Source organism: Lathamus discolor, chromosome 3 (assembly GCF_037157495.1).
Source record: "Lathamus discolor isolate bLatDis1 chromosome 3, bLatDis1.hap1, whole genome shotgun sequence".
Lineage (NCBI taxonomy): Eukaryota > Metazoa > Chordata > Aves > Psittaciformes > Psittacidae > Lathamus > Lathamus discolor.
The window spans coordinates 108726523-109214109 of record NC_088886.1 but is presented as its reverse complement, the minus strand read 5'-3'; the positions used below and the strand labels follow the sequence as shown (position 1 = coordinate 109214109).

Genomic DNA, 487587 nt, shown 5'->3' with positions numbered 1-487587 from the left:
TCCACAGAAAATAAAAGAATTTCATTAAGTCCTCTCTTTGCCAACAGTATTCAAGAATTTGAAAGGCACTGCAAGTTTAGCTAAATTGAGCTAAATTTTAGAGGAACCCCAGCCACTGCTGGAAAAATGAAATTTCTCATGCTCTTTGCATTGTGGGAAAAGTTCTGAGCACCTGGACAGCACAAAGGAGCCTAAACCTGTATTGACAGGTTTTGCCTTTGATGAGCATGCACAGCAATACTGACCACCAGTGTTAGACCTGATAATACTCCACAGAGCTGGAGCTAAAGCTGGTGTACCTGTGACTCTCTAGGAAAAGAAACATTTTTTTCCCCTCAGAAAATTGAGAGCAGCTGAGAGAAAATGTTTCTCTAAAACACATATGACCTTGTTGAAGTATTTAGTGAGAAATGAACTGACAGATCTTGCAATAAAAATGATGTAGTGAAATAATAACAGTATATTAAACAGGATTAAAATATAACATTTTACTAGTTATTTCAAAGAATAGATTTTTTTTTCTTCCATCATTCTTATCTAAATATTCAGACTCTAGCTAAACTCCAAACAGCTTTTTTTTTTTTTGTTGTTGTTATGTACCAAGTGCAAATATGTCAAGATAAAAGAGTTAAGAGAAAGAAATACCAGGTCTTTGTTTTTTTTTTTTCTTTGCGTGGTAGGCTACATTGTGTTTCTCATGCCTAAAACCAAGCACCATCTCTCAAAATATTTGGTTGGAAACCACAGCCTGAAAACGAGGCATTTGACATAACTGCCACATTTACATTGGCATAACATGTGAACAGCTTCTAAAAGACAAACATTAAGAGGAATTAAGGGTGAGAACCTGTGCAAGAGGAAAACAATCACAGTAGCAGAAGTCCATTTACTGCCAGAGCAGAGCCAACAGTCATGGTCATCCAGGTCTTGTGACGAAACTTCAACTATAGTAACAGGAAAAGAATGATGATACCAATAAATTCCTTACTAATTGTAAACATTTATCTGTTGACTCTTCATATCTTTCGAGAAGTATCCATATTGTTCTCACAACCATCTTGATCTTATCCTGAAAAAAAATAATTGTGTAATACAACAGGACATGCTTCTTATGTGAATACGTATCTTTTTTTTTTCTTTCCTGTATCACATTGGAGAAAAATACTTCACTCTGTATTGCTAATGTCTTTTAGGTATTGGTGACTATGAACAGTGCATTTCTCAGGTCCCTATTCAAGTTGTAATACAACACACTCACTACTTAGAGATACGAATAGAAATTATAAGCAGGAGTCAAAATTTATGTGGTGTATTTTACAAGTAATGCTTACTTTAAGATCTGACTCCCTTTGCCCCTCACGGACACGTTTATGCATATCAGCCTCGTAAAATATTCAGTTTTCATCCTCTTCACCATGATCCATTTGTCTTTTCAACAGGTTTATGTTCAACGCTACTAAAGTGGAATGGTGATTATACCATTTAACCTACCAGCTAGCTGGGCTTGAAATGCATCCATCCCTTTCTTATTAATTACTCTTTAATGCCTATTTCTATCACACAGACTCATGTATCATCCTGGTTTATTTCGGAGGAATATAGCCATAGGATGACAATTACTGATGAGCATAAAAACTGGAGCTAAAGACCATACAAAGAAGAAAACAGAACTGATGTGGGAAGAGATGAAAAGATGAAAAACTAACTAGAGAAGAAAATTGGAATGAGGCAATTTACAAACGAAAATGAACAAACCACAGCCAGGTAACTCTGAACAAGATTAATTGCTACACATTTCCTTCCCCTTCACAACTTTTAGCTTATTTAGTCTTCTATTCCACTTTTCTATGCAACAGTGCTATACTTTTATAAACTCTGATTCCACTCTTACATGAGTCTGACAGCAGGGTTTTGAGCGAGATCCTCTGTTTGCATAAACTGGTATATCACTACTGACTTTGGTAATGTTACTCAAATTTAAGCCAGCCAAGGATATGCTCCATTGACTTTCATGGATTTATTTTTAATTTATTACTCTGTGTTCAGAAGCAAGAGCTCTGGATATAAATCTTGAACATAAATAGACAATTTCCAAATCTAAACAGTAGAGCCACAAGTACCATACAGAAAAACAAGCTAGGCATGTATAGAACTGTCTGAGAAGTTAACCAAATGTTGCTGTGCATTTATTAGTAGTTTACTGTTTATTAAACAATAAATCAAGATCCAAAAAACCTAATTAATTTAAATGAAGTATTGCTTAGTGGAATGGGAGCCTGTCAAAATAATTGTTGGGAGGACAATTAATTGGTACAAATGTGAGTGCAAATTTTGTTTTTAAACTTTAAAGCGTGTCATTTGTAGTATATAATGTATGTGCACAATACAAATTTCATACATTTTCCTCAGTGACAATAAAAAGCGCAGTTTATTATAAACTGAAGTAAAAATAAAAAAAAAAAAAAATAAAATCACAGTTTTGTCATTGGTATGTGAAGGTTGTTCCAAGGGCCCATCCAGAGCTCCTCTTCATCCGACTGTGTGTGTTCACTGTGTGACTCCAAGGGCTCTTTGACATCCTCATTATCAACAACCGATTCTTGCTCTTCTGTGCTTTTCATTTTGGAGCCCCCTGGCTTTGTTACTATATTTTCAGCCCCTATAGTAGAGGAAGCAAATGAGACACTGCAAGGTCTTGTGTTCATTTTATCACTAGAAGATGGTCCCTTTGACAACGTGTTCAGTGGGACATTCTCCTCATGTGTCACTGCAAGCTTGTCCAGTTTCTTGAACTGTTTCCCCAGCCTCACTGGAGATGTGACTTTTAAATTGTTACCAAGGCAAACACGCCGGGTTCTGACAACAGAGCCATTCTGTGCAATGTAGATGTTACCGTTGATGTTGTTTTGAATATTCGGGTTATTAAGACGATTCCTCTGGCTGGAATCAGGAGCGCTGTCTTCCCCAGTGGAGCTGGTCTCATACTCTGGGTCGACGATCAACTTAATCTTTTTCTTTCTGGCCCACTGTTTAACAACAAACAGAAATGTTATTAAACCTTAGCACTATTTCTTACATTTTCCTGCCCTTTTTCCATCTGTTTTTTATCTTGTCTTTCATCTAGAGACTCATATGAATTTTTATTAACTTGCTCTTTTGTACCATTCCTTTAGCTTGTACACAGATCTTTCTTAATTGTTTTGATTACCACTGTGTGCCTCTATCATATATAGCTAATGCTTGAACACACAAACAATGCTTTGTACTAAAAAGTTGTAAGATTGATAAATCCATGTTAGTTTATGAACAGCATAATGCAAGACAGAGTGTATAAAAACTGATGTTTTTGTTCAGATTTGGAAAGTAGTTACAAATTTGGGGGTTTTTGTTTTGGGTTTTTTGTTTGTTTTGGGTTTTTTTGTTGTTGTTGTTTTGTTTTCTACAGATGCATTCAGCTGTGCTCCGGTTAAGTAGAAATGCACTTTCATTGGAGAATCCTGAGAATGGAGATATTACTTTCTGAAAGAAAGCTTCTGTGTATCATGACAGTAATACAAGACACAAAGCAGTGTCTCAGTTTGTCTTACAAAGAAAAACAACTAGATTAATAACCTCTTCTAACAGAAACTAGAAGGCACTGATGATGAAGCCATTGTGTAAATGACACTTGTCAGAAACTTCTGTACTGATGGGTCAATGCCAGGATGGCCTTAGAAGTTTTCTTCCAGAGCATTACTACATTGTGAATTCAGTGCAGAAATGGCATTGAGCAGGTCTGGTTTATATGCACAACACATCAAGCAGAGAAATATCTTGGGACCTACACAAGGGAAATTCTCAGGCACGATGTTTGTAAAATTGGCTGGTTAACAAAAGAAAAACTTGATAGAAGACTTTGTGCCAGTTCCAATCTAGTGGAACCTTTGCAGTTAAATGGGAGATGGTGGAGAAAAGAGACTTTAGATTTTGAGTAATTTTTATATTTTTTAAAAGACAATGTAAACTATTTCCATGTTGCTGGGACTCTGTACTAATAATGATTATGCAAAACACACTACTTATTTTAATTTATAATTGATCTTTTTAAAATAAATGCCTCCGTTCAGTAGACTGAAACAAGCTACTATGATTCCTGAATTAATAATGAAAACACTGTTATGTCACTAAGGCAGCAGATACCATCACAGTTAACTCCACTGCAATGCATACACATGCACACAATAAAAGCCAGTTTTTAGAGAAAGAAAATCATGCAAGGTACAAACAGTGGTGATTACTCTTAAGATTCTGAGAAGTTATACTTCATACAAATTACTTAGATGCCTACTCTTTTGCTCCTGATAAAAACATACAATTTTCTTCACACAGATATATTGAGGTGGATGAAAAGACTGAGTAGCTTAAATGGGATTTATGTTAAAACACTCCGTGCAGCAACAACTCCATGCTATGTGGGAATGAAAAAGGTAGATAAGCGATCATAAATCTAGTTCACATTTCAACTGGAATTAAAGACAGTAGTTTTAAAATTACTATCATGGTTTGCAGCTGAACACCAGTTGTCCTGCCAAGGTAACTCCACAGCAGGCTCAAGTACCTTAAAAATTCAAACATTTTTCTCTCCCCTATCTAACAGAGACTTCATGGCAGAGCTTTGGTGCATATGCCAGAATTTGTAATAGCTTTAAAGTACTCACAAGACTAATCCAATACTGGCTCAAAGCTTTAATTTTATTTAGGCTTCTTATGGCTTATTTGGATAAATCTAGTGGTTGTGAAACAACTCAGTGGCTGTGGATAAATAAAGCACAGATAGCTTGTTGGTATACAAAGCTTACAAACTGTGTGCTGACAGCACTGATAAGAGCTCTGTGAGGAGATATATCATTCAAAGTTTGCTTATTACATAAAAATGAAAAGGCCATTTGTGCTCTCAATAACGCAGGTCCTTCTTATGCAATCATGCTTATTCTGAGCTGGATTGTGCTAATGGAAGCACTATAAAATTCTCTATTGAATAACATCAGATATTGCAGGATATTGAATTTTAAAAGGCAAATACCAAAATACAGAACGTAGATGATGGCTACCTTCAGCAACACTTTGCTGTTATGCATGTCAAACTTTTAAACAGATGTTACAAAAAATAATAAAATCACTGTACTGTTAGGTGGGAAGGACAGATGCCAGCAATGTAATCCATTTTCTTTTCTGACCAAGCTCACTTTGCTCACCTACCTCTGAATTCCTGTCTTGTACACCACTGGTACCTGAAACCTGAATCCCATGACACAGAAACAGTTTAATCCCAGCTCTGCTAGTAACACTCTGCAGTTTTAGAAGCATTGCTTTGCTGCAATTTCAGTTGTCTTCCCTGCAAACAGGGCTAATGTTTACAGCAGAGAACTCATTTAAAGATTAGCAAATGTTTCACATAAAGTGAAACCATGTATGACTTCTAAGTCTTTTCATCCCCATTCCTGTTCTTCACTGAATTCCAGGTTTTGCCCTTTTTCCTTCCTGCAGCATTCCATTTTGTGATAGACACAGCCTGCATGAACACAGGCTCCTTAATAGGGTTGTGCCATCAGGTTCACCAAGCTATCCATTACAGCTAAAGCAAAATGCAACGCTACTTCAGAACGTGCATAATTCAAAAAGGATTAAATCTAAGAAACAATGCAATGCCTCTTTAACCACATCACTGAAGCTAGCAGAGAAAAAGAAGTAATCCTTTATGCCACTGCTTAATGAAAATTAATTTTTCTATATCTACCAGTAAGTATACCTGTGTAGTGTCTCAGAGGAATTATATTAATTTGGTTTTAGACTGTTTATCCTTAAGACAGGATTCAAATGCTGAAGCAATAAGCTTTAACATTTTCTTTTTGGCTATCTTTAGTCAAGTGTGTATTTCTTAGGAAAGACCACACAGAAGGCACAGCAAACAAGATCATTCTTCACTGCAAAATGTTCACCTACTGTTGCTCCTTTTCAAAAGGATGTAGAATCACCAGCAGTCTCTGACTCTGTAATGGCAGTATCCAGGGTCTCATCTGACTGGGACTGACTGTTTTCCTGGGATATCTTTTTTTTTATTTTCTTTCTTTTTGTGTTGGTGTCAGAACTTTGATTCTCAGACTCAGGGGAAGTAGTGGTTTTACCAGAAGTGGCACTATTTGTGCTTTTTGTTGCTTTAGTTCCTTTGGAAGTAACACTGATTTCACTTTCTAGACAAGAAGATTCATTCTTACTGATAGCTTCCTCCCTGTCACTAGCATCTGTATCAGCCTCTTCTGTGCTTTCACCCACACTATCCTTACCATTAACAGATGATTTTCCTTTCTTGTCTTCTTCAGTAGCATACATTTTTGCATTGGTGGATGTTTCAGAAACTGCCTTATTTGAGTTACCTGCTATCTCATCAGGGATTGCACTAACTTGCTCAATATCCACTTGTTCATCTTCTTCTGACACTTCTTCTATTGTTTCTTCTATTTCAAGGCTGGCAGAAGAGGTTTTGCTCTTATAGCTGGATCCTGAAGCTTTCCTGTAGCTCATCTCCCTTTCACTACCTGGTACATTAGAGCTAATACTTGATTTACGGCTGGATTGCCTCGCTCTGCCACAAGAGCTACTTTCCCTACTTTTTATACTGGACCTTTCTGTGCTTCTTCTACTGCTGGACCTGCTACTCCCTGATTTGCTGTATGAACTTCGTGTAGATGAGCTCTTTGACAGGCTACCATCTTCATCACTGTCAGAGTCTTCCTCATCATCATCCTCTTCAGAGGAGTCCTCCTCTGATTCACTGCTAGAGCTGGATTCAGAGTCATCATCAGAATCCCCAAAATCATGCCCAGTTTCTTCATCCGAATCCACAGTACTTTCAGTGGCTTCATCTTGGTCCAGAGTAATTTTCAAGTAGTCTTTATCTTCTGACTCTGAGCCAGAGCTGCTACTTTTCACCGATGATTCATCTGAAGTGTATTTTCTTCTCTTCTTTTTCTTCTTCTCATAATCACTATCCTCATGTTCACTCTCTGCTGTGATATTTATTGAAACTCCTGATTTTGCTTCATCTCTTTCATATTCTTCCTCTCCTTTTCCTCTTGCATGCACTAAATCTTTGCTAATAGGCTCTTGAAATTTTCTGGAGACACTAATGCGTTTTAACACATGATTAAGTTTTCTCATTGAAGGCCTGTCATCTGTGGATTTCTGAAAGTAACTCCCCCTGATAATCATACTTTTCTCACCATCCACTCGGCGAGCTGACATCAACTTGGCATAACTGGAGTCTTTCCTACCACCCTTCACTTTGTGCAGAATCATTGGGAATATCTTTGCTTTCTTCCATGGAGAATGAGCTGACTCAGTTTTTCCTACTGTTTTGTGAGCACTGACTGCTACGCGACTTAAATGCATCACTGCTTTTAGTTTCCTTTTTCCTTGGCTGGTCCTATATATTCTTCCATGTCTGAGATCCATCCCACCACCTAAAGGTCTACCTTCTATTTGAGCCCCTGCTCTCTGGCTTATACCTCTGCTTGAAGGACCTCTGCCTTGACTCATCCCCTGCAAATTATGAAAATGGAACTTGATTACAATTTGAAAGATAGTTATTGTGAAAACTTGTACCCTAAAATAAACCAGTAGGAACAAATGCAAAGTTTTCCCCAGCATAAAAACTAACTTACCTGTTTTAGAATAGCTTTTAACCAAAGTTATGGGGAAAGTCATACTTCTAGAATAGGCTGCAATTACATAACTACCTTATTCTACAACAGGAAAAAGTACTGGCTCAGAAATGTTATCTCTTCTCATTTAATTAAAACCCATGGATTTAGAGTCTAGTATTTCTGAAAATCAGATTTAAAAAAAGGGAACATTAGTGTCAAGTTTTTCCTGGTTGCCACTGACATTTTAAAATTTCTTTACATTCAATTGTGAAGTTTATGATAAATGAGTTCAGATGACTGCTTTTCTCAGTGGAAAATCACCAGTTATAGGTTGAATACTAGTAATACACCATTTGGTTAACAATATAAAATGATATTACCTAAGGCTATGTGGATTTTTCTTTGTAATCGAAATCTACATTGAGGGAAAAACAGACGTGGCTATTAAAAGAAACTTTGCAAATCCTTTTTATTTCTAGAAAAAGGGAAAGAGGTGCTGACACAAACTTTACCAGTCATTAGAAGGGCAGGCAATGACTAGCACTGGAAGAGCTGCTTACTAGGTATATACAGAATGCAATTTTCTAATCAATTACAAAATACATTTGACAAAAGTTTAATGGTCCATTTTGTTGCAGAGGCAGAATCAACACACCAGAGATACTTACCTCTTCTGCTGTCGATCCATGTGGACTATAGTAGTAGCCACCGTCATTCTCCACCATGACTTCCCCATACTCATCGTACATGCCCGAAGGAGACAGCAGTCGGCGGCGGCTCCCATACTGAGGCAGTTCATACCTGGCAAAACCACCATTTTCGTTTCATAATGTGCAACAATGTGTTCACATGTGTCTCCACACACAGCAACAAATGCACATGTTCACATCCCCAAAGGACAAGAATTTATTTGCTCTCTTTTCTCTCTACCTTTGAAAAGATGATTATTCTTTTTTCCTTAGTGGTAACAGAATCCAAACCCTCTTCTTATTGCAGTTGCCCACAAGCCCATGAAAACTACAAGGTGACCTGAGGGTGTCTCTGGGATCAGTCAAGAATCCCCCAAATACTGTGTTCTTTACAGATCACTAGACCCGATTTTTGGAGGATCCATTTTATAATTAGGGAATGAAAGAGCAGGTTCCCTGGGATCAGTTCTGGAGAATCCCTGCAAGCTTGTAAGAACAGCAATAATCCTTAAAGTGCTTTCAGTCAGATGGGCATTATCAGAACAAGGCAGGATGAAATTTTTCTAGATAAACGTAAAAGGCCAGAGAGTGCCTGGGAACTGTGAGCAGAGAGTAATAGTTACTGTACTCAGGTGGGTGAGCCACAAAAGGGGAGGAGATGATGGAAATTTAGTTCCAAGGCAGCAGAAATATGTAAACAAAAAAGTGAATATGAAACCAGCATGATAGCTGGGTATACACTCTCCAAGCATAATAGATTCCTAAAGAAGCAGGGATTTATTTATACAACACCCCTTTAACTTTTAAAAACAGTTTTGTTGTCAGTGCATAACTTCATAGACAGAAAGATTAAAGTAATCCTGAGGTGAAGGGAAATCTCCAGATTACATGCTGTAAAAAGAAGTATCACCAACCTGGAAAACAGCATTTTCAGAAACATAGAAGAAAAATTAAAATATACCCATGCTCATAGCTGTAGTAATCTTGCCCATAGTATTCCTGTCCTGGATCAATTCCAGACTCCATACTTAACTCCTGTCAAAACAGAAACACCGAGTGAATGCAAACAGTTACACACAGCAATGACTGATGAAAAAGGAGCATAGAAAAGTTTATTAAAGTGCAAACAAGCAAAATAAAAAAACTTTAATAACCCGAGGAACACTTAAAACTGTCAAAGGCCATAATGAGAAGCCTACAGGAGCTTTAAATGACCCGTTCTGTTGTGTATTCCCTGGGAGTAACTGTCTGAAATCAGCTAAATGCAGATGCTGTTATGGTTCTGGGACACTGTCTCACTTATCCTGTACAAAACCCTCATTCAGTAACTGCAATGGACTCTGTAAATACACTGTCACTTCTTCCACCTCTCTCAAAGGAAAAAAACTGCATTGAAAGATTAGGGCTATTTTACCTACATTGCTTGCCAGGACTCTTTTAAAATGTTTTCTCAAATATCAAAAATCATGAGCAGCACTGGACTAAGCTAAGTACTTTTTTGTATCCTACAAGAGTGGCATGCATGTTGCCTCTATCTCACAGCTTCCTATAGGTTTTCCTTCTGTCCAATGAAAAGTTGTGTCAGAGCATCTCATTGTAATTACTTATAATGACTGCAGAAATTATCACTATTCTGTACCACAAAAATACCATCAATAGCAATGCGTCACAAAAGCAACATTTGCTCTATTGTTTATTCTGGAAACAATACTGGGTCTAAAAGATCCGAAATACTTGGTTTATAATTCAGACCTGCCTTTGCACTTCAGAGCAGTGTCCTAAGGCTTCCATTATCCTGACAGGCCAACTGCTTAGTTCATCTCTAGGTACAATAATCAATTATCAGTTGACTGACATCTTAAAAAATAGATTGCAGTTGGACAGTGAGGAAATTACTCTGTCTGTGAATCTGGACACAAAACTAGGAAAGCTTTTAGTCTGTGTGATCTAAGTCTATGGGAGCAGCTGAAAGATGCTCAAAGGGAAAATACAAAGATACAGTAAATTTGAGGTATTTATATAAATGTGATAACAATGTTGGGACTTCCCTTTTTATCTAAGAGTCAGGGAAAAATATTGCTTAAGACAAGTTCTTATTAGGAAATTATGTAAAAGCCATTTAAAAAGTTACAGAATAATTAAGAAATAAAAAATAGAGGTACCTCTGGTCTGAGAAGAGAAGGTCTCAGCAACTGCTGTTGCTACAGAAAAAAAAATCAGGTTAATTAGGCAGCAGTAATTAGGATGCAGGTAATTTGTGTTTAAGACTGGAAAGAAATACTAAAAACACAGGTGTTTATTGTACAGTAGTCACCTGGGTACTTCCATACGAAGTGAGAAGTAGAACACTGCTAAGCACCTGACGTAATAAAATAACTACAGTCCGCTATTACTTTTGCCTAACGAAAAGATCAAATTCCCAGTTTATGTGGTGATTATCTAATTATTCAACTTAACCTCTATCAGGGCCCAAGACAACTATCATGTGGTGTATGCTGGAGACAGCAGGGAGACAATGGCAGACAAAAATTATCCACAAGAGGCTGAAAGCAAATCTATGTGAATCTGCAGTAATGTCAGTGATTCAGCCATTAAAAACCTGAAGTGATCTGATTTCTTACCCAAGCTTCTACTGCAATGCCACCACTTTAAATCTCTTATCTGTTCTCAGATACTTCTGTGGCTTTTAACTGAGTACTCTGCAACTCTGCAAATACACTTTAATTCTCAATACCATTAAGACAGTGAAGGATTATCTCACTTGTTTTCTCTACAGCTTATGTGCGATTTCTTTCTGTATGCAGCATACAATGAGAAAAGCATGTTCACATGAAGGAAAACACCCCATCAGGCTCATGGAGGATGATAAAGCTGTTATCAGGTGTGTCACAGCTAAACACAGGTCATGTTTGGTAGCCATGGTCTTAGTTACTCTCCAGCTCCAGCTTTCTGCAAATTGCAGACCAATGCACAGCACTTGCTGTTTTGTAACTCAGAATCAGGTTTACTTAGGAAAATCAATCAGGAAAACCAGCTTCTGGTATTGTCCCCACTAAAACTTGATGGCACTATATTAAGTTTCTCAGCCAAAAGTAAGCCCTGAGAGATAGTGACGTTCTGCACCCAAACTGAGATACGCAAATCAACTCTGCAAAAGGAGGAAAAATCACAGCAGAACAACAGAAGTCTTGCAATTTGCATGACACTACTGAATAAGGAGCTCCAGATACACTTCTTAATGTTAGTAAAATTGACCTAGCTCTCAGCACTAAATGTCAGCCTTTATGTCTGAAATGTATTTTGGAGAACTTTCCGATTATTAAGTGTTTGCTCAGATTTCTGAAAGAAACTCTCTGTGCTATTTATTGCTAGAGAAAAAGATGTTGCGAGAACAACAGACTACACTGAATTGCTGAGAAGGTCTATGTAGTCCATTACCCGGCCTGTAACAGTGGGCAGTGGCGTGTCATAAGAAAACAGAGGGAATTCCTCGGCAGACTGCTTTTGGCAGTTTGTCAAGCAGCAATAGCCATGTCCTAGCCTGGAAGTTACATTTGTGCCACAAAAGTGAACCACTTCATATTTCTGTCTCTAAAACACCCAGCACCCAGTAGCAATGAGTTTCACAACATAGGTTGTATGGGAAAAGTATGCTGATGTAATTATTATTTGAAATGTAATTGGGGAACAGCCTTACCTCTTGCTGTGCATATCCTCGCCTAGAAGTCAAAAAAAAAAAAAAAAGAAAAAAAAATTAGTATAGTTCTGTGCGACTACATAAAGATGCATACTGCCGTTCTTTCTGGAGAGTGGTGAAAAGATAATGTAATTACAAAGAGTACTAGCAAGAAAAGAAATATATATCTACAAATGCAAAAAATGTTTTTATTTAGATTTGCTCTGGACATGAGTCACTGCATGAAAAAGGCTAGCGAATCTTTAGGATCTTTTCTTGCTTTAGATTACAAATTAATGAGAGGAAATCCCCAATCCCCAAAAGCGGGAGAGCCAGTGCACCCTGTGGAACTCAGCAGACGGAAAGGGGTGAATGCTCTGTTTGGCTTTCCTTGTGTTCCTGTGACAGACATCCTGCCCAGTCAACCTCTCTGTTGTCTCAGAGACCTACAGAGACCATCTACAAAGAGACTCTGTTATTTCACACTTCTGCTTAAGCAGTAAAACAGTTTCTCTTCTACTTCTGGACTTTCTGTATTCACTCAGGACTCACCAGAAATTGGCCTGGAGCTTCTATTACTAATTTCTTGTAGAATGTAATGTAGAAATGTTACACATTTCCTAACATTTGCTCAGCAGGGGGGAGTTAAATTATTTTTCCTATGTTTATTTTGCCAAAGGCCTTATGCTTTTGATCTTACTGGAAATTTTCTGTTGTTTTAATTCCTTTTCTTGGACCCATTCATATGCACTTGTGTCCATTAAATTCTCTATTTTCACGTTTTGTGACAGAAGATTAAAATTACTTAGACAAAACCAAGGAACAAAAATTTAGGTCTTAGCATTATTATTAAGGATAAGCTTAGCTTTTCTTTGTTTTGTTTTTTTTTTTTTTTTTTTGTTTTTTTTTCTAAAGAAAGAAAGGGTAAATGCTCAAAATTATGTTGAGCTTAACCTAGTACACATACAGCAGTCAACAGAAAGTCTTTAATTACACTGGAGTAAATAATAACAGAGTAGAAGTCCTTTTACTTTAATATCACCATCTATGAAGTTTACTATTAATATTCAGCACATGGAATTGATTAGGAGCATTAAATTAATGCTGTTGCCCATATAATATAAACTAATCAACAACTGAAATGAAGATTTATCACTGAAAAATCATCTGTAACTTTTCAAAGCTCACTTAAGGAACACTGTTTAGTTTCCACATTGCCTACACAATCTTCAGATAAAGAATGTCTTGTGTTGCACAGAAGATAAGTAAGCCTATTATTCTTAATTGCTCTCAAGTAGTCACCATATTGCAGATTAAAAGCATAAGTAATTCTAATTAAATTTGGAATTCAACTTTCTTAAAAATAGCACCATGCTGTGTTTTGAGAGATGGTTATACTTATAGTTTGTATGGCCATGATTAGAGGGAAAAAAAACAAATCAAAAGACAAAAAAAACCCATTCACTCAATACAGCACAAGGATCTATTCTGACAAAATGGCAAAGGTTAAACCAACATAATTTGTTTCCAGGAAGTAATTAAAACACTCTACCAAGGGAAGACTTGCTTCTGGATAAACTTTATCAGCCAGACTTCACTGCAGTCAGTCAGAGAAATCTTCAATGCAAAATGGGAAGCAAGGACATAGTGCCTATGATAATGTAGGATAATATGACAGCTAGTATACATTGGTGGTACTTAATATGAAAAATAAAACAAGAATGAAATTAGATGTACAAAATCTGCCAACAACCTTTCACGGGTCTTTATTGCTAACATAGGTTAAAGGGACTGTGATTTGCTTAAAGCAACAATTTTCTAAATTACTGACATCCCAGCAGGCATTTGCTATTTCATACTTTCTGTCTGTTTTCATATTAAAAGCAAAAAGCATTGTAACCCCAAATACTACAGATAGTACTCAGAGGACACAACTGCTTACAAATTTGCCCTGACTCTTAAGATGGAGGCTTCCTGCAGTGCATAGCTGAAACTGAGAAGAAAGATTCTGGAAGCGAGATGAATAATGATATGCTATTGCTTGATTTCAGCTTTGCAAACAGGTTTGCAAAGAAGCACTCTCCACTGAGGGAATCTCTGCTCCTGCTCAGAACTAAGCCCAGTCAAACCCATGATGAAAGGATGAGAGATATATCCATTGTCACATCTAACCCCAATTAACCAAATCAGACAACCTGAAGACAGGTCAATACACTTATATATGCTCAACTTCTCACCAACTGCTATATTGGATATAATGCTTTGTAGTGCTGCAGAACTGCACTAGCATCCAGACATCTCAATGGGACAGAACTTCCCTGTGTTAGGTTAAAAATACATGCTCTTGGTACAGTTTCATTCTCGGTCTAACAGAATAATTTTTTAGCAAAGGCTCTTCAAAAATCAGCAGGAGAACAAAGGTTGCATTAATTCCAGAAAAAATTAAACTAGGTTTTGTAAATTTTCTGACTTACTGAAGGTTTTCAGATAGAGGAAGTAGGTGTTCCTCATTAGTAGAGAGCTGATCACCATGACCCCCCCCAGACTCTTCTAAGACTGATGGAACTAAATATTTAAAAAGGAGCTTGTGTGTGACGTCAATTCTTTTGGCTTAAGGAATGCCAGAAATAGTTGCAGCTGAATAACTTCATTGGTGTTCATGCTGTGAATCACTAAACGCTTGCAGGTTTGCTGCATGACACTACACACTGCAAAATCAGGTCATAATTGTCTTACATTTCAGTAGTGATCCAATGAACTGCACAAAAGCATCTGGTATGGGTCTACAAGATCCCCTGCAGGGCTGATCCATTATGAACATGCGTAGCACAGTAATATCTCATGCTCATCTCTCCACACATCCACTGTCCCATTGTCTGCGTGGCAGGACCAGAGCAGACACATAGAAGGAAGTAAACATGTAAGCCATCTTCCGATTCTGGCTCTTATAAGTTTCTCTACCTAATAACTGCTGAACTTTGATATTATGCTGCACTTGTGCCACTCCTGGAGAATTTAGCATCATTAGCAGGTATTCCACATATGTGCATCTCACAAATTATACAGATTCTGCTACAAAAAAAAAATGTTATGATCAATCATCATTTCCCTCATACATATACATGTCTTGGAACTACAGTATAGCCCAACAAGAGTTTTAAGTGAAGAAAAATTCTAATGTCAGTGAAACTTGTGTGAATGAGTTCATGGAGTTTGGCTCTGGGACAAAGAGAGAGAAACTACCTTCAGCAGTTTCCAGCTGAAGCATCCACACATGTCCTAACTGCAGATTTAAACAAACAAACAAACAAACAAAAAGATAAAAGAGAAAAAGCCAAGCACAATGGAAATGCTGAGTATCTCTAGACATTCGGATAAATAATCAATTGCCTTTTTGCTCAGATTTACGACATTTGATACCAAATCAGATTTTTAATTTTTCTTCAGTATGTAATATCCACCTTTCCTAATATGCTTTTAAAAAATTGTCATACTAAACACAAATGTTTTCAATTTTGGCAAAATACTAAAACTAACATTCCTTTAAATGACAAAACTGCTTTTGCTTACCACTTTCGTTTTTTTTCAAAAGGGCTAATTTACTATATTTGAAATATTTAATGTAAAGATCTGATTTAGATGACTGTGAGCAAAAAGTAAAGTACAAGTACTCAAAACTCTTACAAGTACTTCAAAACTCTTCATTTGGTGACACTAATCAGAGTGACTTTATTACAATTTAAGCAAGATGTTTCCTCTGTGAAGCTCATGGCAAACTAGCATGAAAGTTAAAGAGACACCAAAAACATGCACATGCAAAATAAAAACCAAACAAATGCTTTGTACATTAAAGAAATTTACAAAATAAAAACTTTTAACATGCAGTTACAATATAAAAAATGCAATGGAAGGCAAAACATAGATAACAGGAGGGAAGACAGCCAGGTTTACTGACAAATCAAGACAAAACCTTTCTTCTGACTTGAGATGCAAACGTGAGGTGAAAGAAAGCATGCCAGCATAACAGAGTGCTGCGTCATCTCCCACAAATATGAAGATGCATTACTGCAATAACTCCATCTCACTATTGCTGAGCCTGCTTACTACAGATGCTTGCTTTCTTTGACATCCAATATTTAACAGTAAGATTCCTCCCAGGTGGTACATTTTATGGGCAAAGCAAGAGATTCCGATTACATCTGTAGAAAAATCACTCTGCTTACTGATATTGCCTACAGTGAAGGCTGCTTAACACTAAACAGTATCAAGCCCTCTGCTGTCTATGACCAATCCTGGGGTAAAAATGGACAGTTTTTCCCAAGCATTTTTGGTAAACAGGCTAAGAACCAGCATCATAGAACCACAAGATGTAGCTCTGAGAAAACAACTTGTAAAACTATTATACAAATTTCAGAGTGAACAGGAAAGACAATGTCTTGCAGTTTGGGATTAGGACTGATTAGGTAGTGATATACAGGAGAGAAAGGGAAAAAGTCTGAATGTCTAGATAGTCTGAGGCAGATACCATGTGCTGCGTTAGTCATCTCACTCAAAATGTTACATGCAGAAAACATCCAACTGCAAATATTACAGTGCTGTTGACTGGGATGGAAAGCGTTTCTCAAGCTCCTCCACAACACAGCTCAAGTTGCCATTCTGCTGGTTGTGGTCAGCCACAGCTTCTGGAGTTGGCAGCTCTGGTGTTGCAACCGGTTTGAGCTTAGAAACATGCTTGGGCAGAACATGGTTTTTGTCTATTTGGCTATACATATTGGCCACAGACTTTTCAATTGCTGCTAAATTCTGAATGTTTTTAAGAATACCTTTCAGCTCCCTACGGGGAGGAGGCTCTGGCACTGTGGCTGGTGGTGGTACAGCTGGCTGTTTGGCAGGGGATTTTGTATGCTTGGCAGGGAAGAGGTTCTGGGTGCTAAGAGGAGATGAAGAAGAAGACAAAAGAGAAACTGTGGGTGGAGGTGGAGTATGCGGTGGCAACAGAGGAGGGGATGGAGGTGGTGGTGCCAGTGGAGGTGGCAGCGGTGGAGGTGGGGGTGGGGGAATTTTAGGTGGATCTGGAATGCTTTCTACAACTTCTTTGGTCTGAGGAGCTAGAAAACTTTGGCAAACTGATTTCTTTATCCTAAAAGATGGAGGAGTTGGTTTGCGAGTTGGTGGAGGAGAAAGTTCTTCAGGATAGTCATGGTGAGTGATGATTACAGAGGGGACCTTGGAGGTCTCTGGTTCAACTACTTCAGCACAAGGTGTTGGAGAGGACAGAGGAGAACAGCGAAGGGAAGAAGAAGCAACCACAGTTTTAGGAGACTGCTCTAGCATATTCTCTCCTTCTTGGAAACAGATGCTCTGTGTCGGTGATCGGATGGATTTCACATCAGGAGATTTCACTTGCTTCATTTCCTGCAAAGCCTGCTGCTCAAACTGTCTGGCCTTCTCTTTTACAGTTAACTTGGGGCCACTTATTTTTTGAAATAGTGGACTGCTAATATCAACACTGCTATGCAGATTTTCAGTTCCTTCCTTCTCTGCTTTGAGCCTCTCCTGTTGCCACTGAATGGGGTCCATAATAACTGGTCTACTCAGAGAACCAGGTGCATGTCTCTTAGTAATGTGAGTTGGTACTGTCCACGCACGGTGACTGCCTCCGAAAGAGGTATCTCTCAAGACTAGTCTTGAAGGAGAAAGAGTATCTAGAGTATCTTTTCTTCTCCGTAGAAACCCAGCAGCAGCAGGACTTTGAGTGACACCTTCCATATATAATGGGTTTTGAGTAGTTAATGGGTTCTCATCAGATAAGAAAGTGATGTTACTTGAAGATTTAGGCAGATTATTGTTCAATGATCCATTGATATTAGATTGCTTGTGAGCCTCAATAGCACGGGAAGCAAAGTTGCTTATAACTCTTTGACGGTCTCCTTCTTCTAAGACTGACTTTTTTCCCCTGCTTTGTTGGAAATGGTAGAGAAGAAAAAGACTTGAAAGAAAAGAAGATAATCACATGTGAGGAAACATGCATGGACATAGATACTTATGAGAGAGAAAAAAAAGAACTTATGATATGAATCCGAGACATTAAATTACTTCTAGCAAACTACTACTATCCAACGGAAAGATCACATTTACTAGACTACCGGGCAAGACATTTACTATAACACCTTATTTAAGGGAGGACTTGAAGAAAAATTAAAAAAAGGTTTCACCTACTCAGCATGTTCAAAAGGAAGTTAACCTCTTCTTAAAATAATCCCCAAAGTGTCACTCAATACTGTACCTTATCTCCATGTTACATAGTTATGTGACACAATTTCTCTGTGAGAGATTGATGGTATGTATACTGTTATGTACATATAATTATGTTTCCATCATTCAGATAGCAGTGTGACTGTGCCATACTGCACACAGCCAACAGAATATTCACTGGGATTTTTATGATGAACATATTTATTATAATTGCGCATCAAAACTCTGCTATTCTATCAAGCACATGTATGATTAGGTAGTGTTTAAGTGTGCCTGCATTGCCTTTTGAGGACTGGCCATAGGTCACACACAAAATTAGAACTGTGATTCAAACTGATGGTGTGAAACCGTGGCCCCAGGAGGTGTACCTGGGCATACCTGAAGTGCAGAGCTATGGGGTCTCTGTGAGGTGGGCAATGGGAGCTGAAGCCAATCAGTTGATAGGCATGTGAGACTCAGACCATCCTCCTGATGCTGATTTGAAAAGAATTACCACACTGGGCATGATTTTCTTGCATTCATGATATGCATATAGAGGTAGAAGTATGAATCTGTGTATGAATTTAATCTCTGCATCATGTTAAACCAAATGTGAAACTCCTGCAGTTGGATTACATTGAACTTCTACACTAAAAGTAGGTGTCACCATTTTCTGGAATTCATCTGGCACCTCTGAGTGCCTCATTAACCTACCTTCCTAAAATATTTTTAATGCCACAAGCTTCTAGGCTGATTTTAAGATAAACAGTATTTTAAAATCAATACCCCCAAACTGTCTGCTACAAAAGCATGCCTTTGGAGCCCTACTTTAAATAATGTTCACCTGAAGCTGAAAAAATAACTGTATTTCCCCTCAGCCTGTGACAAATTTAGGATATTGACCAATGTCAGATACAGCTAAAAACAAATCCCTTATCCTTTCAAAGAGAAGTTTGTGCTTGTCAGCAATGAGCTTGAGTAAAAATGCATTTCCATTGCTGCCATGTACGAGTGTTTTGTAACTAAACAAACATGCTCTTTAGCATGTAGATACAAAAAAAACCCCAAACCCAAACCAAGAATACAGTCTTAAGAACAACACCTACTCTAAAATCCCTCTGAAAAATTAAATGTATCTATAAGACAGGCTATGGTGAGCACATGATGGCATAAAGGAATGCTATGGCAGAAATGGTGTACAAAGATTGAATTCCACTTTTGTACAATTCACTTATAGCTTCACTACCTCTGCCCATTGCTGTTATTCCACGTTTTGAATGACATACTTAAAACCTTCCTATTTTCTCCAGTTAAGCAATTGTTGCTAAAGTATAGCATGTGTAGCACTGACTTCTTCACACACACACAAATCAAAATACCACATAAAACTATTTTTAGCAACTTAGAGCTGTCCAGTATTTTCACAAAACCTTCTGAGTTAAAAATTCTAAGCCTTGTCTCTACCAAAATTTGAGCCATAATCTTTAGATAAAAAAGGGTTAGGCTTTATTACAAAGGAAGAGGGGAAAAATTACATTTTCCAAGATTACATGAATGTTGGAAGGTGAAATTTTAGATCCCTTGGTCAGATTGTTCCATCTTTTATAATGTTGGGTTTTTTTTCATATCTCAGAAAATACTACCAAATCTAAATTAATGGCAATTTAATCTCTAGTGCTTAAATATTCCCTAACAAAACTGGAAGAGAAATTTTAAAACTAGATACTGGATAGAGGTTGATTAAGAGATAGTAAATCTCTTTTAAGTTATTTAACATGTAGAAGTCCCCTGAAGGCCTGTATTTTGTAATGATACACATTTGCTGCTAACCTTCTGTTTCTTGTTTTAACCTTCTGACCAGGAGACTACCCACACAGAGAAACTACAGCTCCCTAATGGTCACAGGGACCTGAGAGGACCAATGAGAAGAATCACTGCACAAAGTACAGTGATCACTCTCCTATTTGTGAATGACACCCAGCAAAGCCACAAAGGGTTATCTCAGTGAATAAACTCTCCCCAGCCACTCAATTTCTCAAAACAACCCAGTATGCCTAAGTCTTGGCTTTGGGCAGAAAATAGCAGTATGAAAAATAATCTGCTCACACCTGACAAATTAATCCTTTACTCTAAAGCAGCATACCTTGAGGTTGGTCAAGCATGCTCAATCTATTTAGAGGTGAGAGAAATAAATGATTCTGAACTTGAAGGAAACCCTCCAGTAGAAGGCTCATGCAAGACATAACCTTTGTGCTACTGGAACAGATTATTTCAAAAGCTTCTTGGTTCCTCCTTGCTTCACATGATGCCTTTCAAGGATGAGGTTATCCTGCAATCTTATTCTGGATATATACAGGTATTTGAACCAATGAGAAGCATCAGCTCACCAGTTTGAAGCACAATTGTGTAAACCGAAAGAAGTGTACCTGCGTTGCAAGGAATTGGAAATAGCAGACAAGAAAGATTTTGCTTGCATCCAATTGTGAGATCTTCAGTCTATGAACTGAAAGCAAACCTCTGAGAATGCATTCAGTGTTTCTTTTCTTTTTGTATTTTTTTTTTTTTCAGGTAGTAGAACTATTTGGCTTTAGAAATAACACCATTCAAGTTCAGCAATCATACTTCATCTCTACTTCCAAGAAAAGAATAAAGAAGCATAGATGTATTGAGACTTCACAGTAAATGTCTTTCCTGTACTTGATCAATGGACAAATAAAATATGTGTTTCGGATTGCAAGGTTTAATGGGAACTACTGAAAGAAAAATTAACTAGTGTTTTCTACCAGCTACAGATATTAAGACAATGAAATGAGCTTACTTACTGATGCCTACGTATCCAAAGACAGAGAAAAATGAAAATTATGAGACAAGGCAGATTTAAAACTAAAGAGCTTAGTTCCATTTCATTTGCTATAAACACGAAATTAAGAAAACAAGACACAAGGCAGTACTCTAAATGGAAGATGATTGTTTTAGGACAAGTAAAGACAGGAAATACTGTATTAAAATTAATGGAAAAAAAAAAAGAAAAAGGTATTTCCCAAATAATAATTTCCTAAGTTACAGTACTGCCTTCAAAACAAATATTTTACAGGAAAAAAAGAAGATAATTTGTAATTCTTTTTATTGAAGCATACCATTTTCTTTAAAATCCAAAGTATATTAATTTGTCTTGTAGAGGATTTTTACAAGCTTATGTTTAATCAGTTCCTTAGCACGATGAATATATCTTAGCTATATGCAAAGATGTCTGAGAGAAAATATTCCAAATATGGCACCTTTATTGGTGCAATGAAAACTATTTTCAGTCAAAATTAACATAAATCTAACCCTGAAAGTCAATAATGCAAATCTGTAAGTTTGCACCTATATATTGCCATACTAAAACATAAAAACCCCTAACTTTGCAGATAAAAACCCAGTACAATGAGGCTTGTTTTGGGTTTAGCATAAGGTATTCATCACTACAAAATGTAGATTCATCCACTGGGATATCCAGTTCCCACAGATAGTCAGCTTTATTATCACTGCCAGCAAAAGTGGTAGAAGTGAATCGTTAATTTTAGTAGAAATTTATTTAAATGCAAGAAACAGGAATTTTATCCAGCAGGGCACCTCAATGTATGTGGAAGTGCTCAGATGTGATCTCATGCAGTTCACAAGCAGAAGTGCTCGCATTCAGTAGTCACTATAAGCTACTGTCAAACACACTTTTTTCCTCACTTCCTGCCCAAGCAGTTAATACTCCAAAAAGGCAAAAGGCATGGGAAGAAGTTCAGCAGCAAGCAGAAGCTATTCTTGCTTCAAGCATAGATCCTCTATTTATGCAGACAAGCTCAAGCTCTGGAACTATTTCAAATGCAGAGACTGCGCTCAGATGGATAAGAGTTAAAGCAACAGTGGTACACTCTGTAATGCATTCTTAACATTTTACAAACTCAATCACAGCATTGGAAAATTTCAAATTTCTGAGCAAAACAAATAATGACTGAAAATAGAACAGAATTTGGGCAATCTTCAACACCAGCAGCTCACTCTCTACCTGCCTCCAAACATGTTATTAAAGCTATGCTTTTTAGCATTACTTGGTTTTAAAATATAAACATATATGAGCAAGTAGGCAAGCTTATCAACACCCCACAGTACGATCCAAATATTAACTGGCTATTCTCCACTGTAATATCTTCATGCTGAGAGTTAAATTGTTATTGTAGTCCATAAACTTCAGATTTACAGAACCATGAAAAGAAAGGCATCTTTGCAATATTATTTTATGAGCATCTAAATAGGTAAAAGATATATTCACTGAACTGCCATTGGTTTCTCTATTTTGATAGTTTCTTTAACTTTAATGCCAATATTCAAACAGTTTCAAATTTATAGCAAAAAACATTCACTTTACTCATCAGAATCATAGAATGGTTAGGGTTGGAAAGGACCTTAAGATCATCTAGTTCCAACCCCCCTGCCATGGGCAAGGAATGTTTCTTACTATAGCAAATGGGGACTTTGGGGCAGCAATTTCATTGGATATGTTTTGTCAACAGCTTTGAAATATGTGGTGTGCTGGTCTGGATTTGCAAAGGCACTAGAAGATCCCAGTCCTAGCTCACCCTGGTAGCAATAGCCTGCTCTAGGACACTGCTTTTGAAAAAAACCCATCTGGTTATACCATGCTTTTTTCCAACTTAAAACCTGTTAGAGTGCCCCATGCACTACAAGAAATCCCCATTAGCAGGTTAAACTGGTTTATCTCTCCTTACAGACTTATCCAATTTATTTCCTGGATGTCTGAGACCCCCCTTTCATGAAGAAAAGCCCTGGAAAGTGAATTATGGTTTCGGTCACTAACAATTTTATTGATTTATCACAAGGAATACTTACATGGTGCTGTCGCCAAGCTCTTCATAGAGGTTATTAGCAGTGGTGCCTGCTGGTTTGCCTGCTGGTAAAGCCATCTGGATTCTCGCAGTCTTGGCACATTCAGCTTGCCGTCTTTGGTAAGCCACGTAGGGAAGGAGAAATACTCATTAGAAAGCCTAATAAGCAGAGGCATAAAGTTTTCTATGTTGTTTTGTTTTTTGTTTGCTGGTTTTAGCTTTTTTCCCCTGCAGTTTTCAAAACATCCCTGTGTTTTGTCTTCTTTAAAGAAAAGTAATAATGTGATAATCCTGTTTCTGGATTTTTTTCAGCTCTATTATTTGTTATCTCTTGGTGGCATCCCAGAGCGCCCCCTGGACAGAACTTCGTGACCAAGCAGTATATCACTGAAACAGCAGAAAATAATATTTCCCAGGAGACAATGTATGTGCTAGCTTTGACACTTTTCTCATTAGGAGGCTTTTCCGTTTTGGCTACTGAAGACTAACAATGAGGAGAGTAAGCTCTTTGGTCAAGTGTTTCATTCAAGCCAAGAAAATGTCATTTTAAGCACACAAAAAGTCTCTGGCAAAGTTAAAGTTATCACTTAGAACTTCTTTCTCATTATAGTTGGCTGGGAAATTTCTGTCTCAACAGTTTTCCTGAAAATAGCCCTTTTTTTTTTTTTTTTTTAATAGGTAAATTCACTATGAAACAAATTTATTTTTCTATCTAGAAAACAAAGCCTGTGTTCCCTCGTGTGTAACTCAGGGAGCGCCACTGAGATGACATGACTAATCTACCTTGTTTTGGTTTTGAGGGTGTTTGGTACCTGATCATTCCCTGGGAAGTCTCTCTATGCATGCCAGCCTGACGTGCACTTGCTTGCTTGAGAAATACCACAGACATGGAAGTATATTTTTTTAACTCTGCATAACTCTAACACTTACTGAATGTCAAGTACCCCTTCTTCTTAAAAATAAAGACTGGTAGGCTGATAGAATTCCTATACATGCTGTTAGAAACAAAACTGAAAATAAGTACTTACTCTTTGAATCTGTTTTGTTATGCAAAGAAAGATAAAGAGATAAAAAGGAAGGTTAAATGAATTCTGCTTGCAACAATTGTCTTAAACAGTGAGCCTAATAGGAGCATTAAACTAGATGCTACTTAATTGTTCCCCACATAAAATTACAGAATTAATGACGTTTAAAGAATCACGATTTCCAGAGCTGAACAGTGTTTAGCTGCTATTTGTGATACTCTTGAAACAATTTTGCAGTCAGCATAAACATGAATTACAGCAGAGAAAACTGCTTTGGGCTTAGAGAAAACAACTCCCTAACACCCCCCCACACACACACAAAAGGCATGAAGGCATGAACATACCTTATGATATTTCTTTAACTGTTAGACTACTAAGGATGCGTTTTTACACATAATTTTAATATATTTCAAGAATGCTATAGGAACATCTTCAGTAATGAAGGAGTATTACTTTTGGTTACTATTTAGAATGTAATGGTCTTTTGTGATTAGTAAATAATACATTATTTATAGTTACCTGTGGGGCTGTACTGGATAGTGTATTTCAAAGACACTATTTAATACAAAAGAATAATGATAGTTTCTGGCTTATTTACAGGTCAAATGTAGGCACTGAACCACACTTCGACAGTGATAATTTTATAAATTAGTTTTCTTTTCAGTAATTATTATTTTTACAAAATCTAGTTAGCTGATCACTGATCTGAAAGCACTGAAAAATGGACTACTGAACATTAAAAGTTTTATCAGTGAGAAAATCTTAACATCATATGTCCTGTATGACAGTTACATCTATCTTGCAATAATCTCTACACTCAGTGTCAGAGTGGAGTACCTTCTTTGCCAGAATATTATCAGGAAAAATACCAAATTTCCTTTTGAGAAGGAGAAAAAAAAAAGGTGTAATATGAAAACAAACACACGGCTCAGGACAACTTTTGGTGTTGATATTAACTCTACTATTCTTCTTGTTATCTGAATTGCCTGTTTCTTTAAGAAATCTAATAGCAGTATTTTTCCTGGACATCTGTTAGGTTATCAAAAGATTAGCAATCGTTTTTAAGTTTTAAGGAATATGCCTAACTTCATTTCATTAAAAAAATCACGTTTTTGTCGTCTGGAAGTATGGCTTGGAATTGGATTTATAGAAGACCAATGCGAATAAACTATACTTCTATGAAAAATGTGTCACTGAAGAGGGTCAAGGAAATAGTAACAAGAACCACCATCTAAGTGTAGGCTGAACTGGTTCAGTAGCATTTCACTGGAAGCATATTTTATATACGGTTTTGGGAGAAGTAAAGCAGCTCTGAGATGCTATCCCAACAATACAATTTGTCAAGCTCTTGCAAAATCATTTAAATGGACTTTTTCCTTTGACCCAAACTGTTTGGAGACACTGGATGTAAATATAAACCACAGAACGCACAGTGGCTATCAAGATATGGCTATCCTTGGCTGTTTTTCTGATGTCACTAAGGAAAGTGCTTTCAGGCAGACTGCTGTTTTTTCATGTAGGGTACACTTTTTAAATAATGACTAACATAGTGCTTTGCTAACTCCTAACTGCAGTGCAGAAAGGAAAAATGCACAGTTTAAATCTCACCTGGCATATTATGCCACGTTACATCTATTGCAGCATTCAGATTATAACTGCTTTACTGTAAAACATGTATATCAGCCCCTCCATGCCCTCTCCCTCTCTGACTGGTGCAACACTGCAGCAGGAGTCTGTAGAAGCAGTGACACTTCACTGGCCTCAACAGAATGAAGGGAGCAGGTACTAAAGCAGTTTTTGCAGAAACGAAACAAATAAAAAAGAAATGCAAACACAAAAATCCGTCATGGCTCTGGGAACTCCTTAAATGGTCCTGTGGAACAGAGATTTTCCATTATGGGGTTGTTACGTTCCAGCTAGATCAAAAATTTTAAAATCAAGGTAAGAAGCTATGGAGGTACAGACCAATATGCACAGAAGTTAAATAAAGCCAGTTAATGGGGAAAATGCACGGAATTATTTATATTTTGATTTTGCAATCATTGGCAATTCTTTGAGGGCTCAGAGCACATACATGGAATTAGAAATCTTTAATGAGAAAAATTAAAGAATAATTATACATTTGAGAGGAACTTGTTAGTGATCCTTTAATTAGTCTATTGGCCCAATTACTTAAACCTCCTGAGTCTATAAGAGGTGAGTGAGTGGAAACATCAAAAAGGTTCTCTCTGAGGTATGCTGCTTTAGACAGTGCTAAAATCACACAAAGTCATTTTTTCATGAAACATTGGCAATTAAGAAGCAGACAGCTAGAGAAAAAATATAACTGTGTTTTAGGATATAATAAAAAAAGTTGAGTGCTGTTATTCTGCCCAAGCTATTGTACATTTCGATTTTTGATACACTTACTGAAACAGCACCTTTTTCCTCCTTTTTTCCTTTTTTTTTTTTTTCTTTTTGGAGTGGAAGCCAGCTCTGAATCAACACTTGTGTTTCAAACACCTGGATTTTGATCTTGTGTTTGGCACATATTCTAAAACAGTTACTGCACCACAACTATAGAAAGTATAGCAAGATGTACTTCCTGTGCATTTTCTCTTTCCATGCACACCCCACACCAAGCAGTGACCAACTCTTGTGATAAGAAGGAAAATAAAAATTTCATCATTGTAGAATAATTTCTTTGCAATGAAGGACAATATTCAAAGCAATTCCTTTAAGAAACAGCATTCCTACTACAGTATCACTACCACAAAAAAGGAGGAGGAATACTTACTGTCTGTAGCTGACCATAACTATTAAAATTGCTGGCATACAGCAAAGGATGATTATGACAGCCAGAGCAAGTAACGCGCCTTCCGTGAAGCCTACAGCTTGTGCCTGCTTCTTGACATTCGCTACTACATCTGGGGTGCGGATCTCCAGGATGCGTCCCCCCTGCCCCAGGTACGGCTGAAACTCTTTATTGATATCCAGCAGTTTGCCATCCAGGAACCTTCAATGTCACAAAAGAAAACTATTACACCCAAGTTCATTAACTGTGTTTGAATTACTGCATATTTGGGTTAATAGCTGTGGTCTGATAAAGCACATACCTCTTCTTTATGTGCTGAAGAATATTAGAAATTTCCTGTAATCCCTATGCCAGTGATAACTCCAATGTACTTAATACCAGATCACAGTTCAATCACTGAAAAGGAGAAGTGAGCTGAAGTTTATCCTAATTTCTAGGGGCAAAATGTTCTCCATGCAGTTGACAGAAGCATGGCAAATGGCTTGCTTTGTGTTTTTTCCTTCAGTGGTCTACCACAGACAATTAACTAATCCTCCTGCACACATCCCAAAAGACTACTCTGGCCTAAAGAGCAACTGGATGCTACTCTAGAAGTGGGTAATTTTTAGAGGACTTTCCTTAGCCTCTTAGAGAAATTCTTTAGCTGGAAGGATAGCCTACAGTTTGTTCCCTTTTGACTTCCCTTTCAATATTAAGAAGAAAAGGGATGTGAAAAAACTATGCTTTTATCAATCCCTACCCCCTTCCCCCAGCTGCATCAATTCTGAGGCTCATTCTTGCATCTGCTCTGTGTTGTTAGTCTCCAGGTCTCTGCTGTTTTCTTAGATTGTAGTGCTGGTACTAAGTATTGAATTATTTGAGTAAGACTTTAGCTTATAGCATGAATGTTTGATGGCAAGAGGAAAACAAAGAGGGACAATGATCAGATGAACTCATGTCCAGTGGGAGTGAACATTACAGTAGCTGAAGGATGTGCCCTCTCAGTGTCTGGCATAGTGCTGAGGGAATTTATTTACCAGCCTCCTTTCTTAAACGCTTCCTTTGTGACTTTCAAGTTGGAGGTCACAAAAGATGACAAATGGAGATTACAGTAAACTTGCCTCCCCTTTTTTTGGAGAAGATGCAGGCCATTTCTTCTGTAGTTTCACACATCTTCTAAAAGGAAAACCACTGAATGCTTATAATAAACTATAATTAAACTCTGTGGGCTCTCCAAACACTGCTAGATACTAGAACAATCTTGACTAACATTACTAATTACAGGAGCAATAGCCTATCTGTACAGCTATAGAGAAAAAAGTTGTCTTCAATTTGTCCTACAAGACACTGTTAAGTTTGGTCCTAGGCAAAAGTAGGATATTAGCTAACAGAAACACACGGCTGCTGCCACTGCTTGCAACCTACAATTATGTTTATCTTCTGTCTGTACATCACCTATGAGAGGAATTTGGAACAACATAGTTACCAAGCAAAGGACTAGAACAGTCTCTGAAAAAACAAATGCAGTGGAAGAAGTTCAGTATCTGATCTGTTAATTGGCAATTTAAAGATGGGTAGCCAAACATAAATCCTAACCAAATGACCTAATTTCTCATACAATAGAAAGTTTCCTACTGGATGACTTTTTAATAGCAAACAATATGTTTTTATTGTGGTTTAACCCCTGCCAGCAACTGAGCATCACACAGCTACTCACTCACTCCTCCCTCCACAGTGGGATGACGGAAAGAACTGGAAGAGTGAAAGTGGGAAGAGTTGTGCGCTGAGATAAACACTGTTTAATAGGGAAAGCAAATGAAGAACTTTGTTCACTCCTTCCCATCAGCAGGCAGATGTTCAGCTATCTCCAGGAAAGCAGGGCTCTGTCACACTTAATGGTTACTTCGGAAGACAAATGCCATCACTCTGAATCTTCCCCCTTCCTTCTTCTCCCAGCCTTACATGCTCAGCATGATGCCATAATGCATGGAATATCCCTTTGGTCTGTTAGGGTCAGCTGTCCTGGCTGTGTCACCTCCCACCTTCTTGTGCACCCCTAGCCTATGCCCTGGTGGTGTGGGGTGGGAGGCAGAAAAGGCCTTGACCTGGCATAAGCACTACTCAGCAGTAACTAAAACATTCCTGTGTTATCAACACTGTTGTCAGCACATAGCCCCAACTAGCTACTATGAAGAAAATTAACTCTACCCTAGTCAAAACCAGCACAGAGTGTTTAAGAAATTTACTTTAGGAGTTTGAAACAACATTTTGGCAAAGGCTTTCTTTAAAAAAAAAAAAAATAAAAAAAAAATTGGCCAATGCTTCAACTTCCAAGGGAAAATAAAAATTCTTGGATCACTTTGAAGTGAGGATCACAAGCTGCCAAGTAGTAGGCTCCAGCTATAAAGATCAAAGTAGGATGCATCCATTGGGATGGTGGAGTATCCTGCTGGCTCTTAAATATAGCAGCACCCCACGCCCTTACATGTACAGTGGTTCTCCTGGAAAAAGTCAAGCGAAAAACACTGAGATAAAGAAGACCAAAAACCCACAACACACACACACAAAAGAAGAGAAAAAGCTGAAAAATGTTCTGGAAGGATTTCTGCATATAAACTCTGAATGTCTAAAGAAAATCTGAAATAGCTTCCATTTCCTTAGTCTGATCCCACAGCAGAAATTACACTCCTAAAAGACCATTTCTTAGAGGGTGTTAATTTCTTAAAATTGATTTCCTTTCAAGTTACTGATAAACCCTCATTGCATTGTTTGTCCCTGGCTTTTCGTTTGGGGTTTTTGGTTTTTTCCTTTTTTTTCTTTTTTTCCCCTCTCTGGGGAGAATGCACTCTGATCTGTGTAATGTATTAGCTGAATTTCATAACATGCAGAACAATTCACCCCAAATGATGAAATAGTGCTGGTATCATGATACTAATTTCAAAGACCAGTGGCTGCTCACTCACAGACCCACACTCCCACAAAAAGCAACCCAAGACGACATGAAGAATAATTTCCCTTGTATTAGTATTCTCTGCTGTTATTCACAACTCATTGCCTGATTTCTTCTGCAAAACATTTGAGCAAAAATCCTTTTTCACAGCTTAAAGATCTGCAATGATGGTTCACAGGACATAAATCGAGTATAAAAGGAGCTCTACTTTTGTTGTACACTAGATGTCACTGGTGCATGCATGTTACACATCCTTTGAGCTGGCAAAAGAATAGTGTTCAAGTAGGATAGCGTTAAATCTCTGGATGATTTTAACAATCTCTCAGTTAACATTCTGTTAGCATTTTCTTGACAAACCCTATTTTAACAGGTTCATAACTCAACCATGCACATTTACTCCCTGATGAAACTGTGCAAAAGACAAAGACATGGTAAGCGTTTTCTTTTTAATGGTGGACATTTTCCACTTAATATATACAGGAGAAATTTTCTGGATTCAACTGTTTTTTATGCTCCAATACATCAAACCCTCTTTCATATAAAAGATAAAAAAGGAGGCTGTTCATTTCAGTTCTGTAAAATTATCTAAGCGGCCTCAAAGTCTTTCAGGAGTTTAAGGTTGAGGAGGAAATAAAGCACAGTTACTGTTCAGACTCTCCTTTTGGTGTAACCAGGCAGATTCCTGATTAATAAAAACGTCAGGTAATCAGTCATAAAAGCCCTAAGGAAAAGTATGAATCTCTCCTTGTGTATCAGTCTTATAAATTACAGGATAGGGAAAAATCAGCATGTCTTGAGAGACACATAGGTTTTCCCCAGCTGGCAGTGATGAACACAGTGTGGCCATTATGTCCATGACTTCTAAATCATGTCTCTGTTTTCTAGCCAAACATTTTGCTTGAATCCAAATATGTGGGATTGGGCAAGTCATCTGGGACTTCTGGATGTGAGGCAGCCCATTCAAGATACTCGTAGTGAGTACAGTACAGTCTATGCATGAACTGTTGCCGTGCACATCAGTATTAATACAGCACATCCAGAGCACACTGCATTTCTTTATATGTCTTAATTTCATAAATGACTGTTGGACGTGATCTGACATACTGGAACAACACTTCCCAAAGTGATTACACAACCTCAAACATAAGCTTTGGTTTAACAATTAACCACTTGTAGAAATGCAGCTCTGTAGCTGGTCGCGAGTGTGACTTTGCTGTTGGGCATTAGCGCTCTTGGCTGTCCTTTCCTCCCAACTCCAGTGTAAATCCAAACACCTTTGGGACCCCAGCAGTACTCTGACTTGTGCCTGGCTGACAGTAACAACCAGGATGAGTCAGCAGTGATAGTGGCACCTGTCTATATCCCAGCCGCACCCTCCCCCTGCAAAGGTGAACAGGTTGTTCTGCTCGCTGTGTCCTCAACTCACCTCAACATTCATTAAGACTTTTGCAGACAATTATTTCCAAACAGTGACAGGTTTAACCCAGTTGAAATCAGGGCCTCCACTATGTCTCATAAGCAGAAACACAGGACAGTGTTTCCCAAAAGCCCATTGAAGAAAAGCACAGGTATCTTCCAATATGTGATCACTCAGTAAGTTGTGTTAAAATCACAACTGGCAGAATTCACGTGCTAAATCTGTGCCATTGGTACAGTTCACGCCTCTGTATACATAATGAAATTTTTCTACACTTAGAAAATACTTTGGATAAATTTATCTTCCTTATTGCTAATTAAACTTTTAAAACAGGGGTTTACATACTTTCTGACGTCCCTACCTTTCTCCTATCTCTTTTCTGCTAGGATCTGAAGTAAATTCCTGTCTGGCAGGAGGATGTTTGTGACCCTTAGTAATCTCTTCACAGTGAGGGGACAACAATTGCAACTGTGTCCTGTGACTGTAGCAGGAAGAATATTGAGCTATCCCGCTAAAAATCAAAACTGCAGGAAAGATGGCCACAGAATAAATTTCTTTTTAGATTTGGGTAAGCACCTCAGCTGAGCCAAATCTCGAGGTTCACCCACTTGCTAGTGAAAACTTGTTAACTTCAGATATTAAGCTACAAAACTTTCACTTCATTTTTCTCTTTATTTCAGCAAGCTGACACTTGCTCACCTTTATCCTAAAGCCAGGAAAGCATTCCCATGGATTTGGGCAATTTAAATCATAGAATGGCCTGGGCTGGAATGGACCTTAAAGCTCATCTAGTTCCAACCACCCTGCCACGGGCAGGGACACCTTCCACTAGACCGGGTTGCTCAAAGCCCCATCAAACCTGGCCTTTAACACTGCCAGGGATGGGGCATCCAAAATGTCTCTCAGCAAATATTTAAAAGCTTTTGAAGAGAGGAAAAGAAAAAGAAAACAAATCAACCAAGTGAACCTAAACAAAAAACCACAAACAGAACAAACACCAACCCAAACCTGCTGAGTATGCAGGACACAGAGCATTTTAATGAAGTTGCTTCTAAGCTGGTACCCCATACATTTGCAGACCAGGCAAATTAATAACCTGCCCTTCACATTTCATAAATAGTTTTTTAACTTAACTCTATTCTGTGTATTTCACTGGACACACGAACACCCCTTAAAAAGACATTCTTATATTTTCAAAGAGCACCAAAATGAAGAGGGACACATTTTATGACAATGAAGACAGTCTGCATCAGGAAAAGATTCTTTTTATGGATTTGAAAGAGAACAAAAACTGCTTCTATGCACAGATACCAGCTTACTGTCATGAATTTTACATTCCTATTTCAGAAAGTGATGCTGGAAGACTGGAGAGGGTTCAGAGAAAACTGTAAGTGACTAAATAACAAAAAAATAAAAAGCCTATTTTTTTTCAGTAAAAATAATTACCCTGCAATAACAACGCAAAGCTTGTAATTGACCAGATTGTCTTAAGCAGTTGCTTTGCCGAAAGATATGCTCAAAGCAGAATTAAATTTGGGAGTGCCCATGGTGTTTATTATACTAGGTCAGACTGATCACAGTGATCCTTTCCAACCTATAAACTCTGAATATATGTAGAGATTTAGTATGCCGTAATTCATCTGTACTAAATTAAGAGCTCGGGAGAACAAGCCCTTTTTCAATCACAGTTCACTGAGATGGCTCATAGCCATTTGCTTTTTAGGATGCTTTATAGCATCATGGAACAGTCTGGTCTAGTTTTCACCAAGATAAAAAGCAAACACAAAGGTGAAACACAAACAGAATTCCAAAAGATAGATTCTGCTTTAGCAGAAAAGCCTCATTTGCATTTTCAGTGTTTAAAAGCATATGCAGAATGCTGAAACACAAAAACACCGTTTCTTACAAAATGATTCTACAGCCATGTTTGTACATTGGCAGCTGAATGGGTTGAGGTACTAATTTTGTCTTAGAACCTACTTGCCACTAGTGAAGACTCAGAAAAAGATGTAAAGAGATTACCTTAATTTAATTTCCTTACCCATGTAATGTCTGTTTTCTCCTCTTAGGCAGGCAGAGCATGCCAGAATGATATCCCACCAGAGTTGAACTAAGGTACAAAAGTCCAGGCAGAGTGGCACCCTACCAAACTGCTCTATTGAAGTGACCAGAGCTGGCCCACTTACTGACAACATGCTCTAATTACAATCAGTCAATAAAAAGCCATCTCATGCTTTACGTGACACTGGAATTTAACTGCTAATTTGGAAGTCAATTGAAAAGGCAAAACAACATCAAATTATGTAATAAGTGGCCTGTCTACTGCTGTTTACCATTTCCTCTAGCATCTGGGGGGAGAAGCCCATGCAGATCTGTCTGCTCACCCCACGGGGCACCTGTGAGCCCTACTGATTTGTTGCATGTAGATGTAAACCTGGGCCATGCCCTGATATCTATACTTTAGCCAAGGACTCACCACCTCTATTCCTTTCCCTTCCCTTCTTTATTCAGTTTCCTCAAAAAAAGAAAAGAGAAACAGACATGTTCCGAATGGAAACTGCAGAAAGCCTAAAGGTCAATGGTTGGAGCACCAAGCTCTTGTTTGCTGATCACAGAAACGTTTTAGCACTTAGAAAGTAAATTCCTTCAGAGGAATTCAAACTGGAAGCTGTTCCCCAAGGTGGACCAAATATACTGCAAGCTCTTATGGTGACAACATCTAAATCACACATACTGGGGCCATTCAGCTCAAGGGAATGGACTGAACCTAGTAAAATTGCAAACTCCCAAGCACCACATAAGGCAGATGTAGGAGCATGCACCAGCTGCATCAATAGATTTTTTCCATTCCTGTTGTGCTGAACCACTTGCTGAGATAGACGAACAGGCTTTGGAACAGTCCACAGAAATACAGGAAGAGCAACAAATAATATACTTACTTAAAAAGTTCGTTCCTCATTATAGCTCTATTTGTTTGAGGGTCAATTGCATAGACCATGAGGTCAGACTTGGTATAATCCTCTTCAGAGTACCCATCCCCAAACCTCCGTGCACCAATGGATTCCACCACAACTGTTGCACCAGGAATCTGATCTTGGACATAGCGTTCCAAAATCCTAAAGATGAGATAGAGCCAGAAAGCTGCAGTGATATATTTGCTCTAATTAAGACTGACAGTAGCCTAAAACAAGATACTAACAAATAAAATCCACAGGCTTAGAAGGATGGTAACCTTCAATGCACTTTAAAAAAAATCTCTGCTTCAATATAGCCTCTTAAATGCTGAACTCTTGGGAAAAGCTTAGCAGTGCTAGGAGAGGCCATCAGAAATAGTGTTCTTTAGTCTCGCTTTTTGTATTTATGACATCAGTTGAGTTTTAAATGGCTCATGGGAAACACCATTTATATTTCACCAAAAAAAAAACAACCCTGAAATCCTTTTATTAAGCTATATGTTTTCAGAACTCTTCAATTCCAGCCTTACACAGGGTGCATACAATACATTTTTGCCCACAGAAACAACTACTACAACCATGGTTTTGGTGGGCTATTTCATCTGGCCCTCCAATACAGCACAGCATATCAGATGCCAGAATATCTGGTACTCCAAAAAGCATGAACAAGTTTTACAGCCACAAGAAAGTTCAAATATCAAGCTGACATGTTTACCATAGGAAAAAAATAAACTGCAGACGTTCTGCAAGCAGCAGAAAGACAGCTGTGCCTGAGATAACAAGGGCATAACAACAATACACCAAAAAAAAAGTTCTTTTTCTGAAGAGAAGGAATCATTACAAAATGCTATAGCAAAGAATGGCATGCTCCGCAGACATGTGTATGAATCACAATGTGTCACTACACGAGGTAAATGCAATTCCGGGGGATTAAAATGTATTAGAGAAGATGACATATACTGATCATTTTATTAATTCTTGTCATGTGATCTATTTTAAATATGCTTTAACTTTATTACTGAATTTTTAGGTTTGGGTTTTTTTTTTTTTTTTTTTTTGACAACTGAATGCCTGCAGACATCTTAGTTTGTTCTTTGGGAAGCCTGTGCTTTAATTCAAAATCTTCTGTTCTTCTACAGTTTTCCATGCAGAACTGTTTATGGGAAAAGTCTTAAAATGTGATGCCATTCCTAAAATATTCAAAAAGGCAAAAGCAGAATGTCTGTTCGCAGAATGTTCCTCCAAACAAACAACAAATACGCATGCCTATATGAGTTTGAAATGTCTTCATTATAGTGTGCCTGCAGATGCGCCAGACTGATGGGGAAAGGACTTCACTGAACACCTGAGAAGTTTCTACATTGACAGCAAGCACATCTGTACCTCAGATACGGAGGGTTTACAGAAAAGCATAAGCATAACTCACTAGTGCTCTAACAAGCTGCTTTAGAAAGGACAGGACCTTAATAAAGTTTTTTTTTTTAAAAATACTCCCTTCCTCCTTGTCTGGTCCTCTCCTCTAGTGGGGCCCATAAAATTTGCTGAGTTCTGGTAGCAGACTGTTCCTCCATATCTTCTGCACTGTGCATCCAATGAAAAAAGGAGGTTTAGAAGTAGCACAGCTGTCCTGGGTTCAGCAGTGGCAGTAATTTTTAATCCTTCTTAATAGCTGGTGCAGCGCTGTGTTTTTGACTTTCAGCCTGGGAACAGCGCTGATAACACTGATGCTTTTAGTTACTGCTCAAATATTTAGTCTGACCAAGGACTTTATGAGACTCATGCTCTGCCAGAGAGGAGGGGAAGCCAGAAGGAAGCAGAGACAGGACACCTGACCCAAACTAACCAAAGAGGTATTCCATACCACAGCACATCATGCCCAGGATGTAAACTGAGAGTTACCGGGAAGGGCTAGTTCACTACTGGGTCGGGCTGGGTATCGGTTGGCAGGTGGTGAGCGGTTGTATTCTCTTCCCTCATTATTTCCCTTATCATTATTATCATTGGCGGTAGCAGCAGTGATTTGTGTTATACCTTAGTTACTGGACTGTTCTTATCTCAACCCGTGGGAGTTACATTCTTTCGATTCTCCTCCCCATCCCTCCGGGAGTGGGGGGAGTGAAGAAGGGTGGGGAGTGAGAGAGAGACTGTGTGGCTGATTTACAGCTGATCTTAAACTATGAAAACAGCTCAGCTGGATGACCCTCAAATTCTGTATGCAACAGGGAGAACTGCTATTACCATCAAGGCTGAAACTGAGGCTGGCAGCCAAGATGGTGGGGACCCCAATTCTCACAAGAATAAATGGAGCCAGAAGGAAAATGGAAAGCTGTTCAGACACTGTATCAGAAGAGCTTTAACCATGGCTGCTGGGAAATGACAGAATACATCTCAGAGAACACAGGTCTTTACACACAGCTAATGGTGTGATGAGGTTTCCAAACTGGGACTGAGAAGAGTTCTGTTAAAAACAACAGAAAGCTTTAGAAACAAAGGCATAAAAGCAAATATCATCAATACTGGACACAAGCGCAAAGAAGTACAGAGAAATAAACAAGAGAAGCTGGTAGTCTAAACATTCCGTCACAGCAATGAGTTACGGAACTATGTAAGATTCTCTGGGCTAATATATGTGATCAGAAGATCAAATAAAAAAGCAATAGTTGAGTTAGGAGGCAAAAGCAAGGGAGTGAGAGGAAGCATGCCGCCTAATGCATTACGTACTATCAAGGATGCACTAGCATGCAGAGGAAGACAGATCTCATAAAAAAAGGCATCAATGACTTTAAGAAGTCACGTGTCTTAAAATCTTTTGCAGTTGCTGAGGTTACATTTCGCTGTTGTTTTTTTTCCCTGACACAAGATTTCCAAAGTACAGTAATGCTGTCAAAGCAGTATCACCACCTCATAATTTTTCAAGACCACTGATTCACATTTATTCATCCAGTTTCCCTATTCTTTGTGTGAAAGTTTAGTGTGCCCTTAAAATAGAAGCTTTTCTATTAGATTTTGAAAAATCCAAGTCTGTCAGATCCAGTTCTTAGCCTAGCAGTGAATAATACTTTTAATGCAGCACCATTTTTGTAGGGAAAATGAAAATACAGATTAGTCTGACACATTGCTAGTTAACTGGTGTTCTCTAAAAAAGCACTTGTGCTGTTTGCAGTTATGGTAAACTCTACTCACCTCTACATCTGGCACACACCTAACTGGCAGCCTAAGGTGATAACCTTTCACAGACAACTCAGTAACAATAATTCTCCCAGTTAAAACTTGATAGAACAAATCTGGGAAATGCAGATTACTATAAAAAAATCTCCAAACATTCTGTGAATGTAAGCTATTAAAAGAAACCATAATGACCTTTAGAATGCGCAAGGATTCAGACAGAACAAATACGTTTTACCAGATTTACTTCCCTATTAGTATACAACCATCCTCTGTTGCTGCAGGGATTTCCTCGCACAGAACTATAATCTCACCTGAGCCAGAAACACCCTGTAAGGGTGGAAGGTTACAATGTAGAGTCACTTTTAGCAGAATTTGTAACAACATTCCCTTTTCTCAGAAATTCCTGGCCTGGCTTCTGCTAGAATTCATTGCCTTTGACAGTGTCTCTACTAAGGAGAAAAATGACTGCTACAGCTGAACACAGGACAGAAAGCATCTTTGTCTAAAACATGATTAAAATTGAAGAACAAATAGCATACTGCTTTCTGATTATGAGAAATAGGTAAGCCACAGTCACTGGCTTTAACTGACATTGCAAGAAATGCTACAAGTACAGTGAAATGACAGTAATATTTCATCTGAAACACAAAAATTGCATGCTTAGGTTGAAATATGTAATAAAAATGTACTGAAGACTGAAAAGTAGCAATTAAAGAATACACTTAAAAATAGGGCAGTTCCACATAGAGTTACTGTAGAAGTCATTCAGCTGAAATTGCGATGCTGAGAACTGTAGTTATTTTAAAACTTACTGAAAATGGCCACCTGCTTGTAGTACCCACAAGAACTAATTTTGAAAATACATACTTTAAGTAACAACAGAACCTGCAGTTCTACTTAACATCTTTGTTGGTGACATGGACAACGGGATTGAGCACACCCTCAGCCAGTTTTCCGACGACATCAAGCTGTGTGGTGTGGTCAACACACTGGAGGGAAAAGATGCCATCCAGAGGGACCTTGACAGGTTGGAGAGGTGGGCTCATGCAAACCGAAAGAAGATCAACAAGGCCAAGTGCAGAGTCAGGGCAATGTCAAGCACAAACACAGGCTGAGCAGAGACTGGATTGAAAGCAGCCCTGAGGAGGAGGACTTGGGGGTGCTGATTGATAAGAAGCTCAAAATGAGCCAGCAGCATGCATCTGCAGCCCAGAAAGCCTACTGTATCCTGGGCTGCATCACTAGCAGCATGGCCAGCAGGTTGAGGGACATGATTCTCCCCCTCTGCTCCACTTTTGTGAGATCCAACCTGGAGTACTGTGTTCAGCCCTGGGGCCCCAACACAAGAAGGACATGGACCTGCTGCTAGTGCAAGTTCAGAGGGGGGTCATAAAGATGATCAGAGGACTGGGGCACCTCTCCTATGAAGCCAGGTTTGAGAGAGCTGGGCTTGTTGAGCCTGGAAAAAGGAAGGCTTAGAGGAGACCTCAAAGCAGCCTTCCAATACCCAAAGGGGTCCTACAAGAAATATGGAGAGGGAGTTTTTACAAGGGCATGTAATGATAAGACAAGCGAGGATGGTTTTAAATAGAAAGAGGGTGGAGTTAGATTAGATATTGGGAAGAAATTCATTACTGTGAGGGTGTGAGGCACTGGAACAGGTTGCCCAGAGAGGCTGTGGCTGCACTATCCCTGGAAGTGTTTAAGGCCAGGTTGGATGGTCCTTGAGCAACATGGTAAGGTGTCCCTCCCCATGTCAGGGCATTTGAACTACAGGATCTTTAAGGTCCTTTTTGACCCAAACAATGCTATGATTCTATGATCTGAGCAACAGTTAGCTTAATTTGTCTGTCACTTGTTAATGAGGGTAATTACTGTCCTCCCAGCAGTGATGTAGTAAGAGGTAGAACCAGCAACTTAACAGGTGACAAGACTTTCTTCCTGCTCTAACTCAATTTTAGCTCTCCAGACATAACGTAATGAACAGAAATGCCTCCAGGTACATTACCATCATGTTCTGAAATCCCACAAGTGACACCAGTTATAGTAAATTAAGACCAAGAGGATTTTCACTGTCATTGTGGACATGTGGCCATAAATATCCTGAAGACTCAGAGATTATTTTTTTCATCATTAAATGAGAAAGAAATGTAAAGGCAAAACCACAGAGATAGAATCACAGAATCATAGAATAGTTAGGGTTGGAAAGGACCTTAAAACCATCTACTTCCAACCCCCCTGCCATGGGCAGGGGTGCCTCACACTAGATGATGTCATCCAAGACTCTGTCCAGCCTGGCCTTGAACACTGCCAGGGATGCAGCATTCACAGCTTCCTTGAGCAACCCATTCCAGTGCCTCACCACCCTCACAGTAAAGAACCTTGCCCTTGTATCCAATCTAAACTTCCCCTGTTTAAGTTGGAACCCATTACCCCTTGTTTTATCACTACAGTCCCTAATGAAGAGTCCCTCCCCAGCATCCTTGTAGGCCCCCTTCAGATACTGGAAGGCTGCTATGAGGCCTCCACACGGCATCTCTTCTCCAGGCTGAACAGCCCCAACTTTCTCAGCCTGCCTTCATACGGGAGGTGCTCCAGTCCCCTGATCAGCCTTGTGGCCTCTTCTGGACTTGTTCCAACAGTTCCATGTCCTTCATATGTTGGGGACACCAGAACTGCACACAATACTCCAAGTGAGGTCTCACGAGAGCAGAGGAGAGGGGCAGGATTACCTCTTTAAATCTTTTGGTCATACTCCTTTTGATGCAGGTATGTTGGTTTTTTGAGCTGTCCCTTGCCTTGTGGCATTCTGGTTCCAAGAACATTTCCGCAAACAGCAGACCAAAATCCAAAATCTGGGATAAGGCACAACGTTCCTGTGCCACACTTAGCACTATGCCCATGAGCTGCTAGGCACACCTGAGACATCATGCCACACGGCATGGCTGAGGTTGCTACACCCCATTACAGGTAGAGGAGACCCTGCTGAGCACAGGACTAAACTAAGGGCCACACCCTGGCATCATAGCATCATGCTGCTTTTTCCCCACTGCTGCACAAATCCAGCATGCCAGATGTATGCCTCAGCATAGGAGAGATCCTGCTACTAGGAAATGCAAAGGACTACTTAGAAGCCCCTTTGGAAACTAACGTGAAAGGTCCATACAAATCAGTTACTTCATCTCAAAATATTAAATATGGAATCAGCCACACTGGGAGAATCCAGCAATGACAACTCAACTAGACTAATAGTCATCGTGTAAGATTTGGTAAGTCAGCAGCAAGGTTTAATGACCCTCCGTTGCCCTTGGCAGAGAAGATGCATGACATAGCATAGCAGTGTTCCAGCAGTTTTATACCCTTGAGCTGAATTGTCAAGTTGTGTGCATATCCTTTGAATAAGCACAATCAAAAGAAACAATTCAATCTGTAGAACATTTTAGATCCTCACCAGCACCTGAATTTAATGACTGGACAATTACTTAGCAGAAAATTCTATGGAGAAAAATTACTTAAACTCCCTAGCAATTCAATTGCCTGCTATGTTTCTGAAGCACATAAAAATATTTTAAGAAATAAAAAAACCCCACCTTTAAAAAATCAATTATTTTTTTTCCAGGACTCTAAAATAACTGGTACCATAGACTTGGACCTACAAGTATTGAAGACTAGATATCATGCATAACTTTTGGTTCCTTCAATGAAAATTCTAAGTCCACAAGATAGCTTAGTAATAATGATAAATTCATATTTTAGGTATTTGAAAATGCAAGCAAATTTGGCAAAAAATGCACGGATGAGAGCATTCAGTTCTGCCAGTAAACATCAATACAGACTTTTCAAGTGTTTCATTTAATCCAAGTATACTCTCAGTTTTGCTTAAATTCTGGCTGTGCTGAGTTTTTGCAAGATTAATAATTGACAAGTAAACTGCTGGATTTTCTACTGCAATTTCAGTAACAGACAAGTAACAATTCCAGCCCATCCCATGCAGGTAGCAATAGACTTGGGGGGAAGGGGTGAGTGATACACTTGGCCCCAGATGCCTTATTACAACATCCATACAGCACAGGGTAGGTTATACTACTTCTGTGGCCTCTGGAGAAGTACTGAGTTGCTTTGGAGCTGCCAACACAAGTCAAGAAACCCTTATTAGTCATCTAAGTCAGCCTGCTCTGTGCTGCAGTGTAGAATAAAAAAGCAAGCACTGGGGTTTATTTCTAGCCTAAGACTATTCTTTCTTTATAAAACAGTCTTTCGACAAAGATTATTTCTACGTTTACATCACACAAAAGGCATGTGTCTAGCAGGAAGGAGCACTACTGAGCCAATTTACTCTGGATATAATAACATCTAAATTGTTTAGAAAACAAGGCAGAGACAATGTCTTTATACCTACTTATCTTAATCCTATAAAAGCATATTTGACTGTACACCATAAAGAAAATTTTGTTTCTTACATGTTGCTAAGGTTTTTCTTCTTTTTGTACTCATCGTGTATAATCCTGTCCTCCGAAAATCCTACATGCACTCCAACTTTTTATTTCAGTATCATTTCTCCCAGTCACAGAAGGAACATTACTCTACACTCACCCGAAGAGTAATACAGAGACATCTTGACTTTGACCCAGAAGACGTTTCTTCAGATCTCAGCACAAAAGGGTTTTTACTGCAACAGTAAGCAATTTCAGAATAAAGCAGAAGTTTACAGCTTTATCTGAGAAGCCATGCACTGCGTTATAGCGCTTCAGAGAAAACACATTAACAGAACAGGGCTCGGTATTATTGAGAGGAAGGGGTAGAAGACTGCTGAACCAGTGCTTCCCAGCTGGCAGTGGAAGTAGCAAATGGAAAAGCTGGAGTTGAATAAGCTTTGGTCTCTATTACCTAACCTAATAAAGGTAGCCTACTGTTATTAATCATCCTGATTATAGCAAAGGGAGGCCAAGATCAGCTAAGAAACAGAATGGGCTCTGTTAAACACTGTACAAAGTGAGAACTAGAGCATGCATTGCATCCTCCAAGCAAAGCCAAGTGTAGGGTGGATATGAAATATAATGCAGCCAGTTGGTGGCAAATGTCCCTCTAATCTACTTATTTTATCTAATTAAATATAACCTAATTTATTTATTTGCTAACTTTGCAATTTAATTTAGAATGAAACAATACAGTGCAATGAAGTGGAAGGGAAAAAGACAGAGGGGAGGTGGTCCAAAAGGCCAGGAGAAAAATGAGCCCATAAAACAGCATCAGAGAGTGCCGAGACAAGGAACAAGGCAGCTATAGCAATAGGCGAAACTAAAGAACATTTAATAATGAGGAAGAAAGTAAGTGCTAGCCTTGAAGAGTGCTTAATGGCAAGTTCACTGCCACCACCCCAAAATGCAACAGTCACCTGTAATTAGGTTTAATTCAGTAACCACATGCAAAAAATCATAAAGCGAGCAACAGAATGGTACTCCTATAGCAAAACTAAGGAGTCTGAATGATTTATACACTGCAACTTCAGCCAGCAGGAAAGAGATGCTTATTTTCTAGCAATCTATAGACTGAGAGGAAAAAATCCACTAAGTTTTTTAGGTATGCTAGGGTTGAATATTTTAATACACTCAGGAGTGCTTTCAGAGGTACTGTGTTTCCAAACAAGCTCCTCTAAGGTGTCCCACTCAAGAGATAGCTGTGTCTGGCTTTACTAAAGGCACCAAGAATGCTGGAATCCCAGCGATGACTCATAACATTTGATTTCATTATACACAGCCACATCTTGGCAAGTATATGACATTTCACAGGCATTCACTCATGATCCCGATTACTGAACATACCAACATTCTTCCAAAAAAGCAGGAATAGAGATATAAAATACAATGATACACACAAGTGCCATGTAAAGCACTCACATCAGCTGTCCTTTTTAAATGCCACCGGCTGGCTTCTGCAACTGAGATTAGAAAACACCATTTGCTATATTGTCAACAGCAAAATGCTACTGAAGGGAAATGATCCATCTTTTGAAACAATTCCCTAAAGAGAGGACTGTGCAATCCAGCTCCTATACGTAAAATATATTTTCTCATATGCTATGATTATACATAAAATTATACATGATGTACAATGTTCTTGTGATGTATATTATGATATATAATTTATAGCAATATATATTGCTACAGTATATATTATGACATTCCTTTTAAGTGGACCACAATTTCTATGCAGCAGAGCAGACACTCCTTTGAGAAATGATGGCAGTCAACTTTATCTATGCAAACTATTAAGTTAGCAGGCTGAACTTCTGTATTCCAAAAACACTCACTCTATATATCTCCAAGGATCAGTGCTTTGGATTTTCTACTAATGAACTTCCTGGTCACTTCTACATTTCATTAGAGGTTTTGAGTGTGGATTTTCTTGCATTATGGAACTGCCGCTTTCTTTTATCAGCATTACGGTATAAAGGATGGCAGTCTCTAACAGGCTAAAGTACACACGGGGAAAAGTTCCCTGGAATTATCACATGTGCTATTTCCAGTAGTTTTGTCTTGAAGAGTAGGGACTAACCTCTATTAAGATGCACGTGATACACACGAACATCCAGAAGACAGATAAAGTTGCTACACAGAAGCATCTTCACTAGGATTCCACTTCCAGAGGCAGGTCTGGCCAAGAAGCTGCATGCACCTAAATTCCTCAGCCCAGGAGAGTGCAAAATGCTTGAGCGACACAGAGAAAAGGCAAGCTTCAAAGCCCACAGTATGCAACTAATACAAGCATTTTGGGATCTCTGCCTCTGCACTATAACAGACACCATGACTTGTCTGTTTTTCAGTCAACATACAACAATCACCAGCAAGACCACACTGAAAATACAGGAGACTACAGAAACTTCTTGATGTGGGAAGTTGAGAATTCAGTGTTTAAATATTTAGACTTATTACATAATTTCTTATTAAATAATAAACCAACTCTCTATTATTTTATCCATGCATGTTTATTAGCCATATGAGGTCATTCCATCAGACCCTCTTTTCCAAAGAAATACTCCTACACTGCCACTGGGAAATTTTCTTCATGTGGATGGAAAAGAAACTCTGTTCTTTCCAGGCTCACTTTTCACTACAGGGAGGAAAGAATAATGTGGTAAACCTCACACAATTTTTGAAAGTGAGGAGACAATCCTCACACAGTGTTTAACAGCTCCAGAGGAGTCTAAGTGCAGCTAAATGTGCTTTCTCTTGATTAGCTTAGAAAGCACACACAATGCAAAAAGCATCAACATTGAAAATGATGTCCAAATAGTTTTGGCTAGCTGTAGTTCAGGTAGAAAGAATTCCCCAAGCAGTATTATCTCATTTTTTAGGGTTTGTAGGCTTGTAGGGCAAGCCCAGCCCTTTCAAGAGGAATGTCTACAGAGTATTTCATCAAAGCACTCAGTCTGAGCCACTCCATTATTCCATTTCAGAGAAAATTATTTTCCATTTATAGAAGCATGTACAGAGGAATTTTGTTCGCAAGACATTTCCATTACTCATGGGATGAGAGAAACAGAGGTCTCTCCTGCTAATGTGGCATACCAAATTTTAGCTAGAAGCTTAAGTTGCAATCACATGAAACCCAAAGAACTAAACACTCAGAGTATGAGGTTAGCTATTTTACTCCAGTTGCAATGCTGTTCCTTGCCCAACAAGTAAGCAATCACAAACATTGCCATATTGAAAAAACACCGTGTTGTCTGCCTTCACCAAATTTTCTGAGGAACACACACTGAAATTTCCACTAAGCCTCACTCCATTTTCTCTGTCATTTTCTGCAGCAGACATAAATGGATCTGTCTGAACAGACATAACTATAGTGGGTGAGAAAAATGGCAAATCTGACATTGATGTACAGGCTGGAGGATATGAAAAACTTGTTGATGAAATTAAAGCAGTTGGAGGAAAACCAAGATCCTTAGTGAATGACTGCAGAAGATCACAACACTATTAGAACATTAGCTAAAGACATAGCCATTGTATCCCTCAAAAAGCCAAATTCCTAAGCCAAATAGGTAGTGATGCTTTAAATCTTTTCTTCTATGGTACACTTCCTTTATTTGGACCATTAAACAGCACACATCTCAGGGCTATGCTGAGTAAGCCTTTCCAGGGTGGTAGAACAGAATTATATATTTCTCAATACCTTGTATCCACCCTCTAGTGAAAATAACAGGCAGGTAGGGAGAATCTATTATAACTGCTCCTCCAAAGTTGTTTAAATCACTATTTATTTTATTGTGAAAAATCACTATAATTTAAAAAATGACCCAGTTACCCACTTCCCTATTATTCCCCATCACCAAGTATTGCAATTAGTGGTTAAATGTTGCATTTTCAGGGAATACTTACTATCACTCAAGTGCCAAAACGAGAGGAGAAAGAGCTGAATAACCTCTGCAGTGACCAATTCAGTCTTTTTATCTGTTAATGAATTACACAAAGTCTTCTAATTTTATTAATTAGTGCATTATTTGAAATGGCTCAGAAACCTCTTTGGACAAAAGTACTTTAGCCTGAAGAGGTGTCCAAATTATCTGATTTTCCTTTGCCTATGGCTGTATCTTCCGTATAGCCATGAAAAAACACAAATTCCTATTGATTTGTTTTTATGTCCTACATGAATTATTAAAGACTTCATAAAAACAGGGAAAGAGCAATCTTTCAAACTTTAGGAAAAAAAAAAACAAAAACCACACACAAGAAATTTGAAGATGCAGATGAAATAAATGTATTTCTATTTGAAACAGACAAGTACACAGACGCAAACTTATTTCTGAAACTTTAGCTCTCTTCAAATATTTTCAGTAAAGAATGCAACAACTTTAAAACAAGCTAATGCAATCTCTTCCAGCAAAGGCTGTCCTTAAGAACTTACCCTTAGAAGTGAAATTCTTATGCTACACTCCATTGCTAGCCTCACACTGTTCGAGAAGATAAAGACTTCCCAAGCTTATTTTGAGAACTCAAAACCTGGCAATATTTTTTTTTAATATTTTTGCAATCATTCAAATGCTTCATTCACTGTGGAATATAGAATCATAGAATTGTTTAGGTTGGAAAAGACCTTTAAGTTCATCAAATCCAACCATTGTATTTACACATCTGTGAGAGACTTCCATGCATAAGGGCCAGAACAGCATGAAACAAGTTTTACAAGACTCCAGCCTGGCAGAAGAGGTTTTTTGGAGCATGGAGACTGATGAATGTGGCTCTGGGCCATTTTCCAAGACTGTGGCAGGATATGCCTGCTACTCCTCTTGGACCCAAAGAAGAGGAGCGAGGGTATGGTTATGGCACAATTCATTGTTGAGGCACTGAACACTGCTGAGACCTGCTAGGAGCTGGAAACAAGCTGCTCCATGGTTTGTAAAAGCAGATCTTTGCAGGCATTGTGAAAGGGCAATATGCTACCTGCTCTTCATGTTCTTTCCATGTCACCTGTTGCAGCATTCATGCCCTCAGTCCCATGAATAATGTCATGTGGTTCACACTCTTAATTGAAGCCAGGCTTGTTTCATTCTGCTTTTAAACCACCTTCTATAAGGGACATCAGTATTTTGCTGGTAGTTCCTTGGCACCAGGACAGTCCAAAACTGGGAGGATCTCAAACACAGCGTAAGTCAAATTTAGCATGAGATTGTCCTTTGTCACTTAGAAACAAACAGCACTGAATACGTGTTCATCTTTACCACTCAAGAAAGCAGAAGCCCAGAGAGGCTACAAACTACTCTGCGAATTAAAAATTGCACAGTGAAGGACACTAAGGTGAACTTGGAGGCTTAGTAAAGCAGAAACAAACATTTCCTATTACTGTCCCTAAAGATATATTGTTCTTTTGTCTCCCCAGGCAACACAAACACCCGACACTTTTGGAAAACTAGATCTTAAGTGTTAAGCAAGCAAACTCCTTTATTATTCTTAGCTCTATGAAATGGAGTCCCTGTGAATACAGACTACTGTGTGAAAAACTTAATTATTGTTTCTGACATTAGAATCTATCAGAGCTAACTTACACCTGGCTAAAAATAGAGGAGGAGAAGGGAAACATTCTAAATCTTCAGAAGCAAATCCACTGATATTTTTTCCTAGCCCAGTGAAGACATGAGCCACTTACAGGCAACACATTCTTTTTCAGTGAGTGATTATATTACCACTCCCAGGGTATTTCAAATTACATGGAGAGCTAAAGGTATGATAACAGGCAGGATGGAACAGACCTGTTGAAATCTGAAAAATGCCATTTATCAGTGTGTAATAAAGTGACAGAAGAATACAAAGAAATGTTTCTAAACTATTTGCTATAGTATTTTCTTCCCCATATTGTCTAAATCATGATCATATGCCTAATGACACAAAGTACAGGAAATTGTCCTTGTCTTACAAAAAGAAGTTGGAATTGACAACCTGACTCCTGGCAGCTGATGATGCTGTGGTGTATGAATGTTATTAAAACATATTTTACTAAAAGGATTTTAGCCGGTTTCCAATATGATACAATATATCCCTTTTATTGCAAGGTATTAGGGTTCTAATTACCCATCCTCCATCACAACATTTTATGCACGCTAGGCCCTTATACTGACACCCTGTAACCGCTGTTTTTCAATTAAAATTTTATCATAATAACATAGAATGGTTTGGGTTGGAAAGAATCTTAAAGAAGCTAGTGGTATTAAGTGTACCACTATAATTTTTCCAAATTCTGCTTTCCCTTACAGCTACATCACCTGAATAAAATCATAGTGAAGCAATGCAGCTCATTGAGACATGCCACCTCAGCCTTTTGGAGATGTGCTTTGTTTTATATCCTGGATTCTGACAGATGCAGTTTCTGCGCTCAGTGTTTGGAGGTTCCATTATGGTCTGTATTAGGTGCAGCTCTAAACCAACTTTCAGCCTGCAAAGTGGGCAAATGTGCAAGCAAAGAAGTGCTGTAGATCTGCCATCTCTGGGGGAGGGACAAAAGGCAGATTTAGAGGTGGGGGGAGCGGTGCTGCCACTCAGCCAGTTGTGCTCCTTATCAAAACACCCGCTTGCTCATTTTCAAGTTTTTGGCAATAAAGAAGATCATGGCATAAAAGGGAGCACTCTTTGCTGAATCTAAACATAAACCCAGTGAATTGTCTGAAATTTGTAGAGTAAATAAATTTATTACCCTATAAGTTGGTCTTTGTTTTGTTCCACAAGGGTAGGAGGAACATTAGAGACGATGACTTGCATATCCAACTGATTGACCACAGAGACCTGGAAACAAAAGAGTGAAATTCAATTGGCATTCCCATGCATAGCATCCTCCCCATACAAAAAGAATGGAATAATTACTTTCCTGCCATCATAGCCATGCCCTGATATACAGATTTCTCATTTTAATTAGGAGCAAGTGAGCTGGGAAATCTTGCTTTTCTTGGCAGCCAAAACCAATAAACAGCAGGCAAAGATTTAACTAGAACTGTAATTGCAGGACTGCATCAGAATTATAGGGACAGACTATGAAACCTGGTCTTCACAGTCTAGACTTCACTTACAGTATTATGGATCTGTAGATTTTACATTACCATGTAGATTTTACATTTTAACTTTTTCCTCTAAAAGGGCCAGAAAAAAAGTCTCAAATGCATTCAATACTTCTGTTTTGTTACCAAAAAAATAAAATTAAAAATTCCAGAATTCCACCTAAGAACAGACTGACCTCAGAACAAATTTCTCACATTAGCATTTTCTACTACAAAAGCAATGTAACCCTTCTGTTTCTCAATGGCAGGTTGAACAGGGTGCACAAGGGACTACACACATGCATCATATTCAGCAGAGATGGTAAACCCTCCTTTACTTCTCCTGATCTAGTCTCCGTAAGATATTTTTCATCCCAAGGATGCCTTCCAGTAAAACAACTGCATACTTTTTCCTCCCTTTCAAATATTTTTTCATTTTGTAATAGCTCCGTCTTGACTAGCACAGCCAACCTCCCCTTAGGTTATGAAAGGAACTGTTACTTCTCATCCTGCTGGAGAAAATAAAACATTTCTTAAAACTTGGCTAATGTCCATATAGACATGACAGCAAACATTATACTCCAAAACTTACACTCCCTATAGAGGATTCTGGAGGTCAATTTGGAAAAGTAGGACAATGTTAAACCTCATAAATTTAAAAATCAGAGTTATCCAATTTAAATCTAAAAAAAAAAAAAAAAACCCTGATTTTCAAAAGAGAAGCCTGAACCCTGTAAGTACTTCAGCAGACAAACCATAATGTATTTTCACATCAAACACTGATTCACCAGCTTTGAAGCTTAATTCAACTTTAAATATTTAAATGTGCTTGAAATGTCATCAGATGCACTGAGTAGCATGTACACACTTCTGTGTAAGAAAAAGAGAATTATAATGAACTCAAATTTTAGACAAAGATCATTGAAAAGAACTCTAAAACAATGATCTATTTAATAGAATTAACTACATTAGCCAGTCATTGTGCACCTCTGCATGGAGTACTGCATAAATGCAACACCTAAAAAAACCTGTAATAGTTCTTTGTGATATTCAAGGAATCACAATTATAACTACTTGTTCATATACAAAAATATGAATAAGCACACATTCATGACAAGTTATAGCAAAACAAGTGTGTTGAAGAAAAATCAAGATAAAGGTAAGGTTTCCATAGTAACATTAACTGGCTTGCTATCTATGCTTGTAAAGGCTTTCATTTTTCAGTTATTACAAACAGCATTATGCTGAGGAACTAAGTCCAACTTAACTACATTGTAACAAAAGCTGTGGGAAGAGAGCGCTCCCTTCTACTGCAGGAGAGATGGAAACATGCTGGGAGCAGAGATGGAAGGGGTGGGAAACCAAAGGCTCTCCCTGAGGCACCAGGGTCACTGCTCTCTGCAAGCTTTTGGGGGCATATTTACCAGGGATCATTCAAATCACTGATCCTTAGAATGCTTTTGCTGCTTCTGAAATAGCAAATACAGCCAGGTACTGTGATGCTAAATAGCAGGCACTAGCCTTGATTATAAGGTTGGAAGTCAGCATGTTCAGATGTCTCATGTCCATAAATATCTGAAGAATACATTGGTGAGAGCTAGGTAAGTTCCAGGTTAAATTAAATAAGTTGCACAACAAACTGGCAGTTTGCAGCAGAGGCAAGGAAAGCATGTTAATTGTTGATAACTGCTAGCCTGCAAGTGATATCCCTTTGATCCCATTCTTCATTCATTAGGCACTTTCCAATTTTTAAACCAAGCAAGGCAGAGCCTACATTCTTGATCATTATACAGCACCAATGGATTCCTGGGAGTAGCTTATGCTGAAAGCTGAATGAGGAAAGGGCCTTGGAACCCCTCTCAAACTCCAACATTTGGTTAAAGATACCATAGTGAATATTTACTATCCACATTTACTACCTGTAAGTGCTTACTTGCGTCAAACTTGGTTTAAAATGTAATTTCTTATTTCTTTTGTCTCACAGAGGCAAAAAAAGGAATTTTCATCACTTGGAATCAAACAGTAGATCTACAGATGTCTAATATGACATCCTGCCAGTCCCAAGCCAGCAGAAACAGACTGCAACACGGAACGCATGGACCACCCCTGCTGTGTGAAGACATTTTACCAGTGAATTTGGCAGTTTATGCTGCTCACAGACCTGTGCCAGGGTTGTGAGGAAGCTTCCTGGCCCCAGTCCTGGGGGATACCTTGGTCTGCTCAGGTTCTTCCCAGTACTGTCCCTGCTGGTGTCATCGTCTTCTCCCTAGATCTCCATCCAGTACAATCCTACCTTCTTCCCCCATATCTTATTCTTTTGCACGTGAGTAATTAAATCAATTTCCTTTATCTATGTGTGCTTCCTGAGCTTGTATTGAATAACACCTCCTAGTCTGAACAACTGATACCAGTGACAGCAGGACACATTCTATGCAGATCATGAAACCAGGAACAGCTTAGTCTAGCTAGAAAGGATCTTCACTTTTGGATCATGCTCAGTGCAAACCCAGACTTTCATGGTGGGATAGTGTCAGTCTGTAATTGTATCTACAGCTACTCTAAGCTGCCATGCTTTGCTCAAAACCTCTGAATATACTGTTCATCACTCAGACAACTTTGAGATACCTCTATAAATTAATGAGACATACTTCACTTTCTAATTTTAATGTCGATACCTTCTGGCTATATTTTAATATACTATTACTGCATAAATTGCAGAAGAATGCCCTATCATTTTGAGAGGTCAAGAATGAGGACGTCTTACATTATGTTTACTTGCTGAATTCCTGCATAACTCAATATACCAAGTATTATGGCTATCATCTGTATCATTTGACAGTGTTCCCATGAACTAGATAATGCACTTCATCCCTATGACATTATGCTAATATTAATACAATCCATCAAGTTATATAGCCTTTAAAGAAATTTAGCTTTGATAGTTTCTTTGGACTAAGTCAATGTCCTTTAGTCAGCACAAAACCATGAGCTCAAGGCCTAAAGCTAGTGCCAGTTTTTAAATGTTGCTTCCTTGAAAACTTAAAGTACAGTCTTAGCCCAAAATTATTCCTTGTGTCTCCCTTCTAGACATAAGCAATTAAGACATAGCCAACCAAGATATGGCCACTTTGGCTCTCCCCAGTAAGTCAACTGACTTCTAGCTTTCAGAGACTGTTTGCTCAGATATTTGCCTGCACTACATGATACACCAGATGTAACTCCAATCCAGAATCTGTGTTAACCCATGTTAACACAAAGCACAGTTTAGCAAGCTTTCACCTTGGCTTATTAACTGGGGTTTAATGCCATGCTAACCCTGCTTCACAGCTTTGATACAGGAGCTGGCTGCATCTTGCTGGCTTAGAGACCAGGTGGAGACGATCTGTAAATGCTTTTGTCTGACCATGCAGATGTGACCTGCTTTATACTCATAATGCGTAAACCCAGTACTCTTTTTGCTGCCATCTGAGTCCAGAATACCCAGAGCATAACGTAGGTCCATACTTAATGCAGACAATTAGAACCTAAATTGAACTATTAACAATGACTCATTGAATAAATAAAATACTGAATATCATGTCTGGTGTAGTTACTGAAATCAGTATCTCTGCCATGAAACATGAACATATGTTTCAGATTGTCAAGACAGCTTTTGGTTTAAAAAAAATAATGCTGTATTTCAGTGACTTAAAAAGATAAAATAAACACAGTTAGGGCCTTCCTATAGTTCTGCCTGGAGTTAAACTTTATGTACTGTTTGAATTTCCTCAGGAATTATTCCATAAAGATAATGCCTGCCTCATACTTACAAGTACTTCTGCTTTGCTGCTCAGTCCTTTCCCATAATCATCAGTTGCAATGACCTGAAACTTGAAATAAGACCTTCTCATATTTTTGAACAGCATAGCAGTTTTTATTAGCCCGGTGTAAGCTTCAATCACGAAACCTTCTTTACCATCCTTGATTGGAGGAATGATGAGTCTGTATTGCATGGCACTGTAATTCCCAGTATCTTTATCATCTGCCTAATAGGAAATAGAAAACAAGCAGAGGCAAAAAAAAGTAAATATGCATGCAAAGAATCATTAACCTTGTCTTTTAAAAAAGTCATATTGGTCCTGCAAATTTCTTCTACTCTGACATTTTAAATGTTAGATCCCAGAGAGCCAATATTGCTATTACTTCAAATGGTTCATTTAACTTTGATGCACAGTTTTGCTTTTCCAGCAATTTCTTTCTCCTGTGTTGGCACTAAACTGCTACAAAACAAAGAATAGAACAAAAAAAAAATTATAATTGGACTTTTCAAGTCTGCAACAAACTGAACAGGTAAGAACAGTTTAATTCTGAGAAACCTTCACTGGCAAAGTCTTGTCACAGTTAAATATCATAGAAAAAAAACCCAGCAATGCAAACCCAGTTCACAAACTTATACAATAAGAATGTCCTCCCTCATCTTAGACATATTCTGCACCCTAACTGAGTGTGCAAAACAAATAAAAAAGGATTGAGTAGCATTCCATTAATGCTGCGCATTGGACCCGATGTACAGACTCAGTGTAGGACAGAAAGCTGCCCTGGCATTCTGCCATTGCTGAACTGCTGCAGAATTAGGACACAGTATTGGCATCAATAAAGCAGCCCCAGGATCCATGTTATTTCACCTACCTTGTGCCTGACAACCCTGTGTAGCCCTGTTCTGGCCTTTCCAGACCTACCCCGTTGCACAAATCATGCTCCTGTTCAAAAGGTAGTACTCTTATTCAGATAGGAATGCTTTGGAGGACCCTTATAATGCTTTCATGTGCTTCATCGAGGAAAGGGTCAGCAAGACGGCAACTAATTACCGACTGTACATTTGCTCACACATTAGACTTGAGCACTTCCTCATCATCTGGGACACTTCAGCTTTTACTAGCAGGCTTTTATGAAAATATTGGCATAACTTCTTCAGCCTCTGGCTTAAGCTAATGTTGGACAGAAAAGCATCCTTACCTTTAAAAAGGTTCAGGTCTTTGTGTAAAATCCATATTTCACCATGATTTAGAAAGAAAAATAATAATCACAGTCTAGTCAGGGTTTATGGTAGCATGAAGAGCTGTTTATTATGACACACCACTGCCATATAAAAAAAATATTATCTGTGCAAGGTCATTAAGCCTTCAATAGATGGCCATTAATCATTAAATGTTTCCTCACCATCAGTAAACAAGATCTATAAGGTGAAAATTTTCACTAACTCTTACTTGTCTTTATCTTCAAGAATAGCAGTGAGGAGATGTAACAAGCAAAGCTATGCAGCCCAGTGATTGCATTGTGCACCACCAAGCGACACCTGTACCATATGAATAATCCAGCTACTCAAAGCTGTATGTGCTTTTCATGCTACTCTGATTGGATTAAGATGGAATAGATTTAACTATACACTGCTTAAGCAAAAATATCTGGGCTGGTTTAGCTAGAGGTGGCAACTATGTTTCATACAGCATACCATTGTGCTGCAAAGCTGCCCAAAAGATGAGCACCAACAATGACACTGGTGCCACTCATCACAGAGACAGACTGTTTAAAATGGTCCTTGCATCCTTTGTAAATGTTTTGATATTTTGTTTTCCTTTACATTGACAAAACTTTAACTGGCTTGGCTGTGAGAAGCATAAATATAAAATGTGTTAAAGTGCTTTTGTTCTCTAGATCTATAGCTTTTTTAAGGATTTTAAACTCAAGATTACTACCCCTTGGGTGAATCTCAAACCCCTTTATTAGCATTTTTTTAAAAGATGGGGAAGGATATGAGATTTCTGAAATTTACCCCGTTTTGTCAGTCAAATTTACCCTGTTCTGTCTGTCAGTAGGTAAATGTAATCAGTGAGCTTTTTCAGAGCACTCCCGCTATCCAACTGGTATGGGTAAATACAACCCCAAAACATCATGGAGACAGCAGATGAGAGCTTGACAGGTGGATTTTCAGGACTATGCTCAATTTTGGCTTTCCTTTTGACAAGTAAATTGCTGAAGGAACAAAAAAAATGTGAAAGCATACTATATGGCACGAGTAAGCGAGGAAATGGCTATACCTGAAAATCAGGTTGATATGCAAGTGCTAACAGTCATCACTATTTGAGAGTTAAATGTCAGTGTTCAGTATCACGCTCAAGTCAGCCCTTTCAAGAGGTACATAAATGACTGGAATGAACATCAGGTTACCTTCATTCCTTAGCAACCACACTGACTTCACTGACTTTATCATATATTAACTTCCATCCCAGTTTCATCTGACTTATTCTCGGATTAATATAATGTGATGATCACATCCAGCTGCCCAAGGCCCACCCAGTTGCTCTCTCACACCCTCCTCTACTGGATAAAAAAGTTTGTGGGTTGAGATAAGGACATGGAGTTCATTTACCAATCACAGTTACTGACAAAACACACTCAACTTGAACAAAACTAAATTAATTTACTGCCGTATAAAAGTATTTGGTTGGTGAGAAACAAATACAAAAAATCAAAACACCACTCAGCTGTGCCTGGCCACGGGACCATTGAAAGAGACTGTGCCCAGCGTGGAACAGACTCCTCCCAGAGACCCCTCAGCCCCTGCCTGGACGCAAGCACCTTGTGCACATATAAAATCAAGTATTTCATTTTAAGTACCCACTCTTAACCAAATACAAAGGAAATCTTAAAATTACAATGAAAGATTCCATATAATTAGTATTACTAGATTGTTACTACTAACATTACTAAGGAAACATTAAAAAATAGAATAAGAGAAATAAAACATCCTTGAAAATATGCAAACTGTAGGTTAAAGAAGCATTCAAAGTGGCTTCTCTTGGTGCTTTTTGGATCAATTTTGTCAACATGTTGTAAGAGAGCTTCAGATCCTCCATGTATTCAAAGATGAGAGCCTGCCTGTAGTAGGACAGGACACGACTTTGTAAAGAATAATATTTGACGCAATTAATCTAGAAGACCACCTATGTGCTACCTGAGAGAAATGAACCTCTTTGGAAATTATTTCCTGGTAATGCAGAGCAGCTAATTTAAAAATAAAAATAAAAATTACTTTCTTGCCACATACCTAACAAATCACGGTGTGCATGCATTTAAGCACGTACTAGTGCAACAACACAACATCAGCAGGGTAAAACTAACCTGTCTCAGGATGGACTAATCCCAGCTCACGTTCCCTATTACTGGGTGAACAATCCAATGCTTGGTGAATTCTGCTTCATAATGATAGGAAAAGCTGGCATCGAAGGATCAAAAAGCGACATCGCTATGAAGGCTTGGCCGCCACAAGGCAGTTATCCCTGTGGTAACTTTTCTGACACCTCCTGCTTAAAACCCACATGCCCTTGGTCATTGTGCTTGTAGTAAGCGTGGGCAAAGCCCTTCCCAAATCTTTGCTCGCAAAGCCAACACATCAATCAATCAAACACGTACTAAGCAAGTACAGCTTCTACAACATAGCTTAGGTTACAGCCACGAACAATACAGAAAAGACCAGTCTGACAAAGCCCTCTGGCTTATCCACACTCAACTTCATGTGTCGGTAATGAAGCTGGGGGAAAAAAAAAATAAAAAAAAAAATAGTAGTTTCTATAACCCCATGCTGCATGTGTTTTGGCATGAGGCACATAGTGTCAGGTAGGAGAGAAATACATGATTTGTATCCTTAGGGGTCTTCACTCTAGCGAGAGAGCACTTACAGTGACAGCCTAGCTAACTGCCAAAGGCTGTCTGGATGTGCTCTGTGAGATGCGCATTACACCCTTCCAATAAAAAGTCAATTTCTTTGCTAAAATGGATTTATTAGGTTGCTTCGTTGGGGCCACAAGTATATCTTTTTTTTTTTTTTAATATTAGCTAATTCCATCTCAATATAAAGATACAGCTTTTAATAGTAGTTCATTTCAATAACAACAGAAATCATAGAATAGTGAGGTTAGAAGAGACCTTAAGATCATCTAATTCCAACCCCCCTGCAATGGGCAAGGATACCTCACACTAAACCATGTCACCCAAGGCTCTGTCCAACCTGACCTTCAACACTGCCAGGGATGGAGCATTCACAGCTTCCTTGAGCAACCCATTCCAGTGCCTCACCACCCTCACAGGAAAGAATTTCCTCCTTATATCCAATATAAACCTCCCCTGTTTAAGTTTTAACCCATTACCCCTTGTCCTGTCACTACAGTCCCTAATGAAGAGTCCCTCCCCAGCATCCTTATAGGCCCCCTTCAGATACTGGAAGGCTCCATGCAGCCTTCTCTTCTCCAGGCTGAACAGCCCCAACTTTCTCAGCCTGCCTTCATATGGGAGGTGCTCCAGTCCCCTGATCATCCTCGTGGCCCTCCTCTGCACTTGTTCCAACAGTTCCATGTCCTTTTTATGTTGAGGACACCAGAACTGCACACAATACTCCAAGTGAGGTCTCACGAGAGCAGAGTAGAGGGGCAGGATTGCCTCTTTCTAGCTGCTGGTCACGCTCCTTTTGATGCAGCCCAGGATACGGTTGGCTTTCTGGGCTGCGAGTGCACACTGAAGCCGGCTCCTGTTCATTTTCTCATCAACCAACACCCCCAAGTCCTTCTCTGCAGGGCTGCTCTGAATCTCTTCTCTGCCCAGTCTGTAGCTGTGCCTGGGGTTGCCCTGACCCAGGTGTAGGACCTTGCACTTGGCATGGTTGAACTTCATGAGGTTGGCATCAGCCCACCTCACAAGCGTGTCAAGGTCCCTCTGGATGGCATCCCTTCCCTCCAGCGTATCAACCAAACCACACAGCTTGATGTCATCGGCGAACTTGCTGAGGGCGTACTCAGTCCCACTGTCTGTGTCACTGACAAGATTGGTCCCAACACTGATCCCTGAGGGACACCACTCGTTACCTGTCTCCAGCCGGACATTGAGCCATTGACCACAACTCTTTGTGGGCAGCCATCCAGCCAGTTCTTTATCCACCGAGTGGTCCACTTATCAAATTGATGTCTCTCCAATTTAGAGAAGGATGCCATGTGGGACAGTGTCGAATGTTTTGCACAAGTCCAGGTAGATGACATCAACAGCTTTACCCTCGTCCATCAGTTCCATAGCCCCATCATAGAAGGCCACCAAACTGGTCAGGCAGGATTTTCCCTTAGTGAAGCCATGCTGGCTGTCACCAAGCACCTTGTTGTTTTTCATGTGCCTTAGTATGCCTTCCAGGAGAATGTGCTCCAAGATTTTGCCAGGCACAGAGGTGAGACTGACTGATCTGTAATTCCTTGGGTCATCCATTTTCCCCTTCTTGAAAATGGGGGTTATATTTCCCTTTTTCCAGTCATCAGGAACTTCACCTGACTGCCATGATTTTTCAAATATGAAGGAAAGTGGCTTAGCAACTTCATTTGCAGCTCCTTCAGGACCCACGGATGGATTTCATCAGGTCCCATGGACTTGTGCACATTCAGGTTCTTAAGATGGTCTTGAATCAGATCCTCTCCTACAGTGGGCCTAAGGTCTTCATTCTCACAGTCCCTGAGAATGCCTTCTAAGACTTGGGTGGTGTGGTCAGAGCATTTACCAGTGAAGACCGAGGCAATGAAGTCATTAAGAACCTCAGCCTTCTCCAAATCCAGGGTAGCCAGTTCTCCTGATAGGTTCCGGAGAGGGAAATCAGAGAGAAATCAGTTTCACCTTTGCCCTGGTTTTGGCTGGGATAGAGTTAACCTCCTTCCTAGTAGCTGGTGCAGTGTTGTGTTTCAGCTTCAGTTTGAGAATAATGCTGATAACAATACTGATGTTTTTAGTTGTTGGTCAGTAGCACTTACCCTGATCAAGAACTTTTCAATTTCTCATGCTTGGCCAGTGAGGACAGGTACAAGAAGCTGGGAGGAAGCAGACACAAGACACCTGAACCAAACTAGCCGAAGGGGTATTCCATACCACAGCACATCATGCCCAGTGGAGAGTTTACCTGTAAAGGATCGATCGCTGCTTGGGTCAGGCTGGGTATCAGCCAGTGGGTGGTGAGCAACTGTATTGTTCATCACTTATTTATTCCTTCTCTGTCTCTCCTTATTTCCTACTATTATTATTATTTCTACTACTATTATTATATTCTACTTTTAATTTAAATTATTAAACAGTTCTTAACTCATGGGTTTTTACACTTTTTTTCCAATTCTAGTCCCTATCCCACTGTGGCGGGGACTGAGTGAGCAGCTGCATGGTACTTAGTTGCTGACTGGGATTAAACCGCAACAACCTTTAGCATTTCACGCTTGTTTATGTTTGCAACTAAGGATAAACAAATTTTGGATACAAATTAGGGTATCAATATTGCAGGCACAAACGTTAAAATCAGTCTTTCTGAACAAACATCACAGCACTAGTGTAGTTGATGAAACTCCAGTGAAGGGGGGAATTTGAAATTCTAAGCATGCAGTCTCTAAAATTCTGCAGTTCAGATGCCCAAAGCTGGTAGACAGGCTATGAGTTGATTTTCAAAGTTCTGAGAACTCAGAGGCACTCCAGAGAAATCAGTGGCCTTAGTATCATTTCAGTTCAGGCTATTTCCATCCCAGAAATCATATACACACAGATGAGCAAAGCCAGGTGCAAAACAGCCTGAGGAACTTGGAAAAAACATCAGATTCCAATTTCAAATATTTTAATTTTGCTCTTTCCATTCCACACCCCCCCCCCCCCCCCCCCGCCCCCTTTCACCACTATCTCTACTTTCATCAAACCTAACGAGACTTCATGTAACATTCAGCTTTTCAGGAACACCAGAGAGAGCTTGTGAGCTGCTGACATTAATGTACCGACTTCTTTAATACAGAGTAAGGATGTTTGCTACTCTTGTAATTTGTCCAGAAGGTAAATATTTTTGACACTTCATTACGAAGAGATATACAACATCTCAAGAGCTGCATTATGACTGTCAAAGAAGAGTTACACTTAATATTAGAGCAGTATATCTTCCTTTTGTTATGTGCAAGAAATACAGATGTCCCCTAAATTCTGCTATGATTGAGTACTGATAAATATGTATGATTTTAGGAGTTACCAGACTAAACTCAACCCTCCTGTAACTGAGCGTAAGCCTGCCCACATAAATAGTGTTTCATGGCATCACCATATGCTGCCTCCAACCCACAAAGGAAAAGGCACAACTGCTACGGTGCTCTCCAACCCCACCAGAAAAGCATGTCACACCAGCCAGGTATCAGCTGAAACATGCTGCCCTTAGCCCTAACATTGAGGGCATTTACCACAGTCATTAACAGTTATTTTTTATAATTTTATTGGCAGCTATCTGTCTTGGAGACAAAAAGACCAATAAGCCAAGTATTCCTGAAGGCTACATCTCCTACACAAGGACCTTCAGCACAACTTGCAGCAAATCATTAGAAATGTTTAAATTCCTGGCACTGCAGGGGCAGCAGAGACACAGAGACAAGACGGAGTGAGTGCTGGGCTCTAATTCAGCCCAATACTGTAGTGGCGATGGGATGAGTTGTACAGCTCCTTTGCTGCCAACGAAAAGTGCTTTTAACACATCACTTGCCTTAAAACAGAGAGGAAGCAGAAGGGTACTTTCTTTTTAGTTTGATTTTCACCTTTATGAGGACTGTCAGGGAAAAAAGCATTAGCTAAAGTCTGGAAATATATAGGACTCACTAGGGCTGAGTCAAGCTAGAAGTAGTAGAGATCCCTTTAGTGCTGCCTCTGTAAGCAGTGACAGTTTGTTCAAGTATCTATGTTTTTTCTGGTGTAACTGGTGTAACTAGTACAAGACTCAGGTTTCATGCGAGCACTCAACACAGCAGCTACCCTAAAGGCTGTCCAAATATTTCACAGTTGGGAATCTGGTGGAAAGAGGCCTGTAAAGGAGGTTAATTTTGAGGAACAGATGCCAGAAGATGCAAAGCTACGAATTTCTAAGAAAGTCAGTGGCAAAAAAACCCCCTGATGACAGTGAGTTCAAAAGTGCTAGAGACAGGTAACTGTGTGTAAGAGCACAGCAGTGAAGAAGTACAGAGAAGAAAAACCGAAGAGGAAAATAGCTACAACAAACTTGCTGGTTTAAGCGTCCAGCCTCCGAAACAGTACAATGGCAGATGTGACTTTAGAACTGAAAATATTCAACAATCTGTAAATTCCAACAAGCAAGAACGGTCTTGTGCTAAAACCTAGTTTATGTGTCAGCAACTGATTGGAAACAGTTGAACCTGCCATGTGCTACAAAGGAAAAAAAAAAAAAACCTACCAGCTCTATCTGATTCATTTTAGCAGCCCTGTTAGCATCCTCAGGCTCATGATTAAGGGTGATCCTGCTAGTGAGACTGGAAACTGTCTAAAATTAACAATTTCATTTAAGCAGGTAGTTTGAATTTAGCTCATGCTGATAATGATAAAAACTGTAATCGCCTTATGACTATGCAATAGTTTCAGGAGTTACGGTTGATGAAGATTCAAATGCTCATCCCAAGCAAGCCACTGGCAATTTTGGTGACAATATCGGAGTATTATTGCCACATGGCATTGCTCATACATGTCTCTCTGGGTGAGAGGATAAGTGCCCTACTGTAACACTGTGCTTGTGCAGCCACATAATTATACCTCACACTGCCATATTCCCTGCAGAAATGTGCGGACTTGAGAAATGCAAAATAGTCACCTTTCATGAGGGCTGAATGGAGCCAAAGATTAATTAATTTCTGTTTTAAATGTATAATTTGTTAGGCACACTTACAAAGGTACTACAACAAAGAGGAAAAAATGGACTCTACTAAGCATATTGCTGATCTCTGCCCAGCCCAATCAAGTAAACTCCAGCTCCACAGAAACTTGTAAGAAATACAGGTAGTAAGAAAAAAGTGAATGAGAGTGCACTTTATCCTCTGATGGTGTTGAAAAACCGAAGGTGTAGAAACATGGGTCAGTTTTGATAGGCTGTCTTAGGTGAAAAAATGTTGAGTAAGAGATGTTCCCAAACTTGTATTTTGAAAAAAACCCCAATTAGAAACATTTTTACACATTTTTTTGCTATGCCAATAGCTGTTAGTGCTTGATACAGTAGATTTGCCCCTTTACTCTCATGAGACATCACTTGGAGTACTGTGTGCAGTTCTGGTGTCCCCAGCATATGGAGGACATGGAGCTGTTGGAGCAAGTCTAGAGGAGGGCCACAAGGATGATCAGGGGACTGGAGCACCTCCCGTATGAAGGCAGGCTGAGAAAGTTGGGGCTGTTCAGCCTGGAGAAGAGAAGGCTGCGTGGAGACCTCATAGCAGCCTTCCAGTATCTGAAGGGCGCCTATAAGAATGCTGGAAAGGGACTCTTCATCAGGGACTGTAGTGATAGGACAAGGGGTAATGGGTTAAAACTTACACCGGGGAAGTTTAGGTTAGATATAAAGAAGAAGTTCTTTACTGTAAGGGTGGTGAGGCACTGGAACAGGTTACCCAAGGAAGTTGACAATGCTCCATCCCTGGCGGTGTTCAAGGCCAGGTCGGACAGATGGATGACATGGTCTAGTGTGAGGTGCCCCTGCCCATGGCAGGGAGTTTGGAACCACATGATTTCAAGGTCTTTCCAACCCTAACCATTCTATGATTTTATGTGTGTATGTTGGGAGGGAGTGCAGACCACGCAGCTGATCCTTCATGGGATCGGAATGATCAAGCACTGTGAACACTCTGGGCGTACTCTTTCATTCCAGTCCGACAGAAGGTATTTTACTCTGGAAGGCATGTGCAGGACTAACAGTCTTAAAAATGTTAGAAATAGCACAGTAAAGTGAAATAATATAATATCACATTTGAAAAAAAAAAAAATCACAAAAGTTAGTAGTTTTTCTAAATACTGACAAAGGAAAACAATAGTACTGGGGGTTATAGTAAAAGCTTAGCAAGCCAATGCATTACCTAGAGATATATCTTTTTAAAGAAATTACCTGTGTTCTTGGAATTACTGTGATTTTATTCTTAGCAGGGCAAGTAGCTTCCTGTTGTAGGCCAGATGTTACAGCAGATGTGTGTGTTTCAGGGTGTGCTGTTGTCACTGCAGATAGGCTTCAAAGTAGATTGTTACTTCTACAAAGTATATTTTCTCCATACAGATTTCTCTGTGATTCCAAACCCATATTTTAACTAATAAAAGATTGTGTCTGGCAAAGCAGTTCATTTTTACACAGAAGCTGCTGTCTTGACTACATGCAAAAGCAAAATTAAAGGAGGGAACAATTTGTCTTTCACAGCGAAAAGCTGTCTCAAGGTACCTAGGGTTGAATTTCACTTTTATAGAAACTTGCCACTCTGAAGATTTATTTGTCATCCCAAAGGAAAAGGAAATACCAAAAAATATAGAGGTTATAGGCATGAACAGAAAATAATCAGAGATTTAGCATGGATAGATTTGTCTAGGCAAAACAGTAACCCTAGTATTGACATATAGAAACCCTGGAATTTTAACCATTTTTATTAATTGCTTTAGATCAGTATAAAACCACTAAAATAGTTTGCTTTCAAGGATTACGATTAAGTAAAGCATAACTCCTATTCCCTTGTGCATCATTAGGGTAAAAATTTGTAGTAATAAAATGGCTTTATTTTGCTGTTCCGCATATTAAGATACTAAAACAGTAACAAAGGATGAAGCTACATTATGAAGCCTATCAGAAAGGGCCACAAAATACAGAAAAGGTCTGAAATGAAAATCTGATCAACCATATTGCAAGAATCAAGTTTCTTGCAGGATGTAACTGCATTATAGACTCCACTGGCTCCTATTATTATCACCAAACCTCTCTGCTGGCTTCATATTAGGGCTACTTCTACCAAATACAGGTCAGCCACTTCTACATAATTTGATTCACTGGTGTTTATTTTGGGAAGCTTCCTTTTCTGCAAACATTTTCAGTAAAAAAAACCCTTTATACACTGAGACATAATTCAGAAAACCCTCTCATTTTCTGTACTAGAATTAGGACCTCTGATATTTCTTCATTTAAATGCACTTCAGTAAACAGGAAAGATTAATACTGTAAAAGAAAATACTTAAAAAGAAAGGGCTAATAACACACCATTATAGTGAAAAGTCAATTTCCACCAGTAATTTCCCTAAAGATTGTGTTGATTTTGAGTTTGTTTTTATACAGCAGATTAAAAATATTGTGTATGTGGCTGAAGGAAATCTAGTTCTAATTCTGAGGGGAAAACTAGGTGTTATATGAAACCACCAGTGGCAAAGCAAAAATACTAATTCTAATATAATGAAATGCAAAGCAAATCTCAAACCACAAAATTCATAAATTAGTAGTTTTGAGTATTACATCTGGTTTTAATTAACATATTTGTAAACAAAAAGCAAAAAAGGTCTTTAATCATGGAAATCAGCTCTTTCATGCACTGAAAATTCTGGGGAAAAAGGAGAATTGAAGAAAAGAGGAGGGAACATAAAAGGTTATTATAAAACGAATCCCCATCAGGATTGTTCAAAACCTAAAACCTTTTTCTGAGCACCACAAGAACTGTAGTTAAAGTGATTATTCAGACTACTGTTCCAGCTGCCCCACCACTTCAGGCCCAGGACAATTGTTGTAGAGTGAAATGGAAACCCAGATAACCAGCAACCAAGACATACTACAGCTGTCCTAACACCATAGATTCTGACCACTGTTCAGTCTTCCATCAAATCATCAGCCTGGACTCAAAAGCTCTCATCTGTGTTTTGTGTATCTTTGATAGGTTTGGGGAAAATAAGTAGTCTTGAAAAGATGGCTGTGTGAAACTGCCTGTAGATTTGAGATGCAATAATCAGCCTCAGCTCTCATTTCAAGAGAGATGGCATTTAACATAGCTCCGTATTTCCTGCTGAGCTATTAGTAATATGAACATGGTCTTTAAAACGCAATAACTAACGCCTCAGTTAAAAGTGCCATTTGAATAAATATAATCCTTTTATTTTTTCACTTCGAGACATTAGTACTTACCACCTGTACTAGCCAGCCACTAGCCTTACCATATTCATATAGAATAATTCATACGGCATATCATTAACCAAATTAATTCTAATTAAAAGTGACTTTTTAATTATGATTTGTGGAATTCTTCTAAGCTAAAGTTTCCTCTTTATCTATTCATATTAATAATTCTAAAAATCTAGAGAAAGTCAACACATTACCTTATTCTAAAAGGATTTTATATTCAAATGAATAAATATAAGTGAATGGTTGATGCCACCAGCAAAACTGTGGCACCTTGTAGAGCTGGGAAAAGCAAGCTAGAGTATTTGCCTTATATATATATATTGCCAAATATATATATATGTAACTGTTCTGACGATGAGAGAAGTGTTGATCCAATATTTTATTGGCCTATTTGTCTCTAAATTCAATTTGTATGCAAGATTTTGTACTCATATAACCAGGTTTTTTCTCTCCCAGCATTTTTTCTGTGTTTGGCCCATGGCAGTTAGATTATTTCTTACTCCCAGTGCTTCTTGCTGGGCTGTATGGCATTAGTGCTGATACTGGGGTGCTTTACAAAATTTTTTCAAGAGGGGAAGAACTGTGCTTTGATGGGAGGAGTGAAATTTTGTTCACGATAATTTAAGCAACTAAGTTTTTAAGTAAATTACTAATTTAAATTACTCATTTAAGTTAAACAAAAATGTTCAGCAGTATATTTGTCAGGAATTTATCTAAAAATTATTTACATAAACTACTGTATTAAAAATGCCTACAGCAAATAATGAAGTAATGTTAAAGAGGAACTAATTGTGGCGGATTTGTTTCTTTTTTGTTTGGTTGGTTTGGGGTTTTGTTTGGTTTTTAATTTTAAAGCTGTAGGTTTTGCATAGGGCCATAAAGCTTGATGTATTATTTTTACATAAATTACAGTCATTAAAAATGACCCATTCTTATGTGCCAACAACACTGTACAAAGACAGAGGTAGTTGAGAATAACTTACTAAATGCTAAAATGAGACAGAACTGGATATCTCCCTACAGCTGAGTGCTGGGAGTGTCAGCAGGACATTGAAGCTGCAAAGCCTGAGCAGAAAGTTCCCTCTACACACACCCGTGCTTATCCCTGGGAAAACACAGGTACTTGGCTGGGAAAAGAGCTGTGAGCAGCCTTAATACATCTTTTAGTCTGGACAATTGCTGGAAGAGGCCACTGCAGATCTTGGTGGGGTGGGAATCACCTTGAAGTGAGGATCTGGGCCTAAACACAGCTGTTAATTCTATCCTGCAATATAAGAACCTCTTAGTATTAACACCAATGCTGTTCTGACATTTCAGATTATTTTTCTTTTTAAACTATTGCAAAACTAGATTTTTTTTTAAAAACTTAAAATGTTCTTTACTTCTTGCTTGATATAACCCATATACTCTCTAAAATAAAGACACAATGAATTTCTACCCAGATTATAAAATAATTTTTGAACCCTCTTAGTAGCTACACTGGTAACCACCTACAATTAAGTACTTCCTAAATACCTTCTCTGAGTTCATCTTTTCTATCTACTATTTGATAAAAAGGAAAAATTATATTAGCTTAAACTGCAGCTAAAAGATAACTGTTGGCAAGTGCCTGCCACTGTGATTACTATGCTTAACTAATTTAATTACAGTAATGGCAAATAAAAGCAGGCATACCCTGTAAATCACATCTAACTGCAGGGGCCATATTAATATCTAAATACCAGCAATTCTGATTACTGCAATTAGCCCAGCCTTCCATTGGTCTTTTCCCATGGCTATTCCACCCACAGTGACCAGGCAAAGCAAATTGGTTTGTACAGGCCTGCTCCAGCCTTTCTTCAGACAACAGGAACTGGGTTAAAGCTCAGGAAACTGAAACTGAAGATATCTGAACATAAGATCCGTGTGGTGTTCAAACCCTCTGAAAAAGCCACAAACAGCTTTGATCTTGAGCTTTAAGGAGAAAGGAAAAGTTTCAAGATGAGCCTTGCTTTCCTGTTATGATACTTTCCTCAAAAATAAATGCATGGATAAATGGTAACAGAAACCAAATCACCTTCTGATACTTGAGCTTAACATGAAATTCTTGACACTGATCTTCAGGTGTAAAAGGCTGAAGTAGATATAGGCATCCAGACCCCTCCTTTGCTTTCAACATAAATAAACAAGCAATGACAGCTTCTTGCAATAAATCTGACCCTTATTTTCAACCAAAAATATCTCCTTCTGCCATACAGAAAAAGGCATTTCTTGCTAAAGGAGCCGGTGCTGGTGTTTCTGAAATTAAGGCTTCCAGAAGCAGCATCCTCTGTCAGGCTGCCAGAAGGCCCTTTTTGGGGAATTTTTATTGTATTCATTGACACAAATTAAACACACGTTTGTGCTTAAAACATAAAAATACAATTAATGAATGAGATTTATTTTTTCTGAAAGTCTGATACGTAATGGTTACTGAGTAAATTATGCAATAAAAGTTGTGTTATAGAAAACTTTTTGCTGCTATATGATGGCAATCAAATAAAATTCTGAATGGCTGTCTGCTCTTAATGCTTCCAACACTTGGGCAGGTAGGTCACCTCAAAAAGGAACTTTGCGGTATTTTATCACTTTCGCATGAGAAAGTAGATGTAGGTGCTCACAATGCAAATTATCTTAATTCATGACTTAAATATCCCTTTCCATGATCTGTACCATCTTTATGGTATATAATAGTTACAGAATTCATGAAAGACATGTGCAATAAATCACCATTCATTTCAGTAGCATTTTTATTTTATAAAAGTAGAAGATGGATCCTATCTCACCTTCGACCAAGTGTTGTTTTTTCCCTTCTTATTCTCTCTTCACTGAATTGGGTTGTCCTCGTTAGTCTTCTAATATGCCCTACTGCTTTACAGACTAAAGTTTATTCTCTTCCCTGTAGAATTCCTCAAATATCTCACCTCACAGAACCAAACCTTAATAACAACCTCTATATACTGACAGCACAGTAAATGTCCTGGTACAAAACAATGTTATGATTTATATTGGCCCTGTCCACAGATGCAGGAACTGACATAAGTCATTAGGAGCATGGATATACACATGGAGGGATATAAAAGCCTCAGACAGCACTGAGTAGGAGCTGGTATTAAACATGCATGCACATGCAGAGACTGACAAAAAAAATGGGCTTGGAATTTTGAAACAACTGACTTGGGGAGGGACTCTTTGTCAGGGACTGTAGTGACAGGACAAGGGGTAATGGGTTAAAACTTAAACAGGGGAAGTTTAGATTGGATATAAGGAGGAAATTCTTTCCTGTGAGGGTGGTGAGACACTGGAATGGGTTGCCCAGGGAGGTTGTGAATGCTCCATCCCTGGCGGTGCTCAAGGCCAGGTTGGATGAAGCCTTGGGTGGGATGGTTTAGTGTGAGGTGTCCCTGCCTATGGCAGGGGGGTTGGAACTAGATGATCTTGAGGTCCTTTCCAACCCTAACTATTCTATGATTCTATGATTCTTTGACTATCCAAATCATCCACTGCCAATAGAAGACTGTGACTTTCAGGTTTTCAAGCATAATCTGCCACTTACAAACTAGAATCAACAGGAAAAACACAGATGCTAACAGTTAATTAACAAGGTTGATGGTGTATCCCTAGAATGACTAGTTTTTGTCTAACACAAGGAAAACACTGGCTCAATTCAGAGTCCATTCTTTTTTTGGTAACAGCAAACTTGCACTTTGAAATAAACACTGTCTTATTCCCTCAGGATAATGGAATGTGCATTAGAAAACAATTTAAAAGTTAGCATCACTTCTACACATTTAGCACCTATTTATTGCTGGTATCTCCTTGAAGTACAAGGGGAAAAAATGACAAGTTTCAGGCCTAGTGTGCAGAAAGTGTTGCATACTTTGCTACAATAGTGACTATATGGCACTGTTATGACAAGTAATGTGATACTAATGATAATTAGAAAATGTTGGTTCACTCTGGGTCCCAAGAACAATGATTTCAACCATCTATATTATGCAGTTTAATATTTTTCAGTCGTAAAAAATATTCTAACTTATAAGCTAACTAACACCAACTGCTGAAAACGCTTGGTGCTAGGAGAATAAATTAAAGCCTGATTTTTTACAACAAGTACTTAACTGTTTTTCTAATTTCACTTTAACTAAGCACACACTTATGTTTGGTGCCATCCACTAATAAAAACTTTTATCTTATACTTTGCTCCTTTTTGCTTGTCAGCAAAGTCAGTGAGAATTCTGTCCCAAGTTTTAACAGAAACAGATTAGAGACATAAACCTGTGATTTCTTTTGTGTCCTCCTGTGACAATGCTTTTCTGTCCTCTGGTCACCTTTTCTGAGTAAAATGTTTCTGAAGGGTAAAATCAGATTCCCCTCCTCACCCCAAATATCCCTTGCCTGTATGTCTGCTCTTTTTCACACAATCTGGGGACAAAAATTTGCCTATGGTAAACACTATATAAAAGAAAGAAAAAAAAAACCCCAAAACAAAACAAAACCAAACAAACAAATACTCTGGACTAGTTCACAAAGTAAAGAAATTTCACCTACAGAAGCTTCTGTCCAATAGTCAATATTTAACAGTTTCTCACTCTACTGCCATTTCTGGGCTTACTTTGGGAAGGACTGCTATGAAACAAAACAGCGATGGACAACTTTAATAAGCTCTGACATTTTCTATTTCATTACTGGTGCTCTAAACACATCATGGGGTCAAAGTAAAACTCTTGGCAGGTCATATTTTTTGTGCCTTTTCACCGTAAGCTTGTATCATCAATATCAAAGATATTCCACTAACTTTGAAGCTGAAAAAAGGTGCGCAGAGCTGAAATTCCTCTGCTGACCTGAAAGAGAAACTGTTTCTTTCTTTTTTAAAGCATAAACATGCTGCTGCAAAGTAATCACTAAAAATTAAGGTAAAAATTAGTGCTGAGCATAAAAGAATCCTCCAAATATTAACATATTTAAAATGATAGGTACAAATCTTCAAATGAAAGATGAGCATCAATAGAAATCAACAGAAATAAACCTGCCTTTTAAGCTCAAAATTAACCTTGCTGGAATACTAGGCCAATGCATGTCACTCAGGCACACAGAGACAAAAAGCATCACACTCAAATTCATACTCAGTGATTTCATAAGAAGAATTACCCATTCAGTGCTCACTATAGTTTTTTATGCAAATAAATCAAATGATAATTACTGCCAGTATCTGAGAAGCTCAAGCATTTTTAAAAGAAACTTATTTTGTAACTTCCTGCAAAAAAATCAAACCAGTAGGTAAATATTTTCCCACTGCAAGTGAATGTTATTTAAAAAAAAATCAGTCTTACCTTAACTTTAAGCACAGAAGAAAACATTTTAGCATCTTCAGATACCCCTCCAATGTACATTTTTTTTGTAAAGACAGGTGCATGGTCATTTTCATCCTTCACTTCAATAAATACCTTGGCTGTATTACCTAAAAGAGAGAATGGAAAGTATACATAGAAAATTTTTCAATAAACCTTTAACACCTACCATAGTTCATACATTTACAGCCCAAACAGATCACGTAAAATAGGTGTACAGATAATACTGTAAAAGTAAATTTACTAGAAAGAATAGCACATTTGCTATGAAGGGTATGAACTAGAAGGAAATAAAGAGATTTCATGCTTTCTTTCTTTCTTTTTCTTTTCTTTTTTTTTAAGTCTGCATTCATTGTTTCTGCATTTGCCAATCTTGAATTTAACTTGGACCTTAAATTTGTACCTTTAGAGAAAATGATTCCCACTATCTGTACACTTGCACTTTGCTATTATGGATATCTGAATTTGCTTGTAATCAAAAAGCTGCCATGGCTTTCTTTAGAAACCCAGATGTTTGGGAAAAATATAAGAAAAGACCCATAACTAATTTTTCAAGTAATTGGAAAAGCACAACTGAGGATCTCATATTTTAGTTACACAGATTTTGGTCACATGAAATTTTCACAAGTGTTAGAGATAATGAACAGGTAATATATACTAACAGTTATACTGCAAATGTCAGCTTGCTTTTTCCATTTCCTGTGCAGCTTACTTTATGTATTTTAATTAACTCCCACATAAATACTTAACAGGTGATTGTGCCACAGTATCTGTAAACTCACAAACAATCATAGTGTAGCACTTGGCTAGCAGCCTTGACACCTAATGAATTTACTGTATTAATTGAATGCATGCCTAAGCCTGTCTTCATCACAAACCTGGAATGGCCCATGGGAACTCAAGAAGTATCACTTCATCCCTTGGGAACTCAAGAAGTATCACTTCATCCCTAGGGGTTCAACACATCTTCAACCAAAATACTGCTGTTAATTTGTGTTTTATTAAACAGTTACTGATCCACTCCACTGAGTCACAGACAACAACTTCTGCAAGAAAAAAAACTTCCAGCAAAAACTATTTTGCTTGTGCAAAAATGATACAACTGCACATTAATCTACACTAACATCTGTTTGTCTCTTTCAGAATTGTATAATCCAGAAAGACTGCTGGAAATTATGATATCCAGTTCATTAAAACCACATTTTCAAGTGATAAATTGCCTCAATTCAGAGTTGGTTTTCCCAGCTTTTTTCAGTGCCAGGGTAATTTGAACACTGTACAGGTGCCATGCTGATCTGAGTTAGCTTCAAAACACAGCCTCATTAAGAAAGTGCTTAGTAGCTGTATCTTTAGGGGACAAAAAAAAGCAAACAACCCAGACTATTGCTTAGATTGCCAGAGTCACCCCAGGTGACTCTGATCTATCTGGTCAGGTGATCTATCTGATGGTCCAGCTGGTGAGAAACAAATGAGGAGTTACTGAAATCTGAGAAAAGCATTTAATATGCCATCCAATACATTAATAGGAAGAATAAAAAAATAAAAAAAAAAAAAGGAAAAAATTACATTTCCTCAGAGGAATAATCAATTATTAGCCTTTCACATTGATCTGTAGAGATTTGTTAATCAACGTGTAGGTGCTGTTACTTCATGGGAAAATGACTTCATGACATTCATTCTTTTTACAGACGTGGAAAAAAGCCATAATCCAGCACCTGAATACACGTAATGTGGACATAATGGCCTGTTTGAAAACATCTCCAGTTTGTTTATGTTGTTTTCAAAAGAATGCCTGTTTATTTATCACAGTGAAGAAAACTTTCAGTAAAAGAGATACCCACAGGTTCCATGAATAGTCAAACCTCTCTTGTTAAAATGTATCCTTAATGTTTCTGGCTGCAATACTGAGTTACAGTTAGAAAATGCAGCTACACCATTTAGGGGGAAGAAGGCAATTGAAGCAGGATTACAGGCAATGTGTATAAGTGACCTTGCCCTCCTGAGCTAATAAACAGTTATATCAATGGCTGGGACCACTTTACTGCTGTAGGGAAGATCATAATTGTATCACATTCAGTACTGGTAGGACTAAACATTTGCAGGCCTGCATTAGCTCTCTCTAATGCAAATTAAACATCTTTTTTATAGTGCTTACTATCTTCATAATTTCAAGCCTGTTTTGGTGAGGTGGCTTAGCCTTGTGCAAAGTTTGCTTTGCAATTTGCTCAAAAACATTTGTTTAATTTGCTGGTAGTACTCTGAGCTGCCAAAATGCTGATTTGTTTAGTGATGGCTGAATGCTTTGAAAATGAGAAATGAAAGTTATTACATTGAGCGCAAAACAAGTTTAATATCCTGCACATATAGAAACTAACACCAGCATCGTTAACATTAAATTAAACATATACCTTCATTTTATCTTACTGCCTGATTTTTAGACACAGCTTATATTTCATTCGTTCTGGCAGGCGGAAGGGAACACAGCATCTGTGAACTCCTCCCTACCACACGCTTTTTATCTGATTCTAGCCTACAGCTGGCCATGGTAAACAACCCTTAGCCACTTACAGAGGTTGCCTTATATCAGATAAGCCTAGAAGAAGCAGACATTAAAATCTCTCATCAGAAACCGTGCCATTTTGTGTGAAGGTTGCGCCAGAGCCTTCGCCATGAGGATTTCATCAGTCACCTCACTTGATTTGGTCAGATATCCCCTGCACATGGAGATACTCTGGTGCTCAGATACACATAGTATGATGCTCCTACATCTACCACCCCTGCACCTCCAACACCCTGCATGATTGAAAAGGCCACCCAACCTGAGCATGTTCTTACAAAGCCTGGTTTAGATTCTGGCATTAGACTAATTTTTTTCTTCATATTCCAAATTTGTTAATGCTTGTTCTAATTGTTGTTTGTGTGTGGCTCTAGCCCTCTTTTCTGGTACCTGAAGGGAGGCAACAGGACCCACTATATAATGTTCACTGATACTCTCACAGGCAGTACAGTGAATATCAAACAATACCAATATTTACATTCACCTTCCAGAAGGGAAATTTTGTATCCCCATGTATGTAAAACCATGCTGCTTTGGTATTCTAGATCTGGAATCCAGCTCCAGTTACATTCTTTTCCACGGATTCCAGGAGTTGAAACCAGAATTTATTCCTCTGTGGTACCTCTTGTGAGATGTAATCAATCCAAGTAGAATTCTTATTACTGTGACTGAGTTACCTAAATAGCTGGCCAGGTGAAAGAAGAAAAAACATCTTTCCCTAGACAAAGCAACACAGGACTGACAAGGTGGCCAGAAAGAGTGGAGAAGAAATTTGAGTGCTACAATTATCTGCCTTCAGCTGTAAAGAAAGTACTTTGCTGCATACTAAGTATGCAGATGATACTTGATAAGCAAATAGTTTCTTTAATTTTACTACACATTTTTATTGCTAAGACACATTTATCGTCTGGATTTTTCACACCAATTAGTTCAACAGTCACAAAGGTCAAGTCAGCCACCCAGACAATACACTGCAAAGGAATTTTCTTCACCACAGTCTCCTGCAAGGTGCCCTGTGTCCCATTTGCCTCTTCTAGTCCCACCCTGAGATGAGCTGCAGTGCAAAGATTATACAGAACTTCAGCTGCTTGTAAGTCATCTTCAGCTTAGAAGAACCAAGTGTACTGAATACACTGCTCCAGCTAAATAATCACTCCCAAAACTAGAACATGAAGTATTTGGATCTTTCAGCTTTTGTGATTTGCTTTAGGAGAGTGAAAACATCCTTGAAGGTTCTCTAAAGGAAGCCTAAGGACCCTCTGAAGCACCTAAAACTAGTAGATCATTACTAATATGGAAAACAAAATGAACACTCCAGGGAGCTGGTCAGAACTAGTGTATGCTATCACTTCCAGAAGTTTTTTCCAGACATGCTTGTTGAAAACTCTTTTCCAGTATTACTGCTTACCTAAGTAGAGCTAATAATATGCCTGTGTCATGTGAGCCTGTAGTTTCTTGACAGATTTCAGAAATGAAGTTGAACTAAAGCAATGCTTTTGGAATACTGAGACAGTGTCAGCTACGCTTTCATTATTACTGGGTTTTTTTACACTATGCTTTCATCAGTGACGCTGCACTTGTCTTCCATAATATGCCAAGCCAGCCATTGATAGAGCTGCTTTTCATGCATCAGTAATTTTAACATAAAACTCACATAGATTAAGCAGCAGCTGTTCTGTAGTAGGTAACAGCAAATTCTTCTCTTCTAAAAGTTCATTTTAATCAAAGTGGGAATAAGAATTGTAATTCATTTGGGTTCAATAGCACTTTGCTTTACTACTGTCTTTAAAAGTCTGTTGAGCAGATTTTGTGCTTTGGCAGGTAAACTAAACTGAACTGCAGCTGCACTCAATCTCACCTTACTAGATTTGGCAGAACCAAATAAGAAACAGCACCGAGTATTTTTCAGTGGCATTTTCATCTAAATCAGCATTTGCCCATAAAGCCTGAACAAGATCATCATATGCTTTATCTGACCAAGAACAGTGCAAAAAGAAGCTTTGACTAGATGTAAACAGCAACGTGTTTGGAGTAGTACCAATGCAAGGTCTCATTTAAATCAATAAACCCCATTTTTTTACCAAATAACCAGGAGCAACCATGGGAGATTTAAGTGTGGTGAAACTGGAAGCAGCACTTGGTCACGAGGTACACAGCTGCGGCAATGGCAGGCTCTGTGATAGGCTAAGGTGCAGAGCAGGGCTTCCCAGGAAACCTGAGGAAGAGCAGGGAGCCCCATCTGGAGCCAGCAGCTCTTGTGAGCAGGGGCAATGTGGGAGATTTAAGTGGCCCTAGGGAGCTGCTTGACCAGAGATATCAAAAAAATACAAGGAAGGGCTCTTCAGGTACATAAAGAGCAGGCAGAAACAGATGGAAAACACTGGCCTGCTGTTAATCATGAAAGATGAATTAGTCACCAGCAATGTTCAAAAGGCAGAGATTCTCGACACTTTCTTCACCAGCACTCTTGAGCCTCACATCTTGGGATCAAAGAATTCAGGTTGATGCAAACACAAACCCACCACCACTGAAGGAAGAGTTGGTATGTGAACTGTTGCAGGAGTTCGACCCCTGCAAATTAATGGGCCCTGACAATATCCACCCAAGGTTGTTGAGAGCTGGCTGACATCACTGTGAGGCTGCTTTCAATCTTTTGAGAAGTCATGGAGGTTGGGGGATGTCCCAAAAGGCTGAAAGGTTTATGTCACTCCCATCTACAAGAAGGGCTTAAAGGATTATAGAAATTATGGCCCATATATAGAAATTAAAAAATGGGACTATAGAAATTATAGGCCCATTGGTCTTACTTGAGTTGCCGAGAAAGTAATGGAATGAATCCTCCTGAGGGGGGTCTCACAAGTCAAATGAAGCACGTGACTGGGAAAAGTCAGCACAGACTCACCAAGTCACCATCAGCAAATCATGCTTGATAAACATGATCACCTCCTACGACAAAGTAACCTGCTTGGCTGATGTGGAGCGAGTGGTGGATATTGTCTACCTAGATTTATTCAAGGCTTTTGAAGCGGTTTCCCACAGCATCCTCCTAGGGAAACTGATGCATTACAGTCTTGACAAGTGTGTTTGTGTGGTTGATGGGGAGCTTGCTGACAGGCCACACACAGGTGGTGTTGAACAGTGATGTTCAAACTGGGGACCCGTCACAGGTGCGGTCCCCCAGGGATGAATATTGAGCCCAAGGCTATTTAATATCTTTGTAAGTGATCCGGATGATGGAATCAAGTGTACCCTGGCAAAGTTTGCTGATGATACCAAACTGACTGGGGAAATGGACACCTTGGAAAGGAGAGCCATCCTGCAGGAAGACCTGCATAGGCTGGAAGAGTGAGCTAACAAGACTCATGAAGTTCAACAAGCACAAGTGTAAGGTCTTGCACCTGGGAAAACATAATCCAAGAGAGCAGCATAGGCTGGGATCTACCTGGCTGGCAGCAGTTCTGTGGAAGTGGACTGGATGTTCCTGGTGGACAGCGAGCAGTAAGCTGGTGTGGCAAAGAAAGCCAGCAGGATGGTGGGCTGCATCAACAAGGGCATCACCAACAGAGATAAAGATGATATTATTCCACTCTGCTCAGCGCTTGTCAGGCCACACCCAGAACAATGTGCTCAGTTTTGGACCCCACTATACAAAAAAGACATGGACAGGGTGGACAGGGTCCAGAGAAAGGCCACAAAGATGATAAAAGGAGTGTAAAACCTTTTGCATAGGGAAAAGCTGAGAACTATGTTCAGCCTCAAGAAAAGAAGGCTCAGGGGAGACCTTATCACCATGTTTCAATATTTAAAGGTGGCTACAAAGAAGCCAAAGACTTCTTTTTATGAGGAGTCAAGTAGAAAAGATGAGGGGTACTGGGACCAAGTTACTCCTGGAGATATTCTGATTGGACACAAAAGGAAAACTTTTCACAATTAGAACAACCGGCCATTGGAATAATCTCCCAAGGAAGTGACGGACTCTCCAGCATTGGACACTTTTTGAGGTTCTATGATTCTATGATTTAAAGCTAGCTCACATTTTAAGCAGTGTCTCTTAAATACATTGCTTTGTTGCCCACAGAAATATGAATTTTGTCCCAGTGGCTTTCAGGGAAACTACCCCAGAGCTGTGTCATAGAGAAGGCAGATTTGCAGCTCTTCAGGCTCGGCAGCATATTTTGTCCATCTATCACATCTGGATTCAGGGACTGGCATGGCAGCCTATTTATAAAACCATCAGCACATCAATTTGAAAGTAAAAACGTAACACTATTTGAAAAGTCAATAAAACAGGGATAGGGAATTCATTTTAATATTTAACTGGGTAAAACTACAGTTCACAATAAGCATGGAGCAGTTGAAGAATTTTGGTTAAAAAAATTAGTGCTATCCCTTTTTGCTTTATGATTCTAAAATTTATTTTTTTTTTTTTATTATAAAACAAAAAAACATTACTTGGAGACAGAACTATTCTTTTACTCTCCAACACCCACAGCAAAAGCCTGTTTTACCACTGGGATTATAGCAGCAATTTGACAACAGAAATGACCCTCCTTGGGGCAGTGCCTCAGCATATGTTTGGGGAATCAGTATATAACACTTCTTGCTTGGGGCTGTGCCAAAGGCAAAAAAATTAGTTCTAACAATGAATAAAACACGTAAACAATCAATTGAAAGGCACATTTTTGCTTAAAAATCTTTCAATCCCCCAATAAATACCACCTCTACCAAGATCGTATATTCACACTTGGCAGTGAATGTAATATTTAGCACAACTGATTGAAATGAAGAAAATGTCGAAGTGTATTTCCCCCTCAGCTGGTCTACTACTCTTGAGATACCTTACTTCTTGCTTGTTGAATTCTTCTTCTAACTTGATTTTTAATAAGAAATTGTGCTACTCTGAATACACCCATAAGAATTTGGAGGGACACCTGTTTTAGTTCTCACCTATAACAGGCTGGATGCAAACACAAAGATGGCACCTGCCATTTCTAAAAAAGAAATCTGCTTATCAAGCCAGTATAAGCACAACAGTAAAAATATCAGATTCATTGTTTGCAGTGCTTTTAATTTCTTTTTGATTCTTCTTAAAAGACAGTAGAACCATCCATGTGGAACTGTCAGCATGCCTGCATCTCTAGAAATGTGAATGATGTGCCCGCTGCTCTTCCTTTCCCTACTCTTTAGTTAGACCAAATCAAATCAGCAATAGTAAGAAAGCGAAAAAAGAAAGAGGATGTGAGAGGGATAACAAGTGGGATTACAAGCCATGACAAAAGTTTCCTAATGAAGATGCAGGTGACAAGATCATGGATGTAGGGGATTGTTTCACTGCATTTACAACTACATGATACAAGGAACACTCCTTTTTACCCCTGCCACAAGAACATGACTTACTTGGGCGGCAGCAGCATCTCACAGTCAATCTTAGACAAAATCAAAACAAGACAAAATCTACACAAAAGCAACCTCAGACAAAAATACTCCCTCTGGCCTCCCTCTCAACAGCTCATTGAACAAAAAAGCTGTTAACACAGGTAACTTCTAATGAGTAAAACCCTTTCATATGGCACTGCACCAACTGGCAACACCTTTGCCTGTAAGGTTTAATTGTTAAACAAGCTGTTTACATCCATGTCCCTTTGCAGACAGACACTGGAACAGCCTGGGGGTTACTGTGCTGAGCGGCCATGAAAGATGGGTGAACTTATGCATAGATGGTAATGGTAAGATAACAGAGCACATGGCAACTGCTCTTGGCAGCAGTTCAGTGAACAAGAGTGCAGAGACAGGATGAAAGGGTCATATGTACGGAGCTGGGGGATGAAAAGATATCCTCTTCTCAGCTGCTGGAAACTATGAACAGTGCAAAACAGGAAAATAAACTGTTCACTTCTGTACACAGAGAAATTTAGAGGGCCCTTTTTCCTGCGGTGTTCAAAAGCAAACATATTCTGGGTCTTTTGTAAATATACCGCTTTTTCCATGTCAAAGTAGGAAGTCTTGGTGTCTCCTACTACAGTGCAGATTTCATCTGTCTGGCACAGAGACAAGATGCCCACTAATGTTTTAATTCTTAAAACTAAGATCATGGGTTGTGTTGTTTTTTGGTAAAACCCTCTCTTTGCCCCTACCTATAACGTATAGTTTTTTGACCCCTATACTGCTCCACTGTTCTTTCTTATCGCACTTAGGCAGCACTTTCTCTTTGCTGCTCCCCTGGTTTCCTTAAACTCCTCTGTTTCCTCCTGTCCCTTCCTTCCTCGCCACAACAAGATTATTGCTCTGACCATGTTTTCCTTGGTATCAAAATGCAGGACAGTGAGATGTAGATGAAAACTTTGCAAACAGCTGACAGTGCTAAATGAGGTAAAAGATGATGATTCTCCTTTTCTTTTTCAAGAGGCACTTTTGGTTTAGTAAATGATTAATTGTACCGATAAATTTCCTTCACCTCACTAATTCATATCTCTTTCTGGAAGGAAGGAGCTGCTCACTCTGTGACAGATTACAGAGCAGCACCTTCCAGTTGTAGAAGAAACCCTGCCACACAGTTTTGTGATATTCACCTTATGTATCAGTTTTTCTTTTCCTTTTTAGTCTTATCCATCGAGGAAGAACTGAAAGCTTCTATTTAGAAGCTAATAATCACAATCCTAATTTGACCTATAGCAAACATCAGGCTAAACACCATAGTGATAGACAACCTAAGAAGCAAAGAGAAGCCAGAAAAAAATCCAGGGCTGCTAAATTTAACTGAATTGGAGAAGTCCATTAATACTGAATGTCTTTCAGGGCTCAGCATCACTAGTTGCTGATTCTTATCGCTAGAATTCCAACCATTTAAATTCACTATAATCAGAAAACCTAACTCTTTTTCCATTCAAACTAAGCAAAAATGCACTGCAATTTCATATTACAAAGATTCAGCAAAAGTAATTCATTTAAGGAGTCCAATTCCACTGAAAGAATGTGATTTTGCATGACTTAGCATCATATTTTATAAACCCAGTTTAAGTCACCAGTTTTATGTTCTCACACTGTAAATGACATCTCAATTTACTTTCCTCATTTATTTATTAAATTAGTTCTACACTATCAGTTGGTGCTATTACTAAATCATAGCATCATAGAATGGTTAGGGTTGGAAAGGGCAGGGACACCTCACCCTAGGCCATGTTGGCCAAGGCCCTGATGAACCTGGTCTTGAACACTGCTAGGTTGGAGCATTTACCACTTCTATGCACATGTTCGTGTCTCACTACCCTCACAGTAAAGAACCTTTTCCTTATATCTAACCTGAACTTCCCTGATTTTAACTGTAAACCCACTACCTCTTGTCCTATCACTACAGTCCCTGATGAAAAGTCCCTCTCCAGTATCCTTGCAGGCCCCCTTAAATTGTTGGAAGGCTGCTATGAGGTCTATGCTATGTTGGAAGCCTTCTCTTCTCCAGGCTGAACAGCCCCAACTTTCTTCGCCTGTCTTTGTATGGAAGGTGCTCCAGTCCCCTGATCATCCTCGTGGCCCTCCTCTGGACTTGCTCCAACAGCTCCATGCTTTTCTTATGTTGAGGACACCAGAACTGCACACAATACTCCAGGTGAGGTCTCATGGGAGCAGAGTAGAGGGGCAGGATCACCTCCTTCGACCTGCTGGTCAAGCTGCTTTTGATGCAGCCCAGGATACAGTTGGCTTTCTGGGCTGTGAGCATACACTGCCGACTCATGTTCAGTTTCTTGTTGACCAGCACCCCCGAGTCCTTCTCCGCAGGGCTGCTCTGAATCTCTTCTCTGCCCAACCTGTAGCTGCTCCTGGGATTGCCCTGACCCAGGTGTAGGACCTTGCACTTCTCATTGTTGAACTTCATGAGGCTGACATTGACCCAGCTCTCAAGGTCTCTCTGGATGGCATCCTCTCCCTCCAGTGTATCAATCAAACCACACAGCTTAGTGTCATTGGCGAGCTTGCTGAGGCTGCACTGACAAGCTTAGTTACAGTTAATGCAGTATCATCCAGTCTTCTACTGCACAGATGAAAATTCAAACTCCTACTTGTACATAATTATCTTCTATAATATCATAAAGTTAAAAACAATTTGGTATCTAGCTTCCAAGTTCTGCAAAACTCATCACTGTTTTGTGTCTCGCAGTTTGTCAGTGCTGTGTTACCTAGCTCCAGAAGGCTTCATCATTGCAGATCCAGAGTAGGTCATCAATTCACTGCCAACAAATTCCAGAACGGTTCACCAATTCAGTGGTATCTAATACCAGAACTGGCAGTTATTAATTGCCATTGAGTGTCAGAGCAGTGTATTAATTCAATGTCACATAATTTTAGAGAAGTGCATTCAAAGTCACATATCTCTAAAGTAGTTCATCATTTCAACGTCACCAAAGTCCACAGCAGGGCACTAATTCTGTCTCATCTCCTTTCACTATAGCTCATCAATTCAATGCCCTGAAACCCAGAAGTAGCATTTAACCGGATTAAGACTCATCAAGAAAGAAAAAGGCGCTGAGAAAACGGAAAGACATACATCATATAGATGTAGGAATCTCCACTACAAAGACATAAGTGATTTAGTTAGACAGATACTTGTAAAATATTTTAAAAATATACATCTACCAAATTATTTAGCTATCCATCCAGCACAGTGCACATTCAAAACCTAATACATGCTGTATACTCATGGATATACATAGAATTATAGAATAGTTAGGGTTGGAAAGGACCTTAAGATCATCTCGTTCCAACTCCACTGCCATGGGCAGGGAATTCTCACCCTAGACCATGTCACCCAAGGATCTGTCCAGCCTGGCCTTGAACATAGCCTGTCTTCATACAGGAGGTGCTCCAGCCCCCTTATCATCCTTGTGGCCCCTGTCTGGACTTGCTCCAACAGCTCCATGATCTTCTTATGTTGAGGAGACCAGAACTGCACACAGAACTCCAAGTGTGGTCTCACGAGAGCAGAGTAGAGGGGCAGGATCACCTCCTTCAACCTGCCTGTCACATTTCTTTTGATGCAGCCCAGGATACGGTTGGCTTTCTGGGCTGCGATCCAAACACATACAGCAAGTGCATGTCTTCCTTTAACCTGCACCAAATTCAAACTCCAGTCGTTACCAAGTATCCCTGAATGCAATAATTCAGCCATCACCTTTTTAAAACTGCTGCCCAGTTGGGAGAACTGCTCTAATGCAGACTATGAGTCAGAAGGTGTGCCCAAAGACCACTGCTGGAGCCTGCTGACTCCCTTGTCTGTTCACCTGTGTCAGAGTAAGATTTGAAAAAAGCTGTATGCTGCACAGAACCTTATTTCCTCACTGCATCTGGCCTAGCTGTATTTTACAGAATATAACCTTAACTGGACCTGTCCCAGACACAGAGAAATGCATTCAACTGGCACTAGCTCTCTTTTTCTCCCCCTCCAGGTACATCGTTGATGGGAGCTATAACAGCAACAAACTTACATTGCTGTTAATACAATTAAACTTCTGACCACTGAATAATACATATGTGATACACCACAGACACGGTCAATTCTTTCATAAGAAAGAAGAAATATCCATGATACTACATGTCCAATTTCCAAAAATTTTCTGCTGGCCATGTGGGTAGTATCGGAAAGCATGATGAATATATTTTAACTTCCACCCCATGTACAACTTCTCAGGCTATCTTCTATCACCCAATTTTATGGCATGTTCCCAAATACTTAGACCTATTAAGTCTAATATTTTTAAGAACTTTAAAAATCTGTAAGTTTACATGAAGTACCAATTTCCATATTGCAAGCATGTTCTACAATAGTACCTCTACACAGAAGAAACAGACTTGCACCCTGGTTAAATCACTATCCTGAAAAATCTTCATTTTGATCTCTAATCTACACACAATACTCTTAAGCATAAGCATACACAAACTGGCATGGAAATAAGCTAGAGATGGGTTTCCTAATATTCATAGCTACTATTGTATCTATCAGAACAATGATTAGAAGATTAATTACAGAAAAAAGCAGAATCAGCCCCATTATTTAAATATGGCCCTCCCTTTTTAACCCTCAGACTATTAACTCTGTGGATTACAACCTGCAGTGTTGAAAAGGCTCTGTCTGTCATGGAACAACCCTGTCACCTTTGACAGTAATAGGGTGGCACTTTGGCTCTCTGCCTGCCAATATGCCAAAGAGCCCAAAGTGAGCAGCAAAAGCAAAAAAGCTGATACAGCCCACTTTTCCTAGCAGCAAAGGAGAAAAAAGAATCACACTGTGCTCTAAGTCCTAATTTGTGCAGTGCTCTCTGTGCCTGGACAAAAGCACAATGAATTATGTTGTGCTGAGGGCAGGTGGAAAGGTGACAGTCTAACATTAGTGACAGATAAAAAGACCAACGGAAATATTTTGCCCCTGGTTTGCCATACAGACCTCCTTGGCACAATCCCTATTTTTAAAGACAGTAATGCTTTAAAAGATGAACTTGAACTAAAATTGCTCATTATACTAGTGGAAGCTTCCAAAAATTTAAAGGAGCTTTTATTACGTACACATTTTGATAAGTGCCCAAATCTCACTAATGTTTAGGAACAGACTGGTAGTGGCATACTGTTTATGGTATCTCCCCCTGGATTGACAAATAACTGCATATTGGTTATCTGCATAAAACTGAAGTCTGAATTAAATTTGAATTCCATTTGTATTTCATGGTTCCAAAATACCCATGCAATGTCCTTTATTGAATGAATTACACACAGGCATCGATAAAGAGCAGGTGCCGAAAGCCTGGCCTCCTGGGGATTCCTCAGCTCACACAAGGGCAAATGCTATGAGATGGCACAGCAGGGTCCCTTGGATAGACATTTAGAAATAAAAGAGGCTAAACCTATTAGTCCATGGGGTGTTTTTGTTCAGGATGAGCCTGCTTTTTTCCAGTGCTAAAGATTTGCTTTATGATTAACACTGGTGGAAATGCAGAGGAGAAAAAAAGCGTCAGCCACCTGCAACAGATCTGGCTCACAGCTCATCTTAGTATAACTGTAACTGCAGAAACATGACTTGAAATGAGCTTACATCCAACTTGAAATGAAAGGAGGTAATATTTTCATAGCCTTTAAACAAATGTTCAGCTCCTCATTGTCCTTTTCTCAGTGCAACAGTCCACTGCCCTGGAGTTATTTTCATGAGCAGGGAAAACCTGAGACCAAAAGTAAATAATAATAATAAAATAATAATAAAAAAAGAGACAACAAACACAGTCTGTGTAAAGGTGTGTACCAAATACTTTTTGATGCACTTGGTTTTTTAAACTAGGGCCCAACTGTGGCTTAATAGGAAGTTGTATAGGATAGAACAGGGCACTCAGCTAAATGTTTGAAATCCAGACCTTCCAGACCTCTTTTGCCTTACAGGTAGGGTGACAAAAATAATCAAAAGTCCTTTCAAATTACTTTTATTAGAAAAGGAAAACCATCCAAGGCAAACCACCCCCCCCAAAACACCGAAACAAACCAAAAAAACACCTCACCATGAGAGAGAGCCAAAGCAAACCAGTTTGTAAATAAACTCCTTCCTGCCCAGAGATCCTGCAAAAAAACTTTTATCTTTGTCACAAGCAGGTCCTTGCCTCCAGTTTGCTCTCAGTCAGGGTTGCAATAAATCCACGCAGACCCTCAGGGGTGCTGAAGGAGTCCTTTTCTTCCTGTTACCCTTGCTGTGTATGTGTTCCCCATTCCTCTTGCTAGTGTCCCAACATTTGCGGTAATGATAGCAGCCCAGGAGGGAGGAAGTCTGTATTTGGGCTGTATAATGTGTTTACAAAAAAGTAACTGTGACATTCCACCATAAAAAGCCCTTATTACACTGAAAAGGCTCAATTCATGCCATCAACACTCTGTTTCTATATAAACATGATTTTAATCTGTACCAGTGAGACTTATAACCATGTAACATGGACAAGATTTGTAAGGATTTAGCTCAAGACTGATCAGCATGATGTATGGAAAACGAGCATAGATATCCAGAAATGCACTCTCTGCTGCTCATATACTATCATCACTGTTGTACTTCTGATAATAAAGCGAGGTCTCTAGCTAGTGTGCAGTTATCAATATCCTTAAAAAGTAACACTACATATGTATATTAAAAAGAGATTTAAAAATAAGAACTCTTAAGCTTACTTTTGGAAGGGACACGAAGATTGGATCGTACCACTTGTAAGGAGTCTGCTTGAACTCGAAGCTCATAACTTTTCACACTTTCATAATCCAGAGACTTTTTAACTGAGATCACGCCTGTTCTGTTATTAATAGCAAACACATCTGAAATCCAGCAAAAACAGAAGTAACTTTCTAAGATGCATAAACACTTTTTTTTTTTTTTTTAATGCCCGAGTGCTTCTAATTTGGTGATGACACTATTCTCTGAATAACGACTGTCTTCAGAAAGTCATTTCCATTCCTCCCTCAGGCTTCTAAAAGACTGTTTAACTCTTCTTTGAAGCTGTCTTCAAAGAAGCACAGCAGCTGAATCTAACCTGGTACTGTAATAACTAACTTGAGGAGATGCTGGCAGGAGCAGACAAGACAAACAGTCCACCTTCACAAAAAGGAGTATGGAACGGGGAATTCTTCCACATCCCTCCAAATAATTCAGTATAATTTCATAAAGCTTTCAAGGTGGATCATGAAGAGTACTTGAGAAGGATGCAAATGCAGGAATGATGTTTTGTTTAAATAGCAAGCTCTAATCTAACAGGTGTGTCTCCAGCATGGCAAAGTCTATAATGCCTTAAAATAGATTTCTTAGCAAGCACTACAACTCCATCAAAGCCATTTATATTCTTAATTCACTATGCCATGGATTCACGCCATGTGGCAACGATGTGAATTTTCGCATCAGTGAGAGTTTTATTGTCTTCTAATTTTTATTGTAATTCTGCTAAGAAATATGATTTTTATCTGATCTCTAAAGGCTTGATAATGGCAGTCCCTCCTGCTTGTACAGATGAGGTGGAATTTCACCTCAGCAGCTTTATTTCTAATCACTGTTTCCTGAAGACTTCTGATGCACTCACTAGGCTCATCATAACCACTAAGACTGAAATATTAGCACTTACCCTCTTCATTTCCTGAAACAATTGAGTATACAATTGTCTGGTTCAAGGCAGCCGCTGTGACAACGGTGACCACAGTTCCTTTTGGTGCACTTTCACTCACTGGTGGGGGTCTGCAGAATAGAACAAAATTATTTGTGTTATCTTCCAGTTGCCTGAACAGCAGATTACTGAAACTTATTCCTCAGGTTAGCAGTTTCATCCATCTGTTAGGCTGCCAAAGTGAGAGGTTCTGTTATTACAAAAAGACATATTAAAAAGGCAAACATTTAGCCTTCACCTCTGCAAACTCAAAAAACCAGCAAGAGCTCTAACTGACAAGAGGTGACAATATAAAGACACAACAGTTCTTTGACACAAGAAATGGAAAAGCAGGGAATATTTTGTTGAAAACAACAGAAACATAAGAACCACCATAGACTGATAAATTGCAAGTAAAATGCAGAATAGCTCTTTTATAATACTCCTACTACTAAAAAGCCTCAGTAATCTATCAGAAATGCATGCAAGAAAATTCGTTCAAGGATAAACCTTTATCATTTAAACAGTAAGCACTTTAAAGCCACTTCCACAGGAATTTCTACTCTTCAGAAAGATCCAAAAATTCTACTGCCAATCAATTTCAGTACCAAAAGCCAGGATGCTTTCCAGGAAATCAGCTGCAACCCCAGTAGATATGCGCATCTTTTAAGCATTCACTAAATTGTTTCCAATTCACTGAGCACCAATTTGTGTAATGAAAAAGAAAAAAATCACACTATTAACACATTGGTATCTCACGTCTTTTGTACCCTACAAACACTGAAAACTGGGTATCACATATTCAGCACAGTTTCATCATGTATAAATAAATGAATTTCCTCCTGAAACACAGCAAAGAATTACTTCACTCTTTTTCTTTTATTGTTCAAGTGCTACCTCCTTGGAAAACATGATGAGTAACATTTTGAGATGTTGCTTCCTCAAGGAAACTGTAACTACTCCAGAATGAACAAAGAGTCTGTGCTGATTTACTTAAAAAACCCCAAACAAACAAACAACAAGAAGTGAGACTCTTGAGCTAATCTCAAGTAAAATGTTCAGATTTTCATCACAACAACTAAAGGCTGAATTGATGCTTTATTCATGCTAGTGAACAAATAAATTCAAAAGGAAAGTTCTACACTCATTTGTAAATGCAGATGCATCTTTATTGAAACTAACATCATATAGATACTTTCCATTTTAAAAAATTACACTAATTAGGTATATAATGAAATAAGACAGCTGAGGATATGTTCAGATAGGCCCTTAACAAGGAGTAAACTTTAAGGAGTATTTCAGTTTTGCACTGGTCTTCAAAATTCTGGACAGAATCTACATCTGTTTTCATTTCAGAGAATATTTTATGACTTTCTTTTTTTGTCTTCCAGGTATTTTTCAAATACTCCACCTCATACCCCATTTTCCTCATTCTAAGGGCAGAAAGCTGGAACCCTGGGTTACAATCCTAATTGTTGAACCCAAACCTTTACCATCACACACCAAGAGACCAACAGTCTGCCCTTGACCATTCTTCCATCTTCTTTGGGATGAATATTTGTTTGAACATCCTATAAAAAGTTCTAGAGAATAACACTTATCTACATATATGGACACAGATGAATATGGATATATGGAATTAAGTTTAAAAAAAAATCAGCATTATTCATTATTTTTTTTTATTTTTTTTTGTGAGAAAATGTTAAAAAAAAAAAAAAAGAAAGAAAAGAAAAAGACACCTGAGTAGTTTGTATGATGGTGCCTGTTACACAACCTCTTGCCCTGGAGGTGATGTACTTTCCCTCATGCTTTGTGGCTCTCTGTAGCAACTGCGACAGAACACTGGTCAGAAGCTTACCTATACTTTTGTCTCTTCCCTTGAGTTGCTATTCAGACCACCTTCACCCCAATCTTAGATTCTCTGACGATATGTAATATTATATATTATGGGTCTTTTTTCTTCCGAGGACATATAATTTGAACAAAAAACCTCATAACTGTGTATACACGAACCCCACATTTCAACTAAAGCACACTTTCAGTATATTCCTTTAATGGAAATGGCTTTGAAACTTCCCCTCTCACATACCTGAATTCAATGAATTGATAAATCCGTATCAATTAGCAAGCAGCTTTTGTGTTTGCTATGAAAGGCTATAGAGAGAGTGGACAGAAAATTGCCACAGTAATTGCATTGATTTCATTTCCCTGATTTAACTAAGGTGATCAAGTTCAATGAGAGCAGTGCATCAGCTGAATTAAAACATACAGCTGGTCTCTTAAGAACATTTTGCTGAATTGTAGAGAAGAGAACTGTCAAAAGACAAGGGTATTCAGCTGACAATAATACTATTCTTTATCCTGTACTATAAGCTGTAGCAAGCTTTCTTTGAGGCAAGTTCATTATTTTCCAATTTTTGAAGGACTAAGATGTACAACAGTGGTGTCTTTTGTTTGTTTGCTTGTTTTTGTGGGGTTTTTTTGGTTTTTTTTTTTTTATGTTATTGGTAGACCTACTACACGAAGCTGTTTTAGGGGACAGGCAAGGGCGTTTTTATACAATAATTTTGCATTACTGGATGATAAAGATTGGGTTTTTGTGAGAAAATGTTAAACTAGCAAAGCAGTGCAATCCAGTCCAAACCACCCACAGAAGACTTAGAAAACTGACAACATAGTAAAAGGGAAAGGTACTGCTGTGACTTCAAGACATGATTAAGATTCAGAGTGTCTCAAGGTATTTTTGTCTGATAATGTTTGCAATACCTTACCGAGCCTCTGACTGCAACTGCCAATATAGTCATTACCCTGCCAGTCACAGGCTCTGACCCCACCTAACAGTACATTTCTGTCACCGTCACCTGCATGGGATTGGCACACCACTGCCTTACAGTCCAGTCCTGATTAGTCTCAAATATTTTAAATGAAACTGTTACTTTCTGCTCTTCTGAACAAAACACCTTCTCAAATATGTGATTTCTAATATTCCTCCCCAATACTTACATGCATGGCTATCCACATGCAAACAGTCACTGAGTGCAAGAAAGTCCTGTGCATTAACATGATAATCCACTCACATCCCGTAAATCTTTGGGTGAAATGGGATATAAACAGCAACTAACACACACTACCACATTGCCACATTACACACCCCACATGGCCACCTCAGCTGCAACTCAGTCTACCCATAATTTTAATCTTTCTTCCTGAACACTTTCTTTTGCACGACCATTTTACTGACTATCACAGCATATATTTTTGGACCAATATTTAGTTCATTCACATACTATTTTCCTGTAACCATCCCAGCAATGTGCAATTTCAGTTGGTCAATCTTCACTTTAATGTCTTCACAGAAATAGTAAATGGTATCTTGTCAGCATGCAAGATAGGATGGATTTCAGGAGAGGCCCCCATCGCTGTAGTGCAACAAAACCCCTGTAGGATCCCTGGACTCACTGAAACTGCCCAAACCCTTCCTGACAACCTGTGGTGAGAAAAGAGGGCATGAAAGCAGCAAAGCTTAAAAAAGGGCTTTGTGCCATGCTGAGATAAGGTTGGTATCTGATGGCCTCAGATTTGGGAAGAACGAAAGAATTTAAAATTAACAAAACAGATGTTCAATAGCAAGTCTTCTGCCCCACTCTTCTGGTTTGGTTACCCCTGCACAAATTTAAGATTTGTTTGTATTTCTTTGAGCCCTCTACTGCATTGTTTACTCTGCTTCAGTATAAAACCATGCTAGAAAATGTGCTTGCCCCTTAGGAAAAAAAAAAAAGCAACCCTGAACTAGAAGAACAAAGGGACTAAAATAATTATTTATACACAAAAAACCACTGAAAAGAGATACAAAATGAAAAATTATAATAATTTTTAATTTGTTATGTCTCAATTATGTGTATCTTGATCAGAGGAGGAAAAGTAGACATAACATGTGTCATACACACTGCAGAGCATAACTAGTAACCTCTAAAGTTAAACTTTAACTTTTCCTTTTCTGCTTCTTTTTTTCCTTTCCTAAGCACATCAGACTCTCGTCAGTTTTTCAATTTGCCTGATATCCAATATGCTTTAAATTCACCATGAAACTTTTCTATCTCCAAAAGCATGAACATGAGATTGAATAAAAAATTAAATTTTAAACCAGCAAAGCCAATAATAAATTGGTTTAGTACTGAAATTTAATAGTGTGATGTGCATGTACTCTGTATTAGAGACTTCAGATGACTGTATATTGTGGATTATATTATCACTCATGGAGGTCCATAAGCATACCTCAGAATTTAACTCCTTTTGTTTGCTTGTTTGTTTAATTATATTGCTAAGATTCTTAGCTCAACTTGACTAAAATGCCATCTGGACCTCTCCTGCTAAAACCACCTCCCTACCTTCTCTCACATTACAGCTTAAAGCATTTTGGCCTTTCATGTCTCAAAGGCATTTTACCTGAAACTATTCCACGCTCTTCTATCTGAAACATGTTTCTGAGCAGCATACCCATTCCTGCACAGACACTTTTCATCTGATGCCTCATGGGAAGTGATTTCACTTGGGGTTTCTTCTGTCTGATGCTTTGCATTAAAAGAAGATACATAAGCCATTCGACCCAACTGAATTAATGTATTTTTATGGAGAAAAGTCTAATGTAGACAGAGGACTAGAGTGTCTAAAAAGAGGTAAGCTAACAATGAAGTTATATGGAAACTAAAATAACTTATTAAATCTCTACAAATAGAAGCACTTAAGTTGGTCTGGATATGCAGCTGAGTTTTTTAAACTGTGAAAAAAAAGTACAAGTTTCTAACTGGTGCAGCAAAACAAATAGTTAAGAAACAAGCAAGCAAGATGTAAAGATCATGATGGCAATTCTTTTAAACCTTTCACCAATGCATTTACACTATTTTGGCTTCCTGTCCATGCTCAAAGAAAGAAGGACCTGGATACATTAGAACAATAAGCCCCCATAGCTAGGCAGTTAATAGTGCAACTGTAACAATCTGAACAGTTTATCAGAAATAGTGATTGTTCTTTTTTCCCCTCTGGAAAAGAGTGTTTTCTTCTTAATTAGATGTACTTTTCAAGCAGTTTATCTTCAAATTGTCCTGAAAAGGGTCATGTATTCCTTACTGCCCTTAATACCCTTACTTGCTGTCTTAATTCTCAGATTGGTTCAAGACATTCTGACCTTTTTATAGTATTTATCTCTAAAACAGATGACAAGGGAATCTGAACACAGTTATAGTGAAGCCCTGTCATAACCTATTGTCTTTTAAACCAAATGTCAAATTTTGCTCCTGTGAACTCTTTGTCATGAGGCATAATATGTTTGCGTTGTCCCACCAATCTTCCTAAATTAAATCTAAGGACATGAAGACGTGAAAATTTCTGTCAAGATTACTACAGAAGCAAAAAAGGGGGAAAAAGAAAATCCCATCAAGCACAATGTAGGACAGACTTACATACTTGAATTGGTCAGCCAGACCGATACCAATAGGATCAGTTCTAAGACCAAGGATAATGCTGCGGCTTTGTTCTCTCATAATACACTACTGAAAGCCAACACAGTTTAATACTACAGATGTGTATTATTTCTATTCCATATTCACATTCCCACAGTGACTTAGTTCTACATTTCATTAAAATGCAACATGGTGTTGAAAGCTCTGACCCTCATCCTCACCAAGCACAGCTAAGCAGATTCCCTCCATGCATCTGGACCCTGTGTTTACTTTTTCTGGTATAACCAGGTAATATGCAGCTAGATTAATTTCACCATAATATTTCATTGGAAAAAAATACTTAAAATGAGAGTTTCCTTTTCATTTAGTAAAAAGAAGTAGAGGTTTTCAATAAAATGCAACATACCACTATCAAAACAAGGAAAAACAGGGAAAAAAGAATGACCCTTCTAGTACACTGTCATCATCTGCTAACTAGCTCAGTAATTTTTCAGTGGCAAGCCACCATTCAGTATCTGCTGTAGAAATAATTTCCTAATTTTTATAACCTGATGCAAAGTGTGCTTTCTTGTATTTATTACAAACCAAGTACTAGAACACCACCGTAAAATATCAATTCCAAAGGCAAAGTCATACATATTTTGCTAAAGCCAAGCTTCCATTGACATCTGAGGCAAGTTAGAAATGCATGTTGGAACTTATGCATCACTCCCCTAGCGTCAGTTTGAGGAAAACATTGGCTATTTCCCTCTCACCTCAAAAACGCTTCATCAAAAATTTTACCAGTGGTATTTCACTTGTTTTCAGGATTTTAATTAATAAAATGTAAATGTAAATTCTGTTACGGGAAAGGTGAGTGAAGCAGTGGTAAGATTTGGATATCTTGGGAAAAGGATCACCCAAATGGATGCTCTATATCTTCCATTATCAAACAAAATACTTTTGAGAGACAAAACTAAAACCCCAAGCACTCCTGTTACAAGGGGGAAAAGACCCCCTAACTGAGCACTACTTAAAATGGCAGTGAACTGTAATAGGGAAGAAAAAATGAGACCTTAACTAAACAGAGGCTTAAAGAAATACAGCTCATGAGCAGCGTCATGAAAAACCAATTGCATCTAAGCAGAAGTTTATATAATGCCACTTCAGCACATGGTTTCATTTAGGAAACATCTTGATTCCCTGAATAACATTATCTTACTTATAGAAAGCAAGGTATGAATTCCCAAATTACTTCTCAAAGCAACATGTCAGACAAAAAAGTAAATCAGTAAGAAAATAGCTTTGGAAATCTCACTGTTGCCAACAACCACAAAAATATTCCCTCCCCCTCCAAATCCCTGATATATATGGTTTGGGTTTTTTTCTCCTGTTCTGCTCTTTATTTGAACAAAGGATGTTCTCAGCTGCAGTCCTCATTTCTGACCAGAACTTATGACTACTTACTTTTTTAAAACTTGTATCAATGATTCTGTTCCTCTCCCTGGAATAACTAATTTCTTTTAATACTTGTCTTTATCTCTCATGCATTGTAAAGAAAGCTGACCAAAGTAGTAGGATACTCATGATAAGAAAAGCACAGCTCCTTCTGTAAAACCTCAGACATTCATGACATTGTGAGCGGTGTTCTGGCACTTTTCAAAGGAGGCACCAAATGAGAGAGATCTGAAACATGAAATGCTGCCTATACCCTCAATGCCACTGTGCAGGATTCCCTACTTCCTATTTCACAATAACTATTTGACTATAGATAACTTTTAACAGCAGTAAACCAGCCAACTGGAAAAAGGCTCTTTGAATAAAACTTCCAACTAACTCCTGACATCCCTCCATAATTTTGTTTTTTGAAATCCTATGATACACAGGCATTTGCTTGGATGGTCTCTGTGTGTAGTATTGAAAGACATAATTAAGTGGAAAACATTATATTGAGTATTCTACTGCAGGAAGTCCACATGTCACAAAATCTTCTTTTTTAACCAGAACACATTTTCACAGCAGTGCTGTTATTCAGAGAACTAAAATGACACACTACATTTACATCAATAGCCTCAAATTCTTAACTTCATGTATTTCCCCATAAACTGGAACCAAACTTCAGATTACAGGTGGATACATCTTTTCAAACAGGTTGGGGACCTATAATGCAATACTAACAGAAGCTAAAAGTTTCCAGTATTCTCCTTTTTCTCCTATGAAATGGCTGAACACCTGTTTAATGTGCCCACAGGCAATAATTAGGAACCAATGACGGTGCTTTTGGTTAACATTTCCTGCTGCAGCAGTACACTGCTATTAGCAATGACCTTCTAGTTGCAGAGGATGTGATATTCATTAATTAACAAAACAAGAAAAAGATCCCAAGTCCCTTTGAACTTTTACTTTTTAAAAACGAGAACATATTCATAAAGAGAACAGGCTTGTTGAAAAAAAAAACACACAACTTTATATTCATCTGAGGTTCACTTCACATCTGGTGTTCATTGTTTCGTAGCGTTGCTAATTAGGATCTGTTAATTAAGAACTGAAAGTGCTGCCATTACTTGTTTGGAAGAAATGGAAACTTCAGGATCAATTACTTACTCAGACAAAAGGTGATCTGGGTGGAGCAACAAAATAATAGGCTGGGAAAAGAGGACTAAAGCAGCTGATTTGATTTTCCCAAGCAAGTGGGCAATGGAAATAGAATGGTTAGAGTTGGAAGGGACCTTAAAGGTCATCTAGTTCTAACCCTCCTGCCACAGCAGGGACACCTTCCACTAGGCCAGGTTGCTCAAAGCCCTGCCAAACCTGGCCCTAAACACTTCCAGGGAAGGGGCAGCCACAGCTTCTCTGTTCCACTGCCTCACAACCTTCATACTACAGAATTTCTTCTTAATGTCTGTTCTAAATCTACCCTGTTTTAGTTTAAAACCATTCCCCCTTTTACTATCACTATATGCCCTTGTAAAAAGTCTCTCTCCATATTTCCTGTAGGTCCCCAAAGGTACCCCTTTGCTGTAAGGTCTCCCCGGAGCCTTCTCTTCTCCTGGCTGAACAAGCTCACTCTCTCAGCCTGGCTTCGTAGGAAAAGTGTACCAGCCCTCTGAGCATCTTTGTAGCCCTCCTCTGGACTCGCTCAAGCAGATCTACATCAGTCTTGTGCTGGTGCCCCAGAGCTGTATGCAGCACTGCAGGTGGGGTATCACAAGAGTGGAATAAAGGGGGAGAATTACCTCCCTCAGCCTGCTGGCCACAGTGCTCATGGTGCAGCCCAGGATATGGTTGGCTTTCTGGGCTGCATGCACACATATGGCTGGCTCATGTTGAGCTTCTTGTCAACCAACACCCCCCAAGTCCTTCTCCTTAGGGCTGCTCTCAATCCATTCTCTGTGGTTGGGATTGCCTTGACCTAAGTGCAGGACCTTGCACTTGGCCTTGTTAAAGTTCATGAGACTTGCATGGGCTACCTCTGGAGCCTGTCAAAGCATCCCTTCTCTCCAGTATGTTAGCCGCACCACATGGCTTGGAGTCATCAGCAAATTTGCCGATGGTGCACTTGGTCTCACTGTCTATGTCACCGACAAAGGTGTTGAACACTGCCAGATCCAATACTGAACCCAGAAGAACATCACTTGTCACCAGTGTCCACTTGGACATTGAGCCATTGACCACAACTCTCTGAGTGTGATCATCCAGCTAATTCCATATCCACTGAGTGGCTCATCCATCAAATCCATGCCTCTCCAATTTAGAGGCAAGGGTATCGTGTAGGATAGTGTCAAACGCCTTGTACAAGTCCAGGTAGATGATGCCGACTGCTCTTCCCTTATCTACCAATGCTGTGGCCCCACTGTAGAAGGCCACCAGACCTGGCAGGCACAATTTGCCATGAGCAAAGCCATGCTGGCCTGTCACCAATCACCCCCTTACTGTCCAGTGGCTTAGCACAGTTTCCAGGAAGATCTGCTCCCTGATCTTGCTTTGAGCACCAAGGTGAAACTGACTTGCCTGTAGTTCCCTGGGTCTTCCTTTTTTCCCTTTGTGAAAACAGGGGTTATATTTCCCCTTTTCCAGTCAGCAGGAACTTTACCAGACTGCCACGACTTCTCACGTATGATGGATAATGGCTTGGCAACTACACCTGCCAGCTCTCCCAGGACTTGTGGATATATCTTGTCAGTCCCATGAACTTGTGCACTTTCAGATTCCTTAGATGACCATGAACCTGATCTCCTCCTACAGCAGGCAGCACTTCATTTCCCCAGTCCCTGCTTTTGCCTTCTGTGACTTAGTGTAGCTAGAGCTCTTGCTGTTAAACACGGAGGCAGAAAAGTCATTGAGTACCTCAGCCTTCTTCATGTCCTGGGTGACCAGGTCTCCCGCTTCCTTCTGGAGAGGGCCCATATTTTCCCTTGTCTCCCTTTTAACCCCAGTGTACCTACAGAAAATTTTCTTGTTGCCGTTAATGTCTTTCGCCAGACTGAGTTCTGTCAGGGCTTTAGCTTTCCTAACTTGATCTCTGACTGCTCTGACTATTTCTCTATATTCCTCTCAGGCTATGTTGTTTCCACCCTCTACAGGCCTCTTTTTTATGCTGGAATTTGCCTAGGAGCTCCTTGGTCATTCACGAAGGCCTCCTGGCACTCCTGCCTGACTTCTTTGTCAGGATGCATCACTCCTGAGCTTGAAGGAGGTGATCCTTGAATATTATCCAATTTTCTTGGGCTCTTCTTCCTTCCAAGGAAGACAAAGACGTGGCTGTTTCACCAGCACTAAGTAGAATGAGATCAAAATCAGCATTAAAAACCTTACTAAACCGTGCAAATGGCCACAGCCTGGTTTGGGCAGCAATGCAGAAATCTCACATGCCATTTGCTGGCACCACTATCTTCATGACCTTGCTGTACCCAGCAACCCTGGGCTCTTGCTCTCCAGCCTGTCACTTTCTCTGGAGAGAAGCAGTGGAAGGAGCAGCTCAGGCCTTGTCCGTACACTGCTGATAACCACCCCATGCATCAGGTTCAGCACTTGTGCCACCCTTTGCTGTCAGTGTTTTGGAGAACCAGCAAAATCTGACTGCCAACCATTCTGCAGGGAGATGCAGTGAGAAGAGCAGCAGCAGCAGCAGCATTCTTCTCCATGCAGCAAAAGGTCGAGTGGGCTCAGAAGTGGACTAGCCATCTACAATTAAACGTTTGCATGTTACAGACCTTTGATTCTTTTTGATTTTTGCCTCTTCACATTTTGCGTTTTTGTGGGACAAGCAAATAATGCTTGGTTTGGAAAACACTTTATTTAGCGGTTACTGCTGCTGTCATCTCTCTGAAAGTCATATTCAATATCCATGACAAGGACAGACAAGGATCCAAGTACAAAGGATCCACACTGTTAATGCAGTTAAACTCTGTGGCTTCAGAATGAAAATGTAGGCTAGGAACACTGGGATAGCCTGCAGTACCAGCTGAAGTCCAGTGAATGCAGTCAGGCTCACGTCTAAGGATGCATTAGAGAGAGATATCTGTGGGCTTTGCAGTGTGTATCTATGTCCCCAGAAGATGGCCATGTGCAACGAGTACTAGAAATGTGTCATCCGGCCCTTATTAACTATGCTACTGCTTCTGCCCCTGGGGTGGCATCTTCACAAGCTGCTTGACCAGATCAAGCAGGCCTGCTTGGCTGATGCTGCTCTGCTTCTAACAGGACTGGAGTGTACAGGGAGAAATGTGCTAAAGCATGTTGCACCCAGGCTGCTGGGATGCTTGGCATTGACTTGCTAGTTCCCACGAAAGGGGTTACTTTAGTGTCATCTATCTTAGTCATTAGGAAAGAACTATATTTTATCACTTGTCATAAAGCAACTGCTCCATGTTGTATTTTATGGTTCTCAGAGCTCTTAGGTTCCCTTTGCTTTTTTATATGTATAGAGCAGCAGCATTTAGAAGTCGCCAGTATAATTTACAATCCAAACAAGGATGGTGAGGGGAAAAAGAGACTAATTAATTTACCCCAAATTATGGAATAATGCAGGAGAGGTAGTGACTAAAATCTAAATCTCCAACGCTCATCTACTTGACTGCTGCCTTGTGTGGAAGTCACTTTAAGACACAAATAGTAAATCAAAGACTCTGTTAGCGTGAACAGGACTCCAAGCAGAGACGCAAATGCACTGGTGTACTTCTGACATCAGAGACCTGCCAGACCAACAGCTCAAGGCAGAGCTATACTTTTATCTCCCTATCTGCCTAACGAGGCTATGCCTTTTTGATCATGCCATCTGATCACCTCTCTCCTATTTTATTTTTTATTTATTTCTGATTTGGAATACATGCTGCAACTGCACAGGCAGCTTTATTCTGTAAAACTGTTCAACTGTGACCTTTCTCTGAATACACAGAAATGAAGTTTGTAAAACAGCTATAAAATGGTGCTGGGATAATCCAGATTATGATAATTATGTAAGCAAAGATCAGTACTAATCCACTCTAAAGCCACTAATTCCCAATCCTTTAAAAATTCTTGTATCCACACATAGTGGTTTATCATTTGGCAAGCATCACTATTACTCTGTACTGACATTTACCCTGAAGATATACCATGTCAAATGAAAAACAAGGTTATATGAAACCTGCCAGCTTCGGGTTGCATCACTGTCAAGAAACCAAACACGAAGTGCAGTTTGCAGAGTGTGACAATCCCTGAAAACCTTAGGAATCAAAACTAGTCCTGCTCCAAAATGTTTGAGGGAAGTTTCAGAACTGAACCAGAAAGTTATGAGGTTTTTTTTTCATTTAATTTCTGACACTGAAGAAAATGAGTGAATGTCTTTGCTCTCTCCAAAAGATTTAAGGAGGCTTTTTACAATGGTGTGCATCAAAGAATTGGAAACTAGGTTATTCAGCTAATCCTGATGAATTTGCATGGAAGAGAAGATAACATGGGTTATTCAGTGGTCATCTAAGGGTTTTATGGGATATGAGCCACTTGTTTCTGAAAGCTTTCTTCACTGCAGTGAGATAAAAGTTTTACCCTACCCTAGAATAAAACTGAAGCTCAAGGTGGCCTCAGGAAGTGCGAGCTCAGTTCATTGTTCAGAAGGCAATGCAAACTTTGCCTGTGCTCCTGAACCTGCAAGTTGCTTCTTACAATCCTGCAAACAAAAATGTTGTGCTGGTTGACATAACTGCAAGATGCCTCTTCTACATTGGAGAGGCGGATCACAAAGTGCTCCAAGTACTTCTGAGGCTGGGCTTAAGCTGGATTTGGCCTGAGCAGTCTAGAACTGAGGTTGCATGGTAGCCTCTTCCAAAACATACTGTTGGGGATCACATTTGTCACCAGATAAGATTCAAAGACAAGCTCCTTAAAGGTGAAGGCCATTTGGAATAAAGTTATAAAAGAAAAAGGCAACAAAGTGCATTACTAAATATGCCTTTAGCAGTGAAGAGTCTTCTTTAGCAGTTCCAATCCCTCGTCTGGCTCCTGAGGCTAGATAAATTAGCTTTTATAATTTACCCAAAACATGGAGTATCATGGAAAGGTCTCATAGTACCATATTCTCTTATGCTTTGTTAAATGTAGCTACACATTTTATTTTTTTTCCTCACAGCTATGCATATTGGATCTGTTCACTTTTGTCTTGCAAATAGTAGCCCATAAATTAAGACTTATTACAGAAAGGCTTTAAATATTATTCAGAAATTGATGCACTGACATGATATCTGAAATTATAGTAACCAATGGAAACATTTTCAAAGGACTACTCTGCTCTTGTGAGACCTCACCTGGAGTATTGTGTGCAGTTCTGGTGTCCTCAACATAAAAAGGACATGGAACTACTGGAACAAGTCCAGAGGAGGGCCACGAGGATGATCAGGGGACTGGAGCACCTCCTGTATGAATACAAGCTGAGGAAGTTGGGGCTGTTCAGCCTGGAGAAGAGAAGGCTGCGTGGAGACCTCATAGCAGCCTTCCAGTACCTGAAGGGGGCCTATAGGGATGCTGGGGAGGGACTCTTTGTCAGGGACTGTAGTGACAGGACAAGGGGTAATGGGTTCAAACTTAAACAGGGGAAGTTTAGATTGGATATAAGGAGGAAATTCTTTCCTGTGAGGGTGATGAGGCACTGGAATCGGCTGCCCAGGGAGGTTGTGAGTGCTCCATCCCTGGCAGTGTTCAAGGCCCAGTTGGATGAAGCCTTGGGTGGGATGGTTTAGTGTGAGGTGTCCCTGCCCATGGCAGGGGGGTTGGAACTAGATGATCTTGAGGTCCTTTCCAACCCTAACTATTCTATGATTCTATGATTCTATGACTACCTTTTGATACATTACTTAAACTACACCTCATACATTTGAAGATAGCAAATAAAATATAGAGAGCAGCAGAAACTATCCATCTCAAGAAAAATCCTTCCTCAAAATATAATTTGCACTATCATCAAGTGCAAAGTTTATAATTTTGTGCTATTCCTTCAGATTTCATATTTGTTTCAAGATTTATTACGACATTAGTAGAGGACTAATGGTATTTTGCTATTTTTCATTTTTTTTAAGATATTGCTTCAAAATGTTAATATTCTAATAATGAGGAAAAACAGCATGAATATAATGAATTTTTTGTCTGAAGTCCTTAAGACAGCTCAGCAAGTCCTCTCATTAAGGTCTGCTGAAGCCAATAATATTATATTCAATTTCTGTTTTCTAATTTTCTGCAGTAGTTTGCTTTGAAAATGTACTATTTCGAAAACCCCGCTATATTCTGATACTGATAATGTGACTGCATTGGAATCAAGAGCACATATTGGAGCAAGGCTGCAACTTCTTGATTTCAGGAGGCTGGTTGCATTGATCATATCACTTCCTACTATTATATAGACGTCAAATCATCTACGAACACACTCTCTGTAACAAAATTTAAGAAAATAATCATATTTTGCACTATTTTTTTAAACTTAATTTTAAGAAAATGGGATTGATTTTATTAAATTGCCAGAGGGTAAACTTTATCAAGTCATGAAGCTGTAGTAATAACTATTATCTTCCCTTCTAATGTCAAAGAGTCTGAATTATCTCATATCCCACATAAATGGTTTACAGAATCGAAAAACACTCAAATATGACTGTCATTTTCAACAGTTTCTGAAATGATAATTTCAAACAAACCTTTCCTCACTGTCATTGTCACCTACAGTCCAGATCTTTTCAGTTGGAGACAACCTGTTAAGACAGTAAAATTGCACCACTATCTAATATGCTTAGGGAATGGCTGGCTGCAAAATAACTTGTGGCTAAGAGGAAGAAGAACTCTCAAGTATTTTGTCACCCTCATTTTGTCAAACAAGAGTGCTGCAAAGAAGTCTTACATGCAATTTCACACAGTCATGCTTCTGCTGGATTTGAGCGCTGACTGCTCTCTCTTCAGAGCAGCACCCAATTTATTTCCTGAAGAATAGTTCATATCATAGAATCATAGAATGGTTAGGGTTGGAAAGGACCTCAAGATATCAGTAAATACGTTATCAGTTCTAAGTAATAAAGGTTTTGGTAATTTTGTTCAAACCTTATTTTTGTGTCTTATTGTTTTCTGTGAGCCAAAATGAACAGCAGAAGGTACAAAAGTTCAAGTATATGCAGGGGAAGCACTTACACACTGGCAATACAGTATTTTTGTATCCCATATATCTTAGAATAGCATTAAAACAGAAACTTATTTCAACTTAAAAAAAACCCAAAACAGTTATAATGTGAATGAATAAATGCTTTACCTGTATTCATCCTGTGTAAAACGTGGAATTACTGAAGGCTGCAGTACAGCAATTTCTACAGTGGTGGTGTTGAACTTCACAGGATCCCCATCATCATATGCAATGACCACTAGCTATAAACAATACAGAAAATCACCCTCTTACTATAGGCATGAATACTTTTTATATGGACTTGAAACAACACTTCTCATATTTTCAGTCTAAAAAGTCAGACGAGATTTTCTTTCACTGCAAATCATACCTTGCATAAAAACAAAACACAAACTAAAAAGGTGACAGCCACCCAAAAGCTGAACCAGCTGCTAGAAAATGTAGAAATACACAGTAAACTGGAATTAAAATACAAGAATCCTGTAAAAACACCTCCCCAAAACACATTGCCAACCTCAAGTACATTTTTCAGGGGATTTCCTTCACATCTAACCACAGACTGTCTTCACTCAGAACTCCAGAATCAGTTTCACCTTCTTCAATGGTATATAATTCTGTTCTCCACTTATGCATTATATTTTTTTATTGAAAAATCACCATATCTTCCAATAAACAGGAAAAGTGTTGCTGACATTAATATTTGATATCAAAACAAAAAAATTAACATTACCTCCCCCCTAAAAAAAATCCTCTTAAGAAAAGAGATTCTTGTTCTGGCTTCTGCTGGGATAAAGCTAATTTTCTTCCTCGTAGCTGGTACAGTGGTGTGTTTTGGCTTGAGTCTGAGAATAAAGCGGATAACACTCCTATGTTTTAGTTGTTGCTAAGGAATGCTTACCCTGATCAAGGACATTTCAGCCCCTCATGCTTTGCTGTATGAGTGGAGGCACACAGACAGGACAGCTGACTCAAACTAGCTAAAGGGATATTCCATACCACAGAACATCATGCTTGGTATATAAAAGGGGTGGAATTGCCTGGGAGCCACCAGTCACTGCTTGGGGATGGGCCTAACATCAGTCAGTGGGTAGTGAGCAACTGTATTGCACATCACTTGTGTTTCCTAACTTTTTATTTCTTCTTCTTTTTGGGTTCCCTATTATTAGTATAATTATTGTTATGGTTTTTATATTTTATTTCACCCCACCAGCAAATAGGCTGGGAGTGCACAAGAAGTTGGGAGTAGGGGGACAACTGACCCCAACTGATCAAAGGGATATTCCATGCCAAATGGCATCATGCTCAGCATATAAAGCTGGGGGGAGAAAGAGGAAGGCGGGGACACACACACACATTCAGAAGGATGGCGTTTGTCTTCCCAAGTAACTGTTACACATGATGGAGCCCTTCTTTCCTGGAGATGGCTCAACACATACCTGTTAATGGGAAGGAGTGAATGAATGCCTTGTTTTGCTTTGTTTGCATGCACAGCTTTTGCTTTCCCTATTAAACTGTCTTCATCTCAACACACAAGTTTTCTCATTTTCACTTCTCCAATTCTCTCCCCGATTCCGCTCGGGAGGGAGTGAGCAAATGGCTGTGTGGTGCTTAGTTGCTGTCTGGGGTTAAAGTATAATACCTACACACTTCTATTTTAATTTTTAACTACCACCTCTACTTATGGATTTAAAGGGGGATATCTGTCACAATGATTTTGATTAAAATCATAACTTAGTCTATACTATTTACACTTAAGACTCTTCAGGAACGGTAACAACACAATAGTAATTTAAATCTCCTTAAAGACAGGAGACTTGTGAACAGGAAGTACCAAACTATCCACTGTACAATAACTTTACAAGATATCTCGTTATTCTTAAGAAGTTCTCACAAAATTGCTATGATGACAGCCTGTTGAAAACAAAGAGATCAGCAAGGTAACTTTCAAAAGATGAGGTTGCCTCCCTGTTTCTTCCATCCTCCTAACAGTAGCAATCACATCCATTCAAAATGTTTCTGAAACTAAAAGAGCACAGAATATGTGCCAGGAAGAAATTAAGAAAGTAAAGAAACAAACCAAATCAAAATTTCACATCTTTCTATGCAATATAAAACAACATAGAGAAACACAAAGATAGAAGGAAATCTATCAAATACAGGCAACATTTACTAACAATAAACAGCTATACGAGTTCATACCTTAAACACTGTACTTGGCTCTTCATTTAGGTTTACTCTGGTTACTACACGTCCTGAGTTTTCCTCCACGTCAAAAATGCTAGCACTGTAAGGAAACTGGACAACGTCTACTTTGTATCGGACTCGACTTGCTGGTGTGCCCTGTAAGGCAAGAACAAAGCAATTTGCATATTTTTGTACTTTTACACATCTCATTAAGTTAGTAAAGGATTAAAAAGCAACACTGGTAATCAGATCATCACGAACAAAACTTTCTGTTTGTCTTCCTTATAACTGGATTTGTTACTGAGCATGCCCTCTATTTCCACCCAAAATACCTTACAGTGACATGTGAGAGGTCCAGTAAGAAAATGAACACAGGTTTGGAAAGAAGACAGCTGAAAAATGCATCTACTTAAATACAGGCAGAAGCAGTAATCTGCTTTATAACTACTGCAATTTTTAAATAACAGAAGATAGGCACAGCTTAATGTTGGTTAATATACCTTTCAAAACTGCTAGTGTTATAAAACTCCTTTGAAGTTCAAGAAACTTGTAAATATCCTATAAACTTTAACACTTATCTAGCTTGTCCTGAAAGTCACAGTATCTTGTTGCTGAAGATGGAAAAATGTATGTTATATTATTTTCTGAAATGTCAGACTATAGTTCTACATACAAGACAGTCTATGTGACATTAACACACTTCTCTTTTAGAGGAAATGAAATGAAGACAGCACTAGGTTGCCTGGGCAAACTCACCATGAAGCTTAAATGGACTTTTTTACATACCAAAACTGAACACAATATTCAAGGTGTGGCCTCACCAGTGCTGAGCACAGGGAGACAATCCTGCCTTAGTACTGCTGGCCACAGTATTTCTGACAAGAGCCAGGGTTCTGGGGTGCTTCTTGGCTATCTGGGCACACTGCTCGTATTCAGACAGCTGTCAACCAACACCCCTAGGTCCTTTTCCACCAAGCAGCTTTCCAGCCGCTCTTCCCAAGCCTGTAGTATTGTATTGGGTGGTTGTGATCCAGATGCAGGACATTTTGTCTTGTTGAATCTCATACAGCTGGCTTTGGCTCTTTGAGTCAGCCTGTGCAGGTCCTTCTGTGGATCCTTCCTACTCTCAAGCAGATCAGTACTCCCACCCAGCTTGGTGTCATCTGCAAAATTACTGATGGTGCACTCAATCCCCTTGTCCAGTTCATTGATAAAGTTATTAACCAGAAGTGGCTTCAGTACTGAGCCCTGGGGGAAACCACTTCCGACCAGCTGCCAACTGGATTTAATTCCATTCACCACCGCTCTTGGGTCTCAGACATCCAGCCGGTTTTTTACTCAGTTAAGAGTACACTCAACCAAGTCATGAACAGCCAGTTTCTCCAAAGAATGCTGTGAGAAATGGTGTCAAAGGCTGTTTCAACCACCTCAATAATCCTTGCCTCTTTGCTGCTGCCTGGATCAGCATCACCTACCTCCACCAAGATGGCAGACCAAAGGACATCACTAGCACACTGACCCCCAAACACTGGTATGCTACCACCAGGCTTATTTCTACCAAGCCTGGTTTTATCTCTATCCCCAATCAAATATCATTTAAAGCTCTTTCAATGAGCCCTGCTAACTCCTGTGCAAAGATCCTTTGCCTTCTTTGAGACAGGTGTACCACATCTGTTGCCAGCAGGCCTCATGTTGTGCAAACTGACCCATGTCCAAGACCCCCAAAATTCTGCCCATGATACCAGGCCTGGAGCCAGGTATTGATCTGCTGGCTCTTCCTGTTTCCTCTCTCATCATTCCATGCAACTGGAAGGATAGAGGAGAAACTACTTGTGCTCCTGATCCCTTAACCAGTCATCACAATGCCCTGAAGTCTCTCTTGATGACATCAGGCACTTTTGGCGGCAATCACCCAAACTCTTTTCCTACTAGATGAACTGTACCATGGACAGGTTACAGAGGATGTCTGGGAGACATTAATTTTTAACAGGTTACTTTCAGCAAATGCCCTTTCACTAGAATTGATAGTAATCTACTGTTTTCAAAGATTAAAAGGTGACATAACAGCAGCTTACAAAAGCACTGAAGCCAGTATGAATATAAACTATATACTAAAGAGCTGTAAGAAAAAGGGTTATCAAAGAAGGGCTTTAAAGCAAAGAAAGGGTTTTTTTTTTTCCACACTGATATCTACATAATTATTTTTCACTAAACAAAAGTCTGTGTTATCTGGATGTGTCGACATTTGTGACATTTCACAAAATTTAAACATTGTGGGAGTAGACTCATAGAAACACTAAGAAACTTGGGCTCTATCAACATGATTTCATTTTCCTAATGCCTCTGAATCTCGACCTCAGGTGAGGTTTTAACCTTGACATTGTATCTAAACAGACAAAATATGAGAGCCTACAGTTTCATTAATAGTGAATCAATAATTTTCTTCTGCATTTAATGATGTGGTATAAAGCAGCTTTGTTGTTATTGAGAATCTATTCAATGTACCATGTCAGCTAATAACTACTAGGAAATAGAAAATTTACTTTTGTAAATAGCAAGAGAAACAGCTGCAGAAGTGGTTTAAGCTTACTGTATCATATCAACATTTTGTTGATACAATAAAAGTGCACTGAAATGCAGTCAAAATGCATGATCTAAACTAAAAGCTTTACTGGAATGGATTTAGTACAGGCATTTTACATCATGCAACTGAATGCTACAGAGCTGTGTAACATGTCAGATTTTGCCGCATAAACTTCTGATGTGTAGTAGGACTATTCAATGAGTAAACCATCTTGAATGAGAGAAAAGTGACTGATTATTAAAGAATATTTATTAAAATTTAAAATTAGAAGTAGCTTGTAAGAATTTTATGGCTGCTATAAGGCCAAGTCTAATATTTCCTAAGACAAGCCTAGTGAGACCTAAGTAATTTGAAGAGTAAGACAGAGGACAAAGCAGCCAGGCCATCTCAACCTTCCTCCCCCATAAAACCCTGTGCACATAACACCTTGCACATAAACAGAAGTGAACAGGGCTGGATACAACTGGGAAATTCACAGAGTTTCTGGGAAGATTTGCACAGCTGCTCTTCTTGACGATTCTAACTGCAGCCGTGATGAGGCCATTGCCTCTTTGAGCCCTTAAAGGAAATCCAGCCCAGGAAGGGTTTATTAGGCAGTACACTGCTCCAGTGCTGCCTAAAGTGCTCAAAAAAGTGCTCAAAAGTGCTCAGCACCTTTAATAATTCAGAAGTGGGTCTGCCAGATGTGTTTGGTCTTTAGTGAAGTAATATGTGAAAGACCATGTTAATAGTTAAAAGTACTTTGTGGGTCTATATACACTAAATAATACAAATCCTTGAAAACATGACTAATTTCAGAGATCATAGCATAACAGAGGTCATTATACTACTTCCCCTCTGCATTCCCCGAGTCAGTCATTTTTCTTCAACATTATAATTAAGAGGAAATTACCTGCTGAAATCCACTCTATCTGGTTTCAAACTAATGGTCCTCACATTTGCTTGGAAGACTAAAAGCCATCATCATCATTAAACCTGCACACACTAGCTAATTTGTTATTAAATAAACAAAAATCTTATCAGGTTATTGTTACTGATCTGACTCTCAAGAACACTTCTGTCATTTCTGAAAATAACAAAGGAGGGATTTATTTTTTATTTATTATATTTTGGCACCAATGTAATTAGAAACTTCTCCAGAGAGATTTCTCAGAGAAGCAAGTTTTAATTATCTCAAATATTAATCATCTTTTGTCTTCTTTCTAAATGAATTTAGATGCAGTCATATGTCTACAGCAAAACTTGAATATAGTAGATAATATTCTTAAATAAACCATAGAGCAAGGATTGTGCTTGGCAGGAACCATGTTCATTCTCTCAAATCAAAGTTTACCAGACAGTTCAAGATTAGTATCAAACTTAGATCTAAAGCTCATCCAGCTTCATTTATTTCTTTTATTGTTGCATAATTCCTCAAGTTTCCATTTGCTCTGGGGAAACGATATTCATTTGTGATACAGCTGATAGGTACAAAAATGTTCCCAACATTTATGTTAGATGATCAAGCTGCACACAAAGGGCTTGGGCAAAGAGGCTGTGGAGGGTACACATGTGCACTGTTGAGATAACTCTCAACAGGCATAGACAGATTGCAGAGAAATTGTAATTTTAAAAAGTCAGGAAAAATGGTGAGAAGTACAAAGCAACAATAACTTCTAAATGTTTTCATGCATATTTCTGCAAGCAATTCAAAAGAAAGCTTGGAAATGCAACTTCCACTATCCAAGTGGGTAACAAAACCCAAGTGAGTTGGCCCAGGAAAGAGCAGTCCATTGAAAAATACACTTCACTTTTATTTTCAGTCTACCTGTGAAGAGCTCAGATGTGCATCTGATAAAAGACCTGGATTTTATCCCTAAGTACTAGTGTGGAATAGTGCATAATGAATACAGATTAATTTACCAAGTCTCTTTGTTCTCAATGCCACTTTCTTACTGAAGCCAGAAAACTTCTGAGGGTTTTATAGACAAAATGTGACACTGGTAAGGAGTTTAATAAATTACCTCTATCCGTAGCATTTGATTAAAATTTGAATGATTTGCATTGTGAAGAGTTCACTAAGGCAAATTTTGTAAAAGTAATTCTATAAAAAAATATTTGAAAGTGATGCTAGAAGCAGAATTTACAAGTGGCTGCACATGTTCTAACATACTCAGCGTAAAGGAACTATTAAAAATGGGACAGCCTACAGAGCAAGCAAATGATTTTGGTGGGTCTTATCCCATCTATGGGTTTTGAATGGTGCACTTATGCATATAATTTTAAATTTATTTATATAAACTCTAAAATTTGAAGGAGTTAATTCTTTAGTATGTAACTTAACAAGGGGGCCTGGAATTCTGAATTCTAAATCTGGAAATTCTGAAGTATTAACTATAACAAACTGGACAAAAAGAACATGAACTTTTTAAACCATAAGATAAAAATACTGTAAGAACTCACTGAATTTGCAGCATGATTCATATACAAATCTCCAGCAGATACTATGAAACCAAACAGTAACAGTTTTTAAAAGATCAAGCCCTGGACTGCCTGAAAATGCTTTTATTTCCAATTAAATATCTGTGAAATCTCTAACTAAATATGTGCTAGCATCCTACTTTTAGAGGCTTCCTGTAGAACAATGAGGACAATTACTCTCAATTTGACAAAAGTGCTCCATTGAACAAAAACCTTACAAGATTGGATAAACCATTAAATCAGATGTTCTGGAGCTCTGGAAGCTGGCTGCTCATTAAAATTAGTGTTCTGCATCTGTTTCTATTGACAATTCTAAATCAATAAGATCAGAATATGCAGGCAAATTACCCATGGAACGAAAACAGCATTTACAGGGGCATATACAGGAAAAGCAAACACCTCAAGTTACATCAATTCTGAGAATATTCACCTTCTGACAAACAAAGCAAGGAAACTAAGTATCAAGTAGCTCATGTTGGTTTCTTTTCAAAATATTTGGAGAGCTAAGAGCTTTGCGAATGTAGTCATAATCATCTAGCATCTTTCATCACCACATCACTTCAATAAAGCATAAACTGTTCACAATGAAGAAAACTCCAAGGATGATCTCAGGTGTCCTTGAATAACTGAAGTATTTGTGCAGACATCTGTACAGACCTGCTGAACATAATTACAGGTAGCCCCTTTGACAAGCAAAAAAGCAACCACCATTCAAATCCCTCAACACACAATTGTCTCATTTAAAATACAGTTTTGTAAACTTTGGTACGTAATTAATAGAAAATAAATCTCGCTTAAAGCTCCTTCTCCAGAACCTTCCCAGCTGTGATCAAGTTTGACATTTAAAGTTTCGAAGTAAACCACTGCTCTGCTCTGCGTTTGGTTTGATTATTCCACAGAGCCACAAGAGTCCTTTTGCTTTCCTTTCTCTTGCTCACAAAGTGATAGTCCCTGTCATTTTAACTTAGAGTATACATTAGCTTGTGTAGGAAACAGAGATGCCATGCCTTTTTTTTGTGGCCACGTACAGCGTGGACTAGGATTTATTTATAGTTTAAGCCAAATCAAAACCCAAGACAAAGAATGGAAAGGCAGCAAGAGAGAGGCAGTTTAAAAGCAATTTCAGCTGAGTCTCTATACAGCTGTTGACTGTAGAAGTGGTGAGCCACCCAGATGGCCCAAAGAGTTTATAGACACTGATTCCACACATTTTCCCTTGCCACTCCTGAAGCATTTTAAGAAGCTCTTGTTTTGGCCAGGCTACTTGCCATTCTTTGAGAGCTATGTTCTTAAACTGAGCACTGAGAGGGGGAAAATAAATAGTTCTGAGGACTTTCTCAGTGGTTGAACATCATTAAATTGAGGGACTTATGCAACTGTACCAACCCTGATACAGGCTTCAGATTTCTTCAGCTACAAAGAATCATCTCTTTGCCCCCAAAATAAATGACAATAGATGCTGACTGGAGATACTAAAGACTGTGCTAATAAGATTCAGAAGTGTAGGTGAGTCAGATACTGACTTCATACATGCTTTGGAGACTCCAAATATCTCTCCCTGTAAAGACTTGAAAATATTTGAGACAAACCAAAGCTGCGTATGTTTGTGTTAGCTAAAGCAAAGTAGCACTTAAAAATAAATATGTATCTATATGTCATTATCACATTTTCCTTAGTTTCTAGAAGAATTTCTTAGGCACCTCCAGCAGAGATGCAGCATTTCTTTAGTTTTCCAGGCACACAAAACCCTTGCAAAATTGTGTATTTCACACAGGATACCTGCTTGCACCATTTTTCACTTTGTCTTTTGGTCAGATGACTGTCTTCAACACAAAAGAGTCTGTGGGGAAATTAAACTCAAATAGGGTCAGTGGAATGCTCCCAGGAAAGAAAGCAAGGAGTTCATGGTGGAAAAATATTGTCTCAGTTTTATTGTATTTCTGCCTGGGATTACTTAGATATCAGCTTACATTGTATACAGCAAGTAAAACCAAACTGAGACTCACTGGAGCAACTTTGGCAACACAAATACAACAAAGTCTGTTTGAGTGACTGTACACCTGGTGCTTGGGAATTCCAAGAGGGTTTTGGAGGCACAGCTTCACTATGCAGGACTCCAGAGTTGCCCTGAACATGACACCTGACCCTAATGTCCAACAGCCTAACCTTATCCACTCCTAGATGCTAAGAAACACTAGATAAAAAGAAAGTCCTTAAGCTACATCTCAACAACACTTCTGGTAAGAAAACTCAGGATGATATGAGACGGAAACCTTCAGCACACAACTGTCTCTGCTGTTTCCCACTCAGTGCAGCCTCCTAAACCAGTGTTATCACCCTTTTAGCTCAATTTGTACAGTGCCAGTGATGGCTCACCCAACTGCTTCTTCATGGTTAACCCCATGCACACAGTACAACTTTTCACCTTCCCGTCTTTCAGATCTCTACACAACAAAATATTATGAATATGTAAGTACTTACACCTTAAAGGGATTATTCAAATGCTAGACAGAAATTGTTCTCAACTGTCTCAACAATTTCAATTGCAATGCTTATAAAATTGAAAATTTTTATTTTAGTAAGGTTTACCAGTTATTTAGAAAGAACTGAAGCTGTACTCAAGCTTTTTCTTGGCAGCCATATATTCATGCCTCTAGTCTATTACCATAATTACCTCTGGTTCCCTTCGACTGTTTTTGTTGCTTTCTGTTCAGTATTTTCTTACCCTTTACATGTAGTGTCCCTGGAATTAGATGTAAACTCTTCTGGGAAAGACAGGGTGAGCAACTATAGGATGTACGAAGTAATTTGAAAAATCAGATACCATATAACTATTTTAAAACTGTAGAAAAATATTCTGTGGATTGTTCTTATAAATCAAAGGACAATATGTTGACTTACCTTAGTTTATGAAACACACGCAAATCAGAGTTTACCAGCTTTCATGGACCAGAATGGTATTTCAAATTAGAGTGTCTTTAACAAATATAAAAGCAACATATGAAACATAATTTATATTCTCAGTCACTGCTAAAAAAGCTAATTCAAACTGGAAAATAAAGAAAAGGAAAGATTTAAACTGACATTTGCTCAAGACAGCCCTTCAAATCCTGTGCTGGCCTTTAAGCAAAAAGCACTGGTTTCTATGTTTTAATTGACATTTTACTAAGGACTGAAGGAATAACTATGAGAGATCTGTTATGCCTTCAGGACAGGTTCTTTTGACCATTTTGAAATCCACAGATCAAAATAAAAACAAAATACTTTGAAACATTTGAATCCAGCACAGATAATTTTTGATTTAATTTAGTAATTGTCAAAGGTAACCAGAAATCCATCAGGGTTTTTTTGCAACCAAACAAGTCCTATTATCACCAGTTGCATTTGAATAACACGTATATCTATATAAATATATATGTTACTTTAAATGTATATATAAAGGAATATATATATATATATTTCTTTTCCTGGCCTGATAAAATAGATGTATTAGTATTGTGCAAAACAAGATTCCACCAGGTTAAAAACCACAAAACACACAACTAAAATATTGATAATTGATAAGAATATTCTTTCCTTTAAGGCAAGTTTTGAGGAAGGTACTCTTGGTGAACAGAGAAAATCTTGCGCGTTTTTTAAAACAATTTCTTGTGAATTCATATAAAATACTTTGTGAAACCACTTAATGTCAAAACCAGCCCCAAATAAATAGAGATTTGCCAATAGCACAGAGCATCTAACCATGTTGGCTCAGTCAGAAAAAAGAAAAAGTCATATATGCCTCATAATTTTCTCTATGTTCTTTTTTATTATTATTATTTTAAAAGTAAAATTTATCAGCCATTAGTTTGAAATAAAATACCAACTTTCAAAAACTATTTTAAGAGCTTTCCTCCACAGTTGACTAACTTTTACGGCTACTGTATTCATTAAGAACCTAAAGCTAACTTCATTTTTAAGTCTGCATAAAAATCAAAGAAATTAAAAAGTTGATTTTGAAGTACATTATTTTAACATTACTGTCATATGCATTTATGCCTGTGATAATGGTAATGAAAAGGATCCCACATTCAGTTATTTTGATCTCTCATGTAGGTGCACCAATTTCTCCACAGAAGTGGAAGTGATCCCCACCTCTTTCAGAAATAACACACCTAAAACCATATAAAAGAAAGCCATATAAATACACAAGGAAATCACAAGAAAGGCATCTGGGGGACATAAGAGCTTTAGTCAGGTTTTTATTCTGCCATTCTCATAACACTTAGAGGTGGCCATTTTTGCCCACTGTACAAAATAGCACAGAAGCTTATCCATGTCAAGTTTCTACATTTATCTGTTCAAGTGATAGTAACAGAAACATTGGAAAAGGAGAGAGTTCAGAAGGGCTTGGGTTTTTTAAATGAAAAAGTGAAATAACTTTGCATTACAAAATGCTTATTCCACAGGACTAATAACTGTTATATGTGAATCAGTTTCTGAACTATTTTGTTTCCTCCAGTATCTCAGTGATATCTTATTTTTTAAGATTTAGACACATTACATCCATGGATTATAAAACGGAGCTTGTGGGCAAATACTTTGTTGAGACCAAAATATCTTGTTGTAAATCAACAGATACTATTAAATGAAAGCTGCACAAAAACAAAGCTAAAAAGTGATTCTCTAGACCCAATGAGTATTTTTTTCTATCCTCACTAACCCATTTATGTCAGAATTTCCACAGAATAAAATTAATCTTCTTGCCCCATTTCATTGATCCATAGCATCCTTTTCTCTACCCTTTTCTCAAGTTTGGTATGATAAACCTTATAGAAGCAAATGTGTACTGGTGTAAAGGGCAGAGACAGGTCCATAGGACTGTGACTAGTGAATTTAATATTTTAGATTTCTACTCTGGCAATCAAAAAGTCATACACTTTCAACACATGTGCACAACGAGTTTTCCCCACTCTCTACTGGCAGATCAACCTGAAGTGACCGCACTTGTGATAAGGACAGAGGGTTTCCTTTTGAATTATTTCCTGCTAACTGCAGAGGATGAGAGCTCTTGAACCTCCCTGCTTCCTAAGTCATTCCTAGGGAGAGCAACAGAGGATTTTCTCCAGCTAAGCAGCTGGTAATCAAGAAAGCAACTCTCTGAAATGCTGAATGCAGCTCAGACCCATTTATATCCAGGTAAGGTTTACTTATTTGGTGGTAGTACTCCAGCAGTATGAGTGCTTTATTCAGGAAGAAATGCTAGTAAAACGAGCTACTACTGTCTGCAACATATAATGTAAATATGAACCTTGCAAGCTTCTAATGTGACACAGAGAATTTGCGCACTTTGATCTCTATTTTCATTCTGTAATCCCTAGGCTATCGCACCTAACATATGGAAGAATAAGACTTCATGAAATGCAACAGTAAAAGTCATTCACAGAGTAAAATTAAATAGTCTTAAATCAATTTAAAAATTGTTTTCCATCACAAACCAACCAACCAAACTAACAACAAAAAAAAAAAAGCCCCAACCAAAAAATAACAAAACCAGATACAAGCAGTCAAACCTACTTTCCCCCGCAAATCACTATTTTAAAGTGACTGAGACAATGGTGGAAACCTAGGCCTGGTGTGCCCCAAGGAACAGTGAAGGAAATAAAAAGCACTAGACTCCCACAAAGCAAAAAAGGCAGTGGGAGTAAGAGTATAAGTAGTCCACAAAAACACTTACAAAGCCTTCTGAAAGGCAGTAGCCAGGAGTCCTACATTTTAGACTTTTACAATGCTGCTAGAGGTATGCCCCCTTGCCTAGGCAGAATGGTCCAAGTCCAGAAAAGGACCAGGTGATGTGGGTACAAGTCTGGTTAACCTTGCATGTCCCTGATATTCACAGGTGCTCCCTTTTTACCTTTATAGCAATTTTCTTGCTTGGAAGACTTCTACACACCTGCAGATATACCTCAAGTTTCTTATGAACTCTGGCCAGCCTCCTTTCTGGTTGTTAAAATATTTTGTATGGAAATAGAGTTAAAAGTTCCTTCAGTCAGAATCCTTCAGTCAGTGGAGGGAAGGCAGTCTAGGCCTCTAGTGTCCCATGGAAAGGCTTTTCCTAGCAAGAGTAATATAAAAAGATGCAAAGGGAGGAGAGTAAGCACTACCACTGCCTCATCTTTCTCCTGCTGTATGCTAAAAGTATCCTCAGATGTGTCTCTGAAGAGGAGCCGAGGTACCTGCCAGAAAGAGAACAGGCTGTGCATTTTTTTTTAAAGCATCTCTAAGCAAGACATCAGTAAAGCTGACTACTCTGCTTTTAATTAAGCAAGTCTGTGATTAACATGTTGGGCTGGTTGTGAACCTATTCTAATGTGCCTATGCCCTGTGGAAGGAACTTAAACCACCACACCTTGCGTTCCACCTGCAAGCAGAGGACTCAAAATCAGGCACCAATGTCTCTTAATACACCTCTTAAAATTGTCCAAGACTAGGCACTAAGGCACACCTCTGTCCATTTGTTTTGTTTACTACTCAAATAATGTCTATATCCTCTGCTGCCACATTCCTTAAATACCCTGTTCCGCTATTAACTGATAACTACTGCTATTCATTACCTACTTGATGACAATACTGTCTTTCATATACATTAAACAAACAATAGTCCAGATCTTCAGCTGTTATAAATTACCTTAAATACCTCCAAGTTCAGAAATACCCCGCTAGTATATATCACCTGCAATGAATTACTCACCTTTGTCTATCAGGACTTTTTACAAAGGCATTGTAGGACTTACACTACTTTAGCATTTCTGTTCTTGGGTGGTAAATAAATTACTATGTAGCATATTTAGTTAAGCTACATTTTATTTGCGTCAAACAATGCCACCGGCTTTTAACGTGCATGGCACATTCTCTCTGAACTCTTCTCCCTGAGGATTATTCTCATTAATATGCCAAAAACTAACAATTAAAAGTTAAACCTGACTGGCAGAACATCTTTGGCTTTTATTGTCCTCAGTGTATCAGCTGGTCACCAGTGTTCACCAACCTCTGATTATAAAAATTGATATTACCCTTCAGAAGAGCTAACAAGTCAGAAATACGTGCCCAGTTCTGTCAATCAAGTGCTTCACCAGGGAAAAACGATAAAAGACAGTAGCAGAAAGAAACTTTACCCCCAAAACAAGTGCACACAGTTCAAATACTGCACATTCAATATGGCTGACCGCTGAGCTGTAGAGTTCCACATGACCCTGTGATGTCTCAGACTGGAAATTCACAATGACTGTGAAATCAACAAAGAAATAATCTTACAAAGTCGTGATTTGTTTCCTCTTTAAGCTGTGGAGCTGTACCAAAGACAGGCATGGCCTCCCTTCCCACCTATTCTTCTTATTTATCTACACTGTAAAGTCGGATACAGAACTTTCCAAAAATCTTCCTAACAAAGGAGCTGTATCATCGATTTGCCAGATTCACGAACAACCATTGTAAATGCAGTCTCTGTCCAGAATGACAAAGGACAGGCTGACATAAACAAATGTCTGCGTTACTATTCCGTAAAACTCACAGTAATCATCTTTGTTGCTGAAAAAGTTAGGTCACTTATAAGGGTTAAAGTTTTTTTCCTCTTGGGTGCAGACTATTAATATAACCTTTTTACTTACTGGAGGATCTTGATCCTCAGCTGAAACGGTAGTGATAACAGTGCCCTTGACTGCATCAGGAGCAACCATTCCCCTGTAGAGTTTTTTGCTAAATACTGGAGAGTAATCATTCATATCCTGCAAAACATAATTAAGAGTTTAGTTCTGAAGTTCAAGCAACATTATAGATGCATTCACAATAATTTCTTCAAACTCTATCAATCACTTCATACTCATTAGAAAGCCTATTTGCCATTCACAGTCTCTCTTGGATCTCCACTCCTTTACCACTGCACAAAACTAGCACACCAGGATAAGGTGCCAAAGTTTGAATAAAAATATTCATGTGAGAGATAACGGAGATTTTGCAGAAAAACACATAATCTCACAAGTAAACAAAGCAGAAATTTCCATGACACCTGCTTCTGAAGCAGTGGACCACAACATGGCTTTGCTAATTTTCTAAAATGAATGAGCTGCTGTTTTTTGACAGTGTTTGTTACCTCTAATATGCAATAAATGAAGGGAAAATATAATGTCAGATTAGTATCAACACCTCATGGGAGCCTAAGATGGTGTTATTCAGACTGACAGGTATGTTATCAAAAAAAGAAGCTTCAAAGGCCTAACTTCACTGCTGTAGTAGTGTGTGCATGTACATATGTATACTTTCACATCTAGACATGTGTGCATAGATACATAAGTAGTACACTTTCACAGGTACCTCATTATGTGAAAGATACACCCTTACCCAAACACCAGGCTGTGTGGAATTCTGTGAGCTGTGCAGTCACATACATGACTGTGACATGTTGCCCCATGCATCAGGGGCCACGAACATTTAGAAATCAAATAGCTTCATGGGTTATTAAAAAGGTAATCATTCTGACTGTCCTAAATTGTCAGGAACTGATTTTTTGTTTTTGTCAAAATTCTCTCACAGAGAGGTCCAGAAACTTTATCTGTATGTTCCATTCAAAAAATGAAACGCACCTCTGTAAATCATAGTCTTCTACTAATAAAATTTATTTCTCCTTTTTTTTTTTTTTTTGTACATATGGATAACAAAGATTAATTTTTGTGGGTTTTGGTGTTTTTTGGTTTTGTTTTTTTTTTGTTTTGTTTTTTTTTTTTTTGTTTTTGTTTTTGTTTTTTTTCTGAACAAATAAGCAGCATCAGATGCCTTCAGCACACAAGAGTGAATTTACTGGTCCACAAATGAAGAGCATACTTTTTTTCTCCTCAAAGCAGAATTTGTTTCTGAGCTCTGGGAGAATGCAGGTGCCAATCACCTCTTATGTAACACCTTTCCTTCCCCCCAGTTCCTCAAACTTCATACAACAATGTCTCTACTTGTTGTCACAGCTCTTCATGCTGCAAATGCAATATAATGATACTGGCTAGCGCACCATATTACACAATCATTTAAAACACTCATCCATACCTCATCAGAGAAAACAACAGTATAATAAACATCTATATATGAAGAAGAATGGCTGTAACATGTCCATGAGTGTTCAGTGAATGCCTGAATAATTAATGCATTGTGTTCTGCTGAAATGTCTGCTATTCAAGTCTTCAAGGCACTGGAAATGCTTTTTCTCTCATTTTCAGATTTTCAAAGAGACAACTGGATCATCAAATTAAAAGTGATTACCAGGCAATTCAAACTAGGAGAGAATTCAGATGAAAACATTTTGGAAAAACATTCAAATTCTAACAGATTAGCATTTCTGCACGGAATAACAGGCACTGAATCTTATCATCTCATTTTCTTGACCTGTTTGCAAGAAAGTAATTTACTTCAGCTGAGACTAATTACATAAATAACCATGTTTCTCATCACTCTTCAAAGTGGCATTGTGCTTGTAAAAGAAGCTACCCTTTGTTCCACTTTGCTCACAGAAGCTGCACTCCAGAGCAGTATTTCACTCTGGCAGAGAAACCAACATCATACAGAAATCTCACATTGTAAGATTCCATTCACAGCCATTCTACCACAAAGAAAAAATGGGAAACTACATTATTTGAAGCAGACACCCAGGAGTTATGAGTACAGAAATCCTATGCAGTTATCAGTGGAACATCAAAAATCATCTCTAGTATGATAGGAGAAATGTGATACAACACTATATGCATAGGTCTTACAACAGTGTAAATAGATGTGTTTGAAACTACTTTGGTTCATAGACCTTGAAAGGTTTCCAGTGGGACACACAACCTTTTTAAAGTGCATATAGACAGAGAAGACACTTGTCCTTTCACATAAATTCTCTATCCTGGGGGTAATGACCCCCTGGGTTTTGTTTTTTTTTTTTTTTCCCCAGTTTTTGCTTCCCATGATCCCAATGATCACTACAATAATGCAGCCAAAGTTTCTGAAACAACCCAGCCTTTTACATGTATTTATTAGTTTATTTTGAATCCATCTCTTCCTGTGCACCTGCAGATCCAGAGCCATACGTGGTCTTTTTTTCTTTGGTGTAGCAGCAAAAGAATTCTCTGCTGTTTGCTCAGTGGGGAGCAGGGAGAATCACCATATGATGCTTTTGTTATCTTCTGAATATATCTAAGTGCTCTTAGCACTTGAAAATCCATGACTTAGGTATTGGAAAGCATAGTCCTGTTTAAAGATGGTAAACTATATCCTTAGCTATAGAAAATGACTGAGACATCCCACCTAGCACACCTACTTTTCAAGATATATGGATCAGTACAAAATACACAGGAATACAAAGCAAGGCATCGAGTAGGACACAGAAAGTCCTCTGCCTCCCTAACTTACCTTTTCTCTAAGACAAGCTTTATGTATGATTGTGCCTCATAAATTTTAGCTGAGCTGAATGAATAGCCACCAATTGTTTCAGTAGTAACTAGACAGAACAGCTCCATGTGCTTTGCTTCCAGGCTCATCGCTTCCTGAATCCTAAACCAGACACATTTTTTTTTTATAGCAGAGCTCAAGTTTAAGTGTTTCCACTTTTAACAAAATTAAAGTTCCCCATAAGAATCACCACAGGTCTTCTCATTGCACAGCTGCAGTAAGTGCACTTCAGAGAGAGCAAGGCTGTCATTATGGACAGGTGATCAACTCTCATGTACCCATCACAAATGTCTATGGTCAATAACTGCTAGAAGCAGAAAGAGGATGGTTTAACACACAAAGCATGCAGGTGGCATGGAAATTAGGGTTGGCCTTTTGGGTTTTTTTTTGGGGGGGGGGGTGTTTTGTTTGTTGGGTTTTTTTTTTTGGTAATGCTTTCTTTTTCTAGCCAAAGTCTTGGTTCAGAGATGGGAGGAAGAAATGACTCTCCTGGACAATTTCCAATAAAGGAAGTAGAGATTTTGTTAGACACATTTTGTAGAAATTAATATATTATTAATTATCTCCTTCAACTGGTATAATTTCTCTTCACATATTATGGGTACTTAAAAGTACCAAAACAGTCACAAAAAGAACTACTGATTTTCTAGAAAAAATCATGACCATCAAGGACAGAATACAGTCTAGAGCTGATTCTGTTAGAGCACAGAAAGAATGCATATGCATTTTCCATGAATAGCTCAAGAGATCACAGGCATGATCCACTCCATCCTACCCCCAAAACTTGTGCCTCTGTAGCCAAGGTCCCCAGTGCAATTCGGTTAATTGAAGTGGACTTAACAGCGAGTACTGTTCAGCATTCCCTGACAGATGCAGATGCTGTTTTCAGATTTTTATCACAGGGGGACTTTGGGCAAGAAGATAACATTTAGAGAAAGTACTGGGGTTATGTTATTGCTGGAGACCAAAGGCACAGATCTGGGTTTTGCACAGCTAAACAATTGAAGATTACTCTATATATCTGATGGATTCTGCTGAAACACCACTAAACCTGACTTTGCATAGAAATGGGTGCATTGTATGAGTGCAATCCCTAACAACAGGTTAGGAATAGGGTAGTAAACTTCCTCAAAGTGGTAGTAAGAAGTAATGTAATCACCTTTTAAATCTGGGGCATAATCTTACACATGCTCTTGTGGCCAGAACGCAGCATGTTACAACTGTTCATAGTTCATTGCTTCAGTCACATAAATCCAGGCTGCTATTAACTATCAGACACACATAAAAAATATGTGAATGGAAAATATAGGTAATGAATTATCTGTATATCTCACTTTAAAGTACTTGGGCTGTGTATTTTGACAGTAAGGTAATAGTAGCCATATATTTATAAATACAAAACAGCCTTTGTCACTGCTCATCTAGCTGCAGATTTATTATCTTTTCATACATCATTGTTTACATAACAGAGTGAAAGTCAAAGCATAAAAACTCCAAAGCTTTCTCCCTGTCATAGATGATCTTTATCTACGCCTTTTTGTTCCATTTTATTTCACATTGCTCATACTAGGCAGCACATAAAAGCAGAACAGGACACATCCTTACATCCTTCACTTGCACAAAGATCAAGAATTAAGCATGAAGAAAGCACAGTATGGTGGTGATGCTCAAATACTATTGTTCTTGAGAATTCACATTAGTACTTTCAAAGCATTTTGTTAACTCAGACCTCACCCTTAACATATGAACGATCCCACTTCCTGACCGACTTCCTTTCCCTCCGACCAAGGCACATCTCATTCACAGGATTTAAAAAGTTGCTGTTTAGCAAAAGGCTTGCAGGAAACAAATATTGACCTGTCTGCAGAGATTATGAAAATGCTGAACAAAACTATTGGTGAACTAAGTCATGTAGGAATGTCAATGAGGAGAAACAAAGCATGGGGGAGTAAAGGCATTAAAGAGGAATCAATATGTAATTTAAAAATCATTAAGACACTCACTAGCTGTAATGCACTAATGCTAAACTAGGTGCTTCAAGACAGGTGGTGACTGCCAACATGAGAGGGCAATACACAACTACAGCAGAAGAAAAATACCTGCAGTACAGTGTTCCCAGCATAAAATTAACTTGTAAAATTAAATGGAGTTCAGAGACATTAATGTATTTTTGATTTATGGGGACACCAAGAGACCTTTAATACTTGTACTCCACTAAATTGAGAATATAAGCATTTAACACCTGGGTGAAATAATCCCTTCTTCCTCCTCATTCACTAACTTGGGAAATGCACAACTTGGATTCAAATATCTGCCTTCTTCCTTGCACCATCACTGCCCCTTAAATTCCATTGAAGTGCACACAGTGCTGTGAGTCCTGTATGTGCAGCACAGCACAGACAGCACAGATCTGTGTACTCACAGGCAGCAAGCAGAGGAGCAGTTTGCCAGCTCCTGCATCCTGAAGTCATTAGGATTTATGACAGTCTTTATCACAAACTGGAGCCAGTGCTCCTCTATGACTTTGCAGTGGATTCTGCAGATCCACTTCCCAAAGGATCAAGATGTGCATATGAAAATAAAATCCCACACTTCAAAAACATAACCTGAACAGCAAAGACTGGGAAGGTCACCTACACCAAGAGTTGCTATGGTAGTTCCAGGGTATTAGGAAAATCATACCTGAAGGAAGGAGCCGGATACGCTGGGATTACAGCTCCTTCCTGCCGGTTGCTGAGAGCAAGGCAGTTGTGATGAGCTAAGGGTATGGCTCCTTCTCACTCTAGTGAACTACAGCTGCAGCTCGCAGCTGTTACCATGTGTCAATTAATAACATGCAACATTAGTACCAGTGCAGACTTGCCTGATTTTATTATTACCACTAACCTAAAGACATTCTAAAGAATGGTATTTATTTTTTTAATGTTTTTTTGTTAGAGATCTGGTTTTGTAAAAGAAAAATAAAGCATAAAACCATGAGATATTTTTTCATCAGCTATCTCCACACAAACAGAAGCAACTCCAGATGACACTCTAATACATTTAATATATATTTGCACGTATATACATATACTTATGTATACATATCTGTATCTATTTCAGGCACAATAATTTGTGCAAATGCCTTTTATCCTACAAAGGTAGCCCTGCCACTGCACTGCAAAAATTGCTGTCTTTAGCCTTCAGTGCACTAGAGGGCAGCTCTACCAAATGGGAGTGAAGACTCTCTTCCACCAGCACCCACAAAAATAAACGCATTTTACCCTCTCACAACTTCCTTCTTACGAAAATGGGGTTATACTGTTTCACATCTAGTCATCGAGGTTTTGGGTGTTTTTTGCAGCTGATAAAATCAGTCTGATTTTAAAATTCCCCCACCTCCATTTATATTTTTTTTTGGTAGGTTGTGACCCAACTATAAGCAATATTGATTATTTATTAAAATAGCTGTAAATCTCTGACAGCAAAATCTAATTATTAATCTGCTGAACAGTTTCAGAAGGAAAAGTTCCTGTCCAAGAACACCAAAATCACATATTCTGTTGACTTATCTAGACCACTAAAAGAATCAACACTGCTTGGATGATTTTTACCATTATAAACAGTATGTGTGCAGAGGTGACTACCTGGGGAGCCTGCATTACAAAAACAATTTTGCACAAGGCTTCCCTTTCTTCTTGCCTCTATCCTCAACAGTTAAGCAGAAAGCATCTTATCATAAAGATTCTAAAAGTCCAAGGAAATGTTTTACTCTCCTATTTCTGACCTGTTGAAAGAAATCACTCATTTTTGTTAAAAATGAATGTTACATTGTCTTTGTTTGTAAATACTTATATAAAGAGTTTGAAGTATATCCATGTGTTTTTCTTACCGCTTCAGGACTATACCTGCTGATACCAAGGTTTCCAGTCAACTATATCTAATTAGAAATCAACATTCTCTTGCTATAAAAAACCAGCATGACTGAATGGTATCTGAGCTAATAAATGCATGTTATGCATTTAAAGCCTCTTTTGCATTCTGCTGGCTTTTATGACAAGCGTAATAAATATGAGGAAAAAAATGCATTTTTTAAGTGATCCCTCCTTCCAATAGTATTAAATGTACATAACATAATCCCACAAAGGGAGAAAGAAAGAAGGTTTACTTCAAAGCATAGCATGTCACACACTGAAGTTTTCAAACCTTCCCAGTCTTTTTATACAGCTACAGATAGGTATCTGTAATTTTCTGCTGTCATTTTGTTTCAAACATCTGCCACTTAAGTCTATGTGCACATTACCGGAGCTGGTGGCTTCCCATCTGAGCTGCCTCCAAGTGTTATTAATCCCCTGATGTTTGGGGACTTCCAAGAGCACATTTAACATTCCTTTGCATATCCATGAAACTCTCTTCTACAGAAAGGAAAGGGGTGTTTTAGTATCACTGTATTTGAAAATCGTTATTCCTCTTCTGTATCCTTTAACCATAGAAAAATGTCACTGAATACCTTATTACAATAAATAAATACATAAATCAATAATCCAAGATATTTTATTGTTAAATCAGCAGAGTTAAAAAAAAAAAAAAAAGGTCAGAAGATATCACAGACCCTAAGGACATCCATAGTCTGGACTAACCTCACCTAGGCCCCCCTCAACACCCCTGCCCTTGGGCCCAGGACCCCATTTCAGCCCAGCTGGGGCCCTGACTCTTGCTCCAGTTATTCTGTTGGATACCAGTCTTCAACTCTGCTTCTGACCCCATCCCTTTTTACTCCTGGCTGGATTCCCTGGACAGACCCCAGATGGGGTTTATGCCCTCACCATGTCTGGGGCTATTGGTGGAGGCTGTTGATCTACCTGCCTGGCTCCATTCACAGGGGGACTGTACCCGGTTGAGGAAGGAACTGACCACACTGAGTCATTAAGCCCCTGGCTCATCCCTCTCTGGGGAGCAGCCTTGCTCACATTAATCTCTCACAGTAATTTCCAATTTCTTCATCTGTTTACAACCAGTTCATGAAAAAAAATAGGGAAGTGGGAATAGAACCCTTTTTAACAAGTAGCCAAGGAACCAAAGAATCTTTGACCTCTGCCACAAGGCCTGACCTTGCCTTTCACCAAAATGCTTTTTGGGCCCAAATGAGAAAGTGCTTTCATTTTGATGCATTTATGCTTCACAATGGGTTCATAAACCTCTGCTTAGCTTTAAAGGAAATGCCAAGTGCAGGTTATCCCTCGGCGGAAACCTTTCCAGCATGACACTCATTGATGTTAGCACAGGGTGACAACTTTGCTACCATCATTACATTTCAGCTACAGAATCTGTAAGTGCTGTACTGTCTTACCATCCATTCCTCTGATCCATGCTACCTGGTAATAGCCATCTAATGCCCTTGATTCTTTCTCCAATTTCTCAATTTCTGTAAATCCTCATTTGATTACATTCCTATTATTAATCTTAGTAAGTTCCAAAGCCTTTCAATATGATGCTAATCAACCTTATTCAGAACAGTACAAATGTACTAATTTAATACTAAATATTAAAATGAAAATTTCATATGCTTTAATGTCATAGTGATCTTAAATTACATGATAATCTAAAAATAAGTTTTAAAGCTTTTTTAATGCTCTTCTAAAACAAAGTCTCTGGATTTGGAGTCACAGACTCACCATAGAAGGAACCAAAAATTTGAGCTGTGACTTTAGAAAACCATTCTCTTTCAAGTCAGTTAATTTTTCTGAAAGAAAACCAAAATGTTATTCATCTGTAATCCCTTTACTAGAAAATTGTTTCAATTTTACATCTACATTAAGTCCACTGAAGTAAGCCACGACCCAAAAACTACTCCTAAGTTTACTGCAAGTATTTGAAATATCGTTTAATTTATATATTGACCACAGTGACTAATTTAGGACTGAGGTTAGAGAATCAAGCAATGCTGAGTAGCTTTGAGCAGCAAGTTCAAAATCTTTGTGACGATGCTGACAAAATACTATGACAAACCGTATGAGGTGGCACTTTGAATTTTTTCTGTAATTGGGTGCAGCACTTCTTTACACATGGTTCTTTGTCTGAAGCTATAAAAACCAGAGGCTTGTTAACACGGTATAATTGCCTCTCTTTCATGTTTAGTGTTCAGTAAGCCCTAAAGTAGCTCATAATGGAAATTAAGGGATAACATTCATAGTGGAATACATGAGGCAATAAATGGCTAGCAGATGATTGAACAGATACATTGATATTAAAAAAAACAAAAACTAGATCTGCTTACTGGCACCATAGTCCTACACCATGCCTTTTACATCAATAATGACACTAGTAAACAGATAAATAAACAGTTACATTTTGGAGGCAATACAGCTAGTTTTTCAAATCTTCGTGTAAGTTATATGCAACTGCTGTTCTGGACTGCTCTGTTACTCTTTAAATGGGAAATGTTTTAGACTGCATGTTAGAGAGGAAGGATTAACTTCATGGATATAAGTTTAATGAAAACCCATAAATTTGATTTTAGAAATATTAGAAACGGATGATGTTTTTCAACCTTAACCGATTCACTAATGGGTTATCTTCCATGTATCCTTCATTACCTGCATAATTTCTGCCAGAAAATCTTCATTATTATTGTAATTAAGTCTCGCCTTAACATGAAATCCTGCCATAATAAAGCAATGATGTATTACTGCCCAGCTACTCATTAGAAACAAGACTTGACTGAATTTCTAGTAAATAACTGCAGGAAGTGAAAGTAGTGGCAGCTACACATAGATTTTAACATCTGGTGGAGCAGGATTTGAATCAAAATATACCCCCTTCTCCCTAATGACAACCTGTAGATCACTCTTCTCCCATTCTTTCCTGGTGACAATTTAAGTGTTTTACAGACTAAAGCCACTCACTCCCCAGCACTCTGCAGCAGTACAGTAAACATACTCTGCAAGAGGAGAGGGTCCTGCTGTAAAATTTTATTCCAGTTGTTTCAAATGCTGGGTCCTTCCATACTTTCTCCAACACATCTTGATTACTTTGCTTTGCTGTTGGGTCTATTCGGTTTGAAAGAGCAATTCATCCACAAACATGCAGCTAACCCTCCCACCCTAGAAAAGTAAACAAGTTATATTTCTCCTTGTTCTGATTCAAGCTTTAGGTTGTCAGAGAAACAAAGTGAGCTTCCTTCTGTGAGCAGATTGGAGCCCTGCACTGCTACAGCATAATGACAACCAAGAAAAAGCCATTTTCTTCCAACTTGAATATGCAGGACTGCAAGAATTATCATGCTGATGAAGGATCATTCAGAGCAACCATGACAAAGATTTAGCTGTTACACATTTCAAATTCATCTCAACAATAAGTACCTATCAATGCACATAATGCATGATCTAATGCATATGAAGACTTCTTAGTGGCATATTTCTTTTGAAAATCTAGTTTGACAGTTGCAGTTTGTGTACTCTCTGATAATAGCAATATGTTTATTGATGTTCATGGCTATAGTCAGTTTTCCTAATTTCCTGGAAATTCATTGTGTAATGTTTATAACAGTCCACTGGGATTAAGCCACAGTAGGAATTATATGAAATACTTGCTTGCTTGGCACTTGTAACATGGCATTGCTGGAAACATATAAATCCATTTTTATTTATTCTAATTTCTTTGAATCATCAGCCAGAGATTATGGCTTCATTACAGTATACACTCTCATGAAAAATTAGAAAGAAAACCAATCCCAGAACAAGGAGAAAAAGCAATTATAAAAATCATGAAACAGACAAAGTAATGCAAAATAATGCTGGTAATAATAATAATAATAAAAAAATATTCAAATACCTTACAGGCAGGCCCCATGATACAGAAATTCTTATCATATGCATTTAGGAACACATTACTCATTTAACAGCATACAAACTGGAAAAAGGTTAGTCCTGTTTTTGTTAAGAAGCTCTATTACCACAGTAATTGTTTCCAAATGCTGAATCATAAGTGCATCATTTGAACAGCAATGATTTTCCTTCTTCCAATACTGGGAAACATTTGTATTTCCCAGTGCATATACTGCAATATGCACTACAGGCATTCTTAGCAAACATTTCAGCCCTCTCAGACACAGACTGAATGCAAATCTCTGCCATTCTCATGGTGAGAGAAAATATGCCTCGACAGTGACAAACCACTGAAAAATAGCATACAAATAGTTTCTTGGAGTTGCTAACGTTTTTATCCCTTAAACTACATTGTCGAGATTGATAAAATTTGCTGTCTAACCTGTATAATTATATATATATGTATTAAAAAAAACCCAAAACAAATGCAACAGATAAAAAAAGTTTTGTTTTCTCTCCTACAGATCAGATTACAATCATTGATTATTCTGGATGAACACTTGTGCGATCTCCCATGTCATGCCAAGACAAGATGACTCATTACTACTTTCAGGCTAAGGTGAAAAGTTATAAAAACAGCAAAAGGAATCTGAAAGCTGAGGAAAAAAAATAATCTCAGTCTGCTTGAGGTGGTGTGCATCTTTCTGGAGAGAAGAAATAAAATGCCACTTATACCATTCCTCCTTAGTAATACTAGAAAGGATGCAACAATTCATTAATTTACCTTTTGCTTTCTTTGACAAGAGAGTTCATAAGGCACCCATACAATGTAAAGAGCCATGTGGCTGCAGCAGAGGCTAATAATGTATTTCAATACTGACAAGCACGTAACAGATTAAGTTATTCTTTTCTACAGTGAGCATTCTGCTATATAATCTGACTTCTGACCAAGTTCAAGAAAGGTTAATACAAACTATTTGTTACTTGTCATGCCAAAGGCTGAAAGTGAGAGTCTAAAGAAAATCACTGTGCGTATCTACTCTCCTCCTAGCCACAAATATCAGTGTGATTATGGGTATACTGCACTGCTGCTCATTCAGTTTTATATCACATAAATGATACATGACACCATCAGATTCTGTCCATAGCTGGTTAACGGAATCCTATTACACAGTAAAAATTACAATGCTTTTGGTTAAGAGCCGGACTGTGAAAAATGACAAATGTTAACAGAGCAGCATAAGCCCAGAAGCACTTTGAGATGTCTGTGATAATACAAATAATGCTCTGAGGATTATAGGGACTGAATCCCTAATGGGTTACAAGAATTCCCTGCTTGGACCCACTATTGCCTTAATGCTTGCTTCCAGGTTTCTCTAGCTCAATTTTGTGTGATTAAAAAGACTGAACAGCTGTTATGCTAGGGCCTACAGTGTACCTTCAATTGGTTTATTTTCTATTTGGGGTCACATACACTGTATTAAAATAATTAATACCATCTTCTAAATAAAGTGAAAGAACATTTACTACTAGGAAGAAATAGACACATCCATTTCCTGGTCCCAGAGTAGGAGCAAAAACCAGGCTGAATTGGAGATAACAATTCCTTCAGAGCCATAGCAGAAAGATGTACATTCCCATGAAGGAGCACCCTGTCCCTGAACAGAGGCTGTAATTTGGCAGATGGTCTGGCAGAAATTGTGAGCTTTAGAACTCCTTTGGTTCCCTTTGTAGACATCTTAATTGGTCAACAAAATAATTATAAATGAGACTAATGAAACAGTGAACACGCTCACCAGGAGTTATCCATTTAGCTATGCCCTATTCAGCACCTTGGACCACTGCTACGATTGCTGAGGAGTAAAAGCCTGGATTGGAATAGGCAATACACTGTGCATGAGGCTCTAGACCACTACATACCACATATCGTTTATGCCATCATGCATTCAAAAATTTGGGCCTGATTCGGTGCCCTGTAAACTTCTTCACTGAGCTGCTGGACAGAAATCAGTTCCTTCCATCAGGCTAGCAGAATGTGCTGTTGGCCCCATACGAGGTGTAAGCAGCCTCTATCCTCAAGGGATCTTTAGTGCCTTGTCCTCTCTGTGCTCGTTGGGACTTTTAACCCCCAGCAAAGGCATGTCAGCTCTCCCCCTTCAGAACAAAGGGAACAGTAGTCTTTTCCATTAAGAACAAAACCAAACTGCATTGCAACACACTTTTTACTTCTGCTGTTCTTGTTCCCACTTGGCTTCTAAGACTCTGCACCCTTCTTCTGCTGCTCTGTGTCTTGAATCAAACATTAAAGGTCCTCTTGTAGATCCTTATCATCTCACCAGAGACAGCACAAGGCTCTGATTTCAACCTCAACCTTTTCCTCTACTGCCCTTGTAAATTCTTTATCTGGAAAGCTCATCTACAAGCTCAAATTAAACCACTCTTTCTATTCCAGACATCCCTTGTTCTGAATTTCTACCATCTGACATATTACCCAGTAATGACATCTGCCCAACAAAATGAGATATTCAAAATGTTTTTTCCACAAGTCCTCTCCCATTTCCTCAACTGTCACACAAAATACTTCTGTTCTCAGCAACACATATAATATTTAATTATGTCCACTGACCAGCCTGTCACACTGACTATGACAATACTCACTTAATTTCTTTTACTTAATTTCCTTCTCATTTGAAACACAAGCTGCTTGATCTTACTTCCAGGCCTTGTTCTGTCCCCAGCTTAACACCTTTTACTGCTGAAATTGTTGCTTCTGGCTCCAGCCTTGTACTCCAGCCTCTCACATACTGCCTTTCCAAACAAGTCATGCTCCCTTTTTATTGCTCATGTGTGGAAGAGTTTCCAGGAAAACAAGACACCTATTTTTTGATTCTGCTAGTCCACTTCTTAAATTCCCTATTCCCACATCACCTCCTTTGACAGTGCACAAGCTGCTGTTATGCTAAGGCCACCATGTTGAAATGTCCTGCTTCCCTTTACCCTGTCATTAAGGAATACAATACAAACACACAATCATACAGCTAGGTCAGCCCTATGATGCAGACTACAGTGGTTTCTCTGAATACAGTTCTATTTGAAAATAAGTACCTTTAAAAAAAATCCAACAAAACCACCCAAACATACAGAAATGATTAATTCTTTCAAAAATTCACTGTGCTGGGAAAAAGCTTCTTTTAGGAATAAAACAGATTTGAGCAGCTTCCTCCTTAAAAAATGTAAGCAAAAAGGCTCAGGGAATGACGACAAAAGCTATATTTCCTTTGATTGACTTGGAAACTGCCAGTAAAGAGTGCAGACTATTAGGAAATAGGTAACCTGCATCTCAGGCTGAGAAATTTTGCAGAGGCAGAGAGGTTTTGTAGAAGCCTTCTTGCTCTGTCATTGAAGATAGTAATTGGAGACATTTACTGTCCCTAAAATAATTCTGAGCTCAGTAGAGACTGACAAACAGAATTACTCAAAATCATGTGGCGATTCATAGCATCTGCAGATACACAGTAAGCTGAACCCAAGACTGATTCATATATGCTAAATATGTGCCACAGACTTACATTTAAACTGAAGTTGCCAGATATGAAGTTCACATTTGTAAGCTATGCTTTTGTTCCTGCTACAATTTTTGCCTCTTAGCTAAAATACGAGTAATTAAACATTTTTCTCTTCCACAGCTCACAGTTCTTCACTGACAAAGTCAACAAAAACGAAACAGCTGCACAAAAGGACTTGACTGACTGGCTCCAGAACAGCACCTTTGTAAATGCAAGGAGGCATGATTTAGAGCACGTAAAATATCCTATCCTCTTGGACAAGAGTACATCAATCAAATGAAGATGGGTAAGTGCTAATGTTTCAGCTACAAATGCTTTTCATTTGTGGATCATTACCAAACAGAATACCATTATCCCTATGTTACTGCTGAGATAACTGAAACCCAGAGGTGATGCTGTAACTCACTGTATAAAAACGATTCATTGTGCAAGACCACTAAATAAGTCTGTTCCATTGCAGCTCTGTATTTTCAAGTAGCAGAGTCTGAAATATAGGATATGGTGTGCCACTTCAGCACTCGATACACTTGAATGGTTCATAAAATTACAATTTATGAGAGCTTTAACTGCAATGTGATGGTGTCATTTTTGCAAACAATTCCATTAGGTACTTATTTAAACCTTTCAGGGATACTAAAGAACTAAATATTTATATATGTGTCAGGTATTCTTGTACTTTATAAATCTGTAATCCAAAATTTAACTACATAATGGCATATAGAAAAGTAATTATAGCTATTATAAAGTGTATGTTTAACTGAACAAGTTGACAGCATTAAAAGGAAGTAGCTCCACACAAGTAAAAAAGCAGGATGGCAGACATACTGCTAGCATGCTCTGTTGTTTCCTCAGGTCACCTGTAATGGCTGATGAAGTATTTCATAACAAGTAGAAGAGGATGTTATCAACTGAGAAGTTATTCCTCTTACCTTTACTCTCACTGTGACAGTAGCAAGACCAGGTGGCATAGTGCCCTTGCTATCGAAGGCTTCCACAAGAAAGGTGAAAGTTGCTTCTGTGTCAGAGAATGATTCATAATCCAAGGACTTCAAAAGCGATAACTCGCCTGTATACTTGTTCAGTGCAAAATACTGTAGTGCTTCCTGTGTTCGTATTCGATAGTTAACATCAGAACCAAGATCAACGTCCTTCGCCTAGAACATGCCATACAGAAAAAAAATTTTCACAAAAAGTCCCCACTAGATTAAAAAACACACAAAAAACAAACTACTGCAAACAACTTTAGTTTTGTTATGTTATCCTAATAATATTGGATGCATTTAACAGTATTATACAACCACATGGAAGATAAATCAAGCTAAGGTTGTAAAATCCAGAGATACCCATTGCAAGGAAATGAACACAATATTCTGGGAAGGATTCTGGAAGTTCAGACGGTTCTTGTTCTCTTCCCTGAGCATCTGAATTCAGCTACTGCCAGGGAGAGGATGCTGGGCCAAGCAGATATTTTATCTCACCCTACCTGGCAGCATGTATATTTTTATTTTATACAAGTATTTAGAAAAAGAATCTAAATTTTCATCAGGATAAGAAGTATTGTGATTGCTTTTGTTGTAATTTGATACTAGGTTTATCTGCAGTCAGGTTCAGAGAAAACCATTCTTGTTGAAATTGTCTTCAGACAGATTCTTCTCATTAAAGGATGCTGACCAAAACATCAGGAGGACATAGACTGCTTGCAAGAAGTGAATTTCATTTGTCTTTAGAGATCTTGCTCCTCCTTGAACAACTCTCACTTCTCTGAGTTTAGTCAGTGAAGAGAAGACAACACCTCCAGCGTTCACTTGACTTTACCCTAGCTATCTTAGATGATGATCTTGGTATTGGATGGAATGCTTCTGGAAGCAAATATTTATCTCCATGAACTAACATGAGGTTAGACATCTACGTTTGACTTAAGTGTCTAAATCAGTTGAGATAAGGCTCCCTCTTGCTACTAATGTAAACAGGTAGAATTAATGTGATAAGCTTCCAAAAAATATCAAAGGCACTTCAAATGTGTAAAACAATATTCCAAGAAATTACAATAGCAATGTCAGTTTTGTTGTTTCTTTGTTTTTTAATAATTGCTCTTATTTCCAAATGAACCTCAGTTTCAAAGTATTTTTAGGTATCTCTCTAATATCATGCATTTTTCAGTCTAAGTGTTATAACTTTCCCCACTTTGGTTTGCAATCTCTTACTGCAGTCTCACTGACAAGTTATTTAAATAAGAACATGCTTAGCATTGCAGAACATTTACAAAACATCTTCTCTCCATAATGCTTTCTTACCTCTATTTGCAGGAAAACAGTGCCTGGTGGCAGATTTTCTGGCACACAGACAGTGTAGGAAGCATTGGTAAAAACAGGGCTGTTGTCATCGATATCCAGTACCTTGATTGCTAAAGTTAGTGTTGAATGGCGGGGGTCCACAGCTCCATCTGTTGCTTCAACAATAAGTTCATAGTAGTCCCTTACTTCTCTGTTCAGTTTAACTGCTGTATAAATGCTACCATTTGATGTGATTCGGAAAAGATTGTTGAAGTTTGCCAAGCTGTAATGAACTTGACCATTAACACCAGCATCTGGGTCTGTAGCCTAAAGAAACAGAAAAAAGAACCATGCTCTACCACACATTTTAAATACCTACAAGGGGCATACCTACATGGGAGTAGCAAGGTAAGCTAGGGTAATATTCTACAGAATAGTAATGTTTGTGTTGCTATTCAGCATCTCTTGTTCATGGCTGCTTGCCTCTCTTTGGTGCTTTAAAAGAAATAAATTTCTTAATTTGCAGTGACAGAAGGTAGGTTTACTGTATCACAACTGGACATCAGCAGAAAATACACATTTAGTTGCTCAGCCTTGGACAACAGTGCACTTAAGATGAAGACAAACTAGATGCTTAAGAAATCAAGCCCTCAGATACTTCTAATGCTAAATTATCTTCAGTATTAGGTAGTGTCTGAGGAGAAGTTTTATTTTATACTGATCCCTCTTCATCAGGGACTGTGGTGATATGAGAAGGGGAAATGGGTTTAAACTTAAACAGGGGAAGTTCAAGTTAGATACAAGGCAAAAGTTCTTCACTGTGAGGGTGGTGAGGCACTGGAACAGGTTACCCAAAGAAGTTGTGAATGCTCCATCCCTGTCAGTGTTTAAGGCCAGGCTTGATGGAGACTTGGGCAACATGGTCTAGTGTGGGGTATCCCTGCCCATGGCAGGGGGGGTGGAACTTGATGATCTTACGGTCCTTTCCAACCCTAACTAGTCTATGATTCTATGATTTAGGTGTTTCACTGCTGCCCTGACCATTATGTAGTACATACTTAGATAAAGATAGACACAGTCAGCTGATAGCTAGAATGCACACATTAGTTAGAAACTTTTTTTTTTACTTAATAGTTAGAAACTTTTTTTTTTACTTAACATGTTTGTTAATGATATGTTAATTATTCCTCTCTGAAGAGCTAAACTTTTTATAGTTTATCATGTTCTTTAAAACTAAATGTAACCACATCTCATTCTTATTCCCTTCAATCAGAAGAGGCAGATGATTGCAGTAGAAAACTATTTAGATTTTTGGTATCTTTTTTCTGAGATACTTAAAATTTCAGTATCAGCCAAATAATTCTTGCTATTACATAACTGCCTTTACAGGGATGGGAAAAATTCATAGTTTTCCTAGAGCTTCCAGGCCCTTAACATAGGTTGAATGCTGACCTGTTATTTTTCCTCCTCTTAATTAAATTATTGCTTGATAAATAAGGTTATGTAAATTACACAAAGGGCGTTCTGTGACCAAGGTATTTTCATTTGACTTTATAAATGAGGCTCCAGACACCTGAGAAGATCATAAGAGATTTTCATGTTTTGTTATCTGAAAAGCTGTCAGGAAGTTTCCATGAATGTTTAATTCCAGTGAAGGTGTTCATTATAAGACTTTGTAATGAAACCATTTATCTTCCTCAAAATCAATTAAAAGCTAATTAGAACTGTTAATAAGAAAATTTTCACTGTGCTTTCCTCCTGCACTACATCAATGTGCTAAGCAGTAATGGCTACAACTTCATAATGACCAGTCTATGGATAACACACCCTGTTAATCAACATCTTTAATCGACATGGCTTTAAGCCGAAAGAGGGTAGATTTAAATTAGACATTATTATGGAATCACAGAATCATGAAATGGTTAGGGCTGGAAAGGACCTTAGGATCATCCAGTTCCAACCCCCCTGCCACGGGCAGGGACACCTCACACTAGACCATGTTGCCCAAGGCCCTTTCCAACCTGGCCTTGAACACTGCTAGGGATGGAACATTTACCACTTCTTCGGGCAACCTGTTCCAGTGCCTCACCACCCTCACAGTAAATATTTTTTTCCTTGTATCTAACCTGAACTTCCCCTGTTTAAGTTTACACCCATTACCCCCCTTGTCCTATCATTACAGTCCCTAGTGAAAAGTCCCTCTCTGGCATCCTTGTAGGCTCCCTTCAGATACTAGGAGGCTGCTATGAGGTCTCCACACAGCATTCTCTTCTCCAGGCTGAACAGCCCCAGTTTTTCCCAGTTAGGAAGTTCTTCCCTGTGAAGGTGATGAGGCACTGGCACAGGCTGCCCAGAGAAGCTGTGGATGCCCATCCCTGGAGGTGTTCAAGGCCAGACTGGATGGGTCTTTGAGCAACCTGGTCTAGTGGAAGGTGAGGTGGAAGTGGAAGGTCTAGAGGGGCTGGATCTTTAAGGTCCCTTCCAACACACATCTTTCTATAATTCTGTGATCTTTCAACAAATGTTTGATTTGCTTAGTTTATAAGCAATTCTATATTCTCCATAGAAATAACTGATTTGGGGCAGAAAGACTTCCTAGATGACATCCTCAAAAATTACCAGAAAGCTAGTCAGGAAAAGTTTAAGCTAAACATTAACAGACGCTCGGACCCACTAAAAGAAATAGTGTAGGAAACACAGAGTAAGTTGCAGAGCTTTTGGATAAGACACTAGCAGCACTATTCACCTTCATAAGACTTATTCTCCAACACATGTGAGAAATCAGTCCTCGTACTTGGCCTCTAATTTAAGCCAAAACCCTATTGCAGCAATTGAATTGATATTAAATAGTCAGAGTTAACAAACAAACAAAAACCCCACAGGTATCTCTAAAAGTAATCTGAAACACTGCTACCATTGGAAATCCAGATAACATGCATTACATGCTCCTCTACTAATCTCTGAGCCATATGCCCTCAGTCAGACAGCAAAACCCCAGCAAGTCACAGGCTTGCTTCAGTTCAGACCAAGTTTGGGGGGCCTGGAATTACAACACTCCTGGCTCTGTCTGAGCTTCTGCACAGAGACATCACAAGTATGAATCCAGGCTTCATGGGCAAACCAGGCTATGTCAGCCTTTCCAGAAATAGACATAGAGTAGATCTTTAAAGGACTAAGCTCCACAAGCTGAGCAACAGCACACTACAAAATGAGATAAAGAGATGTTTTGACTCTGCCATCACCTGTTCCTGACTTTTCTAGGCAGCATTTTCTCCAAATGCTCCCAAAATCCATCTGCTAGAAGGTCTGAAAGGATGTAGAGCTCTAGGGTCTCTCCAACAACCAGTTCCCTTGTCTACTTTCAGCTATAACAATGAAATAAAAAATCTCAAATATTATTTTTCTCTGGGCTACACCAGAGAAATTTCTTCTATTAGGTAAAGTCCAGTAGGAGAAAAAACATCAAGGCAAGCACTGAGCACAAAATACGCCAGATTTCTTTCTATTCCCCACAGTGCAGACTCTGTCTCACCCTAGCTTCAAATCCCTACACATTTGATCCTGTGTGTATGTGTAGGATATGTGCAGAACAAATTCCCCCGACACACCATTATAAATCAAAGCTGTCAAATTTGAGGGCAGCACAAGTGATAATCCACATTTTCAAAGACAATCACTTGCTCTTCACCCATCACATCTGATGTCAACACCAGGCAACTGAAAAAAGAACCTACTAATTTCTGCCTTGTTTTTGTGCTGGATTTTTTTTTTTTCTTGCACCCAGCCCTAACCAAAGTCTTCCTTCCCCTCATCCCTACAGTTATAAAAGGGAAGAAAATTATTAGTTCAAGTACTTGTAGAGGTAGAAGAGAGCAATAAGAGAGCTTGTAGAGGCAACAAGCAAGAGAGCAACTCTCAACCATCACACCAGCACTACCGCAACACTTGAGCTCCCACTCACTGTATTATCTCCAAGATCTGCCAACACATTCTAGTGTTTGATCACTTGCAATCACATGCAGCACACTTAGTAATTCAGGACAGGAAGCTAAGATGATTTTGCTGTTCCCAGTAAAAGAAAAATTCAGAACCATCCCTCTACATGCTCGGAGGTTTTCTTCTGTTCTTAATGAAACTGGTTCAAGCAGCCTGACAGGCAAATTTACTACACCAGTGTTACACAACTGAAGAGCTCACAAATTCATTTAAGTCAATGTGGCCTAAACAAAAGGAGTCAGGATAGAGGAGACTGCTTTACACAGGTTGAAGGTAAATTATTTTCTTTAACCTGAGAGCATCTGCAGGGGTATAAATTGGATTTAAGAAAGAAAAGAAACAAAATTATCCCTTGCTTACTGGCTGTTCTTGCCTATGCTGCAAGAGATGCAGAAAGATAAGATACACATTTCTACCTCTCCCATCTCATTATGTTTACTCGGAATTAGGAAAAGCATGCTCCTTTGAAGAGTGTCTAATAACTACTGCTACTATTCTAGTAACTCAGATCTACATGACTAGTCTCATTTCATCTCTCTTGGGGCTAACATAAAGTACTGCCTGATGAAAAAAAGCCGGAAACCTAGGAATATCAATGAATTATAATTTTATTTCCCCCAAAAAATATATCCCACATTTATTGGAGATACAATAATCTACAAGGTGAGAGCCTTTATCTGTTGTGCTAGGTTTGAATTTGCATTACCGTGTTTCAACATCATTAAGAAACCCTCATGAATATAAACCAACAGAGTTCCAGAGTAACAAATTATCTTCCTCCAACTCAAACAGCTTGAAAACACGAATCTGGGAGATCTGAATTACAAAAATATCTCTTGAAGAATCATTAACTATGAAATATAATGACAAGAGCTTAAATGTCAACAACATTAATTATATCATTATCATTCTTTTCAAAAGAAACTCCTGCTAATATCCACAATTCGTGCTCACAACGGGTAACAGGATTTAGGCAGGTTAATTGAGGATTTATGCTCAGACTGATGGAGCCAGAAAACAGCAAAATAAGGCAGTGTGTTGTTATTCATACTTGTTCATAAAGCAGAGGCAAACATAACAGGTATCCACCTCATTAAAGCTGCAAGTTGAAACACTTCTTAAGGACCACACTGCCATCAACCTAACCATCTCCAGATTAAATTTTCTTTTGGGTCTTTTTCAGGGGCAGAAGTTCCCCATGATGCCTACCCACCCAGCAAAACTCCTGATCTCTGACACGAGACCAGCATTCCACCATTTCAGGAGACCAGCATTCTCCAGTATTCCAGCAAACTCTGCAGCTTGAGGGAGGGATGCAGATCTTTCATTTCCCTATTTCATTCAGTACATGCTCTACGCAAATGAAAATATCAGAAGGTACTAACAGTTTTGAAAGATTTCTGTCACCTGGGCTTAAAACAATGTCAAAAGTTCTAAAGAAACAAGGAAATGCTTTTGTCCGTCCAGTGTTATCAATAGTTTCACACACACTTTTTCTCTTGCTTAATGCAGTTAAATTAATAAATCATGCTCCTAAACACACATGGTATCGCTGTATGCCCATTACAGATAGCTGCAACACTCCATTGCAGCCCCCAAACCTACACGAGTTAATTTCTACAGACCATCCTATAAAAATGAGATTTAAATTATATTAATCAAAGAAAAGAAAAAATTAGAGACTTGCAGGCTTTGTGCAAGTTTCAGATACAAAATTATACAATGCTTTGATTCTGTGTTGATGCTCAAACAGAAGTATACAGAGGCTTTGTAACTGATTCTGCTATACAAATTCTGACGTGCCACAAAACTCAATGTTACACTGCAAGAAGAGTCAGAGACTTAGTTACAATGTGTGATAAATCTAAAGTGTTCTGAATGACTGGCCTGCACAAAATTACTTGATGAAGAAAGATAAAGAATATAAAATAAAATTGGATACTGTAATATCAGGGGGTAAATTCAGTGATTTATCACTGGCTGGGCCAATCCAATTGGGTGTAGCTGGTCTAAAAAAATTGGAGAGGCAAAAATGAAATACAGGCAGCACCCTTAAATTTTGGCTATCTTGAAATTCCAAGCCAACTCCTTCTTCAAGAGAACAACTAATGCCTTACCCACACATGCTTTTGAAAAACACTACAGGTTTTGTAGTATGTCCTCCAGGAGCTTTTCAAAAGAAAAAGTATCTTACCATGGCTTACCAAGTCATACCAGCTTATAATTTTTTTCATAACTATATTTAGTGTAATTTGGTAGGGTAAAAGTAACACGGTAAATTTTCAATTCCAGTACACCTGGAGGGTTAGTTTGGAAACCAGTTAAATGTGACTCTAAATAAAAATATACAGTAAGAACAGTTAAATTCTACAAGCAAATATAAATTAAAATAAATGAAAATCGGAAAGCTCATGGCTGCAAAAACATAATTTAATGGACGGGGGAACCTCCTACAAAAGTTAATCACATTGTAACACTTAAAAATAGACTTTCTTCAATCTGGCATGCAATCAGATCTTAAATTTAGGAACTTGCAGTCCCTGTTCTTAGTTGAAAGATTATTAAAAATTCTGCTTTTATGATGAGTATGTTCTTTAGCACTGATAGATATGATCAAGTGATTCAGAGATTAAACCAATGAACATACATACCAGCAAATATAAAAACCAAAGCTGTCTAAATCACAGATGAAATATGTTGTTTAAAATCTTCAGATTTGGCTGGTCTTCCAAACATTTCTCTAATATGTTAATCCATTTTAAAGTTATTTTTGTCATTTCTCTAGGCTGCTGTCTCTTGTCATAAGACTACCTAATTAGAGGATTATAATTCAAGCTGGAACATAACAGCCAACTTTTGGATTTGAAACTACTTGTCTCACCTGTCAGACTCCTAAAGCACTTTCAGTTGTGTTCTATTGTCTTTGCTTGTTCACAGAAGAATACTTGGAGGAAATTAGTTTTCTTATATCAATTACAGATATAAAGGCCACAAGATACGAATATTAGAAAAAAGACATCTGATGCAGCACAAGAAAAATCTTCAACTTCTCCTTATACGATGCAGTCTTCAAAAAATGAATCACTAATCTAGACAATTACTCAAGTCACAGAACATGTATAATGACAGACTACAGCCAAAAGTTTGGCAGCCCAGTACAAACCATTCTAATCTGTAAACTCAGGTAAGCCATAATTTCTTACCCCAGTGACAGAAATCTGAACAGCCAAATATAAACAAACAGAATCAGCCATCAAAATACTAAATGGCCATGTATTAGAGACATAAAACCACTGATTCAGAAGATTTAATATGCATCAGGCTGAAATAGATGAAAGGGCTTAAAACCACACTGGGATGCAGCAGGCTGTCAGGCAGACAAAAATAAGAATTCCTTTCATACCAAAAATCCATGGACTCTCAACTATCAACTACCATGAATGCAAAAATGGTTGAAATGCTTCTCTGGTAACAAGTATCAAAATTTCCACTGCATTAAAACACAAATGTTACTACTGTAAAGACAAAGATGTAAAATAATACACAAACGTGTAACCTAAATGTTAAACCTATTTGATTTGTCTCTTAAACTCACCTAAGTTCAAGAAACCACCAAAAAGCAAAGGGAGTGTGGCTGCAGCCGCATGCTGCAAAATACCCTCCACGAACTGTACAACCCGTCAGGGTGTTTTCAGAAAAAAGCTAGTCCTGCCTAGCACTATTGGTCTAAGACGGAAAAAAATAGGACAGATCTACAACCACATCTATTTCTTCTTATGCCACAGGTCTGGACTTCAAGCTTCTGTTTTTTTAAGAGGCTAAATGAAATTGCTTGTTAACAAAGAGGTAAAAATCCAACTAAAATCATGTGGAATGTTGACAGAGTTCAGCAACAACTGTCATTTCATTTCTTCTCACCATCTAAGCAGAGAAGCTGCCTTTGATAATTATTGTGACAGCTAATTATAAAACCTGACTATTAAGGGGAAAGATAAAATTCAGTTAAAATAAGCAGTGAAATTCATAGAAATTACCATTTCCTGTATATTTCATCTTTCCAGGTCAAAAAGAAGATATTCTCTAAGAATTTTCATTTTAAGGAAAGCAAGATGCATATCATTTAGCTTAAACCAAAAGCAAACCCCAGCACTTCTTCTGCACGCAATTTTAAAAGCGGCATTCAGACAAGCTGGCACAAGCTTGCCCTATCATGCACATCCAAAACAGTGTTTTAGAGAAGCTACCATTCCTTCACCATGATCAGGTATTAAGGGCTGAAAATACTGATATGGACTGGGCAGGAAGACAGAATAAAAGCACTTGCAACAAGACTTGAGCACATCCACGCTCTACTGGAAATAATTCTTATCTGACGTGAAAATATAAAAGTCTATCTCACCAGCATCCCTATAAGGATCTTAAGGGAGGTGATGCTGAAAGCCTTTCCAAAGATCTCTCTAAACTACCCTGTAGACAGCTTTATAAGCTTGCACAGAAATGATACCATGAGGTCCTACCAAAATGACCTTGTGATGATCCAATCAAGAAACTACATGGAATTTACAGAAATGAGCATAAACCAAAGCTCAAGAATAACAGTTTAAGAGCTATTTTGCACTGGAAAGTCGCACCCCATCCTTACACACACAGACACAGTGGTAGTCATACCACCAAGTGGTAACAGATATAACAGTGATACAAATGCACATATTGCAACCAAACACAAAAGTCAGAATTTTCTGTTGTGGTCCATCTGCCATGCTATTATTCTGTGATTTTAGATTCTGATTAATTTTTATGGATTCTGACTTCAAAATGCCAGCTGTTTGCATTGTTTCTACCTCTATTAGATGCTACGTATAATGGAGGCAAGGTGTAATCTACAGTGTAGGTTGTGGGAAATCACACCCAACTCTATGAGCTTCACACAGAAAACATGATAATGGTGATTCAGGTAGAGATTCCTTCTAGACTTTTAAAATAAAATCTTGTAATGTAATAGCTCATCAGTATTTCAAGCAGTTTTCCTGTATAGAGAAACACAGAATCATGTAGTTTTAAGGGCTCTCCAGAGGTCATTTAGTCCAACACCATTAGCTTTACCAACATCTGTGAAATTTAAACTGAGCTTTAAATCATGAGACTTGCATGGTTTACCAACCTAAGAATTTAAATAAAAATAGAAGCTTGTAAGTATTCACTGATATTCACAGACAAAAAGCTCTGTTAGGAAATTGGCATCATAATTACATTTCATTAGTATTCAAAAGGGACAGTTTGCTTATTTACACATTTTAAATGCTTCTATGCCATTAAACGAAAATGTCTAGTCAGAAGACTGATGCCACATACAGTCTCTGCCTCACCTTTTTGCCTTGCAGTTTTGCCTTGCTTTTTCTCTGTAGTGCACAGACGTTATCAGATATATATATCACAGGTATGGATTTCTATTTATCATGTAAATAGAAAAGCAAAATATTTCCAATGTACAGTACAGTCTAAGAAAGTCGTCCAAAGCCCACTTTTCCAATAGCTAGAATAGTTCCATCCTAAATAGCAACTTACTTTCTTTAAGCATTTCTTTTCTCACTTAAAAACTAAACTAGATGACACAGTGTTTGCAAGCCATTTTCATTATTGGAGCTTATTTATACTGTCTCAATTTTAGGGAAGATCTAAGGTCCAGTGATATTTGAATATCTGATCAGGGGTTGGTTTGTCCACTGTCATGTAATTCTTTATCCATATTTGCCTTCTCATTTTCTTTCATCTCCCCTTGATACCAAAGTGTTAACATTGGAGATTTCAAACAGCACTGATCAGTGACACAAAAATATGCCTACGATAAACAAACAATGGATGTGTGTGAAAGAATATGGATAAATATAAAAAACAGATGATCAAAAACTTCAGTTGAGTGATTTGTTTTTCTCTCCTGGGCCCCCATCAGGTCAACAGCTTCTTATTTAACCACAGACTGCATTTTTGAAGTCTGTAACAAACTACTCAGGACTGTCTTTCACTGAACAAGAATGCGATTTTGCAGTTAATACATTGATCCTCACCTAAATTTCATCCCACTTTTTACCTCCTATGTACCTAGTACTGATAAATAATACACTATACTACACGAATAATTCAGATGTCCTATCTTCAGCAGGACCTACAGCTGTTTTAGACTGCAGTAGACAATAAGGTGCCTGCATTTAATTTTCAATTTTCCCATTTGAAGCATTTTGTTTCCTGTTGGTCTTTTGTAGAGAACTTCATGCAGCAATTTTCCTCCTGTCTTGCTGGGGGTCCCCATGATCAGACATGAAAGAAGAGCAGGGAATCTAATACACCTCCAACTGCCCCAATTTAGGCAACACTGTGTAAAATAAAAGGGATTTGAAATACACCCACTACACTTCCAGCCTTATCCTTTCCAGCTTTTGTTCTTTTAATATTCATATGCTACTTAAATCCCCACAGGAAGCACTTCTATGCCTGTGTGGAGTGCCTTCGGGAACTCTAGCTGGCAGACAAAGAGCCATCAGAGTGGCCAGAGTGAGAGCACTTCATACTGGGACTATTGCCTCCCTGCCCGTAACAAGCTATCCGCTTTTTGACAGAAAATCTTTCGCTGCCCTTGTTCTACATCTACTTGGGAAAGGTAAACTCTTATAGGAACACCTTTTAAGTTCCCACTCAAAACAAAGAAAACAAAGCAGAGCACAGAAATCTCTTGTCTGCAGCAGGAGTTATTCATGGGAGCATTTGACCTAATTGGTTTTATACCCCAAATTGCTTATAACCTTATCTGTATTAAGGGAGAGAGAACAAAAGAAGGGTGGTGAATGAAATTCATCACTTGTTTAAAACAGATGAGCAGACAAGACACATGAAGTTTTGTGGTCTCATGAGAAGAAAGAAAGAGAAGCTCTATGTCAAGAATGGGAAAAACATTTCAATAACTTTTCACATCATCCAGATTATTTCTAATATTTATTTAGGTACTGATAAATTTGTTACAGCTTAACCCTTCTACTTACTGACATCATAGAATTAATATTTTTCAGACCTACCAGCATTACTATCAAGTCAACTAGCATTTGGGTCTGGGGGGGGGGGAGGGGGGGGAAGTAGCTGCTCATAACAATCAAAGCATTTAAGAATTGATTTTTTGGTGATCTTGCACAAAGAAAATAATGAATTTCACTATAAAATATATTCAAACAATGAGCTGATTTGAAACAAAATTAATTCAGTTGAGAGGAACCTCTGAAGGCAGTTTGGTCAATCATTCAGCATCTAGATCATTCTGTTGTATTATGCTTATGTCTTATTTCCTTAAGCAGCCCATAACTTCAATGGGTAATGCTTTCTTCCCCCAGACTGACCACTGGGCTCAGGCAGCTGATGATCCTGATACCAAACCTTACCTGTAAAAAACCCCCTGAGGCATCAAAGTAGTTGAGCACCTATCCTGTATCACTAGGCCCTCTGCCTCAATAAACAGCAGGGTTCATATCTCTTTGGGTTTTAAGGTAGTATACTGCTATATTTTTCCCCATAAAAAATGGGAAGGCAACATGCAAAAGGGAAAGAGACACCACTGAACTTGTTTGGGGGTTTCATGTTGTTTTTTGGTTTGGGGTTGGGGGTTTGGTTGGGGCTTTTTATGTTTTTAAATCATTTATCTCACTGCTTACTCTGGTGGATTTCAGGTTTCTGTTTCAAATGAAGATAGTAAAAGGCATTCTGAAAAGCAGACATGCCAGTCAGTGGTTCAATTCTTGGTAGTGAAAACGCATGACACAATAAGGACTACGTTCTTTTACCAGGCTATTTTCATCTAAAATAGGCCTTTATATTTTACCCATATTACAGCTTCTAATACACAATGTATTCCCATAGAAACCTTTGCCATACCTACTGCAGTTCTAATGTACTGTGAAGCACATAACAAAAGCTATTACAGATTTTAAAGAATATCCTCAAACAACATAGCTACACCTAAACACATATCATCATTATTTCAATAATCTTACTGAAGCAAGAAAAAATTTCACAATGCCCAAATCACTCTTTTCTATACTATCTATTAGCATTTGTGAATATGAAACAGTAGAAATTACATTCAGTATTTGTGCTTTAAAGTGAAAGCTTTTTCCATACAGATACTGGTGGCCTGGTTTCAGCTGGACAGAGTTCATTTTCTTCCTAGTAGCTGGTGCAGTGCTATGTTTTGGCTTTAACCTAAGAATAAATGTTGATAGCACACCGATGTTTTAGTTGTTGCAAGTAATGCTTACCCTAAGTCAAGGACTTCTCAGTCTCTCAGGAGGGGGCAGAGGAAGCTGGGAGGAAACAGAGACAGGACACCTGACCCAAATTAGCCAAAGGGGTATTCCATACCACAGCATGTCATGTCGAGTACATAAACTGGGGGGGAGTTACCCAGGACGGACCAACGGCTGCTCAGGTCAGGATGAATATCTGTCAGTGGATGGTGAGCAATTGTGTTGTGCATCAGTATTGCTTGTTGCTTTCTTAGTTTTATCTCTCTCTCTCTCCTTGTTATATTAGTAGTAATATTCTATTGTACTTTATTTATTTTAATTTTTAAATGGTTCTTGTCTCAACCCAAGGGTTTCACCTGTTTTTTGATTCTCCTCCCCATCCCGCCGGTGGTGTGGGGTGGGTGAGCTACAGGCTGCATGGCATTTAGTTGCCATCTGGGATTAAACCACAACAGCTGGGAATTAGGACTGGTGATAAATGTGACAATGAATGACATAACCAGTTTCTGTCATTCCACAACTAGGAATAAGCTATTACAAAATTTCATTATATATTCTCACTTCAACACAACTTAGAAATTATACTAATTTACAAGACAGAGAGGTTCTATTGCAATAACTTGTTTTATTTTCTCAATCTAGTGTTTGAGTAGATTATTACACCTTGAGGGCACTTGACAAAACTCAGAATTAATTTTAAAGATATTTGTTACTGATCTGAAACATCATGTCACACAGTTTAGGATGCAAAATGAAAGATGACCATATAAGATAAATACAATGACAAAACCCAAACCAATAACTTACCAATTTATGAAAACTGATTTAATTGTGGGGATCCTAATTTCTATATGTCCAAGGCTTCAAAACAGCCTTTGACATGCCTGAAATTTCAATCAGTCATTAAAAAAAAAAAAAAAATTGGAAAATTGTAGTCTTCATCAATACTGACAAAAGTTATTTCCCTTAAAAATTACACCTGAGCTTGAACTGCTTCAGCACAGTACCCACACCTTTAATGGTACCAGCAAGCACAGCACAGACATATGTAGAACCATTTCAGCATAAGTATAATTGGAACTGTACTGAAGAAGTCTACAAAACCTAAAGTATAACTTGAATGAAATTAAACTTGAATGAACAAAATTGGAAGGAAACTCAAACTTGGAAGGAAGGAAAATTGGAAGGAAACTCAAAATCCCGAAAAAGCATTTTTTTAAACTTCTAAATACCAGAAAATAATTGAAGTTCCCACAAAAACAACACAACATTAACAAGAAAGATGATAGACAAGAAACACTGATGGATGTCTTAGTGAACAATATAAATTTGGAGAGACATGGTTATTATGGTTATATGCCTTCCAATCTGGTTCCTATGATATCCAAAATGTTCTATTCTTTCTGAAGGTACTGCTAATACAGCAGTTAAGGAGCTCCCATTTTTTTATTACTATGGTTGCTACTGGAAAGACAGGCAGATTTTTTTGCCTAACTTCCTGAGAAAATGTGTTTCCAAATTTATCTTTTACCTGCTGCTCTTACTGCATCCAGCCTTCATGGTAACCCACAAAGTTATTCAATCACCGAAGGAAATATGAAACACTATATTCAACTAATAGTAAAAAAAACCCCAAACAATTCATACTTCCTTCTTTCACCTGATCTTAGAAAAAAATTACTTTTCCAAAAAAAAGTGATGCATGCTTCAAGCGCCAGCTATTTCCATGACAGGTGATCAATTATTTCAGTCAACAGTTTAACTGTTTTTCCCCTTTAATGGCCTTAAAATTTTCTATATGTGTGACAACTCCATATACATATATATCACTCTTTCAGTACGCTAGAAAAATATTTTAAAATAAATCAGTAAGAGTATAAAAACATGGCAACAACATAACACTGTAAATATCTTACAAGAAATCTCTTACACTGGTGTGCCTTCAAAACCAGTATTTTAATGTGCTACATAAATGAAAAAAGCTCTTTAGATATTAAGCATAGAAAAGAAGCATAAAAGCATATACAATAGACAGTTGACAATACAACTGACAATAGACAGTTTGAGTTTAAACCCAACACATTTTGATGTGAGTTAGTCTAAGGCACAATTATTTTGTGGTCATTCCTAATTGCCTGGGCAGTTTGGGTAATAAACAATTTAACTCTTCACAGTTAATAACTTACCCTTACTTGACCAACAAAAGCATTGGCTTCCTCTTCCTGTACAGACAGGTTTTTAGGTAGAAACATATCAAACACTGGCCCATTGTCATTTACATCCGTCACCACTATATTAACGGTAGCAGTTGAGGTCTACAGAGAAAGATAACATTATGAACAAATTATCTTTATTTTACAATTGCACAGATTACAACTGCTCAGCAACCTTACTGCTATGTATTAGAATGATCCAGTACAGAATCACAGATAAACAGGCTATCAATTTTTTTTCATGGTTTTGTGAAACAGGAGTCATTATTCATTTGAAGAGTTTATTTCTACATGTCTTATAAGACAAAACAGACTTGAGACTGAATAATAGATCAGAGATGCACAAAGGATATCAGATAACTTTATTTCTTATATGTATTTTAAGGATGATCCATTCTGAGTAGGGGAAAAATCTAGAAATATCAAAATTTGCCAGAACTATAAATTTGGAAAGAAAGTACTGATTTTACTAACCAACTATGATACTATAATGATTAGCTTAGATGATTAGTCAGCCTCTTAGCTGGCACAATCATGTTACCACAGCATCATGGGGAGCTCAGTCAGTATCAGCTCATGTCTCCGTATCATCCTTCACCCATATCACACTGACATGTTATCAAGCACTGGGACATCAACTTTAACATACAGAGAGGTGCCCACTGAGTACAGCATAAGCAACTATATTTAACACATATTCAATTTCAACAAAACGTATCTGTGCTGCCTACTGAAATTTTCTATACAAATCAAAGCAACTGGAAAGTGAAATATTTTGTTTGCAGATCTTCACAGCTTAAGTCAGACCCCTTTTCACTGGTCCTAGATACCATTTCAGTCACAAAATGCCACACTGTTGTATTTAATACATTATTGTAATACACTACTATATCTTAATTCATAAAATGCTAACATCTTTGCTATCAAAGACACTTTCATTCCATAAATTCAAATCTAACACAGCAGCAAGTATCATTGTGAACTATAACTTCAGGTTTATCACAGTTTAAGATCACAGCAGATACATTGACTAATGCTAGTTACTTCAAGCTGTTAGTTATTTCAGAATATGCCTAAGCATTGGTATCTCTTCTCTGTTTCTCAAGTTGAAGAGTTTTGCATTGAGATGAAATAGCTCAGTTTGAGCCCCATGAGTTTAAGCATTGTGGCAAGAGCAATAGAAACATGCCTTTCTTTCTGTTTTTCAACCTTATTATCTGAGGCTAACACTGCAAGTTTCTGTGGCCTGTAACAAGGGTTGCAAACAGAAAGAATGATCGGTACTCCTCATCCACCAAAGAGAAATGCTTCTAGGCAAAAAACACAGTAAGGAAGATTGAAATTATACACTAGGAAAGCCTTTCGTTGCAAGAACATAGAAGCACAGGCACAGAGAGTCCAGAGGCTACAGCATCTTCTCCATGAGCAAGACATATTAGCATCTGGCAATGACTGATAGTGGTGTAAACCAGTGCTGATGGAGCAGTGGATGAGCAGGCTAACCTGGCATTGTAACACAGTGTCAGTAGTGCATGAATGCTTCCTTCAGTGTTCCATTCAGTTCATATGAAAAGAAAATAGAACTATCTTATTCTATAAATACAGCTTGTTAGACAAGTATAGTAAGGGAGATGGATGCCAGAAGCATGTGAAGTTTAATACTGATGCCTCATTGCCGCAGATTGCTAATGCTGGTTGTCCAGACAGTTTTGCACTATTCCCCTAGTGACAGTAATATTTGTAATGATGGGTACACTGTTACTGTGAAATGCACTGTAAAATCAAACACAGTGTATTAAATCGGCTTTACTGTGTTGTATCTAGATGGCTTCTGATACCACACTACTTTGTATCAAGCTACATCGAACAAAATCCATACGACGTTACAGTAATGGCAATTATACTGTGCAGATGCCACTAACTCCTGAAAAAAGTCTCTTGCTTTAGCGGAGACTAACCAACCTGTTAGTGGTATCTCACAGTTTTCATAAAGAAACCTTTAACCACCCTCTTTAAAAAAAAATAAAAAATTAAAGATTAAGAAGTCTGAATGTGAAGCTGCATCTTTGTATGCTTTTCAGAAACAACTTCCGGTGAAGTACCTCCCATTTAATAAACCTCAAGTAGTTTTACACCTTCACAGGTTCCCACAGTAACTGCCCACAGCAAATAAATGCAGATTGCTGTCTAATTTTCATGAAGGGTCAAGTTTCTTATTTCTGCCACATGGGAAAAGCACTTGCAAAGAACAACTAATGTACTCACTATCTTAATAGTGTTTGGTCGTGCTTTCATTGATGCATCACCAGTTCAATCTGATAACTTACTCTCTGCAGGAGAGATCCTGTAACAAGTCAATCTCCTTCTCTTTCCAAATCCTCAGACTTGGCAAGCAGCCCAGCCAGTGGTACTGGAGTCAGCTGCCTCTTCACAGCTATAAATCTGGCTGGCACATTTGCTGTGTCCCACATACTCATTGAGGTGATACCTGTGCTACAAGGCTTCCTTAGCAATCCCTCTTGATACTGGCACAGAAAAGAGCGGATGCCAAACACACACAAGTGGCATAAGTAATACCCAGGCACAATACAGCTCTTTCAGAGTGGGAGTTTTTCTACAGTTTTTCTATGGAAGCAAATGTAGAAAACATATTTGTTCCACAATAAAAATACAGTAAGTACTTAATACTGAAAAAGTAATGAATACAGAATACTTCAAAACAAACAAAAAGATGCTTTCAAGCTGGCTTCTTATATTTGCTTATGCTCAGTTATTTGTTATTTTTTTTTCTGAAACTTCCATTCTCACATTCAATTTCTATAAGGAAAATGTACTTTACAACTTATGCGTCATTGTCACAAAAAACCACTCCAAACGTTTGCTCTTATGAGCAACGCTCACTGAATGTAAATCAACCTTCCGAAGCTAACTTGATTCCACAAAATACAAGGTAATAAAACCTCTTAGATTTAATAAACTAAGAGAAATATGGCATAGAAAAACCCACTGGCTTAAGACAGTGAGTAATTCTCATTTTGAAAATACTTCTTTTTCATTCAAGAGAATTTTAACGGGATGCATCTGATAATCTGTGGTGTGTGCAGACACTAGGTTGTAAAAGACCTTTAAGATCATCAAGTCCAACCATTCCCACAGGACTGTCAAGACCACCACTAAACTATGTCACTAAGGGCCTCATCTACACAGTTTGAAGGCTTCCAGGGAAGCTCCACCACTTCCCTGGGCAGCCTGTTCCAATAACTGACTACCTTTCCAGCAAAAAAGTCTTTCCTAATATCCAGCCTAAACCCCACCTGGTGCAGGTTGAGGCTGTTACCTCTTGTTGTATCACTTGTTACTTGGGAAAAGAGACCGATCCCCACCTCACTACAACCTCCCTTCAGATAGCTGTCAAGAGTGATAAGGTCTCCCCTTGAGCTTTCTCTTCTCCAGACTAAACTAGCCCAGTTCCCCCAGCCACTCCTCATAAGACTTGTGTTCCAGGCCCTTCACCAGCTTTGCTGTCTTTATCTGGACCCACTCCACCAGTTCACTATCTCTCTTGTAGTGAAGGGCCCAGAACTCAACACAGTATTTGAGAGGCAGCACAGGGGGATGATCTCTGCCCTGGTCCTGCTGGCCACACTATTTCTGATACAGGCCAGGATGCCATTGGCCTTCTTGGCTGCCTAGACACGAGCTGGCTCATGTTCAGCCAGCTGTCATTCAGCACCCCCAGGTCCTTTTCCACTGAGCCGCTTTTCAGCCACTCTTCCCACAGTCCAGAGCATTGCATGGGATTATTGCGGCCCAGGTGCAGGACTCAGCACCTTACCTTGTTGAACCTCATACCACCGGTCACAGCCCATCTATCCAGTCTATCCAGATCCCTCTGCACAGCCTTCCTACAGAAGAGTGTAGACCAACACTCCCACCCAACTGGGTATCATCTGCAAATTTACTGAGGCTGCACTCGATCTCTTCATCCAGACCATCAATAAAGACATTAAACAAGACTGGTCCCAGTACCAAGTCCTGAAAGACACCACTAGTGGCTGGTTGCCAATGAGAGGCAACTCCATTTATCACCATTTTTGGGGTTCTGCCATCAACCCAGTGAAGAATACACATATTCAGGCCTTGAGCAGCTAGTTTCTCCAGTGGGAGACAGTGGGAGACAGTGTCAAATGCTTTAGTGAAGTCCAAACAGACAATGTCTACAGCCTTATTCTTATCAACCAGGCAGGTGACCTTGTCATAGAAGGAGATCAGGCTGATCAAGCAGCACCGGCCCTTCATGAACCCATGCTGACTAGGTCAGATCCTCCAGTTTTGCCACACATGCTGTGTGATCTTTGCTCCATGACCTTTCCCTGGCACTGAGGTCAAGCTGACAGGCGTGTATTTTCTGGGGTTCTCCTTCTTGCCCTTTTTCTAGATAGTTTAGTTTGGATGACACTCATTCATGTGATATCCAAGTTATCACATGGATAACTTCTAGATAGTTTAGTTTGGATGACAAACTAAACATAGTTTAGTTTGGATGACTCACTGCATCTGATAACTTCTGAATCAATTGCTGAACATAAAGTCACGGTTGTAAATTACTTACAGGTCTAACTTATGTACCTAAGTGCATGCCAGGGGGTGGTTCACATACTTGAGTCAAACGTAGCAGCATGTTACAAGGAACTCTTACAAGCTCTTCTCCTAACTGACAGTGTTTTTCTAAATCCAGGGAACTCTCTGGTCTGGAAGCATGCTATTAACAACAGGACCCTGCAGCAATACTTTTATGTCTTGAACACAAAAGGAAACCTTTCTTCTCCTTCAAGTCTTCTTGAAACACAATAATTATAATATTAGAAATACAGAGCTTCCTGAAATACTGGAATACATGTAGAAGTGGTCATCTGAAGTATCAAAAAAGTCTCAGATTTCACCTAAGAGGAGACTGTGGAGGCAGCAGTGGAGGCTGAACTCTGCTTAAAATAGCCTCAATTTTAAGATTAATTTTAAGGTCCTTTTTAAAATCTTTATCAATTATGTAGAGGAGGTAATGAAGCACACTCTCCTCAAGTGTGCAGGTGACACTGAACTGGTGATAACAGTCAATACACTGGAGGGCAGGGCTACCATTCAGAAGGGATGTGGAACAGCTGAGAAATGGGCCAAGAGGAACTGTGTGAAATTCAGCAAGGACAAATGCCCAGGCCTGGCCCTGGAATGGACCAAGACCCTCACAGGTACCTGGGCAAAGGCCTGCCTAGCTGAGAGCAGCTCTGTGGGAAGCCTGTGATTGTCAGCAAACAGTGAGTAGAGCAGGAGTAGCTGCGTGACCTGGCAACAACAGAAACCAGAAGCTCATGGGCTGTATGGACAGGAGACTAGCCTGGAGACGAAAGGAAGGGATTACCCTCTCTGCTCAGCCCTCAGAAGACCATACCTGTATACTTAGTGTCAAGAGACAAAACAAGTGTAAAGCAAAGCAAGAGAGGTTCAGGCTGGACATAAGGAATAGCTTCTCGCCACGTGGACAACGAGAGCATTTCAGCATGATGAAGCAAAAGCGTTTTCTACATGCTGTGCTCCAGCTTGTCTTCACATCATAGACAGGTACAGGGAATCTGTCTCAGCACTCCCTGGATAAGAATATAAAGAAACAAGGTTTTGATGCCTTTATATCATTAGATAGGGATTACCTGAAAAAAATCAATAAATCAGCTACCAGCCTGACCTGTGTATGTGAATGCTGAAAGCTTTTTTGAATTATTCTATAGGTTATTCTGTAATGTCATGGGTGCTAAGGGATTCTAGGTCAGACTAACCCCCAGACCAACAAGCATTGGAAAAACTGAAAAGTTTTTACTTGGCTTAGTTTTGCAAGAAAGAAAAAAGGAAAAAAAAAAAAAAAAAGAAAAAAAAAAAGAAAGTTTGTAGAGAAGGGAGAGAGGGAGGTGGGAGAAGAGACAGAATCATTTCCCAACTCTTCTATTATCTAAGAATGTTTGTATTTTTGAAATTGATGGCAATACTTTTACTCATCTTAGGCATCCTACCTTACCTGCCAGCCAACACAGCCACACACGATAGTGCTCCACTTGTTACTGAGTCTCAATTCACACTTAAAGTTTTCACTTATGAATTAAAAAAGCAATTTTTCTTTTGCAAAGGAATAAGATTTATTGAGATGCCGAGCAGGAAAATTATTTTATAATTTGAGTTTTCCGTTCTTCTTAAACTTCCAAAGGTACTAAAATAAGATCCTGTAATAAGAACAACATTTCAAATAATACTACTTTTCGTATTAGTCACAATTTAACAAACTATCAAAAGTGAATTCAGTGTCAGGATGACCAAGTAGGGCATTCAAAACAAACTCTGGGTTAGCAGCAATGTCCGTGTGCTCTCTTCCACCACAAACTCTGAAACTGAGAAAGAATAATGGAATACTCAAAAGATTTGCTATGGGAAACATTTGTTATTCCACTGATAGAGCAATGTCAACCTTTTACACGAAGCAGTCATCCGTTGGCTACCTTTATGACTTTGAGATGCATAAAGCAGAAGTTCTGCCATTAACATCAGAAACTGCTATAAATGAAGATTATTAAATAAAATCGTTTTTATATCCCCATTAGATGGCTCCAAAGATTTGCTTAAGCTCTCTGCAAGCTGTAGCTTAAGACTGTAATAGCCTTTATTAGACAACTAGAATAAATTACAGTGGTTTATTCAGAACTGCAGCACAGATCGGTATTGGTAACAACATGATCATCCATCCTGTACATAATGTAAAAAGTCACCGGCAACACTAAAATTGCATTGACTAAATAATCATTGCTTAGAAGTTCAGGGCTAGCCATAACCTTTTTTCAGTCTGTCACCAGAACAGAAAAAAAGGCAAGCAAGTAGACTATGGGGCATACACTTTCTTAAAGGAGTCAAGTAACTATTTGGCATAGTAGTCAAGAGGGGAGAAAGACCACAGGTAGTGAATGGATGCTTTGGGGATGAAAACGCGCACTGCAGAGAGGGTGAAAGTAAACATACTGAGAAAGGGTAACCAGATTTTGTATGAAGCTCAGTTTCTTATACTATTAGAGAAGCCTACCATTTGTTATAATCACTTCCAACTGCAAGTAACAGTGGCTGCCTAGGATCACTCCCACTGTCACATAAACTCCATTTCTTCTGTCACTAGCCTAAAAACTTCCCCCAGGGAAACCTCCAGCACACTTGCAGGGAGGTAGTGATGCTTTTAAGTTTGTCACAATATCACGTCAAAATTTTTCAAGTCAGTAATGAAGAGCATAAGGATTTGTAAGAATAATTTTCACCTTTGACTATCAAAGCAGCAAAAGTTCTATTTGAAGACAAGTTCCAATTGGAGGCCTATTTAGTTCTGCAAAGCCAGCTTTCTTGTTTTGTTAGCAAAGGAAAAAATACAGCTGCATTGGATATCTCATACCTTCAAAATACAATAAAAATGTGTGCTATCTCTTCCTTCACTTGTTCTCATACACGAAGTGCTGTGATGTGTATCTGTAACCTACATCCCAACTCCCTAAAACATCACTGTCCTCTTTGTTTGCCTCTAGTCTTGTACCATTGCAAGGTGACCTGCATATGTCAGAGTAAAAATAAGTCAGTGCTTACCAGCATCAGAGAGCAGATTTTTCATTGCAAATCTTGGAGAAAACAAACTGAAAAAGATGATGTTTGAAGAAAAGATATTTGAATAAAAACATATGCAGCTAGTTTAATTTAATTTGCCCCCTTGAATGTATACACACTATTTTGTTCATTATGTACTTCAGAACAAAAGCAAACTTTACAGATTTCTACAGGAATTGTGAAAAGTTGCAGTGTTTTGTAGGGGATCCTAAAAGACAGTAAAACAAACTCTCATGTAACAGAGCTGCTGTTTCACTCAAGCTCTTGACATATGTTTAATTACCGCTAAAATCTTTAAACAAACTCGAGTGGTTCCCTAAAGTAATGAGAAAGACATCTAATTCACAACTTGTTTTATGTATTAACTGAATGGATATTCCTCGTGCAAATACTAAGATAATACAGTAAGGATAAAAATCTGCCTTGGCTGTTTTAAAACTAGACATTTCTACAAAGATTTGTCAAGTATGATTTTGAAAGGAGCGTTGAAGCTATTACTGGAAATTCACGCAGGGAAAGAGTAGTACAGCCTTGTATCAGGCATTTCCTATTCATTAGTGATGTAAACCTGCTCTGGGTTCAGCTTTAACAGTTGTTTATCTCCTTCTTAGTAGATGGTGGCAGTGCTGTGTGTTCGACTTTAGTCTGAGAACAACACTGGTAACACCAATGTTCTTAGTTGTTGCTAAATAATGTTTACTCTGACCAAGGACTTTTTGGTCTTATGCTCTGCTAGTGAGAAGGGGCACACGAAGCTGACAGGAAACAAAGACAGTACACTTGACCCAAACTGGCCAAAAGGGTATTCCATACCACAGCACATCACGCCCAGCATATAAACTGGGGGCAGTTACCTGGAAGGGCAGATTGCTGCTCGGGTCAGGCTGGGTATTGGTCGGCAGGTGAGGAGCAATTGTACTGTACACCACTTGTGTTTATTGTTTGCTTTTCCTTTTCCCTTTTTAGATTTATATTCTCTCCCCTTGTTATTTCCCTTATCATCATTATTATTGGTGGTAGCAGTAGTTTTGTATTATACCTTAGTTACTGGACTGTTCTTATCTCAACCCATGGGAGTTACATTCTTTTGATTCTCCTCCCCATTCCTCTGTGAGTGGGGCAGAAGAGGGGAAGTGAGTGAGCGGCTGCATGGTTCTGAGTTACCGGCTGGGCTTAAACCACAACAAAACGGTGTTTACTTCTCTTTTATAATAAATACAAGTCAAACAAAAGATCATCAGCTGCAATTTATGGCTTTCTTAGGGCCACTAAAATAATTCATACATATGTAATTCTTCCCTAAGCAATAAATGTAACATTTACATCACTACCACAAATATCTTTTGTCCTAAGTATGCCAAGCCCTGATAAACGTTACGGATGATAAATTTGAAGCTAATTTCACTTGTGACTTATTTTATTTGTACCCTGCCATTTAAGTTGAAGTTGGATATTGATGAAAGCATTCTATGCCTCGGAGAGGAAACATTCTTAGCTCTGATGTCAAGCAAGTTTATTAATTTAGACAAACTCCAAGGTAAACGTTATTGTCTCTAGATGTGAGTTTGCAAATAGTAAGATCTGAAGCAAAGCCCAAGGCCTTTTTTGATCAAAAAAGAAACTGCAAATAATGATTCTGATCTACATATCAGGACTTGTCTATATTCAGTTAAAGAAAACTACATTTAAAATTATGATATCCAAAATAATGGCTATTCTTTACCAAACAGGGGAAACAGATGCTTAGATCTTAAGATACTAGGAGTGATAAGTACCAGAATAAAATATACATTAACTACATAACAGGTAAATTGCATGCTGTCTAAGTTCAGCTCCAGGAAAGTGACAGCTAAGATGTTGCTAATGGGAATCTAATATTGGATGACAGTGAAGTGCCAAAGTCTGAAAAAGCAATGGGTATATATGCACAACTTGTTACAGTCCTGTTCACTAACCTTTTTGAATACAGAGAAGCTGCATACCCACAACAAACAATGTCCACTAGGCCATGTGGAAGCGATTTTCCTATCAGCAAGGCTGCAAGCCTTCAGGTATTTTCAGACCTTGATTCCTTCCAGTGTAGGGCACAAGAGCTTTAAAAGAGGTATCTACTGACCCTCTACTCCTCTCCAAGTTATAAAGAAGAAATGGACAGCTGGAATGCAAAGAAATGCAGGAGAAAGAAGAGAGTGAGGCTGAAGGGAAAGACAAGGCTGGAGCTTGTCAATAATTACATTAATGAAAAATAAAGATTAGAAAAAGCCAGAGAGGGGGTGAGGAAAAAAAAAAAAAAAAAAAGGAAAAGCTGTCAAACACACAAAAATAGATCTCTAAAGGAAACATCCCGAAACTAAAACCTCACACATTCAAAAAGGAAATATAAAAGATGAGAACTTTAGTAGGAAAGGAAGATAAAATCATGTACGTTCAAGAAATGCCTTTGACAAATTCACGGAACCTATGTGAGAGGTCTCTACTGTTATGTCAGTCACCAGCTACGTAACCACATAGGCTCCAACCCTGTGTATCTATTTGTGGAAGAGAAAGAGTATTGATCTGCTGTCCACACAGCTGAACAGCATCTCAATATAAAAGGAATGAAAAATTACTGTTCCTACTGGGTGCACCAGCAGTAGCTGGTAACTTATAGCCCAAGCTATATAGTCCGGGCTAAACAACCCAAGTTTAGAGCATAATGTGTGCTACACATCACCTAACATAGTTGGAGGTTAATGTAAAAAGTAGGCTACATTTGTCATTCACCCTGGCAGAGACAAAGCTGTGGAAAAATGGATCTGCATCTATACGAAAAGCTCAGATTTCAGTGTTTTAATCAAAAATGGATGAAGCTGTGGCATCTCTACATTGATCTTTATATCATAAACCAAACCTGAGAACTTCAAAACAGGTGAGGAATTTGGGCTGCAATTCTCCAATCCTTCTTCCATGGGTTATCTATTTACTTAGAACTGGAGAATTCACTGCTGTTACAAAAACAGCAGAGGTTTCTGCTAACCTGCAAGATCTGTCTGAAAGACACGCTCAGCTACAGGGCAAAGAGCTTTATGTGTCTGCTCTTGAGCTCTCTACATTTGCACATACAGTGCTGTCTGAAAAACAGTCTACCCAAATTATGTTTTCCAGTCTAGCTAGAATTCATGATATTTACTGTCATGACTGGTATTACTGAATGAATATACACAATAACATAATGTATACATAATGTTACACTATAAATTACTGTTTCTGTAAACTCTGATGTAAGATCCATTTTAGCATAAATAAGTTCTACATAAGCTTATTTATGAGGGCATACAAAATCTTCAATAATCCTTGGTGCAGAACTTTTTCTCATCTTAAAATAATTAAAGTCGTCTTTCAAAATGGAATTACAATCTGCTCAGAATCTTTGATTGAAAACTGATTAATCTATTTTTTTTTTATGAGGATTACTTAAATCACTCCTTCCTTGTTAATATTTGAAATCAAAGCCTTTATGGGGAATTTTATCTATGCAATGCAAGCAGACAAGTTGCACAGACACTGGTCATCTGTCAGTCTCCTAAAGATCGTCCTAATAAAAGAGCTAACGCATGGAGAAGAGGAAATCGGGCTGGACAATTCTTCTCATGCCAACTGAAATTTACAGGTCAGCTTAAATTTTTAAGGCTTTCTCATATGAAGTACATAACTTATTAGGAAAATAGTAATAGTCAGTGTTTCTTTTTTTTGTTACAGTTTGCACTGTTGAAAAGAAAATAATTTGAGGAGTTTTTTAGAGGAGGAAGTAAAAAATAATTTATCTATTTGAATTCTTCCTTTTCATATATTTAAGAACATTTCCTTCCCACTGCACCAACAGATCAAAATAAATGTGCCACATGAAGGTAGTATTAAAGCTCCACAGTATGAACAGATCCCATTGACTTTTTTTCCTTTTTTTCAATCTTGTCTTACTGTTTACAAAAAATTCAGTTAAGTAGAAGTCCTCTTCAATGCAAGCCTTTTTGTATGCAAAATCTCTGTTCAGTAAGTATTTACTGAAAGAGGCATGCATGCTTTATTCTTGGTAGATAATGGAACTGATATGGAGCAGATATAGGTAATATTTACAGGAGTGACAGAAAATTTACTGCAATTAATTTTCTGCATGCTATTCAAATAGTAAATCCTTGTCTAAATTATCTTGATCTAGTGCTACCTGTTTGCTCTAAGGAAGTAAATTAATCCAAGCACCATGGGAGATAGATGCTCTAAATTATTAATGATCTTCTAAGATGACTGAAATAACCAAGTCTAAATTACATGATGAAACACAATGAACTGAAATAAGGCTACTTATGGTTCTCTCAGTGCATGGATACCTTCTTGAAATGTTGGTCTGTTCTGATCAATAACGAGACAGTGCAGAGGAATATGGCATGGCATCTGTGTCTACACAACACACGCCAGTGTTCCTCAAGGTCCCTAGAACAGATTGACTATTAGGCTGCCCTGCTCTGACACATCTTTGTCTAGGATCACTTGTATACGCAATACTCGACTTTCATTTAAAGCCTGTGGGAGTTATTTAGCTAGATAAACATAAGGTGACAAACACTAGTTTTCAAATGCTGGTTATTCTGATGGCATTGTTGTGGCAGAGTGACTACCATAACCTTCTACAAACACCATACTCCTGCATACTGTAGCCAAAAATATGATTTTCAGAGTTTCTAAGTCTCACTCATTTAAGATCTTGTGCTTAGTACAGTGCAAAGCCATGAATGTTCTAGCCATACTTAAAGGTTAAAAACTGCAGTGTCTCACTTTTATGCATTAGACATCAGAATGGAATTTGGAATCCAGTGCTGGGTACCCAGAACCACATATACAAAGCACAAAAAATCCCTGCATTCTGCGCCCAGCTGATCTGGTCCAGCCCAGACAACAGAGAAAACAGTTCTCTCTCAGACTCCTTCCTAAGGGTCACCTGATGGTGCCTCTGTCTCCTCAGGAAACATGGCCCTAAACTTGTGGGGTCTGCAATGCTAAAATTATTCATTTATTTTCCATAAAGTGATCATTGTAGAAGAAAGGGAAACAGTGTGAGATTAATGGGCAGAGTCTTGGATTCATGGCTTGCAGAGAAACACTCCCACAGCTAGGTCGCCTCTGATCATTCCCAACCAGCAATCTTGGACTAGATCCTGAAAAGCACAACTTCCAATGAGCAGATAGACAACAGCTTTTTCTGGACTTCCAAAGTAGTTTAGTGGCTTGGTGGCTGAGTCTTCTAAGCCATATGAGAGCATATGAACCCTGTCAGTATTTTCTGAGTACCACAAAGTGACAGTGAATCGGGACATCAGTGTTGTTGCTTTACTTCAGCCTCCCTCCTTGGGAGGTTTGGGAACAGCCCCTGGATGACTGACGTTTTTTAAGAATGCCTAATTATTAACTCAAATGACTTTATAAACTTGGACAGAAACACATTTCTGAAGTGCTGGGTGAATAACTTCATGACTAGATGCTTGTACTTGGAGGTTTGAATTCTGCTTAAATCACACAATACACACTAAGGCAAAACAATGGAGCTTCCTGTTTTATCTATATAAATGAACTGACACACACATACAAGCCAAAAATAAGTAGCACAGAAGGCATTTTCTTTCTTCTAACAAAAGTCATGCATATTTATTTGTTACTTCTCCCTTTGAAATGCAAAGATGTGAATTCTTGCCTTGAAATCCCATCTGAACACACCACAGTTTGTGACAAAAATTGAGGTTGATATATTTTTTTGATTCGCACTTCACTCTTCTGCCCATCTACAACTAAGTTTCATTATAGAAATAAAAATCTTTCCTAACTAATTACTTAATTCATACTTAATTGTTTGTTGGGCTGTATTGTTAACAGTGATGGGTGGCAGGTTGTACCATTACAAGGTCAGAGAAAAACCACAAGCCTGTTAATACTCCACGCTATAACTCAAGAACAACAATAACTTGGGAAGCATAGTTGAGCATTTTAAACAATCAAGAGCATTATAAGCCATGCAAAAGTGATGAAATGGTGTCAGACAGGACACACCATTAAATGGAAAGCAGTATCGCTTAGTGAAGGCATAAGTCTGTATTGATTTTGATGGAATAAGCAGTCCCCGAAAGTCAAAAGGCGTCGGACATGACTGTCACCACACAACATTAGGCAGTTAGATAAGACTTGGAGCTTAGAATACAGAAACCTCGACTACTTGGTGCCATAACAACATTGTTAAAAGTCTCAGACCCTTTGTTAATGATACTGAAAAAGCAGCAGGCAAAAAATACCTTTAAAACACCAAAAACTTAAGGTGTGTGGGACCAAAGACTTCAAATGCAAAAAGGTGTTCAACAGACTTCATAAATTATGGTGGGGAGCAGTTAGTTTTCCCTAGAGAACACTGAGAATAAAAAGGAGAGCAAATACCACATCGTAAACTATGTACTAGTCCAATATGCAATGGGGTTTACAGCAGAGTGGAACAGGCAGGGCGAACAGTGCTGGCCTGTCTTGGTTGCAGCTGCAGGGAGAAGTGTTTCAAGCCCCTAAGAAGATAAGGAATCAAGTAACTTGTGAGTTTAGAAAAGTAATCGTTTGTACCACCATCATTATAGGAAAGGCACTAGGAGGAAATGTTGCTCACCAAGACTGGTGTGTGGGCTCCTGTACCACAAGCAGAAGTGTGATCCCATGTGGAAAGTGTGTTGCTGCCCCATGTGCTAATTTCCAAACTCCTTGAGATACCAGAAGTGAAAAAGATCCATTTTGGCATGTGTCCGTGGGCCAAAGAAGATCCTGACAGGGCTGAAGATGGTAATCAGTGTGCAAACTAAACCACTGTTAAAGGTAGGAAAGATGATGAATCATTCTGGCCTTTTCTTTCTGTTTGCTTCAAGTGAGTCAATCCCAGAGACCCTGACACAATACTGAAACGCAGGCTTCAACCACCTAACAAGCCTTATTTATCTCTATGGAGGAAAACATTCATAGAGAACAATGCTGAACAGACAAGAGTGCTCACCTTGAGACAGACAAATTTAAAAGCAGCTTGGCATAAACTTCTTTCAGAAAGCTTCAGCAATTTCAAAGCATAGCAATGTTTCCCATCTGAAATATTTAATCTAAAATGCAGTATTTTATATACTATTATTTAAAAATCAAATATATAGCTGGTTTCAAACAGGCAACTGTTGGGTGGAAAGAAATCAGGTTTTGTATGCTACTAGCTAAAATATTTTAATGTCATTTAAATTAAGTTGCACCTACATGTGGAATTAACTGAAACAAGTTCTTCAGTCAGATAACCAGATTTTTTGTAGGTGCTAATAGAATTGCTCAAAAAAACAAACCTTCATGACAAGCAGCAGGTGAATTAGTTTGGGGAACAGCAGTTTTGTAATTGTAGGAAATTTTCATGGACACCATTGCTGCTTTCTGATATAATTACTTAAAAAGGCCTCCATGAAATTCCACTAGCTTGCTTTAAAAAACTTTCATGTCTTTAGAAGAGTTTCCCATGTTACCAGGCAGAAACTTTAAATGAGTCCCTGGCCCAGGAGGAGCCGTCAAATAGCAGAAAATAAGTCCAAAAGAGCTGCAAATCAAAGAAATTGTGTAAAGACGTAAGGAAGCCTGGCAAATGAGTCAAACTCACTGTTTCCTGGCATGGAAGAGGCATGGAGATTTAATGGTTTGAGCTGCCCCATTTCATCTGATTGTAAAAGCCAAGAAACTTAGTCTCAACTGTGATACTGGCAAGCCCAGCCAACCCTTTCGCTTCATATATTGTCATCAGAAGCTCAAGGTGCAAGAGCAGTCCAGTCAGCTTGTCAAGTAAGCCATATTGCTGAACAATTTTAGGAAGAAAGGTGCTCCACCACTGGCAGTATCATAACAGAAGAAGACAGCTACAGGCAGGTAGGAGATAATGATGAAGACACGAAACCAAGCAGCAGGAAAGAGAACACGCAAAAACTAGAAAATGTGACCATGTCTCACTGTGAAAACAATAAACATGTACACCTGCAGATACAGAACTCCAGGGAAAAAACAAACAAACAAACAAACATATGGCATCAAAGGAAGGAAAGCAGGTAATGAGACAGCAGAGGAGTGGATTTTTTTAAGTGTATGTTTTTGTTACAGGAGCAACAACGTAACACCACCATCCATTAAGAGCATTTAGTACAAAAGGGTCAAGCGACCTGCTGCCATTTGGTTCATCTTTCTGCTTGTCAAGTGACAGCTGTACTAGTAAGAACTGTTATGCTTATTGAAAAATTATGAGTTTAGTTTTATGCGAGCATTGGAAAAAATCACAAATACCTTTCACTGATGTTACAACAGTTCTTTGGACTCTAATTATTTGCTTTCCTTATGGGATACTAAACCCTCCCCCCAAAAAAGAAACCAAAAACAAACAAACAAAATAACCCACCAAAAAACTCCAACCTGCACCTCTAAAATAATCCTTGAAATTTGCATATTATTAAAATTGCTTTTGAGAATGCTACCGTTCTTATTTGTATTATCACACCTCTAGGAACTTCTAGCCCTATCTTCACTGGGTTAGGTAACGTATGAAGAATAAAAGCACAGTCCATTCCCCCAACAACATGGCCACTACAGCTCCAGCCTGGCTACTGAGCTGCTCACAAACATGAGTATCAACGACTTCTACTGCAACAGATAGTCAACCCTACATCAGCATATTTCACAGACAATACTAAGAAGCCCTCCACAGTGGGTTTTTTTTTGGGTAGTTTCACACTGTTAGCTTCAAAAACTACATCTCACCTTCCATATATATCTCACCTTATATAGAACTATTTTGTGTTAAATAGCATGCAATGATTAACTGGAACTCTATTAAAAAAAAAAAAAAACAACTATTATCTTCTGAGTGTTAAAATGGATCAGATGTCCAACTAAGTTCCAAAACAAAGAGAATGAATCTCTAGATGAAAGGAAGCAGAAGTATATTTTCGATAGCTTTTCCATGCCCCAGATAGCATTTAAGCAGCATAACACAGCCTGAAACAGAACATGAGACCTTTATTTAAATCTTCAGACTTCACAGCTGGAAGTCAGGGATTAAAACGACTGAACTCATAGCTATCAAGAATAGAAAGTAGCTCATAAGTAACAAAATTACCAATTTTAAGATGAATTAAGGAAGATAACAGTAACCAAAATTTTAATGGAGAAAGTATAGGCTCCGTTATAGTTACTCCATATTGCGACAGAATTATATAAAGCACCTAAAACTTCAATACTTCAGGGAAAAAAAAAACCAAACAAACCAAACTCTGATTAAACACTGAGCAGGAAGTCAAGCCTTATAAGCTGAAGAAGCTAAACTAGGGAACAGAACATGACACAGGAATAATAGATAAGATTTTCTTCTGATGCGGTGAAGACAGGGTGAACAAAGATCCAAATCACAGAGCTTTCTTGATAGCTCCATAGCAAACTGTCAGAAATTTCTTTCAGTCTCAAACTGAATACTGACTGCTAGAACAGCCCAGATAATGTGGATATTTTATTTCAGATCTGCCCTTATACACTGTATATTTAAGGTCAGATACATTAAGACTTCTCCTCCATTTATGCTACCACTCCATGGCACAAGTCCACAGCAGAATTGCTGTGCTCCCATATACCTTGCACAATCCAACTGCAGTAAATTCTCCCAGTTGGGATTGCTGCAAACTTTCAGAAAAACTAATTTCATTGCCTCTGCTTGATAAATAAATATGTATCTTTAAATAGGCCTCCACTTTTTAGTATAGAAATTGAAAGCCACAATTTTGTTATACTAAACACAAATGTGAGCAACAGTTTGTTGCTTTGATTGCAGGGTCACTGTATGCCTGATCAATGCACACAATAAAAAAGTTAGAAATGCCTCCTGATAAAAAAGTTGTTCTTTTTTTAAGTTAAGTGACATGGGCATTTTCCCAGAGAAGCTTTGAGAGCTTAAAAATATTGAAGCTGGAAAGCGCTTTCATCTGTCAATTCTGAAAGAAGTGCAATACATTTTACTAGATAAAGTACAAATCTATAATATAGCTGCCCACATAACTGATCTTCAGGAGAAAGTAAGAAGCAAGATAGGTTATTTCACAGCACAGAGAAGAAATAGAAGATGCACATATCTGAATAATGCAAAACCTTGACTGCATTGGTTTTTGTCAAAGAATAACAAAAAGGCAGAAGTAGAAGTAAAGTCACTTTGTTTCAAGATCAAAGACATTACTCCAGTGATACACAGGCTTTATCTCCAGCAAACCTTTTTGAGTAAACTGTTGCAGATTACAGAGATATATGGTCAAGACCCACCCATCTACAATATACTACAATTAGACTCCTTCAAGTGCCTAACTACATATTGTGTAATAGCCCATTTTCTTGAACATTCACAGGAAACTCACCCCATCTGGTCTGCCATCCGAGGCTGTAACAATCAGAATATAGCGATCAGTGCTTTCTCTGTCCAAGGGTTTTCCTAAGGCTAGTAGTCCAGAACTAGTAATAAAACAAAAACATAAAATATTATCACAACAGTTGTGAGATATCTACAAGCATTTTTGTTCCACTACTTTGTGTTATACAAATGTTTCCCTTTGAGCAAGTTAATAGCTTTTAGGCTTTATTAAAACTGGAAGCATGCTCCATGGTAGGTAAAGGCTAATAAAAACAGTGAAGCACATTCTAATGCTTTCTGCTTCAGTTCTTGTATAATTTAGGATATAAAGAACAACCTACTGATCTAGAGGATTCTGCAGTAGATAGGCCTACACTGAACACAGGACCCTTATCTGTTAGACAGCTGCACTGCTATAATAAATGGGAGAATCACAAGCAATCTATTAATCACAGAGGAGTTGTGTGTGATACCCCTGACAGGACTGCAGCAGTAAGTTCTGGGAATACAACATACATGGTCTTACAGATAAATTTTCTCCAAGTTTTATAGGGAAAGGCTACTAACTCGCATGTTGAGTAACTTCAGGAAAAGTGCTGGAATGAGCTAATACCCTTTCCATGCAAGCACAGATAGACCGCAATCCCTAATAATAACATATTAATATAGGCACAAATGTTTTCGAAAACAAATCAGGATATTGTGATTATTGATGCCCATTTTAACAGATATGAAAGAAGGGCTATTTGGAATGCACATATACAAAAATAAATAAAATTTTACAAAAAATGCTGTTTGAAAATGTTGCAAATTCCTGTAACTGCTGACAAATAAAGCATTTTAGATTTTTTTCTCTAGGATGATCTAATTTTCTCATGTAGGTGTGCTGTAGATGTGTGCAGCAGCACAGAGACAAGATCCCACTGTGCCACTGATCCCATACAACGTTAAGATGACAATCCTGTCTAAGCAAGCTAGACTCTGCTTAACTTAAGTGATACTGCCCTGACCAGGGCTAAAGCTCTGCATTTCATTTACAGGATTTTGGTGTCTACTGGAACCTGCTTATGTATGTAACAAATTGATATTTCTCTTACATGCCACCCAGTCCATTGGCTATTCAACAAATATGCACCAACAAACACGGATGACATTTATCCTCCTGTTGCATAGCTAAGCAGTTTCTCCAATGAAACTCCACCAAACACACCATAATCAACTTGTAACATTTTAAGAAAAGTGTAACAGTGCATGATTTTGCAGTGCACAATCCACATGAGCTGGGATCTTAGTATTACTCCGTTTTTTAATGGAGATTTCAGACATAAGTGCTTGTCAGTCACAGCTATACATTTTACTCGTTGACCTACATTGTATGTTCATGACCTAGAACCTAAACAACTACTTGTTCAGAAAAGGATTTTATTAAAACAACACCACCACCAAATCCAAACAGAACCATTGAAGTCCCACCTAACTATGAGGTTTCATTACCTGTACTTGTCCAGAATGCTTACATGTATACCATCTCTACCTAACGATTCTTCTTATAAATTTCTTAGTTTCTGCTGTAACTTCTTACTCAGAGAAGACCTCAGCAAACTGGTTCCAGGACAAGAATTTTTCCAACATTGTTTTCAGCAGAGACAAATACCAATGCTTACTGGCAAGCTGTTACTGCAAGGAGTTTCTTTAAATAAATACTACAGACATAGGTGAAACCAGTGAGTGGGAGCGTAATTCTCCCCTTGGAGTGAAAGGTTGGTAGGTAAAATAACATACAAGCTCAGTAATCAAATAAAAGAATATTTCAGGAGATGCTACATTAGATCTGTCCCGTTGCTACACAAGTAAAACATAGGCATAAGTCAGGTTTAGCTTCCTCAAAAAAGGAAAAGCTAGCAATTTCATTGTACCTCAAATTATTTTCTGGAGGTTTTTAAAAACAATGGGACACACGAATATTGTGCATAGTTTTATAACACAGTAAATATGGAGCTGACATGTCTTGTTTCAAGCCGCAACTGTTGTGCCACGCTACAAAAGGGCCTCGGGACCTATCATGCTTCTTTGCATGGAATTGTCTTGGCCTGCTCAGAGGATAGTTTTAACTTTAAACAGCAATTATCTAATAAGCATGTACCTAACACCAAAGTTGTTTTAACTTTTGCTTACTTTTCTGCAATTTTGTAGTGTGGTGCCTATTTTTCTATATATTTTTCTAAGTAATAGCTAGCTATAATATGGTTATTGTGTGAAGACTGAACTATGTACAGAGCAGTACAGGCACATGCTGAAGACTTCGCATAGACCCTTGCTCTATTGCCCTGAGAGCCCCAAAGGGAAAGTGAAAGGGTAAAGCACAACACAAGATCAAGGGGCAAAGCTTAGAAAGTTTCTGTTTCTTTTTAAACATAGCCACATATATAGTAATATAAATGTATGTAGCTATATATAGCTATCTATAAATGTTATATAAAAATATATACAATAAATATAGCTACATATCATTAAAATACATGGGTATGTATACATATATGTGATTATACATACATAAATTATAAAATTACATATAGGCATAATAAATAACACTCTATATATTTTTATGTACATACACATAGTAAAATACAGGTATATTTGCAATTTTAGCGACTACTAAGACTTTACTCAGACTAACAGTAAATTCTTGGCTTTGCATACATACATTGCCCACAAGAAAGCAATGAGTTTAAAGGTGGTGGCATTTCCAGCAAGCCATCCTGTAACTTGTGTGTGACAAATTAGTAACACTGTGCACCTCATTTTTGCTTTCACTCTTATGTACTGCCTTCTGCTAAGGAATATTTGGGTGAGTGGAAGTAATATTACTGTTATATCACCCATTTAACTTTCAAACTATACTTTTTAAACTTAGAAGATGCTCAAACGGTAATGATGCTACTGAGAAAGGCATTAACTTCCTTTGTGGGCTGTAGAAAAGTCAGATGTACTATTAACTGTCAAAATTGTTAAATTATGGTCTGTATTTTAACAATTCTCTTATTTCCAGGCATTTCTGCAAAACAATTAGCTACCATAATAGATCATATATATTTTTCAGCATTTGTTCAAGACACTGCAACAAAATATAAACAGAAGAATTTTTTAGAAAAGGAACAGTGAATAAAACATTTAAAACTTATGTGGTAAAGTACTAAATATCAAAGTGAAGCTAAGAATAAAAAATTGACAGCAATTGACAACAAATACTGTGTTACTGACACTGACCTTTAGCTGCATATATCCATTTAAATTTCTCCACTATTTTTGCACTATCATACCACCTTTTTTATCTCCTCCTTCCTCCCACTTCAACTGCAATCTACAGTCTCCATTTCAATAGATGAACATCATTCAAGAAACAGGATAGTTTATAAAAACTTCCAGGTTTTATTCAAGGATTCCAATGTATTCACATTCATTTAATACCCCAACTTTTAATCATCACTGTCCCTAGGGAACATAAGGAGGTACCTAATTACTACAGCTTATGCTCAGTTTGCATTGCGAAAGAAGAAGGAACAAAGGGATCTCGCAATCCTCAGACTCAGGATGAGAGATCTAGTAGGTAGATGTAAAACTGGTAATATTCAGTACTCATGCTGCCAGTTAGGCAATTACACAGGGATTAACTGATGTGCTCGAGGATACAAGAAAATAATCCAGATGAGAAAAAGAGACAGAATCATGTTCATGGTCTCTGTCTTTGCTTTAAAGTATTTAAAAATGCATAAATATAACACTGAGATGAATTCCAGTAGCCTTAATATGCCACTCACATTGACTATATGCTTTGTTTAATATTAATCCTACTTTAATCTCCTATCAAGGCTTTTCAGCATCTAGAAAAAATGTGTAAAAGGCTGAAGAAAACTTTGCACGAACAATTTCCAAGGAGAGAGATGCAAGGAGGGCAAGGAGGAGAGAATCACAGAATCGACTAGGTTGGAAAAGACCTTTAAGATCATTAAGTCCAACCATTACCCCAGGATGCCAAGACCACCACTAAACCTTATCACTGGGGGCCTCATCTATGTGGTTTTTGAACACTTCAGAACACTTTTCAGAGAACACTTCAAAGAGCTCTTCTTTTTACCAAGAGGCAACAGATCAAAAAGACAAACACACACCTGAGTTTGCGTTGAAATCCTCAGTGTGCAGTGGTAGGGGGGATGTGAGGCTGGGGGATGTCAGGCTGCCCATGATGAGCCACAGAGGCTTAGCAGGATGGAGCAGGACTCCCAGCCACCCCTGACAGTCCCTGGGAGGTGAAACCTACAACTGCTTCAACATTACCTGACAACATAGGGGTATGCTGTACCTGAAGCCTTCAGAGAGCAAACTGGACATTTCTTACTTATTTTCAGACTGAATTCACAGCTGTGAATTCACATGCCGCCTTTAACGGCTTGATTTCTGGCTATTGCCACACTGTTTACACCCGAGGCTGGACAATACAGGTGCTGCCTAGGATCCAACTTCTAGAATACCTTTACATCATGGGTTTGGCAGGCCAGAAGTTGGCTTGAATTTGTACACATTTTTTAAGTCTGTCTGGTATGGAGAACTATCAGGATTTTTATGGTGCAATGTTAACAGCATCGTGATAAGCATGAACAACACAAAACAACTACCGAGTGGTCCCCCTCACTTCACAGCACCTCTCATGTAGCCAGGCACACTTCTTATCATTCAAGTTCTAAAGTCACAGAGTGGGTCTGACCAAGTTTCTCATGTTTCTATGGGGAGGACTGCTATCATCGCTTGTACAAACCGTATAAACCTGCACAGTGCTGGAGCTATGAATCCTAGCGCTCCCTTTGAGCTGATAAGCAAAGCATACCTTCCCTGATTTGCACTGAAAACTCCAGCCCTAAGCAATGAATAAAACCAACACCCTAACGTGATTTCCTGCTTTTGCCATCTCAGCAAAATTGTCTCCTCTCTAAGCTTTCCCTTTCATTGCCTGACAAGTCTTTGTTGTTAGAGGGCCCATCAATGTTGGTGGGATCCCTTGGGATCAGCATCCCTTGGGATGTTCAAGGATTTTTTTCACATTGTATCATAAGTGATTTGATTCTCTGTATATGAGAGATTAGTGAGTAGTGCAGAACTTACTCAGAAAGTACAGACCTGTTTTAGTTCAATCACTTCCTCACACCAAATTAGAACAATTTTTTACAATTACACCTGCACCATGAACAAATAAGCTCCAGATTATATTTGTCCCATCATCTACCACAGGAAGTCAGTTTAGCACCCTCCCTTCCTCCTGCAAAAAGATAAAAGATACTTTGGCATGTAAATAATAGCTGCTTGGGTAAAATAAAGAAGGGAGTGGTGGGACAGGCACAGACCTACCTCGTGCTTATAATTTCATAACATAACCTTTCTTTCTAACTCTATTTAAGTCAGCATTTAATTTAAGAAAAACAGGTTTTACAACAAAAGACTTTCCACTGTAGACTAAAACACTTGAAGGCAAGAAACTAAAAACAGAAAGCAAAAGTTGTCCCTGATGTTAGTCAAGAGGTGACAAGTATAAAGTTATTAATTAATCTCTGGTCACTATTTTGAATAGAATGTTTCCACCTCTGTGATTTTTACCTACAAACGTGTTTAAAATAAACAGATAGTCCCCTTTGAAAAACTCCAGAGTACAATATCATTCACAGAGCTCTCATTAACGTCTAAGAGCCAATCTACGGAACAGCTGAATAGGTCTGATTGCAAGTCTTTCTTTAGCTCTCAGCCCACATTTTCACTTGACTGAAAAGTTACAAGTCTATTTTCTAACGGTTTTTCCACTTACCTTTGAGAGAGATTAAAAACTTGTTGAGGATCTCCATTCTGAATGAGGTATTTTATAGGGTCACCCTCTCTATCAAAAGCCTTTAGGAAAAAAGAGGATAAAATTAAGTCAGTTACAAAGCCTTCTTTTCTTTCCTTCAATTCATAAACTGGAAAATTAACTCCTGAAGTTCTCTTAAAGTTTTCTACAGGGATGACAAGAATCTGTTTGTAAGGCAACAGTGGGAATTACAGACGGGCTACTTAAGATAAAGCTGTAGCACATCAGAATTCTTATGATACATAGAAACAATATCCTGAATATAGACTTTCAAATTACTGCTAAAAATAAACACAAAGCACAAAAAGTATAACATTCAGGCTTCATAGAATTACTTATATTTTTCTGAGTCTACAGACTGAACAAACTGAACTGCCTATTTCTTTTGTTCCTATTCTTCATTTCCACTCCTTTTTCTGTTAGTTTATTAGAATCCCAATACTTTTACTGCTGCTTCATTGAGCAGTTTAGACATTGCAGCATTCACCCTCCATGATAATTTGTTTCAGGGAGGGAAGGAAAGGGATGAAGATCAGGATGAGATGTTTGAGAAAGACTATTAAACGCATCAAAGCAAGTATATTCCACCTACTAGATGACAGAAAAGCTTCTGAGAAGCTGAGTAAACTACTTTTGAAGTTATGCTTCAGCTAACCTATTTACAAAAATGGCCATAAATATATGTTACTTTTTTCATCAAATGTACACACACCTTTTCCCCAAAAAGACTTTTCAGGAGCTTTTCTGAGAAAATATAATTTCTTGAGTTGTCTCACAGTTACAACTATTTAGCATATCAAATCCAAAGTGATTAAGCGCGTTACCACAGGAAACCCAGTACGTAAAGGGGGCCTACAAGAAAACTGGACAGGCACCTTTTGCAAGGGCATGTTGGGATAAAACAAGGGGTAATGGCTTTAAACTGAATGAGGGTAGATTTAGATTAGATATAAGGAAGAAATCCTTCAATATGAGGGTGGTGAGACACTGGAACAGGCTGCCCAGAGAAGTAGTAGCTGCTCCATCCTTGCAAGTGTTCAAGGCCAGTCTGGGCAGGGCTTTGAAAACCTGGTCTAGTGGAAGGTGTCCCTGTGCAAGGCAAGGGAGATGGAACCAGACAATCTTTCAGGTTCCTTCCAATCCCTAACCATTCTATGACTCTATGAATATATGATTCTGACAAACAATGATGAAACGGCTAAAAGAATTGTAAGAAGGCCAACCAACAAGTTCACAGAAAGATAGATAGGATTTACTAGGAGACAGGTCAGAAAAAAAAAAAAAAAAAAAAAGAGGAGCATTTTTGTGTTTCTCATCTTTCAACAACCATCCTTTTTCTTACCTATTTTCTCTAAGCATTTGCTGTACAACACAGTCAAAGCTGTGTATCTTTGGTCTGACCATCTAAAGAGCAGTTCTTTAGAAAAAAACCCAAACAAACCCAAAAAACAAAACCAGAAAAAAAACCTCACACACACACATTATTAACAGAAGCGCAAACTATTCCAGCATGCAGGCAGAACAGAGGATCTATCAAGAAACCAGCTTGCCTTAACCAAAGGAAGCACATAGAAAATAACGGCTAAGGCAGATGCAGGGGGCCAGTATAAAGAAAAAGCAAGAACAACTATATAAGGACAAAGTCAGAAAAAGTCAAGGCAAAACTGTACACAAAAACCAGAAAAGCATACAAAGGATAACAAAGAAATGCTTAAATTACAGACGAAAGCTCAGGAGAGTGGTACTTTGCCACAGCATAAAAGCAGAAAGTTTGATGTAGAGGTCAAAGACCTAACAATTCTTGCATTTCAGCTGCAATCAAGCAGCAAACAAAATTAAGTGTGGCAATAAAGGAGCAAAATCTCAGATGAGAATTGGGAAAAAATAAAGCAGAGAATAGGTACATAACTAAAGCATCTTTAAATCATCTGCTAAAATTAAAGCCTGATGAAATTCATCCTAGTGTATAAAAACATGGGCTGAAGCAATCTCAAAGCCATTAACAGTTTTCTTTGAAAACTCACAGAGGACAAACATGCTGAAGGGCAAACACCAGGTACATCTTTCACAGAGGAATAAGCCAGGAAATCGCAGACCAGACAGGTAAAGCCCAATTCCCAGAAAACCACAAATAATCAAATTATGTATAAGTACCCACGATGACAATATGGAGATGGATAACACAAAACTATATTTCTCAAGACAAAGTATGTCGAAGCAATCTAATCTCATTTTACAAGAAGACAACAGGTCTTGTATGTAGGGAAAAATATGTGGATGTATTAATGCATCTAAGCCATAGCAGGGCTTTTCACACTTTCTTATGTAACATTTTCATAAAAAAAGTTCAGACAACATGGTCTCCAAATAGATGATGGGATTAATCAAGAATAAAGCTGATCATACAAATTAAGGTCAGGCAGCAGTGGGCAGAATTTCATGTGTAAACTTTAACACTGATTTTTCTTTTGTGAGTAGTCTTATCAATCCATTAAGTGTTTTGAAATTAAGGTATTGAGGTTTTTATTGATGCATGGGGTTAAGAGGTTATGCTTTTATGACCTTTCATACTATCTTCTTAGTGTTGCATACAGCATAAGAATTACAAAAATTGGGAGAGAGTGAGCAACTTATTTTAACACTGACACTCAGTACACACCCTGTGAAGACCATGCTGTTGACATACTTGCTGTTCAGTGGCTCCAAACAGAGAAAGGGAGACAAAAGTCTCCCTGAAGTTGAAAAACATTTAAAATCTAGCTTAAAGGGACCTTTATCCTGCACCTTTGCTCATTTATCCCATCTGCCTTCTCTCCTGTATGTTAAACAGTACTCCTGCCCCAAAACAAAATCCTGAGGAGAGCAAATGTAACACAGGCAAAGATTCCCCTTTGACAGAACTGGTAAATCTCAGGCTTTAGGGCTTCAGGAAAGGCACTGCTTCAAGAACAAAGGGATTTGTCCCAAATTTTGTCCCCATTTTTTTTTTTAGCATTGACAAAATTCTAAAAGGTTGTGCATATTTCTTCGAATACTGATCAATACTTTCATTAACAACATTAGTGATGGAATAGGAAATTTATCAAATCCATGAATACCACCAAATGGAAGGAGGTGTCAGCACATTAGAGGTTATGAGCAGAATTCAGATAGTCTTATGCTGACGATATTAACGGTTAGGAGCTGACTCAATTAAAAAAAACAAAACAAAACAAAAAAACCCTGAAAAAGTGTTAGCCAAGAATACAATATTATACAAATACTGGATGCAGAAAATCAGACTAGCTGTCATCTGTGTGGACTATCATAGATTTTAGTTCATCAGAATCACATTGTTTCTTCTATCATTAGTGGTTCTTTGTATTAATTTTACCTTACCTCACCTCAGGGTCATCCTGTCCTCGCTTCATATTTGATGGTATCTCAGAGGTTTGTTTGTGGTCTACATTCATTCATAATAAGTAAGGAGACTTTCAGAAAGACAGAAGGTAAAAGACTGGTTCTAGTTAATTTTCTTTTCCTTTTTATGTCCAAAGAAAGTGTACCTTTCAATCAACACACTTGAAAAATCACAAGGGAAAGTTTATCATTGTTTAAAAAAAAAATATATAAAAAAACCCCTGTTTCTTTTAAAATGAAAGAACAGAAAGTTATTATGTACATAGGAAAAACACTGAAGATTACACATAAGGAAAAAGCAATCTATACCTACTATTTTCCTGATCAATTGTATAGTGCCTTCATAAACTGTACACTGATTTCATGTTGCCTCCTTGCTCAGCACATAACTGGACCATGATAATGATCCTATTTGTTTTGCAGACTCCCAGAAAAATTACGCTATTTACATATTTTAATTAATAATGGCTGGCAGAACATGAAGCATAAACTCCTCCCTGGCATGCAATAAAGTCTGAGGGTTATTTAGAAATTAGTACTGTGGAGATCATTTAATATTGCATTCCTTAATCTCAAACGTTGTTAATTAAAACACCAGTCACAATCAACTGGGTACATCATAAAATAAATAATGGTGTAAAGGGTAGGTGTCAGGATGATGGAGCTAGGCTTTTTTCAGTGATATCCAGTGATAGGACAAGGGGCAATGGGTGTAAACTAGAGCATAGGAAGTTCCACGTTAACATCAGGAAGAACTTCTTTACTGTAAGAGTGACAGAGCACTGGAACAGGTTGCCCAGGGGGGTTGTGGAGTCTCCTACACTGGAGATATTCAAGGCCCGCCTGGACAAGTTCCTGTGTGATGTACTGTAGGTTACCCTGCTCTTGCAGGGGGGTTGGACTAGATGATCTTTTTAGGTCCCTTCCAACCCTTGGGATTCTGTGATTCTGTATAAGAAAAAATATAACCTTCCATCATCTGTATGAAATATTTAAATGGAAAAGAAAAAAATGTAAATTTTATTTTTAGAACATGTATTTTAAAGTCTAATAGGCAAATTTAAAACAGCTGCATTTGCATTGACACTGGTGTTTTGAAGATATTCAGATTTGCTGACTCAGGAATATTTAAAATAAGTTGCTCACTCTCTCCCAGTTTTTGTAATCCTTATGCTGTATGCAACACTAACAAGAAACTATGAAAGGTCATAAAAGCATAACCTCTTAACCTCATGCATCAACAAAAACCTCAATACGTTAATTTCAAAACACTTAATGGATTGATAAGACTACTCACAAAAGAAAAATCAGTGTTAAAGTTTACACATGAAAACACTTGTTAAATATTTGAGGGCTGGTAATATTCCATAGTACCTATGGAATACAAGCAATACCTCAAGCTATTTTTAAAATTCCACAAAAAAACCAAACCTAATATGACTAATTGCTAAGTTTCTGTTTGCCTGGAAAAGACATCACAAGAGTTCATAAGATTAAAATACTCAGTTTCTGATTTTCTGATGTTCCTTATTACACAGAGAATAAAAAAAAAAAAGTGAACACCAAAATCTACTCCACATAAAGTTCTTTAATACAGATGGGCGTATTAATGCAGAATGAGGCAGATGAACCTGCACAATAAGGACAATGCATCCATATTTCAGGTTCAGGACCACCATTCCTACAAGAGATATAGTCTTTGCCAGTCCCCTGAGATAAAGCCATGCATCTTTGTGATTTAACAATTAAGTATTTTTCATAAACAGAAATTGTCTACCTAAATTCAATCATTCATAGCATATTGTTAATACAAGATAAATTTATGTTGCAATAAGTAAAAGATAACATTTTTTATACATTTCCAAAGCTCTTAAAACTGATGCATCTCACTCTTTCCCAAACAAAGTAAACTGCCATTTCTGGGGATCTGGGGCATAGAGCAAGAGAACACCCACTGCTGCGTCGCTATAAATCTTACTAGTAACTGGGCTACGAGGATAGTAGCTGTTATGACCATTTTGCACCTCCCCTGCCCTGCCTGGCATGGGCTGTCTTTTCCAGATTTAGTAAGCATAACGTAACCAAGGATCATTTGAAAAGGAAACCAAAATCTGGGTAAAATGCTTGGGGTTTAGCAAAACCTTAAAGCAGACAGATTATTTCAACAATGGGGTTCACTTTCTAACAACATTTAAATTGCATAAAATCCCTAAATACTAAAACCTGCTAATAGCTTTTCTGCCTCCGAAGATCACTTAGGCTTTCAGCCATAGACTGCAGCACCTGTCAAGTAAACACAAGTGTTTCTGCTTCTCAGCATGCTCCTGGCTTGCATTACCCTTTGGGGTTTCTAAAACCAAGCGTCTCCCCTCCAGTGAGGAAAAGGCTTCTGAACAGCATGGCTCCAATTCTGAACTCATTGCAGGCATTAAAGACATAACAGAAGTTAATTTTCAGCACTGAGCTAAATGAGTCATCCTCCCTCAGCACAGGTGACTGTATCAGTTTAACCATCCATAATAATCTTAATCTTTCATCAGCAAACAATTTTAATAGAAATTCACCCATTCACCTGCATCAGTGACTCAATTAGAGTTCCTTTATTTCACACACTTCGGTTTCAATTATTTTTTTTCTGTGCATTTACTGAATATGCAAAACACAGAGCCATATGCTTCAGCTGTTCTAAACTAACCTAAATTCCACCAAGTTCAACATGTTTCAATAGAGCTACACTGACTTAAGGCAGATAAGACTTTGCTCTGTATGGTTTCTGTTTAGCTCAGGTATCTCCAATCAGGTATTTCCAGTCTTTCCCCTTTGAATGGCTTTGTGTGAAGTTTGAATAACTCTATGTTTACAGGAACCAAGCTCAGGAGAGCATGCTGTACTGACTTTGTTTTAGACTTGAGGCCATAACTAGTTGACAATAATCCCTCTCCTGATCAATCTGATCCCTCTCCCCAAACATCTAAAGAGTTGCAATTTATCTACCTATTTTGCACAGCTGGCTTTCCAGGCATGTGGATAGAATGCAATGCAGCAAAAGCTTAGGAAATGGTAAATAAACTAGCAGAAAGCTGGTAAGTTAATCATGCAAGAGCATGCAGAGAAGCAAGTTGGTCTACAAACTATGCCAATGCAGCGTTATTTAAAAAGCAATACTGGACTAATGTGCTTTCACTGCTTCCACTAGCAGAGGTATCTTGTGTGATCAGTTGTACAGGGAGCTTTGCTTTTTGTTAGCCTGTTAACAGCAGTTGTTACATACACCAAGGGGAGTAAATATCTTCAGATGCTTTTCAAAAACAACAGGCTAAAGAAGGCTGAATGCCAAGAATGTTGTTTAAATTCCATGTGAATTAGGTGTGGGAGGTTCTAAGCTCCTCTGGTTTGCTGGCAAACATACATATAGAGATTTTAACATATGAAATCAGAGGCCTTTCCAGTTTTAACCATTCATGGAATATATTTTCTTATGTACTTCAGTCCCATATGCAGCCTACAGTACCTTTCCAGGCACATTTAACACAAAAAAAGAACACACACAAATATCCAAGCAAGCACTTTTCCTATATGATCCATGTAAAAGAGGCTATTTATTACAGCTAAGTAATTTTCAATATTTAGAAACTGTCGTTTCCCCATGTATGCAAGGACTGGTTTCTGGCACTGGTACAAACAGAATGAATGTGGTAAAGGCTTACAGGGAAACATCTCTACCTGCAGGTTTAACAAAATGGCTCCAGTTCTCATGGCCTCACTGACTTCAAGGCTGTACATCAGCTGGGGAAAGCGGGGAGGGCTCTGGTTGTTAGGTGGAAGGACCTCAATGTAAACAGTAGTAATAGAGCTCCTGAAATGTAAGAATTAAAAAACAACAACAACAACAACAAAAAAAAAAAATCAGTCAAAATCAATAAATCAACAAACACAAGGCAAACAACAATGTATTTATGTATTTTATCCATTGTGTGTTCTCTGGCTCTAACAATCTCCCCTCAGTCCTTTAAAAGCTTTAGAATGTATTTTTCATTCTGCATCAAAAATAAAGCAGGTTGCCACATTAACAGAAGAAAAGCTAAATGATTACTTTAAAAGTAGCCCTAGTGTTCTTTGAAAAACCCCAAAGCAGCAAGATTTCAGTCCACACTCTACATACAAAAAAGATTCATAACCCCCCTGGTGATGCAGTGTCTAGAAGAGCATGACAAATTCTGAGATGGTAACTCTGCCTTGCCATGCACAATAGCCACCCCTGGGGCACCCCTCCTATTGTTCAGTTTGCTACCTTTCTTTGAAAGAGAAGGAACAGAAAATATTGATGGAAAGGATAATGCTGGGAGAAGACACAACTCTTTAATAGGCTACATCAATACTGAGGTTCACACAAAATCTAACCCACTTCAATCTAGTGAGTCATGGAAGTACAGGAAACTATGAGAAAACCTGGCAAACCTTTCAACTGCACTGAACCCCTAACCTAAATATACTGCAAGCAGCATTCCAGTTTGCAAGTTGAAGTCTCTTCTGCAAACACTGACACTCAGTACACACCCTGCGAAGACCATGCTGTTGACATACTTGCTGTTCAGTGGCTCCAAACAGAGAAAGGGAGACAAAAGTCTCCCTGAAGTTGAAAAACATTTAAAATCTAGCTTAAAGGGACCTTTATCCTGCATCTTTGCTCATTTATCCCATCTGCCTTCTCTCCTGTATGTTAAACAGTACTCCTGCCCCAAAACAAAATCCTGAGGAGAGCAAATGTAACACAGGCAAAGATTCCCCTTTGACAGAACTGGTAAATCTCAGGCTTTAGGGCTTCAGGAAAGACACTGCTTCAAGAACAAAGGGAGGCTTTAGGGCTTCAGGAAAGGCACTGCTTCAAGAACAAAGGAATTTGTCCCAAATTTTGTCCCCATTTTTTTTTTTTAGGGGGTGAAGGTGTGGGTAGGGGAAGGGTGTAAAGAAGGGAGGGAAGAAAGACAAGAAAAACATGAACACACAATGAGGTGCTTCTTGCATGGCTAGCAAACAGTACATTTTTAGAGGCTCCTCCCAGAAATTACCAGATATCTTCTATGGTAAATGGCAGAATTAATTATTACCAAAATGACACATCACTGATGGATATTTTTAATTAGCTCTACAGGATTCTGACCAAGCATGGTCACCACTGTGTCACAGATGCTTCCCACTGCCCTGTGCCAGTGGGTTTTCTAGCTCCATCCCACTGATAAGAGCTGTGCAGGCCATCACTTCTACAACACCATGACAGATAGCTACGTTTTAGGGACAGTGCGCTGACCACACTCAGATAAAGAACCATCAACACCCCTGTCCAAAAAGACAAATCCCACCCACATGTAACTGCTACAGAAGTAGCTGCTTCCCTAGGGGCACATCCACACATGCAGCCCACAAGGCAGGGATTAAACTCAGCCTGGGACACTCCATCTTTAACAGCTCAGCCACACATTTTGGCCAGCTTGGACACATACCGAATGCTGCTTTGCTGCTGCCTGCTTTGAACAGGAGACAGACACATTTATCAATTGTACTGCATGGAGTACTGAGGGGTCTCTGTGAGGAGAAGCTGGGGCTCCCTATTGTGGCCATGGCTGGTTTCAGCCATTTCAACAGGCCATGGCCAGGCACAGCCCAGCCTCTCAGCCCCAATAGTAGGGTCTCTGGGGAAACAGATTTAAAAAAGGGAACACACACCGAATGGGAGGAAAAAAAAGAAAAGTGTGAAACAGCTCTGTGAGCACCAAGGAGCAGAGGAGGAGGTGGTCCAGGCAGCAGAGAAGAGACTCCCTTGCAGCCCATGGGGACACCTCAGTGGGCCAGGGAAAGATGCGGGGAGGAAAGAGCAGCAGAGGGCCTGTGTGAACTGACCATAACCGCTACTGACTGTGCTGCTCAGAGGTAGAGAATGAATGAGGCTGGGGAAAAAAAGGGGAGTTTTGGAAGTTGCTGCTTTAGTGTTTGTCTTTATTTCTCACCATCTCACCCATTTTGATTGGCAAAAAGTTAAATTAATTTTCCTGAATTCAAGTTTGTTTTGCCTGTGATGGTAACTGGTAAAATGACCTCCCTGTCTTTATCTCAACCCTTAGACTTTCTCACTTTATTTTCTCCCCATCCTATTGAGGAGGTAAAGTGAGAGAGCAGCTGGCCTAGGTCAACCCACCACTTATAGATTAACAATATATACAAATTGACTCTAAGGAGCCTTAAACGTTGAACTGCTACACACTGGCTACCAGCTAGTCCAGGGCAATCCTGAGCTTCCATGGAAGAGATACTGTGGAAGCTACCCTTGCCACAGCCAAGTGTTTTTAGGAGCAAGTACAGGATTCTCATTCATCTACAAATATAGGAGATGTGGATCTTATCGCTTAGAACTTACATAATAGCCAGGTCCTCATTTGGTTTAATCAAACTTCAAACAAATGTATAACTTGCACTGAAATGCATTAGTGAATGACTGAGCCTTCCTATCTATCATATCCTTGGGCATTTAAGAAGCTGATTTTGCAGTTTACTGACTCAGTGAATATAAACAAAACCAGTGTAATCAGGGGAAGACAATTACAACTAAAGCTGATCATTCTGTGTTCATTACCTCCTTATGAACTACAGCCAGTTACCTGTCTTCTTGTCTGTTTTAAAATACTCCTTCATATTCCACTAATCTTAACGATGTTCCACACTTACATCCTCGGAGTAAACAAAATACCATCATCAAATACTCAACAACAGACACAATAAATTAACAGAAAAAATATTACTTAAGCACTGGTGCTGCATATTTTCGTGGGATAGCTGTTGTCTGTGTATGATATACACATCCAAATAGTTGCAGTCTAGTGTGCATTTTTCTTCCACTGATAAGTATTTAATAAAATATATTGTTCTGTACCATTTTTTTCCTGATCCTGCTATATCTTAATAATACCCAAGCTGATTTATTGTTTACCAAGCTCTAAAACAAAAAGGAAAAGGTTTCTGTTCACCACAAGAGTAAGCAATTTTTTCCCAAATCTTTAAGATGAGCTCACAAATTAAAGCACTAGTAATCTGCAAACTAAAAGCACTATAATATTAAATGGCTACTTTTTAATTTCCAACCCATTTTTGATCAGCACTTTGCAATTTTAGCCCAGTCATTCTGTGTGTGTTAAACACAGCCCATTTAGGTGGCTGGCAAAATCTACTTTGGCATGGGAAAGGAAAGGACAAGAGCTAACCCTTTCTACAGCTGCAGCTGGTGTTTTAACACTGCAGGGACAGGTTAAAACCCTGAGAATAGAACACAGCTCAGGAATTAAGCAGTGCTCACAACCTCCTATAAGCATGGAAATATGGCTTTTATTCTACACCAGCTAAATGGTAATGCAAGGAACACATGGTCAACAAGCCACTGAGACTGCATCCATGTCTCTCCTTTAACTCTGTGTGATTTCCACATACAACTATATTATTTAATGCATAACGACTATATTTATATACATGTAGACTGATGTATCTGTGGACAAACAATATCTCTCTATGTAAGTCAAAAAGAAAATATACTTTTCTACTATGCGGAATAATAATTTCATAATTGGGTAGTTTCCAGATTGGACTTTGTCTAGCAGATGACTCTTATCACTGACATGCTTCCATTTTATAGGAATCTGAGGTCAACAGTGAAAAGGTTTAGGTCTGAAATGAAATGAATTTTAGAACTATTCTCATTTATTTCAAGAACAGAAACTGATAAACACTATATGCTTAACTACACCTTCAGTTCTAAAAACTAGACTTAAATATACTTAAAGAATTTAAGTGTATTTAAATGTACCTTAGTAACTCAAATTAATGGTGTTTGCTATAGATGGAAACTTTAAGAATACTCAAAAAAATATCTTGTCTTGTGCACAGTCAACAGCCAAGAATTTAATGAGTCATACCATGCAAAAAAAAGTACACAGAATGCATCGCAATTTAAATTTGTGCACACAAAGGCTACAGAGCTACATTTCCTAGCCAGGTTTAGTAGTCTGGATTTGCTTCATGCAGAAGCAAGGTGATAAATTCAAATCCAGCCAGTTAACACATTGTCTACAGTTAGCGTGGTATGCCCTGCATCAGAATCCAAATTTGGGAAAAAATCCTTAATATTTCAAATTACATCCAAATCCTTATTTTACAAGGCATACACCTTCCTGCCTGCTCAGATACATAATTGCTGGCTAGACCAAGCCCATTCCTAGAAGTCTCAAATACAGGTTACTGCATCCAGGAAGGCAAATCACCTAACATAATGTGACAACTTTGCATTAGAAGCGGCAAGAATTTAATATAACCCCAACTGTGAGATACTAACCACCTCACAGCCAGAAGGAAGGAACTAAGGAGATACAAAACAACAGTTTTAAGGATCTCAGAGCTGTAGCTCACATAATCTTTTCCTGACTTTTCTCTGTGCAAAAAGACAAGAGCCTGCTTCAAGCCCACCAGCTCATTTCTGGTTTTCCACAGCCTTACAGAAAGAACACTAAGAAGGCAGCAAAATCTTTTTATCCAAATATTCCTTACCAGCTAGTAAGTCTGGTTGTCTACATTCTTGCTCCACAGCACCTTGCTGAAGTTCCAGTGTCCTTCCCACCTCTTTCCTCCCTGCTTTTTTAACCTTCACAGACATAAAGAACAGCTCTGGGCCCCAAACACAACTCAGGTCAAGGCCAGGCTGAACCCAGGGCCACTCACCCAAGCTATGGGAGTACTACATAGATGAAGTGGTTTTTTGAACACATTGAAAGCTATGAAGCAAGTTACTTGGAATCCCATAAAAGAGGAGACAAGCAGAAACGACCAGAGAGGAGAGCTTTTCCACTTTTGAAGATTACTTGCAGTAAAGACATTTTCAGATGAGGAAGTACATGGTCCCAACATACATCATCGGAAGCATGTATTTTTAGACAATATAAAGATTTCTCAAACATAAAAGCAGCTGATAGCAATCAAAGATGTATTGTAGGGGCGACTGTTGCTGTGGCCACACTGCTGGATTCTGAAGCTCTCTGAAGTGGCATTATTGATTTTTGTCCTCCACTTTAAAACTATGCTAGTACTATACAAAAGCAAGTACCTAATAATCCACAATCTTCTCCTCAGCACTACTAACAGACTACTATCAGCTACCCTAAGAGATGGCTTATCAAGAAAGCAAGCATGAGGGGAAGGAGAAGTAAATTCAGCCAGAAGACTGTGTTATCAGGTATTAGTTTTGTGAACCATCTAACAATCTGAATACTTCAGTTATTGGAAAATGTAATTATAAAATATGAGCACAACAGTATGAGCTGCTTTATTGGAGACATGATAGAAGCAGCAGGTCCTGAAAAAAAAGACACTTTCGTGTTATCTTTCCTCTTTTGCATTCCCCATTTGAAGAAAAATAAAAGATTGTTTGAGATTTAAGTGCTGGGAACTACTGTCATCCTCTTTGGACAATGAGGTTGCCACATTATCAATACCAGGCCAAGAAAATGAGAGCCGCTTTTATGCACACACCCCTCATCCCACCCTCATGAAATTACATTTGTGCACAACTGCCATATGCAGAAAACAAACTCAAAAGGAGATAAGTGGGACTCAGTACCTTTATCTTTTTTGAACACAAGAGTGTCTTATTCCAACCATACTAAATGTGCAGGCTGTTCTTCCTTATCAGGTGGTAGTGAACAGAAATAATTCTGCTGATGAGAATTTAAGTCTTAGTGGGGGCACTGCTCACCACTGGGACAGCTCATCAAGTATGTCCACAGTATGACAAATCTGGATGACCTTGCACACCCCATAGTTGGAGAGAAGGTCTCCTGCTCAGCATCAGACTCTTTGGGATCCTTTCTGCATCACAGCAAGCTGCATTCTGAACAAAAATCATCTCCCTTCTCACTTGCTTTCTTCCTCACATCCCTTCACTTCAATTTCTTTTAACAAATGGGCATGCACAATGACAGCACATGTGAACTTAAAACCCCCAGACCATTACAAGTAAATTAAATAATGAAAACTGCATACCGTAAGGAAAATATAAAAAAGGGAAAAAAAGTGAAAGACTTCTAATATGACATTTTTCCAAAATGGGATCCTTATACCAAACACAACATACTGAATTATGTTCCAGTGCAGATTTATAGACATAAGTGTGTGCTACACTTCTTACGCGCCGCTAAGCACTGATTAAAAAATTAATTTCATTATAAGATGAATTACCTTCTCTGTGCAGGAGGAGCACTATCAGATGCTTTTACAGTGAGAGCATAGGATCGCCCCACTGACAATACAACTCCTGGAGCAATGGTGATAAGGCCTGTTCGGTCATTGATGATGAAGTCTCCCTGATCCCCAGCCAAAATTTCATATACTATCTGTCCATTGGGTCCCTCGTCTGCATCTACAGCGGTGAGCTGCAATTCAAAACCAGAATGTCAGCATGCATGGTTCAGTGTTGTAGTTTAATAGCTTTTTGTAGGCAACCCAGTAGGGGTAGAGGAAATAGAGGGGAAACTTGAACACCTGTAACATATGCAGTAATTTCTAACTACTGTAAGACAAGGATACAACTTAAATAAAGGATAGTAGGCTTAAAAACATCATGAAGCAGAGAAAAACTGCTTCCCTAAAACTGCAAGCAAATTATTTTAAGAAAGATATGAATTATGAAAGCTAAGTAAGACCAAACTTATTCTCTTTGGATTTACACTTATAAGACTTCCTATAAAGGGGGAAGAGGTGGTGTGAAGAAGATAGTTATTGTGTTGAAAATATAACAAGAGGATTGCATTTAAATATCGAAAGTTCTCACCCCTCTCTACACTCTTCAAACTGTCAGTCTTGTTTCTGTAGGAAATTCTAACATCTAGGGCTTATATTACAAGCCCTCAGTCTGTACCACTCATCTGTGCACGTACCATAAAGGAAGCCTAGTGGAAGGGAACTAGCAGCATTCTCATATGGATATACACCTAGGAAACAACCACGCACACCACAGACGTGCAAGGTTCTTTTGACATGGGAACATGACACTGCTGACCGGAAAGGCTGTGCTTGTGGAATCTCTACACAGTCTCTCTGCCAGGACTGTGACTATTCTTGCTTATAGTGTTTCTTTTATATAAGTGTATAATTTTGATTCTAAGCATGAGAAAAATCTAAGGCCTAATATTTCAGACCCATATTACAATGATAAACATAATGAAATGAGTGGGTTCTTATTCTGCCCTGGGAAAGGCAATGTGTTTATCCCACTTCTGTAGGGTGCCATGCTAAAATAAATATTTACACATACAGACAGAAAATATGGCTCAGTGATCATATTCGTTTGCTTTTAGCCAACTGCCAAGTAGCAATGACTCTGACTGATGCACCACAAAGCAAGTAACTAGAAATCTGAGATTTTAAATCAGACCTCTGCTGTGACAATCAGAAATATACATTCATGCCTCAGTCATGCTGGGTGACAGTCCCATGTCCTAGTTAAGCCCTTTCACCTCTCGTCTTCACTTACTCATATATAGAAAAACACAGGTTATTCTATATACAATCTATAATCACACAGCAAACTGCTCACAGTGCCTATCACTTGACCTGTATTACTACAATTAAAATTGCATCTTAATTATCACCATGTTCAGAAAACACAGAAAGAACACAGCATTTTGTAACATTTGGGGCTTAGTCACCAAAGTCCCACTGAACTATGCCAGTACCTCTGGATTTTCTAAGGTGAATTTCTTCTTCCCATAGAGGTTATTTGGCTTATACCCACTCTGATTTCTCAGTTAGCTCTTAATTTTGTATAATTATACATTACACCTCAAACAGCACACAAGGTAATAAAAGTGGTATGAGTAGTACTTGAACATCTAGGAGGCCACAGCTGCAGCATGCAGTGGCAGCACTGCCTGTGCACCCAGATGCCTGGTACCAAGAGCAGACGAGTGGAAATGACAGTGAACAATGGCACAATGGGGTGCTGCTGCTCTCAGCTGCAGCTAAGGAAGTCTGATGTGGGAAATGGCAAAGGGCACCAGCAGGTACAGCAGCAGAGCCCCCTGGGATGTAAAACCAATAAGAAATCCCAGCCAAGGAACGATTCCCTGCAGGGCTCCTAAAGTGAGTATGAAAAAAATAATACACTTGTAGCTTCTTGAAAGGTCTCTGCTGGCCTGTCTGCTTTGGCTTTCTTGACACACTCATGTCGGTGGGCTGTACTGCACAGAGCATTGCAAGTTCAGGATTTAAGTATAACACACACTGACAGGAAACGCTAGCAACAACTGCAAAGCTAAAAGCAGGATCAACAGACATTATCTCAGCCAGGGCCAGCAAACACAGCAGGCTAAATGCTTGCCTTCTAGACACCTTTTTCTCATCCCTGTGACACTCTCAAAGTCACATTGCATTGCAAACAGGTAGAAGAACTCATTGAAGTCTCCTATATTAGCATATAATGTAATCTATTAATCAATATAGCATCACACTAAACCTTCAGCAGTTCACAGCCTTTCAGAACAATACCTACAACTTTCAAACCACCTTTGCCCAAGGATAGCTAAAAAAATGGAAGAGCAGAAACCAAACCTTGTTCTCTTTTTGAGAACATATCCACCTCATCCTGTATTTTGAAATTCTAAAAAAGTAATTCTATGAAGACTACACTTTTGGAACACGCTTTGCATTCCACCCATGTGATGTCTCGATCTATCAATATATATCAATATATTAACTTGCAATGGCCCATCTGAACACACCAAAATTCAGATTTTCTGCACCCTCATAGGGTTTAGAACTTAAACCCCTCTCAAACCCAGTTTCTTTAATCGCTCTTTCTATCATTTCTATACACAACCAGATGTATTCATTAACCTCGCAAAAAGTAACTATCAAACTAAATGACAGAGTTAAGAAAAGTGTGGTAATAACCTTCTCTCCTGAACTTCAGAAGTAACACACACAAAAAGATAAATAAGGGCTTTACACAAAATACAGAGTCTTAAGTATTTAATGACAGGATTTGGAACAAGGCCAGTTTTTACTGTGACGACATGAAAAAGGGAATTAATTGACTACACAAGTATATAGATTAATAAGGTTAATTAAAATTACAAATAACAAATGCCTGAAAAGATAAGTGACTTGTTTGGGGGCAAAACCAGGACTCAAAACCAGAATTAAATAGAATTAAAGTATAACAGCTGCCATAACATATGAGTCTATAAATTCCATCTCCAGCTGTCCCAGAATCATAGAGCTTCATAGTTAACAAGATTTGAGAAATATGGTGTAAAATATATAGAAAGAAACACAAAACAAGATTTATTTTACTTTCCTAAGAAACACTGAATTCAGTTCTGGGCTCCTCTTTACAAGAGGGAGATTGAGTTGCTGGAGCAGGTCCAAAGAAGGGCAACAAAGCTGGTGAAGGGCTTAGAACACAAGTCTTATGAGGAACAGCTGAAGGAACTGGGGTTGTTTAGTCTGGAGAAAAGAAGGCTCACGGGGGACCTTATCACTCTCTACAACTACCTGAAAGGAGGAGGGAATGAAGAAGTGGCTGATCTCTTTTCCCAAGTGAAAAATGATACGACAAGATAAAATCATCCCAGGCTGCACCAGGGGAGGTTTAGATTGGATATTGTGAAAAGTTTCTTAACAGAGGCGTAATCAGGCATTGTAACAGGTTGCTCAGGGCAGTGGTCCATGGAAGTATTCAAAAACCATGTAGATGAGGACCTTGGTGACATGGTTTAGTGGTGGCCATGGCAGTCCTGGGGTAATGGTTGGACTTGGTGATATTAAAAGTCTTTTACAACCTAGTTGATTCTATGATTCAACGTATTGAAAGTTTTGCAAAATAGGTGTATATTCTGCTGCAGCAAGACGTGGCTTTCTTGGAAGGAAAAAAGGACTTACAATGATGCTGACAGCTTACAATGCCACACTCTTCGTCACTATATAAGCTCTGTTCAGACTCACTTTATACTTGGAAAAAACTGGGCTTCACCATTTGACCTGCAACATTTCCACAGCAACACTTTAAGTGAGCTTGCCCTGAACAGATAAAGAGATTACTAACCTTTCCAGTAGCCCTGCATTTTTCAAGAAATTAAATCTTTGACAATGTTGGTATGACTTGTACTGACCTAAAGTGAATTCTGCAGAAACCATGAGTCATGGCAGTTCACCTCTCAACAGCTGTCATCAAAATGAGTGTTACAGTCAACAGAGTGCAAGGCTCCAGGGCGCATTCGGTATGCATTTATGTTGTATAACAGTGTTGAGGAAACAGTATAGTTGCTCTCCAGAGCAGCACACCAGTGAAAAACACTGGGCTGCCAGAAGTTAGGTAGCAAGCCTCCTCATCCTTCTATGGCTCAGCAGTACAATTCAGCTATTAGTTGCGCTAGGAAAAGCAGTAATGAGTTCCTATGTGTGAGGAGCAAACAGGATGGCGATGAAAATATTCCTGAACTTGAGCCAATAAAACATAATACTAAGAGCAGACCAAAACACTTCAATATCTTCTTCAGATATTAGGTCTTTGTCCATTACTTTTACATGTATATAGGTATATTTATTGAGAAATGCAAACATAAGCCAGTTTTGTTCTCTGCTATTAATGTTTACTTTGAAGATGGAAATTAATATGGTGATGGACTGAAGGCAAAGCGTTGCAAATAACCATATAAATAAAACATTAAGTTTGGTGTGCAGATGACTATTACAAAATTTCCTCTAAATTGTTCTGTGGTTTTACAGCAAGATGCATGTTTAAGAGCCGTATGCAGCTGTATCAGCATATGTTTAAAAGCTGTATGAGCATATGCCAGGCTGCAAATACCCAAGCATGTCTCTAATACATAATTCAGTATGCGTCCGTATGCAAGGATGGCTTCAGTTACCTGTGCACAAGTGTAGGGAATGAAAAGAAACTGTTTAAAAGAGACAAAGTGAGCCAGCACTGAGAAGCCGCATTTGAGGTAACAGCAAAACAGTCCCAGAGGAGGCATTTATTTAATGGCTCTAAATAAATTTTTTCCTGTGTACAATTTAAAGTACTGTTACTGCTCAAGACTAATTCTAACTGCAAGCAAGACAAAGGGGTAGAAACTTTACTGCCTGCAGTTTTACTACCTTTTATCTTTTTGCTTTCATTTCTGACCTCCAGCACAACGGTTGTCTATGCTGTGAAGTGGGAAATTGAATGTGCTTTGTAACCAAGATCTGGGGCAGGACCTCCAAGTTAACTTGCACTGGTCATCTTAGGCAGAATTGTTTCAGCTCGCAAAAGGTGAACAAACAGGTAATGCACTAATCGACTGCATAGCTTATTTTCCATTTTTAATCATGTAGTTATTTAATTGTTCTTATAAGAGAGCCTTTGAACATCAGTCATAGCCATACAGGAAATTAGGTAGAAATTAAGATACACAGATAAATTAAAATAGATTATTTTTGTTTCATAAATTTAAAGCGGAGTGAGAACAGCATATACTTTTCAAGGCTAGTTCACAAGTTATTCTGTAAAGAGAACATATACAAAACCAGAATGGATTTGAATTACTTATGTGAAATATTTTGCATTATTGCTGCATACTCCAACCATCAATGTGTAACAAGGTCAAATACCTGAACTGCAGGAAGAAAATATTGATAGGAAAGTGGAAATCGGGACAGAAAAAATATAATAATAATATAGAGAAGATGGAATTGAGTACTTTAAGAAGTTTAATATTCATCCATCTATCTTGTGGTAATTATTATTTACCACACATTTAACTGTTTTAAATTGCAGATATGTCAGTCATCTATTTTCTTTCTTTGGGGGGCACAGTAAAATACCTATAAAAGCAGAAGGAAAAATCAGGTAAGTAACTGTCAAGCTGAAAGAGACAGAGTATACAGACATTTAAACTTAACTGAGAAAATATTCTCCTCAAGCAAGGCCTCAATCTCACAAGTACTCAGAGTAGGCAACTGAAATAAGAACTTCCCAAAGCAGCTATTTTCAGCACCCCGATGGTACTGCATTAGTGCCTGCTCAAGAAGTTGGGAAGCAGGCATTTCATGCTGTACGCTGTATCCTCAGAAAACGGAGGGACATCATTCCTATAAAGGCAACAAGCTCATTGTGGTTATCATGATAACCAGCAGCTTTGCGAAAAATACACAAGCCACGCAAAGCTGCAGCTAACACATACAACTGGAAGGCAAAAGGTAAATTAGCCACCACCAGGCTCCCAGTTGAAACCAGTGCAACTCAGTAGCACCCAAGTTAGTTTCCGCTGTTTTGCTCACTGAAAGGCAACAATGAAAAGAGGGAAATACCTTGCTCTAACCACCTAGGGGAAAATATTGGACTTTTTACTTTTTTTTTAAGCAGTAAAATCAACAAAATTTACCACAAAATGGAACAAAAAGTACATATATACTGGGTATTTGCAGATATTCATGCAAATGCACTCAGAAAAAAAATTATGATCCCTTATTATCCTCAGGATAATGAAAGCAAAGTGGCAACTGTGCGAGCGCACTTACACTGCTATACCAGAAACTTGCATTTTTTTAGAAAGATTACATGCTTCATAAAATAAATACTTTCTTGATCATCTCTGAAAATAGGTCTCAGTAGAAAGTGCAAGTCATCGGTTATATGTATATGACTATGAGATCGTACAGATTAACTGAGGTCAATGTTCTTTTTCCAACTTACTTTCTCTGATTACAGAAAGTCTTTTTTACAGACCAATCACATCTGACCTGTGTCATTTCCCTCTGGTAACTTTCAGAGCTGACTGTCAGCTCACCCCAGAGAATCTCAAATGATTCTTAAACAAATTATGAGATAGGGGTACAAGATTAATTTGTTCCACATACAGACAGCAAGATAAATTTATCATCAGAATCACTGTATTAGCAGTTAAGAAGGGGAAAAAATAGTCTATTTTCCATTTGAGAAGATATTTATTTATAAAACTGAAGCAAACAGTGATCAGGCAGCATATACTTACCTTCCTGGCCTAAGGAAACCCATGGGTACTTGTGGCACCACAGAATGGTGGCTACTCATAACTCCACAAGCCAAATCCCATTTCTCATACTCCTGTAACACTGAATGAAAGACCTGGTGCCTGCAGCCCAGGCAAAATAACAAGGTAAGCAACCTCCCAAATACTCCAGCAGCCTAAAAATCAGTATTACTGGCATTATCACAGTACGCAGAAATCTTAAGATGACTCTTGGGTTTTTCTGTCAGTTTATAAAATCAGATAATCTTGTGATGTAAGATTAGTTGAAAACAACCCCTCTTCTAAAACAGACAGAATTTTCTACTCTCTGACCACATTATAAACTCACATATTCTGAAAGTAACCACGTGCTGACCAGACACGTACAGACAGATGTGTGAAGAAGGGAAAAAACTCCCCCTCAGAACTCCGCTTTCTGAGAGAATATTAATATTTAGCAAAGGCAAGATTAAGGCCTCTACTAATTTCCGACTTCACAGCGTTATTCTAGAAGGTACCTGTTCCAGATCTACTGCAGGCATTAGCTAAGTTAAAATCTTCTGACGATATCTGCATCTAGACTTTTCCCCTTCCCATTTCTGCCTTCTCAATTTTTGGTCCTTGCAATGTTTCTAACCTGCATAATTTCATTGATCTGTCTGATGGTTTTTATAATGACCAGCAGTTACTCAGCATCAGTGCAGGAATGCAAAAGGTAACTGCTGCAACGAGCGCTGGAGGAACAGGAACATAATGGTATCTCAGACCAAACCTGCTCACAAAGTAATCTGTGTCTCCACTAAGCTAAGGTGGCAAAGGCTATTCCAGATGGCCTTGAAGAGCCGCCCCTGTGCTTTTCCCCAGAAGGAACAGTTTACTAAGGAATTCGTAATTTTGTACTTTGCACGCCTTCAGGGTCTGAAAATACTTGCAGTTGAAACACCAGGAAGTGTGCACATTCCCTTTACACACAGAAATACTTTAGCACTGCAGCTGTTTTAGAAAAGCGTAGTAGCTGCTCTACTTTCTCCTAAGTATCATAAACACAACACAGGCAGCTCGCAGCATCTTAAGGCCAACTTTTTACACGCTACAACATCATCTAGTAGCATCTTTTGCCTTGTTTCCTGGCAGATGTACCTTCAAGAGGAAAAACCATTTAGATGCTCAAATACTTTAAACCCATAGCACTTCCTTTGCCTTTGTGCAACAAAGGCCATGTGCCAATCCTAATGACTTATTTTTGGACTAGAGTGCTTATGCTGCAGGATAAAAAAATAAAAATTCAGCACTGTATGTATCTCTGTACTTTAAATATCAACTAAATGTATTATACTTGCAAAATCCACATGTTTATACAGGGAGATATGAGTTTTATGAGATATCAGAAATACAGCTCCTGATGTCAAACCTTTTACGCCTAATTATATTACAGAAAATTATACTTTATTATGTAAGTCTGCTGATGAGGGTGTTTTCTCCCCCCAGTATTCCCACTGCCTTTTACCATCCTTGAATGCCAACCTCCAGAAACAGCATCTTGTCTTCTCATTCATCTAGTCTAGAAGCCCTCAGGAGCATGGCTGAGATCTTAGAAGAGTTACAACCCAAGAAAGCCTTTTCCAAATTATTCCAGTGAAACCAGATTCACCTCCAGTCTGTGATATAAATCAGTGCTTGCAGACTTTAATTAAAACTGCTTCTCTCTCTGGGCCTCTGAAAAATGTGTTCAACAAAATGTGTTCAACACATTTTTCACTGCTCATTTGCTATACAGCCAACCAACTCAGGCTTCTGTAAAAACCAAACAGTTTTGTGACATGGTAAAACATTTCTGATTATGTTCTACTGAACTGTTCACTTGTGCTTCCAAAATGCTTTATTTCAATATCCTGCTAACACTGAAGAGCACTTTTACTCTTGAGATTTCTCAGATGAAAAGGTTTTGTGAAACTTCAGATAGGCCTGAACAGGCCTATCATTTAGTATTTAGCAACTTTTTACTAGATGTGTAAGTAACAAAGTGGATGGAGATAAACAAACTTTATTTCTAGCTGTTTCCAATGCATTTCGAATTTGAACTAAGACCACAATCTACCGCTACAACAGGTGAGTTAAAGCTAATAAAAAGACCTGAAATTACCTTTATAACGCCTTCCCCAGGCCTCATATCTGTATAAATCTTGACGTTGTATGATATATTGGAGAAGGTTGGAGAATTATCATTTGCATCAATCACCAGGATATTGACAGTCACTGGAATACTCTCCTGTACACCATCAGAAGCTGTCATCTTCAGGGTAAAAAAATAAAGCAAAACAGGAATATAATTTAATAGTGTGCTCTTAATATAATTCCAACTATGCAAAAATACAGTATGACAACTAAAAGTCAGCACTTCATTTTTCATTTTTGTCTTCAATTACAGGAGGCATCAGCTAAGCTTGAGCCTGCAGTGTGCAAGACTCGGGGCAAAAGCAAAGCAAAACAATGCCTTTAAAACATACTTTGTCAGATTAGCAAGAGCAATGAGAGTAACTGTTTCACAGGATTAGATCCAGAATCCATGCTACAGTCCATTGCTGGAAGGGCAGAGGCTGTCCCCAGCTGTGCTGAACATCCTCAAGGAGCAGTGCCTGGCCACAACAGCTCACAAACCTGTCTAACACTGCAATTCCCACCTGGCCATGGCCACACACAGGAGCTTCTTTACATATATTAAACCTCAGAGCATTTTAAGGTGGGATTTAAAAGAACCGAAGGCCTTACTCTGCAGAGGAAATCTAAGCTCTCCTTTCAAATGCCAAACGGACAGAAAATGCCTTAACCGGGAACCCCTGGAGAGGAAAGGGGCTTCCTTATAGCACATTTGCAAATTACGTTAAGGCTGTTAAGATGCTTATAGGCAGCACAGCAAATGCCTGAGGGAGTATTAAGTCCATTTAAACTTTTTTTTTTTTGCCTTTTTCCTTTTTTTTAAGGCTGCTGGCTGTGTTTTCTGTTAGCCTACTTTTTTATTTTTGTACTAAAATAAAATGGAAAGGTGTCACACCTTCCTAGCTCAAGGGCCAAGAGAAGAAAAGGCAAAGGTAGCCTTAAAGACCATGCCAGGTACAAAGGAGAAGGGTCAGACTGTCATGGGAGGGTGTTAAGGAGCAGCGTACAAGACTGGGACCATGGAGATGATGCTGGTAGGGGGATCTAAAATGTTACTATCAAACCAAACACTTGCATTTTGGAGGAGAACACTACCCCAGTTATCAACTCCCCAGGCCCCTGGTATTGCTGCTGCTCATCCTTCACTGTTTTTCTTCTTCTGTGCCATTTTAATTATCTACAATGATGATATAGCTAACAGTTTTTCAACACTTGCTCTGAACAATGCCCAATGTGCCTTGAAATGCATTTAGCTTACCGAGAAGGTGTAAAGTTGCTGGACTTCTCTGTCAACAGGCTGCAGCAAGGTGAGGTAGCGGGTGATGCCACTCTGAGTCACAGTGAAAAACGTATTGTAATCATTCAGAAAGAGATGGAGCTGGGGATCCTTGGTCTTGAAATAATATTAAAAAAAGTATTTTATTATAAATTCATATATATTATTAAGTTTCCAATTACTCAGTGTAAGTGCTTATTTTAGTTGAAAATTATAAAAGCAGAAAGTACAAATAACATGACAAACTGAATCTACAAAACTGTTAAAAACTCTTCAAACACGGACAGTGGGATTGAGTGTGCCCTCAGCAATTTTACCAATGACACCAAGCTGTGTGGTTCGGTTGATACACTGGAGGGAAGGAATGCCATCCAGAGGGAAGGGATGCCATCCAGAGGGACCCTGACATGCTTGTGAGGTGGGCTGATGCCAACCTTATGAAGTTTAACCATGCCAAGTGCAAGGTCCTACACCTGGGTCAGAGCAATCCCAGGCACAGCTACATGTGAGGCAGAGAAGAGATTCAGAGCAGCCCTGTGGAGAAGGACTTGGGGGTGTTGGTCGATGAGAAAATGAACATGAGCCAGCTTCGGTGTGCACTCGCAGCCCAGAAAGACAACCGTATCCTGGGCTGCATCAAAAGGAGTGTGACCAGCAGGCTGAAGAAGGTGATCCTGCCCCTCTACTCTGCTCTCGTGAGACCTTACTTGGAGTATTGTGTGCAGTTCTGGTGTCCTCAACATAAAAAGGACATGGAACTGTTGGAACAAGTCCAGAGGAGGGCCACAAGGATGATCAGGGGACTGGAGCACCTCCTGTATGAAGATAGGCTGAGAAAGTTGGGGCTGTTGAGCCTGGAGAAGAAAAGGCTGCGTGGGGACCTCATAGCAGCCTTCTAGTACCTGAAGGGGCTCATAAGGATCCTGGGGAAGGACTCTTCATTAGGAACTGTAGTGATAGGACAAGTGGTAACAGGTTCAAACTTAAACAGGGGAAGTTTAGAATGGATATAAGGAGGAAGTTCTTTACTGTTAGGGTGGTAAGTCACTGGAATGGGTTGCCCAAGAAAGCTGTGAATGCTCCACATGTGGTGTTCAAGGCCAGGTTGGACAGAGCCTTGGGTGATATGGTTTAGTGTGAGGTGTCCCTGCCCACGGCAGAGGGGTTGGAAAGAGATGACCTTAAACTCCTTTCCAACCCTATCTATTCTATGATTCTATGATTTTAAGCATATAAAATAACACTTATCTAAACATCTAATCTTCTTGATGAAAAATGTATTAAAAATACACTCTAACCCACAAAGTAAATCCAACAGTAAATGAATGCTTATATCTGCTAGTTTAAATTATACCATTTTTTCATCAAAGCAATCAATTTTTAGCCAAATATAACTTGCCTATTTAAGAAACCAGATTCAAGCATTGGTCTTCAACTATATTAAACACCTAAAAAACCTTATCTTGATTAATGGAGCAATAAAACACTTGGGTTGATGGAACAAAAAATATAATCATATATGTTAAAGCATATCTCTAAATGGATGCCGTTCAGAGACTCTCTTTATGTCTCAAAAAGAATCTAGATAAATTTATGCAGAATTTGTAGAATTATGAATCTGTCAAATGATCAGGTGAAAAACACAGTAAGCCAACTGTGGTAAAATTTTCAATAGTAAGTAACATTTTAAAGTAAGAAGGAAAAAAAAAACACCAAAGAACCAAACAAAAAACAAATCAAGGCATTGTAAATTTTCTGCTCATGACTTCTCTAGGTGGCCTGCTGGGAACACAGATTTCAAGTCTGGATTTCAAGTCACAAAAGTGTTGCACATGCTTTGGTGAGCACCAAAAGCGGTGCTGCAGTTCTAATGCTGTGTGCAAAACAATGTGACAACATAAAGAAAGGCTAATGCTTTTTGAGATATCCTGAGCAACCACTCAGGAACTCATCCTTCCATTTTTATCCTCTCTCCTACCATGGTTGGCAGATTATAAGAGTATGGAGAAGAAGAATGAAATGTTGCCCAGGGAAAAAAAATGAGATTAATTTGTGGCCAAATGGAATTTCAGCTAACAAAGAATGGGAGGAATGTTTCTGTCATGGACAGAATCAGAAGTTATTACTGTATTTACAGGAAACAGAGCAGATTAATTAAAGTCCAGAACTTCAAGCCAATTTCTTCAAATGAAAACTTACCAGAGTGATATAAAGCTGCAAAATGGACTTCCTACCTTTTGTCCTTACCCTGTAGTCTGCTGGATGCCAGCACAGAGCGGTCAAAAGAGAGGGTTTAAGTTCTGTATGGACTGGTAGTTCTGAAAAGCCCCCAAACTGACTGTTCTGAGATGTCAGTGTTGTTGAAATGACAGAAATGTGAATTGCGACCGGAATGAAATATTTCAACATCTTCCCCCACTTCTTTAAAGATGCTATTGAGTTATTAAACTAATTAGACTGCAAGGGTCACATTACATTACAGTTAAATTTTAAAATAAGCTACATTACCTTTTATTGCCTACAGTATTCCAACCAACCTTTCTGTGCCCTGGTAACCTGTAATCTGGTTAATTTAACCTGACTCCATGTTTTACTCTCTGTCATTAGTTATTTAGTTTCATTCTGTTACATGAAGTGAGGTTACAAATGAGGAATGCAAATGTGATTGGGCAAAAGACAAAAGGCTGGGAGACAAGTACTATAAAAACTGTTTTGAACTGCCTCAAATAATGTGAAGATGAGGAATCAGAGGACTAGTACCATGAATAAAACATAACAGAAAATCCAGTGGCTGCACAAGGCATAACTTGAAAACTATTTTTACCAGCTATTTTCCAATACAATTCTACAGAACCTGCCTTTGGTAGCGGACATAGTGCAATCAGAAATAGCTGAATTCAATAAATTCTCCAAAAAGTAGCATTTCATTCCTCTCTGAATATTTCCTTAACCTGAATCCAAAATGCTTCTAGAAAGTTAACTCTTACATGAGGAAAAAAATTCTTTACAAAGAGGATGGTAAAATACTGGAACAGGTTGCTCTGAGAGGTGGTAGATGTGCAATCCCGAAAGACCTTCAAGGCCAGGCTGGATGTGGCTCTGGGCAACCTGATCTAGTTGAAGATGCCCCTGCTCATTGTGAGGGTGTTGGTCTAGATGACCTTTGAAGGTCCTTTCCAACCCAAACTATTCTATGATTTCATGATTATTGTCATTCCTACATAATTAAAAAAGGAAAACAGACCACTAGAAAGTTAACCAATCCCTAGAGTATAGCAGGCATAAACACTGGAGCTAACACTGACATGCACTAAGTGTCATAATGAACAACTATGAGGACAGATTAGTACAACAGAAGGAGAAAGAGAAACTTATTTTAGCAATCCAAAATACTCTAAAGCACACATTATGGAAGGCTGAGATTATACTATTTAAATGAGAAACCATTTCAGTTCCTGAAAGCTATGTGAAAGAAATATCAAAGTGTTCCAAATGAGTGGTTTTCTATTGCCTAAAGCTTTGCTGCAACTACGCCAGCTTTCAGTAAAATTAAAATTCATTTTTCTGCTAGCAGTGGAAATGGCAATCTCTCTTTTCCAGGAAAAATTACAGAAGGTAATTGCCAATAATTGTTCACTTTGTAGACACTACAAAGTCGGTGAAAAATTTAATTTACAAACCCCCTGGTTAGTTGTTACAGTTCTTGCTTGTCATGCCATTTTGAACACTAATAAACAGTATTTTTTTCTTAATTTGTTCTTGAGAAAAAAATCAGTGATGGAGATTCCATACACTCCCCAAGCAACCTATACTATCTCTTAGGTATTCTTATATTAGAAATTTTATCCTAATGCATATGTTAAATTGCCTTTCCTGCAATCAATGCCTGTTTCTACTACCTTCCATGCATGTTGGACATACAAAACAATATATTTCCTTAATTTTGGAATTGTTATGCTTTTACATTTTTATCACAGAGTATGCTGAAAGTCTATTCAACTTAACATTTTATGTTGCAGAGCCTGTAAGAGAACACAATTCACCTATGCTACCAACAGTATTTCCAATACTTTAATTTTTCAAACTAGCATTTTATTTTTGAGGCCTGGACTTAAGCACTATGATTTCTGACTACATTAATGGGTCAGTAGACTAGCTTATCTCTGTTAAATTGTTAAGCATACAATTTTAAGTAGAAAATCAGAATCCACACAAGAGAGCATACATGCAACCTGCAAAGACCATTTCAAGGACAGTTCAAACCTGATGGGGTTCACATGCTTCAAACCAACTAGCAATTATACCTTAAATTAAAAAAAAACCCAATGCAACAACTTCTTATTGCATTTAAGATTTCTGTAAGGATATGTAATTATTTAATCAGTATAAAGCAGCCACAACATAGCCACAGTACAACTTTATGCCATAAATAAATTTGGTCTAATGTGTTTAAAGGGCTCTTTGCAGGGTTTTCAAAACAAGGAACAGTCCCAGTCTCAAACACTGGCAGGGCAGAGAAGAATGAAAGTGAATGGGGGAAATAAAGAAACCACACAATTAAAACAAAAAGGAAATTTTGCAAACATATTACCAAATACCTACAGGAATGGCACCTGGTGCAACCTACAAAATAAAACAGGATACAAAATGAATATATGAAACGCAAACCTGATATTGATGGATGTCATAAAAGCAGTACATTGAAGGGGAAAAATAAATGTATACAGACAAAAATACAACAAAATGAGATAAGCATATGCTCCAACACACTCTTAATATAAACCAAACCCTAGGTTTGAATTGCTCTACTTGAAATTCTCTGGAGAAGTTGGTAAGCCTGTGCGGATGCTAATGTTACATTTCTGCTGCTTCTTTCCTCCCACAAGGGCTTACAAGCTCTTTCTAAAGCCAACGTTTTTTTACAATTTACTAAGATTAAATCAATATTAAATGATATTGTCAAGAACAAATAGACAATGACACTTATTTTGCATGTGTTTCAACATCCCCGAGGACTTTTTAGTGGATGTATATTTGGCTGTTAAAATCTCCAGGGCAGACAGAACAAACTCCAAGAATATTCAAACTGCTTAGGCTTCCTGACTGCTAGCAGAGTCTTGTCTTCAAATAGCTGTAGTAGTATCCAATACAATTTCATGACAATGCCTTGATTTTCCTACACCCTTCATGTAGATGATAATCGGCACTTGAAACACCCATGGGAAAAGAGTTGTTTTTTTGAAGAGATGTTTCTAGCACTTGCCATCCTCATTTCTACTTGAAAGTACTCTTCCACTCACATCTTTCAGTGGAAAAATCTGAGATTCACAGTCTCACAGAGGTGAAACAACTGAGATCCTCAGTCACACTTGCAAGGGGTTTGCCATCAGACTGTATTGGCACTGACCTCGTTGCTTTTCTCTAACCTGCACAAGAACCTTCTACAAGGCCTAACGAGATGGTCCTCCAGATTCACAATAGCTTGTATGGAATAAAAACCGAAGAGACAGCCTCTGGAATGAATTTCCTGTATATTTAACATTATCATTAGTATCAGAAAAATAACATGAAGCAGAGCTTCCTGAGAAGTCTTTGTGATGGCTTTAGTTGCAAAACTCCTTAGACCAACCGAACCCAAGGAGGAGAACAAATCAACCCAGCATTCTGAGCAACTGGAAAACTGAAGGAGGTAAACCACTCTGAGAAGACTGCACAGGACAACATTTTTTTTTTCTTTAAAGTGAGTTAATTTAAAAAGTTTATAATTATAATAATTAATAATAATAATAATAATAATAATAATAATAATAATAATAATGCTCTTCACCATATATGTCGTCTCCACTTTGGAGGAAAAGATGTCAAAAGACTAACAAGAGAACAAGGATGGTTGCTGAGCAGTGTTTTAACTCTGAATTATTTCTGCATCAAGCACAAGCAGGGTTATAAAGTCAGACATTAAGAAGCGCTCCAACAATTTTTACTGTTTTACATTGAGGTTCAAAGGGCCATACCCTTTCCCGAATGAAAAGCTGACAGAAAAGTTTTGAAAAAGTATCTTCTGTTCCTCATACAAATGAGCCGCTGGTGAGGGCAAGAAACAAATGTCAGCGCCTTCTGCACTTCCACTAATTAGCAATAGCATTTGCTTAAAACAGGGCAGATATAAAAAAAAAAAAACCAAAAAACAAATTCCCTGAGGACTTCAAGGAACTCAGAGAAAGAATAGTTTCAGAAGGCAGAAAACATTAGATATTCATCCTACCCAAATAAAGGAAGAAATATAATGCTACAATGTAAATGCTATAATGCTACAATGTAAAAATATAATGACTCAATGTAAAGATTTTTCTTTTTCTTTCTTAACTGGAAATATTCAGGAAAGGAAAAAACCCTATCTGCAAAAAAACCTAAAATATGAGAAGCAGCTTTTTTGCTTTGCCTTTCCCTTTTGTTTATTTTAGTGATGATATTAATGTGCTGCTACATTGGGGAAGAATATTTCCTGAATTATTATTTTGTAATGTGACTATGAGAGTGTCACAGAAGTGCTACACAGGGATAATAGTATTATGAGAACTCTCCTCCTGAGAGAATACTGGCTGCAAAACAAGTCCAAACAATAACAGTGGAGGATACAAACAATTAGGCAAATATTAGAGAAAAAAAGTTTAAGTATTTAAAATGTTTCAGTACTCCTGGTTAAAAAAAAACAAAACAAACAAACTTATCTGGATATCACTGAAAATCCATCATCTGCATTTTCAGTTACATTTATCAGTTACTTTATCCATCACTTGCTCTGTCCCCTCAGATTGCTACTGAGATACCTTTATGTAAAATGATCATTCTTTAAAAATTCCTACAAGTTCTCTGGAAACACTGATGTTGAACAACCATCTGCTTAGTTAGACTTCAACTTCATTGACAATGGAAACATAAAACAAGAAACTGGTCTGGTACAAAATGATCTGGAGAGGAAGCTATGGTTTTAACTGACGTGTGTCATACTCTGCTGCCCAGAGATACAGCACTGGACTGTAGGCATCTACAGAAACACGAGGGTTACTGCGCAGGTAGTTTTCTGAGTGTGTGCTGGGACACATGAAATGCTTTTAAACATATGCTGGCACACCTTATAACTGTGACATCAACTTTATGTTCTAATGAGCAATGCAGAAATTACCTTACACCTTAAGTTTATGCATCAAAACACTGGATGTGGCATTGGTAAACACCTTGCTAGTTGAGTAGTACATAATGGATACGAATGCTGATTAGCTTCTTTTAACTTGGAAGTTAAATCCTGAAGTTTATTTACCTCTCTCTTTTTTTGAGATTCAACAAGATTTGTCATACAAGGCAATAAGGCAGTTACTATATAGCTTTTTCACCAACACTGACTACCAGAGCAGAAGAAATTAGTACTCTCCCACGGAAGCAAAAGAGTAAGGAAGCAAGTGGTTTGGGAAGCCTTATGTAAACCGATATCAGATCATATGGTTTAAATTCCTCATCTCAGCTTTGGTTTACTCAGGTCTTAAGGTGCTCATCTGGATTAATTTAATTTATGCCATTTAAACAGACAACTTAATTATATCAGTACTTAGCAGTGCTGCTCTAGTTAAAGGTCTGTTTGCAATGTCACATCTATAAATTAATTTTTGGAGGGTTTGTAGCAGGACTCCATTATAATTCCCACAGCATTTAAATTTAGAATGCATTTTCTTTTTTTCTTAAGATTAGTCAAAATCTTAATTTAACTTAATTAACTAACTTAATTTCCTAATTTAAGTTAGGAAAGTTAGTATGACTGCTTTCTTTATGCATTTATCTGATAACAGCGAGTTATTTTGATATCAAAATCAACTGATTTTTCAATTAGAAGACTGAATAAATTATGTTTAGCTAGTGTCACGACTGGAAACTAACATGCACAAGCACATAGATGTTATATGTCGACATCTCATCAGCAATCCCTACTTACTCAATACATTAATTTACTAAGATACAGTGAAACCATCATAATAGTAAGACCTGCAGAATTTAATAAGCATTACCTGTGCTTAATAACCCATCCTGAGCTACCAGGTAGTCCTACTGAGAAGGTACCTGCTATTTTAGTTTGTTTGGCTGCTTTATGTATGATTTATGTGCAACTGATGCACTCCCAGCCTAAACCTGCTGGAAGTCTCATGTCTGCAACAGGTTATAATATAATGCATCACTGACAGCTGCATTAACACACAGGCAGTTAAATCTGATTTTCTCTCTCACACTCATGTTACGCATGCATTATTACAAAGAATTAGAAAGAGTTGTGCTGGCAAAAGCCAAGTGATGCCAAAGGAATAACAAGTTGCACGTAGCACTTCCATCCAAGGACAAGGTCAATGATCATACCTGTGGTGGCAGGCAGATCTTTGTATGTCCTAAGTCTACAGCATTCTGGAAAGAGGGCACATCACTTCCAGCAGATCTGATGGATCAGATCTGGTGGTCTTAAGCATCAACAAAACACGCAAGAGAGAAGACAGATACAGTTAAGGTATCTGGCACCAGATTCCCTAAGTAGTTCAGGTTGCTGGGACGGAGCAAACCTTCCCTCCCCCTGTATCTCCCAGGCTTGGTAATGACCACTTATGGAAATGTCACTGGCCTGTATCCCCCGATACCTAAGGAAAGTGGCCTTGCAGGTACAGAGCCATCCTAGTAGCAAGAAGGGCAGAACACTGCCAGGTTCCACTGCAGTCCATGTGCCCCAGCACACAGCATTACACTCCAGCAGGGGCAGAGATCCTCATTATTTTGTCTTCTTTTTGTGTGATGGGATGGGGTGTCAAAAATAATGACACATCATTTCCCACTCTAGAAATCCTTGGCAGTTTATTCCTCATGCAACAGTGAAATATTACAATTTTTCAATAACAAACAAAAATAATTCACTGGAAAACTTTTGTTTCATTTTGTGTCATATGACTCAACTAGCTATTCACTAACTTACTACAAAGAGGACAACAATAAAATGTAGAGCCCTATGGTCAAACAGCTTGTGATGAATCTCAGAGCACCTCTCAGAACTTAAGATATTGAACTTGTACTCCTAAAATCAGTAACAGAAAGCACTTTTGGTGGGGAAAATAAACACCAGGATTATATTACAAACCTTATGAGATAGTTTATATTAAAGGAGCAAATTACTTTTTGATGCAAAAAATTTTGAAACTAAATATTTACAGTTTGAGAGTATACAAATATCATGTGCCATACTGTAACTACCTGGTAGTTACATGATTTATTCAAAGAGTGAGCCCAAATTTGGGATTTAACAGTTCAAAGTAATCTTGACTTTAAGTCTCATACGTGATCTAATATATAGTTACAAAGAACTTTGTGTTATCTAATCTGTCTTTGACATCTTGTGTGTAGAGTTGTGCAACTGCCAGGGAAAGGTTAATCAGAGCACTATTAACTACAACTTGAAAAATCTTTGGAGGTTAATGATGTCCAAAGTCTTTCTTGTCATTCCTTTAGTGTATGTAACAAGATCACCTATTAGAAAATAGGAGAGAGTCCCTGAAATAAAAAAGCCCTGCATGGAAAACTGCCACATAAATTTAAGTGTCTGAACTAGGACATTGAATTCTCTATAAAACTGTTGTTCTGAACTACTTCAAGCATAAAGGATTCAGCCCCTCCCTCATCAGCCAATGCTGCAAGAATTCTTTTACCACTCTGGGCTTTGTATGCACAGTAGAATTTTCCTAGGTCATAGCAGTTACAAAGCATTGAGGGCAAACATCTCAGTCACTGAAACATCGGTGGACTTGTAGACAGAGAAGCACCAGCTGCACACTGTGGATTAACAGTGATTATTTTGTACTATTTTTGTCTGCCCATTGCCCAAACTGGCAGTGTAGCAACCCAGGCAGAAACGGTTCGCAAGCTCTCCAGCTCACCAAAACTCCTATTGTGATTTTCAGACCATATCTATCTAATGTGCAAGTCTTATCAGTCTTACAGACTTGCTCAGCTTCAGTCTTCCACCCTTCAAGTGATTAATAGCCTCTCTTTCAATTTTTGTAAAGTTATGACACAGTCACGTGTATTATAAGGCGGGCATAGTGGTCTAAAATTCCATATTTATGTAACAAACAGATACGCACCAAGGCATACTTGAACTAAAGGGTTTTACTAATACTACCAAGAAGGTGGGGATAAAACAAAATAGATAGCACTTTGCTTAGGCCAAAAAAAAAAAAAAAAAAAAAAAGCCAGAAAAAAAAAAAGAATTCTAAAAATATCCCCATATTTTTTTGTTTAATGCACATAAGGAACAGAGAACTAAAAGCAGCCTTCCGAGAAAATCTCTCAAATTAGTAGCTTAAAAATTCCTTTAAACTGTGGACACTAACTCATATGATTTGATTTCTGTTGTGTTCAGGCACATATTACACAAACATTTTATACAACACAATCAAAGCATTTTAAATATAAATGCATACCTGATGCCTGAACACCTTTCATTTTCCTATATTAAGCAACATACAAGATCCCATTAATTTGATCAGACAAGAAAACTGTTTTGCTTTTAACAAAAGCAATGCTGAAAAGAGTTTTACACAAGTAATATAAATCATCAGCAATGCCTTCTGATAACTGCCGCATTCACTTACTCCATACCTTTTAACCAGTCCCTACAAAAGCCAGATCCAATTGCCATTTCCATTTGCCTTCCAATTACTTTTTATGCATGCCTGTAAACTGGCTGTTTTTTTAATGGATAGGAAGGAGATATTGTACATGAGATTTGGCTTTGAAATAGCTTCTTAGGACAATAAATCACTCTAATGCAGACAGTGAGGTAGAAAGCATCTTTCAGGGACAATGGCCTCTTGTGTTTCTCAAAAATAAAATCAATTTGCCTACATCAAAAGTGAAACCGTAGAAAAGTTAAGAACTTTTATCATGTTAAGAACTTTATTAAAAATACATTGTCATATATGATAAACAGTCATAGAATCGTAAAATAGTTACGGTTAGAAAGGACCTTAAGATCACCTAGTTCCAGCCCCCCTGCCACGCGTAGGGACACCTCGCACTAAACTATGTCACCCAGGACTCCATTCAGTCTGGCCTTGAACAGTGCCAGGGATGAAGCATTGACGACTTCCCTGGTCAACTTCCAGTGCCTCACCACCTTAAAAGTAAAGAACTTCTTCCTTAGATCTAACCTAAACATCCCCTGTTTAAGTTTGAACCTGTTACCCCTTGTCCTGTCACTACAGTCCCTGACGAAAAGTCCCTCTCCAGCATCCTTGTAGCCCTCTTCAGACACTGGAAGGCTGCTATGAGGTCCCCACGCAGCCTTCTCCTCTCCAGGCTGAACAGCCCCAACTTTCTCAGCCTATCTTCATACGGGAGGTGCTCCAGCCCCTTGATCAACCTTGTGGTCCTCCCCTGGACTTGCTCCAACAGTTCCATGTCCTTTTTATGTTGAGGACACCAGAACTGCACACAATACTCCAAGTGAGGTCTCACAAGAGCAGAGTAGAGGAGCAGGATCATCTCCTTCAACCTGCTGGTCATGCTTCTTTTGATGCAGCTCAGAATAAGATTGGCAAAACTAATGCCTAACGACTTAGTTTTCCTGACTTAGTTTTCCTTATGTATCTTAAGATAAGCAAACAGAAGAATGCAAACAAAAAAGAACAAAGGGGACAAGTGGAGAGACAACAGTAATTAATGGAAATAGAAACATTACCAAATAACACATAATAGCAACAGCCTTGGTGAGACTGGCAGGAATATTAGCTCTAGAGTCAAGGCATTGTTACCACTTCTCTTGAACATGCACAGTGTTTACTATGAGTAACATTAGTAAAAAAATCTGGGCACAGCAAAGAATGGATTGAATCTTTAACTTCCTGTCCTGCTGTTGCTCTTCTTCCTGGCTTGTTCAACTACTACTTCCTTCTGCTTTGAACTTCTCTCTACTATTTCCTCACACTGTGTGGTAGATTCATACTTCTCACAAAATGCATTTTTTTTACTTTTCATACTAAGTATTCATAATCTCTAGCAGTACACAATCTTAAGGACAGCCAAGTAAAACACAGATTAATTTTTCAATTCAGATGCACTTTAAAATCAATTTGAACTCAGAACGAAAACAAACAAAAAAAATCCCGTAACAATTATATTAAGATTTCTTTTTCATATATTGATCAAATCAGTTTTGTCTCAAAAAAACCCCAAACAACCCACAAACAAAAAAGACCCCCCCCAAAAGAAAAAGCAAAATCCCAAAACAATTCATAACTCTGAAAATGATAAAAATGTAAGCACAATATGATACTCTAAATAAATGAAACATACCTCCTCCACATCGTTGTCCAACACTATGATTTGTAGTGGAGAAGTCAGATTGTGGTTGTCAGAGACGGTCGTCCCGACCGGCGAGGATTCAAGGATGAAGCCCTCATACGTAGATCTTGTGAAGTAAGGCTTCTGATTGTTCTCATCAAGGACTTCAATATGCAGATTGGCAAAGGCAGGAAGAGGATGGCCATTGTCTTGTTCAGCCTAAAAAATCACCTAATTTGTCAAAAGCTCTAAGCCAAGTAAACCAGCTACTAACTGATGCTGTCTTATATTTCAGAATTACACTCTAGTTATAAAAATGAGTAAAATTGTACAGATCCCAATTATGAAACTTAGCATCGTGAAAAAAAAAAAATCAAATAAAAATTAGCTAGGATAGAAGAACAAAAAGACTTTCCATCACAATAATCTTTTAAATAGTCACATTGAAACTCAAAGCTATACAGCATATAGCAGGACAGTTAAAATCAAAAGATGACGACAGTATACATGGACATACCATACTTGCCTCAGGTTACTGGAAGAGCATATTGCCCTAGATTTGACTCTTTTTCCCTCTCTCCCAAAATTCATCTTTCTGTTATTAGATAAGTAGGATTTTCAGTTTGGTTTTGCCTATTTTTGAATGTCAAGCAAATTTCCTTACTTCAATCAATAACCTCCACTTTCTCAACAGCAACACCTCACCCCAAGATTTACAAACTGATACATTTTCACCCAATTTATTTTCAAACTTCCTAAGCATAAAAGCACTAATTTCCCATTCCAGTGTGCTAATCCAATAAGTGTAAGATGCTGCCTTTTTTAAACATTACTACTCATGACTATGTATGTAGATAAGGGAAGCAAAAACAATAAATACCTTATTCTTTAATTTATAAAGCACAGTCTTGCACATGTCCATGTAACAAGACAACAGTAGGGTGTTGTAAGACAGCCTCTTGCATGCTTCATTATCAAAACTGTAAGCACACAGACCCTGGGACTGCGAAAGTAGCGCACTATTACCTTTCTGTAGACATGGTATTATGCAATGAACTCTTCAGGTGTAAATATATTTCAGAAGACAGACCAGTAAGTAAATTATTGTTGTTAACAGTATTTTTTTGTTTGCAGAGATTTTATCTTCATTCTGGTGTTTCCCCATTCCAAAACAGGATAATTCCTCATTTTTCAAGTTCAACATCCAAGGAGCTTTCTTCCAGAAACATACCATTTTGATTTCATCAACTAGTTATTTTTAATATCTGGTTTAGACACTTTTTTTTTGTCTGAAAAATGTTCATTCTGTATAAAGCTTTGCTTTCTTTACACAGCAACAATAGGATAGTGCTGATGCTAAAAATATTCAAGTAAAAAGTATACACATCAAAAATGTTTTTTTTTTGTTCAAAGGAGGTGATGACACCTCTAGTAATTCAAAAGAAACTCATTCAAAACAGTCAGTTCTTAAGAAAAATGTTTTTCCTCTATAAAATACATCAGAATTACTTCTGACCAAGAGATAGGCAACAGTGACACTGGCAGAGATTTAAAAGAAACCACTAACCCATATGCTTGCACGTGGCTATTTTCTGACTCATGATTATAAGGTGAGATCTGGCAAGTGGATTTACATAAGCAGGTGCTAGTATTTGAAATTAATATGGCTTTTACTAGGAGATTATTTTTTGTTAATGAGACAAATCTTGAAGAAATTGGGAGTTCTGCTACTTAATTCACTGGCACATTAAGATTTTGCTAACCATCGTACAGGAGACAACATATTTATCTAGCGCTGTTCTTACATGCGTCTAGGACACAGGATACTACTAGTGATCAAACCTGTAATTGCCTCAAAGAATTACTACCATATTAAGTATGAATATTATTTTTTTCCTAGCAAGTTTCAATTATGCATATTCAAATAAAACACACAATAGGAGAACAGTACACTAGGCTTCAGTCCACCCAAGGAGAATGATGCTTCTGGGTGATCCAACCAATTTTAGACTTTCTCAGCTAATGTAAATCTCTATATTCACACCGGTCATAGTAAAAAAAAATCACATATCTCTGTTTTATTAGCATTTAGTTAGAAACCTTCCAATTGCATTGAATTTCATTCACCAGAGCAGCACTCAAACATCCCTGGGGAAATCCTGGTCTTGTGGAAATTAACAGCAACATATTTCAAATCCAATACAGTAGTAGTTGCTAATAGCATTGGAGACTGGATAAGTGACTCTGAAATGCTGAATATAAGCTGCAGAAATGAGATTTATTTTGAAGCTGATGCTCCACTGAACAAAAATCAACCTAACGTGTAAAAACTAACATTACTGAAATTACTGCGAAGTAATCTGGCTACTGACCCAGTAGGATTTAATGTAGGGAGTTTTGCCTAAGTTAATATACTGAAAGCATGAGAAAAAAGACAAAACCAAAAAAAACCTCACGAAAAAAGTCCACTCTATGAGCAACAAATACATACTGATCAGATTCCATTTTATAAGCAGATCTATGGCTAAACATCATTAAACACTGTTCTGTTTCAAGAAAAATAGGCATCTTTACAGTAAAAAGTTTATACACAACTGCTGCAAGTTTCTCTATAACAAACCTCGATGTTCTTTGCAGCTGCTATGAAGAGTTTCTTAAAAAGGAAAATGCAAAGAACAGAGGCTTCCAATGTTCTTAACAGCTTGCAATGCTGCAGTAACGGCCTTAAAGCATAAATGAGCACAGACCCCATCCCAGGTTTAAAGAAGAAATATTCATCTATGAAGGGTGTTTACTACATCATCACCACAGTACTGAAGTGTCTTTCTGAAGCAAAAGACAGTGCTCTAAATTGCAGTTGTGGTCAAATACAAAGTGGATGTGTGCTCCTAAGACTGCACATAAAATTTTAAGCCCGGAAGACCAAAATTACAATGAAAAGCATTCCTTCCTCAGTGGGCACTTCAACTCAAAAGCCCTTCAACTTTACAGGTGCTTTCCTTTTTGTTCATCAGGTTGGGTAGACAGGTCAAAATAATTAACTTTGGCCTCCCCCTTTGAGAACTGGACAAAATTAGACAGCCAATTCTTCAGAAAGTCACAGTCACTTCCCATCCGCTTGTTGCCAGCAACAAGCATTTCTTGCAGCACCAGAACACAGCTCAGCTTCACTCCTTCACTTCTTCAGAAAGTGTTTAGCTGCAAAGCTATCAAGAGAAAGCCACCACCATCAGCTCATCTCTTTTGCCACTTAGTAAAGATTGGTTTCCAAAGACACCTATAATTAGGAAAAAAAGTAAGCTTTGGAGGCTGCCAATGAAAGTGTCTTGTTTCCAGAACCAACCCAGAAATTGATGTATGAGGGTAGGACTGAAAATCTCCAAAGCACCAGAGCTCAGCTCTTGGGATTCTGTGCTCAGGCACAGGAGGTGAGACAGGTTCAAATGCACTTGCTCTGCTGCCCTACCCACCTAGCTCTTCACCAGGACCAAATAGCAAACCTCAGTGCCAACTTCGGGACCTGAAATTCCTCTTTAAGAACCAGGCAGACTTAGATACAGCAGTTCTTTGCATCTGACCTTATTTCCTACTTGCAAACAACTTTTTTTTACAACAGCAGAAGAAAGTAAAGCAGAACCCTTCTAGTAAGAGAGAGGGAATTTTTTTTAAAGAGTAATTAAAATAGTGCTGAAATTCTAACCATTTCTCAGTGAACCTTCCTTTAATGCGTTTTTAGCAGACTTGCAAAATTTCTGTTTTTCTAATCCAACCTACCTACTTGTGGGACTGTTATTAAAACTCAATCGGTTTTACAGACTAGTGCTGTCACTTTACACTGAAACTGCTCTGACCAATAAAAAGGACAAAATGCAGCCTCCATAGAGAAACATATCTATTTTTTGATCCTCATAGTACACAGTTACAAGCTAAAAAAACCCACAACAACAAAAGCCTCCACTATTCATAAGAGCAGAACAATATATGCTCTTTCTCTCTTCAAGAAGATTTAGCTGAAAGCTGGGAGAACAAATTGTTCATTTCCTTATAAGGCCTCTTCCGGAGCTGTTGTGTTTTAAGCCAACGGAAAATAGAACTGTCGTTCTTCCTTTGGCCTTTACACATAATGATGAGTCCAACAAGACAAATCAAGAACCACAGAAGTTACTAAGATGCTAGCTATAAATATTCGCTTTCAAACAACATTCTTTTTAAGAAACCTTTTCCTCTAACAGACGTTTCTTTTTTTTGTTATTTGATACAAAGAATGTCATATCAAATATGAGAAATCGATTTGTTTTCATATGTTACATAAATGCATTCCCAGAAGCAGCTCTTGGCTAGGAGCAGTTCTTGTACTTCTGAAGCATATCCTTCATAATTTGCCACAAAAAATAATATCTGCAATATTGTCAATTTTCCCCTATTCGTTTCTTTTTTTTCAAGAGATGAAGTTACATGTAATATAAGTTGTTGCAGACATTCAATGCTGTTAGTGAAAACAGTGTTTCCTCATACTCGCCTGTTAAACACTTGCCTGAGGCTGCTCGCCACAGGCTGAGCATCTCTGCTTCCTAACACATATTTTGGAACACAGGAATAGACAATTTACATTTGTTTCAGAAAGAAAGCCACTGGTCCCACAAATAAGGTGCAAGAAAACCAGTTTGCACTTTAAGACACTTGCTGCTTCTCCACAGGACCTCAGAGTTGATCTCCCCAGAGAATTTTAATAGGCTAATTAGAAATAAAAAGAAGAAACAAAACAAAACTATAAAAAACCCTGAAACACCAAACAGAAAAAAGAAAAGAAACCCACACCAAAAGCTCCCAGCAACCCTGGCTCAAGTATTTAGCAGAACAGCTAGATACAGCACACCTTTAACCTGCTGCACTGAAGATATATTTTCTCTTTCCAGCTTTGATTGTTTTCCCTTGCCAGTAAGTTACACCGCTTTTTGGTCCAGTTACCTCTTCATAGGTACCATGTAAGAATCATAAATGTCAAATTCAGTAACCATAATTGCTTCCAGTCTTGCATTTGTCTCCATTCCAAAGATACCAAAATCCTTCGTGCTTCCCCTGCCATTGATTAAACCCCAGCATTTCAAGAGATACAGTAAAAGACATAAGAAAAAGCCTCTGGCAAACACATTTGATAGCTCACTGAAGGTGACTGTGCACTGGAGAACTGCAGGCAGGTCACTTCAGATTTCCTACTTAACGCAAGAACAAGGAAGAGCCTGGGAACTTCAGACACCCAAACTTAAACTTGACTTTAAGCTGTGAGGAAGATGTAAACAGTATATAGTATTTAAACCAATGCAATTTAAAAAAGAACAGTCAGAACAGATACAAAGAAGGAAGGTCAGGTCTGACAAAGTTGTTTCTTTAAAGCGTATAATGGAACTGGGAAATAAATGTGAAACTAGGGACATAATTTGTCTAGATTTAGGACTGTATACCACAGACTGGATTAATTTACAAGGTCAGAAAGTACAATTAAAGAAAACTAGTGAAATGGATTAAAAATTGGCTTAAGAACATGTAGCACAGAGTATCTTTAGAACACAGAAGGTTGACTTTACTGTCACTAAAGCTTGTGATGTGGCACTGAAATGAAATTGATACATATTGTGTCTAGACACTATGCTTAAAAAATCCCAAACTAAAATATACATTTTCTTCTTCAGGTATCAAGATTAAGTGCCTTCAGTTTCACTAAGGCTTACAATGCTGTACTGCAGTGAACAGCAATACTTAAGCTACTAAAGCTACTCAAAGCTGCCCACCTTTCCAAATAATGAAGGTCATCTTCCCTTCAGTTAAAGAAAATACCAACTCTGAAGTCATTATGCCAAATTTTAAGTGATGGATGCTTAAGTTTTAAATGAAAAAAAAAAGTCTGTTTACTGAAGAGAGGAAATACAGCTATTTCTGTAAATAAAAGACATTACAGAGGTTACCATTTATGTATTTTAATGTTTTCATTGCTCTGAGTGATGACACACAATTTGCAGTCAGTCTTTACTCACAATCACTGGTCTTTCTAATGTGCATCTGTGACAATACTTTAAAAGCAAGGAAAACATTTACCATGCTGAGATGCTACTAAACACAGGAAAAACTTGCTGTTTTTCAATACGTATGTGATAACATTGGAGATAGACTGATATGAAGAAACATTTTATTGATATTTAGGAAAGGGTTTTGTTTTCCTACACCCTTTTTTTCCCCTCTCCTTATTAACCAACAGAAAAACTGTCTCTGAACTCATGTTTTCCATTCTACATGAACTCTCACCACTGCACTACACACGAGACTGAGAAAAAGCCTCTTGTAAAGAGAACAGAAATTTCCAGACTATCTGGACTTGGTACACTTTTCTGACAATGACAAGCCAAGAGGAGTAATCGAATACTGAGTTCACATAAGGGATGAATATTTGAAAAGCCATTTTAAAAAACAGTTATTTTACTTAATACCTACAGGAGATGCACAGCAGTTCAGCCAAACTAATGATTTTGAAGATTTTATCATTGTCAGGAATTGTACTGAGCAACTATTTAATGAAAATACATTTCTTCCATTCTTTTTCTAATCTGTCACCATGAGTACAAAACCACTCATTTTTTTCAGTTCATGTTCTATCTTGAGGCAGAGCAATCACCCTTTTTCCTGTTATAGCTGATACATCTCTACTGTTCTGGAAGAATATCAGAGGAGACAATCTTCAGTTGCATTTCAAAAGGGAGACAAAACCAAAGCAGTTCCAGAACAAGGACAAAATATTTCTGGAAAACCATACTTGTCATGAGGTCTATATTTTATTCTCCACTTTCTTCTCTGAAATTTCTCTGAGCACACATCAATTTTTAGGAAGATGAGCTTTTTAACATACAGGTTACTTTCTAGAGACCTATTTAGCAGCAATCACTGTGAAGTTTTCTCAGAGTTCTCAGCTGCAGCCCAGACATCTTTCAAGCTAATCAGTCTGTATCATATTGATTAAACTAAATAAATGGGGCATAACACTTTGTGCTGAAATCCCTATTTGCACCATTTTAAAATTTAGAAGAGCAAAGAATAAGCAAAAATCCTCCTAAATGCAAGAAAATACATTTTTTAAAGATACACTGGATAAGAGGGAAATTAGAGCTACCCTGAACAAAGATAACAAAGGCCAACAAGCCTTTGGAACCAAGAGGCCAAAACAGGATGAGAAGAGTTGGAGGATTACATCATTACAAAATCCCACCAAGCATTACAAGTATGAAGTTTCTGAAGTTGTGAAAAAGTCAGATATTTCACGACATTTTAAAGCTACAAAAATATTGACTTTGGACCATTCCTGGACCAGTCCAGGAATTTTCAGTCTCATGAGCCTCAGGCTGATGCACATCATTTTATTGCCTGCACTGTGGTTTTTATGAAACTCATAATAAAAAAAAATAATAAAATCATAGGAATAATTTTATTAGATCAGACCAAGAATCTAGACAGTACAAAATCATGCTTGCAGCTGCAGCCAAAGACAGACTAGAGAAGAATGTAAGCAGCTCAGATTTCTCTGGATTTCTCTTTAAAGCAACAGATTTTTCTTCACAATCCAGCCTTGCCTCCCCTTGAGCTCATGTCAACTTTCAGACCCACATCACTCCTTGTCAAAGCAGACAAACTATATTTGATGAACAACCTTATTTTGTCTGTTTTAAGCTTGTCACCTGCTTGCTTCACTACATCACAGAGACAGTGAACTATTGATTCCTCTTCATTCTTGGAATCATGAAATTATATTTTATGGGTTTCTATCAAACCTTCTTTCTTCCTCACCTGATATGAACCTGCTTCAGTTCTGCTCTGCCCTTTTTGTGATAAGAGACAAGAGCTGTGCACCATGGTCAAGACACATATACAAGCTGGATCTGTACAGTACCAGAGTGATTTATTTTTTCCTTTGTTCTGTTCTCTATTTTTCCTAATGATTTCCAGCACTGAATTTGCCCTTTTTTGTTTCTGGTTTTGGTCTGTTTTGTTGCTTGTTTGGTGTTTTTTTGACAGCCACAGATCATTGAGCCAATCTTCATACTCAGTTTTCAGTTACAATGCCAAGATCTCATTCCCAACTCAAGCCAGAACCCATCATCTTATGTATAAGACTAGGATGACCTTTTCTGACTTGCTTCACTTTTTTTTAAGCTATGCCTAATTTTATCAGCCATTTTATTACTGACTCATTTGGTCTTGCAAGACACTTTTGCAATTCTACAGTCAATCCTCATCCTTACTACCAGAATGCCCAGGTGGGGCAACAGCTTCTATGCTGCTATTATTACCAGCTAATCAAAGTGGCAAGTGGATGACAACCAACAACCAAGTGAGGAAGTGGTGGACTCAGGCTGGCCACAAAAGCCTTCAGGGTTATATGAGTAGGAGAGGCCCCATATTCATTAAACCAGGGCTGAAAATCACCTTCTCCATGTCCAAAAATGGCCCACGTTGGCAAACAGTAAATCAAAGAAAGCTGGCAGCAGGCCTGCATAGATAGGCAAGAAGCTCCTGAGAAAAGTCAAATATTAAAAAAAGAAGCCTGCAAGAACTGGAACCAGGTACAGGTGATGCAGTAGGACTACAGAAACACTGTCTGAGCATGCAGATTAGGATTAACATGCAGGTTTAGAAAAGCCAAAGCCCACCTGGAACCAAATGGCAACAAGAAAGTCTTCTACAGGTTTAGCAGCAACAAAAAGAACATTAGGTAAAACGTAGGCCTGTTGCTGAGTAAGATAGGGTGACAGGGGACATGGAAAAATCTGCCATACTCAATGTCATCATCTTCTCAAACCCATACAGGTAACACCTGCCTTCAGTAATCTCCATTCCTGAGACCCATGGAAAAGTCTGGAGCGAGGAAGACAGAGGAGGATCAGGTTAGGGATATATTTAAACGTATCAGACACACATGAATCCAGGGAACCTTGCGGGATGCACTCACAGATTTTAAGGCAGCTGGCTGATGTCACTCCAAGACCCCTCTCTACTACTTTAAAGGTTCATGGCAACTGAGAGGTTCCTGAGTTTTATAAAAAACCAAATATCACTTCTATCTTCAAGAAAGGCAAGCAGGAAGATCCAGGGAACTATGGACCAGTCAACCTCACCTCAATGCTAGGGAAATTCCTGGTGAAGCAAATAATTCTGACAACCATTTCCAATCATATGAAAGTCAAGGAGAAGGCTGGGAGTCATCAGTGTGAGTTTATGCAAGGCAATTCATGCTTGACCACCCTGACAGACTTCTACAATGAGATGAATGATTTGGTAGATATGGGGACAGCAGTGGATATTATTTATCTTGACATGAAGAATGCTTTTGTTCTGAGTCTGTTCCCATACGATCTCATACGCTTTCTGCCTTCAGAGTGCACATTTCTCCTCAGTTTGGTCCTGAGACTGTTGTTGAAGATATGCCTCCTCTTCACTAACACAGTAAACTTTCAACAGCCTTGAGAGCAATGGACAGGATAGATCAATGAAGTTCCCAACAGGAACAGAGAAACCAATTAACCTCCAGTGCAAGTAGTAGGAGAGCATCACTTCCTTTAATTTCTGCTGAGATCCATATCAGAGAAAAACATGAATAATGCAAAGGGCTTAACTATACAGGAACAGCCAATATATGTACTGTGAGCATCTCTCTGATCAAAAGCACCTCCATAAGAAATGAAAAATGGTCTTCCCATCACCCAGTTTCTTGAGATGGGCAGGAAAGCAGGCATGCAAACTCATGCCATGCCAGCATCACAACAATGTTACTGTAATCAAATGTGTGCACCAGTGGATAGTACTTTATGTTTGCAGCCAAGCTTCCAAGCAATCTTCATTCATTAACATGGAATTTGATCTGGCTGATACTCATGCTCAGTTTTTACATGCACACTCAAAACAAGTACAAGACTTATTTAAACCTCCTGTGTCTAGTCACAGCCAATAGAAATAAAACGGCCAATTAGGCAGTAGGACAGTTTCTAAAAACTGGAAATCACACTCCATTCAAAGATTCAAGCCTTAAGACTAAACAGAGAAGTGCTTGCAGAATAGGATCCCAAACCAATTTTCTTCCAACACTGGAATTTCAGTCTGTTCAACTCTGACACATGGCATTGACCTCCTCTTACCACCTAAACAACAAGGAAACACAATCCAACTACAGAATTGTTTCTATGGCATTATGTGTCATGAGGTTAATGCCAGTCTGACTGAAACACCACCTGGGCATAATAGATTTTTGAGATAGGTACATAAGATACTCTGTAAGGATATTTTTCAAAATATGAAGGCTGTGGCATGATGTTGAAGTACACTTCTGTTACCAAACCTATTGGGAAAGCACCAGAAAAACCAAGCAACTGTGAAAAAACAATTCTTTTTGTAAGAGTCTCTTCTCTAAGAGCCATAAAAATCTCACATCCTAGGAAACGCCTTATTTGACAATTCAGGCTACAAATGTTATTTGAATCTGGGAAACTTATTCTCCCAAGCTCTCCACCCTCCCCCAACCCTTTTTTTTTGGTTTGTTTTGGTTTGTTTTGTTGTTTTTTTTGTTTTTTTTTTTTTTTTTGTTTTTGTTTTTGGTTTGTTGTTTGTGTTTTTTTTTTTTTTTTATCTAATTGGAGTTTTTACTGAAATCTACATGAATCCTTCCCAAATTCCCAATGGCACAATCAAATGCAGTAGACAGTGGTTTAAGAATTAACCATAGAGGTTGTATGAAAATCTACTCTAAAATGACATTAAAAATTTTCCCCAGTATGAAGGGTCCACATGAGATTAACAAAACTTTCTTCTATTTTTTCACTTCAGGTCATAGTAGTTCAAGTGGTTTTAGGCATTAATACAAGTATCCCTATGTAATCAAAAATGGAAAATCAATTCTTGCAAGAGAAATAAAATTTCTATTTTTGAATGACATACATGCATTTTCTTACACTGGAGAAAAAATCTGAGGTATTGATTGTTCTAGGTATGTAACATAGACTAGAGAGATACAAACATAAAGTGAAAAGGTTATGCCTGTACATCATCAGCCTCTAAATACTTTCAGTCTTTTTTTCTATTGCAAGTCCTGCAGGTTTTATAGCAAAATGAATGAACCAAATTCTTGATTCTTCCTCACTTACTGGATACCAACCCACTGCAATATAGATGTATTGATCAACCACAGCTGACTTCTCGCATATTATCAAGCAGTTACACAACAGCCGCTAATAAAACACTTTCCCTACCTCCTTTACACTGTATATACTATTCATATATTCAGTAGAAACACCTTGGGTCTTAACAGAGTTGACAATATTTCTGTAATCATAGTAAATTTCACAGCTATTGGTTTACTTAGAGGAAGATCACTGCTTTACAATATACTGAAAGAATCTAAGTAGTCATGATGTTCTCAAGTATTTTATAAAACAAAAACTCTTTATGACTTGCTATTGACAATTTCTCCCCCAAATCTTCACATACATATTTTTTGGACCAGAATGACAGCCGTTGTGGTAGTGTAGACTTCTCAGCCTACTCCAAACACCACGCAAATGCCTATGAAATAAACTACCGCTCAGCATGAGTAATTTTATCAGTCTGGTCTCTTACAGGTGTGGTAAATTCCTCTGTAGTGTAACACTTCAATTCATTAGTATTTTGTCGACTGTGAGCACATCTAATCTAGCCTTCAGTAGCCCATCCACTTAGCAAATTGATTTTAATAGAACTGTCAGGTTAGATTTTGTTTGATTGATAAATAGCTGATGTTTGAATAGGAAAGGATCAAAGTGCACCAATTCGGCTATTTGTCCCCTTTTGATATGCGTACTTCAGAAAAACCAAAACAAACCAAGTAACAACAAAAAACCTGACTGACAATTTTTAGAGCTAGTAACAAGAATGTAGTCTCATGTCTACAGTGCAATGGTTATGGCTTTTTTTCATGAATGGTGATCAAAGCTTCTGCCATTTGCTTCAAGCAACTTTATCCCCTTCTACAAGCAAAGAGGTATCAGAGGTGAAGTTAACTCTACTGAGGACTAAATAGATTACATGCCTTCCTGTTACAAATCGTTATCCTCCAGGAGAAAGATAGCTACCATAGTGACAATGCTAAGGAAATATAGTTTTAATAGGCATACTATTTTATTGAGTATATTAGAAGATGTTTCAGCAAAGCTGCTGATCAAAGATACGGCTACATTTTAGCCTTCAAGGTTGCTGAAAGTGTGCTCCCTCTGCCTGCAGCTTTAGCTTGATTTCTCTACCAACTGCTTTCTGTAAAGTAGGACCACCTGTTTCAGAGGAGATTGTTCTCCTACCAAATGGTCTGCTCTTCAAAGAGACGTACAAGTCCTCTATGGACATCAATCTTCAAATGACTTTTATTTATGTACAAATAAAACTTACTTCAAAAGCAGCAACTGATTTCAAGAAAGGAATAAGTACTATGGGGTGTGTTTTTGCATCTCAGAAGCAATCTTTTATAATAAAAGTAACAGTAAGTAATGGAAAAGAACACACACTATTCATGTTCACAGCCTTACACATTTTAGGTCTCATATAGACTATACGTTTAGTTAGAGTATTACTAACACTACGAAGTGTAAATACACCTGCTTACTGTGACAGCCTTGTAACTGCCACATGGAAATTTCAACAGGAATGCACACACAAAGAAAAAAAAAATAAAAAAATCCCCATGTTCTTTTGTAAATGTCCTTGTTCCTTTGCAGGTAATAGAAATGACAGGAGCTTCCCTAGGATGGCCAACAAGTTTGCTTCTTTATCACCAAATATCTTCTGGAGATAGCAGAGAGGCTGAAAACCAGCATGTCTTACTAAGTTTAGCTTTTCCCATTTTGATATTCAACATTTATCAGCCATGCAGTTTCATACCACAGATAAGTGAACCCATTTCCTGTCCATCTTACTTCATGCATTCTAATACTCGTGTACTGACTTAATAACCTTTTTTTTTTCTTACTGTTCTCCATGGGTTTTTTTGGCACGAAATAAAAAAATCACTTGATAACAGAGGGAATATTTTAAAGATTAAATTTAGTGAGTCCTGGAAAAATAGCATAATTTTTGTTTAAAGGGAAACATCACATATTGTGCACCTCCAGATAAAATAGAATCAGATTCAACTTCAACACAGTGAGAAATACAAACTTGAGAATGTGCAACACAAGAATATGAAGACCTTATTCTGTACAAGCCTGAGACATACCAGTTCAAAAGGTCCCTGAACAGCACAGCATTAAAACTTTTATTATTCTAGCAGGTGGCATATTATCATTCTTACAAACTGATAATTTTCCCTATTACCCTCTTGACTGAACATATAACACAGCAGTATGAACCTAATAATGCCTATAAACAGTTCCATTAACAACAAAGCTTGCTATTTAAGCACACATAACGTGGTACCAGTGTAACTGATTTTTTTTTAATTGATGTATTGTGCTACTGTATATGGCTGCTGAATTTTGATGATTACAACAATGAAATCAAACAAAGCACTTCAGGCCTTTAACTTCAAACTTCTTAGCGTATTTATTCAGATGTTAATCAACCTAAGTTTCTTCATGTATCCTAGTGACAGCAGAACTCTGCTTACCAATAAATATAGCAAAACCTGATATACAGAACAAATGCATTCTCTAGACAACTGAGTTCATAAAAAGCAAGCTTACTTTTTTCATGCAATTATCACTATAACATGAAATGGTAGAGAACTCTACCATGATTCATTCCCTTTTCAAAAGTACTTCACACCCTTTTTCCCTGTGATTGTGCTAAATAAGGCCCGACAGGCAAAATGCAGGAAATACAAACAAGTCCTCCCTGCGTTTTCACTAGAGCTTTTTGTTACTAAGCAGGAAATATAATTTCAGCCAAAAATTACCTTAATAACCAAGTCAAACTTCTGGTGTAAATCCCTGTTTATTGGCTTTAGGAGTGTCAGTACTGCTGTTGTGAGATTCATATGGAAATACTGTGTATAATCTTCAGGAGTACCTGTAAAAAAAGACAGCGAGGTTTGAACAAACGTTTCCGAAAATTTAGTTAAACAATATATTTGTTTTATGTATTAGCCCAAGGAACAAAACCAAATCATGTCATTATAAGGATAAAATAGTGTTGTGTGTGCAAGGATCTTAAGGTTACTACTAACATTACACGTTTAATATCATTATTTCATTACACTTTCTAACCATGAAGATGCTCCTTAACCGGGAACCCCTACGGACTTAACAACAAGAGCCCAAACACACCTGCAGCTGGTGGAAATTCTGCTTTTGAGCTTCCAGGAGATATCAAATCACATAAGAGGACATATGGAGAAATGAGCTTTCACGGCAAGTCGTCTCCCACTCCTATCCACCATGTTCCTGAAACCCAACTTACTAAACACATACCACTGGGATTTTCTTTCTCCAGCTTTGAAGTACGTTTCTCCTGAGGTGTCACTGGACATATGCTGACACCTTTCACAAAGCAATGAACACTATGAACCATTTTTTGAATGTACGCATTTAAACAAAGAAAATACACAGTGAGGTTATGTGATGAAAATGTTACCACTAAGTTTCAGATGGCCATTTTGTTGCTCACAAATGATGCCCTGACATGTGCATTTTAAAATGCACATTTTAAATACCTTAGATCTTCTAACACTCTGTTACACCCATGGATGCTCTTTAGACACATTATTAATAATATATACATGAGCAATAACAGCAGATACATTATTTTAGAAACCCTTCTAAGAAAAGAAGTTTCTCATCCATGAGGAAGCACCAGCTGAAACCTTATCTAACAGTCTCTATTTATTGTCAACAAAAAATTGCGTCTTCATGGCTGCAAATTTCCAGGATACTCTTCAACCCAGTTAAGAAAGAAGCACTCAGAGTCTGAACAGACTTGTGAAAACACGGAGATTCAGGAAGGGCTATTGCAAAAGATGACGACAGTCATGACCTCTGCCTGGCCCCTAGGCTGGCCCACCAGGCAGCTGCAGCCCAAAAACATGCAGCCCAAAAACGTGCAGCCCAAAACCATTCCCATGGTACTGTGCTCAAGCTGAAATACTGTAGCAGTACAGCCTGACACAGAAGGAGGTAAGAAATATGCTGCAGCCAGTTTGAGACAGCATTCTCAAAGACAGTACACAAAAAAAAGGAGCAATGATGGAGCATTAATTACCATGGCAGGATGGAGCATTAAACATATAGGATACGGTTCAGCAATAGTCTCTTGCTATCAAGGGAACAGAGGCTATACCTTTTTCTTGTTTTCCTTTTTTTTTTTTCCCTAAGACAAAGGGATATTCTCTCCTCATTTCCATGGCCATCTTCTCCAGTCTTTGTCTCTACTTTGTTTTGGTTTAACTGTCTGACTTGCCCTGAGCCAGCGTGGCTCAGCTGGGGAGGTGTGAGAGCACAAACCTGAAGAGGGCAGAGCCCACAAAACCTACGTGTTTAGAAACAGCATGAACTCTTGCATCTCACATCTTGTCAGTATATATATCAGTATACAAAGAAACCAAAATACTGACTACAAGTCTAAGATTTTGAGCATTTTATGTCCAGGTATAGTCCTGTGTAGCAGCTGAAGAGCATAAAGCACTCCTGCATGATGGTATAAATGCCCCAGTAAGTTCTCTGACCTCATCAGATATGGTATCTTAGAGCAGCCATGAGAGCAGGACAAATATTGCCATGCCAAATCCTCAACCCAGTCTAATAGGGCATAGGATTCAACACAGAGAGACCACTTTTCTGATAAATGATGCTTTTATTTGTTTACCTTTCAAGTGGAATGATTAGAAACTGCTTTTAAAAAGCCAGTAACTCTCCCAGAAGATAGATTACTGTCCAAACTCATGTGCAATAATTTAATTTTGCAACTCATCAAATGACAACAATTTGCTAGATACATATTCTGCAACCATCTCTGTATACCTGTATTCCATAGACCCAGACAGTAGCAGCAGAAGAACCATTATGGATTATTTTTACCATTATACCACTAATGCAAATGCAGAGTTTCTAGCTCCAAGACCAGTTTCTCCCTGCCCCAACTTTTAATTTCCACTCTTAATTAACTAATGTAACTTTTATGAGCAACTGGGCATCCAACAGGACCTCCAAGCTTTTGGCAGTTAACAGATTGCTGTAGTCTTAGGAGGCTACACATCACAGGGGCTGATACTGAAGCTAAGAAAAATGAAGAGATTGAGGACTAGATGCAAAATCACCAGGAAAGTAGAAAACAAGAGGTTCCCTGAAGAAGAACAAATATACAGGGGAGAATAGAGGTGGCTATAAGAGATACGAAGTGATCTACAGCAGGGAAGATGAAGCTAACATTGTATAAGGATGTCAGGAAAGAATCCAAGGGTAAAACAAACAAACAAAAATCCGAAACCAAAATGGTAAAGGAAAAGACAGCAAGAACCACCAGTCAGTAAAAAATTTGTGTACAACAGAGCTGGATTGCCTGGATCCTAGCTGATGATGCGTGCTCAGCTGCTGCCTCCCACAGGAATGGTCCAAAATCCAGGAAACAAACTCTGAAAGTAAAAGTTTTCCAGGTACAGAGATATCTGCTTCTGCATAGACAAAAATATTTGTACTTTGGCAGAGCAGAGCAACCCTCAGTTCATGCTATTGCCTTGCTCTATTTCCAGAAAGGAGGAATTTCCTACTGCAGCTGTAATGGTGGGCCTTCAAAATGTGTCACCTGTGTATTATGACAGGCATTACTGGATGAAGAGCTACTTGCAACATCCCTAACTGCCAGTTTCTCATGAGTCCAACCTGTAAGAAAATATAACCTAGGAAAAGCAGATAAATTTAATGCTGGCTAGTAGCTGGGAGAGGTGACCTCAACTGACCAAAGGAATACTCCATGCCATATGGTTTCATGCTCATCATATAAATTTGGGTGAAGAAGGAAGGAAAGGAGGATGTTTGAAGAGATGGTGTTTGTCTTCCTAAGTAACCATTACATGTGATAGAGCCCTGCTTTCCTGGACATTGCTAAACACCTGCCATGGGAAGTGGTGAATGAATGCCTTGTTTTGCTCTGCTTGTGTTCATGGCTTTTGCTTTACTTATTAAACTGTCTTTATCTCAACCCATGAGTTTTCTCACTTTTATTCTTGTGATTCTTTCCCCCAACCCACTGGGGGAGAGTGAGCGAGTGGCTGTGTGGTGCTCAGTTGCTGGCTAGGGTTAAACCACAACATGATCTTACCGAGGTATGTCCACAAAGTGAAGAGTGCTCTTAGGTTCGCTTTTCTTGGAGACAAAGGAGGGCTTTTGTGGGGCATGTTGCCTGCCAGCAAGTGAATCAGGGAGCTCACAGGACTGGAGAGAACCCCCCCCAGAAAATGCTGCTGTGCTTTTTTGGCTCTTCATTTAAATATCAGCCAAATATATGCTTATTTTTCCAAAATTTGCAGCAGAAATCACAAAGACATTTCCAGGGTCAAAACCAGAAGATGATGATTTGATGAAAAAATTTACTTTTCCCAAGGGCCAACAACAAAGATAAGGAAGCTTTAAAATTACAAGTAAAAACAGCTAAGTGAAAATCTTTAAACAGGCTGAGCAGCAGTTAGCACTAAGGAAAAAAATGGGGTGAACCTGAAGATGAGAGAGGGTGAGCTAACTTCTACTCCTTTTTTATTGTGCACATGATACATGCAAAGAGGGGGTCTTGTGTACACACTTATGTAAGCCAGACACTATATGAGGGTTTATTGCAATGATCCAGAAAAATTGGTGTATGGAAATAAAACAATTTCCAAACATCATGCTTCCAAATGTAAAGATATTAGACATTTTCGAAGAAATGAAAAATTAAATCATGGCCCCAGTTCAACTCTGTTTTCTGAATTACTCTACTGTACTTTATAAGGTAGTTCTTTCATCATGTATTTTAGTCAATATTTTAAATAGAAGACAACAATCCCAGTAGTACAATGTTGTAACTAGTTCTCTAATCTTAGGATGACCTTCAAGAATACTTAAGACCTATTCTTCTATTGTTTTATCAGTATCAGTCCATAAACACTTGAACAAGTAAATTCAGACATCATGGTATATTCTTTGAGAGGACTGCACTCAGAGGTCAGAATGAGAAAGAAAGCAAAAAATAATGAGCTACTAACACACTTGGGCTATTTCTCTATTTCTCAAGTACCTTACCCTGAAGTTAGTTTTGTGTTCAGCAGTGCTATGCTCGTGTGACTGTGTAACAAGACTTTCACAGGCATTTGTCATTACCTCACTGAGTGCATTGTTTCAACTACTTTTCAATGAACTGCAGAGTAACCTGTTGTTGCTGGAACTGGAGGGGTTCACCTGTACCCTCCACATGGGGAAGATCACTAGACTCAACAAAAGCAGCCTTAAGGCAACTACCTGAACACTTGAAAGATCAGTTAGCTTGAAAGTTAGACAGGCAGAGATCTTTACGTGCACTCAAGGATAAGGTTAGTAAGCCACATCAAATAGAAGTGAGTTATCACTGCAGCGATGATGGGCTTTGTTAAAAGAAGTGTGTCTTTAGAGTAGATCCTAAAGACACTGAGAAAGACGGGCAGATTTCATACATAACAACCATAGTGCCTAAAGCATATACCAGGACTTGTCTTGTAAAATTGTGCAGAGAGAGTAATAAAGCAGGGTAAAAGAAAAAAAAAATAACTTAGTCAAATCAAATGCAATTAAAAATCATTCTCATACGGTAACTAGCTTATAAAATAATAAGCATAGTTCGGACTAAGAGACATCTCCAAAGAAATAAAGAAATACATTTAGATTTAAAGCAAGGGAAAAATCCATAAAACAAGAAATAGCTGCAAGGCATACTTCCTGCAAAATGATTTAATATTTTCTGAGGTAAAGGGTAAAATATAAATAGCACTGAATACTGGAAAAGTTAAAGACAGACTTAAAATCTAAAAAAGAATTCCTTTTGGAGATGATGGGAAAAAAAAAAAAGAAAAAAAAGGAAAAAAAAAAAAGAAAAAAAAACTGAGAGAGAGAAAAAAGAGATAATCTTTCCATTGAAAATTCCCCAAATCAAATTGCTCTAATACATCTTTCTGAATTATTTCTTACAGGTCAAAACAGTCACCCAACCATTGAAAACATCACAGGTTAGTGAAACACAACTTTTGATTAGTTCACTCCTGAAGAACTTTGCGAGTTATGTAAAGAACTTGGGAAAAAAAATAAAAATGCACTAAATGTTGCACTAGGGCATAATTGTCAATAGCAGAACTTATAAAGGCAGCAAGTCAATTTATAAATAAACCAAGTCAAAGCTTGCTTCGTGGTTATTCAAACAAAACTTGATTTCTTAGAGGATGCTGAAAGTCAGCCATGATGAGGCTGATCTGCCATGGCATTGTCCCTTTCCATGGTCCTGGGAGTAGGGCCTGGAAATGCCAGAAGACTAGCCCGTTGTCACTGATAGGGTTCAGGCTCTTGCATTTTGCACACAGAACACAGGACTTGCACCTTCAGTACAATGATACCTGCTACAGTAGCGATTCATTTGTACCCTCTGAGATGGCTCTTAAAATGACAGATGTATCAAACCATCAAACCTACTATTTTTCTCCTTCCCCCCCTTTTTTTTTTTAATTACAAGCAAAGCTACTCAATCTGCTCATTCTAATTTTTACTGCTACCTGTCAATGGGTGAGAAAGCCACGTAGCTGCAGTTTAACACAGCGAACATTAAAAAGATGAGATTTCATAAAACACGCAACTTTCAAATCTCATGCTAGTCACTGGGCACAAATTACTATATCAGTCTCTTTGGGAAGAGTTCAGCAGGTGGAGGACTGCAACTGCAAGCTGCTCCCTTAGGCCTTTCCATTTTCAGATCATACAAGCTGAGCAATAGGAAACTAATGCCAAAATACAGGGAACAAAATAAAATCTATAGCAGAATAGAAGACATCCTCTAGCAAAGTGGCTATTATTTGAACTCTTTCTAGAACTGCATTCCTTTCTGGCCAGAAAACAGCACAGTTAACTAAACAAACACTACATTACAAGGGAAAGCAAGCAAGCACACAAGCAACAAAATTCAAGGCGGCTGCAGTAAGTTCCTTTAAGTTGCTTTGTACCAGAAGACTTTTGCAATGAAACCTGCTCTAATTGCTTTTCTTTATCATCTTTTATTGTGCCTTTGCACCTGTGAATGAAAAACGCGCTACAGCATAGCTATGAACAGACAAGCCTCTCTCCTTTTGCTTGCTATGCGGCTCCATTCACTAAGCCAGGCAATTCTGAATCTCATCTGAATAAATTATAATAAATAATGCAACCATCTAAATTGAAATTAAACGTAAATAGGTAGAACAATGATTTCAAATATCCCACCAACTGCAATACAAATTTTTATGAGGTTTCCACTCTCCCAGTCAATCTTTTTCAGGCTAGGCATAATAAAGTGGCTGATTGTGACTGATAGCAAGAGTAGCAGACACCGACCTACTAGGATGGAATAGAGGATGCCTGGTCGATCAGAAGGAGGCTGGATGTTTCGGTCCTGATCTATGGCTTGTATGGGTGGAGTGACACTGATGGGGTTCACATGTTCCTGAAATGAAAAATCAGATAGGTTTGAAACAGAAAAAACAGAAAGCCAGTAGCCAGATCTTTAGATTAACACAAAAACATCTCACTGAAAAGGATATTCACTGAAATTTCAGGAGAAAAAAATACTCATTTAAAAGAATACTTACAGCACATGTCCCTTTTGAAATCAAAATCAAGGCAGCAACATATATATTTCTACAGCAATTGCCTGCCTTTGAGATAGATCTTATACTATAATAGTATCTTCAAGGAAAGGAAGCTCACAAATGTTCAAGCAAATCTTGACTGTCTATACAAAGTCCCATGAATCAGTCATTTCAGACATCATCATAGCAGTGAAATACAGGAAATGCTTCAAGAAAGGAAAGAAAACCAAACTGAATTTGAGAATCATTAGGAGCTAGAGTGGCTGTGATACATGAATACATACTGCAAAAGACATTCAAGCTGAGGTACAGACATTTCAAGGATAGGTACATTTGAAAAGTTTGGACGGACACTGCAGTAATTCACATCATTATTCAGAAGTGATCTTGCGTGCCAAACATGGAAACAGAAAGCCAGAAGAAGCATTTGCAGGCTTTCATTTTGTTTGGTATTCATATGTCCATTTCTTTACCTACCAACTTAATAGCATTCCTGTACCTACTCAATAGCTCTTAGCCCTCACTGTTGCTTTGAATATTTTCTAAAGTCTTCCTATGCTTATGCAGTCTCTACTGGTAACACCAGAGCTTCCATTCCCAACGGCACAAGAACAGTTTCAGTAACCTTGGTTGCTTAATCAACTAGAAATGTAGTTACTCCATGAACGTATGTGCAGCAGTCTTTTCCTTCCCCTTCTTGGAACTTTCACCTGTGTGGCAAAAATGCTTAATCATCTCTACGAAAAACCAGACACCTATTTGTTTCTATGTGTGACTAATCCTGGCAGCCTTTGCTTTGGAAAGCTCTAGCACTAGCACTCCATGTTCTGCAAGAGAGAACTTGAAATTTAGCACAGGAATAGGAATGAGACAAGTGCACACACTTGGACAAGTTTTGGCACAGCCTTTAGAAATCCTCCTGCTGAGATCTGGAAAAAAGCTGCAAGAGCTTTAGTGATGCCTGTCTATAAACCTAGAGGGAGAAGAGCTGAGGCAGGATGAGGAGACCAAGACAGAAATGGATGCAAGGCAGTTTGCAAGAGGCAACAGTTAGCAACCCCTCCTGTAATTTTGGATATGCAGGCATATGGCCATCAGCAATAACACAAGATATTCTGCCCACAGTTTGCCCACCCAGAAGTCATTTTCTGTGGGTTACTGAGGTCCACCAAGGCTTCTCCAGTCTTATGATCCAGGGCCTGATACCTCCTCACTTTACCTCTCTGCTCATGGCTTTTTCCACACTTTCCAATGAGAAGGCAAGTTCCTTCATCAAATGCCTGCTTCCACTTTTGACTCTTTAAAAAAATTAAATTCTTAAAAGTGTAATGAGGAAGATGATCTCAAAATAGGCATAGGGAAAGAGAGAACAAGATATATTTGACATACATTTGAATTTTTAAAATGCTTTAGAACTGCATAAAAGTTACATGCTGAGAGATAAGACTGCACATAAAACCATTCCAGACTAAAATGCCATTTTTAAATTTAGAGATCAATTGAAGCACTTTCAGACAAATCGACATTATAATTTAAAACATACCCACAACAAAACAGTCTCATTTGCTTAAGCTGGCTAGGTTTTAAACTCACTAATATATCACAGGCCAAGCTGAAACATCCAGAATATATGCAAGAGAAACAGTGAGGGATTTAGCCTTGTCAATGATGAGATATCAGCTGCACCAGACCACCAAAACTAGACTAAAATAATAAAAATAATATAACTCAGATAACAAGGATATGTGCTTTACTTTCCAATTCAAGAAGCCCAAGAGCAGCATTTGGAAAAACAGCATTTGATAATTTCAAATTATTAACAGGTTCTTCTTGGACAATGGATATTTTATCTCGCACTGCTACCATTACCATTAAACTGACTCCTCCAATCAAATTAATCAATTGAACAGAAGCAAGTTATATAAGGAAATGAAAAAGTATAAGAAAACTAAAAATGAAACATGCAATCCGTTACATTTTTATTCTATATAAACTGTACTGTACGCATCCTGAAGTAGGCTGCTCAAACTAAAAGGTATCAATGCAACAAGATCAGCTGCAAACTGCTGAAACATTTAGGGATAATTTAAAGCTGTTTTGAATCAAATAGGCTGATGTGCCTTGACACAAAACTAAAGGTACTTTCATATTGTTTTGAAATAGATAACGCAAGTACCTTTTTCATTTAAATTTAAATTAGAACTATGAAAACATCTTCACAAAGACACAGCCATTAAGTATGTTAATACATTTGTAAAAGCGTGTGCAGGATTGTTTCAGAAGGTATACGTATACTTTTTATGAAAAATGATTACTAAAAAAAAATTATAATCAAAACATGCTTTGATCAATAGCAGTAATAACTATGATCATTACACACGGATATTTCTTTCTTTCCTGAGCCTTTTTTTTTTGTTCTTATTGTTTTGTTTGTGTTTTGGGGGTTTTGTTGTTGGGTTTTTTTGATTGGTTGATTGTGGGGTTTTTTCTTATTGTTTGTTTGTTTTGTTTCTCTTATTACCACAAAGAGTTCATAAACTGAGGTGATGCTGCTTTGATGATTCACAACTCCTTCAGCTGTCACCTGCCTGCACTAAGGTGCTCCTGGGAGTCAGTAGCCAGGGCCTCTACACAGGCAGAAGTAAATATTACCAGCTGCTGTAAAAGATAAAACCATATGGAAAGGAAGAGCCCCCAAACTTTTGTTTGGATTCAAAGGCGAGCTTCCCACCCAAAGAGTTCCTATGTTTATTAGCCTATGTGAAATGAACTAACAAAAGAGTAACAAACGAGACAAAACTACATCTTTAGAATTTATTATTGCATTCAAAGACAGCAATTCTACCCTTAATTCACATGAAAGGCTAAGTTATTAAGACATACACAAAGACTGTTAAAAAATAAAAATAATTAAAAAAACAAAAAGGAAAAAAAGAAAAAGGATGAGCATCATGAAACTACTTATTACTCCAGACAAAATAGGATACATTACAGTGCCTTGGGCAATAGTCCACTAAAAAAAAAATGGAGTGTGCATTTACATTGATATTTCAGTTTGCCAGTTTGTGCTGGCATTTCTTAAGTAGACACAGTTAACTTACTTTTACCCAATACATGCGTTACTAACACGGCTGTAAAAATCCATCCTAAATCACAGTCATACCGAATCAGTTGACATTCTTGTAAAATAATTTTCCAACACATAGTAAACCCTGTGTTTGCTACAATTGTCTTAGAAGCGATAAGGCACTCATATACACATATACGATCTGCTCCATGGGTGCATGACATGTGTAAGATGACTAATGCTGAACAGGTACACATTTTCTGTAAGGAATTCAATAAGTTGTCTAATATTGAAAGATCTGAAATATCTCCCCAGGCATTTTTCTCTGAAAACATAAGAATATATATTCGATTGTGAAAAGACCATAACTAAATACTAGATTATCTAATTTATTCAGATTCAGCAGATTATAATATTTATTAACGTTAGGGGAGAGCTTAAGAAAAATGTTTTTATATGATGTCAAGTAAGTATTTTGATCTGAATCAAGTCAGCTGCCAGCTTTGCAACAGAGATTGCTTCCAACACTACAAGACAGACAACATGACGTCACTCAACTGGCAACAGATTATAAAAAGTCATCTTTTCATCCTACATTTTGAAGCACTTCTCTTTTTTTTTTCTTCTCAATCTTGACATTTACTGTGTCACAGTGAACTTCTCCCACCTCCTTACCCCATACCACCATGTGCATTTGCCATCAATAACTGCATGCAGACCTAGTTGTCCAGTTCCCTTGCCCACCCATTTTCCCAGCTGACAGCAATCACTGTTTCCCTGCTGCTGCTTCCAGACAATCACACCATGGTGCCTTGCACTGACTTTGTGTCAAGTGGCATGCACTGCTACTCCCAAGGAACACCAGTGTCTTTACTAACTGGTTCAACTATAAAAATTGAGGCCAGGGACTTGTATGCTCGAGAACTCCCCACTTTACCCAAGCTGTGGGCCTGAATCATAGAATCAGCTAGGTTGGAAAAGACCTCTAAGATCATTAAATCAATCATTCCTCCAGGACTGCCAAGTCCACCACTAAACCATGTCACTAGGGGCCTCATCTACAGTTTTTGCACACTGTGGGACAGGGATTCCACCACTGCCCTGGGCAGCCTGTTCCAATAACTGACTACCTTTTTGGTAAAGAAATCTTTCCTAATTTTCAGCCTAAACCTCCCCTGGTGCAGCCTGAGACCATTACCTCTTGTCCTATCACTTGTTACTTGGGAAAAGAGATCGACCCCCACCTCACTACAACCTCCTTTCAGGTAGCTGTGGAGAGCAATAAGGTTCCTCCTGAGTCTTCTCCAGACTAAACAACCCCAGTTCCTTCAGCCATTCCTCATAAGACTTGTGCTCCAGACCCTTCCCCAGCTTTGTTGCCCTTCTCTGAACCCACTCCAGCAATTCAATATCTCTCTTGTAGTGAGGGGCCCAGAACCGAACACTGGATTCGAGGTGTGTTCTCTCCAGTGCCAAGTACAGGGGGATGATCACTGCCCTGGTCCTGCTGGCTGCACTATTGCTGATACAGGCAAGATTCTGTTGAACTTCTTGGCTACCTTGACACACTGATGCCTCATGTTTAGCTGGTCGTCGGTCAACACCCCAATACACACAATCATCCAAATTTCTAGCCTAGGAATTGAAGTCTTCACTGATTAAGTGGTTCAATGATTTTCAAGAAAATAAGATTCAGATTCTCTGTCCCTCTGCTGACAGGTTAAAATATATAAATAGAGTTTAGCAAACTGGATTAAATCACTGAAACACACAGGCTTTTTCTTGTGTTTGACAATTTGTAATCTTTATTACTGCTCTGAACAAAACTAAGGAAGATGCATATAATGCTTTGCAATGCCCAAATTGTATGAACATACAATACATTCATTTCTTTTCCTACCTTTTTTTTTTGTGCATAGCATGCTATTTTCTAGGAAGTGCTGAGAACTGTAGAGTATTTCATAGTAATAACTTTTCGTGACACAAAATATTCCAAAGAAAACAGTGGATCACATTTAACCATCAGCTTTTCTTGTGTTTCTCTCACAGTATAAAGCAATACAGCTACATCTATTTTCTCAGAACAAGGTGGTCAATATCACAATTAGTTAACATAAGATATTTCACGCTAGCTTTTTACATCCTGAAAAGTACTATTTTTATAGCCTTCCCAGTTAGTGAGCTCTAACTGTAGCCAGTGGACTCCAAACAAAGCCTAGGGGCCTTCAATGCACATCATGCTCATTGCTTAGCTGATGAATTTACTGATAAAGGCGGTGGAACTCTCATCCCTATGCAAATAAGGCAAGAAGCTTTTCAGTAGATAGATATTAGTAAAACAACATAAATTACCCTATGCTGACAACCAGAACCCCTTCAAAGGGAGCTCTAAAATATTAAACCAACAAAGTTTTAGATGAATTGAAGAATCATTATGGTTACACTGTCTGTCTTTGTGCTCTCCTGAAGAAACGTGTGAGGTTAGAATACAAGCTGTAAATTGGAAATTGTCTAAGTTATAGCCATGCTGTGCAGAAATGCATGTACTATTGCCAACACACAGTTCTAAAACAGCAGGAAGAATTGCAAAACCATTCCAATAACATCTTTTGCTGCTGCTTCAGATGCTATGCCAGTACAAGGGCTGTGACAAAACACTAATGAGCATAAATCTATCATAAAGTACTTACATGTCAATAAAATGCACAAAATATTTCAACGACATTCTCCAACCACAAGTGAAACCAAAAAGTAAGAAATAGACTAGAAAAGATCTCACCATTCTCCCCCTCTTCATGCCTTCCTTTTGATAGCTACAAGTGCCTAGAGATGCTCCCTTTGATCAGTGAGGAAAGACAGGGAGAGGCAGTGCGTCACATCAGGAGAATTTCCTATGCTACTCTTTTAGGGCTAACATGATACTAAGACATATACAAATATAGGGTAAATTGGATCTTCTGACCCTCCTCTGGCACAACACAGAATCCTGAATTTTTGGCTAAGATCTCAACTGAAAGCCAATATAGAAAGACAGGAAGAAAACCCCAAGCACAGATTTAAAACACACTGTGAACCTGAAAGAAGCTAGAGAATAAAGCCTCTGCAGAAAATTGTTCTGATCAAACTGTCACAGGTGCTAAACAAATTTATATGGCAAAAGTTCTGACTTGAAACTGCTCCCTGAGTAAGGGCAAGCCTATATGAGGAAACCAAGTCCATTAAAATCTACATTGCTTAACTCTAGAGATTTGCAGCCAACTCACCTAATCCATACTTTTTAGTGGTTTGCAACACTATGTATATCTGACGATTTGTGCTCTGTTAAAATAATACTTCTTACCACCAGATGATGTAGAGTCCGACCAGACAGGGTAGAACGTCCACACTTGGTATGTAAATGAAATATGAACTGTATTCCTGGATTCACAGTGTAGCAAATTCAGTATTTTGGGTGAAAGGTCATTTTTTTCAATACCACTAGTAAAACAGGAACTATGGTATAACAGTCCATCCTTAGGGGAATGTCAACTAGCTATTAACAGCAGAGAGTAAAACTGGTATTATGAAATCATACATATATGGAGAAAGTAATTATAATGAGGGGGGGTGATTTACAAGTTTAAAATAATTCTAGCTATTTATCTTTAGGAAGTTCACCTTCCTTTCTAAAAGCTGATAAAAAAGAACAGTGAATAATTTATGCAGTTGATGTGTGTGAACTAACCTCTCACATTTTCTCTGGGGGTACAAAAAATGTTTTACTAACTGATGGTGAAAACTAAGACATGCGATTGATTACTAAAAAGGGACCTAACTTTCTAAATTCAGCACTGTACTTGTCAAATAGCTTTTAGCACCTTTGTTGTTCAATATAGTCCATGGTTTCTGTGTTCTTAGTTTTATGTTGTGTTCAATGTTTATGCAGTTTACTAAAATGAAAACTGGAAAATTCAAATATCCTGACAGATCATGTTAATAACAGAGTAAGCTGTCAAAACACACAATTACTTTCATTTATTTGTAAAAACAAGCCAGATTTGAGGAGGAAAAATATTTTGAAAGAGCATCAAGATAGCATAATGAATCAGAGAACAGAGGAAAATACAGACTATTTTTATCAGTGATGTCGTCCATGAACAGCAGGTCCAAAAAAGAACTGAATATCATCGGGATCTGATCACAGTGCTTACTAAATTGTTTTTTCTGTATCTGACATGCTGTATAAGAAATGTCTCCAACAGAGTAACTGTGCTGGAGACTAAACAAAATGCATTATGCAATGGGCCTCCTGCCTCGGCATGCAGGCATAACCTGTTCTGCAATTCAACAAAAAACAAGAATTCAATCTGGAGGTTCTATTTGTTCCAATGTGATGACTGTGATTAAAGAACAAACACATTTCTTTTTTGACATTTCCCTTTTTTTCCATACAAACTATGAAGTGTATCTCCTTGATTATCTTTCAAATCCTTGATAGTAGGTTTCTTATCTGTTCAGGATTCAGAATGAAGCAAGAAAATGGCTGCAGAAATGCAAGTTGCAAAACTCAAGACAAACATGCCTATTTCTTTGAACTGTGCTTTGGTAGAGCCAAGTTCTCACCTAGAGGGACAAACAAGTTCAGAAGTCTCAAAGGAGAGGAAATTTTGGAATTACTGAATCTTCAGCCAAGCAGCATTTCCATTCATCAGGCTGATACAGGAACTGAACATCTGTGGTTAGCAAAATACCCCTATGGTCCACCACTGTCAGCTTTGAGAAGAAATATTTATATATTCTTTACAGATTTTGGAGGGTTTTTGGTTTTGCTTGCAACTATATGGGCACTTCCCTAGTTTAGGCATGGGAATGTCAGCTGTAACTACCTCACACCTGACTTTCTCCAAACTGTCCTTTTCTCATTAGTCTCCTGTCAAGAGAAAATTTTAGGCAGAGGTTTCGTGCTCAGAGCCAGCTACAAATTCTGTATCACCGTTATCATAACCACTTTATTACTCTGCTTTAATGGTTACATTAACAGTGGCATTAATGTAAGTGAAGGTTATAGAGGAAAAATGGTTTTACTAGGTGCATTTTCAACATATTTGTGCATTTGTGTAGAGATATATGTGTACACGTACACATACAACCTGCAATGCTCACATACTTTATGTTTAAACTTGTCCTCACATCTTTTTACATTATAGTGAAAATTTTATGTTTAAATGTTTTTCTTCTCTAATCCCAACACTCTTCCAGAGCAAAAAGCAGGAATTGTTTACAAAGCTAATTGCTACCTGCCTAGAAATATGAGCTGCTTTAAACTTCAGCACTGCTGTAGTTGACAGAGGTATTGATGCAGAGCCAAATGCAAACTAAGCACATTTTCTTTTTTCAGAAGAGGGCGTTGCAGTTCACCATTAATTTTCTTATGCTCTAGAGGAAAGACTGCTAGGATTTTAAGCAAGGTTTTCTACAGAAATGTATTCCTGCCCCTTCCCTACTCTACACTGCCTTGTGCAGCCCACAGCTGGAGGCAGGGAAATGCTATTTAGCATGGCACAAGGCATTCTTCTTTCTGGCTTCTTCACATTTTAGACAGGGGGCCAGGACAATGGGAAAAAAAAACTAAGCTGCTGGGCTCCTTTGGCAGCTCCTGCCCCAATGTGATGAAGCAGCTCCACTGTGGGTGCTCCATCAAGATGGATGGCACAGCTGGGAGGGCTGCTGACCCCTTAAGGGCAAACACTGCCTTGGGAACACAAGAACAAAAAGTGGAACAAGAGCACATCTGTATCATAAGAGTGCAGTGGACCAAGGGGACTCCTAAGTTATCCTTAGAAGACCAGCGACAACTGAAAAAAAACCAACAGGTGATGCAGTCCAAGGTGAGCTCTGAGTTGCCACAGCTACATTGCTAATCAAGAGCCATACCATGAAAGGGGAAGCAGCACTCAGAGCGACTCCAAGGGTTAGCACTCCTGCCTCAGAGAATAAACTCCTTCTACTACTCAATCTCCCATAACTTGCAAGTGTACTTGCACATGAATCACTATTTGATTAATTGAAGAGCTATTATAATCTGGACCCTTTGCATTGTGACGAGCTGAAAAGAGAAATCTTTCTTTGTGACCCTTAGTGAACAGCTAGTTTATAGTTTAATGGGATAGCCTAGTTATTGAAATTATAATTATCTCTACAAGGATCAGTGTTACAACATAGATGAGAATTCTTCTGAAATGAAGTTTATTGATACAGAATCGCTGAAAAATTATTTTGTCTAAATGTCAACATTTAAAACCATTAGATGCTTCTAAATGACATTTAAGGATCAAATAAATTAATACATATGCTTCCTCTTTGACAACAGCTACACTTTAGGATGTAACAAACACAGTTCTATGAAACAGAAAAAAGAAGTGCATAGTCTGAAAGTGGCTGTTTTGTCATGGCAAATATCCAAGACAGCAATTAAATCACATAAGTAGTCGATTGCATGTTCAAGATGCAGACCAGAGCTCAGAATGAGACAGAGATGTTACTTTCTCAGGCACTCTTTCCTCTCCTGAAGCTCTAGTTTTCGAGGAGTGAAAGGTTCTACCATTTCATATTCAAAATTCTTTAATGGCCTTACAGAAAGCAAGACAGTTTCAAATCCCTGGTTGTGAAATACCTTGTAAAAGTGATGAATCATACTTTCCTACTGTCCTCCTGTAATTATTTTTGTAAGCTTTGTGATCTCACACATCATGAATAAATCTTTGCTCTGAGGCTGCTGTTGTTCTTTTAAACTAACTTTAAAGTGAAAACCAGAGAATGAACAAATAATACAATAGGATGAAGCAGCAAGATCTCTTCAGCAAGGTGTTTGGCACTTTTTGTATTTCATTAATTCAAAAGATTTTTGGCATCAGTTCTGCCACACAACAAGAAGGTGGGTTTATGCTACTGAACCTGTATTACTGCACACATTAAACCCAAACAGGCATCCTGGAGACCTGTGTCGAACATTTTGTGCATTTGACTTATGTGGCTGATGTGACAGACTAAAGTTTGAACCAAAGCAGATTGTCTTCATTTCTGAAAGCAAACGATTTCTAATTACAGCTCCAGTTACTTCTTCCAAGCAAAATTAGGACCCTTTTTCTTCTTAGCTTCTGACAAAGCTATAAGAATTCAGTATTTTCCTATTAGCAGTCCCAATAAGTTACTATCCATGATGATAAATATCAAGCAATTAATGGAACATTTCAGTTTTTGGAGAAAAAGAAAAAAAAGAAAATTGTGTAAATGATAAAATCAGTCATTTTTACCAGTTTATTCCCCTCTTACTCTTGATAACTAAAGGAATCAGATCTGATATGAAGTCTCTAAAATTTCAATTTACAACTTGATAAATACCTAGAAAATGCCACCATCAGCCAAATACCCAGATAGACTGGATCTCTGGTGAACTACCAGTGTCCTTGCTCCTCCTTCCAAGGCAAGGCAGCCACATAGCCAGTCTGTATCATGGGCCACTTGACAACACAGTTCTAGCAATAAACCAAATCTGTTTCTCTCAACCCAAACACAACCTTCAAAGATGATTGACAATTATGTTTTTCTTTTCTTAGTTCAGTTTTTGAGTATGTATCATCCAAAACATTTTAGTTTTCAGTCAAGCTTGATCCTTTTTCCCTTAAAACCTCCATTTGTCCATTTTAAGAAAGATTAGTATTAGTGAGAATCTAAAGCATATAAATTATGCTCAATGAATTATTTTCACATTACTAAAAATGTCTGTGTTTTCCTGTTCTGTCTTTCAAGAAAATCCACTATTCTCCCTGCCTTTTGTGCTATGTAGCGCATCCACAAGGCAAGGTCTTCACCATAGCAATCCCACACTTATAGCAAGTTTCCTGTACTCAAAGCAAACTGTGACTTTATTCACTTGATTCCTACCCAGAGATACAATCTCTGTTTCTGAAATGCAACTTGGCTAAAATCACCAGCAGGAAAGTATCTCTCAGACTATATTCACTTCTTCTGCAGCCTTGCTATAATTTTCTCAACCAGAAAGAGTGTTTTCAATAATTGAAACATCTGGTTTCTATAAATATTCATTACATTTTATAATTGAAAAGCACAGTTTTGTCTGTTCTTGAACTGAAAAGCAGTCAACTTCTCCTTTATTTACAGCTATATTTAAAATCTTAGATATTAAACAGTGACTGTCCCACCTGTTCAATACATCAAGCAAGTGAAGTGCTTGCTTGCCTGCTAAGAGAGATTACATAAAAACAATTCTTAGGTTCATGTATTAACATATTAAAATTACTGAGAATTTACTGATAATTATTTTTAGTTAGCCATACTGTCTTGGTACACTCCCAAATACATAAAAATTAATTACCTGAAACATCATATCTTTGTAATTTCAACCTTTTCATGCTTCAGTACTTTTCGGTGACATTTCTTTTTTTAAAAAAGGCTCTGCTTATCAAGACATTGCATATGGGAGACAGCCAATCAATCACAAAAATGGAAAAGATAGGGAAAGTCATAACAGAAGCCTTAAAACACCTTTTATGACTCCTTATCATGCACTAGTGGATAATCAATAGCTTATCAAAGCAGCCCATTCGACTTTGCTGGAAGAGTCATTTCCATACCGTTAATTCAAAATCACCAAGTGAGGTTATAAAAAAGCCTACACTACTAAATCTACTGTGAATGATACTGCTTGTTTAACATTGTCCATTATCTTGAACTTAATATCAATCTGATGACCTCTGTATGGCTGCAACTAAAGAAAAAAAGGTACACCCCTCTCCCCCCCCCAAAAAAAAAAACAGCAAAAAACCAACAAAACCCCAAAACAACCAACGAGTTTATCCTTAAACTTTAAGAAGGGAACTGAATCCAAGAAGGGATTTTTTTATCACTTTTGAATTGTTTTCCAGCTTCCAAAGCAATTCAAGATTGTCTATAAGTTCATCATGCATCTATGTTTAAATTTTATTAGAAAAATTGCTGTCTGCTTCTCAGCTATACTGCAAATAACTTGGCCACAACAATTCACCTTTTTAAACAGAAAATACATTGACATAACTGCATACATATCATGAAAATCAATCTTCATTTTCCTTTTCCTAATCTGAGTTTCAGGTTTTACTTAAATTGCTAATGAAAAATTAATATCTGAAAATGGGTCAATTTGCTCATCTTTCGGCCAGTGTCAAAAGGAGTATTCAAAGCCTCAGACATTAGAGAGACTCCCTTCTAATTTACTGAACAAGCAACAACCCAAGAATGTATAGATACAACCACGATTTTTAAAGCACTTCTCTGGTTAGTTCTTGTAGTATGGCTGAAATGACACCATTGCCCTGTCTACCAAATAGTTTAGTAAATACACAGGAACTCATTCATCTTACAGCCCAACAGTTGACACCACATAGAATCAAAGAATCATAGAATAGTTAGGGTTGGAAAGGACCTCAAGATCATCTAGTTCCAACCCTCCTGCCATGGGCAGGGACACCTCACACTAAACCATTCCACACAAGGCTTCATCCAACCTGGCCTTGAACACCACCAGGGATGGAGCACTCACAACTTCCCTGGGCAACCCATTCCAGTATCTCACCACCCTAACAGGTAAGAATTTCCTCCTTATTTCCAACCTAAATTTCCCCTGTTTACGTTTGAACCCATTACCCCTTGTCCTGTCACTACAGTCCCTGATGAAGAGTCCCTCCTCAGCATCCCTATAGGCCCCCTTCAGATACTGGAAGGCTGCTATTAGGTCCCCACGCAGCCTTCTCTTCTCCAGGCTGAACAGTCCCAGCTTCCTCAGACTATCTTCACACGGGAGGTGCTCCAGTCCCCTGATCATCCTCATGGCCCTCCTCTGGACTTGTTCCAGCAGTTCCATGTACTTTTTATGTTGAGGACACCAGAACTGCACACAATACTTCAGGTGAGGTCTCACAAGAGCAGAGTAGAGGGGCATGATCACCTCTTTCGACCTGCTGGTCACACTCCTTTTAATGCAGCCCAGGATACGGTTGGCTTTCTGGGCTGCGAGTGCACACTGCCGGCTCACTGTTGGTGAGCACAAGGTCAAGCATGGCACCTCTCCTTGTCGGCTCCTCTATTACTTGCAGAAGGAAGTTGTCTTCCACACAATCGAGGAACCTCCTGGATTGCTTGTGCCGTGCAGTGCCATCGTTCCAACAGAATATGAGTTTATACAGAAAGCTGGACAACATACGTCTACACTCAAAACCAAAAAAGTTAACAGCCTAGACTACAATGTATGAGAGGCCTGATTTTCTGTGTTCTGGAGCTACTACATTTGTTAGAGAATGGCTACAGAAATGATAAACAAAATAAAAGCTTTTACCCTTAGTCATTTATTTATTGACAGTATAGAAACTCTGAAATAATAGCTGTTGATCTTCTCAACTAAACATTCATTTAAAAAAAAAGCATATTTAAGACCTGAAACCAAGCGATAGAAAGAACACATGGGTTTATCATTGGTAAATGTAAGAGGGATCCTCAGGCAACAGAAATGTAATTAAAGTCAAAGATAAACACAGAACAGTTAATAAGGAATTTGTTGCATTCCCTTGTATTTATTCCTGAGAAACACATATCTGAAATCAACGCTAAGATCAGTTTTTTAAGTGGGAAGGTGTCATGGTTTAAACAAAGTCAGCCATAAATCACACAGTCACTCTCTCACTCCCCCCCTTCTTGCCCTCCCCCTACTCCCAGAGAAATGGAGAGGAGAACTGAAAAGAATGCAACTCCCACAGGTTGCTGAGACTAAGAACAGTTTAGTAATTAAGGTATAACACAAATCACTACTGCTACCACCAATAATAATAATGATAAGGGAAATAACAAGGAACGAGAATACAACACCTCACCACCAGCCGACCGGTAACTCTCCCCATCTGACCAAGCACTGACCGATACCTCATCCAACCCCGCAGTGCCCTAGCCCTTCCAGGTAACTCTCAGCTACCATCCTGGGCATGACATGCTGTGGTATGGAATACCTCTTTGGTCAGTTTGGGTCAGGTGTCCTGTCTCTGCTTCTTCCCAGCTTCCCCTCCTCCCTGGCAGAGCATGAGGCTCAGAAAGTCCTTGGTCAGCCTAAATATTTGAGCAGTAACTAAAAACATCAGTGTTATCTGCTCTGTTCCCAGGCCAAAAGTCAAAACCACAGCGCTGCACCAGCTACTAAGAAGGAGAAAAATGAGTGCTGCTGCTGAACCCAGGACAGAAGGGATAAAGAAACAGATGGGGTGGGGTGGGGGAAACAACAAAAACTTCTACACGAGAGAGACACAGAACAAATGTACTAGGTTACGCATCACAAAGTGTCTCTATAAACAGCCAGCCTACTTCCTAGAGCGTGCCAGCATACTTCCAATTTCAACATGAGTCTCAAAGTCAGGTACCATTGCAGAGCTAGACTCTGCCTAGTCAAAATGCAGTCACTTCTTTCCCTACTGAAAATATTTGCATAAAGAGAAGCACGTAGTTCTCCTAATGATGAAAGCTCTGTTTTCTCAGGAAGCCACAAATACAATCCACACTTTAAGCATTCAATTATGCCAGCAGACATAATTGTGCTCAATCATGGTCTAATTCCAGGATGAAGCATAAATACCATCCCCTACAAGAGCATTTAGCATCAGTCTCCAAAATTGGACAGCACCTATTTTGCTGAGAAAGGAATAATTAAAAACACATTAAATCTCAAATAATTTCCTGATGTTTGATGCAACTAAATCACAGGCAGCACTCATAAAACTATACTAGACAGAGTAACCAAAGGCTCCAGTAGAAGATTCCAAATCTTAATAAAAATAAAGCAAAGAAAGAAAAGACATATTGAGATATGTTAGTTTCAGAAACTAACAACTTCCTAAATTGCCCATGAATATCTTAATTTTTAAATATATCATATCTAACCAGCTTGACTGTTAGTAGTGGTTAATTCACCTCTATGCACATTTGACTTTAAGCAGTCATGCTTATAAGAAAAAGCAAGAAAGAAACCACTTTCATCAGAGGTATTTCTGCTATTCTATGGGATTTTGCTCTTCCCACAGGTGAAAGAGGAAGCTTCCTTGTATGTTGGAAGGTTTCACTGAAGTTGATTTAATCACAAAAATGCCACAAAAATCTTACTTAGCATCTGTAAAAGCATCTGTATGGACGCTTGGCAAGTTCCTCTTAAACCTCAATAAAGGTTATTTGGTTTTAGCTTGCACGGTAGATGCCTGGATAAAGTGTCTTTTGTGGATATGTATTTCCCACAACATACATAAAAACCACTAAAAAAAAATCCCAGAACATTTTGATTACTATCCTTGACTAATAAGTGCTGTTATAGCTAAAATGGGGAGATGCTGTTTCCAGAAGTTTCAGATTTTACTTATTTTGCAGCAAGTTTTATATTAACATTTATCTATGAGAAAATTTCCATGAGGATTTATGTTCGGAAGGAATTGGGATCTGTACTGTCAGATAGCATGGAGGCGCAATGAAATTATGTCAGAAAGAATTGTTTAGTGCTTGTAATCCTCAAGCCCACAGGTAATGAAAAACCAGCACATCCTCTGCAATGTTGATTAGCTATAAAGCACAGAACTGACTTGTATACAGCTGATAAAACCTAGTAACTAATGAAGTATCCTGTGTTTTCCAAACCAGCCCCACCCACTGATCCAATTACTTCAGTCCTCCACCAAATTCCTTTTTAATTCTCCATCACAATAAAACTAGTATTTCCTGTGCTGCTGGTTCCCTCCTACAGCATTTCCATTCCTCACACACACAGAATAACCCATTTACTCTGCATCTCACAGTCTCCCTTCTGCAACAGGTGATGGTGCCCAAAAGGTACCATAAAGGGTCAGTCCCCAATACTCAAAACAATAAATGCAAAGAACTGCTAAACAGCAATACACCAGAGAATGTGGTATGAAAGTTATTTTACTGCAGCCAGTTACAGGACATCACTTTATGATGCTGAGCTAGAATGCTGCAGGGGAATGTGAAATAGCTTGGAGAAAACCTGTTGTGATTGCCATTAGAGTTTCAGCAAGAAATGAAAAGATAAAATGTGAGTTTTTTGTCATTTTTGACGTAACTATCAGTCTGATACAAAACACATTTTCACCACTAACTGCGAACTCTACAAGCAATTCTGGATTACGAGTAAGATGCACTTCCTGACAAGATACCCTGAGGATTTGATGCATTTACAGCGACTTGGTGCTGCTGCGCAGGACAGTATCCATGAATACAGACTAAACAGCTGGTTAGGACAACAGGACATCAACCGCATTGTGCTCTACCAGACAGACAGCACTCTCATGCCCTGGACCCAGCGCTGCATCTGGCAGGCGGACTGCATCATGATTGTGGGGCTGGGAGACTAGGAGCCGACTGCTCGAGAGCTGGAAAGGATGCTGGGGAACACTGTAGTCCGAGCCCAGAAGAAACTGATGCTGCTTCATAAGAAGGATGGGCCTTTCCCTTCCCAAACTGTGGAATGGCTCAACACGTGGAGCTGGTGGTCTGGTCATCTTCATCTCCATTGTCCATGTAGAGTCTTTTCCAAAAGAAGCCTTTCATCGACTCCCTATGCAGGGTCTCCAGGGACCTCTAACAACGCCTATCTATTGTGGCTATCTAAGCCACAATTCTTAATATCATGGTGGTTGATAATGCTTTCCATATATGAAAAATCAATAAACTCTTTTTGTCCCCTGCATGAAGTATTCAAAACCTTCCTCAATGTTAGGGAAAAAAAAAAAAAGTTAAAAAAAGTTAAGTGTTCAGAAAAGACTGTGCTCAGTATTAAATATAGAATAATCTAAAATTTGCAATTAAAAATACTGTAACTCTTGATTTCTGTGACAGTAGAGCAACACTGTTCATTTCATCTTAGCATCAAAAGTCTGCAGTTTCCACAGTTTCAAAACCATGTTACAGGATGTGTGCGGTGCTCTTCAGGGAGGACTCACTCCCCCACTGCTCAAGCAGGGCTTTTACCCTGCAGGATTACAATTCTACCTCTTAAAAGTTCAGTTTTCTTTCCCTGAAGCAAAACTAATCTAACTAAAGAGGTCCTTCTTGCTAATCCAAGCTTGAAGGATTCTAAGGGTGCTCCCTGCTCTTCAGTGTCTTTATGTCTTTTATGACTTTGAATTCTGTCTTATAGTGGGCTTTGGTGTCTTTTTGCAGATAAATTTTGCAATGATTATTAGAGGACTCAAAACTCAGTAGATTTATTTCTTTCCCTCTTGGTCTAGGAACTTGAAAAGCAACTTACTCTATCACTGTCATAGACACTGAATCAGACTCAACAGGTAGCACTTCACAAGTAAATTACTGCCCAGAGAAGCAATATATAACCTAAGGTGTGGATTACAAACTGTTAACTTAGTTTTGTCTGGGCTTCAGTAGAGCCACTCATCTACCACAGTGTCGCGGTTTAAGCCCAGCCAGCAACCTAGAACCATGCAGCTGCTCGCTCACTCTCCCCGCTTGCTCCCCCACTCCCAGAAGGATGGGGAGGAGAATCAAAAGAATGTAACTCCCATGGGTTGAGATAAGAACAGTCCAGTAACTAAGGTATAATACAAATCACTGCTGCTACCGCCAATGATAATAATGGTAAGGGAAATAACAAGGGAAGAGAATACAACCGCTCACCACCCGCCAACTGATACCCAGCCTGACCTGAGCAGTGATCTGGGGCTTCTGGGTAACTGCCCCCAGTTTACATAGTGGGCATGACGTGCTGTGTTACAGAATATCTCTTTGGCTACTTTGGGCCTGATGTCCTGTCTCTGCTTCCTCCCAGCTTCCCCTCCTCCCTGGCAGAGCATGAGACTCAGAAAGTCCTTGGTCAGAGTAAACACTAGTGAGCAGCAACTAAAAACATCGGTGTTATCAGAGCTGTTCCCAGACCGAAAGTCAAAAACACAGCACTGCGCCAGCTACTAAGAAGGAGAAAAAGGACTGCTACGGCTGAACCTGGCACACACAGGATCAAGCATTCAGAAGAACTAATGTGCTACAAAAACACCCAAAGTTTGTTTACTCTGAACTATGATTTTCTGTGTCTTCTACTAAGTTGCAAGAGCACCTCACATGCATTTGATATCAGAGACACTAATGTTTCTATGATCTTAGCTGTGCTCCTAGAACTAATTAATTAGTTGCCATCATAGCAATTAATTACAGTAGCTCATTGGTGACACTGCAAAAGTGACACTTGTGAAACCAGGCAATCACCAATGAAGAACATCACATCTTGGGGCAAAACTCAGTCAGTTGCAGGCAGCACCCAGCTAACTGAGAAGGTACTATCACATCATTTCATTCTATATGCACACCCAGAGAGGACTATCAGATAACCTTCAGCTCTGCTTGGAAGATCTGCAGTTTTGGGAGAATTTACACTGTTTGTACAAATGGCAGAAATGCAAAAGAGGTTTTTACAAGTGTATAAATTCTAATTATACAACACTCTGCCCAGGCTGGAGCTGATTTAATATTATTAATACTGCCATGAGTCAGAACAACTCTCAGAAGGCATAGTATAAACCTTGGTATTGTTCTTCAGGAAAATAAATTGCTTCTCTGGTAACAAAGAGATCCGTTAATTTCACTGGCCTCTTCAACCTCTGCCCTTTAAAGACTGTAAACAAAACACATGCCATACAGATTCTTCATTCCCAATGTATCCAACTGCCTTAGTGCATTTAAGTGAAAGAAGCTTGGAAAAGAAATACGATTTTTACCTTAGCAAATTCATGGCCAGCTAATTGTGCAAGATGAAACAAAAATATTATACTTGCCAGTTACATTAAATGCTTTGCTTTAACGGCGAGCAGAGTATACATTTTGCCCTGTAAAGTAACTACTTTTTCAAGCCACTGCTTCCAAATAACTGATACTTCAACTTTGTCCTATATTTATTAATATTCTGTCTCATGTTCATTGAAAACTGGAAAAGCAAATAAAAATAAATGTTGGACTAAAAATAGTACCTTAACCTAGAGTGGCTGCCATTAAAAAAATAAACACAAAACAATCAAAGAAACCGATCAAAACCAGCAAAGAGCATTCTGTTCTACTTGCTACATACACACTGGAGGTTCAACACCTGCAGCGTAGTAAATTTTGATCTTTAGAAAAACCCCAACTAACTAGTTCAAGTAACTTCAGATAACTCATTCTGAGGAGTATATTGGTTACTATGAGCTTCTATATAATTTGAGATTGTACTACAATTCTTACAGCTTTACAGACTCAGATGGGTCTTGTCTATGTGATGCAATTCAATGGTTTCACATCATGCAGAAGTCTGCAACCTATCTCTGAGTGAGGTTCTCTGCCCAGGCTGCATTAACAGATTAGCACATCACAGGAGTCCACTGCTAGCCCCTGGCTATTCCAGACAGCTCAGGCTTCTCTGCACTTTATCACAGTGCTGATTGCAGAAAGAAACGTAATACATAAAATTACTAGCTCGATCTTTTTAGGTACCATCCATATCTTCTAACGGAATTACCATTTAGAAGTCAAGTAAATATCTGAGATACCAAGGTAAAACTTTGAGTTCAAACATCCTTCTTCCACTTACTTTTATCAAAACTGCTACAGTGCTACGAACAGATAAACAGCAAATAGCTGGTAGTTCATCAACAGAACCAGTTTCTCATTTCATAGATCAGATTTCTTAAGGTGCAGTTTGATGCAAAACAGACAAAAAGCAAAGAAAAACCCTCAATATCTGAACAGATTGTAGATTATGAAGTTAAATGAATACATTTTGCAACTCAGCACCTAAATCACAGATTTTTCCCACCCTAGACACCTTCTTTGGCAGACACTGTTTTCTCTTTCAGTGCAGCAAACTAAAGCAGGAGTGGAGACAGCGCTGGCTTCTTTTAATCTTTGACAGCTCTATCAGGAAAATTGAATTATTTTCGTTATATATTAAGATGACCAAATAAAAAACAAAGTAATGACGAAACCGGTTATTAATAATTTCTGGCTCACCTGCCTGTGTATTGGGAACTGTATCAGATCTGTGCAGATAAAGTGGGGTCATGCTCTATTACCATGCTGCACACTCAGCTGAAAAGTAACTTGTGGTTGCCCACTCTCCTTCAAATGACACTAGGCCCAAACAAATTTAATGTAGAATTTTAAGTAAAAGGATTTATTTGAAGTCGAAAATAGACAACAGAGTTACAAAGGGCTATCAAATATCAAGGTGTAGAAGGAAGAGGAAGAGGGGAAAATAATAAAAAAAGAAAGAAAAAAAAAGTGTAAATCAATATGGCAAGGTTAAATATGAAACATCTCTCCCCTTTCCTTTCACAACCAATTTGCTTCTCTTACAGGCTGAATATCAAGTGTCCAGTCTTGCCACAACTGCAATCATCAGGCTGCATTCTCCGGCAGAGAATCTCCTTTGAAGGTATATGTAAGACCCAATCTTCCACCAGAAGTTTGCCAAGGGGTCCAGATGGACTTACACCACCTCCCTAAAATTTGTTCTAGCTCTCCCTTACCCAGAATACATACAATACACTTATCTTAATTACAATAAGGCCTGTCCCACCTCTTTGAGATTTCACTGGTTATTAAACCAGACCTGTGCAGGACGAAACAATCGACTGATGTATATTAGAACCAATTTCCACTAGACCTAAAATGGATAAAGCACTGTGAGAGATTTTGAAACTCATTAAAAGCATCACCTGAGTCAACCAAGCAGGGTGATGGCAGTGCTTGGTGACCCAGCTCAAGCATATTTTCAGCAGCACCACTGAGCAACAAAGGACAACACAACGTGTGGAATGAGAAAATACTGCAAGGCACAGGATGGCAAGACAAGGCAGAAAACTTGCAGTTCTCTCTCAGAACATACAGCCTCAACCTTCCCCATCTCCTGGTCAGAGAAAGCAGGACAAAGAACATGTCTTGCAATAAGCAACAGAAATCATGATCTTAATGTCAATACTTAACCTTAATATTCTCTTAATGTCAATGCTAACCAGGTGTGGTAATACCAAGTGTTTCATTTGGTTCTTCCTTTTTATATTCTCAAATATATATTGATATATAAAGTCATATATCAATATCAATTAAGAAATTAATATTTTGGTTTCAGCCACCACAGAGATGCACCTCCCCATTATACCAAGTAGCATCTCTCCTGTAAGGAAGAGGAACTGACACCATTTTGCACCAGGAAATGATAAAGCTCTCACCTCCTCCTTTTGTGAGTCACTGTGTATGTTTCAGCACGAAATGGGCCTTATACTGATCTTTGTCCTTATCGTAACTGATGTGTTAAACAACATACTTAATGCAAGCATCTACATGGAATAAACATACATTGCTCTTTAGTGCCTCTTGACTGAAATGCAATAATAGTCACAAACAATTTTTTCAGGGAGTAGTAACTAATGCTTTCTCTTTCAAAAAAAAAAAAAAAAAAAAACAACAACCCTGTTCTCCTAAGGTCTATACAATCCTGAATGGAATAACATGTCAAGTCCTTTCTCAAAAAGCGTTCTTCAGGGTATTTTGAGAGCAAAACGTGGTCTGATCAGGAAAAGCAATTCCAAAGTTATCAAATTACAGTAAGACTCAGCCATTTTAGTGAACAAGCAGTCTGCCATTTTATCAAAGCTAGAATTTCAACACCAATTCCTACATCTATCTTGGTTTTCTTTTATTTAGCATATAAAACATATGGCATAAAGAATACATGACCTTTCTAGTTACAGTTCTCAACTGCATTCACAGGAAAAAAGAAAAAAGGCAGATGCTTGCAAAACAAACATATAAAACTTGCAAAAGATCAAGAGGACTTACAGGATCAGTCAGTTCTGGCAAGCTTGCTTGATAGGTGAGAGGTCTACAGTCACGAGTATTGTTCACCAAGACACAAGGAAGAAACATTGGGCCCAAGTCATCCCCATCAAGCACATCTACTGTCAGGGTGGTTGTACTTGTCCTTCTCTCATGAAGATTTTGGGCTCTGTCCTATGGAGCAAATGAGTTACATTTGGTGAGACTTTCTAAATCAGAGAATCTACAAAAAAGTTTAAAGTTAAGGGCAGAACATATAAGCAGCATAATTATCCACATTCTAGGAAATGAGTAATTATGAAAACTTCAGCTTCAGAGCTACGGCCTTGAAGGCTCAGGAATAAAATTATCCCTTGAATTAGGAAATATTCTCAGACATCTATCACTCAGAAAAAAATACAATTTTGATAAATTAATTCTCAGAAAATGTGTGAAATGAAGATACATGTCTTGTTAATTCTATATAAATTCTATAAAAATATCTGTTTAAGATAAAAAGTCCCTCATGCTTTACTTATAATCTGAATTTGTTGTGGTTCAACCTGAGAGGCATCTTTACATCACACAGCTCTTTGCTCACACACACACATACGCCCCCCACACCTAGTGGGATGAGGGAGAGAACTGGAAAAAAGGTAAAAGTCATGTGTTGAGATAAAGACAGTTTAATAGAACAGAAAAGAAAGGGAAAATAGTAGCAACTAAAAAATATACAAAACAAGTGATGCACAATGCAATTGCTCACCACACACTTACCAATGGCCAGCCAGTCCCTGAGCAGCAGGCTGCTGCCCCCCTGGCAAACTCCCCCTAGTTTTATTGTTCAGCATGACATCATATGGTATGAAATATCCCTTCAGCCAGTTTAGAATAGAATCACATCCGTTTGATTGAAAGAGACTTTTAAGATTATCAAGTACAACCATTACCCCAGTACTGCCAAGACTACCACCAAAGCTTGTCACTGAGGGCCTCATCTGTACATAACTTTGAACGCTTCCAGGGACTGATTCCACCACTTTCCTGGGCACCCTGTTCCAATGCCTGAGCACCCTCTCTGTGAAGAAATTTTTGCTAATATAGAAATCTAAACCTCCCCTGGAGCAACTTGAGACCGTTACCTCTTGTTCTATCACTTGTTACCTGGGAGAAGAGACTGACCCCCACCTCACTACAACCTCCTTTCAGGCAGTTGTAGAGATCAGTAAGGTCCCCCTGAGCCTTCTCTTCTCCAGACTGAATACCCCCAGTCCCCTCAGTTGTTCCTCATAAGACTTGTGCTCCAGAGTCTCCACCAGCTTCTTTGCCTTTATCTGGACCCGCTCCAGCACCTCAATGTCTTTCTTGCAGTGAGGGGCTTAGAACTGAACACAGGATTCGAGGTGCAGCCTCACCAGTGCAAAGTACAGGAGGATGATCTCTGCCCTGTCACATTTTCTTTAATGCTTAGAATTTCAGGATGCTAAGACCAAGTGTTTTGCCTGATGTGAACAACATTTTGCATTTTCAGGCATGCCTGCTATACCCTGTATGATAGTATTATCTATGTTTGGGTCAGTTGTCTTGGCTGAGTCCCATCCCAGTTTTTTGTGCAGCCCCCAGCCCCCTCACTGACAGGGCAGCAGGAGAAGCTGAAAAGTCCTTGACTTAATGTCTTAACTTACAGAAATGAAAAGCATAATCAGTAACTACTTCTTTTCTAATGGGCAGTGGAGAGGTCCTGGACAGTAATGCTCAACCCACCTTTGCACACCGCAATTTAAGAAAGATTTATCACCTTCCTTTTCCCTCCCCTCCCCCCCAAAAAAAAACCAGCCAGGGGACAGCAATAAGGTTGATCTAAGATCTGTACTCCAAGAGGACATTTGATTAGTCTGGAGAATGAGTTGTACTGTTCATCTTTTAAAAGGCAGAAGAACACTTCTGTCCACAATAAAGCAGCTACAATGCTGCACCCAAAAAGTCTTCATGCTTCATTACTGGTTCTTTTCTACGTATCATGGTTTGTCTAGTTTTTGTTTGTTATTTTTTGTTTGCTTGTTTTAAAATCTTTGGGTACACAAGACACCATTGAGTATTCTTGGAGCACATTCTCCTGGAAGGCATGCTAAGGCACATGAAAAACAACAAGGTGCTTGGTGACAGCCAGCATGGCTTCAGTAAGGCGAAATCCTGCCTGACCAATTGGGTGGCCTTCTGTGATGGGGCTATGGAACTGATGGACAGGGGTAGAGCAGTTGACGTCATCTACCTGGACTTCTGCAAAGTGTTCGACACTGTCCCACATGACATCCTTGTCTCTAAATTGGAGAGACATCAATTTGATGGATGGACCACTCGGTGGATAAAGAACTGGCTGGACGGCCACAAGCAAGTAGTTGTGGTCAATGGCTCAATGTCAGGCTGGAGACCAGTAACGAGTGGTGTCCCTCAGGGATCGGTGTTGGGACCGGTCTTGTTCAACATCTTTGTTGCTGACATGGACAGTGGGATTGAGTGCGCCCTCAGCAAGTTTACCGATGACACCAAGCTGTGTGGTTCGGTTAATATGCTGGAGGGAAGGAATGCCATCCAAAGGGACCCGACATGCTTGTGAGGTGGGCTGATGCCAACCTTATGAAGTTCAACCATGACAAGTGCAAGGTCCTACACCTGGGTCAGAGCAATCCCAGGCATAGCTACAGACTGGGCAAAGAAGAGATTCAGAGCAGCCCTGCGGAGAAGGACTTGGGGGTGCTGGTTAATGAGAAAATGAACATGAGCTGGCTTCAGTGTACGCTCGCAGCCCAGAAAGCCAACCGTATCCTGGGCTGCATCAAAATGAGTGACCAGCAGGTCAAAGGAGGTGATCCTGCCCCTCTACTCTGCTCTTGTGAGACCCCACTTGGAGTACTGTGTGCAGTTCTGGTGTCCTCAACATAAAAAGGACATGGAACTGCTGGAACAAGTCCAGAGGAGGGCCACGAGGATGATCAGGGGACTGGAGCACCTCCCGTATGAAGCTAGGCTGAGAAAGTTGGGACTGTTGAGCCTGGAGAAGAGAAGGGTGTGTGGAGACCTCACAGCAGCCTTCCAGTACCTGAAGGGGGCCTATAGGGATGCTGGGGAGGGACTCTTCATTAGGGACTGTAGTGACAGGACAAGGGGTAACGGGTTCAAACTTAAACAGGGAAAGTTTAGGTTGGATATAAGGAGGAAGTTCTTTCCTGTGAGAGTGGTGAGGCACTGGAATGGGTTGCCCAGGGAAGTTGTGAATGCTCCATCCCTGGCGGTGTTCAAGGCCAGGCTGGACAGAGCCTCGGGTGAGATGGTTTAGTGTAAGGTGTCCCTGCCCATGGCAGGGGGGTTGGAACTAGATAATCTTACAGTCCTTCCCAACCCTAACTATTCTATGACTCTATGAAAAGTAATTAATTTCATGTAGTATCTTTAGGATGCAAGAACAACAAATGATCACTGCTAATGTAATCAGTGGAATAGATATATGATTTCACAGTACATGCAATACATTTATATGATTAAATGTTGCCAACAATATCTTGTAAAATAAAAAAACGAAAAAAGAAAAAAAAGTTTGCATATGGAAAACTCATAAAAACGCTCAGTTATAAAGCTTAATTACAGCCTTTCTTTGAGATCTAGTTTCTCATCTGTGAGTGCTCTAAATTTTAGTAAGCTCAGTTCCCATTTGGGTATATTTGAGAAAGCACATGTCCTCGCAAGACATTTCTGTCATGCAAACTGCTCCATTATGTATAAATATGATAGAGAAGCTATTAGCACAAGTCTAGTCCCAAAACCAGCACCACAAAGGTGACAATTTACTGTGAAAGGACATATTGAAAGGAAGGAACCAATTAATGAGATTGCTTTGTAATACTGCCACCATGCACTCCAAGCTGTGCCTTCCCCAGTAGCTCCTGCAGGGTGACAGGCTTCCATCTTCATGTGAGTTGTTCACACTGCTGCACAGCACATCGCACTCTTGAAAAACATGACCTGCTCAACTAGCCCTGTTATTTTTCTAGGAGTGCAGTGTCTCATGACACTCTGAGCTCTGACATCAAAGGAAAAGAGCTGTAAATGTGCAGTGGTGATCTGCAGAATAAATTATTGATAAAACAACAAGGCAAATCAGTTCTGAGCCTTCCTGTGTTCCTGTTTAAGAGGTCAGAAAATTATGTTAACCAAGAAAAAATGGCTTGTTCTAACAGCCAGGAAGCATCTTTAGACATATCGAAGTGCAAAAAGCACTTAGACAACCCCAGAGCCTTTTTCTGTTGGGAGAAATAATGAACATGCCACAAAATATTTAGCAAAATAGATTGTAAAATGTTATCTACAATTCTGTGTCGGAAAGATGACAGTAATATAAATGCGTGAATTCAGGAGAGAGCTATCTAAAGTTGCTTCAGAGCATTCTCATTTTCCTCACAAAAGAAATGGTATCACAACAGAAGTAAACAACAGAGCAAAAGTTTTCGTTTCAGCTATTATCAGAAGGTCAAAAAGGGAAAAAAAGCTTTCACTGCCCTCAAGGGCACGAAAAAACTTCTCTGATGACAGATACGTTCTATGTAGTTTAAGCATCAGTTTTCTTCTCAGTATGCCTTACCCACTGCCAGACACTAAAAAATAAAAAATTAAAAAATTAAAAAAAATAGCCCTCTACATATGCTTGCAGTGTGACTCAAAATTAAAATCACTTCTTTATAGAAAAACGCATTTCAAACCTCAAGGATACAACTAAATTGTATCCATTAAACTCATTTAAGATCAAATTAGCATCACTATATTTGCCAGAAAATGAACACTTAGTGACACTAGAATGCACTTTTCTGCATGGGCTGTACTTCAAATTTGCAACTTGCTCTTTGTGCCAACAAGGCTGTCTTGTTACACACGCTGAGCAAGCCTCTTTTAACTAGTAAGAAAATGCTTAAGCTTCCCACAACCTAGGTAAATGTCAAATAAGATCTTCAAGAGAAGAGTATTATCATACCTGGTATTTTAGTGAGACTTTCCCTTTCCTTAGATAAATCTAAATATGCAAACTAAAACCCTACCTAAATCATCAGTATAAATGGCTGTTAAGAGATCTATACTTACATTTGCTTGAACAATGACAAAGTAACGAGTCTTTTCTTCATAATTTAGTCTTTCCCGTAGAACTACTGCTCCAGACAAAGTGAGAGGAATATCAAAGGTCCTGTTGGAAGTCTGCAAAAAATTAAAACAGTACAGTAAAATTAAACATGCTTCAAAATTAAAATATTTTTCAGATAGAACACAAGATGATCGACTGAATGTAATACCAAAATGGCATCCACTTTCCAGATTAGAGATTTTAGATTTTTATGTTTTCTCCCTACCCAATTTACTCCATAAGAACCCTGTGTCCTGGGTTCAGCTGTAACAGCTATTTTTAACCCTTCTTGGTGGCTGGTCCAGTGCTGTGTTTGGCTTTGATCTGAGAACAATGCTGATAACACACCAGTGTTTTAGTTGTTGCTAAGCAGCGCTTACTCTGATCAAGGACTTTTCAGTCTCTCATGCTCTGCCAGTGAGGAGGGGCACAAGAAGCTGGTAGGAAGCAAAGACAGGACCCCTGACCCAAAAAATCCAAAGGGGTATTTCATACCACAGTAGGTCATGCCCAGTACATAAACTGGGGGGAGTTACCTGGAAGGCCCAGATTGCTGACTGGGTTGGGCTGGATATCAGATCAGTCAGTGGGTGGTGAGCAATTGTATTCTCTCCCCTTGGTATTTCCCATGTCAGTATTGTTAGTAGTACTAGTAGTTTTGTATCATACTTCAGCTATTGGGCTGTTCTTATCTCAACCCAGGGGGCTTACATTCCTTTGATTCTCTTCCCTATCCCACCGGGATTGGGGAGGAAGAAAGGGGAGTAAGCAAGCGGCTGCATGGTTCCGAGTTACCAACTGGGCTTAAACCACAACACCCCAACAATAAATAATCTCTTACATAATAGAAATCTCTCTGATTCTTTGCATAATCATTATTAATTCCAACCATAAACTGAAGAGCTAGCTACCCTGCTTCTTGCAGATTTGCCATGCTGAATTTGCACTGGTGTGTTCAGAAAAGCTTTCTCCATTTCCCATCTGAGAGCTGAGGTCTTCAGTTTCTACAGTTCAGCTTGCCATCATCTATTTTTTTTCTCACTATTGTAAGTATTGTCAAGTATTAGAGGTTAAGAAATCCACATCATTGTATCTATCTTCTCTTTATTTCATGAGGGCAATGAAGTAGTAAATACACAGGGAACATCAACACCACACACTTAGGTGCCAGCTCATAGCAGCAGTTGTGCACACGCTCGTACACTAGTAAGTTCAGATTCCAGGGCAAATCAGGTGAAACCAAATTTGCCTTGCAGAGCTGCTTAAACAGATTGAGATTACAAAGCTGTGGCACTGAATGGTAGGAGGGTACTGCTGGGGTGCACACACCTTTAAAGGATTCACTTCGACTAATGACTCATTTGGGAGAAGGATTACAGGAACAGACACAGGTTTCTGACATGTAACCTAGTTCCAGTTCTATTATTAATCACATTAAAAATATCTTTACATGCTTCAATCTACCTATGTAAAATATAGTTAATGTTCAAGTATGCTGAATGGATAATAGATATACAACATTCCACAGTAACTCCACAGAAACACTGCTGATGTAGACAGTAATATTCTTTCCTTAGATAACACATCAAGGCCTTTTCTTTCTAAAAGTTGAAACATCTGTTAAAATCACAGTTTGTTTTTTAGCAAATAAATGATAACAATCGTTACATTCTCCATGTTGCAGATGTTCATGGTGTGCAGGAAAACAGGACTGGGAATTGCATCACAGACTGCCAAATAACTGGAGACTATGTCACTGGTGTCAAACAGCATTGTGGGCACCTTCATCACACATAGGCGGGTCCCATAAGTAGAAAAAGTAGAGATATTTTGCACTAAGCTGTGCACTTAATTTTTGAGCCTGGTGTAATTTTTTCCCAGGCTGAGGAAGAAAATCCCCTTGTAGCAGATACTATGCAGTAGCTTTCTTGCAAGCTGACAGATGAGATGAAGTAGCTTACAATGATGAGAAGTCACCTCTGTCAAGCACACTCACAAAACACATCACTAGGTAAAGCAACATTATGTACATCAGGGCTATTTACAGATGAAAGAATCAGATTTATATAATCTCAAATATGAAAGTAGTAAGGCAAAGATGCAATAAAGCAACTAACTACTCCAAATAAGTTGTTCCAGACAGGGAAATCCCTCACTGTTCTTCACAGTCACTGGGAGAGCAAGAGGAAGTAAGTTTCACTGAGTAGCAGATGAAAAGTTTAACTCTTTCTGTGGTAAAACACCAGACCAAACCACTTCAGCATGCTGTGATGTCCTTAGTGGTTAGACGAACCTCTTGGCTGAACTTGAGGCTAATGTCGTTGTGGGAGATGCTTTTTAGATTAATTTCCCAGCATGCTTTTGAGCAATATAATGCTATGACTTAATAATATATTAAATACAAAAAAACCTCTTATATTTCATTGATCTGCAATGCATTTTGACAGAAACAATATTTGTGTGTGTGTGTTCATTAGGCCAACATATTCAATGTATAATAAAATGTTTAATGTTTTTTTTAAACCACCTTCACTTTTCTAAGGTTTTCCAGGAAAATATAGTCTGGAAGAGGTATTTTCTCAGTACCAACATTTTTTTCATAGTCTTTATTGAAAAAGAAGAAATTATTTGAGCTGGTTTTGTTAAGTGCTATAAGTTAAAGGTAAGAAAAAAAGAGCAGAGAGAAAAATTTAAAGGGTTTGGTTTGATCTGGCTTTGTGAATCTGAAACACCTTGTCCTTCCTTTCACTCCTTCCTCCTTTCTGTTTACTTTTCAAGAATTTGTGGCAGTGGAATAGCATTTATTTATAACACTTCTGTCATGCAAACAGTTAAAAGATCATGTTAGCATAACACTTTAGTACTTACTGTTGCCATAGAAAACCTTTGACTTTGTCCATAAATTTTAGGAAACTCTTCAATCATACATATTATCAGTACAAAGAACAGCTGAGAATGTAACATGATGAACCTGCACATCGCTCGCTAGGAATTTTACTCATTTAAGTAGTCTCACTGAGTGCCATAACTAAAGAGACTGCTCAGTCTTCACAATCAAATTAATCTTCAAGAAATGGCCACAAATAATTAAAAAATGAAACAATTCCAAATACCTACAAAAAAACCAAACTTGCTAACTCCTCAAACCCTAACATCACAATCACACTTTGTCAAAAAGACATTGTCTCTTTGCAAAACAATGCTTCTCAGAAAAGACCATGGCTTAAGGTGCTGCGAAGTTTTTCAAGAAACCATCTCTTACCCCAAAATATGTAGATACAGTCAGTAAACACTATGCCTCAGCATATAGCTATGCAAAAATCAAGAATTAACCCAGTGAAAAGTAAAAAAAGTAGGGTTTATATATTATTAGTTTGCACTGAATTATTCTTTAATACAAAAGAATTGTAGTCTACAAAAATACCTATTCTACCTCACAAAAAGTACAAACACTAATTGTAATTTAGTAGATATTTACACTCTTTCTGATTTCAATGAAAGTAGAATCGACATCTTTGAGATGTACAGCTAAAATGGCACAAATTGAATCAGAACTTGTATGCCTACTCTTCTAATTAAACTAAAAATTAGACTGCTGTTTTCCCACAAACCCATTCCTGTTCAAATTACCTTTAAGTAGGGAATGTCAATGAGAGGTCACTAAATCTTTATACTATATTTCCACCCCACACACTTTCAACTTCTGTGTTGTCTCTGGGATGAATAAAAAGTCAGGTTAGTCTGCTTAACAAATTATTACACCACCTGATCCACAGTACCTAAGTGCCCTTAGCCCATGGCAAAATTGAGTCTGGCTTGCAAAAAAAGGATTGCTAAATTACATCAAATTTGCTACAAAAATGCATATGGACATTTCGCAAGAATCAGCTATGCACAGAACCTTTTTATAATAGACAAATTCACACATCTGACCCCGAAGAGAATTTAGTTTAATGCTTTAAGATTTTTGTTTCTAAAAGTATGTGTTTGCAAACACGTAGGGATCACTAGTGTTTAATAATATATAACTTAAAAAAAAACCCCAGCAAAATAATAAAAAACAACAGTGATCTTTCAATATAAATGAGAAAAGTCAGAATGTCTCTTCTAAGAGTAACTTAGTCGTGCTTATGAATACTTCTTAGCTGTCAACCTATTAGGTGTAAATGTGTAGGAGTAAATACAACTACCTATCATGGACTGAAAAGGCATGCCAAAACCAAGATTAAGTGTGCAAACACTGGAGAAGATGGGATTATTAATGATTGATACTGAAGCTATCCAGCTGCTAACAGCATGACAATGAAAGGGAAGGTAAATTAATCCGTGTTTACCGAGTGAGCAAGGCTCACAGGCAGAGAGTATATTCTACATCATGAAGAAAAGCATTTTTTTATGAAGTCCATTGGCAACCTCTTGCTCATTTGCTCTTTGTGTATATGTATATATATATGTAATACATACACGCACACAGAAACCTCTGAACACGAAAAAAAAAAAGAAAAGAAAAAAAATTAAATTCATTTACCTTATCATTAGGATTGTACTGGATGACATATTCTATCTGGCCATTTGGACCATCATCAATGTCAGTAGCACCATTGTTTCCAGAAAATCCTGTAAAAATGGTTGTTCCAACTGGAGTTAGCTGCAAGAACAGAGACAGACAGATACCTATTAAAATCTTAAGGAATACAAGAAACAGTTAAAGAACTGTTTGCAAAATCTTCACACCTGCAATAGCTCTGGTCTATAATGCAAGGTTGACATTCTCTTCTTCCCTTTGTTTGGTCTGGAACCCCATGCACCAGCAACTATTTAGACACAGTCTATTCAGACTCTACTTTAACTGATGCCAAGCATCACATAGAGAGTGAAAACAATTTCTATTTTTATTCCACAGATTGTCTGCATCAGGACAGAACCCCATTTGTATTTAAAAAGATGACAGAAAAAGTCTTAAAACTGAAATTATTAATGAAATAAACAGATCTGAAAAATACAAGCTAGTTTTTCAGACTCAGGGAGGAAAATAAAGATGAGCTGCAAAAGGAAACAGAATTTATTTAACAGTGTCTTAGTGGTAATGTGAATAGCGCCAGATAAATATTATTGCATCTAAACACTGACACCAAGAGAGCTTTATGGCTTTACACAGCCATAAGGATGATGCTCATTCTCCAATATTTTGTTGGCAGCAACTGAGTACTCATAAAACCATATTTTGAAAATGAATCAATCTATAATTATCCTAGCGTAGATAAATAGCATGAAATCAAGACCCTTTGAGACCAAATACAAAAGTCCAACTGACTTCTTGGGAGTCATCACTTCTGAATTTTAATATTCAGAAAACTTTGTGAGTAATCAAGCTGAAAAAGAAAACCAAATGAACAAACAGTTCAGGATTCAGTACAGACGCTGCTTCTAGCCATGCTTCCTGCTGCTGCCCTCATCACCCCCAGAGTTTTGGCCCACTGACTCCTCTTCTTTACTCCAAATTTTACATTGTTGCACATCATTAAACCTATAGGGTCTAAAAACATTTGAAACACTTTAAAAAGGTGGCAAAGGACAGAGTCATTCAAGTATTTGTTGCAAATGTGGATACTATTTCACTATTATATTTTGTAGTTTACACCATAAACCAAATAATTAACTGCCCATTTCTTCCTATAGTAATAGTTCCTTGCCTTGCTTTATTTATAAAGCTGCTAATTACTTAAAGAGTGTAATGGCTGTCAGGGTTCTCTGAGAAATGTTTTCAGGCCTGAGAACATCAAATCCTTCAAAGCTTTTCTTATGATAAAACAGGTGGGGCTTAACTTACAATACTTATTCACATTATCTACACTTATGCCACAATAAGTATGCATGTTTATGTTTTGCTATGAACTTGACTCGCTTGCTGTTGGTATAGATAGAAGCGTCACACATGGCTGTATAAATTTGACTGTTCCTTAAAAATTGCAAGATAATGACCTCGCAGAGAGTCTCTGCATTGTACCTCTCACACTGCAGCAGCCTTTCAAGAATACAGGAGAGAAATCATGTCAGAAACATGAGCTTTGCCTGACTGTATAAAATCAGAGTCAACTGTCATAAACCAAGCAAAGTAACTTCCTGGTTTAGCACAAAGTGCATGTGTAGGGGAGAAGGAGCTTTCTCATTTTTTTATATGGGATAGAAGACCAAAACAACCTGAAAACCAATTTGGAAAATTTGAAGGAGAGTTTGTAGGGCTTCTTCCCCCCCCACTAATGATGAGCTGCTCTTGGCCAGCCACCAGATGCCCAGGCAGCTGCCCTCTCACCCCTCTCCATAGCAGCCCAGGGAAGGAAAATGAGATGAACATGCTTGGGAGTCAAGACAGGGAGATCACTCACCCACCACCCTCCCAGGCAAAACAGATTGAACTTTGGGAAAATGAATTCAATGTACTGCCAATTAAAACTGCACTTTGATGCTGACAAACGACAAAACAGCACCTTCCCCTATCCCACTCATTTTCCAAAGGCCCAGCTTCACTCCTTCACTCCCAGTTCCTCTCCTTCGCTCCTAGTTCCTCTTCTCCTCGCAATTTTTTCCTTACTCCTTACTGCTGCACAGTATTTTTTTCTTCTTAAATCCATTTCCCTGAGGCACCACAGGACTGGCTGAGGGGCTGGGCTGTACCTTGTGCTGGGGCAGTTGGAACTAGCTGGAACTGGCCAGAACTGGTTGTGGCCAGCCCAGGGTAGCCACAGCCTCTCCTCACAGAGACTCTTCAGCACCAACCAGGGCACAGACACCCAGTACAACACTAAATAAAACAGTTTAGCCAATTAATCATTAGTTATGATACAGTCTCGCTAGCAGAAAGACCCAGGCACCCTGCTGGCTTGTCAGGGGTTGGCACATGATGAAAATCTGCCATGCTTCTGCTGTTAAAACAAAAAAGTCTTAGTGCTCCCAGGGAGGAGCAGCTTTGAAGACATCACATGTGTAGCAGGCCAGAACGCAGGTTGGGAATACGCTGTCAAACATTATGCTCATTAGCTACACCACGCCGTTAGGGTGCCCACAGGTTTTTCAGCACACAGTGCAATGGAGTGTTGAGATCGCTGCTCAACACCTTGCAGGCAGCCATAACACCAGCATGCTGTCATGAGAGGGAGAAGTTACTGTTGGAAACCAAACAACAAATTTCTATCGAAAAGATCCTGTCACATCAGAACAGCCCAAGAACTGGCAGACACCCAAGGAGGTGTTTGTACTGCTCCTGCTAGCTGGATAATGTAATGCCATGTCCTGCAAAGGGAGAGGGCAGAGCTCCAGTGCAATGTCCCAGACGATGAGACTGCCCTAACCAGCTACCTCCACAGCTGCCAAGAGGCAGAGAAAGAGCTGGACCTATACAAGCACTCACAGCTGAAGGATGCCAAAAGCTGTGTGGCTTTTCATAAGCACACAAATGCTTGGTTTCCATCGAGTTCAGCCAGCAGCTCTCCTTGGCGATAGTTATTTGCTCTGTTTCATCAAGAGCTGCTGTATCAGGGTCTTGACAGGGTGCAGATAAATGATGACTAACATAAAAAGGCTCCACCACTGTAAAGCACATCATTAAGTGATAACAAAGGAGACAGTTGCAAAAATGAAATAGCAGTAAACACCAGAATTACAATTGCATGCTTCTACAGCAAAAAGTCAAAAGCTTTAGTCTTGGATTTAGTGTATTACAACCAAAATAACTGACTGCACATGTGCAGACCTTCATGAATTTAATACACAGGTTTCTATTTTATCTACATTTTCCTTTATGCAATACCAGAAATGACAGTGAAATAATCCCCTGTCACTCCATCATTTCATTCAGCTTTCCAGCCTGCCCAAGATGTCCCATTACTGTAGCTTCTGGAAAAACTCAGATGAGCTCTAAAATAAATGTTTTAAACTCTACATTTAATCATTTGAGAGAGAAACTCAGCATTCAAAGCTACAGAATATTTTTACACCAAGCACTCAACATTGCAATGATTTACCATTAGCCACCAGTATCAGTTTTATCTGCAATTTGTGAGGGCTTTCTAACAGACTGTTGTCACCATTCACTTCATTGTTAGAACTCAGTTCACCTTATAAAATGTGACTGCATATAAATTATATAGGTACATATATTGTTCTTTATCAACATGAACTTACTGTTCTTAGTTAAATAAGGATTACTTATTATGTGAACAGCCCATGAAGAACTGTATTCCTATGAAAAAAGGTAACATGGAAATGAAAGGCAATTTTTTTAATATAATGGAGGTATCTGAAACATGTATCCAAAAGCTAAAAGAGCAGGCCGAAAGCCTGGGTTTGATTTCACAGACATAAAATGGGCATGCCATCTAAATAAATGCATACATGAGCAGAAGAAACTGGCTAATCAATTTTTGCCATTGGCAAAAAGCATAACATTGAGATAGTTTTGTATTATATACTATAAGATAAACATAATTTCTGAAACCAGTTATCAATTTTTTTAGTAGATACACACATTCTCTAGGCAGTAAAGGCTTACCTAGAGCTCAAACCACCCCACACTTATTTGATGCCAATCTGTAGCAGAGAGATTCTACACAGCACCTGTTTTCCTCACACTTTCCAACTCTGCTCATTCTCTGAAAAGATCTTCCACTCGCCAAGTCTTCTGGGAGATGGCGGAAGCTGGAAACATGTCTGTGGAAGGGTTCCCCACTCCTTTACTTTTCTACCCTTCAGAAGGACCCAAAAATGGCTCCAGAAAGTGTTGCTTGAACTATCTGTACAGCCCCACTTAATCTCCTTCCCACTAGGCATGCCTGCTTCAGAGAATACCTTGGAGAGGAATTTTGATTTCTCCATATTAAACTTCAGTATCTCTTACAGAAAGAAACTGAAGTTATGTAGTTGAACTGTTGGACCATGCTGACTGTCTTACCTTATGTGAGAGATAAGGTTAGGAATTATAAGCAAAAAATTCCGAGTGTTAATGTCGGTCTGAGGATAATAACCTTTGTGGGAATTCAATGTGGTGAAAAGAATCATGATGACAAGAAAAAAGTAAGATTTCAAAAGAATGCAATTAAACAAATAGAGATGAAATGTACACAATAAATCTTATTCTTCCACAGTCAACAGCTGAAACACTTAAAGATTTCCTTAAACATGAACTATGTCTATTAGAACTCGAGATGCATATGCAAATGTTCAACAGTCCCATAAAACATTTTAAAAATAACTTTTCCTATTATTGCCTATTTACAAAGTTAAAAATGAGCAATTTTTCACAGTGGCCCCAAACAGGACAGCAAAGATTTACAGTTAATAATTCTCAGCTAATATTCTTTTGATGATGTCTACCTGCAGAGATTAATTACTTCAATACCACAATGAAAAAAATATGAATAATTACACCAGAAGAAATGAAAATACAACATACGTTATAATTTTCAAAAGCCCAAAGACAAAGTTTTAAGACTGAGGTTCAAGAAACACTCATTTTACAAAGGATTCCCATCTCTGCCAACTTCAGGGGTAAAAAAACAACCCAAAACCAAAAAAGCAAAAGAAGTCTAAAATTTTGGTTTACAAGCAGTTATAAGGCTATGCATATTTAGGAAAATAATACTGACTTCAAACAGTATTCTAGTAACTCCACTACCATTTCAAACAAAATCTGTTATGAAATGTGCCCCAGCTCAACATACTGAAGTAACTCATATCTTTAAGTTACTAACATTCATGGTGAAATTTAGCCCCAGAGTAATGCAATTTTGTCAGAATTTTTTTCCTTAATAAATACAATGTGACATTTTTATAAAAGTATATAAAATACAGAACAAAGGAAAGGAAATAAACCCACAGGGTCTTTCTAATTATCATAAAAATGTTAAGGTTGATACCTTAACTCATTTTTACTTTTATGAGAAGATTCATAATGCTGCAAATAGCAGTTGTATTTGCTTTTCGCTGAGACACTCACATTCTTTGTTTTGAAAAGGCATTAGAAACAGAAAAAAGAAACTTGCTCCTAAATGGTAGCACCCATTTGGAGTGCTACCCAAAATAGGCTTTTGCATTAGAGTTTCACTAAGCTGTTGGTGATGATGGAGCCTGCTGTGTACTAAAGACTGTAGTCCCAGCCTCACAAACATGGATGCCCTAGCAGCAAGAAGAAAGGAAAAAAAAGACGACGAAAACAGAAACAGAACCTGAAACCCCACACTCTTAACAGGGCAGTGGCACTGGGCCAGATGTGACATGAAGGATAAGAGCCCATTTCTGTCCTAGTGCTTGCACAGGCTCTATGGCATGCTATGCACGGCAACAGCCCGATAGTGATGATCAGCTTAGTTACTTCACATGTCAGAACAGCACTACTTAGGAGTTTTCTGAATTATGCTCCAAAATCATGTCATAATCCAATTATAAAAAGTAAATAGTTTAATTACAATGTCATTTTCTTGACTATAGCTAATGCACAAAATGCCAGTTAATTTTAAGCAGATGGTTATTTTGTGTCTGCATTAGCCTCCTGCTATGACTATTGAGGACCAGGGAGAATGAACACTGTTTATACATATATGTGAATACACACAAGTGTGCACATAAATACATATGTACACGCATACACATGTAGGGTGTTTCTTTTGCTTGCTCCCCAACCCCCGCAGGGTTTTATTCCCTATTAACTCAAACTAGCTATTTCATTTATAAATGCTTAGATAATAATATTTTGCTCAAAAAGCAGTTATTTTAGGAAAACAGACACTCTATTTTAGACTTTAAACTAAGAAGCTAAACTTGAAAACAAATTTTAACTGTAACTTTCTATGAATACTAGAAGTGCCACTCAAAGACGCCAAACAATTATTATTATAGTCTCCATCAACTGCAGCTACGTATGACAAGCACATACATTTAACAGAATAATTCAGATACTCCTGAAAAAAAATATTTCTTCAATAAACATGTAATAATAATACTCAAATGCAAAAGACACGTTTTCAAAGCACACAAGCACTGGAGGGAAACGTTAAGTTCTCTTTACCTTTTAATTTTGGATCACCACACCCACAGGTCTTCTACATGTGGAAGTATGTGAATAACAGAAGAAAACATTTAAATCCCCCTAAGGGTTGTTTGACAACATGCAGAATAGATCCAAATGCTACAGATGCTATCTATGTAAAGAGATTTCTTAGGATTTTTAGGATCGAGATGAAGATATTTGAAGCAGTAGAGTGAGAAATTATGGTATTTCTCATCTCAGGCAGAGATGAGACAAGACATGATGAAAAAGGCTTTGCAACAGCTTGCGTAGGGAAGGAGAGGAGAGACCTCTTTTTCATAAGAGAAACCACAGTTATGAGCCTGATGAACGTATATATTTTGAAGGATGTGGAAAGGTTGCTTTAAGGCATGGAATTTGCTTTGTTCTTGTTCAGGCACTTGAGCAGGAACCTAAAGGTAGAAGAGAGACTGAAGAGAGTCTTACCATTTGGAAATACTGAGACATCAACAAATCTGTGTTAATGATAAAATTCTCTACTACTAAAACTGAGGGGTGGCTTTGCAAATCAAGTAAATGTTACCATGGTAATTCTGAAGTTACACCCATGTAACATCTGATGCTGTGATAGATGTCTGTGACACCATGTAAGTCTGATACAGATTAATCAATAATTCTTGCAATAAGAATTTTGATATATAAAATCATAAGCAAATGGTAAAGAAATAATTGGTCAAGAACTGTTACATACACTGCCTGTGGTCTCATATATTTTACAACTGCAAGTGACTGGAGCTTCAGTGGAGCTCATTAGAAAAGTATCACTTCTAGTTTCCCAGTCCTTATGCTCTTCTTCGACATGGGTAAGGGCCAATGAGAGAGAAAATGCACTGTATTAGGGGAGCTTCTCGTCTAACTCAGTGCAGATGTCCTCCTTTTCTAATCAATCAATCAAGTACAAAAATTGAGATACCATTTGGTGTAAACCAAAACAGACACCACCATACCAAATCCATCTCATTCTAAGCCTTCTGGAAAAATATGGGCTCAATTTTAAACTATGCCTTTTCATGTGCAAATGGAAAACAATTGTGTGAACCTAGCATTTACATTGGCACTATAATTACCCTCAGCTTGTTTTTCAAATTAATTTTAGTATGTTGTGGACAGTTGACATATAAAGAGTATTTGATGTAAAAATACATTCTCTTTCTCAAAAACATATTTTTACCCCTTGATGCTTCTGAAACTGAAAAATTACCTAATAAAGTAAAATCTAGCTAGTTATTTGTCTCATATTACAGATGCTAGCAATTATATAATAGTTTTGATTACTTGGGAAAATCATAGCCCTAGACTTTAATCCTTAAAAAAAAAACAAAACATTTTGGGGTAATTGCAAGCCTGGGACATTTTCCCAGGATTTCCTTATGGTAGATGTACACAGAAGCATCATGTTTTGGGGGAAATTTAACCAGCATGACAGAGCACACAGCTGTCACATTGGTTAGAACAGGTCTTACTTTGTACATGTAGACTGGTTAAATAATATGTGTGGAAAGTCCACCTCATGTTTTGTGCAAGCACCAGGGACTGTAGTATGGTTATAAAGGCACAGTGTGTATGTTCTTCATTCCATATAGGACAACCAGAGAAAGGCATGGCACCTGATAAGGCAAACTATCAAGCACAGCCCTGTAAAGCACATGAACAACTACTCATATTGACAAGGACAAAATTTCCTGGTTAGAAAAAGAATTAGTTGTGATGCTCGCATGTATGGTAGCTGTAAATAAGACAGTCCACTTGTACTTTGATTTGCTTTATGTTACTTATGTCAGAGAAACTTCTATGCTTTCTAGTTTAGAAGCAAACTAAACCCAGAAGACCAGAAGTAATAAAAAAAAAAAAAAAAACCCAAACCACAAACCCCTTATTACGGTGCATTCCTGCAGTTAAATTCACTAGAGGCAGTACCGATTACTAGCAGAATAAACGACCATTAAATAATATGATCACTCACTAAAACCTTTGAGAAAGTTTGAGAAGCTTTGTGAACTTTTTGTTGTTAATTAATGAGAGCATTAACCCACTGGGTACTGCTGAAGGGCACAGTGGTGACATGTCAGAAGCTATAAGCATAACAATGATAAAATTAAACAAGGCAGCTAATTAAATCAGGACTGCAACTGGTGGAAAAAGCAACACTGTATTTTGCCCAATAATAACGCAAAAAAATCATTGAACGCACTTGGAACATTGCTAAATCTTTTAACATAAATTTAAATGGTGCATTTTTCATTCAGCCTCTTGAACTTTTGAATTATGGAAAATCCTTGCTTCCTTAGTATTACAGCACAGGCGTAATTACAGCACCTGCCTTCAGTTTTAGCACAAAAAATACGCAGGTCTTGGAAGTGATCCGGGACGTGCATCACAGCTCATACAGGCACTTCAGACTAATTTTTTTGTCACTTTTACTCAAGATGAGAAGGCACTTCCGTAACAAGTCCACAAAAACATGGGAATTACAATTACCATGTAAAGACTAACTTGAAAACAATTTAAAAGCATAAGAAGGGCTTTACTGATATTGATACAGATAGTGTTTTGTGATCTCAAATTCTGCTGGTAAGAAACACCAGCAGATGGATTACCAAATCTGCCTGAAGGGAAACAATTTCAATTTAGAAAGTGTCATCAGTGGGGAGATTTTACTAAGAAAAACCTGTATACCGTTATCTCAACCTCAGGTCTCAGAGTTAATATTTGGGGTTTGGTTGGGGCTTGTTTGTTTGGGGGTTTGTTTTAGTTTCTTTCATACATTTGGCTTAGTTAGGGCTAAGCTCATAAAATATCCTCTTCCACTCTTTTCCTGGGGCTTACAAGATGACCTGCACATCATTATATGCTTGGTCACTTAGAACAATGTAGCGATCATAACAATATGGAGACACACTGAAAGGCTGGATCTCCCAAACACACAAAACTATGAAAGATTTCTTTTTTTTGAAACAGTAAATCAATTCTAATAAATCACTCAACATAAAAACAATCACTCTCTTTCACAGAAAAAAAAAAAAAATCCACCCAAAACCAAACCCCACCAGGGACTCAATGCTCATTACATATTTAACAGATTTATTTTAATAAATATGACTGTTATTCTTTCAATCTTTACCTCCAAAAGACTGACCCATCTTTCCATTTCCCTCCGTGTCAGCCTATATATCACTACTTCTGCATGTAAGTTCCCACTTCCACTTCTCATTGCTAAAGCTCCAGGATACTAACTTACAGAAAACACAGATCTTTTGTACCCATTATTAGCAGATTATTCAATCCCTAATAGAATAATAATAATAAAAAAACACTTAATCAGCTTAAAAAATAAATATTTTTTTCCTTCAAATAATATGAAGTCCAGTCCGCAACTCTCTATGTTTTGCTATAAAGCAAAAGGATTTCATGCACAGACATCATTTAATAAAGAGAAACAGCATAAACCAAAACTGCATTTTGCCAAGCTACAATATGTTTATTAAAACCTTTTGAACTATTTGCTGTACATAAATACATTTGGTTTACTTCCAGATTTGTTGATACAACTGCATAATGCAGCAAAACATTTTGTAAATTTCACAGAAAACAATGCTTCACTCTTTGAGATATCATTCAGATTCTAGTGTCTTCTGCAATACTGCAAGCATGCTGATAGAGAGCATGATTGTCTTTGTATTAACAGAAAGAAAGACCAGCTAACGTTAAAAACTGAAGCATACTGTTTGTGCTTTTTCTGGAGTGACACAAATAAAAGGTATTTTAAACCAACTGAATTTACTGGGTTTTCAAATGAGAAGTGAAAGAACCAAAAGCTGGTATTTAGAAAAGACACCACACAAAAGAGAAAGAAAAAAAAAAGTAAGTGGTTCTGACCTCATTTACTGCCACATAGTATTGCTGCTGCTGGAACTGAGGCGAGTTATCGTTCCTATCTCTCACCACAATCCGTACTTCATGGTTGATAATGGTGCCAACCTTTTTGTTAACACACTGGACTTGCACCACAATGGACTGAATGGACATTGGAGGCTGTAAGTGAAAATACATTTTTATAAAGATACCTAGCAAATGCCACACATTATAACCTCTGGTTTATTAATATTGGGATTGAAAATACCAAATACCTGTAACTTAAATTAAGCCTCAAACATTCTCATCTCCATTTATTTTTCAAGCTGTCATTCTTCACAAAAGATCCAAGAGCTTTTAGACCACCTTTAATAAACTTCAAATGCTAATAAGTTTACCTAGATTTATTAGCAATGGCCAAGAAAAACATAATTAGTCGTAAGTAGATAGATATGTAAAATACATGTTAGGTCTTTGTCACAAGAACACATTAAAAAAAAGTTTGTCACCTTTGATAAAATAGGACAGGGTACAGGACCAACATTACTTTTACATTTGTACCACTTCTGCTGGGTCAATGCTTAGATTTAAGATCAGGTCTTTAAACAAACACTTAATCTAGACATTTATAGACAATAAATGTAAATACATAATGGCGCAATTTAACAAATAAGTTGCAGTACTTGGGACAAACTATCCCAACACCTTTTAGCAGTTTCTTTTGCCTTCAGTTCTGATTTATCATTATTCATCCTTCCTAAGTACTTAAAAGTTTTGGAAGAAATGTCTGGAATTTTCTTTTACCTGATTTTGTTTGGAAAACATACTGTCATTCTCAGTAAAATCAATCAATGGAATCTAATAAGATTTTCTTTCAAGAAAAGTAATAAAAAAAGAACGGATCAGGCTAACTGAATCAGCAGGGAGTTGACAAGTGGGCACATCAGAGAGAAAAATGGGAGAGTATCCAAATATATTGAATGCAATTGTATATGCACCATTTGTGAACCAGACTACATTTTTGCTCTGTAACAAAAAATTGAATTTTAAGGTTCAACTTACTAAAACCCCAAATGTTATTGGCACTACTAAGTTTCACATAGTTTTAACTTGAAAGATGAGAAAAATAGTTTTGCTTGCACTTGCACTTTGCACTTGACTGATTTTGCATTTTAGTGGTTAGTACAGTTCTGGTTCTGAATGCTGGGAACAGCCTTCAGATAATTCCATTACATAAATTTCACCTTTTCATTCTATACATGTTTTTTTTTTTTTCCTTAAATCTCAGATTTTCTTTTCATATCCCACTAAACTTAAACACAAATGTGTATTTTTTCCAAGCACTACAGTACTAGGGATAAGAAGTGCTACAGTTCATAGTAAAAAATGAGGAAATAGCCCCTTAAATACCAATGTAAAAACACCAATATTACCTTTACATAACATAAAACCACAAATATTACCTAGATACGATTAAGAAAATGTGCACCATCCACTTGTTTCCTTGCAACCTGAGTCTACTTGCAAACAAAATCACTGTAAAGCATCAATATGTATTCAATAGTAACGTAAAGTATTTGTGAGTTTAGTCAGGCTGTTGCTAGTAACAAAAATCAAACAAATTGGCAAGGTTGTTTTGGTAAAACACTTAGATTTGGATTAAGCAGCTCAGGTGAATGAACCTGTAAACAGAAAAGTGTCACTAAAAGGGCGGCCACTGAAATAAGAATTAGCACTGACCTAACAGGAATTACTTCTGTTTCCTATTGCCATATGGATATGCCAAGTTGTGTGGGCTGGTGAAGACCTGACCTTACATTTCTTAGAGTGGTTCTCAAGCCTCACCTCGCATTAGGGGCTCTTGCATTTTGCTCTGACTTCAAAATAAAACTGAAAAGCCAAACGTGTTCCAGCACGTCTGCCTCCTCAAAGGCAGCCAGCCATTTGGCACTTGAGGGAATGATGACTTCTTTGCCGATGCCTTGAGAATTCTTTTGCCACTATGTCCCCTTTGCCATATTCTGTGCTGCATGCCTTTGCTTCACATATGAAAAAAGCTTCTGAATTAAAACTAAATTAAGAACAGCTGAATTTAATGAGCAATTTGAAACTAAAAATGGAAATGAACAAAAATTTGCATGTTGTTTTTGGTACTTATGGATATATCTCAAAACACATGGAGAAGACAAATTAATCAATCAAGCTAATACAAAACAAACGTTCATGCACTCTGAGGGGAACTGATCTTTAAAGCACTCTTTCCATGTTGATTACAGTCACTTTTGAGTCAATATTCCTTTCAGATTCTGATGAATTGCAGCAATGCTACAACACTGTGATAAAGTGTCTCTGTTTTTAAAATGTTTCTCTTCAATGAAATTAGCATAGATAAGAACACTCCTTGCATCTTGCGCTTTTAATATTTCTTTTTATAAAAGTCAAAATTAGCCTGGCAATATTTCTTTAATGCTATTCAGAATGGGCATATGACACAAATTTTATGCTGCCTTAGAAAAAGGAATATAAATAGGATATTTTCAATTGAGTATGTCAAACCTTATAAGTGAATTGTAATATTCATAATTCCTTTGCTCTCTCTCACGTCTCATATATCAATATACAGAGATAAAGCAGTCTTTTAATACAGAATCAAATTAACTCTGTTCACATCTATCTGGGACGATAGACAGATGCAGCTATCATACTCTAGCAGATCTTGTGTTTACAGTCTATGAGCACTCACAGACTTAGAAATCAATGTCTACGGGGAATAAAAAACCCAAACAGCAAACCCCAAACTTACATCTCTGTCCAGAATTCGGCCGGTGCTATTTAGGTATAATGTCTGTCTGATAGGATCGAGGATCACCCAGTAATCTACATTGTCCTTTAAGGAGAGTTCAATGGTGGGGTCTGGCCCTCCTGCTGTCCCTTTGATCAGCATATTGTCAACCAGGATAGTGCCTGCAAAAACAATAAACACACAAGGGAGAAACTTATATTGGCATCTACATTTTAATGTATTTTTCATAATACCTGCAATGCTAAAAATACTCTTTTCTGACTACGGGTCCTTGTATTTTATGTTCTGAATGATGTTTAAAAAGTCTGAACCTTATTATCTGTAATGAAAAACTGTCTTTGACACTGAAGCGATTTTAGACAACATCAAAACCACCTGCAATGCACAATAAATAAGTTGATGATGAGACCCATCACATATAGCTATCTTTAAGATTATGGGTTTTTTCTCCATTGAGCAATCATCACCCAATCTCACATCAAACAAATAGCACTGAAATAACAACAAACACGAATAAATTTTCTACAGCAAGAGTGACACATCAAGGCGGGGGGAGGAGGGGCAAAGAGGAAAGAGGGAATAAAAGAACAGTTATATAAAGCTCTAGGCAAAAAGAGGTTTTATACCTTGGAGTTGCTCTGCAACTGTAAAACTGAATTTGCAGCACAAAGATATGAAAACCATGTCGACCAAGACAAACATAGTACTTAAGTCCAGCCATCTATCCAACATGTATATAACATGTTTTTTTCTTTTCTTGTTCCATCTTGTCAGTTAAAAGTCTTGCCTAAGCTCTGTTAGTCAGTTCACAGTACCCACGATGTACGTTATTTCCTGTGTAAAACACTCCAACTCACTTTCCAAATGTCAAGCATTGCTAACTATCCTAAACGTTGCACTCTGGTGCCTCAGATTTGCATGCACAGTACTTATTAACACTTCTGTAAGATTTCATTTTTCTGAAAAATTAACACTACCCAGTTTTCCACACACGAAAATATTAAAAGAAATTATCTCTGTTGAAGTTCATTAACAGTGAAAATCCTTGAACATCACTAGCTGCAGAACATTTAACATAGTTAAAAATATTTATCATGTAACCTCCTGTATTAAGGGCCCAAATAATTCATTCTAAAGTGCAGAGTAAATTTCTTTACAGATTCACTCTATAACAACAGCAACTCTGTGTAAAGATACTCCTATTATATATAACATGCTAGAGATGATGGGAAGAAATACTGCCAAATGTGTAACTTTGCACTAAAGACTGGTTTCAAGTTATAGTAGCACTACCCTTAAAACCACATGAGAAACACAGTTGCTACCCACATGACTTAAGGCTGTCAGCATAATTTCTTCTGCAATACCATCGATACAATTACACTATGACTCACTAGCTTGAACAGGCATACAGCTTTTGAGAGACCACCACTATTTTTAATGTAATGAGGATTTCCCAGGAAAAACAAGCTGATTACCACCACTGTGACAGTTCAAAGTGTCTATGTCTAGTTACCAATTTCTCTATAAGAAATCCACCAGCTTCTCTGTATTGCCCTCATTATTGGGCCTCCATGATGACGCTAAGAAAAGTCAGCAACCCAAATTTGAAGTCAACTGAACAAAAGCTGCCCCAAGAAAAGTCCTTCTTAAAAAAAAAAAAAAACAACAAAAAAACACAACAAGGTAACATATATCACAATCACCGTCGTAATGGCTTCAGTTGTCCTGATTTATTTGCTAGTGTTCTTGGTCAAACCTAAAGGCCAAGTCTAAGTTCTGGCTGCATTTTCACCACCACTGATCCCAGTGAAAGATTCTACACCCCCACTCAAATAGCTCTCAAGGGAAATAAAAATCCACAATTTCCATCTATAAACAGCACAACATTAGGTGTTTTATCAATGGTCACCTGTGCATAGCAAAGCTGGTGTTTACGGAAAATGCTATACACAAACCTTTGCTGAGAAAAGCAGGAGTTTCATGGATGGAAGAACTGGGGCAGCTGAAGTAACCAAAAATGACACAGAAAAAGGAATAGGAAAGGGCTTTGAAACTAGTGGAAAAATAAACTGCAAGGGATAATTAGGAAACAGGGGAGGGAAAAAGCAGCAACGGCTTCTGTCTTCTCATCCATGCTGAAGACTAGTAAGTCCGTGAGAATCAAAGGGGCATCATAGCACAAGTTACAAGGACACGGAGCTACTGCAGCTACCCACCAATACACTGCTTTCAGATGCTTAAGCAATTGTGACATATAAAAAGGGTTTATTTCTCGCCTCAGAAAATTTAAACAAAACAAAAAAAAAACCCAATAAACAATCAAACAAAAAAAACCCAAACAAACAAACAAACAAACAAAAACAAACTTAACCCCCCAAAAAAACAACCAACCAAAAGACTACCCTAGAATGAAATCTGGTCCCCGATTTGTAGAAAACACAAAATTATGAATATAAACTAACAGTAGGTCTTGACTGATATAAGAGATAACAGAAGCAAAGGAAAATTACTTTTGGACTTTGAGTTGTACTGCCTGTCAAGAAATCCAGCATATGCCATGCTAAAGGAATTAGACCAATAATCATGACAGAGTTATGACTTTTAATACAATAGCCTGTGGGGCCATGCCCCCGTGAAGGTAACAATTACTGTGCCATGAATTGCATGCTCGTAATCAGAGGAAAAAATTCATACTTCAAAGGCACACAGATTCCTCATGGCATATTTGGAAGGGGTGAGACACAAGGGCCTTAATAGGGAAAGCACTTTCCACATGTTAAGGATTACAAAAATAGTGTAATTTTAGAAGGCAACATCTACATAAAAAGGAAAGTACTGTGAGACAAGTCAATAGTGGTTGTAACATTGTCCTTACAGTAACATACACCAGTTATTTTACTACCTGGCATTTGCAGGCACTTTTGGTTCAGTATAGGCTGCATACACCATGGTTTGTTGCTCTTTGTCCAAGCAGCCTTTATCCTCCCTTGTCTAGTTTTCAGGAGATTGATTTCTGCCAAACTCAGCCTTCTGCAAGAACTAAAGAGCTTGAATAACTTCAAATTTTAATGAACCTAAGATTAAATGATTCCTATTACATACTTAAACCAAAAACTTAAAAATCTTGATTTGATGACAAACTTCATAGTTTCCAGTAAACCACTGCTACTTTACTGGCCCCACTGCTTTGAATTCTGCATATCATTCAACTTTGCTCTCTTGCACTCTATAAACAGCAATTTGCTTGATTTAGCACAGCACTTCTATTTAGTTTGTTCGGATAACAACAATTCTTTTGTTCTTAAGAATGGACTGCTTTTTCTTCAGATATTCATGAGGCACTTGTACTCTCTCTTCAAAGGAGAGCAGTTTGCAAATAAGCCTTTCAATAACCATCCTGAACGTATTATTCCTTTAATTTACAAAGAATCTGGTATCGGGGATCTTTTTTCTTTCCACCCTTTAGAGATCTATCATTTTGTCCCTTACATCCTGCCTCTCTCCTTGGCCTAAAATGCCAGGAACATAACCAATAATGATAAATCTGAATACATGCAGTTCGATGTGACTGCATCAACAGTTTGTCCATTAACTCTCCATACACATGAGAACAAAAGCAAATCATCCCTTGATATTTGCAACACAGTAATACAATAAGTTTAGACAATTTGCTTGTGTAAATTTTTTTCACAGGCAGAAGCTTAATGTTGTAGCTAAAGTGCAATCTTGCACCTTGTTATAAAAGTTACTTTCCTTCTTCTGTAATTATATTAGAGGTTCAACCTTATAGTATTGGGGGGGATGAGGGTTTGGTCAGAGTCTGCTGAGAGCTAAACATGTTGCCTAACTGAAAGAAGACTGATGTGAAAGTTAAATTGCACATCAACACGAGTAGGTTTTAAAAACAGCTTTTCACCTAGTGTGGATACCACAATTTGGCTACCTTTCCACCTTCACTGAAGCCTGACTGATGACTGAGGTGTCTTGTGAAAAGACTGCAGAGATTTTCAAGGGATTAGTACAGAATAAGTCTTAAGCAATCAAAGTCAAGCAAGTTGTTGGCTAGAAAAACAACAAAAAAGCCAGAAACCAACAGACTGCACAAGAGAGGAAAGATCTATTATTGTCAGGTATAATACTGTTTTTCTGAAAATAATAGCATTTACTCATACATGTTACCTGAGCTTGTTGGGAATTACACAAGTACCTACAAAACAAGACAACAAAAATAAAAACTGCAGAGCACTGTAAATATTATAACAATAGTTCTACACGAGATTATCCTTTTGAGAGGAATCCAGAAGCCAAAAATCTTCATTAGACTAAAATAACAGGGAAAAGTTTGTGTTTACAGATCAGTCTCTGCAGAAGGTGGTCTTTCTATGGGAAGGACATTACAAGGGACTTGGGTGCAAAAGCCGTGAAGTACAGAATTTGCAGTTCATGCTCTACTAAAGACAGCAGATGCGCAGTGTTCAGTGAGGACTTGCTTATTAAATGACTTAGACACATCTTGGGATTATTTTAGTTGAATGTTCTGGCAGATCCCTTTTTTAAAGGATGAGTGAATTATGACTGGTCTGGGAATAACCCTTATGCTGGCACACTAACCAGAAAACAGGATTCTAGTAGAATAATATCTGCAGCACTTCACTTTTGGGAATTAAAAGACATTCAGGGTTTGTCTTTCTGCATTTGCTGAAGGCATGTGGAGCATGTCCCAGCTCCCCAGTGAAACTACTAAAGCAATGCACCAAAGGCTCAAATTTGTACCTGATAGATAGATCAGGAATGTCACAATCACAGAATCATAGATTCATAGAATAGTTAGGGTTGGAAAGGACCTTAAGATCCTCTGGTTCCAATCCCCCTGCCATGGGCAGGGACACCTCACACTAAACCACCTCACCCAAGGCTCTGTCCAACCTGGCCTTGAACATCTCCAGGGATGGAGCATTCACAGCTTCCTTGGGCAACCCATTCCAGTGACTCACCACCCTTGCAATAAAGAACTTCTTCCTTATATCCAATCTAAACTTCCCCTGTTTAAGTTTGAACCCATTACCCCTTGTCCTGTCACTACAGTCCCTGACAAAGAGTCCCTCCCCAGCGTCCCTATAGGCCCCCTTCAGGTACTGGAAGGCTGCTATGAGGTCTCCACACACCCTTCTCTTCTCCAGGCTCAACAGCCCCAACTTTCTCAGCCTGTCTTCATATGGGAGGTGCTCCAGTCCCTTGATCATCCTTGTGGCCCTCCTCTGGACTTGTTCCAACAGTTCCATGTCCTTTTTATACTGAGGACACCAGATGTTCAGTCTCAGTGGCTTCAAAGAGATGTACCTAACTGCAACCAATTAAGCAAAGTTTATTTCTGCAGTCATGCAAAATACAAATTTCACAGACCTTAATTCTCACAAGGCTCTTGTAGACAATAGCAGAGTGTAGGCTTCCACATCAGTACTGCATGGGTTGTGCTCACCATAGAAAACAGAGATCCCAGAAACACCTGAATGCTCACAAGCTACAAGGCTGAAGCCGAAGGCTGAAGCGACGCATGTCTGAAGCAGAAGCCTGAAGTTTTTATCATCCAAATGTATTTATCCCTTCCTTCAAGAACAGTCTAAAACTTGTTATTCTTAACTTTCAAAGTTGATGAAAAGATAAAACCACCTGCAACAGCATGATTAACCTTCAATATTGCCAAATTACATGTGCAGGTACTTCAGCCACATGATATACAAAAAGGCTAAATATAATAATGTCGTATTCTGTTGTTCAAAGAGAATGTATTTTTCATTTCAGCGTACTAAGCAAACCTGCATAACAAGTCCAAATTACATGCCAGGGAATGTACATTAAACATACGCACTATTTCCTACCCTGGAACACCAGTTGTGAATTTTTCAGCCAGTGGTATTGTAGCTTGGGAGAATTATGCATAGTACCCATCTGGAAGGAAAGAATCAGTATCCAAAAGACAAGTGAAAAGAAAACTTGGTACTTAAAAGGTGCATATGTATATACATACACATTCTCTAACTCTTTGAGCTGCAGTAAGGGTGAGTACCAATAGTTGTCAATAGATGGAAAGAAACTCATCACTTCTGCACTCTAAATCAGTGGGGGGTTTTCACACCTAGTGTATTAAAAAACGAAAACCAACCCAGCAAGGATAGCAAGAACAGGGAACCTAAAGAAATGAGAAACTCATGCTTTGTAAAGAGCCATTAAAGCTAGCACTTTTGATAGCTGAAAGATGGCAAGCTCAGACTTGATGGTGGTGACAGTGAGTGGCAGCTGTGCTGACATACAGATGGGCATCTTCACTAGAGCAGGAAGATCCAATATGAGACAGATCAAGCTGTTATAAACCTTCTGCCAAAGGGTAAATAGCATTCCCATTAGTGTCTCTGCAACTGCATTTCTGCTAGTCAAGTTGAAGAAACCAAAGCAGGCAGAGCAAGATCAGAGATTCAGGAAGGTCTCCACGTCCCAGTCCCACCTTTCTCTGCTCAGGATTATTAAGAATGTAGTGCAGAACCTGAGATCCATCTGAACGCACCCGACAGCTTCTTCGCTAACTTGCTGACTCCTAAGAAAAGTTTACACAGCACGCAATATGCCAGGTTTCTTGCAGACAGGACAAATTTGCATTAAAAAAACAATTTGAAAATAGGGATTATTTTCTTATGGAAAGGCATTATATGGATCAGTTGTAATGGTAGCTGCTTTTTTAATATTCCACAGGGTTTTCATAGTTAAACCTGGATCAAAAACTTATTTTTCTGCATTTGAAGATGTATGCCTGTAGAATAGGATGGATTAAACAGCAATAAATTATAAAGAATGGAAAAGGAGAACCTTACTGCAGAAGTAAATTCTCAACATTACTGTGAACTCGCACAGACCCACACTGCAGGTCCACACACAAAACAGGATAATTTTACAAAGCCACCTCCTGGATTACATATTTCCTATTTTCTATCATCACATCATCAGTAAGGATCTCTCAGAAGTTTCCAAGGTTGTTTCAAGATTGTTCTCCTGCCATGCTGGCCCATCTTCTCCTGTCCTGCTTCATGTGCCACCACAGACTATAAGCAACTACAGAAAACACAGCTCATTATTTTGGCTGAACTAGGAGTTTGACAAGCTCAGATTTAAGGCTTTTACTCCTAGTCCTCCCCCATAGACCTTTTGCCTTCCCACCCTGAGCCACTGTAAGAATTTGTGTACTATGCCATCTGCCCCTTATTGTACAGTACCAGTTCAGGTCTGTTGTAAGAGAAGGTGACCCATTTTTTTGTCTTAGTGCTTCCCAGCCAACATCAAGACAGAGAACTAGCAGCAACAACTCCTGCTCCAGATTGAAACAACACAGTAATACAATGGAAGACATTTTAGAGGTAGCTCCCAACTGGAGATCCCAGCAGCCCTGAGATCATCATCAGTTCAGAGCATTGTTGACGAGAAAATGAACATGAACCGGCAGTGTGCACTTGCAGCCCAGAAAGCCAACCGTATCCTGGGTTGCATCAAAAGGAGCATGACCAGCAGGTCAAAGGAGGTGATCCTGCCCCTCTACTCTGCTCTCATGAGACCTCACCTGGAGTATTGTGTGCAGTTCTGGTGTCCTCAACATAAAAAGGACATGGAACTGCTGGAACAAATCTAGAGGAGGGCCATGAGGATGATCAGGGGACTGGAGCACCTCCCGTATGAAGATAGTCTGAGGAAGTTGGGGCTGTTGAGCCTGGAGAAGAGAAGGGTGTGTGGAGACCTCATAGCAGCCTTCCAGTACCTGAAGGGGGCCTATAGGGACGCTGGGGAGGGACTCTTTGTCAGGGACTGTAGTGACAGGACAAGGGGTAATGGGTTAAAACTTAAACAGGGGAAGTTTAGATTAGGTATAAGGAGGAAGTTCTTTACTGTAAGGGTGGTGAGGCACTGCAGTCAGTTGCCCAGGGAGGTTGTGAATGCTCCATCCCTGGCAGTGTTCAAGGCCAAGTCGGAAGAAGCCTTGGGTGAGATGGTTTAGTGTGAGGTGTCTCTGCCCATGGCAGGGGTGTTGGAACTAGATGATCATAAGGTCCTTTCCAACCCTAACTATTCTATGATTCTATATGTATACCTATCCTGTGGGACATTAAGAATCAGAGACATTCCTCCCTACCTTCCCCCCACATTCACAAACAATGGGACCAGAGTCCCATAAAGCCACACAAGAAGCACCTCAGAGCTTCACATATACAGCTCATACGTGACTTTGAGAAATCTGACCCCCAGCATTTACACTCTATATCAAAACAGTAAGGATAAAAAGAAACCAGAAGAGGCAAGGATGATGGTCAAATGCTAACTACTAAATCCACTAAATATTTGGTACTCACCTTCCCAGGCGTACAAACCTAGACTAATTTTTTAACTCCTTCTCCCCACTTTAAAAGGATGAACAAGAAGTGAACAGATAGAGTGACTGTGGAAAGACAGAGATGGATGCTCAGGAGAAAGCAGAGAGCAAAAAGCAAGAAGTGAGTCAGAAAGCTTAGGTCACAGAGCAGCACTCTGAGGAGCAGACATTTAAAAAAGCCGGTTATTCTGCACAAAGCCCCATTCTGTAAAACTATGACAGCAAAGGAGCATCTCAGACAAAGCCAAGTATGCCATCCTTCCTACCATAGTTTTTCCCTTTTTATGCTCTGGTTTGCAGCAGCAGGATAATTGCTTGGTTTGCAGAAGGATCCTCTTCTCCTTCAATATTTCACTGTGGGAAGGTCACCACCAGGCCCCACACTGAGGAGACTGATGTTGATCTTGCATTCACTTTATGTGAGTGTTTCTGACAGAAAACATCTCAGTGCTGCAATACTTAAATTAAGTAGGTGAAGCATTTCAGGGTCCAAGGACTTACTCATTTATGTTGATTTTTAACATACCATTACTTTATTTTTCCATGCATCAACAGAACCCAGTACTTCTACCAAAAGTTTAACTATACTTGCTGGAACTCAACAGAGTACATTTTTCCACATTGCTTTGACAAACTACACAGGGCAAAATTCAGAGTCCTACTCCCAGTTATTATAACAGCAATCTAAAGTAAATGGGAAAGAGATGTAACTCCATCCGCAGAGTACTGGAGCCATGGCTACACTGGCTGCTCTCTACCCCATACGCCAGTGGTCACATTTATGAGACCTTAAATCAAAAAGTGAGTTAGCAGAAGGACCCTTTACACAAAGCCTTTCATTTCTCTTTCTGTACCCAGCTCATGAGATGCACTTTGCCATGACTACCCACCCACATCATCAACAGCAGCACATCTCCATCACTTCCCCTCCCTCCAAAGCTTTCTGCTTCTCACATCTTACCCTCTCTTTCACACAGCACTGGGTCAGAGGCAACAACATCGAACAGTGACTCTAAACACCAAAGAAGGTTTTTCTCTATATTTAGCAGTGTTTCTGTAACACAGGACCACAGGAATGTCTCTATGGGATTTATGGGTCTGCACACTCCTTTACTTGCTATCTGACAATATTCTGCATTGCAAGTGGCAAAGCAAAACAAATCTGCAGATGACCGGTGAGAACTGAATGTCTTTCCCCTAGAGGGAATATTTTTTTCTCATTTCAGCCTTTAAACACTTCTTCCAGGAAAAGGAAAAAGATGCTCTTTAACATTTGCAAACTCTTTTGAACCTGTTCTGACTCTGAATGGTACGGAAGACAAATGCAATCACTCTCTTCAAAACATAGCTGAAGGTTTAAACTCAATTGCTGTAAAAATTAAATCCCTACAAAACGTAATTTACAAAGGATTGTTTTTAAGATAAAGAAGTTTCAGTCATACTTCAGCATATTAGCATATATATGCATGTGTATATATTAGTATATATACATATATACACACACACGCACAAATACCAGTACAAGATCAGACTAAAGGCTCATCTAGCCTGGTATCATGGTTGCAGAAGAGGCCAAGAGGATATGTTCAGAAGAGATTTAGATCTCAAAGTGATTTATAGCTCCCTACTCTACATGCTCCTTGGCTCTCCCTTGTCTATGGGCTTACTGCCTTTACAGGTTAAAAAAAAGACACTTGAGGCATTTACAAAACACAGAGGCTCTTCTTCCAAAGCTTTTATAAGCTCACAGCTGCATACACTGAGAAGGCATCAATTGCATGTTGCTCAAGGGACTATTTCTAAATAGCTAACTTTACTTATTTTCAAAACATATCAACCTGCTACCAGAATAAAAACTAATGTGACCTCTCTCCAAGTCAGCAGACATAGATATGCAAGGCAGTAGAAGTTCTCCAAACAGCTGGAGGAGAAGTTAAGTTCACTGGCTGTGGGGCGGCCAGGAGGACTCTCCAGGGGCCCAGGAGCTTTTATAGCAGCCTCCCTGGCCCCCAGACCACCTGTTTATCTGCCAAATAGGCTGCTGACTCTCTGGCAACCTCACAAGGGTAATATGTCTACTGAAACAGACTTTTGAAAGATCTTGAATTGTGGCATTCTTATTTTATTTTTTATTTTTGAAAATGGGACCACTGATGGATTGCTAAGATTGACGTAAGATACTCCATTATCTATACAAAAAGCTGCCAATTCTCAAAAAAAGAAATCCCCAGATCAGTGCATTCATACCAGACAACATGTACAGACACAGAGAAAATGACCATTAATGAAAATGTTACCTTATAAAGTAGTCCCACACACAATGGAAATGCTATTATCACAAAAAAAAAAAAAAAACCCAAAAAACCAAACCAAACAAAACACAAAAAAAAAAACCCAAAACAAACTCCAAACACACAGGCTAAAATTTCTGGGAACACTGAAAAAAAAAAACCACAACCAACAGAAAACCCCCCAAAACACTCCTCTTCTTAACAGTCAGCACGGAAATAATAAAAATGCACACACTACAGTCAGTAGTGAGATAAAAGGTCTTCAGGCTATTCCAGCAAATACTCTGTTTCTTGTCTCACTTCCCAGAAAGACCTTGGCAACAGCAGTTCTTGAAGATGATTTAGATTTTTAAGATGTAGTACACAATAACAACAGGGATGTGTATGTACAGGCAGAATGCAACCATTTTGAGTTTGGCTTTTTGGGGATGAAGATATCTGGAATTAGAGAAACTTACTCCAGTTCACATCATTTGAAAGGAAACACATTAGCATCAATAATTTCACTGTAAGATTTTACAGTACTTAAACTCTTTTGTGAGAAATAAAAACCAGCATGGAAATTATCCCTGCATTTCATCAGAGGCTAATGATAAAGAAAATACTTTCAAAATTACTAAAAGCAATGTAAAGAAGGAAAACAGTGCTGTACAGCAGAAACAAGAGCAAACACAATGTCCTTGCCTAAAATCAGAGGAAGTTTACACACAAAGGGGAGAGCTGCAGCACTGATGTCTTTAGGAAGACATCAGATAAACTTTCATTGGGAAAAAACCCAACATACTCTTGGAGGCAGAGGAATGGACGGACAGCTGTTCATTCTATGATCCTGTTATTTTGAGAGATGGAACAGAAACGTCAGCAAGTTTTACTTCCATTCATATAATGGACCTCTTCCTGAATTCAACCCACTTTATGAAAGTCACAATTGGAAAATGATTTTTTGCCTTAGTAAAGACTCAGAGATGAGGGACAATCAGTACATGGAAACCTTGGAGCACAGGGGGGCATGGGAACATGAAAATTTACACAGTTCCAAGGTTACAGAACCGTGATGTTCTGCCATGGTTCACATAGTAAAAATTACCCCAAAGTAACAGATGTTTCTTGCCACAGTACCTAATTTACACTGAAAGTTACCACTTCTGAGTGTAAGCTTATTACACCTTGCCATGTTGAAAACTCCTGATTTTATTTTAGTACTTTGGGGAAAAAAATACGTGTATATTAACAAAGTTTTTGTGTGTTCCCAGACAGAACCAAGCTCCTAGGAATACAAATTCTCTGATAATGTGCATCAATTACTACATTAGGTAACTGCAAACAAAATTATTTGCATTTAAAAGGAGTCAGGTGCTCAGGGATATCCAAGCCTTTCCCTTCAAATATATTATCACAAAAGCAATTTTATTTCTATTTCAGACCTGTTTTATTTTATTGAGACCATATTAATAAACATTAATAAGTGTTGCATTTATTCTTCATCTGCCAAATATATGCTAAGACGGGACAAAGCAAAAACTATTTCAGCTGTGTAACTACCGAGACATTAGTGGAAGCCCAGGAGACCCATAGCAGCTATTTTCTTGTATAACACATTTCAGATTTCATTTACTACGTATGTGCAATATGGTCAAGCTCCTTATAATTACGACAGACCCACACATCCCAGATACAGTAAAGTCACCATGCACACACACTAAGTTCCAATTTTATGCTATGTGCCTGAGAAGTTCCAGCACCTAGGAGTCTAGTCACAGTTTCTGCCTGCAGAACATTTCTGGGGGAAGATGTGTTTCATATAGCAAATAGGATCAGTGGCTTCTGCAGTCAGGAGAAATTTTCTCATTACCTATGCACAGGACTGCAAAGATCACTTGTAAAACACCCATCTCTGGTATTTTCCTACTCCAAACTTCTGAACAGACATCCTCACCTGCAAGCACACCAGTTTTCATCACACACTTTTTTGTTCATCTAACTGAAATCTGTGACATTATATTAAACCCAAAAGTCCAGGTACTTTCCTTTAAAGTAATGTTCACATGCTTTAACTTTGGGCTTTCTCTTCCCAAACCCTTTCTCAAGTTCCTCAACATAAAAAGGACATGGAACTGTTGGAACAAGTCCAGAGGAGGGCCACGAGGATGATCAGGGGACTGGAGCACCTCCCGTATGAAGACAGGCTGAGAAAGTTGGGGCTGTTCAGCCTGGAGAAGAGAAGGCTGCGTGGAGACCTCATAGCAGCCTTCCAGTATCTGAAGGGGGGCTATAGGGATGCTGGGGAGGGACTCTTCATTGGGGACTGTAGTGATAGGACAAGGGGTAACGGGTTAAAACTTAAACAGGGGAAGTTTAGGTTGGAAATAAGGAGGAAATTCTTTCCTGTTAGGGTGGTGAGGCACTGGAATGGGTTGCCCAGGGAGGTTGTGAATGCTCCATCCCTGGTGGTGTTCAAGGCCAGTTTGGATGGAGCCTTGGGTGGGATGTTTTAGTGTGAGGTGTCCCTGCCCATGATAGGGGGCTTGGAACTAGATGATCTTGAGGTCCTTTCCAACCCTAACTATTCTATGATTCTATGATTCTAAGTTAGTAAGTTCTGTCTCTTTCTTTTGAGTGCATCAAACTGTATCTGCAGCCTGTCATACTGAATGCAAATATGCCAGATTTTAAAACCAGACACTGAAACAAACCACCAGCACTTTTATAGTGTAGGCTGACCAGTCCTTAAATGAGAGAGAAATTTGCATGTACAGGTTGAAAGAAATGCAACTTTGAAAAATATTTCTACTGAAAACTGCTCCTGAAAAAAACTTTTTGAAAAACTTCCTGAAAAAAACTTTTCTGCTGAAAAGTGCTCCTGAGTTAACTCAGGACCGACTGCAATGACTCTTCTTTTTGAGGCAATGTGTGATAACATTTGTATTTGCAGTTGTTCTGTTTCTTCTCAAGATCCTCAATTGATAATTTTCTGATAATTTTAATTTCCTGGAAATATCCTCTTTTAGGACTGACAAATGCTGCTGCAACACAAACAGGTTTTCATTGGCAATTTGACTCATTTTTTACTTTCTCGGTTGCTGGGACTACAACACCAGGCTCACAGTGCTTACATGCACCAAGAACACAGAGGAGCCTGAGGTAACACCTGTGGTGTCACCTTGGACCAGCTCAAAATGCCAAACTTGACCCACAATTCCCATAGGAACATGGGGAACTCCAGGGTGAGCCCACAGCTCCTAAGCTCTGGGGCACAGTGACCAGGAGGAAGGGCTGCAGCCAAGGCTCTTCAGGCTTTTAAGTTCCTCCTGCCACATTGGAGAACCTGAAAATCTCCAAAACTCAAAAGTTGGAGCAAGTAGCATTTCCTGGCTCTTTTCTTACAAATAAGCCTCTCCTCTGGATTTTCAAAACAGATATGAAGTAAAGTTCCTCTGGGTCCTCCTCCTTGACCAATACTTTCTACCTGGGCAGCAGCTTCTTTATGTGCAATTTGAAGAGACTGGTTGTTCTGCTTCATTTGTATTTTTCTGAGAGGATACCACATTTCTATTGCCATTCTCCAAATAAAATAAAAAAATAAAAAAAGAAAAAAAGAAAAAAGAAAAAAATCTAATTTTTATTCTGACTCTAGAAAAAATTACTTATTTGGATTAAAAATTACTTATTTGGATATCAGTCACTCAAGAAATGTCAAGCTTTGGTTAGGTTTGCCTCCCAAAATAGAAACCCATATTTCAAAATTAACCTAAAATACATCTCTGGGATTGTGCAGCTAGGGTAGGACTTGAGATCTCAATACAGGCAAGCCAGACTGATAATAAAGAGGCAGGCATGTGTGTTGGGAAATGCCTTTTACCAGGGAAATTCTAATGCAAACTATTTGATCAAAATGAGCATTGCAGCATGCAACCCGATTTCTCCAAATCACCACTGAGATGGAGTGGAGGGCAGCTATCCATTCATCACATTTCCTTGAGAGGACCACATATTCAGGTAATCTGTTTTAGAGTTCTTGGGTTCATTTCAGAGCGTGTCAGTTCACAAATTTATAATAAAAACTGGCTTTGTAAAACTTGTTTGCCTTCCAATTCCTTTAGCCATTACTCAAGCAAATCAACATTGGGGTTTATTAGCTCTCTGTTTAGAGAAGTCTAATTTACACTTTAAACACTCAATGACTTATGAATAATGAAACAGATTAAGCATTTATTCAGGACCACCATAATCAAGCAGTGACCACTGAAGGTGTGAATTAAATTACTTGAATATTGTCATCTTTAATTGGAGCCATACTGGGGCCTGTTTGCATACAAGAGGAGCAGCAGAAGCATATAATACACTGCTCTAAAGTTGAATTATTAAAATTCTGAAAGGCCTATCTAAATATTGCTTATGGCTATTGCATAATTTTAAAAAATTCCTATGCATCTACTAAGCACTGTAATAACCATATACAGCTATTTTTCTGCTTATAAAGAAGGCAAAAAAGATGACTTGCTGATGCTTATCCATCCTCTTTATCTGCTAATGCTACTTTCAGCAGGGAAGTATCCTGGGACAAAAAAATGAGCATTGCCAGCAAATGTGGATTTTTTGGTGTATTCCATTTAATAACAGAGTAATTATATCCATGTTTGCCAAAATCCTTCCCCCAGATGACTGTCTGAATTCGTCTCCAGTCTCCCAGGTGCAGGTGCACAGTCATTGGCTGAGCCTTCAGAAACAGGAATAAAAAGGCGAGTGTGTGGGAAATGCAGCGAAGAGCCATCATTGAACATCAGCTAGACAGAAATACTATCACAGACCTAAATTTGTATCTTTAACTTGATTTCGATGCAGATCTTGTTAAACAAGAATTCAGTCTTATTTTGCTCTCACTACAGTATCTGTCCTGTTCTCAGTGGCAAAAAGAATCTTTGAGGTATGGAGTAGAGCATTTCAGATCAAGTGCATACTGGACTTTATAACAGATAAAGACAATTTCTTGGAAAACTCCTTATATATTTAGAAAAGTGGGAGGTGCAATTTTTCAGAGCATGAAGGAATTTCTTGTGATCTGTAATAGGCTGGTTTTGGAGGAGGGGGGCACATTTTTTTAAATCACCTAAGCTTTCTATGCAATACTGCCTAGCATTCCCCTTCTATGAGGGCAGAAAACCACATTTCCTTCCATGAGGAGAGAGAAATCCTTTCTTTTCCAGTGAATCACTTTATTACAGAAATAAAAAGCTTAAGAATAGGACTTCATTATTCACAGCAATGTACAAGACCATTTGTAACTTGCAATTGTCCATAAACTGCCATGAACTGGGTTGATAGCAAGGAATCAGAATTCCAAAAAAACGATGAAAGAGCAGCTAAGAAAGAGCCACACCACCTGTTCTGGAGTAGAACATTGTATCAGGCAATTTTGATAGCAGGCAGAAAGTGTGATGGATTGCAATGGACAGACTGATACAAATGTGAGTCTAACATCTTTTCATATTATTTTATTCTCATTACACTAAAACACGCAACATTGCTGATTCATTGTCACTAGTACCAACTTATGGTCATTATCTGAAGACATACCAGTATAAAATTAAGAAAACAAGAAATACTTGGCACTCCATCCAGCCTAGAAGCATTTTTTTTTTTTTTTCCTATTTGAGGACATTCAAAAGCAAGTTCTCAGTATTTTTGCTTTGCAACCAAGCACTGGCTTCCTCATAATTCAAATCTCAAGTCCTTAATGCCATTAAACTGTTACATTCAGAAAACAATATTAAGCAGAAGTATTGCAGTTATCAGAAGAAAAAGCCAAACCTGTTAATAGTCCTAGTCCTTAACTAGTCCCTAGAGACAGTCAATTATTTCAGATTTCCCTGACTTGGGTGTTAGGGAAGCAGCAAGGACATATCCAGCCTAGAAGTGAAACATGAAGATCAGGTTTTTAACCTTTTCATCACTTACCTTGCAAATGTTTTTTCCCCCTTTTTGTATGGGCTCCTTTTCCAAAGGGAAATCACACTCACTAAAAGGCTGACTAAACAGGTCTTATCGTAAAGAAAATATAAGTGAACCGAAAACAAACATTTGGAGGAGGCTGCACAAGGGCTCACAGCAATTGATTTTACTTGTAATCTGAAAGCTTTCTTACAGAAAAGCTGAATTAGAATAAAATATTAGATTTGTGATTAACTAAGTTCTAGCTGTTCCATTGTATGCCCTATGGAAATTAAAACTTCAGGCATTTATTTTATCAAGCGGTTGCAGAAAATCCTGAAAGGGAAAAAGCCTCAGCATGTATTGAAATAATAAAAAAATATTATTATTATTATTATTATTATTATTAATAAAATCACTGAAATGCTAAAGCACATTAATTATTAGATACACGCACAATTTGTACCACCTGACTTGAGCGTCAGCCAAGCTTCTTGCTCTCATACCGCCAAGAACCTCACAAATTTTAACCATCTGAGATTACATTTTAGTAAAACAAGGGTGCTGTCTTCGGACAGTAATTTTTAACAAAGAAAAAAAAAAAAACCCAATCCCAAACACCTGAAAATAAACCTTTTGCAGCTTTTAATAGTTCCAAATCACCTTTTTTAGAGAAGGAATTTGAAATGAAGCAAAGCATTGAATCCCACCAGTGATGTGCCTTTTATCACCCTGTGAAAATTTGCCCAGGTGCAAGCTGCTGGATAAAACAACTCACACATGTTCAGAATATGACTTACAAATTTAGCAACTACAGCATTAGAAAATGCCATCATCTCTGAGTACACTGGTACCTGATCCCCCTCCCCACAGCAGAGAGATCATGTGCCAGCCTCAGCACAACAGCACACCATTTCCCCAAACTGGCCGCTCAGGATTGTGGTTGGAAATCTCCAGGGTCAAAACTGGGATTATAAATTGAGTCAAGAACAGACCTTCTCCTGAAGCAAAAACTAGACAGAACTGGGACACAGTTCCATACAGCAAGTCCAGGAAGCCAGCAAGAAGAAAAGTCCAAACCTATTCACACACAAAATATTCCTAGTAAGAGACCAAGGATTCTCACATCTCACCGTTTCTCTGCTGCCAAGATACTCCCTTGAAAACCATCCACAAAATAGTCACCTCATCCCTTCACTACTGCCAGCCCACACTGAAGAAGCATCAGTCATGTGACTGCTGGCTCCTGCACAGCAGATCTGTATGTTCCACTTGGATGACAAGAAATCACACCACCTCATGATGCAATATCTGGTATGCTTTCCAGGACAAAAAAAAAAACAACAAAACCAAAAACACAACCAACCAACCAAAAAAAAAAAAAAAAACCAAACCCAAAACAAAAACAAAAACTAACAAAAAAAAAAAAAACCAAAAAAAACCCACCACAAAACAAACCAAACCAAACCAAAAGCCAAACCACCCCAAACATTATGAAAACTATGCCAAATAAAATCAGTTTTGTTGGGCTTTTTTCATATTTTTTTTGACAATCATGTCCAAGGCATTTACGTACTGTACTGATGGATTCAGCTGAAAACTGCTGAAGTAAATTACTTCACTCAACTTAACTGGGACCATTTAACACTCAACTGCTCAAAGTCATGGTATTCCTCAAATTTCAGGGGTAGCTTAAAATGTGCATAATGGAAGTTAAAAAAAATAATTCTCAGAATTTTGTTCTATTTTTCAAATAAACACAATATGATTCAGACTTTTTCCATCAAAACATTTAGTGCATAATTTTTGGTTTAATTCTATACTAACCTGGAATCTACTATAGCCAGTAAGTGCTCAGGATAAGGATGACCATAACTGCTTCTTGGCAATAGTTTAAAATGCAAGGAAACTACAGAATTTTGAACTGCATGATTTCTACCAATAAAACAATGAAAAGCCTTAAAGTAGCTACCTTAAAGTAGCTCTGACAGTCTTTTCAACATATTTATATATTTTTTCACTTACTCGACCAGAAGATTATGAGGTAAAAATGACCACCTGAATGCACCTAATTTCATAGAATCACAGAATTAACTAAGTAGGAAAAGACCTCTAAGATCATCAACTCCAACTATTACACCCAGAACTGCCAAGTCCACCACTAATCCATGTCACTGAGGCCCTCATCTAAACACTTTTTGAACACTTCCAGGGACTGTGATTTCACCACTTCCCTGGGCAGCCTGTTCCAATGTCTAATTACCCCCACTGTAACTGCAAGAAAGATACTGAGTTTCTGGAGTGGGTTCAGAGAAGGGCAACAAAGCTGGTGAAGGTCTGGAGCTCAAGTCATATGAGGAACAGCTGAGGGAACTGGGGTTGTTTAGTCTGAAGAAGAGAAGATCGGGGGGGACCCTACCGCTCTCTACAATCACCTGGAAGGAAGTTGTAGTAAGGTGGGTTTCAGTCTCTTCTCCCAGGTAACAAGCACTAGGACAAGAAGTGGCCTCAAGATGTACCAGTGAAGGTTTAAATTGGACTGTGGGAAAATAATCAAAAGCGCTGTCAAGCATTGCAAAAGGCTGCCCAGGGCAGTGGTAGAATCACCATCCCTGAAGGTAAATGTGGGCCTGGGGACATGCTTTATTGGTGGACTTGGCAGTTCTATGTTTATGGTTGGACTTGATGATCTGAAAGGTCATTTCCAACCTAAATGATTCTATGATTCTATTATTTGTTTCCTGAGATTTATACAACTACTACATATATTTCCAGAAAATCATGTGAATCTTTGCAAGCATAATTTAAATCATTATTTCAACATGAATAATAGTTTATTGCTGTCAATAATGTATGTCTGAGACAGAAATAATACTAAAAAAAGCTTTGATTCTATTTCTGGGAGATTAATCATGCTTACATAGAGAGAGCCAGAGCAGTATTCTATCCTAACAACTGGAAGTAAACTATTTACTTAGTGTCCACACTCAGTATTTATCCTGTCGTTACTGCTATATGTCCTTTCCCAGGTCCCCCCTCAGACACACTCATTTTCTATAGAAAAGAAATACAGCAACAGAGAAACAGAAAAACAATCCCTTCCTGTTCTGAAAATCACCGAACCTTCCTTTACACTAACCTCCAGCTTGGTTTTTGGTTAGCCTTTAAGTGGAAGCTGGCCACATGAAATCAATATCCATGCATTCTCAAATTCCCCCGTTATAAACTAAAACTCCCCTTGGTCTGTTTCAACCAAATGTAAAACATGGCTGGAAATCTTAAATAGTGTTCCCTAGGGGTGCTGTAAGAAACAAGGAATTTTGTTCGAGGAGACTCTCCTCCACAAAAGTAAAGCCTGGCTATGCAACTGGAGCACACGGCTTGGAAGCCGGATTCACATGTTGCCTTCCTATGACAGGGAACAAGAGGAGATAAAATTAATGACAAAAGACAAACATGTACAGAACACTCAGTACTTGTGGCAGATCATATGTCAGAAATTAAACTGTCAAAAGAAGATACCTACATACCATGTATTCCTACTAAGGCCCAAATACTTTTGGCCAAATGGGCAACACATTTAATAAAACCTACAGAAGAAGACAAGGAGTATAGAATTAACTCTTCTTGAAAGAGGAACCAACCAAGGAAGCATCCACACAGGCCATCAAATTTGCACAATACTAACAGTAATGGGCAACTGCCACTGCTTTTATACAATTTATTGTTTTGCATCCCGTCTAGTTATGATCTTGCACAGTTTGTTGGCACTGTTCACTGATAATGCTTGGTTTGGCAGCCCTTAAAATCTGTTAACACTTCAAGCCTGAAGAAATCAGCAAAATCTTCACACGCTCATTTTCTTCATGTTCTCACAATGTTTGTCTGAACCACGAAAACAAAAGGGTCTACGTTTTCAGACTTTTTTAAAACAAAAATAACACAAGCCAAAATAAGAGCTTCTGATGGAAGAAGAACAAAACAAATCTCAGAAACCTAATGATATTTTCTGATGCTTTTTCGAACACAGCATGCTTTTATCCTCTCCACCGAGCAATTACAGCAACACACTGTAGGAGAAAATTTTTTGCACAGTTGAGTATTTCTTTCAGTGGTATTTCCCAGATTGTGTCTTTCCTGAACACATGCTGCAATCTCTTCCTTCCTTTTGACAGAAATACTAAACAGCAGAGCATGTAAGCAAATTTCAAAGCTAATTGAAAATAAGAACAGAGTCTAAAAATATTAAAGCAATAAACCTGTCAAGTTTAGCAACAGATCATTTGCAACTTCTCTATTTAGTTGCACAAGTTCTTTGTTTGCATAGAAAACAACAAAATAGCTGTCAACTTGCGTTGTAAATGGCTGATACCCAATAAGGATGAAAACAGGTATCTCAAATGCTAATGAAGCATCTGCAATGTTTGTTTGCCAAGCAAATTACTAAAAGGCAAATCACTCTGACACTAGGAAGAGGGAAGAAAGGCAATGAGAACTGACCCACTTGCCAACATTCCCACATAAAATTAGTATTTTTTTACTATATTAGGCAGTGCCATATCATAGACCTGAGCACTGGAGACCAATAGGCAGTGCTGACAAATGTTACTACTGTCTCCGGGACATTTTTGGCCCTAGCCAATTAGTACTTGCCCAGACAATGGCTAGGCACAGCCTGGGATGTGCCACCATCCAGGCTTGGATGCAGGTACTGGCTTTGGAGGCTAAGGGAATATAATTGTATAGATGCAGTCAGGCCATGCCAGCTGGCTTCAGGGCAAGGAAAAGGCCCTCATGCTGTGTAACTTACCGGCACAGATACACCCACAGAGGCCCAAAATTAATAACACTCCAAGTATAAACAACTAATTAAAACTTTGGCTTCATCACTCAAATTGCTCCCAGGTCTCATCAGTCAGTCACTGATGACTGAAATGAATACCCAGCATCATGTACTGAAATCCTTATCTATAAAATTCTTCTTCCCATTTTCTCCAGCTTTCTAAGGCAAGGCTTGAAGCAACATGGTAGAAGAATTTTAGGTTTTAAATGAAGTTTAGGCTTGTCTATTGTCCTAGATGCAGCTGTAAATGCATTAGTATACAGATCTCCAACCAAAGAGTGATACAGAGATAGTGACTGGACACAGAATATGATAGCAGCATGGTTTAAACCCAGCTGGTAACTCAGAACCATGCAGCCACTCACTCACTTCCCCTTTCTTCCTACCCCCGCTCCTGGAGGGATGGGGAGGAGAATCAAAAGAATGTAACTCCCATGGGTTGAGATAAGAACAGTCCAGTAACTAAGGTGTAACACAAATCACTACTGCTACCACCAGTAATAATAATAAGAGAAATAACAAGGGGAGTGAATACAACTGCTCACCACCCACCGACCGATACCCAGCCCAACCTGAGCAGCAATTTACCCCTTCTGAATAACTGCCCCAGTTTATATACTGGGCATGACGTGCTTTGGTATGGAATAGCCTTTGGCTAGTTTGGGTCAGGTGTCCTGTCTCTGCTTCCTCCTGGCTTCTGCTCCTCCCTGGCAGAGCATGAGGCTCAGAAAGTCCTTGGCCAAAGTAAACATTACTGAGCAGCAACTAAAATCATCGGCGTTATCAGCACTGTTCCCAGGCTGAAAGTCAAAAACACAGCAGTGCACCAGCTACTGAGAAGGAGAAAAATGTCTGCTATAGCTGAGCCCAAGACAGATAGCTCTGTCTCACACATCTTCTATGAGCAGCACTTTTATTGTTCAAGCAAATACAGCAATTCATAAACTAGTGCAGAAACTGCTCCAGTATCAGTTCTTCCTCTACGAGGGAAGCACAGTTCCACTGCAAGAGGAGCTGCAAACATCGCCACAGAATCAGTCCCCTGCTTGCATACATATTTTACTTGCAATTGCAACTGAAGTTTATCTTAAGGTTTTCTAGTCAAACCCTTTCATGATTGCTGATATTTCATGCATGACACTGACGAAGTTGCTTTTTCTAATATTTTTAATTTCTAGCTCAAAGAAGTGAAGAGGGCAATTTAAGAAACAATGCTTGCCAACAGTTGAATTTTAGTTTGGACAGCTCTGCCTAGTTAATCACCATTTTTACCTTTTCATTCAGGCAGAAAAGTCACTTTCCAACTAGTATTTGGTCTCCATTTTGCTCCTGGCATTGAGCAATAATGTGGGCACGACTGCGTTTGTTTAAAGAGGCCAGGCAAAACAAATTCCTTCAGCTGTTCAAACCTAACTCAAGCAGAAGTTATGAACAAGAAGGTGAACTTAGAAGTCTACTCAAAAATTTTAGGTATTATTGTGAATTCCCTTCAATATTTTAACTACATTTTAAAACAAAATTATTAAGCTCTTACAAAGAAAACAACTCACATGGTACTAAATCCACTTCCTTACATGGAAATATTTCTCATCTAAAAATATACCTCTGATCATCTATAAAACATCTGAACCTATTAAATATCCAGCCTATTAAGCCACATGTGATGAAGAGCTGTTAATAAATCAAAGAGATTGTTTTTGGGAGTAACTTCTCTAAGTAGCTGCAAACAAATGTGTGGTGGAATCCTTAGTTAGACCAAATCTTAAGCTTGCAGATTTTTTACAGGAAGCAGACCCAAAGTATTTAAAGACTACTTGAAACAAATGGAAAGCATCTGAAAACCAGGAGATGTAGTCCGTAGTTACAAAATGAAACACTCCTTAGTCTGCACTGCTTCTGAAACTGTTCAGAAATCCTTCCAGACAAGTTACTCTGCCTGCCTTCTCAAATAGTAAATCAAAACTGTGCTGTCCATAGACATTTTACCAATAAAAAAGACAAGAAACAGGGATGTCAGCTTAACTCTGCACAGCAATGCTTAGCTTCAAGCTGCAAAAGTGACTATGGCTGTCCTCTCTGCTTGTTAAGAAACTGATAAATGGGAAAGAATACAGTAAAGAAAATAGATAATGTAGCATAAGTAATACTACACAAGAATGCATTGCAAGATCTGAATCAGTCTGACTGTGGGAAAGAACAAGAACTTAACCAATCTGTCCGTATGAGTATTGCTAGTAGGTGGAAGTATCAGTTATGAAAGGCAGAGTTAGAGGAGAACAGTATGAAAACCATGTCCAAATACTAAAAAAATATCCTTAAGGAACCAAGAGAGAGAGGACAATGAAACATTTAAATTAATCACTAAGGTTAACCAAACATAAGTGTAATGTAATAAATGCAATGCCATTAAATGCAATACAATAAATAGGTATTATCCCTTAAAGGTATTTTTTCCAGATTTTATATATATATATTTTACTGTATTATAATACCTTGGCAATACAGAGCTAAATGTTATTTTATAGTCTATAGTGTGTAGGTCCTGAGGGAGATTTTTAAGATCCATTTTGACTCTGAACTCCACTAAATTACTGGAAACAATATACATGAAACAGTGTTGACAGAAAGATCACTATGTTACATCTGTTAATGTGCTCTGTTACTCACTTGTTGGAACAAGTCACAGAATACCAGATTTTTTTGCTACTACATTTTCTTAGAAGTTGCCAAGACCTTCAACAGTTATAAACATCTGCTATTTATGTAGGTCCAAAAATAACAATCAGCTGTTACAGCACAGGATTCTGAAAAACACTGTCAAAGGTGTTACTCCAGATGAATGTTTCTAAATTCAAAGGATGAGGCTGTTTACCTCATTTACCTGGTGGTTTATTGGCTTTGAGTTTTTCCGTTGGTTGGTTGGTTTGTGGGTTGGTATGTGGGGTTTTTTCATGTTTAAATAAAGTTATTTCCCATAGCTAACAACATACTGAGGCAGACGATTCATGTGGTAATGTAAAACAATCTTTATAGACCCTTTAGATTTGGTCAGCCTAAAACCCTTTGAGCAATTTCATTCAAACTATAATGTGGTAACTGCACAAGGACCAGGAACTACAGAGCTATGAGGTAGCATTCACAGGAGTGAATAGTGAGGGGGGATTGAGGGATGGCATATTCTATTTCCAATTTATAACCCCCTAATTTTTTAACCCCCTAATAAACTGCAAACCAGAAAAAAAAACATGTAGAAAGCTGTTTGAAGGAATGAGATTCCTGATACAGCCTCATTATTACACATTCTGGTTTAAATAATGAATTATGGAAAGCAAGTACACATCTACCAGCTTTGACAAACTAAAATCTAGAATTTTCTTGTATTTTTGTATGGGAGTCAGAAAGGTGCGAATACGTATCTAATATAACAAAAAGTACTTCTCTGCAGTCCTTTCTTATCAGGTTAACTTCTGACAGCTACTTGCAAATTACGTATTTTGAGTTATCCTAGTCTCTAAAGAATGAGAAATTAAGTTGAATAACAGCATTCACAGTGGCACTGGCTTGCTCTGTTTGACACCCACACACAGCTCCCAGGGAGACACACATCAGGCATTCAGTGATCCTGTCTTTAGCCAATGAGTCCTCCCCTCTGAACTGCAAAGAAACCATTTGTCTTTTTGCAGCACAGTTTTTACAATGCAATGGAAGACCAAAGCAGGGCGTGGAGCAGTGACATCCAGACAGCAAAGGTACCCCAAGCCCAGCTATGGAAAGTGCAGGAAGACTAGGGGAATCTGCCCAAACCAAACCCTGGGGAAGAAGCTGGTGGCCACCCAGATATGTTTGTCAGTTGGAAACAATATGCTGGTCAAACGCTGTGTTGATGACATTTACTACAGTAACAGTATCATAAATCTATAATTCTTTCTCTCAAACTATATTTTTGTACAGTACATTAAACTATATCTTAATAAACTGTACTATTTCCCCTCTTTCTTACCTCCAAAGTGCATAAAATAATTACCTATGAATGGAAATAATTTATAAAATGAAGAGCATTATTTTTTTCCCAGAGAAAAACCTAACAATATACTTAGCTATAAACTTTATTCTTACAAGGCTAACCGCTTCCCCCAACTTCTCTTTTCTGCAGCATCATTACCATGTCATCTAAATGAATTTACCTACCCCTGTGCAGTCAGCATTGACTATTCAGTGCTGCTTTCCATTTTGACATGTTGCTACAAAAGATACTCTGTGTAATTTTTTTCTCAGTTTGCATGAGACTATCCTTGAAGAGGTCAAAGAATCCCAAGAGAAAAGCAGTGTCTTTTGAGAAGCACAATAGCTGATTACATAGGCAAATAAACAGTGTTATAAGTAATTCGTCATGGGCATTCAAACTTTAGCTTTTCTTCTTCTTTTTCCTCATCCTCCTTTTTCTTATAAAGAGAATTGTCATTTCCAGTACATCCTCACAATAAAATAAAGAGCTTAAAAACTAACCGGTGTTTTGTTTGGATGAGTATGACTGCAGAAAAAAAAATAACAAACCCTCCATTATGGGAAATTAAGAACTAATCTCAGGGACTAGGCATGAGTCACACTCAATATAAAGTGTTAACTTTGTTCTAACCCTTCTTGTTTAGCTTTGAAACAAACAATATTTTGAATTCTTGTTTTATCCCCAAAAGTATTTCTACATTTGTAAATTCTGACTAGTGCCATGGTTTCTACAATTTTTCTTCTTTGGTGTGTGGTTCTCTACAGTCTCTGTTTGTCACACACATTTCTCTTTAGGTATCTTTAATGGCCATCAGCCACACTGTTTTGTTTCTATTCTGCTAGCTTCTAGTTCAGGAAGTGCAGAAGTGGTCTGCATGTATGGGGACAGGAAGGAGCTGTCTTCCTACAGAATCAGTCACACTGGACAAGTCACTGCATCAGCTGCAATACCGGGACCTGGCAGCAGCTTGGGGAAGAACTTTGGAGAAGAAATAGCTATGCACACACACCTAGCAAAAGAAGCTAGGAACAAAAAATTTTCTTCGGCTAGCAGTCTACCTGTTCTGTTTCTATGCTGAAGATACAAAAGTTATTTGGTTGTGTCACTCCTAGCTTTGCTATACATTCACTTATATAGACATCATGTAGCTGCCTTGCCTTAATTTTAAGGTATCATCTTCACCATTCTTGGTTATGACCAAATCAGTGGGATTTAGGGACTAAATATGTGCTAGATTTGAGGGAGTGGCAAGCAAGAGGGCCTCTGCAGGAAACAACACTGACCTCAAAACAGAGGTATGCAAGTCCCTAGCTGGGGTTCACAGATATCCAGCAAGTTTCTGACTGCCCCTAGCCTTCTCACGGCTGTCGACCATGGACCTCTTGGTGAGAACTACTGGTAATGCTCTGACATGCTCCACCTCTTCTCACATCACCAGCTATTTTAATTAGTTACAGTATTTACAATCCACACCTACTGACCTCTCAATTTTTAATGAAAATATAATACTGAAAACTATCTTAATGGGAAGGGCAAATGAAACCAAACCACAATATTAAAACTGAGCATTTAATTTCCCCCAAACAATTCAGCTGTGTGACTTTAATAAAGACTTAATGACAGAATTTCCAGTTCAGATCACAAGTGAACACCTGAATAGTAGCAGCTGCAAATAAAAAGATGTCTTTCAGTTTAAACATTCATAAGTCCTGTTGCTGGTGCTTGGGAAGACATGTATTAAGATATCATTTAGAACAATGCAGTCAACTTCAGAGAGTGATGGAATGTCCTAAAAGAATTGTTGAAAACACTGAAGCAGACTTTTCAGTGCATTGGATGCAATACTGGGGAAAAAAAAAAATCAAATAAATATTGAATAATGAAAATGTCTGTGCAGTTGAGTAGTACTCGTAATGTGCCATCAAAAATTAATTACCTAATGGACATTTGGGGATTTGGGCAAAAAATTGATCCCACAGTCAGAAGTCTGTCAGAAAAGCTCTTGATCGGTTCTACAAAACTGAAAGAACTTGCTCAACTCAGAAGCAGCCTGAAAAGCACATTCAGGAATGCAATAAGAATAACTGACATTTACACAAATGAATTTATGTGACCTGATTTGACTGAATGGCACAGGGAGCAAGTAATAATATAGTTTATTATTGATAATCACATCATCTGAGAACTCTGCCAGAGTAAACTGAAGAAAGGAGTATGCCTTAATACATTCATTTAGATGATGAACAGAGTCACTGATATTACCTCATATATATATATATATGTGTATATATACGGGGGCATACACCACAAAAACTACATACATGCAATTAAAGCTGTAGCAAACTCACTTAAATGACTCCCTGGCCATTTATTAGGAAGAATGAAAAGAAAGATACAGTGAAGAAGATTTGGTGGTGGCAGCACTCTGAAGCCTGCTGGAGGGGCCCACTCTCCTATCTGGTAGAACTCCACTGGGCGTGATACAAAGTGACATCTCGAAGTGGCAACGTGTTTTTTGCAATCATTAAGGTGAAATGGAAAGTGAGAAATGTTAATGAGAATTTTTCAGCTGTTTACCTAGACCTAAAACCATCAATAGCTATTGTCCAGAATAGATGAAGCAAAACATTATTTCTTGCTCATATGGAAAAAAAAAAAAAAAAATCAGAATTTTTAACCTCCCCAAAGGCACAAAACAAACTGACACGAATTCTAATCTACGTGACACACAAATCTACCAAAGGCACTTATACCAAGTCATTCTTCAAGGCAAGAAATGGCTCATTTCTAACAGGTGGTTTTACTGACAGTAAAGGGGTGTTTTCCAGTTACTGTCATGTGTCAGAAGTACCAATTCATCAGTATAAACAGCTTCAGAGTTAAACCACATAGGCAGAATTAAAACTGTGAAGTTTGTGTGTAGTTAACTGTGAAGTTAAACGAAAAATGCAATAGTAAACCTTCAAAGATGCTCTTTCTCCATTAATTCCTTTGGCGGCAGCAGCAGGCTGGTATGCAGGTCAGTGCCCACAGCCTCACTTTGCAGTGGACCCCCATTTACCAGCACTACATGGGCTACCCACAGCCTGCCTCCACTTATTGCACCTTCTGTCTTCTTAGCCTCTGAGGTGGCACAACTGGCAGGTAGGGCACATTCAACTGTTCCTTTTCAGGCATGTCACTGCAGCCTACGGAGACACTAGTGTATTTCTTGCCTTATTATCCTCTCATAAGTCTGTGCTTTCTTTAGGGCTTCACCAGAAACAACCCACCTTGTTACTGCCATCTTATTTGCTCTTGCTGTAAGAATTCCATTAATTCTCTACCCATCAAGTTTCTTAGGCATCTATTACAACAGTAATTTTAGATGTCCAAAACACACCCAGTTTTTATGACTTCAAGCATTAGTAGAAAAATCTGCATATTTGGTCTTGCTCTGGTTGCTCAGCTGGTCTAATCAGAATAAAATGTCACTTCCCAAAGCACTTTTTCATTGTTTCCTACCTGAAGTTGCTAAAATTCTATCCTATCCCTGAATAAGAAAGCCAGTTTCAATTATTTCCTCCACAAAAGATGAATTCCCTCAAACTGCTCATTTGTCAGAACCATTCATCCTGCAAGATCCCTATAGACTTCTAACTTTAAACAGCATTTTGGTTTAAGTTAAAATCACCTTAAATGGTGACTATTGAAAGGAGCTATGAAAATCTATGAAAACCTAGATGTACTACTAAGCTTGTCATTTACCTCCTGGTTACTTCCCTTGTTTTATTTATTAAAATAGTTAAATGAAAACATACCACATTTAGCCTTTAGGTAATATTAACTCATCATGTAATACATGCTGGCCAGTGAATGCACATGGCAATTTTAAATGGTTGAGAAATGAAGGCAGTTTTACCCTACCCTCTGGAAGCTTAAAGTATCTGAAATGCAGGACTACCAGCCTGCTCTTTCTCAGACTTTTTCCAGTACAGCAATGGCAGAGAGATACAGAGCCTGAAGCCATTCCTGCTATTTCAGGCCCGTCACCCCCTTTTATTAGGGTAGATTTGGATCAAAGAGCTCAGACAGGGTGCACAAAGGAGTATTACACACTGCTTTTCCTTTCTTTTCTAATTCCACTATCTCTTCATCATCTTACCACCAAATACACTTTGGCGATATGGCTCTTTCCACAGCATGCTCCTTGCTGATTTTTTGACAGCTCTTTTTAACAGGAAGTTTGAAGATCACACAGGTAAATGTCTCATTCCAGAGTGCTCTGCACTCAACAATAATCACACACCTCTCAATTAGCTGGAAGAATATTTACCAGACAAATTTTCAACAATGCACCATGTCTTCAAACAAAGTAATTCCTAGCTCTCACTCTGATGGTAATGGTGGGTATGTCACACAAGGGTAGCGCTCTCAGACTTGAAGCCAAACCCTCTCTGCTGCAACCAGCCCACTCCATTATCTGTAATCACAGAGGGTTAACAAAGAAGCTTGTAAATCAAAAATTAATGAGAAAATGGAGCCAGCTTTTAGAACAAGATTAAACAGCAGGCATTCTTTCACATCGCATGAAGACTGAGCTCTGGATGCCCTTTCACCCTGCAATCCTATAATACTTCTGGTAAGTACTTGCATTTATGGAAGAAGTTTGGTCACTGCTCTAAGCAGTACAGACAGCAACTCCAAAGTTATCATTCTCACAACCACAACTTAAAATGTTATTTAAATACTGCTATGGAGAACATTCTCTATTTTCTTTCCTTTCAACACTCCCAGAAAAGAAGTATTTCAATCTGGATTCAATTAAGATGCAATCAATGTTAACAGGATGTGTTCTGAGTAGGCATAAATATTTCTCATAAAGGAAGTTTGTAAATTTGATTGATATAGATTAATACAAAGAAAGCGAATTATATTACAAACAGCTGGAAATTAACTTTGTCCTTGAAAGCATGAGATAATACCAAAAGTCTCTTGGCCCTCAAGCACCTACAAATCAAAGAGGAAGAAGAGTTTTTCAGAGCAAAAAGAACCACTTAGCATAGCAGGAATTTAAACACTCGAATGCTAACAGCTTGTTACATTTCCCTACCAATGACCTGTCAGCTTTGAATTTAAAAATACAGCTCTTGATTTAAGTTGGAGAGTGTCCTAATCTGTATTCATGCCTTTGCTTTATATTTAAAGTCCAAGCTCTCTTTCTTGTTTGTTTTCCCTATTATTATTAGTAGTAGTACTATTTCATTTAACACCAATTGTGCCACATACACCGTACCAGTATTGGTACCCCCATACTGCTCATGAACTTCTCTTTCTCATCTGGCTATTCAATTGTTGTATATTTGGCCAGTGACACAAACCACAACTGAGAGTATGCTAACCCAAATCAGGAGTTTTTACTTGTCTTCAGTTGGAAATTACCTGAATGAACATCACAGGAGACAGTTCCTTGCCTTTAAACAGTACAACCATACACAAAGCATGCACATCTCTTCCCTGAAGACTGAGGAATTCTCCCTTAAATACACACAGAAGACCCACCCTCAAAACTTACCTCCTCCTTCAGCACAGCATGGCATACTATGCAGTGGAAGGAAGCTAACAAAAAAACATCATCTGCTCAAAAGAGTAATTATGACCTATTGAAGCTTTGGGAAAGGCACAAAACTTGACCAAAGGATGAATCAACATCTATGCTGCAAATTACTGAAAAGATCACTGCCCCATGCCATTATCACAGTCAGGTGGGCTTTAGCAGAAACATGTTTCAGCAGCCAATGGGATTCCATTTGCTGTTTCCCAGCAGGTTTAGCACAACTGGAAATCCACTTACACAGGAAACAAGCTGCATGGAAGACTTCTAAAGAGGCTAATTAACATCAGAATTACAAAGACACTAAAGCACTTGAAGATGAGGAATTTGGAAGACTCCTGTCCTTGGTGAGATTAAAATTTAACCAGTACCTTTGAAAGAAACTTAAGTGTTTGTCACTCTGCTGATGCATTACTAATGAAGAATGTCAATTCCAAAATAACAAAAGAAAAGGGAGATGAGTCTTCTGTAGGGTAAATAGTCAGCACACACAAATGTAGATACACACATATGGGGTGGGGAACTTTAAGTATAAATACACCAAGCTCCAAGGAAGCCATTTTCACTCAGGCATCAGACCTTGGAATTGTGATCAGATTCTATGAAGGCACTAGTCCAGCATTTAAAAGAGGTTAAAAAAAAACCAAAACAAACCCAACCCCCAAAAACCCAACAAAAACAAAACCCAACCACCCTCAACAAAAAAAAAACCAAAAAAAAACCCAAGAAACAAAAAAACCACCCCACCAGACAGACAAAAAACCCAAACCACACCACCAAAAATAAACAAAAAAAAAAAACAAACAAAAAACAAAAGAAAAACCAAAACCAAAAACAAAACCAAAAGAATCCCAACAGAAAACCAAAAAAATCAGGAAACAAAAACCCCACACCTCACCTCAAACATTTTGCCATTATATACTCTTTGGTGGCCCTTCTTCTGTGACAGTTTGTAGTTCTAGCCGTCATACAGCAACAGAGTGTTCAGCATGTTTTGTCTGGACAGAACTGGGTTTGCCCACTCCTGGAGACAGGAAGCTGGCAGACAGCCCTTAGCATAAGACATTGAGCCTGTTTGATTCTCCCCCCTTCCCACCAACTATAAAATATCTATAGATTACTAGTTGCAATTAGCAGTTTATGTTGATAAGTGAGATGAAGCAAGGCCTCACCATAGGGTTTGATGATGACAATCACAGCTATTTTTTCATCCTACTGATGAAGCAGCCTGAACAACCCTTTTCATTAAGTTACATCTGCAGTTTAAAATTAGAGGAGAAGGATCTCACTTTGATTTGTTTGGGTGGCAACAATCCAGATATCTGCACAGGAGCAGATCTCCCTAGGCTGCTTCTGCAATCAGTGGAGACTTCATTCATATGGACAGTGGTGACCATGGCACGTTACATCTATTTATTTACCTTTCCCATACCTTCGGCATGTCATCTTCTCTGTACTTCAGGAATCTGAAGATTTTTAATATAGGTTGCTATTGATTTTTCCCACACTTCTAACAATATCCATTAGTCATTTCTAATTTAGCTGTATCTTTCACTAACTAGGGATGACCAGAAAGAGAACGGGGCTGTCAGACTTACTTAGCTGCCTTTGTTTTCTGACTTTTCATCCCTTCTGGTGTCAGACGTGTTTTCACCTCAACTGAGAGGACAACACAACTCTTTAAGCCATTTGTCAATGGCTGCTAAGATTTTCCTATCATCATGATGTTCACAAAAATTTTATAAGGGCGTATTTATATTACTTAAAAAGACAAGTGGGTATAAGACTGTTTACATTGACTAGCACAAAACTCTAATGCCAAACATCTCTATATGACCATAAACCTAAAATTTACTTCACCTTCATCTTTAATTAGAAATGTAGCAATGTGGAAAAGTATCTGCTCTGTCAGAAGCCACTGACTACACGTCTCTGCTATTGGCCAGTAAGGAAGTAATTGGAAATTTGAAGAAACTTGACCCTCTTTGGCAAATGTGGGTCTCAGCATACTGCCAGGATTTTGCTGGTGAGGTAAACCATGTTTGATATGTTAACCTTCACTTGTGAACTTGTGCCAATGCACAATATTAGCAAGTCTTTAACAACTACTGATACCCAAGCACAGTCTTCCCTTGGGTACCTGTAATCACCTCTCATTAAAACAGTAGGATGTATTTTCCACTTAATTTTAAGAGGTTACACAGGCACAAAACCCTCAAGGGTTACATGCTGAATATGCTCAAGGTAGCAATCAGCTAATAAAAACAAACAAAAAAAACCCCACCAAAAAAACCCAAACTCAACTTGATCAGGCAAAGCAAACATTCCAGCAAATGAAAGACACTGAGCACTGATGGAGATAAACAAAGCAATGCAAGACAGAGGTAACACTTCACACCATCATCTAGAGAAATAAAAGATCCTGGGAGAAATCTATGAATAACCAAATTTAGCCATTGAAAGCAGCTTCCAGATCCTGTTTTATGTTTCATACAAAGCAAAAAATCTGAACCCTGTGTTGCTTAACATGCCTGTCCACAAGACAGAAAAGTCAGAAGCACTGATTAAATAAACATATATTCATTAGTAGAAAAAAGGTGATTTAGACACAAGATGCTGAAGGAACACTTATTATTTACATTGTAACACAGAACAATGTCACAAGTGATGACATTTTTGTGCCTATAGTCCCAGCATGTGGACGTGGAGGTGGTTTGGAAGAGCTGACTGGTAATGTCACTTGGCAATAGTCCTGAAACACAGGCAAAGCAAAGATCGTGCCATTCTTTAAAACTGCTAAATAGACACATCCGTTGAACAGTGACCCCAGGAAAAGCAATGAAAGCACACAGACAAGACAATGCATTCTACAGGAATATTATATGAATATGCCTATTAGCAAGGGCTTATAGAAAATACCAATAACCAATTTTGTATTAATTTTTAACAAAATTACAGCCTGGTCAGGAAATGGAGTGCAACTTGCCGAGTTTAAGTTTTCATGGCCTCACATCATAAAAGCTGATTACAAAATTATGTAAATAAACCAGACAAAAGTTAAATGGACTAAGAGCTAGTTAGCTGAAAGGTCTCAAAATGCAACCATGAGGAAATCAATGCATTAGCCTTGCATAAACACACAGGTCTAGGTCTAGAAACATTTTGGAAATGCTGAGTGTGCTGATGACTGGGAATGGTCTGGCCACCAGCAACATCCTGCAGAGACCCTTGGGTACCTTTTTCAAGATGAAAACAACGGTAGACTTTGAGTATACTCAGGGCAAATATCACAGCAGTGCATTCCATGCCCATTTTTCCTCCAGAATCTGCCTGCAATCACCAATGGAGACAGGAAATTGTCCACAAGCACTGATGTGGTCTGCAGCCGTGTAATCAAGTGGATAACAAGGATGTCAGCAGGGTTCCGCTACTGCTTTATTTGGCATTAGCATAGCCAAGTAGAAACATTTGGTCCGCAGTACAGTGGTCCATAACTCATAAAAATCAATTTGAGTCCTTCAAGAGGAGTCAGAGAAAGGATCAGGTCAGTGACCCAATCAGAGAACCTTTAGTATTGTAAGACATACTTTAAAACACCCTCTTTCTGTTTCATCAAGCAAAGACTGAGGAATGATTTGATCAGATTTGTCTTAAGGCACCAGGCCAGAAACCACTTTTGCTGTGGAGAAAAACGGTCCAGCGTGACTGGATTCTCACAATGGGAAGAGGGAAGGTGTATTTTATTTCAGAAGTGGAATATTTAACTTTTCAATCAGTTTATCAACAATGTGAATGGATTGTTCCTTAACAGAAAAGTTGTTAGATGATGACTGGATAAATAAAACCTGTGATAGATCAGCGAAGCGAGGTGGTGGAGTTGCTCTTTACGTGAGAGAGCAACTAGAATGTATTGAGTTCTGTCCGGGGTCGGATGAGGAGCAAGTGGAATGTCTGTGGGTACGAATCAAGGGGCTGACTGGCACGGGTGATACAGTTGTAGGGGTCTATTACAGACCTCCTGATCAGGACGAAGGAGTTGATGAGGCTTTCTACAGGCAACTGGAAGTAGCCTCGCGACTACATGCCTTAGTCGTCGTGGGGGACTTTAATTACCCCGATATTTGCTGGAAGACTCACACAGCCAGTCATTCACAGTCTAGGAGGTTCCTCGAGTGCATTGATGATAATTTCTTAATGCAAATGGTGGACGTACCAACTAGGGGAGCAGCGCTGCTAGATTTAGTACTCGCCAACAAGGAGGGTTTGGTCGAAGTGGTGACGGTCAATGGCAGCCTTGGCTGCAGTGACCATGAGATGGTGGAGTTTAGGATCCTGTGTGGGAGGAATAGAATACCTAGCAAAGCCACAGGTCTGGATTTCCGAAGGGCCAACTTTGGCCTCTTCAGTCAACTGCTAAGGGAAGTCTCATGGGAAAGTGTACTAGGCGGTAAAGGGGCTCAAGATAGTTGGTTAGCATTCAAGGACCGCTTCTTCCAAGCTCAGGATCGGAGCGTCCCAATGAGTAGGAAGTCAAGTAAGGGATCTAGGAGACCGGCGTGGTTAAACAAGGAGCTGCTGGGCAAACTCAAGTGGAAAAGGAGAATCTATGGATTATGGAAGGAGGGGCTGGCCGCTTGGGAGGAATATAGGACAGTTGTTAGAGGATGTAGGGAGGCAATTAGGACAGCTAAGGCCTCCTTGGAACTCAATCTTGCTAGTCGGGTTAAAGACAATAGAAAGGGCTTCTTCAAATACATAGCAAATAAAACTAAAACAAGAGGCAATATAGGCCCACTGCTGAACGAAGTGGGTACCCTGGAGACAGAGGATATAAAGAAGGCAGAGGTGCTGAATGCCTTCTTTGCCTCTGTCTTTACTCCTGCAGACTCTCCCCGAGGGCCCCGGATTTCTATAGCCCCAGAAGGAGTCAGGACAAAGGAGGAGTTTGCTTTGGTAGATGAGGATTGGGTTAGGGATCAGCTATGCAAACTGGACATCTGTAAATCGATGGGTCCGGATGGAATGCACCCACGGGTGCTGAGGGAGCTGGCGGAGGTCATTGCTAGGCCACTCTCCATCATCTTTGGTAAGTCGTGGGAAACGGGCGAGGTGCCTGAGGATTGGCGGATGGCAAAGGTCACACCAATCTATAAGAAGGGCAAGAAGGAGGACCCGGGTAATTATAGACCGGTCAGCCTTACCTCCATCCCTGGAAAGATGATGGAACAACTTATTCTTGACTCCATCACTAGGCATATCAAGGATGAGGGGGTCATTAAGAACAGCCAACATGGTTTTATGAGGGGGAAGTCATGTATGACCAACCTTATAGCCTTCTATGAGGAAGTGACTGGGTGGAGGGATGATGGTAGAGCGGTAGATGTAGTTTTTCTTGATTTCAGTAAGGCATTTGATACTGTCTCCCACAGCATCCTCACAGATAAGCTAAGGAAGTGTGGGCTTGACGATCAAGTAGTGAGGTGGATCGAGAACTGGTTGAGAGGAAGAAGGCAGAGAGTTGTGGTCAATGGCGCAGATTCTAGCTGGAGGTCTGTGACTAGTGGAGTTCCTCAGGGGTCGGTGCTGGGACCGGTGCTGTTTAATATTTTCATCAATGACCTGGATGAGGGAACTGAGTGCACCCTCAGCAAGTTTGCTGATGACACAAAACTGGGAGGAGTGGCTGACACACCAGAGGACTGTGCTGCCATTCAGCGAGACCTGGACAGGCTGGAGAGTTGGGCGGGGAGAAACTTGATGAAATTTAACAAGGGCAAGTGTAGAGTCTTGCATCTGGGGAAGAACAACCCCATGTACCAGTACAGGTTGGGGGGTGACCTGCTGGAAAGTAGTGAACGGGAAAGGGACCTGGGGGTCCTGGTGGATAGGAGGATGACCATGAGCCAGCAATGTGCTCTTGTGGCCAAGAAGGCAAATGGCATCTTAGGGTGCATTAGAAAGGGAGTGGTTAGTAGGTCAAGAGAGGTTCTCCTCCCCCTCTACTCAGCCTTGGTGAGGCCGCATCTGGAATATTGCGTCCAGTTCTGGGCCCCTCTGTTCAAGAAGGACAGGGAATTGCTTGAAGGAGTCCAGCGCAGAGCCACAAAGATGATTAAGGGAGTGGAACATCTCCCTTATGAGGAGAGGCTGAGGGAGCTGGGTCTCTTTAGCTTGCAAAAGAGGAGACTGAGGGGTGACCTCATCAATGTTTACAAATATGTAAAGGGTAGGTGTCAGGATGATGGAGCTAGGCTTTTTTCAGTGATATCCAGTGATAGGACAAGGGGCAATGGGTGTAAACTGGAACATAGGAAGTTCCACGTTAACATCAGGAAGAACTTCTTTACTGTAAGAGTGACAGAGCACTGGAACAGGTTGCCCAGGGGGGTTGTGGAGTCTCCTACACTGGAGATATTCAAGGCCCGCCTGGACAAGTTCCTGTGTGATGTGCTGTAGGTTACCCTGCTCTTGCAGGGGGGTTGGACTAGATGATCTTTTTAGGTCCCTTCCAACCCTTGGGATTCTGTGATTCTGTGATTCTGTGTGAGGATATTCACATACCCTGAGAGACAAGAACTTTACAGCAACTTTATAATCTATTCAGCCAGCTAAAGCACTTTTTGATTTTCCAGTTCCAAGTCTCATCCTCACACTCATCTAGCACTATGGTTAGTATTTTGACTTGAGCTGGAAGAGCATTCTCCTTCACTAATACTCTGATGTCTTTGATGTGATGAAGCAAGAAAGGGCAAGAGGCTTACCTCAATTCATAGCTTTTCTTTCTTCTTCATTCTGCATGTCTAACCTAGCAGATAGCAGTCACATACAAAAAATTGGACTGACATCTATAACTCAGAAAATACACAAAGCTATTCCACAGCTGTCACATTGCTCATTCTGCTTAAACACTTATTAAAGCTAATAGAAATTCTTTAGAAAGTTCCAGGGCTATGCTCAACTGCTGAATGCAAAGGACAGTGCAAATCAGTACTGAAGTGAGAATAAATATATGTTTTCAGTGTATTTCAATGTTTACCAAGTCAGCATACACTAGGTTTGAGATAGTTGACAAGGCAGAAGACAAAAGAACTAGCTGCTGAAAGGAAGATACGAAACAACAGCCTGGACTGCTCTGACTTAAGCTTAAATTGGCTACACAGACTGTATTCTTTTAATAGTGTTTTGAACACCATTTGCGGGCCACAGAAACAGCACTGACCTCTATTGTTTCTTGGAGAAATGGATAATTATTCCATAAATTAAAAAAAAAGAAAAAATAAAAAAAAAAAAAGCAACAAAGAAGTAACACTTGGCTATATGAAATTATGTCACAAACTACATTTTATCCAGAAGCAGCAGGTTCATCACTTCTGATTTTCACATTTCTTTCAGGAGCCAAACTCTACCCAGTGCAGACCAAGGCCAGGGCAGAACTTCCATCAGGAGAAGCACATCCACTACCAGCCATGAGCTCAAGTGAGGATCAACCTGTCAGTTTTATGATGACTTTTTTTCAGACTGTTTCAGTCTTCTGACTTATAACCAGCATACAAATATTACCTTTTAATCTGAGATATTTGCATCCGACACTACCAGGCATATTTTCAGATATACAACTGTCCAAGCTGAAAACAGCATAGATCTTGCCACAGATTATAAAGCAATGAAACAAAACCCAGGCAGCACATTTTTCATATTAAGGTTTTATTTTGTTTTGATTTTTTTTCCAACTATGCCACACCATATTTCAATAGTAACCTCTCCAACTTTCAATGTACTGCCAGCTGGATAAAATTGCCCTTGAAAAAAAAGCAACTACCATTTCCCATCTGTCAACAGAATAAAAGATTAATGAAAGGAAACCCTTATTCAATTTAAAACTAATGAGACATCAATAGGTAGCTGCTTCAGCTCATCTAGCTGAATTAACAGTTCATGGGTATAAAGTTACTTTTTTCCCTCAATCTCCTCCAACATTTATCTTTTTTCAATACAATCCATACTAAAAATCATAAGTCCTACAAATTAACACCTCATAACCACCTAATCCTTTGTCTATTTACAAACAGCTAAGATTCCCTAAACTAACTTGTTCTTAGCCTTACTAAACTGGCAAGTACAACTAACCAGCTATGTTTTTTGATATCTCAATTCCAAGCAGGTATCAACTGCACCCAAATATGAGAAGGATTTGGGTGGTTTGGCACAGAAACCTGGCATAAGCAAGGGAAGCTCCGAGAGTAGCCATGCAGCAGCTCACACACAAGCCAGCACTGCAAATTGGGCAGTACAAGGTGCTTTTCATGTTCAGGTTTGTACAGTCACCTGCAAGCTCAAGTCGCTTCAGTGGCAACACTGCTCCTGTTGACCATAACAGATTCAGCTGATTAATGTGAGATACTTCTATTTGCACCCAATGTTAAAACAACTTAAAATCCCCAGATGGTACAGAGGAAGTGTTCCAGGAAGATCCTGGATTTCAAGGAAGCATTGCAGTCATACTGAACAGGTTGTAAACCCTTCAGAAGTATCTTTAATCTTATTATCACACAGTTTATATAGTTTGAATGAGTAGTGTAAAAAACAAGCAGGCAAAACCCCAAGCAATGCTATCAACACACAGTTTTATCATCTATTTATCCTCTATTCCTCCATTTTGACTGACTGAGACCCAATAAAATATATCTATTTTGAATTAACTATTAAAAATATGTCTTGGTAATACACCTCCCATGCTGGCATTTACTGGTGCTCAGGAACTTTTTGAATCTGGTATTCTAACCACTACTAATTAGCATAATATGGTTGAAGTCTTCACCTACTGTTTCATAAATAATGCATGAGAGAGCTTTCAACAGCAAGCAAGAAATATAATTTCCAAATCTTTAACACCTAATGTACAACCTGTAGTAGACTGTAGGGACCTGTGCAAAGCATGCTCTCCAGTTCCAGCATCTGGTCAAAGGCGCTCTTTAAGTGCCTTTTACAGAGCTTGCAATTATCCCTAAAGGAAGCTGAAAACCTACTGTTTACCATGAGATGGTATCAATAAAAAAACTAAATAACAAAGTAGAACTACTATATGATATTCCAATAGTGGAGGGGAGAATAATCAACATCTCAATAAGCTGAAAGCTCAAAGGATGGTTACCATATACATTGTTTAAACATGTTTTCATTCATACTTCTTGTGGAAATACATTTTGCAGTCCACTGTTATTGGATTTCTTAAAGAAAAAAAAATAAAAAACAAACAACAAAACACAACTTTTTTCTTTAAATAACCATAGCACATTCTTCTCCTTCAGCTCCTCTCAGCTACAGATGCTTAAAAGCAGGGGCACTCTGTAGGAGACGCAGGGGTAGTGAACACAAGTGTTGACAACACATCTTAAAGATAAATAGTTTCTCAACCCTAGATTAATTAAGTGCCTGGAGGGAAATTTCAGAACCCCTGTTGACTGAGGGGCTACACTTCTAAATGCAACATTGCTTTGTGCTGCTTCAACAGGAGCATTAGTGCTTAATAAAATGAAATAAACCCCATATAGCAGCTTTGCAAATTTAACGTGTTTATGCCTTATGTGTTGACAAAACTGATGTCATTTGAGCTGCACTTTAAAGGGTTTTCATGACCCAAGGCAGTCATCCCTAACCACTTCATGCCAAAACACAGGTAGTGCTGAAGAAGGTAATCCCTTCCAGCAGTCTGTAGTAGGCACAGAAGCATGAGGAGTCTTGCTAAAACACACAGCCTGTGGCTACATAGCAAAAAACACACCTAAGATCTGACAGCTTTTGCTGCATAAGTGGGTTAGAGAAAAGTGCAGATGCCATTGCATTCATGTCTAGCAAAAGTCCAACGTAACATTAGTTCAATGTTATGGAAAAGACATAAGATATTATTCTTTCAAGGCCCTTGATTTTACAAGAGAAATGGGAGAAATTAACTGCAGAGTGCAATTGCTTCATGGACAAAGACAATGACAAGAGGCCAATGGCTTCAAGGACTCTTCCCTTTACATAGATAAATACTATATGAGTATGAATTTTATTGAGGCTGTAAGGTCATCTTGAGAAGCAGTCTCTAAACTGAACTTTTACTTCTTTGATTTAGGAAAAAAAAAAAACCCAACAAAACCCCAAACAAACAAAGAAAAAAACCCCATAACAAGTTTTTTCTTTCCCACAGAAAACAAGTGCTAGTGGGAGCACATGAGTGTGTAGAACATCACCCATTTGGTCAGCTTTCTTTTTTCCTACAGTGGGCAACTCCTTATTATCAGGTAAGCCATAGTTAACCAAAAACTCATTCAGTTCTAACCCTAAAAGTGTTTCAAATTTTGCATCAAATTGCTTGCTAAAATTGCTTGGAAACCAAGTTAGGGTTCTTGTTCTCAACACATAGCTGCTGGAAGTTTGACACCTGTACTTCATGGCTCACCTAGCAAAGCCCAAACCTGTTTTACTTGAAAGAGCTCTTCAAGCCAAAACAGGAAATGCATATACTAGTGCATACATCATACTGAATAGCCCAAGCTATTCAACAGCCATGCTGGAGAAAGAAAAGCTTTGGAGCAAAAGATTTCGTACTTCTTGCAGACCATTGAATCAATCACAGTTTATCCCCAGTCCTGAAATATATTGCTAAGATTACATGCGATCTAAAAAAAATTAAATTACATGAATCATCTATCAAAATTTAAAATCTCGCATAGTGCATCACTCTTTGATTGTTCCTTTGTGTAGATAGGACTTTACATCTATTTTCTTATTGCTGTAAAGCGTGATAGTCATCACCCAAAGAAGTTACGATGCAATACAGAGAAGAAATATGTAACAAGCATAACTGACAGTCTTTATTAAAAATACACTGATACAGTGACTAGATGCTTCTGGAGATAAGCAAACCTCAGCTTTCAAACCTCAGAGCAGAAAATACAATTTGGAATTAAGTAAACCCAAGTTGCAAAAACATGAAACGGGGTCCACAGCAACACCATTCAGATCCCAGCCGTGGACAATGGTCTGAAGAGAGTCGGAAACCTATGCAATGCAATTCACACAGGTAAGGAGAATAAATCCTAGAGATAAGTCTTCCTCTTGTTTAGCATGACACCATGTAGACAAGCAGACCCAACTTGTTATTGTCACAGTAAGCTGAACAGTAAGCTCCAGGGAAAAATTCACTTGTTGCATATATTCACCTGCCTCACAGAAACACTTCAAGTGTGATTATATAGAATCGATCCTATAAACTCCAGAGGTTGCACAGGAATTGGAGGAGACTTCTCTTTCATTGTCATTAGCAAAAAAGGAATGCACTTACTAAAAGAGTAGATACACACTCAAGATAAAAAGCTGATCTCTTCTGCAAAGCAGCCTTGAAGACAGCAGTAAGGCAGTCTGAATTGTAGCGGCCTGGTTGGGAGGATCAGAGTTTGCCTAAATGGTGTTGCAGTCAGATGATTTCCAGCCACCAGCTGTGGAGTTACAATTTTATATTAGAAGACCAGAGAAGGATAAGCTCTGGTGCTTATACATATATCTTATTAATAAATCTGTTTGATATGCTAAACTGAAAAGTAACAGAGGAGTGAACTGGCTTCTGATGAGCTCCCCCATGCACAGGTGATATAAACTAGATGCTCTTTCAAGCAATGTCAGTTTTCTAAGAGAGACCACCAGATGAAAGAATGTCTCGTACTAAGCAGGAGGACAGACTTGGTGTGAGGAGTTTTCACTGCTATGGATGGCATCACTGAATATGTTTGGTCCCAAACCAGGTCTCTGATGAACTGCTCTGTCTGATGCGCTCATTGACAATTGTGCACATAACCTGTTTTGTTGTTGGTTTGTTTTTTTTAACTATATTTTCTCTTCTAGAAAGTCATGGGTTGGTGTCACATCTGGTGACAACAATTAGCAATATATTAATTTGACCTAGACTTCATTTACCAGCATGTTTTTACTGTTGCTTTCATAATATTGAAATCAGGTCCTGAATAACTTCTGTTCCTTAAAATTGTATGTTAAATTGGTTATTGTTCAGCCAACACATATGGCAATATATTTTCTAATCATATACTATTGCCAAGCTTGAAAGATTTATTAATATCCTCATTGTCTCACCCTGATTTCATACATCAGCTTTTTCACCACTGTGGGATAAAATTATCATCTTTCCTTCCTGCTTTTCCTCTCTTGTTTTGAGGACAGACAGCTAACTGATTTTCATTCCACCTAAATGCAGTCACTTCCATTGCTCCTATACCATTCCATCAGCTGTCCTGCCCTTGCCCTCAATTTCAGCACGGTCCTCCTTAATTACAACTCAGACAAAGTGTGCAGTTAGGTTTAAGGCAATATTTAAGACCATCTGTAACCTTTACTCTCTCCTGAAAGCGCAGCCATCCTACTTCATTTATACTTTTTCTTCTCTTTGCTGAAAAATACTTTTCTTTTTTAATATATATTCTAATGTCCAAGTCAACTAGATTTTGATAGCTCTCACTTTCTGATGTCAAAGCTTTCTTCCTTGAATGTCCCCTTTCTCCACTTACCATCTACATCCCAAGTGTTTTCAAGAATCTCATTTATCTAGCTGGTTCAATTTTAGCATCTTAAGTTAAAAAAAAATAAAATGTTATTTGTTCCCTAAAATAGCATTATTTAAACTGGAAAAAATATTTAAAATCATAGTGATTAAATAATGACCTATGAATATAAATTCAGTTGAAGAGCTACACTGACATTCATAAACCTCAAATTTTCAAACACCAGTTCTCCACTGTGATAAAGAACATCCCAGACACTGAAGTCTGCTGTCCTCTTTAGGAAACTTTTGCTCCCATTTTCTTTTCTAAAGCTGTAATTACTGTCTAGCTAAGAATAACAAGGTATAAATCAGAACTTGAGAGAGGTATACAAATCAACTATCAGTAGCTCATTCAATGCAACATGCTATATAAAGTCACTGCACCTTTTTCATTTCAACCTATCACACCAACAGTCCAACAGGCTATCACAAAACCTTTCATGAGCCCCAAATGAGCACTTTATCTCATGCACAGTGTCATCACAGAAGGTCCTAGAACTGCAATGATATTTAATAAGAATTATTTTAGTGGAAATTATCTTGTTCTTTTTCTGTTTGATTCAGTACTTTCAACTCTCATCTACCTCAGAAGTAAAAAATTACTAGCTCTGATTTGCAATGAAGGACAAAGATAAACTGTTTTCAGTTGTCCACTACAATCCAGAGCATTAACTTCCCTGGACATCCCCAAAATTTTAACAGCCCAAGGTGGGTAGTATTCAAAGCTGAACAGAACATCCAGAAGTCCCCTGGAACATTCCTTGTAATTGAACATATCATAAGCTTGTCTCTCTAAATAAGATCTTGATCCAGAGATTTTCAAGAAAACTTATATAAAAAACAGGAACTATTGTATTCAGAGATTTTTACAGAAACTAAAGTTTAATATATCCCAACATTATACCTATTGAAATCTTAACAAATTAAGAACAACAAAGAAGAAAAAAATGATATGACTTCCTTACAGCTGTTGGTAAAAAGTAAAAAGCAATCAGACAATGAGCACACCTTCTCATTTATTTTAATTTCCCTTAATGATTAACATATGAGACTGTATAACATTTTACCCCCAAAAGATGCAAACAATTCGAATCTATTTGTACTCCAAACTAACCATGTTGCTTGCTAATAAGGCAGGTTTTAGTATATGCTGAGAATCGCAGAATAAGTATGTTTTGAAGGTAGTACCAGAGGCCAGAAGCCCCTGTTCGAAATAGCACCAACTTCAGAAAGCACGAGTAACCTTAATTACAGCTTTAGCAATTCACAGGTTTTCCCAGTATTTTGTGTTAGACTAAAAGCTAAAGCAATAACTTACCCATGGGTTATTGGTGCGGAGGAGCGCAGGGGGAAATGTGGCCCAAAAAAATTAATTCCTAGCAGCATGCACACAGGGCCGACAACTTATCAAGACTCGATATTACCAAACAAGTTTCCAAATTTTATATGCAAGAAAAGGTCCAAAGATAAAAGGATAACAAATATTCTTCATAAGGCCAAATATAAGAAAAATGTTAATCGCTTAAAACACTGTAGCCACTGAATTCCCTTGGAAAACCTTTCTCAGGGATGAGAACTTCTAGAAATAATTGTGCATCCACAATCTATACAGTCTTTAAATGGTAAATGCAATTATATCAATTGCACATTCACATCATCATACGCCTGCAAATATTTTGGCTACGTAAGTCAAGACATTTCTCAGAAAACCTACACAGCTGGTGAACATCCTTGTCTTGTACCAGCTAGAAACTTGTTACCAGTATCTTCCAAAGCCTGAAGGCAGATGTGTATACACAATGACATCTGTTTGACTGGCTTACATGCCTAAACCTCTTGAAAAGCTAATGAAACCCATGTGTCACCACAGTCTGTGAGGTGTGCCCAGCGTGTGCTCAACAGCTCATCTTTCATGCTTTCAGTCATGACTGTTTCACTAAGAAATACAAGGGAGATGTGGCATAAGTATGGTATTGAACTAAGATGCACTGAAGAATAAAACCATAAAGGAGAAGAAAAAAAAGCAGGAAAAGTAGGAGAATGCAAAGAGAAACAGGAGTACTAGTACCTTTTCAGTTTCTTTTTTCTTATCTATACTTTAAAATGAATAAACCATGTTTAAGTTTTTGTATAAATCTGCATATATATTTAGAAAAGAACAGCAAACCTGACCTTCAAGGGAATTGCCACGCATATGACACTCAACTGTACCAAACCTACCAAAGGATGACTTCAGCTGTACTCCAAATTTCTGTTAACTGTTTTAACACACACAAGTAGCACCTCTGAAGCCAAGTGCAAAATTATAAGCAAGAGGACATCAGTATAACACATTACTGCACTTACAGCATTTTGGGAAAAGAAAAAAAGGAAATTAAGCTGAATGAATGCATTAAGAGTAACAGCTCAGAAAAATATACAGCTTACAGGGGGGATAAAAGGAAAATAGATCTTTGTTGTTCTAACATTTTATTTATTTTTTCTTTTCCAAAAGAAGTGGCAAATAACCAGTTAAGTCAGGTGAAAGCCACTAAACATTTCCTTAAGGAAGGCAAATTTCATCTTTGACATTTCTATCACTTCAAACCAATAGAATTAAACTACAGAATAATCAGATGAGAAAAAACAAAACAAAACAAAAACAAAACACCAAAACAAAACCCAAGGAAACAACAACAACAACAACCCACCCTGGGAGCTACATCAACACAATGCAAACAGGAAATCAAAGCAAGAGAGAATGATCTCTGGGAAACTGAATAAAGAGGAGAGTAAGGCAAAGCCAGAACTGAATTTCCCAGGAGTCTCTGGTACATGATGTAAGCATAGTTAATTCTTGAAACTGAATTTGACAAAAAGTGAACTTTGACAGACAGATATGGGGAGAAACCTACAGGCTCCAAAACTCAGAAAATCAGGACATTCAACAAATAATTTTAGAGAGAGAGCATAATTCACAAAAGGATCCCCAAAAGAGCCTAATGGGATTTTTGCTTGTAAAAGGGAGTAGACACGAGAGGCAAGAGTTGACCAGAGTTGACAAACAGGTGAAAATGCAACAAGGAGGGAGGAATCTACATGATGAGGTTTACCTACCAGAAACAACCAGAAAGGAAAAGTACCAAAACATGACCTATTGCTCAGGTTGCTACATTAGCCAGTGCTGCACCCAATCACCCCGCCACTTTGCACACTTTGTGGAACTATGGAAAGACTTGAATGTATAAAGCAGTGGGTGGGGAGCTGCATATGAAGTGTAATAGCATGAGTGATTAGGAAAAAGAACAAACAAGAAACTATAAAAACATAGAGACACATTTTAAAAGTTAGGTGGAATCCTGAAAAGAACTAATGTACATTTGGGCTGACTCAGAACTTGTCATAGAAAAGTAAATCTAACAAAAAAAAAAAAAAAAAATTCCAAGACGCTTCACACTCTGTAGAAGTTTGCTACATTTTTATTCCAAATACATTCAGTCCTCCAGTACAATACCACAAACAATAGTAAAACACCTGGTTTATATGCAAAAGAGCTCCATCCCAAGGGGCAGTGAATCAAGCCGAGTCTTAAAAGTGTGTAGACTCATGATGAAAAACATCATAAAAGCATTTCAGAGTTCAGAGCTGACAGCAACCTTAACTCCCTTGTCAAATACTTGATCGAAAAAAAATATTGGCCCTTCAGATCCTACAGTTGACCACTGTTCCTCAGAACAGCTACAGATGGGCTTATTAGAGAAAGAAAATTATCACAGGGATTGCGCTAATGGTATAAATTGGTGGCAGATACTCAGAAGGTCAAGACTTGATTTATCTTAACCAGGCTGTATTTTACTGAAAAGTTGTGTCAGTAGATAAAATGCAGAATACCAGAGTAATGATGAAAAATGGTTAAGTGAATAAAGCAGAAAAAGAATAATATCAGAGTCATGGAGCATAACATTGGGTTTGATTAACATGACTTTGAAAATCTAAAAGGATACAAGGAGTTTTCACATGAGACTATGTAACAAAATAAACCAAGAAAAGTAATTTATGTTTAAGCCAGCAAAGCTTTGAAATCCATCATTTATTGAATGATTTTACTGTCACAAGCACTCTGCTGTTCAAAACAAGCAATAACTTCAGTGTTATTCTTATTAGCATTTCAATGTTCAAATAAAGCTAAAATTACTGATGTTTTCAGAGGAACGTGCTTAAAAACACAGGGACTATAAGGGAGAAAAATATACTCTGAGTTGCCGAACAGTTATCTGTCTTTTCAAGATCAAAGCAAAATAAAGGTAATTAAAGGAAGCTGGGACATGACCATTTGCAAAACTTTTTCTTCCACCTGTCCCCCTGTTGTTCTTTTTTTTTTTTGTTTCTTTTTTGTGGGTTTTTGTTTGTTTGTTTTGTTGTCTGTTTTTTGGGTTTTGTTTTTTTTTTTTGTTTTTGTTTTTTTTTGTTTGGTGGTTGGTTTTTTTTTTTTTCCCCAAGGTATTAATGCTGATGAGAGCATTGCAAACAGCTCATTACTCACCTGGTCCAGTTTCATGCTATCAGTAATCCTTTGAGGCATATATTGAAGAATGACAGATGCAAAGACAAACCTTCTCATTCAGGTGTGAAAAAAGTATTAGTTTTATCATCATTTTAAATGAAAATTTACTTGAGGTTTCCTTAACAGCAGGGAAATCTTCTAAAGCTTCCCTTGCTTATAAAAAGTGCTTCAGAAAAGTAATGGGAAATTTATTTCTGGGATAAAGCCTTTCCAAAGTCCTCAGGCACCTCCTGAAGGAGACACAGCGACACAACTGTCATTTGCTAGATTTTCTATTGATTCTGTATATTATATTGCGATAAAAAGCGAAGCAGAGAAGGTAACTATCTGAACACTACCCTCTACATCATTCTGAATAATCTGCATAACAAGCAGAGACAACAATGTCCACCATGGCAAGAGCAACTGAACACGAAGAGCTTTCCACAGGACAGATGGCAAGTAGAAACCATGTAAATTTGAGCTCCTCAGGAGAAGCAAGAGGAGCCAGTCTGCAAACCTTAAACCCTACAGACAACTAATTGATTTTCTGGGTTGTTCAGGAAAGGCCTGGGAACAACTTTTTGTTTGTTTGTTTTCAATCTGGGATATCAGCCACAAATGAGCACTGTTGGAAAAGACATGCTGAGTATGAATGGGAAATCTTTTGACACGTAAAAGGAAGGAGGCCAGTTTGGAAACGCAGCTCATACTGTTAAACACATAGAACTAAAGAGGCACAAACTCCCTGACTGTCACCAAAACCAAGCAGGCTTACAAACATAACATGCTCAATCTTTAAAAAAAGCTTTTAAGATACCTATCCACAGACTTACGTTCCACTAAATGTCATTAGCTCTCCATACTTCAGTATTCTGGGATGCATACAAATCATCTATGGCAAACAGATTCCCAAGCCAAGATTCAACTGAACATACTGTAGATCCAGCTGCCAGTTTATAGTGATGTGCAGATACACTGTTTCAGTCCAACCAAGCACAGCCCCCTTTGTCTACAGGCCTCTTTACAAGCTTTCAGCAACAGTTTTGTAAGTCTAAACAGCATTTTACATGCGACAATGTTGCTTCCAAACCTATGCCACAGACAGTATTTCCTGGTATCAGGCTCCACAATAATGTATGCATAAAACCAGAGAAAAAAATCATTTTACTCCTTGAAGGCATGTCAGAAGGTAAGTTTAAGGTAAGTTTAAAAGGTAAGTTTACAAGGTACCTAATATCTCACCTACCTTTACTACCAAGAAAACAAGATTTTCAAGCAACCATTCAAATGAATATGCCAAGAATCTTATATGCAACCAAAATATGTATTTTCATAGATTAGAGACAACTTTTACTACAGCTCTGCCAGATCATTTTCTCATTCAAATAAGTCAAGGGGTAGGTGGGGAAGTGAGCCCAGAATAAAAATGTTTCAAGCATTATTAGACATTATGAGAACAGACCTTACTCTCAAAGGGTTCCTCTGCTCATCAACTCTCTTCAGTATGCGCAATCAATGACATGTCCCAAGCCACCGCCAGAATCTGAGAACACGGATCATTCCAACTCAAACTAGTGAACAGTTCCAGCAGAGTGAAAAATATTTCTATTTAGCAAAAAGATAACATAAGAGCTGCAGCATCTGACAAGTCCAAATACATCTTAGTTCACATGGATAGAAAAAAAAAAATCAACTTATGATTTACATGAGCTGTAAATATTTCAATTCAAGAGTATACAGAAAGGAGCAACATGTTATTAACCATACACAGGACTGCGTTGAACAAGCGATGAATTGTTCACAAGCGATGTGAGCTGAGTCTGTACAGCTCAACAAAGCCCAAGTGGATAATAAAAGATGATTCCAAGATCAAGTAGCTCAAGCACACAGAAACCAGCAGAGGAATGGCTTTTAGGAGGAGAAGCACCTGCCCAACATAGAGCTCAGAAAAGCTACATGAAAAAGGAAAAACAGACTCTGAACTGCAGATTAGGAACCCTATCATTTGACACTGAACAAACGTAAAAAGCCATTCCCCAAAAGGCAGAAGATCCGTTCACTTCGACAACAGTGGAGACCTTTGCCAGTGGCATAAGAGGAGACCTGAGCTCTCAGCGCTACAAGTTCTCTTTAGTAGTCGCTACATTCACATTGCCTAGAGCAGGGCCAGCTGGGACATTCAGAACAGACCCAGGATTGATCTTTCCTAGAAGGTGGTTGTGGCAGGCTCATCCACACCTATGAACCCTATATGCCTGCTTTGGAATACTTTTGTGAAACTCAGCAAAAACATTTCTCCCCCTGCCACTTGCTACAATATGCTTAAATCTATTCCTGGCTCTGCCACTCTTTTGTCTTGGCATTCCTATAAATTCCCCCAATTCCCACATCAGGGTAAGCAGGGTAAGAAAGTTGCTTATAGGAACAGGCAGCAGAGAATATAAAACAAGAACAGCTGACTTATTAGTCAATAGCGTAACAGTAAGAGATATCCATTACAGTGACAGTGACATGCTCTGGGGAAAAGATTTTCTTCCAGATGAGCAGTGTGCCAAATGTAAAATACGTTTCCACAAGAGGAAAGGTTTCACAAAAGAAGAACTTGGCAAGAATTAATTTTAATTCATGGCAGCAAAAGTACTATCACTTGCTGAAAATAAGGTAAATATTTAAACGCATCATCTACCTTATTGAGCTTACCCATATATGCTACTCTTGCTTCTGAAAGGATTTTCACGGTACTGTTTTTGAGACATGCCAAAAGGAAGTGAAATACACACTTCATGTCAAGTTTTGTGCAAACAGTATTCTGTATTCAAAACCATGCCATGGGAAGAAATTCTGTTTATGTTTCAAATGCACTGTGAACAAAGATTTCAAAACAGGTTTCTTTCAAAGTTCGCTGGTGCTCCCTCTTTGTTTGCAAGGAATAGAAAAATTGAGGCATTGTTAATCTCCTGTGGGCATACATGTTAGTTAATAAACAGTAACTCCAAATATAAAGTGATGCTAAAACACTTAGAACGCACAACATAACAGTTCTGGCAATTACTACTGGAGGATTGATCAGAACAGTCACCTCCCAATCCCTGGAGGAAAACTGATTTTAAGCAGGCTTAAAATCTATCAAATACTCCTATTCTTGAACTGCTTTACTGGAACTGTAAAGGATAAGACAGTCAAAGACTATCGCTAGTAAAATGACATTCTATTTTTCAAAATTATATGAATGAACAAATTGTTAAAATGTGCAGTTCTTCATTTGCAAAGGTAAACTGACAACCCGGGAATATGAATGGATCGAGTATCATAATTTGAATAATTTATTCTGAATACTCAAACTATCAAAGATGAACTGTTCAGAAAATTTGAAATCACTCTGAGGAGAATTTCCAGTAAAAAAAAGTGAATCTCAAATACATTTTGAAAAGGCTTTGGCAATTACAGAGCAGAATCATTATTCACAAAAGTTATATCTACCACAAAATGGAATTAAATTCCCCATTTTTTGTCATTTTAAATATCAATACTAGGGAAGAACTCTTGTCTTGTCTGATTTGCTAATTACTCATAAAGTTATTCTATATTTAGTGAACAAAACTCCATAGCTTCCCATTGAATCAGTGCCTGTGGGTACACTGAGACAGCCGCAAGTTGCCAGCAGAAGAAATATTTCAGCAGATACAACATGAGCCAAGATATGACATCTGTGCACAGACAATGCAAAGAAAAACAAAATAGCTTTGATGACTGCATACAAGTCCTACGAACCTACAGAGGTAGATAAGACCGCTAATGATGTAAATAAGGGGGAAAAAAACCTTCTCATGCCTGAAGGCAATTTAAGAGCATCTATTTTGCCTCCCCACAAGAGCACCAATACCAGGTTAGGACTGGTACTCTATATTTCTAGACAGCTGACAGCACAAAGAACTGTCATTTAATAATTTAAATAATAATTTAAAATTATTCCAACTCTATCCCTTACTAACTTTATTTTCTATCCTTAAGAATAACTTAATCAGTTTCTAAAAGGATTACTTCTTTTCTTGCCTACTTCCACCCCAAATTATCTCCTGCTTTTTGGCACTTTAATTAAAACAACAAACCAACCAAAAAAAAAAAAATCACTGAAAAAGGAGAATTGTAGAGATCTTTAATAAAAATTCTGTTCAAATACTGCCCACAGATAATACCTGTACTCATGAATAGAAGTGGAATAATAAGCTCATCCATTTTACAGCTTCTTCAGTCTTTACACAGTTGCCCTCCATGAAAAACTTGTGAGTGTGAATTTAAAGCGGTGGTATAAAAATAGCATTAGACAACAAATTGATTCATGACTTTTCAATGAAATTGTTAATTTGAAAATCCTAAGAACACATAATTTGAAAATGGAAATAAACAGGCTTGAATGAAACAAAAATAATTTCCATAAATTTAGGCCTCTCTTCCAATCTCATGAACTTATAATATAATTCAAATTGTCAGCAAAGAAGCGATACTTTCTTGCATTAGCTTACATTTTGATTTAAACAACTTAGTACAGTGAGCTGAGCACCAACATGTACAGCCAGCTCCTAACACGAAGAACTGGAGAAAAAGCACAAATCTAAGTTACAAAATAAATATTTCATATTGTTGAAGGCATTTATTAGCAGAGTTCTAACTTCTAGTTGTTACACTTATCCTTCATCTGCTTGATTCTTCTTACGTGACAAAAACAGCTATACTCTTCCAGGAAATTTGCCCTTTCTTTAAATATGAACTGGTTATGCTCTGATAACATTCCTGTCATTTTATCTAATGATTCCTGGGACAACTGATTAAGATCAAATAAGCATTAGTCTTAATTGGCTGTATCTCTGAATACAAAAGAAGGAAGATTCTCTCTCTGGCAACCAAGTATGCAAGTCATGACAGAAATAGTCTAAAAGTGCATTATTAATCTGTGACATATCAGCCAATTTTCCTGCATTATGGGGCAATCTGAGGACAGTATTTGGACCAGAGTATTCAGGAAATCCTTGAGTGTGAAGTTCTGCCAGAAGAATAAACCAAGTCAGCTACAATTGAGTCTCTCTTGGTACTCTTTCACTTGTACCCCACTGCACACTTGGTACCTCAAAGCTAAGGAGCACAGCAGTAGTCAGTAAGTCCCTTTCCGATGTTATTGCTGAAACTTGCCTGAGTTGCACACTGTTCCCAGTGGATTTCTATGCCCAAAATAACCACTTTCTCCAAATCTAACCAACACACTCCTAAATGGCACAGAACTAGATCCAGAACTTGAGCCAGGGCTCTGAGCTCCAAACTGTGGGTTTTCTTTTCAGGTGATCTCAGGATCTGACTGTAATTTCCGAGCTACATCTAGACTCAAGCTAAAACAGCCCATGCAACAGTTGCTCATCTGGATGACTTTGAGAAGCGTTAGCCCAAATTGGTGCAAGCGTAGGAAGACAGGATTGAAATATACAGCACTCCACAATGTGGTAAATTCAGGCTTCATCCCTTAACAGCAGCCCTAGCACTGTGAAGCAACATAGTATATGCAGATCAATACAAATCCACTGATCTTTTTAAAATTTCTTCAAAACATGCTGAAAAGGTAACTTCCGATAGAAGTTACTTCATCTGGCGGATATTAGACCTAACGTATCGCTTTTCTTTCTATATAAAAACATAAAGCCAGAATAAACTCCATACTGCGTGACTTGATTTGACAAAATACCATTATGTGCCTGGGCCTGATCCAGATCAGACTTGTGTTGCTGGCTAACCTAATACTGCACAGACACATTATTAATGATCACAAAACACCATCAGCACACACAGATTCAGCAAAAGATTACTGATGCTTAGTGCTACAATCATATTAGGCATCTAGACTGCATCAGTAGCTGACTGACATGATGAGAGTAAATTGCAGTCCTTGGCCAACAAATATCTAGTTATTTAAGCATTCCCAGATCTATCAAAGATATTCTCATGGGACCCGAGAAAGTGGCAGTATCTGTACCATAGTTTTAAAACTGATGAAAAAATGCTGGTTTAGAAGCAACATTGATTGAACTCCTCTTTCCCTTGTACAGCAAGATAATATTTAACTCAAAGATTAAGGCTTCAATACCTTAACTTACACTTTATCATATATATACAAACCTCCTCCAGAGAAGGGCCACGAGGATGATCAGGGGACTGGAGCACCTCCCGTATGAAGACAGGCTGAGAAAGTTGGGGCTGTTCAGCCTGGAGAAGAGAAGGCTGCGTGGAGATCTCATAGCAGCCTTCCAGTATCTGAAGGGGGGCTATAGGGATGCTGGGGAGGGACTCTTCATCAGGGATTGTAGTGACAGGACAAGGGGTAACGGGTTAAAACTTAAACAGGGGAAGTTTAGATTGGATATAAGGAGGAAATTCTTTCCTGTGAGGGTGGTGAGGTACTGGAATGGGTTGCCCAGGGAGGTTGTGAGTGCTCCATCCCTGGCGGTGTTCAAGGCCAGGTTGGACGAAGCCTTGGGTGGGGTGGTTTAGTGTGAGGTGTCCCTGCCCATGGCAGGGGGGGTTGATACTAGATCATCCTGAGGTCCTTTCCAGCCCTAACTATTCTATGATTCTATCCTAAAACACATCACATTGGTGAAGACATATTTGAAAATAAGTATTTTCCACAGCTAAACACTAAACATTTTCACAGTGAAAAATGTTCCCAAATACATTAGAAAGCTTTAAGATTGCCCAAAAATGTGTGAAAAAAAAAAAATATCTATGTGTGGACACACAGGCATATAGACAACTGCACAACTGAGACTAGAAACCGACCGAAGCAGTTTCACCATAATATTTCACTGTAACGATAACAATATATAAGCTAATATCTGATATTGTTTCCATTACAGAAATGTAATTGTTAACTGTTACAAAAGAAAAAGGCAAAATTTAAATACAAAGAGTCCTCAAATTGAATTTATGGAGAAACTAAGAAAAATTAATACAAAATTATAGTACATTACAGCTTGTTCTCTTTTCCTTTCCACATCCATACAAACATCCCAGACAAGACATTTTTCTCAGAACCACTTGAAATAGTAAAACTAACATTACTTTTCTTTCATAATGCTACATAAAACTGATTTTTGAAGGAAGTAATAGGTAAAAATTTATTGTTTTTAAATTGAAGATAGAGAGGCTTATAAAGACTAAATATAACTGACGAGAATATATAACTTTATAAATTCTTACACCTCTATACAACATGCTAGCACATCTGTACAGCTTAACAGAAAATCAAGTCCTCCCTCCCACTGCAAGACACCCAGAGTTAAGGTTGTATCTCTATTCTATTTTAGTCCTGTTAATCCCCGTGGAATAGCTTTAAGTCTTGTTCAGATGCTGAGTATACAAGGCTGTCTTCATCTCATTTATAACTTCCCACACACATACTGTTAACTGATTCATCTCGTTGCTGGTAAACACAGAGCTACTGCAGACAGTGCAACAAGTCAAAAAAGTGAGCCTTATGCGTGATGTAAAGACAACAGGCCTACAGACATGTGAACCTGAAGGTTCCATGCACAAATCTTCTACAGAAACAACTATTTCACCACTCTTATGACTATTTCCTTCTACCAGTGAAGTCCCTGGGACAGTGTGCTACACTACCATGAGATGGGCCCTACTTCCTTTCCTTCCCACTGCAGAAAACAGGAGATTGAGATGCACTGTTTTACTTCTCAGTATACAAAATAAATGTGAGCTGTTAATTAGATGTACATGACTTTGCAAAATTTTACAGAATAGTCTTCCAACTTATCTTGGTTTGTATATTTGTCATACACATGTAAATAGAGTTAGGGAAACACACAGGACAGTAGAAAGTCGAAACTCCTTTGCACATCTCAGCCTGCTCTCCCTGCCAAGGGTGTACAGGATCAAATCTCAAGAGTAATTGCTGCAGATTTTCTTTACACTAATTAGAACTCAGCAACTCTTAGGATGTACAGTAACACAACATTTCTCACAATTCAATCTATTTGTTGTAAAAACATGTTGGACTTCAATAACTCAAATACCTTGAGTAGACCTGAAGTGAACTTTTGAATGTTTAAAAACCTTCTAAATGATATTTTAAACCAACTACATTGCCTTAGTGGCATGATCAAATCTTGACTGCAAAATTAGAAAATTCTCAGATAAAATAATTCTGAAGGTGCAATAATACCAGAGACATTGTCTCTGTAAGAAAAGTGTATCTGAAGAAATTAAGATGCTGAAGCACCTTCCCATCCTTCAAGTCATTAATGCATCCTTTTTCTGAAACAGAAGGAAAAGTAGGAAAGGCCACTGAACTTCAGCTCTTCAGAAATGCTATTTTCAACTGGTGCTCAATCACAGCAACCCCTCAAATCAGAAAACAGTATTTTACCAAATCAATTTTTCCCCTTAGCCAAAATGTCTTAAGGCAGCCAGACCAGAAGCAGCATACGATCCACACAGGAGATGGATAGCAGGACCCTTAATCTTTAAGGCTCATTAGTTCAATTCCAGCCCACACTGCTAGTCACTGAAAATTCTATTAAGTAATGACTGTTTGGAAGCCATCACACACAGTCCATAGGAAATGTATTAGTACACTTAAGCCCGTCTCTGAAGAGAGGCTAAAGATTTTGTGCCTCTTGAGACATTTTCTGCAAGCTCTGTCAGTTGCCCCTGAAAAATAGTTTGATACAGCACAGAAATTTGCAGTGATATTGTCAATGCCTTAGTAATCAGGTCCATTCTTCAGCATTACATACAATTAAACTGAAAATCAATTGGTCCAATAGTAATGTGGAAAAACCCCACAGCCTGGTTTCCTGCATATTTATGCCCTATTTCCCATTTAATCCCTCACCACAGGGAGTTATTGATGGGGATTTGTAGAGTGATCACACATCCGCTGCCTCCCCAGGAAGTCAGGCTGACAAAAGATTGCTGCCAAGATAGCAGGAAGACGAAAAGATACAAAAATACCACCAAACCCATCTACAGCCATGAAAACCCATTCCTGCATTTACCTGTGTTTGCATAAATACTAAACATCCCCAAGAATCATTGAGATTTATGTACAGAGAGGAGAGAGAAATCGTGTAAAGCCTGGAGATGGTCCTACTATTCCTACACTCTAACCATCACTGTCTGTCTGTGTGTGACACACAACACATGTACCATAACAAATCAAACATAAATCAAAAGCAGAACATTTACTGATTTAACTGTGCTAGGCAAGAACAGAAACAAAACATTCACAACTGCAAGGTCTTTGTTATGAATGTGTTAACGAGTCAACAGTTCTTATTCATATTAAGGTAGATCTTTTAGTTAACATGCTCTCTGTCGCACTCAGCCAGCATACTGGCTGTCAGCTAAGTATATAACTTATACCCAAAGCAAGTACCTGTTAGAATTTGCGCAGGACTTGCCTGTATTCTACTAACTTTGCAGCTATCTTGAAATAAAACATGTACAGGAAAATATCAAGCAGCAGGCAACAGAAGTACAGCTGCTCTCTCTGCCTACGTTGTACATGAGGTCACACAACTCCCTGTCAAGAAGCCTGCAATGCTACAGCCTACTTGGTCCCTCACCCCAACCTCTGCATTTTGTTCCAAATGCAATTTTAATAAGTCATACCCAGCAGATTTTCATTTTGCCTCTTTTAGAAGTCATTTCCTAACAGTCTACTTTCCATTAAAACCCCTTTTTAAAGATTCAAAGCCTTTTAGCATTTTAGTACGCTCATCCTATAGTAAAAAGCACAGGCAGCTCTACATGAAGGTTGCCAAAATCTTGGGGTGCAGTTGTAATGAAAAAGCCTGAAGTATGGATAAGTTTTATTTGTTCAGTCTTTAAAACAAGTCAAAAACCAAGTCTCAAATTCAAAAATAGCCATGGGTGAAAATAAATCTTTCCCCCCCCAAAAAAAAAATTAAACAAAAAAACCAAAACAAACAAACAACAACAACAACAAAAAAAACCACAAAAAAACCCAAAACCTGTACATCCAGAAGAATTAAATTTTGCCGTTAATATGATGTCAAGTACTATAACCCATTCAGTCAAACAGGAGAAAGGCTCAAAAAAATATTCATCTGCACCTTAAGAAACATAGAGTTGACCCTTTCTAGCGTTCTTCACAGGCACAAAACTATAATCTATCATACTATTGTACCTAAATTACTTGATGTAAAGATACATTAATTCAGTGATGGAGAACTGTCAAATCGTAACAATTATGCTGATCTCTCAAGGAGACCTCTGAAGGTCAGACACGGTAGCTGTGTCTGACTATGAAAACAAAGGATAGTTATTTTGTAAAGTTTTTTTTATTCCCCAAGATTTGATGGTCTCCAGACTCTTTGAGAATTAGAAATTATTGAAATCAGCAAGCTGAGAAGCAATGTTAAATGCAGCGAAACTGAAGATACACTTCTAAAAAGCAGGATTATTTTTTTTATTCAGTTGCCAGGACTTGATGAATATGTGTATTGGATGAAATTAAATGTTACACAGAGGTGTTAACTCAGTTATTGTTTTGAGATCTTCACTCTAAAACCTTCAAAGAGGTAGTCCAACATCAACAACAGACCCTTGAAAGCTGCAGCGCAGTACAAGGAAATAGAATAACCTGATTAGATTTCATTCTTTATGTGAGCTAAAGACATATTTGTATGTATTATAACAAAAATTGGTGGACTGTTTCTCTGCATCTATTGGCAATTCCAATAATAATTTGCTTGGTCATTGGAAATATTGTGTGACATATAAGCTGCACATCATCCAAATGTCTACTGCTACAGCTTTGCTATCACTTTTAGCAACTATATAATGCCAATTTTGAGAGTGAATGGCAAATGATTTGAAGTATTTTTTGATAAACTGTTCTAGTGAATTCAAACACACACAGTAAATACATTCACCATGGCATCAATACCCATGATTTTTTATTTTCAGCCTGCATGCTCTATAACACAGCAGCACCCAACTCTTATACCAAAGCTACCAATGTATCAAAACCTAGTATTAAAATATTTTCTTATCATAACACACGGACTTTCCTTATTACCCTTTATGTACTCTGCTTGCTGCCTTCTCAAAATTATTATGAAGTTTTTTTGGTAGAAAAGCTGTTTTGACTTATTTATAGGTTTATTTGACCAACTATACAGATTCATATTCTAATGCACAGGAAGGATGAAAGGCTACAACAGTTGAGGTCTGGTAACCAAGCCATTCCTACTGAATGTTACAGGGGACATTCTCTAAATCTAACTGAGGCCCTGCTGGTGATGAATCTGCTTTTGAACTGGTTTTGGTGTTGTTTGTTTTTTTTTCCCCACTAGTTGTTTCAAACTGTAAGTGTAGTGTAAAACATGTAAGGAAATGGGCTGAGGGCAGTCCTTTAGAACACAAATTGATACTGTATCAAAGTGTCACACAAATGGAAGTGTGATCATTAGGATACAATAGCAGCTTGCAAAGAACCAAAACATCAGCATATTAAAAGAGCACAGCTAGCAATAGTGTTAACATTTTCCAACACTGATGGCATAACCAGAGACTACTTATAAACACCTCCTGTAAGCACGTGAACATGATCAGAAAGAAAATAAAGGTGCAGTTGCATTCACAAAGCATGCAAGTAGTAAAGACTACCTGACCCCTTGATCATTCAATTTTCCCATCTATATGTATGTGTGTATACACCTGTGCACTGGTACGTACTTGTATGCATTCCGTTGCAACACCATCATTCAGCACGGATCCAAATTTTACTCTAGCAAGCTAAAGCATTTGTCCTGAACCTGAAGACAGCCAGAAGGGCACACACACAGAGCTGGAAAACAAAATCTGCTGGTACCTGGCTCTGCATTGTTTGCTATAACTCTTTTTCTATTTAAAAATATGCACATTCAGTTTAAGCACAACTCATAGAAAAACAACTATTTAATATGAAATACACAAATAGTAGCATTGATTCAACCCTGAGCCTCTACACTGTACTGAGATTTACCTTGCATTAATTTCAGTCACATGTGGTAGTGGGGAGGATACAACTTACAACTTCAACAAAGACAGCAAAAGATTTAAGGCCATTTCAACTCAAGAGCTGGCTTCCCAGAAGATTCATTTATTTAATATATATTGTGACTTACAGATCAGAAGCGTCACTTCCATTAAATGCAATGTGTATTGAAGTTTCTACTTCCAATTTTACTGCTTTAATGGGGAGTTAATACTTTGTAAGAATTCAAAGCAAAATAGACAAATCCAATCATTGCAAATGCATGCCAAGCTTTTAGGAAATTCACACCTCTCCCAACAATATTCGATTTAACAGGCTCTTCATTAGGGACTGTAGTGACAGTACAAGGGGTAATGGGTTCAAACTTAGACAGGGGAAGTTTAGTTTAAATACAAGCATGAAGTTCTTTACTGTGAGGGTGGTGAGGCACTGGAATGGGTTGGCCAAGAAGTTGTGAGTGCTCCATCCCTGGCAGTGTTCAAGGCCAGGTTGGATGGAGTCTTGGGTGACATGGTTTAGTGCGAAGTGTCCCTGCCCATGCCAGGGGGGCTGGAACTAAGTTATCATAAAGTCCTTTCCAACACTAACTATTCTATGATTTCATGATTAACTGTCTTTCTTGCAGGATCACTTACATATGAACAGAAATCTTAACTTTCTGTTTTTCAGCAAACACTGAATCAAGCATTAAAAAGCTGAGAAATTGAGTTAATAATGCCATTCAATTAGAGAGATGCAAGTTTTTCATTTCTCTAAATTTTTATGTTTCAAATTACTATGGTCAGCACCTAGCCCTAGTTTCAGCTGTTGTTCCCACCACATTCTTCAGATAAGCAACTCCAGTGCTGTTAGCACATAAAGTGATATAAACCATGCTGGTACTAACCACATACAATCAAGAACACTTGATGCCTTCACAACAAGGTGATACAAATATTTCTTAGGTATCAAATTCTAAGACTGTCCTTATAGTGCATACATTGAAAAACACAAAAAAAACACACTATTGATTCTGGACCCTTGAACTATTTAGGTATCACATCTAAAAAAATATTTTCATAACAGTTGACAAATATAGCAGCACAGACTACGCATAGAAGTTCTGCAATGTAAAAATTAAGATCTATCATGGATGTTGTGATCACACACACCATTTAAACACCCTGACAGAAAAAAAAAAAAGACTTGTTTAGCTTTTTTCCCCACTTGATACAAGCATGATATAAAAATGATACAAATGTCTACTTATATTAACCTTGCACTTAAGTTACTTTTATGGCTCTTGGGCTGCATTAAAAAAAACTCCAAATAAAACAAATGTAAAAATATTTTTTTTTTTAAAGAAGAGTTCTGCTGAGCATGTGGGCACACTTACCAGGGCAATTTGATTTTGCTAAGACCAATCATCATTTTTTAGTTTCAACAGACATAATTGCAAGAAAAATCTGTACAGAAAGAAGATAGCAGCCTCTTCTTAAAAGCAACTCCAGTTCCAAGAGTTCTTCAGCACATAGGAATATTAACCATTTTTTCATGTTGTTCTCTTACCATTAAAATCTACATATTATCTGTCTCATCTCGAGCAATTCCAACAGCAGGCAGTTCCCCCAATGTTAACAGCAGAGAGGTTACACCAGCATGACCTGAACTTTGTCCACCATTTCAAGCACCCATATGTGATAAATCATAACCATATGAAGTACAACTGTGCCTGCCTTATCAGGTTTGAAAAAAAAATAAACAAACAAACAAAAAAAAATCCCACAAAAACCAAACAAACCCACAAAAAACCCACAAAGTAGAAAGAAAGAAAAAAGTATTAATATCAGAAATAACAGCCACCTCTAAAAAGCATCAACTCTAACAGGGTAAATCACTTCACATTACAGTATGCTGCATAAATGCAATGCTGAGAGTACAGAGCAACAATTAGAGAACTGTATTATGTGACAGGAGAATAAAAAATAAAGTCATTTATTTTCTTTTGAAACTTCCATGACTACATGCAAGCAGGTTCTGACATTTCAAAGATGTCCATAAATTTGTGCTATTAGAGCAAACCAACAAGCCACCTTCTAAAAGCTGCATGTGAAACCCTGCAATATTGTGACTCCTATCAAGGTTCAGAGAAAGAAGGTATCAGCTTTACCTAACCACATCAAAAAACAAAGACCAGGATTTTATCTTCCAGTAACATCATATTGATAAGAAGTCCGGCAGTAAAAAGTTGGTATATCAGCAACATGGGAGCCAAACTACTGTACTACAAAAGATTGCATTATAAATACTTGTTAAAACTAAAAGCATATTTGCATGAGCTATCTGTAGTCAAAGACCAAAGTTATTGAAATGTAGAATTTTCAGGAAGAAATGACACCTCTCTGCATTTTGGAGCACTGTCACTTTTCCACCCACAATCCCCATTAACAGCTATTCAGAGACTAGTCCTCACCACTGAGCCAGACAAGCCACTTTTCCATGTGTGCCTCCACACCCTGACCAGCTGATGGAAGGTAACCAACGTGGTGTCATGGAAAACCAAAGAGTACTCACCGTTCCGACTTTCTTCATCAATAGGAACTATTGTGGCTGGAGGACCTGTTCTGGCCAATTTGCAATCTATAAGGATGAAAAAAGAAGTTATTTCTAATTCCATAAGAAGGATCTTGAGGGTTTAGTTGCTTTTGTTTAAAACAAGTCAGCACATTTGACATACTGAAGACAAGTGTCCACTTAAATGTGATATAAATTACAACTCATAGCTAAATTACACTCACAGGGGATTAAAATCTCAGTTGTTTGCTTATCTCTCACTCAGATAAACATTACAAAGCAAGAGAAAATCTGATGACAAAGTACTTAACATCACAGGCACCAATTAATATTTAAATACTCAGTAAAAACTTACTGTGGTTTGTTCTGTGGTAAGTTCTATGGTATGTCAGCCTTCCTTTCCACGTCATGAATGCACACCCACACACCCTCTCCCCAGATCATCACATACCACCACAATACAGTTTGATGGCTACACTAATAAACTCTTTTGTGTTTTGCTCTAGAGATACCACCAGGGATCTCAATGAAGCAGAAGTCCTTCAGGGCAGAGATAACAGGATGGTAAATTAACCCAAACAAATAACAAAGGAATGATTAAAATATATGAATTTTAATTGAAGCTTCACAACCAAAACAAACGTAATTTGAATTTAACTGCAACAAAAGGGTCTACTTAAAGAAAGTGGAAAGAATTTTAATAACGTTCTAAAGAAAATAAAAATTAAAAACAGACAAGCAATGTTCAGGAAGCCATTTTGTCATCTTACCCTCATATTGCCAGTCTGGAGTCAAAAGTTTAGAGTCATCAATGGAAGCAGAGCAGAATAACGAAAGAAAATAAGTAAGATTTTGTTGGTTTACTCAAAAGATAGGTTCAAAGACAAAGCAGTACATGCAGAGCTAGCAAATGCATAGGTGTAATCTTACATAAAAACATGTATAGTAGATGTGATGTCTGTACTTCGTGAACAATTTCATTTTCTACATTAAATAGAACAAAAATATTACCTCTTTAGAGCACAGAGAAATACAAGTTAATTAAGAGCTTTTAATTTGCAAAGAGCCTCACCGCACCTTTGAAACAGCGTAGTAAAAGACACCATTCTCTTTCCCATTTCACTGTATATGATATTGCAGTCTATATGTTTAAAGACATTTAGTCTCTCCTCTGATCCTCCTGACACTGCCCCAGCCACATAGGTGGCTACACCCCATTTGTAAGAAATGGCAGGTTCTAATTGGTTTCTAGCCAATGAAAGAAATGCTGAAGTATCACTATATTCTTTTGAAGTCTGAACAGTTTACACAAAAATCCCAGCAGAAAATCGTCTGTAAATTAAACACAAGAGCAAGCTGAGGTAAAATGCTATTTCCCAGCTTACGGTAAAAATTACACATTCATTGACTTCAAAGGAATTGCACTGCAGCTAATTACAGACTATAATTACCCCAGCACAGACATGACCTATGAAGGAAGATCAAAACTGTGAAGCATTTATTCAGTTCTCCATTTAAGTGAAGCCTCTAAAGGACATCTCCATGACACAGTAATTTCCTTTAGCAACAGCTTTGCTATTCAGCTGATGAGTTCAACTACAAGCCAAACTTCTAAACACTGATGGCAAAGATGACAAATTCCTTGAGCCTATTTACCAACATCTTGAACAACACCTGCATTAATACCAATGATAATACAGTTTACACTGTCTTTTGTTGTTGGGTCTGAAAATACCGACAGCTTGTGTGGGTACCCACTCACTCCTTTACATTGGTGACACTGCTTATAGAATTTCACAAACCCACATGGTTTGCTATATTAAGCAGTCTGCATAAAATTATTTCATGAACAAACTCTTAGTATTTATTCCTTTTACTCTAATATGCTTTAGCTTGATCCCTAAAATTTGAGTAGTTTCTGTTGATAATTTTAAAGCTTTTTGTTTTGAAGGCGTTAACAGAGCAAACATCATATGAAGCACTATGCCCTTCACTTGATTGTAGTTCCCTATCAGCATATTGTGTGGAAAGATAAGCAGTGTTTGTATATCTACATAAAGTAAGGATTTTTTTTTCCCCTCCTATTTTTTTTCACTGGATGCTATAAAAATACCAGGACCGTAACAGACACAACTTTATTTTTTCCCAGAGATGTGATATATTTTTCTAGAAGTGCAGACTTTGGCTTAACTGAATGACTCTTTGACAAACTCTTTGTTAGGGCAATGAAACTCACTGATACAAACTCCTACTGAAATTTTGTTTTCAGAAAAGGCCCTGCTATTCGCCATTGAACAGCAATGACTGCACACACAAGCAAAGAGAAATCCAAAATAGGGGCAATTTTTCATTCTAAAAATTGCACGTGCCCTACCAAAAGAATATTTATGATTTTTTTTGAAAACTGAATAAACTTTTTCCACCATTATTGATATTCCACTCCTTGCTGGGGTGTCTCAATGAAAAGGCCAACATCTAGTTCTACTGTTCAATAAGCAAATTATAAAAACTAAAAGTCAATCACATGTTAGCAGCCTTTTTACAGAATTAGTTTTCCATCAAACACATCAGGATTTCCAGAATTGCAATCAAACCAGTTACATAGTATGTTTAAAATGAATGTTCAGCATTGAAGTCTAGATACGGAGAGTCTCATAGAAAAGGCAAACCGTACAGTTAAGTTCAGCAATTTGTAGAGGACTTGAAGTGTAAGCAGGTGAAGCAGTAAAATTTATCCTGAGATACATTTCAATGAATACAAGAGATGAGAGCAATAGCCAAAACTATTTCTATAGCTAGGAAAAGAAACCAAAACAAAACCAACCAACAAAACAAACCCTGGGGCAGCATAATAGAAATCTGCCTGTGCATTACCCTCATGGCACCAATAAAAAATTCTGGAGACATAGGTTTATTGCACTGATAAAACTTTACAGATTATTTTCTATAACTTCAGCCATGTTGAAATGCCTCAGTGCTAAATATCAGCTTTTTAAGATGCCTGTCACCCCTTCCTTCTAAAAGACCATATCTAACAATGCCACTGCCTTATTTTCACATTCATCACCATACACTGAACAGATATTTAAAAATTGAAAAGTGCCATCTTACACAAAATTTTAATCCAAAGGGAGACAATTATTTTCATTTAGAAACTTAAATACAAGTTGCATGTTGCAAATACATGTATGATACTTTTATTTTTCCTTGTAAAATACAATCAATAAGCAACACCAGTAAGACCTCTACATATAATAACCAGTAAGCTCAAGCACTGTGCTGTATTACCAGCCAGACCTGGTGGGAAATACCGGATAGATGAGAAAGAATATATTTAGACTGAGCCAGGTGCATAGAAAGGTTATTCCCATCATCAGGAGGATCTAGATTCCATCCAATAAACATGACAGAGACTTGAATTATTTAGTCTAGAAAAACTGAAGTTATCTGGAAAAACACTAGAGCAAACATCAAGGAGGAAAAATGAGTTACTTAAACTGAAAAGAAATACCAGCACAAAGAACACGCTGAGTGTAAAGGAGAAACGGCTGCATGCTATCCACAAATTTAAGAAGTACATTTCCAGCCTGAATTTTATCTTTTTTTTTTTTTTACTCTCAGAGAAGATAGATTCTAGAACACTATTCCACAGCAGAAGTAGCACAGAAATGCAATTTCAGCAATTTTGAAACATACCTTGATTTATTTATGAAAGGGATTATGGTTGGAAGGGATCTTAAACACCCATCAAGTTCTAATCCCCCTGCCATGGGCAGGGACACCTTCCACTAGATGAGGTTGTTCAAAGTCCCCTCCTGCCTGGTCTTGAACACCTCCAGGGATGGGGCAGCCACGGCTTCTCTGGGCAATCTGTGTCAGCGCCTCACCACCCTCACAGAGAAGGATTTTTTTCCCTAATACCTAATCGTTCAATTTAAAGCCATTACCCTTTGTTCTATCACTACTTGCTCTTATAAAAAGTCCCTCTCCAGCTTTTTTGTAGGTCTCTTTTAGGTACTGTAAGGCTGCTCTAAGGTCTCCCTGAAGTCTTCTCCAGGTTTAACAACTCCAGTTCTCTCAGCCTACCTCTATACAAGAGGTGCTCCAGCCCTCTGAGTATCTTTGTCGCCTCCTCTGTACTTGCCTCAACAGGTCTCAAGTTTTCTGTGTGTTTTTTTTTTCCTGAAGTTTTATTTAAATGTTCCTCAACAGAATTTATTTCAGCAGTAACGGATTGCTCTATTCCACAGAACCAAGTATAAACAATTACACCAAAGGTGACTTACAAATTAAATATATACACAAAACTTTACCTTCCTGTTATTTTGTTTTAAAGCGACCTGCGACTGACTCTGGGCCGCAGTATGTATCCATTATGCATTTTAACTATTCCAGTTTCATGCTGCAGATTACCAGAATCCTGACATGCACCTAACAATTAAATTTTTAATACACTAAAAATAAATCAATAAATAAAGAATTAAGTCTTAGCAACTACTAAGAGAAGTTGGTTTCTTTCCATCATATAGTTTCTTTGAAAAGAGGCCCTGTGCCCCATCAAACAGAAGCCAGTGAGCAGCAGCAGGGAAAAAACACCACACAGAGGCTAACTTGTCTTACTGGTGGAAGGAAACTGTGCTGTGTTGAAAGAACAGGGAGAACTGACACATAGAACCACAGTCTGTTTGTTCTACATTTGTTTGTTCTAACTTTCCCAACAAAAAGCAAGTTGCCTTTGAAATTCCTGCACATAATGGAGCAGTCATGGAAGTCAAATCATGCTGAATTGAACACACTGTAAGGCAGAAAAGGCAGCACACAAATGAGCTTCCCTATCTACAGGTTTTCACTATTTCCTTTTATGATTAAGCAGCAGCTAAATGTAATCATGATATAGCAGGGCCCTTCCCCCTCCCCCAAGCACCTTACAGAAAAGGCAGTAGGCATCAGGCAAATAAACTTAGTAAATATAATAACAAACTTCGAAGACTCTCCTAAAAGCTTGTAGAAAAGCATTTTTGCTCCTCTCATTAAGTTCACTGTTTTATCTAATTAGTGTGTTTGCTTTACAACTATATGATCAAAGAAAAGAAAATAAATAAAGGGCCTGCCTCTTCGGGAGCAAAGTGAAAATCTATTCAACAAACTCTTCATGGATCAGTGACATGGCTCAGATCCATTTGGATAGCTAATTTTCATTATTTTAATTTTCATTACTTTTAATGAGATGGCTCAGAAGAAACCTTCAATCATTGTTCTAGGTAAGATGCTCAGCAAGGTCAAACAGCCTGAGCCAAAATAAACATAATAACTTGAATAATCCCATACTCTACCAACACAGAACTACCCAATCATCTTCCTTTTACCTTATCCTTGCTCTCTCAAAGCCACTTCCCATCATTTTTTTTTTTACATTAGTTACAGGGCTTTTCTCTATTTCAACTTCACAGTAAAATTTCACAGAAATATCTATAAAATAAAAATAAATTTAACTGAATTTGCTAAAAAGAAACTGGGAGCTGACATGCAACATGAATTGCTCTAAGGACACCTGAGTAGAGACAGCTGCACAACAAGCCGGGGATTAGACTGCTCAGCAGCCAAAGGATCTTTCCAACCACCACCCCTGCACAAGTGTGGGGGTTTGCAATTAACAGCAGCATGCTTTCACCCTCCAAGCTCTCTTCATTCTCACCACCCTGAAGGCCAACTGCAGCCTCACAGCAGTTCTTTCCCAGGGATGCTCTTTCTTCTGCCATCTCCTGAGAGACCAGTTCCTTCACAGAGGTGTTTCAAAGGACCTTAGAAACTGGTCTCCTGCTCTGAATCACTTGAGGGATGCACCTCTTTGCCATTAACTGTAAATGAAGCTTACAAGGCTAAGGTAGCCTTTGCAAATACCTCCATAACAACATTTCCAATAAGCCCCATATTCATACACTTCCAAAGATGGCTGTAGCCTCACGTACATTTAGAAGCTCTCTGGCAACGAAGACATGAAGTTAGAGATAGTCACAGTGATCAACAGGTGCCTGCAACATCCCTGCACTAAATGAAGTTACTTAGAAACACAAAATAACCATTCATACATCCCTAAATTCCAGCTAAATAAAACCTTTGAATTAGTTGGGAGCAGTGTCTGAAGCTGGCTGTTCTGACCATTACATCTTATGACTGCAAGGTATACATTCACATCAAAAGCTTAATAGTTCAAATGGCTTGCCCCACAAAGCCTTACAAATTTAAGTAACTGTAACCAAAGAAAGCTTATAGTGCTTGAGAGGGGATATTTGCTCCCAGTAACAGATTACAACTTCAAGAAAAGTTCAATAACTTAATCCTACCACAAAGACAGAAAGAGTTTTACCCTGAGGAAAAAAAAAAGTGAGCTGCCCTGCAGGGAGTACAACACACAACTGAAAAATAAAGAGCCAACCTGAACCTTTCTGGGGACACGATTTTGTGAAATAACTGTCATCGCCTAAGTGCTCCTGAAAGTAAATCTGAAAAAAATAATCCACTTCAATATGCTAATCACCAGCTCTTCTTGCAGCTGCTTCAGAAACACCCAATTATTACTCTAAGATATTTTACATTTTCTTACATTCAATTTTGCTTTTATATATTCTGATAAGTAGCTTTGTTTGTTTTTATATAAACAAGCAGTCATAGGCTGTACAACAGTGAATCTCAAAAAACCTGACTCAGTTCCTAACTGATTTAAAAGATTTCTAATGCAATAAAATTCTATTAACTACTGAAGTACATTATTTTATTTGTTGTCAAAATAAAATTTGTCACTAGAATAGATTTTAGATTACTTTATAGTAATTTAGAAGTATATTAGTCTTCAGCATTAATTCCTTACTTACCTAAGGCTTCTCCCTAAGTTGGAAAATTGCACCATGCAGTTACTCTGTATTTACATTTCAGTCAATTTTGTTGTTTAATGAAGATCAGAATGTTAAGCTTATCAATTACTCAGTATCTGCTCGTACATTTAATAATCCAAGATGAAAACATTTTGAAAGGTAGTGTGTATCATACTGGCAGCTTTCCTGTAAAGCTGTGAACTCAAAGGACAGAACTAAGGCTTGACAACTCTTACACACTGAAAAAAACATATTTACTCAACAGGAAAAACTCAAACCTAACTTCAAGCACAGCCTACAGAAATGGTATTCCAAGAATACAGTATTAATTGATATTTTCTTTCTGTTAATTTGTCCAAGGTCTTCCTGAATCCATAAAAGTGTGTAGCATCTACATTTTAGGGCAAGCCCATTTTGAACCTAGTTACTGCTTGTTCACATGGTACCACCTCATTGTGGTGCAGGAAGAAACTGTATCCAACAAGATTCAATACTGACCTCCTACGCCCTCCTTGCTTTTCATAAACCATTTTATCATCCCTGAATACTGCACCAAACAATAAATTAAAGTGTGTTCAGGATTCTGACCCACTTCCATGACGATGGGCTATGAATAACAGAAATGGTAATACGCAAAACTGATTGATATCTTTAAATAAAGCCACTGCAACTCTCCAGCCTCTAGACAAAGAGCCCTGACAATGCCTCAGAATTGCCATCAATTGCACCAAGTTAATTTTAAAGCCATATGTGCAAATTTAACAATAAGGCACATTCCCAACTTATGGGACCAGTCAGCTACTGCAAATGAACACACATGGTAGTTTTCAGGCTAACACCACATACACCATACTATGCTATATCAGAAATATTGTGTCAGTTTAAGATGTCACTGTCTCCTGGCTCAAGGAAAAGTATTACCTATTGCTGACCTGGCAAAGCAGTGCACGCTGGCATTTGAACTAAGCCAGCTCATTTTGTCCTGAAGTCCACAAGGTGACCATGCGCAGTCTTCTAATTTGGCTCAACTGTTTCAATAATACCAGCCGATGACAAAATGGTAACAAATAACAGGCAAGTGAGACAGGAGGCTTTGACGCCTTGATCCACCCCTGCAAATTCTGAAGCACCTATCTGATCACAGTGTAGCACACACAATTTCTCCTAATATTGGACAGTTCAACACCAAATGCTAGTAAGTCAAACTTTTTAAGAATGAAGCACTGACAAGCCATTTGGTGCTACAAAAAGCCTGACACAGCAAGCAAGCCAAAACTATCTTCCAGACTCAACAGAGTTAGAAAAAAGCCTAAATGAACAAAGGGAGTTTTCTAGAGCCTAGAGTGGAGGTGAAAGTCTAGATTTTTTGTTTCTTCCCCTCTGCAGTTATAAGCATTTTAAATTTGCTCTAGTGAGAATAAGAAAACATTCAACACCACGCCTTAGTTCAGTGAAAGCAGTAAGCAATAAACAACAGGTTTAATCTCAAGCATATTCTTTTCTTCAACTCTCACCCTTTCCATCCATGTTTAGAGAGGAAGAAAAAGCTTGTGAAAGAGGGTTTAGGAAGTCAAAAGTATTTAAAGCCTTTTTTTCCCCACCATTTTTTCTGCACTGTTAAGTATATAAAACACTTCCATAAAAGTCTTTCAGATATATAGGGAGAATGACAAAATCCAGTCCTCAAGCCTGAGTCACTGATAATACTGTGGCCATTTTACATAAGAAACAAATGGAGAGAGGGAAAAAAAAAAAAAAAAGGAAAAAAGGACACATGATTTCTCCCTGATCAGTGACTAGAAATTAAAGAGAGTTTGTGCATTGCCACACAAAAAGAAGTATAATGGAACAAAGCCAAAACACCTGCAGTTACTGATTTACTAAAATGTTGCCAGAACAGCAAGTGCCAAGAGGGCAGGTTCTGAACCACTGGGATGGTTGGAGATGGCACAAGTTACTGAGAAAGCCTGTTTTAGTAGAACTAAGTCATTCACAAAACAGAATATCAATGAATACAGTAAAACCTCAAACCCACAGGTTTTTATAAATTGAAATTCCCAGCAAAGCTCTTGGGAGTTTGTGATATGCAGGGAAAGTGATAGCACATTCTGTGCTTTATTTAAATTGGAGATGTTAAAATTGAAATTTTAAGACTCTGGCATTGGCTGAGGTTAAAGCACCTCACATTTAAATCTGACGGAAAATATACTTCTGTTTTCAGAAGCATTTTATCCCCAGAGATGCCCCAGTTGCTGATTAAGTAAACAGTCCTTTGAAAGACCTTATACTTACTTCCACATTTTATATTTCCACCACTCATTCAGCAGAGAACATTCACAGAAAAAAAAACCATGAAAGAGTCTCTCTAAACATCTTGATTTACAGAACAAAGTTCCTAATAAAGAGCTACATAGAGCCATACATTTAAATTGAGTAACTAAGCAACCCAATTTAAGGGGAAAATGTCCTGTCTTCTTTCCTGTGTGACTGAATTCAGAACTACAGCTGTGCAATTTAGGATAAGCTTGGCAATAACCTTTACATTAGCAGGCTTGTACTACAATTGCTCTGTATTGAAAATAGCATAAGAAGGGCTTTCATAGACATTTTCAGCTCTTCCTGACAGACATTTCCAATTGTAGAAAACCAGGATGGAATGACAGCGAACTTGTGTTTGATTCAAACACATTTGTGATACTTCTTAAACCTACATTGAATTTCTGTGCTTTGATTCAGAGTGGCTCAATTAAGCATTAGTCAAATTCATAGCTCAGAAATTCAAAGACTCAAGTGAAAGATGATCTAAATGTTAAAATCTGACTGTAGCTGAATTTGGGTTTGGTTTTAAATGGACAAAAAGTGAGGCTTGATGTATAGTCAAATATAAAAAGGACATAAACCAAATAAAGAGTATTATTGTAAACTCTTGTTACCACAGCCTTAGAAAACATGCTGTTAATATAGAATATACAACCCAAACAGGCAACAGATTTTGTAGCTTAATTTTTTCATTTTTCCAGATTTTTTTTTTTTTTTTTTTACTGATATAGTATCTATAAAGGGATCGGTACATGAAAATTGCCCTGTAAGTGCTGTGAATTGCTATTTTACATTTACAGCTTTAGAAAGATGCAGTACCATCCGTCTTTTGGGCAATATGCTTTTAGATTGAAATAATTTTCCATTTTAAAAGCAGTTTGGGAATTGACAGTCTTTAAAATCATACCTGTACCTGAAAACACTGTAAAACACAAAAATATGATGCCATGCCAAGTAGCACCTAAAATTGCTATTACCAAAATAATTTTTAAGACCATTAAAACGCACTGGATGACTGCAGAATAACTACAGTATCTTTAAAAGTGCTTAAATGTTAGAAGTTGACTAAACCTGCTTTTAACGATTACTATGCATTGAACATTAAAATTTCATAGTATTTTCAAAATTTTCAAAATTACATTTTTTTCTATTATCAGTGCAATGCATTTAAGACGAAAACTTCATATAGGAGGATGAAAAAACATTTAATATTTGGAATTAAACTGAATCCAGGTACTATAAGCAGATTTGCAAGACAAAACAATTCTAATTGCTGCATAAAAGCAGACATTTAACTACTAATATATGCAACTCAGAAATAGCAGTTGAAGGTGCTTGCAACATTTCACACTGTTGAAATTTTTTTGCATGTAAATAAAAAAGAATTAGTATTTATTAACTGAAACATGAGAGAATAGACAGCTAAACTGCCTATAGATGAGCTAATAATATTTAGCCTTCCCCTGTTCCTAAAAGGTAAATTTGACTTTTAGGCTTTAGCCTCAATATTAAGGTTCATTGCCACTGCAATTACATTTAAGTATCAGGCTTCTTATCTTCATCTGAACAGTTTCTCCTATTTCAGTCCAGGATTCTTTTCATACACAACAGACATGGAAAACATAAGTTTATCTTCCACAGAATTTATTGAGGTTAGCTGAGACAAAAGAAAGAGGCATTAAAAGGAAGTGTAAGATTAAATTTAGGATTTTTTTTTTTTTTCGGTAGAGAGAAATATTTTCATTTTTTAAAGTAGATACAGAATTTTTGAATATTACATTACCATGTGCGAATAGCATTGAACCATATTCTTGAGAATACACTGTTGTCAACTTTCTTTAAAAAGGAGTGCTTTATTAAGCAGACTAGAAAAAAGTTGTAATGTCATGAAACCTCAAACTCCCTTTGGATTTTTAAGATTATAACCCCCACCCCTTCCCTCATCTTAAACATCAGAAACATTCACGTTATTAAGCAAAAATCAAGAGTGAAGTTGTTGGAGTACTTCAGTAGCACAATAATAAGAAGCTGGTTTGCTCCTCTGATGTCACCTCTCCTAAGCTGAGTACTGAGTACCGCAAATAGTTCAAGAAAATTCCTCTTGGTACCATACGTGCCAAATATACAGCAGGTAGCCCATGCCTACCCCCACTGAAAACAGGCTGTGCCAATTAACCTGCAAGTTCTAGGACTGTTTATGTTTCAAGTAATTAATTAGCAATTTTGTGAGCATTTACATAGTGTGCTTATAAATATCTTTCTCATGACATCTCTAATGAAGTCGATGTTGATCAACATCTTCCTGTAATTTAATCAAGACATCAAGCAGCAGTGACAGAAGGTAAGGAAGTTACTTTGCTGCTGGTAAAGCAAAACGCCACTGCACCCTTCACAGAAATGAAGGGAAGCAATACAATTCCTTGCCTTAAGACACAGTCTTTCAGCTTGAGTACCTGCTCAAACGTTGCTATAATTAGACAGCTACAATAGGCTTCCACAATTAGATCTTAATTACAAAAGAGCAATAGACATTTTCTCCCTGTTTCTCCATGGCAAATGGAATGATCTAGGAGGACAACCTGCCATGTTCTAGAGTCACAAGACTTCCACTGAGTTATCTAGCACACATATCTAGAGTATTCTCTACTCCATCCCTGCAAAAACAACCATCTGCATGTTTACAGGTCCTGATAATGAGTCTTAACTAAATCATCATTTAATTACCATTGAATTCTCTCGCTAAGTAAGACAGACATTGTGCTTTGGTTTTGAAAGCTGAAAGATTTAGATATTTCAAGTAGAAAAAATTATATCCAACATCAGCAGCCAAAAAAAAAAAAAAACCTCTGAAAGGCCACAAAGGTCTAAAAATATTATTTTAATCATATTTCCAAGCACATGTACAATAGCAGAATACAGGACATAGCACACAATGAACTTACTACTCATAAGCAAGTTCCTGTGGCTTCATAAAGTTAACTTATTTTGCAGAGAGGATGTTGACACATTCACAGATGTAAAAACTAACTAGCCAAGGATCCAGAAAATGTTGCCCCCACAGCCTCAGTGAAAAGGTAGAGAGCTGTGAGTGGAAAGCAGGCTCCAAAGATGCAGATAGAAGGTACTTTCTCTTATACGTCACCTGAGTCATATCCATTTGCATGTTCCTCATCCATGAAAAATGCAAAATAATAAGACTTTACAGAAAGTGTCACTCTTTGAAGCACCTATTTATTAAATTATGGTCCAATGGCCTGCTTTCTGTCCATCATAGACCTAGCCTCTGCCTAAAGGTCCTGAACTTGTGTGTTAATTATAAAAGCAGTAAGGACTTTAACTTTGAATACATTGTTTTTTCTTCTGATTAGATGCATACTTCTGATACCTATTTCAATGAGCAAAAAAATATACAATCTTAATTTCATAATTGAAAGTCTTCCCATCTACAGTGATAATCATATTCATTTTTATAGGTGTTGTACTTAGGCTTCCTGGTCCTACAGTTTATTATTCGCATTTTCATGTAAATTCACAAAACATCTCCCAGTTCTAAACACAATTTGTCTGATAAAAATGCATGGCAGGATGGGAGCAGGAATACAAACCTTATATGCAAAGTCAGTACTCTCTTCAAAATGTACTTTAGAAAAAAAACCCCAAACAAAACAAACAGTGGTGAAAAGCATTAAGTTGTAACTTAAGCCTTCTATGAAGCATCTATTTAATAAGCAAACTACAGTCCGAGATGAAAGAACACATTTATGGCAAAGGCCATATCTATGGCATCATCTGTTACTCCTTCCAGAATTTCCTTGTATTTGGAAAGCTTGGGCCCTATTAACTAAAAAACGGTCTGATAAATGTCAAAGTTACAGCTTTTGCTTGTCTTTGAACTAATTTAAGCTTTATTAAAATAAAGCTACTGCTTTTAGGTATCTCCCCTGTAAAGAAACTATGTGAGAAAAGAAGTATGAAATGAGACAAAGAACTGCTTGGCTCAGAACCCTTAAGCAGACAGTGGTTACTAGCACTCAGCTCAAGATTCCCTAGGTGTGCCAAGCACCACCAAACCATGGAATTAAAGCTAAGCAAAGTGACTGGTGCTGGTGTGTGGGCTCGCTAAGCTCTAAACACTGAAAGACTTCAGAAACTTACACACTTCAGACAGGACTTTTTTTTGGTGATTTGTTTGTCGTGTGTGTGCGGGGGTTGTGTTTTGTGGGTTTTTTTGTTATTATTGTTATTATTATTGTTTTTTTTAATAACACTACTGAAACTGAAGTCCAAGCGCAATACATCTGCTGTCTGAAACCTTTATCATCAAACAACAGATACATTGCAAGAAGAGATTCGATACATTTCTGCTACATTGAAAGAGACATTTCATATCCCTTGCAATATGACTCTAAACCCTCATATTTAATTCTCAATTTTTACTCATTTAGAAAACAGTTTCAAAAATAAACACCTCATAGGACATACTGATTACCACCAAAACCTCTGTCACTAATCTCTGGGAGATTTGAAGATACAGAAAAATGTACCTACAGTGGTAATACCTTTGTGCTTCCCAAGATACCAAATAGCAAAGAAATGTAATTTAAAAAGTTACCAAATCTACCACTCGTACTAATAATAAGTAACATAAAATTCAAGTTCAGCTTCTTACTGCAAATACTAGCAACATTTCAAAAAAAGAAGAGAATACTTGATGGCAGAAATTAGGATTGGTCACCTGTGTCTGTAAAGATACAGTTCTCCTCAGTGTACCAAAGAAATATCCAGGTTCTGCCCATCAGTGATCATACTTTTCCCCTCCAAGCACATACATACACACAAACATTTCTTAGTATTTGACTAGAGAAGACAAGTATTAGTAGGCATACTTCTTAAATCAGTCCAATCCCAGTGCATATTCAGGGAACTTTTACATCAGCAAGGATGGGTGAAGAATGTTTTTTTCTTAAATTCAAAAAATACAGTAAAAATTTAGACCTACCACCTACATCAAGGTCAGCGGAAGGAAGGCAAAAATGATGCCCACAAGCTGGACTCAGTTTCATCTCTATAGCTGGAAATACAAGGATACAGAGGGGCTTTCAAATTCTTCCTGTAAGGTTTCCATCTATGAGATAGCATTGAAAATAATCCTGCAGAGAAAGCAATTGGACAGGTATTTCTGCAGGGATTAAATGCATTCTTAGCATCATTCAGTAGTGCCAAATGCTGTTCCCCTCCTAATCTCATTCAACCTTATTTTTTCATTTTATCTAGCACGCAGGCACTGATAAAGTAGAAACCTGACACAAAAGTACTCCGTTTCTACTCCATATACAGGCTGACTGTAGTGGAAAGGTTGATTAATTTTGTATTATCCAGACGCACAATTGAAAATAAATCCCAAGCCACTGATTACAGTGGAAGAACAAGCAGATAAGGCATTTTCTTTTCAAACCTCTACTATTTAATTATATAAAGGTTCTACCCACAAGGACTGTAAGAAAACAGCTGAGAACAGCTATGAGACATTTTCAGTATCATTTTCTAGTTATGATTGTTTATATTCTTCGAGTACAAAATTATTTTTTTCAAGATTCTGTTTCATTACAGTTTTATTTCTGAGTAATGAAGAAAACAGTTGTTTATCTGAAGCCATTCACTCAGTTTATCTTTCCACGTCAGTACGTTCAGAACTATTTTAATTATCAGACAACAGGTTCACTGATTATATGGAACTGTGTGAAGACCACACTTGTAAATGTCTGGCTTTATCTGTAGTTTGTATACTGAGCAACTCAGAGACATTTAAAATACAGTAGTGTCCATCACATTTCTTTGAGCACCCAGGATATTAGTGAGAGTCACTGCTTGGCTATCTGTTAATCACTGCCTCCTTAGCAGAATAAAAACACTAAGGCTTGAAGACAAACAAAAAAAAACTGCTAAGCCCTTGGAGCTGTAAAACCACTAGCCCATGCCACTATACCCATTGGTGTTATTAACTAAACAGATAAAATTGTAGATATGAGGAGCAACTGACTTGAGCAGCATCCCAGGGGCAAGCTTCTATATCTTCCTGATTAGCTTCATTCAATTACGTCTTCTTAATTGCTCATGTGGTAAAGCTCATTAAACGAAAAATAATATTGCTTTCCTGCAGGTTGTGCACTTGAGATTTGAAAAACGGACACCACTGGTGTACCTTTGAGATACTGCCAGAAAGATTTCACAGAGCAGGTACAGTATAGTGAAAGTAAAGCCGACATTTTTTGTGGCTGTAGGATCTTCAGTCTCATTGGGACCTCAGTGACAGTGTATTCCTCAGTTTCTTCTAAACAACTGGTAAATTTTCACTATAAAATCATTCAACTTTTCTCCCTCCTCCTACCTCCCTCCTACCTCCCTCCCACCCCCCCTGCAAGATAACTGAAACTCTAAAATTCTGGTTAACACAGAAGTTCATAATTTTAGCAGCACCAGAAAACAAAACAAATCCTTGGGCTTGTCTTTAGCTTTACGGTGTTAACCTGTAACTAACATAGCCCAGAAAGATGGGCTTCACAAAGCTACACATTGCAACTTTTTCAGTTCTCTCTGCTGAATTCAAGTTCCCCCTTCATTATCTGTTCACCCAGAAATTATTCAAGAGCATTTCTTAACAAAAACTATCTACTATTCCCAAACCATATCTGCACCATACTGCACATGTAGAAACAGCATGACTTTTACAGAAGATACTATGCTGTTATGCAGATAAGCAAAGAGGAGGCATGTTTTATGGTAGGTTTTTCTATCTATTTTCTTTTTGTTGCGTTCCCCCCAACCGAAAACATAGAAATAACTCCAAGTTAATGGTCCTAACCCTATCTCTATCAAATGAAAGCATCTTCTTTACATACTGTATTACCATACTTAGCAGGAATTGCAGATGCCCCATTTAAATGACCTGGAATAGATCTCCTATCAGGACAAACATACTTTGTCAGTCTCATAAGAAACATATCTGATTGAACGTGACAGTTTAGTGAAGAAAACACTGCAAACAAAATCTCTATCAACAAAGACTTTAAAACAACATATTTGATTGAAGTCTACTTCTGAAATAAATCTAAGGCTATGAAAATTTGCTACAGCTGCATGTTAGGAAATAGCAGAAATATGTTCAAATACAAACTATGTATATTCTACTCGCATCCAAAATAATACAACCCCAAAACTTCTAGTAAAGGGTCAATGGAACAGCTCACAGAATGCACTTACACACATGAAAAAACTTCAGATGTTCCCCTAATGTCCTCATCTCATGTACAACACAATACTTACCAAATAAGATGCCGTTTACAATATTTAAAAAAATAATAAAAAAGAAAGAAAATCCCTTGAGCAACTCCTGTACTGTAGTCAAGCAGGGAAAAGGGTTCAAATAACCATCTAGATGATTCTCAGAAGCAAAACATCATAATTTTCTCTCTAGAGCCTCTTACCAGAAATTCCCCATCTGTGCTGATAAATGCTTCTTTTATTTCATATTTAGCATGAAATTTTTTTTATACAAAACCTCAAATTATTAGAAAGCTAAAAACAGCACGGAAATTTTCTCCAACTAATTTTGCAATAAAAAACAGTGAAGGAGAAATTGGAAGGCCTAAAAGGAAAAAAAAAAAAAAAAAAAATGGCACCAAAGGGAAACAGAGCTCAAGTTTCTGACTTCTGTATCTGAAACTTCGCATACTAAACAAAAGGGTCTAATACCAATGGCTCAAAAAGTCATTTAGCACCTGGTAGTATAATTACCATGCTGAACTGTGGAGAAAATCATGACAAACTTGAAGACACTGGTTTTCATCCTTATACATCTAAAAACCTTGAGATAAAACATTAGATGCCATGGAATTACAGGTAATAACAGTGGCACAAGTCTTGTTCTAAATTCTACAGACATCGTAATGAGCATTAAGCTACAGGGAACTACTTCCCCATTTTCTGAGAAGACAGACTCATTTAATTTTAAAGGGGATTCATCTCTCTGCACTGACTACTGAGTGCTGACAGTGCGGGGGCATGGGCAACACTGAGATCATACAACTGCTGATCCTGTGTGAGGCTGTTCACCGAACAGACCAAAACTGTGTGTGAGATTTATCTGGAGCTCCCTAAATAGTCAGGTGTCCTACTGTTTATCACTATTATTTCCAAATAGACATACTGTGGATTTTGAGTAATTCATTTTAATCTGCTGTTATCCATCTTGGAAAACAAACAAAAAAAGCCACCCAGCTATTTCTCCAGAAACATGCCCAGTTTGCAGAGGAGATACAAAGAAAATAACAAAAGTCTCTAGCAATACTAATGCAACATCAGGCAATAACAGATGCCTTGTTTGAGCCATCTGGAGGTTCAAATTAAATTGTTAAGTTAGGGAGGCCCCTAGCTGCTTACAACTATGTTCCTCTTTAGGACCCAACAAATAAGTCTACTCAAACAGCTCTGTTCAGAAATAAGCTGTGAAATAAGTCTCATGCTAGACTGAAACAGCATTTATCTCCCATCCTTAATTTCACAGAACAACTTGGCAGTAACAGAATTACTTGTAGCTGCTCAAAGCAATGACGTTCCAAAACTAGATGATCCTACTAATGTAAAACCCTTCTTGTCAGTAAAACTGAGTTAATACAAACAGCTCATTCTAGCAAATGAAGAGAAAAAACTTAGTTTTCTCAACAGATAATACCACAGAGCAGGATTTGATCTATCCTAAAGGAAAAAAAAAATTAAAAAAATAAACCAAGTATTTAACATTTCATCAATATTGCAGGCAAATAAGCAGTAGCTTAAAAATCTGATACTAAAACTATGATATTTTGGTACAGGATCAAGAGTATCAAACCAGGTCAGCAAACTATTCACTGGTTTGCAGAAGAATGTTTAAAAATGCCTGACAGTTTGCAATACCTTGGAATAGAAACCCCATTTAAATGTTTCTAAAGTGAAAAGTGATAATGTTTATCACTAGTGAACTCATAGAACAAAAACTGAAATGGTATTGTGTGTAAACACACCCAAGCTCAGAGTGTAACACCCATCCTTCTGTGAAAATCAGCAGTTTAGGATATAGATCTTCTCAGTCTTTAATTGCAGAGAAATCCCACTTATCTACAGGTCCAGGTGATGAACACAACTTCTCTCCCTCACTTCTTTTTTCACTTCTTCAGCCCTTCACTTTGCAATGGGGCTTAACTAGGTGCATCATGATAATTTGACATTATTTAAATATTTGATTTATGCTCACTGTAGCCTACGTATATAAACTATTCATCTGTACACCAATTTAAGGCTTGTCATGCCTCAGTACACTGCAATAAAGGACAGATATTTTTCTCACTATTTTTAAGGCATTTATTCACCAGATAACATAGGCCAGCAGAATTACAATCTGCAGCTACTTCAAAAGCCACAGCAATATTTGTGGAAAAGGGAGGGTGTTTGGTTTGTGGATCTTTTGGTGGTTGTTTTTTGTCCCCAGACATTTCCTCACCACAGGCACTCCACATAAATCCCTAGCAACTGGCTGAGTTTACATGAGCTTTATTCAAGACAAACACTGACTATATTTAATGAGACAACAGCTGAACAGTAACGATCCCGTAATCTGAAAATGATTACTGTAAAACGAATGCATTAAAATGAGCTGAGAGAGCTGGTTCTTTTCAATTATTGCCCAGACACATGACTCTGCTCCCACTACACACACTGCAACAAAGGTACAGTTGTGTGGGACATGAACTCAGACCCTCTTCTGGAAGTGCTGAAAAACCCAGATCTCTATTTAAAGCCTTCCTAAGTAGGAGCCAACACTTGCCAAGACTTGACAAGAAAGTCAAGATTTCTGAAAAAAAAATAAAAAATAATAAAATAAAAATAAAACTCACACTTTTTTTTAATCAGAACAACTTAGTTACAGTACTACTGATCTTTTTCTATATAATTACCTAAAACTTCATGTTTATTACTATTGTAATTTGAAGCGTCTTTGCAATAACCCACTCTTCAATCATGTCTCTGCCATATGATAAAACAGAAAATGTACACTCATTCTTGATGCAGTTAAGAATGCATCACTCCCGATTAATTGAACTGAAGCAAAACTGGGCATTTGACATGCTTCAGAACTAAATCTGCAATTCATAATGCACAGAACCTGTGCTCTAAAGGACACAGCTATGAATCAGTTCTTGTTATGTCAAAATCAAATCATAATGCAATCAAGTTTTGATCCGGTCGAACTTCCTGTGCCTTGTTTTAAACAGATACTTCTCATCAAAAATAGATTAACTTGAAGCATACTAGCAACAGGGAGATGATTTCTATCACAGTTTATTTATCAACATGTGACATTCTCATATAAGCATTCAAAAAATAACTATTACTGCTGGACTAAGAGGAAAAATGAGATGTGTCTGGAAGGTAATGTGATAGGGGAAGGACAATTATGTATAGGATCAGAGGGAATATGGAGCCTGCCAAGACAGTAATGAAATTCAGTGGAGGAAGAGGGAACCCCAAAGATAAGGGAGAAATTATTACAATGCACAAAAAAGGTATGTACAGAAGACTGAGCATGGAAACCAATGTGCACCAGAACACAAGCCAGCAGGAAGAAGGGAAAGCCTCAAGAAAGAAGAAACAAATGAGTGCTTCTCTGTGTTTCAATTCATATATCTTCCCATCCCTCACACATTCTGTAGATACAATGAAGAGTATAGTAGAAGACTGCTAACAGCTCAGACTGCTATCCCTAGACCTATTGCTTCATCTTAAGAAAACACTTTTAGAAAGATCTGGTCTAAAAATAAGCTTTAGTAAAGCAAAACAAAACAAAACAAAAACTTGTGCTATGAATACTACATTTCTAAGACATAGGTACATAAGACATCTAATCATGCAATGGAAAACTTATTGGAACCCATCTATGTTTGCAGGCTACATACAACCAACCTCAACCCTAAGTAGCTCAAAGCTTCTTTATTGGCACAAGTAGTCTGCTGCAGTCAGTTCTCACTGAAAAAAAAAAAACAATTACTAGCTTCCCATATTACCATGATGCACCCAGGAATTCTACGTTACCAAACTGCTACTACATATAAAATATGTGAATATAAACAAATTAGCTCAATATTTGCAATACAAATTAAAGGTAAGTAGTCAATGTAACTAAATGGCAGACCATGATATGAAAAAAATAGTACTAAGGGACATGAGCAGATTTTGAAATCTGATATTTGTAGCATTTACCTGTAAGCTTTTTGAAAGTTGAACTAGTAGAGTTACTGAAATTGTTTTTGAAGAGCAAAGCCTGGTTTCCTCCAAAGTTACTTCGATAAACAGCCACGATAAAAATTTACATTATTTCTTATTAAGGGCCTCCTAGCAAAGAAATACGGTCAAGTGGTATGAGCTATTTTACTACTAGATCTAGTGACCTACTCATCTGCAAATATGTTTATGATTAAGAGAAAACTGCAATAAACCAAAACAAACAGATTCTGCTAATCCAGCTGTATGTGTCACGGCTATTCAGCAGGTAATTGAGATGGATTTACTGGATTAGCACAGATGGAGTTTATCTTGTGAAGAACTATGTCAGAACACATGGAACCACAAAAAATACAAAAAGAATTGCTTGGAATAGGATTTTGAAAAATTAAATTTGCATTGTCCTATCTACAACAAGCAGATTCTGTTTAGACTGAAATCAAGAATATACACATGTGGCGAAGGGGGACTTCAGCGTATAAATCAAGTCCAGAGGCGAAGATGTCAGAAGAGCTAAACTAAGCTCTGAGCAGGAAAGGTTGCTGCATTTAATGTCTTTATGCTACTTAGAAGAGATGCAAAATGCACATGTGCGTACATGCTTTACATTAATACACACGTTTGCAATTAGATTAAGAATATTCATGACTGAACACCTTTAATGCAGAATAAACAGAGCAATTACAGCATAATCCTCTGTACCCAGCTACACACAGAAAACCTACCTCAACCCCCCAGAATTAAGGCAGAAATCTACCATAGCTGAGAAAGCAATGCCTTATTCACACTATGTCAGTGCATCACCTGTCTTGGCTAAAAGGAATTAGTTTCAATGGAAGCACCAAATTTGTTCTGTGAAATCTGGACATGAAATGGACATCACAGGTACAATATTCTAGAAAACCTGACTTCCTTACTGTAATACTATGTCAAAACACCGACTAAATTATCAAATAAAGTTACAGATACAACTCTCCACTGGAGGCTCTTCCAAGTATTACCATAAAAGCACAAGAATTACCACTACAGGGGTTAGCTCTGCTTAATACACACACACTGTGGCTATAAACCAACATATGAGTACACAGACACAACTGTTGCTAATTCTTCAGAGCACAGCCCAGTATCATTGGAGCTGTAGTTTATGAAAGTCCCAAAGTTCAAGCCACTGTTACAGAGAGAACACAAGCTGTGACATTGCGCTTTCACAAGGGTTTCCGCTTTCCCTGTACCACGCCTTCCCTTCCTAGATGTGAATCTCACCTTAAGAAAGGTCACCTGTCCCTTGAAGAAAAAGCACCAGCTCAATACTCACAGCTTTCCCATGGATGTCTCATGTCAGTCAAGGCATGGAGTCTCAAAGAATATCAATGCTTGCAAACATACAGCCCAAGCAATCCAACACACACCTCACGTGCTGAAGAGTAAGGCTGAGCAGCAACAACTTGGTAGGCAAATTCCTAGAATAGTCTTGTTCCTAGCTGGATGCCACAGTCTGGTTGTTCCACAGATGTTGGGATTTTTCACTTCTCATTAAGTGGCTTCCTGCCTCATCCATCCCAGGCCCATGGCAGGGAGCACACAGGGTACTCTGTCACTTCTGCCAGGAGATCAAGGGCTAAAATTTGCACACTCACTGAGATCAACCTTGTTTCTGATGTCCATATTTCACAAATTTAACTTGCCTCCTGCCAAAAGGAAATCGATGATATGCAGGCTGAAAGCATTGCTAGGGGCACTTCAAGTCACCCCATCAGTTACACTTTGAAGAACTAAACCCTTTAGAGGAACTAATGGCTGAACTACAATTCAAAGACATCAAGGATAGCTTTCTTGCCCTTTATGTTTACTGCTAAACCAAGTGCCAGAGCTCCCAACCAAAAGCAGCAAGTTTCCATAAAACAAACAAATTACTTCTGTCCTGAAGAACAGAGGTTTTCCAAGGCAGCCCTTAGGCAAGCACCTGTTTGCGTTTCGCTTCTTTCATTGGATATGTACAGTATACAGCTCAGGGAATGATAAATGAGCTACATGTATTCAAATATGCATTTTCCTGAGTTAATTTCCTGCCCAACAGTAATATATCAAGGTCTGAAAGCATTTTATTTTTAAAGTAGCCTTTTGAAGTGATTTGTAAGGCCCTTTAGTTATTCAATTTTTGTAGCATAAGACTCTGCTAGACTGAATAAAAGACAGTAGCTAATAGAGGAAGACCCATGCAGCAGAAAAACAGCTGAAGGAGCTTATGTCTGAACAATCCTGGTGGCAAAGTTGTGTTTCTCACCAGAAAAGCCTTATTTAAAAAGCAATCTCCCACTCGGGGTAAAGATAAAGACAATTTAAATGGCTATTCCTTACATCCTGATGAAAGAAAGAAAAAAAACCCCAAAACAACACCACAACAAAACGCATGAAAATCCCAAACATCTGCTAAATGCTTATGAAGTGAAATAAACATTTGGATAAGTAAACCTTCTGATTAGCCTTAATTTTATTTCATTTCAGATGACAGCGCTACTGTATATGGACTTCATCTCAATTAGTTCAACACCTTCTAAGCATTGAAGTTGGCGAGAGATGTGTTTTTTCCTGCCTGCCCCACATGCCGTGCATAGTCCGAGTCCCAGTTTAAGAACCAAGTGAGGCTACAGTTTCACATTACACTGAACCTGGAAGCTGCTATTAAGTCCTTCCAGCCTTGGTATCACCCTTTCCTGCTGCAGATCTAGCAGTTATGCAGCCATACAGTTGTCAGCTGAGCATACTGAGACAATGGAAAATAAACCAAATAAGCTGTATTTGCTCATGTAGTAGTTTGGTTTTTCTGGTTGAGTCTTTGTTGTTTGGGGGGACGGGGCGGGGGCAGTGGGTTTTGTTGTTGGGGTTTTTTTTTTGTAGTTTTTTTCCAATGTCCAAAAGAAGTCAGGATTAAGTGTTTTCATTCTTTTGATACTGATGCCAAAAATCTTCATGTTGATACAAACAAGGCCTACCTACTTTTAAACCAGCCATCCCCATGCACCCTTCCCTCAGTAGTAGTAGTAAAACCAGCAGCAGGGTGGTGTAGTAGATTATTCTTTAGCACAGCCAGGCAGATGGCTGGGCTCACCTGGCAAGCTGTTACCTTGGACAGCATCCCACATAGCCAGCTAGCTTCGCTTAGTGCTTAGTGTTCAACACAACCCTAATGCATATCCACGATTTGAGGTATTTTTAATACCTAGCAATCACAGTTTTACACCAATTCCTGCTGAAGTCAGTGACTTCCTCAGTTTCTCCCTGCTATATATTTTATTCCAGATAAGTCTATACTCCCCAAAAAAAACAATTCACCCTTCAAGGTCCTTCATTAGTTTAAAGACAAAAATCAGTATCTAATATCTTCTATTTAAACCAAAGGAAATTATATTTGGCTTTTTTCATCCAACTACATGGTAAGCTAAACTGCAATGACAACTGTAACTTGTATTCCTTCGAGCTTCTCAAGTACGAAATTGTCCTGCGAAGACACTCCTGCTAACAAGTCCTATTCTCTCAGGAAAGATCAAATTAGTAGGTTAGAATTATACAAAAGCCACTGAGCCATCAGTGACAGATACATATTCCCTGGTGGAGATGTCAATGGAACATTTCTTGTTCAACAGTTTAGATTTGTCGAAAGTAGGGAAATGAGTCTGAAACTAGAAGATTAGAAGATAATGTCATGCTACTTTGGTGCCCAGTCCAAATTTACCTGTGCACTTGAGGAAGAAAAAAAAAGTAAAAAGAAAAAATCAAAATATATCATTCCTACTTTTACATATATTGTAACATAAGTACTGCTTCTATACTGAATGGAAATGGAATTCAAGCACCAGCATTTTGGCATTTTTGGATATTCCGTGATATGGTGTCCAAATAAAACTATTCTATGATTCTTGTGCATTACAGTATTGTGAGTATTTTCCTTAAACGGGTCTCACTGTTCAATGCCTACCTATATATAAACAAGTCCTGAACCAGCTGAGAAGACACACAGATGGGTGACAGCAACTATAATATTGTGCAGGGGAAAACATACAGCCTTTGCAAGCTCAACCCTTTCCCTCCTGCCCCTCAAGAACTCCCTAAAACAGAGTCCAAATTTGCCCCTGCATTACAACATAAGAACCAAGATGGTCTCATCTCCAAGTGTATTAATTGTAGATTTTTGTCAGTATTCTTGTTTTACTGCTAAAAATCTTCAAGTGAAACATAAGAAACTTCTCAGACCTTTTATACATTTGTGCATAAAAAGGCAAAACAAGTCAGCTTGAGCGGTCAAAAGCAGCCCCAGAAATGACTACTTAAAGTAAAGAAAAAAGGAAAAAAAAAAAAAAAAATCCACCAGACAACATTATATTAAACAGACCAATATAAACCCATTAAACACTTCTGAAAATTCTTGCAATGGAATTATGGCAACCTTCATCAGTGGATCTTCAGGTTTGCTTTTGATTTGCTTTTGTTTTTGTTTGTTGTTGTTTTGTTGTTTTGTTTTTTTTTTTTAACTGTGATCAGATTTATTTTTGCCTCTCTTTCAAGAGTAAAAGAATAAATTACTGATACCCCCCAGTTCACAGCTATGTCATTCTTAGCAGGTATATACTAAGTCTAAATGCTAAAGGCTATTAAATCTGTTAATTATCAAAAGATCATTTTTGCTGGAGTGGATTGGTGTGACATGAGTGCACACAGACAGTTTTAAAATTCCCTATTGACCAGAAGATTGCTGCTAAAGTGTTTCTTCTAGTCATATGCATGATTTTGCATCTGAATTTAATAGAGAGGCACTGTAAAAAAAAAAAAAAAAAATAGAGATTGTAGCTGACCTAATCTCACATATTGCAAGCCTATAACTGAAACTTCTACTCTTTCTTGAGCTAAAACATTACTAGGGAAAAAAATAAAATAAAAATCTTTGCAACATTCCTGCTTCAAAAAGAGCCAACTAGGGGCAGCAGAAATCATAAGTCCAGATTTCTTTTTTAAATACAAAAAAACAAACAACCAAAAACACAACCAAAAAAACCCTCCAACACATTACCCATCCATGTTTATTCCAGCATACCATATGACTGAGTAAAGCAATAATCAAAGAAATCATTGGAAGAAAACACTGGATGGGTTCATCAGCAGTACATTGAGACTAATAGGATAACTCCCTAACAACAGAACAGTTATTTTCATAATTTGGGGGGAAGAGTTATTTTGATACAAAGGGACTACAATAGATACAAAGTATCTGCATTTCATCAGTATGGAATTTCCCACAGGAAATTAGTAAGCTGAAAAGAATGGATTAGTATGAAAATTTTAAGTCCTACCTGAAAAGAGCTGGCTAAAATGGGATGACAAGGAAACTTAGTTCAGATGGGTAATTTGTCCTGAAAGGTGATAGAGTTCTCTACAAATGAGTAGTAATATGCCTGAAATTTCAGCACTGAAAATTTGTAACAAGAAAATCAGGACACAACTTTATTAGTGGAACAAATGGAGAAAAAACTTGAGCACAAATTAGAGATTACTTTCCATGTCACTTAGACACCACTGGCAAAAGCATTGCTATGGGGAAAAAATTAAAAAATCATTTAAAAATATCCCTAAAGGCCCATGCTTATCAGTTACAGATGGTATAGAAAAAGAACTGTATTACATTACAGCACAGCCGCCAGCCACCAAGGTACACAATACACTTTACTGAGTAAAATAACCCCAAAAGAGACAGCAAACCACAGCTGGCATCATAAAGAACTGTCAGGCCATCACTTGGACATAAAATATAAATGTCAGCAACCACTTTACAGAGAGAAATTATCTAAAAAAGGGACATAGCTGGACTACCTGGATTATGAGGGGAAAAAGAACATACATTGCAAGGATACCCTACAGAAACCTGTTTAGCAAGCAAAAGACAAAAGGGCGAATTACTCCTCTAAATGATCCTTTGGATGGGAAGGAGAAACAGCAGTGATGTAAGCACATTACCTGAACTTAAAGATTACACAGGCACTACCAGCTAGCCATTAATAAATTGTCTCATTTCTACAAGACAAGGGTATTGAGTCAAATACGCAAATGAGATTCTGGAGAAGCTTTGTAATAAGTATAGGAAGAAAGCAGCCTGACCATTTCCAAGGCAGTCCTTGACAAAATTTTTAAGGCTGCTTTGTAACATCATTAATTGCTGTGCTGGGGAAGATTTGATGACTAAGGAGGTCAAGCAAAAATATCTGAAATAGGGAAAGTATGAGCTAATGGACCAAAATGCAGTAAGAGAGGCATGCAACTAACTATACACAGCTACAACCACAAAACCAGATCATTTGTATGCTAGATGCAAAGAAATAGGTTATAATTTCTGCTGCAATTGATTTTTCCTGTTTGTATTCAAGATCGTTCTACTGTTGAAATAACTACACTGGTTTAAATTGCAGTTACTAAAAGAATTGCATCTTTCCTATACTTCAGATTACAAATTTTATTGCAAATTAAAACAACTCTACTAGTCCCAGACATGGCATTCTCTACAATGATGTAAGTTCAGAAAATAGTATTCAATTTAGGTGTAAGAAACATATTTCAAACTAATCATTTATATAAGCATTGCCTCCTTATCTGGGTGGCATCTGTTGAGCAACCAGTACCCCACCCTGGTCTAAAATAATTTCTGTATAATTTTTTCTTATTATAGCATTATGGAATTTGAAGTACTTTTAGCTACATCAGTTCATTCTTCAAGATTGCATTGGGGTGCTGCATGTTGCTCAAGCAACAGTATTTCTGAACTTTTTCCCCCCAGTAAGGTAACAATGCTTTTGACTGTATGCATCAAATTTATACCCATTGAAAAGTAAGGTTCCTCTCTTCAGAATGTATAAAAGAACGTTTTCATTAAGAATAATTGCAAGTTTGGGTTCTGTGCTACACAAAATGCTATGAGCCGGGACCCCACAAAACCCAGGAGAAATATCATAATGTGACCACGCTGGCAGGGATCCTTTTAAACTCATATGAAACATTGGCTTAGACAGAAAATGGGAAATTTCAAGAAGCTAAGTTAAGGCACTAAAAGAAAGCTGGTAAAACTCTGATACTGCCTGTACACTGTCTCCAAAGTTGTGGATACGTCAAGTAGATATAATGCTAAGTCATCCAAAAGTTTAGACCTGATTTTAAAACAATATGTATTTTAAGGTCTTCTCTGTTTTCTAGCAACGCAAGTGAGCTTTATTGAAGTTTTCATTGGATTGTTGGAAGCATTCAGTATAAGAAGCAAATAAAAATCCAAACTGGTAGATGGCAATTAAAAAAAAATAAAATAAAAAAATAATAAACCCGACCCCAAACAAAAAACCGCAAAACCAAAACCAAACAAAAAAAACCCCAATTTTTTATTCCTATAGATAATTGGGAGAACACATTTCTAGTATCTCTTCATTAAATCTAACAAAGATGCTGTGAGAAAGAACATGAGCTACTGGTGCCATGTTTCAGGATTTCTGAAGTATTGTTTCTCTAGAAGACCCTCATTGTGGATCTTTTCTCAAGTCTTTGGTCAGGCATGTATACAGCCTTATATATATTTCTCTCTCAAACTCCTGAGTTATGTAACCATCTATTTACAAATAAAGGTAAAGTATTTGTTCAATGAACAAGAGGAAACAAGTTTTAATGCTAGAGTCCAATACTGAATAATCATAGCCTAAGATTTTATCTTGCCTGGTAAATGAACAGTTTCATAAAATATAATCATTGGCAGATGCTTAAAATCATGAAACACACCCAGATCTATTTTTATTGTAACTTGTCTTTCCTACAAGTATCAAATTACTTTTTAAAGTAATAATTAGCAGGGAAGACGGGGGGAAGGGCACGAAGGAATTAAAATGAAATCACAGAATCATCCCACAGCAAAAGCCTTACCTTCATCGTTCTGGGCCAAACAACATGCTAAGGTAGTAGTAACTGCTATCCCTACAGCTAACCATTTCCAGAGACAAAATCGCTGTAACATCTTTTGTCAAACTTCTCAAGGCAGATCTGAAAAATAAAGATTTGACACATGCATTAGTCAACCAAATTACAGAAAGGTGAGTGATTACAAACTATTTCACAGGTAACTATGTATCTGTAACTATGTAGGGTATAAATACAGTCTATGCGTGTAACATTGTTTCTATTAAAACAAGCTAGGTTAATCCCCTTAGCATCAATACATACACATGTACTCATTAATCTGATAATCATGTATGCATAGGCCTCCAAGTAAAGAAAAGGTAAGTTTATTGCTTACATCAGGTCTAATTTCCATAATTTCCATACAATATTTATGTTATCCATCCCGCTTTAGCCTTATGCTTTAAAGCATTTTAGTGAAGTGACAGTATCAGACAAATTCCACTTAAGACTAGTGTTCAACTGCAGAAGTCAGGAGGGACCAAGTATTCAAAGACATCAGCCAGAATAAAAACATAAGTGAACACCATAAATGGCCTTCTTTAATGAGACTGACTGTTGGTTCATGCCCAGCAAAGGGGGGGAAACCAAACAAAACACACCCCGCATGTACAAAAAAGCAAAAACAAACCCAACCAAGCAACCACACACCAGGAGAATAAGCTGGCCAAGACAAGTCTGGATGAACTCCGGAGCATATTTAGAGTGAGTAATATTAGAAAGTTATCTAAAGCTCTGGTTTATGGCTCTATACATAGAATCAGCATATTTCTGTAGCCCAGAACTGAATTACCTAAAAATATTCCTTCACTTTTAAAACCACTGTGATAAACGCTATGAACTTCTTAGCAACAGAAGCACGAAATGGAGAGAGACTTTCAGCATTATAAAAACAAGCTATTGTATAAAAAGGGTTTAAGAGCTGTCAATTTTCCCAAGCAAAGCACTTGACTCAGATTTCACCACCACTTTCTGCTTATAACTTTCTATCATGGCTACAAAACTGCTGCATTTTATTCCAAGTCAAACAAATAGACTATTACCCCCTACTTGACAACCTTAACAGAAAAAAAAAACCCAAAAGATCTCCTTAGGGCATAAAAAACATCCTTTCAGATCACTCTCACCAGTCATCCAAGCTACAAGGAAGCAGGGCTTCCACTAACAGAAATAGGCAATAGTTTCACCAAGTATTGGAGTACTGGACAAGCCAAGAATTTCTCTAAGATATGAACTTCTTCCAAATCAAGCAATCAAGCATTTTGGTTAATATGAAGCAAATACAGCTATGATATAAAATGTTCTTCCAAGAAAAACAAACAAACAAAAACAACCCAAGAACAAAAACCAAATAAACAAACCCAAAGCAAAACAAAACAAAAAAAAAAAAAAAAAAACGCTAAAAACAACCATAAAATAAGGTCAAAACGAATGCATGTCTACAGTTTGGGTGGAAAAATAGGTTTTCTGTTTGCTTTTAGTTTTGTTTTCAAATGGATGAGGAAAGCAAGCAATGAAATTTAATAAACCAGATTGAGTAATCCATATTTACAGAAATATGTAAAGTTCCAAGGTGATCAACACTATATATATAGCCTTCTTCCAGGGCAACTGACGTGGGTAGGATCTATTATGCTCCCTTACACAGGGAGCAGAGCTCTTTTTCTCTTTGCAAAGGCATGGATCACAGCTGACTTTTTGCTTTCCAGAAGATTTTAATACCAACATTCACTACTCCAAACAATGCTGTAAAAATAAGGAGGAGCAGAAAACCCATTTAAAATCCTACACCATGCATACTCCTCCATTTCTCATTTGGGGGTTAAGGATGAAGAGAGGCCTTTCTGGTCTCCATCTTCATTCAAGAAGGACTCTTCCCCCCTGGTTCAGCAGCAGTAAATACTGCGGGCAGTTAGCTGCAATAAGGAGCAATTTCAGGAAGAATTTAAACGTTATACATCAAACAATGAGGCAGGTTGTGTCTAATGGAAGCAGCAGTGCAGATCTCATGGGATGGTTCATTTTCATTTCAGGTAAACAAATATCAGCCTTGACAAAACAGCTGAAGGTTACAGGAATTAATGAACATAAGCTATGCAATAGTATCTATGGACCATGCTAAAGCACCCACTTTCCTCCTCTCTCCTTTTTCTTTTCCATAGGCACTTCTACAACATTTCTGCCCCTAACTCCCGCAGAGACAGCTCAAACGAGAATTTCAGGCTCTTCCTAAAGAGCTTTTATTCTTGTGCACATGAGGGGATCAGAATGGTTAGCAAAGATCCCACTATCCGTAAGAAAAAAAATATTTAAAATCTTGACACACAGCTACGAAAAGGAAGCTTCAAGCTCATCAAGTATGTTACCTATAGAGAAAAAGAGCAGTTAGTTCTTTCTTGAGAAGAACTAAAAGAACAAAACCCCCTTCCTTAAGGAACACATTCAGGAAGTTTTCCAGTGTTGCTCAAAAGCGGCTTTTTCCTCACTCCTAGTTACCAAAATGCTAATTTGATTACTGTCACCTGAATCTCCACTTGGCAAAATCCAGATTGACTTCCAATTGGCTAAGACACCTTCAAAGAAGGGAAACTGCTTACACCATAACACATTCTAGTTGATGACTTTTAAATAAAAGTCTGAATGTCTCCACATTGCCCAAATTGATTCATATGAATCCAGTGCCACCACTGGGCTTCCTAGGAACCTTTGAGGTGTGAACTTCTCAATATTTCACCATTCTTTCCCCCCCACACTAAGAGGAGATCCTTAAAGAATTTCACTTGATTAGTTTTTCACTTTATGCCAACAATGTTACTACATTATGGGGCATTTGCTGTCAAGTGCTTCCAACGTTTTACCCTTAAAAAAATCCCAGAAACAAGCAGTTTCAGGAGACTATCTTAGTTTCTTCAGGTCAAACAAAAATTGCATCCATCTGCAGATTACTTGGGTTATAAGACCTAGGGGGAAAAAAAAATGCACATACACACTTCAGAGGCCTCATTTTATTTTACAACTTGGGGAAAAAAAAGTAATCCAGCTCTCCAATCATGATGTTCTATTTTAGAAAGTTATTCAGAGCTCAGCTGACATCCTTGAGTTAAGTCTACTCTGAGGAGATTTTAGGACAGAATCTTGGCAGATTTACTTTTTCTTTTCACATAATGTCAAGCTAACCATGAGGACAGCAACACTGCTGCTCTAAGAATATAATCTCTGTATGCAACTGTAATACAACAGAATAAAAATTGCCCCCTCTTTTTTCTCCAACTTGTACCAGTAAAAACTGGTATGAAGTGTAGAAAACAAGAATATTCTTGAGTTCAACAGTTCTTGAATGTCTACTAAATCGGAAATAGCTCATAACAAACTGCAAGTTACTATGAAGTCCCTAAAGGTAAAATTTTAAATGACAAATGAAAAGAACCTTTGCCCACGGCAGAGGGTTTGGAACCAGTTATCTTAAGGTCCTTTCCAACCCAAACCATTCTATTATTGTATGAAAGTTTAGGGGATTTTCACTTCCTGACAAAGGAAAAAAAAAATAATAATGTTCTCTCCAGAGCATTCCCTCTCTGACTATACAGCTGTAATGAAAAACAAAACATTAACCACAGATTTTGCCAGAATGGAGGCAGCAGCTGATCACTGATCACAGCAAACTTGTGTAATCACACTCTAAGGAGCAATCATGACTCCTCATCTAACTTCTGGCATTGCTTTTTCTATTTTCCCCTCTTGCCAGTGTAGCTACCAAATCAGCCAAGCCACCAACTAGCTATCTATAAAATAGGCACTTCAACAAAATTTAAGAGGGGATAAAAATGAATTAACCACTCCCCTCAAATATCGAATATGAGTTACTACATCCAAGCACACTGAATATATTTAAGACCCAATGATATTACTATAACATTAAATACTTACTTACTTTAAGACCAGCACTTACAGTACTTAAAACATTGCATTCATTTGAAGCTGGGGGGGAGCAGAAAACATGGGCTCAGTCAAAATTAATTGTCATTCATGGTCAGGGTAAAAAATATTCTTAAATACCTACAGAAAATTGTTCTTGTTATGGAAATAAACTTTAAGTTTAAAAAGGGTGTTTTTTAAATGGGTCAATGCTAACTCAGTCTAATGCCACTTGAATGGATCTGATCCTTTATAAAAGTTAACTTTTCAGATAAAGATAGGCAAGGAAGGAAAAAAGTCACTGACACGGTTAGGAGGTAACAAAGAATCACAGAATATTTAGGGTTGGAATGAAAAGAACAGGGTACAAATACCCAAACCCTTGCACACATGGTCTCTGATAAACCTCCTAACCCAAAACTAGAGCTTAAATTACAGCAGAACATAGTGCTTCAGTAAGCATCTGAAAGAATTTGACTTGGAAAAATTCTAGATTTTGTACTAAGGTTGCAGCAAGCTAGAGGCCACTGGTTTATTCAGAACAGAACTGACCTATATGCACCTGATTTCATATGAAATGTGGAATACAGCAGTGCCACACCATATAAACAGTCACATAGCAAAAACTTCTTCAGTGTTCTCTTACCATTATCAGCAATCTGAAAACAACTTTGAGGCAAACACTCTATCAGCGCTTCAAACACATCGCTATGAACAGAAAGCGTATACTTGAAAAGAAACCATTAAGTACACATTAATTCAGCAGACATGTAAATAAATATTTGCCATTTATTATACATGTCAAAAACAATAGCTCCTGTGAAACTGCATGATTGGGTGAATAATACAGCCTTTAAAAAAATCCTATTAAATACCCATTTGTATGTATGCTATTAATTTACGCAACCAGCCAGAATTCTTTCATGCATCAGAAACTACACATTTTGCTTAGTGGTGTTGCTCTTTCTTTATATATTGCAATTGTAATAAACCCTTAAGACTGTACATATCTTTAAAAGTATATGTAACTGAATTGTTTAAACACAGGAAAAATTATAGTAGATAGTTCTTCTATAGGGCTTATTTCCATCATTACTGATTAGATTAACTCCTTAAAACATTATAGACACAAAGCCAGAGAGTCTCTGGACTGCAAATACTTATTGTAGAGAACTGGTGCCATAATAAAACAGAAACGTCAGTACAACCATACAAAAAAAACGAGTCTCTTACAGAAGCCAAAAAGAAGATGAATTTGCTTTGCCACCTAACAAGTACTTCTGTCTTGGCTAAAGCTACAGTCCATTAAGCTATAAGTCCCGAACATTTTATTTTTGTTGCTGAAGCAATTATGTTGGACTATCAGCTTAAGAAAAAAACTTACATAATATTATTTAAACACAAGAACAGACAAAAAAAAAACAACAAAACAAACAACAACCCTCTGGTTTGTCTCAACACAACTATTAACTAATGTCACTTCATACAAGTAGGCAGCTACATCTGCTTTAACATCTGGGGTACATAGAGCAGAAGTCAGCGCTGGCACCTGACATCCACACTAAGTATTGCAGGGCGTTTTTACGTCTAATTAGCTCAGTCCTGAGCCCACACTGCTGGTGGAGCACATCAGCTGGAAAGCTACAGTGCTGGAAAATGCCCTCACTTTGTTAACTGGAAAAAAGACTTTGAAAAAAAAACTTAAGAAACTTAAACTTGAAAAAACTTAACTGCTTAAATAGAGAAAAAAAAAAATATTGAAAAAGTCTCCACCTCTTGAGCTCAAGGCCTGTTCCAGCTAGTTCAGGGCATGCTGGAAAGCTAAATGACAGCCCACAAACTCCCATGCCCAATCACAGAACTTTTGAGGCAGCTCCTGAGCCCACCTCCTAGAAACTTCTAAAGACCAAGCACCAATGAAGGAGGACCTTACCTTTGAATTAAAGCCATGTAATGTATTTCTGTCTCTAATTCAGCAGCAAGTACAAATACCTCCATTTACTGAAGTCAAATATCTGTTTAAATCCATTCGTGAAGAGTAATTCAAGCATAAGCAAATATTTGGCTGAACTGGGATTATAGTGAATAATTTACAGTGTAAATACAATCCTTTTTCCAATTTTGGATATTCCACAACCAGAAGACTACTATTTCACTAACACTGCTTCAGCACTTCACATGTAAATATTTCAGCATATTCAGACTCCTGAATTTACCTAATCCCTAGCACAATTGGCATGTATTTTGTTGCTATCCTTGGATAAAACTTTCAGCAGTAGGAAGATTTTTTAAGATCAAGTTTCAAGATCAAACATGCTCACAACTCCATTCCTTTTTCACAACTGCTGAATCCATTCTAATGGATCTATTCCACATAAAAATACATTGTAAAAACAGAGTAGCACTGATGCTTCATTTGTGGCTCTTCTCCGGTTCTGTGATTACCAGAGTCTTGAGTTTTTAGCCTTACTTGGAGTGAGCATTTTTAGAAAGCAAATACATGAGTACTTGAGAAAAATCTGATGGCAATTTATAAGAACATCTGAAAATATTTCCAATTGCAAGTTAAAATGCCTCAATATATTCCCAGTATCTACATTCCAATCATTCATACATTCCTCCTTGCCCATAGTCTTCTAAAGATTAGTAGTTTTAATTATTTCCTTAACCCACTCTTTAGATGCATTATTTTCTGTCTTTCTTACATAAATGACCACTTTTCTATGAGATGCATAGCCACAAGGTATTTCAAAGCTAAAGTAAAGCACCAATGAGTTACTTGCCTCTGCATTAGCTCAAAAATAAACAAAAAATTCAGTGAAAGCACTTCATTTAGGTTCAGTGACCCTGTACCTAGATGTGAAAAATGCAACTCAAGGGTTATCAATTAAAGAGTGAATTGTGCTTCAATCTAGACATCCCTGCTCATTTCAATACTTTACCTCAAAACAAAGCATCTGGTATTTCCTACACTCCATCAATAATAAAGTTATTTATTTTCCATCTCTATATAGCAATGGTAGCCAATGTGCATATGGCCTGATTCACAGCAGGTGACATTTTGAGAGTTCTTTTCCAATCACCCAGCCAGCAGTACATACTATAAATGCACTATATTAACACTTGATTCAGCATGCTGCTAATTTCCACAGAAAGAGAGAAGACTGTTAAGTATACGTAGGCTTGTGCAGATAAATGTCAACCATACTACCAAAAATAGAAAAAAAGCTTTTATGGAATAATTGAGGTGGAGATAGAGAAGGACTTTTTTTCCTGTGTCCATCACTACTTGCAACTGCTTGATCTATTTTCTGTATTAGTAAAAAGTACTCCAACTATTAGATGGATTAACAGTCTTGCAGCCTCTTAATTGTGGGTGTGTAAACAAGGTAGCCAATTTATTTCTGTCTACACGTCCATTATATACTCAGGTTCCCAAATCCTCTGCATGGAATTAACCTATACAGTATTTTATTCAAAGAAGGCTTCGAGTGCTTAATCAAAAGAAGTTTGTAAGTTTGGACTGCATCATACTGCATGAAACTCTTGCCTAGCAGATAGCGGCTGTAGAAAGAGGAGAGGGAAAAGATATCCTAAAACCCCTTATACAAGTGCCATATTAGTCAGAAGTAAAGCTAGATCTTCCATGTCTTTACAGAAGAGGAAATCAGACATTTTCTTAAAGTGAAAACTAAGGAAGATCTTGGCATCACTGCAGAGGAAAACATGCTGGTTTTTTTTTTTTTTTTAAATCTCAAATACTTTCAAAGTTCAGGTTTTTCCCAGCTCCCACTCAAGTTCTCAACAGGGTAGAGTATTCTCACAGGAGCAAAACACGAATTACAAGGAGGAAAGGAGGAATAAAAAGCATACTCAAGACACACAACTTTTAGTCTGTGCCACTGGAAAGCTAAATGAATGTTATTGCCCTCAGGTTGAAGAATTGGGCTTTGGCAAGGAGAGCACTGCTGTCCTGAATGGCAGAAAACAGCAAAAAAAGCTTAAAACAGTGAGGCTGGAAGGCAGCCACTGCTTTGCCACTGGCTGGGGGTAGTGGTATGCCACTGCCTAGGTTGAAAAAGAACCTTCAGTCTCCAGCTGCAGCTATTGTCACACCACATACCAAGCCCTCATAGGAAGCATATAGAAGCATATAAATAGCTGTATGCAAAACAAATTTTAGGGTACTATACAGTGCCCTTTAAAAAAGATGACCCAGCTAAATGGCTCACTGAGCACCATTAGAAGAATTGGATTTCTGTGTCTAGATTATCTGTTCATCTTTCCCAAGATGACCAATTATTTAAAAATGATCCAACCTTTAAATACCAATGTTAAAGTCAAAATATCCAGCTCTATCTTGAACTTTCCCATACGTGCTTCCTGCTAGCCAAGGCAGACACCACCATAGCTGTGAGTCTCTGATGCCAGAAACTACTCTGTCAAGAGTCCCCTGTGCGTTCCTTGTAGAAAACCAGTAACTGTCTCAACACCTTAAGGCTTCGAAACTGACTTACATTTTGGCAATGGACATGTCCCAGACTATCTTAACTGAATTTATTTTATAAAGAAAATTACATTCAAGTAGAATTTACATGCTGCAGTTTCTCTTCTCTGAGAGAATTTTTATTTAAATTTTGTAGAATAAATACATCAAACTTGTCAAAGCTAAATCTTGCCTTTCTAGAAAATGAGTGTTTCTACTTACCTGTCAGTCACCACACTTCAAAAGTAGTGTTAAACACATCCTGGAGTAATTACAGGTTTATTAGCTTTGTTAAAATAGTTCAACGCAACAACATTTCAGAATTCACATGCATACACAGAAATATACACTCATGTGAAGGCACACACACTTAGCAGATATTTTACTCAGCTACTTCTATGTCAAGTTGACAAGTGTGTTATTACACATCACTGGGCCAGAACCTTTAAAAATAGTCCTAGATTTTGAAGTTAGGCCAAATAGTTACCTGAGCTGTATGTCTGCATCTCAAGTTACAGACTAAGTAATGAAAGTTTAGAAGGTTTAGAGGTTTCTGTTGTAACTTGTTTCTCTGGAAATTAAACTTTCCACTTAATGCTCTAAAATGGCTTGTTTTTAAACTATGTGTAATTACTATTTATAACAAATTTTAATAAAGGAAACCCACCAAGAAAAATCCTTGAGAGAGTTATCTGCAGCCCCATTTCTAATGCTACTCCAAATAATCATGTTCTTGGACAGATCCCTGTGGTGACAGCACAGCTCAACATGCTGCCTCACACTAAAAGTTGCTTAACCTGTAATCACAGAGAATAAAACTGAAGTCCTTCACTGCTGCTGCCTGCTGCAGTAACTCCATCCCCTCTCATACTGGTGAGCAGGGCACTCAGCTACATACTCTCCTGCCTGAGACATCTCTAAGCAGTGGGTCAACAGCATCACAAAGTCCTCCATAAGCAAATGTGCATCCCATTATTGTACTGGTGAAGGATTTTGCTCAGCCTGCCTTCCTTCACACCCTTGGGATACTTAGTAACTGCTTTTCCTCATTTCTCAGTAATTCTCAGACACCTTTTTTCCCCACCGATGCCTACCTGTTATTAACCTGTAATAAACCACTGACACTCAAAGAACGGCTTTTACCCTCCAGCCTCAGCTGACTACACTCTCCAGAGACATCAGATTCCTCCGCACTGCTCATCATAAATAAAGGTATTTAACAAAAAATTGGAGCTTCGTTTCTAGAAAAGTGCAATAAATAACAAGTTTCACCTTTATCAGTTCCTTGTTTACTGTGTCACACAATGTATTATCAATTACCATATTCTGCTATGCACTTATCAGCATCAGAATCCATTAAATCAACGGATTATTTAACTCGTAAGACAAGCACACAAGGAGGTTGTCTAATATATGAGGTTGTCTAATGTCTAAATGTAACACAACTATTGCATTTAGACCTCTTTCATACATCACCACAGTTTTGTTGGAAAGCCTCATCAGTCTAGATGACTGGATTTCAGTCTGCTAATTAAGTTAACATCCAAGATCTCCATTATTTTAACCACATACCTGCTGTCAGTCACCCAACCTATATTTTAAGCCCTGCTTAACATTATTTTTGTTTGGGCTTACTAGGCTTGCCCTTCAGTTTCCTTCTGCTCTCATCTAGCAGCAATCTAAAACCAAAGGAGTCCTGTCTTTTTTCCTCCACCTTCTTCAATCTGTCAGCTGGTAGTTCTGCACATTGAACTCACTTTTCATCACCACTCCTATGCAGCCTCTTCAAAACCTCCAGCTCTGCTCTGTGCTCTCTCATGTGCCTTTCCACCCCCCGAGCTTTCCTATACCTGATTTCATGTCTATCAATCCCCAAGTACTCTTTCACTCCTCCACTCTGTGATTTTCCTTCCTAGTATTTTGGGGGATCTTACCTTTAAAAACCCCTCTTATCACTTTTAATTGGCAATAAGAGCATAATTAGATGTATTTGTTTCAATTACACTTTGATTGCTTTCTGAGCATGTTGGCCCCTTTCTGAGGGAAAGGAGGCAGTTGAGTATTTGCTCAGGTTTTTGCATATTCATTCCTCCCTTTTAAAAAAAATTCACAGAAGCTGCAATCACTTCCCTGTCTACATTTGCCTGCCTCTAACCATACCACCTTCTAAACCTCCCCATCACCGCAATCACCTTTTAGCTGTATATCCATGTATACAATGTACATCCATCACATTTCCAGAGATATATGTCTATCTCCACAACCTCAGTTTCTCCAGATATTCATACACCTCGGTACTGCACCATCAAGCTCCATCACTCAGCATTTTACCTTCAAGATTTCCTGGATTTTGCATATTCCTGCTTTCCTTAAACCAGAGGAAAAAGAGCTCTCTTACATGCCCAGGTTTCTTTGGCTATTCTGACATTTAGTCCCCACATCTTTCAAGAAAATTCTTCTTTTCCAACCTTCAAGAATTCGAAAAATGCTTATGCACACTAATGAATAGCGGAATTGATCTTACATTTATCAGCTTCTTTGTTCAACTCCATCTGCTAGTGATTCACACATTGTAGAGCTGGGGGGAATGTGCCCATGTATCATGATGTTTTGATGTGCACAGGGCTCTCATTCAGGGACAGCTGGCTATAGAGCGCCTACCAAGCTGCTGTGCGCCTTCAATGGGGAAAGAGGAAGGATTCTCACATTTCTTTAGGAAACACAATGTCATGGAAGAGCATTGTCCCTCAACACAACGCTGCACAATAAAGACAACAACATGCCATTGCAAGCAAACTTTGAGATGGAGAGAACCAAACACAGTCACATAGGAAGTGTCACAAAATCAGGACATCACTGCAGCATTTTAAATGACTCCAGCAAATTTCTTTAGTGTAAATGCAGCACATACCTTAGAATAGGTTAAGCAGTTTTGTTGAACACAAGATGTCTAATAGTTCATTTACCTAACTCATAGTTACAGTGATTATTTCTAGAAGACAAAGCTGTTCAGTCAAAATAGGTTTACAAATATTTATCTTTAACCAACTACCAAAAAAATTCAAGTAACAATAAGACGCTTAGAAGACATCCAAGAGCATTACATACTACCAAAAAAAGCTTTCACAGCTTCTGTTTTGATAACACAGCAATAACGCAACAGAGTAACACTTAAAAACAGAGCTACGCTATCCTCAAATTTCAAAAGATGCCAAAGTAAATAAGACTGTTGAAACACTTTCCTCTAACATCTCAAACAAAACAAAACCAAACTGCAAGTTGCTGTTTGACAGTCTTTAAATTAACAGTATCCTTACACCCATATAAGGCCATCAATCTCCACCATTTTGTCTTTGACTGAGGGCAGGAGTGGGAGAATGGACAAAAGTATACAAGTAAATACAAGTAAATTCTGATATGCAGACATCATTCAAGATGTGGACAGCCCATACATGTCCAGAGGCACCTGGTAATGTTCTCTCCCTCTCCTACTCACTTCCGGCATCCTACTATATATTTTGATGGTTACTGACCTGACATTTCTGTGAATTCCATGAAAACTGGCATTTAGAAGTCATTAAGCTGAGCTGGTAAAGTTGGATAGAGCCTGGAAACAGTCAGCACAACTTGGACACTCACTGACTTTCACAGACCATATGGATGAGTCAACACACACCTACTAGGATATTATCACAATTTCAGTCATGGGACAATAAACCAAGCTTGAGAAACGAAGGGTGAAGATACCTCTTTTACGTAGAGGAGTATAACTTGACATGAGGTTCAGCCACAGTGGCCCCAGTATAAAAACTTTCTGACCCTCACAAGCAGACAACGATGTGCGAGCAGCCTAGTATCCATGTCACTCAGGAAGAAGAAAATATATACACAAGTTCTGAATAGACAGCTAGGCAATGGCTTGCTTTATTCAAGGAAGAGTAAGCAATGCAAATCCATCTTGGAAGCTGCTCTGCTCACAACACTCAAAGAAATAATTTTACTACCCAGGAATCTGACAGCAGTGAATCTGAAAAAGACACCAGTGCAGCTGTTAATATTTCCAAACACCTGATGGCTCAGAATCACACAAAGCACAGAGTCCTACTTGCTGCTGAAGTCAGATAACAGTAAGGAAAACAAAATGGGCTCAAGAGTCACAATTTTTTGTACAGTTGAAAGAGTGGAGTTCTAGACATGATCCCGTGACTGTTACTTTGAAGCAAGAAGACGCGTTCAAAGCACCCTGCTGTTTTGTTCCTCCTTGCACAGTATCCTGAGGCTGTCAGGATGACTAGGTACAAAATAGATTCCAGCAGCAAAAGCATGAAAATAGAATTACAAAAAACATTCATTCTAAAGATAAAATTAGAGGATGGTCTTCATTTAGTATCAGAAAAGGAACCTTTCAATGCTGACAGATATTTGATGAGAATCAGCAGCACTCCTGGGACTGAGGGATACTTTCATGCTCCTCAGTTGTTTCTATTTGTTTTGTTTGGGATTTTTTGTGGAGTTTTGGTTGGGGGGGGGGGGGTTGTGTGGTTTTGGGTTGGGTTTTTTTGTGTGGTTTTATTTTTTTTGTATGTGTGTTTTTCTTGGGGGTCAGGGGGGGCAGGTGGGCTGTTTTGGGGTTTTGTTTGTTTGATTGCTTTTTTCTTTAATGATGGTCTCATGTCAAAGTGCATAAAAGAGACATAGCTCCAGAATGCTTTAGAAAGGAAAGCAGGAAATTAAGAAAGAACTGACCAGATAAGCTGGCCCACATGGTTAACTACTGCTAGGTAAAGAAGGTATAAGTGTCAGTACTGGAGTCAGTGAAGTAACATGGAATAAAGAATGCCAACTGTGAAAGTCTGCCAACTCCACAGAGTTCGGCTATGGTTATTAATAACCAGAGAGGATTGTGAACAGCTCTGAGGATTTAAATGCATTTAGTACCTGAGTTATAGCTTGGGAAATGAATTTCCATTTGGATAAAAATACACACTGGGGCAAATAAGATATTCATGTATGCAAATATGGATTCTGAATTTGTCAGCTTTTTAGCTATTTTCCCCTAAGAGGAAGCAGTATAGATAGCTGCTATAGCATAATAGGTACTGAGCTAAAGTAAACAAAATGCTTAGGAGCATTAGAAGAGGTAGAAATAGGACCTAAATTATAATGACATTGTAAAGGACAATAGAAAACCCCTAGAGCATTAAACACTGGTTTTGCTGCCATAATTTCGAGATACCACAGAAGGAGAAAGTCTCAGGAAGGACAGCTCAACTGTATTTTAAGACACTATAGGACCTAACCCTTCTTTCTTAAACAGAACAAGAAACCCTCAAAAAGCCCCTTCCTCTGAGAAAGACGACCAAGGATTACTTATCACAAGAAAGAGACATTACAGATGCCAACGGAAAACTTGGTTACCAAAACAGCTGTAGCAACAATTTTCTCCCTTTACACTTTAGTATTTCCATACTACAGGAATACAGACAGAAATGAAAGCAAGAATAAATACACTCAAATAAAACATTTGGGTTTGTTCAGGATGTCATCAGGACAGAAATGAAAGCAATAGTTATCTTACCTTTCCAAACAATAATATTTTTAACTATGCAGGTTAAGGCAAGGATATTCTACGCTTCAGGGCTTTTGCAAACTGACTGCAGGAGCCAAGAGAGAATACCCATGTAATGCTATGTAGCTCACTTCAGGTGCATGGTTCAGGGGTGCTTTTCATTTTCTCCAAGACATGCAGTAGCAGAGGAATATATACTGAACATAATAAATTCACATCTTAACTCAGTTGCTAAATCATATTTGATTTTAATTTCTCCAAGTGTGTTATAAATTTAACAAAGAATAAATTCCATAAATGAAGTGTGAGTTTCCTTACATTTCTCTACACCTGTTCCAAGCTAAAGAAGGTACCTGAAGTAAAGAATTTTCTTCACCTTACCTCACCTGCTTTACTTGCATCACTTTAGCCCTAAGCATACAACAAAGAGAGGAGGTACCATAACCTGAGAATGAAGCAGCCAGCTTTCTGGGAAACTTGGTCTTGAATCCAGCTGTTTCAACAGGATCCTAATTTACACCAGCTGTAGTTAGTAACATGACTGCAAGTGACAACACATCCCATAGAGGCACTCCGATGGCTCTTTCTTCAAAGTAAGGTGGTCTGAAAACATGAATTTTATTTTATAAAACCAGTATTTAACAAAATCATATGATCTGACCAATCTTTTCCATTTTCATTCAAGGAAAAAATATGTTTTTTATATTTGAATCTCTTACTGTATGGTGCTTAAACATGGAGTAGAAACAGTTTTCTAGCCTAAAAGAGCAGGAGTTAAAGTCCACTAATTGAAACACAGAGTAAAAAGAAATAATATACACTTTGACTTAGTTTTCAATAAGTGAAGGTAACACTGTGAGCAACAAGACGATTTTCCCTTTTGAAATGCGTAATTCTATCTTAAGCAGTTTCCCTGTGCCAGATTATACACGCGCTTCACAGTCCACACTGATAACAGAAAAGCAATATCTAAAGATGCCAAAAGCAGGGCTTATGTCATGTTCCTGCAGAACACTGCACCTGCTGAAGCCCTGAAACTTGCACAATTCTATTATCACACAATAATGATGAATTGCAAAGACAGAAGGTCCCAAGTATCAGTAGTGGCGTGTAGGCACAAAGCATCCTAACACGCTAATGTATACCTGCTACCCAGTCAGCATTTCTGTAGTAGGTGTCTCTAACTGCATAGGGACCATATTGGCATTTTCTCTCCAAAATGAGTATTGGAGTAAGATGGCAGCACTTCTGGCTGCTCTCTTTCTCTAGAGTGGATTTTATGTTTTTGCTGCTCTATCATGTTTTTTTTTTTGTTTTGTTTTGTTTTTTTTTTTTCCAAAGTAGATTCCCAAGCAGTGCCAAGCAGCAGGTCTATTTTCATGATACATTTCTGAAGGTCAGAGCGTCACTATCTCTGAGCAACCTGGTCTTGTGGAAGGTTTGGGGGCTCCAACCCCCAATGTTCTAACCCCTATGGCAGCAACAAATGGGGGGTCCAATTTGCATGGCAAGGGGTTGGGACTAGATGGTCTTTAAAGTCCCTTCCAACCCAAACCATTCTAAGATTCTATTTGCCTCAAGAGCAGATCATGCTTTTAGAGAAGAAAGGTCACCACTGCAAATTCTCTTCTAGCCTCATGTAGTGAGCCTAACCACATCCACCAAAGCAGGCCTCACACTATTTTAGTAGCAATGCTTCTCAAGATGGAACTGTTTAGATGATTTCTTTTTTTCTCATATATATCATTTCAAGATCAACTGCAAGTCATCAGGTGCTAAAGTACCATTTATAGTACATAGTCCAGCACTTCTCCTTAAAACACTATTTAAAAGATAGGCTTGAAAGTAACCGTGAAGGCCTTTTATTGGCTAGCAGGTAACTACACAGATTAGCCACATAATCAGTTCTCCAAAGACCTAGACTGACTTCCCTATGACAGAGATTTTTTTTTTTATAGTGCTAGAGCTCATTTGATTAGGAAGCTGTGTGTTTTGCTCTGAACACAGTTGTATTTCTGCACTGACATGAACTTTTTCCTGGGGCTAGCTCCTAATTTGCACAACTGTGATGTGAGGTATGCCTCCCTAGAGGGAAAACTGGAAAAACCTTCTTTGAGACAAAAATATCATTATAACAATAAGGTGTTTTGTCTTAGAGGCAAGCCACCAAAATCAAGGCAAAATCCACATGAATGTAGTACAAACAGAGACCTTTGAGAAATTATACAAAATAGGATCAATGGTAGAAGCACTGCAACTTGTCTCAAGGATACAGTTAGCATGAGGTGGTACAACAAAGTAGAGGACATCACAGTAACGACATGAATGCTTCTGTACAGCCTTAGCCAATTTTTGAAGTTTAAATTATCAGTGTTCTCTCATAAATTGCATCTTGAAGACATTAGATGGTTTTAAACTTGCTGAGATCAGATATTTTTGAAAGAAACAGATTCAGTAATGTAATTGGATTGATGGTGTTAAATTACTATGCCACTATATGCCAGGATTATTATTTTTTTTCCATCCCATTTTGAAAGGCAAAGTTAAAAGAAATAAATCAAAATAAGAATGAGAGCAATAAGGCTTTGTAAGGCTTTGAACTTAACACTGAAAATGGTTATTAAGGACCAGCTTGGCTGAACCTCCTCACAGGCCACTTACCTGGGAAGCCTACTCAGACTGGAAGGCAGCAACTCTTCAAAATGCCCACCAATAAGCAGACTTATTCTAGAACAACTTATATCTACAGTTAACATACATAGCTATAAGTCACTTTAGAGTGGACAATCTCAATCATGACTAAAACATATTATCCTTCTACTGAAATTAATCTCAAGACATCTTTAGAGAGCTTTCTACACTCTTGCAGTTTTTGAGTGTTTCCAAAGTTCTGTTGAATTTCTCCTCAAATCTTTTATGCATGCACCATTTACCCAATGCTTTAGTCATCATTTATACCTTTCTCAGAACAAATGCAGAGAGGCAAGAATGCAAATGTATATATTTATGTATCACTTGATATGCAATCACAAATACTACATAGATCTAAAAACATAATTGATGCATGCAGATTGTAAAATCTGGTTCAGCAGATGTCCCATCAGGAAAACCTCAGGGGACTGAAGAGTTATGCAAGTGTATGTTGGTTTTCTGTGCTACAGTCCTCTTGCAGTTATCTTTTAGAACTAAATTCCTATTGTCAGTGGTTTGTGCCCTTTAACATAAATCTTTTAAACAAATTCACAGGCAAAGGTCTTTCCCCATATGAAAGACAATCTAGTGTTGCAATTTTGACTAGAAGGTTTTCAGGAATATTGTTTGTGAGATTTGATCTAAATTGGAAGTTTAATAAGATAAATAATTTCTAAATTTATTAGAAAACAAAATGACCCAATTGACTACTCTGTTTCTTAATGCATGCTCCATATTGTTTTCAACTCAAATTAGTTTCAACTCAATACTTCTAAACTCTTTGAAGAGGGAAAGGTGGAATCAGTGCTCAAAGAATAATCATTGCATTCTGGGGTAGATGTCTTGCATTCTTCATAGGGAAATCAGGCTTTCAACCCCTTGAAATTCAGAATTGGATCCAGGTAAGGAACTATGCACATCATTCTACAAGACTATTTTGGGGTGGGGGGAAGAGATAATTAACCTGCTTAATATGGCTGAAGGATTACAAGAGCAGAAAAGTTTCGCAACACAATTTGCTGAATTCATCACATCTTGCCTCATTTTTCACCGAAACCCTAAATCCTGGTTCCATCTGTTTCAACTGTAACCATTTAATATTCACTTCTCCCTTTCCTTTCTGTTCCCTGTTTTTTTAGAAACGATTTAGTTATGAAAGGATTTTTTTTTTTTTCTCTTTGTGGCTCACTAACACAGAAAGCCTCTGATGATAATCTGATTACCAAAAGTTATGGAGACCTGCCATTGTACTAACCAGATGGGTCCAAGTGAGGTCACTCTATCATTAGGCAAAATAGAAACCAGAGCATAGAAAATAATTTTTAAGGCAAAGGAAATAGCAGCTCAGATAAGCTCAGGAAGCTGGGCTTGTCACTGCAGTCAATTTGGAAGATATTAAAGGGGACAAGCCACACTCCAATCAAATGATCAGCCAATAGACTATTTAGGATATAAACACAAAAGGTCTTCTCTGAATAGATCTTTAATGATTTGGAAGGCATTGTTTGCAGGCTCTGCCATGCAACAAATTGATTTAGCAAAATGTCAAGTTAGAGGGAGGAGGCAAGAAACAGGAGTTGAATTCCTCCCAGAACGTAAACTATATAACTGTACTGAAAAAGTCAGCTGAAGAATTTACTGATCTGCTGGAGTATTCAATGAAATTATTCTCATGAGCACAGTCTTTATGAGCTGGATCATTGCTATCTCTCCCCCAGTAACTCACTCCCTTCTCATTATGAAAAAAACTTCACATAAATACCTTCATACTCATCATCTCAATCAGTTACACAAGTGGAAGACTGCTGTTTAGAAATCTTATGCTTCCACATAAATAATAAATCTTAAGTCCACATAATCCATTTTAAAATTTCTAAAATCCAAACCGGAGTATCCCAAAACACAGATAGTAATTTTTAAAAATTTTTTTTTTTTTTTTTTTTTTTTTTTAAGGCAGGGCATGAAGTTCACTGTTATTACTTGGGAAAACTTTGAATCATCTTTAAAATGAATTAAATGTCCAATCTGACCATAACTTTTGCATGATATACTAAACTCTGGTCACCATTAAACATTACTGTAACAAGCAGCTGAACTGTAAAACACAAAATAAAAAGTTTTCATCTCTGAAAAACAAATCAAACTGGATTCTTACTTCAGAGGAGGTAAAGAAAGATACGTATTTTAGCATCAAGCAGCTATCACAAGTAGCCTCTCACATTAAAAAAAAAAAAAAAAGTATATATAATAAAGCAGAATTATTGGCTTTACTTCCAAAAATTGCTGACTTCACCTACATTTGAATTCTCATTTCAACATACCCCAAAACACAAACTTCTAAAAATCATTGCAGATTTTTATCTTGTCCATCTGAAAGTTATCTGAAAGACTGTAATAAGCAGTTAGCAGGGGTCAGGCTTAAATGAAAAAATTCTTGAGCTTTACCATTTACCAGCCAAAGTGCACTTGCGACTAACTCTCAAGATACACATTTATAAATGTATTCCACAACTGAGGTCACACAGACAGACACTGTATTTCAATGTCTATGGATGTTCTTCCATCCACCATCTGGCATCCACCGCTACATTACACTTGTCAAATATCCAACAAGAGATACTGCCCCCGTTTCACCACTGGTTTTTGGCCATAACTGTCTCTTGGTGCCATTAATTCAACACATGAAAGGAAATGTCAAGCAGCAAGTGAACATGTGGAAGATTCACCAATGATGTCGAGGAAGCAGAGGCTGCATCAACCTCTGCTAGTTCATTTGTCAGCAGGTACAGAACCAACAGGGGTTTTATGGATACAACATTTTAAAAAATCTTAAGTAAAAGAAATGGTAAACCATGATTGTAACAAGTATCCTTTTCCTGCTTCTACTGAAAAAGACAACACAGAAATCACACTTACTTAACACAACAAATCCTCTTAGTATGAATATGGAACTACCAGAAATGGTTTAAGGATTACGGACAGAAGAGGCACAGGATTCATAAGGTCATACATGGAAGAAAGCTAGGGTTATTGACTATTTGACAAAAAGCAGAGCAGCACTGAAGAAAACTTACTGTTCCTGTTTTAAAACTAAGTATCTGTTAGAAGCCTCCCTTTTCCTGCTTTATTCTTTTCCCAGTTCAAAAGAAAATACCTATAATTCTTCTAAAGCATATAAAATAGAATAAAAAAAAAAAATCAAGAGCATGAAGAGCACTTCAGCATGCATCGCTTTTAAAATTTCAGAATTGAAAATACCTGAAAAAACCCTATTGTTTGGCACATTACCAAGAAACACTACAAATATAAACAGGCCAACATTACTTACTGCAAAAATCTGAAATTACGTTTTGTGATGGAACACAATTTTACAGTATTTTGCCACCAGGGACATTTTGTATTGCTGGAAATATAATGCCTGGTTTAGTTTACAGTAGAAAATGGTTACATCTTAAAAAGCATTATAGGTGGAGACACTAGAAGATAGACAAGTTTCATGCAAACACAGGGAAGATATATACCAATGTACTGATATAAGTAATTCTGGCCTCAGGTACAAGGGAACTGTACAAGTTTGAAAGCAATATGTAATCTACCTTGAGTAAAGATAATCTTTCCACTCAGGAAGCTGACAAATATACAAATACAGTCTGAGAATCATGATTTTCAGAGGGGGAAATAGGTAAGGTCCACCCAAAAAAAACCCCAAAACTATTTCAGCTACAGTAAGGATTTCATTTATAGTCTTCATGTTATGATTCAGTTAGTGTTAAAATATGTCTTAAAGCATAAAACCCACATTCTCTGCAAACCAGCTTTCTTGGGCAATCTACCAAGGCAAAGATTTAGATCCAACAAACAAAAACAAAAACCCACCCGAGAAGTGATGGACCTACAGCAACCTTCTCAAGAATCTGGAAATCTCAAGATCCCTCAGGCTCACAGCTGGAGGAATGCTTACTGATGAGGGTGCTCTGACTCAGCTGTGCCTCCATGCCTTACTGCAGGGCAACCACCTCCATGGAGGAACTGACATTTGTATATGAAACACAGAACTGATACAATGATTACTTGTAACCTACAGAAGTAGTATGGTGCTTCCCATAAAAACAACAAACCACTCACCCCCCCAAAAAAAAACCCACCCCCCCAAAAAAAAACCCCAACCAAAACCAAAAAAAAAACCAAAAAACAAACCCAAAGCAGTCTGTCCAATTTTGCATCATATATCAATCCTCCTGTTTTGAGCACAGCCACCTGTGATGTTAAAATTGAGTGTGTGTCAGTGGTAACAAGAGAAGGTCTCGGCACTTAATTCAGTAGTCTGGGGAAAGTGCTTTTCTGTTTAAGAACAAAATCCTTCACTGTATTCACAATGTAAGGCAAAGTATTGCTACAGAAGAGTAGATGAAGCACAGATATCTATTTATAACATTTGACAAAACCTGCTACCATTCAAAACAATCTTAAGTTCCTGTAGATTCTTCACTATTTTTGAAGTGTTTTCTTCATAGAAGAATTATATAAACCCTGATAGAGCATAAATACTTTGAGTATAATTAAGAACCACCTTGCAGCTCACTGCATGTAAGTATTGAAAATGTGAGAGGGTAAACCCAGCTGTTTTGAGGTCTTTACACATGGACATATTTGGCCTTATAGTAACTTAAGGCAGCTACCTAGATTAAATCCATGGTCTTTGAACTGAACAGCATCAGTAGATAAAAGTTTACCAGTGTTAATTGTTCGGGGGGGGGGGGGGGGGGGAGCGGGAACAGGACAAAATCCACCCTACACCTTTCCCTTTTGTGCTCTCTTTCTCCCTCCAAATACATTGGGTGTGTGGGGGGGAACACTAAGCACAGAGCAGTCAAACTAAACAAAGTAAAGAAACAGAGGTAGACAACTATCAGTTCTTAAAGCAGCTAATATGCACCACTATCAATCCTACAATAGGAAAAAAGCAGCAATACCCTTTGTCTTACATTCATAGGGAAACACTGGCTATGTAAATATTAACAAAAAAATATCTTTCCTGTGTTTGCAACTTTGAAGAAGTAAACTACCTGACAAATTTTTTTTTTACCTTTGTGAAGACAAAAGGTTACCAGTCTAGACAAACCTGTGGCTGATCAGCCATGGCTGCTTTATCTCTAAAGAAAAAGATTAAAAGGAAGACAAAATAAAACAAAATAAGAAATTAGAGAAAAAAAAAAAAAAAGACAGTAGCAATTACTTTCATGCAATGATGCTCCAGTGCTTCATTGGAAGAGATCGGAACTATCTACCCTTGCTCCCTTTCCATTCTCCACCACATACTTGTTTCATCATTCTAGCCTTAATTTTCCTCACATAAAAATTATTTATATGTCTGAAACTAGATATCTGCTGAATTAGCCCTGAATTGCATTAAATCTTAAGGGGGCTGGGGGGGGGGGGGGGGTGGTGGTGGTGGTGGTGGTGGGAGGAAGTAGGGGGTGGCAGAGGGAGAGGAATTGAGGGACTAATTCAAAGGGAAAATGAATGGTTTTTTACCTTCTATGTTTCAGTGGAAAAACTGAAATGTCTTCTTATCACAGAATCACAGAATCCCAAGGGTTGGAAGGGACCTAAAAAGATCATCTAGTCCAACCCCCCTGCAAGAGCAGGGTAACCTACAGTACATCACACAGGAACTTGTCCAGGCGGGCCTTGAATATCTCCAGTGTAGGAGACTCCACAACCCCCCTGGGCAACCTGTTCCAGTGCTCTGTCACTCTTACAGTAAAGAAGTTCTTCCTGATGTTAACGTGGAACTTCCTATGCTCCAGTTTACACCCATTGCCCCTTGTCCTATCACTGGATATCACTGAAAAAAGCCTAGCTCCATCATCCTGACACCTACCCTTTACATATTTGTAAACATTGATGAGGTCACCCCTCAGTCTCCTCTTTTGCAAGCTAAAGAGACCCAGCTCCCTCAGCCTCTCCTCATAAGGGAGATGTTCCACTCCCTTAATCATCTTTGTGGCTCTGCGCTGGACTCCTTCAAGCAATTCCCTGTCCTTCTTGAACAGAGGGGCCCAGAACTGGACGCAATATTCCAGATGCGGCCTCACCAAGGCTGAGTAGAGGGGGAGGAGAACCTCTCTTGACCTACTAACCACTCCCTTTCTAATGCACCCTAAGATGCCATTTGCCTTCTTGGCCACAAGAGCACATTGCTGGCTCATGGTCATCCTCCTATCCACCAGGACCCCCAGGTCCCTTTCCCCTTCACTACTTTCCAGCAGGTCAACCCCCAACCTGTACTGGTACATGGGGTTGTTCTTCCCCAGATGCAAGACTCTACACTTGCCCTTGTTAAATTTCATCAAGTTTCTCCCCGCCCAACTCTCCAGCCTGTCCAGGTCTCGCTGAATGGCAGCACAGTCCTCTGGTGTGTCAGCCACTCCTCCCAGTTTTGTGTCATCAGCAAACTTGCTGAGGGTGCACTCAGTTCCCTCATCCAGGTCATTGATGAAAATATTAAACAGCACCGGTCCCAGCACCGACCCCTGAGGAACTCCACTAGTCACAGACCTCCAGCTAGATTCTGCGCCATTGACCACAACTCTCTGCCTTCTTCCTTTCAACCAGTTCTCGATCCACCTCACTACTTGATCGTCAAGCCCACACTTCCTTAGCTTATCTATGAGGATGCTGTGGGAGACAGTATCAAATGCCTTACTGAAATCAAGAAAAACTACATCTACCGCTCTTATAAAGCTCAAACACTGAGGAAAAATAGAAACTGTCAACACATAACCCACTGCTTAAGCACAGGAGGGAAAGGCTGTGGGGCACCACAGCTGTAGGTCAGAACCAGGACTAAACTCCTACCATACATCTCAGCGGTACAGTCTTTGCTGCTACACTGATGTGTCAAACGGTAATCAGGAAAGAAACAATGTATCTTATCTTAAAAATCTCTGCCCCATGGTGGAAAAAGCATGAGTATTTTTTGCTAGTTGTAGCTTTTCTGTGATCATACAAAAGTGACCTTAACTCAGGTCAGGAGTCAGCTGTTAAATTCTTGTCTGCTCCATGACTCAGCCCTGTTTGAACACCAGCTCATTTCTCCTGCCTGCACCTTTCATCTCTTCCATTAACTCACCTCTCCAACCGCTCCCTGATAAATCATTCCTCCATTTAATCTTCAAGTAGCACAGATGGTACCCTAGCTTTCAGAGACAGATATGGGACAAGGTACTAATCTTTTTCTCTACCCACCAGGAGAGGTCATTAACAGCAATGAAAATGCAGAGAGGAAAAAAACAATAATGGAAATGCAGAGGAAGAAACAACTACAATGTATGTCTCTACCTAATAGTTTCAAATAGCTATTAAGCTAAATCTCTGTATCAGACTTACTTATACTTAATATCACTGGAGTACAATAATAGGAAGTTTTTGTATAGAAGATGACTTATAAGTCACCTTATAACAGTGAAAGACCATAAGGACACCCTCAATGGATACTAATCATTTGTCACTCTACAAAAGAGTTGTTAACACCCAGGCTCCCAAACCAGAACATGAATCCCTTGATACCCCTGCTTATAGGAAGCATGCAGCCAGGCTTGCATGCAAATGTAACTGATACAGGAAGAGAGCATAAAAAAGGAGAAACAAAATACTGTGTCAGGTTTGTACATGGATCTGCAGAGGTAGCTGCTGCTTGTAACTTGTTTGTATGCCAACCTGAAGGCAGGCAATTAAGACAACTTCAAAATGGTGCTTAAGCTAAGCTGCTGTTGCCACCACCATTACTTCTCACATCTGATTTCTGAAAAAAATAAATAAATAAATAAAATAAGAACCAAACTTGCCCTTAGGGAGCAATATACAGATATAGAGTGACAATGCTCTTTTACTGTGCCCATCCTCTTCAGAAATCATTTGCTTTAACAAGAGATGATGAGTGCAAAAGCAATGCAGAAGGTTAGGTGAGAGAGCAATACTCCTGGAAAGCAAACACTGCTTTTAAATATATACTGGTTGATGTAAAAATCAACATTTCATAAAGTAGAACTGCACTTCATTAAACAAATCCAAAGTTTTGTCGCACAGACATATGGCACAAAATAAAATTAAAATTGGTCAGAGCTGCTGAAATACCATAGTATAAATGAAATTATTTTCTAACAGAATAGTTGGCTACTGAGAACATTTACTGCCTTTGTATACCCATTACTGCTTAATTACTGTCAGGCCACCACAGTTCCCGAAGTAACAGCAGAAGGCAATTTAGAACTCCAGTAAATGAATGTCTGTTATGTCAATAAGAAGCATAACTGTTTGTCAGAAACTTGTTTTTAAACCAATAGATAACAGCCAGGAAAACAGCATGATTGATACTGTTAGTTACTAAATTAATCATCTAGTATAATCTAATAATATTTAATAAAAGAAAGATTATTTAATTCTTATGGATGAGCGAAGAACTGGAAGAAAGATTCTTCTTCTTGATTACAGAGTTCTAGAAGGGATATGTATTATGGCATTAGTAGCTGCTTCATTACATATTTGCTGCTGGGCAGACAGTCAACTGACAGAGGCAGAGATAGGTTTAAGAGCACAGGCCTCCCAAATATTTCTGGAGGATCATTTCACTGAAATCACACAGACATACAGAAGAGACAGAATGAGTGTTTCTCCAAGCCAGTGGTTTCCAATGACTTGAATCCCCCCCTTTCTGACAGCCTCAAGTCCCTGCATAGTGTTTCTCACAGATATCTGCCTCAATAATTTTGCAATACAAAAGTAGTTTTTCCCTAGGGACAATGAAAGCTAACAAAACTTCAGAATTCCAGCATTTGTAAGCAAACAAATGGTTTTTCTTTGAAAATAAAAACCCACAGTATTTGGAATACTTGAGTAGCTTAAAACTAATTGAACCTCAAATGCTTTTCAGAACTACTTTCTCCAGTTCTGCTACTCTTCCACCTTATAGTAGGACGACACACCCCATTTCCTATCTGAAGTGAAATAACATTAAGATTTACTAAAAGCTAGAGGAGAACCAGAGAAAAACTCCTCATCAATTTCTACTCAGATTCATCTACTTCAAAGCCCCAGGCTTCAGAGACAGCCCAGCATTTAAGGAAAAATGTCTTAATTTTGTTCCTCAGACGATTTTAAGAACATGTGATAAATCTGGAGAACAGCTTGCCAAATACATATTCTAAGAAGGAAGAAAAACATGGCATAAGAGGAACAAACTTCAGTAAACACATTAGTCATCTTCAAATTAGGGATTCTGAAACAAGAGCCACAAGGGACAGAGTCCTCCTGCCTACAGACTGAATCATTGCAAACTGGGTTCTGTGATCCATAAAGCCCATCAATGTTAAAGCAAACTGACATGAAGCTCTAGATCCATTAGTACTTTAACAAAGTCTTCAATAAGATAGAATAAGCTCCCAATATAAATAATAAAAAAAAGCACAAGTCTGCAACTGTCAGCCAAAATTGTTCAGTGTAGTTCCGGTTGCATAATGCACTACTGTTTTAAATATACATATATATACATGCATACACACATGAGCCCCAGGAAAATTTGCATCATCCGCGTGTGCAGCAGAATCCCTCAGTGCTCATTTTCAAGATCACTCAGCATCCTGAAAACTGTTTAATACCCTTAGTGATCTGATCTGTATGATTTGAGATTTTAAAATTAGAACATCCAAACTTGTAACATGATAGATAACAGCCAAGAATAGCTTTGAAAAGGACATTTGATCCAACTAGTAAGACAGATAATTTTCAAATTGTGATTCTCAAAAAGCAAGTACAAGCATTTCCAAAACAGTTAACTCTGCATAATATTACCAGTTAAGTCATCAGAATTCCTTCAAATTCTTCGTTCTTTGTAACTGTTACGGTAGTGCAAAACAAAAGATACTTATCATAACCCCTGTCTCTTGTAATTCTAATTGACCAGTTCCAAAACTTCACTGTTTAATTCTCACTGTTAATGTACAAACATGTTTAGTTGAAAGTTTAAGCCTTACAGTTTCATCTGATCATACAGGAAGTCACCGAATCATCAAAAGTAGAAGGAGTTATAGGCAATTTAGCTTTTAATTAATCTAAACTTGGAACTAAAGTTATGATACGCAATTTAATTTTATGTTTTAATCAGCCTCTTAATATAGCATTTTAAACTCCAGAAGCACGCACTCAACATTTGGAAGGGTGCAATATTAGGCTCATCTAAGCTCTCCACATAACTTGAAAACAGGCCCTGAATTTAATTAACTCAAGAACAACAGGTCAAGCTAAGCTGTGCACTAGTGAGAACTGAGGGGAAAATCCCGCAACTTTGCCTTACTAAAAAATAAAATTAATTGTCCTCAAAATAATATAAAATGACATTATAGATCAAAATCTTCATCACAGACAGCCCTTTTCAATGCTGCGGAAGGAGAGAAAGAGAAGTGTTGCAACATTGTAATCTGTTTAGAAAACCATTTTCAGTGGGAAGGCCATGTCAGACATTCCACATGGAGAACAAGCCCTAATGTAGGATTCCGCCAGAGGTCACTGTGTAATCCAAACAGAAAAGATTAGCTGAAAATGTGTACAGACATAGACCATATTAATAGCAAAAAATCCCCAGAAAGTGTGATACTCTGGCTTTGCTATTGGGCTACATTTATTACCTGTTCTTCCTAAGAGAGACATTTGCCACTGAGATTTCTTTTAACTAATCATATTCATAGCATCATAGAATAGTTAGTGTTGGAAAGGAACTCCAAGATTATCTAATTCCAACCCTCTTGCTGTGTGCAAGAACGCCTCACTCTAGACCATGTTGCCCAAGGCTCTGTCCATCCTGGCCTTGACCACTGCCAGGGATAGAACATTTACCACTTCTTTGGGCAACCTGTTCTGTTCAGTGCCTCACCATCCTCAAGGTAAAGAACTTCCTTATATCTAACCTGAACTTCCCCTGTTTAATTTTAAACCTATCACCCTTTGTCCTATCAGTAAAGTCTCTGATGAAGTGTCTCTGGCATCCTTGTAGGCCCCCTAAATAGTCAAGACACTGGAGAGCAGTCTTTACTCAGAATTGTAGAGACTAACAAAATGATCCACTTGCATCTCCACCTGTCCCCAGCAAGAAACAGCTTCCTCTGCAGCCCAAGTACTTTCTTGTGTCTTTCATTTAATCACATAGTTGCACACTATATAAAGTTCAATGCACAGTATCAGGTAAACATCTCCAGTCTGACAGAAATTTCAGATGTGCAAAACAAATCAAGAAATCCTACCACAAAATTTTATACACAGTTCAACAATATATGTCAGCATAAACAAGAAACAAATGCTCAAGCATCTGAATTCCATATGTCCAATACGCAGCAAGGTTTTCTACTGAAACAGCCACTGTATAAAACTGAAGTTTTTAGTAGTCAAGATGATTAAACAGGTTTTACTCCAGTGGCAACTTGCCTGAATTTGGAACTGATGGACCCAAAGCAACACAAACAGAACCTGTAACATTATATCTCACAAGGTGCAGAAGCTCCTTCCCCTGAAAAATCAAGGTAAATTCAGATCTAGAGTGTTACTAACCAGCTTTCAGATAGACAGAGACAGTGACATTTTCTAATTTAAGTATATTGAAAAGTAAATGGTCCATCTACACACACTGCATACAAAGCACCTGCCAACCAGGTGCTGCCTTCAGGCTCTTGACAGGATGCCAAAGTGGTCCATGGTAGCACACCTTCTGGGCATGCAGTAAATAAAACTGTCAGAACAAGAAAAATGAATAGCTGGAGTATTAAAAATAATAATTAACTGAACTTGATCTGTACATCAGTTTAGCCTCTGGGGCAAACTAAAATTACTTGGCTCTTACTACCCTAGAAACATCCAAATCACTGTCCAGTATGATTCTTATTCCAGGCTTAATCACCGGAATCAATTAAGAAAACGTAACTCACTGACTTTAGTCTAAACCACCACTACTCTGGTTCACTTGATACAGTGACACTGCTTTGAATCTTTAGACACACTGAGTAAGAACGAGAGAAGCATTCAGAGAGCCTGCTCAAAAATTCAGTATATTTTTCCTTGTCCCATGGAAAAAATGGAGATAAAGGATCTAACATTTCTCTCCAATACCACATGCTGGTAAAATACTGCAAACTTGCAATTTAATCACCTTGTTCAACGAACTGAGAGTAAACAGAAAATAGGCTTTGCTGGATTCTGCAATATATGGTTATTAAAAAGTCCAGAGTAGCAACAATAAACAGTTCAGACTAATATTATTCATTCTGAGTTGGAAACACATTTCTGCAGTTTCAAATTGCTAGGAATTTAAAACACCAGAACTATCATTCAGGCATTCCTTAAGCAGCATGTAGGTGTACACACTGCTCAGCTTCTTTACTCGCAAATCTATTGCAGAGGTAAGTTAACACTGAATAACAAGCCTAAAAAGATGAAACAAAAGTCTCTCTTCTGCATTGATAGTAATTTCCCACTAGATGTTTACAAATAGTTTCTCCAAACTAGTCATAAGCAATAAGGATTCACAGCTCCCATTGATCTTAATCTTGACATGGATAGTCAGTAGTTTCTAAAGAGCTATCTTGCCCTTATGCAAGTTATAGTTTTTATCTTTTTTCTCTTTTTATTTTTTTTTTTTAAGATCAGATTCCCTTACCTTCCCCATACAATGCTTATCCCACACCTACAGTCAATACTTCTCCTAAGGATTTTTAATTTTGCCTTTTTTCTTCCTCCCTTCCTATTTACCCCACACCAGCAACTGCTGAAGAACCAAGCACACTGAAACACTTACTTTCGATACAGTGAGCTTCACTTGCCTTCTATCTAGCTCACTGATAGCACACTAAAAATTCAGAGTTTAAAAGTAAAAATAAAAATCAAGTTTTCATACTTCAAGGCAGGAACGTAATGTTAATTTGATGAGTAACAAATACAGCCTTAGGGGACAGCCAGGGAAGCATTTATAAAATCGTAACCAGTGACAACCTTGGAGCGAGGCAGAGAGATGCACCATACAGATTTCCTTCTAGCAGCTATTGAATATTGTTGTCCAATGCAGAGAAGTTTTTTGGCTGTTTTTTGGTTTTGGGGATTTTTTTAGTTCATTAACAAAGATTTTAAAAAGTAAATACCCTGCTTCTAAGCACTTCATCTTGAATTCTGACTATGACCCACTCCAAGAGCAGTGGAAAAGTCAACAATTCAGACATATCTCTATCTAGCCTCAAAGATACGGGAATAGAGATGACAACTGTCACAGCTGATGATTACCTGTGAAAGTTAGATCTTTGCACAATTTTTATTGCTCTTTTCAAAAGTTGATGATTCAGAAAGAGCCATCAAGAAAGACTGGATAGTCAGCACATGTGGCTTTTCTTATTTTCATCATAAAGATTGGTGGTAATCATATTTGCAACAGCATGACCAGGTCCTTTCCCAGGAATGAATATCACATCACCCTTTCTGGTCATGCTCTCTAACATTCAATATATATTCAACCATCCAGTGGCAAGAAAAAAATGCAAAACAGTTTTCAGAAGGCAGCAAAATCCATCCATTTTACTTGTAATTCTGGTAGCACTTCATGCACAAGTACACAAGAGAAAACAGCCAAGCAAAGCTCAAACAAGTGTGGGCAAAGAAAAAGTTAGTAGCTTCATTTGAGACACATCAGCCTTCTGCGGTCTCTTTTCAGTTGGAGAGAATTGTCCTGCCAGCAGCAGTGACCACAGGGACAAAACCTCCAGCCATTTAATCTAGTCCCACCTAGATTAGGTCTGATCATGGTGATCTGTATGGCCTTCACAGTTGATTTCTGTGGCAAACAGCAGTTGTGAATTAAGGTGAAGACCATGAAGGCCAACAAACCTCAGGTGAGTTATTAAGCAAGACTGGTAGTTTAAAGTACATTCCTCTGCTGTTCTGCGCAGGACAACTGTGCTGACCACTGAAATTTTAACCACCAAAACAGGGTGTGCACAGCCTCTCCCTCAGACTGCCAGAAAATAGCAGTGCTGGACTTGGCTCCTTGTAAGGTTTTACATACAGAATGCTGCTTCAGTGGAGAAAAAGGAATAAAAATTTATAGCCATTAAGAGAAAAATGCGTATCTCCTCTCTGCCCTCCACCAGAATCACTAACCATGTACCACGTTAAACTTTTCCTTACACGGAATCAGCTTTAGGCCAAATGACTCCTTTATTCTCCCTTTCAGAAAGCTTTTCCCATAAGTTCTGCTGCAACTCAGAGTGAGATGTGCAGTGGCGAGTGTCTGTGTTGTGCCACACAACAGGCCAAAATCTTCCTTTTTGCTTGTTAATGTTGTAAAAAGAGGCTTCTATTTTAACTTTTTATACTGGTAACCAAGTACTAAGGAAATTCCCATTAAAATTTTCATGGTTTCTAATTAATGGTTACCTGCAGATATCAAAGAACTGTTGTAGCTTTAATTAGAACATTATTGTTGTGAGGCTGGTGTTACTTTGGGCTTTCTGACACCTCTCAGAACTTGAAGTATATTAATGTAAATTCCACAAGGAAAAGAAAAAACCCAGAACATTCTTCATTGTCTTTTTCCCCATAAGCTTTCAAGTTTTGACTTAGTTATACCAAGACAGCCCAATTCTTCCACTGAAGATTCAGATGAATTCTACAGTTTGTTTTTTTAAATAAGCTAACACGTTAAGAGGAACAAACCACTTGTAGTTGATGACTGTATGATTTTAGAGAGATATTTGTAATAATGTACGTCAAGAGCAGGACAAATGGCCTTCAGTAACTTAGTTAACAAAATTTTTTCATTTAGTATCCTTTCTGAGCAATGATGAAACAAACACTAGACTGATGTTGGAAAATTGCGCATAATCTACTCTCATGCATGCAACATAATTTTAAAAAGATGCTTAACCAATAAACATTCAAAAGTAAAAAAAAAAAAAAAAACCCACAAACCTACAAAACCCACTACTGTGACCATGTATTATCCAAATAGTGTGTTGGTTTTCCCCTCTAAATCAAGACTCCATTTGCAATTCAATATGGCATTCAATTAATCAATTTCCTAGTGTCCTACCTAAAGGCCAGAACAGAAGCAAGCCAACACACACTATACAAATAGCATTTTCCAAAACAAATCACCTTTTAAAACTCCTCTTACATACACTGCTCTCTGCCACCACAGAGAAAGAAATAAACTTGTTTGCAAGCATGGCTGAGGATGCAGCACTACTGAACACGGACGGCTGAGAGAAGCTAAGCAGTGGTTATATGGAAATACTGTAGCTACCAGAAGCAAATCCTTTGACAAGTCACCGGGAAAATAATTTTAAAGTTTGCATCCTCATATCATTTCTGTCAGGGCACTAACAGGGCTCACTGGTCCTGATCAAGCTCATCTGGGCTTCCCCACCACGCTGGGGCCCTCAGCCTTACCACTGCAATACTGTAGGATGCGAGTCTCCAACCCTGCCATAGGTGTTGAAACCCAACCGACCCAGGACGTGCCCCATCCCCACAGAGGTGCCTGATCTGGCCTCAGGGCTGTCCCCCTCCCTGGCTGGGGCACTGGAACAGACTGGTTGGTAAGGCCCTGCCCTTCAGGCCCTACTTACCCCCTGGCTCCCCAGCCCCAGCCAACTGCTGGCTCTCACACCACCCCCAGTTTAATTTCTCATCTTCATCTCTTTTCGCCTCATAAAAATATACTCCACACACCTCCACCCCCACCCTGAAAGGATATCATTTTAAAAAATCCAACACCTGTTGCTACTAGGATTAAAACTCTAGTAACAAGCACATGACATTAAATCAACTTCCTTATCCTATACTTCCAGGTACAACAAGCAGAAACACCTTCCTGAACCCAGCAGAAGCCAATAAGCAAATGTTTATTTTACACTGGGCCCTCTCCCATGAGTCTCGCATTTTAATACCTCACAGAACATTTGGTCCCATCATGCATAACATAGGCAGTTTTACGTACCTACGCAATGCCGACAGGAACTCCAACTAGCTGTGATTCAAGGGTGAGATATTCTTAACTAGAAATCTTTTAAAAACAAGTTCAAAGTGACAGGAAATTTATAACGTCATTTGCTAATATATTTAAATGGTTGATTACTTTCAGTAAAATACTTACAGCCTGTTTACAGTTTGAACTTTAACAATTTTGACTCTCAAGCATTATATTCTGTTATACACTGGCTGCAAGAATAAAGGCCCCTTTAGCACTAAAAACTGTTTCCAAATAAAACTAATTTATTTTGAATAGATCTTGCCTTTATTAGAAGTACTAGCATCACAACAGAATTTACCGAAGTCCAGGAAATATGTTTGCACTTCTTATTTTGGTATTTTGGTTCAGTCTGCAATAGAACCCAGCTCCAATTCCCTGCCCCCCTCACAGTTTACATGCTGCTACATACAGAGATGGCAACGTAACTTCATTATACAAATGCTGCCTGAGCCAAAACCCCCTCAACACAAGGCAGTGGGTACAGAGGCGCTTTGTCTTTTTGTTGTTTTTATTTTATTGTGTCAAGTGCACAGCATTTATTTTTAAAGCTGTAGTGTTAAAATATAATTTTATCTCTGTTTTAAACTTCAGAGACTGTAAATAAGACCTACAAAACTGTGAAAGTGACGGAGCTTCCAACATGCAATTTGCCTGCTCCATCTGGTTCTTTACCCTTTTCATATGCACAAACCATCTAATTTAGATGGCCCAGTTTCCAGTTTTTCCTCACCTCAACAGACTGACGAGGAGTTTGGCAAACAAGGGTTGCAACTAAACCACTCAATCTTCCTAATTATTTGAATTTTACAATATACTTCACCTGGAGGACATTTAACAAATCCTGAAATACTTCAGACATTGCCACCAGAGCTGCTTGAAACTGGCCCAAGCAGACAAATTACAGGCAATCAGTGATTATAACTAGCCACTTTGCACTTCCAAGTCATAAAAGCTAGGCTCCCCCTACTTCCATTAGATGTTACCAAGAGGGACTGTAAAGGCAACTAGAATTCAACTCTTCAGTAATTATAGTCCAGGAATCAACAGAAATAATGTGGTTAAGGTCGATTTGTGGGAGAGGTAAGGGGTAGAAAACCAATGCACAATTTTAAGCAGTAGCTTGTAATGCAAGCTAAAAGTAAAATTACTGTTGTGCTTTTACACAGGGATCTACAGTGAAGCCATAGAAAGATGATACAATTTCCTCTGGCATCAAAGCTTTAGGTCGTCAAAATGTACCCTTAGTTTATTTGTCTCCCACCAGAGCTTTGAAGAAACACAAACGTTCCTTTTCCATTCGGAGACACAGAGCTTACATTCCGACTGGCTAAAACAAAATGGAGCAAAGAGCAATGCACAGAACAGGAGAGAACCATAGGCTACTCTGTTGATTTGCAAGGCAATAGATAAAGAACCAAAATATCATCCACCCTCTGCCTTGCCCCACATGAGCCACCAAGGTGCAGCTGAAGACACAAGGTGCTGAAGAAGGAGTTGCCCAATCCAGAAAGTAACATGAACACTGCAGGAAGATAGGAATGCTAGCGGGGGAAAACCAAAAATCCAGGAAACAAAAAACCATACAAACCTTTGACACACACAAAGAAAAAAGCAAGGGGAAATATCCTCTCAGCAGCTGTAATCCACTGCTGAAGACCCACAGTTTTCTTTATATATTTCGGCTAATACACTGTTATTGTGCATTTAGTAACTATTAACATGCACAAATTTGCTTCATACACACATCAGGCTACAGTTACAGATACTTCATCACAAAACGTGTGTCCAGGAGCATTTTCGCGGAAACTGGTTCAGCCTATGTCATTAGATCAGTTACATGAATTGTAGATGTCTGTTACTATGATCCAGTTTTGCTCAAATACACACAGAATAGCAAAACACATACAAACAAGCTCCTAAGAGAGGGAAAACATCCCATGTGTTTTAATTCTGAATCTCAAAGCACAACACTGGGGGTGGGGGGAGAAGGGGGAAGGAACACACAGAAAGAAAACAGTCATATTAAGTATAAATTCAGAAGTTGGATGCTTCAAAGAGGCGGGTGGGGTGGGGGAGAAACACAACAAAACTGAAAACAAACAAACAAAAGGTTTCTTTTTATAAAGAGGGAACAATTCTGAATATCCAGGGTTCTGTAGTGAAAACAAGCTGTTTTCTGGGTTTCCATGACACTAAGAAACCCAAAGTGATAGGTACAAGAGAAGAGATGAATGCCAGGCAAATAATAAGGTTGTGTTTTCTCAATTAGTTTTTTGTGGCTTTGCAATCATTCACATAATTCGTCACCTTGTGGAATAAACAGAATTTTCTACATCAAACCTTCTACTCAAGTGGGTCAATCTCAATTCCCTTGCCCTGCAGGTACAGAAATCAAACAAACTGCTGCAGAAGTATCCTGAAATCTGGGTTCCTACAGTAGGGGTATATTTCTCACCAAGGTGCAAGAATCTTGAGTAAGAGGAGTATCAGAAAAAGGGAAGACAACTCTCCTTGTGAGCATTAACTAGTGAGGACAGCAGGAAGATAGCTCAACTTCAGAGAAAACAGCACCATCACACAATGCTAAAGGCCTTCAAGGTAATTCAGGATGAGAGCATTTCCAGTTAAGCAGTTTATGAATATAAACAACCAAACACTGTCACAAATATGCCAAATCAAACCCAAAGGCATCAAGAAAACTAAACCAACTGAAATTAATATGTGTTTGTTGCCAGGAACCTGTCTGCCTCACAAAAACTTACATGTATATATTAATTGTAAACAGTATATTTTGCACTTCAAAGATGTGACAATGACACTATTTTTCAGGTCATAGATGCTCTTGTATCTTGACTAAGGTAAACACTCATTAGGGCAGCTACATGGAAATACTCTCCACTGCCCAACTGCAATTCAACTGCAATGCAAGAAAACGTACACATACATAGTACCAAGAACCAGACATAAACACAAACCATGTAAAAGGATAGTCCCTTTCATTTAGTCTCCAGGTTCAACCATTTCCCCCTTGCCATGCATCTTCTGTATTTCTCCATTTTGCTATTGTAAGAATCATCAAGAGGTGAGACTATTCATTTTTGACTGGTGAAACTCAAAGAAAACAAGTTTTCTCTTGGCAGCAAATGTCTGTGGATTTTAGATGTTCATATTACAGACCATATTTTAAGATCTCTTTTAAGTAAATAATCATAGCTCTAAAACTTTTATGTTTAAATTAGTTCAGTTTTCACAAAAAGAAGAGCTTCAAAAGCATGAATTCTCCCTCACTTTATTTGCAAGTACCACTATGTGTAATATATCACAACACATTAACCTAAAATATGATGTATGAAGCATCTGATGTGTTGAGTTCTCTAATTAAATGTGAAGTATATACTCATATCTGCTTTGTATTATCACAACAAGCTAAGAACAGAGATACAAAAGAGGAACGGATCTTATCTCCTTCAACAATCAATCCATGAACTATTGTCCTTCTAGAAAAGATGTGCTTTTGATGAACAGAAAAAAGAATCACTTCCTGGCCAAGGTCTCCTATGCTGCCATATTTATATTATGTACTTGCTCACTCCAAGCATTATCAGTGGTTAATTAGTGTATTATCTACAGGAAAAAAACAACCCCCCTTCCTAAGAAACATCTCTTAGGAGTGTGGATTATACATTTTCTTTAATGAAAATGAGTAAAAGTTTGGACTTCACCATCTGTCTGCTCCTTCCTTTGAGCAGTGAACAAAATCAGACAAGCCTAAAACCAAAACAAAACAACAACAAATTGTTCCTCTTGTCACATATATGTAATATGGTAAATGAATCTGGATTAGTCTGAGGTTAATGTACATACTCCTACATTGGTGAACAGCTGCTTTTTCAAGGGATGGCATTTCTGAAAAATAATGCTCATTCTTTTTCCTCCCATCCTCTTTTTCTCCCGTTCACAGAAGTCAACTTACTGGGAAAGTTCACAAGAGCCTTAAGGCCTTAAGCGTTTTGCATCAAGGAAGACAGATCCACATTACCCAGGGCAGTAATGGGATGAGACTTATAAAGCAACTGCAGTCTGAGATCTAAGGCGGGAAGCAACTGCACATCTGGGAGCTCACAGAAGCACAAGAACCTTGGTAAAAGGTAAGTGAACTAACACAAAGATGTAGGCTGGAAAAAAAAGGAACAACCAGCAAAAAAAAACCCATGGTATTTTAGTTCTGCCTTTTCTAGAGCAGTACCTTATTTTCACAGGAAAGAAGATCCAAACAACAAATCCTAGTTGGCACTGATAGACAGTTTGGACTATTACTATTATTACTTTAACCTAGTTGCATGAGATTTAAATTAGCAGATCCAATTAGGTTTATGCAAAATAAGATCAAGACAACTATTGCATTTCCTTTTCACAATGCATTATTCTTAGTAAATACAAAAAACTCAGCCCACTGGTTAAAATAACAGTATTTGAAAGGGGATTTGTTTTGTTTCTTAAGTTTGTTTTTTTTAAGGCAAATTATGTTACCTCTCAAAAATACTATTTAGTTTTCTGAGAATGCTGAGGGGCAGGGGGCAAACATATGCACGCATCCCATCTACATGCCTCCAGTTTTCACATTTCATTCTGCCCTGTTTGCCTGAAGTTGACATGGTGAGACCTAAGCTCTTGCTTTCACACTCTTGCCTCAATGAAGGTCTGGCCCAGCCAGTTTCCACCTCTTCTGCTGCTGTGGTGCACCCTACAGTTCTAAAATTACTGCCTGGAAGCAATGGAGCAATTAAATGTGAGTAAAACACACAGACACCTGGGGAAATATTAGGCAATGAGGAAGCTCACTGAAGAAACACAAGAGACAAGAGCACACACATGCTGAGGAAATGATCAGCAGAGCAGCTCTTCAGCTACAGGTGTGTCCTTGCCCCTGTGAAAAAACAACACTTGAGGTCCAGGGAGTTCTGCAGCCACAGACTGCACTCTGCCTTGTCTCCAGAACAGGATGAAAGACAACCGTTTGGGGACATCTAAGAATATGTTGTTATCAATATCATTCAATCCAGCTACCGCATTTCAATATGTATTAAAAAATGCTCAGAAGGAAATGACCATCAAGGGTTTGGGGTTTGTGTCTTTAAAGAGCAGTATAAAATGAAACTAGCATGGTAAAAAAAACAGCTACTTGAGACCAGGGGTTAAATATATCAAGCTGCCCATCTGCTGACTTTGACAATAGTGATGCTACTGCAAAAATACTAAGTAAAAAGCAAAAAAAAAAAAACAAAAAAAAAAAAACCAAACCCATGATAACTGGAAAACAATGCCTCGAAGTACAATATAAAAGAAGATGCCAAACAACTGTTCAGTAAATTTAATGTCCTTTTCAAAACTCTTTCCTTATTAGTATGACTGATAAAATTTAGCTACAACAAAGCAATAACTACAGCACAAAAATAGAAAATACAGATACAGGTATTGTTTGAAAATAACATACCCACACTTAAGCTCTCAAGAGCAAAATAAACCTCTGTTCCCAACAAGAATATTATTTCTGAATTAATTTATTGGTTTGTTTTTTTACATGCATGGCATATTCAGGCTAACATTTATGACACCTGAAGATAAAACCAGGTCTATCAACTACTCAATACAGTGTATTGAGAGTCTGCTTAGACCACAAATTAATCCTTTGGTGGATGATGATAAACCAGCGGACTGTACAATGTAAAAATTGTCAAATATTTTTTCACTTTCAAAATGAAGTAGTCATGCAAAAACCCAGCCCAACTTCAGCTGCCCACAACCTTCCAGGGACCACAGACAAAGCTGGGAACAAACAATGCCATCACCTACTCTGCTTACAGGCATAGCATTGTGCTCTTACCACAACATTTTGGTAAGTTTATAAATATACATATGTGTATGTTATACTGAACAGACTGCATTTCCTTCAGAACTGTAATACAGTATTTTAGACAAAGTATATATATCAATTTTCTGCTATTACTTTATCATCTCTTGCTAGTCTTATTGACAGTTGCAGGTTTGAAACATTTTCTACTTACAGGAAACATTCTGATGTGAGTTTATGCATATATTATCTAAGACTCACCTACTTACCTACATAAATTCTTGCAACTCTCTCCTTCAATAAGCACATGTTTTAAACAGTCTCCTATAGCGTTCTTTGAGGAAACTTGAGAACTATCCTGCTGAACTACATTGCCATACTTTTGGGCAATTTATACACATACAGATTGCACAGACATGTATATGCTACTATTTCTGAAGGGTTTGGCATTTCTAAATTACATTCAGTTAACACTATCACAGATATAAAAATTAAAAGCTCTAAGAGGGTTTTGTTACAGAAACTAGTAAAATAGCAACTGACACATTTCTTATTGGTACCACTGTTTCCCTTTCATTTTTTTAACCAGTTCTTTAAGCAATGTTTATAAATTCTAAATGCAAATTAAGCTGAGCTGTGATACCATCTTTACATTTATAGATGAAAGTCTGACCACTATATGCTGGAATAACAAATAATACAGCAGATCTCAAGGGCTATATGCAAATAATGGCACACCTACATTCCAAAAACTCTGAGCAATTCCAACTCAGGTAAACACAGGGGTGTTTCAAATTTCACTTAAAAAAAAAAAAAACAAAAACAAAACACATTCCCCAATATCATAGAATCATAGAATAGTTAGGGCTGGAAAGGACCTCAAAATCATCTAGTTCCAACCCCCCTGCCATGGACAGGGACACTTCACACTAAACCATCCCACACAAGGCTTCATCCAACCTGGCCTTGAACACTGCCAGGGATGGAGCACTCACAACCTCCCTGGGCAACCCATTCCAGTGCCTCACCACCCTAACAGGAAAGAATTTCCTCCTTAGATCCAATCTGAACTTCCCCTGTTTAAGTTTGAACCCGTTACCCCTTGTCCTGTCACTACAGTCCCTAATGAAGAGTCCCTCCCCAGCATCCCTATAGGCCCCCTTCAGATACTGGAAGGCTGCTATGAGGTCTCCACGCAGCCTTTTCTTCTCCAGGCTCAACAGCCCCAACTTCCTCAGCCTGTCTTCATAAGGGAGGTGCTCCAGTCCCCTGATCATCCTCGTGGCCCTCCTCTGGACTTGTTCCAACAGTTCCATGTCCTTTTTATGTTGAGGACACCAGAACTGCACACAATGCTCCAGGTGAGGTCTCACAAGAGCAGAGTAGAGGGGCAGGATCACCTCCTTGGACCTGCTGGTCACTCTCCTTTTGATGCAGCCCAGGATACGGTTGGCTTTCTGGGCTGCGCATGCACACTGAAGCCGGCTCATGTTCATTTTCTCATCGACCAACACCCCCAAGTCCTTCTCTGCAGGGCTGCTCTGAATCTCTTCTCTGCCCAACCTGTAGCTGTGCCTGGGATTGCTCCGACCCAGGTGTAGGACCTTGAACACCTACAAAGTCAAAAGCCAAAACCCTCTTTTTAAATGCTACCACTTCTTTCTACCCTCCTGCCCACTACAGTCTTCAGCAAACCTCCCAGTTCATCTGAAACAAAATCTTCCAGAGTTAAAAAAAAAATAAATAAAAAAATAAATTAAAAAAATTACATTTCCTTACTGCTGCAGGAATTCTATCCATTTTCTGATTCTGGCTTTAAGAAGCTTTCTTTCAGTGTTGAAGATGTCTGAGTTTTTTCTCCCTTTTCAGTGCTAAATAGGCAGCCCTATCGAGACTTACACACCACACATGAGGGGAGCTGGTTTTTTGGAGGGAGGGGCCGGGGGGAGTGTAACTGCCACAGATGCATATTGTTTCCCATTTCAGGTATTTAGACCGTATTCAAATCATAGGTGCTGCTATCTTCTCACATGGCTTAGCAGGTTTGTTTCCAAGGGATACAAACCTCCACTTCAGGTTTGCTTATTTTATTCACTGGTCGGTCCCTTCCTAGAAGCCACTGGAGATTCAGTATCACCTTTGCTACAAGGCACTTACAATTTCTGCACACATCCAAATGGTTCTAGATTTACGGTGGTTGAGAAGTAACTATGCTTGTAGTATGAAGGATGGATTTTGTTTTTCTTTGTTTTTTCTATTTATTTTTTTAATAAACTTATCAAGTTCTAAAAAAAAAAAAAAAAAAAAAAAAAAAAGGTAAACCTGCAGAAACTGACCAAGAAAATTTTATTAAGAACCAAAAGAATCAATTATCAGGAGACAAAAAGAAGTTGTCTGTCTGGAAAATGGAGGGATGTCTGTGAGACAAAAAACTTTAACGCTGCTTCAGCAGCATTAAAAGGCATGGAGGGCAACTTTACCTTTGTAATCACTCTCTGGCTTGTCCCCGCCATCTTTTAAACTCTTGTTGGTCTTAGGAAACATTTAAATTTTCAAGATTAATTCACTCATAAGCACATCACCCCATCTTTCTTTTCTTTCCACATGAAGTCCAGGATCTTTGAGTGCTTGAAGTGAAGCCTTATTACATCTTTGTATATGGCTCCTATTTCACTCTCAGACACTCTGTGGCAAAAGGTTAAAGGAATAATCTTCACCTTTCCCCTCAGTCATGTTTACTATTACTATAGAGAAAAGCCCAAATATTGCCTGTTTGGCTCTCCTGTGTATTCCTGGCCTAATCCATGCTCGAAAACACTGCCAGAGTTCAACAGATGAATTCTTCTGCCAGCAAAGCTCGTACATTCATTCCAGTGGAAAGTGTACAAAGCAAATTTATCTGAATTTCCCAAATACGCCTATATAATATCCATGCAGCAGTTTCTAGTTTTCTAAGCTATCTGCTGCTGAGGTTTTCATCGGAATCAGGTCTCTTCTCTAAAAAGGCTCCTGGAACTTTTAGACTCTCATGAAAACATTGATACTCGCTTTATCGGTGTTTCAGAGTAATCAAACACTAGAAATGCTTAGAAGTAGCTGGTAGACCTAAGAAGCTCACAAACCAGAGAAGAGCACTAGAAGAGTCCTTACCAGAATCTCCAGGCAGTTTGGGTTTTATTTCGAATTTGTCAGTGCATGAGTTACAAGTGTTGAGTTTTCCAGAGGTTAAAAATTCTGCCAAACATACAACACTACAAAACAGGATTTGCAGACTGTAAATGCCAAAACTATAAATCTTGAAAACCTGTAATTTCTTACTAGCCTTTGAGAATTAATGGGATTATTAAATGCAATATGTCAAGAATGAGAAAAGTTTAAGCCTGATTAAGCAATATTGCCAATGTTGCCCTAAAGACTAAACCTGCCCGTGGTACAGCCTTCCTAGAAAGAATCATAACAACCTGTTAAATGACTGTAGTTTAAAAAATGCTCCAAAATTTGAAAGGTTTTAAAAAACCTTACAATTAACCTAGCATACTGACAAATAATCCACTGCTAAATGCAACTGCATCACCACCTACTGGGCAATGATCAACAGGGGCTTAAGGCCGGATCAGACAAGAAAAACTGAAGGTGACATTTTGTGATGAAGACTCTTGACAGTCTCGAAGATGATGGATTATGAGGTACAATTTATATGATCATCAACTAGTCATGATATAGGAATGCAGTCAAAAAAACCCTGATAGTTTGAAAAGGTAATATCAGGAGTGAAATTAATAGCACTACATTGATTTGGCTCACAGCTCCAAAGCGCTTTGCAGCAATGACTCCAATAATCAAACTGGAAATAGCTGAGCAGCAGCTGAAGCTCAACATTGAGCCACCAGACTGCATCTAATACAGCTGGTGAAGCTTCACTACTTGCCTAACTTCAGGAGCTGCCCCAAGGCTTTGCAAATTTGTTTTCACAGAGAATTACAACCAAAATAGCCCCAGGCACAGAAAACAGTGAATGACCCCAGAGACATCCCCAGGGCACTGCAGCTGGTGTCACCCTCAGTAGCTAGAAATAACTCAAATGGTAAGGGAGCTGATCTCCTTTACCCAATTTTTCAAGTCTTGTACTAATGACAGGCTGCAAAGGGATCCTGTGGATAAAAGAATTTAAAAAATTTACCAATCACCTACGGTAAACACTCCAAGGAACATGCAGTCATCCCTCACAGTAAGTTCATCCCTCTTGAAAAGTGATCATTGAACATCCTGCCCAAAATTAGCAGGTATTTAACTGATCAGTAGTCTCAGAAACCCAAAACCAAACACATGCTTTCATTCCCCTAGATCTTCAACAAAAACCACTGCCAAAACAGGATTTACTGAAATACCTGTTTCATATACGGCATCAACACCTGACCAAAAAAGCCCAACAAAAACAAAACAAAAGCCCAAATCAAACCAGTAACAGAACACATTAAACCATTTCATTTGATACCGACAGGTTGGGTAAAAGATCTGACAGCATTCTCATTTCAAAAGGCCTTTTAAATGCAAACTCCACTGTCTGAGAAAACAAGAAGCCAGCTTGCTTTCATGAGAGTGTGCAGAGCAGGAGGAATGATGGCTTCTTGTGCTACTATTTGAATACTAATCACAATTAGGGGGAAGATGAGTGCATCTTTACCCAGTGTGAGGATTCACAACTGCAGGCATGGTATGTGATTAGCAACTGTGATATACTGCACTTAAAGCAGCACTCATTTTTTGAAATAAAGACAAAACCCCACAACAAAAAAAAAAAAAAAAAAAAAACTATACAAACCTGAAAGAAAAAAAAATGCTAAATGCAAATTTGAATTAAGCAACCAAAGGAAGGAGCTTTTATGCTGGAATTTAAATATTACATTACTATGAATGTAGCCAACTCACATGTAGAAACCTAGAGGTATGACTAGCTAACAGGCCACTACAGCAGACTCCAGAGGGGCAGAACCAGCAACACAGGTAGATGGTACAGGAGATACGCAGTGCTTAATTGGAAGTGCAATTTGCACTCAAAGCAAGCCATGAAAAATAGCTTTGCTATAAATAGGTGTCTACTGTATATTGCATGAACTGCACACAGCACTGAAATCCCAATAGGAAGCAATAGCTGGTTTTTTAGGCTTAACACCATCTCAGGGAGAGAACTTGGGCTGTGTAGAAGAAAGGGAAGAGGGGGGAAGGCAAGATAAAGAGGTAGGTAGCATCAGTGTTGCTGCCCTTACTGTACCCTTCTCTCATTTTCATCTTGGGGGAGAGGGTTAGAAGGGGCAGATTACGTTCACCAACATGATTTTCATGCAAAAGCAAAACCCACATGGAACAGGAAAGAACAAAATACAGCATTAAAGAACAGAAGCATTTCTAAATGAGCTTCTCTCAGATTGCTGTAGAAACTTAACAGGTATGTAACAAGGATTTAACAACCTGCTTCTTCCACTGTGAGTCACAAACCTACTTGGGAATGTCCATATGGATTTACACTGTAACTTCAGGTACATAAAGAACATAGTGCTTTCAACAATACATATTTCCTTAAAAACATGTCAAAGTTTCTTAGAAGCCACAGGGCATGAAAATGCAATGGGAGTATCTGAAAGCAGGACACGAGATTACAGAACACCTCATTTTTCTAGGCAGGAAAACAAGATTCTATTTGAAAGGAATCACCAAACTGTAAGATAAAATTATTAGTGATCTAATTTAAAGGATTACCTAAAAACCTAATAATCTCCAATTGTAATTAGATAAATCGTATACTCAGATTGATTAAGCTTGTAATTTACAGCAAGAGTACACATTTGTCTTCTCTATAAAAGAGAGAAAGAATGCTCAACTGCAACGTTCTTCCACTGAGAAACACCAGTTAGTCAAAGCTAAACAGCCTATGGGAGGTGCATTTTTAACACATGGATACAATTAAAGTACTTTAAACTTGCCTTAAAAGGGGGTTTTGCAAAGCACTGATTTATTTTCCTTGCATGTAGAAAACCCTCTTTCTTTTCCAACCCCCACTTCTAACTAGCACTGTTTTCCCATCCCACACACACAGTCAGGCTGAAAGCATGACTTGCTGCTACAGGTTATTGCTTCAAGAAGATATTGCCTTGCTGCATCTCATTCATCAGCGTGTCTTGCTAATTTAAGTAAGGAGCAAGCAAGCAACTGTGGGAACAACAACAAATGAAAGCTATCCACTTAACTGTCACCTTGACCGATTTCAGTTTCCACTCATCTCCTACCACCTCAAATATTCTCATCTTCCCCAGACACTTCCTCAGAAATACAAATGCTGGATCCTCCTCTGGGCTGCCTGTAGGAGTGTTCTCATCCTCAGCAGCTTTGGAGGAGGAAAGCAGTGAAGGAAGAAAAAAAGTAAGCACTTCACTACCGTAATCATGGCAATGCATGCACATATTCTATGGAACCACCATCGGAATATGCATCATTTCAATAAAAAATCTGAAAATAACTAAAAATATATTTAAAAAAATACTTTCAGCCTGTACAATTTATGGACTTTGTGGCACTACCACCCCTTGTAAATATCCATGTATGTGACTTTAGTCTATTTCTTTAACAATCAGGAAAGTTCTGTGATGAAACCACCACAAAAACATTGCAGATGTGTATAAAATTTATTCTTCCAGTTGAAATTTCAGACACATAACTCAAACTCCATCAACAATAAGCAAGGAAGCATTTGCGTTCCTCTGAAGGATGGAGTATTTAGTTTCATGTTACAAATCCTTAAGAATCCAAAAAAGAAGTAGTAGTAATGTATCAAAAAAGCTGAGATGCAAGAGAAAGAATCATACCACAAGTTATATTAGCACTGCTCAGAGATCGGATAAGAAAAGATAGTATGCTAGGACATAGAAGCCATTAACATATGCCTAATGCCATTAAAGACTGAGAAAACGTGTTTTCAAAGGGAAGGATGCTATTCCTATTGAAGGTCCGTATTGAAAATCTAGGATCAGCAACCTGTAGTTACTCAGCAACTTCTTAATTTAGTGGTACTGAAAACCACAGGACTCCTGGAAAAATAAGACATGCCCAGTCACATCTGCCCTGGATGAGTGTGATTCTTCAATTTGCTTGTTTGTGTTACACAAAACGTCAATAGCTGCAATAACAAAAAGTTACTTTGGGAGCAATGCCTTATCTCTCAAGTACAGTAAGTCAAATGATTCACAGTAGTGTAATAGCTTTGAAACACTCGTGGGGCCAGTCACTTTTCTTAAACCTATCTTTTAAACAAATGAAACACTCAGCCTCTTCCCCATCTCTAAAACCTTAAAAAAACCCTGAAGCATAATAGATGCAGTAAAAGGATTGCAAGAATTAGAAACCCCCCTATATTTCAAGATGCATATTATAAAATAAAATTTTAAATAATATTATAATATATGCTTCCACACTGTTAATGTCAAACATCTGAGCAAAAACCTCTGTATCCCTTCTCTACAATTACTCATTAAATACTATCATTGGTATAAGAAAGCTAGGGTATTGTTCTTAAATTTAGTTGGCTTCTCAAACTTTTATGTCTTTTTTTTTTTTTCCTATTTAGTGATACTTTGATGCTAGTAACTGAGCAAAAGGGCAACATTTTTTTTAAAGAAATGCCAATAATTGCTCACAAATTCTTTTCCAGAGAGCAAAAATGTTATGCTACCTCCTTTAACCAACATTTTGCAAGATATACAGTTTTCCTGGAATTTTATAGGGCTTATTAGTACCAATATGCAGAACACAACCCTTCTCTTTCCCATGCCCTTGCTAGAAAATATGACTAATTTCTTGCTTGCAACTGTGACACAAAACCAATACTGGTAATACAGCTCCCCTTCCACTAAAAAAAACCCAAAACCACATGAGTTTTCAAATTCTTCTCAAGAGAGAGAGCAGGGCAAGAGGTCCATGCACCAGACGAAGAAACTGATAGAAGGACCAGCTAAGAAGCAGTGACCACATGGTACTGAACAGACAGAAAAAGCAGTAGGTATATCACACTTTCCAAGACAGACAGGTACAACAATGAACAGTTTTACGCTTTTTCCAATTCCCAGTAGAAGCTGCCTCAGGCATAAGTGAACCCAAATGTTTTATGTAGGTTCTTATGTCAGCCAGGGTGAATATATATATTTATATAGATTTATGTCAAAATGCCATATTTTGAAAAAAAAAAATTGCTATTTCTGAAAAGTTATATATCAAATATTTTAATACTTAGAGATCACTAGAGTACGCAAAGTCAGCTGATTTGGGTCAACAGCTTAGATGTATTTCAACCCTGCTTAAGCATAAAAACCCCTCCTCTTTCAGTTACCCACAGACAAGAGTAAATACTTTAGCATATATTCAACATATTAAACACTAAACTCTGAATTTCCTTCCCACTTATCATATTAACACAGTCAACACATTCAAAGAAATTGCATTAAAAGGATCATGTATTTCTCCATAACACAGCATGAACCCTATGTCTTTCCTGCAATTTTCAAAACAGATTATGAAACAAAATCATACCAACTGAGGGAAATTCCCACATAGCCAAATGTGGGAATTTCCACAGCCACACAGATACAAATACTTTGCAGCTCTCCTCACAACACTCTTGTGGAGGGATAAAATGCATTTACCTGGCCCAGCCTGCTTTTGTGTTTATTCATAGGTTTTACTTTTCTTTCTGCCTGCTAACGTTCTCTATATTCTCCTTGTCCTCCAACACGACCTATCTTTGCATATTCTTCCCATTCCTTTCATAACTATTGCCCTTCTCTTCATGCACAGCTCTCCCAGAAAACATGAATCAAAAACATACCAGATCCTTTTCTCAAGTTGTAGCTTCTTGACAAAACTTCGTCATAACTAACAGAAACTAAAGACCTTCTGGAAAGCAAGCACACCAAGACCATGGGAAATGCATAAGTATGTCCGGTACTTGCAATGTCACCTACAGACCAAGGTAATCTTCATCAATCCACTGTTTCATATCTAATCTCATCAAAATCATGAAAAAACACTAGACTGCAGTAAAATGTCATATTGCCTAATGAACCTAGTCTGAGATACTGAGGAGCTGAGCTGGACTCTGCACAGAACAGTTCCAGAAGCTCTGACTTATGAGACAGCCACAGATAAGATTTCTACACCCATGCTGCTGGAGGCCTCATAATTTTATTTTATTTTATTTTATTTTATTTACACATTATGTTTCAAAGTACTGTTAATTCCCTCCAGTTATTCAGGGAGAAATGGAGCAGTGCTGCATCAATTCTACCCAGTCTTTCAAAAAGATGCAAGGAATGGGGATACCGATCCCCTGGAGTTTGCTTTCGGAGATGGATCTGCCATCTTTGAGTTCCCTTCGCCATTAGAAGAGGACAGTGAGAAATCACAGATGCCAATATGATCATGGCAATTCCTTATAAACCTCTGCTGTAGAACTAACACATAAATATCAGTGCATTTCCCTGCTCATGGAAGAAAAATTCCTCTGTAAAGCACAGCATAGACAAAGCAGTGCTGGCAAAATGGGGGGAGAAAATGCTTTTAAAGATCATTTGAAGTGCTATCCCCTTCTGCTGTTGAAAATGCATTGAACCCTGCTCAGCTAACACACGTAATACCTCAGATGTTATCACTGTCATGAAGCTCATGTGAGTAACTAGAATGATAATCTCCTTGCTTTTAGCACCAGGAAGAGGCTTTAGACATATTCTCACCTCTAGAGAGGAATAGTTTAATTCTGAAAACCAATCATGGGACAACCCTAAAGGTGCACATGTTACAACCTGCATTTGAACCATGAAGCCATTGACTCTGGTCTTTCCATTAGCTTTTACTAGGCTTTTTACAACAGGTTCTCAGCCCAAATCATTGGAAAAAAAAATGAACCACACTTGAGCTGCGCTAAAAATCACTTCCAGATCAGTTACGACAAGCATCAACTGCTAAATAATTGCAGATAAAGCCCCTCGAAAATCCAGCTGGCCTGGCTGAAGAAGATATTTTGAGAGAATACCACACAAAAGTTCCTTCCTCTTCTGCCGTTGGAAAGAACAAACCTGTGCCATCTGGTGCAGTGATTATCTATCCAAGTGCATTTCAATGCTCTAAAAACATTCATTCACTCCTTAGAAAGAAAAGACACACTCATATCCCAAGCAGTACAGTAGCATGAGAATGAATTTGGGGAATATTCAGGTAACAATGATTGCCTTATTACATGAACTAAAGAGAGTCTACTGCTTTTGGCAGAGCAGTATTGTACATGCAAGTCTTAACTATCTTGTTACAATCTACAGATCAGAAACTTCTCCCTCTACACAAACTAGCACTTTCAGAAACTGTTACTGGAGTTGGAATTATAGTGCTTTGAAAAAGTGTTCCCTGGATTTCTCCGGAATAAATAAATTAAAAAAAAAAAAAAAAAAACCAAACAAAAAACCTCAAACAACAAAATCAGCCAAAAACTGTCAGCAAAGATACTTTTTTTCAAACTGCTACCATCTTAGAGGACATTCCCTTAGTCAGCTTTGAATATAAGGGTATTATGAATAACTCAGAAATCTGATTGTAAAACTTAAGGTATTGAATAAACTCCTCCCAAATATTAAAATAGAAGGAAGCATTTCTCAGACAAATAATCCATACGGATTCAGTGATCCAGAATTAGAAAAATGTCACTTGGCCACCTCTCTAAAATAACAGGGAAAGCATTCATTAGCTGGACTTACTATTACCATGATGTAGTTCATTAACTATGATGCTTTATTCGTTCGTACAGGAAACTGTTTATAATTCTGTTGGACATGCTCAGGCTTCCCTTTCACTAGGGTATGAAATGAAAGAAGCTTCCAGATAATGAAAGCCAAACATCTGGCACATTCAGAAAATACTTGCATCCTAATGATGGTGGGAAAAGTAATATCTCTTATCAGTTCATTTCATAACAATCATGTAGGTTGTGTTGTGAGATAGCAAGTACAGAAACCTTTCTTTACTGCCTCCATCAGGCACTCAGATTTGTTTCATTTTCTGTGCATATCTACTGACACCCTAGATGTCTACAAACTAGAAACCAAAGACTGTATATCAGCACTGTTTCTTACTTACATCTACTTACTCATTTGCATTTCCACAAGTCTGCTGAAATTAAGTTACATTTTGCAGGGGTTATATGTAAATGCTTGTCCTAAGAAAGAAACCAAGAGTCTAGCTTCTGATCCAAGACCCACTTCAAATCGTGCAAAGCAAGAGTTAGACACTTGCTTGTGCTATCAATGATGCTCAAGCTTCACATACATGCGCACAAGCCACAGTAGACGCTCTGGCACTACCTGCCCCTCAGAAAGCACTCAGTGCTCTCCAGCTGCAGCCTGTAATATTGTGAAATACGTTCAAACGTGGTACCTAGTGTCTGGGAGAGGTGTGACTGCAACTAGGGCAGGAACAAGGGCAGGAGCTTCCCCAGGGCATACTGAAGGCAGTTCCAAGGAGATACTGAAAGCATGGTTCAGAAAACCCTATAAATCCTGCACCCACATGGGGTGGTTCAGGTGCCAGTGAGCTGAAGGCACAGAAATTCCCCTTCAGCTCTGCTAAAGGCAGTATGGCCAAGCTATTTTCACTGTGACCCCACAGCTCACAGTGATCCCACATGAATATCTACACTCAACCCGGAGGGGTAAAGCCAGTCCCACTCAGCAAGGCTATTAAGCCCCAGACCAGGATCTAAAAAAGATAGTGTTGTTGCTGGAGGGGTGCCAACAGAGGTTGACAACACACCTAGGATGCATTGCCCACTATGACCAAGAACAATCCCACTCTAAAGAGTGACCATCCCTACTAGGGACAATAGCTCTTCGAACTGGAGAGGAAGAAAGCTTTGATGGGAACAAGTAGCTCCAAGTGTCCCTCAGAATAAGGAGTACCAGTAGACACTGCTGATACCCATGCTCACAGCAAACATGGTGATGGTTTAGATTTGTTGAGAGGTAGCTATCTTCATAAGCCTTACAAGAAAAGACCACGGGGAAAAAAGGAATGTGAGGGCTTTCTCCCACTTTCAGGTTAGTAGAGAGGAAGAAGAGCAATAGCGACAGGAACTAGAGGGGTTCACCGGGAAACAAGCAAGCATGCACCACAGGGGCCTTATTACTGCCTTCTTACACCATTTAGGTACGTTCGGTGCCTAGAAATTGCCACAGCTGCCCCAGCTCTTATTGCAGTACAAGACGACACTGTTGAAGACCTCTAACTCTTGTGACATGCTGCAGAGGCTGTCCTGGGGGACGATGCAAGTGTAACATAGTCACTGTAGCAACTATTCAAGGCACAGGATGGAGAACAAAGCACCCATTTGCAGGGAGTGTCACAGACCCCACTGTGCAAATATCAGTTAGGAGTGCTCTTAAAACAGCAAAGACACCAGGCAGGCAGCATTCCAGTTAATGCAACACTCTGTCTGGCTTAACAGTGGGTCTAAAAACTACTTACAAATCAGAGGAATTTCATGTAATGGGTAAAGCATCTTTTAACTGGGATTAAAGCTATCTGAACAGAGACATCTCCAAAGTATACTACATGGAAGTATTTTGCATGGCGCTAAGTCAATACAAGTAGGAGAAAAGAAAGAAGTTAAACCAAAAGATAAAAAACAAGTCCACCTACAGGATGGTTTGTGTTGCATTCTTGGGTCTTTCAGGTTGATCCAAGGCCAAAACAGTGCTAGGCCTTGGATCAATCAATCCTCTTTCCTCTGTAGGGCTCTATAAGCACTAGCAGCAGCCCTGAGCTATGTCTAGTGTGCAACTCATTAGCTGAAACAGCACAGTAATAACCACCATCTACCATGGCTCAGATACTGCAGTGTGGACTCTACCTTGCATGCTAGATGCTGGGAAACCTTGGAGGTTCTAAGCTATTAAATTTCAAGTTACAGGACCATAATCTCTTCTCCTGCTTCCTGCCTTTAAGAAAGGTAGTAAACATTGATAATGGTATGCTCAACATCCAAGTAAATCAGAACTGTCAAGAAACAAAGAATAGGAGTCAAGGTTAACAGGAAAGCACATATTCTTGTACTTGTTTACAGGTATGCTTGGGAGAAGCAAGTATACTACACTTCTGGCTGCATTTCAAGCAGCATGTGCCGCATAAACATTCACTTGCAGAAGCAACACCAAGGCCCACCTTAGCAACTTAGAGAGCAAATCGAACACTGCATGGGACTTATGGGTCATGACAATACAAATTAAACAAGACTCTAATGGTGTAGCAGAAGCAGACTAGGGCGTTCACATCTCACTTTCACAAGCACAGCAAGGCACTTCATCTCAAACTCCCACAAACTCCACTGGATGTGAAAAAGAGATGTCAGTGCAAGCAAGCATATCACTTGATCAGTATACTATCACTCTCAAAAGCTCAAAACTATGGAAGCACTTTGCAATGACAATAGAAGAGTAGTAAAAACAGTAAAACCCCTCTCCCAAGCTTTTTTACCAGAAGACAAAAAACCCATGGCTGGGATTCAGTGAATGTGCATAGCCTACAGACTGTGGCCAGATCAGGAACTGCTGCTTGAGGAACCTAAATTGTTCTGCAACCTAGAAGCATCCTGGCCTCTGTACATTCAGAAGCAATCTGTACCAAACCATTTTTGTTCCAGTTAACCATCAGAAATTAAATCTCTAAATCCTCACGTGTGATCTGATTGTCACAATCCTGCTCTACTCTTTCCTCACTTATACGATCTAAGTGTAAGTGATTACAAATAATAAGATTATTTACCTAATTTATAATCTAATGTGTGTTGATATGCTGGGAAAGAAGGATACTACTGAGCAATAGCAATTTTTTGGAAACGCAAAAGGTGTTGTAGCATCTTAACAGCCACATAGAAAGCAGATCCAGCTTACACAGCATCAAAGCCAAAGCACCACAGTTATTCAGAAGATTGAATATTTACAGTAGAAAATGTCGTAGGACAGTTTCACTTTACCAAAGGTGTGTGTGATATTAAAAACTGCTATGAAATTTCAAGAGACATTCCCTGCTTTAATAGAGCTTACAATTATTTCTATATATTGTGATACAAAGGGTTTCTTCTTAAAAGCCTAGATGCTATAGTAAATTTCCGTATTGAAACCTTGCAGATATTTCTCCATCAAACCAACAGTTAATATCTGTCTGTGCATGAAGTTGCCGGCAATTTAGCTGGTGGCTACTACTCAGTGAAAGAGAAGGTCTGCCCAGCGAAATGGAACTTAGTTTAAAACATTAGGGCACCACCAAAACAAGGACTGGAGCAAAGAGACACCAACTAAAGCATATATCCTGAATATCTGAAGACTGGACAGTAGCTATTATATACATATGTACACATATTACATACATATCTAGAGAGAGAGAAATCATATGTCTCTCAGTTACAAGCACAACAGTAGAGTGCATGGATAAACCATGGCACTTGGAAGCATTAAAGCAAAGATCTGAACCTTCAACAGGCTTCACGTTTGAATTATTGCAATGGAAAAGCTTCAGTTTTGATTATTTCTGCTTCCTTTCTGGCATCACCTCATCAAAACTGTAAAACAGTATGATGTATATCGGATTTGTGATCAGCTTATGTTAGAGAAAATAAAATCTTATATATCTTTTCTACAGATTGAAAAATAAATAGCATGAGCACTATTTGATGGAATGCCCTGTGAGGAATGCCTTCGCTCCATCAGGACAATACTAACAACTTCTATATCAATTGTGGTCTCTAGATGAAATAACCACTCATTATTCAGCTTATTACAACAAAGCGATGCAGCCATAGTTAATGACAGGGTTGAAACACTGATGCTGTTAACAAGTCTGGCCTCATTTGGAGCAAAGTTCTTCCATTAACTGTGATTGGTCCTCCTGGGGTGCAAAAAGCTGCTAGTAGAAAATAACTCTCTGCATACAAACACCAGCAACCTGAGTAACGAAACATTGGTGCAACCGGCTAACATGATCTTATTATTTCTTCAGACATGGGCAAAGATGCTCTCCGAAGGATTTTCTATGTGAGACAGAGATATAAAGCCAGAAAAGCACCATATGTTAAACCTCAGTATTGGTACTGATCAAAACCTGGAAAGAGCTTATCCAGTCAAATTGCATTTGACTGCAATAATGCCATAAACCTTAAAGCAACAGATCGGTTGCTGTAGTGTTCTTAAGAGAAGTAAGAAGTTTATAGAAACTGTGCCACTATAGGAAAATTTAATTTTCCAGATACAAAGAGCAAAGAATGCTAATAACAGTGTAATTTGTACATTCTCACATGATTGATTCAGTGGATAACTTTTGTCTGTATAAGAAATAAGCTTAATTCATACACAATTTTGATAAAGTTCACTCACAGAAAATGAACTGGATTTGAATGGTAATAAGTTGATTAAACAAAATGGAAGAACAAAAGAAAATAGATTTTTAGTTAATTATTGGCATTTGGTTTTGGGGAAAAAAAAAAGGAAGAAATTAAGGGAACTAACTAGAAAAATCAACTGAATTGAGGAGCTCGGCTATCTGAACAAGGAGGGCAAGAAATTGTTGAATCCCGGGTATTAAACCCTTCATTATTCCGAGGAAGGAAGGAAGAAGAGGAAGACTTTCAAGAAGAAAGACTTGCCATTTTATTCTGTATGAATACACACCTAACTACCTCAAACATTAGAAGGGTTCAAAAAAAAAAAAAAAAAACCAAACAAAAAAACCAAAAAACAACAAAAAATTTTTTTAAAAAGCCTAAAACCAGACACCACAAAATGTCAAAAAAGAAAAATTAGTGAGAACTGGCATAACAGATCTCAAAATTTAAACACAGCATTTTTTTTTTCCCCATTTTCATAGCTTTATAAAGATTGATTGGTGATCCAAGCAGGGAAGGATCAGGAAAAGAAGAACGTGGGTTCCCATGCTGCAAGAAGGGTAATCTAAGCACAAGAGTTATTTTTTTAGCTTGTTTTTAGTAACGGCACTAATGATTACAATGGTATGAGAAAGAGGGGTTGAATGATGAAGATAAAAAAATAAAACCTAAGATATACAAGGGTACAAAAGAGGAAATAATCATAAAGTGAAATAAAAGATTTAGGGGACATTAAACAGCCAAAGCGAGACTTTAGAAATAAACAGTACACAAAATTGAACATCACTGAGACAGTCCTTTAACTAGGATACTGCGTACAATTAAAGAGTAGGAAATAAACTATTCATGCTTAAAAGATAAGAGCTTTCTCCAAGCCACTAAAACTTACTTCAGTGGTACAGACACCAAGTACGCTTCCCTTCAAATTTTCTTCTAAAGACATGAAAGCACTGGAAAATGTAAATTACCAAATTTATTAGGGGTTTAACACAAGCAAGCTTGTGACAGACTAACCTAAGAGATTACTTCATCAGATAACGTTCTCCACAAGCTGTAGATCTCATTAATCTGGATTTTAGCAGAGTAGTCAGCTGTGTCACATGGGAAACAGTTAAGCTGCAACTAGTAAAGGAATTTAGAGGTAGTGAAGCATCTGGTTCAAGGGGAGACACCAGCAGAAGTCCTGAAAACGTAAGTGACTATCAGAGGGTCTTAAAAATCAGTCTTGGAACTGATCTTATTGAACATTTCATCTAGTAAATGCCACTAGTATTAGGAACAGGTTGCTAACACATAGGACAGCGGGGATACAGATATTGGAAAAGAGAACACAGATATTACACAGAAATAACTAGATGCTCTGAAGAACTGAAGTAAAGAAACAGGAAAAACTCAGTAAGGCACAACTCAAGGTCATATACGTAGTGAGTACAAAGAAGTTTCTTGGTGTGCTGTGCACTTCCCAGCAAAAACTGCAAAGAAGGAGAGCTAGGGAGTTTTAGTTAACTACAACATAATTAAAAACCATGAATGTGATTCAGGGACAAAAAGACAAACACGCTACTTAAAACCAGAACAGACATATTTCCACTAGGAATGGAGAAGGCAATGGTAACACTGAACAAAACTCTGTTAAACTGTAAAAATGAATGCCATGTAAAGTTTTTATTACCATGTTACAAGATGTCAGGTAAAAGAAGTAATCAAAAAGATAGTGAAGACACTAGGAAGGAGGAAAGACTGTATTGATTATGGAAATAAGGAGAAGGTTCCGAGTGTTAGGAGCTCCAGTGACAGAAGAGAAAAAAAACAAGCTGCACTCTTGTTTTCCTATGGGACTCAATAAGTAAGCCAGATATGGTATGGCATTAAGGCAACAACAGCAAAAAACACACCTGGACACGCAGATGGTCTTTTCTAATCTAAAGCTCCTAACTCATATTTAAAATTATGAACTTAGAGCCAGTAGTGCTAAAACCAGCTACAGATGTCAGTGTTACCACATTTTAGGCCTGAAAGTTCAATATCAATAATACACTACACAAATGTCTCTCACAAGTCTACACTTTGTGAAAATCTGCGGTTATTTTTTGGTTGGTTTTTTTGTTTGTGTGGGGTTTTTTTGGTTGGGTTTTTTTTTTAATCATGTTTGCAAATAATGGGCATTCATGGATGAAAAAGTAAATTGTGTGTGCTGTTAATAAGTAGAAATGAAGCTTAAAACTGGACATCTCAAAGCAAAGCCTGCAGCATGCAAGAAATCAGCTCTCTCTTTATACCTTCAACCCTTACAACAATTTAGCTGTACAGCAAGTAAAGACCAAAATCCAGCATGGCCAGTTAATTTCATTTTTAATCATTATAGTTTAAATTTCCTTTGCTTCATATTATTTGTTTCCGCAGCATAAAGACCTACTAGTTCTAAAAAAGGTGTTCTCATCAGAGAATCCCATACACCAGTAAATCAGTAAACTAAAAGAAATAGAAAAAAATACCAACCCAAAACAAACCAAAAATAACTTCTTGTTGGCAGGCTTTTCTGTTTGTTTGGTGTTCTTTTGAAGGGAAGAAAAGCCTCTATCAAGCCTCCCCACCCTTCTAAAGAGCATTAAAAACTTTGCACCACAATTTTACAGGCGACTGCCTTTCTGGCAAAGCTATTACACCTGAGCAAATATGACACAAGGTGACAATACAATTATTCCAACCAGTGATTTAGCACAAGTAGAAAACCATAAAGAAGATATTGAGTCACAAACTTCTTTACAGTCCGTATATTCACTCTCCAAGGGTATAAGGTGTGAAACACACCAACTGGGGCTAACTTTTTTTGTTTCAGCAGCTCAGTACAACAGCTGAGAAAGGAGCACTTCATCATTAAGCATAGCAGACCTCTCATTAAATTGGACTCTTATTTCATAGGGTTGTAACTACAAAGCCATGTGGATTACGTTCCTGAAACCCGAGTACTAACACTGAACGATAAAATGCATCAAATAACCCCTGGCTAACTATTCTTCTGCCTCCCCAAGAAAAGAAAACCAAAAGCAACAGTTACATTCAGATAAGAGTAACTGAGAATTCATACACAAAGTCTTGAACTCTCTAAAGGAAGACTCAGTCCTGTAAAAGTCCACAATACATTAATATTAAAATCATTAACTATTTACCGCATCTCCTATACTATTAGCTTACCAGTTCCACCAATCAGCTGACTAAGAAGTAATGAAATGCAGAGCTAGAGTTAACCATACACAGGAGCCTGTTACCCCCTTGTAACAACATAGCACTTTAAATATAAACTTCCTTCTTGTGTAAAATACTCAAACACATATTCTTTTTGTCTTCAAATTACATGTAAAGTATAATAAACTTGTTTGTAGTTCTCCATATTAAATGGAATGCAGTAATCACTAAAATTTATCCTTTTTCTAACCTAAAGCAGTGTCTTTAGATTGCTAGCAGCATTGCAATGAACACCAGGCAAGGAAAATACAGAAATCCAAGAACGGTAATTACTAAAATAAAATGAAACAGCCAAAGTAACACACAAAAAAAGCATTAAAAAAAAAATGCTATGAAATAGGATTTCATTAGATATGAAGGATATTCAAGGTACGAACAACAAAAGAAAAAAAAGCTGTCTTTTTTTAAAAAGCCTATTTTGCTAAGAGAAAAAGAGGGTGAAGAGAAGCTAAGAGAAAGTACTAACTGAACAGTTACTACTGCACCGAGTTTAGCTCTGTATCGACACATTAGCCATGTACAAGCCCTTAAGTTTACTAAACCTCAACTTTAAAAACTGCAAAAAAATTAGTCAAAGTGCTGCTGCTTGACATGTTAGCCTGTTATGAGTGCATCTCTGGATAAGAATTCCTCTGGGGATGAAAAAGGTGGTTGTGGAAGCTATACTTCACAATAAACATCAAATTCCAGTACAAAGATTAAAAAGCGTTAAGATCTTTTCCATTTCAGTGCAGAGAAAGCACACTGATGTGAAAGACACCACAGTTTCAGGAAGGACATCCTGCTTAACTGAAAAAGAAACAGGTTTTTTTTACTGGCTCCCTCCCACTCTGTAGCTAATGGAATGAGGGGTTCACAGTGACCAATTTTTCTAAACAGATGAATAAACTATTAGCTCTGGGGAGAATTTTGCCTTGACTGAATTCTAAGGGAAAGAAAACACCAAGAAGAAAACCCAGCTTGACTTAGTAGTTCAAAGTTTGCTGCTTTGGCTTCTGCAGCAAGTTTCTCCCCCGGATCTATACACAGAGTAATAACATAACCACAGTAAATGCTCGCTGCTCTCTACTTCCAAAATAAACACTATAAAACATAGAGCGACAGCAATTCCTAGGCACGCATCCGGCACAGAAACAACCCAAGGACCGGGAAGGACAGGAAAATACCTTCGCACATCAGCCCAAGCGGCACACAACCACCCTCCACCGTCCGTTCTGCAGTGCAGCCGCTCCACCCGCCCGAGGCTGGGGCTGCCCGGCTCCGCGGCGCCCCAGCCCCAGCCGGCCGCGCAGGCGAGTCAGTGCCCGACGCCGCCGAGCGCCTCCCGGCAGTGTGCGAGTCCGGGCGCCACGGGCAGGCGGTGCGAGGTCCCATCAGCCTTCCCGCAGCTTTGTATTGGCTCCTGCTGCCTTCTCAGCGGCGAGGAACGCAGCAGCTTACGCTTCTTTGTGAGATCATTTGACAGAACAGGAGTAATCTCTTTAAAGCCCTTCTCAGCACAACAGTACTGCTAGTGAATCTATGTTACCCGAAATAAAGGTGCCTGATGGGATCAGCTAGAACATAAGGTGGCACCATGTTTTGAAAAAAATATTTGTCTCATGTCTTCATTACATTTAAACAGCATTTATTGAAACTCACGTTCACAAAAGAGCCTGCACAGATTCACAATGCAATTCATGTCAGACCACACAGGCATCAAACCAAGCTTATTAAAAGTCGAATGATTACTAAGAATTTGGGGGGATTTCACACCAAGTATTGGCCCTCCCCAGAGCCTATATCCATATGGAATCAAGTAAGCCTATCTGAATTTGGGCTTAGCTTTAAACTGCAACTTCTACGGCTGCAAGTTCCAGCATGAGCAAGAGAAGCTTAATTGCACAACTTGATGTGAAATGGTGAAAATGCTATGATAGTGTTTTGGCCCTTCTTGCAAAGGATGGGCATGAGTTAAATGTTGACTGGACTGGAAATAAAGTCTGGTGGTTATTTTCTACAGGCTTTTGCGGCCAAAGTGAAGTAAATTCAGAGGTTCTGGGCCCATTTTCTGCTGTATTGTTGCCCCTAATAGAAAAGAAGTCCAATTTTTTCAAAATAAGAGTATTTTTTTTTTTGTCAGGGTACAGGGTGAGACTAAATAGGAGCTCACAACAAGAGATTTATATTGTGAAGTAACCTCTATGAAATAATATCATAGCAGATCCTGCTCGTTGCAGAGGGGTTGGACTACATGACCTTTGAAGGTCCCTTCCAATCCAGACTATTCTGTGATCAGTTACTTGAAAACCTGTGCTGGGACTAACATTATTCATCAGCTCTTTTCAAAAATATATACAACATTACTGCAAAACTCTCTAATGCTACTGGTCCTCATACACAAACCCTACTTACCCGTAAGATTTCGAATCTTAATTTCTTTAGAAAGAAACTTACAAAACTGTAATTAAAACTTTTCAGAATGAGCAATTTCTTTGTCCTATGAGAACAAGAATATTACTGATTCCTGAAACTGAAAATTAAAACAAAACAAAACCCACAAAACCAAACAAAAACCTGGGGTCATTGCTCTTTCCCAGTGTAGGTGCTTGCATTTAGTTTGTTCTACTACCTTTAGCTTTTCTGTGAGATACACCTGTCCATAGCATAAGCCACAAACATCTATTTCTGTAACAGTATTCAATGCTTAGATGTTCCCAAAACACCCAGACTAGCTCCCATTACACCAACAGTACAGGATCTTTGAAACAGAAGTTTGCTTTCCCCAGCAACAAAAGAATTCAGACAGGCAGAAAGGACTATCCAAAAGAAACTGCCTCAAAGTTTCTTACTTCAGCACAGACATGCATATTGAATATTTTATATGCTACAAGAATGTTATTGTTAGTTTCACATTTTCTCAGAACATTATCAAAAGGAACTAATTCACCTTATGCTCTACAATACTTGAGTGCTTTGCATGGGGAAGTTATTTTGAAAGCATAGAAAGCTGACAAAAATAACAATGATTGCCTTGAAAGTTGCTCATTAATTTCTTTACCTTCTGTAAGGATCCTCAAACCATATACAGGGTTACCACTTTGCAGAGGATTTTCCCTACAATCAATTGGGGAGCATACCAAAGTCTCCTTGAAATGTATTCACACAGTTACAGTGCAGCACAGAGAAGATAACAATACAACATCGCCAGACCCAGAGGAGTATTCTGCACTTGGGAATAAGGTGTCTGGGGAAAAAAAAAAAAAAAAAAAGAAAGAACTCTGCTTTTTGTAAAAAGCAGGAACTAAAGTCCCATTAGAGCCTTATCTGCTCTTCACTGACCTTATCCCCACCTACTATTTCCAGGAGGGTGTCCCTGTACTAGGAATGAAAGTTCAACCCACCACTGTCCAAGACTTACAGCAAAGCTGCTGCAGGACTCTTGATTCTGCTCACAGTTTTATGTGGATACAACAGGTTCTTCAGTTTAGCCTTTTAAAATATGTTCTTATATAATGTTACTTCCCATCTTCCAGCTATTTTAAACACCTTATATGACACTGAGATCATTGGAAATTATGGAGCTTGTCCTCCCAAAACACATTTCTGGGCATATGAAGGAGAAGAAGGTGATTGGGATCAGTCAGCCTGGATTTTCCAAAGTTAAATCATGCCTGACCAACCTGACTATGATAAAATGACAGAAATAATAAAGTGATAAAAAGTGGATGAGGGGACACCAGCTGTTGTTTCCTTTGACTTTCTCAAGACATTCAGCACTGTCTTCCACAACATTTTTGTATCTAAGTGAGGATGGGAGGGTCTAAGTGTGTGAGCTAAATTTAATTTAGTTCATACATTTAGACATAAAACTAATTAAAAAAGAGGGCAAACTAAAAACCTGGTTGGATGACAGGGCTCAGATGCAGCAGCAGAAGAGACAACAGCTGTAAGCTGAAACAGTAACATAAGGATAACTTTCCCTCAAGAGCAGAGGTAAGCAGTGCAGCAGGTTGCCAGTGAGGCTGTGCACTCTCCATCAAAGTTTTTCAGGACCTCACTGGACAAAGCCCTGAAGATCACGGTCTGACAACAAAGGTGGCCCTGCTCTGAGCAGGATGGGCCATGGGCCTCCCAAGTTTCCTTCCAATGTAAATTTTCTATCATTCCTAGTCTTGCTTCCAGGTAACTTACATGCTCACATAAGCAGGTGCTGGTTTATTTCATTACTGAGTAGTTGCTAAATACAGTTGAGAATAGCAGCTGCTACTTAGAAAACAACTGCTGGATCAAGCTACCAACATACATATTTCCAATTAAAAGCAAGACCATAACAGTACAAAACAGTTAATCTTTTTTGAGATGTTGTGTAGATTTGGTTGAGGCAACTGAAACTACTTGCAGCTTTCCACCGTATAAAAGTCTGTATATTTTGCAACCTAAGGAGAAATGTAAGCAGCATAAGGAGGTTGTTGGAATTACACTAAACAAACTACAGAATCATTTGACCCACGACCTGATGCAATGGTTTTACTGTTTTCCTGAAAAGTGGGAAGTTTGTTGCCCTAGAAGGCAGAAAATGCAGGTATCAACTAAATAACTGTAATCAAACTGATTTCAGGGAAGGAGGAGAATTAAAAACTTTTGGTTCTTGTAAAAATGGCTTAGTTCTTGTATTTTTAGTTTAGTAGGTATGAACTTGGAGTGAAATATTTAGCTATTTGATATTTCCCTGAAAACAGAAGGTAGGAATAACATACTGACTGTCTCTTAACTACAGTAATACTAGTAGGCCATTATAATATGTGCCACTGGGCACTCAAAAAAGACCATCCTTCTTCTATGTGAAGGCATTTGAAGAGCTAAATGGTGAAAAAAAATAAACACAATTTGCACAGAGGTACATTGCAAACATCTTAAATCATGCCTTTTTCAGTACTTTTGTCACCAACAGGCAATGTGTAAAGAATCATCAGAGCCAACCGTGGAAGGAATTGAGAAGGCTGGAATGTATTCTGCAGAGACCTGCAATCTGCCCATCTGTTGACAGGGAGGGATTACATCAAATCCCATTGAGCTTTCATATTCACAAATCCAGGAGGAGCAGTAATTGGTTTACTGAAGTTTGTTAGACTCATAATTTTATCACAAAATCCTCTCAAGGCAAGTTCATTCACAGTATTAATTTTTTTTCCCTTTACAATGGCTCATTTATTCTGTAGCACTATAAATATTATGTGAATGAAAATCACAGGAAATGGCTATTCTGTGCTCCAGTGTCTTATTAAAAGATATCTGTTTCCAGAAAAAAATAAATCATAACACTAATTATATCTGCATTTACACAGCTCCTTTCGGAAAGATTATCTAAGACTCTTTATAGAGCATAAAATTACAAACCCATAGCACTGACTATATGCAAACAATCAGATATATTCCATATGCAGCTGTGAAGACTGCCATAAACATTTATATTCATGCTGGTTCATCTGTGCTAGGATTAATGTAGTGAGAAAAGCTGGCCAAGGACACCTATTTAAAGAACCAGGAGGTTTAAGTACATGGAACCAGCACAGTAACTTCTCATCTAAAGTACAGCACAGCTAATGACTATCTAACTTATAATTCTTACTGCAAAGGCTGTTTTGGGCCTTATCCCACCTTGTCCTGCCAAGGAAATTGTGCTTGATGTGTCAGGAGCCATTTTGGTGCATGTCCTCAGAATACTTGCACAGAACTAAGAGGAAAAGGGCTTTGCACAGGGTAGATTCAATGACCATACACATGCTCACAGCCTGGGGTGGATGAGACCCTCATCTCATCTGTGAGGTTTGTTGAGGCAGAGTGGAAGGAAAGGCCTTCAGTGCAGCAGAACGTGGCCAGCCTGGCAGTCCTGAATTGAAACAGGATTTCAGGGAAATATGTGCATTTCCAATGCTTAAACTGCAGGCTTTCGATGCTCCTCTTTCACACAATAACTCTGCACTGCTGGAAGACTGCAGGTGTTGCTGCATTTTTACCCACACATTTCGCAGGTGCCTGGAGCTCCATCTCTGTGCAGACTCAGAACTGTCTTAGCCCCACCAAGGCTGAGAAACACATTTCCCACCTTAAGCTAAGTGAAATCCGGAGACTAAGGGCTCAAATATATAGGCTTCCTTATATGTCACCTCCCATGATCCAACTCCTGTGTCCCACACACTTCACAAAATTACTACCACAGCTTGCTATAAAAACTCGAGAAGGGATGGAGGTGCCTATCATCCCCCAGATAGGAAATGAAACCAAACTCAAGCCCTTCAGGACCAGAACAAGAAGATACCCACTTCTGTTTTGCAGGAAAATGCTCTCACCTGGATAGTAACAGTTTTGGCAGAGACACTCCTTACCTCTGCTGCTGCTGAATCCCTGCCAGCAAAGCAGGTTTTACTGGGCTGCAAAGCCAGATTAAGAGATAACTCCTCTGTAGCCTGGTGATCAGGCTATTTAATATAAAATGCAGAGAAAGTCCTGGGATAGAATCCCCTTCTGCTAGCATGTTATAAACAGAAAATGTGAGCTCTGCTTAACTCTTACAAGAAAGAGGATAAAAATCTATCCCCAAAGCAGCAATCCAGTGGGTGGTTACAAAGCTCTCCTTTCGTCAGCACTGAGGGAGAGGATGCCACCCTGGTATGATTCTCTTATGTGACGTCACCATGTTGTGGCATCTGGTGTCATGTTTACAGTGACCAGTATAGCAAAGACATTCTGGAACCGAGCAGGCTTGCTCAGGTTATATACATATGCAAGGTCTATACAATCAGACATGGTGCCATTCTAGCACAGCTACATGCTGTTAGGGCCAGCCCTACAGAGCCTCAATGTATCATGCAGAGTTCAGGTTAGGATCCATGGCCCCCAGAAGATGCAGATGAATTGTTAAAATCACTAATATTTAAAAAGGGCAGAGGAATGTAGTAAATACATCAAATATTTATGTATATACATATATGTATATAAATACAAATATTTAAAAAATACATAAATACACACAGGCATATGTTAAAAAGTGCCAAGTAAATGTGTACATTTTACTTGGTGGTATAAGAGTTTAGCAGCTCTTGAAGCTCAGAAACACCCTTTCTGACCATTTTAAACCTGACCAAGTCTGGAACACCACATAAAATCTGAGTGGTTCAAGCACAAGACTAATGAATAAATAAGAATTATAATTCTCTCCTTTCTTGCTATGAATGTAATAGCTGTGAGAGGTGTGTCTGAAGAGCTCTCCTTGGCAATACAGTAGTGACAACCAACTGTAACATGGAAATGCCATGGTCTTGTCCAAGAAACATCTCTGCAGTTCAGGTTACTTTGCCTTTCAGCTGCTGTCAACAACCAGGCAAAAAATTATCAGCTTTGAAAACAGTTTTCTTCTGTGAACAACTGTTCACCAAAGCATGAAACCAACAGCTTCAGAAGCACATGGCAATGGTCCGACTTCCACTCACAAAAGCAATGAAGATGTAAGCAGCTAAGCTAGAGATGATGCTTTTATTCCTGTCCCACTTGAAAACAACTTGCTTGGTGTTACATTCTGCTTCCTTCTCACTAGGTGAACTGATAGTAGGCAGCAAGGGAAACAAAAAAACACTTAAATGATTTGCTCATTCTTCGGCAATAAGAAAGAAAGGCATCACACAAAATGAAATGCCCCTTGTAGGAAAGTATTATTTTATATCCAAATATTAGTTCTTACAAGAGATCTGATATCTCCTCAACTAGCAATTTTTGAAAAGTTGCAACCTTGTCTAGGAGATTTACCTAATTGTTACAGCAATAAACCAAAAAACACACTAGGACTTTTTTGCCTACTTGTTTCTCGTTCTGGTACCTTCTCCTATATGCTTCTTACTGTTTCCAGCTGCCACACTCAATGCATTTAGTTGGTACTTGCTTTCCATTACCTGAAAATTTGTTCTTCAAATGGTTGTTCTTTAGTGGTTTATCACTCACAACTAATTTTTTGGAAGTTAAAAATTTCTCTCTGGAGACACTGCTTTATAGCCCTGATTGAACATCAGAAAGCATTATAACATAGCATCCTATACATACAGTACTATACAGTGCAATATCCAGTGAATTTACTGTTAGTAATTATATTATTCTTATTTTCACAGTTCACAACACAGCCCTTTTCAGTAGTTACTACATACTGAAGATTAAAAAAGAAACCAAAACAAGCAAACAAAAAAAACCCCAATAATAACAATAAAGGCACCTTCTTCTATCCAACCTGCATTGACTTTCCCCAAGAACACAATGGCAGCCTCCTTTCCAGCATTAACACTTCTGGTTGGATTTTCGTATGAATTCCACTTCAAACAAGAACCACTTTATTCCCATAGTTCCATGTCCTGTATACCTGCAAGTTAACTGAGGACTGCAAATCAACTAAATGCATGACAGTTCCTTGTCTGTAAGGCTAATTCCCGTAGATTAGAGAAGGAAATCCCCACAGCCCCCCAGGTCCTAAACCATACCATTACAGAAAAGCATTTTGTTTCTTCCTAAATCATCTTCCTAGAGAAGAAAGAAAAAAAAAAAAAAAAAGACAGAAAAAAAAAGAAAAAGAAAAAGAAGAAAAAAACCCCAACCAACCAAACAAAAACCACCCAAAAAACCCAAAAAAACCCCCAAAAATTACCCATTGATTATTACTAACTAAACCCACCAATCTGACTCTGAATTAGTTCCCAGACCACCTACTACCAACACCATGTGTGTTTACCCTGATTAATTCAATGATCACATGGTTACTTTTTGTCAGTAGTAAGCCTACAACCACAAATCCCTGCCCCCTGCTTTTCTGGCATCTCTATGCCACCACCCTCCAAGGAAGGTTAGGCACCTTTACTCTGAATAGAAGGTTTTGAAACTCCATGAAAAGTGGCCAGAGACATAAAATCTAGATCATTCTTTTGTTCTTCACAACAAAATGAAGATCTTCCCTAAATTCAGAGGAGTAATTTCCCTCCTGATTCCTTCATACCTCTAGAGGTATGAACACTTAATATGAACACTTAATATGAGAGTCTCTAAAATATAACCAAGAGTTCACAGTTTTGCAATTCTGAGTCTCTACTAATATTAGACTCCTGAGGATTAAAGAAAAAAGGAGACTTTGTCGTCAGTTGAACACAACAGCAGCATTCCAACTTTTTACAACACTGAGGCATGTACAATAAGAGAGCAGGTAGCAAATAATTACCTTTCTAGTGCCAATGATCTTATTGTGCACATGGCTGGAGCGGACTGACTTGAGTGAAGAGGAGCAGAAAGGAGGCTTCCCCACAGAACCCATGGCAAAACACAGAGAAGTGAGTTTCCAGGTTTTCTGATTCTTTTCTAAAGTTGGCAGTATTCACTTCTTAAAACACTTTGCATAGCTGGTACTTATTTACTGTTGAATATTCTTGATTGTTTGGAAACGTATCGTGCAGTAGAAAAAATATGTAAAGCGTATATAAATTTTTTTCTTCCAATAAGTTTCCTATCCAGTTGAGAAAGAAAGACTGTAACCACTCAACGCCTTCAACTTCACCTCCCCAAATCATTTCTATGTTAATGTATTATTATGTGATAGACTTTGAGCAAGGGTCAAGTAGCTCTTAGAAGTAGGAACATTGTGCACTATTGTGAAAGTTAATGGAAACATATTTAAAGGATATTGAAAAGAACAAAGGTGCATTAAGAATACCTTTATGTAATTCCCCATATGCATTTTTATGTTGATTAAGGTCTTTACAGGAAATAAGATAAAATATTTCAGGTGGACCTGAGTTTTTTTTTCAAGTATTATACAGAAAAGACTGATATGATTAACATTTTAGTTTAAAATCTTTTCCCTCTTCCATCTCTATGTGTTGCCCTCTATCGCATTCCTAATTTTTACGCTTAAATATTCCAGAGCTGGATTAAACACCTCCAGAGAAAAGCACAGCAGTAAGCACCATCAGTGTTTGACTGAATCAAATGACTGTTAGGAACAATCACTTCTACAGTAAAGAAAAATTTGTCTCCAGGTATATGCTGAGCCTATCAAATGAATAAGAGGGAGGCAGGTGATTTTCTGACTGAAACCTCTGTATATGTAACCATTACATAGGTTGTGCTAACAAAGAATAACTGCTTAGAAACATCCTTGTTAGGCCCTTTTAGATGAGACAACAAAAGAAAGAAAAATGTGCTGATGCTCTACTAGTTTTCAACACCCATTTGCCTTTTTTTTTTGCTTTATTCCATGTCACTGCATGTATGAAGCCGCATCTACAAACTTACTTGCAGAACCACTAAGCTGTCGTCTTTAAGCCTCTACTTCACTCCCTTAGCATAATTGCCAGATGCAGTTGGATAAAGATGAGAACACAGTTTTGTAACATACCTTTTTACTCATATTTGTATTTTATCACAGAATCATAGAATAGTTAGGGTTGGAAAGGACCTTAAGATCATCTAGTTCCAACCCCCTTGCTATGGGCAAGGATGCCTCACACTAGACTATGCTGCCCAAGGCCCTGTCCATCCTGGCCTTAAATACTGCCAGGGATGGGGCATTTAGCACTTTCCTGGGCAACCTGTTCCACTGCCTCAGAGCCCTCACAGTAAAGAATTTTTTCCTTGTATCTAACCTGAAAATATAATTCTAGACATGGTCCAGATCTCAACAATGACTTTTCTCTCTCCTTTTCACATCCTAATTATGCTCATGTAATTTGTCTTGCTCAAAATAGCTTCCTTGTTTAAGCTTGTTTCCTACCCCTATTGTCTCCTTTCTTTCCAACTCTCTTGGTACTTTCCCTTCTTAACTCTTCTTTCTCCATTCTCTGTATATCTGCACCAATACTTCAACTCAGCGGAATTCATATCCAACCTGCTGCCATTTCTCTCACAGAATCACAGAATCCCAAGGGTTGGAAGGGACCTCAAAAGATCATCTAGTCCAACCCCCCTGCAAGAGCAGGGTAACCTACAGTACATCACACAGGAACTTGTCCAGGCGGGCCTTGAATATCTCCAGTGTAGGAGACTCCACAACCCCCCTGGGCAACCTGTTCCAGTGCTCTGTCACTCTTACAGTAAAGAAGTTCTTCCTGATGTTAACGTGGAACTTCCTATGCTCCAGTTTACACCCATTGCCCCTTGTCCTATCACTGGAATATCTTCTCTTATATATATCTCTCCTTATCTCTCCATTGGTACTCTACTTACCAAACACTATCATGAAATAATCAGCTTTCATAAAACTTACAAGATTTCCGAACTTGGCTGTCAGCTCTCTGTTAGCTTTTCTACATCTATGTTTTTCCACAAATACATGGTATCCTTCAGAGCATGCTGTTCGCATACATTTCATGTGCACTCCCACTTGCAATTCATATCCACTGGGTGGAAGTATCTATGGAAACCAAACTCTTATTACAAGTGTGCCAGCATCTGGAAACAGCCCCATATCTGACTGAGTGAGGTAAGGGATCCCACATCCCTCTTGACAACATGGATTCCAGGTGTTTTGACACTTTAGAGAAACAGATACAGAGGGCTCATCCTGAAGAGCTGTGACTTCTGGGTAGGAGGCTTGGATTTACTCCTAGAATCAACATAACACTTCATTCCCTTCTACTCACCCAGACTGGATTAGATGTGATCCTGATATAAAGGAAGCAACGCTCACAGTCTGTTCAAAAATGAACTTCAGAGCAATTCTCTATGAGCACATGAAGTAGGTCATTATGAAGCAGCTGCTCTGCAGCTCTCAGTAATGGAAACAGTTCAGTAAAAAGAAAAGGGACTACTGAGCTTTGACCAACCTCTGTCCTGTCCCCAGTCTCCACCTCCTTTCTCTCCAAATGAAAAAAGTAATGGGGAGAGTAAGGAATATCCCATGTGTATACCATGCCATGATCACAAGGTGAATCAAGGCTCAGAACAGTACTCTTGTAGAAACCAGGAATTGTATTTCCTAAGGGATATGTACAGGCAGACAAGGGTGCTGGGAAAGGTCATGGTCTCTAGTCCCTCCCGCTCAACCTGTCTTAGTATATGCCCCAGGTAAATTGAATAATAATCATGGAATGGAGTTAGCCCAGGGCATAACAGTACTCATTTTAATGGCCTCAATATGCAGTTCAAAACAGAGGAATTTATCTAAATATTGTACTTGCTGGACTTGGTTGCATCTGTAATGGCCATGACATTAGCAGGTCAACATCAAACACGGAATAGTAAGCCAACTTAGCTATAAGAGAATACCGATGATCCTGCAAATTTCTCTGCTGCTCTGCTCATCCATTATATGTTGTGTGTGATAGCAGAGTAAGAATAATGACAAATCATATTCAATAAACTCAAAATGTAAAACACTGGAACTATTTTGCATTCTTGCTGATAATTATAACTGATCTCAAATATCAGATTGTTACCAATCTTCATATAATGAGATGGCAGTTCATTAATGAAGAAAAATTGAGATTTTGTTTGCATTGTACTGAATTATAATTATCTGGAAATAAATACTCTATTGTTATACATTCAGAAGCAAACATCATTTTGATACAAAGTCGACATTTAAACCCCATTTCTTACCTCACACCATTTTGTCTAAAATGTTACATCTATCTTTTTTAATCACAGAGGTACATACAATTGTCAAATTGAAGCATCAGTATCCAAGTGAATTTTCTCATCGGAGATAATTCTGTGATCTATACCTAATTATTATTTTCAAGAAAGAAAAGCACTTCACTTTATGATTTACACAAGTTGGATATCCTATATTTACATTCAATGCAGCTAAACTTTACTGATTTTAAATCAGAATAATACTAGGAAGTAAAGATATTGCTGAGTATAACTTGATACAAGAAATAACACTTATCTAAGGGAAGCATGAGCACAGACCCATTAATTATAGAAGACCTCATTTCTAAATAGCACATACTTTTTGTAAGGGAGGAAAAAATACTTCCATTTTTTCAAAACCAACAAAAATCTTTCACAATAGTAAGTGATATATGAGTCTTTTTTTTTTGCAAAGCAACTTATTAAGAGTTCAGCTGGTTTTGCCTAGGGACATTTATTTATACTGAGAAGATTAACTATTTTGTTAATTCAGAAAAAAAATGTAACAATCTCTTCACCCCACTTTTTGTTTAAGATGAGTAATGAACAATTTCAATCAGGAAGGGAGTTTTCAGTTTTCAGGATTATAAGCACTGAAGTAGTACACTTCAAGCAAAGATCTACATATAATTTTTACTATAGCAGAGCTTGCATTACGTCATGTCATTTTGAGCTGCTAAACTTGATTATGACAATATTTTTTTTCTCTATGAAGTACTATATTTCTATTCTAGAATATGATATGACAGAAGGAGGCTTTCCTGGTGTCGCCTTCCACTGGAGAACTACCTCTGACAAAGTAGCACCCCTGAGCATACTGCAAACAGGGAACTTCCTTCTTACACACAGATAAGTACCCCTGCTGTTATCACAGGTAGCTAACTTTAATTCAGCATAAAAAAAAAGAAAGAAGTGTTTTCTTCCCCTTGCAAGAGCAATCAGCCTTGCCCAGTGATAATATGCGGCCTTACTGGCTCCTCCAAAAACTTTGGCTGTTTTGACTGCATGATTTATATTATCTATTGACAGCTAACTTGCTCATAGCTTTGCTGTTCATTAACTGGAACCCATCAAATTTTTTTCCGCAGTTCTGTTTTATGGACCACTTGGTTTCACAAATCAAAGACAGTCATGGTGAAGAATTAAAGTTGACTTTTCCCCCCCTTGAGAATAACAAGTTATCTTGAAGAGGATTCAAAACTTTTGTCTTCACAACATAGAATACCAGTGATCAAAACAGACAGAAATGGTACCCAGTAAAGTAAAATGAGATCAAAACCAGGACACAGATAGCTTGCCACAACTGGAGAAAAGTAAGTCACCATGAGCTCAAGGGAGGGCGAGGATGATAGTACATGTATGTATCCCCTGAGACATAACCAAAGCGTTCACATTTTTGTTAAAGAACCATCTGAAAGTCTGCAGAAATTGTCTCCATTCTTGCCAGTGTCTGTTTGTATGTACTATTTTTTAGGTCCTAACATGCAACGGGAATTGGTTTATGAAGTCTGATGTGCAAATGACTTGGCATTCTCCCCATTCCTCACTGCCATCCCCTCCAAAAGGAAGAAAATAAACCCCTAAGAAATCCTTCGTGTTTGCAAAGAACTGTAGCATCACCCTATAGGGATCTTGAAACAATCCTCCGATTACCATTAGCTTTCAATGTACATCTTTCAATTTGGTCAAAAATAAGACTTGTAAATTTAGAGGGCACTTTGTAAAAATAGTTGCAGCAAGAACAACACCACTAATAACAATTATGGGGATCTTTTTAAACCATGAACAATTTTTGATTTTACTCTAAAATTAACTTGTGAAGAATGAGAGCATTTTGTAATACTTATGTTCATTGTTTACTTCCTCTATTCAGTTTTCTGGATGCTATTTATAACACGAAAGAATGAGTCACTGTCTTGTCTTGGGATGAGCCCTCAGTATAGTTATATGTAATCATATAAGCTGGCACAGATAGGAACTCAGAGGCAGGTGCTTTTCAGGAGACAACAGTAACATCCACCAAATAACAATGAAATCTCTATTCTGGGATTAAATATAACATGAGAAAGAAATATGCTTCTTAAGAACAGGAAAGACAGAGACAGTATTGATAAGACAGTGGCACCCCAATAACCCTCTTGAGGACTTGAGAAAGGACCAAGAGAGGCTCTGTGGCTGCTGGTTTGCCAAGAGGGCATTTTAACTTGGGAACTTTATTTCCCTACAGCCGCTAAATCCTCACTCTTTTGAGAAAAGCTATATGGCCTAGAGAAAATCAATGCCCATTGCTGAAAATTTCCCATGGAGTGTCTCTATTTCAGAGTTAATTTAGCTTTACTTCCAGGAGATGATGAGATAAGCAAATGTGTCTCAGCTTTTAGGACCACCCTCAGAACCAAATAAGCCCATGGCCTTAGAGGGGAGTAATAAACTGTGGTCAGAATGGGTTAAGTGGGGGTTTTCAGGAAGGCTTAAGAAAAGGCTAGATCATGGGGATTCTGAACAGTGTTCTAGAATAATTTGGAGGTACTTAGTACTCCGTGGTTTTTGAAGGCCAGTTAATAACGATCAGGAGCACTGATTCAGCAGGCTGGAAGTACAGAATTCAATTTCCACCACTTCTCCTCATACACAAACCAGAAGCATTAATATCTCACACAGACTCCAGGATCACAGACACTAGGTGGAGCAGATTTCTTCCTTTGCTTTTATGTTCAATATAAAAGGCTTTAGAAGCTTTAGCACTGAATTTGAAACATACTGGAAAAGACCATGTACATGTTACAGATCACTGAAAAGTTCCTTGTACAAAGAAATTCCATCTGCATTTCAAAATATCTTTCCTTTGCACAATACAATCCTGAAATTGCTGCAGGACATCATAGCCACAAAAACCTTTAACATGGCCCTTCTGCATCAACTCATTTGCTAATGTCTCCTGTTAACTGATCTTAGCCTGGCCTCAATCTTCTTTTAATGAAAGAGAAGGAAGAGGATGCTTTAACAGCTATTATTAGCTCTTAGTACCTGTCTGCAGAAAACAAAACAGAGCCTTTAATTCCCCAGACTCTCTTACAGGCCCAATGAGACACTTCAAGATAATCAGCATATGTAAAAAACTCATAGTGAGTGAAAAACGAGGTGGTGGTATAGTGATTCCTTCACTTCTGTATCTGAAGAAGAACCTTACCTGAACTTTTTTTTTTTTTTTTTTTTTAAGTGTGCTAATTCAACCTTTACACTTAGAAAACAACATTTTAAATCCTGTAACTTTATCTGAGGCTTGGGGCAACTACACGGGTTTTGGTATGGCAGGATTTCTGCACCAGCCTAAAAGTCTATATGCAACATGAGGACCCTTTTGTTATCCATAATTTTCAGATGACGCAATTAATGCTCTTATCTTACTACAGGCTAAAATGTTGCATTTCCTTCCAGAGTTGAGAGCTTTACAGCCTGTATTCCTGTAGGGCAGACAAGATGTAAGTTCTATCAGGGGCGACACTGTTGTACTCAGCATAGTACTGTTTTTGGAGCACAGGATAGGTTTTATGCAGAGACAGGACCTAAAACCTTTATTCATCCTGCAGCAGAGAACTGACAGCCTAATGAATGTTGCAAATGATCAGAAATTAAGAAAATCTGCTTCCATTTCTGAAAATGAACACTGATTTCCTTATGTCTGTATTTTTTTCTAATAATGCAAGGAATCTGTTTTTGGGGGTTTGGTTTTGTTTTTTAAATTAGTGAAAATAAGCTTTTAGGTCAAATATTTGCTAAAAGATGGCCACAAATATTTGATCACTGTGAAAACTGGTAACATATGTGATTGCTTCCCTAACTGGATAGCTTGATAATTAACTATTAAGGGTAATTGATATATACGTAAATGGATTACACACTTACAGTTCAGACTGAGCTGGTTAGGTAAACTAGGTACCTGAACTTCAAGTACAGCACGGACTGTGGTTTCAGCTTAATTTTACTCTCATATTCATTATGTGGTATGAATAATTTAAAGAGTGATTCACAGCTTGAGAATTTTGATATATATATAGGAATACATGTATTTTAAGATCTAAAGACATCTAGAGAGAGAGAGAATAAGAAGGCAACTTTTTTGTGCAAAGTTAATTTAGGTTTACTTTTACAGACCTCGTTGAAAATAAGTTACTAAGCCCCTACTTTTATATTTGCCTAATCAAATAAAGGCAAAGGAGAAAATAAGGAACTTTTCCACAAGCAGTCGTTCAGTCTCAAGAGGAACATTATTTTTACATAAAAACATCTTTTTCTTGGCAGAAAACCAGTTTTCTAAAAATATTAATATATTTTGCTTATAGTTTACACACTGAATTATAAATATTAATAAATTTCACCTACCTGTCTCTTAGTAAAATATTAACTAAAATCTGGAATAGGGCTGGAAGGGTATCTTACCTTCTCAGATTTTTCAGTGTCCTTTACATAACTGAATGCTGCTGAGGTGGTAGCGTTGCTACTGTTTTCCCCAAATAATTTCTAAATTAATCCCCTATACCCTTCATAAAGAAGGATTTATGTAAGAACAAAACTTACTTTATCCAAGTCACCTAAACCTTTCTCATTTCCATATCCAAATTCATACATGCCACAATACAAAGACATGTCCTACGATTTTGTGTCATATTGATTCTCTACACTTGTTTCCTGATGCAGCACTGTATACACATTCATGTGCATTTCCCAATAAAGCAATTTAAATGGTAAGGATTTATTGCTATCTATAAGAAACTTAAAACTATTTATAATGCAAGAAACTTGATTCTCACTAAATCTTTTGTTTTTACTAAAACCATTACAGTCCTTTTTGCTGTAGCGCTTTCAGTAATATTAACTCAGTATTTTCATTAGTAAACTTATTTACCTGTGACTGTTAGAAGTGCCACAAAATGCATGGCAGGTGAATTGATTTAATTGCCTTTGATATTTAAAAGCATTTGTTTGTGTTCATTGGTACTGAGAGTTTTTTTGTAGGTGAAGTTGCTTTACAAATATTTCAAAATGCAAAAACTTGGAACAATACAAGGCAAACTACAAAAATGTGTTTAGTTCACACATTTCTCTCATTGACAGATAAAGTGCTCTTAAAGGAAGCCTCCCTCTACCTACTCTGATTTGCAATGAAGCCTTCCCTCTGATATTAGGGAAAAATATCAAAACTTCACAGTGTGGCAAGAAGATTTATAAATCAGGTTCAGTTTGCTGAAAACACACTTCCACAATTTAAGAAACACTGCAAAATACTATTTCTGTAGCTCTTCCCATTTAAGACAAATGAACTTGATTATCTCAATGAATGGTCAGAAATAGTAGTCCTCTATATTATGTTTTTCTAATTCACTTGTCTAATTTTAAGGAAATGGAGACTTGAGATATGTTCATAAACCACCAAGGTACCACAGACAATCAGAGAGCACCAGTGTCCAGCTCCAAACATCAAACTCTCTTCCACAGTGTGACAGATAAGCTCTGTATCTAAATAAAGTCAATCAAAACCAGGTCTCTAACAAAACATGTTGCAGTATACTGGTGTTAAGCTGATGCAGATGAGGTCTCTGGAAAGGCAGATTTGAAATACAACTAAAATAAACAAGGGGAAAAAATAAAAATCCCTGCAGAGCATAGCCAAACTTCCAGGAAACAACTGTCCAAATTCCCTTACTAGAAAGCTGCTTTATAAATATTAACATTTCTTCACTTCCTCTAGGGAGGAAGTTCTTCAACAACAGCAAAGAAAATCTGAACACCTACTAGGAGGTCTTCATTAGCACTACATGCTTACTGCAGGTGTTCAAGAGTTTTCAAATGGGCTGTTCCATGTGAACTCCCGTGCACTCTACTTCCTCCATCTTACACTTCTAGACACTGAAGGGAATTTCTACTTCTATGCTACCTTTAATATCAACATTCACTGCCAATAGTTTCTCCTTTTTTCACAATCAAACAAAAAGGCAGGAGATTGAAATACTGTATGTTGGGGTGAAAATAAAAGTACGGAAAGAACATTTCATTAATTCCTTCTTTTAGCTCCATACCAAAAAGAGAAAAAGAAAAGCAAATGTATAACTGCTATGATGAGGCTTCTTGCAATGACAACTAATGCAAAGAAACTTTCTGCTTAGAGAAAGAATAATTTTTGTGGTCAGCAAACCACATAAATTAGATACACAGTGTGACTAAAATGTTCTCTCTCCCACTCCTTTCTTCTACAGATGCACAGGAACCTTTCAGGGAACTCAGAAATGTCTAGTCCAAAGCTCCTACTCAGGGCACGGTCCTCACCCATAAGAGGAGTCCAGGACCTCCAAGCAGTCCTAAAATCTTCCAAGGAAGGATGGACAACCACTGCTTAACTGTTGTCATGATGAGCTTAGTGGGTTTCATTTTTCTTCTCAGACCTGAAAGAATTCTCCTTATTTCAACTTACAATCATGAAGACTCCTAATGGAGACTCTTGCAAATCTATATGCTAATAAACACTGCTGCCATTTTTAACCTGTAGTGTACAATACTTCAGGTAATGGTTAGACTTCTACTAATGAAAACTTGACATTATCTATGTTTTATCTTACAAATGACATCCACATCCATGGTGTCAAAACACAAGACCACTAATACCAGTCCACTGAGACAGAAACATCTATCATCCCTGTTTTTCAGTGGTGAAAATGAAACTAGCTATAATAAAATGGGTGGGAGAAAATTATGTTTGCAATCACCTGGGAAATTCAGAACACATGAGAACTACGAGATGTCTATGCATTAGACTGGTATGCTGCTGTAGCCTACAACATTAAAATGAGAAGCCAATGCTAATGTTAAAGTGCGAAGATGACTACACTCTTTACAAACCAAGTTGCTCCCAGACCCTTTTATCCAAACACCACCAGCTACCTTAAAATCGCAAATATTAGAGCATTTCCTAAATTCATTTACAGCTATTTATAAAAGCAAATATAGTTGGAAGTTTACATAGGACATGACCATACATTGGTCATGAAAAACAACTGAGCTTTTGAAATGAACTAGAATTAAAACCAGAAATTTTCCATGACTTGTACTATTTATTTGTGAGAGATAATGTCTGCTACCAGTGGGTTAAATCCAAACTGTTTGTAATATGCATTTTTTGCTACATGCAAAACTGAAGAGGTGACAAGGAACACCTGTAAGCTAGAAGGCATGAGAAAACAAATACAGAAAACAAATATTATGAAATGAGGCAACACAGAAATACAAGGTAACATGCCACAAATTGACTTGAACACTTGTTATTCCATCCCAAGTCAGGTTTCCTTTCACCTGTTTAAATATGTAGTACTTAAAGAACAATTCCTTTAAGGATAATTTTCATATGGGAACACCTAAAACAAACATTCTAAATAAAACATGTCCTGCCTTGTTTGTTCATCATTTAGTTTCATATACTTCAGGGAAAATTACAGAAGTAGAGTCACTCTGCCAAGTGACAGCTTGCCAATGAAAATAATTGGCATTGTTCTTTGAGGTACACAGAGTGAGGCACACAGTACTCTATTATGTGTTAATAGGTAAAGCTAACAATCAAGTCAGTCTAATGCTGTCAGACCTCCAGGTCAAAATATTACCATTCCTACTGAAACAGAAGATCTGCAGTCAGAAGCTAAGTAATAAATTTATTATGATAGAATGCGTTTATTGTGATTTATGGTATAAATGAAAAAGGCTGCCTCTTGATGCTAGCTTTCACGCTTATACTGTTTTGTCCTAGAGCTGACAAATGTTTTCAAGCCGCCAGCAGACTTTAAGGGTGTGGTAAAGAGTCTTTGCCCATATGTGCCTATAAAAATTGTGGAAAGTTAGCATAAAGTGTAATTTTTATTTTTTTTTTAATCCCCCAAATTTTCACAGTTTTAAAAATATAAGCTATGCTGTACATTAATGCATACTGCCTATCATTCCAGTTTTCCAAACACCTCCCAGCAACCCTAAAGCAAATGCTACAGTGTAAGTAAATCAAAAGTTTTGTGTTTTTTCTCTCCATGCAGCAGTTCATACACAATTCTTTTTGCAGTATGTGTTTAAGAATCAATCGTGGCAGAGTTGTAATAAGAGCAATTAGCAAGCAGGTTGCCCGGTGCTAGATTATTAACATATTCATGTGCAGCAAAAATACCCAATAGTTTGGATTTACTAACAGCTTGCAAGCACCCTATTGCTAAGTATGCAAACCCAAATAAAGAGAGAGAATTCAGAAACAGCATTACCTAGGAAGCAAAATCAGGGTGATACAACTAAAAGGTAGTTTGAAGGTGTAAATCAGCTAACCATGATGCTTAGCAGTTCTTCCAAGCAGTGCTATCAACATGTACTTAGATATGGAGATTAACCTGATTTTCCAGGAGGTACCTGAGAAACACAACAGCTGCCAAATTCCTACAATTTATTGATCATTTATCAATGTGAAGACCTTCCCTTTTATTTCACAGCACCTCAGTTTCTCTTGGAGCCTTTGGTTAGGAGCCACACGCAATGCTTTTGGAAATTCAGCCACATTTCTTTGTCCATAGACTTGATGACAGCTCCAAGGAACTGCAATATGGTTGCAAGGAAAGACTCACCTTCAAAAAACAAGCTGCGCAATCTGCTCAACCTTCTCCACAGTGATACATATGCAAAATATTTAATATTCTAGTTTCTTATTTTGGCCTCATTTCCTCTGGCTATTCCTTTTGTGCCTCTATTACTCATCTTGCAACCTCTGTGGCCAGCTTTTTCCCCTATTAGTTCTCATGACTTCTTCAAATTGCTCTTACAATTCTTTCCTGGCATGCCTTACTGTTCAATCTGCCAGGTATTGATCTCTGTTTTTTTGGAGTGGACACAGCATCTGCTTTCTGAAGACATCTTGTATTTCTATTAACTATCCCATTCCCTGCTTCTAGTCAGGGAAGATTCCTTTTGGATTTTCCCTTTTGATAGTCAGCATGTTCAGAACATCCCATATGATGGCTTCAAATTATCCATGCCATCTGCAAAAATTTATATTGAGGGCTTTTTTTAACAATTTTCCATGTAAAGTCGTTCCCTTTTATTAAATGAAGCACAACAGTAGCATATATACATACACAGACATATTTGACTTTAGTTATTACTGTAAACAACCTTCAGCTATGGAGGCACCCTTGCATTTTTCTGTATCTGTTTTTACCCATATTTAATAGAGTTCTTGCTTTTCTTCAGAAATAGAGAGCTTAGCTTTTATTTCTTCTGAATATGTGATAAAACCAATATTCATTACTGAGGCCATTACATATACGAAAATAGATAGCCTAGTTCTTTGGAGATATGTGGTCAGTAGATGTGCAATACAAGGAAGAAAACCTTCATTCTGATTATAAGCAGTGTTTTTACAGACTGTACTAACAGTATTGAAAAACCTTTGAGAGACCAGACTTTTCAGTCTAGTGCTTGCATTCAAGAATAACAAGAGATATTCAGAGATAACAAAAATAATGCATTTAGGCCAATAGCTTAGTAAATTAAGAGCGTAAGAAAATTTTGTATGCTTGCAGGATGTTTCTTGTTAGTAATGAATTAATGTTTTTTGATGGACAATATATGAACAAAAATAAGAAATAAATATGGATTAAAAGCATCTTTTCAACCTGCTGTCAGTAGCTGAGGCTTACATAACCAAATTTAAGTAACAAAGATTAAAATCTCAACCAACCATCAGGTTTTATAGAACAGATCCTTCATTCTTGGGATCTCTCATTTCTAATTTAGTCCAGGCTCACGATGTGTTTCCAGTTCTATTTATCAACAGTCTGCTTATGTGCAGTAAATGGGATAAGAGGCACAACTGTACATCGTTTCGAAAGGTGCATTAAATATCATATTATGTGGTTTAACACATCTGTGTTGACCCATGATAGACTAGAACACTGCAGTTCTTGAAGACTAGAAGACTGCAGTTGTTGATGAGTGCAAATTCACAGAGTAAGGGTAAGTTCTGCTGTCTCACCCACACAATCATTCTTTTCCATCCCCAAACTGGTCACTTGGATCTATATCCAAATGTAACCAGTGACACTTTTCAGAGCAGTGTACTGAGATGCAGGTACATCTTGGGATATACCTACATTTTCTCAATATAAGTGAGAAGGATAGGCCCCTTTACACTTATCACTCTGGGAACATAGCATATTTTGGGTTCTAAGTCTTACACTATAAAAAAGAAAAAAAGAAAGAAAGACTTAATGGAAGCATATACTAAAGAGGGCATTTACTAAAATTTGAAATTGCCAATCCCAATTTGCCATGTCCTCTCAAGGAGTCAATTTAGTCCAACTCAACAAGAGTTTGCCCTCCATGTCTCTTTTATTCTTGGCTTCTCAGCTGCTCCCATCGGCATGATGATTACCAACTGAGGTGCTGGCAGAAGCCCAGTTAGAAACAAGGTAACAAAAATCACATCTCATTTTTCATAATTATCTGAAATGCTATACAAGGATAACAAGTTCTCACCATTATAAAGATCCTAATGACTGAAGGCAGTAATTTAGAAACTTCCTATTCAATTATTTTCTTTCCAAAAAGTAAAATTAACATTATAAAACTATTTTTATACAGAAGTTTGATAATATTTTTAAATGAAAATTTAAAAATTAAAGTCGAATTACAGCACAAAGGCAATCAAAAGAAATAGCTAAAGTAATATCAGATCTTCATTGACTGAGAATGTGAATGAAGTATTAGTCAGTCAAAACCAGTATTAAAACCCAGAACCATCTTGTACCTTATTCAAAATGATCAGCACCATCCACAAGAGCCAAATTTCAGTACCACTTAAAAATTCTTTTGAAATTAATTAAAATATTTGAAATGTGCAAAAGCAAAGAATTCAGGCTTTACAAGATCACTGAACTTATAGAAAGTCCAGGGCCAAGTAGAAAGAAACAGTTTTGTAGCTATTGATACAGACGTTTCTCCAGAAAATTATTCAGCTCTCACTTGTACAGAATAGATCTTCTGCATGTTACTGACACAGCCCATGAATAGAGCCATTCTCCACCCCAGATCTTTTTTTTTCTCTTTTCTATTCTATCAAGTAATGCCTTATTCTCTATACATCCTGTTCAACAGTTCTGCCAAGAATATAGATATTATTTCAATCAGCTGAAATTTAAATTTTGCCAGCCTGCTCCTCCACAGCATGTTGCCAGCACATCAGAAGACATGGAAAGCCCTGGCCAGAGAAGTGGTAAAAGCAGTACTGTGCAAGCAGTATACATTTAAACATTCCTAGTAGTGATGTCTAAATTTTAAACCTAGATTGCACAATGTAACCTTTTTGTAAGTAAATCCAGCATTTAGTTCCATCTTTGTTTTATGTAAAAAGGATATATTCAGAAAGCTTTTTTTCTTTGTGCTTATATACTAAACATGAAAGTTCAGGTTATTCAAAGAAAACAAGGAATACTCACATGATATTGGATATTTGTGGAAAATACTATTTTGCTGTTCTATACTTCCCTGTGAGAGGTTACGGAGTAAACCAATCCTTTTCTTTTTTGCCCCCCTTTTTTTTATAACCCTTATCTTCTTTGCTTAATTAAATGCAGAGCTGCCTAAGCGGTAGAGTATTTCAATGCACAGATGTGTCATGTTTTCTGCCATTATTCAAGTACTAGATGATTGTATTTGGTCTCTAGCCATGTATCCCAGTGAAGTAACTCTCAGACTACACGTTAGTTGACAAAAAGTGAATCTTCCTGGCTAAACTACTCTCGTATACACATCAACCTCCCTTAGAGCAACCTTAGGTATCTCTCAATCACAGAAAGTGCTGAAAGGGCCAAAGATCAGAAATGTGATACAGGCATGTTAGAAATGACAAGCACAGAAAATTTCATAAAGTCAGTAAAGATGTGTCTTTAAACAGTCAAGCAGTACAAATCACATATCACACAGCACATTAATCCTCATCTTCTACTACAGTCTTTAGTTTCATGCATGAAGATTTTTCAGTAACAGTTTCACCTCCCAAGCTGATTATTTATTTCTTTCTGACTCCAGCTTCTCTCCTCACCTTCACTGCTAATTGATTTTCATGCCCAAAACACAAAGGCAGAGTTTCTTCTTAACCCAGTACTTGTCATCTCCACATAGAGACTCCAAGTAGTGAGGCAACTAATTCTCATCAATCCACTTCTCGCTTTTCAGCAGCTTCTCTTCTGTTTGATCACAGTGCAAGGTGCTTTAAAAAGATTTCAGACAGCTGTAGCTCAGTTTTTTCATAGTCAGTATTCTCCAAAACTTGAATCAAGATGTTTGGGCTTTGCGCTTACTACTGTAATATGGTAATGCATTTCTGAAACACACAACCACAAATCCATAGGAGTCCAAATGTGGTCTTACAAATGTGTTTTACACTGTGTTGTGGTTTAAACCCAGCTGGTAACTAAGTACCACACAGCCACTCTCTCACCCTTCTGCTTATCCCCCTCCCCGGGAGCAGGGCTGGGCAGGATGGTTAGGAAAATCAAAAGAATGTAAACCCCACAGGTTGAGATAAGCACAATTTAATAACTAAAGTACAATACAATACTACTACTAAGCGAAATAACAACAGGAGAGAATATAAAACTGAGAAAGTGAAAAAAAAACCCCAAAACCAAAAAACCCACAAGTGATGCACAATACAATTATTCCCCACTCGCTGACCAATACCCAGGCTGACCCTCACAGTGACCAGTCCCTTCAGGGTAACTTCCTCCAGTTCATACACTGAGCATGACGTGATGTGGTATGGAATACTCCTTTGGCTAGTTTGGGTCAGGTGTCCTGTCTCTGCTTCCTTCTGGCTTCTTTGTGCCCCTCCTCACTGGCAGAGCATGAGAAACTGAAAAGTGCTTGATCAAGGTAAGCACGACTTAGCAACAGCTAAAACATCAGTGGGTTACCAGCACTGTTCTTAGACTACAGCCCAAACACAGAACTTCACCAGCTACTAGGAAGAAAGTTAACTCTATCCCAGTCAAAACCAGAACACACTGCCACGATAATGTTCCATCCTTTACTATCTTTTCTCACAGTATATAGCTCGAAGGTATTGTTTGTTTTATACCTGCTAGAAGAAAGGGCACTGAACAGATAGTGACAGAGGTGTTTTCGAGTTACCATCCCAAGTGGACTTTCTGGGGGTTTTTTTTGTTTGTTTGTTTGTTTGTTTGTTTGTTTTTGTATTCTGCGGTATTCCCTTTTGTATTACTGGATCTATGATGATTAAATCTGCCTATACAGAACGTCAGAAACTTGGCCCAAAAGCTCAGATTATCCAAATAATTTTAAACTTGCTCTCACTGTTACTTTCTATTTGTACCCATTTGTAAGTACCAAAAGAAAATTTTATGTTACTTTGAAACTAGGCATGTTATCAAGTCATTCAAACAGAGAAGACACCAAAGGCATCCCTGGTGACATGGTGTTCTACCACTGCTAAACATACCTCAGTTTCATCAAAAGAAGTCCTTCATCATTTAATTAGTATACTTTTAATCTTGCACTGCTTCACAATGTTCAGTCTCTGATACTTTCCCAACTGAATTTCTAATCACTAGAACAGCTTTCCCACCTATCATACTGTCATCAAGCTTTGAGTTACCGTATTGAATTGTTCTTCGCTTTGATCCTAATTTAGTGGACAAATCTTCTCCTTTTTCAAATTACAATAATCTTATAAATTCTACTACAAACAACATTTCTGTTGCCCTACAACACAAAATATACACTACGCTATTGCTTGAAGATGCTTGGTAAAGATTCAGGACTTGCATATACTACGCTTCTTTGCATCAATTGCTCTACTGAAACATAAATGTAGAAACAGCCACAGCAGCTCAGAGGAGCGCTTTCCTAGCCACACAGTGTCTTTGCTGGGCACCTACAACACAAGTCCAGGGAAGAGAGCAAGAACAGGAAGTACATAGTGGTTCCTCCTAGGAATGATCTCCAACAACGTGCTAATAAGACTTCCAGAAGCTGAGGTTATATGCTCATGGTTACTAGTCTGTGGTGAATTTTCCCTTTATGAAACCATCCGAGCACTTTCAAGTACAGCTTGAGTGGCACCTTTCAAGGTAAGGAGCTCTGCAAAGTAACTATACATATAGGAAGAATGACTTTCTCTTGTTTATTTTGAACCTGACATCTTAACTTCTAGGTTCACTGAATGTTACATAACTCCTGTATTCAGATTGTTATGCTTCTTTGTCATATAGCATTCCATTTTCACTTTTCCAGACTCAAGGATGGCAGCCTCTGCTATCATTCCTTGTAAACCTTTCCATCCTTTTGATCATCTTTGTTGCCATTGATCTCTACCTTCAACAAGTCTTGAATAAACTCCCTTTGAGCTGAGTGACCAAAACCATACCACATACACATCTGATTGCCTAGAATAGCCCCCTAGGTTATGTATGCATGCTTCCAATTTCTACCAAGGTGTAAGTTTTGCAAGGACTATTTGCCTCTCTATCTACCAACATACTACCAATAGCATGGCTAAAATGGATGTGTGCATAGCTCTAATGGGCCTATCATATTTGACATAATTAAAAAGCCTTCTTACTTATGTTTTTTTGCTTGTTTGTTTTGTTTTTAAGTAGTGGAATTTGAACACAGAATCTTCTACTTGAACACAGAATCTTCTACTTACAAAATAGGCCCTCTTCATACATCAACAGAGTAAGATTTTGCAATTAAACGTCTTTTTATAACCAGAATACAAACGTATACCCTAGTCTGAACATACCTGTAGCACTGCTATAAAGCCATGAATTGCTGGTTCTGGGTTTTTTTAAACTAAAACAGAATTATATAAATGAACCCTTCCATCTCATATCCCAGAGGATTTAATCATTGAAAAAAAGAAAGATGAAATCTATAATTATGTGCTTTTTGGGGGGGGGGGGGGGTGGGTGGGTGTCTGTGGGGGGATATTTCCTTAGCAGAGAAGTATTAATCCAGGGCAGAGGCAGTGATGAAACCCATCTTTCACCACGTTAAACATACAAATTTGTAAACATTTATATCAGTCACCACAGGGCTGCCTCAGACACATGTGGGTTGGTTGTCACACTGGTTGTCAGTCATAGTCCTTATGACTTTCCTTCAACTTATGACTTTTTGAGCTTAAGTCTTCTTCAGATCTGCTCCAAGATGCAAGGAAGATGAAAAGTGGGAGATGCAGGAAATCTGCATTATCCACAGCACTGCTCCCAGTGTGTAACCTGTTTCTGAAAGGGAAGCCCGGCAAGGGTTTGTTGTTTGTTTTTTTTTTTTTTTTAAATCTGCTTTTAGAAAAAAATAGCAGAAGCAGTGATGTTGACTCTTAATCCTAGGAAAGGGAAAAAACAGACATAGCAAGCCCAAAGGTCTATATGGTGTTATAAGAAAGCCTGCAGCTGCATTTTATTTTTATTCAAACAACTGGTAACTACAGTTAGGCTAAAAGGAGGAGAGGACTAGAGAATTTGAGGTAAAAATTGCAGTATAAAACCCACCACATCACTAAGTAACTTAAAAACCACTAAGATAGCAAAGCAACAAGAAGCCAGTGCAATCTCAGGGTTAATGGCTAGCAAGAAAAAAAGGCCAGAATGTATATTTCTCTTTTACATCTAGAGAGTTTGGGAATAAATATATTATTAAGGCAAAGTAAATATATCTCTGTTTTTCAGTACTTAGAAGAATATGCAGAAGAGTCACAATAGCTTGGTATTTTTAAACACTCATTAATGTACAATTATGCAAAAGTGTAGCTGCTTCCAATTCTGTTTGTTTAGCCAGAAGTAGTAAATGCATTGCTACGCACCAGCAAAACTGCTGCTATCAACAGTGAGTTAAATCCAAAATATTCTAAACAAATACAATCACCAGATAAAAATATACATGTCACCATATTTATCAATGCAATTATCTTATTTTAGCCCGAAAATCAAAGCAGTGTTTTCTTGTTTATATATGGATATTTTCTAAGACTGTGCTTCATCCAATACTTTAGCAAAAGAATACAGTGGGAAAGCTGCTTTCCACACCCATTCGCACAGGAAGGAATTACTTGAGAATTTTCACCAAGCCAGCCACCAAAACACAAAGAGAGATATATTTTCCTGATGTGTCCTTCTATTTAGTGTCCAAAAGAAAGTTTTTAGATTTCTCAAGCATTTCTCAATGTAATTTTAGAAGCCTTTGGCTCTGTTATTTACATTATCTTTTTTCCTTTATGTGTTAAAGATGATGTGTTAGAATGGATCCCATCTTCACTCAAACTACTTGAATTTCCCTTGCAATGTAAACCAAGAAATCCATTAGATGAAGACCTTGGCTCACTGGAGTGAATAAAACTGGCTTACATCAGATGAAAAATACAAGAAAGGGAAATGTGAGTATTTAAAAAAATATGTACCTGTCAGTGCTAAAGCTGATTTTACTTTCATGCAGGATACCTGCCTCCTATTTCTCAAATCAGTTACAGACTCTCTTGCTTTGATTTCAGCTTCAAAGAGAAATTTGGTATTTATTCTCTGAGGAAGGAAAACTGTATCGTGCTTCTTTGATGTCTTGTTTCCTAACTAAACTCCCAAACTTTATTGGGGGAATTAAGTAATATCATCATCAGTAATCTGTTTACCTAAAGAAAATAGTTTATTGGCAGTAAGCAATGTTTTAGCTGGATTGAGCATGCAAGTGGGTAAGCCTTAGTTTATACCTAAAATTAAAATATCAAATAATACAGCTAGGATTTTTTCCTAGAGAAAGAGTTTGGTAGATATGACTTTCTTGCCATTTATTTCATCAGTAATGAGCTCCAAAATAGGATCCTTACTTAGCATAGGTTCAAATTTCTGTCTCAGTAGGGGCCTTGACATACGTAAAATGGAGAAATGATGTGGTTTTCTAATGTGGTAGAATATATAATAAATCACCAAATAATGAGTTCTGCTGCTGTGTTGCCTGCATTTCGCAGTTGAAAGACCACAGCTTATGCCTACTCACGTACTTTACGAACATAGCAAGTAAGGTCAATAGAGGAGAAAACAAAAGGCAGCTTAAGGTCTGCTCACTTTATAAAGTAAAGCTCAGGAGTGAAAACCTTAGACTGAAATCTTGTATTTCACTGAACCACAACAGGAAGGAGCCTCCAAGAAACAAACCCCTAAATCTAACATTTGCCTGAGCAGATCATTTGCTATATGGTCTCTCTGGAGCATGCAAGGCCCCTGGCACTAATGTACAATTTCCAAACTGTAAACAAAGATTAGCAAGTGAATCCCCACATTTGTATCTATAAAGAAGAAACACTAAACAGTATTTTAAAAGACACAAAGTTTAACGCAGTTCATTAAAGTTTCTCCTGCTTGCCTAATTTCCGCTGATTTGATTCAAATAACCAGGCTCTTACTCCGGGGGCCTTGGGGAAAGGTATTGTATCTAGTATGTTAATAGAATAATAGAGTAATAGAATAGTTAGGGTTGGAAAGGACCTCAAGATCATCTAGTTCCAACCCCCCTGCCATGGACAGGGACACCTCACACTAAACCATCCCACCCAAGGCTTCATCCAACCTGGCCTTGAACACTGCCAGGGATGGAGCACTCACAACCTCCCTGGGCAACCCATTCCAATGTCTCACCACCCTAACAGGAAAGAATTTCCTCCTTATATCCAATTTAAACTTTCCCTGTTTAAGTTTTAACCCGTTACCCCTTGTCCTGTCACTACAGTCCCTGATGAAGAGTCCCTCCCCAGCATCCCTATAGGCCCCCTTCAGATACCTGGAAGGCTGCTATTAGGTCCCCACGCAGCCTTCTCTTCTCCAGGCTGAACAGCCCCAACTTCCTCAGCCTGTCTTCATATGGGAGGTGCTCCAGTCCCCTGATCATCCTCGTGGCCCTCCTCTGGACTTGTTCCAGCAGTTCCATGTCCTCTTTATGTTGAGGACACCAGAACTGCACGCAATACTCCAGGTGAAGTCTCACAAGAGCAGAGTAGAGGGGCAGGATCACCTTCTTTGCCCTGCTGGTCACACTCCTTTTGATGCAGCCCAGGATGCGGTTGGCTTTCTGGGCTGCGAGCGCACACTGAAGCCGGCTCATGTTCATTTTCTCATCGACCAGCACCCCCAAGTCCTTCTCTGCAGGGCTGCTCTGAATCTCTTCTCTGCCCAACCTGTAGCTGTGCCTGGGATTGCTCTGACCCAGGTGTAGGACCTTGCACTTGTCGTGGTTGAACTTCATAAGGTTGGCATCAGCCCACCTCACAAGCGTGTCAAGGTCCCTGTGGATGGCATCCCTTCCCTCCAGCATATCAACCGGACCACACAGCTTGGTGTCATCGGTAAACTTGCTGAGGGCGCACTCAATCCCACTGTCTATGTCAGCGACGAAGATGTTAAACAAGACCGGTCCCAACACCGATCCCTGAGGGACACCACTCGTTACCGGTCTCCAGCCGGACATCCAGCCATTGACCACAACTCTTTGTGTGCAGCCATCCAGCCAGTTCTTTATCCACCGAGTGGTCCATCCATCAAATTGATATCTCTCCAATTTAGAGAGAAGGATGTCATGTGGGACAGGTCAAATGCTTTGCACAAGTCCAGGTAGATGACATCAACTGCTTTACCCTTATCCATCAATTCTGTAGCCCCATCATAGAAGGCCATCAAATTGGTCAGGCAGGATTTCCCCTTAGTGAAGCCATGCTGGCTGTCACCAAGCACCTTGTTGTTTTTCATGTGCCTTAGCATGCCTTCCAGGAGAATGTGCTCCAAGATTTTGCCAGGCACAGAGGTGAGACTGACTGGTCTGTAATTCCCTGGGTCTTCCATTTTCCCCTTCTTGAAAATGGGGGTTATATTTCCCTTTTTCCAGTCGTCGGGAACTTCACCTGACTGCCATGATTTTTCAAATATGATGGCCAGTGGCTTAGCAACTTCATTCGCCAGCTCCTTCAGGACCCGCGGATGGATTCCATCAGGTCCCACGGACTTGTGTGCGTTCAGATTTTGAAGATGGTCTCGAACCAGATCCTCTCCTACAGTGGGCCCAAGGTCTTCATTCTCACAGTCCCTGCATCTACCTTCTAAGAACTGGGTGGTGCAGTCAGAGCCTTTGCCAGTGAAGACTGAGGCGAAGAAGTCATTCAGAACCTCAGCCTTCTCCAAATCCTGTGTAGCCAGTTCTCCCGAAAGCTTCCTCATGGGGCCTACTTTGCCCCTAGTCTGTTTTTTTAAGTCACAGTGAGAAATGAATTTGAAAAAGCCTAACCAACCATAAGGAATTTTTATTTTTTTTTAAATTGCGAGAGATATAAGGGAAAACCTCCAAACAAATATTGCTTTCATAATCAATACTAAACTATAAAGATAAGTGTGTTAAATACATCATGCTTATCACTTCTATATTAGGCCTGGGAGGAAGTTTGCTTTTGGAAAGACCGGTTAATGGGTCAGACCTAGCAAAGGCCAAGGACTTCAAAAACAATAATCCTGGCATGTTTTTTTCTTTAGGTCTTTATTGAACATGAGGTTGCTCTGCCCATCTCCACCTGCCTCCCCAAGCTGCCATGGCTGCATGACTCTAGCTCCTCAGTCATAACTGGGTGGCACCTTGATCCCTTTGGTTTTTAAGCCCCCCATACCAACACACGTATGGATTAATTATCCCACACTAGAAAAAGCAACGCATTTACAAAATGGCAAACCCCTGCCTTCGCCCTGCATAAGATGGTTTAGTTTGTCTTTTAAACATGGCAGCCACCACATCTGTCATTTGATTTTCCCAAAAATACTAAACATGAAATTTTGCACAGATTCAGCCAGGATAAAAGGGGAATTTTGAGACAGCCAGCACAATGGTACTGTGAGATAATCCTTATTCTGGTATGTTATTGGGTGTTCAACATAAAAAATTGAAATAAAATACTCACTAGTAATAATAAATTAGAGCACTTAAAGTTAACCTACAGGAAATTGTTCCTTGTTATTTCTAGTAATGACTTACTAAGCAAACTAAATATCAAGAAACAATTTTCTTGATTTACAGAAACTGTCAAGTTTGCTACATGTAGTTCAAAAAGCATGTTCCTTTCCTTTCTCCTTTCCTTTCCCTCCTTCCTTCCTTCCTTCCTTTCTTCCTTCCTTCCTCCCTTCCTCCCTTCCTCCCTTCCCCTACATAAAGTACTTGTCATTTGCAGGATCTTCAAAGATTTACTGGTGAGTAGTGCATCTGAAATAGTTTGTTAATTAAAACTCAGCTTTCTGTTTGAGGCTTAAAATTTTCATTGCATTTTGGAAATGCTAGGTAGATTGACACAATGAATTTAGAAAACACTGGGGAAGAGAACGCAGTGACAGGGGAGCATCTGGGACAGGAGATAAGAGGAGCTGATATAATCCAATCCTCCTCTTGCATTAAAAAACCTGGGGACTAAATTAAATACTTATCTGCAGGACAGGTGTACCAAGAGAAAAAAAACCCTTTTCCATCATTATCTGCAGAGAAAAAAAAAATGTTGTGCTTATTTATATACTGGCCTTACTGCTATGACCTACACTACAGCTACTATTTGTAATGGGAGTACACGATAAGCAGAGTATACTCATCACCTAAACACCCTCAAGAGCTTAAAACATCTGGGTCACAGTGAGCTGTCAAAACACAACAAATGGCCATTTGTATTGCTCTGAACATTGCAATTATGATTAGCAATGCTTTGCTTTTAAATAGTGTTTTTAAAACTAGAGCAATGTAATTTATGACTTTGCAGGAATTGCTAAAACTGAGGTCCAGAGAAATGCCATGATGTACACAGTCTCTGCAGAGGGCCAGTGCTGGCAGAGCTGGCAACTGAAACCAGTCCAAAGTTTTGTCTAGTTGCTCATGCTGCCCCATCCATTAATAATCCTGATATAATTCAACCTGCTGGCACTTCTTAAAGCTGCTTGGTCTGAAAAACAATGGCTATGTAATTCAAGGTGCAACATGATAAGAAGCAAGTTTTTGCCAACTCACACAATAAATACTCTACTGCAAGAAAGAATAAGTTTAAACTATACATTTCCTGAACTACATTTTATTGTACAGACAGGCCTGTGGTATGAGAAAAATGTTTGGAAAAACCACAACGACAAAATGTTTTGTTACATCTCTCATAACTCTGCTGCATTCAGTTTGCTTTTTTTTTTTTAAAGTAACTAAAACAATGGAAAAACAACATTGAAACTTGCCCTCTAAAACCTACATGCCCTTGTCGACTGCCTCATAATAATTATTACTGAAGGAAATGTTCTGCTGTGGAGAAATACAGAGGTTCTTTCATATCCATCACAAAAAACGTACTTTGTGGTTCACAGGTGCAAAAATGAATACATGGAATACATATTAAATTCTTATGCCAATGAATTGTGCAGTACAGAATTACAGTCACAGTTTTTTGAACTCTTTATTAAACTGAGGCACGCAGAAGTTCCACTCCAAGGACTACGCTGAATGTATTTGTCATTTGTTAGTAGAACTGCAAGCTCTTTTCAATTGTTTATTGCTGGTGAGTTTTGGTTTTGTTTTGGTTTTGGCCAAGTCATTAATGCTCGTGCAAAAAAAAAAATAAGCTATTATATTGTTTAACTATTTTTATTTCTTTAAAATTGTTACTCAGGTGGGACCACCTTGGGGTTGAAAGACAGGCTTCTGGGTTGATTAGAATGATATGTAGCTGCATAACAGAGGCAAGGAGGCAAGGAAAGCAGTGGGACAGAGACGTTAATGTCCCAAACAAAATGTTCCAACAAACCAATCAAAACAGGAGGACAGGCTGGGCTGAAATAATGCCACCACTTAATCAACCCCACAGATTTATTAGGAATTGCTATAACATCAGAGATAAACAGACTCCCTGACACCTCCTATCCCCATTCTGTGCAGATTTTCTTTAATCTGTGAATAGACTATTTGTAATGTCATTGTCTCACTACATTAAAAGATCTGACAAACACTATTCCCTAATCAGCATCTAAGGATGCCACCATAAATCCCATGCCTTTGATTATACTGGTAATTAAACAAGCTAAATACATTCAACAGCCTAAACCCAGTAATAAGTATAAAACCAGTATACAAACTCCCCTGCTCTTGCTGCTCCCTTTTATCTCCCCTCACAGGCCTCCTATCTTCCATCAATGGCTTTTCTGTCTTCGTTCAAAGAAAACTTTCAACAATTTGATCTGGTGATGTTCAGAAGACCAATTAAGCCAATGAAACTCTGAACGCTTAAGACTTCTCAGAATCTCCCCCAAGAATGAATATTCATGTTTAAATTCTTTTTGACCCTGCTAGGGAATTCTAGGTTGGGGTAGTTATAACACTGTATGCCAGGACACCAAAGTAGATCTGTAAAACCAGTGGCGGCAAAAGGTATATAGAAAAGCGAGCTAGTTCAGCATATGAATTTCTACACCTAATAGCATTCTTCCTCAGACCATACACTTGTAGTGTCTCTGCTGTTCATTTACATATCTATCTATCTATATATAGGTACTGAGAAGGAGCTCTAAATAGCATGATGAAATAAAATGGAAAGGCCTATATTCTCCACAATGCTCTGAATTTTCCCCATTCTTTTTAAAAGCTTTTCAGTAAAAAAACCAATTTTTGATATTTCTCTGCTTGAATTTGAGATTCAAAATTCAGAGAAAAAGAAAAACAAAACAAAAAAAACCTAAAGAAGCATCTCAACTACCAAAGCACACAGCAAGAAACCTAGAAAATGTGTATCACATCTCAGTACTTGTCTCGTCCGTTCGTATCCCTTGATTTGAGGCAATCTGCAGAAAACATTGCTTTGTGCATTTGAGCATTACTCATTTCTGAAGGCATGTTTAGACAAACTGATATGCAGTAAAAGCCTCTTGCTAGTCTAAATCTCTGAACACCTTATCTTCCTCAGCTTTCCAGTAACACAAAGACAATTCTGCACTCATCCTTACAGGCTTTGAAGGAAATTAAAAGACACTGTAGGATGGAGAGAAGAATATTTTTGATGTTCATGAATGGTAGCAGAAGAGTGAAACAGGCTGCCCCAGAGGCTCCTGTGGGAAGATTTTTGGGCAACAACAGTCCTCCTGGCACTGCACTGTGGGTCTGGGTGGGGAGATGAGCAGGAGGATCTCATGTGCAGAAGGGTCACAGGCAGGAACAGCTGATAAAGACCTTGGATGAATTCATCCTCCAACTGCTTCATTTGCCAGTCTTTGTTCCTGTAACTGCCAGTAGAGCAAAGTGCACTTGATCACCATTCAGTCATGCTCTCCAATTTATCTGGATATGAAGCCACTGAAATGGTTGTACAAGCACTGCTCAGTGCATCATTGGCAAATAACAAAGAAGAAACCCCAGTGGCTCTGCATTAGTGTGTCACACTGGACTTTGCACACACCCAATCCATTTGCTCTTGCAAAAAGGTGCAGCCAGAGCACATCACTGTTTGTCATTACATAAATGCACTCCTCCGATTTTGACTCAAACATAGGCTTAATTCCATTTTACTGTTCTGATCCCAAAAATCTGCCCTCAGCTCATGAATCTTCAGTATCTAACTAGCAATAGATGAGTTCCTGAGAAACATCTTGCCCTCTTATCCCGGTCCTCTTTGCTATACCAAGACTTAAACTGTATTTGTGTACTACCACCATCTGTATCCCTTCTAAGCTACCTGCTTCACCTAACAGCCATTTAGCATCAGTAACAACTTTGAAGAATTATCCATTGAAAATATCCAGCCTCAAACTAAAACACTGAGCATCTGCAGCTCAGTAGCACAGACTGGGATTTCTGCACACTTTCGCATTTGAGGCTCGCCTGAATATTTGCAGTTAGCAGCACCAAATGAATTATGGATCTGGAAACATCTGTGACATTTTCATCCTAGAAATATTACTACATTGTTTTATAATCTAAGATGACCTCAAAGGACTCACCCAGCTGCCCCATTTCCTCCTAAGCTTGCTGCACTGCACAGCCCCTTTAGAGATGATGCTGCTGAGAGTACACAGGAACAAATGATGGAAGGCCTGAGTATCCAAAACCATTCAGTCCCTAAATTGCCAAAAATACAGCAGGGTTTATTGTTTCTGAGCTCAACAGGAGGTAGAACCTCTCACCTTGCTGCTTTGCTGTTTTTAAGTATCGCACCTCTGGACAAAGCAGCTCTGATCTTCAGTTACCGAGAGTAAAAGACCCACTGTCATGCAGTGAGGCAGGGTGGGCTCTCTGCTATGCGCTGTGCCATTTGAATGCTGGACTGTGCCAAATTCAAATTAAGCACTTGGAGCTGCTGCTTCTGGGGCTTAGTGAGAGCAGGGAAAGCATGCATCCAGCGCTGATCTGCCAGAGTAAGGACCATTTAATAATTCCCAGGTTGCAGGAAAAACCCAATTCCAGTTTGGTAATCTCTACTGATTTGTTAATACTGAGTTGTTAACAACCATAAAATCTACCAGTGCTGCAAGTACTAAGCAATGATTACATTGGCAATCACAGCCAAGGCTCTGAACACAGGAACAGCAACTGGGGAGAGAAATCAGTGACTGCTGCATTCATTGGAGCCACACACAAAGGAGGGACTAAACCAGGGAGCAGAAAAGCTGACTTGTGAAAAAAATCAACCTCGCTGGAATTCTGCTCCCATTTAGATAAAATATAGACTCTCTTTGATTCTAGACAAATCAATTCAGCCAATATTCAGCTCTGAGAAATTGCTCCAAATACTTGAGTCGTTCAAGTAGTCTAAGGATTATCTCAGTCTCCATCAAGGTAAACAATCCAGTAGCATTTTTAAGTACTAATCAAAGAGAACTGATAGAAAAGCAGACCTTTGAAATTGTAATGAAAAAGAAAGAGGTTATTCAGATAAAATCCCATTGTATTTCAGCTCTCAGTACTGGAGCTTTTTTATTTCTGATTGTACAACTGCTGAGAATAAATGAGAGCCCAAGCAAATGTCCTGATACCTGCTGTCACTCTGTACTCACATAGCCAAACATTTACCAGCTAATCTAGCCTTCTGGTCACACCTACCATGCTGTTATTTCTGGCTATCACAGGGACACCAGCCCTCCCCTTGCCTAAAGATTCTTTGCTATGCATCCTTAATAACCTCAACTGAAAAGTGAGCTAGGCACTACTGGAATTACTTAGCATTCTGTATTTATACTAAACAAAGACTTAGTAAGGAATTAGAGTTCCAAGAGGTTAGGAAGTTAAGAGAACTGAATTTTCTTAATGCATTTTATTTCGACGCATAAATACATATATGTATCTGAAATTATGACCAGTTATTTTGTAAATTCTATATGAGCATATGTCAAGAAACTGATAAATGAAGACTTAGATACTATGCGTCATCCCAAGGTGTCTATTATATTCTGTCAAGGTACACAGCAATGCCCTTTTCCCCATTATAGGCACTTGCATAGTCAGCATCTATATGAGAGGGTACATGTACACATGTAACATACGAATAGGTAGTGCTGCAACATTACTGACAAGGTATCAGCCTGTTGCAACTTCAGCAGTAGCTTTGTAATGGACTTAAAGAAAACAGGCCAGTTGCTACTTGGCAGCTGCATGATGAATTTCTTAATGAGCTGAGTGATCAGTAAAGGGTAACTGCTTTTAATTTATCTTTGTTGTATCTTCTAATGAAAACATCAGGATTTATACTAACCTGTCATTATATGTAGGCATGCAGAGAAGGACTTGTATAGGAAAGCCATCTGCAGGTATAATTAATGTTAAGAGGAATATATTTGTGGGAAAGTTACCTTAACTGAGACAATTGCTGGGAGGCAAATGAAAACAAAATTAGACTTTCCTCTGTTACCTGCAAAAATAAGTTCTGATCCAAAAATCAAATAGACTGCAATTAGCAGATACTAAATATTTTGTCCTGCTCTAGCTTAAAGTTGATGCGTTATTGGTAGACCCTTTCAGGTTGATGCTTCACACATAACAAAATTATCCACTTCTCAATATTTATCCTCAGAAAACTTAACTACATCGGTGCAGCAATAAAAAACCCAAGACACTTCTTGCCAAATACTGGGATGTTCATCATTTGGATAAAGGCAGTGTGCTCCTAACTGAGAATGGGAAGCCCAGGCATCCAAATGAGTTTTCAAGTAGGCAACATAAAGCAGTACCAGAAGTCATGAGCTGATCTTCCCTGGTATTGTCAGTGCGTGAGGTCAGGCAGAGAACAATCAAGAAGCTGAGAGAGCAATATGCTTCCAACAGGCAGCTGCTAAGGAAAAGATCTGGCATATGGGAAGACACTGAAGAAAGGAAGGAAATTCTTTTCTTTGATTCTCCAAAAGGGTCTACAGCCCATGAGCACAGACCTCTTTTCTGTATCCGCCTGCATTCTAAATGTACCTATGTGAACTTTGTATCTTTTCATATTATTATTACCTACCTTACTTGAAATAATTCCCCTTAGGCATTTTACACTTTCATTACATTAATTTCTGTGACCATAATCTCCAGTAATGCTCCAGTGCTCCTTCCTCTTTAAATCTCACAAATCTCATCAATAATAAAACATTTTGCTATAAGCGACAATTTGCAATGGCTTATTTATACTTCTAGACTTTGATACCAAGAAAGACAAATTTTTCTGTGATACAACAAATCCCCAATCAGCTGGAAAATTAAGAAGAAGAATGCAAAGCTGCAGATCTATATGAATTCATTTTCCATATCCATCACCCACAGCTAAATTTCAAAAACTGATAGCTAATTCTGGATGCCCACTTAGGCAGCAAACACTGGTGAACAGAGCCAGCTCTAGTTATCTCTGTGGCTTTACTTGTGCCACTACAGAACTGTAATAGCTGATAAAATTTCCCTCCTTTAGGAAGTATAATTTAGGGGAGGAATGGCCCAGTGCTGAGATACAATTCAACTAATGTTCAAATTGCAGAGCCCATAAAACTCTCTCTAACTGTATCCTGAACAGGGAAAATAAAATTACGGATGTACACAGAAGAGACAAATCATGGGGATAAGCATCATATATAAATCTACAGAGGCTACATAATTACTGCATCAGAGATCCATGATTAATCTTATTTTTCTGTTGAGGATAGAGATACTGATACATCAAGGGTGTCGCTATTAAGAGTGCTATAGTTCAGGCCAGACATGCACTTCTGAAGTGACTGTCCTCATTGTCCCCACTTTAGAGCACACTGGTGTGCATTGCAGAGAGGTCTGGGAGCAAAAACTTGTATTCGTGGATGATAAAACTACAAAAAAACAGGAATGACGTGGCTATTCCAACTGTTGAGGGCCAGCCGCTTCAGGGGACCAGGCTACAGCCAGTCTCCACAAAACCTCTTATTGGGTAGATGTTGGGTCCCCAGCACTGACTGTTTCAACATAGAACACACTTTAGTCCATTAAAAAAAATCCCCCAGCAGGCTCCTTGCTGGTTGGTTGCGCAGTAGCAGCCCAAAGGCTGCTCTCCTGTGGGGCTGGCCTTCCTCTGCTCAGGGAGGATGCCAAGGTTGCTCCAACCAACTTCAATTTGCTTCACTTCAAAGATAAAACAGTGCCTTAAAAAACATCTCACAGAAGCACACTTGGAGAAGTACAGAATAGAGTTTTCCTCAGTAAAAGCCCAGAGTACTGCAATTTCCTTAACTGGCTCAGCAATAGGATTCCAGGTATCTATGCTGAGTGATACACATGACAACTGCCAGTGGATAAAGGATGAAAGAGCTAAATATTAATTTATATTTATTTAACAGATTGGTACCAAGCACCAGTGGGTGCACAAATCTTGAACTAAAGTCTTGCCATATTTTAAATACTGCATTTCTATTTTCAGCTGTATTGCTGAAAGCAATACATAGCAATCCTTGCTATGAAGCAAGGTTCACATAATCATGTCATGCCTTTTTGTCTTTCCCCAAAAAGTCTTTGATAGCAGTATCAAAGCTATAAAGATGCAAAGTGTTTTATGAAAGCAGGCAGCCAGATAGAGAAGAGTGATTCCTGAAGATCCTTATGAGGGGATGTGCCGCAGCTTACACTTCATGTTCATTAAATGCAAGAACAGTCCATCAAACAGTCATTCCAACTCTCTGGGAGAGGAACACTCCTTGTGAGGGCACCCAGAGCCTGCCCAGGAGACACGAAGCCATAAGGACACTGGGCCTCACTGTTCTGTTACTAACAGCAAGACTGTTAGGTTTAGATGCAATTCTGCAGTTCATCTATAAAGATGATGTCTCCATGAAAATATTTCTAACGAGGACATATTTAAAAGAGATAAATGGAAAAAATTTTGATGCACTCATAACTTTATGCCATAAGTCTTATCACCTGTAATAAAGCATGTAGGCCCTTATAAAGGAATGTCATATAGTTGCTTTTGTACTCATAAAAGCTGGTACTGCCAGTCACTATATTAAAACCTGAACTTCTCCCACCATAAATATTTTTCCCTCTCCTCGTGACTATGCAAAATGGCATTTAGCTCTAGGAGCATCTATGCAGTTATTTTAAAACACCATATAAACCAGTGCATAGGAGCACCAGTCAGATACAGTCACCAATGCAACCTTACTTTCCCTCGGTCTAATTTCATTTGCAAGACCTCTAGAGGGCAGTGAATAAAAGAAAATAAAGTATCAGAAATAGCCATAAACGTTAAATACAAATTTTAAAATTGGGATCTCATCTAATTACTCCCTTGCACTGAAAACCTTCCAGATAATTCAATGGATTAATGGATTACTACAATGGGATTTTGACAAGCCCAAATCCTACACTCTCTGGCAGATTGCATTGACAGACTTTACAGCAGTGCATTTCCCTTGTGATTTCCTTCTTTCAAACAGACATCACTTTCTTGTACCTAAGCTAAAACATACAGCAGGCCATCTGACTTCATGGGCAAGCAAGAATTCTTTTTTTCCCCTTATGTAAAGTCATATTAAGGCAAGAAAAAGGGAAAATAGGGGTGAGTAAAGCTGTTTAAACAATAAACAATATAACATTAATGTTCAGTTAATATCAAAGCAGTCAGGACCTAGTGCAGTAAGAAGCCTCTGAAATAATTGCGCTTTTGTTTTCAGGTATGTATAGGATGCAGAATCAGTCATACTGCTAATAACTTTGTCATACATTGACTGTGACATATACAATTAATTCATTACTGATGGAATAGATAAAATTTGGGATAAAACTTAGATTAAGCCCAGCAGACAAAAGCTTTACAGTACATACAGTATACTTTGCCTTATCTTGCTCATAAGAGTAACAATCAATTAATACAGCAGCAATCCATATGATTATATAATTTCAGCTATGATTTAGTAGTTCTATGGCTTTTAAACCTCATGCAATTCTGAAATTGGCTATGCAATTACCACAGGCAGAGCTGTCCACACCTGAAGTTAATGCTGTGTTTATTTTTGGAATACAGAATAGATCTGCAAATGCATCTAAAACCACTGGGAACTGAGAACACAGCAAAATAATGCTTGAAAATTCGTGTGCTAAAACGTGATGCCAGGCCTCTGAGGGTGCTAATACATTCAAAGACCTCATAGTCTGCAGCCACTGGGGCGGGGACCAGTGAGCTACACCAGTCCCCCCAGTGAGCCACTGGTCCTTGCTGTGGCCTGAAATATCCTTAATGTAAACCCCCTCCAAAATAAGAGAAACCAAGAACAGCAAGTCACAATGCATTATCATTCTTTTTAGACTCCTGGGTGATTCACTGCTGTTATAAATTGTCACTGCTATAAAGAAGTCAAACACTGACAATTAACTCTTACCTGCTGCATTTTTTTTTTTAACTTTGTTTGTTAATTTTTATCTTTTTCCTGTCTCTGGAATCTTTGCACCCCAGGAAACAGGAGTGTTTCCTTTTGTACCAATTCCCTAACATTTAAAAGTGCTAGAGAGGTAATGGCTGCTTTTGAAGATGCACACTTACATGAACTTCTGAGCCTCCTTCATACTCCAGCAGAGTTTGCTGTAGTGTCACAGACTGATAGCCTAAAGGAATGAAATATGGGGAAAAGTTATTCATGTTCTTTAACAGAATGCAACTTAATAATTTTGCTATCACCCATTATACAGATATCTATGTGTCACAGCAAGGCAGGCAACACAAGCATGTTGTACTATATAGAGAGCCTAGAGGAACCTCTTTTCTCCTGGGAGAAAGCCAGTGTTGGTGATGGTGCTCTACCTGTGGACTTCTCTTTTCTATAGAAGGAAATGGTAAGGCAGAGCATGAAAGTGAGAAGACAAAAGTGAAAATTAAAGATAGGTGCAAACAAGAAAGAGCAATAAGAGTGTATCACAATTCAAAAAGTGAGCTCAAAAAGGAGCAAGAAGAGGAAACAGATGTGTGACAAGGCCTTGGAATAGTAGCTTTGGATGAAAATCGTCCTGGGCATATCATAAATAATGTTACATCTTCATCAGTCAGTAAAGATGCCTACAGTTGTATTCACCTGCAGAATGACAGTGCACATCGTTAAGGAGTGTACTCTGTGGTTTTTGAGGATGAAAGCTCTGCTACTTCAGGATTTTTCAGAAGCAGCATTTATACTCCTTTAAGCTAAAATAGATTACACCGCACTCTTCACACTAGCTGGTTTGTACATCCATTTGCCAAGAGACTGCTCTTCTTTTACTATGCAGCATTTCTAATGATTTCTCAGTTGTACATAGAGTGTTCTTCAAAAAGATTAAATCAAAGTCCACCTCAAACAGCTTGAGAAATTCTTACCTCCCAACTGCAAAGAATAAGAAATAGATGAGAAGTTGAATCCCCTTTTGAGCAGGAAGGCCAGTGTAGTCCTAACTAATGAATCCCAATCAGACTCATTACAGACATAGCATGTCTCAGATGTGATCTAAATCACATACACGTTGCATTCTTGTAATAAATGCATCACTGTTACTGAGATGAAAGAGCACATCTAACTCTGGAAATCATGGACAGGTGTGAGACTAGCACCCTGCTCCTTCCCCGTAGTGAAGATGCATTATTACTGCAAACTGGAAAAGGAAGGGATGTTTCAGAGGCACAATAAAGAATGACTCTGCTGGTGTATAATCTCAATTACATGCTTGTATACAATAGTCTTTTGCTCAGGTGTGAGCCAGTAACTCCCTATTCCAGGCAGACAGGCTTTAAGAAAACAAACCACCTATCTAGAATTGAAGCGCCCTCTACAAGCAGATTAAGGAAAGCAGACAAGCTGCAGAGAAACCTGTTGTCTCTCTCACTGGAAAATAACCATGTAATTGAATACAAACCAAGAAAAGCTGAATTCTTCAAAGAAACTATTTCCTTATGGTTTGCACCTCTGTAAGTAATCCAAATGATACGCTGAAATTCATTCCAGCATTTATGCAACAGAGGTTTTAATTTTAACCAAAGAAGTAAATATAAAATGGTATGTCTCAAAAAAAGATACAATTTTGTGCTAAACCACAAACCTAGATGCAGTTATGGCTTTACCACTATCAGTATAGGTGCTTACAGCTGAAGTCACTGTGAGCTCACAGGCTTTGCTCCATCTGCCTTGCCCCTTCTGGACACTCACAGAATCATAGAATAGTTAGGGGTGGAAAGGACCTCAAGATCATCAAGTTCTAATCCCCCTGCCATGGGCAGGGACACCTCACACTAAACCATCCCACACAAGGCTCTCTCCAACCTGGACTTGAACACTGCCAGGGATGGAGCACTCACAACCTCCCTGGGGAATGCATTGCAGTGCCTCACCACCCTAACAGTAAAGAACTTCCCCCTTATATCCAGTCTAAACTTCCCTGTTTAAGTTTTAACCCATTACCCCTTGTCCTGTCACTACAATCCCTGACGAAGAGTCCCTCCCCAGCATCCCTACAGCCCCCCTTCAGATACTGGAAGGCTGCTATGAGGTCTCCACGCAGCCTTCTCTTCTCCAGGCTCAACAGCCCCAACTTTCTCAGCCTGCCTTCATACAGGAGGTGCTCCAGTCCCCTGATCATCCTCGTGGCCCTCCTCTGGACTTGTTCCAGCAGTTCCATGTCCTTTTTATGTTGAGGACACCAGAACTGCACACAATGCTCCAAGTGGGGTCTCACGAGAGCAGAGTAGAGGGGCAGGATCACCTCCTTCGACCTGCTGGTCACTCTCCTTTTGATGCAGCCCAGGACACGGTTGGCTTTCTGGGCTGCGAGCGCACACTGAAGCCAGCTCATGTTCATTTTCTCATTGACCAACATCCCCAAGTCCTTCTCCGCAGGGCTGCTCTGAATCTTTTCTTTGCCTAACCTGTAGCTGTGCCTGGGATTGCTCTGACCCAGGTGTAGGACCTTGCACTTGTTGTGGTCGAACTTCATAAGGTTGGCATCAGCCCACCTTACAAGAGTGTCAAGGTCCCTCTGGATGGCATCCCTTCCCTCCAGCGTATCAACCGGACCACACAGCTTGGTGTCACCGGCAAACTTGCTGAGGGCACACTCAACCCCAATGTCCATGTCAGCGACGAAGATGTTAAACAAGACCGGTCCCAACACCGATCCCTGAGGGACACCACTCGTTACTGGTCTCCAGCCAGACATCGAGGCATTGACCACAGCTCTTTGTGTGCGGCCATCCAGCCAGTTCTTTATCCACCGAGTGGTCCATCCATCAAATTGTTGTCTCTCCAATTTGGAGACTATATACATATATACTATATACATTATTTTGGAAATCCACTATTTGGGAAGAAGAGAAAGCAAAGTCTGCTAGCAAGAGTGAATATATGTTGATTTATGATTTCTATTTGTTAATAAAAATTATTACTTAAAATTATGCAACACCAGGATGATAACTGCAGAACAGAAAACAGGTGAACAAAATCACTGAAAACACAAAGTTCAGCACAGGAGTGAGGACCTCTGTGGTGCCAGCTAGAAAGCCAATAGGCTCACACTACAACATGAGTCCTCCCACTGCAACATGAATAGCCATACTTTATTTCCCAAAGTTAGCACTTTTCAGACCATGCTGGTGCTCAGCATCCCAAAGAATAAAACCTATACTGATCTTTATCTTCTTCTCCATGGGTCAGTATTTTTGGCAGCTGTTTTTGTTATTTGCAACATACTTTCTGCTCTAGAGTCATTTGCTTAGAGAGCTGAAGAAAGATAGTTTGATGTCCAAATCACAAGTGCCTTCATTCTCCTCAACCCTTCCCAGGCTTATTCATCTGGGAGGAGTCCCAACTAGAGTTTCTCCTATAGAACAAAAGTAGCAGTTAGCAAAACTCAGAGGTATTTGCTCCATTTCATCGTCTTTTACCTCAAGTTTCTTGCACATCTGGTTGTGTAGAAAATGTGGTAAAAACCCTTCCAAACTACAGCAGTAAAATTACATAGCAGCAGGAAAAAAAAAAATAGGCTACTTAGACCACTGGCAAATTAAAAAGGCTTTTGTGAATCTACTTTCAGTACACCAAGATGGAGCTAAGTCATTTGGAAACAGAACTTCCAACCAAAGATTTCTAAAAACAATCCCAAATCTATTTTCTTTCTCTCATTAGCAAGTCCATTGAGAAACTCCTGGTAAGCACAGCCATTATGTTCACTAAAATAGAAATAAAGCCGTGGGAAATACAGATTAACTTAATGGGTAAAGGGAAAGGCTTGACTCCCTTCCCACCATCACCACTGCTGCCCTAGAACTTTAACTGGAGCAAAAGGACTTCTGCCTTTGTACACTGATCTACAGTTGAAAGTGAAATCCCCAAATATTTCTATTCAAAATTGTTTGGGTATCTGTGCGTACTAGTGAGAAACCTGCTCTCTACAGGGATAAAGCATTAAGAAAATCTCATTCAAACACTGGACTACTGGTGTCCCCTTTTTCTGCCCACCTTCTGTTTCAACTGTTCTTTTGGACAGAATCACATTTTTTTTCTCTCAGTCACACAGACTTTTCCACTCTGTGTTCAGTGCTGGTTTAGGTATATTAAGATAAAAGCAAGGTCAAGGCTTCTATTTTAATGCTGTCAGAGCTATCACAGGTTGCTTAGAACTTCAACAAGTCAAACCCATTTCCTGCTCCAAGATACGATCAGATCCTTCTTTCATTCCTGATCCATGTTTGGTTTAAGTCTTTGGAGAGACATTTAACTTTAGTGTGTCTACCATTTGGGATACTCTACATTAGTCTCAGGCAACTTACTACTTGAACTGTTAATGCCCCGTCTCCCCAGACATCTAATACAAACCTTCCTTATTGTAATTTATACCCATTAATGTTATGCCACCCATTATGGATAAAAAGGGCAAAATATTTTCCTCTCTGCAGTAGTTTTTCATGTAGTGGAATGATGTTTTCAAGTTTCTCCTCTTTTATATTCATACAAAATAATATCGGTTTATCATAGCAGAGCACAACATCTCTGGTTGATTTTACTATTCTTTTCTGACTCCCCATAGCTGGCCCACAGCTTTCCTGAAATGCTCTGGCCAGATTAGCATACAGAGCCCAGCAAGGCTGCTACTGCCTCTGCATAAAGCAGAACAATTACTTTGTCCTTGTTGCAGGTTACGCTCCATACATATATCAGGACTACATTAGTTTTTTCCTCCCATCAAAATGACACTTCTGATTCATATTCATGTTTTTCACCACCCTTTTCCCTTCCTTTCTCTTCCAACATAATCCTCACCTTTTATTTGCTTTAAGGGTGGGATTTTTACTGAACAACAGTATTTTCTTTTGTTCCTTGTCTTTTTTTTCCCCAAGACCATTCCTGTAATTGGCATACATTGCACTTGCTCATCACAAGTGCTACAAATCTAGTGCACAGACACTGTTATAATCAACCCTGCTTTGCTGGGTTTTTGTTTGTTTAGGGTTTTTTTGTTCTGGTTTTGTGTGGGATTTTTTTTTTTTTTTAAAGACTTCCTTGCATTAACTTCACAAGAAAATCAAGGTAATTTGATCACTGCCTGACTCTGGATTCACTCCTGGGATAATTTACACATACCTTCATTTTAGCCCCTGGTTATATTCTGGTTTTGCTTCATATTTTCAATTGGCACACAGACCTCGGTTGCCATTTCCCTTGCCTCCAGAAGAGCAAGCAGCTCCTAGTGACCTTCCCAGATATAGGAGATAGAGCTTAATGACGCAGCTGGCCTTCAGACCTTCCTGAAGAAGCATAACGTTTACTTGAAGCAATCTCTCTTAGAACAAGAAAGCCCAATCTTGCTCTTGCAGTTTTCTAAATAAAACAATGACACTGCCTAACATTTACACCTGTGTGTGAAAAAGGGAGCAAAAAATATAAATTGCACTCACACTGGAATTACAATTAACCCAATTCTGCATGTTAGTTCTATGCAATACATACAATACCTCTTGATTAAGGTGAAACTGAGAAAACATAAGTATATAACAGTAAATTAGTTTATTTTAAACTCTATTGTAGGATAGCTAATATACTTTGCTCTTTCAATGTCTCTCCCCTTTTCAACAGTCATCAGCTAAAGGTCTTTTCAGAGGTCCTGCTGAAGCTGATGTCAGGAAATTAAAGGACAATCAGGAAGATGGCAAAGAGGCAAGAAGCCAGTATAAGTGTTAAGAGAATGACAGCAGCATAGCTGGCTCCAGAAAAAGCTAAGAACCAGCAATCTATATCCCAGAGATTCTGATGGGTGAGAACACTTTTATGACTATGGGGTTTTATCCTGTTGAACTGAGTTGTTGTCCTGCCTTTCTTTAAAACCCTTACAATTGGTGCAGATCAGTCTAGATAAAATTATGGTTTATCCTAAAACCAGTGCTACATATCACAGCACAGCCTTCCAACAGGCTAGCGGAAGCAGGAATAACATAATTTTCCAATTGTTCTTTTCCACCTTCAACAGCAATGATGTCTTTAGCTGTTGTATTTTTTAAGGTGTTTTGTTTTGGCCTAATTCACTTCCTAACATTTCAAAACCACCTGAGAAATCCGAAAATAAAAATGACAGAAGCACATGTCGAATGAGATGTTAAATTAAGGACATGCATATTCAATTTGTCTTTCTGTTGGAATGGTTGCTCTTTTGTGTTTCTTCAGAGAAAAAAAGAGATTGGAAATTTTTCTTCTTGCACAATTTTTATTTTTTTTTTTTTGCAATAACTTTTTTCTCTTTAGAACTAATCACCTAGATGAATCCTGGTTCCAGCCCTAGAGGAAGACATGCAATGCAGTTTTAAAAAGCTGCTCACAACAGAAAGCAGTTACACATTTTAAGCAGGTGTCTTAAGATCTTTCATGTCAATGTTTCCCACTGACAATCACAATTTAGACTGTGAAAATATTCTTATAATGATTAGGTGCAGATGGCTTAGGATATGTTCTGAAATCATGAATACACGAGTTCATAGGCAACTAGATTGCTTTCATACCTTGAGCAGGTTTTGACCTCTGAAGCTAAGCTTTGTAGAGTGGAGTTACTCCATGGGTTTATATTCAGTGGACATTATATGATCCTTACAAACCCCGATATCTTTTAGATAAATTTTATATGATTAGTGCTTGCTGCAATATAATGTAAAACCATGAAACATTCTGATCCACAGTCATTACAGAGCAGGACCTGATTTCTCTCATCACAAGAACCTAGTTCTCATCACTTGGTTGGTACTGCACGCTTCTATTTCATGTCTTTCACAGGTGAATTTCCTAGTAATTCACTCACTCTTAACATCCATTTCTCATTTTTTTTCTGAATACTCAGCATCCTCTGCCTCCTTGCAGCTAGAAATGAGTGGTCCAGCAGACTCTCACAAAACTGGGAGGCCAAAGGAAGAGCAAAATGAACTCCTGTGCTCTGAGCTGTTCTCAGCTGCAGACATGCATAGCTGGGTTTCTGCTCAACCAGGTCTCTGAGGCTCTTGGCTCAAGGCTGACAGGGATGCCCTTTGCTGCAAGGCTATCAGCAAACCTCTTTCTTCTAGACTATTAACATGCAAAGCGAAAGATTCTGCGGAATTTCCATATGGATGGAAACTGAATTATGTTTTCATTTTCCTTGTAAACTTACAAATATGGAAATTAATTCCACTTAAGCACATTATGTCTCTGTCTCTTGGTCTGTCTGTTAGCTGATCCTTAAAACAGTTTCACCGTTACCTTCTACCATTTAGTTGTGGTTTTTTATGCACTTATTCAAAGCTAGAAGCTTTTTCCTCACTGCATAGATTCACTGTCAGTAGATAGTTCCTAAGCTGTATTGCTGAAAACTGGAAAATGAAAGAGTGGTGGAGGAGGGGTCAGACACTGCCAACATTACACTGAAAAACTAACGACCTCCAAGGAGATACCTATTATTTTAAGATGAACCTCACTGGAGAGGTCATACCTATCTCCAGAGGACAGGTTTAACACATTCAGTGTATTACTCATACAAGAATTGAATTATTCGTCTCCCAAGCTTGGCATTTGACTTGGCTGTCAAGTGCATAACAGCTAATAAAAGGCAGTGGACTGTTTCACTCTGCTGACTTGCAGGTCTCAGAGACTGAAGGAGATGCTGCTGGCTTTGCCTTAATATTTAAGACAGAGGCTTGCCAATAATTTTAAAGTAGATGAATATACTTGTGCTCTATAAGGCTCTTTTTGTAAAAAAAATAATGAAGAGTTCCAGGGTTGAGGTGGGGACAGAAGACAGACTGAATAAATAAAAAGTATGGGAATATCCCAGGAAGGCCTAGCACACATGTAGCAAAGATACTAAGTATACCAATGCTTCTTTTCTGCCATTAATAGAAGTTTCAGGATAAGGGCTAGTAAGTAATGGATCAGTTCTGGTATCCGTATAGGGATACCTTTGAAATTAATTTAGGGTATGGTCTCATCAATACTTGTCCTTACAGAAGAAAATGCAAGTTGGCCTTGCTAGAGCCTGGCATCACTCACTTTGTGAAAGGACTAAGCCCAGAATACATAGCGTCATGTTGAAGCAATAATATGAAAGCAGTCCAAGATGATCCTCCAAAAGAGTTTGAAGACAGATCTGAGTCAGTGGCTTCATCCGTGAAAAGTCTGTGTTGAAGGCTAGGCCATTACTGCTAACTCCTGCAGCAGGACAGGCACCAAGTCACCAACAGTAAGGTTCTCAAACTTACAACCCATGAGCAGAACACAGGGAAAGGATTATCACTCATAAACTCAAATCTGCTTTTGTTCAAGCAACACTCTGCGTTGCCAAGAAAGATGAAACACAATCAACTCCTATCTTTCAATAAATACAATTTTGGAAGTGCCATGTTCAAAGTCTTCTGAGATGAAAGAAAAAAAAAAATGCTTTGTCTCAGATTCAGCTTGATTTGGATCAACCTCCAGTACAGACCAGCCTGTGCTAAGAATATGTAAAAACAGAATAACAGGAATGTGTTTTCTGAGCCCTACCCGCACAAGGATTAAAAATCCACAGTGACCAAAAGAATTCAGAAGCAGTGAGTCCTACACAGTCAGTATGATTTTAAGAACACTCATGTTTAATGAAACACACACTCTGAATTAGTCACTTGACCTTGAGTGTCAGAAGAACAGAATAAGTTGGGAAGCTTCTAAATAGTTTGATCTATCCCAAATAAGATCTACTACAGGCATCTGCTTAAGATGGAGAATAATACAGTAAGAGGTTGTTCAGTAGGGACACGTTGCCATAACACATTAATCTTGTGAGCTGAATCAAAGTCAGACTCGTGATTCTCCTAAAGGCACTGTAAGTCTTGGTGCTGAGGGCTCTTTCAGTGATTGCGAAGTTTTAAGTACCACTCTTACACATTGATATTTTCAGCAGCAAAGCCTATGCCAGCACTGTTGTGTGTCTCGATACAAATGATGGATTTGTTAAAATCTCAGGGAACCAGCAGTGCCAGAAAGGTTGGGATCTCGCATTCCTCTCCTCATCTCAATGCTTCGTTACTTTTCTCTAGTGTTTCTTCTGTGCACATGTGCAAAAGTTCCTTGCAAAGCTCTCTAGATCCTCAGCCACCTTGCTCCTAGGTTAAGACTGCCATTAAACTGAAGCCATGACAGGTGTGCACCAGTGATCCTGGTTACAGCAAGAATAAATTTCTAAAGATTTGTGGAAGACTTGAAAGAAGCCTAGGCTAAACTAAGAACAAGGCATGCAGGCAGTTAGCTTGTTACTGTGGCAGGTCAGAGCAAACTGCTGACATTTCTTGCTATCCAAAAAGTGTATGAGAAGATGCAGGGTCTTCAAAGGGCAGTGCTAATAAAGAAAAAAGGAAAAACAAAAACAAACCCAAACAATCAAACAACCTTGATATTTCTCAATTTTCTGCATCAGATGCTAGCACATCTTGATTAGAATTCATGATGACTCATATTCAAAGGTCTGCTTCTAGTTCCTAACATACTGACTTTTCAACAAAGATAGCAGGTTGCAAAAACGCTTTAAAGCATAGCTGGCAAACCCCTTGATTGGCATTTTTTTTCTCTTCATTAAATATACCAGATTTTTTCAATATTTTTACTTTCTCCCCTTTTCCAGACCTCCACACCGATACATAACAGCAGCCACCATTTAATTTACACATTGATGGTGAATTTCTGATAAAGTATCCGTTTTATTATATTAAATGGAGAAAAAGTAGCCTCTGCTATCATAGCTATTGAGACTGTTTTTCTTTCCATGTTGATTTACATCCAAATAACTAACTCATCAACCTTGCAAATGTCAACCTGCAGTGAGGCAAGAAGCTGTGAAGTTCTTAAGCAGACACTCTCCTTGAGACTGAAAGGTCAGTGTTTGTGTTATTTATTCTTACCGTGGAAATATTTCACTCTTAAGTTAGGAGGACTTTCTCATTTTCCACAGAAATAATTTAAGATTTCAACCAGGAAAAATCAGGGCCTCAGACTAAATTAAATAAAAACATTTAAAATAATTAATTTTGTAAAATTACAGACAGAAATATATACAGAGAATAAACTCAGCAACATAAAAGCATCACACTCAAAGGAGGAGTGCCCACTTATTCAGGCAGCCAATGTCTCAGCCCTCAGTGCCTCAACCAGTGTCTCAGTCTGGGCTGCCAGCTGTTCCTGGGGAAGTCAAAACTGCAAAATCCACCAAGTCAGACTCTGACTTCCTTGTAGGAATTTCTCTTTTCCACCAATTTTAAAGGCCCTTAAAACTGCACTTTCCTTAATATCTCTCTGTCTTACTTCTCCTCTGGGAAACCCCAGTAACTACTTCACCAAAGGATGTTTTACAACAAAGTGACATTGCAAAGTCAAGCATAAAATGGAGGTTGGGGATACCCATCTCCCATCTGTAAAACTACACAGCACAAGCAGGAGGAAATACCTGGGTTATCATAGGAGACATATTAGTTCAGATGCTGAAAGGCTAATGAAAGTTGGGCTTCCAGTTTGACTATTAAAATTAGACCTGCTGCTGCTTAACTCAGAATATTTGTAAACTGGCTTAGCTCCAAATAATGATCTTATTTATGTGCGAAAGCATGTGTTTGTAGCTTAACTACTGGTGTACATGAATGTGAAATGCATAAATATGTGGCCTATTAGCAAATTCACAATGTCATGTATAAGAATATAGACAGTTTACAAAGGGATGTCTAATAAACTGTTAGTGCTGCTGTGTCTCCCATTGAGATGCTATTTGATTAATGATGTAACTAACATTTTGTTCCCAATGCCATTATTTTAGTGCAGAAAATGTGGATCATTGTGAAAATAAGGCAAATTTGTGGCTGAAGAAGTCAAGCTCCGCAGTTAGCTGGAGACACAGATGCAAGTGCATCCATTAACAGTAAGATGACAGCACTGAACTGTAACAAAATTTTTAATCTGCAAGAACTACCACTTTGAGTGAAGAAACTGTAGCAATGCAGTTACTGCTGCAAAATTAATAAAAATATTCTTAGCTTCTGAAGAATAAAGCCATTATTGTTGCAAGAGAGAACAATCTTGCTCTTTCTCGAACATATTGGTCTGGCTACTAATGTTATAGATGGGCAGCATGAAAGGAACTCTCAACATCCTGTTCCAATCATGTAAGGGAGCTTATGTATAGCAAGGTTTGCCATAAATAATGAAATCTTGTGACAGTAGGCACCATGTTAAAAATGAAACAGAACAAAAACTGGACAGTTATCTGCTACTTTTACTCTGTACTTTGCTAAAGTGTTGCTTACAAAAGAGAGCAGGAATGTGCTTGAGAGCACCTTATAGCATAAGACATAGTGGCAAAACTGATTCACAGACCAGCCAAATCGCCAGAAACTAGAAAACAAAAAGACACAGCCTTTTAGTAAACCAAGTTAGTTTAATTATGTATGGTAATTTTTTTCACAGTAATATGGAAATATTTTTCAAAAACCCAGGCAAATTCACTAGATTCAAGAATTTACAGAAGAGCTGAATGTTGTTTAAAATAATTAATAATTTCTTAATTTTGCATTGTTTTTTAGCATACAGAAATGTGCTCCCTTCTCTGTCAATTAATGTGAATTCTTTGGTTTATTACATACTTTCGCTCGCAACTTCACTCTTGCATCAAAATCCTATCAGAATGTTTATCAGTAAACACTTCTGGATTTGTAAATCAGTTTCTCTAATTTCAGTAATTTACTCTTGTAATAATATGTGAGAGCTGAAACATAGCATTTATAGACATTTTCTTGGTAGCAAGCAAGGTATTAAGGAAATAGAAAATAGTACAGAAAAACCATAATGTTGTTACACAAATTACTTGTCTGCCTTCCTATGGATATAGTGTTTATAAAAAAAGGCAAAGATTATAATCAGGGAAGGAATATCCTGTGAAGGTAGCCTACCCAACTATATGTAGGGGGATAGGTGAAAGAAGTCACCAAGTTAAGCTGCGATTAACATTGGAAGCACCGTCAAGGTAAGAATTGCCTGGCTACATTTAAGAATTTAGACAGACTACAAGGACTCAGAGTGAGGTAGGATATGTCCCATGGTCACTGGGATGGCAAAGTAGGGCTACTGCTGTAGGGCTACTGCGGTAGGGTTAGTGTAGGGTTACTGCTTTAGAGCACAGCAGCTGAAAGACAAGAACGTTCAAGGAAAAGACAAGAAAGTTCAGGAATTCAGTCCACACCAGGAAAGCAGATTACCTTTGATAGTGAACCCACAAGGTGCTCCTGGGTTAGGGGTTAAACTGATGAAGTCTGGGGATGCCAGGTGTTGCTAATGGGAAATGTTGCTGATGTGGGAATGTTTTGAGGATTTCTTGTGGAAGGGGCTACAGATCTAGATTTACAGCTAATGGTGGCACTAGGCATGCCACTGGTCTAAAATTAAGAGTCGGTCAGCTCAGAAGGTAACATGATTAGAGACAGATAAACCATTTTTCTGCTACTGGAATATTTTATAATTTCATTGTGAAAAAGATTTGAAAAATAATCTCTTCTTTTGTGGGGAAAATGCTACACAAAGACTGGGAAGTTGCATTCGTGTGCAAAAGAAGAGTAGTTGTATTTGCTGGGAAAACAAAGTTTTTGGTTCTTGGTGTCCAATGTTAAATTCCTTTTCTTCATATAGCAGAACAGAAGGCAATTTTGGCACACTAAGCTTCTGCTAATGAGTTTACAGTTTTCTATTTCACAATCAGCACAATTAAATAAACTCTAGCTGCTAGTGTGAGCTTTCTTTCTAAAGGAAAAATGTATTGGCTGTTGATTTGACATTAATATTCTCCTGAGTTTTGCTGTTGGTTTCTTAAAATGAATGAACCCCAAAACTATTTTGATGTGTGACTTCGCATAGCAAAGCATCACCCTGTTTTGTGCTGCCAATGATGATATGTGTGACTCAGTGGTACATTGTAGGTGCAGCTCTCAAAAGGAAACTGTCTTTGCTCATGTTACTTTGACAATGAAACTTCCTTTGTTAAGAAACAATGTCCTCGGCTGAAAATAGTGTACTGCCAGGCTAGTGCTGTGCATGCCCAACAATCAGGACATTACACTGATAGCAGAACAAAAAATACGTATGCTCAGGGTGACTCTAAAAAGCTGACAGTTGGTACTATTCTGTAGCTGAAGATGTTTCCAGGGTAACTTTTTACCTGTATTTTATCACTTCATACACTAATACATGCAATGTCCTTCAACATCCCCTCCCTCTCTTATTTATTTATCTTTAAAATAGGTTAAAGAATTCATCTATGATTGAGTTTCCCCAAATTAATTCTTGTTACAGAGGAAAAAAGCACTGTGCTTTTTACTGGAGTTTTGACATTACTTTCTCAAATGCCCAGGAGGACAGTTGGCTCCGATCTCCTTCCAGCTAACCTCACTCCAAAGCTGCTTTACCAGTTGTAGATTGCTCATAATGCAGAAGCATGTTTGTTTGCTGGTTTGAACAATCAAGAACATATTATGCATTCTCTGCATTATTTATATTGGCTACTTAAAAGTTGATATTTATTTATTTATTTAAAGTTTCCATCTGTAGATTCTGGCTACATTTAAAAATCTCACCCTTCAAACATGTTCTAATGAGTATGTCCTCCCAGAACATCTGCCCTTTAGGGTCCTATTATATCTGTAAGCTAACAGTGACACAATTTTTCATTATATTATATGTGTACAGTTTTTTAAAATCCCCAGAAACAAGTCATGTCATGGCATCTTCCTTTCATTGTAAAATAAATAAATAAAAAATTGTTTCAAGTCCTCGTAGCATTTTCAGTTCTGACAAAAATGTTAACACTGTATTTGCAATGACAGACCTCAGGACAGGGAAATACTTTACACTGCTCTAAACCTGTTATGAAAAGAACAAGTCTATGAAAATGTGCTAGTTCAGATCACCAGGGGTCTCATATTCATAACCTTCTTTTAATCTGCCTTTTTTATTCTTTTCTCCAACTTTTTTAGTAAAGGAAGAGACCTCCACAAAATTATTTATATAATTAAGTAGCTTTAAAATGCACAGAAGGTACTAGCATCTTTGCTATATAGGATCTAAACAATTTGGAGACATAACATATCTAACATTATGGTATCATGAATATAACTTCAGCCTGCTGCATCTAAGTGTCATGATCCACCTTTCTGTTAGAAGAATTCATCCACCTAGGGATGCCCACAGAGCAACGTGATACTACCAGCAGACTGTGGATAAGTAATAGTAATTTAACTCTAGCTTCTGATGCTAATTGTATCAGTAAAAATATGTCAGCATGGGTTTCTGCAAGTACAAGCCTGAAGATCTGTGGCCTAATGCTGAATATTTTTACTGTAACTTTACTATTAGTATACTGTATCTTTACTATTATTATGGCTTGCCATAGGAGATGACAGCAAGTGCAGGTACTTTCCAAGAAGGTCTTACACTTCACATGTTTTTAATTTCTATGTTTCAATAGTAGCTCTGCAGAACCACTGTAATTTATACATAGCTGATGAATTACACACAAACCTGAATGAATTATTGTTGTTGTTTTCCTTGTTAAGGTAGAACCAGATTTACTGCGGGAATTAGAGTTCAGCTTCTGCATTGCCATCTCATGTGTGCCTGTGCAACCCAAAGACAGTTGTGTGCTTCCTGACTTGGCAGGAGTGGAAGTGCAGATGCAAGAGATTTATCCTCTGAGGGAAGACAGCTCTTCAACTACTTTCAGATAAATGCTAAGCTCACAGGCTTTGAATCCAGATAGTGAATTCAGTGTGTGCACCGGAACATAGGCAAAGAAAGGACCACCTGGGTCACTGATCCCCAGAAACTGCAAGTAATCATGTAATAAACATTAAGAGTAAAGCATCCTGCAGGACATCATAGTCTGCTCTCTCCATTTATTGCATGCCATAAAGTAACATTCTTCTAAAATGTACACTTTCATCAAATCACCATCTTTAGAAGATGAGCTGGAAAGTCTCAAAAATTATAGCACATGACAGGAAAACCAGAAGAGGTAAGAGGAGGGTACTAGTGACACCCTGAGGTGACTGAATATGTTACGTTAAAACATCCCTACAAGACCAGTCCAGCTACACTGGGGGAAGGAAGAACCCCAGGAATCAAGTAAGCATTGAGGCAAAAAGGTCCTCCTGCACTCCTGAAGTGACTTGTAGAGTCCAAAGGCAGAGGAATAATCAAATACAGTATTACTGTACAACAGTAAATACAACTGACAGATAGTTCAAGTCTGTTTCCTTCAAAGCTTGGGGACACCCACAGATTGGGTACCCAGCTCCCAGAATTGCAAGCTGTTACTAAGACCTGAAGGTGCACTTCCGCTCAGTAATCTCATCCCTCCCATAAACCTCACCTAGAAAAAAAGTGGGTTTGTTTCCCAACTGTGTTTGGAAAGTCCTTCTAGAATTTCACTCATCAATCTGGTTAGCATGTCTTTTTCTAATTTCCAGTCTAAACACATTCAAGACACACTTAAGTCCACTTGATTTTCTATCTGTATTATTATGTTCTATTCCCTCACTCATATCTGAACCCTCAATGCATTTTTAAAAGTAAACATTTAATTTTGTTCCAAAATCAAGTAAATCCCAGTCAGTCCTATAACAGGGAGATATGGAGGCACACAATGCAATTACTCATACTCTATAACTCTCCCAAGTTTAAATAGGTCATGTTTTGATGCAAGTAACCAAACCATATATGATAGTTTAAATGAGGCCTGTACAATCGGGCAAACACTTCCCTTGTTCCTACTTCCTAGGCACAGCCCGAAATCCCTTTCAGCAGCTGGATTTTTTATTTTTTTTTCTCTGTAGTTCCATCAATAGTGGCCCCTTGGTCCTCTCAGTTTAAGCTGCATAACAACCTGTGACCAGACCTTCACAGGAGAGTCCATCAAACCCAGCAGTCCCTGTCAGACAGCAGTAGCCCAGGAAGCGCAGAGCTAACTGTCCCATGGGAGAATTACCCAAAACTCCCAACTGGCCCCCAGACAGTCGCAGTTCACTCACTTCCTGAACAAAAAGTAGTCTCTATACTTTTCAGGCCCTGCTACACTTTCTTCCCATAAAGCTGTTCTTTTGTTATCTGCACCTATGTGAAATGCCAGCATCCGCCTCCTGCCATAACTGAGACTCCACAAGAATCACCACCTGCTACAAAAACCCTTCCATTGTATTTGCTGAGCACTCACCACCCTCTAATTTCACTCCCTGCCTCTGACTCTGGAAAGGAGAACAACCAGTGGGTCCCTACTCAGTCTCAGCAGCCCCAGCGAGCTTTTCAGACCTCTCTCTCTTCACTATGCTGATGAATGCTAGTTTAATAGTTCCTTGGAAGATATCTGTGTCATGCTTTCCATCCTCCAAACTTCCTTAGCTCCTGCTATACCTGAGATGAAGAAAAAGAACTGTACAGTACTCAAGATGCAAGAGAAACATAGGCTTGCACGGTAGAAATGTAAAAATATCACATGGTAGAAAATATCCACTTTCAGGATATTTTTGGTATCTTTTCTTACACTACTTGCTTTTATAACCATTACTGACACTAAAGTTAACATTTTCAAAATTATAGTTAACAGTCTTAGAGAAGCATCTTTTATATTCTACTGGTCTAGCTATGCCCAACATTTTGGTCAGTGATTGGCAACAGTCAGCTCAGCATTCATTACCTCATATGTGGGATTTTTCTCATCTTTGTTTTGCATCTCCCTCCAGTGAATCTCACCTGCCATTGCCTTGCCCAGGCACTTTTTTTTTTTTTGCAAAATCCCTCTGCTGTTTTTTATTATTTCAGTGCTCTGAATAAAAGCATCATCTGCACACTCCTGTCATCTTCTCCAGTTCAGTTGCCAGTTGAGTATCACAGGCTTAAGCACACATTCTTTCGAGACCCTACTGCTATCATCCTCTCAGAAAACTGATCAGCTAGTCCTACCTCCTGTTTTGTATCTTTTGACCAATTTTTTTGTTGATCTGCAGAGTGTTCCTTTCATCTAATTGAAGCACAAATTCTTAAGTGTACAGTAATGAAGTACCACTTTCTCACCTTTTTGGCTTTAATCAATCGTCCTCAGAGGGTTAGCCATAGAGTATAGCTTACCCATATTTTACTGGGGAGGGCCCATTTCTGGGTTCATTTGCTCCTTTCTACAACCATGACATCATCTTGGCATGACTTTGAGGCTGCTACTCTGGAGGTGGAATCATGCTAAAATGCTTCCTTTTTTTCCTCTTTCTCGGTGGTTTTAGGGTTCTTCAAAAAGATAAAGCTTTGTATCTCACTAGCTTCAGTAGTGTGTCAGTGAACCTTTCAGTGTTCCTGAATTCTTCAAAGAAGCTGACCTTGAGAACATTGGGCTCTCCCAATCAGCACACATCTACCAGTGGGACGTAAGGCTGATGCTCAGTATATTTTGACACGCTTCAAGAAGCTGGGCTGTCACACCATGTGCTGACTCTGACTGTAATTCTTCTGTGAGGTGGGATGAGCACTGAGTGCATCAGTTTGCCTTTGTACCAGGTTGAGCTGACCCACAGTAGGTGCTGCACTCCTCCTTCCCATAGCCAAAACTGTACAGTTTCATACATCGGCTACCTCCTGGGCCTCCTCTCGCTTCATTGCAGTTATTACTCTGCCTTCCGCTTTGTATCTGTAGCTGTGCTTCTGTTACAACACCTATCCTAGTTGAGGTTTCTTACCTCGAAGTAACGCGGCTGCTCACTTAGTGCCTGAGATCTGCACTGGCTTGCTTCCAGGCTTTTGGTTTGTTTGGGTTTTGGAGTGGAGGATGCAGATGGGCTGGTTATGAGGAGATCAGTTCCTCAGCTGCTACAAGTAACCTACTTCTTGGTAGTCTTGCAACTTTCTATTCCTAACATAAGGTTAATGTTCACACCTGCAGCAGATATTCACTTCACAGAATAAGGTTCAGAACTTGTTATTTAAAATCTAAGATATAATTTTACCAAAATTTGTAGAATTTGGATACCTAGGCTCTAAATTATTTAAATTGCAATGCTTTGGTAAACAGGTGTTCATGAAAATTATGCAGGTTACGAAAGCTTCAGCTATGCGCTACAACCAAATGCTACTTTTTTTCTTTTAAGTCGAACTTCCATATGCTGAAATCCTAATTTGTAGTTACCCCCCTCCTATTAGTCCCTAACCAGATAGGCAGTGTGCTTATTATTATATTTTATCCTGTCTTTTTTATACTAATCCACAAGGTCAACAAAATTCTTCCATATAATACTTCTGTCCTCCACAGCATTACAGGAGTTTAATAAACTGTATCAAAGACCTTGTGCAAAGGTTACTAAAGGAAATATTATAGAGGACTGGTCACAAGAACCGCCCCTTATGAATACCTCTTATAAATCCCCTGCAACCTGGTAACTCGCCTCTCGGTACATCCTCACACAGTCCCGTCTTTTCCCAGCTCCTTATCTGCTTAAACCAGCTTCTTATAATTCCTGTATTAATCTGCACCATCTTTCAGTAATAATTTCCTTTGGGAACTATGCTGAATGAATGCTTCCTATAAATCTAGATAGCTTAAGCCTACTGCGTTACTGTAGTCTGAGATGTTCGCTATCTTAGCAAAAAGAAACATTAGGATTGTCAGACTAAATCACGTTCTGATCAGAATTTTGCATTTTATCACACTTTTCACTTATGATGATGCTCTCCATTACTCCTTTTTCAAAACTTGTCCTAAGACATTACACAGTGTTGAAGTAACCTAATTTACATCTACTTTTCAGGATTTTTTGTCTGCTCTTTTTGCATATATGTGAGTATTCACCATTCAGACTACTTTATTCCTATATTGAAACTAACGTTAATAAACAAATCAACATTTGCTGGTAGACTTCTGGTGACTAGAGGAAAAATCAGAAAAGTAACCAGTTTCTACAAAGGTGGTAACTAACAAAAACACGAGCTTTCCTCTCCTTTACTCATGCTCAATTAGAATCAACAACAAACTCCCAACTGAAGGGAAACCAGTCATTTAATACTCCAGAATGATTTTACAGCTTACTAGTTCAACAGCAATATTAAACCAGTAGTGGAGCATTTAGAAGTGAAATGGAAATACTGCCATGATAATTGCTTTGGCAAAAATTTGTTCATCTCATTTTACAACAACTGTTTAATATTGTTTGTTTTTAACCTGATGGCACAGGTGTGCTACCTTGTTCATACTTTATATTTTTCATACAAAAGAAAATACTTTTTTCATTGAAGTTTACATTGTCATCCAAGTTCAGTGAAATTTGCCAACAAAAAGGAAGAAAACATATTTCTACCTTCTCTTATCTTACTACTCCTTGTTTGAAGTCCCAGTTAGCAATTTACAAGTGAAAACATGTCTTGAAGAGAGATAACTCTGGTCATGACAGTTGTATTTCCAACAAAACCAACCATCTTTTCCCTGTGGTACAGCAGAGCTGCTGAGCTGATTTCCATCTTGTGATTGAAATCAACAAATTCTTAGTGCCATGGAGCGTGCAGCAGCCATAATTCCAAAAGCCTCCTATCAACAGATTTTGTATAGTTTCCCTGCCACATTTTCTGAGTTAATATTTCAAAGACATGACTTTCTGTCACAAATACATCATGCAAGCATTATTCCCAGTATAAGTATCTATACAGACATCTGAAAACATTGTTACTAAATTTAAAAACAAAAAACTAAATGGAATATAAGGAAAAAAATAGGTAGTTTTCAGGAAGTGCAGCGAACAAAGAGGTAAATAAAAAATCCCAACCCATTCAAAAGTGAACTCAGCGTCAAGGAATGCAGGTTATTAAATGGATTATTGGAAAGAGTATTTCGGAAATCAATTTCACCAAAAGCATGCCCATATTAAAAGGGAAATTATGGTACCTTAATTGCACTTCTTAGCCATAGTTGTTGAGACTATATGTTGATCACCTGGAAAGCAAAAAATAGAAGATTAATAATATTGTGCCTATTTTAATTACTGATTAAGAAGAGCAACTCTATCACATATTAATCCTTTATTAAAATAGTTTTAGCCTTCTTATTTAAAAATGGAGAAAAGCAGAATACATAGCTTTTGTTATCTGCTATTTTATTCCAGATAGATAGAGGCAGCTTCAAATAAGAAAAATAACAAGAGAATGATGCCCGAGGTTTTCATTAAATAGTTTACATATTTTCATGAAAGCTGTCAACTCAGAAACCAAGGAAAATTCATAAAAACTTTTAGCCTTATAAAATATCTACGTTAAAACATATCTATCAAGCACTTATCGCTAATTTGTTTTGACTCAAATATATTCTCTACCCTTCCACAACCTAAAATATTTAACAGTAAAATCTCTAGCTGGTGCTTTGCTATGTGTATGTGGGTTCCCCCTGGGATGGGGTACATAACTGGTGGATGTAGTAGCATTTTGGGGGCCATTTCTCTGGTGTTTACCCAGGTGAGACTTGGAACGTCCATAAATGTTGGGGGATTTAAGAAGCATTTGGGCCTCCAGACTGAGTGTCAGGGCTGGAGGTTTCACCTTTCTCACAGCTTCCTGGGGAGATGTGCAAGGACCTCTAACAAGGAGTATCTTCTAGTGGGCACAGGGCAGAGATCAAAGGGCTCTTAATGGTGTAAGACCTGGGATAGTAGGGGGGCAGAGGCATCAGGAACCCACTGGGGAAACTGGGTGGCCACTGGCTAGGCCACTCCTCCATAGGTACCCTTCTTGCCTACTCTCCCATTTTTTCCCTCTGCAGCTACCCCTCTTGCCTCATCCTGCTAACATCTTGTGTCAAACTTTTGGAAGTGCATGAGCTTACCAGCTAACAGCACAGCAGTACCTACATCAAGGAACAGCGTTGTTTGGATAGTTTACTGAATTATTGAGAGAATGTGACTGTAAGTTATCCACATTTTGCAATTAAACCTAAAGTAAGACTACAGTTCTAAATACTTCCAGACTTCAAGGTCATACACAGCCTCAAATAAAATCTGAAGTCAAAAAGTTGTGTATGGTGTCACTTTCATACTAGGTATGCAAAATACACCTAAACCAAACCCATTGCAAACAGTTCCAGAATCAAAAGACTTGCAATGACCAAGGCATAACTGCCTGCTGCAGCTTAGGCAAAGCTCTGCTTGCTTTGTACAGCAAAAATCTCAGGTATGAAACCAAATTTGAAATTGCACTTAACAGGATCTTTTTTTTTTGCGGTGGAGATTTTAAGTTCTTATTGGTTGGCTTTAAAAATGAATTGTACAGTTGCTCGGCTTATTCCACCTCTCTTTGTCAGCAGAATTCAGGTCTTTACTAAAAGAGCATCTGTCACCATTATCTTCGGACAATTTCACATGAAGCAAAGATATTTTGCAGGTTGACTTTTTCTCTGTTACTTTAGTATTTGTAAGTAATCTACATAATAAGACTCAATTGTCCAGAATATGCAAAGAGCTATGACTCAGTCAATAAAAGAAAAAAACTTATTCTCAGGGCTGTTAATTGACACCACAGAAGCTATTTGCTATATTGGAGTTAGCCAACTTTCCATGCTCTTAAAGCAGAAAGCACATATATTTGGGTATACATGGTTTGCTTTGCAATAACTGAAACTGTTGGTTTGTTCTGAGATGGAGCAAATGCATGGTAGTCTGGAAATTTATAAAATAACTCATAGCTTTTAAGGCTGATGGAAACTTGTGGAAATGCATAGAAGTTGTGTGGACTTCAAAAAAAATCCCAGAAGGAGAAACAGCATGGTATTTTATTAGCTTTCAAAATTTAACTGCTTAAGTAAAAAGTATTAAGTTTCATTAACAAGACACCATGTGATTATGGGAGAACATAACTTTTCCCCAGCGGAGGATTGCTTGACCAAATAATTTATCTCTACTATACATATATAAATACACGCACATACATACACACAAAAAGATACAGCTACACAAAAATAAGGAATAAACAACACGCAGTTCATTACAACAAACATTTGTCCATATTTCTGAAGACATCAAGCAATTCTACCTCTTTTTTTTCTTTTTTAAGGGAAAAAAAAAATACTTCCAGCATACAAATGTATTACTGATAACTGCTTCTGAAAGAGCTCATATTCTTTCCTTCAGTAATGTTGTTTTAAAATTGAAAATGAAAGGATGGGTGCTCATCAAGTATGAGCTCTGCTCTGGATGAAATACAGACATGTCCTACCAATGCCATGGTTACCACTGACTTGACATTCCACTGGAATCCCACAAAAATCCAATAGTGTTAAGGCTGCAATTAGTTTACCCAGAAAATGACCAGTCTTCCATGTGTGTAGTAGAGGGAGAGGAACAAAATGAATTGCATTGCCATGGGAATTAAGTTTACTGCTTGCCTTACTAAGAGATTAATGCCTATTGTCAGCAGATTTTATGATAAATTATCATAATTTTGCATTATTGTAATGAAGATGCATTATGCTGTGAGTTATTCACACACTGTAGAACACTTTTCCTCTAATCACCAAGGGCTTTCAGCTCTGTGTATTATTTTACAAAAAGTAGACTGTTTAGATTGTGATTGTTTCAGATTTTAACACTAAAAAGAAAAGAGACAAACACTTCAGCTTGGAGTGTTTTACAGCACAAGAAGATAACATAGTTAAAGACCGCAGCTATTACATCAGCCTGTGATTTTGTGCAAGAGAATCAGATGAAAGCAGGTAATGCTGTTGCCATTTCATCTACACAATCTATAATTTGGGGTTTTACTTTGGATTTTACATCACCATAAGTGGTCTTCAAAGGTATGTGAAGGATCAGTCACTTATTTGGACTGTCACACCCCTATTACGGGACACAGATAATTTTATGCCCACTGGAACAAGGCGTCTGGTTTAGTTTCCTCTAAAGGAACCCCATTCACATGCACCAAGTCACTCTGAATTGACACAAAAATGCAATAAACAGGAATAACCTAACAATTCACTTCAAAACCATGCTACTGCTCCAAACTAATAACTGTTTCTCTTGTTGAGAGGAAGTGATGGGATATGCTGAGAGAAATAAAGTACCATGGTAGGGTAAGGAAAGAATATCCCTTTATACAACTCAGTGCCCTCTCCTTGCCCTTGTCTGCAAGTATCACATAATATCAAAATTCACCCTGAAGGGCAAGAACTTGGGGGGATCCTCCAGTTAGCAGGGATGACATGGTTATCTAGTAAGCAAGCATTAAGCCCATATATTTATTCAAAACTGGACATTTGGCCTTTTATTTCTTTGCTGTCCTTTCAGTGAAGTGCTTTTCCTACAGTGAAAAGTGTTCTGAAATTCTGCTGCCATGACTCCTTGTAACCAGAAGATGTATACATTTGTTTTAAATTAGAGAGGAAGCACAAATGGCATGTTGGTATAATATTTTCAAAATACT

The 487587-nt window shown here is 38.3% G+C and overlaps 1 protein-coding gene across 5 annotated transcripts; it reads right to left on the bottom strand.

Moving 5' to 3' along the window:
• Positions 1-473: 473 nt before the first annotated feature.
• Positions 474-465026, bottom strand: PCDH15 (protocadherin related 15). Of its 5 annotated transcripts, XM_065671106.1 has the most exons (38): positions 464970-465026; positions 464166-464227; positions 364113-364229; positions 335665-335730; positions 272851-273011; positions 270072-270227; positions 259644-259763; positions 255079-255189; positions 249973-250143; positions 227755-227863; positions 221139-221251; positions 207200-207406; positions 194804-194938; positions 193532-193681; positions 184592-184785; positions 178046-178178; positions 170885-170964; positions 165041-165134; positions 146877-147005; positions 132431-132736; positions 131066-131290; positions 115963-116079; positions 103288-103428; positions 101218-101330; positions 85999-86108; positions 85061-85201; positions 70306-70433; positions 52779-52994; positions 48633-48721; positions 34266-34442; positions 26963-27181; positions 23166-23276; positions 12069-12090; positions 10534-10572; positions 9333-9406; positions 8351-8483; positions 6115-7578; positions 474-3026 (listed from the first exon to the last, which is right to left on the bottom strand). In XM_065671106.1, the coding sequence occupies exons 3-38, from the start codon at positions 364201-364203 to the stop codon at positions 2472-2474; spliced, it is 6600 nt and encodes a 2199-aa protein (XP_065527178.1). In that variant the 5' UTR covers positions 364204-364229; positions 464166-464227; positions 464970-465026; the 3' UTR covers positions 474-2471. The 5 variants fall into 5 exon arrangements, with proteins under 5 accessions (XP_065527178.1, XP_065527177.1, XP_065527174.1 ...); XM_065671105.1 differs by lacking the exon at positions 6115-7578; XM_065671102.1 differs by lacking the exons at positions 474-3026; positions 464166-464227; positions 464970-465026 and adding exons at positions 199424-199444; positions 422596-422864 and having other exon boundaries at positions 5995-7578.
• Between the last annotated feature and the right edge of the window lie 22561 nt (positions 465027-487587).

Coding starts and splice junctions, on each gene's coding strand:
- PCDH15 (XM_065671106.1), bottom strand. CDS start 364,203: ATGTTACAGCGATTTTGTCTCTGGAAATGGTTAGCTGTAGGGATAGCA. Junction 273,012..335,664: donor TGATGAAGAAAGTCGGAACG/GTGAGTACTCTT, acceptor TTGTTTTTGCAG/GCACTATCCTGGTTGACAAT. Junction 34,443..48,632: donor AACAAAGACCAACTTATAGG/GTAATAAATTTA, acceptor TCTCATCTTTAG/GATTTTGGAACGCTATGTCC.